Below are 576716 nucleotides of genomic sequence, written 5' to 3'. Positions count from 1 at the left end.
TTTTGATAATGCTAATTGTTTTTTTTTAAAAAAAATTATTTTATTGGTTTATTCAACCTTTAAAAGAAAAATTTAAAAAAACTACAAAACAGTGCACAGATCACTCCCTTATGAATTTCCCTTTCCTCCCTCCCACCCTCCTTATAGGTAGGCTGATTTGGGGTCAAGACAGACCAATACAGTCTTCCTTTCATCTCATACAGTACTAGCCTGTGAGTCTTCTTCCAGCCGAGTTTTTAGGAATTGTAAGAAATGTATTAGAACAAACAATGCTGCTCTATTGAATCCTTCAAAGAGAACTTGCCACCACTCTTCAGTGCTCCTTGTACGGTATGTGTTGATCACGGGGGCAAAGCAACGGCCCCTTTGTTGCTCCAGAGACCGGCAAGACATGGTCAGATATTTCAAGGTTTCTTTGGCCTCATTGCATGCTGGTTCGGAAGGCACATTAGGTAGTTAGCACGTTGGTCAAATGCTTTAACCTCACCTGGTACTTCGAACATTGATGAAGAGCCTGCTCTTCGGTCACAAGTTTGTATCCAGTCCAATTTCCAAAGCTTCTTCTTAGCAGCCTCCGGATTGTCCAATAACAGAGAGAGGGTGATGTCGTATTCTTCGAGTAGAGCTTGAGACAGGCGATTCCAGTTCGCAAGAATGGTATTTGCGTTTTCCAAATCAGGCATGTGTAAAATGCCGAATTGGGGTACCGGGTCCATCAACATTGTTTTACGATATAAACTTAGCAGATTCCAAGCGACTCTAGCGTGCATCGAAATCAACCCTAATTCATAACGTATACAGGTAGTTGATGTACCCTTTGGTAATTTCAGCACTTGTGACCAGAAGATGTTTTCTAGTGTATTCCAAAGCTCGTCCGAGGCTCCAAATGCATTTTCACCTCCATATATCAGAATGGGAACCACTTTCTGTTGATAAAACCTAATGATTGGTTTTAGAGAGAATTTCCCATATCTGTTATTGATCAAAGAAGCTTGGGATGCTAACTGATGACACTTGTTTTTGGCTGCTTCAACCCAAGGACCGTTGTTTCGGCTCGCACTAATTCTCATGCCCAAATATGTTGAATGTTTTGCGAGCTGAATTTTGTCCTTGGCAATGTACCAGGAATGTTTCTTGCCCTTGCTACAAGAACCTTGAAGTTTTTCTAAGATCAGAATTTCGCATTTTTGGTTGTTAATAGACAGTCCATTAGCTGTTATGTATGCGTCTATTAAAGTCATTTTGCGTTGAAGCCCTATTGGGTTCTGATCTATCAATACAAGGTCGTCGGCATATACCAAGTAATCAATGGGTGTACCGTGTATTTTTGGGGGAAACGTGCTTGCACTAGAGAAGACGTCTTGTATATCTGATATGGACAGGTTAAAAATTGTTGCAGCCAAAGGGCACCCCTGTTTTACACCTTTGTGTGTTTTTATTTTGGCAGACAGTGTGCCTGTCATATCAAGGCGAATCTTAATGGAGGTTTCCATGTGCAGTTCACGAATTGCATTCACTAGGCTCGTAGGGCAATCCCACTTGATTAATTTCTTCCACAGCAACTCTCTATTGATACTGTCAAATGCCTGTGAAAGATCTATCATTGCCAGGTACAGCTTGGTGTTTAGTCTGATTGTTTCCATCTTTAATATGTTCAGTATAAGTAGATTAAGGCCACATCCAACCCCCTTTACAAAGCCTGCTTGTCTGGGGTCAATGTGATTGGAGTCTTTGACCCACTTCAGGAGTTTCCATTGGAGCAGTGTTGCATATATTTTCCCCAAGACGTCAAGAAGCGCTATGGGTCTGTAATTTTTCGGGTTTGAACGATCCCCCTTCTTGAATATTGGCACCACAACGGCACTTTTTCAGGAACTCGGGGTTGCTTGATTCAAGACAATCCGCTTGAATAAAGTGACACAAAAATCTGCCCATGAGTCCGGGTTATGCTTAATAGTGTGATTTGTTAAGCCGTCCGGACCCGGGGCTCTAGATTCTCGCGCACTTTTAATTACAAGCAGGATATCTGTTCTCCCAAACTCCAGGTCCCATTCTGTTGTGGTCGGGGGTCACAAGTTGTCAGTGGAACTCCTTTACTAAATAGGGCTGAGTAGTACTCTACCCATGCTTCTTCGGTCACTGTGATGGACTGGAGGGCATGTTGGGGTGCTAAATTGCTGTTTATCAGTTTCCAAAATTGAGCTGATTTCTTTCCCTCCATTTTGCATAGCATGTTCTCAGCGTCATTTTGCAACATGAATGCTGCATGGGACTTGAGCCAGTTCTTGTAGTTTTGTTTAAGTATTCTTATCCTCTGTTTTGTTTTTTCATTCACGGGCCCCTTAATCTTCCTTATTTCTTGCCTCATAAGTCTTTTCCGCTGCAGAACGCACACATCGAATTTATGTTTTGGTCTTAATTCGCCTTGATTTAGATTGTGTTTACGTTCTGCAAAATTCGACAACAGATATTGGTATTCAAGGCCTTCTGTGTTTCTCGTGAAATTAGCTGTTATCTCCTCTACCTCAGTATTGAGGAGGTTTAGTCGGATCCTACTAGAACCAGTACTAACAGCGTATGGCCAGCAAGCACCTGTGTGTTTGTTCTGTTTTTCAAGGGTGAGTTGCACCATTTCATGGTCGCTCTGGGTCATTTCGAGTACGTCTAGGTGCAGCACTCTCTTGTGGATATTTTCAGTAACAAATATGTAGTCTAACACTGAGTTTTGGTTCAACCTTCTCCAAGTGGGCTTAGCTGGCATATCACCCACAGTGTTCCCATTCAGCATATGCATTCCGCGGGATTCCATTTCTGTGCATCATTGAGACGCTCTAGGCACAAGGTGTTTTTTCTCATTTGAGCATATGATGTTTAGGTCTCCACATAAGATCAGATCCAGCGGCTGTGTCTTTTCAAGTAACTCATCAATCACTGTTGTCACTAGGTCTGCGAACCCTTTTGCTTCAACTGCTTGATTGTTCCTCAATGTCTATTGTTACAATAGACATTGATGATACGTAGCTGCTCGCTCTTACGATTCACAGACTGTGAAACACTTAATGTAGTTAACTGGATGTAAGGCGACACATTGAGTGATTCAATTATCCTGAACCCCGAGGCCTTTCTGACTGCCGTCAGTAAACCAGCCATTGATCTTCCCTTAGACTGACGTATCGCAGGGTTTTGAAATCCTTCAAGTAACGGACATTCACTTAGCCATGTCTCTTGTAGGCAAATAAGGTGCAGATTTTTTTCCCATGGGGTATTGAACAGATGGCTAAAGCCTCTGGTGTTCCACGAGGCCAATGTGCAGATACTTCTGGGCTCCACTTCCTGGCGTTTGACAACTTATTTAGATTAGCCGAAAGCCAAGACCAGTCGGACACACTGTGTGAAGAGTTGGATGCTGGCGAGCCGATGGCCGTTGACATTGGTAGATGCTGGGCTCCCTTGATTGTGATCCTTATCGGTTCGTCCTTGTGTGGCAACGCCGCACAATCCACAGACAACGGAATCACCGTTGTTGGAGCCTTAGTCGTTGCAACAGTAGATCTTGATTCATGCTCTTGAGAGCAGTCGCAATTGCTCTCAGGCTTTATTATAGAGTTGTTATCTCTTTTCGTTGTAGGTAGCCACGTACTTTGATGGTATTACCCAAATTGTTTGTTTACAATTGTTCAAATGAACAATTGACCGAATTTAAAGGGTCACAATTGACCTTTTCACAATTGACCGAATATATATATATATCGGTTTGATAATATATATATATATATATATATATATGGGTTTTGGGGGGTTTGGCGTTGGGTGGGGGGTTATGGAGGGTTTCCCCCCTCATATATGGTACAATTGACCTTCACAATTCAGTCAATTGTGAAAAGGTCAATTGTCATTCGAACAGTTGTAAAACGAACAATTCGTATACAACCACTTTGATCCACTCTTATTATGTCAAACCCTAATGACATCAGCACAGGACCGGCATCAAGTAGGGTGTCAGCAATCAGTTTCGACTGCAGATGTAAAATTACAGCATCATTTTTCTTTTCATTGAAAAATTCTACAATTGTAAGGTCCTCGGAGGCAATTGCTCTTAGGCTTGGAATCAAGTGGCAGAGCCAAATTACATTGTGGCGGTTTAGAATAAGGTCATCCGAGGATACAATAGTAGAAGGCGATGTAAACCATGCTGGAATTTGCTCCGTGAAAGTTTCTTCCTTTGTCTCGCCCATGCGCTGGCTACTTTTAGCATGTTTTTGTCTGTTCTGGTGCTCTTTGTGGTGCAAAGTAGATCCAGCCTGGTTGCTGTCCAAATTGTTGTCCCAAAATGGGCCCGATAGACCAGGCAGTACAGGCTCATTAATCCCAGCCAGCCGGTTCTTGCCGTTCAGTTTGAGATCGGGATTGATGGATCCTTGTGCTGCACATAGGTTGTTAAACTTTGCTTCCACCAGTTTACGTTTGTCAGCCAAGGTTAAAAAATGTGAGCACTGGTCCACCTTCCCAGAGGAACAAACACGCAGAGGATCAATCAGTTGACAAACTCTCGTCGGATTTCTTTCGTCGTCGACTTGCTTCAGCCCTGCAGATGTAAGACACACTGCAGGAATAATTGGCTTCATGGTAATATCAGGAACGAAAGTGTTTGCCAGTTGGTGATCACACTGAGGCATGCACGGTAGAGAGCCTTGTATCAACCTTGCCTCTGAGTCTGTGCCAGACATAGCTACTGACAGAACTTTAGGCAAGGGCGTCTGGCCAGAGACAACCTTCTTAGCTATACCAGGCTCAAAGGGGTTCACAGAGTGAATCTCAGTATCAGGTAGAACTGATGCCGGCAGAAAAGGCACTTGCGAGGTGGTTGCATTAGTGGCATTGCTACGCAGTTCTTCATCATCATAGGTCGATATGTTCATCAGCGAGTCAGAGACATCACTAATGCACGTATGCGAGGCTTCCAGGACTGTTGACGACTCCTTGGACACTTTCACCGTCTGCTTGCTTTCCAAAGGTTTACTTTTTGGTAGCAGACCATTGACTGTGACATTCACGGTTTTTATATTGCGTAAGAATTTTCGTGAATTGGTGGCTCTTCTGTTCACTTTCCGTGCTAGTAAGTTTTTGGTTTTCTTAGCGGGACCACTTAAGGCATGTTTGTGACTTTTATTTGTTTTGTGGGTATCAGTTGGGATCTTGAAGATGTCATATATGACGGCCGACTGCTCAGCAGAGTCCACCGTCGCTCTAGGTGGTTCCTTGGACACCGTCTCCTGGTGTAAACTGCTAGCAGATGTCGACGGTATTTGAGCGTTTAGTAAAGCTAAGTTAGCCACGTCGTGGGCCTCTTTTATAGCTTTCTCAAACCTGCTTGCTACGGTGGAACAGGGATCCCTATACGGGATAGAAGCAAGCGGACTATGTTCAGCACTGCTGGTTCGGTCCACCGGCCTTACACTGCCAGTCAGGTCAACCGACCGTACCTGTTCCAAAGGAACTGCTGGTGGGACCAGGATGCCAATTGTGCTTTCCGTAAGTTCCAAATTTTTCTTAGGCAATGCTGCTGCGCATGCCGGGTTGGTGAATAGATTACTGTGTTCTAATCTGGGACAAGAGCGAGAAGTGTCTAGAAAAGTGGCCGGAATACACCTCTGACACTTAGCGACGGTTGATGATCCATTCAGTGTTGTGTCTTTTTGAAATATATTCAAAGCTTCTTTTGCAACCTCAGCCAGCAGTATTTGTCGATGTTGGCTGCAAAAGTTGCATCTGTCTTCTTGTTCGTCTCTTGCAGTATCGCCTTGCAATCAAAAGACTCCTGTTCAATTTTACACACGTTGGTTGTCAACGTGTGGACTGCAGAAGCCAAGTCTTTCATGTTGTCATTGAGTTGCTCGTACATTTTGAGGAACAGTGCAATGGACATACACATAGATGACATTATCAGAGCCTGCAGATCTTGCGAGTTTTGTGTGTTACCTAGTGCCACCTGCTCAAACTTGCCACGGCGCGCACTTCTTTTTTTGCGAGTGACACGGCATCTGATCTTTGGGAATGGTCGTTCCATAAGAGAGGAGTCAGGGGACACCTGCTCTGAGTCGTCCTCACTTGCTGGTACAGGTATTGCACTCCCACTTTGATCTATTTGCGACTCTTCCAGTGAATTAGCTGCATTCAGTCATTCGTTATGTTGAGAACTTTTTGCCTTTTTGTTTTGAGAGCATCTAAGACTGGGTGAGATATGCTTTCATCCCTTCTTCGGCATTTGACAAGGCAGCAAACTCGATGCGATTTCAATTGTACAGAGTTGGACGAAGACACCTTTTCAACATGGGGCAGCCTAGTCAACGGATCCGTGATTAATAGGCTGTCTGACGTTGTTCCTGTATCGCCTTTCGGCGTTCTTTGTTTATTAATGCGAGTAAGGTCAGCCAGCAGTTTATTCACAACCTCAAGTGAATTGCTGCAGTCCATTCCGACTACACTAGCGTTGATCAAGGCAAGATCGGACTCCCTTGATGTTGCTGTGCAAAGAGCGTCTGCTGGATTGTGTTGCTGTTTTACCACAAAATCATCTGATTAAAAACCACGTCGTCATTTTCACAGTTCGAACCGCAATCAGAGGCACAGTGGAACTCTGTAAGTGTGGCTTTACCTAATGATCCTATTGTAGACACTGCACTAAAAAAGCATCCGTGAGGTAACTCTCCACTGTAGGTGAATCTAGGTTTAAGACTTTTTGATGGACAGTTGATACCATGGCAACTCTTCACACAATGAGCCAGGCACGCATTTCCAGACGCGATGATCATTTGGCTCCTGACACTCGCTGTCGCGGGAGAGTTGTCAGCATCGGGTGCGTTGCTATCCGTCAAACTTTGACATAGATCTGCCATTGCCGTTACATTGCTGTTACTGGAGTCAGCCACAACGTCACCCAGAGTACTTCCACTCACCCCTGTGAGGTGCAAACCAGCCGGTACTCCACCCGTGGACACATCGTTTTTTACAACCAGAGGGAGCATGGGGGGAAGGTCCCGTGCGTGTTTGTGTCATTTTCAGCATCGTTATTACCAACTGTACCTCCTGGACAAACATTCGTACAACTGGCACTAACTCCTGACATGAGCTCACATACTTTCGTGGCACTTACTTGAGGCTCATTTAGGAGTTCTGTGATGGCCAAAGAAGGTACCGGCTCATTTGTAGGGACACAATCCGTGCCAATAGAAGTGTCGCAGATTGCAAGGGTTGCGGTCACTGGAGTTGCGAGTTTGACTGGCAGCGCCGCTTCCAGACGCCGTTGAGCACGTGTTTTAGAGGGAAGAGCAGCTTTCATTGCCGCACAGAACCGTACAGCCTCCTCGAGCTCCCTTGAACTTCCTTGGACACACTGACTCCGCGCCCGCTCAGCGGGGGAATCGACTCTTCGTAGGCACGCAGGCAAGCCCACAATTCAAGGGACAGTGTAGACAGACTGCATGGTAACAGGTCTCTGCGCCAGTAACTCCTTCGACTCTGCACCGACTATCGTGAATAGTTAGTGTTTTGTTGCAAGGCGGGACAGCGGCACAGCAAACAGCCAAACAGTGCCAGCCCTTTTCGCATCCAGGGCTTATTGCCGCAAGGGCCGTGTGGTGACACCTTTGTAGAAGCACGCAATGTACATGTGCAGTCAGCTGTTCAGGGCTTTCCCATACGAGTTAAAGGAGCCGCTCCTCCACGCTCCTCTCGCAGCTTCAATGCAGGGAAAGTTCAAATTGAAAATAAAGCACATGAGTCCAAGGCAGCACAAGGAGTGTGCAGCCAAACAGTGCCAGCCCTTTTCGCATCCAGGGCTAATTGGTTTTATAATAGTTTTTGTTTTAGGCTTCTGGTATCTAGAAGAAGTACATCCACTTGAAAATGTGTTACCGACTGAAAATGTACCTACTGCTTCTACTCCTTTCGTGCATCTGCACACTCTATCTCCTAGGGACTCTCAGCATAGACATAGATACCATAACAATACGCTATTACTCATCATGAATGCTACACATGCCATCTTTAATAAGTCCAACTGTTGGGTTTGCTCGCATTTACCGCAACACGGGGATAAGGGACTAGGTTGGTATAGTCATCCTCTACCTTTGACAACTGCATGTTATGCTTCTCTTAGAGCACTATTCTTTGGTCGCTGGAACGATAGCATCTCAGGGAACTTTGATGGGACTAATTTGAACCAGTTTGAAAAACGTGTTCTTACTCCCTTGGGATTCTCGCTCTTCGTAAATAGGAGTAAGCCTAACGTTGGTTCTATTAGGCCTTCTGATAGACTGTCTCATCCATTTCAATCCTTGATCTCTTTCAAAATGGCTCCTATAGGCAATAAGGATGCCACGCCTCCTTCCTACACTGTTAAACATAGCCCCGATTCAGTTTCTTTCTGCATACAGAGGAATGGTACTCAGTCAATGGGTGATTTTAAAGGTTGCGCCAACGTTGCGAATTTGACTGGGGAAGACAGACCTTTGTATGTAGGCAAACCTGTCTACTTTGTTTGCGGTAATGTAGCATTTCCATGGTTACCCAGGGATTTGCAGGGAACTTGTTATTTAGGGATCCTGTTACCCGGGTTATTTATAGCCAGTACTGTAGAGGTTTCAAAGGCTCGTCCATGGCGGGACGAGGATGGTGACACTTCAGCACAAATTCTGGGAGATGTAGGTAAGTCCTTTATGCCATTTTGGGGGCAAATAATGAATTCTGAGGATATCAGGAGACTAGCGAGAGTACTGGAGAGAACCATCAACCGGACCACTGACATACTCTATAATATGACTCTAGAACAAAAAGCAATAAGGTTAGTAGCACTTCAGAACCGGATAGCATTAGATGTCATTCTGGCTGAACGTGGAGGGATATGTAAATTAGTGGGGCCCGCTTGCTGTGTTTTTGTGCCAGATTCCTCCCCAACTATATTCAAGGGAATACAGAATCTGCATGTCCTAAGTTCAGAAGTGCATGTTCGCGAGGGAAACTGGGATCTTAGCACTTGGTTCTGGGACTTCTTGCATTCTTGGGGTTGGAAGGTACTCTCGGTCTTGCTGATCATTTTGGGAATTCTGTTGTTCCTTTGTTGCTGTAGACAGTGTCTACCTGGTATATGTTCAATGCTAGGGGGATGTTGCGCACAGTTGATGGGTACATTAGGACACAAGGTATATGCCCCAGACATAAACTCCAATGAATATGTTCTGAACGAAATTCTGGTAACTGATCTAATGGCGATTGATATCTCCGATGGTGATTCAGGGTGTGTGGACATTGAGACGTGGAAATATTCATAAAGTGATTACAAGAAATGTAACGCTTGGCATAGGCCAAAAGGAGGGATTGTCGAACGGGAAAACGTATTATACCCTCTAGATCATGTGTATATGTATTGTCCTAGGCCAAGTCACTCTGCGAGGAAATCGGCATTGCAAGGTCCTGGTCTTAAATCTTTGCTAGCTGCCATTTTAGGTTCATCCGCCATTTTAGATTCTCTCTCTAAAGTCACCCTGTGTCCTAAAATGGTGGACAGTGTCATTCCGAATGTAACATGGTCGTCTTGACCACTGTGTACAAGCTAATATGTAACCTACCTGCAGGCCAAATGTTAGGGTCATGAACTGAGACCTTGTCCTTCGTTGACCTGTGTATAGAGGATTACCTGAGCCAACGAAGCTAATCCACGAGCATATGTTAAACATAATGTAGTCAAATACTAAAATGTGAACACTTGTTTAAACTACATTGTATAAAGATATATGCGAAGGATCAGGGGGCGTGGCTAGGTGGCCATGCGGTGAGACGCACAACAGGGAAGCTCCCGTAAGATCCTGTAAATAATCAGATCAAAACTGACTTAACGGACTCCAAACTTGACAGGCAAGCGTCGGAAGGTCCATCAACCACTCGTTCCGAATCCGGCGCAGAATCGGACCGGGGAACGTTGGAAAAAGTGCAGCAAACTCACAGCGAGCCGGAGGCAAGATGGCGGCCCGCTGAGGACAGCCCAGCAGAGCGGCGACCCAAGACGGGAGACAGCGAGAAGCCGCTAGACGGAGCCGCGGGCCCGCAGAGGGGAAGAGAGTATCGGCGGTAGGCGTACGCAGGAAGAGGAGTGGCCGTGACACGGAAAGTGGAGCGGCTGGGGAGGAGTGGCGCGGAGGGAGCCAAATAAGCCCCGTAAGCCAGCGAGGACCCAGCGCGCGAGCTCCAGGGTTCCAAGGAGCATCAGCAGCAGGTGTACGGAGAAGGGAGAGTGGCCGCGAAAGCGGAGCGGCTGCGGAGGAGGCAGCGCGGAGGAAGCTGAATAAGCCCCGAACGCCAGCGAGGATCCGGCACTCAAGGAGTGGGCGCCAGGGCTCCGTGTGGAGGACCGCACCCTCTCACGGACGGGGGCTAGCACACACCGAGGACTCACAAAAGAGTAGGGGGGCACGGAGAAGGAGACACAGCGGGTGGCCGCTACCCCGGGATCGCTTCAAGGACATAACACGGCCCAGCAGTAAGAAGGAGAGGAGAGAGCTGGGAGGCCCACGGGATACCCTGAGGGCGCGCATGAACACCTGAGAACAAAGGGAAATCCCCAAGAGAGCACAACAGACCGACGGAGGGGATAGCCAGGATTGTTTAAAACATAGGCCCCCCGGAGAGGTTAATAACCATAATCCACTGGTAAAGGAGGTGAGGAGGAGCTGGGGGGAGCCCATTCCATCCAGAGACATACAGACACATTTAAGTACCGAAACAACCCCAAGAGAGTGCTGAGGATCGGAGGAGCAGACATAAAAGCAAGATGGCGGCCCGCTAACACACAGCCAACGGCCTAGAGACCCAGAGCGGGAGACTGCGAGAGGCGGCCGGTCGGCACTGCGAACCCGGGAAGGAAGGAAGAGGGCTGCTGAGGAGAGAGGGGTAAGCCCCCAGGCAGAGGGTGCCGGGGCTCCGTGGACCGGCAACAGCGAGCGCCTGGACGCGGTTGCAAGAAGGCGGCACTGAGGGAGCGTGATAAGCTCCGCAGGCTCCGCAAGCAGAGGAGGACCCGTGCCGAGGACGGCGTCGCCCCCGGCCCCCGCCGGCCTCACTAACAAGGGTGCTGGGGACCCAGGAGAGAGCAGAGGGGCGAGACGCCGCTGGACCACCCCGGGGCACCGGAGAAACCCAACGGCTAGCAGGTGAGAGCACCAGTAGGTCTGCAAGGCACCCGACAACACAGGGAACCCCAGGCAGGGGTACAAAGGGGGCATATAGACCACCCTAGCACAACGGGCAGAACCCATATCCCTCCAGGAAAGTGACAACGACCCCGGGGGAAGTGGGGCAGGCGGAGAACAGCATATCGGGCAGCCCCCACCCAACCAGAACCGGACCCCACGCGGACCCGGCGCACAGGCCACAGATAACAGACAAGAAGCAGTGCAGTACCCAAGGCCCGCACGGCGAGTATGCCCAATAAGAAGGTGGAGGGGAAAACAAAACAAGTTAGCATGGATAACTTTGCCAAAGCACCAGACAATAGGCAGCCGAATTCGTCAGAGGCAGCACTGACTGGGGCCAACACCCCACACCCACCAGACAGAGGCAAAGATGGGCAAATCCTAGAGGCAATCGCCACTCTACAGGCGACGCTTGAGAAGAAAATGGACACGGCCATAGGGGCCCTGAAGGCATCCCTGGAACAAAAATTGGACACAGTGATGGTGGACGTGGGCCTCCTTCGCCAGGACGCGAGAAACCTGGCGGACAGAGTGACAACAGTGGAGCAGCAGGTACAGCAGAACACAGCGGACTCCGCCACCACAGGGTCCCAATTGACGGAGGTGCTCCAGAGGGTCAAGATCCTGGAAAGGAGAGCAGAAGACGCAGAAGGGAGGGCGAGGAGAAATAACATCCGCATAATCGGGGTTCCGGAAGAGGAGGAAGGGAACGACCCCACGGAATATATTGAGAACATGCTCCTACAGGAGGTTGGAGCTGGAACCCTGTCCCAAGGCTTTGTGGTGGAACGGGCACATAGAGCATTGATGCGAAGACCCCAGCCGGATGCCCCCCCCAGAGCCATGATTGCTAAAATCATGAATTTTAAGGACAGAGAAAAGATACTGGCGTTCTCGAGGGGGGGAGGGGAGATTATCAGAAATTCATCCAAGATTACCATGTACCCGGACTACACAATTACAGTCCAAAAACAAAGGGCGCAGTTTGGCCCCACAAAGGAACGCCTCAGAAAAGCAGAGATACGATATATGCTTCTGTTTCCGGCTAAAATGAAGGTGATATATAAAGGGAAGACACACTTCTTCGAGTCCACGGAAGAGGCAAACACGTGGATGGACGCCCAAGGAATCCCCCAACTGGAGCAGCGGAACGTTAACAGAGGCAGAGCCCAGCCCGGGCGAGAGATCCGCAGATAGTCAGAATCAAGGAAGCCAAGTATCAAACAAACGAGAAGTCAGTAACAGGAGAAGAAATAAGAAGGGAGCAACCAACCCGAACAAACCGCACCAGCCTAGTAGGACGCACCCCCAAGAAGTGCGAATGAGAGTTCAGATGCCAGTTCAAAGGCATCACGCTGCAGCAAGCCGGCCTCATCCCGAGGAGCAAGGCAAGAGAAGCGGCGAAGCCCGAGCAGGGGGAGGGTGGCTGGGCGTTTGTTTTTTAGTTACAGTTCAGGTTATTGATAGACAAGAAGAATTGGAAAATGGCATTGGCGTTGGAGGAATGGTTAAAGACTATGATGGGGAAATATCAGCACTCAGTGACCGGAGCGAACCACAGCAAGGATCCAGGAGACAGGGCCTACAAGAGGAGAAGAGAGCGAGCCCCACGCGGGTGACCTCGGTCACCAGCAATGGACACGGATGCGGGGAAATGGGCAAACGAACAGGGCCATGGGAAGACGAGGCCTGGACTGCAAACACCCATGAGTCGGGATGAGCTAACAATAGCAACATGGAACGTGAGAGGCCTTAACGCGTACGTCAAAAGACTGCGAGTATACGCGTGGCTGAACAAAATGAAGGTCAAGATAGCAATGCTCCAAGAAACGCACCTGACAAGAGAGAAGCAGTCCAAGGTCGATCAGAAATGGGGAGGGCAAATGTATAGTGCCACATATTCCAACTATGCAAGAGGGGCGCTGATTTGGATCGCCCCGGGAGTCCCATTCCAACTCATAAAAAAGGAGATTGACCAAGAAGGAAGAACGGTGATAGTGCATGGAATGCTGGAGAACAGGGAAGTGTGCCTAGTTAACACCTATGCTCCAAATCACGACACGAGAGAGTACTTCAGAAAACTGACACCTAAACTAGCCCAGTACAGAGACACAATGTTCATCTGGGCCGGGGACTTCAATTGCACCCTGAACCCGCTTCTGGATCGATCGGACGACAAACTTAAGAGGCCAGCACCACCTGCCAAGGAACTACAGAGGGCACTAGACCACTTGAAGCTGGCGGACGTCTGGAGACAGGTACACGGGGCGAGAAGAGGGTACACACACTACAGCGCACCCCATGGAACATTTACACGGATAGATTACATAATCACAGGCACGGAATCATTACACGAATTCACAGGAATTAGCATTAAAGCCCGAACGCTTTCAGACCACGCGCCAATACTGACATCATGGGCATACACACAGGGGAGAGCTCCAATACCAACGTGGCGGCTCCGGGCAGAAGCTCTGGACGAGGGAGAATTCCAAGAACACTTACAGGGGGCAATAGATGATTACTTTGAACACAACACAGGGAGTGTGGAGAGCAATGCCACGCTCTGGGATGCGTTCAAGGTGGTATTAAGGGGGGCAGCGATCGGCAAAATGGGCGGCTTAAAGGGAGCGGCCATAGCAGAACTTAACGATCTAGAAAAGCAGATAGAAATAGAAGAACAGAGGGCGCAGGCAGCGGGGGAGGAGCCACAGAAACTGATGGAGCTGAGAACAGGGTGCATAGAACTCTGGGAGAAGTTGGGACGGTTGAATTACGGGAGGTATTTACAAAGGCTACACGCGGAAGGGGACAAACCCAGTAGGCTCCTGGCCTGGCTCACTAGGCAAGAAAAAAAGAGGGAACCCATTACAGTGTTAGAAGATGGAACAGGGGAGGAGGTTAGGGGCCAAGAGCACATTAATCATCTATTTGCGGAGTTCTACGAGGAACTATACGCCCCCAACCCGGAGGTAGACTCTGAGGACATAACTGACGCATTAGCAGAAATAAGTTTGCCAAAGTTAACGGAGGAGCAGGCCCAAATGCTTGATGCCCCACTCACAGAGGTAGAGATAGCGGATATAATAGCAGAGCTCCCTACAGGCAAGTCCCCGGGCCCGGACGGACTCCCAGGAGAGTTCTACAAAAAGTTCAAAGACACTATCACCCCAAGGTTATTGGAGACATATCAAGATGCATATGAAAGTGCACGATTACCGGCTAGCATGTCGGAGTCCATCATCGTCCCGATCCTTAAGCCAGGAAAACGGCCCACAAGTTGCACGGCATACAGGCCTATTTCCCTTATAAACCAGGACGCTAAGATACTAACGGCGGCTTTAGCTAACCGTCTGAAGCAAGTGATCCCCACATTGATTCATCCTGATCAAACAGGTTACGTTCCTGGGCGAAACACATCAGGAACCTCCGTAGACTACACCACGTGATTGACAGAACTAACCGGGGACGGGGAGAATGTGCGATAGTGTCTCTTGACGCTGTCAAAGCATTCGATTCAGTGAATTGGGGGTGGATGGTGAGGGTTCTCGCCCACTTCGGCATTGGCGAGGGGTTCCTCAGGTGGATCAGGCTACTGTATGGTGAGCCCAGAGCCAGGGTTAAGACAGGGAGATATATCTCAAAGGAATGGAAGATTTATAGAGGAACGAAACAAGGGTGCCCACTATCACCAATGCTATATATCCTGGCCCTGGAGCCACTGGCGGCCTTCCTTAGAGCAGAGTACAGAGACACAGGGATTGAAGTGGACGGGGTGCTCCATCAAATTTCGCTGTATGCGGACGATATGTTATTGTTCGTAGAAAACCCCCGCATTAACCTGCCCTGTCTCTTAGAAGCAATAGGAGCATATACCAGACTCTCAGGCATAGCAATAAACAAAGAGAAGTCCCTGATCTTCCCCCTGGCGAATCTGAGACGGGCCCCCCCAGAGGGACTCCCAGACGTGGGCCTAGCGTGGGCGCCACAATCCTTCAAATATCTTGGGATAGAGGTCCACCATGACATTACAGACACTCACCGACATAATACGCAAGCAGCCCTGGACACAACACGAAAATGTATGGCCTTCTGGAGAACACTCCCATTGGGGATGATAGGCAGGGCCGCTCTCCTGAAAATGGTAGTACTTCCACGCCTGTTATACTTTTTCACCAACATCCCATACAGCATCCCTAGGACATTCTTCACGAACCTAAACACAATAGCAAGAAACTACCTATGGGCAGGGGGGAGAAACAGGGTTGCAATGAGGACCCTACAGAGAGACTATGAGGGAGGAGGCATCAGACTTCCGGACTTTGAAAGATATTATCTAGCAGGGCAGTTACAATTTGTGGTCAAATGGCTAGGGGAGGATGAAACAATGGACAAAACTAACTTCCAGCCCGCACTGAAAGCACACTACCTGAGGGAATTACCGTGGCTGGACAAACCCCTGCTCAGGACTCTACCGTACATACTCAATCTCGCAGTGAGACTGTGGTGGAGAGCATGGAAACTGCAGGGGACGAAGGACCCCTACTCAGCGCAAATACCCCTGGCGGGCCTGGTGGGCACGGACACGAATTTGCTGGCAGTGTTCCGTGCACAGTGGGAGGCCAAAGGGGTAGCGCAAATCGGAGATATGAGAAGAGAGGGGAGATGGGCAGACTTCCAAGAAATGATGGAAGAATACGATATACACGAGGGCCAATTCATCCTGTACAACAGACTAATCCTCAGAATTAAAGATAGGTGGCCAGAATGGGAAGACCAAGAAGAACCAGCAGGTGCATTGGATATGTGGTACGACATTTCAGAGGGGACACACACGACCTCCAGACTATATGAGCAAATGCTGAGACCCCACACAGAACAAGAGCTGCACATAAAACAAAGCTGGGAAGAAGAACTCCACAGACCACTCAGTGATCATGAATGGAACAGGGTGCTGAGATACCCCAAAAAAGTGTCCAGGAACGCAAGGTTCAAACAGGCCCAGTTGTACGTGACGCACAGGGCGTATCTCACACCTAAGAGGATGAAACTGATACGCGGGGGCGACCCCGGCGGGTGCCCACGGTGCTCGACCGAAGAGGCAGACATGGTGCACATGTTTTGGACATGTCCGGTGATACAGATGTTTTGGGAAGGCATCAGGACTAAAATAGCGAACAACGGCCTTCAGATACAGACGGAGCACCCTGAATGGTACCTGCTGGGCCTCTTCCCACGAGGAGGTAGGGACAGAGTGCACCTAGCAAAAATGGAAGATTTGATATGCATTTTAGCCAAAAGAAGGATAGCCATGTCCTGGAAATCTAGAGAAGGCCCGACCATAGAAGCATGGTGGGCGGACCTCCGAAAGTGGACACTAGCAGAAACAGCGGTATGGATCAGAGCAGTGCAGAGAGGGGAGGGGGAAACAGGGGGGAAAATAGCTGCATGGAACTCCCTAGTGCAGAACCTATTTGAACGAGAGGAAGAGGAAACTGACGAGGAGGACCAGGAGGATGCTGGGGGATACCAGAGCGCCCAGGACAGGGACACAAGGGACAGAAGTATAGACAACATGGTATGGACATCGAGGCAACCAGTGGAAGCAGCCACAGGCAGGGAAAACAAGCTGTTGGACACTTCAGGATGATGACCCCATGGCAGAATCCGCCGGAAAGCCAAAATGCCAGCCGAATGTTTGAATGTTCGTATGTTGTATGTATATGTTGTTATTTGGAAAATAAAAGAAATTTAAGAAAAATATATGCGAAGGATCAATGTGAAATCCGAAGACATATTGCTGCTATTGTAACTTGTTAGGAAAGTATTAGGAATAATCCATGAACATATAGATGCATGAATTAAGGCATGAAATCGGCACGAACCCAAGATCTGTGATGTATTAACTTGCAGGTGGGCTGGCTGGACATCATGTTTTGGACTTTATAAAAGGTGTGACTATTCTAATGTACACCCCCACTCACTAAGCACACCGAGCAGGGCTGGAGTTTGCTGTGTTGTACTGGGGCCTGATAGCTATCTGTTGCTTTGTCCTTTGAAACTGTTAGGTATAGAATAAAGATCTCTGTATATTTCTTTGTAACCCACGTTTGGTGTATTTTCTTTTGGGGTACTCAGCCTCGATATCTTCTTCTTGCTTTCACAGAGGGAAGAGGGGTCAATCCCTAGCATTTCAATCACGAAGTGAAGAAGAAATTCTGTTCAGTCATGAATCTAGACCAAGGTGAAGGGGGTGATAGTCATACTAGTTGGGGACAAGACATGTCAGACGAGGAAAGGGAGTCCATATTTGAGATATGAGTGGGAGTGTGTGTGCCCCTGAAGGAAACCTGCAGTTATACAAAGAAGATGGTTGGACCTGGTACAACCTAAGGACATGACACCAGATCCCATACCATATCCAGAGCATCCCCGTGGACGATCATATAGTACGAAGAGAAAATCGCTGCCATATTTGAGCAGGTTAAGATTGTTACCAGCAAGAAGATGGACACGGACGATGGTCCCTGCCATGGATAGGCTGACGATCGGAACCGACTGTGGGTTGGGATTTACACAGTTTCCTTTATTGGAAAAAGGGGGAGCAAGACCACAGTATATCCCATGGCTGCATATGGATAAGGATAATTTTAGGTGCAAGCTCCCGAGTTTGACCTTGGGTGCCGGGAAATGTATATATGAATTAGAAAAAATAACAGCAGGAAACACACTGGCCATAGGGGACATTAAGGGTCTCCTGGTAGCTATGCTTGGAGAGAGGGCTGATGATATGGAGGACAGCAGGGTATTCAAGTGTGACAGCACAAAACGCAGCACATGATGGAGAACCATTTAATAATTGCAGAGCAGATGTGTGGAGGGTTCTCAGGATACAGTATCCCAATGCTTCAGATATGGGTGCAATCGAAGACCCTATTGCTTATATTCAGGACATTCAGGAGAAATGGCAGCTTAAAACCTGCAAACCTTGGGAAAAAACGCTGCTATTAAATTACCACATTTTATGTCAGGGGTTACCTCAGCCAGTGCAGTGGCAGATGTAGAAACAAGTGGGAATGGAAGCAAAACCATGGGCTGAGATACATCTGACAATATTGCATCACTGTCAGCTATTGCAAGAGTAAAATAAAAAGAAATAAGATACTAGGAATCAAGTGAGTTCAGAAATAATTGTCGAATTCTGCCATGGAAGGGGAGATTTTGACGAGCGGAGAAGTATTGGAAGTGCAGGAAGCAATGGGCACATTGCAGGCAAATAATAAGCACCCGATGGACCTAGGTAGACATGGGCTCGTGCCATGAGGCAGAGGTATGGGCTACAGAGGAAGAAGGGGATTCCAAAATAATCAAAATGGGTTTCAAAATACACAGAATGAGAATCAGAGCACACAGGGAGGGGATAACCAAGGGGGACTTTTCAGACGAGCACCCCCATTATATTGGACTTATGGTATGACAGGGCACATTGCGCGTGTATGTGGAAGCCAAGGAAATGTACAGAATGGTCAAATCTCAAGAGGGGGGACAGCTTATCCTCCACCATATAGCACACAAACTAGGGAAGGGTATGCCCAAGATCAGACATTGTATCAGACACAAGCACCGCAAGTGCAGCAGGGACAGAAACCAGAGCGAGTGCAAATGAATCCACCACAAGGGCATTCACAACAAGCCCACATGCAGACACAGCAGTATGCAAACACAGGACATGTGCTGACACCCAGAATAGGAGGTGTCACTGTGGTAGGAGGATATCCTTTTACAGGGACAGGGACGAGCCTGTACCTACAATATGACAGTTTACAGGGTGACTTGATGTGTTCAGTACTATCTGTGACACTAGACCCCAAGAGGAACCAAGGGTCAATGTGACGATAGGAGGCAAAACTTTTTCTTTTCTAGTAGACACTGGGACTACTCATTCATGTATACGAGAGGGAAAATATCCAATGACGGGAATTGCCATGAATGCTCAAGGGTTCTCTGGAGTTACAAGTTGAATTCCTTTTACTGATGAATTACTAGTCTCTATAGGAGAAGGTGACAGGTCTGGCCCTTTGTTTTATTCACGACAGACACCGGTTAACGTTTTGGGAAGAGATTTGTTAACAAAACTTAACATGACGATTTCATTTACTTATCACGGGATAGTGTGTTCCACACCAGGAATACACTATTTAAACGTGGGCGAATTGATACTGGCGTTCACAAGGCAAGTGGCTCTGTGAGGCGTCCCAGTAGATCCAGAGGTTTTCCTATATGGGGTGAGCATTCCTTTGACATTGTTACCCGGCTTAGTGGGAAAATTGTAAGGATACCTGACAAGTTTTTGTTTACACCAGAAATACCTATGAATGAAGAGGGCAGACAGACTATCCCTATAGAATTAGAAGCAGCTATATAACACGCAGGGAAATGCAATGCTTGAAAGGAATGAGGGTAGGCCATGGAGGACAGTGATAGCTCTCGAGGAAGAGTACAGATTGACTGACAAGTCTGATGATGACATGTTTAGGGAAGACCGAACAGACGATGTAGTAGTGTTCTTTAGGAGCATCACATACTGTATAAGAATAGAGAAAAGGGAAGTCCCACAGCAAATGGCAATAATGCGGCAGCGTCCAGCATATTTTCAGGCAGACTTGGAGGAGGTGCCAAGCGTCCTTTGGACCACAGACCCTTATGACATAGGTTTACTAAAGGGAATAAGGGAAGTGAAAATAAAGCTGAAGCCAGGAGTGATTTTACTTCGAGCAGGACAGTACCCTATGTCTCAAGAGGCTGATGAAGGTAAATTTCAGATTATCTCTGCACTGATGAAACAAGGAATTCTGGTGACATCGGAATCATCATGCAACACCGTGGTGTATCTGATCAAAAGATCTATATGAGGGTTGTGGAGATTTATACAAGAAATGAGACTGATTAACCACATTGTAGATACAGAGTTTCCTCTAGTTGCTAATCCAGCAATGATACTATGTAGTATCCCAGTGGAAGCTCGATATTTCACAGTGATCGATTTGAAAAATGCATTTTTTCGATCCCATTGCACAGGGACTCAAAATCGACTGAAACATACTCATTTGACCCAGGGGTACTGTGAGTCTCAATCAATCTTTAACAGCGACCTACAGATGGATCTAGGCAATATTGATCTTAAGAGTGTAGTGATACTATACATAGATGGCATTTTAATATGTAGCACCACAGAAGATGATTCTACTCAATTTATGACTATTCTAGCAGACAAGAGATACAAAGTAGACAAAGAGAAGTTACAATACTGTCAAGAAGAGGTGTTATACATAGGAGAGTTGATCTCACATGAGGGAAACAAGATGACACCTGAAAGAGCAGATGCGATTATGAAAACCGCAAAGCCAAATACAGTGAAACAGATGCAGCCGAGTGTTTGACTACAGTTCATACACAAGACACCTTTTGCAAGCTTTAAAGAAAGCACAAGTGGATAAAGTAAAAATAGAATGTACTGAGGAAATGGAGGAAATTGAGGAAGGGTTTGAGGAGCTGAAAAAAGCAATTTGTATGGCCCCTGTTTGTTTTTCCCAATTATGCTGAAGAATTTTATTTATTTTCACACACAAATGGGACAGTTATGACAGCAGTGTTTACACAGAGAACCACACTGGGGTATAAACCTATAAACCTTTAGCATACTACAGTAGGATTTTAGACCCAGTCATGAGAGAGCACTTTCCTTGCGAACAGTCATTGGCAGCTGCCAAGTTTGCAATAGAGAAGTCTACAAGTATTGTTATGGGCTGCTCTATGACTCTCTTCCTGGAGCATGCTCTGTTTGCCATTTTAGAGAAACCCAAAGGTACATTGACATCTCAAAGCGCTTCAGTTTATTAGGTAATGATTTTGAAATCAATGATTAAAATTGTAAGATGTAAAATAGTAAATCCTGTCACGTTTATAGCTGAGCCAATAGCAGACAGCGATCATGTGCAAATTACGTTGAATTTTATGATATACCATGTATGACAGAAAATGCTCAATCAGGAGGGTAAATTCTCTTTATTGATGGTTCTTCGAAAATTGATCAGACTAGTGGGGCATGACATTCTGGCGCAGTGGTAGTGAGACAAAAATTAAATGTTGAATTTGAAGTTGTAGCAAGTGCAAGGCTGCCATCTCACTTTTCAGTGCAAGCAGCAGAATTGGTAGCGCTTATTGTCTCACTTGAGAAAATGAAGGACAGGAAGTGATGGTGTACAGTGACTCTGCCTATGTGATGTCAACCGTACCTACAGGGCTAGCATGTTGGAAAAGGAGGGGCTATCTCCGTGCATACAGCACTCCAGTGCAACAAGCATCCTTATTGGACAGGCTTATTAAGGCACTACAACTCCCCATGGCCATAGCGTTCGTTAAGTGTGTAGCTCACACTAAGCGAACAAACTTAATCTCTTGCGGAAATGAAGCCGCAGACAAAGAAGCCAAAATGTTTGCATTTACTCCAGATATCTCGGGTGTTGATACTCCAAATATTAAAGAGAAAGTAGTCTCAGCCATGTTGATACAAGAAAAGTTTAATAAATTATCGATAACCCAATTAGTGGAGATTTAAGGAAGTGTGTTATGATGTGCCTGTCTGAGCCTGCTGAAGCTGGTCATGTGCTCAGTGATGTCATGCCAGTGTCAAGTGGAATGTTGATGTGTGAGTGTGAGAATGCTGTGTGTTGAGTGTTCTGTAACAGTATCAGTTGGTCCCTCCCTCCCTGGGTGATGGGTGCCGGTGTCTTTATTGCTTATATCTTGTACCTGATGTCTCAGTGTCATGTAACTGTAACTAAGAATCTGAAGTAAACTTATTGAGAATCATCATAAACCTGTCTGGACCTTGCTTCTTAACATTGGCGACGAGGACCTGGAACTCAGAGCCCTGCTGCAGAGGAAGACGAAAAAGAGAAGATAAGGAAGAGGATTGCTGCGGGGGGTGCAGTAAATATCAGGACCAGGAGAGAAGAAAAGACAACACCGCCCCCAAGTAAGCAAACCCATCACCCAGGGCGGATGAGGGAGGATGTTATATGGACCATAACAGAGTGAATCAGCAGCCCATAGTTCTTGGCAGTGCTGTGTCGTGGAAATGAGAAACTGAAGTGGTCCATGTGAGAAGGGTGCCCAGGGATCATTTGGTGGGAGACTTGATGGTTGGTGTGCTTTATTGCATACGAGGAGCATTTTACATAAGCGGCTGAAGAAAGCATGGATAAATGCGCAAGAAGAGTATTTAATTAGTGGCTGAAGTGACCGTTGTATGGTGTGTTTTAATGCGTAAGAGGGGCAATATTACAGTTGCTGTTGGAGTAGGCATTTTGACATTGTCCAAATGCGGCACTGGTCTAGCGACCGTTATTTCATGAGACAGTGCAAAGATACCTTCATCATCTGTGCCACATTCAATTGTGATGACGTAAGCTTCCAAATGGGGGCATCAGCGAAGGTTCAGAACGCTAATTATTCAGTGTTCGGCAGAGGCCGTTTCGATGATACGCCATGACTCTGTGTAATGGATCGAGTAAAGGACCCTAGTTATGACGTGCAACGTCAAATTGACAATGTGGAAGTACTGTGTAGTGACGTTTAACGGCAAGTCGGGCTGAAAGAGGTGCAAGCGGACCATTGCAGCGCTGAAAAATAAGGTTTTGGAAGTCTGTTGTGCTTCTTGCTGGCCTGGATTCAGACAAAGCCGTTCCGCTTATCGAGGCGCGTGGTAACGGCCAACGGGATGGAGACATAAAGAGGTCAGCATGAATGATCTTGCATAGAGACGTATGCTTGCGGCCAACAGTGGACAAGTTCAAAAGGTTTTTGCTCCGTTGGGATTTCATATCGATGATCGGGCATATCAAGAATTTATTCAATGCATGTTTCTGTGTGAAAATCCATGGGGGTGTGTTTATTTAACAAGTTGTTGTTGGATACGTATTGTAGACTAACTCTCACTAACTTAGTTCTTTAAGCTGGTGTTATCTCAAGAGTTTGGATGCATTACGGTAATATGAGGTATAGTGGAGAAATTCACCTGTCAAATAGCTTGAGGATATATACCGTGTTTTGGCAAGAGGGTAAAATGTCAGGTGGATGGTGCTCTGTGTGAACGCTAGAGAGAGTGAATGCTTTTATATTTGCATATGAAACGGTTGATGCTGTAAGTCAATGGTATATATACATATTTGCAATGTGTTAGGGAATTAACATATTCCAAGCATTTTCAGGTAGATAGATTTAGCTTCTAGTGTGCATTATGAAGTGCAAAATGCGGGTGCAATGTGGAGCCTATTTAAGGGTAATTGAGCTATTTTAACAATTTGAGGATTTTTAGGTATTCGGCTTTTATCGTAACAACAACTTGGACTTGAAAATGCTAGCGCAAGAGTGTAGGTACACAGGCAAGAGTATAGGTGTAAAGCATACATACCTGAGTACATTAGCATAACCTTTTGAGGATTTTTAGGAGTAAGTTGTTACACAACAACTTGGACTTTTAGGCATATGTAATCATCATAATGAGATGTGAAGTAATACTGCACATGCTAGGTATAAGATATTAGAGTTTAAAAAGAAAATGTTAAATGAACATGTAGGAAAGTCATGTATATCCATGTACTTAAGAAGTATGGAAGTGAAGGCATGTCACTAGTATATTATCTAGTTAATAGGTATGGATGTATAAAAGAATGAGTGGGTGCAACATTCGTTTTCATTTAAGTATAAGTTTTAGATATTAGGGAGGTAGCGCCTCAGTTGGTAGTAAAAGTAGGTAGTTCCACTGTTTTGACGAGTATTGTCAGGTGGTAGCGCCATTTAGTAGTGCACTATGTTAGTGATTTCAGTAGCACTGTTTGGGTCATGGAGATTGCGTTTTGCGATCCTACTAGGATGAGGTAGCGCCTTTGTAGGTTTTATGTGTGAGTAAGGTTAATGCTGAAGGTAGCGCCTTGTCAGGAATTCTAATGAGTGGTTAGTGAGAGTTGCACTTATGTGAATGTAAGTGGGAAGTTTAGTGTTTTGTATGGCGGTAGTGCACTCTTTGCAGAACCTGATTCTTATCCTAAGGGACAGCTAGTAGAACTTAGATGAAGCGTGTTGCTGGTAGGGGACGCCCTCTAGTTATTACCATGTTAAAGTTGAAGATGCTGTTCAAGGTGAAGAGTTGCATGGTAATTTGTTTATCTTTATGTGTTTTGTATTAATCCTGACTATTGTTATCTGGTCAGGGTTTGTTTATGGGACTTGTTAGTGCTGCCATTGAGATTAGCAGTTAGTTCACCCTCATGTTTTATTGGTAGTTTTGGAGATGGATGGCCAGCATCTTCAAGTTTGTTGCAGGATCTGTATACCTTGGTGTGGTTGGGTGGGCTCTGTTGGCATAGTCCATATATGTATCTGTTTGTATGTTTGTGATGCAGGCATAGTTGGCGATATCTGGTAGCAGTGTTTTTAGCGGTTTATGGAGTCTCTTAACAGGTATGGCGATTCTGTTGTCATCCTGGATGACTAGTATTGCGTCAGGATGGCAAGTTGTGCTTCAGGGTGGCAGCCTGAAGGCTCGCCTGTGGCGGGGGAGGGTGGAAGGATATATGTAATTGTAGTCGTGGTTTGGTTTGTAGGGTAGTCTTAGCCCTGTGTATGGGCTGGTATGTGTCTAGAGTGTGAGTCTAGAGTCTGTTCGTGGCAGGGACAGGCAGAAGGTGATTTGTGTTATTGTTGAGGGTGACCTGGTTTTGTAGGTGAAGTTTGTAATTGCATAGCTGTGAGAGTATCTTGTGAAGTTTGATGGTGGATGGTAATGTGACTTGCCTGAATGTAAAGTGCTTGTTGTTTGTGTTGGTGTTTCGGTATGGAGGGAGATGTGTTATGATGTGCCTGTCTGAGTCTGCTGAAGCTGGTCATGTGCTCAGTGATGTCATGCCAGTGTCAAGTGGAATGTTGATGTGTGAGTGTGAGAATACTGTGTGTTGAGTGTTCTGTAACAGTATCAGTTGGTTCCTCCCTCCCTGGGTGATAGGTGCCGGTGTCTTTATTGCTTATGTCTTATACCTGATGTCTCATTGTAAACTTATTGAGAAGCAACATAAACCTGTCTGGACCTTGCTTCTTAACAAGGACACCGCAGGATGAGCAGGAAGCGACCGGGGTGTTCTTTATACCCACTGAAGCATTATAGTGATAAGATAGCACTGGAAATCTGGTGAGGCCAGTAGCATTATTAAAAGTCACACTTGAACAGCTGCATTACCCTGTGCATGTAACTAAGGAGAGTCTTGCTGCAACAATTGTGGAAGATTGGTTTGTTCTGAATTTGTTAGAACACTTTGCATTCTTTATGGTGAATTGCACCATTTGTCAAAAGTTTACTGGTGGGCATACACTGAGAACAATTAGAGCGGTAATACCTCGACCGAATGGTCCATTTCAGCATTTACATATTGACTATGTCGATATGCTGCAGGTGTGTAATGGATATAGGTATCTATTTGTGGTGGCATGTTCCTTCTCTAAGTGGTGCGAGGCAGGTCCATGCACACACCTTGATGCCACTTGCTACATATTGTGAATGAAGTATTTGAACAGATAGGGCTCTATTGAATGTAAAACACAACCTTTCTTCTGTTTATCACCCACAAGTGAACGGGACATGTGAGAGACTCAACTGCCTCCTTAAAGAAAGGATTGCCAAGATTAAATTGACATTGAACACGGGATGGCTATATTGCCTCCCCTTGGCTTTATATGCCCTATATCACACCATCACTGCACCCCTCACCAACTAGTGACCGGACGGCGAATGAGAACGCATCTTACACCTCTGTCTAGGAGTAGATGTGATGCCAAGAGTGTAGCAAAATTGTTAGGTGATGAATTAAATGACTTTTTGACATTTATGACCTCTAGCATCTCTCTAATTTCAGATCAACTCAAGCATTAGGGGGGGTCGGTCGACGAACACATTTGAAGACAATTCAACAGCCAGCACAAATTAACTTTTATCGGCACCCAAGCTATAAGTTGGTGATTTCATTTTGATAAGGAACTTCACCCGGAAGTCACACGAGTCACGTTTTCATGGCCCTTTTGCGTTGAAAATATAACCCTGTCAACTGTAAAAGTACAAGGAAAGCGAGCTTAGCTTGACTTGGGCGATGTGAAAGCCTATAAAGGTGAGAGCCGCCCTCCCACCATTACCGATCCAGACGTAAAACAAGAAGAGGAATTTCATTGTGTGCAGACTAGATCAATGACAAAGAAGAATGATGATAAGACGATCGATTTATAATGCAGATTTTGCATTTGGACTGAGATTCAAACAAACACTCCTTATAGATATTTTAGTAGGAGTGAAACACTTTGTTGGGAATCTCAGGAATTTTGGGAAATGAACTTTTTTTTTAGCTGATTTCTCTCAACTTTACAATTTTTTGTTATACATTAAAACATAGTTAACAAACCTTGAAACGTTCAATAGCATCAAGGTTTACATTAATTCATATAATTCTTACAGATTCTCAATAAGCTAAGCAGGTGGGTCTAATACAGCATACTTGTTCATAGAGTTACTACTTAATAAGATCAAAAGTAAAACAACTGTGTAATGATGGTGTACAACACTGTTAATAACAGACAGCTAAGCCCAGGGCACAAGTGAACATATCAGTGAAACAAATGCATAAAATATTAGCTGGGATTACCATATGATTTAAAGAGAAAACGTGTACAAGCTTTTCAGGGTCAAGTCACTCTGGATTCGACAATTGTAATGCATGCAGAAAGTGCATTGTTGTTATCCTTATGGCAATTTTGTTAGTGCAGAAAATTGTTTTCCAGAGTGTTTCAGCGTTGAAAAATTGAAGGACCCCAAAGTGTCTTTTGAAGTGAAGTTGTCGTTGACTGATCAAATTAGGACACTCAGAAATAAGGTGCTTCAAAGTTTCCGGTTGTGTAGCCTGTTGACAAAATCGACATACATTTTGTGCTTTATGATAATTTTTCGATGAGCCAAAACCTTGTACGTGTGCCACAGGTTTAATCTTAATCGCATCCATGCATTTCCCAACATAGGAGAAGGACATCTAGCCAAATAGCCTTCTACCATGTGAAAAGCTTTAATAGAAAAAGGGTTTTGTTGAAAGCCTTTTTAAGTCATGCGCAATGAACTTTAGAATCGCATTGACGTATAAAAGTTATGCATAAATGTCAGTTCTAGATTGGAAATCGGAAATGAGCTCAGTATCCAGATTCATTTCATGGTTCATACGTGTTCAAAGTAGATAACCCCTATGGTTCCCACTGACAGTGATGTGCATATGCTTGTGTTTGCCGTTTTTGTTTTTATAGCTTATCCTGCTCTTGTCAGAAGAGACGTTGATATTCACACTTTTTTACAGGATCCTAAAAAAGGCCCTCTGATTAGAAGGCTGCTAATTGCAATCATTGAACAGATATTGCAACTACAAGAGTAAAATAATTCGACAAATTGTATTAAAGATGAGAAATGTGGAAGCTGGTTCGGTTCTAGAGAGTGAACAAGTACCAGAATGTCACAAAAGGTAGTTGCCTATGTTTTGGTGTATAACGTATATGCCTTCATGATTACACTTTTTGTCTTTCTATTTCTCCTCTTTCACAGTCTTTATCCTACTAGTCCTCCCCCTGACACATAGGCTCTTATAGTTCTCCCTACTGCTGCAACTGCTTTTGATTTGTTCACTCCCACTGACAGAGAAGCCCCTAAGGTTCCCCCCCACTATGAGAACTGCTTTTAATTTGCTTCATTAGTATTACACAACTTTTACATATGGGAGACATAAGAGAAATGTAGATGAGGATAATGAGTGGATACATACCTTTCTAGACAATACAGCACATGTGGTATCAGCACATGAAAAAAGTGGGAGAGAGAAAATCTAAGGGGAGTTCTTATGTCCGTGCTCCCATACCCTATGCCATGAATGCAGTGTGAACTTTCATCTTCAGAGAAGTTCCAGAACATGATTCCAGGTGCCTCGTTCATCTCGCAGCATGTGGACCAGAGGACAATTTCAAGGAAGTTGGGCGACTTTACGATGGAGATAGAAATGGTTGTTTCTGGTCCAGGATGATTATATCAATACTTCACAGATGGAAAAACAACCTGGATTGGAGAGTAAGATGCTTGTGTATTCTGCAGATGGCCAGGAAGAAGTGATCATGAAAGACATTGAAGAGAATGGAATGCCCTGATATAACAGAGATAGCTTGATCGCCTGGATGTTGGGAACACACTCAAGTCTTAGTCTATGGACAAGTAAAGTCCAAGAAGGGATGGGAAGCAGGACTGATGTCCTGTGCAGCTCACCTATTGACGCCAGAATATGTGCAAGAAGTACAGAGAGATGGGTGTTTGAAGTCATGGGCTAAGCATGCCAAACTGCTGACTTGTGAAGAAAATGAATGAGGTCCAATGTTTGTGATTCCATTGGCGAATGCGATATTGTGCTTCCGAAGAGAAACAAAGACGCATGTAGGAGATAACATAGGCTGCAAAACTACAGTTGACGTTCCCAGAATGGGAGAAGGGCCATCCAAAATGGATGGATATTGGGCTTGTGGGCCTAGAGCCTACATGAAGGTGCCCAAGGATTGGGTAGGAACGTGTTCCTTGGTACTCATCCATGCTCCATCATTAGTGGTTCCTCAAAGTAACCGGAATATTGGAGAATTTCCAAAAGTAGATGCCCATTTCAGAAAGAGAAGAGCACGTGAATTTCTTGATCGAACCAGAAGAGAGAATTACTTCTCAGGCAAGTCAATAGAAGCCTTTGAGTCCATTCTGTATGAACACAGGTTGTTCAGCAAGACTGCTTCAATATTCACGACTATCTTCATGCCTTGGATCCAGACAATGGCCGATGGCAAATGGTTACAAATTATCATATGGGAGCTCCTGCAGACAATCAATATCACCATAAAGGGATTCAATGCTATAATGGAAGAATTAAGGGCCCTACGACTGATGACCCTATAGAACAGATATGTCCTTGACATGATCACAGCGATGGAAGGAGGTGTTTTTGCCAAAATATGGCCATCATGTTACACATTCATACCTTCTAATGATGGCGAGAATGGGACCTTGACAGAGGCATAACGTTGCCGATGAACCTGCATAATCAGATGGAAGATGAGACAGAGGACATTATAGATGATAGTTGGTTCGCGTCCATTTCTCAATGATTCTGCAGTGGATGGAAAACAGGTTTCTTGGAGCACTATTGCTCATGGTGATGTTTGGATTCTGTATAATCAAGATAATAATTGCCCAGTGTAAGAAGACAGACAATAATGGAGTAGGGATGAAGAGCATGATCAATGTCGAATCAGGATTTGGACCCAAATAATTGACAGATGAAGATGTCAGAAAATATATAGAGGCCAGCATTGTAGCACCTGAGGGAACAAATTCCTGTATCCAAAGAATTGCAAGAAGCGTGTGGGACATTGGGTCTATTGCAATCCAAATGGACAGTGCAGCTACATGACTTGGAGTGTGGATGAACATGTTAAATCGGCCAGCACCCTGAATGGGGTGATGAAGATCTGGAATCCAAAGAAGCACTTCTTCAAAAGAAAATATCAGGATATGGAGACCGGTGAAGAGGTAGTCAATGGATCAACCAGAGGGGGGAGGGTAGAGGAGCAGCTGAATGTCTCTGCAGGAAGTCCCTCCCCCATACCTCCTATATGTTGGAAGTCTGAGACTGTGCCATGCTTGACACCAGCAGTTGTCACCATACCCCAGAGAATATTCAAAAGAAGGTACCCTCTGGGTATCCTCAGGGAAAACCCTACCAGATGTATTCCCAAAGAGACCATAATCTGAGGGAGGAACTGTCTGAAGAAATATGAGAAAAGCAAACGAAGAGCTGGTGACATCACAAGAGACGAATGTGACACCCTGAGAAGACTGGCTGAAGAGAATGCATGGACCATTTAGAAACTTATGACGAAGTAAAGAATTGAGTAAACTTTCATATGTGAAGAAGGAGATTGCATTTGTGTGACACACTGCAGAAAATGCAAGCCGTTCAATAACTGTACAGATGCAGCCGCGCAAGTAGACAAAATGATCATAGAAGCTGGCTTTACGTAGTAAATTGACTGTAGGCAGAGCCACCATTGTATAGAACCTGGACATCAGTTTCATGAATGGACTCATGCAGAAGAAGGACCGAAAACAGCATTGCAAAAAAGAATTAGCTGAGATCGCGGACATGAAAGGTGAAGATGTTTGGCCTGGTATCAAAGTTGAAGCAAGCCAGGGCCAGATATATATTCATAAAGCAATGACTGAAGAAGCTGAATCATCCCTTGATAAGGTGCAGAAAAAGTACACCAAGCACGCCAAGTTTTATTCAATAAAGACATTTAAATTTGGCAAAATAGTCGAAATCGTGGTCTCCTGTCACGTGAGCCAAGGATGGAAATAGAGTTGGCCTTGAAGTTCTAGAACAAGCAATAGTGCGTGCCCACACTCCCTTATATCGTGCCCACACTCCCTTATATTTTCACAGAGAAGAATACATTGCAAGGCCAAATTCAAAGACAATCTCCATTGCAGAAGGCATGGGTGATGAGACATGATGGGCTAATTGGGTGGGGAGATAAAGTCATGTCCACCTCCTGGCACCTGGGTATAAGCTTACATGCTGCTAAGTGAACCGACTGTTCCAGACATAGTATGAGCATGCCAACCAATTGTAGAGGGCCATATAACAAAGGGCCTCAATGTTTGAGAGCCAATGTAATACCCTGTACTTACTAGTGTTGGAGATGACGTGCACTAGAGGTGGGCACAAGTTGTCCACCTGACAGTAGAGACCCAATCACAACCCAACCCCTTATCAAACGTATACGTAGATGGTCCCCTTGATCCTATCACACCTCCTGGTAGGTTTTTTTTATGTGCCACATATTATGACTTCACGTATGATGAATTTTCACAATATAACTGATTTTTTATAAAGTGTGCCGAGAGTTCGAGCTAACATCCGTTGATGTCTGTTGTAACTCCCTGTTTTATACAATTGATAATGAAACAGAAAACATTGCCATCTTCCTGAAGTTGGTTTCGATTACTTGGTGTTGGAGTTATTCTGCATCCCATCAATTGCATGCGTCGTATCCAAAGGGCTCTAAGCTCAGAGACATGCCAAATGAAAAAACTGTGCAAAAGGAATGAGAGAGAGCAGGAAGCGTTCAAAGAGAAGAAACAAAGCAAATAAAAAGAGAATGCATGTAATGCAAAAGAAGACATGCAAAAGGAGACAACTGTGAAAAGGGAAAGAGAGAGAGCATGCAAGGGGAGCAGGGAGCAATCATAGAAGAAAGAAAGCAAATCAATAAATGCCTGTAAGGCTGAAGAAGACTTTCAGAAGAAGACACACCTGTGTGAAAGAAAGCAGGAAGCATGGAAGTGGAGCAGCAAACATACAAAGACAGAAGAAAGCAAAGCAAATCAAGAGAATGCATATTATGTAGAAGAAAACATTCAATAGAAGGCGAAACTTTATGAAAGGAAGGAGAGGGCATGGCAGGTGAGACAGGAAGCAAAAAGAGAGTGAAGAAAAAATGCAAATAAAAAAGAGAATGCATACAAGGCAGAAGACGGCATGCAAAAAGAGACAATACTACGTGAAAGGAAAGAGCAGAGAGCAAACAAAGAGTGAAGAAAGAAAATCAAATGCAAAGAGAATGCATATAAGCAGAAGGAGGCACAGCTGTGTGAAAGGAAGGAGAGGGCATGAAGGGGAGAAGAGAGCAAACAAAGAGAAGAAAGAAAGCAAATAAAAAAGAAGAATGCATGTAAGGCAGAAGAAGACATGCAAAATGAGACAACTGTGCGAAAGGAACGCGAGAGAGCATGGGAGGGGACCAAAAAGCAAACACAGAGAAGAAAGAAAGCAAATAAAAAGAGAATGCATATAAAGCAGAATAGCTTTTTCTGTCCCCAAGATTGATTCCTCTTTCCACATAACTCAGGGCCTTGCATTGTCTTTCTTTTTTCCTTCTCCTCAGTCTCTGGAGAAACATGATCGCCATTCCTTGGATCTAGTTTTGCCCTGCAGATTTACGTAGACTGGACAGTGTCCTTTTAATGCACTGACTCCCGTTTCATCGCCTTTGTGAGAGGTTGCAGTGGCAAGAATCGTGCGCCCTCGTCACAGTGCAGATGGTGCAGTAGGCCATGCATCTAGATATTCTCACACGCAGGTCCCTCTTCGAGTTCTCCCAGACGGCTGAGGCACAGGGTGTCTCTCTATGGGATATCTGCAGCACAGCCACATGCCCATCTCCTCTTACCTTCACCAAGCTCTGCCGCCTGATGAAGGATGGCAGTTATCAAGGTACTTTGTCACCAAGCTTCTTCAGCTTTCTCTTGCTTGAAGTCTCTGTTTTGTGCAAATAGACCTTCTTTATGCATTACTGGAATGTCTCTGAATTGTTTGATTCCTATGGCGTCAGCTGAGGGTACGAGTGTACTGCTTCCTACATCCTAATAATGTAAGGACCATGGAAGGGGGAACGGAAGTTAATGCCTGGATTGGGTATGTTAATCTTCATCACTCCTATCCTCGCGGCACGTCACAGTCCTTGGACCCCTTCCACCTCCTTCCGTTCCCACAGGGATGCCCTTTCAGAGGTCAAACGCAAGAGGATTTTGGGGAGGGAAGGACTGTCACAAGTCAGGAGGACAGTAGTCCTGAAGTTTACCATTCGAAATCCGGCCATTACTGCTCCCCGTTGTGTCCGCACATGGTCAGGAATAGCTCTGGCCAGGTGTTAAAAAAAAATAGGGACCACAGAACTGCCAAAAAATGAGTGCACAATGACCTTTCTATTGCTGATCCAAGTACTTGTTCCGGTTTGCTCTACTTAACACATCCTGGTTTCCTTAAACCAGCTTCAACTGAACCCCCACATACTACTGTTCTACATACAGCACTACCAGCCCCGTTAAGGGCTGTGCTGCTCTTTGGGGAACGGTCAACAATGCCTAAAATCCACCAAGAATGTAAATGGACGGGAATGGATCGTAACGATCACCCCATATATTCACTGAATGTGTGTGGTGAAAGGCACAGAAAGCCGGATGGATCACGGGTTCCCATGCCTCTGGGTTCACATGCCTTTGCCACAAGCATGAAGTGGATCCCTTATCTGTTTCTGCCTTGTTAGGAGAATCGCCAGAATTAGAGAAAAAGGGCATGACTGCCTGGGCACTCTATTGGCTGGGCTCCTCCCAATAAAATGTGCACAGGATCATCAGAATGAGGCTGAGCGAGTGACACGGAAGCCAACTATCCCTTTCAGGGATAGACTGCGCAGAAACCCCCAGACTCACCATAAGTGGAAAAGGTCACTTTAATGTGACAGACACAACTTACAAACATTGCTAATCTGGCTTTTCAGCCTTACAGACTAACCAAACCGCTAACACATCTAGGCAAACACCCTTCCTCCCATTCAAATAATCCTTCACCCTTCAACTCCCTACCATCTTTCCCAACTTTATCCATGTCCTCTCCCTGAGCCAACGCTCATACGTCTTCCCTACCTAAGGATGTTGTGCTATGGGAGAAGGTGGGCATGAAACTCTCAAAGGTCAAGTCATCTATCTAGAAATGGATTGTGTCCAATAGAAGAGCGACTGTTTTCGGGGTGCATTCAGATGATTTTGTAGGAGTCCATTTTCTGACCAGAAAGCATCCAAAGTTAGATACAATACTGAGTTTACCTTAATCAAGCAATATTGTAAGATGATGTGCTGTATAATCATGTAACTGGTTGCTGAGTGATTAGAACTCTTATTTGTTCTATACAAAGTTTAAAGGTCACTGCAGAGAGAATGGGCCACTTGGAGATGTCACAGGTTCCTTCTGTTCCATCAGCATAAATTGTTATCTGTTTGGCAGAAATAGGAAAGCCATTGCAAATACTCTTGTTTAATAGTTTATCAATATGGGGGTCTCAGAAACGTCTCACCTTAATCTGTAAATGCATTTACACAAGAGTTCAGTTAATCGCTTGCATTTCACATTCCTGATTAGGAGGATACTTCTCAGACTCTATTCACTCCTCCCTCTCAGTCGGCTTCCTGGCTATCTAATCTTGGATGTCCTCTCACTATTTACACCTTAATACATCAAAAACAGAGAAGTTGTTTTCTTTCCTTCTTCCACCATTGCCCTCTTAGCCTCCATCTTCTATCTCTTTTCCTCCTTTTCTATGCCCTATCTCTGCCTCAGCTCGTAACCTTGGAGTCATTTTGTATTCCTTTCTTTCATTCTCATCTCACATTTCTTCTATCTCCCACTCACACCGATTTCAAGTTTTCAATATTCATAAAGTCATCTGGTTCTTAACTTTCCATGTTTTCTCCTGTTTATTCTATTGTTCTACTACTTGGTCTTCATGTCTTTTCTCTTGCCCCACTCTGCTCTATGTATCACTCTTCCATCCACGTTCTCTGCACTCTTTCTCCTTAAAATTGTATTTCTTCTGCTTTGTATTATCTTCGATGGCTGACTTTTGAAGCAAGTCTGCCAGTTTCAATCCTCTGCTTAGTATTGAGATGTCTCTACAATCTCGCTGGCCTCTATCTTCTGTCTCCTTTTGCTCTCCTTCTCATTAATTACACATACAATGCTAGTGATAATGATAATCTAAATGGCTCGTTATAGGCACCTTGTTCACTCATAGCATACATGAAGGAAAGCAAAACACATAGTCAGTTATACATAAACATAGAAAAGGAGCATCACCGTTAGGATAGTTGCAGAAGACACCTTCATCTCGGACACCACAACACTGCTTAGTTCCACAGCCAGTAGGCAAAGAGATCACTCGTACTAACGGGGTCTGGAGCGGAGTGTCCTCCCTCTCAGTGAAACTGCATCACCCGGGGTCCAAGTTCTAGATAGCTTCCCAAGAGGAATACCTCTTTCCTTTATGGGGCTAATCCCCACCCCTGATAGGTTACCATACTGCCCTCAGCCGAAGAGCAGACAATAAGCATAAGGACCAAAGATTGGAAAATTCCAGCTAGAAGTGGAAACAACCAGCTTCTTCGTTCCCAGTAACCCTTATCATTGCACCTTCAGAATGTTCCGACTCCCTTTCTGGCTTGTCCTTCGGCGGACAATACAACACCTATTCTCCACAGTTCGTTCATCTGACATCAATATGTCACCTTATCTCTGCTGCAGAAATACATGTTTACGTGCTGAGCCCACGAAAATGTAACTTGCTGAGCCCATGAAAACGTATACTTTCATTGCTCTTTCATTGCTGTAATGGAAGTGAATGTCCAAGATGGCTGTGCGTCAGCGTCCTTTTTTTTTTGCTCATTTTCGCACACGCACTACATTGTCCCTCACCCTCGCTGTGCCTCATCACGTTTTCGCTCTTTCTCCCTTCTTGCACCTTAGCACTGGAATGCCCTCCCTCTTTCTATTCGATCTCTGACTTCATTCTCTCTTTTCAAAACCCGATTAGAAGAGCACCTGCTTGCTAACTAACTTATTGTCCTTTATTCCTACTGTTGTACTGTTTTGATGTTTGTGAGGTACTTAGGTGTTAAGTACTGGGTCAAGTGGTGGTGCTGCTCTCTAAAAGAGGAAGGATGGCGAAAGATGACTGGAGTGCTGTCCTCGGGTGTTATGAGGAAGATATGGCAGGCATTTGGGGCGGCTAAAGGAAGTCTGGGTGAAAAAGTCATCAACCCTGTGAGCGAAGCTCAATGGATTGACCATGTTGAGATAACTCCACTGGAACAGATCCATGCCGAGATAGGGAATTGGCAAAAGGGTCACTTTAGGATTCACCAGGAAACCATCTACAACAAAATTAAGAAGCTTAAATCATCTAAAGCTCCGGGCCTGATGGGTTTGCTGCAGTGGTTTTAAAATACACTCCCGCACATTGTACGACAATGCTGGAAACTCTATTTGGGAAGGTGATGTGGGAAGACAGGATCCCTGCCTCATGGCTGTTGGTAATATTAATCCCACTATATAAGAATGGTGACCGGATGCTCCCAGGCAATGATCGTCTTCTGGCCATGCTAGACCTTCTTGGAAAGTTGTTTGCCTCGTTCATATTGGACCGCCTACAGGCATGGTCGAATTCCAAATAAGATCTTGTATCGCTTGCAGACAGGTTTTGCACAGGTCCTCCCCTAGAGTCAGTCCTGCAATCCTTCATCTCTTCATTACCGGAGCGCAGCAACACATTTGGCGATGGTACAAGAATATGGCATGAACTCACTGAAATCTGACCAAAGGAAAATGGAGTTATCTCCAGGCATCCTTGTGTACTTCCTCTCCACACTCTGAAGTTCAAGAGCCAGCCTAGGATGCAATTTGGGTGGCTTTGGAACGGTCGCACACTCAGGGTTTTAAACCTTCCAAAGATGACATTTTCATCAGTGCCATTCAGTATTCATCCAATCTGTTGACAGTCCTGATATTGTGCAATCTCTTTACTCTCCTTCGAGTGTCTTTGGCCTTTCCTCCCAGTGTTATGAATAGTGTGGGGTAATCATGTTTAATTCACGATTCACCATATATAGCTATGTTTTGGCACGTGGCTCAGAGTGCTTACCACATCAGAGACTTCTGTAGGTATTTCTTGATGTTGGCCTACTGTATCCCCACCAGGTTCCCCGTGACTAGTTAAATCATGTGACCTCTGCTGTCCAATCTCTTAGCATACTGCTCATGAGGTCCACACTTCCTTCAATCCGACCTCTTTCTTTGCTGTTCGTTTAACATGATAGGCGGAGCTCTTTTTACCTACTCCATGCTTATGGACTTGAAGTAATTACATTTTGAACAATTCATGCATGCCACACGATTAGGGAGCTTCCGAGACTGATCCAGTATTTTGGAACAATGCAAATAAGAGGTGTTTAACTTCCATTGACTAGAGTTTGGTTGTTTCTATTGCTTGTGCCGAGTATTGCGCCCACTATTGCTTTATGCGCATGTCCGGGCATGAACGGATGATAAAGGAACTGGTGTATGCCTGGGTAGATGCTACTAAATCAATAGAAAGGCCTCTCATTGCCCGAGAGTGTGAGTTGCCGTGCACTGCTTCCAAGGAATGGTTACTAAGCGAGAAGTGGGCGTGGAATAAGGAGTGTGTTTTTGGCAAGGTCGCATGTTTTGTCTGGGAATGGACTTAACACTCCCTAGAGGGATTCTTTTATCCTAGGGTGACCAGACGTTCCGGTTTTCCCAGGACAGTCTGGGGAAATCACCCTCCGTCCTGGGGTCCAGGGAGTTTGTTTCATTTTAGAAACCATGTCCGAGGTTACCAGGGTTGGGTGGCTATGGTCATTACATTTCAAATTTTTTTTCACAACACTTTCGGAATTTTGAAGTTGGAGGATTGGCTCCAACCCCCAAACATTCAGATACAAGTCACAACACTTACTGACTGTGCTACAGAGACTGGCTTGGAAATGAGGGTACAGCAAGTCATGTTATATCAATTAGAGCAAACGCTTGTTTTGAATTAACATGCCAAGATTCACAGACAAAACTGCACAAATGAGATCATATACAGTTTATAGAAAGGAGACGTGCTGGAAATATGATTGGGTGGTTGTTGTGGGGGCATGTTGGGGGAGGGGTGGTAATTGGTGGGCTGCGATGGGGTAGTCCCTCTTTTATGTTGTTGGTCGTCCCGGTTTTTCGTTTTGGAAATCTGGTCACCCTATTTGATCCTGAAGTACTGCTCACGCATTTGCGTTAAGTTCTGCGCCAAATCACTGTTGTCACAGCTAGAGCACCATGGATTAGCAGTTTTTATCATCTGCAACATGCATTTTTGGCAGGAAGGAAAAACTAGACATTAGAGCCCAGGGAGGCTCAATATTTGTTACAAGAGCCTTTGCCATTGTGTCGCACCCTTGTAATTTGGACTTAGGTAGGCTCTAAAGAAGAATTAGGCAGCCCTGAAGGACCCAACTTTCATGCAGGGCCTAACCTGCAGGTAACAGAATTGATCCGATTCCTCCAAATAAAATTCCTCCTCACAACATTCAAACGATTTGATATGCCCTTCCCATAAGAGGACCCAATTCTGCGCACTTGCTTTCTTGGCCCATCCTTCAAACCCTAGTTGGGCGGCCAATACTGCAAGCATATCTGCCTGCCTGCAACTGACGGACCCAAAAGCAGCCCTTTTATCAAATCTGGCTTGCACCCAGTCCGAAATCACTATATTGCAATATAATAAAAGAGTTTGAGGAATGCTTGCCCTCCCTTTTTCTTACTGCCAAACGACGTATTGTTATTAACCCTTGACGTTCCTCCCACCAAGACAAAATCCAGTAACATGTTTCCCTGCTTGATCTTTTGTTTAACATGAGGGAAAGGGACGGATTTGAAACGGTACAACAATATATGACGGATATTCAACTTTATAATGGAAATCCTACACAATTATAGGCGGTAGAGTTTGCTCCAGTGGCAAAGATTGCTTACAATGCCTGATACACGTGTTAGATCAGGGGTCTCCATTTTGGCTCTCCAGATGTTTGGATTACACATCCCATGATCCATCACCACTGGCTAGAACTGGTGGGAGTTGTAATCCACAACATCTGGAGAGCCAAAGGTTTTAGACCTCAGTGCTAGATAGTAGGCATCAGACAACCTGTCCAGGTTGGATGTCACATTTATTCCCAGTTAGTGAACTATCCCCCAATCAGAGTTATAAGGGAATTTGGAGTCAATTAATTTTTCTTTTTTGCATTCCTCTTTACCTTACTCAACGTAAAAAGTAAAAAACAAAAAAAACAAAATCTGGTTCCTATCCTTTTATCTGTGGGTATCAAGCAATGGGGTTTGGCTTTATGGTACCTTCTCAATGTTTGTAACAAAGATACTTCATGGTCCCTTATGCACTGGGATAGCGATTCTTAAGAGAACAAAAAGTCTCAGGTAACTCTTCTTATGATTTGAATCTCTTTCATTATTATTATTATATTTATTGAGCGCAGACATAGCGTTGAGAAGGGACAGAGCGCTACACAGAGGTATACAAAAATACAGATGCATAATGAAGCGCTTTACAGAGGTAACAGAACGACTATACAGTGGGGGTAGGATACAGAGGAGGGGTATAGCTGTAGAGGGTGACCGGGAGGCGAGGGGCTGACGGCGTCTAGCAAGTCAAATGGCATGGGTGGCAACGTGATGGCCTAGGTGTTGAGGAGTAGAGGTTGGTCTTCAGTTCTTTTCTGAATTGTAGGAGCATGGGGGTGAATCTGATGTTGATAGGGAGGAGGTTCGATAGCCATGGGACGTAGGCAGAGAACTCATATTTTCTGGTCCTTTCCTTTTTGCAGTGGCAGATTTCAAGTCTGCACATGTCCTGGCTTCTGGTGGGGCTCTGTCAGCCGAAGATGCGGAGTTTCTCTGCAAGGTAGCTAGGTGACTGGAGGGTGACTGCCTTATAGATGATGCAGCAAGACTTGAAGGTGATTTTTATGTGCAGTGGGAGCCAGTGAAGGTCAATGAGGGCTGGGGTGATATGGTTGTAGCTGCATAGACCCTTGAGTAGGCGTGCAGCCAAGAGTAGCACACTTCTCAGAGGCACAATGGCAGACGGCGGAAGGCCTTCGAGGAGGGCATTTCGCCCCTCCAGGTGGGATAGGACCAGTGCTTGAATGGTGGATCTAAAGATGTCCAGACGGATGAAGGGCCTGACTTTCTACAGGAAGGAGAGCTGATACCAAGCTGTCTGAGTTGTGTGTCTTGAAGGAGAGGTGTTTGTTAAGGTGAAACCCAAGGGACTTGGCACAGGAGGTGAGCTTGGGTGTGAAGCCCTCAGGGTTCATGTTTGATAATCATGTCTGAATGTTTGGGTGTTCAATGTTGTTGATGAGGAGTAAGAATTCGGTCTTGTAGGGGTTGAGCTTCAAGTATGCACTGGACATCCAAGACTCATCAGCAAGAGGCATGTTTTGAGCCTGTGGATGTCTTTGATGGAATCAATCTTGAGGTATAGCCGTGTGCCGTTGGCCTATTGGTGGATGTTAATCTGTGTGGCTAGGAGGGCTCCCAGCAGCTCCATGTATAGATTGACGATCACTGGGGAGAGGATGGAACCATGCGGGACTCCACAGGTGACGGGTAGCATTGGTGATCTAGAAGAGTCCATCTTAACAAACTATTGGCAGTTGGCGAAGTAGACTTGAATCACCGTAGGACAAGGTTGCTGATCGCAATGTGCCGATGTAGGGTGTCTGTAAACGCCCGATGGTCTATTGTGTCAAAAGCGGATGTGAGCTCATGTAGAACCAGGAGACAGGGGTGGCTATTGTTAAGGATGTTTAGGGTGTCGTCAACGACCTGTATAGTTGTTGTCTCCATGCTGCATCTGAGTCTGAACCCAGATAGGTAGGATTGGAGGAGATTGTTGGTGTCGATATTTTGCTGCAGTTGCACGGCTACCGCTTTCTCAATTTAATTTAATTGATTTATTTTTGCATTTATTTCATCACACCAAATCCAGAGGTTTCAGGGCGCTAGTTACAAAAAGTGCATAGAGCAATTCTTGAAGTGCAAGAAGGCGTATAGGATACAGCATAATCATGGTTAGTACAAGCAGGCTTAGTCAGGCCTCGCCACATGGTATGAGTGTTACTACAACCATGCAAACCAGCTTAAGAGACACAATAGATGAGAGCACACAAACTGGCAAAGCCTCACCTCAGTACAGTGGCTACTTTAGGTTTGAACAAATATATGAGACAAAATAGGTATGTGTACAGGGTATAGGTAACAGAACAGCAGAGGGCTGCCAGGTCAAATAGGTAAGTTGCAGACAAGATAGATTACATAAACAGTGCAGGGCTGCCAGGTCAAATGGGTATGTTGCAGACAATATAGGTTACATAGACAGCACAGGGCTGCCAGGTCAAATAGGTAAGTTGAAGACAAGAAAGGATACATAAACATGGCTGTAAGGTCATAGGCAAGATAGGTTACATAAACAGAGCGGGCTTCCTGGTCAAAGGCAATTTATGTTACATAAACCGCACAGGCTGCCATGTGAAATCGATGATCTTACCTAGGAAGGGAAGATGGGTGATGAGGCAATAGTTAACTGGGTAGTTGTGATCCAGAGTCGATTTCTTTAGTAGAGAGGGGATTTGTCCTTTCTTTACGGTTGATGGGAATGTGCCTTGAGTTAGGGAGCTGTTGATCTCCAAGTACAGAAGGAGAGCTTCTGCAAGGAGGGTCTTGAGGATGGATGCAGGGAGGATGTCGGTACATAATGTGGCATTTAGGACGTCTATGATTTCTACCAGGTACTCTGTAAAGAGAGGGCCTCATTACGACCCAGGTGCTAAGTGGTTAATGGCGCCACAAAAGGCTGCGGCGCCGTTAACCACTTAGCGCCTTACTATGAGTTCCCGTTGCGGGACCCAACCTGAACGGCAGGTCTGGACCAGCCGTTAAGGTAGGGACCCGCAAAGGGACCTCGCAGGCAATTACGGTACCGCAATTTGCGGTACCGTAATTGCCGTCTTCCCCATTCCCATTGAGCCCTATGGGGCAAAAATGGGAATGGGGAAGGGCCATGGTGAAATGGGGAAATACCGCCCCACCAACCTTGGAATGGGGCAGTATTTCTCCATTTCACCATGGCGGACTCGTTACAACACCGGCACCAATCATGGTGCTAATAGCGCCATGGTTTAGCGCCGGTGTTGTAATGAGGGCCAGTGTCTTGAATGTTGCCCAGGTTGTGGAGATTTCACAAGGAGGGATGTGAGGTGGCTCTATGGATGCAGAGCTGGTGTCTATGCGCTGTCCAATCTTGCTGGTTTTGTCGATGAAGAAGGTGTTGATGGCAGTGGATTTGTTGATGGAATGTGGTATGGCAGTGTCGGTGGGGGGTTTGACGCAGTGCTTGACCGATGTGAAGAGGGCTCTTCTTTTGTTGACAGCATCTGCTATGGTGTTCTGATAGTAGGAGGCCTTGACTGTTGATTAGTTGTTGGCGAGTTGCTCGGAGTTCCTTAAGGAGCACCAAGTCGAGTGCGGGTCTGGAGCGGTGCCAGGTTTTCTCTTGTTTCCTGATGACTCTTTTGCTCAGGTTCAGTTCTTGCGTGTACAGGGCACTGACAGTTTTGGTTTGCAGTTGCATTGTTTCAGAGTTGTGTGTCGGTTGATGTATGCTGAGAGGGTGGCGTTTAGTGCTTACAGTAGATAGTCATAGTTTGGTTAGGGTTGTTCGGTCCATGTGAGGTGGAGGTTGGCAAGGTCTTCCATGAGGGCTTCCACCGGGACATTCTTAAAGGACCTGAAGTTTTATCTGATGGGTTTCTCCTCAGAGTGCTTGACTGGGGTGGTGTGCAGGATGTTGAAAGGCACGGCCAGGTGGTCAGACCAGTCAAGCGGGAGAGGAACCTGCTTGAGTTCCATTAACTCAAAATTTAAAATCTTATCCTTTATTTTATCTTATACTATTACAATTTATATCGTTGTGCAGTTTTAGTTCTCATTGTGCTGTTATTATTTTTTATAAATATGTATATTCGGGTTTGTACTTCTACTTTTATGGTGAAACAGCTGAAATGAAGCATTTGTGAATGACTGAATTGGGATTGATATGTCGCTTATCCTCCATACCCACTAAATATTTGATCATTCTGATTTAGCGCAATGGCGTCTGAATCCCAAGCGTGCTACAATCACCTTAGCCCCTCCTCAATCTCCATGAGGGAGGTTCTAGCTTGTGTGACAGTGATATTAACATTACTACCAAATAGATTGACCTTATGCTTCATGTTGCCCACCTTTATTCACTGAATGTTCAGGTTAACTCTTAGCCTGGCCACACACAGTTCCATAGTAAAAGCAAAAAGAGTGCGTGACTAAGAGCAACCATGTCGGGTGCCTCTAAGAAGATTAAAATGCAACCATTCATCCCAATTTTGGCTGAGGGGGACAGAAGTTGTAGCTTCCGTAAATCATCAAATGTGCCACATTCGAGCACAAAGCCAGACTGGTCTGGATTTATGAACAATGGGTTTACTTCTTCTATGTAACTGGTAAGGGTCCAAGTAAATATTTTATCGGCCATTTTGAGAAGTGTAATAGGCCTATATGGTGAACCTTCGCTGGTTTAGGAATGAACGCAATGTGGGCTTCCCACATTGACTCATGAAGGCTCCCCCTCTCTCATACCTAGTTAAATAGTTGCCTCAGAGGACACGCAAGACTATTGGTTAGTGTTTTATAGGAGGAAGCAGTGAGGCCATCGACCCACGTGCTTTGTCAGTCTTCAGTCAACTTCTCTGTGTTCCATCAGCGTATCTATGAAGGCCTTCCGCTCCTCGGAGCGCGTGGGATAACGAATACCTGCAAACAAGACAACTGAGCATTCCTGACTATGTTATCTGCTTCGTATAAGCTCTTATAAAGTGTCATAAATGCCTATATTGTATGTTCTTTTCTCTCCACGCCCTTGATTTTAACATGCTGGCCAGCATCTTCTCTGACCTGTTGCAGTGCTCATAAAACCGTCACATGGATCGCAGAACCAACCGCTCAACAGCATCAACCCCCAATGTATTTACCTGTCCCCAGCCCAAGACCATTTGGCTGTACGTAGCTCTGTAAGGGTGCAATTTATGACTGTCACATTTCTGTTTCAGATCTGCAAAGAGATCCTCCTCCGTGAGTCTCTGAATCCGTGTTAAGGATTAGGACAGTGAAACCAAGCACCGCCTCGCCACTCCCTTTAGCATGTCCCAGTGGGTGCCTGGTTCAGTATCTATGATACCACGGAGCACAATGTACACATGTGGTCACGTAGGGGGCGGAGTCCATCCTTCATGTTCCCTTCGACTTTCCTGTCCCTAGGGCTAGAGGTGAGGTGCGCACCGTATTATGGTCCAAGATGGCAGTTTGCACAATTTTGTCTTTGTATAACGACCCCACAGTCTCATAGGTAGCAATATATAATCTATGTCTTGTCGCCATGCACCCGGTCACCCTCTGTCCTTCAGGCCCCGGTACCTGCTTACCCTGCCTCACTCCTGCACTGCCTCTGGGCCATCCTCGGCACTGAGATCTGTATTCTGTTCCAATACAGCCCCTCCCCCACTATTCTTCTGCACTTATCAGATATATGATATACTCTATCTGACTCATCATGCACTTGCCACTTGTCTGGCTGCACTACCTTTTCACTGCATTTATTTATTTATTCATTTATTCCACTTATTATTTATTCTGTTCCCTCCTCTGTTCCGCACTTTCAACACCCCTCTTCACGCACTTTCCCCCTTTCTCCCTTTTCGATGCACTTGCGTGTTCTTAATGTCACTGTGTCTAGTAAGATTGTATTTTTGTTCTCCCCTCTTCCCCTCCCTATGCTTGGTCGCGCTCTGAAACACCTGTGTATGAGCGCGATATAAATAAAATATCATATCATTATCATATCTATTCTAGAGCTTTCCTTCTCATGCTCTCCGCTCATCCACCTCCAACTCTCTGAGGGTCAGAAACTTCTCCAAGCAGAGAGTTGGGGACAGATCTATCTCCTTGGCTGGGGCCCCCGTCTAGAACAGCCTCCCTGCCTCTCTCAAACTTGAGCAGAACCACCTCCGGTTCCGGAAGCAACTCAAGACCTTCCTTTTCGCTTCCGCTTTTACTCTTACTCTCCCCTGCTGATGCACCTGACCGCTCAGCGCACTAGTAACCGGGTCAACCTCTGAACTCGTGTCCAGGCTCCAGCATGTCCAGTTGTCCTCGCACTGCCTCCGGGCTCCACAGCACTTAAGTGTCTGTATCTAAAACCCTACAGTCTTTCCTCTCTGCACCTATGAGCCACCCGCTGCTGCACTTGTGAGTTAACTGCACTTCCCCCTGCCCCCTGGTACTTCTCTTCACTCATCCACACACTTACGCTATCTGAATGACACAAGGCCTGGTAAGATCGTTATTTTGTCCTCCCTTTGTTTCCCGCTCCTTGTCTTGTCGCGCCTAGAAACACTTGTGTACAGGCGTGTTATAAATGCCATATCATATCATATGACACATGAATATAGGAGCAAAATTAGTAATCTTTAGTTTGTGAGTTCAAGAAAAGTCACGAGTCAAGTTAAGGTCTATTAGTGCCCTTTTTGCCTTGTGGGAGATCACTCCCGACCCATGAAGTTTGAATTGTGTGGACCAACCAAGTCATTAACACCAAATTCATATCCCCCAAAACTATCATTTCCCCTTCTGCTAAATTCTGCAGTGCTGTAAGGAAGTGCAGTAAAACATCCTGGTCAGAGTCGGGAGCATAAAATGAAGCAATAGTTTATGGTTTCCCTCTTAGCAAGCACATCACCATAAGACATCCTCCTTCACTGTCTCTTTTGGAATAAGCTACAGTCCAACTACAATTCCCTTGTAATAGCAGAGACACCCTTGCCTTTTTGTCCCGGTGTGAAAAGTAAAACTGCTGAGTGAAGTCCTGTGTTTCAGCCTTTTCTAATCCGTCTCCCTGAGCGGGGTCTCCTGAAGAGCAACTACTGTTAAGGGAAGCCGCTTCAATTCTCTAAATAGCTGAGCTCTCTTATTTGGGGTGTTACCCCTCACATTAAGTGTGCCATAGGCGTCAGCCATATAATTGTCTAGGAATGCTTTTCCTGCAACCCTGCCTGCCCCCTAGATGAACGAGATATCAACGCTGTCAGCACCCCCCTCATTGACACACTCAAGATCCTGCCACCATGTGTTTAAGCAATCAATGAACATGTAAACCTGAGCTAAGTGAAGTTCTATCAACCCACACCACCCTCAAAGTCATCCAATTGCAAAATGTATGGATGTTTAATACCTCCCCAATCCCACCTCCGCTCTCCAGTGGCCATCAAAATGACCCTTCTACCTTGAACTTTGATGTATGTCTTGAACCCCACACATATATAAGTGCCCAAGTCTCAGGCAGGTTTAACCCGCCGCCATATCTGCTTCAATGAGCCATCCAACCCCGCAGCAAACACTCCTTCGCCATGTGCCTCCTTCAGGCCTTCAGGGCGACACCCACCGCCAGTCCCTTAAGACGTCGCCTGGCTCTGCTAATTTTTCATGACTGATCCTGACGTATTGCGTCTCTCCAGCTTGGGCGTGGGTATATCCACAGTAAGTGGCAGAGGAATGCCAACATATTGGCTCCCTCTACTGGCGTAATCACAGCGTAAACTTTTCCTTCAGTCATAGAATGCAAGCCCAAGGGGTAGGTCCACTTATACATGGCTTGTTGTCCCAGCAGGACTACAGTCAATGGTTTCATATGGCAATGACTGCCAAGAGTGGCCTGTGACGGGTCTAGAACGATTTGGACAGTACCTGCGAAATAGTCTCGGCGCCCAACAGTCCAGCTTCCTCAAAAATAGCTTATTTCATTTTACAAATCATGTAGCTTGAGCACTATATCCATGGTAAGCCGATCTCCACTCTGCCTCCGGCCACTACCCTCTGGACCCTGTTATTCTTAACCAGTGCTGGGGGTGTTCTTCAGCACACTTTGGAAGAGGGCAAGCAGACATTAGTACATATTGTCCATTTCAGACCCCTCCATTAAGAAGCAAATGTGTATATTCTCCCATGGCGACATATTTTCCAGGTCCTCGCATTTTAAGTTCAAGGCCTCAGTCCTTTTCTTCAATGCCTACAGCGCCTCCATCGCTGTGAGGAGTTTGCTCTCAATCATTGAAATGGCAGTCTCCCCCTGGTCTGTGCGTTCCCCCACGTTTGCAGTTTCGCCTCTTGTTGTCTTCTAGTGTTGCCGTAATGAAATAGGAAATATTTAGATCTTCCTTGAGGCTCTCCAAAGGGGCAAACCTTCCTCGGCACTTGCAACAGTGATTCTCATTTCCGCCATGTCTTGAGAAGGGCATTTGGCTGGACAGTTCTGTGCTTTAGACATGCAATTAAACGTTTCTAAGCAGGGATCCTTCACCATCTTGTTGGCTTTGGACATCTTCCAAAATTTTACAAATTCGGCAGGACGCATGGCATATGCTATTAGCTCCTAGAAGCCAAAGTGCATAAGTACTATAGCTATCGGTATCCAGGACACCCTCTCACTCTTTGGCAAGGTCTTCATCGCCCTGTCCTTGGGGTGCTTACTACCACTTTTCCTGGACTCTGGGGGCACTTGTATAGTAACACAGGGCTCAGAACAGATCTGGCTGGTCTCCGGGGAGCAATCCTCTTTCAAGTTACTCCATGTTGGGAACACATCGGCTCCTTACATCAGCCGCGCAGGCCACACTCTTAGGCCTAGCAGGTGCGTCCAGTTATTCTTCATGTCCACACCCCACAAGACATCCAGCACCAGAGTCAATTCCCAAGCCTCCGCCTGCAGCCAGCTCCTCTCGAGCTCAAATGGAAGCTGTCAAGGGTTCTGCAACTCCCTGCCCCAACTTCCTGTGGGCGCCAACGCCATGCAATGCCAGGTCCGACTGTGGGTCAGGGTTGTCAAAGCTCTCACCTGTCACGTGGCGAGGCACAACTTGCAGGCAGGCAGACCTGCACCAGTTAAATAGAGCAGTAGAGGCCTCCAGTGATCTTGGGCTCCTCCTCCACAAGGCATTCAACTCTCCTCAATCAACAGTCACCTGCGCCATTGCCGAAATAGTCTGTGGCCCAGTTGTCGGAAAGGATGCTGCCAGCTAGGCTGCCATACTGGTTGCCATGCATCCATGCATTTCAGGGATTGGCTTCAACCACCACCAAGGTCATCAGCGCTGCAGCCTCCACCAACTGGTTTCTTGGGCACCTCCTCTGGAGCTCAAATGGAAGCTGTCAGGGGTTCTGCAAGTCCCTGCCCCAGCTTCCTGTGGGCACCAACGCCATGCAATGCCAGGTCCGACTGCGGGTCAGGGTTGTCAAAGCTCTCACCTGTCAGGTGGCGAGGCACAACTTGCAGGCAGGCAGACCTGCACCAGTTAAATAGAGCAGTAGAGGCCTCCAGTGATCTTGGGCTCCTCCTCCATGAGGCATTCAACTCTCCTCAATCAACAGTCACCTGCGCCATTGCCGAAATAGTCTGTGGCCCAGTTGTCGGAAAGGATGCTGCCAGCTAGGCTGCCATACTGGTTGCCATGCATCCATGCATTTCAGGGATTGGCTTCAACCACCACCAAGGTCATCAGCGCTGCAGCCTCCACCAACTGGTTTCTTGGGCACCACATCATGTGTCTAGTTAGCCCATCAAGAGCTAAAGCTTGAATGGTAGGTACCGGGGAGCAGGAGTGGAAGGGAGATCCGTCCACTCCCTTCCATCTTTTCTGTTGTTTTGTGACTATAGACTGTTTATGCACATTTTGTGGGTCTGAACTCCTTGTGGATGTCACACTGCCATATCACCCAACGTGACATCGTGCTCTCCAGGATACATCCCGAGAGGTTTTTCAGAAACATTGTTGTTAGGTGAAAGGAGAACATGTGTCCAGTCAGAAATCTGAGGGTCCATTTGCTGCCAGTTTAAGATAAAAGGCGCACACCAACTCATTGATGTGCCCCTCAAGTTCAATGTATTGACTTAAAGACAAATCATGGACCCTACCGATGACCTCTACAGGTCACATAGGAAGGCTCGGCATGGGAGTTTGGAAGCTTTCCCTTCAGACTCTCATCCATGCCCTTAAGCTTTACCTAGTTAATGGGAAACCCTATTAATAGCCTTGAAGCCCAAGTGAATGCCTCGAGTACAGAGTGGACGCATGGCCTTTGAGAGGCTGGTCCAGTCTGCAGGTGTGGAATAAGAACATTCAAAAATGTAACATGAGGTCGAACTCTGACAGTGGAGCATTCAGAGTGGAAATGGAGTAAGAGAAAAAAAAACAGGAGGGAGACTAAGAAGGCCATCAAGGAAACTGAAACAGGAGCTTTGAGTTCCAATGGTGCTGTGTGGTGTGGTGAGTGGTGGAGCTAATGGCCAGAGAGGTGCAGGTGCAAGGAGGAAGCAGGCTGCCAAGAGTGTCACAGCAGGCCAGGTAAGGAGGTGGTGGTCAGAATGGGCAGGGACGTCTAACTAGACAGAAGGCACAGCATATAAGCCCAAACCAGCAGTTAATGCCCACATTCCAAGCCCTCTCATTGGCTAATACAGGCCTACGGGATGGTAATATTTGCACTTTCTGCTATTTATGGTGGACACAGTGACCACTTGACTGAATTCACTATGGTGGAAAGTTCTTGCAATCGAGAAGAAAAGGTTGAAGAACACCCATGCATCGCTCAAAGAGATGGGAAGAGTGAAAGTTCTCGCTGCCTCAATGCAAGTCATGCTTTCAGGTCCACTGCACTAACCAGCATTGAAGTGCTTGAAGATATAGCACTGGTGCCAAGGTCTAGCATACACTCAGCGTGTCACCCTTTTTAATGAAGCCAGTACAGAACTCAGTTAGTGGTCAGAATACATGAAAGGCTGGTATGGGCAGGCAATCTTCCGGTTAGCCCTGAACGTGTTTCTAGAGTGAGACACCAGTAGGACAGGCTGTGGTACCAAATGCAGAGAAGTATTCACTGAGGTTCCATGAGCTCTGGAGGAACTGAAGTTGCCGAATAACTGCTGAGGGCTGCTGGGGGGGCGGAATCCCTTTTCTATTAAGTCTCTAGCCCGACGCAAAGCGGGTCGCTCTATTTTGCAAAGGATGGACTGTGACAGAGTTGGGAGGGCCCCAGAAACAGTCCCTTCTACCCGTGCTTGGATGGAGTTCCACTTCTTGCCCCAAGCCTGTGCTGCAGTCTGTTACTTTCTTGTCCTGTTGGACTATGATCCAGTATACATAGTGATGGAAGAATGAGCAAGAAGCATGCCTGGGATAGAGACAGTGGAGAGCCACTGGCCCCCGTGCTATCCACACTGCATACTCGCTGCTGGCCCACGGAATGCAGTGAATCCGTTTTGTGCAGAGCAATCTCCTCATTCTAAGGGCGATCGCAGCATGCAGAGTCACAACCACAAAGACAATATTCTAACTTGTGCCGGGGCCAGAGAGCGGTGGCCCGGCCAAACCACCATCTCTCACTAGCCAGAAACCCTCACATGAACTGGAACATTGAAATTGGCAGTGCGCAGCGGGCCACCACTGACTAATACCAGCGGACATACATATAGAAAAGGGGTTGGGCTTATGACCCCCATTTGTGTTTTTGATTATTTGTAACCCCTTCATTGGGGGAAGGAAAGTCAGCATTTGGCCCTGGCAACCAGTTGAGCGAGAGGGGACGGGGATGATAAAAGTGGGCACAGGATGCAGAAAGGTATCAGTTGTTCAGGTGATGTCAAGGGAGAAGGAGGACCAAAAGGGCATACGGAGGAAGGATGATGAAGAAGAGCGCAAAGGACAATTGCTCGAGGAGTCTATAAAATGAGGTATTAGTTGGTGAGAGAAAGTGGTACTGTAGTTTGAATGTGCATGCCAGGTGTGTGAGCCGAAGTAATAGAGACATAGTAGGGGATAACTGGGGAAGTGAAAGTAAAGTGAATTCGAGGGAAGGTGTGGGCGGAGAGTAGTAGTGAGGAGAGGGTATAGTAGTAGTACACTGCAGATGGGCGTGTAGTAGAGAGGGGAGAGAGTAGTGGAGAGTGAAGTTAAGAAATTAGAGAAAGGAACATCCTGTCAAACCGGATATTAAATTATGCCACTTATTACAAACGATTTGTATGTACATTGGCCTACGCCAAGTTGCTTGAAAATTGTACGCGAATAACTCTCTGCGGCAAGGTCTTGACCTTAGAAATTGATGTAAGCCGCCATCTAGAATCAAGCCTCCATTTTAGGTTAGAAACAGCCATTTTGAGGTTTTATACAAAGTCACCCTGTAATCTAAAATCGCCGTCTCGTGTGTCCTTGTTCTTGCCTTAACCTCTCCAACCTCTGTAGGGAAGTTAATGTCCAACCTGCCTTCAGGCTACATGTTAGGGTCATGTAGACCTTGTCCTTTGTTGACCTCGGAGCAGGGGATTACTTGAAATGCCAATGTTAAACTACAAGTATACAAGAACAGTAATGCTATCCGAATATAATATGCGAAACATTGTTTGGTCTGTATTACAGCAATATATAAAGAGTGTAAATGTTAAATTTAAGAATAATGGAGTGTGTTAGTAAATGTATCAAAAAGTAAACCGCATGCATGAGATATGTAAATTAGGAAAGTGAACCTGGTGCGACCCTAACCTAAAGCATGATTAACCTGTAAGAGGGCTGGACATCATTTTACAAATTGTATAAAAGCACTGATTTCCAGCTAGGAAATTCCCTCACTGCTCATATTGGACCTGCTGGTGGTCTCTGTGATGTATTGACGGCCAAATAGCTATGTGTGTACTTTCTTGAATACTGTTCAGTTTTCTAATAAAGATTCTGGGAATCTTTATAAGCCCGTGTCGGTGTATTTTCCTTTGCTCGGTGTAACAGCCGTAATATTGTATTTTTCTGATTCCACAGATGGCGCCCGAATAGGGACCCTCAAAATTGACTTTGTCTCGTTGAAGGTTGGCTCGGCTATCGGACCGGGATCGGACGGTGTCAACAGAACTGGCCACTCTAAAATGAGAAATGAATTCCTCGACGAAACTGCACGATCCGATCCCTGGACGGTGAGCTATAGCCCGAGACGATGTCTTGACGAGGATCCATATATTTGAGGTGGGTAAATTTGACGAAAATCACCAAACACGTGGGTCCTTTGCATTGTCCTTAGTAACCCGATCGGGCCTCCCAGTCCTTTGGTCAGGTGAATCGTGTCCCGATTCTTAATTTAACCCTGACAAATTTGAATTTGGAGCATTGTACTCGCAAGCCACAATTATTTAACCAGGTAACACCAGAACTTTGATATGCCTGGGAAATTGTCTGCCTGCTTTAGGGCATTTTTCCACAGTGACAGACAATCTTTGGAATATAGCCGTCCCGCACCACAGGAGGGGTCGCCGGCATGTACTATGTACTGTAAGAAAGGCTTTGGTAGTATAGCATTTAATGACATTTGGCACAGACAAACCAGACATAATTCTAATCTTCGGTGGCCAACCAATGGTAGTTTTGAAATCCCTCATATAGAATATTTAGAGTCTGTATTAGTAAAAAAGAAGGCTAGGCCTGCAGCATTTGACGCGTTGCATAGTTGGAAAATAGAAGCTTTGCAGCAACAAAAGAGTCGAGACAAACATATGCGTCGACATATGACGAGTGTCGAAAAGGCACGGTTATATGATCAAAATAAGCAATAGGAGTCAGTTAGGAACATGGACAGGGCATTTCAATTAGGCATTCAGAAAATCTACCCTTCAAAAGATTTTCATACGTCAGACGAATTGATTAATAAACTTTTGCATGAACGAAGGCCTGATGCCTCAGCGCCACCTCCATATGTCCCTCTTGCTGGTGCTTTGCCCCTTCCTGTTGTAGTTGCCCCTCCCATAGTTCCTCCAGTCCTCCCTTTTGTTCTTCCTGTTGTTCTTCCAGCCATCGCCCCTTTGCCTGCCTCCTTGCCTTCACCTGTTGCTATTCAGAATGTGCCTACTCTTCCTCTTCCAAGTGATCCTGCATCGCTTGTAGTAGAACAGGGAGCAAGACCCAGGGTTGTGACTCGTAATACTGTGTCGCCAGACAAGAGGAATGAATTGACTGCTTGGGCTAAACATTGTATGGAGAAGGGTGAACAAGCTGATGTTTTTTCCACACTCGAAAATTTAAAAGCTATTCCTGAGAAAAATGTTTTTATCCAAGGATTAGGGACTCATTTAAGTATAATGTGGAATAGACTAGATGATGTAGATTTCCCACAAGGGTTACGGGATTTGAACGCCTTAGCATTGTCCAGAGATACTGCGGAGAAGGTATATGAGCATGTTGAGGGGATTTTTGAGTATAGGAAGGAGTTGGAAGAGTTACAGAATGAGGAAGTAGATGGTGATAGTTTAGGTATTATGTACTTACAGAAACGGTTTTCTCCTCACCGAGAATTAAAAGGTGAAGAAGCACGAATTTGTACAAAGGATGCGATAAGATGGATTTCGGATATGTCGATAACTCCAGAAGAAGTATATGACACATACAGTCAATATACATTAGAAATGCAAAAGAAAGTGATACAGGTGATGGTAGAGCAACTGCAGAATGAGTGTGTAAGAAGAAAGATTTGTTGTCCCGCAGAATTGTTGAGTGTTTATTAGAGAGCTTTTCCGATTGATACTTCTTCGACTGCCTTAGCGCTTGACTTGGCTCTGTTGCTTAGTAGGCGTTCGGAGCTGCCTACTTCTCAGTTGCCTATGAGAGAGGTCCCTCCGACATTTGTCCCAAAAGTTGAGATTGCGGCTGATTCTGCATGAGGTATATTAGCCGGAGAAATTCCTGCACATTACGTTTCACAGTTTGTTCACGTCCCGTTTTCAAGACAGGAAGTGAACACCATAAAGCAATCTATTCCTGATATACGAAAAAATCCGACCGGATTCTATAAAGAAATAGAGTCGGTCTTACAGTCGTCGGTATTCACTTTAAGTGATATTGACCTATTATTTCCCGTACTCCTGCCAGTCGATTTGTGGAAGCAGATTAGGACTATAGATGACATACCTGGGTTGGGAGATACATGGGATAACATGACTAGGCTGGACAGAGAAAGACCAGCTGGCGAACGGCCACCTCAAGTGATATTAACCTTGCCTGATAGAATTATTGTAAAATTGAAAACTATGGTTCCAGAAAAAAGAATTATATGGGACAAGCTTACGGCCTGTGTCCAAGGAAAGTCTGAGGGTGCTACCGATTTTTTCAATCGGTTCGAGCAGGTATTCTCGGATTTCAGTGGACAAGATTTGGGCACAGAGTCAGGGAAAAGGTTGTTTGTCGACAAATTTGTACGTGGTTTGCTGCCTGACATCCAGTTACAGATTATGTCCTCTGAAAGCGCTTGGCAGGCGAAGTCCCAATCAGAAGTATTGCATATGGCTCAGTATTATGAAAATCGTGTAAACACTGAAAAAGAGAAGCTTGAGAAAAAAAAGGGTGACTTGAAAACTAAAGTTTTATTGCAGCAGATCGTTAGAAACCCTAGAGGGGGTAATCAATTTAGGGGTCAGTACATTCCACAGGGAAGTGCGCCCTTGGCTCCGGTAACCATTAACCAGTGTGCCTACTGCCGGCAGGAAGGCCACTGGCGCACACAATGCCCGACCTTACAGCAAAGGTCATTTGGGAACATGGGTAGACGATCCAGAGGTCGCCCAGGTGCAGGGGGACCTGGCAGAGGTCAGTTTGCACCAGAATCACAGCAATCTCCTTCACAAGATAAGCAAGTTTCGAATGTGGATAATAGAAACATTTTTGATCACCCTTCTGCCGCGTACCTCTCTGAAGAACCTCCTTTTGATTATATTTTGTTCCGCTAGGATTGCCCGAAGTAGGATTTGGAACCTACACCTATTCCCGTTCATCAGAAAGGCCCCTACGTTGAGATGGTGGGAAATAGGAAGCATCTATTTTTAGTAGATACGGGAGCACAGAAATGTTCCATTGACCATTCACGGGTTCCCAATATTCCCCTGTCAGGGCAATCCAACGTTTCCATAGGGTTTTCAGGCACACCTGTAGTTTGTCCGGTCTCTTTGCCGGTACCGATAACACTGAGTCCCTTCACGGAACAGTGTCCATTTTTACTTACCACAAACTGTGGGGAGAACTTGCTGGGGCTAAATTTGTTGAAAGCATTACACGCAGTAATTCATTGTTCTCCGGATGGGATTCGGCTAACAATTTCACCCCAGCAATCACTCGGCTCTCAGTTTTTGACTCGACCTTTACCGCCAGAATTTAGTAATGTTCCAGAATGCTTATGGGCATTGTCCAAATTGAACCTGTTAAAATTATTTTGAAACATGGAGTAAAATTGCCTCGCATCCCGCAATATAAGATCTCAGTTGAAGGCGAACAGGCTTTGAAATGTTTAGTTTCTGATTTTGTACATCGTGGAGTAATTGAGAAGATTACGGGTAGCATATGTAACAGCCCCATTTTGCCAGTATACAAAAAAGGGGATAATGCGATTCCCTTTTGTTTTATAATTGATTTACGCGCTATTAACAAAATTGTGGCTCCTCAATTTCCTATTGTACCTGATGTTACAACGATATTAACCATGATTCCGGCTTCTGCCACTCACTTTAGCGTTGTTGATCTTAAAAACGCGTTTTTCAGTATTCCTATACACAAGGATAGTAGGTATTTGTTTGTGTTTACCCTAGGTGGACGCTCATTTACATTGACTCGTGCACCACAATGGTACACTGAGAGTCCAAGTATTTATAGTAGGGCATTGAAAGAGCAGCTTGATACCCTCGAGTTGCCTACTACTTGCACGTTACTACAGTATGTAGATGACCTCCTCTTGGCCGCTGATTCTGAGAGTGCCTGTAAAGTGTACTGCTGCTTTGTCATCTAGCAAAACATAGCCACAAAGTTTCACTTAAGAAATTCCAATATTGTTGCCAGGAGGTTGCCTATTTAGGCTATCTCCTGTCAAAGGAGGGAAGACGGTTGACACCTGAACGAATAAAGACCATTTCTGGTATGTCTGTCCCAAATACGCAAAAGGAAGTTAGAGCCTTCATAGGTATGGCTTCTTATTGTAGATTGTGGATCCCGAATTTTTCGTTAACGATTAAACCAATGTTGGCTTTGACAAAGAAGGGCATTTCTTTGCCATTGCCATGGACCTTGGAACACCAGACAGCATTCGATTTGCTCAAATCCGCGCTGTGTTCGGCGCCGGTTTTAGGAACTCCGAATTATGATAAGGCCTTTGTATTGTATTGTTTATGCATGAACGTGATGGATGTGCTTTGGCTGTGTTAACGCAGGAACATGGAGGGAAGAATAGGCCGTGCGGCTACTATTCCTCCCCCCTTGATCCTGTAGCATGCGCTTTGCCAAGATGTTTGCGCGCTGTTTCTGCTGCTGCTGTGTCTGTAAAACAGAGTGAGGGAATGGTCCTGGGTCATGCGTTAACCCTAATGGTACCTCACTCTGTAGAAATTCTATTGAATAGAACTCAAACGCAACACCTCACCTCTGCACGATTGACAAGATATGAACTGATCTTGTTTGCTCCCCACATTCAAATTCAGAGGTGTTCCGTATTAAATCCGGCTGAACTTTTACCTGTCTCACAAAATATTGTTGATGATGATGATACGTCACACGATTGCCTTTATATGACAGAACAAGAGACTAAAGGCAGAATCGATTTGAAAGACGCGCCTTTGAATAGCCCTCAAGGAGAGCTATTTTGTGATGGCTCTTGTTTTAAACTTCCAGACGGTACATCCACGGCTGCTTATGTTGTCACTACTTTAAGCACGGTTGTGGAAACCAAAAGAATTATGCATAACTCTGCGCAGGCCGCAGAAATTATAGCGTTAACTCGGGCTTGTGAGCTTTCTGAAGGGTGTACAGTGAATATCTTTCCTGACAGTCAGTATGCCTTTGGGGTGGCCCACAATTTCGGTAGACTTTGGAAAGAACGAGGTTTCTTGACCTCGCACGGAACGAGAATCCAGCACGGCACTTTAATAGTGCGATTGCTTTCAGCACTTGCACTCCCTGTTCAGTTAGCTATCATAAAATGTTCAGCACATCAAAAAGGTATGGATGATGTAGGAAAAGGGAATGCCTTCGCCGATCAGATAGCTAAACAGACTGCCACTGATTTCAGTTCAGAAATGTACGCTGTAAAAGAAGTTGTAAATGTTTGCACTTTGGGAGAAAGTATTGATGTGGTAAAAGATATTCAAGCATATGCTACTATAGAGGAAACTAAGAGATGGATCGAGGATGTAGGAAGATTGGATGATGATGAGTGTTGAGTAGACAATGTTGAAGGGAAATGGTTACTCCCTGACGCCTACATTACAATGATGGTTATTATGGCTCATGGTCTGACACATGTGTGTGCGAGGAAACTAACGAAAATGCTACACAGTGTATGGGCCAATGATAAGATTTTCAAAATTGCGGAGCGTTTTGTTCAGAACTGCATGGTTTGCTTGCAGCATAATGTAGGGAAAGGTACCTCGACTCCTAGAGGAAGTTTCACTCCACCTTCTGTCCCGTTTGAGGTTATTCACTTTGATTTTGTATTTGTATTTATTTATTTATAAAGCGCAGCCTGGCCCGGGGGCATAAGGGCGCATAAGGTAAAGCTGGTTACAAAGCTGGTTACAAGTGAGCGGTTAAGCAAAGTTACGTTGCAGTTACAGAGGTGTGCAGTCAAGACAATACAGTCGGCCAAGTTCCAAAATGGTTACAGGTAGGAACTGGCATAATAAGCAAGTGCATGCGCGGAGATAATAATTCCAGGAGAGTGGCTCAAGATCAAGAGGCTAAGTTAGGCTGTCAGAGGTCCGTGTTATGGAGCCAACACTTCGTGCTCTGTTTGAACCGGTTATTGAAATGGAACGGTGTAACAATCTTAAATATGTATTGGTTGTTATTTGCGTATTTAGTAAGTGGGTTGAAGCCTACCCGGTTAAAGATGCAACGGCCATAACCATGGCAAAAACTCTGTTGAAAGAGTTTTTTCCTAGGTTCGGGCTGCCGAGAGTCATCTGGTCTGATAATGGGCCACACTTTATCCCCACTGTAGTCCTGCAAATTTGCAAAGGACTACAGATTGACAAACGGTTCCATTCAGCTAGAAATGCCCAGAGTGCCGGATTAGTGGAAAGGCACAATGGCATTATAAAGAACAAACTCGCTAAGACGTGTGCTGACACCAAGCTAAAATGGCCAGACGCCTTACCGATCGTGTTACTGTCGATGAGAACGACCCCTCAAACTAGGACTGGGCTCTCTCCCTTTGAGGTGTAATGGGGAGACCTGCTAATATTTGGGGTATGCCAAGAAGTCGCTCATTACGGGATATAGAAAATGTGCTTCTTTCAGACTACTGTAACCAGTTGACTAAATATCTGTTTTCAATTTATCACCAGGTGCGAGAGGCATTACCTGTACACTACGAGGGCCCTGGTCACAGTCTACGACCGGGGGACTGGATCCTCACGAAGGTTTTTGAGAGGTCATCTTGCCTTGCACCTCGCTGGAGGGGTCCCTACCAAGTCCTGCTAGTCACCCAGACTGCCGTGCGGGTAGCGGGTCGAAAACACTGGATCCATGCGATGCACACCAAACGGATCCCACAGCCCATGCCATACGATACAGAAGACACAGAATCTCTTCCCACTGCTGTAACTCGCGTGCCTGAAACAGCAACAACCAACAAGGGAGAATCGGAGACCACTTCAGAATCCGCAGGGCCGGACAAGACGGCCATCTTGTCTCCGCACTCCCCAACAGTGGAACTTCAGGATCAATCCTTTCTTGATCCCACTTCCATCCGTTCACCACTTCCAGGAGGAAGTGACGACACTTTGTTCTCACCAGAAACGGCAAAATATCATTTGCGCCAAAGAAAATAAATGTACAGCATGGTCTGACTGTGCGACTGGAAAAGATCATTCGAGGGCTTGTCTTTTTGGCCCGAGTGTATGGAAAGGTTCTGTTGGCTAAGGGTTGTGGGAAAGACATTAAGAAGACGCGCGACTGGAGTCGCCAGCAAACGAACAATTGGTGTTTTTTTGATTGAAGACTACGATGCCTGCACCCGCTACCGCTCGTACTGAACTTTTAGATAAAAATATGACTAGCAGGGACAATGATCAAGTATGTAAGGGGATCCCCAAAGTGTATTGTTGCCTTCTCGTACTAATTACTGGATTTGTAATGACTTTTGGGTTTGGGTTATGGTATCTGGAAGAAGCATATCCGTTAGAGGACTTTTTACCTATTGAGAATGTATCTGTGATTCCCACTCCTTCTGTGCAATTACATACTTTGTCGCCTAGAGATTCTTTGCATAGACGGAATTATCAGAAAAATACCTTTTTATTAATCATGAATGTCACTCATGCAATTTTTAATAAGACCAATTGCTGGATCTGTACACATTTACCACAACATGGGGATAAAGGGCTTGGTTGGTATATTTACCCTTTGCCTCTGACAACTGCCTGTTATGCTTCTCTTAGAGCACTATTTTTTGGTCGATGGAATGACAGCATTTCAGGGAACTTTGATGGTACAAATTTAAATAGTTTTGAAAAGAATGTTTTGATGCCCCTGGGATGCTCGCTTTTTGCAAATAGAAGCAAGCCAAACGTTGCTTCTGTTAGGCCCTCTGATAGATTGTCCCATCCTTTTCAGTCTTTAATCTCTTTCAAAATGGCTCCTATAGGCAATAAGGATGCCACGCCTCCATCTTATTCTGTTAATCACAGCCCCGATTCAGTATCCTTCTGCATACAGAGGAATGGAACACGGTCAATGGGTAATTTTAGAAAGTGCGCCAACGTTGCAAATTTGACTAGTGAAAAAAGAACTCTGTACGTAGGCGAACCTGTCTATTTTGTTTGCGGTAATGTGGCATTTCCATGGTTGCCCAGGGATTGGCAAGGAACCTGTTATTTAGGGATTCTATTACCTGGGGTATTTATTGCCAGTACTACAGAAATTTCAAAGACTCGTCCCCGACGAGGTGTAAAAGGGGATGCTCCGGCGCAAACTTTAGGAGATATTATGAAATCTTTTGTACCATTTTTTGGGCAAATTACGAATTCAGAAGATATTAGGGGACTAGCGAGAGTATTGGAGAGAACCATCAATCGGACCACTAACATACTCTATAAGATGACGCTAGAGCAGAGAGCGATAAGATTAGTGGCTCTTCAGAACCGGATGGCATTAGATGTCATCCTGCAGAGCGAGGAGGAGTATGTAAATTAGTGGGGTCCGCTTGCTGCGTTTACGTTCCAGACTCCTCTGCAACGATCTTTAGGGCGATCCAAAATCTACATGTCCTTAGTTCAGAAGTACATGTTCCTGAGGGAAATTGGGAACTTGGTACATGGTTTTGGGACCTCCTACGGTCATGGGGATGGAAGTTGTTCTCGGCCCTACTGATTATCTTGGGAGGTTTTCTGTTTCTTTGTTGTTGTATACAGAGTCTCCCTGGTATATGCTCAGTATTAGGGGGATGTTGCGTGCAAGCAACAAGCGTATTAGGGAATAAAATATACGCCCCAAAGAAGCTCTCCAAAGAGTATGTGTTGAAGGAAACTCTGGTATCAGACCTAATGGCAATAGATATGTCCGACAATGATTCGGGGTGTCTGGACGATGACGCATGGAGTTACTTGCAATCAAATCAGAAATAGTATTAGCACTTGGCATAGGCCAAAAGGAGGGTTTGTCAAACCGGATATTAAATTATGCCTCTTATTACAAACAATTTGTATGTACATTGGCCTACGCCAAGTTGCTTGAAAATTGTACGCGAATAACTCTCTGCGGCAAGGTCTTGACCTTAGAAATTGATGTAAGCCGCCATCTAGAATCAAGCCTCCATTTTAGGTTAGAAACCGCCATTTTGTGGTTTTATACAAAGTCACCCTGTAATCTAAAATGGCCGTCTCGTGTGTCCTTGTTCTTGCCTTAACCTCTCCAACCTCTGTAGGGAAGTTAATGTCCAACCTGCCTTCAGGCTACATGTTCTGGTCATGTAGACCTTGTCCTTTGTTGACCTCGGAGCAGGGGATTACTTGAAATGCCAATGTTAAACTACAAGTATACAAGAACAGTAATGCTATCCGAATATAATATGTTAAACATTGTTTGGTCTGTATTAAAGCAATATATAAAGAGTGTAAATGTTAAATTTAAGAATAATGGAGTGGTTTAGTAAATGTATCGAAAAGTAAACCGCATGCACGAGATATGTAAATTAGAAAAGTGAACCTGGCGCGACCCTAGCCGAGTGCATGATTAACCTGTAAGGGGGCTGGACATCATTTTACAAATTGTATAAAAGCACCGATGTCCAGCTAGGAAATTCCCTCACTGCTCATATTGGACCTGCTGGTGGTCTCTTTGATGTATTGACAGCCAAATAGCTATTTGTGTACTTTGTTGAATACTGTTCAGTTTTGTAATAAAGATTCTGGGAATCTTCATAAGCCTGTGTCAGTGTATTTTCCTTTGCTCGGTGTAACAGCCGTAATATTGTATTTTTCTGATTCCACAATCCGAGGGAAATAATAGGATGTGAGTGGGAGAGAGGGAAGACGTGGGTGGAGTAGTTTTGAGGCAAGGGAGAGAAAGAAAGACATATTGAAAGGAGTACGAGGATGTGGAAGGATGAGGTCAAGTGGAGCCTGTCAGGAAGACACCCATCCTTACATTATACTACCATTGGGGACTTCAGATCAGGGACCATCCAGATGTTCTCAGAGGTGGTTAGAGAGCGATGGTGGTTTTCTTTAGGCTATCACACTCAGTCAGACTTTTTTTAGATAGTAGGGGTTACTGATCTCTAGGTTCAAGCCTGGGGTTAAGGAACACCTGAGCTAGGGAGGGAATGGTCAGCACTAGACAAGAGTGAGAGATGTCCCTCAGTGAGCCCTTTACTTTTCTTTATAAAAATGCTTGAACTATTTTTGAGAGTTGCTGTGTTCTTCAAGGCCATTTTTGACAGGATATATTCCACAGTACGGTAAATTGACCATTTAGGGGGTCCTTGGTTTATACTATGGACAAAGCTGGTTAAATACCTATTCCGCCCTGTCTGGCAGGAAGTTTGCAGTTATGTCAGAATGGTTGGGGGTCATATTTCTGCAAGTGCTAGACTGTGTACACACCTCTGGCTCCCACCCACTACCATCTCTTTCTGACTCACTCGGCAGCTCGGTCCATCGCCTGCTCATCAGCCACCCTTTCCTGGAACTCCCTTACTCCAACCTTTTCAGTGATTGACATCCTCCTTGCCACTTCTCGACTCCCCATTGTTCACCTACAACACTCTGCCCCTGATGCAGCATTGTCTCCCTTTCTGCCTTCAGAGTAGGCTGTCTCTCACAGGCCACTCCTGTGACCTTCATTGTTGTTTCTTTTGGTACACAGGGGACACATCTGTTGGGAAAAACTCCAAGGTATGCCAGAGCAATGCTGGAAGTCCACGGACTTGTAGGGCCCAACTCCCTCCATCAGGATACACGGAGGAATCAGTCAACGGCAAGTTCAAACTGCGGTCTATTGCCACAAAAACTAACAGGGATATATATATTTTTTTTATGGGAACTTAATAAAGCGCACGTACACCCAAAGGCATCTTGGCGCTGATGAATGGTAGCAACAAGCAACATAACTGCATCAGAGAATGTAGAGGAGGTCCGAAATAAAACCTGCACTCCCAACGCCAATTTTGAAGTACCAGGAACGTTCACACCAAAATATGTGACGTATGATGAGCAAATAAACCAGCAGAGAGCTGCAGTAGGGCTCTTCCCAGTGCCTATCAGGAAGACAACACCTGTTCAAATACCGATACCTAGAAAACCATGGATAGTAAGGTATCCATTGATAAAACCCTACCAGCAAATAAGACGAAATGAAGACAGCCTAAGTACCGTCCCGGAAGAAACCAAAAAGGCCTTGATGGAAGACGAATGGTGACGTCACGAAGGCCCAGACGAACCCGCAAGTAGGAGATATGACGAACCAAGAATGAAACAAAGAAACGAAATGCCATGAACAAAGGTATTGTGAACCTCAAAATGATAGGAAGCTATCAAAACGAAAGAGAGTTAAGCTGTAAGCATGATGAAGATATTCAACCAGTTAACACCTGTACATATTCTTGAAACGGCAAGAAAGCTAAGAAAACGGTGCGGCTTGCTGTGCTAAGTAGGAGAATAGAGCAGCATGCATCATTATACATGATCTACCTCAAAACGAAGCACAGTTATATAAGTGCGAGTCTACTTTACACAAAAAGCAGAATCACTGGTTACTAGAGGCCAAACAGGACAATATTCGTATTCCATCTAAAACGAGAAGAGACAGCTGAATCGAAACTCAGCAGAGGCAACGTGGACCAGGAAAGAGCCAAGGTCAGACCAATAGAAGGAACAAACAGTAGCCACGCAGAATTGAAACTTAAGAACAGAAGATCCTATCTGTGGAAGGTCGAGATAAGGAGGCGTAGGCAGGTGGCAAGCCGAATAAGAACTAAATGCACAAATTGAGGGAAACTGTGCAGATTCACGGTGTGAGCAGCACGTGACCATCTGAGCAAGAAGAAGCACAGGTTCACACCTACGCTTGGCAGCCGCCCAGACAGAGATATCATAACTTTTCCTGACAAGAAGACACAGTTTTGAGGCCGACCACAGCCAACTAATTGACACATAGCCACTAAAGTAATGATTGATTGAGGGAAGGCCGGGTGAATCGTGGGGCACCCTACACCTGGCTGATCATTCTGTGTGCTGCTAAGTAAAGTGGAAATGTATGCATGGGGTTGATTCCAACCCAATCACAATGGACCAAATAATCTAGGGTCCTATAGATAGTAGAACCAATAGGACATTGTACTTTTAGTGACGTTCACAGTAGTCATTTTGAAGGAAGGGCTTAGACGCCCACCTGACAGTGTTTTACACAATCCCCTCACTCCGTTACCATATACAGATATACTACCTATAGTAAAGGTACCTTTTCCAACCAATAGAATAGCATGTTAACTTTTGAGTGTTACATGTCAATTATGATGGGTTTTGTGTATAAATGTCACTGTTTGAATGTAGTTCGAGGAGATGAAGCGAGACAGGCTATCGCGTCACTGTTGATCTCCATATCTCCTCGTTTTTTGTACTTGTCATTAAACGGACTCCCTTTGCCAAACCATTGAGTTGTCTTTATTGATTGGAGTTGGAGTAGAAAAACTGCACCCCCATCCATCTGAAAGGTGCAGCTATCTTGTCTTAAAGTACTCTGGAGCAAACCCAGACTCTATGGGCCGGCCGGGGGTCTCCCCAGTACACTTGGTAGCAGAGATTTGATGGTTATCGACTATTGATGACTGATTAAAGTAAGACACCTATTGACCATCAACATAAAGTAACTCTAGGTCTTCGGCAATATCGCAAGTACTTTGCCATTCAGGCGAGTAGACCGTGAAGCTCCGCTTAGACAATGGTAGCTTAAGCAAAAATCTGCAGAAAGGGCCTGAAGGGACACGTTTTCCCCACACATTGTTAGGGAGAAACCTGTGCAGTTCCCTTAGGGAACACTGCAAAAGATTTAGGACTACAGGTGTTAGCAGTAAACCCACTTGGTAGCACTCTGTACCACCCAGATTTACCTGGTAGCTGTGGCTGAGCAGTCAGACTTCTCTCAAGAAGAGTTAGGCAGTATGCAAAGTATACACAATAGGCACTCAGACACACCAATACAAGCAAACACTGACCATAGCTTTGGTATCAAAGTATATAATTATTTATTTAAAAACACACTGTTTGAAACACTCCAGCATTGTTATTGTAAAATACTCTAAACACAGTTACTATTTTAATATATACACCCCTTTTTCCTTATCAGATAAGTCACAGTAAAACACCACTTATTTTCATACAGAGGTGAGCGCTTAACTAGATGGAACTCCAATAAGTTTGTGAGAAAGGGAGGGAAAAAGACAGAATATGGAAAAGGTACACCACTCTAAGGTTCAGGAACACTGTTAGCAAGGCGTAAGAGCAAAAGTCACTGGTGAGCCAAAGTCCAAAGGCTGGGCCCACTCTTAGAGAGAGCAGAGCACACATGCGCCCAAGATCACACAGTTACACTAGGCTTAGAAAGACTTGCAGAGGGTTCAAAAAGAGTTTAGAGAGGCTTTAGGAAAGTTTAGCTAGGGTGTCCCAGGCTAACCCAGGTTCGAAAGCCGGGGGCTAAATCTACCCCGTACAGTCGGTAGCAAGGGAAGCCAGGTGGGACACAGTACCTTAAGTGGGAAGGATCCTCCAGCGGTGGCAGTTGTTCCTGGCAGTGGGTGCAAGTCACGTCGTCGTCCAGGGGAAGAGAAGATCTCGACTTGAAGAAAAGATGAAGGTCGTTGCACTACCAGGGAAGAAACCAGCCGCAGAGTTTTCCGGTTAAAGGTGGTACCTTTGTTCGCGGTCGTGGTAAAACGTGGTATCCCGGTTTCCGGGGTGCTTGGCACAGGCAAGGCGGCCACGAGGTACGTCGGAAAGGCGAAAAGACGGTGAAACTGGTTATCCCCACCAGTCAAAGGAAGAAGACTCTCCGGCGGGAGATCTCCTCTGTCGTTGGAAAAAGTGGTGAGACGGTCCAGCAGGGCTCCACCGGTGGTGGTGTCGTGGCAGGTCGGCTCAGCTTCTCCCTCGTCGGATTCCTAGGTTCTGTGGCGACTTCTGAAGTTCCAGTCCCCAAAGCCCTGCTTTTATGCAGAAAAGCCCCATTCACTCAGCCTAGCTGCCACTCAAACAGGCTCACTACTTGGGCCAATCAGGACGGAGTGCAACTTGAGTTGCCTAGGCAACTCAGTCCAGGGTGCCTAAATCCCCCTCCACCCCTCCTAATTTCCCCAGACAGAGTGGCACCACTTTGGAGGGCTTCTGTGGAGAAGCCCGCCAAAAAGTGGAACAAAGGGCTCGACTTGGGTTGGAGTCACAGAAGAGAACACAAACGCCATATTTGAATCAAGTTTTGGCAAAAATTACCAACCGGAGAATTAATATTAATTAAATAACAGGCGGTATGTTCGAGGCTACCGTAAATAATTAAATAAAGATAGTAGCCTAAAACAATGGGAAATCCCATAGGAAAATATTTGCGGTTGAATATAAAAAGTAGTATCCACTGCCACCAGCCAAAACTCGATCAGGGGGGACGGAGACGTGCCCCCTCGACTAACAGACCCCAGGGCAATTGAATAACCCCAGCCAGTACGTCCACAATATGATGGTTTGTACTGGTTCTGTTCAGAATTTAAGGCTAGTAAAGTCAATGGTGACTTTACATGCCCTGGGAGACAGTAGTCAGTCCCAGGGTATGGAGTCTATACTGGGGGGTCACTATGACACCCCTGTGTTACTGCACTGAGGGTGCTGTGTAACACACATCACAAAAACACATGAAGCCCTATGGGGTAAAAGACCCCATAGCCCATTAAACACATCTAGATTCAAAGAAACACACTCAAATCATACCCAAGAGTGAGGATGAAAGAGTCTCACCCTTGGCAGGAGAAAAAATAAACCCCAAAAACCCAGCAAAGCTGCTGGGGGACTCACTAGGTTAGGAAATTCAGCCTAAACAGAGAATTCTCCCTAACACACATCCCTTCCCATTCCGACGTGCAGCTGAGCGAGCGAAAAGCTTAAGGAGGCGGTAACAAAGGCGGTGATCCCGTAGGGTCCAGAGACGAACCATGCGAACAGTGAGTGAAGCAAAAAATGGAATGCTTTGGCAAATAGTGCATGCCTTAAAACAAATAAAGGAGAAAGGTAACGGAGGGAAGAGGGAAAACTAAATATAGTGAGAAGTAGAAAAGACTGTATACCCGAGAAGTGAGAGGATTTGACTTATTCGTATGCTTTAATATAGTGGATAGGAGAAATGTGTACCCAGAATCCCACATAATGGGGAACGACTAGGCTACCATAATGTTTAAAGACGTCGTGAAAGGGGGACGTTTACACTCCATGAAGAGGTAATGATTAGAGGCAGAGATATTTGTGTCCAGCTGGTGTCCGTCTAATCTGTTAAGCGTCTGTCTTACATGTTTTTCTGTTGTGATGTCATATGTATTGAATCAGGAAACTGATTTAAATTTGTCCGATTTGATAGCTGAGACAAAATCGCACATGAATTGATGTTTTTGAGTGAATCAAAAAGTATAAAATTTTCGTGGAAAATTTGGATTGGAGCTTGCGATATTTGGTGCTCGCTCATATTTTTAGCAGCTGTTTAAGTCGCACAAAAGCATTGACGAGTGTTATATAAGAGGAAAGGGAACAGATTTAAGCATGGAAGACATAACTCCATTGGCACACTTATGCAAGCAATTGCCGAAACACGCACTCAAGCTAAAGAAATATAGTACCGAGTGGGTTAAAGGTACCGCCCACAAGATGTTTATGCCATGGCAACAAAATGGGTCTTTATCTAAAGCCGTTTTACAACATATGAGACATATTTGCATGCCACATATACAGGCAAGAAGTTAGAAAAACGCCTTGCTGTTCTCGAGTTATGGAAAATGTACGAACAGGTAAAGGAGGAAGAGCCGCCAACAGATTGGATACTTAATGTATGCACAGAGGGGGATGAGAGGCCTACCACGCCACCTGCCGCACGCGGAGCGAAAGTCAAAGAAAGTAAGGACAAGGGATTATACCCATTGAGGGAACTTAAAGCAGCCACGGGGTACAGCAACCCCGTATATGTGTCGGCCACACATAATAGTGACGAAAATCGAGGGAAGGATAAGGACAAGAATATTACCTCCACAGTCCCAAGGGAAAAGGGGAGACGCAATGACGAAAAAAGAGATCAGGCACAGACAAGTGCATCTCTCGACAAAGGGAGAGAAGGGAAGAAATGGGAAGGAAGCGAAGACAGAATTGATCAGATAGCATTTGCAAAAGACGAATAGATGGGAGGACAAATTTCACTAAAACTCGATGGGAAAGGCACTGATGCCGCAGAACAAAAGGAGAGGTTAGATGAGACACAGAGGAATGGGAAAGAAAGGGAGTGAAGAGACAAAAGGATAAGGAGGAAAGACAGACAAAGGCGAGAACAGCTATATCGCAAAGAGCAAGAAAGACAGCTCGATCGCAACCCAAGAGCAGACTATGATCAAGACAGACAGACACAGCAAAGGTTAGAAGAAGAGCAAAGGATACGTGAAAAGAGGATAAGGAGACGAAGAGATGAGGAAATTCAAAAGGCAGATGAACGTAGAAAGGAAAAGAGAAAGGAAGAAGATAGGGTCAGAGAAGAGGCAAGGAAACGCACAGAATTTGATGATGATATAGAACGTAAGCAAAGACAAAGAGCATGCAATCTTGAGTATCTGGGGAGAGAGATTAAAAAACCTGCTCCAGTTGTAGATTGGGAAGATATAGAAGAATTCTTTCCTGCGTACGATTCAGTACGAGGCACATCAAGGGCAAATATTGATGATGACTTCAAAACCAGAAGCATCGGAGAGATGATCGATAGAATATATGATGAAATGGGGCTAGAACAAATACCCCAAGGGGAGGGGGAAGACGAGTGCCTAGAGAGCACTCAGCTCTATGACACTGAGGATGTCACTTGAAGCAGTGGGAATAGGGAACTATCACTGGATAGATTAGAATTCAGTAGAAACAATGAAGATGCAAGAAGTTGCGTGAATTGGGGACAGACAATGTCCGACTCTGGAAGGGAAGAGCGCGAAGAAAACGAAGAAGGGAGGCGAGGCGAAAGACAACTCCCAAGGGAAAAGGAAATAAGATGGTCAGACACTAGTGAGTCTGCACCAAGAGCATCAGAATTAGCCACACAGTCAGACCGGCGTGGAGAAGTATCCCGCGGTCAAAAGGGGGTGTCTTCACCACCCTATGTGGACAGATTAAGGGCATTGCCAGGTAGACGGCGATGCAGGAATATTACCCCTGCCTTAGATAGGAGAACCATGAGGGAAGAAAGAGAGGGCTACTGTTATGCTCACCTGGTTCCCCCAGGGGCGTCGATCGGACCCGGACAGCTGCGGTCTCCACCAACGTGATGCGTAGTGAAGAGATGACAGTCTGGACTGGCCCGCCTAATCTTGTCTGCTGGACTCGTAGAAGTATTCTCCTGCAAGTGGAGAAAGGGATTTAGCCACCCATGGACTTTAGTGATGGCCCCCCAACAGTTCTCGTTCTCCCCACTAATCACCTCCGATATTCCCTTTTGGTAACATCACCTTATGTTTTTAAATGATGAGCTCTCCATCCTGCATGGCATGCAGGGGCGCGTAGATACCAGTTACTTCACTGGGTTGAAGGTACTGGAGGAGTTCCGGAGGAATATTGACTCCAGTGTCTATAAAGTTCAAAGAGTTCAATATGTCCGATGTTCACTCTTGTTCCATTCCCTCGTTAGATTGCAGCTGGGTCCAAAAGAATATTGTCTGGAGGCAGCTGATGGCGTTCAGGTAAGAGTCTGTATTACCAAACACTGTCCGGTAAAAGTTGCATGAGTTTAACTTGCTGTTTTCTCTCCCTTTATAGGTGCGGCATAGGAAGATGCGGCGAATTAAAGAATAATACCTCAGGTGGTAAAGCAGGTGAGCCTATGGTGGCAAAGAGATTATCCTTGTTGGTTTTCTCGGCTCACCTTGTTATTCCTTTTGTTTTCCCCCCAGGTGCTGGGTTTCGACGAAGAAACTGAGGGAGGCAGTGCCGAGTCGAAAGATGCGGTGGACTGGTGAGTATAACGGGGCGCTGCTGCTGGCGAAGTGACGCCTGCTGAAATAATGTCCTTTCCAGGCTCGGAGATGTGCTGGGTCCGGAATCAGGTAAGGAATCAAATAAAGTCTGTGATCTAACCTCTTCTCCTTTCTTTGCCTTTTGTCTAGGAGCTCCGGATTCGAGGCAGGCGTGGCAGAAGACAGGATGCTGACTTGCAGGCACGGTGAGTGTCACGCTGCTGGATGCAGAATAACGCAAAGCATGGGCTGCTGTCTGGGCGTGGTTTAAATAGCCTGCAAAGGAGTCCCAGGTAAGAAGTTCCCCAGAACCACACCATGGACTCGATCCGGATGCCTGGGGGTAGGCATCATGACAGCTACACATTCCAATTTCTGTTGCTCGAGAAAGGGGGAATAAGACTGCAATATATTCCATGGCCACACATGGATACAGAAAATCTGAAAAGTAAGATTCCAATGCCGACAACGGGAGCAGGAAAATGGATACATGAGTTGGAGAAAATGACAGGAGGAAACACGCTGGCTATAGGGGACATTAAAGGTCTCCTAATTGCCATACGTGGTGAGAGAGCAGACGATGTGTGGGCACAAGCAGGCTACCCTGGTGTAACCACAATTAATACCTCGCATGACGGAGCTCCATTTAACAATTGTAGAGCTGCATTATGGAAAGCGCTGCAAGAACTATACCCAGATACTTCTGATATGGGAGCTATAATGACGTGAAAGATGAAGGAGTCGGAAGATCCGTTGATTTATATACAGAATTTCCAAGACGCGTGGGTGCTCGAAACGTATGAATCTTGGATGAAATCTATACCTTTGTTTTACCATATACTGTGGCAAGTGCTGCCAGAGCCAGTGCAAAAACAAGAAATTGGTAGGAATCGAAGCCAAACCTTGGGCTGAAATACAGTAGACTATCGCACATTATTCTAGACTATTGCAAGAAAAGAATCGCAAAAAAAGAAGCGACTCGTAAGGGTGAGGAAGCGAAACTGGTGCAAAAGAAATTGTCAAAGTATGCTCTTGAGGGAGCCATGATAACGAGCACAGCTGCACCAAACATGCAGCAGGTGGCTAGTCCACAGCAAATTAATCAGGGTAATATAGGATTTTATCCAAGGGGAAGAGGATTAAGGGGAAGAGGCTGGCAAGTAATCAGGGAGGTTTCCAAAACATCGAGGAGGTTTTCAAAATATGCAAAATGGTAACCAAGACATGTTAAATGGACAAATCGATCTGACCACCGCCGGTTTGCTGGCTGTGTGGATTGATAGTGCATTTGGAGCGCACATGCAGAAATCAAGGCATGATGCGCAACGGCCAAGGAACAGGAGCAGGCATGACAAATCTACCGGCAGTTTTACAGCAGGGTGGTGCACAGAATCACACGGTGCAACAACAAGCGCAAGGAGCACAACAAGGGGTGCAACCGCAAAGCATGGGGAATTTTCCACAAGGACAATCCCAACAGGCACCACTACATTTTTCACTGACCAGGAACCTGGATTGGGAAGTAATAATGGGAATGGGGGAAATCCACCAGCTCACAGTGGGCCAAATTTATATATAAGCTAGGACAGCTCACTGGGAACCCTGATGTGTTCTATCCTATCAGTGACACCAGACCCTCACAGGGAACCCGGGGTGGATGTTGTTATAAGAGATAAAGAATATTCCTTCCTAGTTGACATGGGTGCGACACACTCGTGCATACGTGAAGGCACATTTTCCTTGTCCGGCGAGGCCATAGATACTCAGAGTTTTACATGAGCGACCAGTCGAGTTCCTTTTACAAATGCACTACCAGTCAGGTGAGTGTGAAATGAATGTATCTTTACTATATTGGAGGCTAGTACAAGACCTAAGGCCAATAAACAATATTGTTGAGGCTGAGTTCCTTCTAGTCCCTAACTCATCTACAATCCTATGTAATATACCCGTTGAGGCAAAATATTTCTCAGTGATTGACTTGAAAAATGCATTTTTCTCAATCCTGCTGCACCGTGACTCACAAGATCTGACATCATTCACATTCAAATGCTTCTGAAAAGCACAAGGCTGCAACAGGGGTACTGTGAGTCTCCTTCTATTTTTAACAGAGTCCTGCAGATGGACTAAAGCAATATTGCATTAAAAAGTGTTGTCCTGCAGTATGTGGATGACATCTTAATCTGCAGTATAACAGAAGAGCAATGCAGGCACGATTCTGTTCAGCTAGTGACTATACTGGCTGAGAAAGTTACAATATTGTCAACAGGAACTGCTGTACATAGGCCAGCTGATCTCACATGAAGGAAAAAAAGTGACCGCAGAAAGGGCTGATGCCATAGTGAACATGGCCAAGCCGCACACGATAAAGCAGATGCAGAGCTTTTTAGACCTATGCAACTATGTCAGGACATGGGTCTTCGACTACAGCTCTTACATTAAGCCTTTACTTCAGGCTCTAAAGAAGGAACAAGTGACGAAAGAAAAGATCAAATGGTCTGAGGTCATGGAGAAAGGGTTTGCCGAGCTCAAAAGAGCTATTTGCACAGCTCCAGTTCTAGGGATCCCCAATTATGCAGAGGAATTGTACTTGTTTTCACACACGAATGCCAGCGTCATGACGGCAGTGCTCAATCAAAGAACCTCATTGGGTACAAGCCCCTGGCTTATTACAGTGGAAATCTGGACCCAGTAATGAGAGGCCACTTCCCATGCAAACAAAATGCAGCGTTCACCATAGAGAAGGTGACAACCATTGTAATGTAATGCTCAATGACATTGTACGTCGAGCACTCATTATTTGCTATTCTAGAAAAACCGAAAGGCACATTAACATCTCAGAGAGCTTCTGCTTATGAAGTGATCATATCGAATCCGTCAATAAAAATAGTCTGATGTAAAATAGTAAACCCAGCTACGTTTATAGCAGAGCCATTCACTGAAGGAGAGCCGATACATAACTGTGCAAATTACGAAGAATTCTATGATGAAATCCCCAGGGTAAAAGAAAATGCCTTGGCAGGAGGAGAGATCGTCTTTATTGACGGGTCTTCAAGGATCGATCAAAATGACGGACAAAGATATACAGGCGTCGCTGTGATGAGATACATAGCAAATGGAGAATTTCGAGTACTTGTCAGTGCACAAATACCATCCCATTACTCAGCACAGGCTGCAGAATTATTGGAATTGATACTCACCATAATCACACAGACCAGGAAGCAACAGTGTTCAGTGACTCCACCTATGCGATGTCAACAGTGCACGCAAGACTAGCGCGCTGGAAAAGGAGGGGCTACCTCCGAGCAGACGGCACACCGGTGCAGCACCCAGCCCTAGTGGACAGGCTGATTAAAGCACTACAGCTCCGAGTGGGCATAGCAGTCGTGAAATGCGCTGCCCACACGAAATGGACAGATTTTATCTCACACGGAAATCAAGCAGCAGACATGGAAGCCAAGCGTATGGCATATAAAAGTGAGACGATTATGGAAGTGGAAATCACCTGTACCAATGAAAGAATGATGGTTGCACGAAAAACACCTGAAGCCTACAATAGCCTTGGGCAAACACAGCTAATGGAACTGCAAGGGGAGGCACCACAGGAAGAGAAAAACCTGTGGAAACGTCGAGAGTGTTCTTTAAACCCCTCTGACAGCTTGTGGCGACAAGACAGCACTGGTAAAGCAGTATTGCCTGTAGCCCTATTAAAAATAGCGCTGGAGTAATTACATTAGCCGGCGCATATGACAAAGGAGAATCTAGCAGCAACGCTCGCTGAAGACTGGTTCATACCGAATTTAACTAAGCATGTTGCATTCTTTATAGTGAACTGTATAATCTGCCAGCAATTCACCGCTGGGCACACACTAAAAGTAATGAGAGGAGTCATCCCCAGGCCAAATGGGTCTTTTCAGCACTTGCATGTCGATTACTTCGACATGATTCAAGTATGTAACGGTACAGATACTTAATTGTTGTGGTGTGTCCATTCTCTAGATGGATAGAAGCATGTCCATGTACACACCCAAACTCTACCTGTGCGGCCACATTTTTTGCGAGGGAAGTGTTCCCAAGGTGGGGGGTATGCGAAGTCATGAGATCAGATAATGGCCCTCACTTTGTTAATTCAGTATTTGAGGAGATTAGCTTGCTTCTTGGTATAAAGCACAAGTTCTCATCGGCTTATCATCCGCAAGGTAATGGAATCTGTGAGAAGCTCAACGGCTTGTTAAAAGAAAGGATAGCCAAGTTGAAGCTTACTCTAAGGAAGGGGATAGTTGCACTGCCTTCCACTGGCACTGTATGCATTTCGGAACCAACCAGGCTCCGACCATCATTTTACGCCACACGAGATAGCCACAGGAAGAAGAATGAGGACTCCCCTGACACCCTGAGATAGATTCAACAGGAGAGGTTTTAGGGTCTGAAATGCAACACTATCTGAACTGCATGACATCTTGCCTTACTGTAATTTCAGACCAGCTGCAGCAACGACGAAAAGGGTGCATCGCAGCACAGAACACAGAAGGAGACACTGCAACAGACCCAGTTCAAGGTCTACGTGTTCCACTCGTCTTCCATGGAGACACCGTCCTGGTGAGAAACCACACGAGGAAAAGGTGGGACGAGCCAAGATTCAACAGTCCTTTTATCGTAGAGGACTGGACTCCGTCCGCGGTGAAACTACAAGGCAGGAGAGTGTGAATTTTTCTCAGTGATATCAAACCCTACATCGGAGAAGGACCCCCTGCCTGCACCCCAATGAGAGGAATCGACGAGCGACAGGGAAGAACCACGGCACGTGCAGACAAGATCCATGACGAGGAAGAAGGATGCATAACCAGCAAAGTAAAGACAAATAACTTTTTGAAAGTCGTGGCTTAAATTGGACACTTCCTCTAAGCAAACAGTGGAAAAGGACATAAAAAGGACATTCTTTGCATCCTAGTTGCAGGGTAAAGAAGAAAAATTGCACACATTAGCCACAATATAATCTGTTGATTTTAAACTTTGGACTGAGGCACACTTAAGCCTTGATGAGAAAAGTATATGCTAAATTTTGATCGAGGACACTTACTTTGGAAACAAATACAGTATCCCGACTCATTCAGCACCGAGACCCTATTCGGAATCACTTGTGCTGTCCCACAATAGAGATATCACAAAGGACCTAGTCACCTACTTTGATCTTGTGTTCAGATCATACCGTCATTGGTAGGGAGGCTCACCAGTGTCACAGACTTTTTACAAGATCCTGAAAATGAAAAGACAATAAGACAACTCCTCACTGTCATCGCCGAACAACTTATCCTACTCCCTGAGAACAGTAGACAGAATCAAATGCTCCCAACACAGGCGGAAATAAATGAGCTTATCAACTTACTGTTCTTTTGCATAATCGAAGACTGTCCAACTCTTATTGGAAGAACGAAAGACACACTCACATTTCTTCGAGATCCAGCAAACACTGAACATTTAAGCCATCTTTTAAATAAGATCGTCATTCTAGTCGCACTCCACGCGACTGGGCAGTGCAGACATTGTTTATATCAAGGGAAAAGCATATAATCCTGAACCCAGTAAGACAGGACAGATGTCTCTGTCACTAGAAGACAGCCGATTAGCACAGAATGTCTTTTTTCACCTAGTCACTGACTTTCCAGAAATAGTGGGGAGACCGATCGATGTTGACATCCTCACCTTCATCAGAGATCCAGCTAATGTCAAACAGATGGGAATGCTCCTTTATGGAATCATACTCCAAGTGGAACTTTCCAACCATCAGAGAGACTATCTGAGGAGGTTCTAAAAAAAAGCCTTCTGCTGAGGGACAGATCGAGGGAGCAGAGTCAAGAACTTCACTTGTTATATTTGTTGTTATTCTTTCCGATTTTCTCACATTTGAACAGCATACAATATGTCCTCAGGACTGAAGCAGGTTCGAGGAGTGGACTGGGAGTTTACGTACTTTGAACACGCACAGTAGAAGTGACTCACTGAAGTATTAGTTAAATTGATTTTCTTTCACCATAGTCTAGCAAAGGAACTGCAGCCTGAACTAAAAGACAATTGTCACTCACAAGAGGGGGGACACTTGTGAAGCACCTGACACTCAGAACGACAAAATCTGAAAGATGATAGTGGGTGAGGGAATAATAACATTGACATTTGGCAAATGATTGAGATGGGGGTCCAGAGCATTCACCTGGTCCTCCCACAAGCAGAGAGGCACCCCTCCGTCTCTTGAAGAAAATGCTGTTGACTGACCTATAAGGACATAATGTACCTATGCATTATATTCATCATTATTTTATTGTCATTAACGATCATAACTGCATTCTTTATTGGTGCACGAAGTGTTCCAATTTCAGTGCACCCACCTGATGTTGTACATATGAAACACACGAAAGTACCCAGACATTATATAATATTCCAGTCCCTAGAAAATCTGATGGTAGAGTAAATGAACTTGAAATTAATGTGATTAGTAAGGATATACACATACTTATGGTAATGAATGAGCAGGAAAGCCAGAGACAGGGTCGACATGAAGTGAAGGAAGAAAAAACGCTGACAACTGCACGCACACACACACTGAATGCACACAAAACAGGCCTAGTGTCAATGACTGTAGAACCACAAACGAAGGCAGCAGAGAAGAAGAAACTGCCTGGCATAAGAAACTCCACAGAAGATGTTGTGAGAAAACGAGAAGAACTAAGAGAGAGACCAACAGAAGCAGTCATATCAGAAACTCTTAAGAAAACACGAGTCGCCTCAGAGAAACTCTCTGCACAGACACAACTGATAGTAGACTCATTATTCCCATACATAGCCAGAGTGAAGAAACTACAAGAGGAACTGAAGAACAAAACCACAGAGACTTTATTACCAAGCATGCATGTTCCGATGCAAGGGACAAGTACTAGTTCTGAGATGCAACCAGACACTGGACCAGCGCCAGGCTGGTGGTTGGTATGGGCACTTATAACCAGCGGGAAAAGAATGCAAGAAGAGAACGAGAGAATTGCAAAACTTCCACCTACCCCATTGGTACAGATGAAGAGACCTGCACCATGGACCGGGATACCTGAAAATCCTCCAGCAAGAAAAAGCCATACCGATGCATTCAGGGATGTCGTCATAGCCAACTACAAGAACACATTGAGAATCAAAAGAAGTATGCATGGAGATGACAATGAACTAAACGACTGTAGAGGAGGTCCCAGACATGGCCTGCACCCCTTCCCCCCCATTTCGAGGTACCAGGAATGTACTCGCCAAGGTATGTGACAAATGAGGAGCAGATGAACCAACAGAGAGCTGCACTTGGACTCTGCCCAGTGCACATTAGAAGAGCAATACCTGTTGAAGCACCCATAACCAGACAACCATGGGCTGCACGGTACCCGCTTAGACAACCGTACAAGCAGCTGACACGAACTGAAGAGTACCTACAGACTGTCCACGAAGAGACCCAAAGAGCCCTAATGGATGGCAAGTGGTAATGACACACGGGCCCGGACAGACTCACGGATGAACGAAAATGACAACCAAAGATAACACGCCAGTGCGAGTAGCTATGAAAACAGATGTAATGGACGCAGAAGAGGAGACAATGTTGAAACGTAAAGAAACATCGCTGTAAAACGAGATGGAAGTATCCAACCAGCTAACACGTGTAAATAGGCTTGGAACGCAAGAAGCTAAGAAAACGTACTGCTTGCAATACTTAGTAGAAGAATAGAGCGGCAAGCGACAACCATATATCTACCTCAATAAAGCACACTATACAAGTGCAACTCCATTTTGTAAGCCGCAAAGCATATATATTGAGGAGGAACTTCCTGTGCCTCATCTTTCTTTGCAGGTAATGCTGCTGCTTTTAGGGGTAAAAGTAAAACCATTTCACTTTGCTTGCTTATCCGCCGTACTCGGCTTTTCAGTTTCACTTTCCTACCATTGTCCATCACGGCAGTGTTAGTGGCTTATTCTGCTCCTAATTTGTTAAACTGACTGTGCATTTTTTATTTCCTTGCACACGTGTGTTTGGGGGCTTATCTGTGTGTTATTGATTGTGTGGCTGAGAGAAAAGCACTCTTGTGTATGCGTGTTGTGTTGTATTGCGTGTAGTACTTTGAAACTACATTTCCGAAGACTCCTTGGGTATTTTTTCATCGTCCAGGTGCTTCAGCGCCGGCACTTCTGGGTCACGCCGGTCTTCACCGGTCATTGCCGCAGCTCGCCGGCTCAGTGGCTTTTGCTCCTGCTAGGCCATACTTTGATTTTTTTTTTTCTCACAAGTACGTTTTATACACACTTTCTTCCGGCCACCATTATGTGCCTGGACTAAACGACGCGCTACAACAACATGAAAGGTTATCCCTCTCGTTACTCAATACATGATCGTTACACAAACATGGTGTTGAAATCAATGACTTTGTCAATGACCACAAACCAGATTTCCTTGGAATAACCGAAACCTGGCTTAATCCAAACCTGGCCACCCAAGCTACACTCTCCACGCCTGACGATTATACACTCTTCAGAGCTGATCGCTTACTAGGCAAAGGTGGTGGAGTTGCACTGATGTGCAAGTCCAGTCTCGAATGCCACAAAATCCCTCATAGTTCCCCAGATGGATGTGAATCAATATGGGTGAAAATAAAAACTTCCCCACACACAACTCTCAACACACTCACGAATTATCGACTGCCTAGAGAAATGCCTCTCTTAGAAGAGCAGCTCGGCGATCTGCTAGCTCAAATCTGCGCCACCAAGTGCCCTGTCATTATTATGGGCGACTTCAATCACTGGGCTAATGACCAACGTGACAAAGTATGTACTAGCCTCATGGACACTATTACCTCTTTTGGTCTCACTCAATGGATTAACTCTGCCATGCAAAAAAAGTGGGCACACCCTCGACTGGCTCCTATCACAAAATACAAACATCTCTGACATCCTGGTCACTCCATGCATATGGTCAGACCACTTTCTCATTCAGGCAAAAATTACATTGCCTTCCAGTCCCCAAAACTTAACACATGCCAGCGTATACAAAAGATGACCCACAATCTAAAAAACCTCACAGCCTCTAAATTAACCACACAGCTGTCATCCAAGCTTCAACCCATATCTAGCTTTGATGACCCATCTGAATTAGTCAACCACTTGTTACTTAATATAAAAGAAGTAGTCAACAACCTTGTCCCTATGAAAATGAAGATCATTAAGACTGAACCATAAAGAACAACTGGTTCTCTGACGACATTATCAACGCCAGACAAACAAAAGGAGCTCTCAAAAGAGCCTGGAGGAAGGATCCAAACGACAACACCTTAGCTGACTACAAATAATCCATAGCAATCTATAAAAAACTTATTATTGAGGCAAAAGTCACACATTACAACAATAGGATTGTGAACACACAATCCAATGTTGGCAAGCTATTTAAAATCCTAGCAGAGTTTCAAGACCAGCCTCCAACAGCTAATAACATCATCAAAGATGATAAGTGGTGTCAGAACATCCATGACACATTCCTAGCCAAAATCGACTTACATAAGGAGAAAATCAAGAAAGCCCTCGGCAAGGTAGTGCTGATGCCAACTCCTTCTGGAATAATCTCCCCTAATAAAGTGGAAAGCACAATTCCTCTATTTTCCTTCACTCACTACACTGAAAAAGAGGTTTCTAAAGTCATACAAGATCTCAAGGCCACCTCTTGTCCTGATGATGACTGTCCGACAAGTATCTTTAAGGAGTCCACTGACATTTTGGTTCCATGGATTACCAAACTGATAAATCTATCCTTTGATCAAGGCCGAGTGCCAGGCCTGCTAAAATCTGCATGGATAACACCATTATTAAAAAAAGAAAACCTGGATCCCACTAATAATGACAACTATAGGCCCATAACAAACGTGCCTTTTATTCTCAAGATATTAGACAAACTTGCATATCTGCAATTACAGGCTCACTTCGAAGAACATAAAATCCTGGCAGTCGGCTTATAGAGCTCGTCATGGAACCGAGATGGCCATGCTCGACCTTAAATCTACCGTGGCTGGTATAGCAGACAAAAACCAAGCCGCTCTGCTCATGCTACTTGACCTCTCCTCAGCCTTTGACCTGGTTGATCACAGCTTACTTGTGTCTATGCTCTGAGCGGTCGCCAACTGTTTCACAACAGCATCCAGATGGATAGCCTCCTTTTTAGCCCCCAGAATGGTTAGGGTATGTGTAGGTAATAATCAATCCTCCCCCATTTCTCAGACTTGTGGAGTTTCACAGGGCTCCTGTTTGTTGCCTCTACTTTTTAACCTATATATCCACCCCCTTCTCGATCTTTTGAGTAAACTGGGAGTTCAATATACGAATTACGCTGACGACATGCAGATTGTGATACAACTGAGTGGATCATATAGCAAAGACACTGAAACCATTAATAACATATATAAAGCTATACAGGACTGGATGGCCTGCAACTCATTGGCTTTAAATGATAAAAAGACCGAGCTCCTGATAGTGTCTTCCAAAAGCACTCGGACTAAACTTGACTCTAACTACGCTAGCTTTCCTATTGCGGATAACATCATCATTGTCCAAAAGAAAGTGAAGACCCTAGGAGTTGTTATGGATGAAGAGCTGTCCATGAAAACTCATGTCTCTAGCATAAGGTCCAGCTGCGGACTACTTAACAAACGAATAGGATATATCCGCCCATTTATCACTGAAAAGAACTGTGCTCTTCTATCTTCAGCACTGATAAATTCTCGATTAGACTATTGCAATAGTCTTCTATCTGGTACCACAGCTATGAACGTCCAATCCTTACAGTTGGCCCAGAACAATGCTGTGCGCACTATATTCAACCAATCTAGCCGCACCCTCATTACCACCTTCAGGAAGAAACTTCACTGGCTCCCATTAAAACATCTTATCACACACAAGGTGTTGACCACAACACACCAATGCCTGAGCCTTAGCAACCCCATATATTTGTCTGATCGCATTAGCATTAAGTCTAATGAGAGGAACCTTCGCTCATCCACAGCTGTCGTTCTCAAACACCCCAGATTTAGGGCAGCTAAGTTTGGGTGTACCACCCTTGATGTAGAGGGACCCCTTCTCTGGAATGCACTACCAGCTCGGATACGGCAGATCCAAGCTATACTGTGTTCAAACAGGCCATAAAAACTCACTTTTTTAACCTGGAATAATTTGCTCCTGGTCCCACGTTTCTTTCTGCCCTGTCCATTTGTTAGTCTTTTGTTCTTTGTGTGCGCCCTGAGGCCCACGGGCATGTGGCGCATTACAAAAATAAAAATAAATAAAAAATAAAAATAAGCACAAGGTGTCATATTCCTGCTAAAGCCAGAAGGAAGAGAGGAATCGAAACTCAGCAAAGAAGCAGCTCACGCCTGGGAATTCGAGGTCAACCTAAGGAAGGGAGGAGAGCCGCAACTATGAAGAATCGAAACTTCAGAGCATACCCGCTTGCCCCGTGAAGGTCAAGATAAGGGGGGCCCAGGCAGGTGGCGAGACCGAAGGAGAATCAAATACTCGAAAAGAAGGGAACTGAAGCAGATTCACAGTGAACAGACATGTGACTAGCCAAGCGTGAAGAGTTACCAGCGTCTGATGTCACCCAGAACCAAGGATGTCATAACTTCTCCAGATAAGAGGCTACAGTTTCGAGGCCATACCCAGCCAACTAATTGACACATAGCCCTAAAGCACTGATTGATGGAAAGGAGGCAGGGTGAATCTTGGGGCAGTAGGCACCTGGGTGTCCATTCTGCATGATGCTAATTAAAGTGGAGATTTATGTCTAGGGGTGTAACCTACCCAATCACAATGGACCAAGTAATCTAGAGTCCTATAGATAGTAGAACCAATAAGACGTCGTACTTGTAGTGACGTCTATCACGTGTGATGTAGAGGGATGGGCATAGACGCCCACCAGATAAGAGTTATCCAATCCGCATGCTCTGTTACCATATACAGATATAGCACCTATACTTAAGTTACCTTTTCCAACCAATAATATTGAATGACGAACGTGTAGAATTAGACATCAATGATGACGAGTTTTGAGTATAAATGTTACAGTTTGTATGAAGTTCGTGGAAGTTGAAGCGAGACAGGCGATCGCATCACTGCTGATTCCCATTTGTTTCCCTGTTTTTTGTACTTGTCATTAAACAGACTTCCCTTTTCCAAACTATTGAGTTGCCCTTATTGAATTGTGTTGGAGTAAGTGAATCCTGCACCCCCATTCCTCACTTGGTGCAGCTGTCTTGTCTTACAGGTATTAGAGGGTGAGCTCTGACCTATGGGCCCGTCAGAGGATGCTCCGCCTCTCTTGTACACTTGGTAGCGTGAGGATGGTTTCGACCATCAACTATTGAGGAAATAATACTAAGAGACCCATAGAGCGACGGCACAAAGTAACTCTAGGCCTTCGGCAATATCACAAGTCCTTTCGCCATTCAGCTGAGTAGACTGAGAAGCTTCCCGCGGACAATGATAGAATAACTCAAAAATCTGCAGTGGGCCTGAAGGAACCTGCCTTACAGAGCATAACCCTAATCATTCCACGGGCAGCCAATCGGACGAAAAGACCGCAAGAGGCTGGAATGGAGGGGCAGTGATCCCGAGGTTCCAGAGAGGAAAAGATGCAAGCTGTGAGTGAAACACTAAACTCATTACTTTGGCAAATGTCTTGTAGGCATTAGAACAAGTAAGGGAAAGGTAACGGAGAGTGGCGGAGAAAAATAAAATAGTCAGAAGTAGAGAAGACTGTATATATGTAAGGGGTTAATGACTCGAGTATAACAGAGAAAAAAAGTGGTTACCGGGAGGGCACCCTAGAGAAAAATAGAGGTTACCAGGAGGGAACCCGAGAGAAAAACAATTGGTTACCGGGGGGGACACCCGAGAGAAAACGAAGGATACCAGGAAGGACACCTGAGATAAAAAAAGTAAGAGGATTCGCCTTGTTCCTGTGCTTTAATATAGCGGTCAGAAGAAACGTGAACCCAGAGCCCACATAATGGGGGACAATTAGACTACGGTGACGATTAAAGACGGCACTAAGGGGGTTTGTTTAAACTCCATGTTGGGGTATTGATTAGAAGGCAGGTATATGTGTGTCCAGCTGGTATCCGTCTAGTCTGTCAAATGTCTGTCATGCGTGTCCTGTTATATGTCAAATGTAAAGAACTGTACCACTGATTGTTTGAAATGAAGTTTGGGTTTTACGCGATTCTGTAACTAAGAGGGAATCGCCAATGGATTGTTGTTCTTAAGTAAATTGATGATATAGAATTTTGGCGGAAAGGATTGGAGCTTGCGTATTTGGTGCTCACTCATACTGGTGGACGTGTCGAAACTGCGTAAAATATTTTTGGTAACGAAATTTAAGAATGGAGGAGATTACCCCACTTGCCCATTTATGCAAGCAGTTGCCCAAACATGCACCCAAGCTTAAAAAGTACAGCACTGAGTGGGTTAAGGGTACCGCCCACAAGATATTTATGCTGTGGCCACAGAATGGGTCCCTATCCAAAGCCGTTTTACAACACATGACGACTTACCTGCATGCTACATACACAGGTAAAAAATTTGAGAAACGCCTCGCTGTTCTAGAACTGTGGAAGATGTTCGAACAGACGAAGGAGGAAGAACCACCTACAGAATGGATATTAAATGCATGCATGGAGGGGAGTGAGACGCTTACCGCGCCACCAGCCCCGCCTGAGCCAGAGATCGAGGGAAGTAAGTCAGAGGGACTCTACCCGCTAAGAGAACTCAAGGCAGCCATGGGGTATAGCAACCCCGCATACGAATCACCCACGTACAGTAGTGACGAAATCAAGGGGAAGGATCAGGAAATGAATCTTAACTCTGCGGTCCTGAGGGACAAGGAGAAACGTGATGATGAAAGGAAGGACCAGGCACAGAGTTGTGCACCTCTCACTAAGGAGAGAGAGGGAATGAAATGGAAAGGAAGTGGAGACAGAACTGATGAGATAGCATTCGCAAAAGATGAATGGATGGGAGGACATATATTGTTGAAACTCGATGGAAAAGGAAGTGATGATGTGAAACCGAGAGAGAAGTCTGATGAGACACGAAGAAAGGAAAAAGAGAAGGATAAGGAAATAAGGGACGAGAGAACAAAAAGAAAGGATAGGCTGAGGCAAGAACATCTTTATCGCGAAGAGCAAGGAATACAGCTCAGTCGCACACAATACGCAGCCTATGAACAGTGCAGGCAGAACATGCAAAGGTTGGAAGAATAGCAAAGAGTACATGAAAGGAGAGTAAAGAGATGGGAAGATGAGGAAGTTAGAAGGGCAAAGGTATGTAGAAATGAAAGGAGAAGGGAAGAAGATAAGACTAGAGAAGAAGCAAGGAAGGGCAAGGAAGTCGATGAATATATAGAACACAAACGTAGACAGAGGGCACGGATCTTGAATATTTGGAGCGGGAAGTAAAAAAACCCAATCCTGTTGTAGAATGGAAAGACTTCAAAGAATTCTTTCCTGCATACGACTCAGTACCAGGCACGAGTGGGGCAAATATTGAAGATGACTTCGACACCAGAAGCATCGGGGAAACGATCGATAAAATATACAATGAAATGGGGCTGGAACAAATTTCCCAAGGGGGAAGGGAAGAAGAGCGCTTGGAAAGCACCCAGTTGTACGACACTGAGGATGTCACCCGAAGTAATGGGAGCAGGGGACTGTCCCTAGATAGGCTGGAGATTGGTAAGAACGAAGAAGATGCAAGGAGTTGCATAAACTGGGAACAGTCAGAGTCCGACTCCGGTGGGGAGACAGAGGACGAGGCATACGAAGAAGGGAGACGGCGCGAAAAGCGGCTCCCAAGGGACCAAGGGGTACGATGGTGAGATGCTAGCGAGTCCGCACCTAGGGCATCGAAGTCCACCACGCAGCCTGGCCAACTTGAGGGAACTCCCCACGGTCAGAGGGGGGTGCCAGCACCTACCTATGTAAACAGACTGAGGACACAGCCAGGTAGTCGGCAATGCAGGAATGCTACCCCAGCGATAGACAGGAGAGCTATGGGGAAAGAGAAGGAAGACTGCGCATACCAATTCCCACTGCTAGAAAAAGGGGGGGCAAGACCACAATACATTCCATGGCCACACATGGATCGAGTGAACCTGAAAAACAAGCTCCCAATGCTGACTCCGGGAGCTGGGAAGTGGATACATGAGTTAGAAAAAATGACAGGGGGTGTCACCTTAGCTATAGGGGACATTAAGGGCCTCCTGATTACCATACTTGGTGAAAGGGTAGACGATGTAGGTAAACGAGCTGGGTACCCTAGGGTAACCATGAGTAACACTACCCATGATGGAGCGTCATTTAATAATTGTAGAGCAGCAGTGTGGAAAGCGCTACGAGTGCTGTACCCTGACACTTCCGATATGGGAGCTATAATGACTCGAAAAAATGAAAGAGTCAGAGGATTCATTGATTTATAGCCAGAATGTTCAAGACGCATGGGTGCTCGAAACGCATGAATCTTGGATGAAATCTATCCCTGTATTCTACCATATATTGTGTCAAGGGTTGCCTGAACCGGTGCAAAAACAGCTCAATAAATTGGTAGGTGTAGACGCTAAACCATGGGCCGAAATACAGTTGACAATTGCACACTACTATAGATTGTTGCAAGAAAAGAATTGAAAAAAGGATGCAACTCGTAAGGGTGAGGAAGCGAAGCTGGTGCAAAAGAAACTCTCAAAATATGCTCTTGAAGGAGCTATGTTGACGAGCCCAGCTGAACCAAGTGCACAACAAGCGACTAACCCATCGCAGAATAACCAGGGTAGCGTGTGATTTTACCCGAGGGGAATGGGATTTAGAGGAAGAGGATGGCAGAGTAATCAGGGAGGGTTTCAAAGTAATCAGGGAGGTTTCCAGAATAATCAAGGTGGCTTTCAGAACGCGCAGATGGGCATTCCAGATACGCCAAATGGACAGATGGCCCGACCACCGCCAGTGTGTTGGCTGTGTGGAATGACAGGCCACGTGGCGCGCACATGCAGAAGCCAAGGCATGTGGCAAAATGGCCAAGGAATGGGAACAGGCATGGTGAATCAGCCTGCTGTCCCACAACAAGGCGGTGCACAGAATCACACAGTGCAGCAGCAAGGTATGCCACAAGGGGTCCTACCCCCAAACCTGGGGAACACGCCACAAGGGCAAATCCAACAGGCACCTCTGCAAGTGCCTCAGGGAACTAACTCCGGAGGGGGAGTCAACCCTGGAAATTGAGGAAATCCACAAGTGTACAGTGGACCGAACTTATATATACAATAGGACAGCTCACGGGGAACTCTGATGTGCTCTATCCTATCAGTGACACCAGATCTTAACAGGGAACCAAGGGTAAATGTCATCAAAGGGGGGAAAGAATATTCCTTCTTAGCTGACACGGGTGCAACGTGCTCATGCATACGAGAAGGCAAGTTTTCCTTGTCCGGCCAGGCCATAGATACTCAGAGTTTCACAAGAGCTCACAGTAGAGTTCCCTTTACAGACAATCTCCCAGTCTCTGTAGGGGTTTGTGAGATGAATGTACCCTTATTATATTCACGCCAGACCCCAGTAAACATTTTGGGTTGGGACTTAGTGACAAAGTTGAATATGACAATTTCGTTTACGGAGGATGGCATAGTATGATCCACTCCAGGAATGCATTATTCAAATGTTTGAGAAGTAATCAGAGCATATTCCGGGTGCATAGCCATGAGCGCGATACCATTAGAGCCAGAAGTCTTCGCATATGGTGTGCGTGTGTTCATGGCAGGATTGCCAGGCCTCGCAGATAAAACTATGAGAACCCCTGATGAGTTCCTATTCCGACCAAGAATACCTATGCATGAAGAAGAGGGACAAGTATTTCCCTTAATGATACATACTGCCGCAGTGCGAGGGAAAGTAGCACTGGTCGAAGGGTATGATGACGAAGGCAGGCAATGGTGCACGATTATCGCCATTGAAGAAGGGTATCGAGTGACTGACGTCACTGATGATGAACTGTTCGAAGAACACACTGACCTAGAAGAGACTAAGGTGGAAGTGAGTCTCATATTTTGGGTCAAAATGATCAAACGAGAGGTGCCACAGAGAATGATGTTGGCACTGATGCGTCCAGAATACTTTGATGATGACATGGCCAAAGTGCCTGTCACAGTATGGGCAACAGGGCCCTATGACGTAGGCCTCCTAAAGGGGGCAGGAGACGTGAAAATTAAACTGAAACCAGGAGCAATTTTAACAAGAGCGCGACAATATCCCATGTCCAGAGAAGCGGATGAAGGGATCGCAAAGACAATTTCCGCCATGATGAAGCAGGGCATCCCAGTGACATCAGAATCACCCTGTAATACAGTGATTTATCCCGTCAAGAAATCAAAAGGAGGATCTTGGCGTTTAATCCAAGATTTAAGAGCATTAAACAATATTGTTGAAGCCGAGTTCACTCTAGTCCCTAATCCATCTACAATCCTATGCAACATACCCACTGAGGAAAAATATTTCACGGTGATTGACTTGAAAAATGCTTTTTTCTCAATTCCATTGCACCGTGACTCGCAAGATCTGATGTAGTTTACTTTCAGACAAATGCGTTTGAAGAGGACGAGATTGCCAAAGGGGTATTGTGAGTCTCTGTCCATTTTCAATAGAGTCCTGCAAATGGACCTAAGCAATATTGCAGTAGACAGTGTTGTTTTGCAGTATGTGGATGACATTCTGATCTGCAGCACCACTGAAGAGCAATGCAGGCGCGATTCTGTCCAGCTACTGACTATATTGGCTGAGAAAGGATATAAAATTGACAAGGAAAAGTTACAATACTGTCAACAAGAGGTGCTGTACATAGGCCAGCTAATTTCACACGAGGGAAAAAGGTAACCCCAGAAAGGGCTGAAGCTATCATGAACACGGGCTAAACCGCTCACGATAAAACAAATGCAGAGCTTCCTAGGCCTGTGCAATTATGTCATGGGTCTTCGATTACAGCTCTTATACCAAGCCCTTGCTTCAGGCCCTAAATAAGGCCCAGGCGACAAAGGAAAACAATGAATGGACTGAGGCAATGGAGAAGGGGTTTGCAGAACTCAAGGGGGTGATTTGTAAGGCCCCAGTTCTTGGGATTCCTAATTATGCAGAGGAATTCTACCTGTTTTCACATACAGATGGCAATGTTATGACGGCAGTACTCGCTCAGCGAACCTCGCTGGGGTATAAGCCCTTAGCGTATTACAGTGGGAGTCTGGACCCGGTTATGAGAGGCCACTTCCCATGCGAACAAAATTTAGCTGCCGCCGCGTTCGCCATAGAGAAGGCATCATCCATTTTAATGGGATGCTCCATGACATTATACGTCGAGCACTCATTATTCACCATTCTAGAGAAACCAAAGGGCACACTAACATCTCAGAGAGCATCTGCCTATGAAGTGATTATCTCTACCCCATTGATCAAAGTAGTTCGATGTAAAACAGTAAACCCTGCTACGTTCATAGCTGAGCCAGTCACAGAGGGAGAACCCGTACATGACTGCGCAAATTATGAGGAATTCTATGATGAAATCCCCGGGCTAAAGGAAAATGCTGGCAGGTGGTGAGATTGTGTTCATTGACGGTTCATCAAGAATCAACCAAGAGGATGGACAAAGATACACATGCGTGGCCATGGTGAAACACATAGTGAATGGAGAGTTTCAAGTACTCGTCAGTGCACAAATAACATCTCACTATTCAGCACAAGCTGCAGAACTATTGGCGCTGATACTCTCCATTGAGAATCATGCAGACCAGGAAGTAACGGTGTACCGTGACTCCGCCTATGTGACGTCAGCCTTGCATGCAGGCTTAGCACGCTGGAAAAGGAGGGGCTACCTCCGAGCAGATAGCACGCCAGTGCAACCTGCAGCCTTGTTGGACAGGCTGATAAAGGCACTACAGCTCCCAGTGGGCATAGGGGTCGTGAAATGCGCCACCCACACCAAAGGGACGGATTCCGTGTCTCGAGGAAACCATGAAGTGGACACGAAAGCCAAGCGTATGGCATCAAAGAGTGAAACAATCATAGACGTGGAGGTGGCACGCACCCATTAGCGTATGATGGTAGCACGAGCCACACCAGAGGCCTATAGCAATATGGGGCATACTCAACTAATTGAGCTCCAAGGGGAGGCACCTCAGGAAGAGAAGAATATATGGAAGCGTCGAGGGTGTTCTTTAAACCCCTCTGATGGGTTGTGGAGGCAAGACAGCACTTGTAAACCAGTAATGTCTGTCGCCCTACTAAAGATAGCATTGGAGCAGTTACATTACTAGTTTCATATGTCAAAAGAAAATCTCTCTGCAACGCTCGCAGAAGACTGGTTTACACCGAATTTAGCAGAGCATGTTGCATTCTTTATGGTGAACTGCATAATCTGCCAGCAATTCACCGCTGGGCACACATTAAAAGTAGTGAGAGGAATCATCCCCCGGCCAAATGGGCCTTTTCAGCACTTACATATCGACTATGTTGACATGATTCAAGTGTGCAACAGGTACAGATACTTAATTGTAGTGGTGTGTCCATTCTCTAGATGGATAGAAGCAGGTCCCTGTACACAACCAGACTCAACCTGTGCTGCTAAATTCCTGTTAAGGGAAGTGTTCCCTAGATGGGGGGTGTGCGAGGTAATGAGGTCAGATAACAGGGCTCACTTTGTCAATGCAATATTTAAGCAGATCAGCTTGTTGCTTGGTATAAAGCACAAGTTCTCGTCGGCGTATCATCCTGAGAGTAATGTTATATGTGAGAGGCTCAACAGCTTGTTAAAGGAGAGGATAGCCAAGTTGAAACTCACTCTAAAAAAGGGATGGCTGCACTGTCTACCACTGGCATTGTATGCACTTCGGAACCAGCCAGGCTCTGACCATCATTTTATGCTGCACGAGATAGTCACAGGCAGGAGAATGAGGACCTCCCTTACCCCCTGAGATAGAGCTAGATGTGATGCCCAGCCAACTAGAGAGGTCTTGGGACCGAAATGCATGAGTATTTGAACTGCATGACATCGAGCCTATCTGTCATTTCAGGCCAACTGCAGCGACGGCGGAAAGGGTGCAGCACAGCACAAAACACAACAGGAGGTGCTGAAACAGACACAGTTAAAGGTCTATGTGCACCCCTCTTCTTCCCTGGTGATGCAGTATTGATAAAGAACCATACGAGGAAAAGGTAGGACGAGCCAAGATTCAATGGCCCTTTCATCGTGGAAGACTGCACTCCTTCAGCCGTCAAGGTGCAGGACAGGAGGGCATGGCTCTTCCTAAATGACATTAAACCATACATCGAGGAGAGCCCTCCAGTTGCACCTCACCGCGAAGAAACCATAGACAACGGGGAGAAACCTCAGCACGAGCGGACAAGACCCATGACGAGAAAGAAGGACACATGAGCAGCAAAGCCAAGACAAAAGAAATCGGTTTTTAAAATTGTGGCTTTTTAACAGGACATTTCTTCTAAGCAAAAAAGAAAGGTAATAAAGTACAATAATATGGACACTCTGTGCATCACAGTTGCAGGGCGAAGAAGAGAACTTCCGAATCAAGCAACATTTAGGCAGTGTTGAAAAACCAAGACTCTGATAGACTACAGACAAGACTTTTTCTCTGAAAGCTTAACACAGTATCCTGAAGCAGCCAATACCAAGACTTTGTTTTGCAGATCTCATGGTATCTCCCAGCAGAAATCTCACATGGGATGTACTCACTTACTTCCAGTTAGTGGTAATATCATATCCGTCACTTTTAGGGAGAGTAACCAGTGTCGCAGACTTTGTACAAGATCCTGCTAACAAGAAAGTAATCTGGCAACTGCTGACTGTCATCGCGGAAGCCTTCGCCGAGTTGCCTGAAAATAGTGAAAAGGACATAAATGCTTCAACCACAAGTGATCATCGATGAACTCACGTACACGCTTTTCTTTCTCATCATAGAGGAATGCCCAGGACTTGTCGGGAGAACAACGGATACCCTCACGTACATCAGAGATCCAAAAAACACCAAACACTTGAACCAACTGTGGATCAAGCTAAACTATGTGGTCACAATCCACGTGGCAAGAAAGTGCAGAGACTGTTCACGTCAAAAGAAAGGCCTGTGATCCAGGACCCAGCAAAGCAGGACAAATGTCCCTGTCACCCGAGGACAGCCAGCTGGCATACAATGTCCTGTTCTGGCTAGTCACAGACTATCCAGAAATGGTGGGAAGGCCTGCAGATGTTGACATCATCCCCTTCATCAGAGTTCCAGCCAATGTCACACATATTGGCACACTACTCCACAGAATCATGCTCCAGGTGGAGCTATCCAACTTCCAGCGAGAGTACCTGAGGAGATTCCAGTGAAACTTTCCGCCTTGGGACAAATCCAGGAGACAGAGACACAGTTCTTCCTCTTTCCACCGTGGGACAAATCCAGGAGACAGAGACACAGTTCTTCATCTTACCGCCGTGGGACAGATCGAGGAGACAGACACAGTTCTTCATCTTTCCGCCGTGGGACAGATCGAGAAGAGCAGAAATGAGAACTTCACCATTTTGTGTTTTTAATTTTAAATTTTTTATTGTTCACGTTATTTTTATCTTTATTTCTCCTTATTTTTGTCTTTAATGTTTGGGTTTGATTTCCGATTGGTACCAAGTTTTCCCTTTCACATTCAACAGATACCAGCATATCATCAGGACAGAACCAGGTTCGCGAGGTGAACTGGGAATTTACCTATTTTTGACATACATAATGAATGTGATTTACCAAAGATGTTAGCCTAACCTTTTTTCCATAGTCTAGCAAGGGAACTGTATCCCATATCCAGAGACTACCATTGTCACCCGCAAGAGGGGGGACACTTGAGAAGCACTCGACACTTTATGTTACAAACTTTTGAGAAACAAGCTCGGAGTAAGTGAAAAGAAATAAACACTAACAATAGACTCATGTTCGAAATGGGGGCCCAGAACAGTAACTTGGTCCTACCGCCAACAGAGGGGTGCCCCCGCTTCCCTGGAAGAAAATGTTGCCAGCTTTCATATAGATTGATAATGTGTATATGCATAGTAATTATCATTGTCTTTCTGTCATTGACTATCAGAAATGCATTCTTCAATGGTGCACGAAGTGTCCCTATTTCAGTGCGCCCACCCGATAACGTACAAATAAGTCCCACGAAAGCACCCAGACCCTATATAGTTATTCAAGTTCCAAGAAAATATGAGTGTCAAGTAGACAAACTAAAATTGAATGTAATTGGCAGTGATTCCGATACATATGAGGTAACAAATGTAGAGTAAAGCTGGAGAGAGGGTCAGCACGGAATGAATGAATGTAAACGTAGCACTGACCGCTACACATACCCACACACTGAATGCACACATACCAGGGCAAGTGTCAATGGCTACAGAACCTCGAACAAAGGCAACAGAGGGTGCAAGACTGCTTACCGAACAACCAGTCCCAGAAAACAGTGGAAGTGACCAAGAGGAGGCAAGCGAAAGACCAACTAAAGAAGATATAACCAAGGCACTCAAAAGGACTGAAGCAGCCGCAATAGAATTCACAGGAAAGACACAAATGCTGAAGAAACTACACGAGGAGCTGAAAAATAAAACCACAGAGACTGTAATAACAAGCACACCAGTTCCAACGCAAGGAACAAGCACCAGGCACACGACACAGCCACACGTTGGGCAGATGGTAAACCAATGGTGGTTAAAGGAGATCCACGAAAGAATACAAAGAGAGAGGAAAAGAAATGCAAGACCTTCTCCTACCACAGCAATACAAATAACGAAACCTGCTCCACCGAAAAGCATGCCAGAGAAACCCCCAGAGTGGAAAACAGCACAGACACATTTAAAGATATAGTTATATTGAACTACAGAAGAACACTGAGAATCAAGAGAAGCCCACATGAAGACGACAATGAACTAAACGATTACCTGGACAGCACAGCACATCTCGGAAACAATATTTGGTACCAGCACATTAAGGAAGTGGGAAGAAGGCAATCAGAAGGAGAATGCTTCGTCTGTGCACTTCTACCGTACAGCATGGGAAAATCCAAGATCTTTGTGGCTGTAGAAATTGATGTCCCTACAGCACACTGTATGTTACACGTAGCAATGTGCAACAGCAGAGGGCAATTTATGGGGAGAGACACCTCATTGATATGGGCCACTGAAAGGTATTACCCAGATGAAGACGGCTACGTCCAGGACATTAAAACAAGAAACAGGGCGCATACCAGGAATCACATGATCAGGTACTAGAAGCCAGAAACCAAAGGATCAGGAACGAGATGGGAAATAAACCTGAGACTGAATGTCCAAGGAAAGACTGCAGAAGAGGCTCTAATATGGAAGAACAGAGGCCAAATGCAGATTTGGGGAACAGTGGTTTCCCCAAATGGATGGGAAGAAGGAGTAGTGATCTGCCGAGCTTGGATGGTCCTTGGAGCCTGCCAAGAAGCAATAGAGAATTCACAGAGGTTATGCAAACCTCTATGGCCAAAGCTGGTAAAACTGCTGATATGGGTCGAAGACAGAGGAGGACCCTTGCAAATAGTACCACTAGAAAATCCGAAACTGTGCTTCAGAAACAATGGCACAAGGAAAATGGGAGAGAATCAAAACTGCGGACAAATCTTTGAAGCCCCAGGAAGGACACAAGGGACCACAGTTATAATGGACCATTACTGGCCGTGTGGATCCAAGGCATATATAAGACTACCGAAAAACTGGGGAGGCATATGCACACTAGTGAACGTCCATGTTCCCGCACTAGTGATCTCAAAAAGTGACTTGAGTATTGACAGTTTCCCGAAAGCAGTTGCTCATCTAAGGAAGAAGAGATCTGTGGAACTGGTATCCCGGATGAAGAGAGAGAATTACTTTTCTGCCAAATCAGAAGAAGCGTTCCATGCAATCCCATACGAACACAGGCTGTTTAGCCTCACCTCAACAGTATTCACAACACTACTCTTGCCACACATCCAAATCGGAGTGAATGCTAAATGGTTGCAGATAACCAGATGGGGGTTATTGCAGACCATCAAAACCACCATAAAAGGATTTAACGCGATCAAAGAAGAACTGAGAGCAATCAGACTAATTACTCTCCAGAACAGATATGTACTTGACATGATCACAGCAATGGATGGAGGTGTTTGTGCAAAAATCGGAGAATCATGTTGCACATTTATACCTTCGCATGATGAAGAAAATGGAACGTTAACAGAAGCTATAGGTATGCTGACAAACAAAAAACTAGATGATTGACGAAACCGACGAAGTGGATGATGACAGCTGGTTTGGAGCACTGTTCTCATGGGTCCTGCAATGGATGGCAGATATATTCAAGTTTCTGGGAGCCCTGCTAGTCATGATTCTACTTGGATCTGTGTTATCAAGATAATCATCACACAGTGCCAGAAAACTGCGAAGAAAGCCATTGGGATGAAAATCATGCTCGATTTCGAACCAGGATGGAAGCCCAGAGACCTGACTGATGAAGAAATAAGAGACTTTGTGAAGGCCAGCAAATTTGGACCACAAGGAACAAAGTTTACGTATCCCAGGAAATGAAGAAAGTATGAAGGAAAATGGATCTATTGCAGCCCAAATGGACAATGCCAGATAATGACCTGGAACAAAGACGAACATGTAAAAACAGCAGGAAGTTTGAAAGGTGTGATAAAGATATGGACTCCAAAGATATGCACATTCACACCATCTTGTACGAACCCTGAAGACGACGAACAAGATACAGAAGAACCAAGGAAAATGAATCCAAAGGAGGAAGCAGAAGTGGTTGATGAACCGACCAGAGGGGGGAGTGTAGAGGAGGTCCCAGACATGGCCTGCACCCCACCCCCCATTTCGAGGTACCAGAAACGTACTCGGCAAGGTATGTGACATATGAGGAGCAGATGACCCAACAGAGAGATGCACTTGGACTCTGCCTAGTGCACATTAGAAGAGCAATACCTGTTGAAGCACCCATAACCAGACAACCATGGGCTGCATGGTACCCGCTTAGACAACCGTACCAGCAGCTGGCACGAACTGAAGAGTACCTACAGACTGTCGAAGAAGAGACCCAAAGAGCCCTAATGGATGGCAAGTGGTAATGACACACGTGCCCGGACAGACTCACGGATAAACGAAAACGACAACCAAAGATAACACACCAGTGCAAGTAGCTATGAAAACAGATGTAATGGACGCAGAAGAGGAGATGATGTTGAAACGTAAGGAAACATCACTGTAAAACAAGATGGAAGTATCCAACCAGCTAACATGTGTAAATAGGCTTGGAACGCAAGAAGCTAAGAAAACGGTACTGCTTGCAATGCTTAGTAGAAGAATAGAGCGGCAAGCGCCAACCATGTATCTACCTCAATAATGCACACTATACAAGTGCGACTCCATTTTGTAAGCAGAAGTATGCCCAGGCGGCCAGAGGCCTACCAGGCCAGGTTTCATATTCCTGCTAAAGCCAGAAGGAAGAGCGGAACTCAGCAAAGAAGCAGCTCACGACTGGGAATTCAAGGTCAACCTAAGGAAGGGAGGAGAGCGGCAACTCTGAAGAATCAAAACTTCAGAGCATACCAGCCTTCCCCGTGAAGGTCAAGATGAGGGGGCCCAGGCAGGTGGCGAGACTGAAGGAGAATCAAATACTCAAAAAGAAGGGAATTGAAGCAGATTCACGGTGAACAGACACGTGACTAGCCAAGCGCGAAGAGTTACCAGCGTCTGATGTCACCCAGAACCAAGGATGCCATAACTTCTCCAGATAAGAGGCTACAGTTTTGAGGCCATACCCAGCCAACTAATTGACACATAGCCCTAAAGCACTGATTGATGTAAAGGAGGCAGGGTGAATCTTGGGGCACTAGGCACCTTGGTGTCCATTCTGCATGCTGCAAATTAAAGTGGAGATTTTTATCTAGGGGTGTAACCTACCCAATCACAATGGACCAAGTAATCTAGGGTCATATAGATAGTAGAACCAATAGGACGTCATACTTGTAGTGACGTCTATCACGTGTGATGTAGAGGGATGGGCGCAGACGCCCACCCGATAAGACTTATCCAATCCGCATGCTCTGTTACCATATACAGATATAGCACCTATACTTAAATTACCTTTTCCAACCAATAATATTGCATAACGAACGTGTAGAATTAGACGTCAATGATGACGAGTTTGGAGTATAAATTTTACAGTTTGTAGGAAGTTCGTGGAAGTTGAAGCGAGACAAGCGATCGCATCACTGCTGATTCCCATTTGTTTTCCTGTTTTTTGTACTTGTCATTAAACAGACTTCCCTTTTCCAAACTATTGAGTTGTCCTTATTGAATTGTGTTGGAGTAAGTGAATCCTGCACACGCATTCCTCACTTGGTGCAGCTATCTTGTCTTACAGGTACTAGAGGGTGAGCTCTGAACTATGGGCCCGTCAGAGGACGCTCCTCCTCTCTTGTACACGACTACCAGGACAGCACAGCACATTTGGGAAACAACATTTGGTACCAGCACATGAAGGAGGTTGGGAGACGAAATTCGGAAGGAGAATGCCTTGTTTGTGCACTCCTACCGTACAGCATGGGGAAGTCCAAGATCTTCATAGCTGTAGAAATTGATGTCCCAACCGCACACTGTCTCTCACACATAGCAATGTGTAAACCCAGAGGCCAGTTCATGGGAAGTGATGCCTCATTGATATGGCAACTGAAACAACTCATCCCGATGAAGATGATTATGTCCAGGACTTTAAGACAAGAAACAGAGCTCATACTAGGAATCATTTGATCAAGTATGAGAAGCCTGGAGTTAAAGGAGCAAGAATCAGATGGGAAGTGAACCCGAGACTGAATGTCCAAGGAAAAACTCCAGCAGAAGCTCAAATTTGGAAAAGCAGAGGCCAAATGCAGATTTGGGGAACAGTGCTTTCACCAAATTGATAGGAAGAAGGAGTCGTGATCTGCCGAGCATGGCTGGTCCTCGGAGCCTGCAAAGTAGCAATTGAAAACTCACAAAGACTGTTTAAGCCATTATCGGCAAAACTTGCAAGGCTGCTGACGTGGGTCGAAGACAGAGGAGGACCCTTGCAGATAGTGCCACTAGAAAGCCCAGGATTGTGCTTCAGGAACAATGGCAGACGGAAAATGGGTGAAAATCAGAACTGTGGATGAATTTGTGATGCTCCAGGAATGGATCACGGAACCGCAATAATTATGGATCATTATTGGGCATGCAGATCCAAAGCATACATCATACTGCCGAAAAACTGGGGAGGCATATGCACAATAGTCAATATCCAGGTTCCAGCATTAATAATCCCAAAAAGCGACTTGAACATTGACAGTTTCCTGAAAGCAGATGCGCACCTGAGGAAGAAGAGATCTGTGGACCTGATAACTCGAATGAAGAGAGAAGACTACTTCTCTGCTAAATCAGAAGCGGCTTTTCATGCAATCCCATATGAACATAGACTGTTCAGCCTCACCTCATCAGTGTTCACAACGATCTTCGTGCCAAGAATCCAAGTTGGAGTGAATACTAAATGGTTGCAGATAACCAGATGGGAGTTGCTACAGACTATCAACACGACCATAAAAGGATTCAATGCGATTAAGGAAGAGTTAAGAGCAATCCGACTGATGACTTTCCAGAACAGGTATGTCCTTGACATGATTACAGCAATGGATGGAGGAGTTTGTGCAAAAATTGGAGAATCATGTTGCACATTTATACCTTCTCGCGACGAAGAAAATTGATTTAACAGAAGCTATAGTAATGCTGACGAAGTTACAGAACCAGATGATCAATGAAACCGACGAAGTTGACGATGACAGCTTGTTTGGATCACTTTTCTTGTGGGTTCCACAATGGATGGCAGACATATTCAAGTACCTAGGAGCCCTGCTAGTAATGATATTACTAGGATTTTGTGTCATCAAGATAATAATCTAGCAATGCCAGAAAACTGCAAAGAATGGAGGCCTAGAGATCTAACTGATGATGCAATAAAGGACTTTGTGAAGGCCAGCGAGCATGCGCCAGAAGGTACAAAGTTTCTTTATCCCAGGAAACAAAGAAATTATGAGGGAAAATGGATTTACTGCAGCCCAAATAGACAATGTTAACTGATGACATGGACTGAAGACGAACATGTAAGAACAGCAGGAAACCTGAAAGGAGTAATACAAACATGGACTCCAAAGAGACACTTATTCAAGCCATCATGTACAAACCCAGAAGATGAAGAAGGAATGAACCCAGAAGATGAAGTGAAGATGAATACAGAGGAACCAAGTAAGATGCATCCAGAGGAGGAAGTAGAAGTGGTCGATGAATCGCCCAGAGGGGGGAGTGTAGAGGAGGTCCCAAATAAAGCCTGCACTCTCAACGCCCATTTTGAAGTACCAGGAACATTCACACCAAAATATGTGACGTATGATGAGCAAATAAACCAGCAGAGAGCCGCAGTAGGGCTCTGCCCAGTGCCTATCAGGAGGACAACACTTATTGAAATACCGATACCTAGAAAACCATGGTCAGTAAGGTATCCATTGAGAAAACCCTACCAGCAAATAAGACGAAATGAAGACAGCCTAAGTACCGTCCCGGGAAAAACCGAAATGGCCATGATGGAAGACTAATGGTGACGTCACGAAGGCACAGACAAACTCGCAAGTAGGAGATATGACGACCCAAGAATGAAACAAAGAAACGAAATGCCATGAACAAAGATATTGTGAAACTCCAAATGATAGGAAGCTATCAAAACGAAAGAGAGTTAAGCTGTAAGCATGATGAAGATATTCAACCAGGTAATGCCTGTACATATGCTTGAAACGGCAAGAAAGCTAAGAAAACGGTGCGGCTTGCTGTGCTAAGTAGAAGAATAGAGCGGCATGCACCATTATACATGATCTACCTCAAAACGAAGCACAGTTATATAAGTGCAAGTCCACTTTACACAAAAAGCAGAATCAACTCCGGTTACTAGCCAAACAGGACAAGATTCGTATTCCAGCTAAAACTAGAAGAGATGGCTGAATCGAAACTCAGCAGAGGCAACGTGGACCAGGAAAGAGCCAAGGTCAGACCAATAGATGGAACAAACAGTAGCCTTGCAGAATTGAAACTGAAGAACAGAAGATCCTATCTTTGGAAGGTCGAGATAAGGAGGCATAGGCAGGTGGCAAGCCGAATAAGAACTAAATAGACAAATTGAGGGAAACTAGGCAGATTCACGGTGTAAGTAGCAGCACGTGACCATCCGAGCAAGAAGCAGCACGGGTTCACACCTACGCTTGGCAGTCGCCAGACAGAGATATCATAACTTTTCCTGACAAGAAGACACAGTTTCGAGGTGGACCACAGCCAATTCATTGACACATAGCCACTAAAGTAATGATTGATTGAGGGAAGGCCGGGTGAATCGTGGGTCACCCTGCACCTGGCTGACCATTCTACGTGCTGCTAAGTAAAGTGGAAATGTATGCATGGGGTTGATGCCAACCCAATCACAATGGACCAAATAATCTAGGGTCTTATAGATAGTAGACCCAATAGGACGTTGTACTTTTAGTGACATTCGCAGTAGTAATGTTGAAGGAAGGGCTTAGACGCCCACCTGACAGTGTTTTACCCAATACCCTCACTCTGTTACCATATACAGATATAGTACCTATAGTAAAGTTACCTTTTCCAACCAATAGAATTGCATGTTAACTTTTGAGTGTTCGACGTCAATTATGGTGAGTTTTGTGTATAAATGTCACTGTTTGAATGTAGTTTCCCCGTTTTTTGTACTTGTCATTAAACGGACTCCCTTTGCCAAACCATTGAGTTGTCTTTATTGATTGGTGTTGGAGTAGAAAACCTGCACCCCCATCCATCTCAAAGGTGCAGCTATCTTGTCTTAAAGTACTCCGGAGCAAATCCCGACTCTATGGGCCGGCCGGGGGTCTCCCCAGTACAAACCCATACTGAAAGAGAATAGTTTTCAGAAGTCTGTAGAAGGTGAGGTGATCCGCAGTAGCACGAAGAGCAAAAGGAAGATCATTCCAAGATCCTGCAGCCACTACGGAAAAGACTTGACCTCCCTTATGATACAGACAGTAGGGATTGATACAAGAACACTGGTAGATTCCAGTACTTCTCACCGTCTCCTGGCTCGCAGATCAGTTTTGCTGCTAAATTACGTCAATACTCTGTCATCATTTAGGCCCTTCTCCAAAAACCTATCAGTGTGAGGGATTGGCTATCGGGAGTATAATAACCTATATGGTCACCTATACATGTTATTTTACTGGCTCTTACATGTCAGGTGGCTAGCCTGTCCCATCCCCAATCCACTATCTATTACATTGTTGCAGAGTAGTGGGCTTACCATTGCTTCTTGTACATTGCCATGTACCCCTGGAATACTAAACTGTGATTGGTTAGAGCTGACACCCCCCAACTCCCCCAGGCCTGGGACTCAAACGAGTTCTCAGCTCACTGTGTACCCTTTTAAGGTGTTGTGAACGATTATGTGTCTGTATTCTAACTTTTGTACACCACCTTGCCTTATGAGAATATTCTCCTGATGTTAGCAACACTTGTTGCAATCTTCATCTGGTTGCTGGGAATGGCTCCTCTTTCCCATCATGGGAGGCCGTCCATTGTCTTGCTTGGATGCATCACTTGTTTAGAGACCACGATTTCGAGCTCTGCAGTGCCGAATTATAAATATTGATTCCGTTTCTCAGAAGCTGGTCCCTTTGTCATCTGGGGATTGGATAGTGTCCTCATATCTCTGACCTTGGCTGTCGGCCCTGTCTCACACGTCTTGCTCTCTGTCCAGCCTTATTCAGCTCTGTTCCTCTCCTGCTCAGTGATTTCAGGCATGCTGTAATTTTCCTAAGCCTTATAATGTGGTTTCTACTTTGTCCATAGTATGCTACATTATCCATAGGCTAGTCACACTTGGTTCTGCCAGGTTCCATGTATATCCTGCAGATCCATAGGGTTATTTGCAATAAGCATCTGCAAGCTTGCCCAGGATCTCTTGTGGCTCGCGGTTCTGCGTTGCTGTATTTGGCTAATGACAAAATAACAAAAGCAATGACAGTATATATATGTTTGTTTGTTTATTTATTTGTCGCGCGCGCCAGACCCGGAGGTAACCGGGCGAGTGTCCAAGAATATTTTAAGCTTACAGGTTACAGTTACAGGTTCCAAGTAATTACATGGTGCATTGACAGCAAAAGGATGACGATATACAAGGTTATATGCACAGGTATTTGTACACAGAGGTGTATACACAGTATACATTGAGAGTTAAAGGAGCATGTCGGTGTACGTTCAGTTGCAGTTTGACAGGTGGGTCAGGCGTGAGTAGTCCTAGTGTCGGTCAGTTATAGGTCATTTTCTTTGAGCCATTTAATACAGGTGAGTCTGAAGTGTGGATAGGATTGGTCAGACCTTAAGGAAGATGGGAGGGAGTTCCACAGCTAGGCCGCTTTGACAGGGAAGCTGTTGCCTCCGGCTGTGCTCAATTTAAATGGGGGTACAACTAGCTGGTTGGTATATGCTTCTCGGGTGGGTCTGATAGAGGTTCGTCTTTTGAATCTTTCTGTTAGGTATTTGGGGGCTAGGTCATTGATACTTTTGAATGTTAGTAATACTGTTTTAAGTTTAATTTTGTCCGCTGTAGAGAGCCAGTTAGATTGTCTTCTGATGTCTGATATATGCTCTCTTCTTGGGATTCCTAGTGCGGCTCTAAGGGCGTTGTTCTGCAAGGTTTGGATTTTTTGCAGTGTGTGTTTATTGGACCCTATGTATAGTGTGTTGCAATAGTCCAATTTGGATAATACCAGAGCTCTTGATAGGGTGAGGCAGCTGGTAGTGGCCAAGTATGGTTTAGCTGCTCTGATCAACTTACAGGTGTATGCAGTGCTAGAGGCCATCACACTCACCTGCTTTGTTAGGGAGAGGCAAGAGTCGAGGTAAAAACCTATTGTTTTTACCTCTTTTGCTACTTTGATGGTGTTGCCATCTATAACAAATGATGAATAGTCATTGTTCAGTCTTTTGATATTTTGTGCGTTCCTCAGTATGATGAGTTCCGTTTTGTCATCATTCAGGCATAGTCCATGACGGGCCATCCATGCCTGGATGATGAGGTATATCTTGTTCATCAAGGCAAAATCCTGTCCGTAATGCCCTGAAAGTGGGATGATAATCTGAGTGTCATCTGCATAGTTTGTGTAGGTGACACCCAGAAGGTCCAGATCATCAAACAGGGGCTTCGTGAAGATGTTATAGATGGTCGGAGAGACACAGGATCCCTGGGGAACGCCGAATGTGATGGGTACTGATTCAGATGCTGCAGAGGTAGAGAAAACCCTCATGGTTCTGCCACTTAAGAACGACTTGATCCAAGCAATGGCATGTGTGGAGAAGTGGGCCGCATATTCCAGGTGGGAGCAGAGCACATCAATAGGAGGTGTAGGGCAGTTTTTCCACAATCTCTCAGCTCATCGACTTGGGTTTTGAGATGAAGTGCAGTTTCGGTACCATGTTGAGTCCTGAAGCCTGATTGTCTGGTACCTAATAGTTGATGCAGCTCTAGGTATTTTTGGATCTGTAGATAAGCCACTCTGTCTAATATTTTTAGCAGGAATGGTACCATAGTGATTGGTCTGCAGTTGGTCAGGATGGAGGGGTCCAGGGTTTGCTTTTTAAGAAGGGGGAGGACCCATGATTGTTTAAGGTTGTCTGGTATTGTGCCTGATGTAAAAGAGGCATTGATAAGTTTGGAAATAAATGGGGATAGGTCTCTGGCCGCGTCTTTTATCAGTTGTGCTGGGCATACGTCATCTCGACAGTTGGTTGGTTTGAGCGAAAGTATTATTTTTTCAATCTCTGAAATTGTTACTTTATTGAAGCTGAATTCATGTTCTGGTTTGGTAGAGGTAGGTGGTTTACCATTTTGATAGATTGAAGGAGGAATATTTTGTTTCTTATTCTCAATTTTGGTTTGGAGTGTGGTGATTTTGACGTTTAGAGCTTTTTGGATGTTAGAGCACCACGTTTTATTTTTGTCGCAGTTGTCAGGAATAGGGATGGGGTTTTCCAGTTCCTTTAGTATAATGAATAGCTCTTTGGTTCCGGATTTAGCCTGTAGTATTCTGTTGTTAAAATTCTCTTTTTTTGCTCTCCTTATTTCATTTCATCAAATCTTGGAGGAATTGATAAGAGCTGCTTTATTTGTCTCAGATGGAGTTAGTCGCCAGGCGGATTCGCATTTGGTTTTTCAATCCTTAGGGATTTGAGAAGAGGGGTGAACCAGGTGTTTAGGTGTGCTCTGGGCTTACTTTTTCTCATTTTCAAAGGGGCGATGGTGTCCAGGGCTTTGGCCATGGTTGAGTTGAATTTGTTTACTAGAGCTGATGGATTTAGCGAATCAGGTAAGTAATTTAGAGTTGGGAGGATAAGTGGTAGCAGTTTTTCCGTAGTTATGTTTTTTTATTTCTGGTTGGTAAAGGGGGGGGGGCAATCTAGTTTTTCGTTTATGAGGAAGGTTATTAGCGCACGATCTGTCCAGATTTGTGGGCAGACATCAGTAATTGTTACATTACAGTTGTGGTTGTCTACCCAGTCGAGTGTTCGAGCTTTTTTGTGGGTAGGTTGTGATATTCTTTGGATAAACCCAAGTTCTGTAATGACATTGGCGATATTGATCGCTTGCAAGTCTTTGTGGTCATTGAAGCCTAAATTCATGTCTCCCAGAAGTATGGCTTGCGATGAGTTTTTCAGATTTGAGAGGATCATAGAGATGTCCTCCTCAAAGGTTCCAATGGGGCCAGGTGGCCTGTAGATGAGGTGTATGTTGATAGACTGAGAGGATGATGTTAAGAGTTTAGCGGTTAAGGATTCGCAGGATTTAGTATTTGAAGGCGTTTCTATTTTTATGGTGAGACTATTTTTAGCGATGATGGCTAAGCCACCTCCTCGAGAGTTGCTTCTATCTTCTCTGAGAATGTTGTAGTTAGGGTGCAGGGCAAGCATTAGAGCGGGTCCTGCTGCTTGGTGCATCCAGGTTTCTGTTATGGCTAGGAGGTCATAATCACCTATTTGGATGAGATTGGCGATTTCGGTGGCATATGCTATTAATGACCTGGCATTAATAAGGGCACCCTTCAGGGGTTTGTTTGGTTTAGGTGTTGCGGGAGTGACGCAACTTTTCTTTTTGGTAGGTTTATTGCTTGACGTCCGGTGATTGTTGATGGGTTTGTTAATGTGGGAGTCTCTTTTGGTGGGGGAGGTGTTTAATTTGGGGGCATTATGTTGGATGTCTCTTCTATTACTAGGTTTGGTGACTAGTCTGGCTAGAGGTTCATAGATTTTAGGTAATCTTGACCGCAACTTTGCATTTCTGCTTAAGGTGTTGCACAGGATATTTGTTAGAGGGTGGTGGAGGATAGGTGACTTTATAGACTGGGGGTTAGGGTCTGGGGTGATGGAGGGTCGGTGCTCATCAGAATTCAGTGTCACAGTAGGCATAGATTGCAGTGGGTGGTTTCCTGTTGGCATTGTGGACCAGAGAGTGGACAGGAAGATGAGGGTGGAGATCATTCTATCCTAGGGATAGTTGTCTATATCTGGTGGGCGGGGCGCAGTAACATCTAGGAAAGACACTAGTAGGTTGTTGAATTCGTGATTTCTAATATTGTAGTAGCATCATATTGATTAGCAGCAGCAGTGGGCTAAGATATAGGCAACACAGGGCTGGGTATAGTCAGCACAATGGCTAAGTATGGGCAACACAAGGCAGAGTATAGGCAGCACAAGGCTAAGTATAGGCAACACAATGGCTAAATATGGGCAACGCAGGCTAAGTGTGGGCAGTTAGCGCTATTTTGCAAGATAGCATCCGCAATATTCAGGACGCTTACCATTGGTAGGCTAGATGCAACATATACATACTAGGCTGAAATAGGCTAGATTCAACACAGGCCCAGCGGGCTGAGATGGGCTAGAGACAGCATAGGTACAGTGCAATGAACTGAGTACAGGATGGGCACAATCAGCATTACAAATATGGCAATTGATTTTACTTATTGCACTAGGTCAGGACAGGGTAAGCGCATGGGTACGCAGAGGCCTGGCATAATAGAGGTGAGCAGTGGGCCAGTTCAACTTTGACTAAGTGGGCATAGGGCTCAGTATGCACAGTACACAGAATGTTCTAGGACAAATCAGAGTAGGCAGGTTTAACAGTTCTACAGTACCTGGGTGCAGATTAGCATTTTCTACAGTGCCTAGATACGAATTTCAGCGCTAGGGCTTGGAATGCTAGGTAGTCTCAAAGGTGCAGGTTTAACAGATTAGCATTTTCTACAGTGCCTATATACAACTGTACAATACCTAAGTCCAAAAACAGTATGTGGAGGTAGCATGCTAGTGGTGGTAACACACAGGTACATTTGAGCTAGGTACAGGTTTAAGAGTATAGGCCAGAAGAGTTCACGAGGATGGGAGCTGAAGCTGAGGGTGGCGAGCCTCTCGAGTGATTGCGCAATCTCGAGCTGCTAGATTAGATGTATGGCAGTGGGAGTCTAGTGCAGCGCGTGTTTGTGAGGCAAATTGCTGCACGCAGAACATTAGAACATCACTGATGTATAGCAGTGGGAATGATAAGCGGTCTAAGTCAAGTAGCAAGTATTCTATTTCAGCTAGATGCCGTGCATCGGTATGTAGAGCACTTTTTCGTTTGCCTGTGTGCTATAGTGCTGGAGGTAGTAGCGCACGGTCTATGACTTAATGTGCAATGGGATGGATTAGGTGACCATCCGTGACACGGCTACTGGTGGGCGCTCAGACGAGGGGTGCAGGATGACCACAAGCGCGAGATTGTGGGGTGTGTAGGCACAATGAGGCAGCGTGTCATCGCCTTGTGCCGGTTGTGCACGGTCAGCACCGTCAGCTGTGCCTTAATTCGTGCCTTGGCTTGGGCCGGCACTCGCCTGCCGACGAGGAGTGATTGGCCTGAAGAAAGACGTATCAGCCAATCGGGTTGCAGCAAAAACAGCTGATCAGAGGTGGAGTGTGGGGGATGTCGCATGGGGCATGGCGGCCATCTTTGGAGGGTGTGCTTCACGTTCAGGACAATGGCGAAGTTCCGTGCAGATCCAGGAAGGCTCTTATTCTTAGTGTAAGAATGTAGAAAACACCAAGGCAGCTTCTTTCTGAGTGGACGCTCGTAGATAATGAATATTAGGAAGGGGTCTGCAGCGCTTCAGGTCAGGGGCTTCAAGGCTGCAGGTAACAGGCCAGGAGCTTACCTTTGCATTCGAGTGTGTTGATGGGAGTGAGGATGCTCCTGCAGCATGAGGAGCGGCGCGTGAGCTCCTGCTCCGCTTAGGGCTGGATACAGAGTGTAGGCACCGTGAGCTGTGCCTTAATTCGTGCCTTGGCTCGGGCCGGCGCTCGCCTGCCGGCGAGGAGTGATTGGCCTGAAGAAAGACGTAACAGCCAATCGGGTTGCAGCAAAAACAGCTGATCAGAGGTGTAGTGTGGGTTTTACATCTGTCCTCTAGCTATAGAACTGTGTGCTCATGTTCTTCATGTATTCAAGTGTGTGCTTGTGTGGTGCAGTGCAGACTGCACTTGTACTTCATGTTTAATGCTGCTTTGTCGTGGTGTCACTAATGACATCAGAATCATGGCTTCTTGGTGTTCAGTCCAGGTTGTCCATATAGGTGTCTCTGTTCATGTTCATGGGCTCTTCCCCTGGCTGAGTGGGTACCTCTTGGTGTACCTGTCAACTCATTGATGCATTTGGGATTCGTCTGAAATAAGCTGAGTGGCTGTGAGCATTCCTGGCCTTTCGTCTCGCCATGAACTTAGTGGTGTGGAGGGATGGTCTCAGGACCAGGAATCCCTCTTCAGTCCCCCGTCTGGTCGACCTGTCGACCACATCCTTATCTGTTAAGCCTAGAGCTGTTGGCTGCCATATGTTCGTAATTCCTCCGAGGTGTCTGTAATAATTCACATGATCATCGAAAGTCCATTCCATATAACTCACACTCCTTCCAGGTTGCACCACACGCACTTCCCTTCATAGTACTTTGAATCGAATGGTTTATCCAACTTCATCCCCCCCAGGTTGGAACAACTCGCAGGTGGCTATTCTCTCTCTCAGCTTGTCTCTTTATGCCACTATTTGGTCTCTTGTTCCTCCGATGTTCACGTCCATCCAGACCTTCATCACAATTGTTTCTTCAGAGGTCTGCTTGCACTTAGTGAGGCAAATCTTTAGCCCACACAATGACACTCCTGCCAGTACCCGTGCTCCCATTATCACCTTTAGTCCATCTGACATCCATGACGGCATCCATGACCATATGTACACTATCCAGTGTCCCGTTATCTTCGTCATTGTCAGGTAGGAATGTGCAACAGGAACTCCCAATTTTTGCACAAACTCCTCCTTTCATTGCTGTGAGCAGGTCCAGAAAATACCTATTCTGAAGTGCCACCAAACGTACTGCTCCAAGCTCTTCTTTTTTTGCATTGAACCCATTCTCTGTGGAGTTGATAGTCACCATCAGCTCCCAATGGTTTATCTGCAGCCCCTTCACATTCGTGTATGTCTGTACTGATGGTATTACTGATGCAAAGAACATTTGTGTCCTGCTGAATAGTCTGTGTTCTTCTGGCACTTCATCTAGTGCTGTTTCTGATGCTTCTAAGAAGTAATGTCCACCTCTCTTTGCTCTACTCAAATCAGCATGCTTCTTTCTTGCTTATCTGTTCCTCTTCCACAGATCTCTTCTTCATTTTGTTGGTTTCAATCTTCAGGAACTCATTGAGTTTCACATATTTCTGTGGCATGACCAAGGACGGCATGTTGATGTGTACCAACAAGAAAACTCCCCAGGTGGGTGACAGCTTCTCGTATGCATTTGATCTGCATGCCCAGTAGTGTTCCATCAATACTGCTGTGCCTGTCTTCATGGCTGAATGCTTCTCAATGCTCCTGAATCCTACGTTTTGTCCACTTTCACATTGCCGTGATTCTGGTAACAGAGTGCTGGCACCTTCAAGGGTATTCTAGGCATTGGTCCAGCTTCGTTCCCCACCCATGTGATAAATTTCACACTCATGTCCCATTCCATCAAGAACTTGTCATTTTCTTCCTGTACCTTGTTCACCAGTGCTTGTGCTAAGGTGAGCGTCTTGCTCCACACCCCACCATCCTTCCTTCATGTAAACCTGACCATACACCAGTACCTATGGTTGTTTCCAGCACCCAGGTTCACTCCCTATCTCCTTCACTCTTGTCCATGGGCATGGTTGTTCCTTCAAAGCTACAGTTTTTGTTTTTCCCCTCTCGGGCCCATCAGTTATGCATCTAACTGCCACTAACTGTTCATCATGTCCAATGTCTTTATGTAATTATCTTCAAACAGGAACATTGCTCGGGACATCCATCTCAATGTTGCAATCTTGACTTGAAATCTCCTTCGAGTTAGTACCATCGTCAGGTACATCAGGCATTGAGCTCTGCCTGCTAGTATTTCAGTTGCTATGAATGTTCTGGAGGCACTCATGGCATAGGGGATTAATGAGCGGGCATAACAGCTCTCCCAGTGGTTTCCTTACCTACTTTTGTCATGTGTTTGTACCACATGTTGTTAGACACTCGAGCAGTGTCGAAGATATAAGTTTACCCTTTTTATGTCTGTGTCAACACTTTGCTTATCTCTCCTTACCATGCCTGCAGTACTCTCCTGTCCGCCTAACATTGTCGTTCCACCTGCTGAGGTCAGGGGAATGTTAGGAAAGGATACAGCGGCAGCACTAGCAACAAACGAAATCCACCATAATATAAATGCAATAAATCCACTTGGAATAAGGAGACACAACAGGATAATCACATTCTTTATTATTTCACTCATCTTTACCTGTGCTGCTGGTCCTTGTGCAGTCTGAAGATATATTTGCCCACCTGAAATGCGCAAAGAAATGCATTATTGTATTTGTATTTTAAGTATTTCCTGAAGCTCTGTATACTAAGTAGTCACTGATTGTGAAGATGAACACTTATTCCCACACTGCCCTTACTGCTGGGTCTCTCAGTGTGATAAGAATAGGAACATCGCCATGTTCGAGTTGTGTATACGTTTGGGCCAGATATTTTACAAATAAAAGTTATTATGCTCTGGGAGATCGTGATTGGAACCTACTGGGTCTTCTCACAGTGTGGACAAAATGGTTTGAAAAAAAGTGTCAGGGTGGTAGGAAGTGGGCAACATGAACAATCATCAATTATTACATGGGCTTTCTTGTTGAAAGTGTGTAGAGAATAAAATAAACAGTGTATCCTCACTCCAAGTCTATTAGGAGTCCAATCCTAACTCTGCTTCCCATGAGCGAGTAACCATTGGGTGTCCGCCACTCTGCAGTGTAAATTCAGAATCGTTTGTTTGCTCTTGTTGTTGGTGATCGTTGGCCCTGCTGAACTTGTTGACATGTAAGGCTGCTGCTTTGTAGGTCTTTATGTAAGACAGGTAGTTGCAGACCATTTTACCTGCCAGTCTTACTGCACGGTCTGCCACCTTCTCCACAATGTGAGAACCAGTAAACCTTGGTGCGTTCCACCTGCAGATGAAATTCTAAAGTAACAATAGGTCCCCCACATTTACTCGTTGCATAATGTCTAATTCTTTAGGTATGTCGTCGCAGTTGCTCTCTCCACTGCATTCCGGGCCTCCCTGGTGTCGTATCTGGCACGATATAAAAGAGACACTAGCAATCAAGGAAGTAATCTATTCATACATCTCTTGTCCTAACACATCTGTACTACTCTTACAGTCCTTCAGTTCTCTAGTTGGAGGAGCCAGGGGGAGTTGCATGCACCATCCAGGCACCACCTCATGAGGTGTTAAATGGTGGCTGGACCCAGGCTTATAGTGTAATGCAAACACCACAAGAGGTAAGCAGTGCAAACAACTTTTCTTTGTGCTCTGCTGCGCTTTGGCTATGGCCTCCCTCAGGAGACCGTTCAGGTGTTTTCAAGCCCCATTTGCTTGCGGGTGGCATGCACAGGAGAACTTATGTTGAATGCCCAGCAATGTTGTGATATATTTGAACATCTTGTAGAGGAGGTGTTAAAGCCCCCTCCCCACAAACTGAATGCAGATAACTTTTCAGGCTGATCAATAGTTCCAGTATTGCAAAAATTAGAATTGTAGCACTTTAAAAGCAAAAAAAGCACATTTTAGGGTGACTTATTTTTAGGGTCAGAATGCCTTTTGCAGCAGAGGGTATCTCAAGTAGCCACATATCATAGATATAAAAAAAATCTAGGCTGAAAACTGAACAGGAAATTAGTTCTTCTTAAAAGTAGAAGTGGTAAGTCATTTTGATTGAGACATGGTCAGGCAGATTTTAAAATGGTTGCTGGAAATACAAAATGGTTGAATTTCACAAAGTCATGATGAAATAATTAAATAATTCTCTCATAGCAGTTCATTAAATGTTCACTGATCTATGCCAGCCAAGGGAGACATGCCCAGGAATGTTTTGTAGACCTGACGAGTGGCAGTTAAGCGAGCAAACCACAGGCACATGAGGGCTTGTCCTTAATTGTCAGGCCCAATCAAAATGTATTGCATCAGAAAATGAGATGTGTCAACTGCAAAACTTATAAAAGGCAGTGAATTTGAGAACTCAGTGTTGGTATTTCTGATTTCTGAATAAAAATAATGTTTGGAAATCAGTCCACGTTCATGTCTTCCTCTCTGCCTCTTGTGTCCAGACTCTGCATGCCTGATCCACAGATGCCATCAAGGAGAGTGTTGGGCCCTCATCTTCACTTGGCGACTGCAAAAAGGGACCCTGAAGATTGTCCTTCCAGGGTCAAGAATTCTCCAGATAGAGGCACATGCTCACAGAACTGGCAAGGATGGCAGGGTAAGTAAATGAATCTGCGGTATGCCCCCATCCTTGCGGGGGGATCTCCTGTGGCTGTTGGCGTGTGATAATAGCATGGCACTGTTGCCCCTGTGGATTTTGGTATCTATATGGGGGACTGAAAGGTAAAAAGGGAGAGAATAAAAACATGTCTTTTAAGGGTCTATAATGGGGGTTGTCTTAATGTCTAATTAATGATGTAAGGACGAAGAGCATCATAGTTTAAGTTGTGAGATGAGGAACGTCACAGATAAGCCCATAAACATTTGTCAAGAGACATTTAAGAAGAAGTTGTTTTAAAGTCCAAGGGGACATAAATAGGCTACAAGCAAACTAAGAGTCGCTAAAGAGAACAATTTAAACTCCCCATCAGAAGTCATTTGGGAGCTGAGAGCCACGAGGAGCATTGGCAGAGAGAGATTTACGTTGGGGCCGGCGTGTGTGTGTGTGTGTGTGTGTGTGTGTGTGTGTGTGTGAAAAATAATTGGCAACGATCCAAACAATAAGTGAAAAAAAGATAGGTAAGTGTAAGCTATTGATGAGAGTACACTTATGTGCATGTTTAAAATGAGATGAGATAGCCCTGACAAAATGACGAAACATTAGCCAGAAAATGCAGAAAATGCAACTAGTTGAACCCTTGCAGCAGCCAGGCCATGGTACATACAGGGTTACATTTTATATTCCTGCATAGTACACATTCTTGGCTAGCCAGAGAGCTTTGGATGATATAAATGTGTGCTTCATTTCACACAAACGAACCAGAAATAAACGTATGACAGAAATGAAAAATGTTAATGTGGCTTTAAAGCAAGCCAACTACGCAGTTACAGAGAAAACAATGTAACGATGTTTAAATCAAAGTGAAGCAAAATCCGACATCACATGCTAGTCTCCCAGGTCACAATGAACAAAATGTGACAATATTATATTTCACCACAGTTTATGGCAGAGACTATTTAAAGTTGGTACAGTGACGCTTTAGAAGCAAGGGGGAGACAAAGGCAAGGTCATGAGAAAGGATACAGTGACTACTGCAAATTTTTGCAGGCTGTTGCAAGCGGAGAAAAATAAGAAAAGCTTGAGGAAGCCAAGACAGTTCAAAGGGAGAATGTGTTATGCTCAACTGGTCTCTGCGAAGGCGTTGGGGCAAGGTTGCAGCCCTCCAAGGGGTGAGGTCGCTTGAGTCTGAATTTGCCCTCTGCACTTATGTGGTGACTGGTGGTAATAGGTGAATCTGCTCGGGACCGTGGAGAATAGGGGGCGTGAGTATGCCAGCCTGTGCACCTGATCCCCTTCCACACCCCTTTTCCCAAACCGTGGTACCCGTGGGATGCGCTGTCCCTGGAAAGCTCACATGTTGATTAGTTTTGGCGAGCACTCTGTCCTGCTGCTTCTGGCAGGGATGATTGTATGATCTGGACAGAGTTCCTTCACTGGTCCCTTGCACGTGGTAGTCCAGTCCTGCTGCAACTAAGCCACCATTCTTCAGGTAAGTGTTCCTGTTTGCCTTTGTCTTTCCTCATCTGTTTTTGTTGTATTGTAAAGTTTGTTGTGCTGTATTGCTGTCCGTTCTACGTTTGATGTTTGCTCTTTTGCTTTCTACCCTTGCAGGTGATGTTGCCGGCCCGGAGCTCGAGGCGGCAACCGGAGGGAATGAGGAATGAAGCTGCAGCTGTACAGTAGCTGGTAAGATGTTAACTAGGGGGGGCGTTGGGTTCATTTAATTGATCAAGGGACAGTGTGTTCCACTTCTGGGATGCACCATTTAAATGCAAGTGAATTCATATTGGTGTGCACAGGGTAAGTGTCGCTCTGCGAGGACTGTGATAAATCCAGAGGTATTTCTTATTGCAAGATGAGCGTTTGGTTAAACATGGCTATTTGGCCTAGTGGAGAAAATGGTGAGAACATGTTATGAATTTTTTTTTAAGCGGTGGATATCTAGGGACAAAGAGGGGGGTCATATCATCCCTCTAAAAGTAGAGGCAGCCATGAGTGCAAAAGAAAGAGGCTATGTTCAAGGGAATGGACAATAAGAGCGGACCGTGGAGGACAGTGATGGTTCTCAAGAAAGGTTCTAGGGTGATTGACGTCACTGATGATGACAAAGGTAGACAAGACTCAACGGTTGATGAAGTGGTGTTCCTTTAGGAGCATCACACACTGAAAAAAGGGGGGAAAGGGAAAATCGTGTAGCATGTGGCAATAATATAGCCATATGAAGAATAATTTCAGGAAGGCTATGGAGAGAGTGCCAAGTGCCCTATGGACTACGGGCCCTCAATGCATGGGTCCAGTATAATGAAAAAGGGGAAGATGAAAATAAATGATTGACCTTAAACAGCACAGGAGTAAGAAACTCGAAAACTAGGAGGTTTGATGACAAACATTTTGGGAGCCCATTAAAAATGAAAATAAATTTAAAAAAATGAATGAAAAAATGAATGAAGGAATTAATGATTGGATGAATTAATTATGGGATATTAAAGCAGCAAGAAGCATAAATAAAGAAAAAATTAGGATTTTAAAAAAAATAAAGCACACCATCGAGGTTACTGGCCATAAATGAAAAATGTAGTGTATTTTAGTAAAACAGATAATCTGATTAATAAAGGACCAATTGAGTATGATGGGCCAAGATCATTCTTATTATTTAAGAGAATTTTCTATAGGACTGACTCAAAGAACATAAGAGTAAGTAATACAAATATATTTTAATGTATATAATGGTATTGATCTATATTTTATAGATGAAGATTATTGACCTTTCTTGAACATGAGAGGAATGTCTGCATTGCCTTAATAGGGGAAGAGACATTAAGATACAATAAAGGTAAAGTATTAGTGAACAGGGATAGAAGAAAGAGGTGAGTATTTGTTCACATCGCAGTGTGTAGTTACACTGCTGATATTTATTATGAGTAAGAAGACCCAGGTGAGTACAGAAAAAGGCAGTAAGGGATGCAGTCTTTTTGAAAATATAGCATTTTCCCAAGATAGGTGTGAGTATAGGGTAGCATAGATATGCAAGTATGGCCATCTCTAACAACAAAGGATGCAGAAAACATCAGGTAAAAGGTGGAGTAAAATCTTTTGAAATTTTGACAACTGGTGAGATGCCAATTGGGTAGATTTGGCAGAATTGAAGGCAATGTTTAAGAATAGGCAAACAATGTATGTCACTTTAGGCACTTAGTAGGAACAGTGCTGGATTCTAAAATCACTGGGGTAGGCTAGATTGGTGTAGGGCAAGCAGGAGCAGCAGGCAATAAAACAGCATGCGACGCACAGCGAAATAGGTTTATTATGTCTTAATAGGATCAAGGCACAGAGAAAGGAGATCACTGCGGTCCTATGCGACTAGAAGGAAGACGAAAAAAAAACAAAGAATAACGTTCAGCTAAGCAGGAAGTAGCCGAGTACAGGCCTGAGTGTGACGCAGATTTATTAAATATTTTTATGTGCACCAACAATTCATAAAAAGAAAGACCATAGTTAAATGGGCTGGAAGTAGTACGAGATGATCTTAATAAACCTCTTTTTGTAGACAGAAGGGAGCAAGGGTGTATGTTAGGGAGAAACCCGACCCCCTTGCCAGTCCCCAAATGACTTTACCTTTATTTTGTTTTATGCAGAAAGCAAGATCCTGCACCAGCGTGGTCTTCTCCAGCTATGGATGCACCAAGAAGACAGAAGGAGAGCAACACAAGAAGAAGACATCCCTTTTCTAAATGTTGTTTATTTGTTCTGTTTGTTTGTCGTTTATTGCCCATAGAAAAGAAGGGCAAATACCAAACATAGGTGAATGTATTTATTGTATAAATCCAGATCACAAGCCAGGTCCCGACATCAGCCAGCATGCATTTTAAAGATGAGCGAAGAAAAGATAGGAATAGTAATTTTTGGTATATTAAAAATGAAGAAAAATTGATGTAGATTATTTAGGAGGCAGGAATGTTTAAAGGAAACACACAAGTAGGTTTTTAAGGGTTAGGGTTTGAGGAGGAAGTGTTGACGATAAAAACATACAGTTCAAAGGAAACTCATACAGTTTTATATTACAGGTGGACGGAAGAGATGTATACATCAGGAGATTGGTTGCATCCGAACCTATGAGCAGAGAGAAATGATCGAGGAACCAAACCATATGCCCGTACACAGACATTTCTGCTGCGTAATTGTAAAAGCAAAAATGTTTCTGGCAAAGACCCCCCATCCTTGTGTCCTCCAGAAGAAGTAACTGAACACCCCTGTGCTTAAATTGTTCTTTGTGAAAGTACAAGTGCTCCATGATGAAAGAGACACTAACATGCAAAAGGACTGGCCTTCGAATTAAAGGTCCCAGGAACTTGCTGCAAGACAGGCCAAAAAAGGACAAATTCAACCGGACAAAGACAGTCCATGGATATCGCACCAAGATGATTTGGGTGGAAGATGTAACGATAAAAGATGGATGAAGAAGAAAAGAAAATGAAAATTGAAAAATGCACATGGGTAAGACAATGGGGAACCATGAAATGTGGAATGGGAGTAAGGAAAAGGTGTGCAGTAAAATCACACATGAACAATTTGCAAAGATGGGCTGGTGGGTTTCCTCAAATAATGATTTTCTCTTGATTCTCATAGTTGCTGCAAAAATTACCTGATGTATATACTTAGTTAAAAGTAACTGGGTAACCGAGGTGGGATTTAGATGAAAGCAAACACAAGTATTATTTAGAGATACATGCATGTTCAGACTAGGAGAATACAATACGTTATTACTGACTCTGTAGGAATGTTTTATGATACCATATTGAAACATATCACCGCACTGAGGGTGATTGATTGGGACAAATATGTAGGTACACTGAATATGGGAGAGGGTGGACATTGGGTGTAGTGGCTCTGTATTAAATAGTTATTTAAATACAATATCAAATACAAGCCAGAGGGGGGACTGTAGAGGAGGTGTTAAAGGCCCCTCCCCTCATACTGAATGCAGATAACTTGTCAGGCTGATCAATAGTTCCAGTATTGCGAAGATCTGAATTGTAGCGCTTCAAAAGCAAAAAAGCACATTTTAGGGTGACATATTTTTAGGGTCATGCCTTACGCGGCAGAGGGTATCTCAAGTAGCACACACATATAATAGATATCAATATTCTTGGCTGAAAACAGGAAATTAGTTCTTCTTAACGTAGAAGTGGTGAGGCATTTTGATTGAGACAAGGTCAGGTAGATTTTAAAATGGTTTCTGGAAATACAAAATGGTTGAATTTCACAAAGTCATGCTGAAATAATTAGATCATTCTCTCATAGCAGTTCATTGAAAGTTCACTGATCTATGCCAGCCGCGGGAGACATGCCCCAACATGTTTTGTAGACCTGATGAGTGGCAGTTAAGCCAGCAAATCACAGGCAAGTGAGGGATTGTCAAATTGTCAGGCCCAATCAAAATGCATTGCATCATGAAATGAGATGTGCCAACTGCAAAACGTATAAAAGGCAGTGAATTTGGGAACTCAGTGCTGTTATTTCTGTTGTCTGAATAAAAAGGATGTTTGAAAATCAGTCCAGGTTCCTTTCTTCCTCTCTGTCTCTTGTGTCCAGACTCTGCATGCTGATCCACAGATGCCATCAAAGAGGGTGTTTGGCTCTCGTCTTCAATCTCATTGGCGAAGTGAGGGCCATTGTCAGACTGCAGGACTTCACACACGCCTGATCCTGGGAATACCTCTCTGACCAAAAATGTAGCTGCTCTGAGAGCATCAGGATGTGAACAGGGCTCCTCCTCAATCCACCTGGAGATTGGGCACACAGCCACTATCATGTAGCGGTATCCTTAGCACACTTTGATCATGTCAACATAGTCAACATTTAAATGCTGGAATGGGCCTACTGGCCGAGGTATGGCTCCTCTCACTACTCTCAAAGTATGTCCTGCTGTAAATTGCTTAGATGTCAAGCACTTACTTACAAATTCAGTCATGTGTTCTGGCAAATTAGGATAGAACCATGTTTCTCCAATGCAGGCAGCAGTTACCTCCTTTCCCATGTGTGTTTCATAGCGCAAATGTGTCAATGCAGTGTTCATTAATGCCGGTGGCATTACCACCTTCCCTGAGTTATTCTGCACCATAAGGCATCTGTTGGAGATACTGTATATCCCCTTTTAGTCCACAAGTCCTCCTCTTCTCTGGTTGCAGCTCCCTGCAATTCCAGAATCTGTGTTTTGGGCAAAGCATTCTACCCTTCCTTCAGTACCATGTTTCTGGCATAATCTCGACCATATGTGCTGTCTCCATTTCCAATAACTTCCCAAAGTATGCTGTGCACTTTGCTTCTGAGTCTGCTGCTTCATTTGCCCTCTAGATGGGGTCCTCCACTTGCGTGTGTGCCTGACACCTTCACTATTGCTAGCTATATAGGGTACTGAATAACGTAAATCCTTCTGCCCAATAGTAGTGTGTGCTGTGCTGGTGTCCCATATGCCCTCCTGTACCCTCTCCTCACCCATCTTGCTAGCCATGAGTGTACTATTGATGTCACATAGGCGGAGTCAGAATACACTGTCAGTTTCTTTCCTTTGCTGTGCTCCAATGCTAATATTAGGGCCACTAACTCTGCTGCTTGTGCTGAATAATGAGATGGCACTGGCCACTACTTCACTCGTTCCATCTTCTCTCAGCCTCACCACTGCAGTTCGTGTATGCCTGACCCCATCTGTCAGGTCAATTGTTGACGACCCGTCAATGTACAGCACGTCACCCCCCTCAAGTGCATCCTCACATGCCTTGCGAGTGTCACTGAATGCCTGTATGTTTTCTGTGCAGTCGTGGGCATAGTCTCCTTGTAGAACGTCTGCTAGAAAAATTGCTGGGTAGACCAATCAGCACCTTACTATCTTCAGAGATGCGTTTGATAGTATGACTTCTTACCCTGATGCTCTTTGTGTCGTCAATGTGATCTTTGGCTTCTGTAGTATTGCAAAAAGGGCGTGCTCCACGTAAATCGTGGTAGTGCACCCCAAGGTAATTGCTGCTGATTTCTCCACTGCCAATGCGGGAGCAGCTAACGCTTGTTTGCACTGATAATGTCCTCTAATTACTGGGTCAAGCTTTCCACTGTAGTAAGCTATGGGTTTGTGCCCCAAGATTGGCTTCTGTGTCAGTACTGCTTTCATCGCTACGCCATCAGTGTCTGACAACAGGGAAAATTCCTTTTTGTAGTCTGGTATCCCTAATACTGGGGCTGTGCATATTTCCTCCTTCAGCATGTCAAATGCATCAATCATTTCTGTAGTCCAGGTCAATATCTTGTGTCCCTTCTGTGCTTTCTTCAGAACGCCCAGCAGAGGCCTTGTGTATGTACTGTAGTCAACCCTAAGAACTGCTGCATTTCTCTCACTGTCGTGGACTCAGCTGTCTTGTGTATTGTCTCTGCCCTTTCTAGTGTGATCTGTCAGCCATTTTGGGAGATTGTCTGCCCAATGTATAGCACTTCCTTCCAGGGGAGTTGCTAGGTCTGGAAATGACCCGGGGCTAAGCTGATGTCGAAACTGTTGGGACTGGGGGCTAGCTAGTCTTTTGGCTGTAGCTCCTGAGATTCTATCCGGGGCTACAACCAAAAGATCAGGGGCTATAGCCCCCTTTGCCCCCCCCTAGCAACGCCCCTGCTTCCTTCTGACAACTGTAGCTTGTCTTTGTCCACCTTGTATCCTTTGTCAGCTAGCACTGTCAACATGTGTACCGAGTCCTTTCTACACTGCTCTGTCTTGCTGCAAATCAAAATGTCATCTAAGTACTGTGGGACTGTATTCTCCATCTCTAATAAACAATACCATATCATACCAAGTTCTTCTGAATCACTCTGTTAAATATGGAGGCTGACTTGCAGCACCCTTGAGGAAGTCTTGTATGTTTCTACTTCCAGTTTCGGTACATAAAGGAAGTCAAGTCTTGTGAGTCTGGGTGTAATGGTACTGAGAAGAATGCATTATTCAAGTCTATTACTGTGAACCAAGCAGCTTCCACCGGAATGCTGTATAGAATTGTCGCTGGATTTACAACCAAAAGGAGACTCTGCTTCTACAATTTGGTTGAGAGGACTTAAGTCCTGGATAAAATCCCATGACCCCCCTTTCACTTTTTTCACTGGGTACACCACTGTGTTGCATGGGGACTCTGATGGCACAAAAATGCCTTTCTCTATCAGTGCTGCTATTGTCTCATGAATGCCCTCATCGGCTTCTTTCGTGAGTGGATATTGTTTTACTCTTGGTACAATTGCTCCTGGTTTCAGTTTTATCTTTACTCCCCCTATGCTTTTTAAAAGCCCAAAATCATAGGGGCATGTCGTCCATAGTGTGCTGGGCACCTATGCCAGATCCTCCTCACAGAATGGTGGTGGCGCTTCCAGTGCCATTGCCATTCTCTGTGGTACCTCTCTGTAGTATATCCTCAACCAGTAAGTCACACTCATCTTGAAAACCATCTCTGTCTCTGATCTCTCGTCCCTGAATAGCTCTTCGTCCGTCACTGTGGTCAGCCTGCACCCTTCTACCACTGCAATCACTGCTCACCCTGTGTCGTTCATCCCATGCACTGCTACCCAATCGTCTCTTGCAATCACTGCCTTAAATTCTATTGGCCCTATTGTTCCCTCTTCCTCATCCAATGGTATCTCAGGTCTGAATAGATACTCGTTTGATACACGCCACATTTTCCCTGCAATCCCTGGAAGCCATAAAATGGCAATGTCAGTCCCATACTGGAACATTTCCTCGTCCACTGGCAGCCTCCTCTGTACCCTCCATCCATAATAGTCTTGAATGATCTCTCTTACATTAAGCATGTGTATTCCTGGTTTGGAATACACAATTCCCTTGTCCGTGAATGAAATGGTCATGTTTAGTCTGCTCATAATGTCTCATCCCAGTATGTTTACAGGTGTCTGTCGAGTGTACAGTAAAGGCAGAGATAAGTCATATTCCCCTATATAAAAAGAGAAATGTCGTCTGTCAAAGGAACCACTTACCGAGCCCCGAGTATTCATGGCATCGCCTGACAATTTAAATGCTCCTTCTCGAATGCAGGACCTAGTTGCCCCTGTATCTACAGGAAAGAAGAAAATCTTGTCACCTATCGCCATCCCTATGCAAGGTTCCTCCGCAGGGTTGGTTGTGATCGACGGGATGGAACACATCAAGTCTATCTATGGGCTATCCTATTGAAGGTATAGGTACATCTCATTTCCTGTAAAGGGGTTGTTCCCTACCATGGTGACTCCTCCCAGCTATCTGATGGGAGCCGTTGCCATGGAGTTCACATGTGCCACTGCATCATTGTTTTGTATCTGTGTCGATTACTGTGTGTTCCCGCGAACCTGTGGTGCTTGCAAATACTGCAGTACTGGGGCTTGCATCTGTAGTATCTGTGGTTGCATGTGCTATGTCTGTGGCACCTGTTGGTGTGTGTTCTGTATCTGTCCTTGCGGTTGTTGGTCAGGTGTGTAGTAGTCATCCTGATCCCATTGATATGGCTGCTGGCCCTGTGAGCCCCAATTCTGCGGCATCCCTCTTCTCCTGCACACCCTCAAAATGTGTCCTATACTGCCCACATGTCATGCATTGTGTTGGATCCCTCCCTTGCCCTAAAAATGCCCCTGTAAAATCCCCCAGGCCCTTATGCCCATATCCCCGAAAGCCTCCTGGAAAGCCTCCTTGTTGTGATGTATCTGTGGTCCGAACCCGCATCCTCTCGGTAGCCCCCCTCTTCCTCAAAATCCTTGCTGTGTGCTCCCCCACCCCATAAACCCTCCCCCCATGGGTGGTGTGACCTGCTGCAGCTGCTGCGTCCCCGGTGCGCTTGGGCTAGTTGTCACCGCCCCTTACATTGGGTATTTTGATCATTTTTCTGTACTGGTTTCATTTTGTCTATCTTCCTGTCCTCAGCCTTTTTCTTGAGCTTCTCCTGCCATAGCCTACAACGGTGAACGATCGCGAGTGGTATTTCTGACCAACCTTTTGCTTCCATGCCTACCTACTTAAGTGTTTCTGAACAGGCACTGGCAGTTACTGGTATAGTATGTGGTAGAATATTGCTATTGTTTTATCCCACAGTTCTCAAGTTTCAAGGCACCAAAGACCTTGAATCTCCCGAATATATTGTAAGGGGTCTTCATCTTCAATCATTTTTCGGGACATATTCGCCCCAATGTCTGATGTGTCTGGGTATTGTGTCCTTTGTGCGCGCCATACTGCTGCTATGTAGTTTGCAAATGGTGAGCCATTGTGCATGTGTTTTGGGTTGTCACTCAAGGGAACTCTGCCCTCTTCCATACATCATCAGCAGCATCCCCGAGGATTGACACTAGTAGCCCCTTTACGCCTCCCACTCCTAGCCTCTGTCCCACTGTCATTCTCTCCATTTCATAAATACATTTCCCATCATCTGCACTTAACAATGGCAGCCTGCACCTCACATTCTCCTTGTCACCACGTTTCCATGGTATATACTGAGGTTGCACCCCTCCCCTTTGCAGTAAGGACATTTGTGTAAACCCTCCCTCTCCATGGGCGCTTCTCATCAGCCTAACCTGCCTGTTCTCGCTTTCAATACCTGCGTACAAGTCTATTGGTTCTGTTATGGGTATTCAGACACTTTCGTCATGTACCCCTGTTAACTTTCCTTTTGAGCACACTATAGCTTTCTCTGCCTTTCTTTGTCTTGGGAGCTCTCTAAGCCTGTCTAGGTATGTAGTTATGCCATTGAGGGTGCACAAGTCATTTGCCAGCTGTGTAGGCTCATCCATGTTGCCTCCTCCTGCTCCCTCTGTATGTGTCCCCTGTTCCCATGTCTCCCTCTTATCTGTCCCTGCCCCTGAGGACTGGAGTCTTTGGAGCTCCCCCTTCTCATCCCCACTGTTTCATCCCTCGTTGTTGGAGCCTGAGACCATGTTACTGCAAATGTTGTCCACGAAACTCAGCCTTCACGTTGTGTCTGTGTTGGGCTTCATGTCACTGTCAATATTCAGCAGGTCATATCTGCTGCCCCCACCCCAGGCTCCTCGGCCTTGTCTGTTTCCTCCTGTGGTACACTTGTCTCGTAAGGTTGTGCTATCTGGCTCTGCTCGTCTACCCTTCTTGAGTCTGTCATATTCCTGATCCGCTGTCCATGGAGTACTCACAGTCCTTACTGCGTGCTTGTCCACCTCCTTGCGCACACTTTCCCTTGCCAATCTGTCTACCTGCAACTTCCTCTGTTCCCTCTCAACCAACTTGTGTTTTTCCTGCTCTGCTGCTTCCCTCCGGCTCTCAATCTCTTCCACTTCCCTTAGTCTTCTGTCCCGTTGCTCCCATTCCTCTCTGCACCTGCTCCTTCTCCTCCTCTTTCCTTCTTTCCCTGTCTTCTCTCTCTAATCTCTCTTCTCCTCCCCCTGTCCTCTCTCTCTAGTGCCTCTTCTCTTTCCTTCTCCCTTTTGTCCACTTCCTCCATTATCTATGCCCAGTCTGATGCTTCACTGCTCCCTTTCAGACCTTCCATTACCTTAGCCGCCCCCAATGTCTCCCCATCTGTCTTCCCTTCTAGCTTTAGGAGTATCTGTCCTCCTATCCACTCTTTCGTGGCTATGTTCCAGAGCCCCTCCTTTGCGTCCTTCTGCACCTCACAGTTCATTCCCTTCTCAGCGATCAGCTGTCCTGTGCCTCTCTGCCCCTCCTCCCTAGTATATAGTTGAGTCTTATATGTTGGATTTGAATACCCCTCTGCTGCGCTTAATTCCCATAGTGCCCTTACTTCTTGTAATGATACATCCCTTGCCCATTATCTGTGTCATCAGATACTACACTCAGAAGGGCGCGTGGGGAAGCGCAAGGCGGGGTCATAGACCCTGGTACCACCTGTTGATTCAGCATCCACTGACGACTGGCTGCTATCCCCCTCACCATCCTGAAACATGTGCCAGAATTCAAATATGGCCATGCGGCTTACCAACTGCTTCCCCTTATAGGCACCCTGTATGTGTGTCAGTAGTGATTGCCGCACGTCTTTGGAGAAACTTCTGCAAGGTGGCCATAACTTTCCCTCAGTGCTTTTAGACCATTCTATGCTGTATTTACAAATCTTCTCTCTGTAGGGTGGGAGTGTCTTTACACAGGTGCTGTAAAGGCATGTCACCCCGCACTTCCCCTGATACATTGCGAGTGGATTTTGTGTTTTACCTTAGCTCAAATCAAGGGTTTCGACAATCTGCTGTTTAGGGAAAAAGGTATAATTTATTAACACTACTTTTGAATTTACTATAAGCCTCTCTGGCTCCACAACTTATCAGGCATGCTACGTGCACCACCTCTTTACAAATTTGCCACCTCTGCTTCATGACAAACGCTGCTATGTCGTGTCGGGGGGAAATTCTGCCGGGGTCGGCCGGGCCGTCCGCAGACCTCCGGGCAGGGAGGCCCCAACTCCTCCCGTATATCCCAAAAGAGATAGAGTATGAGACACACGCAAGAAGCAAGGTGACTCTGCTGTTTATTAGACAAAAACGGCAGGGATGGGTCAAGGAACGTACGCGTCCGTCCTGACACACACACAATCGTAGGGCTCGCAGGCCCTTTTTACCTTAGTATGACGCACTACTTGCGTCACCTTGGAAAGTTAGCAAAAAACCTATCGCCACTCATAATTGGTTGCTCGAGTGGTAGGGTTAGTATAGCACACGTATAGAGAACAATATTAGTGGACAAGGGTTAGTCAGGTGATATATCTGGGTTGTCCCTACAATTAGATACATGAGAATTGTTACATGAAGACCCCTGATGATTGGTTAATGTTAATGGCGTCAGTGATAGGAGCCCCATGTTCTGATTGGTGCGCCCGCGAGCTTCCCAGCCTGGGACCATCGCTGTTCCCAGCTCTCGGTGTACCTGTCATTTGCAGCAATGTTTCACTATGGGTACGTGCAGACAATGTGAGGACTTATTCATAGCTGGAAGACCGACTACTCCCACTGTCGCAGATGTCCATTGAGCCTTTTTAATTGTATCTGCCTATGTCTTGTAACGAGGGATCCAGACGCCTTCTTCCTCCTGGGCTTGGCATCCTGTCAGGTTCGGCTTGGTCACGTGAGGTGGGACCGTGTTTGAGGCAGAATTCTGCACAATTAATATTGTTTTTCCACTGTGTGCCTGGTTTAATTTGCAGGTGTGACTTTAACGTTGGTGTGCGGCGTGCGAGGTTGCAACATCGTGGCCTTGATGGTTTGCTCTCGGAATGTGGGTTTGCAACATTGCGACCTTGGCTGTTTGCTTCGCCGGGCTCATTCTGCAGGATCAGCAACCTGACTCTTGTTCTTTTAATGTCCATGGAAGCTCTTGCTTGCGGCCTACTTAGGCCTGGTGTATAAGTGGAACCGTTTGGTGCACAGGCGCTTTAGGTTACAGTACCATATTGTCTTATGACCAGTATCGTGTCTTCATTATATTTCTCATTGTGGCACCTGGTTTTAGGAGAAGCGTAAGCAAGCTCTTTTAGATGAGTTCATGATGTGTCTTGCGTTTCTGCATTTTAAAAGCCTATGTGGAAAATAATAAAGATGCACGTCCGTGAGTATGTCTGTCGCCTACGTCATAGCACTGGGTATATTCTTCGTGTGGATTGGTGCGGGAGTGTCCAGTGTGTATATTTGTACAGGTGTGCTGACCGTTGGCTAGGTCGTCATGGCATCTCTAACGACGTGTAGGTTTTAGTCTAGTTGATCCGCGCCGCAGGTGTCGGCATGGCCAGGGCGGGCTGCTGGGCAGGCAGATGGACACATCCGTATGTTCCTGTACCAGGGTATTTGGTCGTCTGGTAGATGGGCAAACTCTTCTCGTGGCGGGTGTCTGGGTCGTGACCCTTTAGGCCAAGCGCGAGAGGTGAAGGACGGGAGCCTGGTCTTCCATTCTCCCACTTCAGTCCCCCCTCTGGTCGACTTGTCGACCACAAACATATCCTTTTCATTATCTCCTCTTACTCTCCATATCTTAGTTATTCCTCCTAAATGTCCATAGTGGTTCACATGATCTTCAAATGACCAATACATATATTCACAGGTTCCTCCAGGAGTACAGTATACCCATTTCCCTATGTAGCTCCTGGGGTTTCTTGGGTTCTCGATCTTCACCGATGGTGGGTCCAGATGGTTGGTGATGATCTGGTTGCGCAACTTCTCTCTCTCTTGTATTATTATGCCTGTGTGTTGGCCGTCATCTGCTGGCATCAATGGGTGCATACCGACCATTTCAAGCAACTCGTCAGTGGTGCGTGCCTTCCGGGCCTTCCAAAATCTTATTATGATCAGTGTAGCTCCAGCCAAAATAGTACAACCAACTATAATTTTCAGTCCATCTGACAGCCAAGATGGCATCCATGACCATAATAGTGAAAACCAGCTCTCATCCTTGTTTACACCGTTACTTTCATCCATCATTTTGGAGTGCATCTGAGCCAATTGTGAAACTGCTTCTGTCAGTGTACCATTGTCAGCATCGTTGGCAGGAATGAACGTGCAGCATGATTGTCCTATCTTTGCGCAAACTCCTCCTTCCATGGCTGTGAGGAGGTCCAATACATATCTGTTCTGGAGTGCTACCATCCTTAGAGCTCGCAGCTCTTCTTTTATTGCGTTAAATCCATTTACTGTAGAATTGATGGTCATCATTAGTTCCCATCTAGTTATCTGGAGCCATTTTGCGTTTGCGTAGGCCTGCAGTCCCGGATGGATTATTGAGGAGAAGAACATTGCTGCTCTGCTGAATAGTCTGTGTTCTGGCGGGATTGAAGTGAATGCCGTTTCCGACCTTCCCCACAGGTAATTTCCTGTCAGAGGTTCTCCTTGTCTTTTCCTTCTGTTTAGGACTGTATCATTGCTGTTGGTCCTGTTCCCTTGCTCCTCCTGAGGTGGTGCAGATCTCGTCCTTTTTTTGTCCCCTTCATCCATTTTGGGAAGGTTCGCCACATTCACATGCTTCTGGGGTACCACTAGTGATGGTACATTGACGTGCACCATTGTGCACACACCATTCCACAGGGGAGGCAGTGTATGGTATGCCTTTTCTCCACAGGCCCAATAATGGTCCATTATTACTGCTGTTCCTGCTCCCCCCTCAGGTAACTTCATCACGCTTGCACAGTTGGTGTTATATCCTACGTCCACCTCTCCTTTATGTTGGTAGCATACCTTAGGCGCAGTCAGCGGCAGTATTGTTATTGGGTCTTCATCCGTCTCCACCCACGTGAGCATGGGTACGTACTTGATCCACGTCGTCCAACATCTGTGGTTGTGTGCCTCGATAGTTGAGATAGTTTCTTTTGTTACCATGTTGCTGCCAATCACTCCTATCTCCCAATTGTTGTCCAGGTACACCTTCCCTGTTATCGTCACCAGTGGCCTCTCCCAACATCCTGGTTTACCAGGAACTTCAGTGGCGTACCAATCACATGGTAGATACTGCAGTGTTACTTTCTTTGTTTCCCCTTTTGCAGGACCACTTGTTATGTATTTGAATGCTTCAGCATGTAGACTGCTCTTGTGGTAACTCAAATAAGTCTTGAGGAAGTTGTTTTCATATGGGTATGAGTCTCGTGTTTTCCACACCATATGCACCACTGTCCCTTGGAATCTTCCCTTCGTTTGGAACAGTGCCAAGTATATTATGCATCGTGCTGTCTTTTCATCTATTTCTGTGGCAACAAATGTTCGAGAAGCGCTCATGGCGTATGGTATTAATGAGCAAACGTAGCAGCTGTCCTCTGCTGTCTGCTTACCAATGCGGGTCATGTGTTGGTACCATATGATGTTTGAGACGTGTGCTGAATCTTGTATATAATTATCAATACCTTTATTATCTGAGTATGTGCTGCGTTTAACTCTATTTTGCTTGTGTGCAATTTTACTAGTATCACCTGACGTAACACCTGTTGCAGCTGGGGATGGGGGTGTATTAGGTTTGGGTGCAGCGTTAAAATGAATAGCATAGCTGTACTGCCATACAGAGGCAGCCAAGAACCCGGTGATCATCAAAATCCCTATTAGTTTTATTACATATGCTAATTTCACCGGCATTTTGCTCTTACCTTGCTGCAGTCCTGGCAGCGTATTCTTGCGACGTTAAAGTTGCCCGCCTGAAAATTCTCAAAATGCTGGTTATTAAATGTTAGTTGTTGTTTTTTCTTTAAGCTCTCCCTATCAAATAGTCATTCAGTGCCCAGGCGAAGAGCTGTTCCCACGCTACTCTAAGCGATCTATCTCTTAGGACAGGCAAGTATGGATGGAGGTGGGGCATTGAATATTCTATGGCCAAAAGGAATGCTGTGTAGTAGACTCGTACCCTTCTCCTTTTCAGGTACGTTGGCCTTTTTATTTCATATACAAATTGGTGTGACAATTCTTCCGGGTAGTTATCGTCTGGGGGTACCATCTACTCCTGGGCAGTGAATTTGTTAGTTATCTATTTTCTTAGCAATAAAATAATACGCAGTTCCTGCAAGTGCGAGAGAAGGGAAAAGAGAGCATTCACGTGTTTACATGTGTACGTGTGCAAGGCAATGTCCTTCAGTTCGGTTATTACTGTATTGGGGGTAGGGGTCAATGGGCAGGGGGTTTGGGCTCAGCTGGCGGAAGTATTTTTACTCTTTGAGCGTGTGACCATAGGGTGGGCAGTATGGGGATCACCCCTTTCTTCTTCAGTTATTGTCTCCGGGGAATCTGGGGAGTGACAGGGTATGGGAACAATTGGGTCGTTGGCTGTGGTAGAACTCTCTTCCTCCGTTGGTGATGTTGTTGCTGTTCTCCCAATGGACCTGTCGGTGGCGCTGGGGCGGGTCTGCAGTTTGTAGATCTTTACATCGTGTAGGTGGTTCCAGGCACGCTTGTCCTGTAGCTTTACTGCTCTTGTTGATACTTCCTCTACCAGATGGGGGCCAGTAAATCGCGGACTATTCCATTTCCTGTTGAAATTGCGAAGTAGCACGTGGTCACCTTTAGCAATTTCACACAGTTTTTCCTTTTCCAATTCTTTATCCGTGTCTTCTTGTTGATTGCTGTTAGACCCGCCCCGTGTGCGCTCGAGCTGTTGAGACACAAACACTACACTAGTAATCAAAGAAGACACATATTGGTACATTTCATCACCAAGAACACTCGCTGTGCTTTTGTGGTCGGTAAATGCTCTTGATGTTGGCGTTAGGGGAAGGCGCATTTGACGTCCGGTAACCACCTCGTGTGGGGTGAGGTGGTGGTCGGACCCTGGTCTATTCCTTAGCTCAAATAGGGCTAATGGAAGGCAATATAACCAACTTTTCTTTGTTGTTTGCTGTATCTTTGCAATTGCCTCCTTTAATAGGCCATTCAGGCGTTCACATACACCGTTGGCCTGTGGGTGGTATGCACATGCAAATTTATGCTTTATGTTCAGCAAGGATGTGATATGCTGGAACATTTCGTTTGCGAAATGTGGGCCATTGTCTGACCTTAACACCTTGCACACTCCCCACCTGGGGAAGACCTCCCTCACTAGGAATTTAGCTGCTCTAAATGCATCTGGGTGTGAACAGGGCCCTGCTTCAATCCACCTAGAGAATGGGCATACTACTACAATCATATACCTATTACCTTGACATATGTTGATCATATCAACATAGTCAATATGGAGATGCCGAAAAGGTCCCTCTGGCCGGGGTATAGTACCTCTTATTACTTTTAGGGTATGGCCGGCAGTAAACTGTTGACATGTGAGACAATTGCTGATAAAATTTGACACATGAGAATTTAACTCGGGGCAGAACCAATCTTCTCTAATTCGTGCTGCAATTACTTCCTTGCCTGTGTGGGCTGGATGATGTAGTTGGCTCAGGGCGGTGTTCAAAAGTGCCAATGGTATTACAACCTTTCCAGTGCCATCCTGGCGCCATAGTGCGTCGGTTGGTGACATTGTGCATCCTCTTTTTACCCATATTTCTTTTTCGGCCATTGGTGCAGCCGCTTGTAGCTCCATAATCTGCGTGGCTGGGAGATGGGTGTACCCTTCTCTTATCAACATCTCCTTAGCCATTCCCCTCCCTCTCCCTCTCTGTGACTCTGGGGGGTTCCATATCTCACCAAAGTATGCAGCATACTTCGCATGTGCGTCTGCTGCTGCATTCCCCTTTGAGACGTGGTCTTCACCATTGGTGTGTGCGGTGCATTTTACTAGGGCTAATTCTTGGGGGTCATTTATTACTTCAATTAGTTCAGCCCATAAGAGGGCATGTTGCACTGGAGTGCCATCAGCTCTCCTAAACCCTCTTCTTCTCCATTTCGACAGCCCTGAGTGGACAGTGGATGTAACATATGCACTGTCGGAGTATATGGTTACTCGTTTGTCAAAGCTTTCCTTCAACGCCAAGATCAGTGCAACCAATTCCGCTGCTTGAGCGGAGTAATGCTGTGGTAATTGTACACATTTCATAGCCACACACACCGGTACCTCCATCATTTTTACCACTGCTGCCCCAGTTCTCCTTATCCCATCCCTTTGATCGATAGTTGATGACCCATCAATAAACAAAAGCTCACCTCCCTCTAGTGCATTTTCTTCAACCTTTCTAGTACATGAATACATTTCAGTTATTTGCGTACAGTCATGGGCATAATCTCCCTCCTCAATTACTTCTGCTAGGAATCTTGCAGGGTTAACCGTGCTACATCTAACAATTGATAGTTCAGCTCTAGATAGAATGATCTCATAACCTGATGCCCTCTGCGTGGTTAGGGTGGACTTAGGTTTATTCAATATTGCAAATAGTGCATGTTCCACAAACAGTGTAGTTGGGCACCCCATGGTGATTGCTGATGCTTTTTCCACTGCAAAAGCAGCTGCAGCGAGACCTTGTTCGCAAGGGAAGTGACCTAACATCACAGGATCTAAGTGACCGCTGTAAAATGCTACTGGTTTGTAGCCCATGCTTGTTTTTTGAGACAACACTGCTTTCATTACTGCTGAGTCGCAATGTGAAAATATAAAAAATTGTCGCTCATAGTCTGGGGATGCCAGTACTGGAGCAGTTGATATCGCATCTTTCAATTCATCAAAAGCCTCTTTCATTTCCATCGTCCACCCCAGCTTTTTCTCCCCTTTATTAGCTTCCCTTAAAGCCTCAAGCAGGGGTCCTATGTACGAGCTGTAATCAAATACCCATGCTCTACAGTAGTTGCACAGCCCCAGGATTTGCAGCAGTTTCCTCACAGTTTGTGGTATTGGAGTGCTTGAAATGGCCTGCGCTGTTTGTGGTGCAATCTTTCTTCCATGTTGGGATATAAGTTGACCAATGTAAAGTACCTGTTCTTGACAGTACTGTATCTTTTCCATGTCTACCTTGTAACCTTTTTCAGCCAATATTGCCAACATCTTTAAGGAGTCCTCTCTGCATTTACTTTCGTTTGTACTGCAAATTATTATGTCATCCACATACTGCAACACTGTGCTTTCCACTTCAATGTTACCCAAATCCATCTGTATTACTCTATTGAAAATTGAGGGTGATTCGCAATACCCTTGTGGCAATCTGGTATGCTTCCACTTTGTGTTTCGGTAAGTGAAGCTCGTCAGATCTTGTGAGCCTGGGTGCAATGGTATTGAGAAAAAAGCATTTTTAAGGTCGATCACTGTTAATCGTGATGCTTCTGCTGGAATGCCACACAATATTGTGGTCGGGTTTGCTGCTACGGGATATTCTGCTTCTACTATGTTGTTCAAGGGCCTGAGATCCTGTATGAAGCGCCAAGACCCCCCTTTAGCCTTGGGCACTGGGTACACAGCCGTGTTGCATGGTGATTCTGAGGGGACCAATATACCATTGTTTATAAGGGCCGTTATGGTTTCATATATGCCCTCATCTGCCTCTTTTGGCAGTGGGTACTGTTTCACTCTGGGGAGTATTGCACCTTTTTTCAATTTTATCCGTACTCCCCCTATGCTTTTTATGCACCCCACGTCATAAGGGCTAGTAGTCCACAATGATTTGGGTACCTTTGACATATCCTCCTTAAAGAAGGGGACTGGGGTGCATGCGGGTGCCTCAAGTGCCATTGCAATTTTCTGTGCTACTTGTTTGTAAACCACTCTTAGCCATATTTCTACACTCATCATGAACACCATTTCACCTTCCTCCTTTCCTTCTGAGAACAGCTCCTCATCTGACACCTGGGTTAGCCTACATCCTTCTGCTAGTGCTATCACTGCCCTCCATGCTCTTCCTTCTTTGTCTTGGGCATGCACAGCAATGTAATCGGCTGTTACAATAATGCTCTCAATGTCCATTAGAACCACCTTTCCTTCTGGTTCATTAACAGGTGTTTCTGGTCTGAACAGATAGGCTGCTGGCCTCCTCCATATTTTCCCTTCTATCCCTGGCATCCATGCAAATGCCATATCTGTTCCATACTGGAATAGTTCGCCATCTACTGGCTCCGCCCTAATCACTGTCTGTCCGCCGTATGCTTGCATAATCTGTCGTGCTGTGAGCATGTTAATCCCTGGAGTAGAGCAAATTATGCCGTCCTCTGTAAAGGAGATCATCATATTCAACCTGTTCATTATGTCTCTCCCCAGTATATTTACTGGTGAGGCACTATAATATAAAAGTGGAACTGACAGATCATAATCTCCAATAGATAAGGGAATGTTATCAGTAAAGGGAACCAACCCTCTAGCCCCAGAGAATCCTTGGGTGTTCATGGCTTCGCCTGACATCTTAAATTTACCTTCCCTTATGCAAGACCGGGTCGCCCCGGTGTCAACAAGGAATGATAATTTTTTGTCACCTATCGTTACCTCTATGCGTGGCTCCTCCGCACTATTAGGTGTTACTGACAGGATGGGACACACCAAGGCCGTCTGTGGGCTGTCCTATTGAGGGTACAATGATTGGCCATTTCCTGTGTAAGGGTTGTGTCCCAAGACCGTCACCCTACCCAGTTGTGTTTGTTGTGCTTGGGGTTGTTGTGTTATCGCTACCTGTTGTTGTGGCAGTGAATATGTCTGTGGCTGTTGTTGTGTTATTTGTTGTTGTTGTTCATTTCCCTGTTGCAACGTCTGTTGTTGCTGTAGGCCCTGCTGTTCTTGTGAGGGCCTTGGTTGTCCCTGTTCACTCCATGATGGTGTTCCTGGTCTAACTCTACACGTGCGTGACATGTGTCCTAATAGTCCACAACTCCAACACACCGGTGGTTCCCTACTCTGCCATGGAAAACTCCCTGTGTTGTCCTGGTATACTGGTTGCCCTGTGGGGTAGGAATTTCTAAGTCCTCCCACCTGTTGTTGGGTGTTATATCCGTATCCTCTCCCTCTCATAAATCCTCCTCTCCCCCTGTTATAATTATAATACCCAGCTCCTTGCATTGGGTATCCTCCTCCCATGTTGGTTGTGTATGGTTGCAGTGGCGGCACCTGTTGTGTTACAGTCTGTGAAGGTGGTATTTGGGCGGAATCTTGTGCAGCCACTACTTGTGTGGGGCTTTGGGCCATTGTTGTGGGCGTAGTTATTAGTGCCCCTTCCATTGTGTATTTAGTAAGTTTTTTCTGTACTAGTTTAGCCTCTTCCGTTTTCCTGTCCTCTTCCTTTTGTTTCATTTTTCCTTGCCATGTCCTGCAGTGATGCACTATAGTCAGTTGTATTTCTGGCCATGGTTTTGCTTCCATTCCCACTACTTTCTTTAGTTGTTTCTGAACTCCTTCTGGGAGCCCTTGTACTAGTATATGATAGAATATTGCTGGTGTTTTATCCCATTGCTCTCTAGTTTCCATGCGCCACTTCTCTTGGATCTCCTGGATATAATCAACAGGATCTTCATTCTCACGCATCTTACGGGAGGTGATTGCTCCTATGTCTGATGTGTCTGGGTACTGTACCCTCAGTGCCTGCCATAGTGCATGTCTGCAGTTTGCGAATGGTGCCCCATCATGCGATGTGTTTGTTATTGTTACCCCATGGAATCCCGCTCTCTTCCAAATGTCATCCGCTCTATCCCCTAATATTGATATTAAAAGGCCCTTTACATCTCCTACTGCCAGTTTCTGTCTTGCGGTGTGTTTTTCCATTTCATATATCCACTTACCCGCACCTCCACTTAATGATGGGAGCCTGCATTTTATATTTTCTTTATCTGTATGCTTCCAAGGGACATATTGTGGTCTAACCCCTCCTCTCTCCAAAAGTGGCATTAAGTTGTGTCTCCTTTCACCCTTTATGTTCCATAATATCGAGTCCTCACACCCTTCCTCCTCTTCCCTTTCTTCTACATCTTCAATTTCGTCCTTATTACCCCTGCTCGTAACTCTTTCTTCTCCATCTTTTCCCTTTCTTCCATCATTTCCTGTATTTAATGTGGGCATGTGTATTCGTCTGTCCTGCCTGCGACTAGGGAGGTCTCTAAGCCGACATGCATAGGGTGTCAGTTCGTCTGTGAAGGGCGCGAGTTTTATTTTGCGTAACGAGCGTGAGGTGGTTGAGCATGTAGGGTGCGATGGGGGAGGGCGTGATGGGGATGGGGATGGTGTGGCCTCATGTGTCTGCATTTCCGCTAGTCCTTGCTCTCCCTCCTCACTTCTCTCCAGCTCATCCTTTCTCCTACTGATCCATGGTGAGTCTATGTTGGTTCGGGTGAGGTATAGTTTATCTAAGCTTTCCCTTTCACTTTTTCTTCCTTCCCTCTCCACTCCTTCTTCTTCCTCACTACAAAAGTCAGTCATAAACGGCACCCCCCACTCGGTCTTTTTCCCTTTTATTGTTACTGTTTGTAAGTCTATTAGGTCCAGTTCTCCTTTTTCTCCTTTACCAACCGCTCCCCCTTATGCTGATGTTGTCGCTACTTCTGTGTTTCTATATACATCCCCCCATCTTTCACTCTCCCTACTCCTATCTTCTCTTTCTCCTTCATTTCTCTCCTCCATCTCCCTACTATTTTCCTCCCTTTTCCTTTTTAATTCCTCCATCACTTCACTGCTCATCTGTTCCAATATTCTTTCATCCTCTTTCTTCCTTTCCCATTTCACCCTTTCTCTTTCTACTATACTCTCTATTACCCTCCCTTCTTCATATTTCTTAGTTGTTTCTGATAGTAACCTCCTCTTCCACATTGCCATTTCTTTTTCTTTTTCTTCTTCTTCCCTTTTCTTCTCTCGCAGCACTACTCTTGATACCCTTTCTGCTGCTGCTTTTACCCTTTCAGCTTCTCTCCTTTGCTCCTCATTCCGTTCCCTTATTTTTTCCAATTCGTTCTTACCTTCTTTCCTTTTCCTCGCTCTCTCTCTCTCCTCCCTCTCGAGCTGTTTGATCAATTCATTCTGCTCATCCCTTAGCTTTGCTAGTCGTTCCTCCAAAATCTCTTCCTTTTGTCGTAATAGCTCTTCCCCCCTCAATTCACTCTCCCTGGCATTATCCTCGTCTGTTTTCTTTACTACCTCCTTCTCTTCTCCAGTTAACGAACCTCGTAATTTTAATAATATCTGTGCAGCTACCCACTCATCATTTCCTATTTCCACAGTCTGCTCTTCTCCAGTCCTCCCCTCCCCCGCTGGCATCTTCCTATGAGCCACATATGGTGGAGGGCTGTATGCCGGGTTCGAGTAACCCTCAGCCGCCCTTAACTGTCCTCTTTCTATTTCTCCTAATTCTCTTAAAGGGTACAACCCCCCTCCCTCTGTTTTCACTCCCCTTGCTATGGGTAACTCGTTGCTCGGTTCCTTTTTTATGTCATCTGATGTATTATTCTTTTCTCCTCCCTCTCGTCCGTTCCCCGTGTTCTTTGGGTCCTCACTCCCCTTTTTCCCATCCTCTCCTTCCTCCTTAATCTCTTTCTCTTCCGGTATTTCCCCCATAGTGAACATTCCATTTGGTCCTGGTCGGGACCCTTGGAACATCCTCCATAAGTTAAACACCTCCACATGGTTTGCCAACTTCTTCCCCTTGTATGTATTGTGCAGATGGTTTAGCAGTGAATGTTGGGCATATGGATCGAAGCTGCCATTAGGCGGCCACGGTGTTAGCATTTTGTTATCCGTCCCCTGGGTCCATTCTATGCTATACTTAATCAGTTTCTCCCTATGGGGTGGCAGTGTTGTGCATATGTGTTGTAGTGGGGTAGTGAGGGTGTTCCCCCACCCTCCCGATCCTGTCCCGTATGACATAGTAGCGCTCCACTTGTTACCCTTCCCCTATCTGGTAGCAGTTTACCTCACTGGCAGTTTACAATGTACAACCTTATATCGTTTACCTGGCCCCGTAAGTCTGGGGACTTACGATAGTCCGCTAAGGAAAATTTTAAAAAATAGGGTATTTTACATTTGTATATTTTCTTCAGTCTTCCTTTCTTTATACAACACCTTTACGGCCCCCTGCGGCCGAGGCGCACGTAGCCCCCTGCGGCTGCGTACCCCTTATGACGCTCTTATACAGTCGTCCTATTTTCACGTGCTCCTCCCCCTTCTACACTTGCCGTGGCCGGCGTTCTCCGTGCGCAGCCACGCCCCCCTTTCTCCTTTCCCCGATCAACTCATTTACCGTTTATTTCCGTTTCCACTCCCTTACCACAGTGCTCTTCCCCACCACTCTCAAAACGAAGATGCCTTGTGCTCGCGATATCCTATGAAAGCCCTACTGGTGATGTCACCGATCTATTCGAGCTACTGGTAAGTTCTTCATATATTCTTTAAGTTCAAAATACACTTGCAATCTACCCCCGTTAACCCTACAGCTGTCTTCCTGTCACTCCTGGAACAAGGTAATCAAATCAATAATATAATCGAACTGCGCACGCTGCGTCGCCTCGCGTGTGATACGCCCCTCAACAGGAGGGCTTAACCAGCCAATTATCTTCCGTATTGGGCAACTAACTAGCTTCCGCCTACAGGGAAACGTCATCTACCTATCGAGTTTCTTGCTCGAACAATAGGGATCCTCATCTACTCATTGATCAATAAATGCCAAATCGTAGGAAACCACACACACCCACCCTTACACGTAATCGCGACCTAGGCCAATCAGTGTCTACGAGCGGCCGCACGTGATGTTTTCGTGCTCCGCCCCCCTCTCTCGCGTGACGTAGCCGACTGCTCTCGCACTCGTTCCACTACCATTCATTCCATTGCCAACACTAGATTGTCAAACCTTCGCCGCGCACCTGTGCAACACCTCCCTCCTCCCTTATTTAATTCCTCCCACCTCCCTCACAATTTCGCATTGCTTGTTGTGCGTGTCATGCTCACCAAGTTCTCTTGATGCGGGGCCACTCGACTGCGTGCACCCCTCCAAACGGCTCGTCACCACCCCTCGTCTGGACCACGTCTGGACACTCGCCAACCGCGGGCGGGATACTTCTCAACCGGCTCCCGAGGGCCAATATCCGGATTGCGCTGTCCGGTCTTCTCGCAGCTCCGCGATGGTCCTGTAGTCCTCAGAAGGGGGCAACGGCAGAGGGGGCCGCGCCGCCGGGCCTCCTCGCAGCGGGAGTGCCTGGAAAAAGTAAAAATGAAAAGGCGGATCTTAAACAGATCTCAGCAGTGCCTCCAACTTGTCGGGGGGGAAATTCTGCCGGGGTCGGCCGGGCCGTCCGCAGACCTCCGGGCAGGGAGGCCCCAACTCCTCCCGTATATCCCAAAAGAGATAGAGTATGAGACACACGCAAGAAGCAAGGTGACTCTGCTGTTTATTAGACAAAAACGGCAGGGATGGGTCAAGGAACGTACGCGTCCGTCCTGACACACACACAATCGTAGGGCTCGCAGGCCCTTTTTACCTTAGTATGACGCGCTACTTGCGTCACCTTGGAAAGTTAGCAAAAAACCTATCGCCACTCTTAATTGGTTGCTCGAGTGGTAGGGTTAGTATAGCACACGTATAGAGAACAATATTAGTGGACAAGGGTTAGTCAGGTGATATATCTGGGTTGTCCCTACAATTAGATACATGAGAATTGTTACATGAAGACCCCTGATGATTGGTTAATGTTAATGGCGTCAGTGATAGGAGCCCCATGTTCTGATTGGTGCGCCCGCGAGCTTCCCAGCCTGGGACCATCGCTGTTCCCAGCTCTCGGTGTACCTGGCATTTGCAACAATGTTTCACTATGGGTATGTGCAGACAATGTGAGGACTTATTCATAGCTGGAAGACCGACTACTCCCACTGTCGCAGATGTCCATTGAGCCTTTTTAATTGTATCTGCCTATGTCTTGTAACAAGGGATCCAGACGCCTTCTTCCTCCTGGGCTTGGCATCCTGTCAGGTTCGGCTTGGTCACGTGAGGTGGGACCGTGTTTGAGGCAGAATTCTGCACAATTAATATTGTTTTTCCACTGTGTGCCTGGTTTAATTTGCAGGTGTGACTTTAACGTTGGTGTGCGGCGTGCGAGGTTGCAACATCGTGCCCTTGATGGTTTGCTCTCGGAATGTGGGTTTGCAACATTGCGACCTTGGCTGTTTGCTTCGCCGGGCTCATTCTGCAGGATCAGCAACCTGACTCTTGTTCTTTTAACGGCCATGGAAGCTCTTGCTTGCGGCCTACTTAGGCCTGGTGTATAAGTGGAACCGTTTGGTGCACAGGCGCTTTAGGTTACAGTACCATATTGTCTTATGACCAGTATCGTGTCTTCATTATATTTCTCATTGTGGCACCTGGTTTTAGGAGAAGCGTAAGCAAGCTCTTTTAGATGAGTTCATGATGCGTCTTGCGTTTCTGCATTTTAAAAGCCTATGTGGAAAATAATAAAGATGCACGTCCGTGAGTATGTCTGTCGCCTACGTCATAGCACTGGGTATATTCTTCGTGTGGATTGGTGCGGGAGTGTCCAGTGTGTATATTTGTACAGGTGTGCTGACCGTTGGCTAGGTCGTCATGGCATCTCTAACGACGTGTAGGTTTTAGTCTAGTTGATCCGCGCCGCAGGTGTCGGCATGGCCAGGGCGGGCTGCTGGGCAGGCAGATGGACACATCCGTATGTTCCTGTACCAGGGTATTTGGTCGTCTGGTAGATGGGTAAACTCTTCTCGTGGCGGGTGTCTGGGTCGTGACCCTTTAGGCCAAGCGCGAGAGGTGAAGGACGGGAGCCTGGTCTTCCATTCTCCCACTTCAGTCGTGTTGTCACTAGTGATGCCAAAATCATGGTTTCTTGGTGTTCACTCCAGGCTGCCCATATAGGTGGCTCTGTTCATGTTCATGGGCTCTTCTCCCACACTTGGAAAGATTTGCATTGTATTTGGTCTGTATGGCTGACTGAGCGGATACCTCTCGCTGTACTTGTCACTCACTGGTGCATTTGGGATTCGTCCGAAATATGCTGAGTGGCTGCGAGCATTTGTGGCCTTTGATCTCGTCATGAACTTGGTGGGGTGGTCTCAGGACCCCGACTCCCTCTTCACATCTGTGATGAAAGTTTTTGGAGTGGCCGATGCCCATTCCTTCTGCTCTTTGCACCTGCCCAGCCAGCACACCCAAAGAACGCCATTAGGCTGCAAAAGGAATGATGTCTGCAGAAAGATGACTCTCTTCGTTCAGAATACCTCCAGGTTGGTGCAATATAGTTGTGGACTCCAACTTGAAATATCTGCAAGCCTGCAGCAATTAACAGTTGGATATTGGGGGATTCAACAGACTATTCATGATATGGGGGGCCTGTAGTACAGACCTCTGTGCCTCTCAGCTAATCATTCAACTTGTCAAGTTTTGTAGCTGAAAAACCAGATCCATACAGCACAGACTGGCACCTTGCTGAAACCCAGGTGCCTGGGCACACACACAATATGCATTTCTTTCACTTGTCAGGATATGGAAGTCATGAGGTCTAGCTCGGAATGAGAGGGCAAACCTAGTTCTGGTAACCCCTCTGGCCCTGCCCCAGGATGTCACTTTCATGGTATCTGGCTGGTGTGTTGATTACTATGAATTGCCTCATTTCTTTTTTCTGAATTCAGAGTCTACTGAGATGTGTCAGGGACAACCCACCCTCTACCTTCATGACGATGATGCCCTAGAGGTTTTTGAACCAGCTTACAAGTGATTGGCCTTTTAGTAGCTGGTGAAGGCCTCATGTGTTACTTCTTGGACACATCAAAATCAATCAGCAATAGTGGGCACGAAATGGGCGGTTAATCCCGATTCAAAGGCGTTCTTAATATTCTATCATTCAAAGCATGAAGGGAAGTGTTTTCGGATGATCAGAGTGCAATGACCAGCTTCCTGCTCCCACCTGCAAGGCAAAAAACCTCGGGGTCATCTTCGACTCCACACTCTCCTTCTCTCCTCACATCTCTGATGTCTCTAAGAAGTCACAATACCAGCTGCACCTCCTCAGAGGTATTCTTCCTTTGCTCTCCTTCCCCCAGAAGCTCACTGTCTCCAGAGCCCTGGTTCTCTCTTAGCTGGACTACTGTAACAGCCTCTATCTACAACTGCCTGCCTCTACTCTCCGTCCTCTGCAATTTATCCAAAACAGTACCGTGAGACTTGTCCTTGGCCTCAAGCCCAGGGATCGTATCTCTCCAGGACTGAAATCTCTGCACTGGCTCCCAGTGGCTGCAAGGATCAAGTTCAAAACCCTCTGCATTGTCCACAAGGCCTTCTGGGGCCTGGGGCCGAAATATCTTCAACTCTGTCTTCCTAAATATCTTCCTTCTCGAGCTCTTCGCTCATCCGCCTCCAACTCCCTCAGGGTCAGTCGCTTCTCCAAGCAACGAGTTGGCGGTAGATCTCTGTCGTCGGCAGAGGCCTCCCTCTGGAACAGCCTTCCCGCCTCCCTTAAACTTGAGAAGGACCATCTCCGGTTCCGGAAGCACCTCAAAACCTTCCTCTTTGCTTCTGCTTTCTCTCCCCCTCTCCCCTACTGAATTCCTGGCTGATACTGCACTGGTTACTTCGCCACCCTTCTGTTCTCAGGCCCAGGTCCAGCCAGCTGCACACCTGCACTGCCTCCCCGGCAACCCTTGTACCTGGGGACTGTTTTCTGTAGCCCTACAGTCCCCTACCAGCACTTATCTGCACTTACCCTGCACTTGGTGCCTTCTGGCCGCTACTATCTTGTTATTCTACTATCCTATGTACTGCACTTCCCCTCCCCCTTGCACTTTTCCCTTTCCCCCCTCCCATGTACTTGCATGATCTGAATGACACTTGGCCTAGTAAGATCGCTGTCTGTCTTCCCCTGTTCCGCCTCCCTTGCCTCGTCGCGCCTTGAAACACTTGTGTATAGGCGCGTTATAAATGCCATATCATATCATATGTCGAGGGATAGTTGCTGCGCAGTCTTTCGGCACTCTTCTGTGCAGGTTAAAAGGAGTGTGTGCGTTTTGCCCACCAGTGCTTTCTTACAGATCTATGTGAGACAATAATTTGAAGTTTTGTTTAATTGGACAATAGCCAGGGGATGAGGAGCGCATCCTCTTGTAAGAGGGTGTCACGTGGGTGACGTGGGCCTCTGGAGACAGGTTTTATCCTGGAAGGAGTAACACTTCTTATCAACAGAAATACCAAGGCAGGGTGAATTCAGCATCATGTCTGGTGCTTCCATCCCACCCTAGTTTGCACTGTGCACTGCTTCACAGGTCACACGTGTTTTACTGTACTGTGGGATATTTCAACCCATTCCAATGTGCCACACTACACCCCTTTGCCAATGGGGGAAAGAAACTGCCAAAAATGGATCCACTAACCCCTGTGTGTGCCAAATTTGCAAAACTGTGCATGGTTCATAAATCACAAAAGGCGCATATCCTGCCACACACAGGCAAAGTTGATGTCAAAACAGAACTCCATGCAGGAGAACGCCAGGGGGTTCTGTTACCAGTCACATGAAGCTGCCCACAAAAGTGGGCTAAAATCCGAAAATGCCTTTAAATACAGCTTCCCAATCAATGGCAACCTTCAAAGTGCTGTTTTGGCGCTAAATTCAGTCATTTTACCAGTGAATTATTGAAAGGAAAAGTGTGCTGAAATCATAGATTCTCCAGTGCAGTCAGAGGAATCCAGGCCTCGCTGACTGACAACTGCATAAGAAAATTAGCTGTCAAACCCAGTTTAACCGTGTTTCTTTTTCCTGAAGAAATTGCAAAATGTGCCTATTTAAAGCATGTTTGTGGAAGGCTTAATTCTTTTAAATGTCCAAATCCCTTATAAACCGTGCTTATTTTTATATGTGTTAAAGAAAAGACTCTATTGTGAATTTTAAAAGCAACCCAGTATTGGAGTTAAGTAGCTGCTTAATTCTGATTGGGCAGTGACCAGGGAAAGTTTGACATCTCAGTTCGACACTCCCTTGATACAGGAAGCCTTAATAGTTCCCGCATATTGAAAACAAGCAGCACAATGAGACCTCATTAGACATTCGTCTTTTGGCTGAGCCAAGAACAAAGGACAGGCTGAGCATTGACCTCTGCTGGGGATGGGCAGGATTCTTCCCTCTACACCCCACCCTGATCAAAGGAATCTGACCGCTGTTTGTTGAAAGGAGAGAAAAAAAAACTGCTGGAACTTTTTGATGTTTAAACCTTTATTTGTGATTAAATGTGAAACTCTTTAACTGTGCAACCGGAAGAAGGATAAGTCTGAAAATTGGTAGATGTTATCCTAATTCTAAGCTTTTGCTTTGAAGACATTGATGAAACCTGTATCACTTAAGGAACCAAAGCTATGAAAAAAAACTCTCATTGTAGCAGAACTATTAACATTGCAAGCCTAAGATTGTATGTACATGATCCACTGATAACCGCCCAGAGATGTACCGAATTAGAAATTATTAATCCAAACTGTTATGATTAAAATTGATAAAATTCCATAGAATGAGAAAGCCAGCTCGCACAGAGATGGGGATTGAAGGTGAATATAGCCCATCAAATATGAAATGTATATGTCCAATTTTATCAGCGAACATAATTTTCAAAATGTACATTTGTGTAAAAGTTAGGTTTTGGTCAAAATCAATGTGGGAGTTCCTAAATCTCATCGTAAAGATGACAGCTCTGTTCTGACTGCCAACCAAAACAGGGCAAGTGCCTGTGGCCACTCACAGCCGTGGGGGTGTGTGATGGTTGAGCTAAAACATGGCGCTGGTGCGCAGTGCATTCTGGGGGAACTCAGAGCCATGATGGATATTTATCTGAGCTAAAACATGGCGCTGGTGCGCAGTGCATTCTGGGGGAACTCAGAGCCATGATGGATATTTATCCATGCCTCAGTGGAAAGCTACACTTGCTTTGCGAAACAACATGTTTTCAACGTTATTGCTGATGGGCTTGGAATGCAGGCATTCCCAGCCAAGGACACGGCGCTGGGAAAGCTAAGATCCGCAGGTGCCGGCTGGTACCTGATAGCGAAGTTTGTTTTGGGTTTGCTCGGCCTGTGCCAAGGTTTTGAGATGAGTTATGGAATTGTTTCCCGGGGCGTTTAGGAGAGAGAAGTGCTTTGCTCCTTGAGGTTACTGTCGGTTGATTCAGCTGGCAACCAACGGTCACCCATCAATGCGCAAGCGCACTGCCAGAAGGTTCGAGAAGTTGCCACCCCTTGTTGAGGAGGGCATATATGCGGAAGCCCTTAGCGGTCAGACGGGATTAAGCACAAAGACTTCAGTCGGAGGGGGGACGCTTCGGTCCGACACTCCTGTGGGTTGTTGTGCTCTTGGCCTGGCTGTTATCGGGGTCTTTCAGCCGCTTCTGGCGAGATGAAGTTCCATTAAACTACGCCCACGGTGATGTATTTCTTTCTTTGACTTCTTTATGTTTTCTGTGATCTATGCCCATGTGAGTTGTACGAGTTATTTCTATGTACCTGTAAGCTTTGAATAAATAGCCGTAAAGAGCTGATTATCTTCTAAAGTGTGCGTGGCTGTGAATTATTGTGTCTGTTTTTGGGTTGAAGTATTTGCTCTATAATTGCACTGGTGATTTATGGTAGTTCCGTGCACTTTTTAGAGGAGAGCAATACATTTTTGGCGACGAGAGGATGGGATATTTGTGATGAATTGCTCCAAATATTAAAGAATCCGTCTGTATGCAGCAGAGATATTTGTGATGAACTGTTCCAAATAATCTGTTTGAAGCTGAGTTATTTGTGATGAGGTGTTCCAAATAATCTGTTTGAACGAGCGAAAGGTTGTTTTAATTGGGCAGTGAGTGTTGAACTGTGTTAAGCTGTTTTGTTTTCTTCCTTTTCCCTTGCTGTGAAATGACGATTGTGTGAGAGAGTGCAGAGCAGGCTGTCGCCTTTCCTTGGTCGTCTCACTGCAGCTCTGAGACAGCCAATAGACAGTACCTTTTGTGTTGGCCTGCCGCGGCCGATAGCATGTGTGTTTGAGATCTTTCCCCTTCAGTAAAGCAGTCGTGGCTGACTTACTGCTGGGAAATGAAAACAAGGAGCCGAAACGCAGTGAGCAAAGCGGAAACATGTCTATGTTCACGGTGCTCCGATGAATGATGAATTAAAGATTTATGTTCAATTAGGAAAGAATTTTTTCATGCGGTTTCCCTTGACAAAGTTGCAAAGTGAAAGTTTGCTCTATTTTGGCATGAGAGAAGAGAAAGAAAAAATTGCAAGTATTTGACAGTCAAATTGTGACTAAGTGTTTAAACCTTGGGATTCAGCCCCAGTGTGCTAGCGAGTGGGGGGCTGTAATATAAGGAGGCAAGGGCGCCTTTCTTATAATGTATGCTTTTGAAGCGTTCACATTCCTGAAGATAACGTGGGAATGAGCTGTGTTTAGGAGAAAGAGTAACATCCTTGTTGAAAGCTTAAAGGGATTGTTTTTGGCAACTATAAATTCCATGTGCTGGCGGTGCATTATGTTTAAGGAACACACTAAAATTGCCTGCTGTGCCATGTTTGCAATGGGTGAGAGGCTCACTTGAAAAAAAAAATGAGTGAATGGCATTTGAATTTTCGATTTTTGTGTATTGATTTGAAATTGCAGAACTAGTTTGCAGTGGTTTGGGGGGAAAAGACCATTCATATTTTCTAAATTGCCCCTAGAGTATTTTGACTGTTCGCACGCTATACCATGGAATTGCTGCTAAAAGCAAAAGTACTGTTGTTATTAAGGGATGTATGTTTGATACGAGACAAGGACAAGTTGATTGTGATATATAGTGATAATGTTGTTGACAAATTAACGGCCCACAAGCAATATAGAGTGTGGGTTGCTTTTGCAGACAACGTGCAGGGAGCTGCACTACACATGACATGTTTTAAATGCACTGACATAAGTGTTTATATTCTGGCAATGGTACAACAGAATGGAAAATCTGTGTGTGATAAGACAGCACAAAGATTTAGTGGGTTGAAAGATCGCACAGTGCATTGGACTGAGTTTGTGAAGCCAAACTACAAGGTTATGAGGAAAAAGAAAAAAATGTATGCCTTTAAATGGGACATCGGTTTAAACAGGCTAAAAAGACATTTTGCAAAATTACATGAAGTTGAATCTGATGACAAGAAAATGTGCCTCTTTTGAACATGGGAGTCTTGCTGTGCGGAGCTTGTGGCTTGGAGATAACTTGCACTGTCTTGGGCGAGGTGCGCGAAAGAAAAAAAAACTGTTGAAGGAAGGCAGAAAAAGAAAAATGCTGCACTCCTGTTCGGTGAAATGGTGTTTACAGAAGCTGGCAGATCTAAGTTGCTGGAACAGTGCAGGAAAGAGTTAATCTGAGTGAACTGTCTGAAACGAGTGCCTTCCATTAAAGCCGCCACAGTTTAAGAGTTATAGAGCAAAGAGATAAGCTTGCTGCGCGAAAGATAAACAATGACATTCCTGCATTCCATCCCCTGTGAGAGACACTGTCAAAAACTGAGGAGGGGGGGTGCAATTACAGAATGCTGAAACTGAACTGAAGGATGATGTATGCAAGTAAAGAATTTGCCCAGTATCAAATGGCAGACTGGGCGCATCGCGCATATGAACATTTGGGGAAAACTGTGCATTTGTGAATGGGCTAAGAAAAGACACAGCTGCCCATTTCAAGAGACATTGCCATGCAAGCTGCATTCCAGTGCCCCATGTGATGTGAACTGAAGTAAAGTGCTGTGCACTGGAGAAGAAACCTCTAGGCGCTTTGTGAGTGAAAATACACAGCTGTCACACAGCCGGCAAAATGCAAGTTACATTGCCAGGGCTGGAGTAACTGACAAAGACATTATGGTGTTCCAGATGGAAGCAAACTGACAAAGATAGCCGTTTTGCAAGAGACAACATGCAGAGCGAGGCTTTGGAGTATAACATGAACACTGCACATTAGCCATGATCCATAAGCCTCACGGCTTAGTGCAAGAATGAATGATTTGTTGAAGCAAATAAAGGAACTGACTCAAACTATCGCTCTCAAAAGGGTGGCCCACAAACACCCTTTGGGAAAATAACAAGTGGAAAACCAGAGGCTTGAAAGACACTGCCTATATGGAGAGAAAATAAACAAGGCTGCTTGTGCAACTGTAGGCAGTATTGGACTGAAAGACTTTACCTTTGAAAAATGGAATGATGCCAGCAGGGCAAACTAAATCAAGATCATGAAATACTGGAAGCAAGTTGGTGCCTGGCATTCGTGATTGCTTTGGTGAAAAAGACCATTGAGAAGTGCGACCTGGGTACTTATTATATGGCTATTGTAAAATCACAGATCAGTCTGAGGTACCATTGACCAACTATGATCGCATTGCACAAATGAGTTTGTGAGTAGGCGGTTACACCCCGTATGATTGAGTGCAAATAAGCCCCCAGTGACATGCAGAAGGGTGGTGTTAAGTAAAGGGGTGGACAACGTTGATATTGAAGTCTTGATGACATCCTAATGTGGATAACACTGATAGTGTACCTTTTGATGAAATCTTAACCTTTCTGTTTGTATTTTGCCTAGGCAAATAACCAAGAAAGTAGATTAAGGGCTAGACGTGTGCAATTGCCGGGTAACACTGATCAGTCAAGCAGACGCATTCTCAGAGAAAGCGAGCCACTGCGACATGCTATTTCAACTTTGAACCTGTCCTGCACCGCACTCAAGGCTGCTAACGTGCGTGAAAAGTGAAAACATTCGTTCGGCAACCTGTGAGAAGTGTCCAACAAAGTAATAACTTTTGCTGAACTGTCACGGTGCGGACTTGGCATATTGTCAAACATTTGATGCTGCATATTCGAATGATTCAGTCGACGGTTGTAATGACCTTATTGATATGTTTTACCTTTTTTGTCTAACAGACTGTGGACAATGAGTTGTGGACTGTGACATTATGCACCACAAACAGCTGTGTGAAACAGCACTTGAATGCCAACATGTTGAAACCTGATTCTTAAATGCATTTTGAGATTAATATGTGAAAAGAGAAATGAAATGTTTTGCCCTTCCAAATGAATTGCTTTAACCAAAGATGTTGATGTTTTGTCTTTTCCAAAATTACTACATTGCATGTAGCCAGACAAATGGTTCATGAATTGTTTGGGCAGCAGGGTTGGGCGAGCAGGAGCATTATATATTTTCAGACAAAAGGAATGCGCACACCAGAGTTAGCTGTGCGTAGATTAAGGCCGTTGATTTGTAGTAATGCTGCCAAGTGTGTGAGCTCTAATTAGAGATGGTTGACTTTGAAACAGGATGGCTCTTTCCATGTGGTAACATGTGCTTGACTTGATTAGAACTAATGATGTTTCCTTTACACTCAGTGATAACTCGAGGTAAAAGGTCAACTTTTGAATGTATGGGATTATTTGCTGACTGTGATTAACATGTACATTTGCTATCAGAAGCTGAGGTTTAGCATTAACCCTTTCATTAGTAGGTGTTTGGGGTTTAGCTGCTGTGGGGTTACAAATCTTTGATGAAATTAGCATGTTTAGTAGTAAAAGGACTCAATCATACTTCTCAAGCTTTAGAAGAGTTACTCCTTGATAGTGAAGTTATTAGAAGAGTTACTTTGCAAAACAGAGCTGCTGTTGATTATCTATTGCTGAAACATAATTTAGGTTGGAACGCAGTTGAAGGGATGTGTTGTTTAAGGTACACTGCGTTATGCTTTTGCTTGCATTTGTATTATATTAGCTATCACAATAGCTTGTTGTATTAACATTTCGTCGGTTTTAAAGACCGCCTCTTTTGCCACTGGGTTATGGAAAGTAAATATCCAAGGGTGGATTGTGATGGTTGAGCTAAAACATGGCGCTGGTGCGCAGTGCATTCTGGGGGAACTCAGAGCCATGATGGATATTTATCTGAGCTAAAACATGGCGCTGGTGCGCAGTGCATTCTGGGGGAACTCAGAGCCATGATGGATATTTATCCATGCCTCAGTGGAAAGCTACACTTGCTTTGCGAAACAACATGTTTTCAACGTTATTGCTGATGGGCTTGGAATGCAGGCATTCCCAGCCAAGGACACGGCGCTGGGAAAGCTAAGATCTGCAGGTGCCGGCTGGTACCTGATAGCGAAGTTTGTTTTGGGTTTGCTCGGCCTGTGCCAAGGTTTTGAGATGAGTTATGGAATTGTTTCCCGGGGCGTTTAGGAGAGAGAAGTGCTTTGCTCCTTGAGGTTACTGTCGGTTGATTCAGCTGGCAACCAACGGTCACCCATCAATGCGCAAGCGCACTGCCAGAAGGTTCGAGAAGTTGCCACCCCTTGTTGAGGAGGGCATATATGCGGAAGCCCTTAGCGGTCAGACGGGATTAAGCACAAAGACTTCAGTCGGAGGGGGGACGCTTCGGTCCGACACTCCTGTGGGTTGTTGTGCTCTTGGCCTGGCTGTTATCGGGGTCTTTCAGCCACTTCTGGCGAGATGAAGTTCCATTAAACTACGCCCACGGTGATGTATTTCTTTCTTTGACTTCTTTATGTTTTCTGTGATCTATGCCCATGTGAGTTGTACGAGTTATTTCTATGTACCTGTAAGCTTTGAATAAATAGCCGTAAAGAGCTGATTATCTTCTAAAGTGTGCGTGGCTGTGAATTATTGTGTCTGTTTTTGGGTTGAAGTATTTGCTCTATAATTGCACTGGTGATTTATGGTAGTTCCGTGCACTTTTTAGAGGAGAGCAATACAGGGTGTGTTTTTAAATTCTGCCCACACCATAAACTTGGTGATGTCTTTTGATAGTATAAATATAGGAACTTCACTCCACATAGTACACACTGCTTCCAGAACATATCCAGATTTCCGCGCAGCGTCTTGTTCCTGACTTCTCCATCCTATCCAGAACTCTTCACCTTGCAGCTGATTCCAGATTTCTTTGCAGAATCCAGACTTTAGCATTGCTGAACTCTTTCTAACTAGACCCAATTTCAAACATCCCAAACCTGAAGGGTTTTAATACTGATCCAGTTTGGCTTGCTACCATAAAGGCTTGCCTGCTGAAACTCGCATCCTGCTATCTACTGTGTCCAATGATCAGAAGGGCCCATCCAAATCCAGTCTGAGGTGCAGTTCAAATTTGACCAGAAAAGCCTTGCTGATCCAATCCCGCCAGAAGTGCCCTGCTGCCAGTAGACTTGACACGATCCATGACCAGAACTTTGACGGTATAATTTTAAACACAAGGGACTGTAAGTATTAATAGGAAGAACAGTGACCCATAGTATATTTGCATTGTCTTATCCCAAGCTCAACCCATCTCATCTTTAACTTCAGAACCCTAGTATTGTCAAAACCATTCTTGCACTGATTTTTCTCATTTGTTTTCCAAAACCATAAGTCATTAGTGATTTTGAGTAACTAAAGTAGATCCCAGAGAGGAATTGAGTATTCACCATGTGAAGGGTTATGCTGGCACGTAACTGTGAAGATTCCTGGGTGGCATCCTCTTTTTCATAGTCATTAATATAGTGTAATAAACCAATCTGTCATTTTTAAAACCGAATTTCTGTTTTCATTTTCGCACCTATTTTGCAAAAACGCCTCTCACTAAAGCCTCTATAACCTCTTCAATTTTAAGGATAGAAACGAAATTTCAACTCTCACTGATACCTAAGACCCTTAGCTACATCCACAACCAACAGTGTATTTGACCCGTTTTTTTTCAATATCGCATAGTGCAAGTTTTGCCGCGAATTTGCAGTTTTCCAAAGTTTACATGTGTCTTTTTCCCATTCAAAGTGTTTCTCAAATCCCATCCTGATCTAAAGTGTGTACTGTTGTTTATATTGTCTTAGTGTTGTTTTCCTAAGTATTTTAATCCATGTAAGCATTTTTGATTATTTTGCACTGTTACACAAAGCCATTTTCACCTGTCATTTTAAAGGTGTCTATTTCCAAAAATTGTTTTATCTCTTGTTTGGGGAGGGAAGATTGTGTTTGAACTCTAGACATTAGATTTCATTCCTGAATTCCTGCCAATTACTGACATCTGTGTAGGATTTCTCATTTCTACCTTCAGTACTTTGCAGGGGGAAATATGAACCTAAACGGTATCTGTTCACCAACCAAAACTGTCTTTTTCCTGTGTTTTACATTCTGCATTATTATAAGTGAAATCAATTGCTTTACTTATTTGTATTGTATTGTCACCCTTGGTGATTGCTGTCCCATATTATATATATATATATATATATATATATATATATATATATATATATATATATATATATATATATATATATATATATATATATGGGATACATTACTCACCGTAATCGTATTTCTGATGCTTGTATCTGCTTAGATTCACATGCTGTGCATAGGCCGACATCTAGTGGAAGCTGCGGAGTATTACAGTTTGTTTTTCGAAAGTCGAAAATGGGCGTCGACACAGGCGTGCCAGTAATACTATCCCTAGTGTGACGTCCACTGTACCCAAGATCCCTCACGCGTGTAGGATCCTCAGATTGTATTTTTTCTGACATGAGGAAGCATGAGGAGTAGCGTGAGTACAGATAATCCAAGCAGATAAACAGAAAGGTAAGACTACAAGCAATCATGCGCCTTCTCTCGGAGGGGAGGAAGGGTGGGTCGCATGTGAATCTAAGCAGATACAAGCATCAGAAATACGATTACGGTGAGTAATGTATCCCTTCTGAGGCTTGTGGAATCTGCTTAGATCACATGCTGTGCATAGATTAGCGAGCAGTACCAGAAGAAGGAGGTGGGATGTGAGAAGGGTCATGAGCAAACAGGTGTCTTAGAACCGCTTGTCCCACTTGTGTATCTGTCTTGGAATGAGTGTCAATGCAGTAATGCTGAGTAAAAGTGTGAATAGAGCTCCAAGTAGCCGCTTTGCAAATGGTGTCGAGGGGAACATTTGCAATGAAAGCCAGAGTGGCACCAATGCCTCTAGTAGAGTGGGCCCTTGGCGTAAAAGGCAGAGTCTTTTCAGAAAGAGAGTAACACAGCTGTATACAGTTGATAATCCACTTCGAGATAGCGCCTTTAGAGACGCGATCCCCCTCTCTGCCTGTAGCTACGGAGACAAACAGTTGATCTGTTTTCCTTAGCGGTCTGGTCTTATTTACATAGTATAGGACCGCCCTACGCACATCTAGGGTGTGTAGTTTTACCTCAGCCGAGCTTTGTGGGTTTTTGAAGAAAGCCGGAAGCTCGATGGACTGGTTTACATGGAACTTGGATATGAATTTAGGTGAGAACCTAGGGTGTGTGCGTAAAACCAGTTTGTCCTTGTGGATAGTAAAGAAAGGATCTTGCACTGACAGAGCCTGAATCTCACTGACCCTTCTTATGGAGGTAATGGCTACTAAGAAGGCCGTTTTATAAGTCAGGTGTTTGAGACTACTTTTATGCATGGGTTCGAATGGGGGTCCCATGAGCTTAGCTAGCACCACGTTGAGGTCCCATCCTGGCGGTGGGTTCGAAATAGGAGGGTGAAGTCTCTTTACTCCTTCCATGAAGGCTTTAACCACTGGCACTTTCCACCACGAGACCTTGTTATGGGATGTGGTGTAAGCCGAGAGGGCTGCCAGGTGTACTTTCAGTGAGTTAAAAACCAACCCTGCATCCAGCAGGTGGAGCATGTATGTCACAACGTTGGAAGGAGTGCAATCAACCGGGTTGATTTGTTTATTCTGGCACCAGATAACGAATCTTTTCCACTTATCAAAGTAACAGTGCCTTGTATTTGGTTTCCTGGACTCCTTTAGAATGTCCATACACCTCTGTGGTAATTTGAGATGTCCAAACTCTATGACTTCAGGAGCCATGCTGCTAGGTTCATAGAGTTGGGTTCCTGATGCACTGTTTGACCCTGTTGCTGGGACAGTAGGTTGTACCAAGCTGGGAGTCTGATGGGTTCGCACACCGCCATCCTGCGTAGGTGTGGAAACCATGGTTGTCTCGCCCACATGGGAGCAACTAGGATGAGCGTCATCGATTCCTTGTTCATCTTGTACACCACCTTCCTGATGAGAGGAGTTGGTGGAAAAGCGTACGCAAACATCCCTGACCAGTTCATCCACAGGGCATTCCCTTGGGAGTCCGGTTGGGGGAACCTGGATGCAAATCCTGGGCATTGTTTGTTTTCGCTTGTGGCGAATAGGTCTATAGTGGGGAAACCCCACTGAGAGAAGAGATCTTCTACCACGTCTCTGTGAAGGACCCATTCGTGTTCTTCTGGGAGGGAGTCTCTGCTTAGAGCATCCGCTAGGGAATTGAGCTCCCCTGGAACATGTTGCGATGACAGGAAGATGTTCCGTCTGAGTGCCCATATCCAGATTTTCTGGGCAAGCTTGGACAGATTTGGTGAACGAGTCCCCCCTTGCTTGTTCAGATAGAACATGGCTGTCGTGCTGTCCGTCCTGATCTGCACCGACAAGTTCAGTAGATGGGGCTCGAACGCCTTTAGCGCTCGGAATACTGCCAGAAGCTCTAGCAGATTGATGTGGTTCTTGGCTACTGAGTGAGACCAGAGACCCTGAGCTGTGTGGTGGAGATGGTGAGCTCCCCACCCAGTCAGGCATGCATCTGTAGTTACCACGGCTTGTACTTCGGGATTGTAAAAGGGTTTCCCCTTTGCGAGATTCTCTCTTGTCCACCAGTGTAGGCTCTGTACGAGTGTTGGCGAAACGACCACTAGATCGTCCCAATGACCACTTGCCTGAGACCACTGTTTCGCCAACCATTCCTGCATGGGACGCATGCGCAGACGCGCGTGGGGGACCAGGTAAATGCATGACGCCATCATGCCCAGTAACCGCATAGCTTTGCGTACTGTTATCTGTTGACCTGACTGATAATGCGGAATTTGCAGAAGTATATTCCGAATTCTCTCTTCCGAAGGGAAGGTCAATCCTTTCTGAGTATCTAGGATAGCTCCTAGAAATTGTTTTGAGGTGCTTGGCACCAGACTTGACTTTTTCTCGTTGATAGAGAAGCCTAATACGTGGAGGAGGTCGATAGTCCTCTGAATGTTTGACCTGCAAATTCCTGGGGTCTCCCCCGTTATGAGCCAGTCGTCCAGATAAGGGTACACCGGGATTGCTTCCCTGCGTAGGTGTGCAGCCGCCACCGCCAGTACCTTGGTGAATACCCTTGGTGCAGAAGCTATCCCGAAGGGCAGTACCTTGAATTGGTAGTGGCGACTGTCTACCTTGAAGCGTAAGTACTTTCTGTGCGCTGGGAGCATGGAAATATGAAAATAAGCATCTTTCATATCCAAGGTTGCCATGTAATCCCCCTTTTTTAGGAGGGGGATTACCTCTTGTAGCGTGGTCATACGGAATTTTTGGGGCTTGACATACTTGTTGGCAGGCCGCAAGTCTAATACTGGGCGCATTGTCAAATCTTTCTTTGGCACAAGGAAGTAAGTTGAATAGATACCCTTGTTTACCTGGTGTCCTGGGACGAGTTCTATCGCGTCCTTTTCTAGCAGAATGGCGATCTCCTCGAGAAGGATCCTTTGATGCTCTAGGGAGTGCACTCTTTGTCGTGGAGGATGGTTCCGGGGACGCTGCAGTAGTTCTATACAATATCCTGCGGATACTGTTGACAGCACCCATCTGTCTGAGGTGATCCCTTCCCAAGCCTGGGTGAAGGTGGAAATGCGTCCCCCTACTGGGGTTGCGTGGCAAGGGACCCTGAACTGAGCGTCACTGTTTTGGTGGAGGCGTGCCACCTCCCTTGTTGGGGCTGCCTCTGCCTCTTCCACGACCTCTCTTGTTACCCCTGCCGTAACTCTGGGTAGACTGCTGGTTGTTATTCCATTGTGTACCCTGTCCCTGGGCATAGTTGCCTCTTTGTGAATTTTGTCCGCGTGGGCGACGAAAATTACTGTTCCCCCTCTGGTTAGGGGGTTTGTTGGTAAGCTGGCCAAGGGATTTGAGAGTCTCATATTCATCTTTGGCATTTTTAAGTGCGTCTTCGACCGCTTTCCCAAACAATAGGTCGGGTTCCACTGGCTTGTCTATTAAAGAAGCCTGGGTTTCTGTCTTGAATCCCGACTGCCGTAACCACGCATGTCTTTTGATAACAGTACCTTCTGCTATCAATCTCCCTGCGTTGTCAGCGGCGTCGAAAGTTGCTTTTAAAATGCAACCAGACACGGCTCTCCCTTCTGCCGAGATCCGAGCCAGCTGGCCCTTTAATGGTTCTGGAGCAGAGGCAATGAGCGCCGCGACCTCTTCCCATTGATGGCAATTGTAACTAGCCAACAGGGTGGTGGAATTCGCAATCCTTGCTTGGTAGGCGGACGTTGAGGCTACCTTCCTGCCAAACCCGTAAAGTTTTTTGCTCTCCTTGTCGGGAGGAGCTTCTGATGAAGATAAGGGCGTGCCAGCCCTTTTTCTAGTGTTGGTAACCACTAGGGAATCTGGTTTAAGATGTCCCCTTATATACAGAGGGTCAGACTGGGCTGGCCGGAAAATCTTTTCAATTCTGGGGTTGACAGCTCTGGTGAGGTTCGGATTCACCAGGGAAGGATCTATTCTTCGTTGGATGGATTTGAGGATAGGGATGGTCTGAGCGACTGGTCTTCTCTCTCCTACAAACTCCTCCGCGAAGTCCCTTTCCTCCTGTACACCGTGGGTGTCGATGTGGAAGTGTTCCGCTGCTCGGGCGAGAACCTCGTTAAGGAGGGGCTGGTTATCAACTGGAGAGTCAGTAACTGGGGCTTCGCTTTGTACTGGGGAATCTACTCTGTAAATTTCCTGCTCATCTTCTCCCTCCTCCAAGTCCTCATCCTCCGCATAGTAATCTGTCCCGGTTTGTTCTTCCATCATGTCCAACTCCTGGTCCTCTCTAGGGAAAGCTTGTCCCTGGTAACTGGGGAGTGGAGTAGAATATGAAGTGGAGTAAGGCTGAACCTCGAAGGGTTCAGGTCTTTCGACCCGGGGCTTTTTACTTAGCGGGATGGGATCGGAGGAGCCTGAGGGTGTGGCCCCTTGAGGGTTATATGAAAGAAAGTGTTCTGGGTTCTTATCATAAAAATCAGCTAAGGAAGACATCCTAGACATAACCCTGTCTATGTCTTCACTGGACCATTCCCTGGAACAGGGTATTACTTTAGCAGGTGATTTATTTTCAAGGGTAGACTTGTGTTTGCTTGTCTGCTTAGGCTTTACAGGGGTGGAAGGCTGTGCTTTCCGCTGTTTCCCCCCTTCTCCGTGCGTGGAAAAATGTTTTCCCTGTCCCTTGGGGGCCCCAGAGACTTTCGACGCCTGGCGTCGAGGGTCTGGAAAGGTATCTGTGTGCTTCGGGCGTGGGGCCTCACTGGTGTTAACCGCGGTCTCGGTATCTTGGAGCGCGGCCTGGGGGTGGAAGTCGTCTTCGTCTCCCGACGATCGAACTTCCGTTAGTGTGTGTAGCGAGGCACTCTTGGCAAGAGTGGATGATTGCCTTGCGTCGTGAGGCGATCTCGATCGAGAGCGCCCAGAGGACACCGAGTCGGACCGTTCTTTTTGTGCCTCTTTCCGGGAAGTCGACGTCGTCGAGGTCCGGTTGGTCTTAGTGTGTTTAGTGTGTGTTAGGTGTGTAGCGCTTGCGTCGCCGGGGGTCTTCCCCATAGCCGCCTTGCCGGACGACCTTCCGAGGTCGGGGACCTGCGCTCGTCGGCTGTCTTTCGACGCCGTAATGCCCTCGCCGTCCGAAAGTACGGCGTCGCTGCCATCGCTGAAGGCGCCCTCCGCTGCCATGGCCTCCTGCCTGGCGTGGTGGGCCCAACGCTTTGTCGAACGGTCCTTAAGTGTCTTAGGTTTAAACCTACTACACGCTCTGCAGTTCGCTTCGGGGTGATCCCTCGGCAAGCAGAGATTGCACGTGGCGTGCCTGTCGACCCAAGGGTATTTGCGATTGCACTTGGGGCAGAATTGAAAAGGGGTACCCTCCATACGCACCTTAAGGCAGCGGGCTGCTAAGTGTAGGAATATATATAAATGTAACTATATATCAAGAGTGAAGAGTATGTACCACCCCCCACTCTCCCTACTTGTAAGGGCCGAGGCCAGCGGCCTACTAGGCCCGGGCCGAGGCCAGCGGCCTACCGAGGCCCAGATCCGTCGTGCAGCAGTCGACGGTCGATGACTTCTCCAGCCGTCGTCGAGGTTGAGGGTCGACGTTGGGGTGGGGAAGGGAATGAATAAGAATTAAAATTATAATAACAGCAAAAGTATGGCTAAGGCCAGGGAACTCCGCAAGATGCTTCCGACCAGTATGGCGGAAAAAAACAATCTGAGGATCCTACACGCGTGAGGGATCTTGGGTACAGTGGACGTCACACTAGGGATAGTATTACTGGCACGCCTGTGTCGACGCCCATTTTCGACTTTCGAAAAACAAACTGTAATACTCCGCAGCTTCCACTAGATGTCGGCCTATGCACAGCATGTGATCTAAGCAGATTCCACAAGCCTCAGAAATATATATATATATATATATAAAATTGTATGTGTGATTTGAATATTAAATTAATAAATATTTACCTTTACAAACTAGCCTGATTCCTGATCCAGTGTGACCTGGGGGGTATTATTTTGAGAAGGGTGTGATATGAGTGGTATATCATTCAGAATATTGAACTTATAGACACAAATAAAATAAGTATTTCATTGCGCACTACATGCTAGGCGAAACCTGGGTGTGTGCCTGATTGAAATCCTTAACAGTACACAGGATAATGGGCCTGCTATGGTGACACCGTTGCTCATTTTAATCTGTAGCCCGCACAAACTAGCATCCCCTTCCACTCTTAACACGATGGGCCAGTTAGGACATGGGCCAGGCAGGACCGGATGGCTCCTATAGTTAAGCCCATTCTGCAAGTAGAGTGATGCTAAGGCCTTCATGGTGGGAGCCAGGTTGGAGGATATTCTGAAAGCAGCGGGTTGGTCAGATGGCTAATATGAAGGTGTTGTTTTGAAACATATTGATCAGGTGACTAGAATACGGACTGCCTGATTCTGCCCGAAAATCCACATATTTCAAACAGGGATTTTCGGGCAGAAAGGCGCGCAAATCTGCGATTTTCACGCAAATAATTCCATGAATCAGGCTGTTAGTCTGTGTTCTTGATTAGTACAGAGAAGTCATGATTCTATTGAAGGCATGTAGGCGAGTGCTATCCCGCCCATTGGTCATACATGTGGGAATCGTTATTAATAGCACCAGTGGTCGAAGTGCAAAAAAGAAGTCGAACGGTGGTCTTTGTTGTGAAAAGGTGCAACCGAAGGTGTGGCTAGGTGAGATATACATGTCTTTCTGGAATTTTAATTTGGCCTTTCACTTGGGAACAACTACTAGACTTCCAGTCCATAACCTATGGAAGTACAGAGCAATAGATGTATCGAAGTGACATGCCAGAACGCTGTCCACAGTGTGAGTTGGACATGTGCTGCCTTTTAAATCTCACGCTATAGCCGCTGAACAATATATAAATGTGAACATGTGTGTTTCAACGTGTTGTAGTCGAGCTGTTATAGTCTCGTAGGTGCCCAAGTATACCCAGCACACTGAGGCGTGGAATAATGGAGCTTAGCCAAGATCATGCTGCGAGTCAAGTGCCGAAGCTGGGATTTCGACTGACCACTGAAGAGGCATTCTCAACCCTAACTAGTTGGACAGACCAGCTACACAAGCTGAATTCATCACCAGAACAGGAAGTGGCAAAGAAACACTGTGTATTAGACTGCAGTGTGTTACCCTCGACCTGATTTGATGTGACAGACATTCAACGCCCGAGGCTCTGCTATTTTCTTCCAAAACAATGAGTCTGAACGGACAGTCAAGAGATAAGTCATTTCATGTGGCACAGCAGGATACGCACCACAAGTCTAAGCCGCTCCCTGTTATGCGAGGGGTGCAAGACTAAATGGCGAGTGCCTTAGCACTCATGGCACCCTTTAGCCCCAACGGCGCACAACCACATCGATTGTTTCCCGTGCATCAGAATAGCAACCAAAGATGTTTTTCATGTGCTTCCTTGTGACCTGGCGAGGATCATTCTGCTGTGGAACATGGGTGATGACATGCGAGCAATGGACATTCGTGGAGGTCGTTCAACATGCTAAGGAGACAGATCTTGAAGGACATAGGCATCCCTCACTTGGACATCAGCCATCTTGCACATGGCCAGTGCACACAAGCTGACCGATGCCCAGGTTGCAAAAATAAAATAAAGCTCCATTGGAGAATACGAAGCTAGAAGGGGTGCCCTGTGCCAGAAGGAAGAAAGCCCTCGCAAGGCAGCTGTGAAGGCCTCATATTGGGACTGGGCGAGTAGCTGAATGAAAGGCATGAGTGTGGCTACTGTGGAGGGTTCTCTCACTCAAAGGCCTACAGCCTTGATAGCAGCACAGGAAATGGGTCGGAACAAGACGGAGCGGTGCTCTGGCAAAACTTGTCTTGCTGGAGCGCTGCCCTGTCTCCAGACACAGGGACTTGACCACGACACTCATGGATCTGCTCTTAAGCCAAGTTATCGAATGGACGTACCACCAGGGCTTCAACAAGCAGGTGGGTTCCAGAAGACTAGGTCTGTTTGTTGAAGTGCAGTGTGAGTACTCAGTTTTAGAACAGGTGACAATCTGTCCTGAAGCCGAGTTATCACATGCACGAGCAACCGACGTTTCAACAAGCAGAAACTTTCAGTAGACTCAGCACGAGAAATTGAATACAGAAACAGCTAAAGCCTCACATACTTGTTGCAGCTGTCCAAACTGGTATACATGTGTCTGCAATGTACATACATTTTTTTCTCAACCAAACCCAAATCAAGAACAACGGGAAAGGAGCATACAAGTGATCTAATGCAGGTGGTCTTGTACAGAGCCCATTGAAGTATCGCTGCTAGTAATAACTCACAAGGTTCATATTCGTGCCATTCAGGGGTCGAAGTGAGTGGCACAGGATGGCGGTGGCACCTCCACTCATGCTGAACTTGTATGTTAAATCTAAATCTTTCCAGATTTGTTTTTTTTTAATAAAAGGGTAGGAAGCAGGAGCTTCCTCCGGTAGTGTCTGCATGTGTGTATCTTCACAGTGCGTAGTGGCACCCCGGGGAGCATGCTCAGGACTGGAGGCACGAGCTAGACACAGACACCAGCCTACTTCAAACAGGGCATTAGCCAGAAATCAAGGTACAGGTATTATTATAAATGATAACCTTTGTGGAGAGGCTGTGTGTTCATCGCTGCGTGTCATGCCAATGAACTATGTTCACCGCACATTCCAATCACAGAACCGCATAAACACAAACGCCCTCATTTCAAATGGGGCGGAGTGGGGCATGGAGACATAATTGCAAGGCGTAATGCGTTCACGCCTCCATTTCCGGCTCAGCTGCATTTTTATGCTGCCACGAGTTGGTGGCGGGGCGCAGAGCGGACGTAGGATGTCTCCATTCCGACTTTCCAAAGGATCCCTGCTCGGTTTTGTAGCTAGTCAAAACCAGGTGGATTCCATAGGAATCTATGGGTGAACACTACCTGCAGCCGGTGTTTACGTGTTTAGGAGACGTGAGGGCGGGCGATGAAACGTAAAAGCAAGTTTTCCTCTCAATTTACATTTAGTACTAAATGAACCAGTAAAGTGGTCATTTTATTATAAATGTAATTGTTTTCAGGGGCCACCACCATGTTCCCATTCCTAAGCCAGAGGGCAAAGGGGAAGAGTAAAGCGAGGCAAACGTACTGGCTCTTAGACGGAGTTTCCACTAGAGATTACGCTTAGCAGCCTCTGGCCCATTTATGAACCGAACCCATGAGACAGGCCTGTCCTTAAGCACCTGCATGAAAATAGAACAACACGCACCAAGGAGACGGAGGCGGTTGCCACGGCAGAGATCTCGTCTCCGCTCTCTTCACCCTCGCCTTACTAGTGCTGGAAAATGGCTCTGGGGGGTGTACATCAAAGCGTAAATGCCAGGCATTTTAGCCCCGATTTACCTCTTCGCCTCATTTAAAATGAGAGTGAACGTGTGGCACTTTGCTGGTTGCTGCTCTGAAAAAGAGCAGGCCCTCTAACGTGTGTAATAATGATGTGAGTTCATGACATCTTTATTCTTTTGTTATTGCAATATAAAATGCTTACAAATTAAGTATCACGCAGCCAAAGACATTTTAGCACAAGCATGACACATGTCTTCCCATTTTCTGGAAATAAAAATGAAATTCAAAGGATGTAGGACTTAACATATTCACATAGAGTAAAGTAAAAAACTTCCTTTAAGATAATATTTTAACGGAGTGCCACTCTAGATTAATTAAAAATCGACTATTTCAGCGACACGGTCTTTCTAAAAATCCAAAATATGTGGCTATTGGCTTCAAAAGAAACCGATCTGTGAACAGAAAATGTATAAGCAGTGAAGACAGACCTGCACATAGCAGGTCCAAGCTGATGGCGGCGCTGGTTACCATCGCGCTGCCCCGTGCTGATGCCCTGCTTTCAATGGACCTGAGATGGCAGCACGGCGTTAACCATCTCGCTGCAGCACAGCACATCGTCCTCTCCAAGACTCAGTACTCACAAGCCAGGCCGCTGCATGTCTTGCAGGCAGCAGCCGCATAAGTAAGACAACTCTTGTTTCCTTAGGAGGCAGAAGCCGAAAGATGGACTGGCAAAGAGAGGCTGGAATTTGCCTCGGAACAATACCATGAACATTGATTCTAGTAAATCCGTCCGAGTCATTTGCAAACTACCTCTAACTGTCAAGCTGAAGAAAATATAACCAAAATTCCATTCAGAGTCTATATCCGATGTAGTAGCTTCTTCCGCTTTAGACTCTTGTAATCTACAAATTCTAACAGAATGGCCAATCTTTGTACTATTAAGCAGTGCTGGAAATGGAAAGAAGTTACTGGGGGAGCCCTCTAATCCTTTGAGGGGAGGGGCCATAGGGAGGAGGGGCCGGTCAAGGGGCGTGGTCCAAGGCTAGGATGCAGTATCTCTTCATAGAACCCAACCCTGGTGATTTGCATAAAAGCAAAGAGCATTATAGTAGCACAAGAATGTCCAGAATTGAAAATGTGTAACATGTCGTAGAGATGCAATAAAAAACACCTTTGAGCGAATAATGGAAGTTGGGCTCTGCAGTTTTGATTGGTCATACTACTCACCCTGAGAAAACATGTATGTAGAGAGATTCGCTTATTTAACGTCTAATAAGATGTTTGAGGATCACAGGGTCTTTCTAAGATAAAGGAGGTTTTACGCCAGCTGAGATGGGGGGCTGGAGAGTTCAATCACTGAGTGGACATGGAGGCCCCATTTCACTTTCCTTCACATGAAAGAAAGCATGCTACCTTGAACTGCTCTTCTATGTGATGGAAAGGAGCCGTCACATGCTCAAATGACCAAACAACACTCTTTTTTCAGAGGAAAATAAAGTTAGCTTAGATTGAAAATGTAAAACCTTTGCTGCGTTTTATAGTAAATGAAGTGAAGCGTAATACCCGCCTCCGTATCTTTAATAGAACCATCTGGAGTCGATCTGCTTGGCAGGATATGATATGATAGGTTATTTATAATGAACTTAATACCCAGAGGTTTCGAAGCGAGAAGCGAACCTGTGTTGCTCCGTGTCGTTTTTCTTCCAAGGTGAGCACGTTGCCGCTGAGCTATCCTCCCAAGGAGACGCAGAGATGCTGGTATGCATAATGCTTTAATTTACAGGGAGTTCTGTGTTGCACATTTTGTCCACTTCATTAGTTGTCACATCAGACCCAGATCCTCCCTCACCCTCACAGCACCCTCAAAGAGGGTCTTCAGAATGTTCGCACACAAACATCGACACAGCCACCATATTCCCTTGGCGCGGCCAACTTAATTGCAAGAAAACTCAGAAAGGTCGGACAAAGCCGTTTTCTGCTGTAAATTGATTTCAGAAGTCTAAATGGATTTTTCCACAAACTAAGCAAAATAAAAGAGGTGATGTCTGAAAGGTTTATAATGAATCTTAACCTCTGGCATTGCTCTGGCCAACCCTCCAGACCATCGTTTTTCACCTGCCAAGCCATTACAAAAGGGGAAAGACCATATGCAAATCAGGCTTGGTCCCACCCCAAAAGGGGCAGTCCAACCCAAACAGCTTGGTCACAAATCCTTTCTACACGAGACCACAAGCATCCCCAGAAATATTTCGGCCTTTTTGGACCTCATCAGTGAGGAGTAGTTTGGGTCTTTAAGCTCAGCAGGCACGGGACCCACGTCTGGGCATAAGCGTCCCACTCGGGGTGACAAAGCAAAATAAAAGAGGTGATGGCTGGAAGGTTTAGAATTAATCTTAACCTCTGGCATTGTTCTGGCCAACCCTCCAGACCATCGTTTTTCACCTGCCAAGCCATTACAAAAGGGGAAAGACCATATGCAAATCAGGTTTGGTCCCACTGGTTAGGAAAGATTTCCACTTATGGGCAACTTTCCCGCCAGTTGTGGACCCCCCAGCATTTTGCTGTTGTCTGACCATCCTAGCCTGACTTTGTCCACTGGAGCCCAGCCTTCTGCTGTATTCCACTGGGCTTTTGCTCATTTTGTTAAGGGGAAACTGACATGTCCTTAAGACTGTTAGTACTGGGAGACTTTGTTTCCCTTAGACTTTCACTTTGTTGCTATTCTTTAGTAACATTTTATCAGTGCACAATGTACCTTTCAGTACAGTGCGCTGGGGTCTATTTCATTTTTAAGGCCCAAGACACCCTCAAAGGATTTTTGGTGAATGTACAAATGTGCCCTGGACAGAACTGGTGGCAGCAGTTACTTTTTATGTGTTTTCCACTTTTTTCAATGGTCCATACCGTGTTTGGCCCAGGACAGTGGGCAGTGCCTAAAATGTCCATGCCACGAGGTCCTTTGTTCTGTCCTTTGGCCATCTTGTCCCTTTTCCTTCCCAAGGTTGAGCACAGCCTGGAAATCCCTTATTTGGTCCTGCAGACCCCCGGCACAAACCAAATCTTTCACAGGCCTCTGCATGCCTTGTGTGTGCCTCCAGGATGTGGGCTGGAGTGGTCTAGTTCCAATACACATCCTGGATGCAGGATGTCTGGTGTGCTGGGATAACTGGATCACTGTAGTCCATGAATGGTCTACGTCTGGGATGGTTATATGTGAGCAGATCATTCATTGGTTTCTCTTTGTTTTGGCGCGAAGGAGATTTTGGACAAGAGAAGGCCTCTTACACCCATTCCAGGTTGATCTTCTTAAGTGCACACCGAACTTCGTAAAGGAGCCAAGTATCCTGAACCAAAGAAGCAGATCTGTGGAACTGCTGATGACCCCCTGGAAGGTTTGGCAACCTGAGCCTGTTGTTGTTCCATTGGACCCCCTGTTTCTGATCAAACCTAGAAGCCATGCAGGGCGCTTAGACCCATTGGAATAGTGGGACCAACTATTCTCAGCACCTCCTGCTTAACCTGTAAGCGAGCCTTTTCGGAAGTGTTCCTGGACAGCCCGGTGTGAACTGACTAGCTCGTACGGGACCTTTGCCCTGGAACCGCTGCTGTCGTGAGTTTTGACTTCAGCCTTTGGAGACTGTAAGCTCTGGATAAAAGGCATTCGCCCGACGAGTTTCGTATATCTAGTATTCCAAGGTCTGGAATTAGGAGAGTACACCTGAACCCGAGCATACGCTGTCACTGTGTTGCCCAGCTGTGGTGATGAACTTTGTGAGTGCTCTGCTGCTGTGCCTCACTATGCCCTCAGACATGCTTCAGTGGAACTGGCCTGATCCATTCACCAGGAGCGGAGAAATTGCCACTGTCCTGCCACGGAATCATTCCAGGAACGCAGCCCCTAAAAGCTGCAGAGCCACGCAACTGCAGGATTTGAACCTTTGACCAAAGTGTACTCGACTGCCGAAGTTTGGTCCGGAGTGCGCCAAGGGTCTGTAAGTACTTGCAACCCTTACCAGTGGCCCCTGGCGCATCCATAGTCTCTTACATCTTTCTCAAGGTAGCCTGTGCTACCAAGATATTGCCAATTATTGGATCCTTTCTACCCTCTTGGGGAGACCCTCCTTGAATAGTGGGAACTTATTCTTCACTGCCTCACCCACCTTCCTGAGTCGCTAAGGCCCCCGAAGAGACCCCATTTTGAAATTAACCACACAATCGCGTGCACCAGCACCAAATGTACTTTTGAGCTCAAGGCTCCATTCATCTTAGGGACTGGAGTGCCTCTTAGCTAGGGTTTGAATTGTGAAGGACTGCCTAATTGATATTCACACTGCGTGACCCCTTTCTTTGCAGGTTGTGGATCTTTACTGTGTAATATTCCTTTAGGCAATTTGTGACTGTATATATGTTTCATAGTTAGTTTTGTGTTGGTTTAGTTAATACTGCTGAGATTTGCTTTGTGTTCGATTTAAAAGGCCTTTAATAAATGTATACGTATGTTTGATATATACAGCGACAGAGTAATTTGTGTTGTTGTCTGCTGTGTGTGTTCACTGTGGGCCTTCAATCACCCTCACCCCTCCTGAGACGTAGTCTTGACCGCTGCCAATTGTGGGATATTTTGACCCACTCAGATGTGCTATGTAACACCACTTGGCTGCTTTGATGCCAAAAACAGCAGATAATGGATGCGCTGACTCCTGCGTGCGCCAAGATCCCTAAACTGTGCTTTGCAATAACTGGAAAATGTCTGCACCGCCCCGCCAACACACATTTCAGGTGGGGTGGAACAGAGTACTCACTGCAGGAAGTTGCCAGTGTGCTCTGCAACATTTTACATGGTGCAAAGTGAATGTAGTAGCATCATTGTGCTGAAAAACCCCAAAATGCCTCCTTTAAAATGACACTTTCCCAACCGTACAAAGTGCTGCTTGGCGCCAAATCCATTCATTTCTCATAAACCACTATTATCAAAAAGGCCCTGAAATGCTCAGGCTCATCAATTGTGGCTCAGAGGAACCGGGCCTCATTTGAATGATAGCTACTGGCAACAGTATCTTTGGCACAGCAAACCAGGGACTGTGTTTTCATTTTTCCACGGGAAACAGCTATTTCTTTGCAACAAGTATCAAGAATCAGCTGTGCAGAGAAAGACTATAAACCAATGTCTGATACATGTTTCCATACTGCAAACAACTACAGCACTCAAGGAAAGGACTAGAGCTGACTAAAGGGTGTATTTGCTGCAGAGGAAAACCGAAATTAAAAGAAATAAGTTAAATGTGCTTTTTCCTGAATCAAGGGGAAAATCTCAAAAGTATATTATTGCGTAAAGGCTTGATTATTTAAAAATGTAAAAGGATTTGCCAGTGATAGAAATACACATATAATCTGTTTTGATTCCTAGGTTTCAGGCAAGATTTGAAATGAGAAAATAAAAGCTCAACCCAGGATAAGTTGGTAAACTTTATATAAGAAAAAAAACCTTCTCTGCAAATTGCTAACCCTGGGAAAGGGTGACACCTCAACTGCTGGAACAGCAATGGCTAACTGCTGGCTTGGAGACCTTTGAATCCCCAGGACAGTGGGGCTTTTCAAGTCACATTAGACATTTGTCTTTGCCTCAGGCCAAGACAGTAGCAGGCTAAGACACTCACCCTTCCCGTGGGAGGGGCAGGAAGCTTCAAAAAATGTGAAAAGTGCAGAATTCTAAATCTAATTTTATGCTGTTTCTTTGAAGACGTGATTGAACCCAGTACTACATAATGAACAGAAGGGTAAAGAATAACCAAGTGTGGGGAAAATATTGAGCGTGTGCACTTGACCTTTTGTACACATATTCCAGGGGTAAATGCACATCTGTGTACAAAGTTGGGAAATTTTAGGCCAAATCTTTCATGGTTAAAATGCCAAAATATCGGAGAAAGCCTAAACCAGGTCCCACAGATTTGGGATTTGGATTGAATTATAACCCAAAAAATATGTAACCTGTGTATCTGATCATAATTAAATACATATGTATTTGTGGGAAAGTTAGATTTTCGTCCCAATAGCTATGGGAGGTTTCCAGACATTGTAAAAGTAACATCATAAAACATGACATCCTTTTCTGTCATCCAATCAGCGAAAAGCAAGGTGGAAACTGTGCTTTTGCCCAATCCTAGCAGTAGGGGTGAGGACAGTCAGACTGCACCTGCCATATAATTTAGAGATGTCATTTGGCATGATAAATAAGGAACCTCACAGCACACATGGACACCGATTCATCCAGATTTTCTGCGTGGCGCCCTGTTCCCAAATTCTCCTTCCTTGTTCCCGATTCCTGATTTTCCTTACAAAGCGAAGGCCTCAGCATTGCTGAACTCCTTTTTCAGCTGGGCCTCAAATTCTGAAACAAATCCCAAAACCCGAGGGAAGTATCTGATACAGCTGGCCTGCTACTACTAAATGCATGCCTGCTGCAAACTCGCAATCCAATCCAGTCCAGCAAACCGAGGTGACCAGAACCACCCACCTGATCCTATCCCGCCAGATGTGCCCTGCTGTCCTAGGTTAGACCTGATCCGTGTGATGACCAGAACCCTTGGCGGTCCAAAATCCTAAATTAAAGTGGACTGTAAGTATTAATAGGAAGCATAGAAAATCATAACATACCTTGCCTTGTTTTGTTTCATCCCAATCTCTAAACCATCCTATCCTTAACTTGTAATATTGTCACAACCATTCTTGAAACCTTGCCTTTGATTCCTGCGCTAGTGCTAACTTCTTTAAAGTATTTTCTCTTGTGTAAATCCTAAAACCCTTAATTCTCCTTTGGGTAATCGAACTGGGTCAGCCAGTGCGGGCACGGAGGTGCGGTGTTGGTTCCACGGATCAACTCTAGAGCTTACTGTGTTTCAATCTGATAACCTAGCCTGAATGCCCCAGTGTAGAATAAAACTATCCTTGTAAAAATAGATTTCAGTTTTCTTTTTCCGCGCCTTTATTTTCCAAAAATGCCTCTCATTCAACCTTGCATAACTCACTCAATTTAATAGCTAGAGACTTCATTTCAACTCTGGAATATACCCAAGACCTGTAGCTATATCCCAACATAAAAACCGCACTCAAAAGCATTTCACCCGTTTTTCTTAAAAACCGTTTGGTTAAATTTAGGCGGGAATTCGCATTTCTGCAAAGTTTTACACGTGTGATTTCTGTTTTAAATTATTTTTAAGTGTTTAATTTGGCTCAAACTTTAACTTATGATTGTTAGCATCTTTTCAATGTTGCTCCCATAGAAATGTATACTGACGTAAGGATTTTTACACAGTTTTCATTGTTTTGCTAAGCCATTTTCGAAAATCATTTTAAAAAGTGTAAGATTGCAAACCCGTTTTTCTCTCTAGTTTGGGGAGGGAAGGTGGTATTTAAATTCTGTTTACTGTTCTTTATTCATGAGTACCTGCTGCTTACTCACATCTGTTTAGAATTGCTTATTTGTGGGTTGAGGAATAATGCAGGGGGAAATCCTAACTCAAGTGCTATCTTTTCAAAAGTGTTATTTTCTATGAGGTTTTATATTCTGTGTTGTTAAACGTCAATTTAACTGCCTTACATACTTTCTTCTCTGTTATTGTCACCACATTGGTGATTGCTGCTCCCTATTACAAAGTATATGTGTGATTTGAATTTTAAATAAATAAATAAACATTACCTTTACCAACCAGCCTGATTCTTGGTCCATTGTGACCTGGGGTATTTTGAGAAGGGGTGTGATATGAGTGGTATATCACTCAAAATATTGAACCTATAGACATAATAAAATAAGTATTTCATTTGTGCGCTGCGTACTAGGCTGAGACCATGATGTATCGCCTGATTGAAATCCTAAAAACAATGCTACCTTGATTGGTCTGGCTTGTCCAGAAGGTTACCCTGCACAAAGAAACTAGGCTGGCCTTCTGAACTTCTGCCCACCAGGTCAGAGTTCAGAAATCCATCTTAATACCACCCCAAAGGGGGCAGTACAACATAAACTGCTTGTGGTCACATCACTTCTGCATGAGACCACAAGCATCAACAGACATTTTTCGGCATTGTTGGGCCTCATCAGTGAGGAGTAGCTTGGGTCTCTAAGCCCAGCAGGTATGAGACCCACGTCTGGGCATAACCGTCCCACTCGCAGTGACTAAGCAGACAAGATAGGTGATGGCTGGAAGGAATTCATCTTAACCTCTGGCATTGCTCTGGGAAACCCTCTAGACCATTGTTTTTCACCTGTCAAGCCATTGCAAAAGGGGAAGACCATATGCTGCCATTGATGGTAGTACCTGACTGATTTCATATAGGTGGACCCCTTTGCAATGGTGCAGACGGGCTAAAAAACGATGGTGTGGAAGATTGCCCAGAGCCGTGCCAATGGTTTAGATGTATTGAAAACCTTCCACCGATCACTTTTCTGGTTACAATTTATCTCCTTATTTGAGAGAGGGAATCAGACGTTGGTCTCTTGATCGGTGCACCATAAGAAACCAAGCTGCACCTCACGAGGAGGCCCAGCCAGGCTGAAACATGTCTGGGCTTGCTTGTGTTTCCGTGCAGAGGGGACCTGGCCTAGCAGTTCGGACTGGGCTGCTACCATTGGTGGCAGTACCTTGCATAGGGCTGGACCACTTTTGCAATGGTGCAGACGGGCTACAAAATGGTGGTGTGGAAGATTTCCTAGAGCAGTGGTTCAGATTTATTCAAAGCCTGCCCCCTCTACCCCCATCACCGTTTTGGTTAAACCTTTTAAACAATCTGCTGCATATCGTTTGGCATTTTGGGGATATGAAATAAGGACCTGGATTAGAACATGAAAACATGTAGGTTATCTCGGTTCTAGAGTACAACATACGTCTGAGCAGAGTTGGTCGAGGCGCATCCTAAACATCCAAGGGTGCCACTCTGCCACCATTACAGGCAGGTTACCAAAAGGTATTGTGGTGGATTTCCAAGCACATGCCTTCCATTGCACAGTGCACCAGACTTACCTTCCACACCCCACACAGTACCTCATAAAAAGGTCCAGTGAGGGCTCTCCCCCTTGCTCCTTATAGACTCCTCCACCGGTGCTGCGTGGCTTCCGAGGCGAAATCCCTGCACGTCCATGTCCAGTTGGGCACTGGCTTCACCTCTTTAAGCAACAACTAGAAACCCTCCTACAATTAAGAGAAGCATTCACAATGACAGGAGGCTCAACACACGTTTCAGACAAACAAGGACAAACACAAATTTCAGATTTAAAAAAAAACTATAATGCCAGAAACATTTCAGGAAGATGCCTTGACTATCCTCCAATCCCCACAATGACACATACAGTACGTGAATGCCTTATACAATATACTAAATAACAATCTAAGCACTATGCAACATAGAAATGTGCCCCTCTAGCTTGTGACATAAATAATTTATAAGTAGACAATATGCTTTCTGTGTATAAACATTATCCCTTCAGCTAGAGCCGCATAAAGCAGCCCTCTATGTGAAGCTTCTGGAAGAGAAGAAGGGCCTGCGTGCCACTAGTGAATTACTCAAAGGGAATGAAGACAATGTAAAGCGAGGACACCTTTGATGCTCATTGACGCGGACCGATCGAGGCCTATGGAAGATCACAGTAAACAGCCTTCTGGGGGTCACTGAGCTGTGGGCTCAATTTTCACTCTGAAAAATGGCCTTGGATTTAGCTCTAGGGGTTACTTGCTTTTCAGGAATAAGGACAGAATATCCCCTTAGATTCCTTAGGGTAAGACTCGAGCTGCATATACATTCTATCGGGGCAGATGGAGTTTACAACATGGGGGATTGAATCGCCTTAAACAATGTCTGTGTTACTTGTCTGTGGCACATGCAAATCCCATCAGCCCAACAGGAGAATCCGGAATCCGGAACTGGAATAATGAACGGCCTGCAAATCCATAAACATAATGCATGTCCAGAATCATCGAAACATGGGCTGAAGCATCTGAAACGCATACAGAAGGGGGAGCACTACCCAATTAACCCTGGTTTCTAAATGACGGAACAGATGGCGATCAGCAAAGCTGGAGAGTGATGGATGGAAGGATTTGAATCAATCATAACCACCGGCATTGCTCCGGGCAACACTGCAATCCATTGGTTTCAGCCTGCTGTGCCATTACATAAGTGTTTTCCACCTTCGATAATGTAATGTATTTGTATTTATTGAGTACTTAACAACAGGTTTTAAGCAATGGTACTAATAGAATGGTCATGACGGCTGCATATGTGGACCGATAACAGAACTATTGAGTTGGAGAGAGAAGAAAGGAGGTGTTTTTTTTTTTAAGCAAGTACGAAAAACATGAAGAGAGAAAGAGGAACGGATGTCCAAAGGCAGAGAGTCCATGTATTGGAGCCAGCAAGAAGAAGGAATGAAAGTAACAGGCAGGGTACGGGGACTTGTGTACTGAGGGGAGAAGAGTGATGGGAGGGGGCATAGAAAGTGAACAAGGAAGAAAGATCGATTGGTCCAAGACCATGAAAACCTTTGAAAACGATGCAGAGTAAGTGAAAAAGAAAACAGGAATCAAAAGGTGGTAACGGAGCCGAAAGAAGGGAAGAGGTGATAGACGAGAGTGAAGGGAGACGAAAGCGAAGACAAACAGTGGAATTATAGACCGAGCGAAGTAGAGTAACATGAGAAAAAGGAAGATCAAGAAAGAGAGCAATGCAATAATTTAGGAGAGAAAAAGGGGGCGAACACAGCGACGATGGAAGCAACGGGTGCGGGCATTAGAAGCGATATAAGAGAAGGAAAAGAGAAGAATCGAAGATGATGCCCAGATTGCAAGCAGAGGAAGAAAAAGGGAGGGCAGCAGGGAGGAAGAAATTACTGGTTGGAGAGGTTGGATGAAGGGCAAAGAAGGCGTGGAAAGGTTAAGTTGGAGAAAGCGAGAGGGTATCCATGACTGGATAGCCCTGAGACGGGAGGAAATAGAAGAATGGAGTGGATCAAAGCGAGAAGAAAAGGAAAGGAAAATGTGTGTGTCATATGCATAGAAATGACAGGAGAGATTGAATGAATATTTCAGTGTAGAGAGGGGAATAGTGTAGACAGAAAAGAGAAAAGGCCCAATGATAGAGCCATGGGGAAGGCCACAGAGTATTAGGCAAGGAGAAGGTAGACGACCCATCTACGAAACAGAATAGGAACGGTGACAAAGATATGACTCGAACCAGTGTAGAACACAGTCAGAGAGACTGCGTGAAGACAGAGAGGAGGGGGAAGATCGGCAGTATCAAAAGCAGCTTATTGGTTGAGAAGGATAAGTGTAGAGGACGGCTTATTATGGTAGGGCAGAGATAAGAGTCAGAGATATGAAAGAGCTGTCTCATGTGGTGTGAAGGTCGGACTCAGCGGAGGTTGAGAAAGGAGGATATCCGAGTGTACACAATCCTTTCAAGACATTTAGATAGGAATGGATGTAAGGAAATGGGACATAAATTAGAGTTGAGAGATGAGTCAAGGGTAGGGGTTTTTAAGATGGAAATAATAATAGCATGGTTTAAGGAGGAGGGAAAGGAGATATAGGAAAGAGGTTGAGATAGTGGCAAAGTCGAGGGCAGACAGAGGGCATTGGGGAGGAGGGGATAGGGTCACGAGATGAGGCACTTGGATTGCCCATTCTCAAGGTCTGCGAGAAGGGGAGACTTAAAGAAGGAATGTGGGGTGCAGGGGGGGGGGGAAGTTCATGGATGAGAGGGTAGGGAGAAGGATAATCGCAGAGTGGCCACACTATTAGTAAAGTAATGAGAACAGTCAAAGGAGAAGAAGATAGGGAAGGGTCAGGTGGGCGGGGGTGGAGAGAAGGTTGTACCTGCACGGCAAGCTGAAACATAGTGGTTTCATTCATCGATCATGCTTCAGTTTTGCCATGGAGGAAGATGTGTGAAATGCTCTGTAAACCTCAAAGAATGGAGATACAAGCCTAGGATGACCATGTGGATTAGATTGCCGAGACTGTGCCTAGCAACTAGCAACTCTCGAGCAGAGACTTCAGTTGTGTTACCACAGGTTCGGCCTCCTCTCTTCAGTGGATGGCTGCCCTTCCCTGGAATAGAGAGACAGGAAACTCATCCTGAGGAATCCTGTATCAGGCCCCATGTGGCTGGGGATTCCTTCCTCATCCAGTGAAGTCAATAACAGCTGGTGGTAAAAAAAATTTGTGACACAAAGCAAGTCTAGTGTTACACCTTTCCATAAGGGAGATGAGAGGAAGATTTGGAAGATCAAGTCAGCTGGCCACGTGCCATCCTGAAGGCTTCCCTTTCTCTAGTCGTAGAGCCCTTATAGGAGAGAGCTGCCATGAATACAGTGGTTTAGAAAGTTAGGGGGCCACATTTCATTGGGCCACATATGAATCATTGAAGCTGCTGGATGGCCGTCTTCTCCTTCCTGGCAGCTGCTAAGACTGCTTTCGACTGACCTACATCAGAGGAAGGACACAGAGCACAGCAGCGGAAGGCTTCTGTAAGACACACCATGTCATTAAAGTAGTCAATACTTTAGAACAACGTTGATGCTTTTTCTCCAGTCCACAGAGCATTGATGGTCACAGAACATGGCAGACATTCCGTTAACCAATGTGCAACCTTGAGTGCCAGCTGCAGCACTGTCCACAGTGTCCTCTTCTCCGGGCAGTCTGCCTTCTTTTAATTATAGACGGACAGCAGCATGTTGGTAATGGGGACCACAGGAACATCTAAATGAAGGCAGACGTTAAGAATTGGCATTGCTCGCGAGGGGTTGTCTCCAAAATCTATGGAACACCTCACTGTGCACCTATACACACATTTATGGGCCACAACCCCCCCTCTTTGCAGCTCCCACCAAGCTGAACCTTCATGGCTATTCATTTGCTATGTACATGCCGATCAATTATGTTATCAGATGGATCCTTTAAATTACACATTCCCACTGAACAACTACCAGAATTTGATATCTTGGGGGGTTTAACCACTCATTCAGGAATCTGGAGGGGTGTCATAGATCAGTTTGTGGACAGGCTAGAGAGAGGGGGTACCCCTTGTACATGGCATTGAAGGTCTAGTTAGTGGACTCAGGCTGTCAGAGTTGGAACAGTGCTCCAACTGCAAGAGGTGGCAGGTGGAAAGGTCGGCTGCTACTGTAGACATTACTTCAGAAGATCTTGTGCAGTCTCGTGTAATTCGTGATGTGATCTTGGCAGTCGTCGTGTGGCTGTGTGCGAGGCTGGATCTTTCTGAACCGATTGTTACTTTTTGCCTTTGTCACAGAAGAAGTTCCTCTTCGCTTTTCTTCTCCTTTGACCAGGCAGGGGAACATGGAGATACCCATATACACCAGACCCAAAAATGTGCTCCTCTGAGACGTTGGCTCAGGATCTCTTTGCGGGAACAGTCCTTACATGTGTATGAAGTTCCAAGCTCCTGTCCCAGGAGGTCCTCTGGGTTCCATGCCTTGGTGTGTACACACAGACTACAATGGGCATTTGAAGAGCCTGCAGCCATTAGCGGACATCAACAGCACAGAATACCCAGTGTTGTAGCTTCTGGCAACTCGGGTGCTTGGAAGCAACTGCTAGCTGAAAATGAAAGAAATGTAGGAATATATATCAGTCAAATGAAACAGAACTGAGCCCACCAACAAAAACCAGCAAGCGGGACTGTAATAATGTACATGGGTGCAGATCTCGATTAAGGACATTTAGTAACGTGCCTTTTTGAATTGCAGTTACCTCCATAGCACCCACTGCATCATTTTGCCAAAATCCTGTGGGTTGCATCTTATCCACAACTTTGCATCCAACCCTCACCCAACCCCAATGAAATACATTTGTCAAGGACTGCACATGAAACGATACAATGGGTAGCTAGAGAGGCTACTCTGCTCTCAGACTACAGTGAGTCGCACATGTTGTTGGATAAGAACCAGTCTGGTTTGAGACCTCAGGAGAAGTGCAGAAATCACACTCGTATTAAAGAGAGAATACATACCAAGAGCCCGCAACAAGCGATTCTTTGTGCAGAATCTCTTTACGCGTCGGCAGCCTAGGATTCTGTGGACTACTTTATCTGTGTGAACAGGCTGCAAACTAATATGGATAGTGTAGGCACCACCCTGTCTTGGGTAGACTCCCACTTGAGTGATCATTCTCCCTCAATCAAGTTGCTGACTTCACATTCCACAAGAATGAACCCTATTCCCCATGAATTATTTAAGAGCCACTTAAATATGATTGAAATGCACTAATCATGGTCAAGAAACAAGGTTCTTTGTTTTTATTTGGCCATTCCATTTCTTCAAATGGACAGTTATTAATCATGATTTGAGATTTCCAAATTCAACATGGTTTCAAAATGGATTTACTGATTGATAAGGATGTTTTTCGTAAACATTCCCTTCAAGAACACCACTTGTATAACGCCTAAACATGCCCTGTTAAGGATACAGACATAGAAATAATCACCCAATGATTTGAACAGGTAGCACAAAACTGTGAATCAATACACGTCTTGTTTGAACTGAACGTAATCAAAAGGTCCAGTAGCACGATCAGCGATTACCAATGCTCTCGCATTTTCACACAGTGGTTCTCCGTGCAACACAACAAGCATACAATGCTGCACCATGTTTATCAGCATTTACAACAGGGCTTGCAAGGAATTCTTTCTGGAATCGATATCGCATAGTGAGTAATGTACAGGCTGTTAGGTTAGCCATCTAGAAATGTCAAAACTGCTTTAGATACAGGGAAATAAGTACAAGCTATGGTGTTACGAGACCTTGTGAGAGACAAAATGCCCCATCATACAAACAAAAGACCATACATTTGGCAATATTATTTCAGAATATCAAACACTATTATACTTTGTGTGACTGGATGTGATGTTACATAAGTAAACTTCATCCGACAACAATTCTGCAATGTGTGCAGTATGAAAAGGCCATTGAAAGACAGAGGGCCTCATTACGACCCTGGCGGAGAGGGTATTACGCCAGCGTAATGCATGGCGTACCTCTCCGCCAGATTACGAGATTCCTTACCGCCATGGAGATTTTTCCGCCTGCTTTTTGCAGGCGGAAAAATCCATGGCGGTAAGGGACCTTGTCGTTAATTACGCCACCGTATTCTACGGTGGCGTAATTAACTCCTTCCCCACTCCCATTATACCCTATGGGGCAAGAATGGGAATGGGGAAGGGCAGAATGGGGATTGGGGATTTACCGCTCCGCCAAGGTCGGAATGGGGCGGTAAATCCGCCAACCCCCATGGCGCTATCGACGGCTTTCCGCCGTGCTTCGCGGTGCATTTAGCACCGCGAAATCCGCCTGGGTCGTAATGAGGCCCAGAGTCTTAGAACATTTGAAGTCCATGCACCCCGTGGACTCCAGATCTCCTTTTGTGGCCCACTGGAGAGAGGCACATGAACAATGTCAACTCGCGCCATTCGGATTTTGGGGAAGTTCCACCATACAATTGCCAGATAGAGGTGGGAAAGGAAGTGTTCATGAGGAAGAAAGACGCAAGAGTCATTTACTTCTTACAAGCAGCTAATTGACATATCTGCTGGACAGATAATTTTAAAAACAGAATTATGATCGAACAAACATTTAGCATCAATTGTTCTGAATCCCTGTGTATACAAACATTGAGAACCTCATTGTAGTTTGTGGGTAAACAAGACAGTTTCGTTCAGCCGAATCGGTCCATATTAAAGATAGTTGCAATGTGGGTAAAGCAATGGTTTCAGTGCAGTCAAACTAAAGGCACATGACGGAAATTGTTGTCAAGCAAAATTTACCTTCCTGAACTCAGATCCGGTTCACGACGTTAGAGTACAGTAGTTTTTGATATTCTGATGTTGATATATACCAAACCATGATATTTTATAAGTGATGAGGCATCGTTATATATGGGAATGCCTAATGTACACACAAATATGCACTTGTTGCTATAGAACTAAAGAGTTTTTGAAATTTCAAGATGGCCGATCAACTTACACATGTCACTTGCGGAAATGCCTTGCAATTAGTGCAATCACTACCGTATATGCTGATAAACATGGCAATGGTGCTTTATGTTTGTTATATTGCACAGAGAACTAATTTTGTGGCCACAAAATGATAATAGCAGTAACTTGCTCATTTGTAATCAAGCTACCGAACCTTTGTATAAACTTAAGTGTAAATCAGACTTTTATCGAATTCAGTGCTGTTCGTTTTGTGGTACCACATTTTGGGATGTTCTCAGTTTCAGAATTTTAATTACCTTAACAAAGCACACTGTTTTAAGCACGAAAGAACACTTTGTTCTTGGTGGAAGGTTTTACAAAACAGGCTTATCAATGAGAAAATCAATTCGATGTCAAGACCGGAGGCTCGGATTATGCTTTTCTGTCCTCTTTACTGCTGGAGCAGCAATTGAACAATATTATGACTGAAGCGCAAAACAGATAAAACTACAAGATCCATGATCAAAAGTCTATTCCGTAGTTTTCAACTTGAAGTTTGAACACGTGACCCTCATTCTACCAGTTTTGTTCCAGTCTGTTCCTTAAGCTCTCCTGACCAACTCCACTCCTCTTCCTCTTGCTTTCCTGCTCGAGCAGCAGATGAATACATTTGATTGTTCTATGCGCTTGCCAGAAACGTCTGATAGTGGCAGTTCCTCAGTCAGTCAGAGGAAATTGACATAAAGTGTCTTCATTTTGATTTTCCCCTTGTTACTGGTACGTAATTAGCCGAGCAGGGCTTGAGGCCACAGTTATCCGAGCAGCAGAACCGTGCCTCCCGGCAGCTCCACAGCTGTGTCGCGAAGTGGCTGTAAGGAGTCAAACGCAACAGGACTCTTCGGGTTACGGTGCAGCTTGTTCACTTCCCTTGCGCATGCTAAACACTGGCTAATAACAGTATGAATTCTCCATCTGCTGCATTCCTCTGTGTAATCCGAACTCCAGCCTCAGCGGCCGCTACACTCTAGGCGCAGACCCAAGACAACCTAGCACACTGAGCAAGAAGCTTGCTGCCTCAGTTCCTCATGATCACGGCAATCTGCACCAATAACAAGCCGCATGCAGAATAGCAGTACACTGTTACCTAAGGCCCAATTCAACTCCCAAGAAGCCATGAGCAGAAAAGAGCTGGGAGCTCTGTCCACCGAGGACTGACAGATTACAAGGGGCACACGCAGACTAGACCCAGTAATGGGACAGATGCTGCAGAATGCAGAATTGGCAGGCCTTGTACCGCTCAGTAAGAAGCGGAGCGTCGTGAGGTCTGGATTGTCATCTTGCAAGGAATAAGGGCTCACAGACCCAAGTTCCTTTGAGAACTAGAGACCACCAGTCCCAGCGGAATAGGGGGAAGAAAGAGAGCCCGCAGGGCCAGAAGTGCCCATACCTCCCAGGCTCGACGCACAGAGCCTGCATGGGTGGGAGAAGGACACAAATCACTGGATCGCTTTGAACAGGCACTGTCTGTTGACAATAAATGCGGCCTGTACTCGTCTTGAAGATCGGATGAAAAATATCATGGGGGCACTCAGCCTCCTCGAAGGGCAAGGGAGCTACAAGTTCAGGCTCACCCGAGCGAGTGACAAAGAAAAAAGCGGGGAGGAGGATGAGGAGGAGGCGGAGGACAAATTGTATCCAGAAGCCCTTATCCACTGGCGGCCAAAGTGGTGGACTATTTCAGTAAGTGCCTCAGACAAAGAAGCAAAGAGCAAGCCGAGAGCAGAATGCACCAGAACCCTCCTGCAGGGAAAAGTGACGGACACTCGAGAGATTGCCGTCCCCATGTTATACTTTCATAGGAAGCTAAAACAGACAAAGAAGGGCATCGATCTCATGCTAGGAAAAGGTCCTAGATGTTGTCGGATCACTGGCCAAGATCTACCAGATGGCAGAAGATGTCAAGGAAAAGAACACTATTGTATATCTGAATATATTGGCCAATTGGGCAGAACAAGTCATATGCATGCTAGGCAACTCCAATTGTGCCATATTTACAGAATACAGGAGATCGATCCTTGTAAATATTGACCCTAAACTCAAAGAATTGGCCACATTGGAAGCGGCAGCAGCAGTGAAAGGATTGCTATTCGGTGAAACCTTTATCAAGGACATGGCCAAATTATCCAATACTTATGCAGCGCTGGGCAAACTGCAAGAATCATTCAAAAAGGTCTTTGAGTCCAAGGTTTTTGGGCCTGCTGGCAGAAGCGAGGGCCGATCGGCCAGCCTGACATTCTCCTAAATGTATGCCTTCAATAGAGCTTCCTGAAGGGATCAAGAAGTCTGGAAGCCCAACCCCTTCGTCCCATGAGATGGATAGGCAAGGGCAGGGTTGGAGAAGCAGAAACAGAAAGCAGAATAACACCTCATGTGAGAGCGACATCAACGCTATACTGCACGTCAGATCACGCAGCGGTTTTCTGTAGTAGGGGGAAGGCTAGCGATGCACGTGCAGAGATGAGGAAAACATCCAAGGGATGTCTCGATCTTGCCGACAGCCCAAGGGTTTCAGCTAGAGTTCTATCAGAACCTGGTCTAAGCGCATCCTTTGTGCCCCATCGCGCTCTCACAGGAAGACTATTGTTCATTAGGAGAAGTGATCGCTGGCTGCACCATAAGCATGCAACCACGCCATCCGAAGAGGATGCTTACGGCTTCATATTCAACATGTTTCTGGTAAAGAGAAGGCTCCAAGGTGAGACGAGTCATCCACCTTTGAGAGCTCAATGCATCCCTGGTCTACTGGCCTTTCAAAATGGAAGGGATCCAGGATGCTGCAAATTTAGCGGGAGAGTTTTTGCATTTCTGCCTTCAGAGGAACATCGGCTTGACAGCAGAATTCCTCCTGGTACTAGCTAATCAGGTATCAGATTGGAATTCCAGGTACCTCGAAGACCCCAGGGACCAGCAGCTGGACGAGGCAGTGTGTCGCAAGCTCATGCGATGCAGAGGTCATTGCCAGACATATCGAGGCTAAACAGACAGCTCACATGCTTTAAAGCTGGAGGTCCGACACAGAAGCAGATACTTTCCTGCAGATCTGGTGGCCACGTGTAGAAAATGCATTTCCACTGTAAGTAATGATCACGAGAATGATGACGAAAGCGAGAAAACTTTGAGCAGGTTTTGTCCTAGTCACACCAGCCTTGCGAGGTTAGGCCTGGGTTCGGAATCTTCTGGAGATGTCTTACAGATGTCTCATCCTACTTCCCCAAGACCAGAGTATTCTCTGAGGTCTGTTGGGTGCCCCATATCCCTTAGTCCTGGAAGGGACCCCGATTCTCATAACATGGTCGATTTCAGGGGTGCCTGGAGTAAGCCAAGGATTTTGGGAGAAGATGAACGATTCATTGAAGAATCCTGGGCACCCGGAACTGCAAAATCTTACTGAGCAACTTGGGCCAAATGGGGTGGCAGGTGCATGGCAAGGGACTTGCATCCGGCTGGAACAGATGTGATCCACATTGTCAACTCCTTGGCCGCCCAAGGCAAAGTGTATAAGATGAGTATGATTTTCAGGTCATTGATTTCGCCAGGGCAAAATCATATCCAGGGACCATGCACCAGGGAACACCCCTTTCTATGCAGGCTACTGAAAGGGGTTAAATTATTTAATACTCCTACGCCAGAAATACACACATGTGGGACGTCAACAAGGTCCTGAAACTCTTTGAAGGATTCCCGATATTGCTGATCTGTCTGGGAAGGCCCTTTTGGACAAGTTGATATCTCTTTTACGCTTGCTGTCATGTAAGAGTATCTGATGTCAGGGCCCCAGAAGTTAGCAGGAGATCCTACTCTGTGCAAGGAGTTACATTCTATGTGAAGACCAGAGGGAAGCATTATATGCTTAAACTCCTTTAATGCTACCATCCAGCAGCCTTCAAATCTCAGAAAATAATGTTATCTACAACTTTCCAAACATTTTCTCCAAACATTTCTAACCATTGGAAATCCACAGCAAAGTATCTGGGGAAGAACACTGTCTCCCATGAGTCCTTTCGAATCTAAGTAGTTTCCACTTCAAAATCCAACCAATGAGGACCCTCCAGCTTCCCTATGTCACTTCCTGCCTGGGTCCCTTCCTCTTCTTTTTGCTGATTTCCAGCAGATTAAGTGCTACTTTGATACATGTTCAGTGTTTTATATGTGAATGTATGCCAGTATAGGTATTAACAATGTGTTTATGCTGAGTGCAGCAGCGTCAATAGTTTGCTGCGTTATTGCAGTTTATCAGCATCAGCCAGACGAGTTACATCGACGCTCTCTTTCTTTCATCATGTGGTGGATCGCCACGTTTGCTTACATAGCAGCAGGTTACTGCTGCGCTAGGCACGATAGTAAGAGGGCGTTCAGGCATCGGAGATGCAAACCGGGTCTGCAAGCAATTTCACTTGTGCTTAGATGCCGGCTCACATCTCCTTGAGTAAGATTGCCCAGACCAGCAGAGTTGCCAGAGGAGACACACTTGCATGCCCGAGTCTCCTTAACGACACAGCTCAGCATGCCGGCTTGCATATCAGGTTGTGAACCAGCCTAATATCAACAGACTTTCAGAGGAAATATTTTGAAAAAATAAAATAAAATCAATGAAAAATAACATTTAATAATAAGAAAAGTGATCCACATACTTTCTTGCATACTCTGAAAAGACCCCCGTGCATGAGCTGGGACTGAAGGCAGAACATTCTGCATACTAGTGTCATCAATTATGTGGAGACACAGGGCAGGGCTGGAGCATGGCTGAATCATGGAGTGAAGATAGCCAGGAGAAGGAAAGCCAAATGGACTGTGGAATGGCCTATGAAGCACCTGAGGAAGGCCAGGATTTCCTCAAGGAGGAAGAGGATTCAGATCTGACCCTCAATTTTAAATGGGTCTTGGGAGACTCTCTGGTACAGGCAGTCTCACAACAGGTTTAGCCCCTGCAAGATAGACTAGAGGTGCTAGAATCTCTTATCAGTAAGAAGGGCCAGTCCAGGCACGAAGGGCCAGTCCAGGTGATAAAGAGGACGATAGTCTGAGGGAAAGTCCATCCCATATGCACCCTCAAGACAGGGTGGAAAATCAAGTGAGTCAAGTGACCCGGAAGGGAAAAAGCTCTTGTACTTCCCTGGGCCAAGACAAGGGGAGCATAAAGCAGCCCGAGGAGGCAGCCAACATGTTACAGAAGCTGAAAGAGGCTTTTCTGCTAAAGTACAGAGGAGGAGCCTGAAGGCCTTACAGGAAGGCAAGCAGGGCCAGGCCAGCCAAGAGGCCTAGAATGCAGGAAGAACCAGAGGAGGAAGCATGCGATATATTCGACCTGGAGGCCATTAGACATCCTAGATCCTCTGAGTGGCCACCATCCCCCAAGGAGACAACCTATATGGGCCAGCGCCTGCGGAAGCACCTGGAAAAAGAAGCTTAATACCACATGAAAGTCAAGTGCCCCAGACCTGAGCTAACGGGTAAGGTTGCAGACACACCAGAGTTGGACCCCAGAATGCTCAGCTTTGTCACTAACGCAACCAAGGATGCCCGCAAAGGCATGGACAGAACGTGGAAGAGGAAAAGCTCTTTGGAGGTTGCGGTCCCCTAGCAAAGATTATGGAACTCGCAGAGAGATAGGTAAAGACATAGGGGGGCCTATGATGCTCGTACACTCACAAGCTGGTGTAGAGGGCAATCTGCATGTTGGGTAACCCAAACTGCACACTCATCAGAAAGGAGAAGGAGCATGCTGCTCAAGATCGACAATAAGCTGGGTGACTTAGTAACGTACGAGGTGGGGGAGACTGGCCAGTGTCTCTTATTCTGAGAGACATTTGCGAAGGAGATGAATACGTTTGTGGGAACTTTTACTGCGCTAGAAAAGCCCCAGTCATCCATTAGGATAGCTTTTATGTGACGTGTTTTTGCCAGGACCGGTCGCTACAGGGGTCGAGTGGCCGGTCAGTTTCAGGTGCAGAAACAACCTCAGGGACCCAGAGCCCAATACTGGGAGAGCCGACAGCACAACACCTTCTTCCCGTCTCGAGGGAGAGGGCCCAGAGGTCATACAGGTAGAGGATTCTACCGACACCAAGGCGCATGTACAGGTGAGAGCAATACTGCAGTGGGTGGGAGGACAAGTCAGTATATAGACAACTGATGCAAGCTATCAGGAGATGTATGGGTGGTACAGACAGTAGCGGGTTTCAGACTAGAATTTGTGGGTTTTCTGTGGCAAACTCAGCCCGCACAGCTGATGCAAACGTACCAGATACATGCACAATTATTGGAAGCGCAGCAGGAGCAGCTCAAGCTAAAAGGGGCTATAGAGATGGTTTGCCACCAGAGGGAGGAGTACTTCAGCAATATGTTCTTAGTTCAAAAGAAGGGAAAGGCGAGACCTGTGATAAATCTGAAGGGATTCGCTGGCTACTATACCAGCATTTCAAGGTGGAAGGGATACACCTCCTCCGCGACATCCAAAGAAAGGGAGACTGGCTGACAGTGCGGCCCATATGTTGCCTTTTATAACATATATTGTGTGCTCATTTTGAACCCATGCCTCTGCCCAGTGTGGCCCTTGTGTTGCCCTTTACAATATATACTGTGCGCATATGCTGACTGCATAAATTGCCCCGGCCTTCATCCACACTCCCAGTGCTGACTCTATGATTGCATACATCACCACTGGACCAATGATGCTCCAAGGTTGATCCTATGAATGCTTGCACTGCACCGCCTAAATTCGTGCTTGCTACTTAGGCCACGCTCAGGTTGTCTGCACCATTAGTGACCAGATAGGCACTCCACACCCACTACACACACATGCTCTGGCACCCTATATCAGAAGGATCACATCCACTTATAACCTACTTAGTGATCCCTTGTAAACCTCCAACGCGCAATAGCCTTGCCGCCACATTCTGCCACTACCACCTAGAGCCTCCCATAATGGCCACCTTAAGAGGCGCCACATTGACTATGGCAACGTTCCTCCCCTTACTCCACAATATCTCTCCTCAGAACGCTACCAACATGACCACTCCACTTTACCCAGAACCACTATCCCCAGTGGATTGGATAAACAAATTTGCCTGCCCACCTACACCCCTCAGACCATGCCCTACACTTCTCAGAAACATACGACTAGGCTCTCGCCTCTTTTTACCTATTATCACTACACTGAATGAGCCCCTCTACTCAAACTCAGGAATGCTAGACTCAGCCACCACACCTGCGCTAGCCACAAACCCGTTAGAACAATCACCAACCAAACCAAGAACCATATGCAGCAGGTTACGCATATCGATTCCACAGCTAACCAAATCCTCACAACACCCCACACACCGCCACCCACAAAAGTCAACCCTACCTCCATTCCCATCAAGGGCGCTCTCATCAATGCCCGCTCCCTGGTAGCCCACGCTACTGATGTTGCAGACATTATCTCAGATAACCACCTTGATTTCATCGCTATCACTGAGACGTGGCTCCACTTAGCAGCTGGTCCTACTTTAGCCTTAGCCATCCCGGATAACTACATCATCCGTGCCGACAGAAAAAATGCAATAGTAGGAGGGGTAGCAATTATTGCTAAGTCCATCCTAAACATCAGAGAAGTAACTAACACAACCTTACCCTCAGCCGAACTCCTATCCATCAAACTTCCATTATCAGACACCCAAACTATCCCCCTACACATTATATACAGACCTCCAGGTCCACTATCCACTTTTGAAGAAGACATCTTTCTCCTACTCACCACTAACACTAAACCCAAATCACAAATCATCATTATGGGTGATTTTAACCTGGGACTCAATTACCCTAATGACAATCACGCCACCTCTCTCAATGATACCATCATCCACCTAGGCCTCACTCAACACATCAACAAACCAACACATACAAAAGGAAGATCCCTAGACTGGTTGGCAGATGCCACTGTAACCTCTCACTGACAGACATCATACCTTGTGCTTGGACCGACCATCACCTTATCACCTTCTCTCTACCCAGAACTGCACCCAAAACGACACCACCTTCCAGGGCACCACAAATAATCTCCAGAAACAATCGCAACATTATTATTGAAAGCCTCAGACCACTTCCCATGCCCATTACTCAAGCCAACCTTCCCTCTGAGAACGACAACCCGTCCACCTTGGTAGATCTTTATAACAACACATTGGAACTAGCCCTCAACCAGATAGCGCCACTCAAACAATGAAACGCCAAACCCATTGCCCACACCAACAAATGGTTCTCAGCAGAGCTAAAGGCTCTCTGCAACATCAAAAGAGCTGCGGAAACCAGTTGGAGAAAAGCCCCATCGCTCTCCAGAAAAGACAAATTCGCTACAGCTGCCTTCACCTACAAATCTGCTATCTTAAACACCAAAAAAGAGATTTATAACTTGAGAATACACAACGCCAAATCTGGTACGAAAGAGTTATTCTCTATACTAAGAGAACTTGAATCACCATTGCCACCTACTGTGACTGCACTAAAGACAAGGCCTGGTGTAATAATATCCAACTTGCCCTATCCAACAAAATTGCCCTTTTTCAGGCTAAGATAGAAGCTAAAAAAGCCAACCTTACCGCAAAAGAGAACCCCAATAGCAAAATAAAACCCACCTCTCCCAATTTCCCCCTCTTTCACTTCACCCCAGTCACTGAGGAGGAAGTAGTTAAGATAATCGCTAGTCTTAAACCATCCAACTGCAAAGGTGACCTATTCCCCGCTTCTGTCATCAAAGACGGAGCCAAAGATCTAGCTCCTCTCATCACCGCACTGATCAACTCCTCTTTCAAGAATTCAGTGGTCCCTAACAACCTCATAGAAGCGTGGGTCCTCCCCCTTCTACAAAAACCCAACCGAGACCCCAACACAGAATTCAGGGCTCTGACCCAATGCTCCATCACCACAGTCCCTTTTCTACTCAAAATATTAGATAGAGTAGCCTACCTCCAAATACAACAACATTTGAAGACAATAACCTATTAGGCTTGCGACAATCCTGCTTTAGACCCAGGCATGGGACCGAAACCGCCCTCATGGATCTAAAAATCCAAATGGATGAAGCCAAAGACAAGGGCAACCTGGCCATCTTGCTCCTGTTGGATCTCTCCGCTGCCTTCGATCTGGTTGACCACCAGATCCTCACACAACACCTCGCGTCGGCTGCCGCATTCTCTCAGATTGCCACCAATTGGATTCAGTCATTTCTGTCTGACAGGTCGACTAGGGTCTTCGCCCCCTCAGTGGCTGCTGATCCCAACCCAACCCAATGCGGAGTTCCCCAAGGGTCCTGCATCTCCCCCACTCTTTACAACATCTTCACTAAGCTTCTCTTTGACCGTCTTGACAAACTGGGTGTCAGCTACACTAACTATGCAGACGCCACCCAGGTCCTCATCACACTCACTGGTTGCTATGAAGAAGATGTTGCAAAGCTTAACGAAATCTATCTAGAAATTCAAGCCTGGATGGCCACACACAGTCTCTGCCTCAATGACGATAAGACAGAACTGCTTATCGTAGGCTCCCATGCCTGCCTCAACAAATTGGTCTCTAGGTACCAATCTTTCACCATTGATGGCAACATCATAAAAGTCTCAAAAGAGGTCAAAACACTAGGTGTGTACCTAGATTCTAACCTTTCACTAAAAAAACAAATAAATGCCACCATCTCATCCACCACCTATACCAACAAACTAATCAACGCCTGCAGACCTTTTCTTTCCTCCTCCAGCTGCCTCACCTTATCTAGAGCGCTGATATTGTCCAAATTTAGATACCTGTATCACACTTTTTCTGGGTACCACCACTAAAATTCTGAACAGACTACAGATTCTTCAAAACAATGCCTTAAAATGCGCTCTTAACCTCCCGCGTAAGGCTCACATCTCCACGGCCAGCAAAGAAGTCCACTGGCTCCCAATTCGAGACAGAATCAAGTTAAGAACCGTGGTCATCACTCACAAGTGTGTCACTGTCTGCCGCACGCTACCTATCTGACAAATTCTCTAGACACAGCACCACTAGAACTCCTTACCTGCACCAACTAAAGGTTCCCAAATTCAATCTAAAAACAGCAGGAGGCTCCAGCTTCCTAGTTATTGCAGCTCAATGTTAGAATACACTCCCTCTTGCAATCAGAGCGGAAGCTTCCTTCTGGCCATTCAGAGCCATGGTGAAATCCTGGCTATCTGCCTAATCATTCTGCTACTCGTCTACACACCTTCTACTCACTCCACCAATTTCTACCATAAGCCTTAACTATTTCTTGTAACGGACCACCATGTAACCTGGTCCCTCACTATCTATGATATTTATCTCATGCCATTTACTGTATATTTTGATTGAATGTATGCACCTTTGTGCTTCGCGTAACGATAGTAACCATGTTGTCCACATGATTATGCACCCAGCTACCTGAGGGTTCGGACGCGCTCTATAAATAAACAAACTAAACTAAACTAATGAGGCTGGATCTCAAAGACTCATATCTCACTGTACCGTAACGGACAAGCATAGTCCCTTCTTATGTTTTCTGTGGAAGGGGCAGGTCTGACAGTTCAAGTGTCTGCCTTTTGTGTTAAATTCGGCTCCCTGGATGTTCACCAAGCTCATGAGGCCAGTCGCCATTGCGATTCGTGAAAGAGGCATAAGGATGATAGCGTACCTAGACGACATCCTATTTCAGGGTCAAGAAAAGTACCTGATGCTCAAGCAAGTGCAATGGGAAACTTTTCTCCTATCATCGCTAGGGTTCCTAATAAACTGGGAGAAGTCAGACCTAATCCCCAGCAGAAGAATGGAGTTTCTGGGTTTCACTGTAGATACCACCAAGGCGAAGCTGGATCTTCAAAAGGAGCTGAGAGGGGCTCTCCGGAAGCAGGTTATATCGCCTCGGAATCTGGCCAGAGTAGTGGGTCTGCTAGCATCCTCAATACAAGCGATCTTTCCAGTCCCTCTGCACTACAGGGCTCTTCAGAGGCTGAAGATCAGACACCTGCAGAAAGGGCTGCGATACCACCAGCTCATCCCCTTATATGGCGAAGCACTAGCAGAACTGGTGTGCTGGATCCACAACATGGATGCTGGAATGGGTGTGCCATTTTCAGAGACGCCTTGGACCTGGCATGATACAGAAGCACGGCCGGATTGGTGGTAACAGTGGATCCTCGAATGGACACAATGTGTGGTTTGCCGGCGTTGGGAGTTATTTTCGTGACATTCGTGTGGATTGGTTTTGTTGAACGTTCCAGTTATCTAAGGATCAGTTATCAAAAAGAAGAGGAAGTGACGCAGGCAGGACATGACATAGGGATCCTGGAAGGTCCTCATTGGCTGGACTTTGAAGCAAAAACTACTTAGATTTGAAAGGACTCATGGGAGAGAGATTTCTTTCCCAGACAGTTTCCTGTGAATTTGCAATGGATAAAACATTTTTAGAAAAGGTTTGTAAAGCATAATGCTCATCTCTGTTTCTTTAATAGAATCAAGACTCCCTGCGCTATATGCCTGGGTAATCTTCATTCTATGTCACCTAGGGTTCAAGTCGAGGGTTAGCGCGGGTGGAAGTCATCCCCCAACTTTTGTCAGAGGGTGGATGCCGTTACCCAGGGTATTTTAGAAGCGATGTGTAAAAGACACTTTGACAATTATTTTTGAAATGTTGTTTTTAAGCGTGACCTCGAACCGTAGTCGCCAGTTTGACAGGTCGGGTACTTCAGCACTACACCATATAACCTGGTGCAAAAACAACTAAAGATGAAATGTTAATTTTCAGGGCTGTACTCTTCACTGAAAACATTGACATTGATACTTGGGGTTTAAAAAATGCACACTTTTTAAAATTTTCCAACCCTATTAGAAGAAAATATCCTATCTTGGTGTTTTGTTTATGTTGATTTTAGGAAAGGCAAATTCCTATTGTCCTGTGCAATTTCTATGGCAAAGCCAATTGAATGAAATTTGCATATCTCACAATTATATACTAATTTATCGTGATGTCACATCCCATTGTGTATGTTAATGAGGCCTCCATTTTTTTTGTTAGGACTTGACCCCTGATATCAGAAGGAGGACCAAGACAGCCATAAGATTGGTAACTTCACCATCCTTCCCAGAGAAGGCCAAGCTCTGTCCGGTGAGGTGACTCATGCCTTACAAGACCTTGACGGAGTATCCTCGGCCGCAAGGGGCAATAGAGTCGAGATGCGATTGCCCACCCGGAAGCAGTACACATCTTTGATTGAGGTCTCCTCTGAGGGCACAAAGTCTAAGCCACCTGGTGCATGAGGAGTCAGTCCACACAGCGAACGAAGTTTAGCATTTACTGGTGAGGCGCAAAGTAAAATTGTAGAAGCAGAGCAGCAAAAGAAAGAGGAATGGAGTTGGGCGTGAGCCCTTGAGGAGCAGACTGGAATGAGATTGAGAGTCACGTGTTCAGTGACGTCCAAACTTCAAGTTGAAACTACGAAATAGACTTTTGATCATGGATCTTGTCGTTTTATCTGTGTGTTGCACTTCAGTCATATTGTTGTTCAATTGCTGCTCAAGCAGTAAAGAGGCGAGAAAAGCATAATCCAAGCGTCCGGTCTTGACATAGAATTTTCTCATTGATAAGCCTGTTTTTTTGTAAAACCTTCCTAAGGAACAAAACCTTCTGCAACTGAAAGGTATCAGGTAATAAAATAGCGGCAAAAATGTCGCTGGTAAAAATAATTGCGGCAAAAATGCCGTGGTTTGATCCGCTAAAGGTGTACCCCATTATACCATTGGGGAGTGCGGTTGTGGGTGTGTACCCCGCTCTCCTTAATTGGTATAATGGGTTTAAGGGTTGCGGAGGTGTCCCCCCGCATCCTTTACATGATTGTGGCGGCAAAACCACAGCATTTTTGCCGCAAAATTTAGAATTCACAGCCATTTTTGCCACGATTTTAAGACATGGAACCAACTGAAACAGTCACAAAATGCTTTAAACCATTAAAGAAGCAGGTTGCCTGATTCGGAGGCGTGGTAGCCTGCTTACTGTTTACCTTTTTTGATTTTGTGTCCAAACAATGGGCCTCAGCACGAGTCCGGCGGTAGCCATGCAGGTAAACCGGCAGGCTGCCACTGGACTCATGATTTTTTCCGGTGCCTGGCTTCCCAGAATAACTGGGGGATTACGACCCCAGCGTTCCGGGAAATCAGGCGCCGGAAAAATGTAAATCCCCATTGGGGATGACGGAAGCACTTGTGACCGTTAATAACGGAGCAGTGCTTCCGTGGAAGTCTGCGAGCGGGTGCCGTCCCGCCCGCCAGGTTAGGCCTGGCACGCAACAGAGCAGCTGCTCGCAGCCTCTTAATGTGCCGGTCCGGTAAGAACGGTGCTGGTAGGCTTAACAGCACTGTTGTTACCAGATTGGCACACTTGTAATGAGGCCCAATGTGTTCACTGTGCACTGTGCAATACAACGCTTTGCCATGTTTATCAGCATATATGGTGTGATTGCACTCGTTGCAAGTCATTTCCAGAAATGACATGTCAGTTGTTTAGCCATCTTAAAATGTAAAAACAACGTTTTATTTATATAGAAACTAATACAAACTATTGTGTAGATAAGCATTCCCAGATAAAGCAGTGCTCCATCATTAAAAAAATATCATGGGTTTGGATATATCAGAATATCAAAAACTACTGTACTCTAACGCTGTGGACCGGATCTGTGGTCAGAAAGGTAAACTTGGCTTGACAACAATTCCGTCATGTGCCTTTGGTTTGACTGCACTAAAACCATTGCTTTACCCAGATTACTACGGTCTTTAATATGGACCGATTTGTGTGACTGAAACTGTCTTGTTTACCCAAAAATTCAATGAGGTTCTCAAAATGTGTGTACACAGAGTGATTCCGAACAAGTGATGCTAAATATGTGTTCACTCATGATACTGATTTTAAAATGATCTGTCTGTGAGATGATATGCCAATTAATATAGCTGCTCATGAGAATTGAATCAATCCACTCTTGAGTCTTTCTTGCTCATTAACGCTTCCTTTCCCACCTCTATCTGGCAATTGTATGGTGGAATTTCCCCAAAAATCCGAATTGAGCGAGTTGACATTGTTCATGTGCTTCTCTCCAGTGGGCCACAAAAGGAGATCTGGAGTCCACGGGGTGCATGGACTTCAAATGTTTTAAGATTCTGTCTTTCAATGGTCTTTTCGTACTGCACACATTGCAGAATGGTTTTCAGATCAAGATTACTTATGTTATATTGCATTCAGTTTCCACAATGCTAAAGTACAATAGTGTCTGATATTTCAATATGATAATATTGCCAAACGTATGGTCGTGCTTGTAGGGCCTTGTTTTGTCTCGCAGTGTCTTGTAACCCCATAGCTTGAATTTATTTCCCTGGATCTAAAGCAGTTTTGGCATTTCAAGATGGCTATTCCAACAGCCTGTAGATTACTCACTATGCAATATCACTTCCAGAAATGCTGTGCAAGCCCTGTTGTAAATGCTGATAAACATGGTGCAGCATGGTATGCTAGTTGTGTTGCACGGAGAACCACTGTGTGAATATGGGAGAGCATTGGTAATCAGTGATCATGCTACTGGACCGTTGATTAAGTGAAGTTCAAACCAAACTTTCATTAAGTCACATTAGTTCTGTGCAACCTGTTCAAGTAATTGGGTGATTATTTCTATGTCTGTATTCTTAACAGACATGTTTTTAGGCGTTAAGCAAGTGGTGGTCTTGAAGGAAATGTTTACAAAAAACATCCATATCAATCAGTAAATCCATTTAGAATCCACGTTGAATTTTGAAATCCAACATCATGATTACAAATTGTTGATTTGCATAAATAGAATGGCGAAATAAACATGGAGAACCTCGTTTCTTGATGAATTATCAGCATGTTGCAATTATATTTGAGTGGCTCATTCATGGGGAATAGGTTTCATCCTTGTGGGATGTGAAATCAACTACTTGATTGAGGGAGAACGATCACTCAAGTAGGAGTCTACCAAAAGACAGGGTGGTGCTTACAGTGTCCATATTAGTTTGCAGCCCGTTCAACAGATAAAGTAGGCCACAGCTACTTGGCTGTTGACATGTAAAGAGAATCAGTACGGAGAATTGATTATTGTTGCGTGTTCTTGGTATGTATTCTCACTATAAAACGAGTGTGATTTCTCCACTTGTCTGAGGTCTGAAATCAGACTGTTTCTTATCCAAAACCATGTGTGACTAGTCTGAGAGTTGGGTAGTGATCAATGTTTCCGGTATTTTAAACATCTAATGAATAGTCGACATTGGGCGATAATTGTCAAGGTTTATCAGGTCTGCAGATGTTTTTGTTTTGAGAACAGCGTAGCTGACTCGTGTTTCACCACTTGTGGGATTAAACATCGATATAGTGGAGCCAATGAAGAATCCCACCAAAGGGGAGCGCAGTGTGCCATCATGAATTTTTGCCCTTTGAGGCTTGACGCTGTTCAGCATGGGCTCATAACGCTTTCATAGATTTGGTCAGAAAAATTGTTTGAAGAACTTCCGCGAGATTGAGGTCGAGGAATTATGGTCCCCGTCAGCGAGTAAGCTGGTCTATACCCCTGATACTTGTATAACTTAGTTTGTCTATTTTATTACTATTTACATTTTCAAAATTATGTCTGTAAAGGCATTAGAAAACCTATCTACCGTCCTTTGTGATGGTGGTATGGCATTGAAGGTTGAGGGAGAGTGCACAGTTTCCTAAATATTTATAAGGACTTTGGAGGCCAGGGTTTAGAAAAAGGATTTATTTTCCCTTTCCATTAGGGCACAGCAGTTCATAACCTGGATTTATAATCAGAAGCTGGTCTTCATCTGGAAGAGTTCTTCTCATTTTTGTGTCTTTTCCTTGTTTGTACATTTACATCTTCCCCAAACCAGCCATGACATATTTTAATACTTAGGTTATGCATAATATGAGGTCCTATAGAGCTGTACCCCGACAGTAGTGTTGGATGTTCCAATATTATGATATCCAAATAAATGGTATTTTCTAATTTATGGGACATCGTTATATCTGAAAATGCCTCATATAAACAATAGTTGGTACTAGTTTCCACATAACTAAAGCTTTTTTGACATTTCAAGATGGTAGAAAAACTTACACAAATGCCTTGCAATTAGTGCAATCCCCACCGCATATGCTGATGAACATGGCAATGCCGCTTTATGTCTGTTACATTTCACAGAGAACCCATTGTGTGGGCACAAAATGAAAATAAGGGAAATTTGGTAAATCGGTAAGCAAGCTACCAAGCCTTTGATGACTTATCAGATACAGTTCTTTTAATTTTGTGCTACCCGCTTCTTTAATGGTTTAATGCATTGTGGGACTGTTTCAGTTGCAGAATATAAATTAATTTAACAAAGCACTTTGTTTTTTTAAGTGCAAAAGAAGTGTTGTTCTGGAGGAAGGTTTTATAAAGAATCAGGATTGATTGGTTGCTCCATTGCAGAGGGTTTCACCACTAATCTGTGTGCATGATCTTTTCAAAACAGTACAATAATCTTTTTTATACAAGTCTGATGGCTCCCTGTTCTGCACATTTTGAATAATGTTTCACATGAACCCTGTCCCCATGGATTTTACGTTTTGGAAATGAGGAGGATAAAACGCCGGAAGAACAACCTTCTGGCCTAAGTGAAATTCCGACACCACCTTCGAAAGAAAGAAAGGACGAACTCTAAGGACAACCCTGTCCTTATAAAACACAGTGAAGGGTGGCTTAACTGAAAGTGCCTGTAACTCACTCACTCTGCGAGCAGAAGTGACCGCAACCTAAAAGACAGTTTTAGGAGTTAACAGTCTCAAAGGGCATGAATGCAAAGGCTCAAACAGAGCACCCATCTGAAACTTGAGAACAAGGTTCAAATCCCAACCGGGCACCTGGAAAGGTGACGGAGGGAACACATTAGTGAGCCCTTTCAGAAACTGATAAATTAAAGGAATTTCAAAATAGGAACACTCTTCAGACGAGTGCTCAAATATGGACAGCGCTGCCAGGTAACCTTTAACGGTACCCACTTGCAAGCCCCTGTGGGCCAAAGAAAGCAAAAAAGACAGAACCATGGGAATGTCACATGCAAAAGGATCCACATTCTTAACCCTGCACCAGTCGCAGAATTTACGCCAATGGCAATGGTACAGGGACTTTGTTGTGGGCCGTCTGGCCGAGAGCAACACCTCCATCATGTCTTCAGGGAGGTCTGAATCCTTATGCCTCAACCTTTCAGATACCAATCGTGAAGGTTGAGGGATCCGACCTCTGGATGGAGAACCTGACCCCCCTCCCGTGAGAGCAGATTGTCTCGGTAGGGAAGACGACGTGGAGGGCAGATGGAGAACCGGGTACCACATCCTCCGGGCCCACACCGGAGCAATGAGGATCATCCGGGAACTGAACCTCCGTAACCGCTGCAGTACTTTCGGGATGACGGGGACTGGAGGAAACGCGTACAGCTGTGGGAATGACCACTCCACCATGAATGCGTCTCCTAATGCTCCTTTTGGAGGAAATTCCCACGAGCAGAACCTCTCGCACTTCCGGTTGACACTGGAGGTGAAGAGAACCACTTGAGGGGTCCCCCAAAGGGCGAAGATCTCCAGGAGAATCTCCTGAGCCAACTCCCACTCGTGAGAGATCGCGCTCTGTCTGCTCAGAGCGTCCGCCATCTCGTTTTTGTCTCCGGCTAGATGAACTGCCGAGATCGAAACTTCCTGCTGGATTGTCCAGAACCAGAGCTGCATCGCCGCCCTGCACAGAGGAAGTGACCCTGCCCCCCCTTTTTGTTGAGGTAGTGCATGGCCCCCGTGATGTCCGTCAGGATCAGGACAGTCTTCCCTCGCACAGTTGGCAAAAAAGCCTTCAAGGCTAGCCTGACGGCCCTCAGCTCCAACAGATTGATATGGAGTCTGGACTCCGACGGAGACCAACGACCGCTGACTGTCAACTCGTTGGCATGAGCTCCCCATCCCGTAAGGGATGCGTCCGTCACAATCGTCACCTCCGGCGAGGGTAGCCAAAATGGAGCCCCCTTCATCAGATTGTCTTCGACGGCCCACCACAGAAGGTCCTGGGTGACCGAGGATGGCACCTGAACAGGTTCCGACAACCTGCTGGAGGACTGAGACCACTGGAGCTTGAGTGCCCATTTCAAAGGTCTCATCCGCAACCTGGCCTCTGGCACCAGAAGAATGCAGGATGCCATGAGGCCGAGCAATCTCAAGAACTCGAACGCTGGGAGACTCTGGGCAAGCTGAAACTTGTGCACCATCTGCTGAATGTGATGAGCCCTCACCTGGGGAGGAAAACAGTGCCCCAGTGACGTGTCGAGCACAGCTCTGATGTACTGGATCCTCTGAGTTGGTGTCAAATGGGTCTTCTTTAAGTTGAGGTAGAAGCCCAGCTTGTGGTGGGAGTAGCAGGAGACTGACAGATGATCCAGGACTTGCTTGGGAGAGCGCGCCCTGATCAACCAATCGTCCAGGTAGGGGTAGACGTGAATGATATATGATATGATATGATTGTTTATTCATATAGCGCCTATACACAATGTGTTTCAAAGAGCTTCAAGGCAAGGGAGGGAACAAGGGAAAATACAACCACATTCTTACAAGCCATGAACAGTAAGGATGTGAAATTAACTATCGTACTCGGCCTGACGACATTTCAGATAGTGCAAGAGCTAAGACATAGATAAGGAAGGGAGGGGGAGAGTGGGAAGGAAATGGAAACAGACAGGCAACTACCGTACTAGGCCTGATGACATTTCTGGTAGAGCCGGAGAAAAAAAAAGGTGAGGGAGAGGGGTGCAGAAAGGGAGGGGAGGAACAAAACAAGCGACTATCATACTAGGCCTGACGACATTTCAGATAGTGCTGGAGGGGTAATGGGGAGGAAAAAAACAGTAATGGGAGGGTGGAGGAAACAGACGAGGTTGCTATCATATTAGGTCCAGGGACAATTTTGATAGATTGAGTGCATAGAAGAAAGTAAGGGGAGGAGATAGGAAAAGGGAGAAGGGAAAGGAGGAGAGAAAAGAGAGTAAGCATTCAAAAAGAGTGGAAAAGCAAGAGTGGAGAGCGAATACAATTGCAGAAGTCAGTAGTAACACATAATGTTGCAAGACAGGATACAAGATGAAGATGGGAACAGCATGATTCAGGGCCACAAAGAGTACAAGATGCAAAGGAAGTCCAGCATGGGAGTTGAGAAAGAGTGACGCACCGTGAATGAATGAAGTCCATAAAAGTCAAATCCAGCATTGGACACAAGACGGTGATGGTGAACGAAGGCACCAGGTGGCAGTTGCTTGCTAAGTGGTGAAAAAGAGCAGCAGGCAGGAAGGCACCAGGTGTGCGGGGCTTAGGCCAGGCGACCTAGATCCACTTGCACCTGCTCCCCATCTGAAAAGGAAAAGAATCTGGAGGGCTCCTTAAGTAGAGAAACAGAGCAGCAAGCAGGAAGGCACCAGGTGTGCGTGGCTTGCTAAGTGCTAAGTGGAGAAAAAGTGCGGCAAGCAGGAAGGCACCAGGTGGGCGGGGCTTGCTAAGTGGTGAAAAAGAGCGGCAAGCAGGAAGGCACCAGGTGGGCAGGGCTTGCTAAGTGGTGAAAAAGAGCGGCAGGCAGGAAGGCACCAGGTGGGCAGGGCTTAGGCCAGTGACCTAGATCCACTTGCACCTGCTCCCCATCTGCAAAGGAAAAGAAGCTGGAGGGCTCCTTAAGTAGGGAAAAAGAGCGGCAAGCAGGAAGGCACCAGGTTGGGGACGTGGCTTGCTAAGTGGTGAAAAAGAGCGGCATGCAGGAAGGCACCAGGTGGGCGGGGCTTGCTAAGTGGTGAAAAAGAGCGGCAGGCAGGAAGGCACCAGGTGGGTGTAGCTTAGGCCAGGTGACCTAGATCCACTTGCACCTGCTCCCCATCTGCCCCAATCCCCCCTTTCCTGAGGTGCGCTGCCACAACTACCATGAGCTTGGTGAAGACCCTCGGGGAGGAGGTCAATCCGTACGGCAGGACACGAAACTGAAAGTGCGAGTCGCCAACCGCGAACCTCAGGTACTTCTTGTGCTTTGGATGTATCGGCACATGAAAATAAGCGTACTTGAGGTCGAGAGACACCAACCAGTCCTGAAGTTGAAGGGCCTGGAGGACTTGACAGAGAGTAACCATCTTGAACTTGTCCTTCCTGAGGAGTTTGTTCAAACCGCGCAAGTCCATGATGGGTCTCAAACCCCCGTCTTTCTTGGAAATAAAAAAATAAGGGGAATACCATCCCTTGTTCCTCTCCGCTACAGGCACCAGTTCTATGGCGCCTTTCTCCAGCAGGGATTGAAATTCCTCCGCAAAGTGGCGGATCCGGACTCTTCAAAGAGAGATTCCCCGGTGGATTGTCTTGAGGCCTCTGCCAGAAAGGAATACAGTAGCCATGGGTTATGATCTCCAGAACCCACACATCTGAAGTTATGGCGCTCCACTCTGCAAGATGCTGCGCCAGCCTTCCCCCAACCGGCGAACCATGGGAGATGGCCTCATGACTGAGCTGAAGCGGCTGCGCCGTTGCCTGAGTGCAAAGAGGCAACAACCCAAGTGGCCTTGGCACCTCGAGTACCTTGTTTTCCACCTCTGGCACTCCTACGGTGGCCCCTTTGACTGGCAGCTCCTCTCGCTTTACCAAAGAATGAGTAATAACGAAAGGAACCTCCCCTCGATTGCTGTCCCCTAGGACGAAAAGGCGAGGTTGGCGAACTGCAGCGCCCAATGACTTCGCTGCAGCTTTGGAGGTCTGCAACCTCTCAAGGCTCTCGTCAGCCTTGCTGCCAAAAAATGTTCCCCGTCAAAGGGCATGTTGAGGAGCTGGGCCTGCACATCAGGAGCAAACCCCGACTTCCGCAACCACGCAAACCTGCGTATCATGGTGCTTGCCAACATGGACCAGCTGACACAATCTGCCATGTCTAAACCTGACTGAACGGCCTCACACATGGCATCCTTGCCATCCTGAACCATGGCAAGGAAACCATCCCGTTTGTCCCCTTCGGGAATATGTTCAGCCGCTAAGGAAACACAGTTCCACAGAGTGTGCGTGAAACGTGACACTCACAGAGTTGGCCGCCTGAAGCGCCATACCCCCTGAAGAAAACACTTCCTTCGCCCAGCCTTCAAAACGATTGTCGTCCCTATCAGGAGGGATGGTAGGATACAACGCCTGCTTTGCCGGGGCCACAGCCGCCTGCACCACCAAACTCTCCGGAGTGGGGTGCTTGGTCAAGTAGCAGGGGTCGCTACTGGCTGGGAGGTATTTTCGCAGCAAAGACTTGCCCACTGCCGGGAGACTCTCCGCAGCAGTCCAAGCCGCCGCCACCCTCCTCTGTAGAGCCATATGGAACGGCAGTACCAGGTCAGTTGGTTGATCTTGTTTGAGGATATCCGTAAGGACATCCTGAAGAAAATCCCCTGGGGAAGCAGACCATCCCAAGTACTCAGTGACCCTAGACGTAAGGCGCTGTTACGAGGAGTCGGCATGAGTGCCAGGCTCAGGCCTACAAAACTCCACCTCCGGAGAGGTGTCCAGACCACTGGCATCGTGCAGGGACTGCCGCAGGTCCTCTATCTGGCTATGGGTCGAGAGAATCTCATCTGGCACCGTATCAGGAACCATGCCATCATCAGAGCCCTCATCCACCTCTGAAATAAACTCAAGATGGCGGTAAGAAGGCACAGAATGTGGAACAAAGCCATGCTTGACCTTGGCCAGAGCTAAGGGGTTCCACTGAGCCCCGGGGTTCTCCCGTCGAAACAGCCTCGAAAGGCGTCGAGGGTGTCGAGTGAATCGGCATCGAAGCCGAATGTGGCGCTGACCCAGGCCTTGAGGCCTCTCCCTATTTTCTGTAATCTTCACTCCTGTGGGAATACTGTGTGTATTCTCTCTTTATGAACTTATGAATTGCTTGATATTTTGCGCTATATACGATAATACAAGAATTATCTTGCCTTTAAGGATCTTGCTAATCTTTAAATTGAATGGCCATGGTGCGTAGCGCCGGCGTGTGGAGTACGGCAGAGAAAGTTCAGTCAGCTTTTCTGCTGAAGCAATCAGACATGTGCAGCGAATCTCCAACCTCAATGCTTAAACATTGTGTGCGACTGTGCCTTTAAGGATCTTTAAATTGACTGGCCAGGGTTTGTAGCGCCGGCATGTGGAGTACGGCCCAGAGAGTTCAGTCAGCTTCAGTCAGGCTGAAGACAGACTGAAGGTGCCTGCTATAAACACTCTTGAGCTGTGTTCCACCGTGCCTGCGAACTCCGACTGTGCATCCTGTCCAGTGATAGTGGAAGCAGGAGGACCACGCACCCATCATTAACTTAAGTTGATGGAAACCCCTGAAACTCCAGAGAGAATGCTGGCGACAGATCAAAACCAAGAGGCGAACACAAATATACACTGTTTGGTCAAATCTGGTATTTCTCGCTCATTGGCTGTGAGTTGTCCCAAAGACCGGAGACTACGAGTCCTCAGCGTATCAGATGAGCTCACAGATGTGGAGATTCTGGATGCCCGATATTGGAGGCTTCCCTTCAGTTGGCGGCGGCTGGTTAACCGGTTGGTGACGGGATTACTACAGACTTGTTCATCTCCACCTCTGGTCCTTGTTATGTTGCCCCTGTTCATTCATTGAATTATGTCAATTGTGACGCTTCAGCAGGGGAGGCGGACGTTTTGATGGATGTTCATTTGAGAGTATTTTCATGGGGGCGCGGTCTCCACCTAATGATATGGTGGCAACCAACAAGATGATAATTGAGTCTAAGACATTGAACACTCCCACTGCTACACCCATTCTAGTGGAGGAACCAACCTCAGGCCTGGCTGCTCGTCTATCGAGAGACATTGCAGCCATTAAAATGTCTATCAAGCAGCAGGGGGGGATTTGATTATCAGAAGTGCTATGGCCACGGGGGCGAGTGTAACCTGAGCCCTATGCAAAGTGAGTTATCGTTGGATCAAGCCCTTTAACCTCGTTAATTAATGAGAATGAAAAGGCCAAAGAAAGGCACTGAAAGCTGCAAAGTGGCCCTTAGCTACTATACAACAGACACAGTTGGATTTGGGGTAGAAGGCCGTGGACAACTTTCCAAATAACTCCTTCTCGTCTACCCCGTACGCATCAACTAAGTCATCCTATTCACTGCAATCACGAGTTGCGGACTTTAGATTTTATTAGCTAATTTATTATTGTTATTGCCCGGTTGTATGGTATACTCCATTTAAGTTTCACCGTTGGGTATTTGACTGGTCATTGTGCCATCTTATCTGTTTATGTTGCAAAATAAAAATGTTGAACCAAAAAAAAAAAAGAAAAAGAAAATTGCAGACCAACATCTTTCTTCCAGTTACAAACCAACCTAATGTCTGCTGTATCAATTGCCTTGATGCTATTGTGAAGTTATATGAATCCCTGAATGAATCTTTATAAAGATCAGGCAACTCTTGCCAATTTTCCATTCCAAGTTGATCTTTTTAGAATCATTTTCAACGCATGTCCAGGCAAGACTAGACAGGGAAGCACTTCAATGGCAAGGTGGCCTATGTGATCTTGCGAGTGGTGACACAGCGAATACAAATATCTTGATGCCGGGGGTTCCGGAATCTTTGAACATGTAAAGTGAACAGTTTGGGAGCGACTATGAATACTCTTCCCAGTGAGGGACTAGGCAGTAATGCTGCCCTTAACCCTGGGTTGATCGCAGACAAATCTGTTAGTCCCTCACTGCAGCCATCGAATGAAGTAGGGCAGATTACTGAGAGCGAGGGGGATTTACCTGAGCGCGCAGGCTATGTTAGTACAAAAGGTTTGAATTCACCAGTGATTGAAGTAATTCAGGAACTGCTGTTCAAGATCAAGTCGAAGATCCCGTCAATCTGACAAAGACATATTTCCCAATCTTTGTTAAAAAGGTGCCGGTTAAGGCGCTCCAACAAACAAATCTAAAAATAGCCATCTTGTGAAAAAAATAGAGTCAAATTATTCTAAGAAATGTTATCGTAACCTAAGTACTCCCCCTCTGCATTCTCATATCCCGGCAAATTTAGAACCCATGCGAGATGAGGCTAATATAACTGCAGCCGGCCTGCATTGAATTAATTAACAGGGAGCCTGACATCCAAGCCTATAGTCCTGGAATGCGACAGAGGTCTCGGCAAAGAACGGGTACTTAATATTCTTGATTTATTCTTGCGAGACTTGTGATTCAATTAACGAGTCACCGGCACCAGAAGAGACCAAAGAGACGCAAGTCGCAGAATTCAGGACTCGGACCCAATGCTCCATCATTAACAATGAGGTTAAGGTTGCTAGGGTTACAGTCGCTTTACGCTACAGTCCTGTGGAAGTTGCTGTCCTTGTGGCGGAAATCCATTTTGACAAATTCAGTAAAGTCCCTAGATATTCTAAGTATTGGAACAAATGGTGAAGTAGATTGGCCTCTCAATGCCTGGAGTGACAAACGTAACAGGTGCCTGTCCTCCCTGGACACCTCAATCGAAGTACTGTTGTCCAAACCCACGTTGGCTAAAAAGACGCTGCAATGGTTGGATTGTATAGACACGCAGGATAGAATGAGAAAGTGTAAATTGTCGAGCAACGTTGGTAATTAATGCATATCGATGAACTCTATATAGGAATATTTGAAGACATTTCCCTGCCCTTTTTATCGTTCACAATTTATGAAGGTTAGATTCAATTTGTACACAACCAGGGAGATAATGATGATCTACAAGAATTTGGCTAGTTATGGAGCTGCGTGTAGATTTAGTGAGGAAGCACATGTAATTCAATCATTGAAATATCTAATTACAGCATGCGTGGGTCTACCAGAGGTAAGAACTAGGTTCTTGCACCCCAGCGTGGAGGACGTTAGCTCGCTCTCAGTGGACGAATGGTGGCATATGGACCTTCTAGGGGAAATACCATCCATGATCTTTGCAGTGGTTACATTTTTAGAGGTGTTGTTTATTTGATTATGTTTGTGAAGTTAATTTCATTGGTTCCCAGGCTATATGGATCTGGCTGAGGCGGTGTTTTTGTTTTTATTGTACTTTAATGTTTTGATGATGATTGGCTTTTTAAATGTTTGTAATAAACCTAATTAAAATATATATAATATGTATATATATATATATTCCAAATTAGGACCAACCATTACTAGTGAATGAAAATGTGACAGAAAATGCATTTAAGTAAATCAAGCGCATGACTCAATCACTTACAGCTCTGTGTCTCCCATCACGTCCGGCTTTTCCAGTCTCTGTTTCCGCCTTTTGATGCCATCTAGAATCTTCTTCCGTGGCCCCAAGGGGATGTTGATACCCTTAAGGTCATTGTCTGAGCACAGCATTAGCGCTGCCAAGTCAATCTTCTCTTTCTTTAGCACCGAGATGAACTCAAACATGTGCAGAGAGGCGAGGAAGGCCTCGAGAGGGCTCGTGTCCGGCTCATCATCATCAAGGCCCAGTTCCACGTCATCCCAGGGAAGGTCCTCCATATTCCTCTCCTGCAGACTATTGGCACTACCAATGCTGTCGTTCAGACTTGGCGAACGCTGCAGGCGACTCCTTAGTTTGACACCAACTCCCTCCATCTCACTCTCAGCCATCATACTAGCATCATCCCGACCAATCCCAAAAAGTCCGCTGCTGACATAGTTTCGCCGAAACACCATTGTACCCAAACCTGGGCGATTAAACAGAGAATCATGCCCAGAATCTGTGCTAACCTCAGAATGGGCGGAGTCCATGTGAAGCCCAGGGTCACTTATGGCACGTGAGATGGTGTCTTCTTCATTTATAAACATTTCCCTGATGTTCCGCCTAGTCCGTTCTTTTGGGCTGGCATAGGTGCCCTGCTTTACGAACATGACGTCATTTCCCAGTTGAAGACCGGACAAGGAGCGCACACTCTTTCTTCCATCCTCATAGATCTTGAATGTTCCATCCACCTGCTTCTTCTTCTCCAGCTTCTTCTGGATTTTGGTCTTACCTTTGGCTGTGCCGTGGATGGTGGCTTGGGAATATGGCATGGATGTGGCTAACGACATGTGGTGGAGCTTCCGGCTGATGGTGCTGCTTGAGTAGCTGGAGAAGCTCATGGTGTCCGAGTGGTCGGCCATCTCTCTTTTGTACCTACGCTCCATTCGCTCATGGTGTTTCTTCTGCATCTTAACACAGTCCTTTATTCTTCTTTCAGCATCCCGAAAGGCCTTGTCCTTCAGTTTGCTAACGAGTTTGGGATTGAGACCACTCTGCTTGGCAGCAATGGAGTCCAAGTAACGCACACACTCCATATGTCCTTTCATGGCGGCCATGTCCAGCGGTGTGTGGTAGTCATTATCCAGACACCAGATGTTGGCTCCAAATGACACCAAGAAGGAGAGGCAATTGAGATGACCATTGGCCGCTGCAAGGTGAAGGGGCGTGTTTCCCCATATATCGCATTTGTCAGGATCCCCCCTGAAATAACAAAATATAATTAGCATTTATAACATTGAATAATCACACTAATGTAGTTCATACATATCAAGGTACTTTTTCACGTTCTGCAGACCATTTTCCAAAATGTTCTAAGACCATGTGATACATTAGGAGACCATTGCAATAGCATTGCATTCCTTCCATCTCCCAAAGGAAAAACGTCGTCCTGAAGTTTGGAATGACTACCTGCTGTCACTATCAGCTGCATTAGCTCATTAAGCAAATTCAGGGCAGTTTGATAGTGTGTCTTGGTTTAGTGAACAACAAATTTAAGAATGAAGGTCAGCGTCACCACACATTTCCATTTTCCTTGTTACCCCCACCTAGTATGCCCATTTGCATCACACACATCTGTGAAACATGGCTACACTCTAAAATGGTAGGGTATATCAATCACCCTCACAGTAGGCAGGCCCCAGCACAGCAAGGGCACAGGATCATTCCTGGCCCTGGTACAACCTCCCCACCCCCAACATGGGGGTGATGGCTTTCACACTGCGGGGCTCCGTCCAGGGTACAATTAGTTAGTTATGTTTTTATTGAGATGGACTCTGTAGGTTTTCATTAAGCCCAAGATCTTGTAATTGTTTTTATTTTTTAAAGATAGCCGCTCCCATAACAACTAAAAAAGGTAGTCCCATTTCTATGGCAGCCAAACAGGAAGTCACGGAGGAGCCAAGAGGCCCAACAGATAAGTGTGGTGAGCAGGTGGTTGGGGGTTATGTGGCAGTGGGGGTGCCTGGGCTTTAGATGATGACGTGGGGGCGATGGGTGGTGAGGGGGGCTTGCAAAGAGGCTAGATACTGATGCAAAATTACAAAGACTGGGGGTCGTGTTTTAGACCGTGCGCTTGTTGATACCACAGATATAAGAGAGTGACATTGGTCTGCAGCAATGAAACACTTCCACTGGCGTCCCCTAGTACACACCAGTACAGGTAAATATGGAGGTGGTAATGGAAGTGTAAGTTCAGTGCGCAGATCCTTAAAAAAGTCTTATTGCAAGTCCATAAAACAAATGTATTTGGCTTCAGATCCAAGTTTATTGGTTACTAAACAGCCGACACGTGTTTCGACCTTTCAGGTCGTTTCCAAGGCTGTGCATTAAACAAACCATAAAGTAATCCAGTATTAAAATATGACATGATCAGAATTGATGTAACATCCCAATCAAAGTTGAGAACAAAGAGAAATAGAAAAAATGAAGAAAATAACATACCAATGTTCAGTACAAGGTTGGAGCCAATATTGAGAAAAAAAGGAAAAACAACAATAAACAGAACATAAAAATAAGGATTTTCTACATTAGGTTTGAGCTGCTTAGACATCATTAATTAACCAATGCTGTAAATAATGAGCTGTGGGAAGTTGCTACGTACCGTGATTCCATGTAAGTATTGTACAGATTAAGAAAGGATGTTTTCCTGAAATCATAATGGAATAGTCCTTACTAGTGTCAATAATAGTAATAGAATAGAATAACTGGTAAGATTATTTGGAGAAAAGTACATGCTAATAGTGTAAAGGATTTTAGTAAGATGTGTCCACAATGGCAATGTATAGAATATATTCAAATTGACTTACCCTCCAATGGGTGTAAGACTTTAGGATACAGTTAGCGGTCTAGAGAGTAGAATAATTCATGTCACAAATTAAATACTGCTCCATAGCAGTATTTCAAGAAGCATAATATTCAAAACTTATGCAAAAGAACTGTACCTGTAGCTAGATAGCTTGTGCAAATTCAGGGGTCAAATCCCCTTGCATCATTCAACAGCAAACAAATTAACACTGGCGCCGTGATGCACACAGTGTGTATAACGCGGGAAAGAGCGTAATGCGCCTGCGCGTGTGACGTCACGTGCACGTTTTGCGGGTGACGTCATGCGCACGCGGGACGTAAGTGATGTCAGTGTGCGTCATCAATTACGGCCCATTGTTGTGTGAAAAAAAGTAATTTGTAACAATTGTGTTGAAGAAGACAGTGATGTCCTCTCAAAATCGCTGCAGACGTAGCCCTAAGGTTAAATATGGCGTGCTCTCATAAAAGAAATGTTCCATATCACGTAGGTATTACTCTAATGATAAAACGGTGTATGAAGGATATGTTGCAGATGTGCCAATGAGCACTTAAGTAAGCTAATTTACTATGACAATATAGATTGCATGTGCAGATTCCCACAGCACATTAAGGTTTAACGTGATGATTCTCTAGACCCTAAATGTTAGTCAAACATAATGTAGTAAATCAAACAGAGGCTGTTGGGGCATGTCTTTAACATCAGTAAGAAACACCATAGTCCTTGTGTTCTAATATCAAGCAATATCATGGTATACATATAGTTCAGAGACATAGCTAAGGTTAACAACTGGCAAGGCAAAACAAATGATGAGCAGTATCATCTAATACTTCATCATAGAAAGACATGCATTTCATGGTCTGAATTCAATCCAACTGTAGTACATCTAAAATGGCAAATAAGCTTACATTCCAATCTCCTGAGTTTCATACATAGATTGCCCCCACGTTTGTTGGTTGATACCCTGGCCAATCCCAAAAACCGTATGTCTGATTTGTTGGCTAATTGGTGTTCTGATTGCCAGTGTAAGGCTAATGGTAAATTGACACTGATTTTATTGAGACTAGACAAGTGTTCCCTTATACGAATCCTCAACTGTCTGATCGTACTTCCTATATATAGTTTCTTACAAACACATATGATTGCGTAGACCACAAATTTTGTTTTGAAATTGATAAGATCTCTAATCACAGTTTGTATCCCATTCTGATCAACATAGGTCTGACAGTTGGGATGAGCATATTGGCACTGGTTACAATTACCACATTTGAAAAAACCTTTCGTATTTGTCAAAAATGTTGCTTGTCTTTCTGTGTAGGGAAGATCAAGAAAAGAGGGACTGAGTCTATTACAAAGAATGTTAGCCTTAGTAAAGATAAAGTTGGGTCTGTCAGAAACATATGGTGCAAGGTCTGAATCCAACTTTAACAAATGCCAATGTTTAGAAGCTAGTTTGTACAAAGTTGAAGAATCACAGGTGTACTGCGTAATTAGAGAGAAAGGTCTCTGTTTGATATTCATTCTAGACTTAGTACCCGGCAAATCCACCTGTTTGGTATGTTGATATTTGTGAGATGCCTTATGCAATGTGGAAGAAGGATAACCTTGTTGCTTAGAACGGGTAGTAAGCTGTGCACATTCTGTATGAAAATCTGTATCTTTTGAACAGTTTCTCCTGGCTCTATAGAACTCACCACAAGGAAAATGTAAGTATAGTGGCTCTTTGATGACAACTTTTTGCGTGTAAGATGGAATTAACAGCTGTACGTTTGCAAAAAGTTCTAGTGTGTAGAGTATCGTCCTCAATGAAGATATCTAAATCTAGAAAAGCAATCATGGTTGGGTTTCAGTGACCAGACAGGGTAATTCCAAAGTTGTTAGAATTAATGTGTTTAACAAAATCTTCAAATGTGCTGTTAGTGCCTTGCCAGATAATTAGAACATTGTCTATGCATCTTTTCCAACATGCCAGCTTGTTGCTAAATTCCAGTTTGCCAAAAACATGGGTTTCCTCAAAGTGAGACATAAACAAATTTGCCAAGGACGGTGCAAATTTAGCACCCATTGCAACACATTTTGACTGCAAATAATACACATTATTGAAAAGACAGACATTGTTTGAAAGTGCGAATTTGAGAAAGGATTTGACCATTTGTATATGACAATGATAAGATGCTCATGTGTTACGGAAAACATAGTCAATTGCCTGAATGGCTAAATCATGATTAATGTAAGAATGTAGAGCTGCAACATCAAGGGTGGCCAGACGAAAGGAGGGTTGCCATGCAACAGTTTGTAAGTATTGTAATACTTGTGTACTGTCCCTAATGTAGGTACTCATTTCCGTGATGAAGGGCTGAAAAATCTCATCAAGGTACTGAGAGATAGCCTCTGTGACCCATCCGATGCCGCTCATGATTGGCCTCACTTCCGGTAGATTGGTAAAGTGCTTATGTATTTTTGGCAAAAAATATAGGGTAGGCATCGTAGGGTCAGTAATGGTAAGGATTTTTTTCTCGTCATCTGTTAAGAATCCAGATGTATATCATTGGTCAGTCAGAGATTGTAGGTCAAGTACAATTTGTTTGGTGGGATTCTTACTGAGTTTAGTATAACAGCCTGGTGTCTGTATGTGCTTCAATCCCATCTGAATATAATCCTCTGTGTTTAATAACACAATGTTACCGCCTTTGTCGACTTCCTTGATGGTAATGGTGGAGTCTTCCTCTAATTGTTTCAAAGCTAATATTTCTTGTGTGTCTAAATTGCAATGCCATGTTTTATTTGATGGTTTATCCAAAAGGGTATGCAAATCTTTAATCATAGCCTTATGGAAAGTGTCAATAATGTTGTCACTCCCAAAGATCAGTGTAAATTTAGATGTTGGTTTGAGCTCCCTAATATCTAAATGTCTTGTTTGGACATGAAGGTCCGACATAATTTGTTCTCTGATTGGGGGTGTATCTGTGGTAAGAGATACCAATGTCTCAATATGGTCAATGTCCATCATGGTATGTTGGCTAAGCAGTGATACTTGTGGTTTGGGTACAAATGTTTTAACCTGCGTAAAACTTTTTTAATTTCAATTTTCTGGTGAACTTAAAAAGATCAATTTGGAATTGTACATAATCAGTGCGCTTAGAAGGAACAAATGAAAGTCCCTTATTAAGAACCCTTATTTGATCATCTGTCAGATTGTGCTTGGACAGGTTAACAACTAGATTGGCCTGAGTCACTTGCTCTGTTGTTTCTTGGCATTTGCTCTTGTTAGAATTCCGGCTCGTCTGGATTCTAGGTTTGCATTTGCCTCCCCTACTGCCCCTGGTATGGAGATAGGTGTTTGCATATTTTGCACTGGGGGATTTCGAAATCTTACTTGTTTGGTATAACTGGTAGGCTGGCTGCCCTTTTTGTAGCATCAGATTTGCTCAAAAAGACCTTTACCACTGGTAGTAACAATATCTGATGTGGGAGTTTCAGAAGTAGTTGGTGAGATGTCAGTATCTGAGTCTGGATCTGAACTGGTGGGACTGGTATTGGCTGTGCTACCTCGTGATCTGGATGGAACAGTATCATATTTGGTTTCAAAAGTGTACACTCAATCTTGTCTATAGTCTTGGTCATCTCTAAAGTTTTTTCGAAATTTCCTAAGTGTAATCTCGTCCTGATACTCCCTGAGAATTTCATTCATTGTATCAAAGTTTTTTGTTTTTGTAGTTTCAGGGTTCGGCATGGCTTTAATCTCTTCTTTGAGCGAATCAATTGCTGATAGAACTCTGATGTGCTCCCTTTGTGCATGCATTATGAGTAATTCTATCATAGTTTGAGAACTTTGGGTGAGATTGGCTTCCCATTTATTAGCTAGGTCAGCATCTTCTTCATTAGTGAAATTTGGAAATATAAGAATACCTAAGCCTCTTGGTGTTTTATCATTTTCCAAATAGTTGGTTAGGGAGGCTTGCTCCCAATATTTATTAATTTCTTTTTTTGAGAGACGTTCCAGCTTAATACATTTTTGCCTTAATGTTTCTATTGAACTCAGATTACTCCTGAATGCATTTGCTGTGCTACCTCTAGGTGCAAAAAGAGCGGCCCGATCCTGTTCTCTATTAAGTAAATAATCAGCCCTTTTTCAAATTGAAAATAGGGTGGTTGTCAGCAGCACTGACATAAGACGAATATTAACAAAATTACAAAGACTGGAGGTCGTGTTTTAGACTGTGCGCTTGTTGGTACCACAGATATAAGAGAGTGAGATTGGTCTGCAGCAATGAAACACTTCCACTGGTGTCCCCTAGTACACACCAGTACAGGTAAATAAGGAAGTGGTAATGGAAGTGTAAGTTCAGTGCGCAGATCCTTAAAAAATTCTTATTGCAAGTCCATAAAACAAATGTATTTGGCTTCAGATCCAATTTTATTGGTTACTAAACAGCCGACACGTGTTTTGACCTTTCAGGTCGCTTTCAAGGCTGTGCATTAAACAAACCATAAAGTAATCCAGTATTAAAATATGACATCATGATCAGAATTGATGTAACATCCCAATCAAAGTTGAGAACAAAGAGAAATAGAAAAAATGAAGAAAATAACATACCAATGTTCAGTACAAGGTTGGAGCCAATATTGAGAAAAAAGGAAAAACAACAATAAACAGAACATAAAAATAAGGATTTTCTACATTAGGTTTGAGCTGCTTAGACATCATTAATTAACCAATGCTGTAAATAATGAGCTGTGGGAAGTTGCTACGTACCGTGATTCCATGTAAGTATTGTACAGATTAAGAAAGGATGTTTTCCTGAAATCATAATGGAATAGTCCTTACTAGTGTGAATAATAGTAATAGAATAGAATAACTGGTAAGATTATTTGGAGAAAAGTACATGCTAATAGTGTAAAGGAATTTAGTAAGATGTGTCCACAATGGCAATGTATAGAATATATTCAAATTGACTTACCCTCCAATGGGTGTAAGACTTTAGGATACAGTTAGCGGTCTAGAGAGTAGAATAATTCATGTCACAAATTAAATACTGCTCCATAGCAGTATTTCAAGAAGCATAATATTCAAAATTTATGCAAAAGAACTGTACCTGTAGCTAGATAGCTTGTGCAAATTCAGGGGTCAAATCCCCTTGCATCATTCAACAGCAAACAAATTAACACTGGCGCTGTGATGCATACAGTGTGTATAACACAGGAAAGAGCGTAATGCGCCTGCGCGTGTGACATCACGCGCACGTTTTGCGGGTGACGTCATGCGCGTGCGGGACGTAAGTGATGTCAGTGTGCGTCATCAATTACGGCCCATTGTTGTCTGAAAAAAAGTAATTCGTAGGTCTCTGTTTGATATTCATTCTAGACTTAGTACCCAGCAAATCCACCTGTTTGGTATGTTGATATAGCCTACAGCTGTTAATTCCATCTTACACGCGAAAAGTTGTCATCAAAGAGCCACTATACTTAATATTCCTTGTGGTGCGTTCTATAGAGCCAGGAGAAACTGTTCAAAAGATACGGATTTTCATACAGAATGTGCACAGCTTACTACCCGTTTTAAGCAATGAGGTTATCCTTCTTCCACATTGCATAAGGCATCTCACAAATATCAACATACCAAACAGGTGGATTTGCTGGGTACTAAGTCTAGAATGAATATCAAACAGAGACCTGTCTCTCTAATTACGCAGTACACCTGTGATTCTTCAACTTTGTACAAACTAGTTTCTAAACATTGGCATTTGTTAAAGTTGGATTCAGACCTTGCACCATATGTTTCTGACAGACCCAACTTTATCTTTACTAAGGCTAACACTCTTCGTAATAGACTCAGTCCCTCTTTTCTTGATCTTCCTGACACAGAAAGACAAGCAACATGGTTGACAAATATGAAAGGTTTTTTCAAATGTGGTAATTGTAACCAGTGCCAATATGTTCATCCCAACTGTCAGACCTATGTTGATGAGAATGGGATACAAACTGTGATTAGAGATCTTATCAATTGCAAAACAAAATGTGTGGTCTACGCAATCATATGTGTTTGTAAGAAACTATATATAGGAAGTACGATCAGACAGTTGAGGATTCGTATAAGGGAACACTTGTCTAGTCTCAATAAAACCGGTGTCAATTTACCATTAGCCTTACACTGGCAATCAGAACACCAATTAGCCAACAAATCAGACATACGGTTTTTGGGATTGGCCAGGGTATCAACCAACAAACGTCGAGGCAATCTATGTATGAAACTCAGGAGATTGGAATGTAAGCTTATTTGCCATTTTAGATGTACTACAGTTGGATTGAATTCGGACCATGAAATGCATGTCTTTCCATGATGAAGTATTAGATGATACTGCTCATCATTTGTTTTGCCTTGCCAGTTGTTAACCTTAGCTTTGTCTCTGAACTATATGTATACCATGATATTGCTTGATATTAGAACACAAGGACTATGGTGTTTCTTACTGATGTTAAAGACATGCCCCAACAGCCTCTGTTTGATTTACTACATTATGTTTCACTAACATTTAGGGTCTGGAGAATCATCACGTTAAACCTTAATGTGCTGTGGGAATCTGCACATGCAATCTATATTGTCATAGTAAATTAGTGCTCATTGGCACACCTGCAGCATATCCTTTATATACCGTTTTATCATTAGGGTAATACCTACGTGATATGGAACATGCCTTCTATCAGAGCACGCTATATTTAACCTTAGGGCTACGTGTGCAGTGAATGTCACAGTAAATTAGCTTACTTAATAAGTGCTCATTGGCACACCTGCAGCATATCCTTCATACACCATTTTATCATTAGGGTAACACCTACGTGATATGGAACATGTCTTCTATCAGAGCACGCCATATTTAACCTTAGGGCTACGTCTGCAGCGATTTTGAGAGGGCATCACTGTCTTCTTCAACACAATTGTTACGAATTACTTTTTTTCACACAACAATTGGCCGTAATTGATGACGCACACTGACATCACTTACGTCCCGCGCGCATATGACGTCACCCGCAAAACGTGCGCGTGACGTCACACGCGCAGGCGCATTACGCTCTTTCCCGCGTTATACACACTGTGTGCATCACGGCGCCAGTGTTAATTTGTTTTCTGTTGAATAATGCATGGGGATTTGACCCTGAATTTGCACAAGCTATCTAGCTACAGGTACAGTTCTTTTGCATAAGTTTTGAATATTATGCTTCTTGAAATACCGCTATGGAGCAGTATTTAATTTGTGATATGAATTATTCTACTTTCTAGACAGCTAATTTTAACCTAAAGTCTTATACCCATTGGAGGGTAAGTCAATTTGAATATATTCTATATATTGCCATTGTGGACACATTTACTAAATTCCTTTACACTATTAGCATGTACTTTTCTCCAAATAATCTTACCAGTTATTCTATTCTATTGCTATTATTCACACTAGTAAGGGCTATTCATTATGATTTCAGGAAAACATCCTTTCTTAATCTGTACAATACTTACCTGGAATCACGGTACGTAACAACTTCCCACAGCTCATTATTTACAGCATTGGTTAACTAATGATGTCTAAGCAGCTCAAACCTAATGTAGAAAATCCTTATTTTTATGTTCTGTTTATTGCTGTTTTTCCTTTTTTCTCAATATTGGCTCCAACCTTGTACTGAACATTGGTACGTTATTTTCTTCATTTTTTGTATTTCTCTTTGTTCTCAACTTTGATTGGGATGTTACATCAATTCTGATCTTGATGTCGTATTTTAAAACTGGATTACTTTATGGTTTGTTTAATGCACAGCCTTGAAAATGACCTGAAAGGTCAAAACACGTGTCGGCTGTTTAGTAACCAATAAACTTGTATCTGAAGCCAAATACATTTGTTTTATGGACTTGCAATAAGAATTTTTTAAGGATCTGCGCACTGAACTTACACTTCCATTAGCACTTCCATAGATACTGATGCACTTCACAGAAAATGCTGGAAATCGGGGAAGGGGTTGGGTGGCTTGTGGAACTTGGGCAGGACACTGGTGGTTCTCGCGTGCACTTGCAGCCAACCGATAGGCTGAGCACACTTCCCTGTGTGTGAATAGTGGGTGCTCCATATTCCTTAAGGGCATCATGATAATGTGTGTTTATAGAGCACATGCTCAGCCAAGCCGTGTTGCTGATAACAGATGTTTTTTGTAACCTTACTCAATGGAACTCATTTTATTGACCTTGGAAGGATGAAAGGATGCATTAGTCTACTGAGCCACCTTACCCCAGACACCCATTAATGGCATCCATGCAACATGGGGGCTTTTACCTTGGCTTCCCGAAATCTATTCTGTTTGCAGATGATGTCATTTAACCCAAACTTTTGAGACACCTTTCTCATGAAGAGGTTCTGCCTTTCTGTTCGCTTGTTAACCTCTCACTTATCAAAGTTATATTACCTTCCTGATTTAAGACTGGTCTGATTATGTTGCATTTGAAAAAAACCTTGCAGGACCATGAGCAATAACTGATCACTTACTGACCATTCGTACCAGAGGAAGGGCACTCAGCCAATCAGGTGGCTGGAACAGCGGTCAAGAACACATTGTGTACCACACTCTGTTTCCAGCCACCCGAGGTCCATCCCCAGGGCGTCCGCCCTCTTGATTGTGGGAAGGCAACAGGGAGCCTCTTTGTGTTGCCTCCCCAGGTGCCCACCGCCCAATCAAAAATAATACCCTTTTCCACAACCCCTCATTCTCCCTCCCCACTTACCCTCTGGACCAGAGCTATGTGCTCTGGTCACAACACTCCTCCCACTCATTGCCACCATAGAAATGGAAAAGTGACCAAGTAACTTTTCATATGTCAGCGGCCATCTTATTTTTTGGGGGACAGAAGATGTGGCTCACGCAGTATGTGCGCAGCCCAACTTCTGTCAAAAAATAAATACAAATTAAACCATTTTCACCCTGGAGGAACCCCAGGGTGTGAATGGCTATTACCACCTCGATGGTAGAGGATATGGCCATTAATAGCCCACAGCCTTTGCTCGGGCCCGCTCGTTACTGGCCATGTCCACCCCAAGAAGAAAGATTGACATATTGTGTGTCAAGAGCTTAGAAAATGTTGATTTTAATCAATTTGGCCATGTAGATCGGTTCCAACGGTTCTCCACACTTCAGTCGAGGTTCTGTATGATGCACAACCTAGTCTGCTGGATATATCATCAGCATTTGATAGGATCATTCACACGTGTTTCCACTCCATTCTAAACACCTCCATTGGATGGGCATTGGGGGTCGGTTTCTGAATTGATTCACTCTTTCATAAGAGAGATCTGAGGCCATGTAGGTGAACTCAGACCACTCTGACTTGCCCACTTTATGTCGTGTTCCATGGGGCATGCCTAAAGAGAACATGGAAAGCAGTTCCCCTCATTCTCAAAAAACACTTCTTTTCATTTAGTGCACAAACTAAGACTTAACCTATTCAACTGAGAGATATCAGAAGAAGACTAGTCATTAAGAATTACACAATACCAGGTCGAATGGCATGTAAATAATACAAATTCTATTCCAAAATTATTACAAAAAACAGTTCTAAAAAACATCATGGAATTACTAAATTTCAGATGCAGTATAATTAAAAAATATCCGGTTCCATACAAGGCTCCATGCATTCACATTTTTGTTTAATCTGTAGGTTTATCCCTTGGGGTAACTCTAAAAACACGGGATTGAAAGTCAGCCAAATGCGACAGTGCCAGCCATCTTGTAGATATTGCTGGTGAGGACATCAAAAGATCGTTCTCATGCTTATCAGAAATTGAGGCATGGATGATGACAGCCCACTAATATTTAACTCTACCAATACCAAGAGTATTTTGTTTGCCCCTAATAGCAAGGAAGAGTTGGTCTCACCTTGGATTTCTTTGTTGATTAAAAATAGTGTTTTACCAACCGTTGCTCCATCTACGAAATTCCTGGGCTTCTGGCGGAACAAGGCGCTCCCAATAAAGAAAGACATGGCTAACAGAGGATGCAGTACTACTGTATGAACAGTTGGAGGCGGCATAAGGGCATTGAAAGCAAAGGATGAGGGGGGCGCCATGTTGTCAGGTTTTCCTTTCGGTGTGTTGAAGATCTACATGTGGGTTCTAGGAGATGCTGCAGGTGTGCCTCAGAGGGTATCCCACGAAGCACTTGTGCCCAGTTAAGATCCGAAAACATCCAATGCTCTTCTATTTATTTACTTTTTTCTTTGGTTATTTATAAGGCGCTTATATAACAAGAAAGTGTTCTGATGTGTCCTATGCCTTCTATGAGAGAAGGTCGTCTGTTCAGAGTGGGGGATGCGGAGAAGGGACAGCTAGTCTTCTTAGAGGGGCGATTAGTCCAGTCTTTGCAAAGTCATTTCCTGGTGTCACTCACAGCAATTCCTTGATGGCTAAATCCCCAAGGCTGTCTCTACAAACCCACTCCTCCCTCAGGATTTAGACGCTGGCTATACTTTTTCCAGATTAGTTTAGCCCCCAACGCTCTACTAGACCACTAGCCCTGGAAAATGAATCTGTTTAAGCGAATTTTCTTTTCCACTTTCCTAAGGTGGGGATAATTACCCAAAGCATATACTTTTTCAGCAGTAACGCGTTCTTCAGATGTCCAGCCTGAATAGAGCACCAAGTACGTCGGTATGTATACATATACAGTGCGTGCATTTACTAAAGCAAATAGCAATGCTTGCTTGACTTGCAGTACCAATAAAGTAACCTATAAGGTGATACATGCTGGACGGCTAAACTGGAGATTTTCAGCATCCCATTTACCCTGATTTGTAAAGCACCGAAATTGCCCTCTTTTGATGCAGTATTTAAAAGGAGATGGAGATAGCTCAGTGAGTTAAGTGCTTACTGCTTGTATTTGCATTCATGCTGAAGTCTGTTACGGGTCTGAATCCAAGCACAGTTGACCCAGCTTTTCATCCTTACGATTTTTATCAACTGAGTACCATTATTTGGATAACTTTAACATGTCTTTAGTTCAATGCTATAAATGGACAGATTATGTTACCATGTCTTGAATAGGAAATGAGAAAAAACCATGCTTGTATTATCCAAAACCGTTCGATAAAGATATTATTCCATATTTCACAGTTATTTAGAAGGTATTTTGGTACTTAACACATCCACTCAAATGCAAAACAATGCAGACATCTTAGTATTTTTCTACAAAACTAAGAGAAATGGAAGGAAATGTGGTTTACTTGGTCAATTAGAGCTTGTGAAACAAATACTTGGTCGCAAATCCTGGCTTCTTGACGGAAGTGATGTCACAAACACGATAAATAAAACAGGATGAAAAAAGGCCCATAATGGAATCTCCCAGAGGCTGAGAAGAGGGACTGTGCTACTATCAGCATTCTCTTCGCATGCTTCCTGCATTGTGGCTATCTCTCGCAGAAAGAAATTATTAATGTGGACACATTTCACCGTAGAGTAGTCGGGCTGAGTGTCAGAATAGGATTAAGACGATATTTGACAGCATTAGCCTTTTGGATTGGTTGCACGCCATAGAGATTCTCTGAGGATATAAGGTCAATTTTTGATACAGCTCGAGTTCTTTTCAATAAGAATGGGTGACGAGGAGATTTAGTAGATCTCTTTCTGATCTAGGTAAGATGGCTCAGCAGGTTAAACACGTGTTGCTGTGATCTGAGTTTAATCTGCAGGTCGCAGGCTCAAATCCCAGCAAAGCCAACTCAGCCTTTCAAGGATCCAATCAACCTATTGCAAGAACTAGTGAATTGAACTAAGGACTCTCCAACCGACAAGGACTGACTTTACCTTATGAAACTTAGTGAATTAAACTAAGGACTTTAAACAAATAAGGATTTAATTTGCCAATCTTCTGTTAATTTGCGATTAAAACTAATTATACTTTGAAATCTATCAGTTGTGTAATTATTTCAATTTTGAGAAGCACAACAGGAGGGCTTATTTTCTTCAAGTCTGTTCAAGCCCAGGTCAGCCTCTGTGGCATCCCTCAACTGCAGCATCTCTACTACCATCATCCCATACCTTCTAAACATTTTCCATTTAGAGCGCCTACACTGTTTCTAAGGCTGATTTTCCCCTTTTCTTCACCAACCCGATAGTATGCAGAGCAGCTTGCAGTCCCTCCCATCAGAATGTAGAACACAAAACTGCTAATGATGTGCCATTAGTCACTGAATTGTTTTGCACCTGCATTCTGATGGGAGGGGAGGTGCAGTGGGGTGTGGGTAGTTGGTGTGCACAAAAGCCTCTCTGCAGAAGTGCTTGTGACGTCACATATTACCTTTAATAGGCGGCCCCCCACTTTTGTCTGTGGCCCCCACTACTTTTGCCATTGGCCCCCTCTGTGCCCTTCCTAAATTTGATTCCTGACGATGCCACTGGAAAGGAGTGCTGAGGTTTTAACCCTTTGAACAAAACCTACATTTATTGTAAACGTGCCAGAAACCAGAGAGGAAAGGTGCTGTAAAGATATTTTTTCCTAAGTTATTGTTGATTACTGGTGAAAGTGGGACTTTCTCAGAAAAGAACACTTGCTAAAAATAAACCCTACTAGTCAAATGTCTTTCTTTATAATGCATGAATAGATAGCAATTTGATTGTGAGTGGGGAAATGAGAAAGCAAGTTGCTCCATGTGCACCAGTGAAGTATTACATCAGTGCAATGCGCCTGGGATTATTAGGGGCTGTTTGCATCTCTGCAGTGTTCCTGAGGCACATGGGAACCAGAAAGACATTTCAGTCTGTGCAATATACTGGACATGTGCACATCAAACAAAAACACATGCCCTCTGGCACCCTTTACAGTTTTCATGGGCACAAGCACTTTGCAAAGATACCATTGCCCAACAGTACCCACTGCACTCTGCTAGACAAGGTGAACGTGACACTTCTGATGCAACGTTGCACCTCCAACAATGGATCTTCCATTTTTTTTAAATTTGGTAAAGCTTCTGTGCAGAGTGTACACCCCAGTGTCACCTAGGCTGGACTGCATTCCTTGCATCTCTCCACCCAATGTCAGCTGGTAAACATAGGGGGACGGGGGGGGGGGGGACACCAGAACAGCATGGTTCCATTTCACAGCTCCTGGTTCAGTCAAATAGCTCCTGGTTAGAAGATAATCCCAGATCACCAGGAGCTACTTTCATCTCCTGGTACACACATCTCTATCTTCAACCGCTACAAAATTCTTGAAATTCAATGAAAAAAACAATAGTTAATGATCAGTTAAAGTAAAAACGTATTGCAAAAATTTCCCTGAAATTCAATGCACTGGGGAACTCAGTGCATTCTGTTGCAAAGCCCAACAGGACATATTTGTATAAAGTAATTCACAATGCCATTGAAATATATATTAGGCAACTTTGTACATCATATTAATATGATTAATATGTTGATCTCTATGGCACCACGTAGAGGTATGCCTATCACCACAGTTCATCCATTCCTCCACACCAATATATATATATATATATATATATATATATATATATATATATATATATATATATATATATATATATATATATATATATATATATATACATATATATATCTTACTTCAGCTGCTTACCGCAGATGGTGGAGGAGCACTCCTTGGTCCCAGATGGACTTACAAAATCAGGAAGCCAAAATGCAAAATTGTTTCACTTTATTTAAATATCAAAAGGAAAAATCCATAAAATCATTGCACATCCTCATGGCAAGCAAAAAGTTCTCACAAGCCACTCACATTGTGGCCCTCCCAAGGTAGCTGGCGCATAGTAGATGGAGTCTACGCGTTTCACGGTCCACTAACCGCTTGTTCACAACTAGTGACCCAAACATTGTAGAGGGTTAAAATACCCCATGTGACATGTGGACAGACATAGAGAGAGGACTACCCAATCTATCTGTCGAATAACCATGTCGGCCATATTGGAACGGATCTGTTTTATCATTGGGTTTGCCAAACCCAGGCTGCTATGCATCTTGGCCCTCCTTTTAAGTAACATGTCTTGAAACTTGGTGAAGCTACCAGTTATTAACATAAGGTTTGTGTGTCCCAGCTTAGTGCTTGTCGTTGCCTCTTCATTGTGTGATGGAGATCAAATGACCTGCTGCATACCCTGTATAGATGATACTCTTTGGTAATTCTAAAGGTGATAAAAATACAATACTATTATGAATAATGAAATACATATAATATTAATTTAATATTATTCGCAGCATAGCTAGAAAATGCATAATGCTATTAGCGTAGCCATGAAGTGCATAGTGCACATATTGCTTAATCTAAAAAAGTATTGCAAATTGCTCGCAGCATAGCTGTAAAGTGCATAATATCAGCAACGAAGCCATAAAGTGAATAGTGCCCCTATTTGTTAGGTCCAAATAGTCCTTCAAGACGCCTGCCATATCTGATATTGAAGGTTGGCGGGTATTTCACTAAAACCGTCACCGGCTGGCCCTCGGTTTATATAAACATATGGTACTCGTACCTTGGTTCAAAGTGCAATGTGCTAGCAGCAATTTTGAAAACAGTGCTATTCGTCTCTCCCTCCAGAAAGTGCAAGTGCCTGTAATTCTGCCAAGGACAGGTACCATTCTTTATATACAGATTAAAATCATAGAAAGGTTTAAAATCGCAGTATAAACGGCCACATGTCAAATCTAATCAAAACCCTACAAATATCATTGTGAGTTGGATCACCCAAACCCATTTAATCCCAGAGGTGAATTAAAATTACACAGTCTCTACTGTTAACCCGATATTGGAAAAGAGAGAACGTAGGGAAGCAAAAGACCAACACAACAGACAAAATCTCCAAACTGACAAAAGGACTTATTATACCACAGGAAATCCTTTCTTCTCATACTGGGTATAATCTACTCGGGAGAGCAAGTTCGCTTGCATATCATGGTCCACATCAGTACTCCCATCAAAATTCATCAGTCTCATTGCATCATAACAGTTCAAATGTTAGCACAGGAACGTGTAGAGTTCTTCATCTGTATTGTGCCCACTGGGAGTTTTGCTTTCAAAATCTAAGATGCAACAAGTTTCTTTTTGTCGAAGTTTCTTCTCTCTGTTACCTCCTCGCCAGTACATAAACTACAAAATCTGTTTCGCATGTGATCTTCTCCTGAATGGTCATTACCTAACACCGGATGTTCATAGAACATACAGTTTTTTGCATATTTGCAAATGTTGCATCTTGTGCACTTTTGGAAACCAGGCTTCTGTGTTTTTAGCCATGTTTCTTTTGTGGATAGACCATCCATGAAACTTTGTACCAAACTGTCTTTCAAGGATCGATTCCGTCTGTAACTTATATATATATGTTTTCAAAAGAACTGGCTGAACATCAGTTATGCGAGGAGCACTCTCCTTCATACCATGCTTCAATAATCAGTCCGTAAACAGCAAATCCGTGATGGCTTCTTTATTAGTTAAAATACAGCATTCTAGCTTCCCAGAAAAGTTGACGCATTTCACGGCGTTACTTGCCACTTGCTCACAACGTTATATATATATATATATAAATATAATGGGTAAATGGGGTGGTGGTCGCAGCCCTATAGATAAGGTAAAATGGAGTTACATACGAAATGTAATAATTGCTAAAAACCTTTGACTCATGTGACTAATTTGGCTGAAATTCTGCAAAAACAAAGTTTGCCTCGGTTAGCCGAAAATGAAAAAGCAGGAAAATGCCATTTTCCAGGTGAAAAAAATCAATCATGGAAATGCCTTTAGGGTAGAGGTAGTGGGGAGATAATAGGAGATCAAGTTACATTTGGGAGTTGGAGGTGTAGGGAGTTTTTAACGCAAAGCATTTCTGTAACCTCAGCTAAGAATAGCCACAAATAGCAGACATTTCAAAGAAAACTGCGTCACAGAAACATAAGTGCTGGGGGAGGATAGGTGAGGGCAGGGGAGGCGAGGAGGCTACCATGGGAGTGGGGGGATCAAGGGCACACGAGGGGAGCACTTGGTGAGAGATGGGGTAAGACAGTGGAGCATTATTGGGTTTCAGCATTTTTCCTGGTAACTGCGGGTATAAGGGCTACAAAATACCAGAGGGTATTTGTAGTTCATTGCGTGGTTATTGAAAAAATTGAAAGCTACATATACATATATATATATATATATATCTTGTTCTTTTTTTACGGCTACAGTGACGACTGGGGTAAAAAAATATAATAAAATAAATAAGAAAATCACTGGTCATGGCCTGGGATAATAGGAATCTGGGACTCCCATCCATGCACTAACCGGCACCAACCCACATTAGATTCAAAGTGAGGAAGGGGCCTGCCCTCTCAGGCCAAGTTGCCTAATAAATTAACACAACTACTTAGACTAGAGCAACATGGCATGAGAGGGTGGCCTCTTCCTTGCTTTGAAGCCAAGCAGGTTCAGCCCCGGTTACTGCACGGATGGGAGACTGTCCACAGTCCCAGAAATAACATTTTATTCAAAATTAAGACAGGCATTCTGAATTTAAAATTTTAAACATGGATTTACAGAAGATCTTAATCCAGGAGTTAACGCCCCACACGTAAACAACAAAGTAAACAGTTTTCTGGTTGGTACCATCTTTGAATGGATACATTCCCATAGACACCTAGTAAACTAAAACCACACAAACACCAAAATAGTTACCCAGTGGTGTTACAGTCAGCTTCCCTTATCCTAGTATGCTAATCTGCAAATAAGTGTTAAATCAGGCTAAAAAAGGCAAATGCCAGATCGATTAATCACAACAATATCAATCATATGGAGCGCCTGGAGACTGCCCTTGGTAGCAGTGCGTGCTATAAATCAACATACCATCCAGTGGCTCGTTCTTGGACTTAATGGAAACCAAAGAGAGTGATTGCAGCTCACTGCTACCATCTACTGGGGAACAATTAAATCCGCATTAACATTTCGCTCCAGTGAGCTAATGTGCCAGTGCACTGCATCCAATACATTTTCGGTTTTCAATGACATTGTTATGTTTGCCAAAATAGAGTAATCAACACATCAGCAAATACATTTTTCTGCACAAACACAGAAAAACTATAATATCGCAAGTTTCAGGAAAGGCTTCCCTCACCTCTCTGCTTAACAAAAAGTAAGTGAGCACATCAGATCCCTCCAGGGGTGCACCTAGGATTATATTTTGGAGGGGTAAACCCTTCAAATGTTGGGAGAGGCACTAACTTCAGAGATTGTGGTGGAGAGGCAAACTTACACGTGCTGAGGCATATACTTTTTAACGTATTCTAATGAGACTAGCATAGTGAAGAATCAGTGTTACTTGCAGTTAACTCTCTCCGTAACATCTGAAACCACACACTTAAGGACTGCTCTAAAATGAGCTTCCTCCTGCCCTCCCAACCCCCAATTCCAATCATTCAACCTGGCATGAAAGTACTAATCCCACAGAACGATTTCAATTGCCTAAAAATGTATGCATATGAATGCAGGTGCTAACAATGGAATGCTTTAATTGCAGGGCCTCTGTTAATAGTGAAGCGCAGGCACCGTTTAACCTCTGCCTCGTGGTCTGTCCAACCACATCTCTGTAGCTTAGCCAAGTCGAGTCAACATAGCCCAAAATTTCAGGGGCGGGTGTGGGTGGGGCTAGAACCCTGTTGGCTCAATGGTGTTGTGCCACCGTTATGACCTTTTGTACAATGGGTACACTATTTGCCCATTGAAAATAAGAATAATTCAGCATTATAGAGGCATTAAAAATAATGACGAGTAACCCTTTAGTGGTTCAATTTCAAGAAAAACATGCAAGTAACCCCGGATTGCTGACATTTCTGGCATTAGCTCATGTTCTGTAACATGGAAGGAAAGGCAATAGAGAAAGAAAATTAAGACAGTTGGAATCCAAGCTAATATAATTTTGAACCTTGAAACCTATGGGACATAACTCGGATGAAGATTTGGCAGTTCACTTTAACAGCAGTTAATACTTTGAATGATTACCAACTCTTAATGTATGCCACAGATTATTTCCTCGTTTAGTCAGTTATGATTTTTGTTATATGTGGAGTGTGCACCATAAACACTTGTTAGAAGAAGGTGTTTTCAGGGTGTTTAAAGCTAATTGTTATCCATGTGAGAAATGTATTGTCATTTGCAGTGGGGTCTGGATTCCTTGTCTCTCTTAAACTTAATATAGTAACATTTTTAAGCAGAGTGAAGTGGGTGACGTGACTTAGCAACATATATTGATGCCACTTGTGGTACTAACTGAAACTGTACTTGTAGCGCTATTTAGATTTATTATCCCACTATGTTACGTTATGTTATTTGGCATGTATATAGTGCTCTATGCATCATTGGTATGACCTCAAAGCGCTGGTAGGTTGAATTCCCTCAGGGACCGCAGTCCAGGCCAGTCAAGAGAGTAAGGTGTCATAGGGTGCTTGGGTGCACCTATTATGTGCAAAGTCGATGCGATTGCTTGATGGTAGCTGAATCCTAGCAATAGGTGTGGTGGTATTTGATATCAGTTGGATGTGTGCAGTCTGGAGGATGGGCACCAAGTCTGGGCTCTGGCTGTGTTAGGCCTCTGTAGTATGCTTATGTGTGCAGCTAGGCAGATTTTCAAGGGGTGTAGCTGTGTTTTATCAGAATGTTGAGGTGTTCATGAAGTATTGTTCCTATGTGAGCAGCTCGGCCGAATTGATCGAGGGGTGTAGCAGCGCTCTGTGTGTTGATGTAGAGTAGAGAGTGAGCATAGTGATAGGAGAGGTCAGCGTCTGAGTGGAGGTTTTGATTAATGGAGCTAGCTATTCTGGATTCCAAGTGGGTGTCTGCATTCAGAGTAAACTTATATCTGACTAAATAGGCGGATTCAGTATCGTCATTGCTAGGGGTCGCTTTGAACATTTGTCATATGGTTGCAGGGTCTCATCAGCCTTAGATCATCTTAGCATTATGGAAAGAGACAGGTTTTTAGAACCTTGCGGAAGGCCATGTAGTCTTGGGTGTGTCGGATATATGGGGGGAGTGAGTTCCACAGAGTTGGTGCCAAGGTTGAGAAGGCAGATCCTCCTTACCGACGAACACAACGCGACACCGAATTGGGCTGCATTCCATCTGAAGACCCGCCAGTTTACGGGCCGTGTTTAAAACGACTTCATAACGATAGACTGGACTGGGAGGGGCAACATGGAAAAATCCTCTCCCCCTCCTTTTCCCTACGCGCAGTAATACATTTGAGGTATGCACGACGCTTTTAACTTAAGTTTATCAGATACCGTTTAGTGCCATCACAGTGGATTTTGCGCAGTAAGCAGATAGCGGACACGGGATATTATCCAGACATCCATTGTATACCGTCCTGTGTCTAAGTATTGAGCAAGCCACTGTAAGGTATCACGTGTCCGTTCTCTCGCTGGTGAGCAGCTGGAATTTATTCTAACTTCAAGAAATCAACCGCTGCCGCATCAGAGACGTCAATAGTTCATCTCTGAATTAATTGCTAAGTGTATGGGCCCAGGTGCCCGTATTGAAGCCAGTACCTGTTTATTTATTTTTCAATGCGAGAGCATGCTAAATAGGTGTGGATTATTAAAAAATTCTACTTAAACATCTAGGCTGTGAGGCGGGAACTGTGGCCCGGCCGAGAAAAACGACAAATAGAGACACATCGTGTTTTTTAGTATATACCCCTGATGAATTTCCCTTGACTGTGTGTGTATGATAAGAGTGAGGAATGAAACATGTTGGGTTGAATGGGAGTGAAGTAGTGTGGAAGTTATTAGTTTTTTTAGTTGTATTAATGTTTTCTTTAACCCCACGTTAGTGGTTAAGTTCATTAGTAATTAATTGTTTCACTATTCTTGTGTTGATTGTAATCCCCAATTTTGTGGTTGTTTAGGTTATATTCGCACTTCTGTCTCCCGGTATACATATATTGCCACTGGTGTGTTTTTGTTGTTTTTCTGTTTACCCATTTCTTCTTATTTTCTTGTTTTTATGTATAACAAAACATTTTTTTATGGATCATGCCAGCTCTTTATTAAATATTGTATTATGCTATGTTGGCATTCTTAAGCTTTATATCTGCCTTTGATGGTTTAATAAAATTAACATTGTATAATTGGTTCTATCTGCTGTGTGAAGTTTAGCATGTATGCTTAGATATATGCCCAATCGGGCAGTTCTTTTCTTGCCCTCCTGATGGTGAGGCTGGACACGTGATGCCGTGAGACTATACTGAGGACCAATTTTTCTGTTTTGTTTCTTTAGGTGTTCCTAAAATTAGGGGGTGCTTTGGTCCTCAGTTTAATCCCCCTACCTCCCCTGTGTATTTTGGCAGATCCTCTGACCCTGACCGAATTAGAGGTTGGAATCATTAGGAAGATGGCAGAGCTTGATCTTAGGGTGTGAGAAGGGAGGTCGGGTATTATCTTCTATTGTAGCTACCTTGGGCTGATCTTGTGCACTGCTCAGTGGGTAATGCATATGGCCTTGAAGGTGGCCCTTCATCTGACTGGGAGCCAGTGGAGGGTTTGGAGAGCGGGTGAAATGTGGTCTCTATCTCAGGGCGAGGAGGAGTTTGGCGCCAGCATTTTGGACTCTTTGGAGTTTGTTGAGTTGGTATGCAGGTGCTCCCAGGTATAAGGAGTTGGCGTAGTCCAGCCTCAACATAAAAATAGACATAACAGCAGTGAGTATGTTGGGGTAAGAAAGGTAGGGAAAATGCATCTAAGAAGTTTGGGGTGGTAGTGACAGCATTTTGAAACATTATTGATCTGACAGGAGAGGTTAGGTCTGAGTCCATAGTGTAGCCTAGGTTTTTGACTATGTTGGAGGAGGGGGCAGAGGGAAGGGGGCCATGGGAGTGGTTGTGGGAGAAGGGCAGTATTGCTGCACAACATGATTTCTGGTTTCTCAGGATTCAAAAGGAGGTGGTTACTTGCCATACATCGGTCAATATCATGGAGACAAGCCTCAAAGTCGGGACGTGGGTCAGTCCTTGTCTTGGGGATTGTTAGGATAATTTGGGTATCATCTACCTAGCTGTAACAAGAGTTGCATGTGGATGATTCCTGGTAGAGTGGACAGATAGAGGTTGAAAAGGAGAGCAGAGAGGCATGCACCTTGGGGTACTCCAGTGTTCACAGGGCAAGCAGTTGAGACAAAAGAGGAGAAAAAGGCAATTGGTTCCTGCTGCTGAGGAAAGAGGCAATCCATGTGTGTGCCAAGCCACAGATTCCTAGGGAGTGGCGACGGTCAAGGAGGATGGAATGGTTAACGGTGTCAAAGGCTGCAGGGAGATCGAGGAGAATCAACTCTGCGCAACCCTCTGAATCTGCTGTGACCTTGAGATCATCCCAGATCGAGATCAGAGTGGTCCCTGTTCCATGTCGAGGTCTGAAGCCTGATTGAGCGAAGTCAAGGAGTTTGTTGGATTCTACAAAGCAGTTCAGCTGGGAGTATGCAGTCCGGAGTTTCGTGAGAAATCTGGTGTTAGAGATTGGCCTGTAATTCTTGTGTCCAAGGGGGTCGAGGGAGGCCTTTTTTAGGAGTGGTTAGACATGTGTTATTTTAAAGGCTTCAGGGAAGATGCCAGAGGTAAGGGAGTCGTTTAGTATGGTTCTTGCATGTTCTCCTGCACAGGTAGAGGAGAATATTTCTTTCAGAACAGAGGCGGGGCAGGGATTGAGAGGTGACCCGGAGGGTCTGCTGGCTGATAGAAGGTCAAGGAACATGTCTCTGGAGATGGGTTTGAAAGAGTCGAAGGTTGATAAAGTGGGTGTCAGGGCAATAGGACCAGGAGGGCTCATGACGGGAGGGGGGTGATCGAGGACAATTTGGTGCTAAGTGTTGCCATCCTGTCAAGTGCAGTGTTGTAAAAATGTAGCGAGAGGGAGTCGCGGAGTGGTTGTGTGGGAGTGGATTGGGCAGAGGTCCAAATAGGTTTCACGAATTCGGAGATGATCTTGTGGAGTTCTTTACTGCTGCTGCCACAGTTCAGAATGTGTTTATTGTAATAGGCTTTTTTGACCTTTCAGATCTCGAATGTGTAATTACGGTGGTGGAGGGCAAACATAGATCTCCTGAGATTGGTTTTAGATGCTCGCCATTTGCATTCAAGAGAGTTATGTTGTTACGGGGCACGAGGGGGTGAGAAGAATTAGGGATTCTTTAAGCCAAGAGTCGAAGGATTCGATGGTTTAGGGCCTGCCACAGGACAGTGTTGAAGGGGGATGGAGAAGCAGGGCTTCAGCTAGGTCAGAAAGTATCTTGACTTAGTTCCAGCATTTGTGATCAAAGGTGGGGGCAGGGGGAGATGTAAGAGATGGGGCTAGTGTGTGGATAGAGAAAGGGATGGCAAAGTGGTCTGTCCACTAGGGCTGTATTTCTATACAATGAATGTTGTGAAGTGAATATATATCTGATAGTATGGTCTATATATATATATATATATATATAGTAGTGGTAGTGGCCATGTAGTTATGGTGAAGTTGCTGTTTCCGTAGGAAGAACACTTTTTGGGCGGCTTATAACTCGGCTCCCCCTGGACGAATCCTTACCAAAGTTTGCAAAAGAAGTATATGGACCACTCTGAATTTTTTTCCAAAGTTTGGTAAGGATTCGTCCAGGGGGGGCAAAGTTATAGGGGGGGTCCCAACACATCTTTTTTTCCCATAGACTGAATGGGGCAAAAACTTTGCGCACGGCTGCAGGCCAAACCAGTGGACGGATTGTCATCAATTTTGCGGCAGGGACAGGGGCTTGTTCCCCAAAGCGTGCTTTTGTAAATTTTGTGACAAATCGTACTGTAGTTTCCTTTAAAACGATAAAAAAGTAGCACTCTAAGAATTAGTGATATCTAGGTCTGCTCCACGGTCCCATTTCCCTGTTCACTCAGTGGAGAATATTTCTATTGGCTAATCTATGGCATGATGTACGTCAAGATGTTGCACTTTCACCGATTGGTTCTGCCGCAGCGTCAAGTGCGTAGCATTCTTTTGATACGGCCGCCATGGTCATTTAGTTTTTGTGTTGTACGCCGAAATCCCTGCAAATAAACCCTTATGGAACACTGTGTCGAAAGGTAAGCATTACTTATTTGTGGCAGTAGAAAGAGAAACAGTGCTTTATTCTTGTTACCCCTATCGTACCGTGCAGTGAAACTTGGTAGGCAATGTACGACAAGTCCGTACTGCGTCTATGTAAGAAGCCACCACCAAAAGTACAGCGGGTAGACTGGCGTCCTATATTTTAGAATCTGAGGCAGCCACATGCACGGTTTCGTAAACACAGCGCATCTGCATGTGGTCGGGAGTAACGGTTCTCATGATTGACTGCTGATATGTTGTTGCAAAATTAGAAGGTATATGCGTTCGGAGTGAGGGTCAGTTAATTTCTTTTAATTTTTTCATTAGGCGCTCAGTATGTTCGCACATGTACCAAACCTCATAAGGATCAATTGTTTTTCGACCTTGACGTACAGGGAACAGAGGCAGAAAGAATGTAGGGAGTCTCAGTTTGTGAAACATTCCGTTTGATAAGTTATGCTTCAAAAAGTTTTCTGAAGCACAGGAAATATCAGTTCCTGAGGACGTCTACTTGCAAACAACTACTGTGTGACTGCAGAGGCCGAAATGAAGGCGGTGCATATCATGTAAGCTTATTTTTCAGGTCTGTACACCAAACTGCCATTATTTACTTAGTCTGAAAAAAAAAAATATTGCTAGTAATGCATTTGGAAGTTTGTGTGCCATTGAAATTTCAGATTGCACATTACTGCCGTCTGTACGATGTCACTTGAATTTCCACTATTACCTACGAAATTTATGTGGCATTGATATTTTTTTACCTATTATGCAGATTGTACATTGTCGCTGTTTGTAGGGAGTCAGTACATTTCCCCATATAACATTAATTGTTTATAGAAATGTTATGTTACACCTTACATTTCCGCAAAGGCTTCGTATTGATAGATCTTTTTTGTCATTTTCCCCTCAGCTACTTCCTTCCGTATTGCGAATGTCATGGCTTGCAGTGTCCGGATGACGGTTTCTTTAATCGTCATGTGCAGTTTTTCGTCACCGGTTGTATGTGCGTCATCATTGAATGGGATGACCGCATCGGACTTCTATGTCCGTACGCAGTTGTAGCAGTAAGAAGCAACATACCATCATAGTCATAGTTCGCAGCCATTCACGTCGCCTTGCACATCACTGACAGGAATACGCCTACTGTGTCAACAATGCATAATTTTAGTGTGGTTAAACAACGTCACCATTGCCACTAACATTATAAGTAACATACCATACTTTCTGATGGACTACATCACAGCGATTGACGCCGTCTTGGCGATGAATGTGAGAGGAAATCGACTACTGTGTCGCCACTGCATACTGTGTGTGATAAAAACTGTGGCGCCAACGCATGGTGACTGTGTGGAAAACATCAACGTGCCCGTCAAAATTAACATTTTCATTGTGCAGCAGAGATGCCAACTTCAAATTTCTTTGCAACTGAGAAAAGGGTGATGCTTTAGTGCTGTTCATTGTGAAATAAAAGTACATTACTACTTTTTACATGTTAGTGTGCTTTTTACCCATTTCATGTTCCCCTTCACAATCTGCCATGCTATGTTGCAGGTTTTAGTATGTTCTTTAATAGGTGCCGTATTACGGTAGTTAAGTCTTTATGGAATCATTTGTTTACGCTGCCAAGGTACGTTATCCAGCACGCTATTGCACACCATTTGCTTTGGCAATATAAGGCTCAGGGCCATCTATTATGCTTTCATCCCGTAGGGTACTTACTGTTACCCTGATGCCCCAATTACCAAGATCAGTTCTGCATGAAGACGCTATGTTGTCAGATTTGGTATCTGTCTAAAAGTGGAAAAATGAAATAAGGTGCAGTGAAAGTGTTTGCTGTACAGAAACGTTTCAAAAGCAATGCTTCCTTATACCTTCTCACTACACATTTCTTCACCCATTTCTCCTTGTGGCACTTACATAAAAATGTGTGCGCAGGTCAGTGGTAATGGTGTTGCTTGCAATATTTCTGCCATTAGTGCACTTCACTTCACAGGGTTTGTTGTGATTTTCTCCACACATTAGAAGACTACTTCTTTGCCTTCTGTAGGCACATTTTTGCCACACATATTCCCTGTATTTTCCACACATTTATGTAAAGGTCATTGTGCACGAACAAAGAACTTTGTGTTTTACATGTGGTAGTGTTTTCATACTTCACAAGTGTCGTCATGTACATAAGACATCAACGGTGCGCCTTTCGTCTCTGAAAGTACGCTGTAGGTATGCTTACTGACCACAATGTCGGGGAGGTAAATACTGCCATTTACTGGTTGGGTCAAAACATTGCATTGCATTCGCCATGTCCACCAGGCACTGGCTTTCTGTTCAGGGTGTTGCTGATAACCACACATTTTAAAACAAATACAAATCTTCTTCGCCCACTACGGTCACACGTTTTCCTTTTTTACTTTCTGGCAGCTGTAATGGAAAGTGGAAAAAGACTTTCTATGCAACGGCCGCCTTCCCTTTCCATGGTGGCCATCTTGGAAAAGGATTTGTTTTCTTCAAACGGGAACGCCAGAGGCGTTCCGGTTAAAGAAAAAAATATTTTTTTTTGGTGCAATGGGTTAGTGCAATAAAATCTGTATTGGTAATGGCATTCAGCACCCATTTTTTTAGGGTGCAATGGGGTATACTGATTCAAAGACCTCGGTATGCACTCTGGCTTCTATTATGGTGCAAACTTGCCCTGTTGAGTTGTGAACGGGAAGTGTTGCAGTTACAAGTTCGTACAACAATATACAATGTCCTTCCGTACTATCGACGACTCACCCATATTATTGTGAAGTGTGTATGAGTTCTGCACCATGTGGCCATACTGTGCAACAGCATATGTTACTGTGCAATTCGTAGAAAGTTGGGCAGTGAAGTCAAATGTTGCTTTACAGTATGCTTATTTGTTGCTATTGGAATCCTTCTAAATGCTCAATAAAAATTTTGGTCAATTTATGTTAACAATCACTTACAGTACTGCCAACCTATGCAAATCATTAAAAAAAAAATTCTCAAAGGGACATTATGGTTACGTTGCCCTACTAAAAACAGCCAAAATTGACTACAAACATTTTTATGTTAAAGGAACGTTATGGTTAAGTTGCCCTATTAGTCTTAGCAGTGCACGGTGGTGGCACGAGTTATGGTTGCTTAGCTGACATAAAAGAAAGGGGCTAAAGATGTGATGCGTCAGTGATGGCATCAATGACATGTTTGGTGGCATCTTTTATGTTCGGGGTGGTAGTGGTAGCAGTGGAAGAGTTGATGGGAAAAATGGGTGATTAGCCTACCATAACTCCCGAATTTCAGGGGTTTTTAGATTTTACTTGTAATCATAACGTGCTTTTTACAAAGTTTATGTACAGAATGGCATAGGTTTTTAATAGGGCAACTCAACCATAACGTCTATTTAACAAAGTTCTTTTTTGTATATATATATATATATATATATATATATATATATATATATATATATATATATATATATATATATATTTATATATATATGGGATACATTACTCACCGTAATCGTATTTCTGATGCTTGTATCTGCTTAGATTCACATGCTGTGCATAGGCCGACATCTAGTGGAAGCTGCGGAGTATTACAGTTTGTTTTTCGAAACTCGAAAATGGGCGTCGACACAGGCGTGCCAGTAATACTATCCCTAGTGTGACGTCCACTGTACCCAAGATCCCTCACGCGTCTAGGATCCTCAGATTGTATTTTTTCTGACATGAGGAAGCATGAGGAGTAGCGTGAGTACAGATAATCCAAGCAGATAGACAGAAAGGTAAGACTACCAGCAATCATGCGCCTTCTCTCGGAGGGGAGGAAGGGTGGGTCGCATGTGAATCTAAGCAGATACAAGCATCAGAAATACGATTACGGTGAGTAATGTATCCCTTCTGAGGCTTGTGGAATCTGCTTAGATCACATGCTGTGCATAGATTAGCGAGCAGTACCAGAAGAAGGAGGTGGGATGTGAGAAGAGTCATGAGCAAACAGGTGTCTCAGAACCGCTTGTCCCACTTGTGTATCTGTCTTGGAATGAGTGTCAATGCAGTAATGCTGAGTAAAAGTGTGAATAGAGCTCCAAGTAGCTGCTTTGCAAATGGTGTCGAGGGGAACATTTGCAATGAAAGCCAGAGTGGCCCCAATGCCTCTAGTAGAGTGGGCTCTTGGCGTAATAGGCAGAGTTTTTTCAGAAAGAGAGTAACACAGCTGTATACAGTTGATAATCCACTTCGAGATAGCGCCTTTAGAGACGCGATCTCCCTCTCTGCCTGTAGCTACGGAGACAAACAGTTGATCTGTTTTCCTTAGCGGTCTGGTTTTGTTTACGTAGTAGAGGACCGCCCTACGCACATCTAGGGTGTGTAGTTTCACCTCAGCCGAGCTTTGCGGGTTCTGGAAGAAAGCCGGAAGCTCGATGGACTGGTTTACATGGAATTTAGATATAAATTTAGGTGAGAACCTAGGGTGTGTGCGTAAAACCAGTTTGTCTTTGTGGATAGTAAAGAAAGGATCCTGCACTGACAGAGCCTGAATTTCACTGACCCTGCTTATAGAGGTAATGGCTACTAAGAAGGCAGTTTTATAAGTCAGGTGTTTGAGACTACTTTTATGCATGGGTTCGAAAGGGGGGCCCATGAGCTTAGCTAGCACCACATTAAGGTCCCATCCTGGCGGTGGGTTAGAAATAGGAGGGTGAAGTCTCTTTACTCCTTCCATGAAGGCTTTAACTACTGGTACTTTCCACCACGACACCTTGTTATGGGATGTGGTGTAAGCCGAGAGGGCAGCCAGGTGTACTTTCAGAGAGTTAAAAACCAATCCTGCATCCAGCAGGTGGAGCATGTATGTCACAATGTTGGAAGGAGTGCAATCAACCGGGTTGATTTGTTTATTCTGGCACCAAATAACAAATCTCTTCCACTTGTCAAAGTAACAGTGCCTTGTGTTTGGTTTCCTGGATTCTTTTAGGATGTCCATACACCTCTGTGGTAAATTGAGATGTCCAAACTCTATGACCTCAGGAGCCATGCTGCCAGGTTCATTGAATTGGGTTGCTGGTGCACTGATTGACCTTGTTGCTGGGACAGTAGGTTGTACCAGGCTGGGAGTTTGATGGGCTCGCACACCGCCATCCTGCGTAGGTGTGGAAACCATGGTTGTCTCGCCCACATGGGAGCAACTAGGATGAGCGTCATCGATTCCTTGTTCATCTTGTACACTACCTTCCTGATGAGAGGAGTAGGTGGAAAAGCGTACGCAAACATCCCTGACCAGTTCATCCACAGGGCGTTCCCTTGGGAGTCTGGCTGGGGGAACCTGGATGCAAATCCTGGGCATTGTTTGTTTTCGCTTGTGGCGAATAAGTCTATAGTGGGGAAACCCCACTGAGAGAAGAGATCTTCTACGATCTCTCTGTGAAGGACCCATTCGTGTTCTTCTGGGAGGGAGTCTCTGCTTAGAGCATCCGCTAGGGAATTGAGCTCCCCTGGAACATGTTGCGATGACAGGAAGATGTTCCGTCTGAGTGCCCATATCCAGATTTTCTGGGCAAGCTTGGACAGATTTGGCGAACGAGTCCCTCCTTGCTTGTTCAGATAGAACATGGCTGTCGTGCTGTCCGTCCGGATCTGCACCGACAAGTTTATTAGATGAGGCTCGAACGCCTGAAGCGCTCTGAATACTGCCAGAAGCTCTAGCAGGTTGATGTGGTTCTTGGCTACTGAGTGAGACCAGAGACCCTGAGCTGTGTGGTGGAGATGGTGAGCTCCCCACCCAGTCAGGCATGCATCTGTAGTCACCACTGCCTGCACTTCGGGATCGTAAAAGGGTTTTCCCCTTGCGAGATTCTCTCTTGTCCACCAGTGTAGGCTCTGTACAAGTGTTGGCGAAACGACCACTAGATCGTCCCACTGACCACTTGCCTGAGACCACTGTTTCGCCAACCATTCCTGCATAGGACGCATGCGCAGTCGCGCGTGGGGGACCAGGTAAATGCATGACGCCATCATGCCCAGTAACCGCATTGCTTTGCGTACCGTTATTTGTTGACCGGACTGATAATGTGGAATTTGCAGTAGTATATTCCGAATTCTCTCTTCCGAAGGGAAGGTCAACCCTTTCTGAGTATCTAGGATTGCTCCCAGGAACTGTTTTGAGGTGCTTGGCACTAGGCTTGACTTCTTCTCGTTGATTGAGAAGCCTAATTCGTGGAGGAGGTCGATAGTCCTTTGAATGTTTGTCCTGCAAATTCCTGGGGTTTCCCCCGTTATGAGCCAGTCGTCCAGATAAGGGTACACTGGGATTGCCTCCCTGCGTAGGTGTGCAGTTGCCACCGCCAGTACCTTGGTGAATACCCTGGGTGCTGAAGCTATCCCGAAGGGCAGTGCCTTGAATTGGTAGTGGCGACTGTCCACCTTGAAGCGCAAGTACTTTCTGTGCGCCGGGAGCATGGAAATATGAAAATAAGCATCTTTCATATCCAAGGTTGCCATGTAATCCCCCTTTTTTAGGAGGGGGATTACCTCTTGTAGCGTGGTCATACGGAATTTTTGGGGCTTGACATACTTGTTGGCAGGCCGTAAATCCAGTACTGGGCGCATTGTCAAATCTTTCTTTGGCACAAGGAAGTAAGTTGAATAGATACCCTTGTTTACCTGGTGTCCTGGGACGAGTTCTATCGCGTATTTTTCGAGCAGAATGGCAATCTCCTCGAGAAGGATCTTCTGATGTTCTAAGGAGTGTACTCTTTGTCGTGGAGGATGGTTCCGGGGACGCTGCAGTAATTCTATACAATATCCTGTGGACACTGTTGACAGCACCCATCTGTCTGAGGTGATCCCTTCCCAAGCCTGGGTGAAGTTGGAAATGCGTCCCCCTACTGGGGTTGCGTGAGAAGGGACCCTGAACTGAGCGTCACTGCTTTGGTGGGGGCGTGCCACCTCCCTTGTTGGGGCTGCCTCTGCCTCTTCCACGCCCTCTCTTGTTACCCCTGCCGTAACTTTGGGTAGACTGCTGGCTGTTGTTCCACTGTGTACCCTGTACCTGGGCATAGTTGCCTCTTTGTGAATTTTGGCCGCGTGGGCGACGAAAATTACTATTCCCCCTCTGGTTAGGGGGTTTGTTGGTTAGTTGGCCAAGGGATTTCAGTGTCTCGTATTCGTCCTTGGCGTTTTTAAGTGCGTCTTCGACCGCTTTCCCAAACAATAGATCGGGTTCCACCGGCTTGTCTATTAATGAAGCCTGAGTTTCTGTTTTGAACCCCGACTGCCGTAACCACGCATGTCTTTTGATAACAGTACCTTCTGCTATCAATCTTCCTGCGTTGTCCGCGGCGTAGAAAGTTGCTTTTAATATGCAACCAGACACGGCTCTCCCTTCTGCCGAGATCCGAGCCAATTGGCCCTTTAACGGTTCAGGAGCAGAGGCTATGAGCGCCGCGACCTCTTCCCATTGATGGCAGTTGTAGCTGGCCAACATGGTGGTGGAGTTAGCAATCCTTGCTTGGTAGGCGGACGTTGAGGCTACCTTCCTGCCAAACCCGTAAAGTTTCTTGCTCTCCTTGTCGGGAGGAGCTTCTGATGAAGATAAGGGTGTTCCAGCCCTCTTCCGAGTGTTGGTAACAACTAGGGAGTCTGGTTTAAGATGTCCTCTTATATAGAGAGGGTCAGACTGGGCTGCCCGGAAAAGCTTTTTGACCCTGGGGTTGACTGCTCTGGTGAGGTTTGGGTTCACCAGGGACGGATCTATTCTCCGTTGGATGGATTTAAGGATAGGGATGGTCTGAGCGACCGGCCTCCTCTCTCCCACCAACTCTTCTGCGAAGTCCCTTTCCTCCTGTACACCGTGGGTGTCGATGTGAAAATGTTCTGCCGCGCGAGCGAGAACCTCATTAAGGAGGGGCTGGTTATCGACTGGCGAGTCGGTAACTGGGGCTTCGTTCTCTACCGGGGAATCTACTCTGTAAATTTCCTGCTCATCTTCTCCCTCCTCCTGATCCTCATCATCCGCATAGTATTCCGTCCCGGCTTGTTCCTCCATAATTTCAAACTCCTGGTCCCCCTCAGGGAATGGAGTAGAGTAAGGCTGCACATCGAAGGGTTCAGGTCTTTCGAACCGGGCCTTCTTACTTAGGGGGATAGGATCAGTGGAACCTGAGGGTGTGGCCCCGTGGGGGTCATACGAGAGGAAATGCTCTGGATTCTTGTCGTAGAAATCAGCCAAGGAAGACATCCTTGACATGACCCTGTCTATGTCTTCACTGGACCATTCTTTGGAACAGGGTATGACTTTAGTAGGCAATTTAGGGGACTTATCAAGGGTACCCTTGCTGGATGTTGATCTCTCAGTAGACTTGTATTTATCTGTTTGCTTAGGGGGGAAGGATGGTCGTACAGGAGTGGAAGAATGTGCTTTCCGCTGTTTCCCCCCCTCCCCGTGCTTGGAAAAATGTTTTCCCTGTCCCTTGGAGGCCCCAGAGACTTTCGACGCCTGGCGTCGAGGATCGGGAGAGGTATCTGTGTTTTTCGAGCGTGGGGCCTCGCTGGTGTTAACTACGGGCTCCGTCTCTTGGAGCGCGGCCTGGGGGTGGAAGTCGTCTTCGTCCTCCGACGATCGAACTTCCGTTAGTCTAGGGAGCGAGGCACTCTTGGCAAGAGTGGATGATTGCCTTGCGTCATGAGGCGATCTTGATCGAGAGCGCCCAGAGGACACCGAGTCGGACCGTTCTATCTATGCCTCTTTCCGAGAAGTCGACGTCGTCGAGGTTCGGTTGGACTTAGTGTGCTTAGTGTGTGTAGGGTGTGTAGCGCTTGCGTCGCCGGGGGTCTTCCCCATAGCCGCCCTGCCGGACGACCTTCCGAGGTCGGGGACCTGCGCTCGGCTGTCTTTCGACGCCGTAATGCCCTCGCCGTCCGAAAGTACGGCGTCGCTGCCATCGCTAAAGGCGCCCTCCGCTGCCATGGCCGCCTGCCTGGCGTGGTGGGCCCAACGCTTAGTCGAACGGTCCTTAAGTGTCTTAGGTTTAAACCTACTACACGCTCTGCAGTTCGCTTCGGGGTGGTCCCTCGGCAAGCAGAGATTGCACGTGGCGTGCCTGTCGACCCAAGGGTATTTGCGGTTGCACTTGGGGCAGAATTGGAAAGGGGTACCCTCCATACGCACCTAAAGGCAGCGGGCTGGTAAGTGTATGAAATATATAAGATAAGGTGTACTTATATACCAAGAGTGAAGAGTATGTACCACCCCCCACTCTCCCTACTTGCAGGGCCGAGGCCAGCGGCCTACCAGGCCCGGGCCGAGGCCAGCGGCCTTCCGAGGCCCAGATCCGTCGTGCGGCAGCCGACGGTCGATGTCTTCTCCAGCCGTCGTCGAGTGTCGAGGGTCGACGTTGGGGTGGGGAAGGATGTCAATAAAGAATTATAATTTTCAATTATTAGCAAAAGTATGGCTAAGGCCAGGGGACTCCGCAAGATGCTTCCGACCAGTATGGCGGAAAAAAACAATCTGAGGATCCTAGACGCGTGAGGGATCTTGGGTACAGTGGACGTCACACTAGGGATAGTATTACTGGCACGCCTGTGTCGACGCCCATTTTCGAGTTTCGAAAAACAAACTGTAATACTCCGCAGCTTCCACTAGATGTCGGCCTATGCACAGCATGTGATCTAAGCAGATTCCACAAGCCTCAGAAATATATATATATATATATATATATATATATATATATATATATATATATATATATATATATATATATATATATATTTATATATATATATTTGGGAAAGTGTGTTTGTATGTTTGGGGTCCAGCCCAATAACAGTGGGTGGGCTGAAATGTTTGCCCAAGGTTGGCATACCAGTCTGGGGTGTACTGGCGATAGTGACATTTTACCAACCAAACCCATTTGCCATGCATAAGGATGGATTGGGGTCATACAGAAGAGATATCCTTTGACCTCATCAAAGCCCCTCAGAACAAAATCATTCTGGGTCACCCCTGACTTCAGCATCACAATCCTGTCATCGACTGGGCCTTGCACTTGATTCAGTTCCCTTCAACAATGTGTAACAGCCAATGCCTGTTCTCTCATGTAATTTCCGCTGAGACGCCTTGTCAGGCCCATGTAGCCACCTCTTCCTTCATCGGGACTATTTCTGCCATTTCAGGCATCGATGTTCCCCCAGAGTATTCTGACTTCCGGGATGTCTTTGACAAGGGAATGGCGAAGACAATTCCCACACATCGGGTCTATGATTGCCCGATAGATCTGGTGCCAGGCGCTAAGATACCAGCAGGATGGGTGTATTGCCTTACACTCCAGGAAGACAAGATATTCAAAGAGTATATAGACAAGGCGCTGGGATTCATCCGTCAACTGCAGCCTCTCCACTTTTTTTTTAACTGAAAAAGGAGGGCGACCAATAGCCTTGCATAGACTACAGGGCCTTAAACGCAGTGACTGTAAAGAACCAATACCTGCTTCCCCTCATTTCGGTGCTTCTCGACCAGTTAGGTTCATCTCAGATCATTACCAAATTGGATCTGCGGGGCGTGTACGATGTTGTGCGAATGAAGGAAGGTGATGAATGGAAAACGGCCTTCTAACCCTGATGTGGTCTGTACGAGTATTTAGTCATGCCCTTTGCGCTCTGTAATGCCCCTGTGACTTTCCATGCATTTATGAATGATATATTTCATGACATTTTGGATCAATACATTGTGGTCTACCTGGACGTCATCTTAACCTACTCTCCCTCGGTAGCAGGCCATGTTCAACATGTGCAATCCATTTTACAGAGCCTCTGTGAAAACCAGCTGTACGCAAAGGTGGAAAAATGTGTTTTTCATGTAACTGAGGTAGAGTTCCTAGGCTACCACTTGACTAACCATGGTATCCATATGAATCTGTCCAAGGTAAAGGCTGTCCTGGACTGGCCTGTGCCCAAATCAGTGAAAACACTGCAGTCATTCCTCGGATTCGCCAGTTTTTACAGGCATCTTTAATGTCATGGGTGTTAGTCTTGGCAGAGCACAGTAGTGGCATGAGTTATGGTTGCTTACCACAACTGGCGATTTTCTGGGGGTTTTAGGTTTTACGTGTTCCCATAATAGGGATAGGTTGTTGTTACTGCAAAGTAAGTATAACGGTCCTTTACCAAAGTTTTTGCACGGAATGTGCTAGGTTTCTCTTAGGGCAACTGAACCAGAACGTGCCTTTAACAACATTTTTTCACTAAATTTCATAGGTTTGTAGTAGCCCAACTTAACCATAACGTCGCTTTAACAATGTTTTTGTTCATTGAATTGCATAGGTTTTTACCAGGATACCCTTAGTTTGTATAGATGTACCATACAGTATACCAAATGGATGTCTGCATGCCGATGGGCACAGTAACCACGGACTGTGCGTCTGTTCACGGATAGCGGATAGCTTTCAAACTGCTGAAAAAGGTAGGAGTTCTCTTACATAGTGGTACCATTCAGCAAAGAGAAGGAACATGTACAAAGAGCACCATGTAAGTGCATTGCAAGGAAAAAAGGGAAGGAAAAAACTCTGTTATCTATGAAAAAAACAGAGCAAAGGCATAGAGTATACACGATAATGGAATGCACCAATAGGCAAAGTAACATCTGCGTCCAACAATATTACTGCACTGCTGCTTTACATGGAAACGAAGAAGGAAATGGCAGAGTAAGAACTGTAAAGTATTCAGAGCAGAACGTCACTACAATGCGATAAGTACACTAAAGTTTCTCCTATAATTGCACAGCTTCTGCAGTGTACAACAGTGAAAAAGCATGATAGTTTTTTTGTTATACGCAGCAATGCGACGCACCCTAGAATGGCTGGAAGAGAATTTCCCTTTTAACGAAATGAGTAACGATAGTAGATCCATTGGTACGCAGCACAGTGTGAAAACGGAGACAGTTAATATGTATTGGTTCATATAGACCTAACAGATATTGTTATCTTTAACAGGACATACTGCAAATGAAAGGAATGCATCAGAAGCAGCACCTCTTCCACAACAGCATATGGCCACAGTAAATGAAGGAAACACTGTAAAAAGCATCCTAGACAGCCTGAACGTCAAAATGGAACAATTGCTACACAATTTAGCCTCCTTAAAAGATAGTGTACAAGGACATATTATTGGAAACATAAAATAACTACTGGCCCACCTTCACGTGTACCCCTTCCCCATTTCCCTCATTGGGTACGGTTAAATAGTCACACACGCATCCACCAATCACATCCAAGACCTCTGCATGTAACACTAGCAGTTCTGTACAACACTCCATATGTACAGATAAACATTCAGAGTGCAAGTCTCGTGTCATCCAAGTAGAAAGTTCTGTGAAACTATCCAATATTTCTGCATCCATATTCATCTACATCAGCAACCATCACCACAAAGTACAGGTATAAATATTGTTTCTACGGTATTTTTACAACTCTGTTATAAGTGCCTCTGAACAGGTTATCTGCCACTGAACCTCCATAACGTTCGCAAAAAGCATACTGTTGTAGAGGAGGTCCCGAATAAAGCCTGCACTCCCATCGCCCATTTTGAAGTACCAGGAACATTCACGCCAAAATATGTGACGTATGATAAGCAAATATACCAGCAGGGAGCCGCAGTAGGGCTCTGCCCAGTGCCTATCAGAAGAACAACACCTGTTGAAATACCGATACCCAGAAAACCATGGATAGTAAGGTATCCAATGAGACAACCCTACCAGCAAATGAAACAAAATGAAGATTACCTAAGGACCGTCACGAGGGCCCAGACGGACTTGCAGATAGAAGATATGACGACCCAAGGACGAAACAAAGAGATGAAAAGCCATGAATAAAGATATCGTGAACATAAAAATAATAATAGGAAGGTATCAAAATGAAAGAGAGTTAAGCTGTAAGCATGATGAAGATATTCAACCAGTTAACGCCTGAAAATATGCTTGAAACCACAAGAAAGCTAAGAAAATACTATGGCTTGCTATGCTAAGTAGAAGAATAGAGCGGCATGCGCCATTATACATAATCTACCTCAAATCGAAGCACAGCATTGTAAGCGTGATTTCCACTTTGCACTAAAGCAGAATCGACTCAGGTTACTAGAGGCCAAACCAGACAAGATTCATATTCCAGCTAAACGAGAAGAGAAGGCTGAATCGAAACTCAGCAAGAGCAACTCGTACCGGAGGAGCCAAGGTCGTACCAATAGAAGAAGCGAACAGTAGCTAAACATAATTGAAACTTAAGGACATAGCATCTTGTCCTAGGAAGGTTGAGATAAGGAGGAGGAGGAGGCAGGTGGCAAGCCGAATAAGAATTAAATGCACAAATTGAGAGAAACTAGGCAAGTTTTAAGTGAGTAGCACGTGATCATCCGAGCAAGAAGGAGCACATGTTCACACCTACGCTTGGCATCCTCCCAGACAGAGATACCATAACTTTTCCAGGCAAGAAGATACAGTTTCGGGGCCAACCACAGTGAACTAATTGACAAATAGCCACTAAAGTAATGATTGATTGAAGGAAGGCCGGGTGAATCTAGGGGCACCCTGCACCTGGCTTACCATTCTACGTGCTGCTAAGCAAAGTGGAAATTATAGATGGGGTTGGTGCCAACCCAATCACAATGGACCAAATAATCTAGGGTCCTATAGTTAGTAGAACCAATAGGACGTCGTACTTTTAGTGACATTCGTAGTAGTCATTTTTGAAGGAAGGGCTTAGACGCCCACCTTGTCATGTACAGGCGTGCAAGCAGTGCTAAGAAACGACTGCATAGCCCTTTAAGGACGCTGCAACCAGGTGCCTGGAAGTTGGCATGGCAACGCTGGCGTCCTCTCAGCGTTTCCTACAGCCGACGCCGGAAGCCACGAACGCGGTCATATGACCTTTCCTTTTTAGGCACCGCCTTCACTTCGTATCGGTGCTTCTGATTGAGAATTGGTGGTGCTTCGTACCTTGTGCATTGTATCCTGTTCCCTTGAACCCCTGTTGCAGTACCCTTCCTCCTCCCCTTTCCCTCCTGTGTTCCTGATTGCCTCATTTCCTCGACCCGGACCGTTACCTGGCTTTGATTCTGGACTGCCTTGTTCTTGTATGCTGCTTGTATCGTGCTTCGACCTCGGACTGCTCACGGACATCTTTGCCTTCGCCCATTTGTTTTGGTTACTCTTCGTTTGTCTTCTGGATCCTCACTCACCTGGATTGCGTCTGGGTAATTTTTGGGATTGTTGAACTTTGGAACTTTTGGATTGTTCAAACTTGAAACTTGGATTTACTTCCTACGTACACTAACTCAAAACTGCCAAGTGTGTTTTAGGCGTCCTTGTGCCGGCGGGATAGGTGGTTGGGCTTTTCTTGGATTCTGGATTGTGGTCTTCGGATTTGGATTTGCTTCCCTGCCTTTTTCCACCTGACTCTCCCCGGCGTGGATCAGGACAGAAACACCGTAAGCCATAGTCTCGCATGGGAAGGGGGTTGTTATTGGAATTTGACCAACACGTATTGCATTCTTAATCTGTTGTGTTCGGGCCTGGTCAGAAGGGCGGTTGGTTATACATTCTGTGTTGTGTTAACCCCTCACTTACAGATCCAACGCCTGTCCTCAGCCACTCGTACCACCCTGGCTTCACCAATAACAACTCCTGCGGCACATGTCTTCATCTGGGTCATCTGGGTCTCATCTGGCATCCTTTCTTTCCTCTGATTGATCGCTCTGGCTGTCTATTCCTGGAGCCAGAGGGTTCCCTCAGGAGGAAGAACTCATCGGCTACACGACGTGGGCAACTTGCATCTGACACACCTGACAGGGTTTACCCAATCCTCTCACTCCGTTACCATATACAGATATAGTACCTAGAGTAAAGTTACTTTTCCAACCAATAGAATGCATGTTAACTTTTTAGTGTTGCACGTCAATTATGACGAGTTTTGAGTATAAATTTCATTGTTTGTATGAAATTCGTTGGATTTGAAACGAGATGGACTATCGCATCACTGCTAATTTCCATGACTCCCCGTTTTTTGTACTCGTCATTAAACAGACTTCCTTTGCCAAACCACTGAGTTGTCATTATTGAATGGTTTTGGAGTAATGAATCTGCACCCCTATCCATCTCAAGGTGCAGCTATCTCGTCTTAAAGTACTGCGGAGCAAACCTCGGCTCTATGGGCCGGCTAGGGGTCTCTCCAGTACACTTGGTAGCAGAGATTTGATGGTTATCGACTATTGATTATTGACTAAAGTAAGACACCTATTGACCGTCGACATAAGGTAACTCTAGGGCTTCGGCAATATCACGAGTCCTTTGCCATTCGGCTGAGTAGACTGTGAAGCTCCCCGTAGACAATGGTACCTTTAGAACAATCTACAGAAAGGGCCTGAAGGGACCCGTTCTCCACACACATCCCTTCCCATTCCTACGGGCAGCTGAGCAGGCGAAAAGCTGAAGGAGGTGATAACAAAGGCGTTGATCCCGAGGGTCCAGAGAGGAACTATGCGAACGTTGAGTGAAACAAAAATTGAATGTTTTGGCAAATAGTGCATGCCATAGAACAAGTAAACGGAAAAGGTAACGGAGGGAAAACAAAATATAGTTCGAAGTAGAGAAGAATATATATATATATATATATATATATATATATATATATATATATAATATGACTTGAGAGCAATAAAAGTAGATAAGAGGTTACCGGCGCAGACACCCGAGAAGTGAGAGGATTCGCCTTATTCCTACACTTTAATATAGTGGCTAGAAGAAACGTGTACCCAGAGTCCCACATAATGGGGAATAATTAGGTTACCACAACGTTTAAATACGTTGTGAAAGGGGTACGTTTACACTCCATGAAGGGGTAATTATTAGAGGCAGAGATATTTGTGTCCAGCTGGTGTCCGTCTAGTCCATTAAGCGTCTGTCTTACATGTTTTTCTGTTGTGACTTCATGTGTATTGAAATTTTTTTGAGAAAACTGATTTCAAATTTCATGCGATTTGATAGCTGAGACAAAATCACAAATGAATTGATGTTTTTTGAGTAAATCAGAAAGTAGAACATTTTTTGGAAAATTTGGATTGGAGCTTGCGATATTTGATGCTCGCTCATATTGTTGGAAGTGTTTAAGTCACACAAAAGCATTGACAAGTGTTATATAAGATGAAAGGGAACAGATTTAAGCATGGAAGACGTAAGGCACACTTATGCAAGCAATTGTCAAAAAACGCACCCAAGCTAAAAAAATATAGTACCGAGTGGGTTAATGGCACTGCCCACAAGATGTTTATGCCATGGCCACACAATGGGTCTTTATCTAAAGCCGTATATGACGACATATTTGCATGCCACATATACAGGCAAGAAGTTAGAAAAACACCTTGCTGTTCTCGAGTTATGGAAAATGTATGAACAGGTAAAGGAGGAAGAGCCGCCAACAGATTGGATACTTAATGGATGCACAGAGGGGGGGTGAGATGCCTACCGCGCCACCTGCCCCACCCGAAACGAAAGTTGAAGAAAGTAAGGACGAGGGATTATAAACGTTAAGGGAACTTAAAGCATCCACGGGTTACAGCAACCACACATATGAGTCACCTACACATAGTAGTGACGAGAATCAAGGGAAAGATAAGGACAAGAATATTACCTCCGCAGTCCCAAGGGACAAACGGAGACGCGATGATGAAAGAAGAGATCAGGCACAGACAAGTGCATCTCTCGACAAGGAGAGAGAAGGGAAGAGATGGAAGGGAGGGAAGCGAAGACAGAACTGATGAGATGTCACTCGCAAAGGACGAATGGATGGGAGGACACATTTTTTATTGAAATTCAATGGCAAAGGCATTGATGACACAAGATAAAAGGAGAGGTCTGATAAGACACAGAGGAAGGAGAGAGAGATGAAGTTAAGAGACGAGAGGATAAGGAAGAAAGATAGACAAAGGCGAGAGCAACTATATCGCGAGAAGCAAGAAAAACAGCTTGATCGCAAGACAGACAGATACAGCACAGGTTAGAAGAAGAGCAAAGGATATGTGAAAAAAGGATAAGGAGACGAAGAGATGAGGAAATTCGAAGTGCAGATGAACATAGAAATGAAAAGAGAAAGGAAGAAGATAGGGTCAGAGAAGAGGCGAGGAAATGCAATGAATTTGATGACGATATAGAACATAAGCAAAGACAAAGAGCACGCAATGTGGAATATCTGGGAAGACATTGAATAATTCTTTCCTGCGTACAATTCAGTACTAGGCATATCTAGGGCAAATATTGATGATGACTTCGACACCAGAAACATCAGACAAACAATCGATAGAATATATGATCAAATGGGGCTAGAACAAATACACCAAGTGGAGAGGGAAGACGAGAGCCTAGAGAGCACTCAGCTCTACGATACTGAGGATGTCACCCGAAGTAGTGGGAATAGGGAACTATCCCTGGATAGATTAGATATCAGTAGAAACAATGAAAATGCAAGAAGTTTCGTGAATTGGGGACAAACAATGTCCGACTGCGAAAGGGAAGAACACGAAGAAAAGGAAGAAGGAAGCCAAGTGAAGGGCAACTCCCAAGGGAAAAGGAAATAAGATGGTCAGACGCTAGTGAGTCTGCACCAAGAGCATCAAAATTAGCCACACAGTCAGACCGGCATGGAGAAGTATCTCGCGGTCAAAGGGGGGTGTCATCCCCGCCCTATGTGAACAGACTAAGGGCATTGCCAGGTAGACTGCGATGCAGGAATATTACCACTGCCTTAGATAGGAGAACCATGAGGGAAGAAAGAGGGCTACACATTCCAATTTGCTCGAGAAAGGGGGAATAAAACTGCAATATCTCCCATGGCCACACATGGATCGAGAAAACCTGAAAAATAAGCTTCCAGTGCTGACATCAGGAGCCGGGAAGTGGATATATGAGTTAGAAAAAATAACAGAAGGAAACATGCTAGCTATAGGGGAAATCAAAGGTCTCCCGATCGCCATATTTGGTGAGAGAACAGATGATGTGTGGGCATGAGCAGGCTACCCTGGTGTAACCACAATTAATACCTCACATGACGGAGCTCCATTTAACAATTGTAGAGCCGCAGTATGGAAAGCGCTATGATTAGTATACCCAGATACTTCTCATATGGGAGCTATAATGACGCGAAAGATGAAGGAGTCGGAAGATCTGTTAATCTATATACAGAATTTCCAAGACGCATGGGTGCTCGAGATGCATGAATTTTGGACGAAATCTATACCTTTGTTTTACCATATACTGTGCCAAGGCTGCCAGAGCCGGTGCAAAAATAACTCAAGAAATTGGTGGGAATCGAAGCCAAACCTTGGCCCAAACCTTGGGCTGAAATACAGTTGACCATCGCACATTATTGCAGACTGCTGCAAGAAAAGAATTGCAAAAAGGAAGCAACTCTTAAGGGTGAGAAAGCGAAATTGGTGCAAATGAAATTGTCAAAATATGCTCTTGAGGGAGCCATGATAACTAGCACAGCTAAACCATGCAACCAGCAGGTGGCTAGTCCACAGCAAATTAGGGCAATACAGGATTTTATCCCCGGGGAAGAGGATTTAGGGGAAGAGGATGGCAGAGCAATCAGGGAGGTTTCCAAAATAACCAAGGAGGTTTTCAAAATATGCAAAATGGTAACCAAGATATGTTAAATGGGCAAATGGTACGACCACCGTCAGTTTATTGGCTGTGTGGAATGACAGGGCATTTGGCGCGCACATGCAGAAACCAAGGCATGATGCAGAACGGCCAAGGAACAGGAGCAGGCATGACAAATCCACCTGCAGAATCACCCGGTGCAACCACAAGCAAAAGGAGCGCAGCAAGGAGTGAAACCGCAAAGCATGGGGAATTTTCCACAAGGACAATCCCAACAGGCACAGTTGCAACTATCACAGACCATACCCTGGAATGGGAAGTAACAATGGGAATGGGGGGAATACACCAGCACACAGTGGGCCAAATTTGTATATAAACTAGGAGTGCTCACTGGGAACCCTGATGTGTTCTATCCTATCGGCGACACCAGGCCCTCACAGGGAACCCAGGGTGGATGTCGTTATAGGGGATAAAGAATATTCCTTCCTACTTGACACGGGTGCAACACGCTTGTGCATACGTGAAGGCAAGTTTTGCTTGTCTGGCAAGGCGATAGATACTCAGAGTTTTACAGTAGCTACCAGTCGTGCTCCCTTTACAAATGCACTACCAGTCACCATAGGTGAGTGGAAATGAATCTACCTACCTTTATTATATTCGACAGACCCCAGTAAATATTTTGGGTTGAGATTTAATGACAAAATTGAACATGACAATCTTGTTCACGGAGGAGGGAATAGTATGTTCCACTCCAGGAATGCACTACTCAAATGTATACAAAATGATTAGAGCATACTCGGGGCACATAGCCATGAGGGCCAGATCATTAGAGCCGGAAATGTTTGCATATGGTATGAGTGTGCTTATGGCAGGATTGCCAGGCCTTGCAGACAGAATCATGAGAACCCCTGATGAGTTTTCATTTAGACCAAGAATACCGATGCACGAGGAGGAGGAACAAGTATTTCCCTTGATGATACACACAGCAGCACTACGAGGGAAAGTGGTCTTTGTTGACGGTTACAATGACAAGTGCAGACAATGGTGCGCGATAATTGCCATTGAAGAGGGATATAGAGTGACTGACATCACCGATGATGATCTGTTTGAAGAGCAAGCAGAGATGGGAGAGACAATGGTGGAAGTAAGTCTCACCTTTTGGATAAAAATTATTAAAAGAGAAGTACCTCAGAGAATGATGTTGGCACTAAATCTTCCTGAATATTTTGATAACATCATAGCCAAGGTGCCTGTCTCAGTGTGGACTACAGGACCCTATGACGTAGGCCTCTTGAAGGGGGTTGGAGAAGTGAAGATTAAACTCAAACCAGGAGCAATTCTACCGAGAGACAGACAATATCCCTGTCCAGAGAGGCAGATGAAGGGATTTTTAAGACAATTTCTGCCATGATGGACCAGGGCATCTTAGTTACGTCAGAGTCACCATCTAATACGTCAGTGTACCCTGTGAAAAAAGTAAAGGAGGGTCTTGGAGGCTAGTGCAAGACCTAAGGCCAATAAACGATATTGTTGAGGCCGAGTTCCTAACCCATCTACAATCCTTTGTAATATACCCATTGAGACAAAATATTTCACAGTGATTGACTTGAAAAATGAATTTTTCTCAATCCCGTTGCACCGTGACTCACAAGATCTGACATCATTCACATTCAGACAAATGCGTCTGAAAAGCACGAGGCTGCAACAGGGGTTCTGTGAGTCTCCTTCTATTTTCAACAGAGTCCTGCAGTTGGACCTGACCAATATTGCATTAAAAAGTTTTGTCCTGCAGTACGTGGATGACATCTAAATCTGCAGCACAGCATAAGAGCAATGCAGGCACGATTCTGTTCAGCTATTGACTATACTGGCTGAGAAAGGATATAAGGTTGACAAGGAAAAGTTACTATATTGTCAACGGGAAGTGCTGTACATAGGCCAGCTGATCTCACATGAAGGAAAAAAAGTGACCCCAGAAAGGGTCGAAGCCATACTGAACATGGCTAAGCCTCACATGATAAAGCAGATGCAGAGCTTTCTAGGCTTATGCAATTATGTCAGGGCATGGGTCTTCGACTACAGCTCCTATACTAAGCCTTTACTTCAGGCCCTAAAGAAGGCCCAAGTAACGAAAGAAAAGATCGAATGGACTGAGACCATGGAAGAAGGGTTTGCTGAACTGAAAAGAGCTATTTGCACAGCACGAGTTCTCGGGATTCCCAATTATGCAGAGGAATTTTACTTGTTTTTACACACGAATTGCAGCGTTATGACAACAGTACTCACACAGAGAACCACATTGGGGTACAAGCCCCTGGCATACTACAGTGGGAATTTGGAACCAGTAATGAGAGGTCATTTTCCTTGCAAACAAAGTTTGGCTGCCGCAGCGTTAGCCATACAAAAGGCTACTACCATTGTGATGGGATGCTCGTTGTACATAGAGCACTCACACTTTGCCATTCTAGAGAAACCAAAGGGCACATTGACATCTCAGAGAGCTTCTGCTTATGAAGTGATCATATCAAACCCATCGATTAAAATAGTCCCATGTAAGATAGTAAACCCGGCTGCGTTTATAGCAGAGCCAGTCATTGAAGGAGAGCCGAGACATGACTGTGCAAATTATGAAGAATTCTGTGATGACATCCCCAGGGTGAAAGAAAATGTCTTGGCAGGAGTAGAGATTGTCTTTATTGACGGGTCATCAGGGAATCGATCAAAGCGACGGACAAAGATATATAGGCGTTGCAGTAATAAAACACACAGCAAATGGAGAATTTCAAGTGCTTCTTAGTGCACAAATACCATCTCATTATTCAGCACAGGGGCAGAATTATTGCTGTTGATACTTGCCATTGAGAATCACGCAGACCAGTAAATAACGGTGTACAGTGACTACGCCTATGTGATGTCAACAGTGCATGCAGGCCTAGCGTGCTGGAAAAGGAGGGGCTACCTGTGAGCGGATGGCACGCCAGTGCAGCACGCAGCCTTATTGGACAGACTGATCAAGGCACTACAGCTCCCAGTGGGCATAGCAGTCGTGAAATGCGCTGCCCACACGAGAGGGTCAGATTTTATCTCACGTGGGAATCAAGCAGCAGACACGGAGGCCAAGCAAAGGGCATCCAAAGGTGAAACAATCATGGCAGTGGAAGTAACCCACGCCCACGAAAGAATGATGGTTACACGAACAGCACCAGAGAGTTATAGTAATTTGGGACAAACACAGCTAATGAAACTCCAAGGGGATTAACCACAGGAAAAGAGGAACCTGTGGAAATGTCAAGGGTGTTCTTTAAAACCCTCTGACAGCTTGTGGCGACAAGACAGCACTGGTAAACCAGTAATGCCTGTAACCCTATTAAAAATAGCGCTGGAGCAACTACATTACCCAGCCCATGATGACAAAAGAGAATCTAGCGGCAGCGCTCGTGGAAGACTGGTTCATACCGAATTTAGCAGAGCATGTTGCATTCTTTATGGTGAACTGTATAATTTGCAAGCAATTCATGGCAGGACACACATTAAAAGTAATGAGGATTCATCCCAAGGCCAAATGGGCCTTTTCAGAACTTGCATGTCGACTACGTCGACATGATTCAAGTATGTAACAGGTACAGATATTTAATTGTTGTGGTGTGTCCATTCTCTAGATGGATAGAGGCAGGTCCATGTACACACCCAGACTCTACCTGTGCAGCCACATTTTTTGTGAGGGAAGTATTCCCAAGGTGGGGGCTATGCGAAGTAATGAGATCAGATAATGGCCCTCACTTTGTTAATTTAATATTTGAGCAGATTAGCTTGCTGCTTGGTTTAAAGCACACATTCACGTTGGCTTATTATCCGCAGGGTAATGGAATCTGTGAGAAGCTCAATGGCTTATTCAAGGAAAGGATAGCCAAGTTGAAGCTTACTCTAAGGAAGGGATGGTTGCACTTCATTCCACTGGCACTGTATGCACTTCGGAACTAAACCAGGCTCCGACCTTCATTTTACGCCACACGAGATAGCCACAGGAAGAAGACTGAGGACTCCCCTGACACCCCGAGATAGAGCTAGATGTGATGCCTAGTGAACAGGAGAGGTTTTAGGGTCTGAAATGCAAAACTATCTGAACTGCATGACATCTTGCCTTACTGTAATTTCAGACCAGCTGCAGCGACGATGAAAAGGGTGCAAAGCAGCAAAGAACACAGAAGGAGACACTACAACGGACCAACTTCAGGGTCTACGTGTTCCACCCGTCTTCCCTGGAGACACCATCCTGGTGAAGAACCATACAAGGAAAAAGTGGGACGAGCCAAGATTCAACGGTCCTTTCATAGTGGAGGACTGCACTCCCTCCGCAATGAAACTACAAGGCAAGAGAGCGTGGATTTTTCTCGGCGATATCAAAACTTACATCGGAGAAGGCCCCCTACCTGCACCCCAGCGAGTGGAATTGATGAGCAACGGGGAAGAACCACAGCACGTGCAGACGAGATCCATGACGAGGAAGAAGGAAGCATGACCAGCAAAGTAAACACAAAGAACTTTTTGCAAGTTGTGGCTTAAATTGGACACTTCCTCTATGCAAATAGGGGATAAGGACATAAAAAGGACACTCTGTGCATCCTAGTTGCAGGGTGAAGAAGAAAATTGCACGCATAAGCCACAATATAATCTGTTGATTTTGAACTTTGGACTGAGGCACACTTAAGCCTTGATGAGAAAAGGATATGCCAAATTTTGACCGAGGATACTTACATTGGAAGCAAATACAGTATCCTGACTCGTTCCACACCGAGACTTTATTCGGAATCACTTATGGTGTCCCGCACTAGCGACATCACTAAGGATGTGGTCACCTATTTCGATTTAGTACTGAGGTCATACCAGTCATTGGTAGGGAGGCTCACCAGTGTCACAGACTTTTTACAAGATCCTGAAAATTAAAAAGACAATAAGACAACTCCTCACTGTCATTGCCGAACAATTTATCCTTCTCCCTGAGTACATTGAGAAAGAATCAAATGTTCCCAACACAGGCAGAAATAAATATGCTCATCAACATACTGTTCTTTCGTATAATCGAAGACTGTCCAACTCTTGTAGGGAGAACAACAGATACACTCACGTTTCTTTGAGACCCAGCAAACACTGCTGAACATTTAAGCCATCTTTTAAATAAGATTGTCATTCTAGACGCACTCCACACGACGGACAGTGCAGAAATTGTTTACATCAAGGAAAAAGCACATAATCTTGAACCCAGCAAGACAGGACAGATGGCCCTGTCACCAGAAGACAGCCGATTGGCACACAAAGTCCTTTTTCACCTAGTCACAGACTTTCCAGAACTAGTGGGGAGACTGATCGATGTTGATGTACTCACATTCATCAGAGATCCAGCTAAAGTCACACAGATGGGAATTCTCCTGCATGGAATAATGCTTCAAGTGGAACTTTTTAACCACCAGAGGAGCTATCTGAATAGATTTTAAAAGCTTTCCGCCGAGGGACAGATCGAGGAGGCAGAGTCAAGAACTTCACTTGTTATATTTGTTGTTATTTTACCCTATTTCTTCATATTTAAACAGCATACAATATGTCCTCAGGACTGAAGCAAATCCGAGGAGTGGATTGGGAGCTTATGTACTTTGAACACGCACATTAAAGGTGACTCACTGAAGTATTATTTTAATTGATTTTTCCCATAGTGTAGCAAAGGAACTGTATCCTGAAATAAATTACAATTGTCACTCACAAGAGGGGGGACACTTGTGGAGTACCTGACACTCCTAAACACAGAACTCAAAAGACGATATTGGGTGAGGGAATAATACCATTGACATTTGGCAAATGATCGAAATGGGGGTCCAGAGCAGCAACCTGGTCCTCCCACAAGCAGAGAGGCACCCCTGCTTCTCTGGAAGAAAATGCTGTCGCCTGACCTCTAAGGGCATAATGTACCTATGCATTATATTCATCATTATTTTATTGTCATTAACGGTCAGAACTGCATTCTTTATTGGTGCACAAAGCATTCCAATTTCAGTGCACCCACCTGATGATGTACGCATGAAACCCACGCAAGCACCCAGACCTTATATAATCATTCCAGTCCCTAGAAAATCTGATGGTGGAGTAAATTAACTTGAAATGGATGTGATTAGCAATGATACACACACACACTTATGGTAACGAATGAAAAGAAAAGCCGGAGACAGGTTCGGCATGAAATGAATGAAGTAAAAACACTGACAACTTTACACACACAAACACTGAATGCACATGAAACAGGCCTAGTGTCAATGACCGCAGAACCACAAACGAAAGCAGCAGAGAAGAAAAAACTCCCTGCCATAAGAAACTCCACAGAAGATGTTGTGAGAAAGCAAGAAGAGATAAGAGAAAAACCAACAGAAGCAGTCATATCAGAAACGCTTAAGAAAACAAGAGCAGCCTCAGAGAAACTCTCTGCACGGACTCAACTGATAGTATACTCATTATTCCCATACGTAGCCAGTGCGAGGAAACTACAAGAGGAACTGAAGAACAAAACCACAGAGACTGTATTAACAAACACACATGTTCCGACACAAGGGACAAGCGCTAGTTTTACGATGCAACCAGACACTGGACCAGCGTCAGGCTGGTGGTTAGTATGGGCCTTTATAACCAGCAGGAAAAAGATGCAAGAACAGAAGGAGAGAATTGCAAAACGTCCACCTACCTGTAATGCTCACCTGGTATCCACGGGGACGTCACTCAGCCTGTTCTGACCTCTTACGACCTTGAACCCTTCCCTGGAGGCTATTCGACTGGAGACTGGGCCTGAAACACAGGATTGGTAGAGTTTAACTCCCTATTGTCTCTGTGTGCTTGAACCCCTTCTTACTCGGGGTCCTACCCTTCCCTTTGATCCACAGCTCACCTTGTTTTCTTGGATAGTGTGCTCTCCATCCTGCTCTCAACACAGGGGCGCGTTGATTGATGAGGGCTCGTTGCTGCCTAGTTACTTCACTGGCAAGAGTCTGACAGGTAAGTATAATGAGTCTTTTGAACAGTTCTCTAACTTCGTTCCTTTCCTTCCTTAAATGACGACCGGCGTCCAGGGATGGCGGTGTGCTGCTGAGATGAGTAGCGCTGAAGGCAGGGGAGTTGCTAGGTCTGGAAAAGACCCTGGGCTACGCTGATGTCGGAACTGTTGGGACTGGGGGCTAGCTAGTCTTTTGGCTGTAGCTCCTTAGATTCTATCCAGGGCTACAACCAAAAGATCAGGGGCTACAGCCCCCTTAGCCCGCCCCTAGCAACGCCCCTGGCTGAAGGTAAGTGAGAGCGCGATGCGCGATGCACCCCTTTTGTATTTGCATTGAACTGAGTTCTTTTTCTGTGTCTTTTAGGTGCTGAGACGTTTTCAGCATGCATGCCGGTTATGAAGAACAAATGCGGTGGGTAAGCACGGTATGCAGCGCCTCTAGATGTTTCCACGCTAACCTGGAGTGTCTTTTCCCTCTTGCAGATGGATGAGAAGTTCCGGAGACAGAGTTCCCCCAGAGCGGCTGGGATTCAGGTAAGCGTTTGAAGCTCGTACAGTATTTAAAAATAATCAAAGATTTGCAGAATGCTTACTAATGCCTTTTTTCTGTTCTTTTCCCTAGGAAGCGGCGTGCCGGGATGGGAATGACACCGCCGAAGATGCCCGCAGAACAGAAGGAGCGATGAATGATGGGCAGAAGCACCGCAAGGTAAGGCTGTTCATAATGGTGTTCTTCTTCTTGCGGGAGCTGAGTGCAGAAGGAAGATGCAGACCTACTGGAGACTGATCCGAACACGATGAGTGTCATGCTGCAGGTGCAGAAAATGCAAAGCATGTTTCTCAGCCTGGGTGTGGCTTAAATAGTCTCTGGGTATCCCAGGTGTCTCTGGGCTGAACCACACCCAAAAGCCTAGACCGCACATGCAGTTCTGGGAACCGAAATATGTGGGGGCATCCATCTTGTCCCCCATCAATACACTACAAGTCCAATCCCCAATGTTTTCCTATGGGAGTGAGTGAGTCTGGTGCCACAAGCGCCAAGTCTGACTCCAAGTGGGTCTTTGGAGGGATGGAGAGGCCCTTGAGGGCCATGTAGGTGATTGTGGCCTGGCTCCAGCCTGACATCTTGGAGGGCTGGGGACATGAGGGGCATAAGGGGCAGGAATCATGACACTACCCCATTGGTACAGATGAAGAACCTGCCCCATGGACCGGGATACCTGAAAATCCTCCAGTAAATAAATCCATACCGATGCATTCAGGGATGTCGTCATAGCCAAATACAAGAAAACATTGAGAATCAAAAGAAGCATGCATGGAGGTGACAACAAACTAAACGACTACCTGGACAGCACAGCACATCTGGGAAACAACATTTGGAAGGAGGTTGGGAGACGTAATTCTGAAGGAGAATGCTTTGTCTGTGCACTCCTACTGTACAGCATGGGGAAGTCCAAGATCTTCATAGCTGTGGAAATTGATGTCCCGACAGCACACTGTCTCTCACACATAGCAATGTGTAAAACCAGAGGCCAGTTCATGGGAAGTGATGCCTCATTGATATGGGCAACTGAAACAACTTATCCCGATGAAGATGATTATATCCAGGACATTAAGACAAGAAACAGCGCTCATACTAGGAATCATGTGATCAGGTACGAGAAGCCTGGAGTTACAGGAGCAGGAATAAGATAGGAAGTGAACCCAAGACTAAATGTCCAAGGAAAAACTCCAGAGGAGGCTCAAATTTGGAAAAACAGAGGCCAAATGCAGATTTGAGGAACAGTGCTTTCACCAGACAGATGGGAGAAAGGAGTAGCGATCTGCCAAGCATGGATGGTCCTCGGAGCCTGCAAGGAAGCAATTGAAAACTCACAAAGACTGTGCAAGCCATTATGGCGAGAACTTGCAAAGGTGCTGACATGGGTTGAAGACAGAGGAGGACCCTTGCAGATAGTGCCACTAGAAAGCCCAGGATTGTGCTTCAGGAACAATGGCACAAGGAAGATGGGAGAGAATCAGAACTGTGGATGAACTTTTGATGCTCCAGGAATGGATCACGGAACCGCAGTAATTATGTATCATTATTGGGCATGCAGATCCAAAGCAGACATTAGACTTCCAAAGAACTGGGGAGGCATATGCACCATAGTGAACGTCCACGTTCCAGCATTAGTCATTCTGAAAACTGACCTGAATATTGCCAGCTTCACAAAAGCAGATGCTCACTTGAGGAAGAAGACATCTTTGGAACTGATAACTCGAATGAAGAGAGAAAACTACTTCTCTGCTAAATCAGAAGAAGCATTTCATGCAATCCCATATGAACACAGGCTGTTCAGCCTCACCTCATCAGTGTTCACAACGATATTTGTGCCAAGAATCCAAGTTGGAGTGAATACTAAATGGTTGCAGGTAACCAGATGTGAGTTTCTGCAGACCATCAACATGACCATAAAAGGATTTAATGCGATTAAGGAAGAGTTAAGAGCAATCCTACTGATGACTCTCCAGAACAGATATGCCCTTGACATGATCACAGCTATGGATGGAGGAGTTTGTGCAAAGATTGGAGAATCATGTTGTACATTTATACCTTCTCACGACAAAGAAAATGGAACTTTAACAGAAGCCATGGGTATGCTGACAAAGCTACAGAACCATATAATCGACAAAACTGATGAAGTTGATGATGACAGCTGGTTTGGATCACTGTTTTCATGGGTTACACAATGGATGGCAGACATATTCAAGTTCCTAGGAGCCCTGCTAGTGATGATATTGCTAGGATTTTGTGTTATTAAGATATTAATCTCACAATGCTAGAAAACTGTGAAAAAAGCCATTCGGATGAAGATCATGATTGATGTCGAGCCAGGATGGCAGCCCAAAGACCAGACTGATGAAGAAATAAGAGACTTTGTGAAGGCCAGCAGGTATGCACCGGAGGGTACAAAGTTTCTTTATCCGAGGAAACGTAGAAATTATGTGTGAAGATGGATTTACTGTAGCCCAAATGGACAATGTCAACTGATGACGTGGAATAAAGACGAACATGTAAGAACAGTAGGAAGCCTGAAAGGAGTAATAAAAATATGGACTCCAAAGACACTTCTTCAAACCATCATGTACAGACCCAGAAGATGGAGAAGGAATGAACCCAGATGATGAAGTAAGAACGAATACAGAGGAACTAAGTGAGATGAATCCAAAGGAGGAAGTGGAAGTGGTCGATGAATCGACCAGAGGGGAGAGTGTAGAGGAAGTCCCGAATAAAGCCTGCACTCCCATCGCCCATTTTGAAGTACCAGGAACGTTCAAGCCAAAATATGTGACGTATGATGAGCAAATAAACCAGCAGAGAGCCGCAGTAGGGCTCTGCCAGGGCCTGTCAGAAGAACAACACTTGTTGAAATACAGATACCCAGAAAACCATGGACTGTAAGGTATCCATTGAGACAACCCTACCAGCAAATGAAACTAAATGAAGATTACCCAAGTACCGTCCCGGAAGAAACCTAAAACGTCTCAATGGAAGACGAATGGTGACGTCACGAGGGCCCAGATGGACTCGCAGTTAGAAGATATGATGACCCAAGGATGAAACAAAGAGACAAAATGCCATGAATAAATATATCGTGAACCTAATAATGATAGGTAGCTATCAAAATGAAAGAGAGTTAGGCTGTAAACATGATGAAGATATTCAACCAGTTAACGCCTGTACATATGCTTGAAACCGCAAGAAAGCTAAGAAAACAGTACGGCTTGCTATGCTAAGTAGAAGAATAGTGCGGCAGGCACGATTATACATAATCTACCTCAAAACGAAGCACAGCATTATAAGCGTGATTTCCACTTTGCACTAAAGCAGATTCAACTCAGGTTACTAGAGGCCAAACCAGACAAGATTCATATTCCAGCTAAACGAGAAGAGAAGGCTGAATCGAAACTCAGCAAGAGCAACTCGTGCCAGAGGAGCCAAGGTCGTACCAATAGAAGCAGCGAACAGTAGCTACACATAATTGAAATTTAAGGACAGAGCATCCTGTCCTAGGAAGGTCGAGATGTGGAGGAGGAGGCAGGTGGCAAACCGAATAAGAATTAAATGCACAAATTGAGAGAAACTAGGCAAGTTTTAAGTGAGTAGCACGTGACCATCCAAGCAAGAAGGAGCACAGGTTCACACCTACACTTGGCATCCTCCCAGACAGAGATTTCATAACTTTTCCAGACAGGAAGATACAGTTTCGAAGCAAACCACAGTGAACTAGTTGACACATAGCCACTAAAGTAATGATTGATTGAAGGAAGGCCGGGTGAATCTAGGGGCACCATGCACCTGGCTTACCATTCTGCGTGCTGCTAAGCAAAGTGGAAATTTATGGATGGGGTTGGTGCCAAACCAATCACAATGGACCAAATAATCTAGGGTCCTATAGTTAGTAGAACCAATAGGACGGTGTATTTTTAGTGACGCTCACAGTAGTCATTTTTGAAGGAAGGGCTTAGACGCCCACCTGACAGTGTTTACCCAATCCCCTCACTCCGTTACCATATACAGATATAGTACCTATAGTAAACTTACCTTTTTCAACCAATAGAATGCATGTTAACTTTTGAGTGTTACACGCCAATTATGATGAGTTTTGAGTATAAATGTCATTGTTTGTATGAAGTTCGTTGGAGTTGAAGCGAGACGGACTATCGCATCACTGCTGATTTCCATGACTCCCCTTTTTTGGTAATTGTCATTAAACAGACTCCCTTTGCCAAACCATTGAGTTGTCCTTATTGAATGGTGTTGGAGTAATGAATCTGCACCCCCATCCATCTCAAGGTGCAGCTATCTCGTCTTAAAGTACTGTGGAGCAAACATCGGCTCAATGGGCCGGCTGGGGGACTCCCCAGTACACTGTCATTTCGTCCATCAACTACCATCAAGTGCCACTTCATTGGTATGTGCTTTGAAAGTTTTCATTTACTCATATCAGCTATTGCAATATCCAAACAGGAACTCTTATTTCCTTCCGACAATGGTACAAATTCTTTTCTGCACCAATTCATCTCCTACACATGAACACATTGTCCTTTCCAAGCTGTACACCTTTCCCAACCTATTTCTCACCCTACCACAACTAGGACTAATCCATTTGCAAAGTAAATAGTCCTACTCCAACGCACACACTTGTTAAATGGCACGTCATACAGTACACTTACAAATCAACCACGTACCCCCTTACCAACAATGCTGCTGCTCCCAAAGCCTCAATCATACACAAAGACATATAATTAAAGTCACACACTAAGTGTTCCTGCCAACACATAGCCCTACCCTTTCATGTAATGCATTCTCCAAATTCAGTCAATATGCCATTAACAAACAAATTGTCTTACAGTCTGCTTTAACAGTTGCAGTATCCACCTCTGTCATAGAAGCCAGTGGCGTGTCAATTTCAAAATGCAACCCTGAGGAAGCCTACTGTCGACAACAAAGCAAGTGCAATGGTATCGTGGAGGTGCACCTCTTACTAACACAGTGCAGTGTTCTTGTATATTAAAAGGTACACAATAGCATCAACCAACAAGTATCTGCTTCATGCTTACTAAGAGCACCTCAGCAGTTGCTCACTTTGTGGTATCATGTCACCGACATTATAGTAACCCCCAAATAGGAAGATAATGTTCCCACCATACACTAACACAACATTACACAATCACACACCTCTATCCGTATTCCTACCCTCATTCATCCATTCATGCACAGATCCACACATATACAACACAAAATGTGCAGACCTACAGGTTTCTTTTTTCTCCCGAAGCTGCTACAGAATGCCTAGCAAAAAGAGATCTCACTAGAAAACAACGCAAAAATAGCCCAGCTGTACCTAAAAGCATAGAAAGTAGCCATGCACCCCTACCAGATTTGTACATAAAGTTTAAAGAGAACAGCTAATACAGGCACAAAGGAAAATGAAAGCACCCACCAATAAGGAGAATGTAATGCCTTTATCAAAATGTAGAAATAAAATAAAGGTACTGAAAGGTACTGAAACGACTGCAAATGTCACTACTGGTAATGCAGTATGTTCAAATGCTAATGACACCACAAGGAAGCATTCCAAAAAAGTATTTTTACAAACTATGTTCCACCACAGAGTCCTTCAGACCCTTAGAATTTAAGAGAAGAAATCATACTCCACCCTTAAACCTTACCGCACAAAGGTAATCATGGAAACTGTTGTAGACAGTGCAATGCACTTAAAACGAAAAATCCTTCAATTAAATTTAATGAGAATTAATGCACTAACAAAATTACTCTGTAAACTACCACCACTAGTTAGAAGCAAATGCAATTTCAGCATAGATACCTTCACAACATCAATACAGGTCAGTGGAGGCACACCACCAACACAGAGGCATACTTCAATGAGAAAGTATACAAACAAGAACAAAGAAAGGAAATTGCCATACATAGCACTGTACCAGGGTAGGAAAAAGGTACACAATAGCACAATGGAAGAAGAAACACTGCTTTCAGAAATATCCCCAGCAAAGTTAGATGCCACTGTCTATGGTACCAAACCAACGTGGTGCAGCTTCAAATCGCCTTGCACATACATTTTTAACAGTCGCCCCAACTCTATAAATTCCTTGCAGCAGTTCCTCAAGTACCATGTAAAAGTTAGCAACAACGGAAAAACTAAAATACTACAAACTGTGAACTCCTATCCAGTGGGCAAATACACAGGAGAATAAGGACATTTGTTAGCCTCCATTTCTGGACCTACTTGCAAAAGCACCTTCCACCATGTCCAAATGTTAGCAACACACCTTTGTACTGTAAGAAATCTCGTTTACAAAGTGTAGTAAGCAAATAGTACTCAGACACAAAACTGCCTGGTCCATTCAAATTTTCCTACACAAGTGGTGTAAATTAGTATGCAAATATAGCAAGCAATGGTGTATTGCAAATGGAACTAATTGTTTAAAACATTTATTAAAACAGCTCACACCAGTTGTGTTTACAAATAATAGGGCTGCACAGAAATGCTGCACACAATCCTGGAAACAGTTACAGGACTCAGAAACAAGACAGGAATTGGACTATTGTGCTTGAGGGGAAAATGCACGTTAAATAGGCAAGTAAATCCACAGGAAGTGGTAATGTACATACTGCAGGTATTGGAAATCAAAATCTTACCCAGAAATGAAATCTTTCCAATTTCCTAAATGTCAAAACATACATGCACTCTCTGCAATCATGTGATTCAGGAAGTAGTCCCTAACAAACGTCTTCTCTCTGTATGTATACCTAACCAATTCCATTTCAACAGGTGTTACATAATTCAAACCATAGCATATTGTGTAGGCCTTCCAATTCCAATAATTGTTCGACCTCACATACACAATTGCATAGGCAATACTTAATATTAATGCTTTCAACGTTCAATGAAGATGGGAGAAAAAAAGTAACTGCAACCTTACTACCTTCCCACACAGACAGGTGTCATTTGGCAACATAAAGTTCACACCAATAGCCGTAATGTACCACACAGGCGGCACAACCAGGGCAGGTCATTATGCTTCATACATTATTTATTTGCATTTATTAAGTGCTCAGACAGCCCGGGGGCCTCGAGGCGCTGTTACAGGAATATGTCTCTTAGTTGCGTATTTATAACATGCTTAAAACCCAGAGGTTTCTAAGCGCGGACCGGGGGATCAAACCTGTGTTGCTTTGTGTTGTCTTGTTTCCAAGGCAAGCACGTTGCCACTGAGCTATCCTCCCGGGACAACAGGGAAAGAGCTCATTGTAAAATAGGCTTCAGTGGAATGCATGGATTACATTAGAAAGCATGTACAATCTTTGAAGAAGTTGTAAAGGAATGTGCTTCCTTTCATGAAGTAGAGGCCCAAAGATGTACTTCCCCAAAGGCACTAAAGTGCATAAGATGGCCCCGACACCCACGTATGCGCAGCCATTGCACACAGAGTCTGCCAACATACACTGTTGATTCGTAACTCACTGCACATATAAATAGTAGATAGGGGCCGTAAATGTACAAGTATATGTTGTGTCAGCTGTTCATTTATTGCACCATGTATAAGATACCAACATGTCTCCATGTACGTAAAAGGAAGTTTAACGTAACTGGAGTACTTACCATTGGAAATGCACAATGAAATGGTAACACGTTGCCGCAAGATTTTGTTTTTGTAGCCGCATGGTGGCTGGAAATGGAAAACTGTCATACCTCTCTATCAACAGGGGAAAAGCTCATTGTAAAATAGGCTTCAGTGGTACGCATGAATTGCGCCAAATGTATCTGTTCTATACAATTGAAAAACAAAATCCATATACCAGTATCACAGTGTTGGCATGCATGGCTGCATAACGTTGAGGTGGGTGTGGCCAAGGCCTACCGTCTTCGGTGCATGGGCTACAGCCTACGCCTTTGGCCATGCACCCAAGAGACTAGGCCTTGACCACACCCACTGCAACTTTATGCAGCCATGCATGCAAACATGTGGCCAGGTACCAGTACCCACAAATGTAATACAGCCACCGGCACTCCTACCCAACCCCTGCACCATAATACAGCCATGCATTCAAACATGTAGGTGGTTAGGAAAATACTCTGGCACCTCTACCCACTTCCACACAGTATTTTTGTACTGCCAACCAAACCACAACATCTTCAGAACATTGCCCCTGCTCACAGCAGTCTATGAAGTACACAGACCCAATACATCATAGTACAGTGCAGTACTCTGTAATCTGCGCAATGTCCACAACCCAACCACCTAAAACATGCATTGGAACCCTATGCACTTCTAAACACACAGTATTCCAAACATCACCCAGTGGACACACTGCAGAACTGGTGACTCCATCATGTCCAGCCATGGACCCAAAACTGTAGGATGGAACAACAATCACCACACCCATTCAACCAACAATATGTACAATGCTGACACACCACACATACAAGACAACAATGTGAAACCTACTTGCAACTAGTGGACAAGGCAGTTGTACATAACTGGAGTACTTCGCATCGGAAATGCACAATGACAAGGTAACACGTTGCCGCCTGATTTTGTTTTTATAGCCGCATGGTGACAGGAAATGGATACCTGCCATACCTCTCTATCAACAGGGGGAAGAGCTCATTGTAAAATAGGCTTCAGTGGAACGCATTAATTATGGCAAGTGCAGAGCTTCTATGCAATTGAAAAAGAAAATCCATATAGCAGTATCAGAGTGTTGGCATGCATGGCTACATAATGTTGCGTTGGGTGTGGACAAGGCCTAGGCTCTTGGGTGCATGGCCAAATCCTTTTCCAAGATGGGCACCATGGAAAGGGAAGGCGGAGCGCCACACAGAGCCCCTCTACCCTTTCCATGGTAGCCTGCAGAAGGCGAAAAGAGAAACCTATGACCATATTATCAGAAGTACATATTTTTTCTCCCTTTCAAACCTATCCCACTTTCGAATAACTTTACCACAGTCAGTCCCAGGTGGACATGGCCACTTTAACCCCATTTGTCGTCCCTCATGGTCATGGCCAGTAGCCAGATTGTCCCGGTCGTTATCTTATGCCATGACCCAGACAATCTGGCCACTGCCCATGGCCACAGGCTATAACTCAGTCACCAAAGGTATATCACTATTTTTTGTACCTACATTATGACACTTGTCAAAAAAATAATACATGGGCACATTTGCAAAACCTTGCTTTCAGGTCCTTTCCAATGCTCCTTACACAGGTTTGCTTGAAATCCACCCATTTTTTATTGTTAGAAAAGTGTCACAATGTATGTACATACAATAGTCATAACTTAGCCCCCACTAGGCGAAATCCATTCATTCTTTACACAAACATTGAGGGTTGGGTCTATAATCTTTCAGAAAACCTTTGTCCACATTTGTCTCTAATTTGGCCCCCTCAAGAATATTCCACCAAACTTTACAAAAACATTTATATCTAGATTTAAAATAGTTTTGCAAATTTTTGTGTAGATTTGTCAAATAGCAACACATCTATAAACCTTTAAAATATGTTGGATCCCCTCTCTAAATGTGTTCCCTCTTGACAAAACAGCTCCACTCTTTCAGAAACCATTCAGAATCAAGTCTAGAATACAATTCCAAAATGTCATGCAGTTTCATTGAGTGGCACCAAAGTTATAAGTCATCCAAGAACTGCTTTTCACCAACCCAGTAATACAGAAATAAGCATAGATGCCCCCAAACATCTGACATCTTCGCGAACATCACAGGACTGTCCACGAACATCTTGACTGTTTGCAGACTTTGGCGGTGAAGAACACCCATTGTTTGGCTTCTTACGGCCATATCCCATCCCATCATCACCCCTCACCTCCCCAGAGTTTGTTTGATAAGTTTAACAAGTGCAATGTTGTGTTTTTTTATGTTTGAACCGCAGTGTCCGCGAACACTGGCGGATTCCGCGAATCCAACACAGCGGGCATTTCCAAAAATCTGACGCACTTAATGCTTTTCACCATCCAATTAGTGGGCACGTCCATTGTCCGAACAGGAAAATGGGTCTGCGGATCAAACGCAGATATCACTAATTTTTTTGGACCTACATTTTGGTCATTTAAAAAAAAAATACTGATTTACACCAAATTTACAAAGGCACGCTTTCGGGACCAAGCCTCCACTCCTGGTGCTCATTTGGTGAAAATCCGTCCTGCGATTTGGGCTGTAAGCATGAGCAAAATCTTTTCCCAATAGGTCTATGGACAAAAAAAAAGTTTGGTTCCCCCCCTATAACTTTGCCCCCCCTTGACGAAACCTCACCTAACTTGCCAAAACAATTCAGACTGGGCCATATACATTTTCTGCAAAGTTTTGTACAGATTTGTCCAGGGGGAGCAAAGTTATAAACTGCCCAAAAAGTGCTCTTCCTATGAGTTGAGCAACTTAACATTAACTACACGGCCACTACCGCAGGCCATGTAATGCCCCGAAAAGATCTTCTGTGTTGCCAGTGCTTGCTGAGAGCTCTGAGAGACTATTTGTTTGCCTTTTGCTGAATTGCATTCTTGTATTTGTAGTCTCCCAGTCAAGATGCGGGAAATATTGACACAATTTTATACTTTTGGCCTAACAGTTTTATAAGGATTTTGTAGATGTTAATGACACTATGGTATGTGTACTTTTCAAGTTATCTTTTTAAAGCAGATTACTGTTGAAAGGCAGACATGGGGGTGAGGAGGGGAAGTAAGAGGGCAAGTAAGTCATGAATATTTGCCAGGAGGTGGCAAGAGAGGTTGCAATCCTGGACACTGGTGTAGTTATTTTCCCCTACTGTGGCTGCTTTCAGGGCACAAGTAAAGAACACATGTGGGTGGACAGCATACATTTCTTTCAGAGGGTCGGATGCAACCCTTTGTTCTTTTTGAGGTTGGTAAACTTGCTCAAATATTTGGCTCCCAGGATTTTACTCTGGTTGTCATGTTCCCAGATCAGGCGCTTACCCACAAGACCACAAACACTTCTTTCGTATTGGGATTTTGTTTTCCAGGGAATAGTGGTGAGCACCTTTTAAACTTTGGCAGCATATTTATTGGAACATTTCCTCTCTCAGGTTATTTTTTGGTCTTCATTACTTTTTTTTAAAGTCCAATGCTATTTTGTCTTGCACACTTTCTTCTAAGGGGAAGGCCAATTGAAATACATTTGTATATTTCACTTTAAGATCACTTACTTAGCGTATATTTATGGGTGCCAGCTTTTTATTTTCGCTATAGGAGCAAAAACCCTGGACATATCTTATTCTTGCAGCCAGTAATTTTTTCCCTTTTCCCGTGCTGCTTAAAATGCAGTTAGCAACAGCAGGACTAGAAATAATTTCCTTGATCCATCTAGACTTCAGTTTCAAAGTTTCACAGGTAGATAAGTGTGTTTCTTGTATACATGCAATGGAGGGGTTGAGTTTGTTAAGATGAGATATGACCTTACACCTTTTGATGGGATTTTTGCAACCTTTGATGTTCCAGGTGACACATTTAAAAATCATAGTAACAGTTCAAATATTGTTATAGCATAGTTATAGCATAAAACCTTGTACATGCCAATATTAGGAGCCGAGGAACAGTAACTTAAGTAGTTTTTGATGGGAGTAGGACACATAAGGAGGACACATGAGGTAGTGGGGAGAGGGTTGGGGAGTCTAATCATAGACATTCTGCAAAGATTTGAGACGTGAAAATTATAATATAGATTAGACAGGAAGCGGGAAGAGGAGAGTGAAATTGAAGAGGAGGAGGGTGACATCCGCTGAGTCGTCTGCAAGAAAAGAACAACTCAGGATGGAAGATAGACGCAGCGAGGCTACCCATCCCACATTTTATACATAGGGTATATTCGAGGCATTATATATTGAGATAGTGAGGAGAGCAGGAAGATAATACTTTCAAGTTATAAAGGAAGTGGAGGTACTTGCAGGAGAGGAAGTGTCCATGCCATCAGATTTAATAGACCGTATAAAAGCTCTTAGGTCAGTTGGTTCTTCAAACATTATTGTACGACCTTCATGTGTTATTTTAAAAGAACATGGGTGGTATAGACCATAGCGTATGTTTAACTGTTTCAAGGCTGGGCGGAAGGATAAAAATACTTTCCTGCGCTGAGCCGTATTTTTGGCAACATCTTGCGAGATGTAGATTTTATTGCCATTCCATGTAAGAGATTTACGTTCTTTTGCAGCAGATATGATGAGCTGAAGTTGAGAATATTCCAGAAGATAGAAAATCAGGGTTCTGGTCGTTGGTCGAGGAGTGATGGAGGAGGACGTTTGGCCAATTCTATGAGCTCGTTGTATGTTAAGTATTAAATCTGAAGGTAGGTGGAGCAGAGCTGATAGAAATTTTTGCAAGAAGGCGATGGTGTCCGTTCCTTCAGAGCCCTCTGGTAGGCCTGAAATTCGGAGGTTGTTACGTCTACTGCGATTTTCTAAATCTTCGTTGTGTTTTTGAAGATCTTTTATTGATTTTTCAAGTTGTGTTACCTTAGGAGTAGTATCTTCTATTAGCGCAACTCTTTTCTCAACCTCTTCCATTCTGTTTTCAAAACCTTTCCATCTGTCATCCAACTGTTGTAGTTTTAGGTTAGTAGTCTCTATGGAGCCACCCCTGCTTCGTATGAGCATATGTTCTTCATGTGTCCATATACCCACAGATTTTGGCAACAAGTGTGGAAGTACCTTAACTCTATTTTTTTAACTAATGTCCCTCTGTCATTCATGAACATTGTCTTAGGAAGCCTGGCTATTACCACCTACTTGCCATCTGGTGCATCTAAACTCTATGATCTCTTCATTTGTTTGGCCATGAAGAATATAACTGCCAATTGGAAAGACTCCCGCTCCTTGTGCATAAGAAGCTGGTGGAATAACATCTGTCTCACGCAAAAGATGGAAATGTGTATGGCAAACAATCTTAATTCTATACCTAAGTTCAATGCTAAATGGTCATTTTTCATTCGTTATCTGGATCATTTTAATGTAACCACACATGGAATGTGACTTTTGTTAATATATAACACTCCTTTGATGCTCGTAAGATTTTTATGTATGAATCTTAACCCTAACACTGTATTGAATATTTATTTTACCATATACTAAAGAGCCACACCTCTACACCTACCCCCCTACCTCTCCCATCCCCTCATTTTTCGTGTTTGTCAAATGTTAGTCTTGTGTTCGTCCTCCCCCTACTTAAAACATCATAATGCAGAAATCGTTCAACACTAAATCGTGCGCAACACTGTGTCACAATGGTTTCGTTTATGTTTCAATTATTATTGTAAGTTGTTCATCAAATGCTTAACCTCATAAAGTATGTAGTGCACCCTATTAATAGATCCTCTGGATCACTACTATTTTACCATAGATTATTCTTAAGTACATGTAATGGTTAACTGCATTATGTTTTGGATATTATGACGTTACAAATGTATTCTACATACCTTAATAAAAATTATTAAAATGGTAAAATGCAGTTAGTTGGGGTTGTGTGATGTAACACAAGAGTCACCAAGAGACCAGCCATGAAACATGGTGCTTGTAGCACGCTGCTTAGCCAAAGTGTGTAATCCCTGGCAAATAAATTAATCTTGCTGGGCATTGTCCAAAAAATATGAGCCCTCAAAACCTGCCATCTTTTATACATAACAATGCCACTGTCAAAACAGGTCAAAATCAGTCTGTGATTGATTAATGTGTTTGAGCGATGGGTTGCAGTAGAACACTTCTTTCTACTGCTCTTGATACCCTATATCCTAGCTCTAAATTCCTTCTCTATCGTAAACTCTCCAAGCCTTGGCTTGTTCAAAGGGCACTCCATCGCTTGGAGCGTCTCTGGCATAAATCACGGTCTATGTTCGATGGTGTGTCATTCTCATATTTTATATGATAATGCACTTATTTCTTCTAAACGTCTCTACTACTCCGATCTCTTGCCCTCTCAATCATCACGCCCCAGGTGCCTCTTCCAATCCATCTCTCGTCTACTGACTCCCTGTTCAAGGGATTTTTTTTATTTTTTCGACACTTACTGCATTTGACTTTGTTAACTTCTTCACTTCCAAAGTGGATTCTCTTCTTTCTACCAGTTCTCTTACCTATCCACCTTCTTCTCACTCTGCTTCCCTTCCTTCCTCCACTATAGGTCTTTCTTACTTTCACCCATCTCTAATTCGGATACCTCATTCCTTATCTCCCAGGCTCATCCTACTTCTCCCAAAGATCCTGCCCCCTCTACTCTTATTCCTAAAATCTATCCCTCTCCTAATTCTTATCTTACCATGCCATTATTCTCCCTATTTTGAAAAACCTTCTTTGGACCCAGCTACTTTTTCTAATTTTTGTCCCATCTCTCTCCGTCCTTACCTTTCCTTTCCAAATTGTTGGAATCTCTTGTTTACGCCCAGGTTTCTTCCTTCTTCACCTGTAATTCTAGCTTACCTCTTTTCAATCTGGTTTTCAACCTTTTCACTCCACTGAAACTGCTCTTCTTTCTGTCTGCAACTCTCTTCTCTCTGCCTCCTATGCTAAACACTCTTCTATTCTTATACTCTTGGATCGATCTGCTGCCTTCGACAAAGTGGATCACTTACTACTTCTCCAATCCCCTTCCTCCTTTGGGTTTTCTGGTTCTCTACTTGCATGGTTTGAAGCCTACCTATCTAACTGCACCTACCTCAGAAGGATAGCTCAGGGGCAATGCACTCGCCTTGGAAGTAAGACAACACAGAGCCCCACAGGTTCGGTCCGTGCTTAGAAACCTCTGGGTATTAAGCGAGTTATAAATAACCTATCATATCATATCATATCATATTCAAGTATCTTGGGCCAGTGCTTGTTCTGATCCACATCCTCTTTCGCACAGCGTTCCACAAGGATCTGTTCTTGGTCCATTTCTCTTCTTTCTTTATTACTTCTCCACTGGCTAACATTATCTCTTCATTTGGGTTTTCTTATTTTTATTCTGACACCCAACTATTATTTTCTTTTCTTTGTTTACATGTATTATACACAAACATCTCTCATTCGGTCTCTTTGCTATCAAAACCTGGATGTTTACCACTGCATTGTGCTCAATCCCTCTAAAACTGAATTTCTTCCCCACCCCCGCCAGCTGATACGAACCCTATGCCTGCTCCTCCTCCCTTTGTCTTATTTTCTCCTTCCCATCTGCCTATTTCTCTTACTGCCCGCAATATCGGCCTCCATCTTGACACCAATCTCACTTTCGATCATCACATTTCTATCACATCCCGCTCCAGTCATTTCCATCTTTTCAACATTCAGGAAGTTAGACCTCTTCTAACTTTCAGTGCCACTAAGCTTCTAACCTCCTCCATTTTTTTCACAACTATTCTACTGCTCTGTACTTCTCTTTGGTCTCCCTGCCTCTCACGTAGCTCCTCTAAAGTCGTTTTTTTTAATTCAGACATACGTCTCTTGTATTCTTTATCTCTTCATGACTCCATTTCTACCTTTCTGGCCTCTCTTCGATGGCTACCTTTTCACTATCAACTGAAATTCAACTTTCTCTGTATAGTATTCAAGTCCCTCTATGGAACATGCTCCCATTTATCTTACATCTCTTGTTTCCTTTTATGTTCCCTCTCATGCTCTTCGCTCTCAGTCCCACTTTCTTCTAACTGTACCCCGTCTTCCATGTGTTTCTTCACTGATCCGCTCTATTTCTTTGCTGGCTCCTCTCTATTGGAATGCTCTTCCACCCTCTTTGTGGTCTATTCACTCTTATCCTACTTTCTGTGCTGCCCTGAAAAAGGTCTTACTTCAAACTTAACTGTATTTTTCTTTATTGTACTACTTTCTTGATTTATTTGTACTGTAAAATTGTTTTCTACAGCACCTTGACGTAAGGCGATACATAAATGACAAATATGAAATATGGAAAAAAAGCCCACTGGCCATGGCCAAATGCTGTGCCCACTGGTCATTGCCAAGGGGCATGGATAGTGAACTGGTAGTGTTCTAAAATATACAGTGGGCATGGTCGAAGGCTGTGTCCACTGGCCATGTCTGAAGGTCATGGTTATTGGTCTAGTAGTGTTTTAAAATGGCCAGTGAGTACTGCCCATGGCTAGTGGTCTGCTATTGTTCTACAATAGGCCAGTGGTGCGGAACAAATCTATGGAATAACAAAACCATTGAAATTCAAGGAAAGGGCCTTTGTTGCAAGGACGTTAAGGTGAGAACTTAACGCAGAAAAAACCCTGAAATTCAACTACAGCCACCTCAACTTTGCGCCGCCTGTTGTCTATGACTACAATGATGACATAACAAACAACATCCCTGATGATATCACTAATTGCATAATTTATTACATCACTGATGGAATCACTGGTGACATCACTGGTGACATGATAAATAACACTACTGATTACATCTGTGATGGCATCAAACATACTATCATTTATTTTATTAACTAAATAACAATGTAGGGCGTGGCCTTTGCCATGGCCAAGGCTGTAGCCACTGGCCATGGCCGTATCCACTGGCCATGGCCGAAGGCATAGATAGTGGCCCCTTAATGTGTTACAATATACAGTGGGCACGGTTGAAGGCTGGGTCCACTGCCTTTGTCCAAAGGCTAGGGCTAGTGGCCGATGAGTGTTGTAAAATATACACTGGCCATTGGTCCGTTAGTGTTTGAAAATATACAGTGTGCAAGCTGAAGGCCGTTGACACTAGCCATGGCTGAAGGACATGGATATTGCCCCCATGGCCACAGGGCATGGATGAAGGCCATGGCTAGAGGCCCCTTAATGTGGTAAAAGTATACAGTGGGCATGGCCGAAGGCCATGGCTACTGTCTGGTTACTGTTGTAAAATATACAATGGGCACAGCCAAAAGCTATTGCCACTAGCCATAGCCAAAGGCCATGGCTAGTGACCCCTTAACATGTACAATGGGCACAGCTGAAGGCCATGGCCACTGACCATGGTGAAGAAAATGCCTAGCGGCCCCTTAATGTGTTAAACTATAAACTATACAGTGGGCATGGCCAAAGGCACTGGTCATAGCCGGTAAGTGTTGTAATGATATGATAGTTTATTTATATAGCGCCTATACACATTTCAAAGCGCTTCAAGGCAAGGGAGGGAACAAGGGAAAATAAAATGACATTCTTACAGGCCATGAACAGTAAGGATGTGAAATTAACTATCGTACTCGGCCTGACGACATTTCAGATAGTGCAAGAGCTAAGACATAGATAAGGAAGGGAGTGGGAGAGTGGGAAGGAAATGGAAACAGACAGGCGACTTCCGTACTAGGCCTGACGACATTTCTGGTAGAGCCGTAGAAAAACAAAAGGTGAGGGAGAGGGGTGCAGAAAGGGATGGGGGGAACAAAACAAGCGACTATCATACTATGCCTCACGACATTTCAGATAGTGCTGGGGGGGGGGACTATGGGGAGGGTGGAGGAGACAGATGAGGTTGCTATCATACTAGATCCAGGGACAAGTCTGATAGAGTAAGTGCATAGAAGAATGTAAGAGGAGGAGGGGAGGAGATAGGAAATTGAGAAAGGGAGAAGAGGAGAGAACAGAGAGTAAGCAGTCAAAAAGTGTGGAGAAGGAAGAGGGGAGAGCGAATACAATTGCAGAAGTCAGTAGTAACACAATGTTGAAAGCCAGGATACAAGATGAAGATGGGAACAGCATGATTCAGGGCCACCACGAGTACAGGTTGCAAAGGAAGTCAAGGAGGAGAGTTGAGAAAGGGTGACGCACCGTGAATCTATGAAGTCCATAAAGGTCAAATCCAGCATTTGCCACAAGACAGTGATGGTGAAACCAGAATGTTATCAGGACAGACTCTGGAAGAAGTAGGCTGAAGGGGGGAAGAGGGGAGAGAGCAGGCTAGGAGAATCAAGCAAAACAGGCAACACCTGTGTGCGAGAAGGAAGGGGGCACAAAGGAACATCACAGGGGGACCAGAGGGGTTTGGGATGGCCTGTGGGGATAGAGGGAGTAAACACATGTTGGCGCATGCTTACCTGCCGCCTGTGCAGGGGGTCGGGCCCTGGGTCCTCCTGGTCTGAAGAGGATCAAACAGGAATTGCCCTTTTCTTCATCAGCCCTTCGCTACGGACGCACGGGTGGGAGACATTCTTGATCTAAGAGTTAAGAGTAGGAAGGAAGATGCAGAGCTAAGAAGCTGGGCGGAGCTTAGGCCAGGTGACCTACATCGACTTGCACCTGCTCCCCATCTGCCCCAATCTAATCATAGATTCTATCAGTGATGTCATAGATGTTGTAATTAGTGATGCCATCCGGAATGCCATCTGTGAGGTCATCATTGTGTTCATGGGCTGCACAACAGGACACGAAGTTAAGGAATTTCAGGGATTCTGTTGTGTTACGTTCTCACCTTAACGTCCCTTCAACTAAAGTTTTTTCCCTGACAAAAAAGATCTATATATATGAGTTTGCTATGCCGATTGAATGTTTTTGTACGATGTTACATTTTTAATTTAAACTGTTAAATTGAAAATCAAAGCTAAGATGGCAGAAGGCTGCGTCACTGCTAAAATCCACGATTGGGTGATGATACGCCACAGGGTGTCAATGTGTCAACTAAGCTTTCACACTTGAACTCTTCAATACATTTTCAGAACACTATACTGGAGTGCCCCAGAAATGAAAGAATTGTCTGCTTCCTTTCGACATAGGACACGTCCTAATCACCTTCAAATCGGACTATCCCTCTCCCCAATCCCTAGGCTCTTCCTTTCATTACTGCCCTCGAAGCGTCATGCAATATGCAATCAATGCATCAGGAAACTGCGACTAATGGCTCTCCAGATGTTTTGCACTACAACCCTGTACTCTGAGACCCCCGGCCGGCCCATAGAGCTGAGGTTTGCTCAGAAGTACTTTAAGACGAGATAGCTGCTCCCTTGAGATGGATGGAGGGGCGCATGTATTACTCCAACACCAATCAGTAAGGACAACTCAATGGTTTGGCAAAGGGAGTCAGTTTAATAACAAGTACATAAAATGCGGAGTTATGGATATCAGCAGTGATGCGATCATCCTTCTTGCTTCAACTCCAACGCACTTCATACACGTTGTAACATTTATACTCAAAAATCGTCATCATTGACGTGTAACACTCAAATGTTAACATGCAATTCTATTGGTTAGGAAAAGGTAACTTTACTATAGATACTATATCTGTATATGGTAACGGAGTGAGGGGATTGGGTAAACACTGTCAGGTGGGCATCTAAGCCCTTCCTTCAAAATGACTACTGTAGATGTCACTAAAAGTATGATGTCTGATTGGTTCTACTAACTATAGGACCGTAGATTATTTGGTCCATTGTGATTGGGTTGGCACCAACCCCATCCATAAATTTCCACTTTGCTTAGCAGCACGCAGAATGGTCGGCCAGGTGCGGGTTGCCCCTTAGTTACCCGGCCTTCTTCCGATTATGGTTACAATCAATCATCACTTTAGTATCAATGTGTCAATTACTTCACTGTGGTTGGACTCGAGACTGCATCTTCTGAAATGTTCTGATATCTCTGCCTGGTCAGGTGCCAAGCGTAGGTGTGAGCCCTCGCTTCTTCTTGCTCGGCTAGTCACGTGATTCCTACACTGTGAATTTGTCTCTTTTCTCTCAATTTGTGTATTTGATTCTTATTTATCCCACCACCTGCCTACGTCTCCTTATCTCGACCTTTAAGAGGCAGGATATTCTGTTCTTAGTTTCAATTAGATGTAGCTACTGTTCGCCACTTCTATTGGTATGACCTTGGCTTTCCTGGCACGAGTTGCCTCTGCTGAGTATCGTTTCAGCTGTCTCTTCTCGTTTTGCTAAATATGAATCTTTTCTCGTTTGGCCTTTAGTAACCTGGGTTGATTCTACTTCTTGTGCAAAATAGAAATATACGTATAATACTGTGCTTCGTTTGAGGTAGATTATTTATAATGGCGCTTGCCGCACTATTCTTCTACTAAGCATAGCAAGCTGCACTGTTTTCTTAGCTGTCTTGCGGTTCCGAGCATATTTACAGGTGTAAACTGGTCGACTATCTTCACTGTCTTACATTTTGGCATCGTTCTTTTACTTTAAGTTCACGATATCCTTTCTCATGGCGTTTCGTTTCTGTGCGTCATTCTCGGGTCGTCATTTCTTCTATCTGTGAGTCTGTCTGGGTCCTTGTCACATCACCATTCGCCTTCCATTAAGACATTTTGGCTCCTTCCGGGACTGTACCTAGGCAATCTTCATTTCGTTTCATTTGTTGATAGGGTGTTCTTAATGGATACCTTACTCTCCATGGTTTTCTTGGTATTGGTACTTCAATAGGTGCTGTTCTTCTGATAGGTACTGGGCAGAGCCCTACTGCGTCTCTCTACTGGTTTATTTGCTCATCACATGTCACATATCTCGATGTGAACGTTCCTGGTACTTCAGAATTGGCGACTGGAGTGCAGGTTTTATTTGAGACCTCCTCTACAACCCCATCAGCCTGAGCCAGGAGAAGAGGGGCGAGCATGGGAGTCATATCCCAGAGGGGGAGCATGGGAGTAATATCCCAAATGTTCTGGAGAGCTCTACAGATGTTTTGGATTACGACTCATCCACCCTAGCCAGCAAGGGTTCATTACTCAAATTTCTGCTCTGCAATCTTGTTCACTAAAGTGCATGGGTCAATGAGTGCTGCCACCACATCCTGTGGATCAGTCTTCTGCATCTAAGGGATGCGTTTCTGGGTTTGTTGAAGTCCTCTTTGATAGTACCGAGGCAGAGCACCTCTTTACGGGAAGATTTTTAGAGGCAGAGGATGTTTAACACCTTATTTCCTTCCTTGAACCCTCTGTACGTCTCATCATGGGCACCCCTGATCCGGTCTCTGGAACTGCAGACTTTGAAAAAGTGAAGGGGTGTTTCAGTTTGCGCTGGTGTTATCTCCGACAGGTCGCTCTTTCTAGTGTTCATTCAATAGTAGGCACTTGGACGTTGTCAGCTCTTGACTAAGTGCCAGCTCTTATTTTTAGGAAACCTATTCTGGGCACTCATAAGGTGAGTCCATCCACACTCTGGCATGACTTGCACCCCAAATTCGCCTTCTGTTTTAGTCTGCTCACAGGCACGTCTGGGGCGATGGAGCGTTGTATGGAAGCTGCCCTTGTATTCACATGGTTCCTACTTGGCTTGGATCTTTCAAAGATCGGTTTCACTGTGTGGGAAGTGCTGTGATGTGGTCATCCTCATTTGTGATCTTCATTGTGGGGCGGGGTGGGCAGCTTGTGGCACATGAGGTGGAGGAGCGGTGGCGAAAATACTCAAATAAGTATTTAGACGTCACAACTAAACTGCCGGTTCTTCTCACACAACACTTACCTTATATGGATGCCAATCCCACAGAACTTTATCGACTTAAAAACTCGTTGTCTTACCAGACTGTACCTTCTGAAGGGCCACCAGACATTTGTGACATGGCTAATATCGCGACTAGCAGAGTTGCCTGGAATGTTTGAGGATAAAATATGGAATGCTCCCATGAAAATGTGCATACGTTCTGATGACTTGTTTGCTGGATGAAATTCGGGTTAATCTGAGGAAATGCACAGTGGCCATATGTTTCACACGTGTTTTATTTGCCATGACAATGAGGCAGTCAGGATTTAATCAATCGTCGCAAATTCATAAACGAGCTAAACACTCTACGTTTTAAGCAACGCTCCTGCCCAACCCTTTAAACTTTCATACATGCATGACTGTGCGGAGCGGCATGAGGCACTAGTGCACGTGACTCGCTTACGCGCCCCCGCAGCCGTGCAGGACAGCGCCGCTTCTGGTCTGCGAAGCTGCACTGCCTTCCGAGGAAGACGAGCCTGTGTCAGCAATCCCCGCCCCTCCCGTTTCACAGGAAGTCAGGGTTCAGTTTCTTCTCTTCTAGGAAGCAAGACAAGTCGGTAAGGTGATCAGTGGCGCCTGCCTGTGCCATCGCTACATTCTACGACAGCCTTTGAAAGGAGAAGGGTTTCGGATGGTTATCACTCGGACTCGTCAGCTCTTTGGTTCGGGAAGCTGTGCCAGGCCGCTAACCCTGCAGAAATGCTCTGATTACTTCCCAGTAATCTTCATTACACTTTGCATAGTCACAGTTCTCATTCAAACACATGGGCTGACCCCCTCCAGACAGGCCTCTTAGCCTCCCACAACACTTTAGTATGGCCGACCCCCAGAGGGAAGACATACCATAAGAGGCCCACTTCCCAGCTCCTATGGCATGAGTAACAAGCAGTACACAGATGTCCACACACACAGGGATTGGTGGGGTGAAACCTAGGACTGAGATGAGGAAGAGTAGGACTGTGTGCAATGAAGATTACATTACAGTAACAGAGCATTGCCACTCGATCCCTCTTCCTGAACCCTGTCCTCATGCACAAGGATAGATGAAGCACAGAAGGTGACATAACTGTGGTGGCCTGCTCACGGTCCACTGAAGCGGGTCCCACTAGACACCGGGGTCACCCGTGTACCGTTACAGCTGCGGGCATGCAGCACAACAGTGGCAGAGAGCAAGCACCCTGCAAGGTCTGTATCATCGGACAGGAATACAGCTGCTGGGGACACTCCACCCGTAGCCGCCTTGTAGCTGGGGACACCCAGTGGAGGCAGAGACCCAATGCCGTGATCACATGGCGAACAGTTGCACAAATCACACACAGACACAAGTTGCGGTTCCTGGGGCTCTGGTGCACTGCCCCTCACGTGCCAGCAGAGCCCCTTTTATTTGAGGAACAGCCATGACGCTTATTCTTAAAGGGGCAACAGGCCCAAACTTAAATGGGCCACACACCACATCCCTCCTTTATTATTATAACAAAAAAAACACAGCACACATAAAACAACGACCCTCTCCAGGGCCTACTACTGTGGTGTAATCCAGTCCACCCACCACCCTTGAACTACCAAATCACTGCAAACAGTGGTGCATTCCAGTCTGCACACCACTCTGATGAACTGTTCAATCACTGCAAAGTATGGCGCGCTCCAGTCCACGCACCCACGAGGTCCCAGGTGGCCGGCGTTGGGGGGGTGGAAATCAGAAAATGCCTGGATCAAACTAGCCGCTTGCACTGCTGCAGGACAGGAAGAACACATTCTCCTCATCTTCTTCCTAGGCACATTCGTGCAAAATGATACACTTTTCCACACCGCCCACATGTGTGTCCTTTAGCCGGGCACTCCTGCGCGTGCGAGAGGTCCCATCCACACTGATGGCATATTGTGGCACCTGGCTCTCTCTGTGGCCAATCCCCTCTTCTCGTTGGCCTACCTACTTGCCATTTGCTGGCGGCCGACACCTCCTCCAAATGTACCCATTGCATGGGGGCTTCCAGCCTGAGCTGTTGCCTGGAGAGGTCCATAGCCGAGACACGCAACTCCGCCAACTCCTGTTCTAGGATTCGGTCAAGGCCCAGCCCTGGCTCCCTGATGACTTTTTTTCTCAACTTCACTGAGCTACAGCCATAGATTATCTGAGCCCTGATCTCATCATCCTCGAAGTTGCCCAGGGCGCAGGACAGCGCGATTCCACGAAGCTTGCCATGACATGCACCGAGGCTCTCCCCTTCTTCTTGCCTCACGCATCTCATCCTGAACTGTTCATAATGCAGGTTGACCATGGGCATGAAGTACTCGTTCAGGGCTGCAATGGCTGCGCCATATGACTGATTCATGGGCAGGGTCTTAAACAGCCTCTGGACAGCTGAGTACAGAAGTGTTTGGCGCTTAACTCTGTCCTTGATCTCCACCGCCTCAAAATACAGTTCTAGGTTTTCCACTCACACCATCCACCGGGGTCCTAGACTGGCTGCAGCCCCCACCACAAACGGATACAACGGCGCAAGTTGCACATTCTGGCGGTATGCCCCTTCATTGTTGTCATCCCCCATGCTGGTTATTGGGCGTGTCGCAGCTTGCGCTCACTGGTGCTGGGCCCTGCGTTTAACTGACCAATCTGGAACTCACAGAGGGTGCACGAGCACTCCTTATGGAGTCTCTAACCGTCCGGAGACAGCTGGATACCAATCGGGAAGTCACTGAGGGTGCACAAGCACTCCTTATGGAGCTGCTACCCATCTGGGGACAGCTGCATGACCCTGGTGCTAACGAGGACACGCTGTGAAGGAGTATACTGATAGGCCCTTTTGTGTGTTGCTGGTCACTTCTCCTGATCACTGACCCTTCTGGCAGATGGGAGCAGCCAGGTTATGGGCAGGGCTGCCAGTTCTGCACCACTGTCTGCTTCACAGAGGTTGATATGCTCCACCGCTCTTTTATCCAGAGCCAGTCTCCTCCTTACATTCACCCGGCCGGCCCGGGTCTTTGCTGTGCCATGCCCCTTCTTTTCGGGGCACCACCGGCCGTAGTGTCCCTTCTGGTCTTCAAAACAAATGTTCTTGTTTTTTTTTTTTTCTCTGGGAAGGCCCAGTGTTCGTGGGCCACGCCCAACTTTCTTTGCTGGGCTGAAATTATTTTATTCACTGTCGCGGCCCGGGTAAACGCAGGGAGTCGCCAGCTGATCTCAGCGCTCCCTCATCCAGCCTTTGTTCTCTTTTTCTAAAGCAGTGCGCAAGGACCCGCTGCTCCTCCCAGCCTGCTCGCCAGGAGGCCCCAGCAGTCCTCTGCGCTCCGCACCTTCACCGCTGCGGCCCAGGGATCACCAGGCTCCACCCCTTTCCTTTGTGCGGCGGATGCCACTACCTGCACAAACACGGCCGATGCCACCTTGAACTCACCCGCAGGCACCAGGAGGCCCGTGCAAGCACACAGCACGGGCCCTGGGCCACCCGCAGCGGCCGACGCCTCTGCTTCTTTCTTTGGGCCTCCAACGCCACCAGCCACGTGGCTCCTTTGTCTCGCAGCCTCCTCCTCCTCCTCCTTCCACACGGACACCGCTGCACCACCAAGGTGGCTTCTGGCGGCCCGTACAAGGATGTGCACGGTGCCCAGACCACCTTCATCGCCTTAGTGGTGGCCCCCTCCTGGTCCACCGGAGCGGGTCCGCTAGTCACCCTGTGTACCATTACGGCTGCGGACACGCAGCACAACAGTGGCAGGGAGTACCTTGCAAGATCTGGATCACCGGACAGGAATACAGCTGCTGGGGACACCCAGCCTGTAGCCACCTCGTCGCTGGGGGCACGCAGCGGAGGCGGAGACCCAAGGCTGTAATCACACAGCGAACAGTTGCACATATCAAACTCGGACACGCGTTGCCACTTCCTGGGGCTCTGCTGCACTGCCCCCTCACGTGCCAGCAGAGCCCCTTTTATTTGAGGAGTGTCATGATGCATATTCTTAAAGGGGCAACAGGCCCACACTTAAATGGGCCACCCACTACAATAGACACAGAAGAACCTTGCTGATTAACTGCTGTGAAGAAATTGGGAAGCGTTCCGTTCACCATACATCTTACAAAGGTACAGAACCAAATACACCTGTATCAAGGGACACACCAGTGCCCCAACCTATCGCAGGAAATTGTGTCCTTGGGTGCCATAAGTGGCCCTACTAGATCTACCCTGGATGAGAGGGGGGGAATGGCTATCTGGGTAGACTCATCAGCCATCAAGATTGCCACCCTGATCCAGTGACCGAGGATGGCAGTGTCAGCCTTCCTAACCTGTGCCAAAGGGTCAAAAGAAACAAAAAGAGGACTATACAATTGATGCAGCACCAGCTCCAGGAGTGTGGTCACCCTCTTGCCCAAGTGCCTCCTCCAGGCAACACTAGACACATCTCGAGATGCAGAAGGGAAAGTCTTGTTGGCTAAAGTTAGCATATATGGGTCAGAATATTTGCTGAGCAGGATATATGCACCGAAATTGTGAGGACTCACAGATTATTAATACTGGATAGCATGTTTCAGAGGCCGTTCAGTGTTCAAATGTGCTACTGGCAGGAATGTGCATATGTGTGTATCGATCCCAGAATTAAAAGGTGTGTAACGGGGAAGGACCAAGATGATGGCTAACTTTGGAATTGTGGATGTCTGGAGAAGAGTGAACCCAAAGGAAAACGATGAATCCTTTCTTATTTGGCAGCCCAAAAGTATTTGAATGTTAGGCTGTGTCCTACTCACAGAACATGGCAGACTCAGTTGGGACCTCCAACGCATTTGCCATGCAATAGTAGGGGAGAGATGAGCACAGGTGAAGCATAAATAGTTCTCTGCTTGAAAATGCGAAATTATATCTGATTCTCTGGACCAATTTATGGTAAATTACGCAGGTATTGTGAGGAATATGGGTTTGTTTTGGGCAGTGACAGCGGGCGAAATGTTCAAGTGGTAAGGCACTAAGCATGTAATGTGTAAACTCATGCGAGTGTAGCGAGCTAAACCCACATTAGTGCGGTTAGGGGGGTTCTCCCCCAATAATTCTTTTTAAAAAATAGTACCGTTTTCAAACAAACAATATGCTTTTATTTCAGAAGCTACAGATGAAGATTATTTTGGCTGTCAAAAGAAATAGACTCCAAGGAAGTTCCAAGAATGTCATATAAGGACAGGGACTGGCCCAAGTAGTCTGGGCGCGTTGCATCCACTGCAGGATTGCCTTATAGTGTAATACAGCAAGCCTGCTTACCTGGGAGATCTCGAGGCAGGAAAGTAAGAATTGTTCAAGTTTTCAAATGTGTTAACAATGTTCAAGTCCAACAAAAGAAGGCAGGGGAATGGAGGAGCTCAATATTATATGCATAGGCGCCGAGTATGTGGAGGCAGAGGGCAAATGCTGATCACCTCGCAATTGGAAAGGAGCCTCATCACTGTACCACCTAGTCTTTCATTGGAGGGCGTGGGCAGGCCAAATTTGCTTTGGGGGTGCAAAAGTAGCAGGGCACCCTATAGCGGAATGCTGCAAAGACAACTCAGCAGGCGGTATGGTCGTTGAGATGTTATATGCTTAGACCTTCCTTCCTATAAATTATTTGGCTTTTCGTTTTTTATTCCTGCTACAAAATGTGTGGTTTCATTTTAACCTGGGGATGGGTACAGCTCCCTCACTTCACTCAGTGTGGTAATCTCTGCCCCATAGCAAAAATCAAAAGCTGTCACCCATTAATATACACACAGTAAGTGAGCATATCTTAAAGTGAAATATACAAATTTAGTTCAATTGACCTTTCCCTTTAGAAGAAAGTCCACAAGACAAGTGTTTGCCTTTAAAAAAAAAGTAACCAATACTGGGAAAATATTGAACCCGAGAGAGTAGAATTTCCAATACTTTTTCTGGCAAATTATAAATGGTGCACACCTTTTAAACCGAACAATTTATGTTGAAATATTCCAAAGAAAATAAAATCCAAATAGTAAATGTGTGCTTTGATGACAATTATGTGTTATCAAGTGTAGATGCTTAACTGCAAGTTGCGGGTAAGCATATGCACTGGAAACATGATAACCTGAGGTGAAATACTAGTAACTGAACACTTGAGCTATCAAACTTTTTTTAATGCTACCCTCAAAAACACCTACAAGAGTTGAGTACACCCCCTAAAAAAAGTGTCTGGATGCTTTCCACCCACGTGTATCCTCGACTTGTGCCCTGAAAACCAGCACAGATCCAGAACCAGAGAAAATAACCCCTGCAATCGCCAAGACTGAAACCTCTGTTGCCACATCCTGGGTAAATAGTCGCACTTGCCCTCTCATCCTTACACTTGGCACACCCCGCATCTGGCTTTCAACAATACTATTTAAAACCAAGCCAAACATGGGGGTGAGAAGGGTAAGGGTGAGCTGGCAAGTGAAATACTCTAAAATGTGCACAAACCATGATATAAATATATATATATATATATATATATACACATATACATCCTTAGAGAAATATGCTAGGTAAAAAGTTTACAATTGTGACATTTTTCACCCCACAATGAAGTTGAATGGAAGATTACAAATACCAGAATGCAATTCTGCAGAAAGCAAAACAAATGGCGTGTGGATTTTCAAGACAAACACTCATAACAAAAGGTAATGTGGGAAAAGGTTACTTCTTTGAATGTTTGACAAAGGCATGACTCTTCCTAAATCCTAAATAATGTGAGGAATATATTGTACTCTACCTAAAAAGAAACGTTTGGGGTGTGGTAAATATGAACATGTGAAAATAAGGCAGATAGTTTAAAACAGTTGTGTGTGATCATATGTTTAAATTGTCCTCGCAGAAAGAACAGATTTTAGGCAGCCAACTGGTGCTTTCAGAATAAAAATTCCCTTTGTAGTTCTTAACAAGGGAATGTTAAGAACGTGATATTGAAACTCTGGAGTGAGGCGTGGTGCTCTCCCAGAACAAGCTGGTGTTGCTAGTCCACGGCCTCACAAGCTGAGAGAGACATTTATGGCGCTGCGGGATAATAAAGAAACATTGAGTCGGCTCGGCAAAGGACGTGAGGGGTGTCAATAGCACCCATCAGTTAGACGGCCCGAACATCAGAACGATGAGGAGTGTTAGGTGGGACCCTCCTGTGTGCGTTGCCCCTTTAAGGGGATGTGTTTTCTTGATGTGTATGGCCCCTTTAAGATGGGCCATGACTGCGTCATGGCCCAAGCTAATAAAAGGAGCCCCTGCAGGCACGTGAGATAGAGCGGCTGCAGACTCCCAAAGAGGAACGACTGAGTCCGTGTCTCATTATCCATGTAGGCCCCAGGCCTACACGTGGAGGCACAGGCCTGCACGCCCAGACACTGAGGGACCCGTCTGCCAGGATGGCAGCCGAGGTCCACTCAGTCCGAGGCCTGGCAGGCTGTGACCCCACGCCAGGGTGCCGAGGACCATGGCACCCGGGGCCATGCCGGATGTCCACGGCAGGCCCCCACCCCCACACCTAGTGGGACTGCACGGCGCTAGCAGAGATAGCGCCCAGGGGCGCCCGCCGGATGACCATGGCCGGCGACCCCCAACAATGGCGACGAGGATGGGATCGAGGCATGGTGGCACCCTGACTCCTGCGACGTTTCATTTTGTGCAGGGGGAGGGGACGAACACCACCCGGTGCGGTGGGACATGTTGCGAATTATTCCCCGGCATCCTGCCATACGGAGGATGAAGGGGTGTGCCCCCGGAATTGCAATGAGCGGTGTACGCCGCAAAAGGAGGAGCTAATGGCAGACCCCGGCGGCATCCGCTGTGCGGAGCCGTCGTGTCGTGCCTGTGGCCCTGGTGCGCCTGCCGGTGCAGAGGCCCAGTGGTCATCCCGCCCCAGAGACTGCGGATGCTGCTCCAGTCCGGAGCAAGCAAGAAGAGGTACGGTCGCGGCGGCAGTGGTGCGCCCCCCATGGGAGTCGGACTGTCTTCCCCAGCCGCGAGAAGGTGGAGGACGCGCTGGCCCGCCCCGCGAAGAGGAGAAGGAGCGGCGTCTGCCGCGAAGCGAGAGGCCGTGCTGGCCCGCCCCTGTACGGTGGGTCCTCCCCAGCCGCGTCCCTCTGCGTGGAGGGTGCTCATGCGGCCGGGGGAGAATCCAGTCTGCTGCTCCCTGCGGCGTTCGCTGTGCTGTGGGGGTGAGGTGGGGATGCCAGCCTGAATTAAAAAAAAATAAATAAATTAAAAAAAAGACGAAAAAAAAAAAGAAAAAAAAAGGACGCTGACGCGTGTGTGTGCTGTTCCGGCACCCCTCCTCGGGGTGCGGGGATGCCAGGCAGCGGAGAATGTCGCGCTCCAGTCTAGCACGGACAACGGGAGGTGGATTTCCCCTGCAGGTGGCAGTGCTGACTGGTGTTGTGCTACCGCCAGAGTCCCCACAGTGATCACAGGCCCGGCAGAGCTGTCGGATGCTCCAGTCGGGAGCAGGTGGATAAGAAAATACCCGTGGAAGATCCCGGGCCACTGCGGGTGAATGCTACTGTGCTCCAGCGGGAGCAGAATGGAAATAAAATACACATACATGCTCCCTGCTGGAGCGTATTCAAGTACAGCTGATGGCCCTCTGACAAGCATGGGCCCGGTGGGGAAATAGAAGAAGAGCTCCAGTGGGAGCGGACGCCTGGAGGTGGGTTTCCCATGCAGCAACAGCATGGTTATGCGCGTTGCAGTGCTGTTGGAGCCCAATGATGATTCTGGGCTGACAGGCGGTGTGAAGTTGGGTGCAGAGTCCAAGTCCCTGCAGAAGACCATAACTCCCATATGACGGGAAACAGCAACACCACAGCCTATCAGTCAAGAAAGATAGCTGTTCTCCCCTAAGAACTGTTCAGATATCCATACAATCTGGAGAGGACAAGAAAGGCTAACCTCAGGCATACCAAAGGGGAAGGGCAGGACGGCAAGATCTGAATTTGAGGCTATCCTTCCTCGGGTGCTGGTGCAGTCATCCTTTCCTAATACGGGGTAGGTCGGGGAGGTCGTCGGGAATTAGATGAGCAGCAGCCCCCACAGCGATACAACCCACACCCAGGCCTGAGTGAGGTGGGCAAATATGGACCACCAAATGCTTTTGGGGATTGGCTGCCTGGAGCTGTGTCCTGTTGTCAGCTCGAGGAGAGCACAACAAAGAACGCGGCCACAACAAGCGGGGGAAAACACCCCATGTCGACTGAGGCAGAAATTTGGCCCCGAACATTGGAGCAATAATGTAAGACCCCGAGGCCCAATGGCAGCAATATGTCACTAAAGCGGAGCATCTCCAGCAGCGCCAGGATGGTTCTGCCACCCTCCGGCTCATCAGAATTCCACACATCGGCAGTGGGATCTCCACCCTCAGGCTCATCGAGGCTCTCAAGCCAGGACGTTGGAACTATCTGTACACTGGTCACCGCCCTAGCAGCGCCATCAATGAGGCGCTGCATGGGGTATGAAACATGCTGTGCTGCCGGACACTCAGAGAAAATCAGGCGTCATTGCGCGACTGCGGTGCCGGTGCTGTCCATCAAGAGATGTTGTGCTCACGGGGCAGGAGGAGGAAAAGGCCCTCCAGCACCGGGGAAGTGGCGCAAGGTGCTATCAGGTGGCTTGAGAGGGTGGCTCCCACCACAAACCTGTGACGCCAATCCAGCCCAGCGGTGGCAGCCGGGTAAGACCTGGCACACCGTTACAGTAGTCTGAGGGGAAGGCCAACCAGCGCAGGGGTTATCGTCTCCCGGAACAGCACCATCAAGCATAAACCACCCTGCCCACCATATTGGTGGCCCTGACTGCCCGCCACCGAAGACACCCTGGCGGCCTGTTGCTGATGACACCTTGCGCGCGATGCCGTCGAAGGGACAAGCTCAACGGGGTTTGGGGAAGATGCCTGCTGGAACCCCTGAGTTCAATCGACAACTTGTGTCTGACCAATTAACCAGGCAGCTGTGGGCCCTAAAACCAAGAATCAGTGCATCAGTCGAGAAATGGGTTGCAGCTCATCATGAGTGCTTGGGCGCCCTTCTGTGCCCCTGGAGGAAAGAGAAGTGCCAGAGCGGGGGAGCATCGCCAACAAAAAGGGGTGAGTGATGCCATATCACCCCGTACTTGATCAACAGCACATGGAGCAGCCTGGACGCCCCGCAACCGGCGTCTCGCTGCTCTGCTCGGAACATCAAGGGACTAGGCCGATGTGGCCCCTGGTGCCCGCCAGGTGCGGCTTTGCCGGCCGTGAACTATACCATCCATGGACCGGAACTCGGGAAGTGACTCCTGAATGGATGCGGATGGGAGATGGACTGGTCTAATGCTGCCCTGCGATTGTTTAAAGAGGGCTCAGTAGTATTGTGCTTTGATGCTGTGAACCTGCATAGTAGCTAGATGTTTTAAGTAGTTTCAGCAAAGAATAATAGGGTGAGGCTGTGATCCCGCAGTGGCGTGTGTGCATGTAACACCAGCCGCCAACCATGGCATCTGTTTGTGTATTTCCCGTTCCGAGCCCCAGGTTAATAAAGGGTTTTTGCGAACTGTGGTGGGACTGCCCCCCATTCATCTGGCAGCTCACTTGCCACGACTGTCACCTGTTTCAGTGTGTTAGAAATGTGTTAATATATGTTAGGGTTGTAGATAGTATGTGTTAGGTCTTTAATGGTTTGAGCAGGCTGAGTATGTGGCGGTGGCCTGTCTCGTTATTTGCCTGCCCCACAAGTTTTAGACCAAAAGGTACGTCATTGTTTTTATCAGGTGGAATGCCTGTGTGTTTCAGCACTGTCTTGTTTGTTCATTATGAAAAAGGAGGAGTGTTAGGTGGGACCCTCCTGTGTGCGTTGCCCCTTTAAGGGGATGTGTTTTCTTGATGTGTATGGCCCCTTTAAGATGGGCCATGACTGCGTCATGGCCCAAGCTAATAAAAGGAGCCCCTGCAGGCACGTGAGATAGAGCAGCTGCAGACTCCCAAAGAGGAACGACTGAGTCCGTGTCTCATTATCCATGTAGGCCCCAGGCCTACACGTGGAGGCACAGGCCTGCACGCCCAGACACTGAGGGACCCGTCTGCCAGGATGGCAGCCGAGGTCCACTCAGTCCGAGGCCTGGCAGGCTGTGACCCCACGCCAGGGTGCCGAGGACCATGGCACCCGGGGCCATGCCGGATGTCCACGGCAGGCCCCCACCCCCACACCTAGTGGGACTGCACGGCGCTAGCAGAGATAGCGCCCAGGGGCGCCCGCCGGATGACCATGGCCGGCGACCCCCAACAAGGACCACCATGTTGAGAGTCTTTATAATATCTCAAACGTGTGCTTTAATCAGTTGTGGAAATGGCAAAAATGTGGTGGGGGATCCCACAACACAAGGGGGGGGGCTGGGGGAGTTTGAGGGAGGGCGGTGCACGAGGGCCATGGTCTAGGAGGGGCGGGGCTCGTAGTGGACATCCAGCAATGCTGGAATACTTTTAAAAAAGAAACGCCCGCGACGGCAGCATTGCCTTTTACCACGGCTTTGGCACTGGTGTGTAATGCACAATGCTCGCTATGCATGCATTACACACCAGTGCCAAAGCCGCGGTAAAAGGCAATGCTGCCGTCGCGGGCGTTTAAAAAAAAAAATTATTTGTTTAAGTGTTCCAGCGCGGTTCATGGGCTTGGACGGCTGACTCTGTCCGGATCCCGAGATCCGGCTGCATATCTGGTGCCGGATCTCGGATCCGCCGAGAGCCGGCCCAATGACCAGCACTGGCTTTAATGTAAGGTTAGGCGAATGTGGAGGACGGACAGGCAGTATGGACTAATGTGATGCCAGCCTGATGTTGAAGCACATTGAAATGAGAGCACAGTTCCGGAACTGCAAAGAAGACCTCCGCCTTGTGAACTCTCATACCACAACATCCACACATGTCCAATGCGTGCACTAAACATTTCCAGGCGTACCGTGATGATCCAGTTTGCAGCGTGCGCTACACTACAACACATACCGACAGTAGCAGCAAAAGGCGCACATGTCAAAATAAGTGCATTATGGACATGTATGACCTTCCTTTTTGGCTGTTTATGTGTCGTTTTAAAAACGGCCAATTCACACTACTTTGTTTTGCTAAATCCGGCTCCAAACATGTTTTCTAATGCACCGTACAAAAGGTGTAAATGCTTATTTAAAAATCTACTCCATTTTTTTTCTGGGCACATAAGTAGGGTTCATACCAAAACCTGTAGATTTGTAAGCATTTGTGGAGTTTGCATATCGTGATGTGAGCAACTGATTTTTGCATTTTCTTCGGCCACATAACATTTGTGGCGTCTCTCTTTTGGCATTCTGTATTGTGCCGCGCTTGAGCTCGTGCACGTGTACAGCAGGGCCTTCTCTGATCGTTCCGGAACGGAGATGTGGTGTCTATGGGCTCTAGTAGTGTACAGTACTCCCACTAACCATTTGCTCTGTCTGAGGCCGATTCTGATGTGATATAATGGCGAAAGTGGCCGATGTATAGCAGGGAAGCCGGGATTTGTAGGCCCAGCTTTATCGCTTAACCTTGTGTCATCCTGCGCATATCACCGTATCTGTCTGGGAAATATGCCTTAAAATAAAAAGTCGGGAGCATTTGGAAGCAGGCAAAACACTGGTATAATCACCCAATAGCTCAGCGGCAACTTGCTTGCCTTGGAAGCAAGACGACACTGAGCAACACAGGTTCGATCCCCGGGCCTCTGGGGTTTTAAGTGCGTTATAAATAACCTACCATATCAATTATAACTGAGTTATGCTTAATTATCAAGATCGGAGGGAGCAGTTAAAAAACACCGTGGAACACGGCCGCGTCCCGCACCCTCCTAGCACAAAGGAGTTGAGATGCCTGCACTGACAAGGGATGGAAAGTAGTGGCAGAAGAGCGGACGAGCCCCCAAACAAAGCAAAGAAGTGGAGCAGAGATTCACTAATCGCCTCGGCCAGACAGTGGAAGAGGCGGTGTCTTGCTGCAACTTCGGGGCTCAGTGGCGTAGGCCCAGGAAGAAGTTGGGGTACCTACAGGGAGGGTGTTGAGCGCCCCCGGAAACCCACACCAACCTGAGGAACAGGAGAACCCGTGGTGATGTTTGGCAGCAAGAACGCTGCGTTGCGGAGTGCAGCTGGGCACACCGTGAAGCGCAGGAAGGCCGGGCTGGATACCACAGCACAGGACGGTGAGATTGCAATGGGGGAAGAGTGGCCCACAGCAGGAGACAGGGACAACATGGCAGGGACAGTCCGATGGGCACTTTGGGTGCCAGAACTAGCCCCCCACCACAGAAAGGAGGTTGAAGGAGTGAATGGGGCCCGTGGGGGAGCCAAACTATCTGGGGAGACCAGAAGGCTGTCCCGCTTACAAATAAAGAGCTCTTCTTTATCCTACCCCTGGTGCGGCCCTCACACCGTGCACTGCCTTGTTAGTATCCGTGCCACCGATCAGAACAGCATGGTGCACATCAGACTGCGGAGACAGAGGTTTGTGAGTGCCGAAAACTTGGGAATTGCCGTTGTGACATCCAGGGGTTGGCTCCAGAGGCTCTTTGGGGGGAAAGGATTGACTGGGACCTGAGATGGACCTCTGCCCCCCCCCCTCCACCTCCTGCGCCCTCTCGACGACCCACTCCCCTAAAGGAGCAAGTGGCGTTGTGAAGCAGAATGTGCGGCAGAACGCGTCGCCAGGATTGGGATACCAGGAGCTGGCCTCCCTGAGCCTCGCTCTTACACTATGTACCCTACTAACTGCCTGCTTGGGAACCTGCAACTGGGGAAGTCTCTGACAGGGCCATTCCTGCCCCAGCCCCACCCTGCCCTGTGTAATAGTCACCAGCCCACACGCGGACTATACCCAGTCACCATATCCGTGCTACAGGAGAGAGCTCTGCTGCTGTTCTACTGAAAGAAAGTGGAGGCGGCATGACTAAAGGGCAATTGCACGCCCTGCTGATGGGAAGTGTAGGGGGCGAGGTGCCCAAAGGCGCATATACGTAGCAGCAAGGAAGACAAGTGATAGGACATACACCCCACTTTGTCCCTGCTACTGATGCCGGACACACTGATACCCCACCGACACCGGAGGAGAAGAGCAGAGAACGTGCACATGAGTGCCACAATGGCAGAGAGTCCAGGAATTGGGAAATAAAGGTGACAAGGGGGTAGCTTTAAGACCGGACAACAGAAGGTGACAAGCAGAAGATGAAATCTGCTGTGGAGTCAGAGGGCGGAGGCAATAGGGGGAAGCGAGGAAAGGAGTGAAAAAGAAAGGAATACAAAAAAAAAAGAATAATAAAAAAGGAGGAGCCAACTGAAACAGGGGATGGACCCATTGGCGATGCAATCGGGAAAACAGGGAGGGGCATCAAGGAATACACCAGAGGGGAAAGTTGATAACAGAGGGGGACATGTCCCTTTTTCCACGAAGGAGGACTCGGTGCACATCCTAGCGGAAATCAAGGCCGTCAGGGGGGACCTACAGGCCTCACTGGTGGACCTAACGAGGAGAGTGGGTACCGGCGAAAGGAAGTTGGAGGGCCTGGTAAATAACCAACTCGACACACACTTAATGGAGATGTGGCCGGACACAAGGATGTCTAGAGCTAAGGGAACACGAGGTGATGCTTAAGATGGACAATTTAGAAAATAGAGCGAGGAGAAACAATGTCAGAATACTGGGTCTCAGAGAAATGGTGGGAGAGACTCTGAGGCAAGTGGAGGAGAAGGTGCAGGCCGTTGTCCACCATCTTTTTGAAGCTGAAGGAGGCAAAGTGGTGCAACAAGAGCGCGCACAGAGGTGGAAGACTCTATGGAAACGGTCCCCGCTCTATAGTAGCCACATTTCTGAGGTACTAGGATAAGACGGAGGTGCTGACCAGGGCAAAGCAGCGTAAAGAAGTGGACTTTGAGGTATCAAAGGTGACAATATACCAGGACTTGTCTAATCTCACACTCTCCAGGTGAAGGGACTTCAGACCCCTCTCGAAATGGTTACAAGAGAAAGGAATCAGATACAGATGGGGGGGGTACGCGTTCTCACTACAGTTCGTAGTGGAAAAAGTGGATTAAAGCATAACCTCAGCAGATAAGGCGTAACAGGCCCTGTGCCACCTCACCTCAGACATGGAAGTTGAACTAACGGACCCTGATGGACCAGCCATGAATAGGGAAAGACAACTACCGAACCCGGGCCCACAGAGAAGGAAGAGAGGTCAGACGTGGAGAAAATATATACACCTGAATGGCCCGTCACCGCACAGGACCCCCATGGCCCTGAAGCACTCGCAGGATGGCAGAGCCTTCGAAAGAACCGGCTAATGGCCAAGTGGACTAAGGTATGCCCAGGTGGGCTGGAAAGGTACTAAGAAAAAGTTCTGGAGGGAGGGATTCCTTCACTCCAAGGTGGCCCTCTGCGGAAAAGAGTGCATCTCAGCAACTTTTTCAGCACTTTCCTGGTTATCGTTACAATTTGTTGTAATGTTCATTGGGGTGTTTACAGGGGGGGTGATCCTCAGGGTAGCATGTGTCCGTCAATACAATAGTAGACTCTCTAATAGACTGGTTAGGAGAAGGTGAGAGTCAGTGGAGGATGGAGGAGTGGAAGGGTGAGTAGCTGGGATGAAGGAAAAGGCGTACTAATAAAGGGGGCAGGAGTCTGGTTGTGGGTGCCTTAAATGTAAAAGGACTAAACTCACCCACAAAGAGAACCCTAGTGGCAAGGGAAGTCCGTAATGCCTCAGTGAACGTAGTATTCTTGCAAGAAAGGCGTTAGGTGATGGGCACAGAGCGAAGTTTGAGAGGGGCGGCATTGGACAGGTCCACTGGGCCAGTGGGCCGGTAAAACAGGGTGGGGTGGGGATGATCCTACATAAGCAATGCCGAATGCAAGGGTGTGTAGGGACAACATTTATGGAAAAACGGCTGCTTGTGGTACAGGTCAACCTGGAGGGGATGCAGGTTGTGCTTAGCAGAGGTTATGCCCCTAACCAGGGGCAGGAAGGATACAGAAAGCACTAGACACCATACAAGCACTGGCAGCAGAGTTGTATATTGTTGGGGGGACTTCAACTCCTGGGAGAATGAAGTATTGGACAGGAAAGCAGCGGGAGAGAATAGAACCCAAGGAAAGGTAGAAAGAATAGGGTATCTGGGGTGGGCAATAGAGATGCGTGGCCTATTGGATGTGTGGAGGTTAAAGCACCAGAGAGAGGGGTTACACCTTCTTCTCTGCACCGCATACAACATACACCAGGATAGACTACCTGATAATGAACAGAGACTAGGGGGTAAGAGAAATTGGCTGCGACAATAGACCAGTGGGTTGGACTGATCATGGTATGTTCCGGATGTCATTAGACGTAGATGGGATTCACAGGCCGGATAGCAGCTGGCGATGCAATGAGCTTCTCTGGAAAGATCCAATATTTGCGGTCCAGCTTACCAAAGAAATAGCTGAGTACTTCGAGATAAACACTGTGGAGGTGGCCATGAACATGGTATGGGACGCTGGGAAAGCCCCCTGGAGAGGGTACTTGATCAGGGAAGGTGCGCAAGAGAAACGGGAGAGGCAGCTTCAAGAGGAAATCATTCGAAAGGAAATAATAGGAGGGAGAGGAATGGATGCATGCCAAGGGGAAGACATGGAAGAGATGTGGGTGGCACTGTAGGTAAAGAGGGATGAACTGGGGGGTAAAGCGGACACACTCTTAGCAGCAGGAGTGTTGCTAGTTCTGGAAAAGATCAGGGGCTAAGCTAAAGTCGGGACTGGCTGGATTTGGGGCTAACTATAGCCTTTTGGTTGTAGTCCCTGAGCTTCTATCTGGTGCTACAACCAAAAGACCTGGGGCTATAGCCCTCTGAACACCACCCTAGCAATGCCTCTGCTTGGCAGCAAGGCTTCGGGCACAGAAGGCGGAAAGATGGTTGACTACCCTGGCTGATCCAAGAGGAAGCCCCAGAAACACGCTGGTAGAAATAGCAGAAGGCTTTGCACAGTATTATGAGGTACTCTACGAGTCAGAATGCCCTAAAGCGATAGCAGAAGAGTACCTAAGGGGAGTTAAATATGACCCGGCTCACGGAACTGGAGATAGAACATCTAGAGGACCCAATAACCACAGAAGAAATGCAACATGCAATTACCCGCCTCCTGAATGGGAAAGGCCCAGGGGAAGACTGCTATACCATAGGATTTTACCAGAGATTTGAAGGGGTACTCCTGAGTAATATGGTAAAGCTCTATAACAACATACTAGAGACAGGGGCAGCCCTGGCAACCTTTAACAGGGCATTGATAATGGGGATACCTAAGGAAGCGAGAGATCCAGCCCACTGCCCCTCCTACCGGCCCATTTCACTGTTAAATGTGGATGAGAAGATCTTCACATGCATACTGACAACCCAATGCGAAGAGAAAAGGTTGCGTGTAATTCACCCAGACCAAATGGGATTCATAGCAGGTAGGCAGGGCCCAGACGTGATACAGAAGACCCTGGATCTCATGGAGCACGTCAGCGGGGACCCGGGTGACACACTGCTGAGCTTAGACTCTGAAAAGGCCTTCTATTGGGTTGAGTGGGCTTTTTTTATTTGCAGTGTTGCGGAAGGTAGGCTTGGGGACAGAATGCGACTGGCCATTGGAGCTTTCTGCACTGAGCTCACAGCACGGATAGTGGTGAATGGGAATATGTCCAGGGCAATGAGGCAGAGGCACTAGACAGGGATGTCCACTTTCACCCCTGCTTTTTGCGTTGACAATGGTATCCCTAGGTATGAAGGTGAGGGTATAAGCAGTATCAGGGTGGGGGGACAAGAGTTATAAAATAAGCATGTATGCCAATGATGTTTTACTATACATCTCAGATGTAGCTGCATCAGTGTGCAGTGCCCTCCGGATACTGTAGGACTATGGGTGGGTATTCTGATTCTGAGTCAACGTGAACAAGTCGGTTCTCCTCCCCCTGAGAGGGGAAGCAGTTGAGAAAAGTGGGGAATGGAGCAACCTGGGTATTCCAGTAGAAGATGAATGTATAAAGCAATTGGGGGTGAGGATACCCAATGACCTGGACAAATTATACAAACTCCATTTCCCCCCATTGCTGCACATGCTCTTTGGGCACCTAGAAACATGGTTGAGACTCACAATCTCTTGGTTGGGCAGACTGAACGCCGTTAAGATGACGCTGCTCCCCCAGGTTATGTATCTGTACCAGGCATTGCCAATTGAGATGCCTGACCTCCAAATCTGCAAATTTATATGGCAAGGGAAGAAACTGAGGGTCTCGTATAGAGTTCTAGTGCAATCGAAGGGGAGGGGCAGAATACGGCTCCCAGATATGCACACTTATTACAGAACAGCCCAATTTAGACCCCTGATTGCCTATTTTAGGCTGGATCAGCAGAAACAGTGGGTAAGCATCGAAAACTACCAATGGAGGCCCCCACGATACGTGATCAGATCCCAAATCATGCCAGGTTTCAGAATTGGTTTGAGGTAGGATTGGAAAAGGTGGGACAAGTGGTCAAGAAAAACAAGTTACTCTCTTACCTGGTAATGTTCTTTCGATCGGATGGTCCGGTGACGTATTCCATATCTATGAAAGATAATCACCACAGCTGTGCTGCTTTGGAAAATTTCCGGTGTCTGCATCCTGCGTCGATGATGGCGATACACTGTCCTCTAGGGCCACCGTCGAGCCGATGTCACCGGATGTTATAAGTAGGACGCACGACGCCCGTAGCCTCAGTTGTAGTTTTTTCCCAGAACGTGTGGCACCAATCTTCTGCCAGTATGACCACAGAAAGCCTTGCCGAATAATAAGCTGCAATCGCATAAGAAATTCTGTAGCGGGGCAGGTAGGGAGGGAGCGATATGGAATATGTTGTCGGACCATCAAATCGAAAGAACATTACCAGGTAAGAGAGTAACTTGTTCTTCGAGGGGATTGGGTCCTCTGATGTATTCCATATCTATGACAGACTCCCAAAGCAGTACCAACGTATGGAGGAAGGAAAAAGAATTTAGAAATTTAAGAATGTCCAATCAAATTGCAGAGTAAAGGACTGCTTTGCCAAAGGCCAGATCCTGCCCATGGATAGAATCTAGGGAGTAGTGTCTTACAAAAGTATGGACCGAAGCCCAAGTGGCTGCTTCACAGATGTTACGAATAGGAACACCCCTCTGCAGGGCAATAGAGACAGCCATACCCCTAGTAGAATGGGCCCATAAGCCTACCAGAGGGTCCGTACCCGCCAAGCGGTAACATTCAGAAATTGCCAAGATAATCCATCTAGACAAAGTCTGCTTAGTAACAGCTTGTCCCAAATGCCTTCCAGCGTAACCAATAAAGAGCTGATGGTCCACTCTGACCCGGGACATGCGTGAAATGTAGAAACTTAAAGCTCTCCTACGATCCAACCTATGGAGCCTCTCCTCGTCCTTACCAGGATGCAGAGGAGGATAGAATGCCGGAAGATTGACCTTCTGGCTTAAATGAAATTCCGATACAACTTTTGGAAGAAACGAAGGATGGACTCTAAGGACAACCCTGTCCTTATAAAACACCGTGAAGGGTGGCTTAACAGAAATTGCCTGGAACTCACTCACTCTGGGAGCGGAAGTAACTGCAGCTAAAAATACAGTTTTAAGGGTTAACAGTCTCAAAGGACAGGAATGTAAAGGCTCAAATGGAGCACCCATTAGGAATTTTAGAACAAGGTTCAAATCCCAACCAGGCACCTGGAAAGGTGATGGTGGAAACACATTAGTGAGCCCTTTCAGAAACTGAGAAATTAAAGGAATTTTGAAATAAGAACACTCATCAGATGAACGCTTAAATATGGACAGCGCCGCCAGGTAACCTTTAATGGTACCCACTTGCAGGCCCTTGTGGGCTAAAGAAAGCAAAAAAGACAGAACAACAGGAATTTCACATGAAAAAGGATCCACATTCTTAACACTGCACCAGTCGCAGAATGTTCTCTAACGGCAACGGTACAGGGACTTTGTTGCAGGCCGTCTGGCCGAAAGCAACACCTCCATCACGTCTTCAGTGAGGTCCCAATCCTTATACCTCAACCTTTCAGAGGCCAAGCATGAAGGTTGAGGGTTCTGACCTCTGGATGGAGAACCTGACCCCCCTCCCGTGAGAGCAGATCATCTCGGTAGGGAAGACGACGTGGAGGGCAGATGGACAATTCAAGAAGGTCCGGGTACCACGTTCTCTGGGCTCATGCCGGAGCAACGAGGATCATCCGGGAACTGAACCTCCTCAGCACTTGCGGTTTGATGGGGACTGGAGGAAACGCATACAGCAGTGGGAAGGACGCGTCCCCTAAGGCGTCCCCTAAGGCTCCTCTTGGAGGAAATTCCCGTGAGCAGAACCTTTTGCACTTCCGGTTGACACTGGAGGTGAAGAGATCCACTTGTGGCGTCCCCCAAAGTGCGAAGATCTCCAGGAGAATCTCCTGAGCCAGCTCCTGCTCGTGAGAGATCGCTCTCTGCCTGCTCAGATCATCCACCGTCTCGTTTTCGTCTCCGGCCAGATGAACTGCCGAGATCGAAATTTCCTGCTGAATGGCCCAGAACCAGAGCTGCATCGCCTCCCTGCACAGAGGAAGTGACCCTGTCCCCCCTTTTTGTTGAGGTAGTGCATGGCCACTGTGTTGTCCATCAGAATCAGGACATTCTTCCCTCGCACAGTCGGCAGAAAAGCCTTCAGGGCAAGCCCAACGACCCTCAGCTCCAACAGATTGATATGGAGTCTGGACTCCGACGGAGACCCCACGACCGCTGACTGTCAACTCGTTGGCATGAGCTCCCCATCCCGTGAGGGATGCGTCCGTCATGATCGTCACCTCCGGCCAGGGTAGCCAAAACGGAGCCCCCTTCATCAGATTGCCTTTGACGGCCCACCACAGAAGTTCCTGGGCGACCGAGGGTGGCACCTGAACGGGGTCCGACATCCTGCTGCAGGACTGTGACCACTGCATCTTGACAGCCCATTGCAGAGATCTCATCCGCAACCTGGCCTCTGGCACCAGAAGAATGCAGGATGCCATGAGGCCGAGCAACCTCAAGAACTCGAACGCTGGGAGACTGGGCATGTTGAAACTTGTGCACCATCTGCTGAATGTGATGAGCCCTCACTTGGGGAGGGAAACACTGCCCCAGGGATGTGTTGAGCACTGATCCGATGTACTGGAGCCGCTGGGTTGGTGTCAAGTGGGACTTTAAGTTGAGGGAGAAGCCCAGCTTGTGAAGGGAGTGGCAGGTGACTGACAGATGATCCAGGACTTGCTCGGGAGAGCGCACTCTGATCAACCAATCGTCCAGGTAGGGGTAGACATGAATCCCCCCTTTTCTGAGATATGCTGCCACCACCACCATGAGCTTGGTGAAAACCCTCAGGACGGAGGTCAATCTGAACAGCAGGACCCGAAACTGAAAGTGCGAGTCGCCAACCGCGAACCTCAGGTACTTCTTGTGCTTGGGATGGATCGGCACATGAAATTAAGCCTCCTTGAGGTCGAGAGACACCAACCAGTCCTGAAGTTGAAGAGCCTGTAGGACTTGAGAGAGAGTAACCATCTTGAACATGTCCTTCCTGAGGAGCCTTTTTCAAGCCACGCATGTCCGTGATGGGTCTCGATCACCCGTCTTTCTTCGAAATCAGAAAATAAGGGGAATACCATCCCTTGTTCCTCTCCGCTACAGGCACCAGTTCTAGAACGCCTTTCTCCAGCAGGGCTTTGATGTCCTGCTCAAGGAGTGGATCCGTACTCTTCAAAGAGAGATCCCCTGTTGTATTGACATGAGGCCTCTGCCGGAAAGGAAGACAGTAGCCGTGGGCTACAATCTCCAGAACCCACAAATCTGAAGTAATGGCACGCCACTCTACAAGATGCTGCGCCAGCCTTCCCCCAACCGGCGAACCATGGGACATGGCCTCATGACTGAGCTGAAGCGGCTGCGGCATTGCCTGGGGGTAAAGAGGCAACTGCCCGAGTGGCCTTGGCACCTCGAGTACCTTGCTTTCCACCTCTGGTACTTGTAAGAGGATTCAATTCAACACTACAGCTAAGTCAATGCCTAGTCTGGGATACTGAATGGAAACCCTTATTGATATATCGTTATGTCCAGTTCATGAGTTCTGGATGACTACCCCTATTTAACACCCCTCTCTTAGAATCCCCCTGACCCCACTGAGCCAAGAAGTAGTTCTGTTTTGCAAGTTTAATGCAAGTTTAAAAGGTTTATTTGAGAATTTAAACAATATATATATATATCACACTTTATAATAAATTAATATCTGATAGTACACTTAGACATATGACGTTGATCAACAATGGGTAATCTGGCACTAGCACACTTCTTTACAATCAATGAGGAGTTAGCATAGGATGGATAAAGTAGAAAAACTACTTTTATGATTTCAAGGGAAAAGCAATGAGGAATAAAATGCAGTACAGAAATACGTGATATGATTTTAGCAAAAGATAAACTAATCACTTTTTCTCTGGCAATTCACCCCCCTCCCCTATGCAATGTAAGAAATGGAAGGAGATGGAAAGAGGAGCACACAGTTCTCAGGAATGCAATCAGATACAATACGAAATTCAGTTCCCCCCCAGCAAGCTTAGAGAAAACCGGTATGAGTTTTAAAACACAGGCCCAAGTGCTTTGAATGTGGTGGCAATGAAGTGAGAAATATGCTGAAAATTCTTTTAATTCCCTTTAGGAGGTTCAGGGTGAGTGAGAGATACTTGGGATGAGTGCAGGCTCACTTTAGCAATGATTCAGAGATGGTGATTAAGAGGCAAACGAATTTTTAGCAAGGAAAGAAATGACTGCTGATGGTTACACTGGCTGGATTTCTAACCAAATCGCAAATCGCGGTAAAATTCGCGAGTGCGTGAATCGTGATTACGGCAAAAGTATAAGGAGTAGCAAGTCGTTTCTAGGCTTGTTGAAAAGCTGCGATTCTAAGCTTTCAGAGGAAAGTTAAACCAAGTTCGTAGCCCAAACGGTTCCAGAGATATGAACGAATTTGTAAAGGTCGTTTTTAGGATTTAAAGTAAACTCAAAATGACAGGTGACAGCTTTGCAGCTGCAGAATTGACAAGTGACAGTGGTGCAGCTTTACAAAATGACAAGTGACAGTTAGGAGGCAGTTCTACTTAGGTTAAATAGATTGAATTATATTACTTTAAACTAAGAGATTTGGTTTTGCCCCTTCCTAGCTGTACTCACAATATATTTGGAAGGTCTGGGTCGCGCCACGGATCTGTCAGGTTTTGGACTTCGGTTCCGGTCTCGCCACAGACGGTCTCTGCGCACAGCGTCTGGTCTCTGCTCTGCTGGTCTGGCACTGGTCTGGTCTGTCCGGATACAGCGGTCTCTGCACGGCTCCTGGATCTCTGCACTGGTCCTGGCAAAAGTTCTGGGCAAGGGATTCAAACAGCTCGCCCGGCTGTGAGTAGCTTGCAATGATTTGAGGCCTGCTGCAGAGAACTCAGCTTGTGGTTTTAGACCTCTGATTTAGGTTCTAGAGTATAAGTTCTAGGTTCTGGAGTATGTAGCTGGAGTCAGTCTGGAACTGGTATCTTCTGGATGATGTGTGGTCCGGCAAAACGCTCCGCAGCAACTGGATTTGAATGTCTCTACCTGTCCCAGCAGTCTCTTTTTATGTGTTTTGAAAATGGGTGTGTGCCTGCGCCTAGCTAAGCCTGCCCCTCTCTACTTGTCATTGGCCCAATTCTCCCCTCTCCCATGATTGGGGGAAGGAAATGTGAGTCAGAGTGATGCTGTAGGTTTTATGGGTCAGAGGATCCTCCCCTGGTCAGTTTCCACACAAATCTATATTTGACCCAAATACATATTGCACAGATACGCAGTTGTTTAAAATTACATGCACCCATCACATATCACATGAGGTATACTCTGTTCAAACTCTGCTCTTCCTGGGGGCTTGCATTCAGAAATGGCAACATTTTGTGATTTTTAACTGGTTTTGCAATATTGGTTTTTCATTAAAATTTATACAAATGTACACCCTCCTACTACACATATCTCAGTAACTTTCCATTTGTCTAGCTTAAATACAGTGTCTGTGGTGTCAATAAATAGCAGGGTTTTGCCCCAGAACATCACACAAATTGGAGTTTGGGCTTGAATTGTAGGCAAAGTTTCCATTTTAAGGTTCCCCACATTTCACATTTCTGTCATCCGGTTACCAAGAGTTATCAGTGTTTCTGTAAAATATATATTTTGCTTTCAATTCAGTTCAGTCCGCCTCCAAGACTTGGGTGGGTCAGTGATCACATGTTTCTTCTTCTGGGAGCTCTTTGTGTACAGTCAACAGTCAACATCAGCATATTCTATTCAAGTGCAAGAGCCTATTGTGTGGTCTCTGGAATGGTGAGGTCAGCAGACCAGGGAGCCACTTTGCATTTGGTTAGTATGACCATGTGATTTCCTGGGCTTCCTGAGGTGAGAAGGGTTCCCAGCCTTTTGGCCTGTTAATTAAATCAGATTGTCTTCTGGGAACAGCATGTGGTTAAGATTTTAATTAACTCCCAGCCTTTGATGTAAAGGCCTCTCCTGCAACTGCTGACATGCAGTTTCCCTGTCAGAGTTCAGACCGCTAGCGCCGCCTTGAGGTATTTATCGGTACTGCGTCCATTTTTTGGATCAGTATTGAATGAATGCATTCCAAACAAGAGATTTTACATGGAAGTATATTATCCAGGTTCAGCACATGGCACTGGTGTGGTTCTGCAGTAAAATAATTTTGTGCCCGTTGAAGGAATAAATTCCCAATAGTTGTGGGTTGCTTTTGGCAATCAGCATTTCCCCTTTTTCAATGGGTTCAGGCTACTGTGTGTAGCCCAATGGTGGTTTTAGGCAGTGCCCTTCTGTGCCCATAACATCAGCAAAAATGGATGGCAGCCTATTCTTCATGCATTTCCCTGTGCATTTTCTGGGAAGCTCTGGCCATCATGATGTTTTCAATGCCAGTAATGCACAGTTTTTTGGTAGGGCTCGGATGCATGGGTAAAAACATCCCACATACTCCTACGGTGGCCCCTTTGACTTGCAGCTCCTCTTGATCTACCAACGGATGAATAATATCAAAAGGAACCTCCCCTCCATTGCTGTCCCCTCGGACGAAAAGGTGGAGGTTGGCGAACTGCAGCGCTCAACGATTTCGCTGCAGCTTTGGAGTTCTGCAACCTCAAGGCTCTCGTCAGCCTTGCTGCCAAAAAATATGTTCACCATCAAAAGGGCATGTTGAGAAGCCGGGCTTGCACATCAAGAGCAAACCCCGACTTCTGCAACCACGCAAATCTGCGCATTACGGTGCTCGCCGCCATGGACCGGCTGACGCAATCTGCCATGTTCAGACCCGACCGAACGGATTCACACATGACATCCTTGCCATCCTGAACAAGAGCAAGAAAGCCATTCCGTTCATCCCCTTCGGGAATATGTTCAGCCGCCAATGAGACACAATTCCACAGAGCATGAGTGAAACGTGCTAAGGCACACACAGAGTTGGCTGCCTGTAAAGCCATACCCCCTGAAGAAAACACTTTCTTCGCCCAGCCATCAAAATGTTAGTCGTCCCTATCAGGAGGGATGGTAGGGTACGATGCCTGTTTTTCTGGAGCCGTAGCTGCCTGCACCACCAAACTCTCCGGAGTGGGGTGCATAGTCAAGTAGCTGGGGTCACTACTGGCTGGACGATATTTCTTCGGTAAAGACTTGCTCACTGCTGGGAGACTCTCCGGAGCAGTCCAAGCCGCTGCCACCCTTCTTTGCAATTATATATGGAATGGCAGTACCGGGTCAGTTGGTGGACCTTGGTCAAGGATATCCGGTCATCCTGCAGAAAATCCACTGGTGGCACAGACCACTCCAAGTATTCTGTTACCCGCGACATAAGGCACCGGTACGAGGACTCAGCGTGCGTGCCAGGCTCAGGCCTACCGGACTCCACCTCCGGAGAGGTGTCCAGACCATTGGCGTCGTGCAGCGACTGACGCAGGTCTTCAATCTGGTTATGACCAGACAAAATCTCGTCAGGTACCTCATCAGGAACCAAACCTTCTTCCTCAGACGCTTCTTCCGCCTCAGAAATATAATCCAAAGGCTGGAATGGGGGCACAGAAAAAGGGACAAATAAATTTTTCGACTTGGCCAGAGCCTTTCTAGGGGGTCCCACCATGCCACGGGGTGCCTCCGAAAATCAGCCTCAAAAGGCGTTGATGGAATCGGCGTCGATGTCGAGCGTGGCGTTGATGGCTTCGACACAGTCCTTGTGGGCGGAGCCCCGAGTGTGTCCTTCGACAGCCTGGGTGCCGATGGTGTCGATGGCTTCCTCAGAGGCGGAGCCTCGAGAGAGTCCCTCGACGACCTTGGTGCCGAAGGCATCGATGTCTTCTTTGAAGACCTCACAGGCTCCGATGGTCTCGAGGGCGTTGAGGACCGGGATCTGGAGTGGGCATGTCTAGAGCGATCCACCTTGTCCGATCGAGACCTCGAAGGTGCTCGATGATTGCGCCGACCACCCGAGCCCGAAGGCGTGCAAGTGGTAGCTCTAGCACGGTCACAGCCGGTGTCTTTCGACGGCACGGATGGAATGGAGCCCTGCGACAGAAAAATCGCCATCATCTCCTGCCGAAATGAATCCCATTCCGCAGGAGTGGAATGCTTGTTGGGACAAGCAACCCGCCGATGGGCGGAGTCCTCGGACGAGGACGGGGAAGGCGACCGGTGATGGCGCTTCCGTGAGTGCTTCGAGGAGGCAGAGGAATGGCGGGACCCACTCCGGGACCGAGACTCCCCGGACTTACGCTGACGATGTGGAGAGTCGCCCCTCGAATCGTCAGTCGAAAGCCCAGTGGATTTCGACTTCCGGGGCTTGGCCACCTTACCGACAGAAAGCTTCTTCTTACGCTCCTGCAACGCCTTCAAAGTTAACGACTGGCAATCATCACAATCGTCCTTGGTGTGATCCTCACTGAGGCACCAGAGGCAGGCGTCGTGCGGGTCCGTCAGTGACATCTTGGAACCGCAGTCCCGACACTTCTTGAAACCCGGCCGCGGGGTAGAAAAAGGCAAAGACATCATGGAAATCTTCACAAACAAACAGGTTCTAAGAACCAAAAGAATAGAACTCAGAAGAACCGAGGCGCACCGAGATCTACGAAGCGAACACGTTTGTGGAAAACACAGAACTAAGGCTACGGGCGTCGTGCGTCCTACTTATAACATCCAGAGGCCCTCGAGGACAGTGTCTCGACATCGACGCAGGATGCAGACGCCGAAAGTTTCCAAAGCAGCACAGCTGTGGTGATTATCTGTCATAGATATGGAATACGTCGGAGGACCCAATCCCCTCGAAAGGGGAATTTATAGATGTGGTGGAACTAGAGGAGAGTAAAGGCATAGGTAAAATCTCAGTGTTAAAATACTTGCAACTTAAGGGTGTATTAATGTCCGGCATATGGAAAGAGTAGCTGCAGAGGGAATTGAAAAAAATGGAAACGGTATTGAGTGCAGCGAGGGGAACAAAGGGACTAATATCAAAATGGTATCAGACCCTATTAACTGCACAGGGAGGGTAGATAGAAGTACATAAAACGAGGTGGGATAAGGATATGGGAGTAGAGCTGGATACAGGCCAGTGGAGAATGTTATGTGAAAACGTGCACCGAACATCGATTGCCTGTCAGTACAAGCTACACGGCATGAAGCTACTGTACAGATGACAGTGGGACCCAGTAAGGTTATCTAAGATGTTCCCAGGGGTAGGGCCCTGCTGCTGGAGAAAATGCAGCCAAAAGGCGGACTACTGGCATATGTGGTGGGCATGTGGGGAAGTACAAAGGTTCTGGAAAGAGGTCCTCGGATGGAAAAAAGACCTGGATAGAGTGGAGAGAATTCTAGAACCCCTGTTGGTGTTGTTTGGGATGGAAGTGGTAGAGAGGGAATGGACGAAATTGCCCTATATGCCCCACTACCTGCTGCTCGCGGCAAGGGCAGGTTTGGCAGGGGAATGGAAGAGGGAGAAACTCCCCGGTGAGCAACAATGGGCCCTGAAGGCCAGGAATGTGCACACAATGGAGCACCTAACCGGGCAATTACACGGCCTGGCCCCCTCGAGGGAAAATGGAATGGTCTGCCTTCCTTAAATAGCATGGCCCGGAGAAGACACAGTTAGGTGCAGGCAATGTATAAACAGAGAATGTAGAATGATCCAGAGGCTAAGGATAAGACACAACAGACATTGAAGATGGCAAAAGTAAAGTAAGGATCAAACCATATGAGGTACAGGAGAATGTGAAAGGTGATATAGAACCCCAGACCAGACCCTGGCTCTCACCGCAAGGTGGAAAAAAAATGGAATGGCAGAGCTCGAAACGTGGACTTTAAGGGACACAAAGTATGGCTATCCAAAGGTGAAGTGGGGCGAGGGGGTGTGTTGCGGATGCGGGAAAAAATGTCAAAAGAGCAGACGAACACGATGTATGGAATAAGAAATGGTTGTGTTTGATTTTATTGTGTTAAATCTGCTAATAAAACAAATAAAATTGCCATGGTGTGCAAGGCTGCTTGACCTTTGCCTGCCTGGCTGATCGACAGACTTGGCACCCTTTACACTTCATTGTCCACCATGATTAAAACCAAAAGAGACTCCCTTTTGGGTTTAAATCACGGTGGACCGTGAAGTGTAAATTCACTTTCGATGACCGTCCATCGCCGTCCCCAGTCCACAGGATACACTCGGCCTGCACACAGGCCCCAGTCACTGCAGCAGCAGAGTGCAGAGTTGCAGACTGCACTCTGCTCCTGCTGCAGCCTGTCCTGCGTGGAACACTGAACGTGCGTGAGTCTCAGGAGGAACACAGCGGCCACTAGCCCTTGCCTTCAGCACCAACCTGAGTTGCAGCAGGTGCAGTGCAGGGAACTTTCAATTTGGAGGAAAAAGAAAAACATAAAGACTATGTTTTTATTTTTCCACCAAATCATGTATAATTACAGGTTGCCATGTACCCACCTGGTCGAGTTGTGCAAATGGACCACGCTGGTGGTCCTGTCCCTTGCAAATATTCAGAGCAGCAACCAGAAAGTCAAGCTGAGGCCTGTGCTGCAGGTGGTGGTGATTACGTTTTACGTCAGTCACGGCCAGGCAGTGATTGACAGTCAGTGTCCAGCCCATGGCCAATGCGTTTCACAGCCTGAGGTGGGGCCAGTAGCAGCCCAGATGCCACCCCAGCCTAAGAAAGTCATATCAGTGGGCGGGGTCAAGTCGTCCATAGGCGCATTAAGCAATAGTCCTGATTGCAGGCAAAGAGGGAGTGGCTTAGACTCAGATTAGGGAGGGCTGTGCGCCCCCCACTCTAATGGACGAGCCGCTCTTGGTTGGGGGACTCTATGAAGGTCTCCTTGGTGTGAAAAATAATAGCGTTTGCATCGAGCTACAAGAAGTGGTAGGAGAGCGAGATCCTAGAAAATGAGTACTTAAAAAAGATGGGAGAATATCAACACTTCCCTGCCAAGTCCCACTTAGAGCTGCAGCAACTTAAATACAAGGGGAATGAAGAGCATGCAAAAAAGGCCGAGTATGCCGGATTTCATTTCAAGCAGTACTTCTGGGAATCGGGGGTGAAGATACGTAGGCGGCAGACATACTGACAAACAGAACACAGATGGTGGAGGCTGTCTGGTGACCAATGCTAGTCTGTATGCTGGTTCCATGTCATTTTGACACCAGTCATTACTTTGAAGTAATTAACTTGGAAGCGATCACTTCGAAATTGTACTATGTTTTTTTTCTTTTAACTGGGGGTCCCCCGTGCCCTCCCAGTCCCCTACACTACTACCCCTATCCCGAGCCCCGGCCCCTTTTTTTTACCCCTTTTTCCACAACCCCTCATATCGTTTTGAAGTATTTTCAAAGTAATTACATCAAAGTAAATTACTTTGAAGTTATTACTGGCGTTGTAACTACGAGATATCCTGTAAGCCAATTGGTAGGCGATTGGCCAACCAGAACATGCAATCTATGGTAGTGGATATTAGAGACTGTGGAGACCGTCTGGTGATGAATGCCAAATGCATGGTGGGAGAATTTAGGTGGTTTTATGAAGGCTTATACTGTGGAACTGCAAATGAGGAACAGGAGAGGTGAGGAGATTTAGAAGGCCTCAGATTCCAAAAAGGGCTAGTGACGGACTACTTGAGGAGAAACGAAGACTTTGCCATGGAGTTTACTTCCTGTGGATTATACATGTGGGATCGGAACTTCCAAAACTCAACCCAAACACAAAGACCAGTGGATTGGGGACAAAGTGAATCCCAAGCCAAGAACTGTGAAAGGAACATTGTTTTGCTCGTCATTGGATTTTGGTGAGTTCCCTTCTGTATTGTTTCTGTAAATAAACTTTTTTTTCTTTCTTTAGAAAAGCACCCTTGTGTTGGCCTCTTTGATTTTTCCAAGTGCGTCCCGTGACAAGCTACACTATACTCCTGTGGAAATGTGTAAGAGGATCACGGAAGAGTGATGCTTGCTGGAATTTGTGCACAGTTAGGGATCAATGTCCCATATGTTCTAAAAATCCCCCAATGCCCATAGCAGCATTTTTTTTTAAAGTAGCTTTTAAGACAAGGAGTGGGTTATGCAGAGTCAAAGTGGGCAGGAGCGGTGCTCCTATACTTTTTATGTTTAAGTTTTACTGTTCCTATACTTTTATTTTGAAAATAAACCGTTCTGGAATGGGTTTGTTTTCAAATAAAAGTGTAGGAAGAAGTTGAAGTTTGCACTTCAGTGCACTACACGGAACAATCCGTTAAATAGCAAGTGTGTTTGTTTGGGGGTTTGGATTGTGTGTGGGAGGGGATGCAGCGAAGGGGTGTCTGGAGAGCGGGGGCAGGGCAGCAGGGAACATCGTTCCACTACTTCTTTTCATACACTTTGACCACTTACCATGAGGTATGGGGTCATTTAGTAGAAAGGTACGCATACACTTGGCTTCCTTTGCTTATGCACTTTCCTCCCCCCTTTCCCACAGTATAAATTAGTGTTAATGACGCCAATCAAGCATTCCCACTAAGTCAGTGCCTTGTCTGGGATTGCTCAAGGGAAGCCCTTATTTGTATGTTTTTATGACAAGTTATAATCTGGATGATGAACCCTTGTATAACACCCCTCTCTTTGAATCCCACTGACCTCACTGAGCCAAGAAGTAGGTTTGTTTTGCAATTTAAAAGATTTATTGGAAAAATTAAACTATATATATATATATATATATATATTACACTTTTATAATAAATTAATATTTGATATCACACTTAAGAATATGACAGTGATCAACACTGGGTGATGTTACACTAGCACACTGATTTAATTACTTAAGAGTTAGTATAGGGAGGAAAAGGTAACTGAGAATGCTTTTATGGTTTCAAGGAAAAACAATGATGGAAAGAATGCAGTCCAGAAATAACTGGTAGGGTTTCACAAGAGATAATATGTTCACTTTTCCCCTGGTGGCAATTCATTCCCCCCCCCTATGCAATAGAAGATGGAAGAGAGAGCACACAGTTCTCAGGAATACAATCAAATGTAGTTCAGTTCCCCCCTAGCAAGCTTAGATCACAGGGATGATTTTAAAACACAGACAAAATCCTTTTAAATGTGGTGGCAATGAAGTAAAATATGCTAAAAATGGTTTTTAATTCCCTATAAGAGATTCAGGGTGGGTGATAGCTACTTTAAATTAGTTCAGGATCACTTTAGCAATGCTCTATGAATAATTGTCAGGTTGCAAACGAACTTCAGCAAAGGAAAGCAAGAAGCTGCTATTTTGACAAGTGAAGAAATTTGAGCCAAATCGCAAATCGCGGCACTTTTTCCGAGTGCGTCGAGCACGATTACGGAAAAAGTATAATGAATAGAAAGTCGGTTCTGGGTTCATTGGAAAGCCTGGGATCTTAGCTTTAAAATGAAAGTTAAATCTCGCTTCTAGCACAAAGAGATACGGACGATTTAATGAAGGTGGTTTTTCAGAAATGAAATAATGATTCAAAATGGCAAAATGACACTTTACAGGTTTAAATCGGAGAGGGAACACACGATTCCTATGATGCAGTTCTGGACAGGTTCAAATGTTTTGAATCAGATTGTTTTAAGCTAAGAGATTGGTTTTGCACAGTTCTGGCCGTCAGGGTCTGGTCAGCAGGTTGGACTGGACTCCGGGCGCGTGGTTCTGAAGTCACAGCTCTCTGGTTCAGCTCTGCTCTGCACTTCACTGCGGTCTGGTCTGTGGTTCTCTGGTTCTGGTCTCTCTGGTTCTGATCTGGTCTGTGGTTCTGCTGTCGGCACTTCTTTCTGGGTCTGCTACCAGTTCTGGCAAAAGTTCTTGGCAAAGAATCCAACAGCTCGCCCAGCTGTAGAATAGTTTGGTTGGATTGCTGGATTCTGAAGGCCTGCTGAAAAAGGATTTAGCTGGTGGTCCAGGCCTCTCTGCTTTAAGTTCTGGAGTTAAGTTCCGGATCTCTGGAGTTCTGGATTCTGGAGTTCTCCATCAGCGTGCTGCGCAGGAATTCAGTTGAAGGTTGGAAAATGAATCTCCCTGTCTGGCTTCCAGTGGCTCTTTTTATGTCTTTTGAAAATGGGTGTGGATGCTACCTTTCTGTGCCCACCCCACTCATGATTTGATAGGTCAAGGATTTCTCTTTGACCTGATTTGAGAAGGGAGCAGTGAGTCATCAAATATCATCTTTATGGCATACAGAAAGAACACTTCCCTTTGCTTTTACCTTAGAAAATCATTTTCATGACTAAACACATTTCCCAGATACACAAGTGGTTGACATTACATATACACATCACATATCACATAAGGTAGTTTCTGTTCCAACTCTGATGTTTCTAAGAGCTTGGATTAAGAAATGACAACATTTTTGGTTGGTTTACCAATATTGGATTTTTACCAAAAATGACACAGATGTACACCGCCTTTCTACACATATTCCAGTAAATTTTCATTTTTCTAGCGTGAACCCCGTGTCTGCAATCTCCATGATTCATGAGGTTTTGCCTCAGAACATGGTACAGAGTTCTAACACCTCTTAAAATGTGCAGAGAAAAATCACAAGAATAATCATATTAATTATATAATTTTGACAAGTCCGTACTATGAATTATCCATCTTTTTAAAATTATGCTCTGGCCCAGAGGGGTGTGGTTTCCCAAAGCACATGGTGAAATTTCTGGTTTGTCCACTTCCTCCAACTCAAGTTGCTCACAGAGGCACTGCCCCTCCCCGTTTCTCTCAAGAGGAAGCCATTTACGACTCCCCCTAATTTAACATTTGCCTGAGCCAAGGAAGGCTCATTGTTCAGTTTCCTGCAGTCCCCAGCTGCTCCTCCCCTAATCCAATCAGGGAGGTGTCATCTCCTTTTGGTGGGGGCAGCAGAATGCGGCCAGGCCTGGGAAGAGTGGCTGAGCAAGTTTCAACTCCTGTCGGGGGTAGTTGCCAGGCAGAATTCAATCTCTTTAAGACAGGCTTCAGCTAAATGTCACTTTTGTTCCCAGTTTTTCTTCATCCAAATCAAACTTACAATTTTTACACATGCAGCTAGAATGCTGATTCTAAGTTCAAAACGATGACATTTAACAGTTGCAAACTATGCGACACTCAACAGTAGGTCACTCATTTATTTTAAACATTTCGATTTTAGTGGCTTTAAGTCCAATTTCACTTCAGCTGCTGACATCCACAGCTCAGCCAGTTCCATTATGAACATTATTTTGGGCTCTTTCTCTTTCCAGATTTTGTATGCACACAAGTCTACCTTCTGCCAAATGTCTGCTGTTGTTCATTGAGATTTTTGAATATCTTGAAATGTTTAAAATAGGCATTTTTAGCTTGCATTTCAGAGAAACAAAGGTGATTTCAAAGTGCTTTTTGAGCCAACAGGCCTGCTGTTTTTCCTTGGGCACCACCTTTTACCCATGATGCTTCCGGTCCATCACGCTCGCACTGGTGGGTGGCAGGTTAGGCGACCATTTTGGTCTGCACAAAACTGCGCGGTTCTCCTGGATTCTGGTGCAACGTGGGCTTTTCGGCCATCTTGGATTTTTTAAGCCCACAGCACCAACTGTTGCAGCTTAATGACTTAAACGTGGGTCACTACCCCTGACATTAGGTAATGTCAGAAATTAGATAACACTTTTAGTGAGTAGACAGCCATAATCAGAACAAAAAACCAAACAGTAGGTAAAGTGGATGATATACCATTCCATTACTTAAGGTTCATAGAATACACAGCAGCTTGCAATATCCATATAAAAGCGTGGAACTAATGTTCTTATTGCAGGCTATTTGTGACATCACAACTGACCAGTAATAAGAAAATGACATCACAACCCCTCCGTAATTTGTTATTACGCTTCAGTTGTGATGTCACAATGCCTGCTACTTGAGCCAGCAAGGGTCAGAATTACAGCTGTCACTGCAGATTTTAATTAAAGCCGTGACATGCTTGTTATGATGTAGAAGGTCCCAACCACCTGGGGACTCCCTATTTATAAATAAATCTTCAACTAAATATAAACCTAACAAATGTGGCAAGCAATTTATGTATAACAATGCTTTTCAAATTCCTTGCTTGTTAAATAGTTTTATGCAACACTTTACCATTTAGAGTTCCTTGGCAACTAAGCACTGTAGGCTGTTTAATGTGCACTGCTGAAATGTACAACATGTAAGTAAGAAGCTGCCTCTCATTACTCATCTTTGTTTTCAATGCATTCTATTAGAAGACAGCTCAGCATGTGCTGACAGAGTGCAGGGTATATGGATCTATATACATAAAGATGCTGGGCACATGTGTAGCCGACCTCGATAGTGTTAAGAGCGAGACCTTTTGGCGGTACTGCTTGAACTCCGGACAGAAATCAGAACATGTTGCTCTGTTTAATGGCTGGAGCCTAACCCTGAAGCTTTGGAAAGTGGGAAAAACACCCTAGCTTCTATATCTGACATTGACGGCCGACCTTTGCTTAGGAACATGCTATATGCCAAAAGTAAACCAAAAACCTTCTGAAAGAACTGTGCTTATATATGGTGTATATATATATTTATACATATATATATACACATATATATATATATTTATACATATAATACTAGCACAAATTAATTTTGACCTTTAACTGTTATGATGAATTTTCTGTTCAGCACTTGCCTATGCGTTGTGAGTATCAAGACAAGAGCCCATATTAGATGGGCAATTCTGTGTCCTGACTGGTTCCCAGTCTGATTTTGGAACTATATCACACTTTCAATCAATTATGTAAACTACGATGAACTGAATATGAATTGTAATGAGTGTATATGTATGTATCTGCCATTTATTTGTATTTGTGTATAATCTAATATGTGTATTTATGTATAACATTTGTTTCTTTATGTATGTTATGATAAAGCTCATGTTGAGCTATAAACATAATAAACAATTAAAATGTTTAAACTATTTTTCTGCAACACATTCAAAGCTGCATATTAACCTTTTTAAATCCAAACCGATTCTACATTGATTATATGGATCAGCAAAGTGAAGATCTCTTTACATTATACTAAGCAAGAGGCCAGGTATTAAAGGGGATGACAGTTTGTGGCCATGTATTATATGTAATAAAATAACCCATACCGTATGTAAAAAAGATAGTGTTCCTTGTTCCTTCGGCTTCGTTCCTCTATTTAGTCATAGAACTCCTTGGGGACTTGCAATATCTTGTATATATTGTTCTGCTTTCCATGGTGGGCGTATGCTAACTAAACTGTTCTTTTTCTCTGGCAATAAAAATCATTAATAATAATAAAAACAAGGAGCCTGTTAGACAGAAAAAGGAAACCCGCTTAAGGAAGATTCTGAGAGCCCGTTCTACATCAACTGACAAAAGGGTAGATGACGAGTCACGATGGAGGCTGAAGTAGGGGAGTACAAGGTCCCGATTAAGATGGAAATCTCACTGGACTTCAGGCTGGAAGAAGAGAGAGAAGGGAGAAGAACACACCAGGAAGGAATCTCAGGGAAGGGATGCTGCACAGGAAAGCATCCAGATTCCCCAACCTTGAGGCCAAAAAGGGAGATCGGACCCTAGCTCTCAACAGTTCAAAACATCTGAGCAACCTAGCCGTGCAGACCTCTGTGGAGGGACCGTTAGCATGGTGTTCTCTAAAAACCTGATGGACTCTTAGTAGAGTTCGAAGGGAAGCAACACAAAATATCCAAATAAACTCGCCTTGGTAGGATGTCCAGCACCCCGAGGGGATCACAGGAAAAGAGAACCAAATTCTTTCTAAATCAGCATCCCTAAAAGGGTGCAGATTGGCCTTAATGTGGCGGGTCACCTAAAGTTCTAGAGTGACACAACTACCTTCCCAGAGATGCTCCTCACCTGAAGACTGGACCGTTCAGATTATGGACAGTCAGCTAGCTAACAAGAGGCTGGCCACTGTAGCAAAGGGGCAAGGGCCTTCTCCGGTGTACAAGCGAGGCAGAGAAGTAGCATCTTTATCACAAGGGTGCCAGCTGTACACAAATGGGCCTAGTTGCTGTATTTACTATGTGTGTGTATGCAAGTCACTTTGTTTTATTATTAAGCATTATTTTAGTTAACATTTAAACTTTTTATGCTTTACATGTTATAGGAAAAAAAGAAAAAAGAGAAAGAAACAGAAGAAAAAAAATAATAAAAGACAAAAAAAAGATATAAATAGAAAGTCATACTTTAATCATACTAAAACGACTTTGCTGCTGCAGAGTGCATAAAGCTGAGTAAATTCAAAACTGATCTGGATGAACGGCCCCCCAATGAATGAGTAGCAAAGCAGTGATGGATGAAAGTAGAATGGTTTTTGGATAATTTTCCAGAAAGGCCCACTCTACACAACCCCATTTATCCTTATGCTGCTGACGATGAAGCCCTGCTCTCTACCCCAATCTGATATTCCAAACCTGCCAGGAGATTCAGGCCCCACCTCCAACGTGCATCATGATGCGACTGCACGATGAATCAGGATAAGAACCGTTTTGTAAAGAATACATCTGTGAAAGGCTACCAAGTGGCACCATGTTCTGTTACAGGCATTTGTGTAGCAGACACATGCAATTGGTATGGATCTGTAGCGTGCGTGTAAAAACAGGTCTGTGAAGGGCAACGTATGTACAGAGGAGTTTTAGAAAGCCTGCAACTTGCAAAGACACCTCTCTGAATGTCCACGTGTGTAAATACAACCTTTGAAAACCAGCATCTATGAACAATCATTTCCAAAGGGCCAAGTGTGAGAATGCAAGTAAGTGAAAGGCTGTGTGAGTAAACAGTTTATGACCTGTAAAACATAACCTATGAAAAGCCCCACATGTAAAGACTAGTCTGGGAAAGGGTGGTGTAGGGAAGGCATAGTATCACAAGTATGACACTTACAATTTGTAAAACCTTTATTGAAAATGTTGGGGTCAGAGAAACTCCTATTTTGCCCAATAACTAAGATGGGAGTAGCCTCGACCATCAAACGATAAACAAAACAGTCCAAGTGGAGGCTGTCAATTCAAAATGGCCTGAGGTAACAAAAACCTAATGCCTGCCCTATCTCTTGTACAAAAAGTGTAAAAAGGAGAAATGTATGCAAAGGAAAAATCAGTGTTCAAAAGAATAAAGGTAGTTGAACCAGTTCTCCTCACGTTAAACCTCGCGGAGTAAGGCTGTCCTTGTAGGCAGGATGACCCACTCTGGCTCGGTTTCTAACACTCTAAGCAGTTACAAACCGTGGATTGAGGCCTGCCTGGCCTTCCATATTAAAGTCTTTTTCTTGACTTTCAAAATTGTATTCCAACGTAAAGTTCACAAAGGTCCCACTCTGCCAGGCTCAGACCTTATAGCACACAGTTAACGTAGGTACGCCTCTGTTGGGCCAAACCTCTCATGTTACAGTTCAACACAAACTTCCCCGGGGGGTCAGGGAGGTCCCTTCCTCAAGCTTATTGTACTTTGGGTCTCCCTCAATCGGGCTCAGACCCCTATCGGATGTCGAAGACTTGCAAATGTGCGTGGCTCTCTTTACAGACCACCGCAGGACCACTTTGACTCAAAGTTCATGTTTACTCTTGCGTAATTCACTTTTGCGGTTTGTTCGCTTTAAAGCTCCGAACAATGTACCTTTCACAGACACTTTCGAATGGGCTACTTCCTTTCGCCAGACAGCTCAGTTACTTAGTATCGCTGATCTCATAGCTGCCTTTTACTTCAAAGTTCATTCACAGGTCTGCCTTTCTTTGCATCTCATCCACATGCGTACAGCCTTCACTTGTGATTTACAGTTGCTACTTCATTCGCTTTAAAACACACCAGTCTCTTGGGTCGCTTTTCAACTCACCGGCTGAGTGCGCTTCTTTCTTGTTTTGCTATTTCCAATTCATGAGTCAATGTTAGTTGCCCAGGCTTGGCCTCGCCTCCCCAACTCTGCGTTCACTATGGGAGGGTCACTGGCGTCCTTGAAATACAATGCAGTCTTCACTTGTGGGATCTGGCCTTCTCAACGTGTCTTTAGCGGTCTATCAGAGGCAACAGCCTCCAGTAGGGAGCCCTTGGAGTTTTCAGCCTGCTGCCCTTGTCCCTTGGTCTTCTGCTCAGCTCCAGTAGGTGTGCATTCGTCCTGGAATTTCTGCTCGTTCTCGTGGTCCACCTAGCTTAGAGTGTGTCTTTAAATGTTGCATTGTATTTGTGTGAGGAGAGCTCACTGTTATCAGGTGAATGCACTTTGTGTAAAGTCTGACCCGATTAACGGTACATGTCCAGTACGATGTGAGCAAGTTAGTCTGGTTACTCTCAGTCACCCTCTTCCTCTTTCCAGTGTTTGTGTTAAATGGGGGCTGGGAGGTGGGGACTTCAGAAAATCCTACAAAATAGGATGGGATAGATGAACAAAAAAGGGGGGAATACCGCGTCTCACCATCAACTGTCTCACACCACTGCCCGAAGACCCCTCACCCAGGTGATCCTCTCACACTGGTCCACCCCAGGAACTGGATCCAAAAGTGATAGCAGTGTCCTGGCCACCTGAATGACAGGTCGAAAAGAATTAGCGGGTGAGACACCCTTTGGTTTCTCATAGTGGGATGCAACAGCCTGTGTCAGTTTAAAGAGCTGTATTTCAGCCATTACATGAGGGAGAAAAACAGGTTACCTACCTGCTGGTTCTCCAGCATTGGAGACTTTCAAAAACGTACATGCCTATCACCTCATTATGGCAATTTGGTCCTAACCCTTCCTGGGCCAATGAGGCGACAGCCTGCGGTTCCAGCCTTGAGCAGCATGTTGATATTATTTAATCTGTATAGCAAAAACATGAGCAAGTATTTGAATCTGGTAGCTCTAAGGGAAGGTGGTTCAGGGATGTCATTTACCAAAATGCCAGTGGTAGCGGAAGTGGCATCACATGACCCTTGACACCTGATGACATCACTGAAAAGGTAATTTGACCCCGCCCCCAAATGACATCACTTGAAATTATGGCAAATGATCTTTCAACCCTTGACAAAACATGAAGGGTCATCACACAGCATTGTTCCTCAGTACAGCAAGAATAATATGGTTACGATATCACTCTAATAGGATATATATTTCATACAATAATGGATCACCATATGTAGCATTAATATCAGTGTGTATAGGCCCATATTACCAAATTACTGTGAATGAAAGCAGACGTCCAAGACAAAAACCAGGACTATTGTACATCACTCGGCCTAAACTGTCAACAGACAGAGCATCAGGAAGAGGTCTAAACCACAAAGCGCAAACATCCAGTGCCTGCCTGGTGTCTGACCACAGCCGGGAAACAGCAACTGACCAACACAAGTCCAACCAGAAACACAATGGTCTGGAGAGTTGCCCAGAGCTGTGCCAGTGGTTATGAATGATTTGAAACCTTCCAGGCATCACTTTTCTGTTTTGCTTATTTGGCAAGTTACCCACATTTGTTATTAGATGAGAGATGGAGGAGAAGGATGTGTTGCAAGTCATAGTAATTGCAGAGTTTTTTATTTTAAAATGGAAATGGCAGCAGCAGCTCAATGACATCACCCCTAGGAATGGCCCATTTTATTATTTTCCTTGGTCCTTTATATCTTGCTTAATACCAGCCTCCTCCAGCTTCGAAGCACTGGAACATGAACTGAACCCATGTTGCACTGCATCTTCTTGTTCCCTGCCCCCGAGTTATCCTTTCAAATATATATTTATTTAGCTTGAGGAAGCAACAGCATGGGTAATATAGCTCTGTGGCAACACGCTCGTCTTGGAAACAGGATGACACAGTGCAACACAGATCTGAATCCCAGGCCTGCGCTTAGAAACCTCTTCGGTACTAAGCGCATTATAAATAACCAATTGTACATTATAAATTATACAGATGGTTTATTTCAAAGGCGGAGTGCAACTTCACGTAAATTAACAATCTCACCTTGTGTCTGTCTACAGTGTGCCTGTGATGCTGGTCTGGCAGATATGGGTCAGGTCACACAGTGTCCAAGCAGGATTGGTGGCAGAAGCCACTGGGGCACAACATTCATCACAGGCCCAGTGGCTCACTGGATGTGCAAAGAAGACAGCGAGAAACACTGATGAGATTTGCGTTCATGCTATGCTGTCACTGAGTACTGCAGACTGCTGTTACCCATTCTCAGCTAGCTAGACTTAGACCCCATACCCTTCCTGCTGTTACAGTACTGGGTATGAGCTGCACAGACATCCCTGCCTTTGAACCCAACTATTCAGGCATACTTCATTAATGGACTGCCAACCTGTTCGTAATGGCGGCCTCATGGTTTTTCCTGCATCCCTGTTATTTCTCCAGCTAATGAGATCGAGATTCCAGGTGAACAAACGTGTGGCACATTTAGCTGCATTTACAACCGCCTTAAGGTGCAACGCAGATATCTGTTCTTGGCACTGCCTCTTTGTCCAGTGGCCCAGGGGTAGCAAGGACAGGTCTAGTGGTAGCAGAAGGGGAGCCATGGGTAGCAGTTGCTACCCCTGGCGACCCCCAAAGGACATCCCTGGGTGGGTGGATCCAAAGTGAATTTAGAAAGGTTTCAATGTTAGGGAAACACTGTTACAGGCAAGTAACTTGATGTAGCTTCATGATTGGAACTTTCTTAGATTCACATGCTGACAATAGGCTAACACTCAATCCCCTATCAGAAAGGGTGGGGGTGGTCGAACAAGAAAGAACACGAAGAGCAAAATGTAAGAGAAGAACCAATAGTGTACCACCACATTTAAAGAGGTGTTGTTGTACGGCATGACTCACATCCGTCTTGGCCCAGGCAGTAGTGTATGGAGAATGCATGAAATTACTTTCAGCTGGCCGCCCTACAGATGTATGGAAACAGTACACCATCAGGGAAAGTGGCCGTGACTTCTCTGCCTCTGGATGAAGAGGCCATGGTTTTCCATCTGTAGTATGGAGGAAAAGGATGCAGGACGTTATGCTTCATGAGAGGCCATGTTTTGAAAGGTCCTAACCCTTGGATGGTGGTCCGAAGGCTACAAAGAGTTGATCAGTCTACCTACAACTGGCTGTTTAATCAATGTAGCATTGAAATGCTCTCCTGAGGTCACACAAGCAGAGTGATCCCTCTACAGATGAGGTATGGGCCTTGTAGGAGGTTAGAAGCATGATGGACCAGTTCACATGAAAGCATGTAACCCTTGGGACAGTAGGAGGCACATCAGACTTCCTTGAAGTTTTGGAAGGTAGTGTTTGGTGCCACAGAGAAGAAGGCTTAAATGTCACTGACCCTTCTCCCTGAGGTTATAGCTACTTGGAAAATATGTTTTCGGGAAGAGAAACGTCAAATACACCCTATGCAAGAGCCTGAATGGTTGTTTCATCAGTATGGTCAAGACCATATTAATTTCCAAACATGGGAGTCTTGGCAGACCTTTGACAAATTGCCTATTCAAAGGCATGGATATCAGTGTTGGCACTATGTCTTTTTTTAATAATAGGAGTTTGCAGACAGATGCTCCCTAAGGGGGCATTGGCCTAGGCCAAATTCTACAATAAACAATATGTAAGGAAGAATCTAATGAGGACTTGTACCCAAGCGTGATGCAATAACGCTCGGCCCACCCACATAGTACAGACCACCTCCACTTTGGGAGCTGTCCATTACACTTAATGGTAACAAAACTGCAAACTCTGTGCTCACATGGTTAGCATTCCGGTACTCGGGCAGCAAAAGTCACCTTAATGATCTAATCCTGCGTACAGAAGCATGAGTACACGCAGCTTTGATGGTGTTCATTCTGCGCCACCTTCCCTCGCCAGTGGGTATTTAGGCTTTCTGCTGCCCTGGGCCCAAATAAGTGCATGCCCCTGCCCACTCTTCACCAGATTCCGCCCCTTCAACAAACTCTGTCCGCTCTGTCCAAACCATGCTCCCTTCACACCAGTTTTGGCTCCATAACATTATAAGGACTTTAAGGTTGCTGGGATTAGAACGTTATTGCTTCCTCTCTATCAATTCAAGCCTGTTATTGTCTATTTTATATTAGTTGAAAGAGGGTTTACAGCTCTCTGCTGCCAAAATTTCGAGAAGGCACTGCTTGCTGTCACTCTATGAGAAGCACCTAGAGTGGTCTATAATATTAATGCAACAGAACTACATTTATACATCCGTTCTTGTCAATTGGTAAAGTTTACATATGAAATATATGCAAGTGGTACAGGCACATCTTATAGAAATGTTGAATACAATTAACTCAACCCCCTTCTTATGGTTACAGCTCTGGTGTTATCAGGGGGTAAAATGGAAATAAGGCAAGTTACCTTCTGCAGCGGATTCACTTCCAATTCTTTGGGCTGGAAAGCCATTTAAATATGGCAAAATCATAAGTGAAGTTTGTAAACTCTGCCTGGGCATAAACACGTCAGCAGAGTAAAGGCAGATGGAGAAGGTTCTTGGAATCTTTGGCTGTGCTTTCTCACGGTGGAGTAATGGATAAGGGTGACCCTGCACATTCATGTGTGGGAAGCAGCAGCATTCCTTGTAGCTGCACAATGGAGGCACCTTCTATAACAAATGAAGTGGTGCATTCTGTTTAAATCATTGTTGGCGGTGTAATTGTTCAAAATACCCAATACTCCAAGAGTAAAACTGAGCAATGGATCGAGCGTACCAGCACAGTATTACCTTTGTGGGTGTGATTTAGGCTATGGGTCTTGCCAGCTTGCATTTAAGGTAATTGAAAATGTTTGTTAACTCTGTAGAGTTGGTTGGACTGTACAATACATAGGAACATTTTGAGATTTGTGGGTATAGATATAGATTTCCTGCTGTCGTTTGAAGTACTGTTTCACAGTAAAAGTCCTACCTTGTATTTAATATATAATGAATGCAAAGATTACTCATAAACATCACAGTTATGCATTGTGTGACTTACTTTGCAGTTGGTTCTCCTGGTAGTACTGAGCGTGCAACAGAATGTCAAAGACATTGATAATCCCAGCAGGGATGCCGCTTACCTGCTTAGCACTGAGTAGCTTCTGTAAGGATTGGCAGAATGGATAGCTTTACAAGACACCTTTACAGCTGTGAAACAGTGTATACCGTTGGCACGCAGTTTGTGTTCTCACCCCACTATGGCTTTGGGTATCCTTTCCCAGCTTTCTTGATGGACTTGCGCATTCAGATTTTAACTTCTCTATGATCTATTTCATGCATGCACCTTTTGGGTGGCTACAGACCTCTGAAATGTGGGCCCGGGGAGGGAAATTAGTGCTTGCTACTGAACAACATTTTACTGCCACCTGTGGGAACTATGTGTTTGAATTAAGCATAGGCATGCGTTTAATATTGTAAAATGATGCATCATTTTTAACCTTTACTTTTCTGAAGGGAAAACCCTAATTTTTGCAACAGTTTAAAAAATGCATGCTGTGTTTTTTTAACATAAAAGTGATTGCTTAATACGTGTATTGATTAGACATAACTCCAAAGATAATGAGAAGTGGCACCAATAAACCCAATGAGGTTTTGGCTGTTTTGTGTATTAAAGAGCATTTTGGGAATATGAGAATGGCCAAAGAGCTTTATATCGGTCATATATGTCTTTGAGAGTTCTATCACTAAATATGTAAAGCATGCTGGGTTTGGTACAAGTTTGCTTTTTTTTATATAAACCAAAGTCACCCTAACAATGAAGCTTTTGTAAATATTAAGCATATATACAAGTTTGCCCATTAAGGATTTTAGCTGTCAGAATGGAATGACTGCTAACAGCTCACATTTACTCGCAGTGTTGTAGATCAGCCAGACTCTGAGAAATAAAATTGGCTTTAAGAAATTACGTAGTTTAAAAAAATATATAATGTGTTTACTAGTTCAAAGAATTATTCCACATATCACATAAAGACATAAAACAAAAAAAGTATATGTATACTGTTATTCTTAATAAGCATAGAAATTGACATGAAATGACAACCATTAAACTGAAAATAAACTGCAATAAAATGCTGCTCCTCTGCCAACCTATGCCTGGGCCTAGTCGGCCTTGTCGTAACTATGCCCTCACATGGCTCTGGTTCCCACATCATTTCCAGAAGGAATGCTGCTGTTCCGCACCATTCAAAGCTCATGTACGTCCTGAGCTCTAAAATAAAATGTCACCAGCGTCCATAGTTGTCTAAACAGGATGACTGGTCCTCCTGGTTCCAGTTACTGATCACAAGGCATGTGACAGAGAACAGAGTAACTGAATGGGTCAGCATCACTGTAGGTTTCAAAGGAATATCCACTCTCTAGAGCAGGGGTCTGCAACCTTTGGCTCGGTAGATGTTTGGGGGAGCAACTCCAACGTTCCCACACTATTTTCTATGTTGGTTTGGGCTGTAGTCAAGAAAGTCAGCAGAGCCAGAGGTTGCAGACCTCTTGCTATCGAGCAATATGTTGATGAACCACCATTGGCTTGTATTGATGAAGTATGTTTCATTAGAGACTGAGCTGGAAGTTTATAGAAGGCTGTTATAATTGCTGTTTCACTTCCCACACTATTTAAGGAAGGCACATTGCCACATGTGGTTTCTTCAGGGGGTCAGCTTCAGAGTTCGATGCAGAGATGCTGTGGATACCTGGCTCTAGGTGGGCCCAACATCACAGCAAATATGCAGGAATGCCGTGATGTCTGGATCCTGCCTTCTTGAGGCACAGAGGGCACTGATGGGCATACAGACAAAAACAAAAAGTAAGATAGCTGTACATTATTTCAAACTTCTTTGTGACTGGAGTATGGAGAGAGGGTTGTCTGCCCTCTAGACAACAGCTAACTGGGCAATTAATCAGGGTTCAGGCACCCACTTCATGTCCCTCTAGTCGGCAGGTGTCCTGTCTCCCAATCAGGGTGGCCCTGGAAAGGTTTTCAAGTTGGCCCCATTTTAACAAATACTGGAAGCTTTGTAACAAATTCTTCACTTCTTCCCACTCAGGAGGCCCATGGTACAGAGGCCCACAGGGAAATCTCTGTAGGCTAGTTTAGCACTGCCTACATGTATTGACAACACATGGTCAGCTTTGCAACTCTTATTGAACCACACTGAAAGAGATTGTTCCCTTGGAAGCACTGAGCATTGATCCCCTGGAAATTAATGAGTTTAGGGTCCTTTAGAAACGTGCATATGTAATGGATGGGATCACACGGAATAACTCAAAATCCAAATAACCGAACCAACTCAGGAAGATGGCATAGTACTGTTTTATTAACAATTATCTAAAACAGGGAGTTTACAAGAACATCGACGGACGTACGCTCAGGTTCTCTCAGTGATCTTCACACAAATCATAGCTTTTATATAACAGAATACATCAGAGGTGATGTCATACTGTGTGCCAATAATGAAATACCTACCAAGGGTTGGGATTGCCTTAATGGGAACATCCAAGTACACTTTCTAAAGGAACGAGGATTGTGATTGGTTGCCCACTGTCAGGTGGACAACATATGCCTACCTCTAAAACATGTAATCTTCAGAAACAGACACACGGTATATCATTGGTTTTCACACTATAAGGTACTTCCTTATATGGACCACTACAATTGGTTGGCACGCTTGTGCCAAGTCTGGAACATTCAGTTCACTTAGCAGCACATATGCCCCATCTCCTCTGGAGAATGAACTCTATTTTCATCCTTGACTCACCTGACAGAAGACCACGATGGGGTTTATGTTGTAGGTTTTAAATGCTCTATAAGAATTAAACTTGGCACTCTTAGTGTTCTTTCTTTGCACCTTAACAAGGGATGATTCATTCTTCGCATCATCTCCTTTCCAGAATAGATATCCAACCTTGGCTGCTTCAGTCTTGACTCCAGTCCACACAGCCTCATCTTGCAGCTCCACTATTCTGCTTTTTCTTGCTGCAACCCAGTTTTCCCTTCCCTCTTCGTGGGTCCTGGCATACTAAATTCATGATACAGATGTCCAGCTTCTAGATAATGGCGGCTTCGCCTGCATTCTATTCACTATGTATAGCCAGCTTCTACGATGACTCAGTCTACTTGCATTTCAGCATCTGTACAATTATTGACAAGTTGATTTTCTGCAGATCTTTGTGCACATGTAATCTCCCTTTTCACATTTAAAAGTTCACTTGATTCTTTACTTCGTCATCAATCTCTTCAGCCAGTATCTTGGGACGTTGTGCATACTCTTGCGATGTCACTGGCTTATTTTCTCTGCTCCTTCTCATACTCCTTCAGGAAGTTCCTCCCTCAAGTTGTCATCCCTTCGGAGATACATTCGGAAGGGTGTCTCAATGGGTATCTTCTCTCAAACATACACTGTGGTATTGGCACAACTGCTGATGTCAAACAGGGCACAATCTCCAACGTATGGGAGGTAGGGGCAGGGTTTCCTGCAGAGGCATGCAGATGCTCCTCTACATTCCCCCCTTTTGATCGAGTCCTCGACCAACTCCTCAATTGTTTCCACACCATGGTATTTTCTCTTAAAAAAGTGTTTCTCTGGTGTCCAGATCTTCATCACCCCCCTCAAGGTGCCTGATGATTTGACATGTTCATCTACACTCCAGGTCATGTAGTTACATTGTCCATTCGGGGTATAATAGACCCATCATCCCACATTCTTCTTATGATTCTTTGGGTACAGAAACTTGGTTCCTTTAGGTGCTACGATTCTAGACCTCTATGTATTTTCTAACAGTGTCATTAGTCAACTCCCTGGCATTCAGTCCAGGTTTCACATTGATTATGATCTTCATCCCCATCACCTTCTTTGCCATGTTCTTGTATTGGGCAATCACCATCCTGACCATACAGAATCCAAACATTACTAAGACCAGTATTACCCCAAGAACCTTGAATATATTTGACAACCACTGTGGAATTCATGAAAACAAAGAGGCAAACCAGCTGTCATCTTCAATGTCATGTCTCGTTTTACATCTTGGCATGCAGGTCTGTCAATAACGTTATGGCCTCAAGGTTTCATTCTGGTCATCGTGAGAATGTATAATTGTGCAACATGATGGCCCGACTTTAGCACAAACTCCTCCTATTGCTGTGATCATATCAAGGACATATATGTTCTAGAGGGTCAGCAGTCGTATGGCCCTCAGCTCTTCTATAAAGGTGTTGAATACCTTTATTGTAGCATTGATTGTCTGCAAAAGCTCCCATCTGTTAATTTGAAACCATTTGGCATTCGCCACTGTTTGGATCCCAGACATGAACATAGCTGTCATTATCATGCAATCTTGCTGAACAACTTGTGCACCTCAGGAATGGCATCATATGCTGTTATCAACTTGGCAGAGAAATAAGTTTCTCTTTTTGTCCATCAGAGAAGTGGAAGTGATCTTTTTCTCTAATGGTCATCCACCTTTGGAAATTCACCAATGTTTAGATCATTCTGAGGAATCACTAATGCTGGAAAATGGATGAGCACCAAGGAAAAAACATCATCCCAATCCGTCAACTTCATATAGGCTCTAGATCCACAAGCCCAATATTGATCCATAAGGATGGCTGTTCCCACTCTCAACCCAGGAACGCCAATTGTGACTTTGCATTCTTTGTTATATCTCACATGGTGCTTCCCATGATTTTTGAAACATAGTGTTGCATTAACCAATGGGACAACTACTGGGCCTGATTCATCTTCTGCCCATGTCAACAATTTAGAGTGCTTGGCCCATGACTTTAAGCATCCATCATTCACTTTCTGCACTTCTTGTATGTAGTCCGTCCTCAGTAGACACAATTCCTTCTTCCCATCCTTACTTGGTATGCACTCGTCCATAATCAACATTGGAGTTCTTTCCCAAAATCCAGGTGATCCTGCTATTTCCGTCACATCAGGTACAATTTTCTCTTCTTCATTTCTTCAATGATCACCTCACCCTGTCCTACAGCAGGATATACAAGCATTTTGCTTTCCCATCCAGGCTCCTTTTCCATTTGTGTAGTTTTGATATAGTCATCCTAGTATGGAAACAACCATTTTGATCTCCATCTCAAGGTCGCCCAACTTCCTTGAAACTGTCCTCGAGTTGTACATTCTGCAAGATGGCTGAGGCATTTCGCATTGTGTGCTTAGACCTCCTTTGAAATGAAAGTCCTTGTTGTATTCATGGCATAGGGGATAAGAGAGCAGACATAGCAACTCTCATCAGATGCTCTTACCCTCACCTTTTTCATGTGTTGATACCACATGTTATTTATCTCTTCATTATCTTCCTCTGCGTCTCTTTTAGGTCTCCGAATATACATAGGGATCAAGGAACCTGTCATTAGTTTTCATAGTTGGGAGAATCATAGCAGCTTTCTTCAGTAGAAACATTAAGATGATAGAGACTGTGAACGATGAGGAACAAAAAGTCAGCAAGAACAATCATGCAAATATAAATTATTCCTAGAAATCTGAGCAGACATTTTTTCATACCATCCTACTGCTTGCTGAACGTGTTCACCTTCTATGATCATGCCATCTTCTGATCACTAGACCATTTTTAGGATCCTGTAAAAAGGTGTGAATATTAACGTCTCTTCTAACAAGAGCAGCATAAGATTGAAGTATAAACAAAAAGACAGCAACCACATGACAATGAACATCACTGTCGGCAGGTATCCAGTGTTCAAATATTCTCCACAAAATGAATCTGGATATTGATCTCTTTTCCAATTTGTGATCAACAACTGATGTTTAGGCATAACTCTGGTGCATTATTTACTGCTTCAATATTTATTATCAAACTCTGGAATTCCTTGCAAGTCCTTGCACTCTGTGCTAAAATATATATAAAGGAGTGTCTATTAAATTCCAGTCCAAATAAAGTATATGTTAATCACTTGTTGCTTTATCGTCCTTCTTAGTCATCGATCGGGCCTTGGCTTTCTCCTGAATCGGCAATGGTCGGAGGGAGGGACTCGCCTTTATAAACCTTCATATCGTTCAAATGCAACCAAGCTCTTCTTCCCTGAACCTTGAAGGGGACACTTCAACACAGAATGGGCAATTAAACTGAGGCTAACGCCACTTCCTGATGAAGTTCTTGATTAGAACTAGGTCCCCAACATAAAACTTAGGTGGGTGGTAAAAGTTACCAAAGTATGTTCTTCTGTGTTGACTTGATCTGAAATGAAAAATACTGGTAGTAATACATGTCAAATAATAATGCATTTCATCACCTAAAGCTTTTGCTACACTTTGGGCATCACTCTTAATCCTAGATGGAGGTGTAAGCAGCATTCTCCTTTCACATGCCGGGTGAGGTGGTGGTCCGACCCTGGCTGATTCCGAAAGGCATATAAGACCAGGGCTAGGCAATACAGCATCCCTTTTCAAAGTCAATTTAATCTTGGCAATCCTCTCTTTGAGGAGGCCATTGAGTCCCTCGCATATTCTGTTCACTTGTGGGTGATACACAGAAGAGAACTTGTGCTTTTTACTTAAAGGCAAAGTTGGCTGAAAAATGTTATTGTTCCAATTGTTCAGGCATGTATTTTTAAGCATACTGTAATCTATCTTAAAAATTCCTATGCATCTTACCTTTGTTTTCCTCACTTTTGCACATGTGAAAACAATGGGTTGGGTGCAGCCATCCTGTGCTAATCTTATCCATTGATGCACCGCCCTAAGTTCAAGTGTGCTCGCAGCAGGAATACAGATCACCCACCTCTGACAACACTAGATCCGTATGGCCCTTTTCACTATGCCAATGCATGTCATGTGTCAATGTTCTATTGACAGGTTTCCATGGAAATGCCAGAGTGCCGCTTTTCTCAACAGGTATAAACAGACCCTTTCTCATTAGATAACATTGGAGTGGCTTTGTCAAGCATTTCACTGTATTTAGTTTAGATCGCCCAAGATCGTTTCTCCTCTGTTCAGCTATCTTCCTAGTATGAAGTCCCTGCAAACAGGTACTTACACTAGCAGAACTAATTTCACTCATTACTTGAGTTTTATTTAAATATTTGTTGTATAATGGCAACAATACAGCCCTACCAGTACGAGCCTGAGTGTTCCGAGGAGGAACTAATGGAAAGAGAAAGATGCAGAAACAATGGGGAATCGGACGATAGTTGGGAAGATGAATCGGCGGAGCCTAGTGACACGGAAGACGTTTCAACCTGATGTACCTGCAATCACTGCAAGGTCATGCCAACCGAGGTGGAGAAATACTGCCGCCAAGAAAACTCTGGATGCTTGGCCAACATAGACAAAGAAGACACCCCCACTATGCGCTACCGAGCTGTATGACTTCAGGGCAGCCTGCCTCACAAGGTCTGTGTTGAAGGTTATGATGGTGCTTATGCACAAACTTTATGAAAACGGTTTGCCCTTGCAATTCAAGTAACAAGCAAGTATACTCTAGACGTAAGTCATTTTGACCACTGAGACAACTACCATTTCATGTTTTTCTCCTACATTGTTGTTACTTTTATTGATCACTAACAAGTTAATTTAGTCTGTAAAGTGAATACATGTCTCTTGTTTTTTGGAGTGTTCATCGCTTACGTGTCCCACTTTCAACTAAAAAACAATATTTCTCTATGGCCCAATCTGTTCAAGCTTGAATGGGTGTTCACTTTTGTAATGTGTCGAGACTTCAAAGCCCAAGTTCATTTTTCCAGAAACGTACTTTTCTAACGGCAAATATGCCATAGAATTTAGGTTGCATTTTCAAGCAATGTGGTACACTTATCAGGTTCATTCAATTAAAATATGTATGTTTCTATTTAACAGGTGGTACAGGCTGGTGGTCTATAGTTAGTTTGCCTGGTGGCTTTATGGAAGGCTTGGATACCGCGCTCGAGGAGTAATACCCGCCTGTGTTGTTCAAGTAATTCACGCCAAATTCCCCAGTACAGTGGACAGTACAGGGGATTGTCACACACTGTGCTGCAACCTCAAGTATGCAATTTGTAGTTTGTTTGTGCCATCACACTCAATCGTCTGAGGGTCATGAAAGAATGGTTGGTGCCCTTTTGCGCTCACCTGGTCTGCATCCATCTGACCTCCAGCATCCCCCACTCCGGTACTGAGTGGGTCGGAACGGCCAAGGTGCCAAACACCATGTACAATGCAAATGGATCCTCCCGATTCCCCTTGCCAAGACCACACCCCAGCAATCAACATATGGTTGTGTACCTTGCGCGGTGTTCGTGGCCTTTTGTGCTCGCCTCATGCCCATCCATCCCCCCTCCAGTATCAATGGCAGTTCACACCTATGGCTGTGTGCTCCCAAGGCGTCTGGGTGGGTGGGAACACTAAACATCATGTGCACCTCAAAGGGTTATTTCGCTCAAGGGACCATTGTTCACATGGCCTGCCCAGCCCAAGTGTCTCCTGGCTCCCCTGTTCAAGTCCATCCATGCCCTCCCTGCCTCCCCAGTATCAATGGCAGTTCACATCCAAGACCCTGCACTCAAAAGGCAGCTGTGTGGGTGTGGATGCACAAGGTGCCACAATCTATTGAATAACTTGCCTCTGTGTAGCATTGAAAATATACATTACGCATCATACAAAATTATGCAGACTTTGTTTTTGTATTGGCAATAACATTCTGTGGCTTTTAATATACATAATAAACCAAACAAGATTACTGTGTTTGCAACAAATCGACAGGTGTGCAGTGTTATCATAGTTCTGTAATTTGTGGGCTCTTGTACTGTGAAACAGGAACTGTCCCTCCTTAGCTCACTGACTGCCCCCATTGTGGGGCTCTCAGGTCTGTGTGTTTGGGACCTACATCTTTTCTGGTGAGCTTGCTGGCAGCTTCCTTCCAGGCCCATGATAGCTGTTGTCCACATGTCCATCCATCCTCCTCTCTAGTATAAATGGCAGTTGAAACCTATGAACATGGGCGTACTGGGTCATAAGATTGTCTCGGGCACCAATGAAAATGTGGCACATAGTTCGGAGTTGCTACTCATTCCTTTTTGGGGCACTGTTTGAATATTACCCAAAGGTGAGTGCTTTGATGAAAATGTGATGCAAATTGTGTATATATTCAGCAACAGTGTTCACTGCTACTAGCTGCATATTGAAGTAACTAAAACTGGCACACATGGCCCAAAAAAGTATGCAATTTTCAAAAATAAAATAAAAAAGACCCGCACAAGCATTTTGTGTTTGTGTTTCAACCCTGGCCATATTGTCCTATAGGCTGTATGAGCAGACCAATGACTGTGCACTCACAAGGGGGCCGGGTGGGTGGATTTAGCAGATGTGAAACATTGGCATCAAGGCTGAGTGGTTGTCAATGAACACATCACACATTCACACTTTGACATTTACTGGGAGAACATGTCTGAGATCTACAAGGTATATCGTCATCCAGCTACCTGTTCCCCGGATACCTGTTCCACAGCTACTTGTTCCCCTGCTTGCTGAATAGGCTCATTTGTTTTTCCAAGTAATGGTAGGTCACCTATTTACTTCTCTATGTTCATCGATCGCTGCTCTGAAAGTTTCTATCAATTTCGACCTAATGTACCCAGTATTGCAATATTCATTTATCTCAAAGAATTCACCATTGTAGAGGAGGAGCCAAGTACCCGCACCCCAACCATCTCGCCCACATTACCTATATGTTGGGAGCCAGAGTGTGAGACACGAGCAGTACCAGTGAGAATACCAATACCGAGGAGAATCTTGGAAGCAAGGTTCCCATTGAGGAAGATATACCTACATACAAGACAGTATGATGGCCATTTGAACAAAATCCCAGAAGAAGCAGGACCAATGAATGAAAGAATAGATCAGTGACGTCACACACAAAGCTGAACTGACATACATGGAAGAGATGCAGAGGCAAGAGAATACAAACATGTTATAAGGCATTGAGAAAGTTTTCAAAATAAGTGATATCTTGGCCTCAAGGTGAAGAAACCTATGCTACAGAAATGATGAAGATATCAAGTCATTTCACACGTGTACATATGCAATGAAACGCAAGCAGGCAAAGTATTCTTGAAGCTAGCTTTGTAGTGAATAGATTGCGGAAAGTGCCAACTTATACATATAGGAATAAACAAAGAATGGATGTTTTCCACAACGTGTTATAGCAGAGCTAGAACAAAAAAAGGAAGGCCTCTTTTCCAGTGTGTCGCAGTTGAAAAAGCAATTCAATTACATAAGCAGATCTCAGAAAGGTGAGGTTGGATGGATACCAAGAAGCAGAGGTCTCTTCAGACTTGGATGAGCAGAAAGTGGTTACCAATTGTATGAACGAACAAAACTCCTGTTCAGAAGGCATGGACAAAAGAAGAAAGACGTGGTATTTTAAATGCACCAGAGCTTGAACTTGTGGTCTTCGGTCACATGGAAGGATAAATTTGGACAAACGTAACGGACCACACCTACGCATGAAAGCAGAGCGTGCCTTCACTCCCCTGAATTCTCCAGAGCAAAGAACATTTCCAAGGACAAGGACAAAGCCTCTATTGACAACAGACCACTGAGGTGATGATATGCTAATTGGCGAGAAGCTATGGTTATGACCAGCTCACCAGCACCTGGAAGTCTAGCCTGTGTGCTGCTAATGTAGGTGTAAATGTACTGACGAATGCAAGGAGTGCCAACCAATTGTAGGGGGCTGCATGATTAAGAGCCCTATAGTTTGTATAACCAATGGGACGTTGTGTAGTTAGTGATGTTCATAGTGACTTGCTTGAGGGTAGGGCTTAGTTGCCCCACCTGATGTTAAGAAGCCTATCATTTTCATATACTAGTATGAAACGTATACCTAGATGTTCCCCTTAAGCCAATCACATTTGCCACTAGGTTTTAGTAGTTTGCCATGTAGGATGATGTTAGTAAATATGCAGGTTCACGTCATCCATGAGGAGGTTTTGCTATATAATGCTTGTTTTTTTTAAACAAATTCAGAGACCATGCTATGAGATGTCCGTTGATGTCTGTTGTACTCCCTGTTTTAGATAATTGATATTAAAAACAGTTAAAAACAACTACCAGAGTCATTTAGATTATTGATGTTTGAAGTAACTTCTGCATCCCCATTCATCTCACTGTATTGCTACCTTGTCTTAAAAAGGCACTAAAGTGGCTTCTCCAGTTCACCAATATCTAATGTTTGTTGTATTTTTATCTCGGTAAATAGCATATTGCATCACTGTGCATTGTAATAGAATGTTTCGTGGTCCATGTTTGCAAGCATATTTTCTGTTGGTTCTTGAAAGTTCATTCAATGGACGAATAACACAGTGGGCCTCATTACGACCCAGGCGGTAAGGGGTTTACGGCAGCGTAAACAGCGCCGACCCTTACCGCCTGAGTATGAGGTCCCTTAGCGCCATGGAGGTTTTAACACCTGCGTTAAAATCCATGGCGCTAAGGGACCATGGAGTTAATTACGCCACCGTAATTTACGGTGGCGTAATTAACGCCTTCCCCACTCCCATTATGCCCTATGGGGCAAAAATGGGAATGGGGAAGGGTAAATGGGGATTGGGGACTTACCGCCCCGCCGACCTCGGAATGGGGCGGTAAGTCCGCCTACCACCATGGCGTAAACGTAGTTTACGCCATGGTGGTAAAGTCACGGCCCAGGCGGTAACTTACCGCCTGGGTCGTAATGAGGCCCAGTATGATTTGCAGTATATCAATCAATTCTGTAAGAAAGTTATCGCCGAGGTTACATAGGTTTTCTTTCTCTCTTCAAAACAAACTTTTCAGTCAAAGCTGTGTTATAATTCTTTTATTCACATTCATACGGTATTATTTGTTATAATTAATTATATTGTTTTATACAGATCTTCCGGACTTTTCAAGAATACCTTCATGAATCATTATTGGTTGTCCTTCTGCGAGCCATGCCAAAACTCAGGGTACAGTCCTGCATACATTCCTGAAGGATTCTGATTTAATAAGAAGATGGCTTACAAATTGTGTTTTTTTCCAGTGGATGTGATTGACAGTAGAGCACATGCTGTCTTGGACAACGTGAGGGCCAATCATTTTGCCTCTGCAGCCTGCACTTTACCAACGATATGTACGAACAATCAAGGTACACAAAAAAAGGGTGAACCCAGAATTCTTTGTAAATTGCTTTGAAATGCAATTCCAACTCAATTTCAGCACATGCTGGCTCAGGTGAGTAGTGGACGATGAATTTGTTATGTTTGTTGTTATGTGGGACGATGGTCTGAATAATTAACTATTCTCTATGATCTCTCCATTTATTTAAAGTAGTGTATTGAAAAGTTAACTTCATTAATGGTTTTGAGCTTTTAGTGTTTGTTTACATCAAAATTGTATTGCTCAAATTTCCATAGCTACCAGATTCAACAGAATGTTCAAATGTTTCACCTTAGTCTACTTCATCTAAAACTGTTTTCAGGAGCCTCTAATAAATCAGTGAAATGTAACTCTTAGTAAAAACTTCCATAGTGCTGTTTAAATGTTATATAATGTTTTCAAAATGTGTTGATTGACATATCCTTCAATACGTAGAGCACACTGATGAAAGCACAGACCCTCACAAGTGACGAAACACTGACATGTCTAGTATCCCAATGGTGAGCCCTACCGTCTTTCACAAAATTATATTTTAGACCGTTGATATGGCCACATTTCTAATACTAATTTACCTTTTCCATTGTACTATTTTCTGAAAATGAAGGAGCAAGATTCTGCAGAAATTACTTTTCTGGAGTCAACATCAACCTCACTCGCCTATCAAGTAATTATATTGTATTAGTCTTTTATAGGCAATTGAACTATATGCATGTGTTGTGCTTATAATTTCAACATATTGAAAATGATTATGTACAATTTTGGTTATTTACATACAGTGGCATGTATGGGTGTCTCTCTGTATGTATGATCGTCTGCATCTCATTTTTTCAGTTTCATTTAGCTTTTTCATCAAGTACTGTGTTATAAGGAGCTGCTGGAACTTAGACTACAATCACTTCCTCCTTTGCAACAGGTCCAGAGTATGAGATATGCATACTTAAAGTTCCCTTGCAAGAATTAAAGTAAATCCTACAAAGGATATACTTTGAGACTGAAATACATGTAACCTTGCATGGTTTCAAACTTTTCGGATTTTGGTTCTAATATTACACTTCCTCCCAAATGGAAAATAGATTACAAAGGAAACGTTACAAAGCAAACTACATTTGAAGGCGACATTATAATCACTATGTTTTTCAGGGTGATCTCAGATCAAGTCCATGAGTTATCTCAGAGGGTTATCCGGTGAAATCTGAAATATATAATATGACCAAATCACATACACTGTTTGAGGGCATGTTCATAAAAATGTTCCATTTCTGTTGCAACAACAAACCTTATAGTATATGGTTCATAATCACTTTAAAATACTTTGTCTGGAAGTGCTCTGTGTGATGAATGATTTGAATTTTCAGTAGGATATTTATTTTAATGATTATTCTATTCAAGGAATGTACTCAAGATGGGGAATTAGAAGAGGTATACATAACCTAATATGAAATACAATTGGGCATCACATTGCATTAGGAATACAATTTTATAATGTTGTATTGTTTTCAAGTCAGTCAAGTTGGTTCTGTTTGTAGATATGTACATTTGTTTGTTTGCATGGAAATGAAATCTGCCTGATTCAAACCATATGAAAACTCACTTTTTTCAGCTTGATGTTACGGTCGGCAAAGAGAAGGCCACAGTTTCAAACAAATTAAGAAGGGTAAAGAAAGTACCAGTTTGTTTTGGAGACATTTCTAAGCAGATATTTTAGTCATATTATGTTTTTAGTTGGAAAATCGTATCTTCTGTATGTGTGCTATACATTGAGCACGTTTTTCTATAAATGAGTTAGCGGCCCAGAAGGAAGTAGTATAAAGACTCAAATAACAACTGAAAACAAATATGACTCTCAGTAAGATTTCCAGTTTCTGTCAAATTGTGGGACTTAAGTTCCTTGCTAAACCCCAGTACTACAAATATGAAAGGGAATTCCTATTCCCCGCTATGAGTCATGCCGGAAAGTGCAACAGGTGTCAATCAGTACATTATCTGGCAAACATTTAATGCTAGCTGGCGATGGACAGTGTGACAGTCCAGGGTTTTCCATGAAGTACTGAACATACCACTTTCAAGACATGGAAAGTAAAGAAATTGTGAGTTCACTGATTGTGCAGGTGTCTGAATGTATATCGTCTGTGGCCAAGGAGAAACATGGTTTCATTAAATCCATCGAACATCTGGATCCAGGGGAATGCAAATATACCTGATAGCCACTTACAGGCACGTTTCAATAGCCATACGAGAGCAGTTTCCACACATTTGGAATCAATTTGATTTATGGCACGCTGCCAAATCAACAAATCAATCAATAAAACAATTACAGCTGCTGGTAAAAAAAAAAAAATGGTTAGGAAAATATTTTAACAAGGTGTCTATATATCAGCAGCCATCTTTGGTGGAGCTCCAAAACTTGTGATGGACCTTTGGAAATTCTAGTTGAAAAATGGCATTCATTGATGCACCATTGTTCCAACGTTTCCACGAATGTGCACATGGACCTTTATCAAAAGAGCAGGAATGCAAGAAGAAGTGGTTGCTGCCATGTTTCCCCGCCACACAAAGCACTTGAGAAGATCGTGTACAATAAAAAAGCTTTAAAGAGACCTGAAGGGACTCAAAGAATTCTGTCATACCGGAGATTTGGAGGTGTTCCATAATGTGTACCTAAAGTACAGGCCCAAAAGGTTGCATTTCAGCATAGATGGTATGGAGGCCAGAACAAGACTAGCAGTGCTTGCACACAACAAGAAAATCGGAAGGGAACAAGGGAAAACTGCAGGAACATTCGGGATGCTTCGTTGCCTCATGGCCTTTACAAAACGAGGCAAACAATGGGCGGACAAGCCAAGAAACCAGGAAAAGGATTTTGAATTTGTGAAAGATCTGACATTGACTGTTTGCCACGCATACTCATAGAATCGATCCCGATTTTGTTTGCAGAATATATACAGTGCCACAAAATGTTGCAAACAAGCATTGTCCTCCAAAATCGGACCTTGATGAAAGGTTGACTTCCAGATTTAAATGATTTGAAGAGGTCTTCGAAAGCTGCTCCCCATAACATTTGAACTGAAAAGAAATTAAGTGAATATTACACCCCAAGGTCAAACTCCCCTATAATAACTGTTAGCCTGAATCCGAGTTATTGGTTCATACTGTGCCTAGTATCTGAGTTTCACTAGTTCCAAGAAGTATATTATCCATATGTTTAAAGTATGTGATTTCTTGCTGAGCGGCATGGTATAACTGATAGGGTTTACTACCCTGGTATTACTGAAATTAATGTAAATGTAACTATTGGTTTTGACTTCCCAAGAACTCCTGTTAGGTGTTCCAAATAAGGCCATATGCTTTGGTATGTGTACCTTCAAACATAGTGTTGTATTCTTATTAATGCGGTGATATATAATCTGATAGTACTTATTTCCCCCAAAGATTTATCTAGGCCTACTTGTATTTAAGTAAACCATTTAATTTTTTCAATACATAGTGTTTCAGTGTTTCTTTGGACCGTTTGTATTACAATTTCACTTGTACTAATTCTACAGCCCCCTCTCCCTCCTAAGACCAGCCTGGCTGTCTGTCTACGCTACACTGACCTCAGGTGGTTCAGCATTATACTAAGATTGGAGTAGTGGACTGCCTCAGTTGAATGCTTTTACTAAGCCCTTATTTGGACTTTAGAAAAACTGTCCTAACAGCTTCCCTGTTGCAGATGCAATAAGTCATTACAATAAGGTATATGTTTTATATATGTACAGAGTGGAGGTGTGTCCCGTCGACAATAATTTTGATGAAAGGGTAATGGAAAGGGGTAAAAAGGATATCATTGCAGACATAAAATCTATGCCATGGCTCCAGTTGGCTACATGGATCAAGCCCTTGCATCACATGACAGCGTCCGACCGGCACAACTGATACCTTTTATGCACAAATAGCCCACAAAGGTATTCAATGTTGGCTGGGTTAGCCTGCGCTCCCCAGCTATTCTCACCTTTTGAAAACAGGTCTGACGCCAAGGGCACATCCTACTCCAATAGTAGAAACCAATTCTTCATTGCCTCAGGCCCCTTCCTGACCTACTACAAGCTTCCCAAGAAGAACCACTTTTGCTTCACCTGCGCGATAGTGCGCTTTCACACATTCTGCAATGTTGAGCACAAGGTTACCCACTTCTCAGGGCTGGACTCGAACGTTAGGGAACGACTCCGAAATATTGGCTAATGCTCCTGGCATGTTAACCAACCCTTCACTTTACAGGTTGTGGCTGTGTTCTCCTCATTTGTCGCATTATGAAATGTATTGTATACATGTTGTTTAGTAGGGTATTGTGTGTGGTAACTGTATTTGCATAACTAAAGTTTACTTGTATCCATTGGTCCGGTCGACAATCAATGAATAGATATCTTTCATATACACTCGTCTTAATTTGTGGTTCATTGCTGTATTTTCATTGGCACATGCCTAGTCGGAGCATGAATGCAACTTTTTTAGTATAGGCACACAATGTCACCTGTCTCGCATGAAGGTTGAGAGGGCAGCCTCAGGTGCGCAAGGGAGTATGAACGGACATGCATGAATGCACAGATTTACTTGAAGGCTGTCCCTGGTTACGCTTACAGCAGAATGAATATAACCCTCTAGGGAAAGAAGCCAAGAGATAGATTGCAAGGATAACAAGGTTTAAATATCAGCAAAGGTCTCTACTGCTCGAGCATGTTCGGACTCCAAAATGAATGTTGGTGCCTTTTTAGAGGCCACAGCATCAGTAATGACATCAAATATAGGGTCTGAACCTACACTGTTGATTGGTAAGACAGTATACATGATCTTGCTCCACAGGGAATGCCAGGCTACATTTGGTTTGTTTCCCCGCTGTCTGTAGATTCCCACGTGGGTCAGCTGGGCTCATCTCTCCATGGAGTGAAGGTCAGGTCTCTCATAAGTTACATTGTGAAAAGTATGATAATATGCTAAGCCTACTTCTACATAAGTACGGAATGTACCAGGAAAGCTTGCAGGCTGGTGCCAGGGTGAAGGGAGGAAGAAATGCAGTCACACTGACCAACACATTCTGCGCTTTGTGCCATGAATCAGTGCTGGATGAGGGAGAGGTGAGGTTTCTATTGAATTTTCTTCCAGAGATGATATATCCATGGAGGCAGCAGCAACACATACCTTTCTGGATTGGTCCTACATTCCAGTCGTGAACCAAATTTTACATAGCGGTTTGTAACTGTGCTTGGTTTTCTGAACCACTTGCACGTAGCAGCGTCTTGTCCATTTTTTTTGTGGCATTCTTTCACAAAATCAAAACCTACCTGTCTCTGGCTTCAACCACTGACAATAGGCTGCTATTGTTATTTGTCCTTGAACGAAAGTCAGCAACTGTTCAAAGGACACAAGGTGTTGAATACCCCCAGAAAAGATACCATTTACTATATTGAAAGTGGACATTCAATTTCTGCAATCTATTGTTCAGAGCGGTTACTCAGCTGGACAACGAGACAATGGAATATCCCGAAATTATGTAAATTCAACTTTACATAATATTTTTGCGATTAAAAACGGCATGTGTGCTTTATGCATAATAACTAATTCAGCAACATGCAAACGTGCGATTTGACAAAAATAATGGACACAGTACGTTATGTTGATTTACATTAATACCGTGCACTATAAAAACAATGAGTGCGTAACTCGCGGTTTATCTTTCTAGTAATGATTGTAATTTTTGTACAGTTTAAAGAGGGGTGAATAGAGATTTTATTATTTTGGCAGTATTGCTTACTGCCCTGGTTATGGGTTGTTAGCTGGAGCATATTGTGATGATTATTCACAGACGACCCGCAACCACAACCTGTACGCAGACTAGTGATATCTAAACCACTTTGTCCCGTGGAATATCCCACTGTGCTGTCTCTGTTGCATCCTTATGCACCATAAAGTAGGGATTTGGGAAGAGGGGCGGGGGGGCTGAACATTTCCATGGGCACTTGGTTCACTTTTAGATCACAATCTTACCAGTTCCATTATATTGCCATCTGTCTGTGGTTGAACATCAAAAATTACTATCTTTGTCCTTATTTTCTGCATCTGGTTCTCCATCCCATTGGGAGCTATACTTACTTCACAGCGCTAACCTTTCATGCACGTCGTGGTCTCAAATACTACCCCATGTTGTCATGGGTGTGTTCATTATGTGTGCTTTATGTTTATGATTAGGTTTCATCCGGTTTTGAATTATACAGTAACTCGTATGTCCGATTACAGAACGGCTACTAAAATATATTTTTATTCTATTTTCTGCACAGATATATTGTACCGTTCTGTGTAGGCCATAGTTTCCAGCTACTGTCGGATGGATTCTTCAATCAACATTGGTGGATAACCATAAATGGGGCTTATTGTATAACCGTTATGTGGGACAACCAACAGGGACCAATCTGCCCTTTGGCGGTACCAGCAATAAGGAGCAACCTTTCAGCGTTCACGATGCAACAATGCACTGAAGCGAAAGCGGTGCGTTTGAAAGTGCAAAGAATCCATATCTTCTCCCGAAAGGAACACTATGTGTGTCATTCGAAAGTTTTGCTGGTGTAACAAATGGACACACAAGAATTGGTGTACTGGAATTAATTGATCATTGATCCCAATCAGTGTATCATGAGGAAGTTCTAAACAACATTCAAAGCATGCGATGTTCGCTAGCTATAACTTGTATGGCAAAAAAATATTGTTCACTTCGTGGACTTGATATTCTCTTGTGAGGATAAATAAACTTGTTACATTGCAGACTATTAATGTTTTCTTTAAAAATTATGTTATCCGATCCTATTTGTGACAAGAAAGAAAAGTTATACGCTGTGAGAGGATGTGTGTGTTTATCTTCCTGGTTGTGCGTTAAGTAACGTTATGGCGTGATTGATGACGGGACATGTTTGGCTACAAAAGTCATGAAAACAGGTGAAGCACATAATTTGTACTAGTGATGTCAGATTTGTGGGATATATTGACCCACTCAACGGCATTGCCCCACATCACTAAGCTGCATTTGCGTAGAAACAACCACAAAAGGGTTGAGTTGGCTCCTGTGAGCGCCATGGCTCAAAACTGCATTTTGCAACAACCACAAAAGTGGCTGCACCATCCTGCCAAGCACACATCAAGCAGGATGTAACCAGGGGGCACATTAAAAGGAGATTGCTAGTGGGGTCCCACATAAACAAAAGGAAGAAAGTGGAAAAAGCACCCTTTTCACCTTTTAAAAAAATGCTGCTGTGACGCTGATTCCCTCTGTTCCTTAAAGCCACTGTGGTTAATAAACCCTAGCAAGCCCTGTGCGTTTCACTATGCCTCAGTAAAACCAGGCATGATTCTGAATTGACAAGCCCAGTCAAACCAACTCTAAAAACATCAACCAGGGACCTTACTTTTACTCACATGGGAAACAGTCATTTTCTTTGCAAAAGTATCCAAAACTCAGCTGTTCAGAGAGACTAACTAGCTGAGCTATGCCTGCTTCAATGTATCTGTGCTTCAGACCAACTCCAGCATTTCAAGAGAATAACTATAGCGACAGACATTGTGTGAATCTGCTGGAGATGAAAAGATGAATTTAAAAAGGAAGGCCAGCTGCACCACATGGAAAATAAATGGGCTTTTGAAAATTAAAGGGAAGAAAATGCCTCTGCTTTGGAACAGTACACTGCTGAATGAAAGCCTGCCAGTCTTTAGCAATCTGAAGGGGTTTGTTGCTGGTGGATAAAACAATGGTGGTTGGAGTTGCAAGTTGAAAAACAGGTTTTCTGCTTGGAAGGGTGGGACCAAAAGGAGGGCTCTCTCAGCAGATACTGACAACCACCTGATAATTACGGGGTTGAACAAACTTGTCTCTGCTGGACCCTGACAATGAAGTTCCCAGGAAAGGAAGTGTGAAGGGGCAATATAACTTCAATCAAGGGAGAAACCCCCACCGTGCCCTGAAACCCCCAGTTGGCAGCAGTTGTGCTTTCTTTTGAGACATGATAGAACTCACTCACTACTTAGGAACAGAAAGGGCAAAGTATTGAGGAGAGAAAAGTGTCAATATTGAAAACATACATTTTTGTATCAATCCTATTTCGAGAGATCGGGCTGGTTCTGCCGTGGTGGGCGCTGGGGAGAGGGGGTTGAACTTGTGAATCAACCCTGGATCTTACTGTGTCCCTCTTTGCCGGCCTTCTAGATCTTGCATAACTCACTAATTTTACCAGCTAGAGACTTAAAATTTCACTTCCATTCTGTACCTGTGATATACATCTATCCCCCGCACTTCATCAGTGTATTTCACCCATTTTTATTAAAAACCGTTTGGGTAATTTTAAGCGGGAATTGCAAAAAGTGTACATTTTTAACGTGTTCTTTGACTGCAATCGGTTTCAAACTTTCCACTCATTTCTGAACTGTACGCTTTTGGCAATCCATTCTTTGTGATTGTTGGTATCTCTGCATTGTTGCTTCAGTAAGGAATCGTAATTGCTTCAAGGTTTTTAACACACATTCATTGAGTCCTCCATTTGTAAATGCCATTTCACCACATTTGCAAGTGGTTTAAAACCTGTTTTATCTCTTATTTGGGGAGGGAAGGTCAGATTTAGATTGTTAGTTTCTTATTCCCGAGTACCTGCTGCTTCTTTGTTTTTTTTTAAATTATTTATTTATATTATATACAATATATACAACATATCAGCAACAGCAATATTAACAAAAACCAAAAACAGGAAGTACACAAAAAGAATTAATAAAAAAATATAAACAATCAAGAAATAACCTAAAAGAAATCATTAAACACATTCCAGATCTTCTCATATGTAGAACATTTACATTTCAAATTGTAAATCAATTTCTCCGTCCTTGACAGGTTATGCATTTCCTGTATCCACTCCTCATAGGAAGGTGAGACCCGCCCTTTCCACCCACGGAGAATCAGCCTCTTAGCCACAATGAATGCACAAAAAATCCACTTCTTGTGAGCTGACATCACCCAACCCGTAAACATCACCTAGGATTACCGTCCTAAAATCAAGGACCAGCCCACCTCCTGCAATCCTGTCACACACATTACAAACTTCACTCCAAAAATCTCTGACTCTCACACAATCCCACCACATGTGTTCCAATGACTCGACTGCCTGGACGCACCCCCAACAGTTAGAATTGTCAGACATGCCTCTTTTATGCAATTTTTCAGGGCACCAATATACCCGGTTCAGGATCTTGATCTGTTGAGACCGTTCACCTAGATTATCTTTCTAGTAATGATTGTAATTTTTGTACAGTTTAAAGAGGGGTGAATAGAGATTTTATTATTTTGGCAGTATTGCTTACTGCCCTGGTTATGGGTTGTTAGCTGGAGCATATTGTGATGATTATTCATAGACGACCCGCAACCACAACCTGTACGCAGACTAGTGATATCTAAACCACTTTGTCCCGTGGAATATCCCACTGTGCTGTCTCTGTTGCATCCTTATGCACCATAAAGTAGGGATTTGGGAAGAGGGGCGGGGGGGCTGAACATTTCCATGGGCACTTGGTTCACTTTTAGATCACAATCTTACCAGTTCCATTATATTGCCATCTGTCTGTGGTTGAACATCAAAAATTACTATCTTTGTCCTTATTTTCTGCATCTGGTTCTCCATCCCATTGGGAGCTATACCTACTTCACAGCGCTAACCTTTCATGCACGTCGTGGTCTCAAATACTACCCCATGTTGTCATGGGTGTGTTCATTATGTGTGCTTTGTGTTTATGATTAGGTTTCATCCGGTTTTGAATTATACAGTAACTCGTATGTCCGATTACAGAACGGCTACTAAAATATATTTTTATTCTATTTTCTGCACAGATATATTGTACCGTTCTGTGTAGGCCATAGTTTCCAGCTACTGTCGGATGGATTCTTCAATCAACATTGGTGGATAACCATAAATGGGGCTTATTGTATAACCGTTATGTGGGACAACCAACAGGGACCAATCTGCCCTTTGGCGGTACCAGCAATAAGGAGCAACCTTTCAGCGTTCACGATGCAACAATGCACTGAAGCGAAAGCGGTGCGTTTGAAAGTGCAAAGAATCCATATCTTCTCCCGAAAGGAACACTATGTGTGTCATTCGAAAGTTTTGCTGGTGTAACATATGGACACACAAGAATTGGTGTACTGGAATTAATTGATCATTGATCCCAATCAGTGTATCATGAGGAAGTTCTAAACAACATTCAAAGCATGCGATGTTCGCTAGCTATAACTTGTATGGCAAAAAAATATTGTTCACTTCGTGGACTTGATATTCTCTTGTGAGGATAAATAAACTTGTTACATTGCAGACTATTAATGTTTTCTTTAAAAATTATGTTATCCGATCCTATTTGTGACAAGAAAGAAAAGTTATACGCTGTGAGAGGATGTGTGTGTTTATCTTCCTGGTTGTGCGTTAAGTAACGTTATGGCGTGATTGATGACGGGACACGTTTGGCTACAAAAGTCATGAAAACAGGTGAAGCACATAATTTGTACTAGTGATGTCAGATTTGTGGGATATATTGACCCACTCAACGGCATTGCCCCACATCACTAAGCTGCATTTGCGTAGAAACAACCACAAAAGGGTTGAGTTGGCTCCTGTGAGCGCCATGGCTCAAAACTGCATTTTGCAACAACCACAAAAGTGGCTGCACCATCCTGCCAAGCACACATCAAGCAGGATGTAACCAGGGGGCACATTAAAAGGAGATTGCTAGTGGGGTCCCACATAAACAAAAGGAAGAAAGTGGAAAAAGCACCCTTTTTCACCTTTTAAAAAAATGCTGCTGTGACGCTGATTCCCTCTGTTCCTTAAAGCCACTGTGGTTAATACACCCTAGCAAGCCCTGTGCGTTTCACTATGCCTCAGTAAAACCAGGCATGATTCTGAATTGACAAGCCCAGTCAAACCAACTCTAAAAACATCAACCAGGGACCTTACTTTTACTCACATGGGAAACAGTCATTTTCTTTGCAAAAGTATCCAAAACTCAGCTGTTCAGAGAGACTAACTAGCTGAGCTATGCCTGCTTCAATGTATCCGTGCTTCAGACCAACTCCAGCATTTCAAGAGAATAACTATAGCGACAGACATTGTGTGAATCTGCTGGAGATGAAAAGATGAATTTAAAAAGGAAGGCCAGCTGCACCACATGGAAAATAAATGGGCTTTTGAAAATTAAAGGGAAGAAAATGCCTCTGCTTTGGAACAGTACACTGCTGAATGAAAGCCTGCCAGTCTTTAGCAATCTGAAGGGGTTTGTTGCTGGTGGATAAAACAATGGTGGTTGGAGTTGCAAGTTGAAAAACAGGTTTTCTGCTTGGAAGGGTGGGACCAAAAGGAGGGCTCTCTCAGCAGATACTGACAACCCCCTGATAATTACGGGGTTGAACAAACTTGTCTCTGCTGGACCCTGACAATGAAGTTCCCAGGAAAGGAAGTGTGAAGGGGCAATATAACTTCAATCAAGGGAGAAACCCCCACCGTGCCCTGAAACCCCCAGTTGGCAGCAGTTGTGCTTTCTTTTGAGACATGATAGAACTCACTCACTACTTGGGGACAGAAAGGGAAAAGTATTGAGGAGAGAAAAGTGTCAATATTGAAAACATACATTTTTGTATCAATCCTATTTCGAGAGATCGGACTGGTTCTGCCGTGGTGGGCGCTGGGGAGAGGGGGTTGAACTTGTGAATCAACCCTGGATCTTACTGTGTCCCTCTTTGCCGGCCTTCTAGATCTTGCATAACTCACTAATTTTACCAGCTAGAGACTTAAAATTTCACTTCCATTCTGTACCTGTGATATACATCTATCCCCCGCACTTCATCAGTGTATTTCACCCATTTGTATTAAAAACCGTTTGGGTAATTTTAAGCGGGAATTGCAAAAAGTGTACATTTTTAACGTGTTCTTTGACTGCAATCGGTTTCAAACTTTCCACTCATTTCTGAACTGTACGCTTTTGGCAATCCATGCTTTGTGATTGTTGGTATCTCTGCATTGTTGCTTCAGTAAGGAATCGTAATTGCTTCAAGGTTTTTAACACACATTCATTGAGTCCTCCATTTGTAAATGCCATTTCACCACATTTGCAAGTGGTTTAAAACCTGTTTTATCTCTTATTTGGGGAGGGAAGGTCAGATTTAGATTGTTAGTTTCTTATTCCCGAGTACCTGCTGCTTCTTTGTTTTTTTTTTTAAATTATTTATTTATATTATATACAATATATACAACATATCAGCAACAGCAATATTAACAAAAACCAAAAACAGGAAGTACACAAAAAGAATTAATAAAAAAAATAAACAATCAAGAAATAACCTAAAAGAAATCATTAAACACATTCCAGATCTTCTCATATGTAGAACATTTACATTTCAAATTGTAAATCAATTTCTCCGTCCGTGACAGGTTATGCATTTCCTGTATCCACTCCTCATAGGAAGGTGAGACCCGCCCTTTCCACCCACGGAGAATCAGCCTCTTAGCCACAATGAATGCACAAAAAATCCACTTCTTGTGAGCTGAGCTGACATCACCCAACCCGTAAACATCACCTAGGATTACCGTCCTAAAATCAAGGACCAGCCACCTCCTGCAATCCTGTCACACACATTACAAACTTCACTCCAAAAATCTCTGACTCTCACACAATCCCACCACATGTGTTCCAATGACCCGACTGCCTGGACGCACCCCCAACAGTTAGAATTGTCAGACATGCCTCTTTTATGCAATTTTTCAGGGCACCAATATACCCGGTTCAGGATCTTGATCTGTTGTGACCGTTCACCTAGATTATCTTTCTAGTAATGATTGTAATTTTTGTACAGTTTAAAGAGGGGTGAATAGAGATTTTATTATTTTGGCAGTATTGCTTACTGCCCTGGTTATGGGTTGTTAGCTGGAGCATATTGTGATGATTATTCATAGACGACCCGCAACCACAACCTGTACGCAGACTAGTGATATCTAAACCACTTTGTCCCATGGAATATCCCACTGTGCTGTCTCTGTTGCATCCTTATGCACCATAAAGTAGGGATTTGGGAAGAGGGGCGGGGGGGCTGAACATTTCCATGGGCACTTGGTTCACTTTTAGATCACAATCTTACCAGTTCCATTATATTGCCATCTGTCTGTGGTTGAACATCAAAAATTACTATCTTTGTCCTTATTTTCTGCATCTGGTTCTCCATCCCATTGGGAGCTATACCTACTTCACAGCGCTAACCTTTCATGCACGTCGTGGTCTCAAATACTACCCCATGTTGTCATGGGTGTGTTCATTATGTGTGCTTTGTGTTTATGATTAGGTTTCATCCGGTTTTGAAATATACAGTAACTCGTATGTCCGATTACAGAACGGCTACTAAAATATATTTTTATTCTATTTTCTGCACAGATATATTGTACCGTTCTGTGTAGGCCATAGTTTCCAGCTACTGTCGGATGGATTCTTCAATCAACATTGGTGGATAACCATAAATGGGGCTTATTGTATAACCGTTATGTGGGACAACCAACAGGGACCAATCTGCCCTTTGGCGGTACCAGCAATAAGGAGCAACCTTTCAGCGTTCACGATGCAACAATGCACTGAAGCGAAAGCGGTGCGTTTGAAAGTGCAAAGAATCCATATCTTCTCCCGAAAGGAACACTATGTGTGTCATTCGAAAGTTTTGCTGGTGTAACATATGGACACACAAGAATTGGTGTACTGGAATTAATTGATCATTGATCCCAATCAGTGTATCATGAGGAAGTTCTAAACAACATTCAAAGCATGCGATGTTCGCTAGCTATAACTTGTATGGCAAAAAAATATTGTTCACTTCGTGGACTTGATATTCTCTTGTGAGGATAAATAAACTTGTTACATTGCAGACTATTAATGTTTTCTTTAAAAATTATGTTATCCGATCCTATTTGTGACAAGAAAGAAAAGTTATACGCTGTGAGAGGATGTGTGTGTTTATCTTCTTGGTTGTGAGTTAAGTAACGTTATGGCGTGATTGATGACGGGACACGTTTGGCTACAAAAGTCATGAAAACAGGTGAAGCACATAATTTGTACTAGTGATGTCAGATTTGTGGGATATATTGACCCACTCAACGGCATTGCCCCACATCACTAAGCTGCATTTCCGTAGAAACAACCACAAAAGGGTTGAGTTGGCTCCTGTGAGCGCCATGGCTCAAAACTGCATTTTGCAACAACCACAAAAGTGGCTGCACCATCCTGCCAAGCACACATCAAGCAGGATGTAACCAGGGGGCACATTAAAAGGAGATTGCTAGTGGGGTCCCACATAAACAAAAGGAAGAAAGTGGAAAAAGCACCCTTTTTCACCTTTTAAAAAAATGCTGCTGTGACGCTGATTCCCTCTGTTCCTTAAAGCCACTGTGGTTAATAAACCCTAGCAAGCCCTGTGCGTTTCACTATGCCTCAGTAAAACCAGGCATGATTCTGAATTGACAAGCCCAGTCAAACCAACTCTAAAAACATCAACCAGGGACCTTACTTTTACTCACATGGGAAACAGTCATTTTCTTTGCAAAAGTATCCAAAACTCAGCTGTTCAGAGAGACTAACTAGCTGAGCTATGCCTGCTTCAATGTATCCGTGCTTCAGACCAACTCCAGCATTTCAAGAGAATAACTATAGCGACAGACATTGTGTGAATCTGCTGGAGATGAAAAGATGAATTTAAAAAGGAAGGCCAGCTGCACCACATGGAAAATAAATGGGCTTTTGAAAATTAAAGGGAAGAAAATGCCTCTGCTTTGGAACAGTACACTGCTGAATGAAAGCCTGCCAGTCTTTAGCAATCTGAAGGGGTTTGTTGCTGGTGGATAAAACAATGGTGGTTGGAGTTGCAAGTTGAAAAACAGGTTTTCTGCTTGGAAGGGTGGGACCAAAAGGAGGGCTCTCTCAGCAGATACTGACAACCCCCTGATAATTACGGGGTTGAACAAACTTGTCTCTGCTGGACCCTGACAATGAAGTTCCCAGGAAAGGAAGTGTGAAGGGGCAATATAACTTCAATCAAGGGAGAAACCCCCACCGTGCCCTGAAACCCCCAGTTGGCAGCAGTTGTGCTTTCTTTTGAGACATGATAGAACTCACTCACTACTTGGGGACAGAAAGGGCAAAGTATTGAGGAGAGAAAAGTGTCAATATTGAAAACATACATTTTTGTATCAATCCTATTTCGAGAGATCGGACTGGTTCTGCCGTGGTGGGCGCTGGGGAGAGGGGGTTGAACTTGTGAATCAACCCTGGATCTTACTGTGTCCCTCTTTGCCGGCCTTCTAGATCTTGCATAACTCACTAATTTTACCAGCTAGAGACTTAAAATTTCACTTCCATTCTGTACCTGTGATATACATCTATCCCCCGCACTTCATCAGTGTATTTCACCCATTTTTATTAAAAACCGTTTGGGTAATTTTAAGCGGGAATTGCAAAAAGTGTACATTTTTAACGTGTTCTTTGACTGCAATCGGTTTCAAACTTTCCACTCATTTCTGAACTGTACGCTTTTGGCAATCCATGCTTTGTGATTGTTGGTATCTCTGCATTGTTGCTTCAGTGAGGAATCGTAATTGCTTCAAGGTTTTTAACACACATTCATTGAGTCCTCCATTTGTAAATGCCATTTCACCACATTTGCAAGTGGTTTAAAACCTGTTTTATCTCTTATTTGGGAAGGGAAGGTCAGATTTAGATTGTTAGTTTCTTATTCCCGAGTACCTGCTGCTTCTTTGTTTTTTTTTAAATTATTTATTTATATTATATACAATATATACAACCTATCAGCAACAGCAATATTAACAAAAACCAAAAACAGGAAGTACACAAAAAGAATTAATAAAAAAAATAAACAATCAAGAAATAACCTAAAAGAAATCATTAAACACATTCCAGATCTTCTCATATGTAGAACATTTACATTTCAAATTGTAAATCAATTTCTCCGTCCGTGACAGGTTATGCATTTCCTGTATCCACTCCTCATAGGAAGGTGAGACCCGCCCTTTCCACCCACGGAGAATCAGCCTCTTAGCCACAATGAATGCACAAAAAATCCACTTCTTGTGAGCTGAGCTGACATCACCCAACCCGTAAACATCACCTAGGATTACCGTCCTAAAATCAAGGACCAGCCCACCTCCTGCAATCCTGTCACACACATTACAAACTTCACTCCAAAAATCTCTGACTCTCACACAATCCCACCACATGTGTTCCAATGACCCGACTGCCTGGACGCACCCCCAACAGTTAGAATTGTCAGACATGCCTCTTTTATGCAATTTTTCAGGGCACCAATATACCCGGTCCAGGATCTTGATCTGTTGAGACCGTTCACCTAGATTCAGAGAGCACAAAGATACATTACTACACATATTCTGCCAATCATCCAAATCAATCTCTGATCCTATTTTCTCACTCCATACTCTCCGCAAATTGTCATTACTCCGAAAATTTGACACCATTAGCTTGTAAAGCCGACTGGCCAGACCGCCACACTTCCCACTAGAATCTGTCAGCAAAGCGCACACATCCAAAGAGTCGGACCAGTCGACCTCACCAACCGCCCTCTTAAGCCGTCTATATGCAGAGTCCGATAAACCCTCAAAGTTCCATCTCTATCTCAGCTCTGCTGCAGTCAACCATCGATCATCATTCCCCAAATCAGAAACCTGTTTAATATCCATCAAAAACCATTCAGGCCAAAAAACTGTCCTCAAATTGTCCCTAATCTTAGGATTCAACCAAATAGAGGCACTCTTACACTTGAATGCATCCCGACCAAGCCATGATAAAACTGCAATCCAAGACTTGCTCAAAAATGACGTTGCCAACAAATCACCACCCTGAATCTTGGTATTTGTGGTCAACAAGGCTGTCGGTCCCAGCGGCCCATAGGCACTTGATTCTGCCACCGCCCAGTTGTCTAATTCACTAGTTAAAAATGGAACAAAAGAATGAGCAGAAAAGGCCAAATGGTAGGCCCGAATATTCGGTACCCCCAGTCCACCTAAATGAACTGGAAGCTGCAACTTCCATAGACTAAGTCTTGGTGGCTTTTTGTCCCACAAAAATTCCTGAACTAGACGGTCCAAATCATTCCAGTAACTGCTCTTAATTTTCAGAGGAAGCATACTAGATATAAAGTTGATCTTAGGAGTTGTATTCATATTCAGGGCATTAACTTTACCCCACAAAGAAAGATTAAGCAAAGACCACCTTTCTAATTCCGATTTACATTCTCGAATAACCACACTCATATTCTCATCTACCATCTTGGAAAGAGGATACGTCAGCCATACCCCCAAATAACGCAAGCGAGCCTCACACCACGTAAACCCCTGCCCGTAACCAGGGTCTTATCACATCTGCTCGTCAGAGGCAACACTTCAGATTTCAAGCGGTTAATTTTATAGCCTGAACAATCATGAAATTCAGACAAAAGCCTCATCAAACTGAGTATGGACACTTGCAAATTCTCCAGTACCAATAAAAGGTCGTCCGCATAAAGCCAAAACTTTTGAGTCACACCTCAACAACTCACTCCGCGAAAATCTGGGTCATGTTTGATGCTAACAGCAAGAGGCTCAATTGCCAGAATGAACAACAGAGGCGAGAAAGGACAACCTTGACGCGTGCCGCGCTCCAAACTGAAAGGTTCTGAAATGACTCCATTAGTCCTAACGGCAGCAGTCGGCCTGGAATATAGAAGAGCAACCCAAGAGATGAACTCCTCACCCAAATTCATCCTCTTCAGTACAGAATATAAATAATCCCAACTCACTCTGTCGAACGCTTTTTCTGCATCAAGCGACAGGACAGCGGCATCACAGTTCGTCCTATCCGCCATTTCCATAGTAAGCAATAACCTCCTGATGTTACTAGATGTACGCCTATTTTTCATGAAACCTGATTGTTCCTCTCCAATCAAAGTAGGCAATAATTGCACCAGGCGCATAGCTAGGACCTTAGCAAGAATCTTATTATCTGTATTGATTAGGCTAATCGGACGGTAACTGGCCGGGAGATTACAATCTCTACCTTTTTTCAAAAATACCGAAATAGACGCATGATTAGTACTTTTAGGCAGCGTCCCAGTCTGTTTGCTAGAAACAAACACATCTCTCAAGAGCTCCAAGGCTGAGTTCGAAAGAATCCTATAAAACTCACAAGGGAGGCCATCAGGACCCGGGGATTTGCCTGTATTCAGCGCAGAAATCGCCCCTTTGATCTCATCCACCGTAATCTCAACACCAAGTAGATCACGATTGTTATCTAAAACCTTTGGCATCGGCAAATTACCAAAGAAGTTCTCACCCTCATCGGTAATACCCGCCTCATTGCTATACAGATTCTCATAGAAGTCACGAAATGTCAAGTTAATTTTATTTGGATCAAATGTAATTCTACCATCCTTGTCAATAATAGACGTAATTGCAGACTCCGAAATCCTTTTCTTCAACCTGTATGCCAACCATCTGTCACAACGCTCCCCCTTCTCAAAATATGTACATTTAGAATAGAACAAGCCTCGTTCAGCCCTCATCGCCAAAAAGTCCTCCATTTCTTTTTTAAGTTTCTTCAAAGTTGCCAAAGAAACAGAATTAGTCGGATCGAGCATCAGATCCCTCGAGATCCCACTAATACGTAGATCTAGATCACGCCTCTTACACTCCTCCTTTTTCCGTTTACCACGCGACAGCCCTAAACAGACACCACGCATACAGCATTTAAAGGCTTCCCACGTGTTCTCAACACTGATCTGCTCCGCGGGATTCTCCATAACAAAGTAATTCGCCTCTGAAACAATCTGTTCTAAAATGTCATCATCTAACAGGATAGACGTGTTCATCTTCCAAGAGAAACTTCTTTTACACTGAAACTTATGTCTCAACTTCATCTCAACAGGGGCATGATCACTCAATAAAATATTACCAATACCATCTAACAGGGTCTGTGCCACCATTCTAAAGAAGGAGCCATCGTCCACTGTGGGAGCATACACATTGCAGAGGGTCAACAACTCCCCTTGAATCTCAACCAGCAATGCAATCATCCTGCCATCCTTATCCGCACATTCCTTCAAAACTTTAACAGGCAGTTTCTTATGCAACAAAATGGCCACTCCCCTCGACCTTGACGAGAAGGAGGATCCATAAACTGATCCCACCCACTCCTTTTCCAACTTAGAAATCTCATCCTCCAAAATATGAGTCTCCTGTAAAAAACATATGTCAGCATGCATGTCTTGTAACATTTGAAAAACCTTCTTCTTCTTTAACATATTATTGACCCCATTCACATTCCAAGAGACAACACACAGGTCATTTGAGGTCCCACCTGTGCAAGAAGTAATTATAACCTGAAAGTCAGGAACATCCAGAGCAAAAAGAAAGTAAAAAGAAAATGAAAAGAAACCAGAAAAAGAATACAAACATGAAAATGTGCTAAAAACACAAAATAACAAACCAAAAGAACAGATAAGACTGTGAAGTCTGTTCAGCTCAAAAAACAAATGAATCCACATTCGGAACCAATCCCAGGACCCCTCCCAATATCCAATAAAACCTTCTTAAATATTAAAAATAAGTCAACTAACAATAATAAAACTTCAAAGCAACATTACCCTACTTATAAAAATTAAACAGTGCATACGTGAAATCCAGAAAACTAACATTAATGCACCCCCAACCCCCGCCACCAATGACAAAACACAAATGTGTTAAGAGAATTATAGCACCAGACAAAAACCAGAAGCCATAATCAAACAACCCACCCCCCAGCAACCACCATAATGTCACCTTCAAAAACAGAACTCAGAACTGCGAAATGAGTAAATAAAGGCCAAGGTGTATGGTGTCATGTCTGGGAACTAATCAACCACATAACCAGAGTGAACAAGAAGACCAGCATGAAATGACCTGTCATGAAGAAAACGTTTACGCCTGCATGCATTCATAACAGAATACACTCATATATATGCGTTGTAACTACATTTCAACCATGCGTAGAACCATATCAAAAGAGGCCAAAACTGTGTGCTAAATGGCCAAGGTAACAAGTCTTTCTGCATTAAAAAATTATTAAAACATGTAATGTCATATTTTGCACACAAATAATAATAACGGTTTGTTCCAATGTGCAGAGGAAGCAGATCTTGCAGGTCAGCGATTACACACAATCTAACTTAATAGTTTGGATGAGACAACAAAATGGTTTATATGAGCCATGATGTATGTACACTCATAAGTTTCATGCGGAAACACGTAGTATGAACCTTTCAATAGTCCTGGCGTGAGGGTAGAAACAAGCACATAGCCAAATGTCTTAATACGATCCGTAGATGGATAACCAATGTATCTGCATTTAGGTGGTAAAGTACTGAAGGAACCACAGATGCAACCAAGATCGAGTATGGGCATGTGCAACACTCTGCTGCTTCTTTGTATCCACTCAGATTTAATCTTTGGAGGGTTGAGGGAACTTTGCAGGAGGAAATTCTAACTTGGGTGCTATCTGTCCTAATCAAAAAGTGTTCCTATTCTGCTGTGCTGTGTATGTACTCCACTAAAAAGTCAAACCCAGTGCATTGCTCACTTTCTCATTGTTACGATCACCCCATTGCTGCCCCATATTAAAAAGTGTGTGATTTCTTTTGAATTTTATATAAATGAATATTATATTTATAAATATTATATTTTACCAACCAGCCTGGTTCATGGTCCATTGTGACCCGGGGTACTCACTTGATATCACTGATGACATCACATGGCTGGCTCTCCCTTTTTTTCCTTTACTGACATATCTAAGCCACATAGTTTTCTTCAGTAACAGTCAGGAAGTAAAAATTGAAAAGGTATTATATTTGTAGACTTAGGGTCAAGTCAAATCATATGAAACATATACATAGCGGAAGACACAGGCTTGAAATAGAGCAATCCTTTCTGTGCATGAAGATAATCATTAGGGTTATCAGCACTTTCTCATAGTTTTATTTTTATTACTCTACCTTCCCTGTATATGCTCATATTTGTATACATTATACTCACTCTCCTTTCCTTTGGGTGCAGTCACATCATGTGATACACATACATATGGTAAGTAGCAGCTTTGAAACAGAGCAATAGTTTCTCTGCATAAAGACAATCAGTTAGGTTATGAACTCTTTCTGCTACTACTTCTGCTTTTTTGTTTACTTCATTGTCCCTGTATATACTCATATTTGTATGTGTTGTTGTCTCTGTGTTTTGTCTGTAATAATTATGAAAAGTAAATGCACATGTGATGTCATCAGTGATGTCATCAATGACATTTGTGATGTCATCTTTGATGTCCTGGGTGTTAGTGTTAGCAGTGCACGGTGGCGCAAGTTATGGTTGCTTATCTTACCATAACTGCCGAATTTCAGGGGTTTTTCAGTTTTACTTTGAACCATAACGTCCCTTTAACAAAGTTTTTTCACTGAATTTCATAGGTTTTTAGTAGCGCAACTTAACCATATCGTCCCTTTAACAAAGTTTTTTTACTGAATTTCGTAGGTTTTTAGTAGCGCAACTTATCCATAACGTCCCTTTAACAAAGTTTTTTTTTACTGAATTTCATAGGTTTTTATTAGTGCAACATAACCATAACGTCCTTTTCAATGGAGGAAGACCACTAGCATCCGAGGTTCTCAGAGTGGGAACCCGGGGTGGTAAAAAAAAGATTTTTCTTCCCAAACCGGGACGCCACAGGCAGGTGTCCCGGTGTAGGAAGGAAAATCTTTTACCAAGATGGACACCAGGGAAAGGGAAGGCAGGGTGTACAAAGAGAACACAACAGGCTATCAGCAGGGGGTCGGGAAGACCAGGAGAGAGACACGGGGCATGAGCAGGGGGTGGAAAGAAGGGAGACACGGGGCATGAGTGGGAAAGAAGGGAGACACGGGGCATGGGGCATGAGCGGGGGGTGGGGGAGGAAGAAGGGAGACACGGGGCATGAGCGGGGGGTGGGGGTGAACAGGGGAGACACGGGCAATGAGCGGGGGGAAAAGGAGGGAGACAGACACGGAGCATGAGCGGAGGTGGTCGGGGTGAACAGGAGAGACACGGGGGTAGGGCAAGGTGGGGCCCCCACTCCCGCTCATTCCCCGTGTCTGCCCTGTTCCAATAGTGCAGACACGGCGCATGAGCGGGGGGTGGGGGGGAAGAAGGGAGACACGGGGCATGAGCGGGGAGGGGAAAGGAAGACACGGGGCATGAGCGGGGGGTGGAGGGAACAAGAGATCAACAAGGGGCATCATAGGAGGGGGGACAAGAGGAAGACACAGGGCGTGAGCGGTGGTGGGGGAAACAGGAGAGAGACACGGGGCATGAGTGGGGGGTGGAGGGTACAGGAGACAGACACTGGGCATGAGCAGGGGGTGGGGGCAACAGGAGAGAGACACGGGGCATGAGCAGGGGGTTGGGGGGCAACAGGAGAGAGACACGGGGCATGCGCAGGGGGTGGGGAGAACAGGAGACACAGACACGGGGCATGAGCAGGGTGGTGGGGAGAACAGGAGACAGACACGGGGCATAAGCGGGGGGTGGGGGGGAACAGGAGACATACAGGGCATGAGCGGGGGGTGGGGAGAACAGGAGACAGACACGGGCATGAGCGGGGGGTGGGGGGTACAGGAGACAGACACGGGGCAGGGGGTGGGGGGCAACAGGAGAGAGACACAGGGCATGAGTGGGGGCTGGGGGGGGTACAGGAGACAGACACAGGGCATGAGCAGGGGGTGGGGGCAACAGGAGAGAGACATGGGGCATGAGCGGGTGGGGGAACAGGAGACAGACACGGTGCATGAGCCGGGGGGCAACGGGAGAGAGACACGGGGCATGAGCGGGTGGGGGGAACAGGAGACAGACACGGGGCATGAGCGGGGGGTGGGGGGTACAGGAGACAGACACGGGGCATGAGCGGGGGTGGGGGACAACAGGAGAGAGACGCGGTGGGTGGGGGCAACAGGAGACAGACACAGGGTATGAGCGGGGGGTGGGAGGAACAGGAGACAGACACAGGGCATGAGTGGGGGGTGGGGAGAACAGGAGACAGACATGGGGCATGAGCGGGGGTGGGGGCAACAAGAGAGAGACACGGGGCAGGAGCGGGTTGGGGGGAACAGGAGACAGACATGGGGCATGAGCGGGTGGGAGGAACAGGAGACAGACACGGGGCATGAGCGGGGGTGGGGGTGAACAGGGGAGACACGGGCCATGAGCGGGGGGAAAAGGAGGGAGACAGACACGGAGCATGAGCGGGGGTGAACAGGAGAGACATGGGCATGAGCGGGGGTAGGGCAAGGTGGGGTCCCACCCCCGCTCATGCCCCGTGTCTGCCCTGTTCCAACAGTGCAGACACAGGGAATGAGCGGGGGGTGGGGGGGAAAGAAGGGAGACACAGGGCACGAGCAGGGAGTGTGGGGGGAGGAAGACATGGGGCATGAATGGGGGGTGGGGGGGAGGAACGGAGACACGGGGCATGAGCGGGGGGTGGGTGGAACAAGAGGTCAACAAGGGGCATCATAGGAGGGGGGGGAAAGAGGAAGACACGGGGCATGAGCAGGGGGTGGGAGGGAACAGGAGGAAGACACAGGGCATCAGCGAGGAGTGGGGGGACGGGAGGAAGACACGGGGCATGAGCGGGGGGTGGGGGGTAGAGGAGACAGACACGGGGGGTGGGGGGCAACAGGAGAGAGACACGGGGCATGAGTGGGGGGTGGGGGGCAACAGGAGACAGACACGGGGCATGAGCGGGGGGGTGGGGGCAACAGGAGAGAGACACGGGCATGAGCGGGGCGTGAGGGGGTACAGGAGACAGACACAGGGCATGGGTGGGGGGAAACAGCAGACAGACACGGGGCATGAGCGGGTGGGGGGAACAGGAGACATACACGGGGCATGAGCGGGGGGGCAACAGGAGAGAGACACAGGGCATGAGCGGGTGGGGGGTACAGGAGACAGACACGGGGCATGAGCGGGGGGTGGGGGTACAGGAGAGACACGGGGCATGAGTGGGGGGTGAGGGGGTACAGGAGACAGACACGGGGCATGAGCAGGGGGTGGGGGGCAACAGGAGAGAGACACGGTGCATGAGCGGGGGGTTAGGGGGAATAGGCGACAGACACGGGGCATGAGCGGGGGGTGAGGGGCAACAGGAGAGAGACACGGGCATGAGCAGGGGGTGGGGGGGTACAGGAGACAGACACGGGGCATGAGCAGGGGGTGGGGGGCAACAGGAGAGAGACACGGGGCATGAGTGGGTGGGGGGAACAGGAGACAGACACGGGGCATGAGCGGGGGGCAACAGGAGAGAGACACGGGGCATGAGCGGGTGGGGGGTACAGGAGACAGACACGGGGCATGAGCGGGGGGTGGGGGTACAGGAGAGACATGGGGCATGAGCAGGGGGTGAGGGGGTACAGGAGAGAGACACGGGGCATGAGCAGGGGGTGGGGGGCAACAGGAGAGAGACACGGGGCATGAGCGGGTGGGGGAACAGGAGACAAACACGGGGCATGAGCGGGGGTGGGTGGCAACAGGAGACAGACATGGGGCATGAGCGGGTGGGGGGGAACAGGAGACAGACACGGGGCATGAGCGGGGGTGGGGGACAACAGGAGACAGACACGTGGCATGAGCGGGGGTGGGGGGCAACAGGAGACAAACACGGGTCATGAGCGGGGTTGGGGGAACAGGAGACAGACACGGGGCATGAGCGGGTGGGGGAACAGGAGACAGACACGGGGCATGAGCGGGGGGCAACAGGAGAGACACAGGGCATGAGCGGGTGGGGGAACAGGAGACAAACACGGGGCATGAGCGGGGGGTGGGGGTACAGGAGACAGACACGGGGCATGAGCGGGGGGTGGGGGGCAACAGGAGAGAGATGCAGGGGGTGGGGGCAACAGAAGCGAGACATGGGGCATGCACGGGTGGGGGAAACAGGAGACAGACACGGGGCATGAGTGCGGGATGGGGGGTACAGGAGAGAGACACGGGGCATGAGCGGGGTTTGGGGGGAAGAAGGGAGACACGGGGCACGAGCAGGGAGTGGGGGGAAGGAAGACACGGGGCATGAGCGGGGGATGGGGGCAACAGGAGTGAGACACGGGGCATGCATGGGTTGGGGGAACAGGAGACAGACACGGGGCATGAGCGCGGGGTGGGGGGTACAGGAGAGAGACAAGGGGCATGAGCGGGGGTGGGGGGGAAAGAAGGGAGACACGGTTCACGAGCCAGGGAGTGGGGGGAAGGAAGACACGGGGCATGAGCGGGGGGTGGGGGCCAAGAGGAAGACACAGGGCATGAGCGGGGGGTGGGTGGAACAAGAGGTCAACAAGGGGCATCATAGGATGGGGGACAAGAGGAAGACACAGGGCATGAGCGGTGGTGGGGGGCAACAGGAGAGAGACACGGGGCATGAGCGGGGGGTGAGGGGTACAGGAGACAGACATGGGGCATGAGCAGGGGGCAACAGGAGAGAGACACGGGGCATGAGCGGGGGGTGGGGGGCAACAGTAGACAGACACAGGCATGAGCGGGGGGTGGGGAGAACAGGAGACAGACACAGGGCATGAGCGGGGGGTGGGGGGAACAGGAGACAGATACGGGTATGAGCGGGGGGTGGGGAGAACAGGAGACAGACACAGGGCATGAGCGGGTGGGGAGAACAGGAGACAGACACGGGGCATGAGCGGGGGTGGGGGGTGGGGGAACAGGAAACAGATATGGGGCATGAGTGGGTGGGGGGAACAGGAGACAGACACGGGGCATGAGCGGGGGGGCAACAGGAGAGAGACACGAGGCATGAGCGGGTGGGGGGTACAGGAGACAGACACGGGGCATGAGCGGGGGTTGGGGGTATAGGAGAGACACGGGGCATGAATGGGGGGTGAGGGGTACAGGAGACAGACACGGGGCATGAGCAGGGGGTGGTGGGCAACAGGAGAGAGACACGGGCATGAGCGGGGGGTTAGGGGGAATAGGAGAAAGACACGGGGCATGAGCGGGAGGTTAGGGGGAATAGGAGACAGACACGGGGCATGAGCGGGGGTTGAGGGGTAACAGGAGAGAGACACGGGCATGAGCAGGGGGTGGGGGGGTACAGGAGACAGACACGGGGCATGAGCAGGGGGTGGGGGGCAACAGGAGAGAGACACGGGGCATGAGTGGGTGGGGGAACAGGAGACAGACACGGGGCATGAGCGGGGGGCAACAGGAGAGAGACACGGGGCAGGAGCGGGTGGGGGGTACAGGAGACAGACACGGGGCATGAGCGGGGGGTGGGGGTACAGGAGAGACATGGGGCATGAGCAGGGGGTGAGGGGGTACAGGAGAGAGACACGGGGCATGAGCAGGGGGTGGGGGGCAACAGGAGAGAGACACGGGGCATGAGCGGGTGGGGGAACAGGAGACAAACACGGGGCATGAGCGGGGGTGGGGGGCAACAGGAGAGAGACACGGGGCATGAGCGGGTGGGGGGGAACAGGAGACAGACACGGGGCATGAGCGGGGGTGGGGGACAACAGGAGACAGACACGGGGCATGAGCTGGGGTGGGGGGCAACAGGAGACAAACACGGGTCATGAGCGGGGGTTGGGGGAACAGGAGACAGACACGGGGCATGAGCGGGTGGGGGGAACAGGAGAAAGACACGGGGCATGAGCGGGGGGCAACAGGAGAGACACAGGGCATGAGCGGGTGGGGGAACAGGAGACAAACACGGGGCATGAGCGGGGGTGGGGGTACAGGAGACAGACACGGGGCATGAGCGGGGGGTGGGGGGGAACAGGAGAGAGATGCAGGGGGTGGGGGCAACAGAAGCGAGACATGGGGCATGCACGGGTGGGGGAAACAGGAGACAGACACGGGGCATGAGTGCGGGGTGGGGGGTACAGGAGAGAGACACGGGGCATGAGCGGGGGTGGGGGGAAGAAGGGAGACACGGGGCACGAGCAGGGAGTGGGGGGAAGGAAGACACGGGGCATGAGCGGGGGATGGGGGAACAGGAGACAGACACGGGGCATGAGCGGGTGGGGGGAACAGGAGACAGACACGGGGCATGAGCGGGGGGGCAACAGGAGAGACACAGGGCATGAGCGGGTGGGGGAACAGGAGACAAACACGGGGCATGAGCGGGGGTGGGGGTACAGGAGACAGACACGGGGCATGAGCGGGGGGTGGGGGGGAACAGGAGAGAGATGCAGGGGGTGGGGGCAACAGAAGCGAGACATGGGGCAAGCACGGGTGGGGGAAACAGGAGACAGACACGGGGCATGAGTGCGGGGTGGGGGGTACAGGAGAGAGACACAGGGCATGAGCGGGGGTGGGGGGGAAGAAGGGAGACACGGGGCACGAGCAGGGAGTGGGGGGAAGGAAGACACGGGGCATGAGCGGGGGATGGGGGCAACAGGAGTGAGACACGGGGCATGCACGGGTTGGGGGAACAGGAGACAGACACGGGGCATGAGCGCTGGGTGGGGGGTACAGGAGAGAGACAAGGGGCATGAGCTGGGTGGGGGGGAAAGATGGGAGACACGGTTCACGAGCCAGGGAGTGGGGGGAAGGAAGACACGAGGCATGAGCGGAGGGTGGGGGACAAGAGGAAGACACAGGGCATGAGCGGGGGGTGGGTGGAACAAGAGGTCAACAAGGGGCATCATAGGAGGGGGGACAAGAGGAAGACACAGGGCATGAGCGGTGGTGGGGGGCAACAGGAGAGAGACACGGGGCATGAGCGGGGGGTGGGGGGTACAGGAGACAGACATGGGGCATGAGCAGGGGGCAACAGGAGGGAGACACGGGGCATGAGCGGGGGGTGGGGGGCAACAGTAGACAGACACAGGCATGAGCGGGGGGTGGGGAGAACAGGAGACAGACACAGGGCATGAGCGGGGGGTGGGGGGAACAGGAGACAGATACGGGTATGAGCGGGGGGTGGGGAGAACAGGAGACAGACATGGGGCATGAGCGGGTGGGGGGAACAGGAGACAGACACGGGGCATGAGCGGGGGTGGGGGGTGGGGGAACAGGAAACAGATATGGGGCATGAGTGGGTGGGGGGAACAGGAGACAGACACGGGGCATGAGCGGGGGGGCAACAGGAGAGAGACACGGGGCATGAGCGGGTGGGGGGTACAGGAGACAGACACGGGGCATGAGCGGGGGGTGGGGGTACAGGAGAGACACGGGGCATGAGTGGGGGGTGAGGGGGTACAGGAGACAGACACGGGGCATGAGCAGAGGGTGGGGGGCAACAGGAGAGAGACACGGGGCATGAGCGGGGGGTTAGGGGGAATAGGAGAAAGACACGGGGCATGAGCGGGGGGTGGAGGGCAACAGGAGAGAGACACGGGCATGAGCAGGGGGTGGGGGGGTACAGGAGACAGACACGGGGCATGAGCAGGGGGTGGGGGGCAACAGGAGAGTGACACGGGGCATGAGTGGGTGGGGGGAACAGGAGACAGACACGGGGCATGAGCGGGGGGCAACAGGAGAGAGACACGGGGCATGAGCGGGTGGGGGGTACAGGAGACAGACACGGGGCATGAGCGGGTGGGGGGTACAGGAGACAGACACGGGGCATGAGCGGGTGGGGGGTACAGGAGACAGACACGGGGCATGAGCGGGGGGTGGGGGTACAGGAGAGACATGGGGCATGAGCAGGGGGTGAGGCGGTACAGGAGAGAGACACGGGGCATGAGCAGGGGGTGGGGGGCAACAGGAGAGAGACACGGGGCATGAGCGGGAGGGGGAACAGGAGACAAACATGGGGCATGAGCGGGGGTGGGGGGCAACAGGAGACAGACACGGGGCATGAGCGGGTGAGGGGAACAGGAGACAGACACGGGGCATGAGCGGGGGTGGGGGGCAACAGGAGACAGACACGGGGCATGAGCGGGGGTGGGGGGCAACAGGAGACAAACACGGGTCATGAGCGGGGGTGGGGGGAACAGCAGACAGACACGGGGCATGAGCGGGTGGGGGAACAGGAGACAGACACGGGGCGTGAGCGGGGGGGCAACAGGAGAGACACAGGGCATGAGCGGGTGGGGGAACAGGAGACAAACACGGGGCATGAGCGGAGGGTGGGGGTACAGGAGACAGACACGGGGCATGAGCGGGGGGTGGGGGGCAACAGGAGAGAGTTGCAGGGGGTGGGGGCAACAGGAGCGAGACATGGGGCATGCACTGGTGGGGGAAACAGGAGACAGACACGGGGCATAAGTGCGGGGTGGAGGGGTACAGGAGAGAGACACGGGGCATGAGCGGGGGTGGGGGGAAGAAGGGAGACACGGGGCACGAGCAGGGAGTGGGGGGAAGGAAGACACGGGGCATGAGCGGGGGATGGGGGCAACAGGAGCAAGACACGGGGCATGCACGGGTGGGGGGTACAGGAGAGAGACACGGGGCATGAGCAGGGGTGGGGGGGAAGAAGGGAGACACGGTTCACGAGCCGGGAGTGGGGGGAAGGAAGACACGGGGCATGAGCGGGGGGTGGGGGATAAGAGGAAGACACAGGGCATGAGCGGGTGGTGGGTGGAACAAAAGGTCAACAAGGGGCATCATAGGAGGGGGGACAAGAGGAAGACACAGGGCATGAGCGGTGGTGGCGGGCAACAGGAGAGAGACACGGCACATGAGCGGGGCGTGGGGGGTACAGGAGACAGACATGGGGCATGAGCGGGGGGCAACAGGAGAGAGACACAGGGCATGAGCGGGGGTGGGGGGCAACAGTAGACAGACACAGGCATGAGCGGGGGGTGGGGAGAACAGGAGACAGACACAGGGCATGAGCGGGGGTGGGGGAAACAGGAGACAGATACGGGTATGAGCGGGGGGTGGGGAGAACAGGAGACAGACACGGGGCATGAGCGGGTGGGGGGAACAGGAGACAGACATGGGGCATGAGCGGGGGGGCAACAGGAGAGAGACACAGGGCATGAGCGGGGCTGGGGGGTACAGGAGACAGACACAGGGCATGAGCAGGGGGTGGGGGGCAACAGGAGAGAGACGCGGGGGGTGGGGGGATACAGGAGACAGACACGGGTCATGAGCGGGGGTGGGGGGAACAACAGAGACAGACACGTGGCATGAGCAGGGGTGGGTGGCAACAGGAGACAGACACGGGGCATGAGCGGGGGGTGGGAGGAACAGGAGAAAGACACGGGGCATGAGCGGTGGTGGGGAGGCGGGGGAGAGACACACGGGGCATGAGCAGGGGGTGGGCGGGCGGTTGAGAGACACACGGGGCATGAGCGGGGGTGGGCGGGAGGGGGAGAGACACACGGGGCATGAGCAGGGGTGGGGGGGTAGGAGACACGGGGCATGAGCAGGGGTGGGTGGGTGATAGAGACATGGGGCATGAGCAGGGGTGGGTGGGAGGGAGGGGCATGAGCAGGGGTGGGTGGGAGGGGGGACACAGTGCACGAGCGAGGGTGGGGGGAGGGAGAGACACACGGGGCATGAGCGGGGGATGGGGCAACAGGAGACAGACACGTGGCATGAGCGGGGGTAGGCAGGAGGGGGAAAGAGACACGGGGCAAGAGCGGGGGTGGGCAGGAGGGGGAAAGAGACACGGGGCAAGAGCGGGGGTAGGCAGGAGGGGGAAAGAGACATGGGGCAAGAGCGGGGGTGGGCGGGAGGGGGAAAGAGACACAGGGAAAGAGCGGGGGTGGGCGGGAGGGGGAAAGATACACGGGGCAAGAGTGGGGGTGGGCGGGAGGGGAAAAGAAACACGGGGCAAGAGCAGGGGTGGGCGGGGGGGAAAGAGACACGGGGCAAGAGCGGGGGTGGGCGGGAGGGGGAAAGACACACGGGGCAAGAGCGGGGGTGGGCAGGAGGGGGAGAGACACACGGGGCATGAGCGGGGGGTGGGTGGGAGGGGGAGAGACACACAGGGCATGAGTGGGGGATGGGCAGGAGGGGGAGAGACACACGGGGCATGAGCCGGGGTGGGGGGGAGGGAGAGAGACACATGGGGCATGAGCGGGGGGTGGGCGGGAGGGGCAGAGACACACGGGGCATGAGCGGGGGGTGGGCGGGAGGGGGAGAGACACACGGGGAATAAGTGAGGGTGGAGGGGAGGGAGAGAGACACACGGGGCATTCGTGGGGGGTGGGCGGGAGGGGGAGAGACACACAGGGCATGAGCGGGGGGTGGCAGGAGGGGGAGGGACACACGGGGCATGAGCGGGGGGTGGGGGGAGGGAGAGAGACACACGGGGCATGAGCGGGGGGTGGGGGGAAGGGGGGAGAGACACACGGGGCATGAGCGGGGGGTGAGGGCGAGAGGGGGAGAGACACACGTGGCATGAGCGGGGTGGGCGGTGGGTGGGGAGAGACACACGGACATGAGTGGGGTCGGCAGCGGGTGGGGAGAGACACACGGGACATGAGCGGGGGGTGGGGAGAGACACACGGACATGAGCGGGGGGTGGGCGGCGGGTGGGGAGAGACACACGGACATGAGCGGGGGGTGGGCGGCGGGTGGGGAGAGACACACGGACATGAGCGGGGGGTGGGAGAGACACGGGGCATGAACGGGGGGTGGGCGGGTGGTTGAGACGAGCGGGGCATGAGCGGGGGTGGGCGGGAGGGAGAAAGACACACGGACATGAGCGGGGGGTGGGCGAAAGACACACGGACATGACCGGGGGGTGGGAGGAACAGGAGACAGACACGGGCATGAGCGGGGGTGGGGGACTTACTGTGCAGGTGGGATACAAAGCCTCTCATGCGAGGAACAAAGATGGCAGGCGTCTCTGAAGCCAGACACACTGCACGCTTTCACGCATCCAATGAGAGAGCACGTCAGATGTCCACGGACATCACGCAAGCTGCTTGCCCAATCACCGTCCTGTCCGCGAAGCGAACACAGATATCACTAATTTTTTTCACTTACATTTTTGTCATTTTTTTTAAAACTACCGGACGGATTTACACCAAATAAAGCAAAGCACGCTTTCGAGACCAAGCCGCCGCTCCTGCCGCAAATTTACTGTAAATCCGTCCAGCGCTTTGGGCTGTAGGTGTGAGCAAAGTTTTTTCACATTATGTCTATATGAAAAAAATCCTCACCAAACTTTGCAAAAAGAATTCAGAGTGACCGAAATACTTTTTTTGCTAAGTTTGGTGGAGGGAGAGTGAAGTTATAAGCTGCCCAAAAAGTGCTCTTCCTATGGAAAAACAGCAACTTAACCATAACTACATGACCACTACTGTGGCCATGTAATATATATATATATCTATATATATATATATAGATATATATATATTACATGGCCACGGTCTCCCTTCTTTCCCCGTGCCCAGTGTCTCCCTTCTTTCCACCCCCTGCTCATGCCCCGTGTCTCTCTCCTGGTCTTCCCGACCCCCCACCGATGGCCTGTTGTGTTCTCTTTATACACCCTGCCTTCCCTTTCCCTGGTGTCCATCTTGGTAAAAGATTTTCCTTCCTACACCAGGACGCCTGCATGCGGCGTCCCGGTTTGGGTAGAAAAATCTTTTTTTCACCCCCCCGGGGTTCCCACTTTGAGAACCTAGGATGCCAGTGGTCTTCCTCCATTGAAAAGGACGTTATGGTTACCTTGTACTAATAAAAAACTATGAAATTCAGTAAAAATAAAAGTGACTTTATGGTTAAGTTTCGTTACTACAAACCTATGAAATTCAGTAAAAAAACGTTGTTAAAAGGGACGTCATGGTTAAGTTGCGCTACTAAAAACCTATGAAATTCAGTGAAAAAACTTTGTTAAAGGGACGTTATGGTTCAAAGTAAAACCGAAAAACCCCTGAAACGCGGCAGTTATGGTAAGATAAGCAACCATAACTCGCGCCACCGTGCACTGCTAACACTAACACCCAGGACATCAAAGATGACATCACAAATGTCATTGATGACATCACTGATGACATCACATGTTCATTTACTTTTCATAAAAACTCTGTACAAGGGATTCTTATAATGCTGACCAAAAACTGTCAAGGATCATTGGGATAAATATCATGAGCTAATTAGTGCATTAAGCAATGCATTGATATAAATAGCATTCTATTATGAAGTTCTATCCAGTATACTAAGCTACTCATGCAGAAACATAGGCAGTGTGTGCAGCATACATGATGAAGGTGCCATATTCATAATCTTGCCATGTTGAATAGTGAAATGATAACTGCTTTCTTATTAGAGTTTTGCGTACTGTGGAACATGTAATAAGTAGATAATAAAACCCACTTAATACATAATTATTACAGACAAAACACAGAGACAACAACACATACAAATATAAGTATATACAGGGACAGTGAAGTAAACAAAAAAGCAGAAGTAGTAGCAGAAAGAGTTCATAACCTAACTGATTGTCTTTATGCAGAGAAACTATTGCTCTGTTTCAAAGCTGCTACTTACCATATGTATGTGTATCACATGATGTGACTGCACCCAAAGGAAAGGAGAGTGAGTATAATGTATACAAATATGAGCATATACAGGGAAGGTAGTGTAATAAAAATAAAACTATGAGAAAGTGCTGATAACCCTAATGATTATCTTCATGCACAGAAAGGATTGCTCTCTTTCAAGCCTGTGTCTTCCGCTATGTATAAGTTTCATATGATTTGACTTGACCCTAAGTCTACAAATATAGTACCTTTTCAATTTTTACTTCCTGACTGTTACTGAAGAAAACTATGTGGCTTAGATATGTCAGTAAAGGAAAAAAGGGAGAGCCAGCCATGTGATGTATTCAGTGATGTCATCAATGTGATGCCATCTTTGATGTTCTGGGTGTTAGTGTTAGCAGTGCACGGTGGCTCGAGTTATGGTTGCTTATCTTACCATAACTGCCGAATTTCAGGGGGTTTTCGGTTTTACTTTGAACCATAACGTCCCTTTAACAAAGTTTTTTCACTGAATATATATATATATGAGTGGGGTGGGAATGGGAATAGTAGTTTTGGGGGTGGCGGGGAGAGGAGGTTTTTGGTGGGGGGGGCGGGGTCCCAAACACGAAAATTGTTATTTTTTTTAAAGATTATATCGTTTGTTAAAAATGAAGTTGTTGTTTTGTCATTCGTTTAAATCACATGTAACACGTTTTATGATCTAAATGTTTGTCCTTTGTGCTGCAAGGCTCTTTGATGTGTGGCCTTTCTCCTCATAAGCCAAGAGGATTAACCATTCTTAGACCCTTTTTTTTAGAATACTTTCACATGGTTGTAGCCAACCTCAGACTCTCTTCTGCTGATGGTCAGGTACTTTCTTCTGAGACGTTGGGGGTTTTGGGGAGTGATGTGTGTATGTATGCATCGGGTTATATGCAGTGTCAACCTGGCTGGGAAGTAACGGAGCATATACAGTAATAGGACACATTACTAAGGATGCAGTGAGAGGGATATAATGGCTGGGATCCAAAGGTTAACTGGCTACAGATGAGGGAGGCCAAGGAGGACCCAGTCTGGGCTATGGACACAGCATAGCTGGGCTCCTGTTGAAGCTAGACCAATATGACCTTCCTTACTGCACTGCTAAGGCCCCCCGGGTCTAGGTCTGTGCCTTACTGCACTGCTAAGGCCCCGAGTCTAGGTCTGCGCCTTACTGCACTGCTAAGGCCCTGAGTCTAGGTCTGCACCTTACTGCACTGCTAAGGCCCCGAGTCTAGGTCTGCACCGCACTGCTAAGGCCCCGAGCCTAGGTCTGTGCCTTACTGCACTGCTAAGGGCCCGATTCAAGGTCTGCGCTTCACTGCACTATTAAGGCCCGAGTCTAGGTCTGCGCCTTACTGCACTGCTAAGGCCCTGCATCTAGGTCTGCGCCTTACTGCACTGGTAAGGCCCCTGAGTCTAGGTATGAGCCTTACTGCACTGGTAAGGCCCCCGAGCCTAGGTCTGTGCCTTACTGCACTGCTAAGGGCCCGATTCAAGGTCTGCGCTTCACTGCACTATTAAGGCCCCGAGTCTAGGTCTGCGCCTTACTGCACTGCTAAGGCCCTGCATCTAGGTCTGCACCTTACTGCACTGGTAAGGCCCCTGAGTCTAGGTCTGAGCCTTACTGCACTGGTAAGGCCCCCGAGTCTAGGCCTGCGCCTCACTGCACTAAGGCCCTGAGTCTAGATCTGCACCTCACTGCACTACTAAGGCCCCGAGTCTAGGTCTGCACCTTACTGCACTGCTAAGGCCCTGAGTCTAGGTCTGCGCCTCACAGCACTGCTAAGGCCCCGAGTCTAGGTCTGCACCTTACTGCACTGCTAAGGCCCCGAGTCTAGGTCTGCGCGTTACTGCACTGCTAAGGCCCCCCGAGTCTAGGTCTGCGCCTTACTTCACTGCTAAGGCCCCGAGTCTAGGTCTGTGCCTCACAGCACTGCTAAGGCCCTGAGTCTAGGTCTGTGCCTCACAGCACTGCTAAGGCCCCGAGTCTAGGTCTGCACCGCACTGCACTGCTAAGGGCCCGATTCAAGGTCTGCGCTTCACTGCACTATTAAGGCCCTGAGTCTAGGTCTGCGCCTTACTGCACTGCTAAGACCCTGCATCTACTTCTGCACATTACTAAACTGGTAAGGCCCCCGAGTCTAGGTCTGAGCCTTACAGCACTGCTAAGGCCCCCCGAGTCTAGGCCTGCGCCTCACAGCACTGCTAAGGCCCTAAGTCTAGGTCTGCGCCTCACTGCACTGCTAAGGCCCCGAGTCTAGGTCTGCGCCTCACTGCACTGCTAAGGGCCCGAGTCAAGGTCTGCGCCTCACAGCACTGCTAATGCCCCGAGTCTAGGTCTGCGCCTCACAGCACTGCTAAGGCCCCGAGTCTAGGTCTGTGCCTCATGGCACTGCTAAGGCCCTGAGTCTAGGTCTGTGCCTCACAGCACTGCTAAGGCCCTGAGTCTAGGTCTTTGCCTCACAGCACTGCTAAGGCCCCGAGTCTAGGTCTGCGCCTCACTGCACTGCTAAGGCCCCGAGTCTAGGTCTGCACCTCACAGCACTGCTAAGGCCACGAGTCTAGGTCTTAACCTCACAGCACTGCTAAGGCCCCGCGTCTAGGTCTGCGCCTCACAGCACTGCTAAGGCCCCGAGTCTAGGTCTGTGCCTCACGGCACTGCTAAGGCCCTGAGTCTAGGTCTGTACCTCACGGCACTGCTAAGGCCCTGAGTCTAGGTCTGCGCCTTACTTCACTGCTAAGGCCCCGAGTCTAGGTCTTCGCCTCACATCACTGCTAAGGCCCCGAGTCTAGGTCTGCGCCTCACTGCACTGCTAAGGCCCCGAGTCTAGGTCTGCGCCTCACAGCACTGCTAAGGCCCGAGTCTAGGTCTTCGCCTCACAGCACTGCTAAGGCCCCGAGTCTAGGTCTTCGCCTCACAGCACTGCTAAGGCCCCGAGTCTAGGTCTTTGCCTCACAGCACTGCTAAGGCCCCGAGTCTAGGTCTGTGCCTCACTGGACTGCTAAGGCGCCATAGTCTAGGTCTGCGCCTCACTGCACTGCTAAGGCCCCGAGTCTAGGTCTGCACCTCACTGCACTGCTAAGGCCCCAGAGTCTAGGTCTGCGGTTTCCTGCCATACCTTCTTGTATGTGGGGGGGAAGCCAAGTGTGTTCTCTTTGTATCCACTGAAGACCCCAAAATTGCCATCATTAAGCAGCCTCCCCCCCATATTTTTTTTGCCAGACTATGCAAATGTTGACTATACAACAGTCATTTTTGTACTCTCTCTCCCGGATATTCACTTCAGCTTTCTATAAATGTATGTTGGATATGTGTATTTATTTTGGGTGAGGATAGCGCTTCTAACAGAAATACCGTAGAACAGGTCACCCCCACTGGTAGCAGGTGGTTGCCATTTCAGGGTGCCTCACAAAGGGGGGACGGTGGTATAGCACAGCTTGAGCCGGTTAGTGAAGGAGGAAGTGAAGCACATGAAAAGGGGACAGTGCAGACAGACAACAGTAATGCACTGCTCTGCTTGCATGTACAGGGTTTGCAGGTTAGGACACTTTGGGCATCAGAGGTCAGGAAGATAATGTCATTAACGGACTGGAATATTAAAGAATGACACCACTCAAATCTATGCCTTCTGTCCTGGGGTAGCAGCCCCGACCCCCAAGACAGCACCCAGACACGTGACAAAGCATCTGGGCCATTTTGGCTCCATCCAGAGGCAGCAGCAGCGGAGGTCGCGTGCACCCAGTAGCTCATAGAGCTCGATCCCGAGACACCACAGGGGGTCTCTTCAAACTCCCTGAAACCACAGTGCTACATGGAGATAACCCACTGTAAGGCATCCATGCGCTATCAAGAGACCGCGCACAGCGACCCTTAAAGCTCTGCCTTTAGATTGCACAGATGAGTCTTTCTAGCTGTGCCAAGAGACCACACTCTGATCCTACCGGCTGTACTCGAAACGGCTCCCAAGAACCCTGCATGCTTTGTACAAGGCCAGCAGCCAGAAGCCTAGCTCTGTGAAGAATGCACCCAGTGGACTTGATGGTCTGGCACATAGAAAGTACCCAGGTGTTTCTTCAGGTGCCTATTTCTGGTTACCAGATGACGCCATGTTATCAGCCTTGGCCTTTCTCTTCTCCGTCTATTGCCTTCTGGGTTTTGTAGTTCGGTCCATTCAGTCGAATAAAATGAACCAAAGTCAGAACCAGTTCTAGGATTAGGCTAGGCTGTCCGTCACCTGGTAACCTCACACCTAGAGGCCTTTCCAGTTTAAGACCAGGAAACATTAGCTATCTCAGAGGTAGCACCCAGGGGCCCCTCCAGCTGCACTCAGACTTCACTAATGAGCCAGTACAGCTCCACCCAGAGAAGGCCTCCTGGGGCCCGCCCAGCTGGCATTGTGGTCTTCACCCAAAGGCAGCCCCTGTTGCCCCTGCCTGCTTGGCATGCGGGCTTTACACATAGGCGCAGGGGGCTCCAGTAACCCACCTCTTTGAAAGGCTGGCATTCCATGGGTGGGTAAGAGGCATTCATGTTTAATGAATCGCACGAGAGGTGTAAATTATTCATGGAGTTTGATTAAAGTGGCAGTGAAACTGTAACTGCCGGAGACGCGGTCAGCTCAAGGTGTGGGAACCTGTTTGTTTATGATGGCTCCCAGCGACCAAGGTCAGTGGGGTATACCTCCACTGCTCCCCCGCTGCCATGCATAGCTGTCATGCGCAGTAGAAGGACCTTATGAAGTAATAGCCGAGAAACGTACACGCACTCCTGGCAAAGGCAACCTCACAGAATTATTAACTTCTGGGAAATGTTCAAAGCCACAGAGGCCGAGACCGAGCGCCATTTAGACAGGCCGAGTGTAGGACGGAGGCCCATAACCAGCAATGCATTTTTTTTGTTACACGACCAGACCCTTGGGTATCATGGCGAGGTTCCAGACAGCTTTGGTAATAGTCCTACAAGGATCCAGTACACCTAAATTATTAATAACAGCGTAATTTACATTATACATCATTTTCATAGATTATATGCAGGTTTCGCTAGGGGGCTAGATCTGGCAGGTAAAACATTGGCTTGAAATATTAGTATTGGTTGAAAAGCCAGGTTTTAAGTTGTTTTTTTAAGCCAGGGAGAGAGGAATCATTTTTGATATAGAGGGCGAGGGAGTTCCAGTGTTTAGGCGCTAGAACAGGGAAACTGCTGCCTTCGGCTCTTGTGGATTTGAATCGAGGGGGTACAAGTGAGAGATTGTCATTGGATCTGAGTAACCTCGTGGATTTCTTTATAAGTAAGGTGTTATTGAGGTAGGTTGGAGCTTTGTTAGTGAGACATTTATGGGCGATGGAGTGTGTTTGAAAAATTATTCTGGCTTTGATAAGTAGCCAGTGGGCATCCTTCCTGATCTTAGAGATTTGGTCAGACTTTTTTTTATCCCTAGCGCTGTCGTAAGGACTTTATTTTGCAGGAGTTGCATCCTGGAGATGTTGGAATTGGACGTGCCTAGTAGTAGTACATTACAGTAGTCCAACTTGGACAATACCAGGGCTCTGGCCAGGGTCAGGCAATTGGTGGGGCTTAGGAATTGTTGGTTTAGGGCGATTAACTTAAATGTGTATTGATGTGTTTGGTCATCGTAAGGTTGGCGTTGAGGTGAACACCTAGTGTCTTCACTTGTTTTAGTACTGGAATAGGCGTCCCATCAATATTGATGGTCGAGTAGTTTGAGAGTTGGATGGCTATTTTGGGTGGGGAACCCACGATGCGGATTTCAGTCTTCTCATCATTGAGACATAGACTGTTTAGGGCCATCTAGTTTTGGATGATGGCGTATATTTTGTTAATGGTCACCGTGTCCTGGTCGTAGTCACCTGAGATGGGTATGGGTATGAGGATGTGGGTGTCATCTGCAAACTTAGTTTAGATGACACCCATTTCGTCTAATGCTGAGAAAAGGAGTTTTGTGTAGGCATTATATAGAGTAGGAGAGAGGCAGGATCCTTGGGGTACTCCAATAGGTACTGGGATGGGATTGGCGGCTTCTTTGCCTATGGAAACTCTGGATGTGCGTTCGGCTAAGAAAGATTTCACCCACAGGGTGGCATCATTAGAGAAATTGAAATCCTTGGCCAGTGATGTGCACAGTTTGTCGTGGTCTACGAGGTCAAATGCTGCAGAGAGGTCTAACAATAAGAGTAAGCAGAGTTTCCCTGAATCTCTGATGGTATCCATCTGTATTGTGAAATCTAAGAGGGCTGTTTCTGTACTGTGGTTGGGCCTAAAACCTGATTGTCTGGTTCCAAGAAGCTGGTGCTGTTCTAAGTGTCCTTGGATTTGGTTATATGCTATTTTGTCAATGAGTTTAAGTAGGAAAGGGACTGTGGTTATGGGCGGTAGTTAGTTGGAATTGTGGGGTCCCAGTTAGTTTTTCTTTTTTTTTTTCGGAGCGGGCTAACCCATGCTTCTTTAATGCTAGCTGGGACTGTGTTCGAGTTAAAGGAAGAGTTGACTAAATTGGTGGGGGTGGGGGTGAGAGCGGTCGTACGTGCTTTGACTAGTTTAGCTGGGGCACTATCTCCTTTGAAATTGGAGGCTTTTAATTTAGTAATTGTGTCAAGCACTAGTTCTTGTGTGACAGGAGAGAAGTGGAATAGTGGTTTGGTGATGTCACTGGGCGGAGTAAGGGGATTGGGGGTTGAGGATTTTTTTCTGGTTAGTAGGAGTCTTTTGGTTGTTATTTTTTTTTGTAGTAGGGTGATTTTGGAAGAGCAAGAGCATCTTTGTATAGTGGTACACCATTCTTTACTGGAGTTGACAGGGGGCGCAGGTGGTATATGATTTTTTAATTCTCTGATGATAGAGAAGAGCTCTTTGGAGTCTGATGCTGCGTTACAGATGCGCGTATTGTACGAGTTTGTTTTGTGGGATATGATGGCTGTTTTGTAAATTTTATTGGCGTCCTTGAAGGCTTTGGCAAAGTCAGGGGTGGGATGTTTGTTGTGGGTGGGTTTAACACACATTTAGTTCTTCTTAGGGTGGCAAGTTCTTCATCAAACCAGGAGTGGGTCTTTTTATTAGTATGAAGCGTTTTGGTTGTGATAGGAGCAACTTCATCAATGGTACAAGAGAGGCAATTATGGTAGTATTCCGCAATGGCACTGGGGTAGTTGCTATCAATAGAGTTTGTTGCTAATACTTTGTTGAGATTAGGGGTGAAGTTCTCAGCAGTGAGCTTCCAGGGGTTTCTACCTACAATGGTGACTGATTCTATGGCTATGGGAGGACGGGGTTCATCGCTCACAATAGTGAATTCTATACAGAAATGATCTGTCCAGCTAAGTAGGGTAATGGCGTCAATGGTAAGTTTGGTGTTAAGTGAGAGGACCCAGTCAAGGGTTCTGCCCTTTATGTGTGTGGGGGCGTTGATCAGCTGGTTGAAGTTCATATCTTTCAGTGCTGAGTGTAGGGCTGTAGCTTTGAGGTCTTGGTCGTCAAAGCCTAAATTCAGGTCTCTGAGGACAATACATTTTGTATTCGGTTGTATGATCGGTGCAAGTAGTAGTGGGATGTCGGATTCTGGGTGACTAATGGAACTAGGAGTTCTGTAGATCACCAACATAGTGATTGTGGTATTGTTGTTCAAGGCGAGTTTGGCTGACAGTAGTTCATACCCAGCAATGTTTTTGGTGGAACTTGATCTGATTTGTAAATTGTTCTTGGCTATGATTGCTACTCCACCTCCAGAGGACTTGGTTCTGTCGGCTCTAAGAATAGAGTAGTCGGGGGGTATACCCAGGGCTAGCAGTGGTCCTGAAGCTTGGTGAAGCCAGGATTCTGTGATTGCGAGTAAATCCAATTTATGTTCCATGATAATGTCACAGATCTCAATTGTGTGAGTTCCCAGGGATCGGGCATTGATTAGGGTGCTTTTGATGCTGATGGGTCGTTTCGGATCCATTACAGATGTGGGCTTGGTTGTCTGGGGATAGGAGGCAATGGGGTTTTGATAGGTGTTTGAAATAGGAGTTGGAGCAAGCTTGTTGTTTTGCCAGAGGTCATTGGACCTGGGTAACTTAGATGTTATTATTGAGGGCGTGCCACCACAGCTCCTGGATAAACAGGAAAAACACTGGTCACTGGTGGCATGGGCTGAAGTTGGAAGGAGGGTGGGGATTTTCCCTAAAAACGTTTTGAAAAAGGTTTCTTTGTGTTAAGCTTGAAAAAATAAACACAAACTGCATTTATGAAGAATTTTGGTTCTTTGTGTTATTTTTCCCTTGAGAATGCTTTTGACATGGGCAGATGGTTATTTTAAAGCAGTTTCGGCCAGTTCCATGGATGTAGACATGATAGGATTGTTGAGGGGGGGGGGGGTTCTCAACCCAAGCAGATGCCGTAAAACTAGAGGTAAATTGTAACATTTAGTGTACACTAGGATCAGTCTATATATCAAAAAATGTAATGGAATGTAAACACAACCTTGCAAGGGCATAGATGTTTTGGTTAATTTAATAATAGGATGTACCTTTGAAAGCACATACTATCAGCAACATTGATCATAACTTCATACAATGTAAGTAAATATTGAGACCTGGGGGTTCAATCTGTAACGGTTTATTGAGAAGCCACCCTCAACACAGAGTTCCTTCCCTACCCACTCAAGGTGTGATGCAACAAACTGTGTGATGCAACAAACTAACAGATTCTTTTATTCAGCCCAATCTCAGACTCATATCATGGCCCTTGGACCCCCACCCACTGACCTAACAATGAGCTAAGAACCAGGCCTGTGTATAGGAAATATATGTGTATTTATTTAAAATAAAAGGAATAGAAAAGTGCATGAAAATGTCAAACACCACTTTATTCTTGACACAACACAATCAACTTCTCTCAGCATAAATAAATCACAAAAGAACACAATCACTATTCTTCACTTTATAAACTGATCAATAACCAAAATAATTATAAATGTAGTGTCGTATGATCTTGATATTCCTGCGAGTTTAAAAGGATAGCAGTAGGATTTCAAGATTCGTAGGAATGCATATGGCAATTAGGATTTCTCCCACACTTTTGGTTTTGGTTGTGATTTAGCAGTTTGTTTTTCAGACCCCTCCCTATTTTGGTCTGTGTTGGGGAAGGCGGATAAAAAGGTTGGACTGATTTAAGAACAAACACACCCCTCTTCCTTAAAGAAGTCGGGGTCAGCAAGACAAAAAGGATTACCCAAATAAATTAAAGGCTATCATTTACAGCGCACACTAACAACATTCACCCCGTAGTGTTCTGCCAAATGGGGAATTCATTAAATTCATATTTTTAGTTAAATAGGCTAAGGATGTACACAGTTTTGCCCCCCCACCCACTATAAAGCGAAAGGATTGAAGGCAAGCAGACTCTCTCACCTTATGGTTTCTCAGGGCTCTCTTCTACTTACATAGAAAGCCTCTGTTTAAAGTTCAGGAAAGCCAGCTGCATCTCAGTACAATCTGGAAAGATAGGGCAGGAGTCTGGTTACTCCAGTCTCAAAGATGGCCTCCCACTCTCCACCATAGGACCAAGTCAGCTTTGCGGCCTTCCTAGAAATAGACAGCTCCCCCCAGATGCACTCTCATCTGGTGTTTCCGTACAACTGGCAGATGGTAAGTTTCAGAAGCCCTCCTGATGCTACATTCTCCTGCTCTCTTTTTTCCTCCTCGTGCAGTCCCCTTTATATAGCAACGATGACACCAACAATTTTACAAGCTTGGGTAAGAACCCTGCCAGAGTTCTCGCAACTAGAATTGGACAGTTACCCTTCTCTCTCCTACCAAACCCAGCCTCCTAGTCAGGATTGGTCTGGAGCAACATATGGCAATTGCCATTTGTAATTGCCATTTGTTCTCCTTTCACACTTTTTGCAAAAACTAGTTATGTATCAAAATGTTTGTGATTTATTAGTAACTGACATAATAAATATATTTTCATTTTCAGCTAACCATGGGTCATTTAATCAAACTGCTGGGTCTGCACAATGTTGCATGACTGGCGATTTCCTGCCATTTTCACAAAAAGCATAATAGTTATGAATATGTCATTTTTTACCCATGTTCCTAAATTTTCCCCTCCACCCATTCACCAACTCTCATATTTGGAACATTTTCAGATCAGCCAGAAACACATCTTAGATGGCCATCACAGTTCCCAGAGTCACAGGTGGATGAATTTTATTTCTTCACAATCACCTAGAAATTACATAACGAAATAACACATACATGTAATCAGTCCAACTTATGGTTGCTGAGAAGGAGGCCTAAATGATAATAGTCCTTTTAAATTAATTGTGAATCTTCATGTGGAACAACTGGCCATTCTCCTGCCTTCGGGCCATATGGTCTCACTGGGTCAGCCTGTAACCAGAGTTTGCATTATTCTCTTTGTGTTTGCAGCTTGCTCTTTGAAGTTGGTTGCCTCCAAGTTCACACCTTTTGGTCATGCTCCAGCCAAGGGGACGTTGCCCTGCAGTAACTGCTTTCAGATCCAACCTGGGTGAACACTGGTTTTCCACACCGTTAGCAGGACATGTTATTGCTGTTGGTAATTAGGTGCAAGATGTAACATCCAGACTGGCAGTGGGGGATTTCCTTGTGAGGCTTTCCCACAGCTAGCAAAAAGGGTTGCCTTGGGCACACATTTTTCTATGAAGACAAAGTGACTTTTCAAATGTCACTGGTATTTTGAATGTGAAACATAATATACATTACTTTTTGTCAACACACACCATGTCTTATAACCTGACATTTTTCCTGTTAGCAGTGGTATATTTTCACATTTAAACTGCAGATACACATTTCAAGCCATGTTGGGGGTCAGTGTTGAAAAATCTTTTCATGTGAAAGGGACATTGTTTTGGGCCTTTAAATGCACCCCACATGCCCCCCTGTTCTTCCATGACTCTTTGTTGGAGAAGAGCAGGGCCAAGTGGGGTATCGTTTGGCGCAATTTACTTCATTGGGGAGTGGGCACTCAAGTCTCCCCTTCCATCTCTGGGTTGGGGGGTATGGCATCACACCCCCTTTTATCCATCATTCGGGAGTGGGCATGACACCCCCATTCCCTCCTTTCTGGGGCCCCTGGGGTTCTCACTGGACTCTCACGTCCAGGCTGGAATTTAAGGAGGTTACTTCTCCAATAAAAGAAGTAAAAACAGTTTCAGTACTTTTTACACACATAATTGTATCTTGTAAATTCTGTGCAAATGTTCCAGGGAATGTCAACAAGACATTTTCACCATTTCACAAAACAGATTTTATTTATTTTCTTCATTTGTACAATAACACCAAGTAAATTACCCTATATATATTAGTCTTAGTTTCCATCTGATTTTTCATCCTGCCTTTTCATTCTTCAGATGGTTCCTCTGCTCGACTTTCATTTGTCCCATCAATCAGTCGCAACGCATGTCTGGTTTGACAGCTTTTCAACTGATTGATGTGGACCAATTTTTCTTCTGTCTGTTCTCCTATTGGGATACAGATCTTGTAAGCAACAGGTGATATTTTATGTACAATTTCAAAGGCACCACGCCAAGATCCTTGCCTGATTCTATGTCCCAACTGGGTCCAGAGTCTGCCACAAACTTCTTTGAGATACTCAAAATTGTTTTGTTTTACCTCTCTACCCACCTGGAGGGCAGGCTGTAGGCAATGTGGAGTTTTCTTATTACCCCTAAAATCTTCCACATCTTAGCCATCACCTCACTGATAAAATGGCTTCCTCGATCTGACTCGATCCTTCTCGGGAGGCCAAAACACGAGAATATGTGGTTGATCATTAGTGCAGCAGCTGTCTTCGCATTACAATTCGGGGTTGGAAGACATTTTACCCACTTTGTGAACAAGCATGTCAAATTCAAGACGAACTGGATTCTTCAAGAGGAGGGAATCACTGGGCCGAGGAAATAGACTTGCAAATCTGACAAAGGCACTGTCATTCCCCTTCTTTGTAGAGGAGCTGGGTTGAAATTGAGCACACACAAGACACCCCTTTAGGTAAATGTCAAGGTCCTGGCGCATGTGGGGCCAATAGGCAACCTCGCGCAAGATTTCCAATGTCGAATGAACCCCTCCCCCATGACCGGCAGTGGCCACGTCATGGGCGTGTTTGGACATCAGGTTTCGGAATGAGGTATCACCCACTCGTCACAGCCAGATAGGGCTCTCTTTACCAAAAAAACGGTCTTGCATCCGGAACATATTGGAAAAATTCTAGAGGAAATCTTACGGGGTCTTCAATGTATCTATAACATTTCCCAATGATTGGGTCCTCTTTCTGTGCCGTGATCAAATCTGCATCTGGGTATCTTTACTCCAATGGGCTGTTGAGAGTTTGCTGTTAGCCCGAGTTTGTGACCTGGTGACAGCGGCAACTTGGATTTCACCCAGAAGGGATTCTGTTTCTATGAAATCCCCCTGCAGAGCTTGGTTTTAGCCAGCTGGTCAGCCAGGTCATCCCCAGTCTTATCTGGCCCCTCCATTTTGGAATGACCCCTTATTTCCTTCCAATACATGGTCATCTCATTGGAGGTCACCAGATCGTCGATTGACTGGATCAGTTTGGTATGCTTAGGGGTTTGTTGTTGGCACAAAGAATGCCTTGATACCTCGTTATTCAGGTGCTCATCAAACACATTCCTGACAAAATCAGAGTCAGTGATTTTGACCAGTTGATTGAGTGGTGGTGCACTGCAGTGAGGATGGCTTGATAAACCACCATCAACTTTGCAACCAGACTACTTTGGGGTCCTATTTTATAACCAGCAGAGGTTTCCAGAGTATCATTCACCCAGACATTCCCAATGCCAGCCACCAGTTATTTTTCCCAGTTGCCATCAACATGGTAGGAGCACTCATCCACAAAATGTGGGTATCCTCTGACAAGGTGTATGAAGTAGCAAAACAGAAAGGTGATGGCTGGAAGGTTTTGAATTAATCATAACCACGGGCAAAGCTCTGGGCAACCATCCAGACCATCGTTTTTCAGCCTGCCAAGCCATTACAGAAGGGGAAAAACCATATGCAAATCAGGCTTGGTCCTACCCCAAAAGGGGCAGTCCAGCCCGAACTGCTAGGTCACATCCCTTCTGCACGAGACCACAAGCATCCCCAGACATGTTTCAGCCTTGTTGGGCGTCATCAGTGAGGAGTAGCTTGGGTCTCTAGGCCCGGCAGACTCGGGACCCACGTCTGGGCATACCCGTCCCACTCGGGGTGACTTTAGCAAAACAGAAAGGTGATGGCTGGAAGGTTTTGAATTAATCATAACCACGGGCAAAGCTATGGGCAACCATCCAGACCATCGTTTTTCAGCCTGCCAAGCCATTACAGAAGGGGAAAAACCATATGCAAATCAGGCTTGGTCCTACCCCAAAAGGGGCAGTCCAGCCCGAACTGCTAGGTCACATCCCTTCTGCACGAGACCACAAGCATCCCCAGACATGTTTCAGCCTTGTTGGGCATCATCAGTGAGGAGTAGCTTGGGTCTCTAGGCCCGGCAGACTCGGGACCCACGTCTGGGCATACCCGTCCCACTCGGGGTGACTTTAGCAAAACAGAAAGGTGATGGCTGGAAGGTTTTGAATTAATCATAACCACGGGCAAAGCTCTGGGCAACCATCCAGACCATCGTTTTTCAGCCTGCCAAGCCATTACAGAAGGGGAAAAACCATATGCAAATCAGGCTTGGTCCTACCCCAAAAGGGGCAGTCCAGCCCGAACTGCTAGGTCACATCCCTTCTGCACGAGACCACAAGCATCCCCAGACATGTTTCAGCCTTGCAGGCTGAAAAACGATGGTCTGGAGGGTTGCCCAGAGCTGTGCCCGAGGTTATGATTAATTCAAAACCTTCTAGCCATCACCTTTCTGTTTTGCTAAAGTCACCCCGAGTGGGACGGGTATGCCCAGACGTGGGTCCCGAGTCTGCCGTGCCTAGAGACCCAAGCTACTCCTCACTGATGACGCCCAACAAGGCTGAAACATGTCTGGGGATGCTTGTGGTCTCGTGCAGAAGGGACGTGACCAAGCAGTTCGGGCTGGACTGCCCCTTTTGGGGTAGGACCAAGCCTGATTTGCATATGGTTTTTCCCCTTCTGTAATGGCTTGGCAGGCTGAAAAACGATGGTCTGGAGGGTTGCCCAGAGCTGTGCCCGAGGTTATGATTAATTCAAAACCTTCTAGCCATCACCTTTCTGTTTCGCTAAAGTCACCCCGAGTGGGACGGGTATGCCCAGACGTGGGTCCCGAGTCTGCCGTGCCTAGAGACCCAAGCTACTCCTCACTGATGACGCCCAACAAGGCTGAAACATGTCTGGGGATGCTTGTGGTCTCGTGCAGAAGGGACGTGACCAAGCAGTTCGGGCTGGACTGCCCCTTTTGGGGTAGGACCAAGCCTGATTTGCATATGGTTTTTCCCCTTCTGTAATGGCTTGGCAGGCTGAAAAACGATGGTCTGGAGGGTTGCCCAGAGCTGTGCCCGAGGTTATGATTAATTCAAAACCTTCTAGCCATCACCTTTCTGTTTTGCTAAAGTCACCCCGAGTGGGACGGGTATGCCCAGACGTGGGTCCCGAGTCTGCCGTGCCTAGAGACCCAAGCTACTCCTCACTGATGACGCCCAACAAGGCTGAAACATGTCTGGGGATGCTTGTGGTCTCGTGCAGAAGGGACGTGACCAAGCAGTTCGGGCTGGACTGCCCCTTTTGTGGTAGGACCAAGCCTGATTTGCATATGGTTTTTCCCCTTCTGTAATGGCTTGGCAGGCTGAAAAACGATGGTCTGGAGGGTTGCCCAGAGCTGTGCCCGAGGTTATGATTAATTCAAAACCTTCTAGCCATCACCTTTCTGTTTTGCTAAGGTGTATGAAGTAAACACATGTGGGGAAGTTAAGTATGCCTCCATGTTGTTGGTCATTAAACTTTCGTCCTAGTGACAGTTTTCTTGAGCACAATCATGCAAGTCCGCCAACACTTGCTCTAGGGGGCGCTCCTTGTTTTGGCCATTTCTCACCTCCACAAGAAAGCCTTGCATGGACAAAAGCCAGAAGTAATTCTGGAATTACTAACGTTCCCTGCCCGGATTCTGTCCCTTTGTAGATATTACAAGGGCTGGTGAGGAGTCTCGACAATGATATGCTCCCCCTGTATGAATGGGCAGTAATTCTTCAGCACCCACAGTCATTGAATTTTTCCTCCACATAGAACAAAGTCTTGCTCATGTATGAGATGACTGTGGACCTTGTCATGCTTTTGGTCCAATCCTGCTGTTTTGGAAGTATCTGAGAACCCCATCTCCAAGAAAAACTCCTTGCTCTTCATGGGGTACGCCAAATTAGGAGCTTTCCAGCCATTTTAAGAACTGAAAAGGCTTCTTTTCATTGCCTCAGATTGTTCCAGACCACACTCCGACTTGACTCTGGCCTTTAATAAATGGGTCGCGTGACATCCATGTAGTCTTCAACGAACCACCAACTTCATTAGTAAGTCCAAGAAGGCTGCTTAATTCTCGCAGAGTGGTATGGTCTTTTATTCCTCCTTCTTCGTCTGCGGATTAAGACTCTCATGGGTGATCTCGTGCTCTAAAAAATTTACTCTGGTCTTGCACAACTGTGCCTTCTGAAAGGACAATGTTGCTCCAGCCATCTGCAACTGTGTTAGAACATAGCGGATTTCTGCTATATGTTCCTCCACACTTGAGCTCTTTATCAAAACATCATCACATAGGTCAGGTTTCCCCTTTCGCCCAAATCTGGCATAGCCTTATGTAGGAAGATGTTGAACTCATTGCCAAACTTTATATATCCATAGGGGGTTCAGGTCCACATGTACTGCTACCCCCCGGAGGTAAAGGCAAGCTTGCACTGGTCTTCCTACTCACGGGTACTGTCCAGTAACTGTTGTCAGGTCAATGGCCTTGTACATCTTTGACCCTTGGATCTGGACCAGTCCCTGATCTATGAAAGGAAGGGTCCATCTTGACATGTTGACCAGTTTGTTGAACTCCCTCAAGTCTGCACATAGTCTCCATTGGGTGTTTGTTTTGAGTATCCCCAGTACCGGGCTGTTGAAGGTGCTGTGGATCACACAAATTATCCCACAGGATTCTAAATTCTTAATAATCTTTGTGACTCGATGGACGCAAGAGGTAACCAGTATTGTTTCACAAATACTGGAGCCATCTCGGTGTCAGTGGGAATGGTGGCTGAATGATTGGTTTTGCATCCACAGTCGTACAAGTCCACTGAAAAGATATCTTGGAATTTCAGGAAGACCTGTTTTAGCTTTTGTTCTTGCTGCTCAGTCTCACAGGCATTAGCACAATTGATCATTCCCCAACCATCGGCTTGAAACCTGGGAAGACCTTGGGCAAGGCAATATTAGCGGTATCCCCCAGTTGGGTGGAGAGATCTATTTTGATGGTGTTGACCTGGACAGGGGATTCGGGGTAGTGGTCCTTAACTCAGAGCACTACCTCCTCCCTCCTAATGTCACAAGTCACCACTTCCAAACCGTAGGAGCAGGAAGAGTACACCAGGAGTTTCCCCCCATGCCTAGTAAAAAAATATTTCTGAAGGAATACTGTTGCTGAGGTCGAAACAGTTGTTTGGGATTGGTCCCATGATTTCATTACTTACATCAATAGAATAATGTTGGGCATCAACCACCGTGCCAGTAAAGGTGTCTGCGCCCAAAGTGATACTTCGAGGGTCACTGTTATCCATCAATATTCAAATGATGTCGTGTTCCAGGTCTACTAGGGGTGTCGGATTTAAATCCAAACCTTGTTGTTGGAGATGGGAATTTAGATTTAAATAGGCATCCTGATGTTTGAGGTTCTGTCCTCGCTTAATTTTGAGGGGAAGAGTACATTGTTGTACCTGTCCTGGGTTGGTAACCACTTCTCGCACTTGAACTTCAATTGAGCTGACCACAATGCTTTTTCAATGTTGTCAAAGCCCATAGGGTTACCCCCCAGTCGGGACCAGGCTTTATGGTTAATCAAGTCCAAATTGATTGCGAATTAGTTGAGAAGGTCACTTCCCAGATAAAACGGCAGATGGGAAACCTCTCACAACCCAACTATTATGTTCTATGCTTTTGTTGCCAAATCGACTTTTTACCATACACCTGCTAGGCAGGAGATGTTTGGAATTTCGGGTTTCCAGACCTACTTCCCATTTGTCAATCAATTTAAAGGTGGGAATGGTCTGAACTTTTGGTAATTTCCTGAATAATTATTCATTGATTAAGGTCCTTCCATTATTCAGGTATGCTCTGGCAAGCACCGGCTCCTCCCCTTCATTTAACTGAAGGGGAAAAACAACTTATCACCCTGTTTCTGAATGTCTATCAGACTTTGAGCAGATTCTTCCTTGTTTGTTTTCACGGGACTCAAGGTTTCTTCCGATTTTGGACTAGTGTAAATCTTTAGGGTGTTCCCTTCCAGTGTGGATTGTCACTTAAAACTGGGAGGAAGTTTGATTGTCAAGAATGGAGAAGGGTTCCCATCACCAGTGTGTTATCTTTCAGAGATGACAGTGATGTATGGGACTTGGTTATTCTTCAAATGGAACTACATTCTCAGAGCTTTGATCAATTACGTGACAGGTACCATTCAGGCTTACATAATTCGTACTCTTTTATTCCATGGGGTGGTTAGTCTGAGTCCAGAGGACTGTGTTTACACAGTCAATAAGAGATGATAACCTTCTCAGGAGATCGTTCCCCAGTAAACAAGGTGTGCCATCTAGAGTCACAACTATTACTGGATGTTTGTTTCTTTATATGTCCAGATCTGCAGACCCCTCGACGGGAAATATCATTCCAGTCCAAATTTTGGAGTGGTCCTGGAAGTGGTGTGAGTGGAATTTGGTGGCCCTCCCCCCTCCTGAGTTTAGTTGGTCAAATGCCCTTTTTGACAGGAAGGTGACTTTTGATCCAGTATCCACCAGAGCTGATAATTCGGTTGTATACGAATTGTTCATATTACAACTGTTCGAATGACAATTGACCTTTTCACAATTGACCGAATTGTGAAGGTCAATTGTAACATATATGTGAGGGTAATCCCCCTCAACCCCCCACCTAAAATATATATATATATATATATATATATATATATATATATATATATATATATATATATGATACATTACTCACCGTAATCGTATTTCTGATGCTTGTATCTGCTTAGATTCACATGCTGTGCATAGGCCGACATCTAGTGGAAGCTGCAGAGTATTACAGTTTGTTTTTCGAAACTCGAAAATGGGCGTCGACACAGGCGTGCCAGTAATACTATCCTTAGTGTGACGTCCACTGTACCCAAGATCCCTCACGCGTCTAGGATCCTCAGATTGTATTTTTTCTGACATGAGGAAGCATGAGGAGTAGCGTGAGTACAGATAATCCAAGCAGATAGACAGAAAGGTAAGACTACCAGCAATCATGCGCCTTCTCTCGGAGGGGAGGAAGGGTGGGTCGCATGTGAATCTAAGCAGATACAAGCATCAGAAATACGATTACGGTGAGTAATGTATCCCTGCTGAGGCTTGTGGAATCTGCTTAGATCACATGCTGTGCATAGATTAGCGAGCAGTACCAGAAGAAGGAGGTGGGATGTGAGAAGAGTCATGAGCAAACAGGTGTCTCAGAACCGCTTGTCCCACTTGTGTATCTGTCTTGGAATGAGTGTCAATGCAGTAATGCTGAGTAAAAGTGTGAATAGAGCTCCAAGTAGCTGCTTTGCAAATGGTGTCGAGGGGAACATTTGCAATGAAAGCCAGAGTGGCCCCAATGCCTCTAGTAGAGTGGGCTCTTGGCGTAAAAGGCAGAGCTTTTTCAGAAAGAGAGTAACACAGCTGTATACAGTTGATAATCCACTTCGAGATAGCGCCTTTAGAGACGCGATCTCCCTCTCTGCCTGTAGCTACGGAGACAAACAGTTGATCTGTTTTCCTTAGCGGTCTGGTTTTGTTTACATAGTAGGGGACCGCCCTACGCACATCTAGGGTGTGTAGTTTCACCTCAGCCGAGCTTTGCGGGTTCTGGAAGAAAGCCGGAAGCTCGATGGACTGGTTTACATGGAATTAGATATAAATTTAGGTGAGAACCTAGGGTGTGTGTGTAAAACCAGTTTGTCCTTGTGGATAGTAAAGAAAGGATCCTGCACTGACAGAGCCTGAATTTCACTGACCCTTCTTATAGAGGTAATGGCTACTAAGAAGGCAGTTTTATAAGTCAGGTGTTTGAGACTACTTTTATGCATGGGTTCGAAAGGGGGGCCCATGAGCTTAGCTAGCACCACATTAAGGTCCCATCCTGGCGGTGGGTTAGAAATAGGAGGGTGAAGTCTCTTTACTCCTTCCATGAAGGCTTTAACTACTGGTACTTTCCACCACGACACCTTGTTATGGGATGTGGTGTAAGCCGAGAGGGCAGCCAGGTGTACTTTCAGAGAGTTAAAAACCAATCCTGCATCCAGCAGGTGGAGCATGTATGTTACAATGTTGGAAGGAGTGCAATCAACCGGGTTGATTTGTTTATTCTGCCACCAAATAACAAATCTCTTCCACTTGTCAAAGTAACAGTGCCTTGTGTTTGGTTTCCTGGATTCTTTTAGGATGTCCATACACCTCTGAGGTAAATTGAGATGTCCAAACTCTATGACCTCAGGAGCCATGCTGCCAGGTTCATTGAATTGGGTTGCTGGTGCACTGTTTGACCTTGTTGCTTGGACAGTAGGTTGTTCCAGGCTGGGAGTTTGATGGGCTCGCACACCGCCATCCTGCGTAGGTGTGGAAACCATGGTTGTCTCGCCCACATGGGAGCAACTAGGATGAGCGTCATGGATTCCTTGTTCATCTTGTACACTGCCTTCCTGATGAGAGGAGTTGGTGGAAAATCGTACGCAAACATCCCTGACCAGTTCATCCACAGGGCGTTCCCTTGGGAGTCTGGCTGGGGGAACCTGGATGCAAATCCTGGGCATTGTTTGTTTTCGCTTGTGGCGAATAAGTCTATAGTGGGGAAACCCCACTGAGAGAAGAGATCTTCTACGATCTCTCTGTGAAGGACCCATTCGTGTTCTTCTGGGAGGGAGTCTCTGCTTAGAGCATCCACTAGGGAATTGAGCTCCCCTGGAACATGTTGCGATGACAGGAAGATGTTCCGTCTATCCAGATTTTCTGGGCAAGCTTGGACAGATTTGGCGAACGAGTCCCTCCTTGCTTGTTCAGATAGAACATGGCTGTCGTGCTGTCCGTCCGGATCTGCACCGACAAGTTTATTAGATGGGGCTCGAACGCCCGAAGCGCTCTGAATACTGCCAGAAGCTCTAGCAGGTTGATGTGGTTCTTGGCTACTGATTGAGACCAGAGACCCTGAGCTGTGTGGTGGAGATGGTGAGCTCCCCACCCAGTCAGGCATGCATCTGTAGTCACCACTGCCTGTACTTCGGGATCGTAAAAGGGTTTTCCCCTTGCGAGATTCTCTCTTGTCCACCAGTGTAGGCTCTGTACAAGTGTTGGCGAAACAACCACTAGATCGTCCCACTGACCACTTGCCTGAGACCACTGTTTCGCCAACCATTCCTGCATAGGACGCATGCGCAGTCGCGCGTGGGGGACCAGGTAAATGCATGACGCCATCATGCCCAGTAACCGCATTGCTTTGCGTACCGTTATTTGTTGACCGGACTGATAATGTGGAATTTGCAGTAGTATATTCCGAATTCTCTCTTCCGAAGGGAAGGTCAACCCTTTCTGAGTATCTAGGATTGCTCCCAGGAACTGTTTTGAGGTGCTTGGCACTAGGCTTGACTTCTTTACGTTGATTGAGAAGCCTAATTCGTGGAGGAGGTCGATAGTCCTTTGAATGTTTGTCCTGCAAATTCCTGGGGTTTCCCCCGTTATGAGCCAGTCGTCCAGATAAGGGTACACTGGGATTGCCTCCCTGCGTAGGTGTGCAGCTGCCACCGCCAGTACCTTGGTGAATACCCTGGGTGCTGAAGTTATCCCGAAGGGCAGTACCTTGAATTGGTAGTGGCGACTGTCTACCTTGAAGCGCAAGTACTTTCTGTGCGCCGGGAGCATGGAAATATGAAAATAAGCATCTTTCATATCCAAGGTTGCCATGTAATCCCCCTTTTTTAGGAGGGGGATTACCTCTTGTAGCGTGGTCATACGGAATTTTTGGGGCTTGACATACTTGTTGGCAGGCCGTAAGTCCAGTACTGGGCGCATTGTCAAATCTTTCTTTGGCACAAGGAAGTAAGTTGAATAGATACCCTTGTTTACCTGGTGTCCTGGGACGAGTTCTATTGCGTCCTTTTCTAGCAGAATGGCAATCTCCTCGAGAAGGATCTTCTGATGTTCTAAGGAGTGTACTCTTTGTCGTGGAGGATGGTTCCGGGGACGCTGCAGTAATTCTATACAATATCCTGTGGACACTGTTGACAGCACCCATCTGTCTGAGGTGATCCCTTCCCAAGCCTGGGTGAATTTGGAAATGCGTCCCCCTACTGGGGTTGCGTGAGAAGGGACCCTGAACTGAGCGTCACTGCTTTGGTGGGGGCGTGCCACCTCCCTTGTTGGGGCTGCCTCTACCTCTTCCACGCCCTCTCTTGTTACCCCTGCCGTAACTTTGGGTAGACTGCTGGCTGTTGTTCCACTGTGTACCCTGTACCTGAGCATAGTTGCCTCTTTGTGAATTTTGGCCGCGTGGGCGACGAAAATTACTATTCCCCCTCTGGTTAGGGGGTTTGTTGGTTAGTTGGCCAAGGGATTTCAGTGTCTCGTATTCGTCCTTGGCGTTTTTAAGTGCGTCTTCGACCGCTTTCCCAAACAATAGATCGGGTTCCACCGGCTTGTCTATTAATGAAGCCTGAGTTTCTGTTTTGAACCCCGACTGCCGTAACCACGCATGTCTTTTGATAACAGTACCTTCTGCTATCAGTCTTCCTGCGTTGTCCGCGGCGTCGAAAGTTGCTTTTAATATGCAACCAGACACGGCTCTCCCTTCTGCCGAGATCCGAGCCAATTGGCCCTTTAACGGTTCAGGAGCAGAGGTTATGAGCGCTGCGACCTCTTCCCATTGATGGCAGTTGTAGCTGGCCAACAGGGTGGTGGAGTTAGCAATCCTTGCTTGGTAGGCGGACGTTGAGGCTACCTTCCTGCCAAACCCGTAAAGTTTCTTGCTCTCCTTGTCTGGAGGAGCTTCTGATGAAGATAAGGGTGTTCCAGCCCTCTTCCGAGTGTTGGTAACAACTAGGGAGTCTGGTTTAAGATGTCCTCTTATATAGAGAGGGTCAGACTGGGCTGCCCGGAAAAGCTTTTCGACCCTGGGGTTGACTGCTCTGGTGAGGTTTGGGTTCACCAGGGACGGATCTATTCTTCGTTGGATGGATTTAAGGACAGGGATGGTCTGAGCGACCGGCCTCCTCTCTCCCACCAACTCTTCTGCGAAGTCCCTCTCCTCCTGTACACCGTGGGTGTCGATGTGAAAATGTTCTGCCGCGCGAGCGAGAACCTCATTAAGGAGGGGCTGGTTATCGACTGGCGAGTCGGTAACTGGGGCTTCGTTCTCTACCGGGGAATCTACTCTGTAAATTTCCTGCTCATCTTCTCCCTCCTCCTTATCCTCATCATCCGCATAGTATTCCGTCCCGGCTTGTTCCTCCATAATTTCAAACTCCTGGTCCCCCTCAGGGAATGGAGTAGAGTAAGGCTGCACCTTGAAGGGTTCAGGTCTTTCGAACCGGGGCTTTTTACTTAGGGGGATAGGATCAGTGGAACCTGAGGGTGTGGCCCCGTGAGGGTCATACGAGAGGAAATGCTCTGGATTCTTGTCGTAGAAATCAGCCAAGGAAGACATCCTTGACATGACCCTGTCTATGTCTTCACTGGACCATTCTTTGGAACAGGGTATGACTTTAGTAGGCAATTTAGGGGACTTATCAAGGGTACCCTTGCTGGAAGTTGATCCCTCAGTAGACTTGTATTTATCTGTTTGCTTAGGGGGGAAGGATGGTCGTACAGGAGTGGAAGAATGTGCTTTCCGCTGTTTCCCCCCCTCCCCGTGCGTGGAAAAATGTTTTCCCTGTCCCTTGGAGGAGACTTTCGACGCCTGGCGTCGAGGATCGGGAGAGGTATCTGTGTTTTTCGAGCGTGGGGCCTCGCTGGTGTTAACTACGGGCTCCGTCTCTTGGAGCGCGGCCTGGGGGTGGAAGTCGTCTTCGTCCTCCGACGATCGAACTTCCGTTAGTTTAGGGAGCGAGGCACTCTTGGCAAGAGTGGATGATTGCCTTGCGTCATGAGGCGATCTCGATCGAGAGCGCCCAGAGGACACCGAGTCGGACCATTCTATCTGTGCCTCTTTCCGTGAAGCCGACGTCGTCGAGGTTCGGTTGGCCTTAGTGTGCTTAGTGTGTGTAGGGTGTGTAGCGCTTGCGTCGCCGGGGGTCTACCCCATAGCCGCCCTGCCGGACGACCTTCCAAGGTCGGGGACCTGCGCTCGGCTGTCTTTCGACGCCGTAATGCCCTCGCCGTCCGAAAGCACGGCGTCGCTGCCATCGCTGAAGGCGCCCTCCGCTGCCATGGCCGCCTGCCTGGCGTGGTGGGCCCAACGCTTAGTCGAACGGTCCTTAAGTGTCTTAGGTTTAAACCTACTACACGCTCTGCAGTTCGCTTCGGGGTGGTCCCTCTGCAAGCAGAGATTGCACGTGGCGTGCCTGTCGACCCAAGGGTATTTGCGGTTGCACTTGGGGCAGAATTGGAAAGGAGTACCCTCCATACGCACCTAAAGGCAGCGGGCTGGTAAGTGTATGAAATATATAAGATAAGGTGTACTTATATATCAAGAGTGAAGAGTATGTACCACCCCCCACTCACCCTACTTGCAGGGCCGAGGCCAGCGGCCTACCAGGCCCGGGCCGAGGTCAGCGGCCTTCCGAGGCCCAGATCCGTCGTGCGGCAGCCGACGGTCGATGTCTTCTCCAGCCGTCGTCGAGTGTCGAGGGTCGACGTTGGGGTGGGGAAGGATGTCAATAAGAATTATAATTTTCAATTATTAGCAAAAGTATGGCTAAGGCCAGGGGACTCCGCAAGATGCTTCCGACCAGTATGGCGGAAAAAAACAATCTGAGGATCCTAGACGCGTGAGGGATCTTGGGTACAGTGGACGTCACACTAGGGATAGTATTACTGGCACGCCTGTGTCGACGCCCATTTTCGAGTTTCGAAAAACAAACTGTAATACTCTGCAGCTTCCACTAGATGTCGGCCTATGCACAGCATGTGATCTAAGCAGATTCCACAAGCCTCAGAAATATATATATATATATATATATATATATATATATATATATATATATATACGGTCAATTGTGAAAAGGTCAATTGTGACCCTTTAAATTCGGTCAATTGTTCATTTGAACAATTGTAAATGAACAATTTGGGTAATACCGATAATTCACTCTGACCCTTCACCTTGACTGGTGCATACAAATCTGCCTTTTTTCTCCTCAAAAGGTGCAAAGAAAGTGTGATTTATTTGACAGCCCGGTGGTCATTTTCTTAATGTTAAACTCTGTCACTGTGTGATCTTGCCCAGTTTTCTGTGTCAGAGTACGTGAATCTGTAAATAAAAAATAAAAAACTTTGCAACTCGCAATCAGAGTTGTTGTGGAATCCCCTTTTTCCTGGCTCCTTGGCTGTCCCTGGTTACCTGGCAACACTTCTCAGAACCCGTTTGTAGAAAGAACACCCCCTCCATTTCACTTTGATCTGGCTCACATGTTTGGGGTTGAATAGTTTCTGGTTCTGATTCGGTCCCCATACTTACCCTGTCCCACACTCAGGGACTTTGTGATGCATTAATCTTTGGGTGGGATCCCCCATTTTTGAAAGAGTAAATCGGCTTACCCGAATCCTCCAGGGATTCTTCTCTTTCAAAGGGTATAATCCAGAGTTGCTCCACAAAGTGGGTTCTTCTTTGGCCTCTCCTACTTACCCTTTGCTCTTTGGGTTATAACATTTTGCAGGTAGAAGAGACTCTTTCAGGCTGAGAGGTGTTTAGGGGTTCTTTTTGGGCAGGAAAGGATGCTTCCACTAGGCCTTGGCATCTCCCCTCCACCTGGGCACCCTCCACAGGAACATGTGGTTTGTTGGAGGTTTCCTCCTGTAATTTCCCCCTGGGGCTAAAGACCTGGGTGTTGAAGAATTCTGGGAAACAGGGATAGATTGAGAGTTGAACAGAGCCCTCAGCATGCGCCCCAGATCATTGGTTCTTTTCTGGACCCATCACTCCAGTTGTAGGCCTTTTCAGGGTTGTAGGGAGGTCTCAAGTCATATCTCTGCTGTTCCCGAAAAGGATAAATGTCCCTGTTCCCGGAGTAGCACAGGTAATGGAAATTTCCCCCATAATTCTCCACCCTGAATCTCCCTTCTCCCGAGTTCAGGGATCTATTGGCCTGGAACTGAGGAGAGAGAAGAGGATTGTTTTGGAAGTTCTGGTTTGTGGGATATCTGAGGAAAAAGTTCAGATTGGGAGGTGGAGTGACACTTCTCTCCTGAGGGAAGTCTCCCGGGGCAGTACTTACCGGTTAGTCTTCCCCCACCCTTGGGCCGGGGGAGTGCATACATACCCCAGGATTGGTTTAGTTTCCTTGTACCTAGGACTTCTATAGGTGGCAGGGTCAGAGGGGTCATTGTTCTGCATGCCTGCCCGACTACCATTCGATTGAGCCAGGTTGGGGCTTCCCTTCTACTTTCCATTTTGCTTGTTGGCAGGAGGGTTACTTGTAGCCCCCAACCCCATCTCCAGATCTAAATGGAGGGGTATTTTTTACCTCTGCCACCTTTGTTGCAGCAACGGGTGTTAGATGGTGTGGGCGTTTTGGCCGTATGTTTACACTCAGCAGGTTTTTGGACCTCATAAATCCTGGTGGCCTGTTCAATCACCCAATCCAGGGTCCTATGCTCATGAAAGGCATGCACCAACTGAGCCATTATGCATCTGGGGAGTGCATGGAAATATGTAGTTATGAACTCCCTCCTATTGGTGTTCACCCACCGGGAAGTCTGTGCAGGAGTTAAAGTGGGCATTTGCTCAAACTCCCTAGGCACCTGATCTCCCCCCACACTGCAATTTATATGCAGCCTTATGGGCCTCTTGTGGGTTCCAATGGGTGGAAATTTATTTCAATATGGCCACCTTACAGGTGTACCATTTATGATGATCCTGTTCCTCCAATCCTGCAAATACCCTGGCTTATTCAGGTGAGAAAGTCCATTTAGCAAATGCTATACAATTCACCTCATTACTGATCTAGAATGATGCCATCATCTGCTCATAAAGTTCCAGGGGCTCCCATGTGGAATACTTGGCATTCTTGTGGTATGGGGGTCAGGAAGCTCTTTATGACCTTGATTTGTCTTATTTGGTCTTTCACAAAACACTTGCGCTGTTTCGCTCTCTTTCTTCCTCTGCACCCGAGTCCATTCACCTTCTGTCTCAGAGCTGCTACTGGCACTCCCTTTCTTGTCTTCTAGGCGCATTCTTATCTCAATGAGACTGTGAATATCTCCCAGAACCAATATGGTCTGTACTCCTCTCACCTGCACCAAAGTGAACCCTCAGAGTCACTCTTCCTGGATTTCTTTTCCAGCCCATGATAGAACCCAGTTTCATAGTCCCTCCTACCAGGACGTCTGGGGAATTCCCTCCCTTCCCCTGAATATATGGAGGTTTTTAGAATGCACTACCTAGGCTGAGGGGCTACCTTTTCTCCTTCAGCGAAAGCGGGCAAGGTGGTCTCTTTGTAATCGCATCTCCAGCCAATCCAACTCCCTGCTTTCTCATCATAAGAGTTTTCATGGTCTGAAGTACTTATCGTATTATTCCATACTTCCCAGGACACACTGGTCCGGCAACTTTCCCCTGTGTGGTAGAGATGATTACTCACCAATATCAGACAGGGTCCGGCCTTCATGACCAGTTGGGCTGGGCAGGTACAACTGCCTCACGTCACCCTGTTCTTGATAGGTGCCATTCATGAGGGTGGTTCCATTTGTGCATGAGAGGTTGTAAATGACCGTCATGAGGCTCCTGTTGGGAAGGAAGCCTCATAATGATCAGTGGGCCTTGTCCCATACCCCAATTAGTCAGGGTGCCTCAGGGCATGTAAATAATTTTGAATTTCTTTGGTGAGGCTCTCACACCTGTGTCTCCCTTCATTTATTTGCTGTTGGTCGTCAGAGAGCTGGCTTTTTAATTCTGACACTAAGGACTGTTTAGTGTCAAGCAAACGCTCTGAGCTGCCAACTGATCCTTTGTTTGCTGCACCTCGTGCTGAAGTGATTCATTTTCCCTCTGTGAGCCTTGTATGCTGTGTGCATATTCAAGGCGTGTTTCCTTCAGGAGAATAATCGCTTTCTCTTGTTCATCCCTATATTCTGCTGCCTCTAATAGCTGAGCTTCCATTTGCCTCACTCGGTCTACAAGCTCATTCCTTTCTTTCGCAATTCTGGAAAGTTCCTGAGAACCTGACTGTCCCTTTTCCACCTCCTGTTATCCTGATTCAAGGCGTCTTTTTCCTGAATCAGCTGTGTCCTCTTTATCTACCTGCTGATGTATTCGATCAAAGTCATTTTAAGAAACAACCCTTTGATAATGTATTGACTATTTTCAGTTTTTAATTGTTTTATTTCTGATTAGAATGCAATGATGTCCTCCAAAATGACTACTATGAGCAGCCTGGTCATTTAGCTTGCGTTTTCTACACACTCATTATGTTCATTTTTCAGTGCACAAAACTGTTCTACGCTCTGCACTCTCTTGCTGCAGTGTTCTCAGCTAATCTTTGAGTTGTTGAATGTTTTCCTGGTCCTGTGCCAGGTCTCCAGCCCAATTCATCCTACTAGCCTCACTATTTTGCCAACGCTCTTCTACTAACCGCAAATGGAAATATAACTGAGCAGTTAGCGGAGCCATTTGTATCTGTTCATTACAAGCAATTGTGGTCATAAAATGCCTCAAGCGCCTGGTGTAACAGTCCACCTTTAAGCCAAATATCATTGCTTACTGAGGTAACCTCCCACACAATTCTGGTGTGCCCGTTTCCAGCATCGTCCTCAACCCATTCTCCTTTAAGAAATAATTTAGCTAGGAGATGCTACCTGGCTTCTCCAATTTGTGCAGTAGTCATTTTCACAATGGCTTTTGCACCTTAGTAAAACTTTCTTATGCAGGGGCAAAATCACCCTGCTACTGCTGGATATCCTCACACAAATACATTCTTACACAACCTTAATTTTTCACCTATACACCTCCCGTAACTCAGGGGTCAAGTCCTTGCAGCACATTACAAAAAACAAAGATGTCTTTCCCTCCACCTTAATGCAATTGCATCAAAATGAATAGTCTGTCACAATGTACTTGTAATGGGTCATGAGAAACAATGGGAGCAAACCCTATTTTTTGTGAGGGGGCCTGACTCTAGAGGTTTACACGGATGTAGCAAAATGAGAGGGTTAGAGTCAAAGGCTACCCTAGTCATGGGCGTTATGGGGAGGTCACCCCACTACTTGCCGTGGATCTAGTTGTTAACTAGCTCGGAGCAATGGTAAAAAAGGTCACCAATCGTTAAAAAGAAGGCTGATTCAACATAACATGAAAAGCATAAATTCGTAAATAGGCAAGTGCCTTCAGGTAGCACGTTTCGGATGCATATAGAAATACATTGTGGTATGCATGAGGGTGAGTTAGTAACATAGGTCACAATTATTTCTTGTATTGCTGTATTGACAATGTTAGCGTATTGCTACACGATTGGTGTCCAGCAATACAAGAAATAATTGTCACCTATGTTACTAACTCACCCTCAGGCATACCACAATGTATTTCTATATGCATACGAAACGTGCTACCTGAAGGCACTTGCCTATTTACGAATTTATGCTTTTCATGTTATGTTGAATTAAAACCCTATTTGTGTTGATAAATTGTATCAGCCTTCTTTTTAACGATTGGTGACCTTTTTTACCATTGCTCCGAGCTAGTTAACATCTAGCTTCACGGCAAGTAGTGGGGTGACCTCCCCATAATGCCCAGGACTAGGGTAGCCTTTGACTCTAACCCTCTCTTTTTGCTACGTCCTTGTAATGGGTCAGAAATAGGCGACTAAATCCTGGCCACGAGCCCCCAATTTGTAACGGTTTATCGAGAAGCCACCTTCAACACAGGGAGTTCCTTCCCTCTGCACTCAAGGTCTGATGCAACAAACTGTTTAACAGATTATTTTATTCAGCCCTATCTCAGACTCATATCATGCCCTTTGGGTCCTTCCCCCCCAGACCCCCTCCTCAGCTAGCAATGAGCTAAGAACCAGCAGGTGTACAGGAAATATATTTGTATTTATTTTAATTACAAGGAATAGAAATTTGCACGAAAATGTCAAACACCACTTTATCTGTGACAAAACAACCAACTTCTCTCAGCATAAATAAATCACAAAAGTGAATTGAAAAGAACACAATCACAATTCTTCATTTTCTACAAATTTCACTTCATGAAATAATGAAAATTATCAATTATAAAAGTAGTGTTTTGCGATATTAATTTTCCTGCAGGCTTAAAATGCTAGCAGTAAGATTTCAAGATTGGTACGAATACATATGTCTATTATTTCACCCACACTTTTGGTTGTGTGTTAGCTGTTTGTTTTTCAGACCCCCCCCACTCTGCTCTGTGTTGGGATGGGAAGCCGGACAGAAAAATTTGAATGATTTGGGGAATTCTGGATTTCAGACCCCTCTCAACTGAAAGGCCTGTGTTGGGGAAGCTGGATAAAAAGGTTGGACTGATTTAAGAACAAAGACATCGGGGTCAGCAGGACAAAAAAGATTACCCAATTAAATTATAGGCAATAGTTTTCAGCGCACACTGGGAAGTGAGTTTGTTCATTTCAAATTTTAACAAAATTAACCCTGCCAAATGGGGATTTAAATGAATATGTTTAGTTAAATATGTTTAGTTTAATAGGCTAAGGATCTACACAGTTTTGACCCCTCCCCTTGCCCATTATAAAGGGAAATGATTCAAGGCAAGTAGCCTCCCCCACATTTTTAGGGTTTCCGAGGGCTCAGTTCTACTTACATAGGAAGCCTCTGTTTAAAGTTCGGAAAAGCCAGCTGCATCTCAGCATACTATGGAAAGATAGTGCAGGGTTCTCGTCTCTCCACTCGCAAATATGGCCCTCCCGCTCTCCAACATAGGACCCAGTCATCTTTGAGGCCTTCCCAGAAATAGACTGCTCCACCCAGATGCACTCTCAGCAATCTCCTTTGGGGTTTCCTTACAGCTGTCAGATGGTAAATTTCAGCAGCCCTCCTGATGGTAAATTTCACCAGCTCTGTCTTCCTCCTAGTGCAGTGCCCCTTATATAGCAGCGATGACACTAATAATTTTACAATCTTGGGGGAAGAACCCTACCATAGTTCTCACAAGTAGGATTGGACAGTTACCTTTCTCTCTCGTCCTAAACTCAGCCACCCAGTCAGGATTGGTTTAGGGTTCGGGAGCAACATATGGTAATTGTCAATTGCAATTGCCATTTGTTCTCCTTTCACATTTTTGGCAAAAACTAGTTATGTATCAAAAACCTTGTGATTTACTAGTAACTGCCATAATATATAAATGTTCCTTTTCAACTAATCGGGGGGCATTTAATCAAACAGCCGGGGTATGTACCATGTTGCACGTCTGTCTGGCAATTTCCTGTCATTTTCACAAAAAGCATAACAGTTAAAACATGTAATTTATAACCCATTTTCCTCATTTTTCCCTCCACCCGTTCACCAACTCTCATATTTAGGACCTTTTCAGATCAGCCAGAAACATCTTAGATGGCCATTAGTTCCGATGGCCATTACAGTTCCCAGAGTCGCAGGTGGATGAATTTTATATCTCCACAATCGCCTGGATAAAAAAATAACACATACATGTAATCAGTCCAACTTATGGTTGCTGATGAAAAATGCCTAAATGATAATCATGCTTTTAAATTAATTATGAATCTTCATGTGGAACAACTGGCCATTCTCCTGCCTTGAGGCCATATGGTCTCACTGGCTCAGCCTGTAATCAGAGTTGTTATTATTCTCTCTGTGTTTGCAGCTTGCTTTTTGAAGTTGGTTGCATCCATGTTCACACCTTTCGGTCATGCTCCAGTCAAGGGAAACATGTCCTTCAGTAACTGCTTCAGAGCCAGCCAGTCTGAGGGAACACTGGTTTTCCACATTAGCAGGACACTTTATTGCAGTAGGTATTAGATGGGAGATGTCACATCCAGACTGGCAGTCAGGGATTTCCTTGTGAGGTTTGCCCACTACCAGCAAAAAAATTGCCTTGACCTGACATTTTTCTATGAAAATAAAGTGGCTTTGCAAATGTCTGTGAAACAATATACATTACTTTTTGTCAACATGCACCATGTCTTTTTCCCCCGACATTTTTCCTGTTAGCAGTGGTATATTTTCACATTTAAACTGCAGATGTACATTTCAAGTCGTCTTTGGGGTCAGTGTTTAAAAATCCTGCTTTTAAGGTGAAAGGGGCCTTCAGTTTCCACTTGCATCCACAAGCAAAGCGGTTTTTGTGTCTGTGGATGAAGAATCCTGCTTTTCATGAGAAATGGACAACTGTTTGGGTCCTTTGAATGCACCCCACAAATCCAAGCAATGTATAGGACAAATACTGGTGAATGGGAGAATTTAGAGTACATTGCATAAGTCACACAGGTGAAAATTAAATTGTCTGCATAACTTTGTAAGAGGGCTTCAGGGGTCCTCCTCCAAGCAACATCCAGGCAATCAGAAACCACAAGTTACTTTCACAGTACATTGGGCAGTAATATTAGTCAGGATTCAATTGCATTCAACTTAACGGCACATTTGCAGGACTTTTGGCGTTAACACCAATGTTTTTGGAGATAATGGTGCTGCTTAAATCACCTTGTGCCACTTATTTAGTTAATGCATCACCTAGAACTTCTACATATATTTATAGTATGTGGAGAGCTTTAGCCAAAGGAATTGGTGGGGAAATTAGTGCTAAATGTCACATTCTAAAGCACACTTGGACAGCAGTAGAAGTAAACATTCGATATATTCAAAGCCAGACAAACCACCCGCTGTCAGACCTGGAAGACATGGGATTATAGTCTTCACCTTTTAAAAGACCAGTTTCCAGATACAACTATAGCCAGAGGTAGGTTTTTAAGGGCATAGGCCTATTTGTGCAGTTTATTACACCAATGTTTTTATTTTTTAACCACTTTTGTGTTCCTTGTCTTAGGGAAATGGTCTATCCAACTGGACCCAGTTCACATATGGCACGCTGGGATGCCGACACCTCCTCAGCCATGCCCCTCGGCTTTATCCTTGACCCCCTCATAGTTACATTTTACTTCTTCATTCTGCAAACTCATCTCCTCCTTTGGCTACCAATATCTTTTTGCTGACGATTTTCAAATATTCCACCTCTTCCTCTCCATCACCAGTTGCCTATCTTTAATTCATCAATGAATGGTGTTTTGCTTCCCGAGGATTAACACTACAAAAACCTCCCTCCACTCGCCCAATGCCAAACCATAATTCCTTAATCCTCTGACCCCCAATCCCTCATTACTTGTAGCCTAGGGGTAATTTTTGACAGCGATCTTGAACTCCATCAATTCCGTATCTCTAGTACAAGAGCTGCCAGGCTCATCCTTATTAGGGAAGAAGACCCTCCCTTACACACGTGCCACTCTACACAAACTCTTCAATCTAATCCTGTGCAAGTTGGACTCGATTTCCAGACTCCTCCGAGGGCTCTCACTGCATTACTTTGCCCCTCTCCACACAATTCTCAACTTTGCCGCCAACACCATTCTTGTTAAAGCTCATTCCTCGCCACCTCTTACCGAATTCATGCTGGTTGGTGCGCAATGCTCTCCTTTTTAAATTAGTTCTTTTTTCCAATACACCACAGAAGCACCAAAAAAACCCCAGACACTCTTGCCCTCCCGTCAGCATCTTGCTCCACTCACTGTCAGCAAAGTCCAACACCCCCTTGTTGGATAAACACCTCCCAATTGCCCTCAGCATGAACCACCTAGAACCTTATAAGCACACGGAAAATGGGTCACCCGGATTGGCCCTCAACATCCACACCTTGCCGCCCCTTCTCATCCCACCATCCTTTGCCTCTCTCCACCTACCCTTTTGTTCTAGAACCATGTACCAATATGCTGCCAAAATGTCAGAAGCAACACGCTGTATATGACCGCTTTACATCACATTTATAAAAGGCCACCACACTTAAACGTGTGCATGAGCCTGCATCTCCCTTTGCTATCTGACAGCAGTATCTCCTCAAGCCACCCCGTCCCGCCTGCTCAGATCTCATGTTTTGCTGGAACCAACATCTCCAGCACACTCTATCTTAACTTCCGTTTCCCCTCCTTCTGCCCTGACCAATGGAACTCCCCACACGGAGATGAACACCATTCCCACAATGACAAGCTTCATAATCAACCTCAAGCAACTTCGAATCAGGCCTGCATTGGCATCACCCCTCCCTAATGATTGTCTACCCCCAACTACCACCAGGCGTAATAATATACTACATTGGTTATATTTTAAGTCTCACAGAATATTTATTAAAGAACAAGTTTGGGCTATCCCCTCTAAAGGTGTATTTATTTATTTATTTGAATTTTTGTTTAGCTCCTGCCCTACCCACAGGGTCTTGGAGTGCCTTATATGGTTCAAATATTGAAAAGGGCGAGTTGTACAGTAACTGGGCTTGATTGACCCCCCCCACCCCCATTGATGTGAGCTTCAGGCAGGTGCTATGCCAACGGGCAAAGTACAGTGACAGACCTTGCCCTGATGAGACTGGAGACCCTAGTCCTGCCCCCTATATTTTAGGAACAACATCAATACAGAGGTCGAAGTGGGCCGGAACTAAAAGTTAGGACGTTCCCTTAATTTACGGGGCAATCATTCCCTTACCTTATGCAACCAAGCATACCGTTCCAGGACAGCAACTTAAAAAAAATATACTTTTTATTTTAAACTTTACCCCTGCAGGGGCTTCAAACCAGGGCGCTGTGGATATGAAGCCAGTGTAACATTGAGCTATCTCACAGGTGCTGGATTTAATTCAATAGACTGCTTGGGATATAAAACCCATTCCCATGCATCCATAAAGCACTGCTGTCTGTAGGCTAAATCGGGGTGGGGGGTTGGGGGAAGGTGGGAGGGGGGGTGTTGGGGGTGTTGGGGGTGTGTGTGTGTGTGTGTGTGTGTGTGTGTGTGTGTGTGTGTGTGTGTGTGTGTGTGGTCGGGGTGGGGGGGTGGGGGAATATCATTCCACTATTTTTCTTTTATACTTCGACCACTGCATACAGACAGTTTGAACCATTTCCTCTTCCCTTTTACTTTAACTTGAAAGTACAGGGGTTGGCCGATTCTCCAGCCTATATTTCGAGGTCTTTAAATCTTGTTCCTAAAGAAAATTGCGCTTGATCGTTTCTAAAACCCCAGCGCCGCTGGTGAAGTTAAGCTTCCAAGATCAGCCTAAGGTTTTATAATGCAAATCAAGAAGAAGTGGTTCAAGGGAAACAAAACGTGATTTTTGTCGGTCATTACTCGATGGGGTGGTCATTGAGTGGAGATGAATGCTGTTATGTCTCTAGCCTCTCTCCTCTTCCACTCTGCCAAACAAGTTTCTTACATCTTACAAGCGGAAGAGCCAGGGATGGCAAGGTGGACAACTGTCCACCTAATGTCCCCTGCACCCACAATAACTGCTTACCCCAGTGTGTGTTGGCAAGGTGCTAATGCATTGCACACCTTAATCTTGTAATGACGACTGGAGGAGGTAGGTGATGCGAGCGTGAGTGGTGTCACACAGGCAGCAGGTTCCTGCCGCTCCAGCTCATAGATAGTTTTTCAACAATCCCCTGGGCCCGGGCACCACATGTCTTCCTTGCATTTCTGAAGTCCCTGGATGATTGGAGAGGAGACTGAAACAAGAAGGTTACCGATAGTAGCTGAAAAGGATACGTTTCTAAATAGACTGACAGGGCCTCATTACGAGTTTGGAGGCAGCCATGGCGCTATTAGCGCCATGGCTGCCGCCAAAACCCTTCCGACTCCGGCCTGGTGAATGGAGTAATTACCAGTCCATTCCGAGGTCGGAGGGACCGGTAATTACCCATTCAAAAGGGCCATTCCCCATTCCCATTTGAGCCCCCATAGGGCTCAATGGGAAGGGGCAGGCGGCAATAACGGTACCGCAGATTGCGGTACCTTTATTGAGCCTGGTGTCCCTTTGCGGGTCCCGTCCTTAACGCCTGCAAAAACCAGGCGTTAAGGAAGGACCCGCAAAGCGAACTCGTAGTAGGGAGGTAAGGGATTACCACACCGGTGCCCTTACTGGTGCCGGTAATCCCTTACCTCCCACCTCGTAATGAGGCCCACAGTCTTTCAGCATTATCATTATTATATTATTGTAGTTATTGAGCATGGACCCAGCTCCGGAAAACAATCAAGTGCTTTACAATCATATGGGGAAGAACACAATGAGGAAAGCAGAGAAAAAGGGAGTGGGGAGCTAACAGGAGAGGATGGGAAATTGGCAGATCTACAAGCAACCAGGAAAGGAAACAAAGCAGAGCAAATCACCAACTCTAGGTAGGGTAGGGAGTGAAGGGTGTGTGAACCTAGGTATTAGGGAAGAAGGTCTTCAACTTTTTCCTGAACTGTAAAAGCGATGGAGAGGAGGTTCAAGAGTCTTGGGGTGTAGACAGAGATGGCCCTTCTTCTGGTTCTTTCCTTCCTGCACCAGCAGAGTTCAGGTCTACACATGTCCTTACTCCTCAAGGATCGCAGGCCTCAGGAGATGCCGAGTTTCTCAGTGAGGTTGCTTAGGGACTTCAGGGTGACAGTCTCATAGATGATGCAACAGGATTTGAAGAGGATACAGGCTTGCCAGAGGAGCCAGTGCAGATCGATGAGGTTCGCAGTGATATGGTGGAATATGAAGAATCCTTTGGGGAGTCGTGATGATGCATGCAAGACATCTCATGGGTGCCAGGGTTGTCACCCATGAGAAAAGGTTATATAGACAATCACAATAGCATACTTTGTACTCTGGCAATGCTATAATGGCAAATATCTACAGGTCTACGTGGTACCACTACTATTGATTCCTTTGAAATACATCAACAGCTAACAGTTCCTATGGCATACGAGATTATAAAATGAACCAACGATAGACACAGAAGAAAGCAAGTTAAATCAAGCAAGGGCAGAACAGTCCCCAGTCTACCAAGAGACAGTTCTGTGCAAGGATTCCTCCCCCCCCCACCAGGGAAACCTGTAAATAAAGCTTATTGCCAAGTCCAGTCCAATTATGCTTAATATAGTCTTGGTTCCTCCTAAAGGCTCTATGACCCCAAAGTACCTGATTTCGTAGAGTTCTTTGGTTAGTCATTGATGGGCCCTTCTTGAGTGCACTCCCTTTAAAAGGCAGGAGCCACGGGTCGTCGAGAGTCGGTGAAGAAAAAGGGGTGATCACTGTTGTAGCGGCAGCAGCTTCAGTGCTTGTGGTGCTCATTGACGATTGGTTGAAAATATCCTGCAAGCTGAGGCGTGCGGTGCACCTCGATGACGAGCGTTCGTTGCCGCAGAGAGTTAATGAAGAACTTTGGCCCAGCAAGGGCGTCAAGTCGTCAGCGTCTGTGGTCTTCGGGTGGCGGGAAACCCACTGGTGGATTCTCGTCAGTCATTGGTGGCCTTGACTTTCTCCGGCAGGACGAAAGCGGTCGACGGTGATGATGAAGGGAGTCCTTGGATCAAATGTCTGAGGCAAAGGAGCACTGCGGCTCCGGTCGTCGGCGGTCGTCGATGGTGACAGACTTCAATGTTCAGGCACTTCGCTTTGCGATTCTGCGGCAGTCCCCATCTCCGGTTGGCAGCCTTCCGAGGGTCTGACGTCCAGGGAGCTTTGGCAAAGATCAGCTGGTGCATGGGAAGAGGTCTCCTAGCCAGGTCCCCTCTTGGATCAGTTCCCCGACAATCCCATAGTTTTCAGATTAGCAAAGGACAGCAGCAGCAATCCTTCCAGTGGGCTTATAGGTTAAGCATCAAGTGTGAACTTCAGCTTCTGGACGATTTCAATCATCGAGAGGACCCCAGATATACAGTTGATCCCCCCATTCACTCTGCTGGGTCACACTCGGACAACCAATCATTCAGAAGGGCGTTCAGACAGTCAGGCAGCTAATCAGGCACACAGTGCATTCAGGCCATTCTTCTCCATCCAGACACTCACAACACGGAATGTGGATTCAGACAAGCACCCAGCAATTCAGCACTCCACAATGCATTCATTCCAGTTTCGGGCAGGACTGTCTCAGTCTTTGTGTCACATACCAGAAACCAGACACCCATAACAAGAAGTGCATATTGGTCACACACTCCATTCACCCAGATCCCACCCCAAAGGTGTACCCACGACATATAGTCACTGGGAAGGCTCCAGCCAGTCTGGCCTGGACTTCCCCCACAATACCATATGTGGAACTTCCACCCAATAGCCAGTCAGGGTGAAGGGACAGAGTCCGGGCTTCCCAGGACTTTGGGAAAACAAGGTAAGAGGCAATAGAAAGCAAGAGGCCACATGGGCCATCTTGTCTATCATCAGGAATCAACTGATTCCAATGACAGGGCCTGGGTATCCCAAAATGGAGGATATTCAGAGCACCTGTCAAATTCAGCATGGAGCTGCCACCAGCCCATACCCTGCTCTGTGGGCCACACACAGGTGCCCAAAAACATACACTAGTGGTACAGGGTTGTAATCCCTCCCCACCCATGGGTGTCATAAGGTTATCCCTAGGGTCTGTACACCAAACCAAAAAGAGGAAGAGCCGCACCACCAGGAGGCCCACATGAACTCCTGCACTTAAAACAAGACAAAACATACATTATAAAGGCATAGAGGACAAGGATACGGAGGCCCTGTCCCTCCGATGCATTTCCAGCAGCACAGTTAAGCCCTCAAGGGTCATAGCAGAGAGCCAGATCTGGATGTCAGGGTGTTCAGTGTTGTTGGTCAGAAGTAGGAATTCTTGGAGGGGTTGATCTTCAGGTAAGCATTGGACATTGTAATGATTGCATGGTATCACAAATAGACGGACACAAGTGATCACAGTTCAAGGGTGTTTATTAAACTCTATAGGTAGGGTGGAAAATGCCTAATCTAAGCCTAAATGTAAGATGGGAGCAAGCTACAACCATCAAATCAAAATAAGGCAGTCCTAGTGGCGTCTTGTCAAATAAAAAGGCTTATACTAAGAAAAACCTATTGCCAATCCTTATGCTAAATACAAAAGAGCGTGGGATAGGGCTCATAAGAAATGAAGAAGTGTTCACAAATAACATGTCAGGATGCAGTAGTCATGGTCTCCCTTCCCCACATTTTGAGCATGGGACAAGGCGGGACTCTGGAGCACAGCACATGCTCGAGCCTTCCCAGACGAGACGACAGTTACGTTCTCAGCTATCAGGACCGTCGATTGCCAAGTCTCTTGTCCTGAAAAAAGTCTCTTACCTTCGAGGGCCGAATGTATTCAAAATAACAACAAATGTTCCACTCAATATGTACGTTGGTGATGACTTTTCACCCTGGTATTCCCCCTCTTCCGGGCTCAGATCCCAAACAGTTCTTAACAATATCTTGACCTTCAGAGGTTAGCTTTCCTGCTTCTGATGGCTTGATAGTTTCAAAATCAACAAACAAAAAGTTCCTTTTGTGTTTCACTTGAAGTGTTGATTCTTCACCCTCTGGGTCCCCTCTTCCGGGCCTCAGACCACTCTCTAATATCCACCTCCCTCCGTCAGGTTCACTTTGGCTTGTATTCAAACAAGATTCATTGGTTTTATTCATGTGTTGTTGGGGTGTGAGGTTCTCACCCCTCAAACCCCCTCTTACTGTCGGAGATCCTGGTTTGCCCCCCTCAGTTGGGTTCACTATGGCTTTCAACACAATCTCCTCTGCTTATATTCTCAAATCTTAATGTCTTTTCAAACAGTTCAATGTGGAACACCCTCTGCCCAGTTCACTCTTGCAAATCTCGCAATTCCTTTTACTTTCTTACAATGTGGGATTCACTTCCCTTATTCACGATCATCTGCCGGTCAAAGACTTTGACTGAACAGAGGATTTTACTAGACCCCCCCATGACCACTTTGTTAAAACTATGGGGAAAAGCGAGAAGAGGGTCAATCAGGTAATCACCCAGAGTTTCTCAAGTGAGCACACACGTGGTGCCTGCGTCATCTGCAGCTGGCTTTCGCCTTTTACAGCAACAGTTAGTTGTACATTCTGCAATCAGCCATTTGCTACTTTTGTTCAACACAGTTCAGTTTCTTTATCGGTCCTCCCTCGACTCACCGGCAGTGATGAACCTCTTCACTTTCTACGTATCGGGAGTCAAGGCCAGTACCACAGTAGCAGGCATCTCCCTCTGTCATGCTCCATAGTACACACTGTGTACCGTTGACATCTGCTGCAACACACTTCGGCTATTGTTCGTGGTCTTACAATTGCTTCCGGGGAGGTCTCACGTGCATTGGTCGGAAAGGGCAAGGTCGCTTCTCTCCTTGTTACTCTCTCGGTTCGCTCCATTTTCTCCTCTTGAACTACCATGCCTGGATAGCTGTCTCTCATTGTGTGGTCTGCATTGCTCACATGGTGCTCTCATGCTACACCTTTTATCCCTGTGGGGGAGGAAATGGGGCGTCAGATGTTTGTGATTCTTGTCAATTGCCTAACTTTGCCTGACCCTTGCATTGGGACATTGGTTTGTCTGTCGTCTTTCATGATGTGCAAAAGTGTTAGAGTTGGAAAAGGGGTTGGGGGGCAGAGTGTTTGAATATCCTACGGGGTAGGATGGGGAAACTGTATTATAAGAAGGGGGATATCGCTTCTCACCCGTCGTGTCCCACTTCCACTCCCCGAGGACACCCATCCAGGTGAACCTCCCTCACTGGTCCACCCCAGGAAATGAATAGCGATGGCTGTGTCCTGGCCACCTGCATGACAGATCCCTGGGGATTTGTATGTGAGACACTTTCAGGTTTATCACAACTGGATCAATGGGAGGCATGTCTTGAGCCTGTGGGCGTCTTTGATGAAGGATACCTTGATGTAGAGATGTGCTGCATATTGGTAGATGTGGATCAAAGAGGGTTGAGTGGCTCCATGTAAAGATTAAAGATCACAAGGGATCGGATGGATCCATGTGGGAATCAACAGGCGATTGGTAGAGTCGATTATCTTGAGGAATTCATTTGTATGAACTGTTGCTTTTAGCAAGATAGGATTTTAACCAGCTGAGGAGGATCTCACTGATCCCCAAGCGACGATGTCGATTGTCGGTGAGTGTCTGGTGGCTTACTGTATCAAATGCTGCTGGGAGGTCAAGGGAACCACAACACAACACGTGAGGCATCACTAAACCATTGAAATCTCCCTTACTAAGAACTCAACTGAACCTACCTCTCCGTGGCTCTCTTGAGGTTTTGCTGATGTGCTGCCTATCTAAAGGGGGGGGGGGGGCAGGAAAGAAGAAAACATTCCCTCACTGTAACTAGAACAGTACTTAAAAAAATTCCCCATCACCCGTATTCCTTCTTACAGAACTACCCAGAGGGGAATTTAAAAATAAAACACACAAGTAGATACAAAGCCAATATGTCTCTTGTGTATGCAAACAGCAAACCATCCGCCAGTATCTCCCTTGGTGTAGAGATTACAGGTCCAGTTTCAGCAGTATATATTTTATTTCACAGCCTTCTTCACGACCAGAACAGCTTTTAGCCGGGCATTCTATTCATCTTAAGGCTATCCCAGACTAATCCGGTAGCCTTTATTCAATGCACTTTTTTCCTACGCACTCATTAGTGATAAAAGTGTTGCATATCAGCTTCTTGTGCTACATCTGCTTTGTTTTGCTGTTTTCCAATTCCAAAATGTTGTTTTATGTATTTCTCACAGACTGTTGCATGGAGCTACCTGTAGGAATTGCAGTATTTGCCCATCTACAGGGGTCAAGGAGAACCAGGAAGCAATTGAGAATTTTAAGGGCACGGTCGATCAACTTAACAGTAGCTGTTTCTGTTTTGCATCTGGGTATGAAGCAAGATTGGGAGGACTGAAGGAGGTTATTGGCTTTCATGTGTTGGAGGAGGTGCATGGCTACTGCTTTCTCAAGGATCTTACCTAGGAAGGGAAGATGAGTGATAGGGTGGTAGTTGCTGCGGTCGTCAGAGTCCAGTGTTTGAGAAGGATTTATCTGGTCTTAAGGGTCGAGGGAAAGGTGCCATAAGTGGCAGTATATTCCATTCAAGAGACACGTCCAGTTTGGGTTTTAACTTTGTAATCTGCGACATTTTAGCCATGGGTTTATAATGAGAAAATACAGAACGTCCAGTCCTATAATGCAAAATTAAAACCAGGACTGGACTTGTATCACCCAAATGGAACAATGTCAGTAGGTATGGTATGGAAATCCTGTCAAATGATTTCCAATTTATTTTGACAGCTTGGTATAGCTCCTGGAGATCGGACCTCGGATTGCTGTGCAGGGTAAACTCTGGCCTTTCATTCCTGCTGTTTCACAGACTTGGGTGCAATATGAAAAATGTAAGAAAAGCAAATTACGAGTCCTTGCATAAGGTTCAGTACTGTTTACAAGCATATGAATCCCTTAGATTTCATAGGTGCAGCAACAACAGCCTGATAGTTAATCAATGTGCTTTTAAGGTCGAAAAACGTGATTCTCAAAAACATTTTCAAGATATCTTTTACTGTAGTGCACTGGGACTTTCATAATACTGGAGTGTCACAGGGAATTAAAAGATGAACAAGTATCAAAAATACTGCAGCAGAGAATCATTTCATAGAGCATACTGACAACACCTCACCTCTTCATACGTGTGCTGCAATTTTTCAACTTAATTCTGTGTGTACCTAGAGTATTGTGCTAAGCCGTTTTCCCAGACCCTTCTCCTGGAATTCTGCCCGAGTATTATGATAAACCTTTTCCTTTAGAGCTGAATGCTTGCATAGTTCTTAGTACCACCGTGTAATAGGTCAGACATGTGTGGAGGAGGGTTGCTCTCATCAGTTCTTGTTCTCACCCCCTCAGCAGTTACAAGTCCAGCCCCTCTTTTTTAGCCTGATGTGTAACCTGTACCTCTTAAATATGGCATGTTTGTTGATACGCGGGTTGGGGGTGTTGATGTCTAACTCTCCCTCTTTCTGATCAGCATTTTGTCTCATCCACTGCCAATGACTACTCATGCACCCTTATTTCCACAATCACGTACCCTCTTGTGAGGACTATGAGCATCCACGCTGTGGGTGTGTGCTTGCTTGGGCTTTTTCGAAATTTTAAATGAAATTAAATGATGGTAGATCAACCTCCAGAAAATGTGTGGGGCTAATCCGCACACATTTTCCTATGCTCACAGTACAACATACGGATAGAACTTTGCACTCTGAGGAAACAGCCTACAGGTGCAGTCCCCAGTGTCATATTTAGTTGGGATCTGACAGATGCAGTAGACAATGCATCTCCAGAAAGGGGAGGGCCAAACCTTCCCCCTGTCATGGCCAGCCTGATTAAGTAACAAAGGCTCCATGGATCATTCTTTTGTCGAGCCCTTTAGCTGGTGGCAGCATTCACATACTAATCAGAGTTTCATTTAAACAGGCCCATGTAGGGCCTGCCTGCAGAGGCTAACAAAGGAGACAGGAAACCCGAACACCCTTTCATATGTACTGTGTCAACCTGATGCCAGCTCCCGCCTTCAGTATCAACCAACAGTGAAATGTCAAGTAGGGACTGCGTGTTTACAGTAGTCATCCCCGCAGGGAGACCCCATTCAGACGGTATGGGTAATTGATTTGACAGAGCCAGAAAGTCTGGTCTTGCTGCAGCTTCAAGGGAGACCTGCTGCTGTAACCAGGAACCACAGAGCTCCATTAACCAGGGGGACCCTTGGATCCATAACAGACAGGAAGATGGGTGGGACGTAGTATTACATGTTTTCACCCTTTTACCTTTTCTGTTGCAAAGCACTCTGGTTATGACCTCATGCATACTGGAGATTTTTGGTGGGAACCCAGGATTGGTTCATTAAGGTAGGTTTAGCCTGCACCATTTCCCTGTGGTACATATGGCTTTAAAAGAGGGCTGAGCCTCTCTTTTGACAGATCTGAAGGCTTCACCAGAAGCAGAAGGAAGAACTCATATTTGGACCCTGGCTGTATGTACAGTCTGCCTTACATCACATCTTCCGGCAGTGAAGGGAGGCCAGGACCTCCAAGAGGGAAGGAAGATCCCTCCCCTAAACATCGGCCAGGACACAGCGGGAAATACCAAATCCAGAGGACCCTCCAGAAGCTCCAGAACTGGTACCCAGCCAGCACAAAGCATGCCCTGTTAGAATCTGCAGCAAGATTCCTAGGTGGGACGTGCTAGAGAGTCTCTGAACCAAACCAAGGAGAAAGCAGCTACATGCAACACTCTCCTCAGATTTGGGCCATCCGCCTTAAAGGAAAACACAAGCCCAGTGAAGAAGCACAGAGGAGTGTATCAAGAAGTATCTATCGACGTCTGCCTTAAAAGGAAGTTTTTGAGCCAATCGAGCCTCTCGAGCTGCAACCGACTGTTATGACGCAGTTACTAAAGCGGTCCGAGACACCTTGACCAGTACTTCAGTACCGCTGAACAGCACCGAGACAATGGTTCATTTTGTCACCGGGAGGATAGCACAGGGACAATGCGCTCGCCTTGGAAGGAAGACGCTGTGGAGCAACACAGGTTCAATCCCCGTGTCCATGCTTAGAAACCTCTGGGTATTAAGCATGTTATAAATAACCAATTATATATAATTATATTCATGACCCCAAGTCGATGTGTAGGCAAGCCTGCAGCCGTCCATCCACCTTTGCTCTCCAAACTGCTGCCACCTAATACCCGCATCAGTTTCCTGTCTTGAACTCTGTTGCAGAAGCTGCAAAGCGCCTTAAAACCAAAACCCTGTTGAGCACCAAGTACTCCTACACCACAAGGTACATTGTGTTTCTGTCCCCCTGGTCCTTCTCCAAAGGCCCCTACTGACAATTTACAAGCCATTGCTCCCTTTGTGTTGGAACCAAGTATCCTTGAACTATTGTGATTAATTACTATACCGACAACCCTCCTGTCAGTATTCACAGTGCATCCCTTTTCCTTCTTTGAAACGGACCTCTGCATTCCTTTACATGGAGGGTTGAATTTCATAGTATTGCTAGAACTGTCTGTTGTGCTATAAATAAAAGTAGATTTTTGATACAACCTTGATTGTGCAGTCCCTTTTAACATTGGGTAATAATTGTATTTTCGCTGTGTTGCAACTAACCAACGATCCATGACCTTTCAGATATGAGCCTGCCGTTTCGTCCACGTTGCCAAAATTGGACAAGGGTTTTTTTTGCTTGCTTTTTCATTCTGTTCAGATCCCATATGGTGCTTTAGAGGTGTTGGGCTTATTGACGATTTAGAAACCGATACTCATCCATGGGCCACTGGTGCCCCGGAAGTTGATTTGTCACACCTCTCCATCACCCCATTTGTATCTTTTCAATAGTGTATTCGTTTTTCTACCCTTAATCCTGAGTTTTCTCCCTCTCATATTTCCCCCTTTTCCTTTTCACCCCGCACAGCATTGGGCTTTGTGCAGAGGCGTTTCTAGCGGGGGTTTGAGGGGGTTATAGCCCCGGGTCTTTTGGTTGTAGCCCCGGATAGAAGCTCTGTAGCTACAAGAAAAAGACTAGCTAGCCTCGAGTCTCGACAGTCACGACATGAGTGTAGCCCCGGATCCCTTCCAGACCTAGCAACACCCCTGGCTTTGTGATTTATTTCACTGGCACTCCCGAGCGCCGCAGTGCTCCCTCAGCCTCTGCTCCCCCTCCAATTGGTGGTCCAGGTCAATAGACCTGGAACACTATACTTGAGCCTTCCGCCCGGGACAGCCTTGCCGGGCAGCTGACTAAGCGCTCAGGCAAAGGGTACCTCTGAGCCACCTCCATCACGGTTTGCCTTTTCGTCCTGGGCACCCCAGCCCTGCAAGGTACAGCTATTGCTGTCTGCAGAGACACAAAGGTAGAAGACTTCATCATGGTTGTCGTGTTGCATTTTCAATCTTGCTGGTAGTATGCGCCACCACTTTGCAGTTTGCTTCCACAGCACCACCTGATGACCGGCACGGTTTTCCACTCCATTGCATTTTTCTCCCACTGTGTTCCCAGGGCTGAGCCTGCTCACATTTTGAACTTTGATAGTATCATGTTTCTCTATTTGCTGCCGACTGGGCCACATTGCGTTTTACATCACTGCCTCGCCTTGCTTTCGATTTGGGCTACATTGCTTTTATTCTTCACTGCCCCAGGATTGGGTACGCATTTGAATCTTGCTGATGCGGTTACATCTTCCTCCTGCAGGGCTTCAGTGGTAGGTCTAGCACTCCATCACAAACCAACATAGCTCAGCACAGCCACCCACTCGCATGCATCTAAAACAATCACTACTCGACTTCACAACACACCTCACCACATCCAATAGAATGCAGCTGAGTCCCACGAAAGAAATCTGGTCCAGCTGTGCACATAATCAGTCTCCTCGACTCTCCTACTCCCCTGATAGTCTAACACAGCAGCGACCCACTCACCCACCACTCCATGGCCTGCTATCAGGTGCCTAGCCACTCTCTGCCTACCTGTGTGCTGGTTAAAACACACACACTTAGAATCCTCCTTCACACCTCACTTCTCAGTCCTCCAAAGGGCGTTCATCCCACAGCGCTTTGAGGCCATACCAATGGCAGCAGTTGCACAGATTAATATTTTTGCTACATATTCGCCATAGTCTATTTTACCTTTGGCTAAAACGTGCAAACCTCCACTCGATTTACCAATAGGTTATTGGTGGTGATGCATGGACACCATTTAGTGGTCTTGTTATGTGCAACTGAAGAGTAGGTTTGAGGTACATCCTTAGTACTGGAAATAGGGTTTATGACTCCAGCTTGCCAATCAATGCATCAACATACAGCGACTAGAAACACGTGTCCCATTAGGATGTCCCTAGCATACCCGGAGATCTACCATTATCTTGCATTTATTGTGTGCGGTCTAAATTATGCACTAAAGCAGATGTCTAGGCACGTATGTGCCTGCTGGTTTTTGCTAGCCTTCTCCTCAACCCTGGAGAAGGTGCTACTGTTTTATTTGGACCAAGAATATTAAAAGTAGGCAGCATATGTATTATCTGCCAAAAACGTGTAGATTCTCGCACCTATCACAGACACCTCGATCTACATGTACATTATAGTAGAGTTTAAGGGTGCAAATCAGAAATACTTAGCAAAACCAAGGCAAACGCTAACCTCCGAAACCAGATTTCAAGGGCAGGAAGACACTGTATGTGGTAGTGAGCTAAGTCTTCAGCGGCAATGTATGCCACACGCATAGCATTTATTTTGCAATGTTAGCACAAAAATAGGTTTGGGCCAGGCCTGCATACATTTTAAGAGTAAGAACCCAGAGATTTAAGTCACCGGAAGCCACACCCACATCTGTGCAAGACTCCGCCCGCATGTTGAAAAAAGCTAAACACTATGCGCTGTGTGGCGACATGGGTGCCATACAGTGTCTCCGCCCGCACCTATGTGATTGGCCATTAATGGTCTTTTTGCAGCCAATCGCATGGAGGTGGAACAGATGGAAAATCCCACTGACTCCACACTCTTCTCTAGACACCATGAGAAGAGTGTCAACACCCAGAGTCTCTGGGTTAAACCAGGAGACTAGGCAGGTCTGGTTGGGGCCCCGGTGCTGCACTTAAAGTGGGCACCTTTTCAGAATACGCTTTATTGCAAAAGCAGGCAGTTACACGGTTCACGCCATTGTAAAGTTACCAGGGTAAGAAATGGGCCCGAACAAGACAGAGCGACTCCAAAGTTTGCCTTGACCGAGTGCTGCCGTGCTATATCCCAAGGGCCACAGGCTAGCCCAGAAGCCTCCTAGACTGGCTCCCAAGCAGAGCTCTCGCGCAGGAGCAGCCCACGCATGGGCATGCAGGAACAGCCATCCTGATCAGAAGCTGTCCACATTGGAATATAGGTCTTGCAATGTACAGACATTTTTTTGTTAGGGCGATTGGTACTAATGAAACGAGCAGAGTCCAACTTCCATTGCCCGCTCAAAAGGCTTTCTTGCTGAATTATCACAGACATGTTTCAAATTGAAAATTGTGGGCATTACTATGGTCCCAAAATGCCCTTTGCTATTATACAAATCGAAAAGCTTAGGTTCTATGAAGAGATGCTGTGTTGCTTGACCTGGCCTGGGGCCACACCCCTCACATCCCATTCGCCCCTGTCCCCACTCCCCCAAGCGGGAGAGGGTTGCCAGAGTAACCGTTTCCAGCACTGAACGTTATACATCCTGGTCACTATTTTCCTTTTTGAGGATGTTGCTAGAAAGTAACGCCGGGCCAGCAAAGCATACTAAACGTGTTCTCACTTGCCTTCTCTTGATATCGGATGGATATCCTCGGGTTGAGGAAACAGAGAGGTACGCAGAGGAGGGGGTTTCCTCCTGGAAAGATGGCTAGCCAAGTAACTGTCCATGCCTGAAAGGGCTAATAATATGCCTAATGAACAATAATTCAGGTATTGTAAAGGTTCATTCCAACCTTTCTTTAGATCAGCCCCTTCCCAGCCAGCTTAACACCACCTCCCTACTGCCTTTAGTGACCAAAATAATTGAATACATACATGAAAAAGCGCTACTTGTCAATTAGTGCAAACAGTAAAGCAATGTATGCAGCACTATTCTTGCCGTTTGCTCGGTTTCCCCAATTGCAAATGTTATTGGGCATTTGTATAGCGCCTTTTACCATTGGTATGATTCCAAAGTGCTGTGGGTTGCACGCCTTTGTGGACTGTAGTACAGGTCAGTGGAGAGAGTAGTGTAGTAAATAGTGCTTGGGTGCACGCTGTATGTGTGCAGCCGGGGCGGATTAAGTGGTGTAACTGCATTCTAGTGCTAGGTGTACAGGGTCGGACTAGGACAAGAAATAGGCCCGGACACCCAAAGAAAAGTGGCTGCCCCTCGCCTCACGACCCTTGACCCCCTGATGACATCACAGGAAGTAATGTCATTTGACCCCACCCCAAAGTGACATCCCGGGAAGTGATGAAACATGACCTTTCACCCCTTGACAAAACAGGAAGTGGCATCAAATAGCATTGTTCCTTAGTACAATATGAAACATGTGGTTATGATTTCACTAATGTGATATACATTTCATACAAGAATGGATCACCATATGTATCATTAATATCTGTGTGTATAGATCCATATTGTCAAATTATTGTGAATGCAAGCAGACGTCCAGGGCCAAATGATACTGTTATTGTATAGCACTTACGCTTAAGCTCTTTTTAATAGAACAAATATGCATACAATATCACCCAGCCTGTGTTGGTACTCATTTATAGACCTAAGAAGCATGAAAGGCTGAGATGGCTTTGCTGGGATTTGAACCTGCAGATCACACACACATCGCAGCAGTGAGCACTCAACCCACTGAGCTATCATATCGGCTATAGTAAAATGAGCAATTATTCTGTAGTGGATACCATTAAACAGGTAACTTAGATTTAACAGCAGACCAGTTATGTTCATCTGCAGGTCTGGTGCAAAGTTGGCTACATGTCAAGCCTGCATGCATCTACATTCAGGCTTCAGAGGTTGGCAAAATAGGGAAAGCAGCGCACTCACAGGAGATCCCATACTCGGAGCACTTGTTACCTCATACATGCAAACAAACTTCCCGAACAGCATGCCAGGGATATGGGAAAGATTGACACATTGGGCCTCACTACAAGTTCGGCGGTAGCCTTGCCGGTAAATCCGGCAGGCTGCCGCCGAACTCTTCATTTTTCCGGCACCCGGGAATGGGCAATTACCAGGATATTACAACCCCGGCGGATTCGGTAATTGCCCATTCCCAGGCACCAGGAAATATTCTTCCTCATTCCCATTTCAGCCCTACAGGGCTCAATGGGAATGGGGAGGTCAGATGTACCGGCACCATTCGTGAATGGTGCCGGTGCATCCGACATGCTCTGCTCGCGGGTGCCGGTCCGGCCGCCAGGTCAGACCTGGTGGGCAAAAAGGCACCTGCGAGCAGAAATCGTAGTTTGCCGGTACGGTAACAACAGTACCGGCAAGCTTACTGGTACCGTTGTTACTGTACCGGCAAACTTGTAATGAGGCCCATTACAACAAAGCATTCATTGTGGCACAGTGAAGTCAATGGCCCTTGATGTGCTATGGTCAAATATTTCTACAATGTACAGAAGCTTTTAGGCACAAGGATTTTGTCAAGTGACCGAGTACACCGAGATGGAATGTCTTGCGATGAACATAACAGAGAACGGCAAAAAAACAAAACAAAAAAATGCTATTACTGCAAAAGGCAAAATACATAGTCCGAAATGGATGCAAATTATACTCTAAAATTGGTAGTTTATCACTAATACATATTTATCACTAATACGACAGCACAGCAACCCGCCAGCAGCCCCAGCCCCTCAACTTTGCATGCTGCAGCAGCATGTGAATGATGCATGCATCATAATTTTTTGATGCACACATCAGGGATGCAAATAAATCCTCAAAGCAAGGTAACGTGTTACCTTGCTCTGATGAATTATGCTGTTGCAGGTGTTATTTTATTTTCAAATGTCATTCACACTTTTTTTTTCCAATGAGTTTTTTTTTTTTTTTTTTAAATGGGCCCAGGCGTGGGCAGAAACCGGCCCCCACTTCCCAGGGACGATTTCGGCCCAGCCACGGGCGGAAAGGCAGAGGGTCCAATCCGACTCTGTAGGTGTATAAAAAAATGTGACGCCTTTTTCACAAAAAACAGAACACATCTACCAAAGTTGACAGCCCTGAGTAACATTTGCCAGCAGATAGAACTCTGGATGGCGTCCAATTGGATTTGTCAAAATGGCAATTAAACAGATTCTCATTTTTGGCTCCAGATGCCCGTCCTCGACTTTCACAATTGGTGATAACATCATACCAGTTCAAACCAAGGTAAACGCTCTGGGGGTCCAGGTGGAAGCCATGCCTGAACTCCTAGGCACATGTTAACCTGTTGAGTCAAAGCTGTAATTACCATCTCCTGAGAAATATTCACCCCTACATTTCTTAAGAGAACAGTGCTACGATAGCTTAAGCTACTATTATCTCCAGGCTAGACTATTGTAATGCCCTGTTGATTGGAGATTCAATCGATACCATAAAAAAGTCAGGTTCTACAAAACGATGCAGTACGCATCATTAAAAAAGTCTCCAAGCGCTCACACATCTCAAAGCATCGTCAAAGGTTTTGTTGACTCCCTATCAAGAAAAGGATCTTGTTCAAATTGGGAACCTTGGTACACAAGTTTATCTTTGGACAAGCACCTACCTACTTAAAAGTCTATTCCACAGTACTGCCTGACTATAACCCTTTGTTCCTCTAATAAAAAGCAGATTATCGGCCCTGAGTATAAGCGCACCAATGGATGGGGAAGATCCTTCCCTCTACACTGAGATCTGAGGCAGCGTTGACAGTTTTCAGAAAAACCCTAAAAAAAAACACCTCCGAGTGACTTCTGCCCACTTTTCCTGCCACCCCATTGTCCTGTCTTTGATGGTTTTGTGTGAATGTCACGACACCCCAATGCCTGCAGGCTTTCAGCACATTAGAAACAATATTAATACAGTCAAAGCATATGGCCAACATGTTCAAAAGGGGGAAAAGCATCCAGGCAATTAAAGCAGTGATGGTTTCATGGCCTTTCAATTATTTCAGTTGAAATGGGCTCCGGGGCTCTAAGGGGCCCCAAGCAGCTGCACCATGCTGGCAGTCACAAACAAACAAAGCAACATATTGCAACCTAGCAGACAGTACAACTGGACAAATTAGCAATACATGCAATAATGATTGAACCACATCAATATTCTGGCAGAATCTACAGTAGCCATTCGTGCCACCCAATAGGTTCCTACTGATTAATAGTTCTTTTGTTCTTAATACATTGAAGCTGAAACTCATTACATTGTTTCTCACCCTCGATTAGGATACTTCTTCAGATAATGTTCCATGTCGGGGAGCTATTTATGTAGAGAAACTACCTAAGAGTATAATTTAAACCCAGAGGCTTCATTTTTGTTTATATACCAATCATTACCCATGGTTAGGTTTTTATATCTTCCTGGGGTCATCTATAAGTTTTCAATGATGATCCAAGTTATACAGAATTAGTGCACCTTCTAAACGGAGGTCTTTGACAAAACCTTTCGTAGCATCTTCCCCCAGAACACTGTACAAACTCCCCTTAGGGGATATTTCGCATTTTCTTAATAATGACAGTCTTTTCCATTGCATTATACTAGCCATGGACTTCATACATATTTCATACATTAATTAGATAGGAACACACTTGGGTAAATGAAAAAGGACCGCTCTTCAAAGAAGACCCTCCACTCAATTCAGGAAGAATCCATAATGGAAAGATTTTAGGCCATAACAGTCTTGGCAGACTTTCGTTCTATAGAATTCCCTACAGGGGGGCATAGAAAATGTGCCAAATTTCTGAACAATCAACCGCATCTGTCCGGCCATAGCCACTGCTTTTATTTTCAGACAATTTGACAATTTGCGGTAGAAGATCTTTGAGTGGGTTGCAAAGTTGGGATAGCCCGAGAATTGCATTTTCCTTTTGATCACTAGGACCCTATTCTCACATTTCCAACAGAACTTCCTAGCAGACCTGAAACCCTTGCCAAATTGCATATAGGTTTTGGAGGGATTGGTTTTAAGCTCTAGCCTGGCCATGTATTGTCCAAACCCATCAATCTCTGCAGCCCTTCCGGTGTGCAGTCCACCAACACAAAATCGTCGGTATATGCAGCCCACTGGACTCAGAGGGTCCCAATTTTGGGTGATATTAATCCACTGTGATCCAAGGCCCTTCCTGCATCGGCCTCATACAAATTGAATAATGTGGGCGCCAGTTTACAGCCTTGATGGAGCCCATTGGCCCATTGTGCGTGGATAGACTAAAAGACATCCTTCCTTCTGAATTTAGTCGGACCTTCATCCATGGGTTCTTATGTAAATGAATAAGGATACTAAGCAGTCCCCTTGGGAATACCAAAATTCAGCAGTTTGTCATACCCTCCTCTAAAGGCAAGTGAGCAGAAGCCCCCCCACAGTCTGTATCCATATTTCTTCGAAAGTCCATTTGCCTATAATGCAAAATCTTGTTAGAGTCATACCAGACCTCTATGTGCTCCAATAATATTGAGGCAAAGATTTTAGATTCTACATCCACTAAGGTGATGGGTCTATAATTAGAGGGACACAGCCTACAACCTTTTTTTAAAAATGGTGAGGACATACAATACTTGCCAGGATACGGGGGGCACTCTTCTGTAGCACTATGTCCCAATAGTGAATATGAAGGGGTTTAGCCCACAAGTCCATATTTTGCTCTAGTATCACATAAGTCAAATTATTGGGTCCTGCTGCTCGGGAAGATTTAGATTTAACAATAACCCTAGCAATGTTTTTCAATGGAAACATCCACTTCCGGCATTTCTGCCACAAACACAGGGGCCTTATGATTGGTCTCAAAATGTTTTACCATTCTTTCTCTGTAAAGGGATTGATGATTAACGGCACTTGTTTCTCCTCTGATTGATTTACTAATTCCCAGAAGTTATGGGTATTGTTATCCTTAAGGGATGTCATCATCAGTTCCCCAACCCTTTGGTAAAGAACAGCCCAATTGAGTTTGAGCCAGTTCTTATGGCCTGGTCTGAGCTTCTTAACCTGGCCTTTACAATCTACACCTTCAAACCCTCTTTTTTATATATCTTTCCAACTTCTTTATGAAGGGCGGCTTTGCGTTCTTTCACTGCTGCCTTGTTGACTTGGTAAATTGATATAATGCAGACATATGTTTTTCTAAATAAACAGAGAGTTATGAAAGTGAATAATTCACTACTTTGACTTCCAGAGTTGTGGAGTTAAAATCATGTAGCATAATGAAAGTTTCTGAATCCTATCCAAGGACCACTTTAGTCTGTTAATCTCTGACATTAACTTCTATATTATACCAGACCGGGGCAGAGTGTAAATCCTTTGAAATCCATCTCAAATGCAGACATAACTTTGCATGGTCACTGTACTGTGTGTGACGTATCCTAAAGCGCAGTTTCCTGGATAAGAATACATAATCAATGATAGTGCTAAAACCCCTCACGTGCCAGGTCGGAGTATCATACTCAACCAATTCCAGCCCCCACCCCTCAGCAAAATTGAGCCACTGACCTACCTGGATATTTTTCCTTATACGGGTTGACTTTAATGTTGTATTAAATAATAAAAGCTCCTGCAAATTATTGTACGCCTCCTTACAATTAGCATTCAGATCACCTGCCAACATAAGGACACCCCCTGGGACATGGGAGAACACTCATCTACCAAAACATTCAAAGACTCTAGGCCAATATCCAGTTTGGTTTCTTGTTTGTCCTTTGGATTCCAATATACATTTATTCGAAGTCACTAATCTCTGAGACATAGGATATGTAAATGGGGATAAGCATCAAGAATCCTCCATTTGCCCGCTTTGGTTATGTTTGAGACCCTGTTTAAAAGCAATAGCCAGACCACCTTTCGGTCTGCCCCTCATCCGCTGCCTTGCATACACGCAGGTAACCTCAACCCCATCCCAAATGAGATTACCCATCGCCATGTCTCTTGTAAAAATATCACATCCTAAGACCTCAGCTCCTTGATCAGGATGTGGAACCCTTATAGTCCTTTTAATTGAGGCAACACATCGTATGATGGAGGGGATGCATAATAACTCTTACACCAAATAACAAGACTGACTCAGGAAGTTGGCAAAATGCCTATCTCAACTATTTTATTTTTAATTGTCTAAAACAGGGAGTTACAAAGGACATCAACAGACGTTGCACAGCATGATCTCAATGCATTTCATAACTACTATGTGGCAAACTAAGAAAAACCTACATGGGATTGTGGTTGGCTCAAGGGGAACATCTAGATATACTTTCTATAAGGAATTGGATTGTGATTTGGTCTCTACAGTCAGATGGACAACGTATGCCCACCCCTAGTGCAAGACATCAGTTACGAGATACACGGTACACCATTGGCTCTCAAACTATAAGCCTCTTTGTTATATGGCCGTCTACAATTGGTCGGCACACTTGTGCCCTTCAGGGACATTCAGCTCACTAGCAGCACGTAAGCTGGTACCCCAGGTGCTGGTGGGTGGACTTGACCACATCTCCCCACCGAATTAGCACACCATCTCTCATGCCGTCTTACATTCAGATGGTCTTTGAACTTGCCGTTGCAAAGTATCATTGCTCCTGAAAATAAAAGGGAGTATAGGCACATCCTCATCGTAGTTCAGGTCTGCACATTCACTCCCATTTTCATTCTCAGCTCATGTGACTGGAGACTCCATTTTGGCCTGTTTTGTAGCATTTAATTCTCTTGAATTAATAAACATGGCACTCATGGTGTTCTTTCCTTGCACCTAAACAACGGCTTATTTAGCTTCTCACGTCCACTGTTCTTCAAGAATAGATAACCGGTTCTTGGCTGCTCCATCCTTGACACCAGGCCTGACCACTATTTCAGGCCTTTCTTCGATCTTCAGATGTTTTCTTGCTGGGACACAGCCATCCAATCATTCTTTCTCTGTGGGTGTGAGCTTACTAAATGTGACACAGATGTCCAGAATTCTATTTATTGGTGGCATCACCTGCAGTCTATTAACTACGTATATCCAGCCTTATGATTAGTCTACTTGCGTTGCTGCTTCTGTACAGTTATAAAACCACTTGCATTTTCTGCAGTGCTTCTTCACACGTGCAATCTTCAGTCTGCATATGAAAGTCTTCTCGATTCTTTACTTCGTCATCAGATCGCATGAAGTCTATACATCCTTTCCTGCAGCCACTCTTCTCAGTGAGTCACGCTCATTTCTTGTGACACCAGCCTCTCTTTCACTTGCCTTCCTATTCCTCCAAGAGACCGTCATATCTACGGGGATAAATCATTTAGGGTCTTCTCAAGGGATACCTTGTCTCAAAGGTTCTGTGGAATAGGCACCGTTGCCAACGCTGTGCATGTTGCAATTTCCGGTTTCCAGAATATAGGCAAAATGGGAGCAGGACTTCCTGCAGAGACATTCAACTGAACCTCTACAAGGTCATCAGAAACTAAATGGGAATGCCCTCTGGAATTTCCTGATACAAAACTGACACACCCGGAATGACTAAAGAGGCTGACTCATGGTTTTTAATTGCGCAATAGAATCAATCAAGGTGCGTGCCAGCCAATGCCAATTTGGGCCCTCTGCAGTTGAGCATTCTTGTCCCACAAATGATATCATAAACATACTTTTGGAGACTCCCTGTCTCGTTGAGTAATGTGGATCGAACAAACGGGGCGGAGATGAAAAGTCTAACAATCATATCTCTTCGGGTGGATGAAATCTACTCGTTTGAAGTCAGCCTAAACTCGGGAATATCCTGAAAGAGGGCAAATATACAGGATCTATGAAGGGATTGCGCCCCTCCATCAAATAAGTAGAACAAGATCAAACTGGGCTCATCCGGATAGGCGAGATCACGTAACCTGGGGTACCGAAACCCTTCACTTGTCCCTCAGCTGACACCTTCAAGGGTCTCAGGGAACTTCTCCTGTAAACCACAGAGATCCTTCTCAAATATAGGTTCTAGATTACTGTTTCGGCCTATTAACACACCTGAGATGTCCCCCTTCCCAGTTAGAACCCTGACCGGGTGGACCAGGGAGGCGATCGTCCTTTTGTGAGTCAAGATATTATTCACCAAGAGTCTCACCTCTGCTTCTGTCATCACTTTGGACATATCCCATTTGACTGGTTCTACATCGCCCCCCCCCCCATCTTGAAGATAAGTTGTGAACCCTAGACCTAGGCAAAGTATGAAAGTCCCTGCTTCCAGCCATATCCAAGGTATCAAGAGTACCCTCATCTACCCCTTGATCCAGACACCCTAATCCTTGTTGACCCATCTTGCTTCCCATCACATCATTGACATGCATCTTTGAATGACACAATCTTTCATCATCAGTATTGGAGGAATGAATGGGGTCATGGGGGGATGTTTAAAGATTTGATAGGTTTGTTTTGCACCCTCCTTATCTCTAGGGGGTTGAATGGAAACTCTACCTATATCCAGGTTCTGTTTCAGAGTGTCCGACAGTCTGTTGGTGCCCACTTCATACTCGGGCACCGCTCCTGAGGTCAATTGACTTCAGCCCCATTGGACACTGAACATCCTCTTCCCTCCCCTGCACCTCCTTTGAGTCAGAGACCAAAGTAACCCCTCCCTTCTTCCTATCCCCCATTTTCAGTTCCAAGTTATCATCATCAGTTACGAAATGCTCCTGTAGGTCTAGAAAGGCCACCCACTGCAAAAACCTACGGGACGAGGCCTTAGAAGCCCTGAAATCCTCAGCCAACTTCCTTTTTTTTCTTCTCTTTTCTTGGATTTCTTCATTCCCACATTCAAGAATGGGCCTTGCGCTGCCTCCATCTCTACATTAATCTCTACCCTATTGCAGGAGTCGTCAAGAGCTCTTCCTCATTGGGAGGCAACACACTCACCATCTCGCCCCCCTTCCAGGGGATGCCAGCTAAACCTGCACTCAAATGGATAGCCCTAATTACACTGTCCACAATCTCCTTCATTGTCTTTGACACATCACTCAAAAGGGATGTGTGTAGGTTGATTTCGGTCATTAGCTCATCCTTTCAATCTAATTTTTTTAAGCCAAAAGGTGCAACATCATTGGATTTGGTCATTTTATGAAGGTCAGGACATATTTTAATCGCTACTTTCATCGCGCCCCCCACCCCACCTCTTCCAGATTTGTAGAAAATCCAAATAGAGTAATTTCCCCTGACAAAAAAATAGACTGAGTACCCAAGAAAGAGCGTTACAACACAGCCCCCTTAATATTGTTAGCGATAATAGGAGGACTCCTAGCTTCATTAGTATTTCTCAGAGTCCAAATCAATATCCTACACATATAAGGATTGGGAGCGATCCTGATTTTCCAGATTCGGGATGGTTGCAACAGACATTTCTTGGCTAGTGGCAAGCCCACACCTCATCTCCCCATGCTCTTTTTGAGGAGATGGAGGCAGGGGCAATGCCATTGCCCTTGCTAGACTATCTCTTCTGTAAGTTAAGATCCGAGGAGCTGATAATATGTCTTTTCTCAAAGACATGATTTTTTTCTTCATTGCCAAAAAGAAGAGCAGTTATATACGGAAACTAAAAGTCACAGCACACGGCCTCCTCACTAAACTCCTTTGATCGAAGAACATTAATACGGGCGTGGCACCTAGACCATCAAAAGACACTCAGTCCCTTTCTCCACCCTTCAACAAAGGCTGCTATATTTCAGCAAATCAACAATGCACAACAAAACTGCGTAATGTTAGCAAGGAAGCACTGAAGCTTTCCGCTGAAAAAATTGAGCGTTATGATGTACAGCCTAATGCAGCTTGTTTACTTCATAATTTCAATACGCTCAATTGAAAAGCAAGTGATCCCCTTCTAACAGGCACCCCAATGCCTGTAAGCCTTAAGAAAAAGAATAGATTGTATTAATTTATTTTTTTTAACACAAGAATGACAAGCTTAGCGAGCGTTCCGTGTACAACGCCCCTCGCCTCCTCTCCCAGCGAACCGCAAACAGCAGTCGACCGATGCACTCTGCTCAATGCGCATGTGCAGATGTGCTTGGTGTGGCGCTGCCCCGTGATGGGACGCGCACGCGGTGGCGTGACGTTGCACGCCGCCGCGTGCTGTATAAATAAACGGGGTGTTCCCGGCCGCGGCAGAGCGACCGGGAAGCCCGAACTGTAAGGACGTGTGTCGAGTGTGGACCTTACAGGGTGGAGGATTATGGGACCGCATGGGGGCCAGGACAAACCCCCCCAACAGTGGCGAAGGGTGGATGCGGATGCCCGGGCCCGGCGGTGACGGAATTCCATAATTTTTCTTCCCTGAAACGGAACGAACAGACATTTCGTTTCATGCCGTGGCTGCGGATCGCACACGCGGCTGGCGGCCATTTTGTCAGCAAGGCCGTGGAACTTCACCAAACTCCGATTTGGATGGTGAAGGTGATCCAGGTCTAATTTTTGGACATACTGCTTGCAGGAAGTCAAACCTGCATGCCCATGCCCATGCCTGATTTTTGGATTTTCCTCCAGATTTGGGCCTCCTACGTCGAGTGAAAGCAAGGAGAAGGGCTAAAATGGCTGGGCCTGCCTAGCCCAGTTCTTTTTTCTTTGCTTAATTTTTGGAACTCCTACACCCCTGGGTGTTGCTGCAGCGAGGGGGCACAGTGCTTCTTCATCCCCTTCATCATCAGGCTGCTGTGGCCTCTTCTTCGCCCTCTTCATCATCAGTGTGGATTACTGCAGTTGTGGATCCTCAAGTTGGCGGGTTTTTTCTTCTGTTTCTTCAGTTCTGGTGGCAGTCTTAGGAGAGCTGAGGACAAGTTTCCACCATCCCCTCCCCAGGTTGGACTGTTACTTTGCCTGAGTGGGGTGTCCAGACTGTGAGGTGGTGGTGGGTGATTGAGTTGCGGCCCCCAGGTTCCAAAGTGGGGGTGCCTGCGCGCTCAAGCCCATGAGTGACTCTGACGATCAAGGCGGTGGGCTCCCTGCAGCCGCACAGCTTCCCCAGGACGGTGGTCAGGCGGCAGCTCAACAGCAGGTCTTTCAGGCTCCGGTGCTTCCAGTGCAACACCCAGTGGCGGCTCCACAGCTACCCCCTCAAGTCCAAGTAGGTGGTCAAACTCCTGTGCCTTAGGGGCCACCGGTGGTACAGCCAGTTGCTCAGCAAGGACTTCCTATCATGGCCCAAGCACGTGCCCATGTAGCCCTGCAGCCCATCCCCGAATTTGATGCATCGGGCCCACCATCCAGCATGGGGCCCAGGTGGAGGAGGTGGGTTAGGCGCCTCGATATGTACTTCAGGGCCGCCCAGGTGACGGATGATGACAGCAGGGTGGCAACTATGCTGTACTCCGCGGGGACTTCGGTCCAGGAGATTTTTGAGTCGCTTCCTGCTGGGGATGGCTCTTACGACGCGGCCAAGGCGGCACTCCTGGCCCATTTTCTGCCCCTTGCCAACGTGGACTATGAAAGATTTGTCATGCTGTCGGCCATGCAAAAGGAGGATTAAACACTGGACACCTTCTATGGTCGCCTACGTCGCCTCTCCCTGGGCTGTGCGTGGGGAGTCGCGGAGGACATGATGCGCACGATGCTAATTCATGCGTGCTCCTTGGGCAAACTCAGGAAGCAGGTCCTGAGAGAGCCGGGTATCACTCTACCCCGCATCCTGGAACTAGGCCGGTGGCGGAGGCTCAGGCAACCAAGATGGAGGCGGAGTCCCGCTCAATAAAGTCGGAGGAGGTGTGTGCCATGTGGCGTGGTGGCAGAGGAGTGAGAAGGCCTGGTGTGGGACCCCGTGACAGAGCAGGGAGAGCGGGGGAATTGTGCCAGAAGTGCGGGTACGACCTCCCCCACCTGACGGAGTGTCCGGCGGCTGGAAGGACATGTGGTAGGTGCGGCCTGCCTGACCATTTTTCGAGGGTGTGTAAGGCAGCCCTGCCTGTGATGGTGCCAAGAGGCCCGGCTCGGACGTGGGTCCCGCGCCAAAACCGCCCACCAAATGTGGCCCAGGTGGACCAGGGCAGGGAGGATGCCCAGGTGGATGAGGCCGAGGAGGAAGAGGAAGAAAACATTTTCTTGGTTTCCAGTGTGGGGATCCTGAAGGGGAAGAACAGGAGGCAACCGAGGTGTGTGGTGGAGGTCAATCACTCGACGGTCCCGGTGCTGGTGGACACAGGAGCCTCGGTCAATGTGATGGCCCGGGGCACTATGATGCCCTCGACTCGCCCCCAAAGCTACTCACGCCAAGAGCCTGCATATTTGCGTTTGGAGGACTGGAACCAATACCGCTGGACGTTGCCTTCGTGGCAAAGGTGGAGCATGAGGGCACACAGATCAAAGCCGGTTCTATGTGACGCCCATAAGCAACAACACTCTGCTGAGCTGTGCCGCGGCCGAAGCTCTTGGAATTGTCAGTTTCGCATACTCAGTATACCTCGAGGACATCAATGATCTGCTCGACAAGTATGCCGCCCTCTTCAATGGCATTGGAAGGATGACCGGTGACCCGGTAAGGTTGCACATCGATGACTCTGTGCAGCCCATCGCCCTGAAACACCGCAGGGTACCGTTTCATCTGAGGGAGCAGGTTGATAAGGAGCTGGACAACCTGGTGAATCTCGACATCAGCGAGAAGGTGGAGGGCCCGACCCCCTGCGTGTCCCTGATTGTTGTGGCTAGGAAGCCCAAACAACCCGACTGTCCGGATCTGTGTAGATATGAGACTGCCCAAGAAGGCCATTAAGAGGAAGCAGCATCTCACCCCCACTATGGATCTCATTATTGCGTAAGTACAAGGGGCTCGGTTCTTTTCCAAACTAGACCTCCGAGCGGGCTATCATCAGGTCGTCCTCCATCCTGAGTCCAGGTATATCACCACATTCACCACTCACCGAGGACTATACCGGTATAAGAGACTGAGCTTCGGGGTGTCATCGGCTGCAGAGGTCTTTCAGAATATTATTTGGGGCACCCTCGCAGATCTGGAGGGTGTCCTAAACATCAGCGATGACATTTTGGTGTTCGCAAAGACCGAGGTGGACCATCTGAGAAAGCTGGGGGAGACCGTTGAGAGTCTGCAATCGCTAGGCCTCACCCTTCATAGGGACAAATGTGAGTTCCTGCGCCCTTCCATCGAATTCTTCGTATTTGTCTTCAAGGAGGTGGGGGTGTCGCCGGACCCGAGGAAAGTCCAAGATATTAAGAAGGCACAGCCCCCTGAGTCGGTGTCTGACGTGAGGAGCTTCCTCGGCATGGTAACCTATTGTGGGCGTTTCATCCAAAATCTCGCCTCTAGGTCTGAACCACTCAGGGCTCTGATGAAGAAGGGGTCAGCCTGGCACTGGGGCCCGCTCGAGCAAGCGGCCTTTGAGGACATTAAGAGCGCCCTGACAGCTGAGGACACCATGGCGTTCTTCGACCCGGCGCTGACGTCAGAGATCATTGTGGACACCAGTCCGTTTGGCCTGGGTGCCATGCTGAGCCGGTGGACCGGGACAGGAGTATCCGGCCAGTGCCCTACGCCAGCAAACCGCTCTCAGAAACTGAACAAAGATACTCACAGATCGAGCGTGAGGCGCTGGCAGTCCTCTGGGGCTGCAGACATTTTCGGCTCTATGTCTTGGGCCGTCCAGTGACGGTGGTGACAGACCACAAGCCCCTGCTTCCCATTCTGGCAGGGACATCCTCGAAACCACCGGCCAGAATCGAGAGGTGGATGCACGCTCTTTTCGAGTACGGAGTCACCCTGGTGTATCGGCCGGGGCCAACAATGCGGCGGACTATCTCTCCAGACATCCGGGAGTGTGTGGGGGAGATGAGTATGACACCTGTGCGGAGGAGGCCGATGATCACGTCCGAATGGTGGTGGAGGCGGCTATGCCGAACGCAATGCCCCTGTCAGAACTGGAGGCGGCAGCTGCCGAGGACGAGTGCTTCCAGATCCTAAAGCACTCCATGCAGCAGGGCTCCTGGAAGTCTGTCCTGGAAGCTTTGGCAGGGCGGACCCAGGAGGCCAAGACAGGACTTGAGCAACTATGGAAGGTCAAGGAGGAATTGTCCTTCTCAGCGTCGGGCCTGCTGCTCCGAGGTGACCGGATAGTGGTCCCCCAGTCCAAAGTAAAGGATGTGATCACCTTGGCCCACCATGCACACCAGGGCGCCGCAAAGACCAAGGCCAGGCTGGGCTGAAAGTCTGGTTCCCCGAGCTTGAGCGGAGAGTCGATGACTTTGTGGCGGCCTGTGTATGGTGCCAGGTGGCATGTCCTCTGCAGTGAGAACCGGCCATCGAAGCAATGTCCCGAGGCACACGACCCTGGGAGGTCGTCCATGCAGACTTTGGGTCAACGTCCATAGGCACCTATTTCCTTGTAATCGTTGACGAATATTCACTATATCTGGAGGTGGAGTTTGTCGAGTCGGTGGCCTTCGAGCACGTGGTCGTGGCCGTGGAGAAAGTGTTTGCGGCCCATGGGTTCCCACACACCTTGTGCTCGGACAACGGGTCGCCGTTCCAGAGTGAGCGGTTCTCTGAACTCATGGAGAGCTGCGGGGTCCAGCATAGGAAGGTGTCCCCGTTGTGGCCCAGGGCAAATGGAGATGCTTAGAGACTGATGCGGACGCTCAATAAGACATTCAGGCTCGCCCAGGGACAAGGACAGCCACTCCAACGAGCCCTATACCAGTTCCTGCGGGTGTACCGCACCACCCCACATGCATCCACGGGGGTGGCTCCGGCTGAGGCCCTGTTCAAGCGCTGCCCCAGGGGTCTACTACCCGAGGTCGGGGAGAAGGCGCCCGGGGTAATTGACAATCAACAGGTCGAGGTAGACTGGCGGGTGAGGATTGAGCAGGAGAACCTGCAAAGGGGTCTCTGCCCCCAGCGGCTTGAGCCGGGGGACGAAGTCCTCATCCGTAATCGACACCCCCATGGAAAGCTCTCGCTCCCCTATGAGCCGGAGCCATTGGATGTTGTGGCTGTAAAGGGGTCCATGGTGACGGCCTCCGACGGAAGATCTGCCGTCACCCGGAATGTCAGCTTCTTTAAGAAACTGGGTGATCCAAGAACTGAACCGCCGCTGGAGCTGGACGGTACCGGAAGACGGAGGAGTTTCCTCCAGCACACCTAAGTCCCCTGTCCGGGGGACATCTGCAGAAGGACTTCCGGTGCCGGAGGTAAGCGGGAGGTACCCCCAGAGGGCTGGGCGAGGGAAACTCGCTTACCTCAGTGAATACGTGCTCGGACAGTTGGTTGGTCAACCTGAGTGAGGGGATCCGGGTGGCTGACATTAAAGGGGTTTTGGGCAAGTGTGGCGTGAAATGTAATAGTTAATTGTTTTATTGGTTTGCAGTGTATATTAAAAGCATTTGTGTGTCCTCCCGAAAAAGGAGGAGTGTGGCGCTGCCCCGTGACGGGACGCGCTCGCGGCGGCGTGACGTTGCACGCCGCTGCGTGCTGTATGAATAAACAGGGCGTTCCCGGCCGCGGCAGAGCTTCCGGGAAGCCCGAACTGTAAGGACGTGTGTCGAGTGTGGTCCTTACAGGGTGGGGGCTTACGGGACCGCATGGGGGCCAGGACAAACCCCCAACACTTGGCAGATGTTTACATGCTGTTTCCGTAGGGGCTTTGCGGTGTCACTATAATTAACAAGGAACACGTTTTAGACCGTATACTAAGTAAAGATAGACGTCACTATGATGATATAAACACTCCTCTGCAAGTACAGAGTGTTCACCATTTCCAAGTCCAGAATCAGAAAATCCACGGGAAAGCAGGAACACATCTCCTTCAGCAAACAGCACGCGAACGACACAGTCTGCTCAAAGTGCGCGTGCAGATGTGCGTGGCAACTGTCTATATGCTATTTCCGGGTTGGAGTGGCTTCGCAGCATCACTAGCAGATTTAAATGAACAGAGTCCAAGTCCAGAATCAGAAAATCCATGGGCAATCAGGAACAAAGCTCTTGCAGCTCCTGCAGAAAACAGCACGCGAATGGCGCATGTGGGATATTAAATGTGCGTAGCATTCAGGTTACAGCCTGCCTTTGCTAGTGCGCTCAGGTGGTCACCTCCCTCTTGCAGTCTTCAGCAACATTCTTAGCACCTCGTGCCTTTTTATTCAGGTTTCTCAGACATTATCACCTTGCTGTCAAAAAAGAGATAAATAGCTTTCCAGCTGACATTTAGTTTGTGATAATCTACAGCTATTCATGACCTGACTGCATTCTTTTTCCTGGATTATAATTTTAAATCCCCAAGGACGCTTCTGACTGTTTCTTCCAGCTGTGAGGCAAGAGGGAGGGCCCAACCCAACCCGTTGAAATGGGCCCCAATCAACACGGACATGTCTTCAGCTGGCCGTGAATCAGAGACGTTTTTATGGGAGGGTAAAAGGGGCATTTGCCCAGGGCCCCCACCTTGGAGGGGGCCCCACAGGGCTGCCTGATCTGAAGAAGTAAGTTTCCATTGTTCACCAGTGTTAAATAGCACACGTCAGGATAGTGTATGGGGTGCTGCTGAGGCTCTACATTCTGCCTTGATAAATTCATCATGTATTGCTTTCTGTGTTCACTGTGGTATACATGTTTGTGTGTTCCTTACGGCACAACCCTGTAGCATTCTTTCCTTCCTGTGGGAATTATGCTGATCATGTGCAATAGGCAACAGTGACATACAGATTGATAAATTGAGTGCCACAATGGTTCAGCTCAGTGTTTGAAGCACCCATTGCAGAGATATGTGTTCATATGAAAAATTAGAATATCACATCCCAGCAAGGCTGGCTGAGCCTTTCCCATGTCTGAAGTTTATAAACCTGCCTGCATATGTACTTGGTTTTGCAGAACAACATCTGCTGTTATCAGCAATGTACCTGCACCAGATAGGGGTTGCTATAATAAAAACTATGGTGAAGGTCTCGAAATTGGTTTGTTCAGATGGGTTGTTGTAAAATCTAGGCAATCACCTCCAACGGTGGCATAAACCGTTAGTCCAAGAGGTGAATAAGTATCCAAATTCAAGACTATGGAACAAAAGCGTTCATGCATGTATCCTGGATTTGCCAGCAGACGATACAGTGATCCTGGTCAAATCATCAAATATCTCTTACATTACTGTGCTGTCTTCATTGAGGTTTGCCTTCCTGCATGCTGCTGGTATCGTTTAGCCCATTACTTGATACTTCTTCTTATGGAGGCCATTTGAGTGGAAGGGCTGGTAGACAGAAGAGAGCGGACCAGATGTTGTAGGCCTAAGGCAAGCATATTCTAAGGTCTGCTTGTTTGACACAAGAAACGGTTTGATTTTTGTTAACAGTCCAAGGTTTTCATGCAGGTTTATAAATGAAAATGTCACAAGCCATTGTTTTGGAAGTATTTAAAGTTTTAAAATACAAAAGACAAACCCAGATTAAATTTGTTAAATTACATAGATTGGTATGCTGATACTTATATACTTCCCTTGATGATGGAGAGAATAAAACTAGAATCATTCCCATTTATTGTTTAAAAATTGTCATGTTTGGTAATGTGTTGGCCTTCTAATGCTACTTATTTATAATTCTGATTAGAACAAGAATGAAGAGGTAAGTGGATTTAAGGGAGTAAACGTGCTTATTATGCTGAGCGACAGCATATCAACCTATAGTTTGTGAACGCGACGGGTGGGCGAAGGCGGTCACAACCAGTATTCTTGATCCCTTAATTCCTTTGGTTTGGTGGAGGGGGGCCCCAAAGATGTCCGTGCCCAGGGCCCCAAAAGTGCTTAAGATGGCCCTTCCGTGAATGAAAGAAGGAAATCAGAATGCTGGCACTAATAAATCCTGCTCTGTATACCATGCAATACTAGGTTTAACTAGGATGTAAACACTGTGTGGAGTGTAAAGCTCCTGTGCATGAGGCACAACCACACATCTACAAGGAGACAATGACCTGCTCCCAAGAAATGTTCAATGGTTAATGGTAGACCTACCTCAGGAAAATGTGAGAGGCTATTCTACGTGCATTTTACTATGCTCACAACAAACGCTTAGACCTGTGCACTCTGGCATGGACACAGTCTACAGGCACAGTCCATTTAGTTGGAATGTGACAGCAGAGGAGGTCACGATATAATCCCAAGTAGGGTGAGGACAAGCTGGGCCCTGCCATGGTCAGCCTGATTAACTGAAAAATGCTCTATGGAACCAGCTGCTCTTTTGTTAGGCCCTGCAGCTGGTGGCAGCGATTAACATACCAACAGAGGGTACTTCAGATAGGCCCACTTGAGGCCTGGCTGCAGGGGGTAACAAAGGAGGCAGGAAACCCAACAACCTTTCATGTGTAGCTGTGTCAACCTGAATCCAGCTCCCGCCTCTCAGGATTAATAACAGTGAACTGAAATGTCTGGGCCAATAGTTGCAGTAGGCCAGCCCGCTAGGGGGACCCCTTCCATAAGGTATGAGAATGGGCTCCCTCGGCATCTTCAAGGGAGACCTGCTGCCTTACAGGAACCACATTGGGATGACCATTAACCAGAGAGACTTGTTGATCACAACAGACACAATGGCTGGAATTTAGTAGTACAAGGGAGTGAGCCCAGAGCTCTTTCTGTTGAGAGAAGGGTTCCGACATATTGGTTCTGGGACACTCCTTGTTCCTGTTTCACCCCTTTACCTTTTCCTGTTGGCAAGCACTCTGGTTATGACCTCACGCATACACAAAATTGTTGGTAGGGACCCCAGGATTGGTTCAATAAAGTAGTTATCAGCCTACACCAATGATTGTGGCCCACTTGACTTTAAAAGAGGGATGGAGCCCCTCAGGAGGCAGATCATCTGAAGACTTCACAAGAATTAGCAAGAAGAACTCAGCCTTGGACCATGGGTGAAGGTGCAGTCTGCCTTGCAGCTTCCGTCAGTGAAGGAAGGTCAGGATTATCCAAAGAGGGAAGCAAGATCCCTCCCTTGACCTTTTCCAGGAAATAGAGGGAGAAAAGAACTTGGAAGACCCTCCAGGTGCTTCGGAATCGGTAGCCAGCCAGCACACAGCGTGCCCTACTAGGCTCTGCAGCAAGCTCCCTGGAAAGGGAGTGCCAGAATGTCTCTGAATCCGAAACCAAGGATATGGCAGCTTCCGGCAACACACTCCAGCTTTGGGCCGTCCGCCTTAACAGACAATGCAAGCCCATTGAAGAAACAGGGAGAAGTGCAACGACAAAACATACTGTTGTCCGCCTTAAAGGACATTCTCGAGCCAGTCTAGTGCCTTGATCCACTACTGAGCAATGCTGACCGCTGTGACACCGCATTCACTGAAAGAAACCGAGGCATCGCAACCAGTGCTTCAGAACCACCGATCAGCACAGAGATGATTCCTGACCCAGAGTCGCAGGAAAGGCCAGCTTGCAGCAGTTTGTCAAGCTTCACTCACCAAACTGTATTGCCACCCGTTACCCGCCACTGACTCCCGTCTCAAACTGTTACAGAAGCCTGCAAAGAGCCCTGAAAGTCTGACGAGCACCAATAACACCTACAGTAAAAAGATATATTGTGGTTCTCTCCCCCTGGTCCTTCCTCAAAGTCCCCTAGAGACATTTTAAGACCCTTTTATGCCTTTATGCTGAAGTCAAGAAATCTTAAACGCTGTGCTCATTAGCCACACCGATTACCCTCCGGTCAGTATCCAGAGTGCATCCCTCCTTCGAAACTGTCCGCTGCACTGTTGTGATAAGAAGAAGGTAGATATTTTTAGACAACCTTGACTGGACACTCCCTTTATCACTGGGTAATAATTCGCAGTGTTGCAAACCACCAATGACCCATGACCTTTAAAGGAGAGAAGGCTGCTATTTCGTTCACGTTTCCAAAATTGGACAAAGAGGTATGCTTGTTTAATCCAATCTGTTTGGATCCATTCTGGTGTGTTAAAAGTGTGGGGCTGATTGTTGGTTTAGAAACCGATATTCACCCCTGGACCACTGGTACGGCGCAAGTTGATTTGTACACAGCAAATGGCTAAAAACCAAAGAATTGTCACCACTTGTCAGAGGCCTTCATGTCCCGGACTACTTGCTTTGTATGCGGTTTATAGAGCAGAGATATACTCCCTCACGCCATGTCAGATGTCACTACTTCATCCAGACATGCACTTAAGGTATCAGAATTCCAAGGATTTTTTTTTAGATATGGACAGAAACTGCCCACAAGGGACATCAGAGATGTCTATTCTCCTGTAGGTGGATTGCCCCCCCCCATTCATACAGTTTCCAATCACGGGGAGCCGGGAGGCGAAGACGGCTCCCGACTAAGGCTCACACAAAGGCCTCAGTCTTTGTCTGGCCTGTCAGACTGTCGCCGGTGGGTCAGCCACAGCCCTTCCACCCAGATAACCTCCACCTGATGCTGTGTCCCCCCTCTGCTGTGCCTGCTGGAGGGTCTTGATCAGGCTAGGATGCATCTTTGTGCCTGCATCTTGCCCATGCTTTTCTTTTATTGTCCTCTCACCTCCCCCTGGGATGTGCCTGCCACCCTTTGAGGTTCCGCTGTTGGCGGCAGCTGAGCGCAGTGTTTTGGTGCCCTTCCCTGCATGGAGTCTTTCCCTTCTGCACACCTCCCGACGCCCACCTCATGCTTCAGTCCCCACTACGGTAACTGGAGCTGCACTTTCTTCCGTGTCCGGCCAGCTGCTTTGATGCTCGTTCACCCTGGCAGCGCACTACTCTTCCTGACTCAAACTACCTTGGCATCTCATGACCTCTACTTTACTTGTGCTCCTTCCTTTGGACTGTACTCCCCGTTGAGATGGATTTCTGAACGCTGACCTGGTTGGCAGAGGTTCAGAAGGCCAGCCTAGTGTCTTGGAACAGGGTAACCGTCTGGACAAGCCAGACCAATGAAGGTAGCATTGGTGTAGGTCACAACTAGGTATCAGGAGGGTTGTGGGTGATCGAAAGCCCACAACGAGCATACACTGTAAACAATACCACAAATTACTCTCAGTCAGGTATATATATATCAAAGATACATATACATTTATTAAAAGGCCTTTTAAGTCAAACAAGATGAAACCACAGCAATATTAACAATTCTAACACAACCTTATACTAGGGAACATATATACATTAACTATTGGCCTAGAGCAATATTAAACAAGTAAGGTTCCACAACCTGAGAGTCAGACAGTGCAAATATACTTTAGGCAATTTTTCAGGACAAAACGGGTATTTTCAAGGGGCTGTAGTGTCGTAGGAAGGGGGTAAGGCGATGAAGAATTGAGTTCTACCATTCGAGGAGGGTCTCCACAACGGCAAAGAGCTATTTTCAGGAATCGGGAATAGGAAAGTAGTTCAGACTATCCTAACAAACATGAGTGGCCCTTGGGGGACAATCGTGCGGAAAGGTTTATGGATGCGCCAGGGGACACTGGTAAGTGTTGCAAGTAGTCAACGACCCTCGACGCAGTCCAGACCAAACTTTTCGAGTCTAGTCCAGTTTACTCCCAGGTTCAAGTCCAGTAGTTGCACGTCTCCCTGGGTTTCAGGGGCTGCATTCCAGGACCTCAGTCCGTGGTGGGACAGTGGCCTTTTCTCAGCTTCTGGGGGACGGATCGGGCCAGTTCCACTGCAGGTCGTTTTAGGGCACAGTAGGGCAAGGCACCCAAGAAGCTAGTCACCACAGTGGGGTGACACGGGTATCGCATAGGCTCAGGTTCAGGCAGACTCTCCTAATTCCAGACAAGGGAATGCTAGGTGTATGAAACTCAGCAGGAGAGTGCCTTCTACCAAGAGCTTACGGTTCCCCAAAGTCTCAAGTCAAAACTCAAGACGGTGGCAATTCAAGAGCAAAGTTCCCATATGAGCTGGTCAGTTCACTGGGCGGGTCAGGAACACTTCCAAAGGGGCTCATTTGCAGGTTAAGCAGCAGGTGCCGAGTGTAATTAGTCCCACTACTCCACGGGTCGAAGCGCCCTTGCAGGCCTTCTGTGATTAATGAGAAACAGGGGCAGCGATGGGACAACAGCAAGGTCATGGTGCAAAACCTTCAAGAGGGTCACCAGCGGTTCCAATGATCTGTTTCTTCAGTTCAGGATACTTGGCTCCTTTACTAAGTTTGGTGAGAACTCAGAAGATCGACCTGGAATAGGTCTAGAAAGCCTTCTCTTAAACAAAGTCTCCTTTGTGCCAAAACAAAGAGAAACCAATAGGAGATCTACTCACATTCAACCATTCTAGACGTGGACCAACCATGGACCACAGTGGTCCCAGTCATCCCAGCATGCCAGATATCCTGGCACCCAGGATGTGTATTGGAACACACACACACACACACTTTGGTTTTTGTACGGGGATATGCATGATCAAATAGGGAAAGGCAAAGGGATAAAATGGCCAAAGGACAGAACAAAGGACTTCGTGGCATTACCATTTTAAGTACTAGCCACAGTCCGGGGCCAAACACAGTAAAGATGGTTTGGACCATTGTAAAGTGAAAGCCTAAGGGAAACAAAGTCTCCTAGTACTGACAGTCTGAAGGGAATGTCAGTTTCACCTTAACAAGATGAGCAAAAGCCCAGCAGAGTACAGCAGAAGGCTGGGCTTCAATGGTAAAAGTCAAGCTAGGATGGTCAGACAAAAGCGAAGGGGGCAAGGGGGCATACCTGGAGGGAAAATTACACATGAAGGAAATCTCTCCTAACACTCGCCGACCAAGGATAAGGGGGGAACTAATCCACTACTGGATGAGCTTCTTGTTCAGGTCAATTAAACATTCTGGATAACCCATCAGCATTGCTATGTTGGACACCTGGCCTATGTTCAATGGTGAAGTCAAACCCTTGCAGGCTTATGCACCACCTGCGCACCTATGGATTCTCTCCCTTCATGTTCATGAGCCACTTTATGGGCTTATGGACAGTTTGCACAATGAAGTGCGTCTCAGAGGTAGGACCTCATCTTCCTTAGGGCCCACACAACAGAGAAACTTTCTTTATCTACTGTGGATCATCTGAGCTCTCTTTCTTTATGCAGTGACTGATGAATCCAACAGGGTGTTCCTTGCCTTTCTCATCTATCGCTGATAGTACAGAACCCATCCTATTGTCGGAGGCATCTGTCTGCACAATAAAAGGTATTTTGTAGTCAGGGGCCCTGAGGACAGGGGCCAGACCCAGGCATCTTGCGCCATTGGAGGCCTTCCCACAATTCTCAGATCAAGTGACCTTCTTGGGTTTCTTTGGGGTTGTGAGAGCAGTCCGAGGGCAGCTATGGTGCCATAAAGTTTCTGTAATACCCAGTGAGACCTAAAAAGGCTCTTGTTTGAGTAGTGGGGGTAGGCCAGTCTTGTCCTTTACTGGGTAGAGGCTGAATCCTCCCTCCACCTACTTCATGCCCAGGGTAGACCACTGATCCTTGACCTATCTGGCATGTGCTGGCCTGTATGGTCAAGTGGGCCTTCTGAGGAGCCTGCAACACAATTCGGAGGTGCTTCACATGATCCTCCCAGGTGTCACTGAAAACTGCTAGTTCATCCAGATAAGCAAGGCATAATTCATCCAACCCATTAAGGACATAATTCACAAGCCTCTGAATAGTGGCAAGTGCATTCTTCAATCCAAATGGCATTACCCAGAACTGGTAAAGGCTTTCTGGAGTTGAGAATGCCATCTTCTCCTTGGCATGTTCTGCTAGGGTGATTTGCCAATACCCTGCAGTAAAGTAAAATGTGCTGAGGTACTTTGAGGCACCCAAGGTATCCACCAGCTCATCAGTTCTAGGCAAGGGGTGTGCATCCATCTTGGTGACAGCATTCAGAGCCCTGTAGTCCACATGGAACCTGTGATCAGAGGTACCTGCCTTTGGTACCAGAACCACAGGACTGGACCAAGGACTAATGGAGAGCTCAATTACCACATGATCCAACATCTTCTTGACCTCTGTCTTGATGTAGGATCTCACCTTATCAGACATTCTGTACCCCCATCAATGTGATAAGTACACTTCAGTCTATTCACATGGAACACTTTCGGAGCCTGGCCAACCCTTCCAAGGTCCAGTAAATAGTTTACCTCACCCAGTGGCTCCACTATTGAGTAAGGGCCTGACCATTTAGCCTGTAAAGCTCTAGGCCTTTATAGGGTTCATAAGTAGTTTTTGGCCTGGGGTTGATAAGGGAAGCCTTCTGGGCATACCAATATTCACCAGAGCTTGCCCAGCCTTAAACTTATCACTGGCCTGAGCCATCAGGAGGACCATTCGATTCCTTATACCCAGCAAATAGTCCACTACATTGGTAGGGATAGGGGGACTGGGCATCTCCCACCCCTCCTTGACAATAGCCAAGGGTCCCCTAACAGGGTAGCCAAAAAGAAGCTCAAAGGGGCTGAAGCCAACCCCTTCATGAGGTACCTCTCTTTAGGAAAAAAGTAAGCATGGCAGAAGGAGATCCCATTTACTCCTTGCTGTCGAGGGTTTTATTGATTCTCTCAACTAAGTCATTGGTTTGTAGCTGGTAGGCTGAGGAAAACCTAAGTGAACCCATACTCCTTCCACATGGCTTGCATGTACTTGGACATAAAGTTGCTGCTCCTATCAGACATATCTTCTTTAGGGTAGCCAACCCTAGTGAATATGCCAAGCAAAAGGTTATAATGATACTAAGGATACCCACTCTACTGCCATTGCTATGACTCTGCAAGAGCTTGGCTTTTCCCAGAAAGTCAACTCACCTACGCACAACAAAGGTCAAATCCTCGACTGGATTGCAGAATATAATTGTGAGGTAAATATCATGGCTATCGTTCCGCAGATCTGGACAGACCACCATCTCCTAGTATTCACACTAGCCACTAACCTAGCCACGTCCCAGCCCTCTATTACCCCTCCCTTACTTACGAGGAATAAAAAACTCTTGACAGCTGAAAATCTACTGCTCCATGTTATACCTCAACTCAATTCTATACCGGATAATATGGACCTTAAAGCACTAGTCGAACGTTACAACGAAGTCATGAATTCAGCCCTTGATAATATTGCACCGCTGAAACTAAGGAATAGTAAACCTAAAAAACACCTTAACTCTTGGTTTAACCCACATTTAAAAAACCTGAGACTACTCAAACGAAAGTTGGAAACGGCTTGGAGACTATCCCCATCAGCGGCATTGAAGATCAATAGAAGTGAGCATATCTCTTCTAGTAGAAGAGAATACAAATGGTTATCTACCTCCGATAAAATCAAACTCAAGACTGCCTCCCTTACCCACAAGTGCCTCAACAATAATGCACCACCCTACCTTACAGACAGAATCTGCAAAAAAACATCCTCCAGACCAACAAGAATAGCTAACACTAACTGCCTCCAAGTTCCACGATTTAGACTATCCACTATTGGGGGACATAGCTTCCCAGTCAAGGCCGCGCAACTATGGAACTCCCTACCTCCAATTATTAGAGCCCCCCCCCCAAGCCCTATGCCAAATTCAGACAGATTTTGACTAACTGGCTAAAAGAAAATCACAAATAAACTCAGACCAACACCCTCTCGACTTTCTGACCCCTATCCTCTGTCCATAGATTCACCTACTCTGCACCAGTCCACTTGAACAACTCTCCTAATGTACTGCATCTACCTTATTCTATGCCACCTAAACCATGTAACCTACATTGTATATATTGATATGCCACTGTCTTTCATGTCCTGTATCTCATGTACACATGTAAATTCAGTGCATTATCTTGTGATTTGTAATTTACTTTGTATATACTGATGTGTGTTATTATATATGTCGGCCTGTTGGCCATGTAACCAAGTTGAACATATCCTTTCTGCTGCGCCCTGATGCTCCTGGGTCTGGTGTGCATTATAAATAAAAAAACGAAACTAAAGCTTTAGCAACTGACAGCTGGCAGTTACTGTCTTTAATGGGATGGCCCCAGGATATCTGGTGACATGGGCAATCAGCAGCAATAGAAACCTATTGCCTGAGGATGTCTGAGGGTCAAGGGGAGCAGCAATGTCAATCCCCACCCTCTAAAATGGTACCCCCCACAACTGGGAGTGGTACCAATGGAGCCTGGATAGGTGGGACACTCTTTTCCTAGATAACTGGCATGTGGCACAACCCCTGCAGTGGCCTTCCACCTGGACCCCCATCCTGGGCCAGTAGAAGTGCATGGCTAACCTTTGCTTGGTTCTCTTGATTTCAAGGTGACCAGCAAGGGGATCTTAAGACCTAGTAAGAGCATTTTGTTTGCACCTTCTCCCTTCCTCCCCGTCCTGCAATTCCCCCCCCGCTCTCATACTATAGCACCTGCATGTTTCCAATGTTTCAAAACCTTTTAAGAAAGTTTGTTTTATACCTTCTTCATCTCTCCCCCCTTGTCTTGATGTACCTTAAAACACAATGTTGCTCTGTAGTGTGCATTATAAATAAAAATCAATACATTAAATAAAGAGAACTTAATTTGCTGTGATATTTCCACATAATGCTGCAGAGCACACTTAAAATAATGGTGAGTAGTGCAGTATGATAAATCAAGATATCCAACTGTGCCCTCTGTCAGGTGCCAGTGATGCCCCTTTTACTGTTGGTTTCTCTTCGTTCTGGTACATGTAGTTTTGCTTGTCCTTTATGAATGCAGGGCTGCAAGTGACAGAATGCAAAACGAGTATTGACAAAGCCAACAGTTTGATTTTCCTAAACGGACAGACTGCCTCCCATGTCCCAGGAAGGAAAATGCAGCATACATGTTTGAAGAAGCACTACCAGTAGTGAGAAGTGAAGCATCACTGTTTTCTAGTTTAGAAGCCACTACCACCTCCCATGTTCTTTCCAGGGTGCACCAGATCTGTGCCACATCCCATACATCTACACAATATCTTTAGTCCCCTCAGGGGCTAAAGTACCATGCAGGAGACTAATCTAATGGTATTGCTAAAGCACCTCCTACATACCAAACCTATGTGGATTGTATGTATTATTGTACGTTTTTTTTTATTAATTAGTCCAAACATTGGTGTGAAGGAATCAGGGGTTCTAAGCAAGATACATAATATGTACACAATTAAAAACATAGAAGATTAAGGGTACATGTGGAAGTATATGGAGAAGGGATATAGAGGGTAACAGACTATGGCGAGAAAGGCAGCTGAACTCCATTTACAGCTATATTCTTGCTAGCTTCAAAAGACCCACCCTTCCCAAATGTACTGTGGAGTTCAGGGGTCTGCATCATCAATTCCGTCCACTGACTTCTTCACCTACATGACTGCAAGCAAATAATCTTCCCTTCCAATCCCACAAAAGTCATTAAGCAATTCCTTCCACATTTTGTATGCCTTTTCACATGCCCATTTATCAACCGAAACGAATTGTGCTGCTAAAGCGCCATCTATGAGCCAAAACGAATTGTGCTTCTAAAGGGCCAACTATGAGTCAGAAGCAAATGGTGCTGCTGAAGCATCATCTATAAAACGAATATCGAAGCTAAAGCACCATCCGTGAGGCAAATCTGATTGTTGCACTAATTCAACACATATGAGCCTAAACTAATGGTAGTGCTGGAGCACCATCTGTGAACCAAAACTACTTTTGGTGCTAAAGAGCCATTATAAAACCAAAATGCCATAAAAGCCAAAATGTACTCTAGCGTTTAAATGGAACCTACAAAGCCAATGTTAGCTCTAGTTGACGGCATTCTTCCTAGATTGCAAAATCGACATTGCACGTCTGAAATGTCAATTTCACAATCCAGGAAGTGAAAGGCGGTAGATGACGAGGAGTGGTAAGTGAAGAATGGGGAGGTGTTGGGGAGAGGGAGAATAGAAAGGGGAGTGTGGGGAACATTTAAAGGCCCCAAACAGAAGTCCCTTTGACGTGAATAGCAAGATTGTAAACACAAACAAAAACGGCCTGGCGTTTGTTTTTGTTTTGCAAGTAAAATTAAAAAGCCATGTGGAAAGGCGCCTACCTGTCATAAGATAAGCAGCATTTTAATTTACAAAATAAGGAGGAATCAAAGATCCCCATCACATGGAAAACAGGATTTTGAAACATTGAAAACAAAAAACTGCCTGCATGTGTGTTTGCGCAAATACAAACTGGTCTAAAAAGTCAAAGTGAAAAAAATATCACTGCTCACAGAAAAATGGCAGGAAAACAAAACATGATGTGTGGGTTCACCAAAAGCAATGCATATTATGTTTCACCTACCAAAACTCCAATGACATTTGAAGAGCCACTTTGGGCCTCATTAGGACCCAGGCGGTAAGGGGTTTACGGCGGCGTAAACAGCGCCGACCCTTACCGCCTGATTCCGAGGTCCCTTAGCGCCATGGAGTTTTTAACACCTGCTTTTAGCAGGTGTTAAAATCCATGGCGCTAAGGGACCTTGTTGTTAATTACGCCACCGTAATTTACGGTGGCGTAATTAACGCCTTCCCCACTCCCATTATGCCCTATGGGGCAAAAATGGGAATGGGGAATGGGGAAGGGTAAATGGGTTAATGGGGACTTACCGCCCCACTCACCTCGGAATGGGGCGGTAAGTCCGCCAACCACCATGGCGTAAACATAGTTTACGCCATGGTGGTAAAGGTACGACCCAGGCGGTAACTTACCGCCTGGGTCGTAATGAGGCCCTTTGTCTTCATGGAAAATGTCAGCCCAAGGCAGACTCTTTTGCTGGCTTTGGGCACTCCCACTATCAGCCTGGATGTAACACCTCCCATCTAATGACCAACCGCAATAACATTTCCTGCTAAAGGCGTCAAGATTCAGTGTTCTCCAGACCTGCTAGCTCTGAAAGCATGGACTTCAAGAATAGTCACCGTTTGCTGGAGCACGCCTAAATGTGTGAACATGGGGGCACCCACTTCAAAGAGAAAGCTTCCACCAAAAAGGAGACCGATAAAGATTCAGGCTGACCCAGTGAAAACAAATGGCCGGAAGCAGGAGCAGGACCATTTGTCCCACATGAAGATTCACAATTTATTTAATAGGATGATTATCGTTTAGGCCTTTTTCTCAGCCATCATAAGGCAGATGGATTTCATCTATGTACCATTTTTTAAGTAATATCCAGGCGGTTTTGGGGATATAAAATTCATCTTCCTGTGACTCTGGGAACTGTAAGGGCCAGTTAATACAGGTTTCTGTCTGATCTGAACATGTTCCAAATGGGAGAGTTGGTGAGCGGGTGGAAATTAAAATTTGGGATATGCTTAATAACTTACATATTCATAACTGTTGTGCAACAGTTTTTATTTAACCGGCAGAAAGGTGCCAAATGGCCTTGCTACATAATATAGATTTGGTGGTCAGCTTATCTAATTCCCATGATTAGCGGAAACACAAAATAGGTCTTGTCTGGCAGTTGCTAGTAAAATTATGAAGTTGTGATACATAAGTAGTTTTGTCCAAAAAGCTGAAAGTAGAACAAAGGATGACGACGAATGGGAATTGCCATATGTTGCTCCAGACCCCTAAACCAATCCCGACTACAAGGCTTAGTTTGGGAGGAGAGAGAAGGGTAACTTTCCCATCCTAGTTGCAGGGGATTATTGCAGGGTACATCCCCAAGATTGTAAAATTGGTGGTGTCATCGCTGTTATATAATGAGGACTGCACTAGGACAGGGGACGCAAAGAAAAAGGAGAAAGACAGGAAAAGACAGACAAGAGACAGACCACCAGGAAGGCTTCTGAAACTTACCATCTGACAGCTGTAAGGAGGCACCAAAGGAGTTTGCTGAGAGTGCATCTGGGTGGAGCTGTCTATTTCTAGGAAGGCATCAAGGCTGACTGGGTCCTATGGTGGAGCGCGGGAGGCCATCTTTAAGAGTGGAGAAACCGGACCCCCTATCTTTCCAGAGTGTCCTGAGATGCAGCTGGCTTTCCTGAACCTTAATCAGAGGCTTGCTATGTAAGTAGAACTAAGCCCTGGGAAACCAAAAGGTGGGGGTGTCTGCTTGCCTTGAATCCTTTCCCTTCATAGTGAGCGCAGGGTGGGGGGGGTCAAAACTGTGTAGATCCTTAGCCTTTGTAACCAAAATATTAATGTAATTAATTCCCCATTTGGCAGAACACTACGGGTGAATTGTGTTAAAATTCAAAATGAACAATCCTCACATCCCAGCGTACGCTGATAACTATAGCCTATAATTTAATTGGGTAATCCTGGTTGTCCAGCTGACCCCAACTTCTTTAAGGAAGAGGGGTGTCTTTGTTCTTAAATTAGTCCAATTTTTTTATCGAGTTTTCCCAACACAGGTCTTTCAGTAAGGGATCTGGTATCCAAAATTCAAATTTTTCTGCATGACTTCCCAACATAGACCAAAGCAAGGGGGGCTCTGAAAAACAAAGCGATAAATCACCCTGTGTTTATTTTAAACCAAAAAAGTGTGGGAGAAGTTATAATTGCCATATGTATTTTCTTTACCAATCTTGAAATCCTACTGGTACCCTTTTAAGCCTGGAGGAAAATAAAAATCGCACAACATTACATAAGAGCCTTAATTATTTTGTAAAGTATTAATTGTAGAAAGATAAGAATTGGGAATGTGTTATTTTTAACTCACTTTTGTGATTTATTTATGCTGAGAGAAGTGGATTGTATTATTTCAGGGATAAAGTGGTTTTGATATTTTCGTGCTGATTTTCTATTACTTTTAATTTAAATAAATTAAATATCCCATACACCGGCCTGGTTCTTGGCTCATTGATAGCTCAGGGGAGAGGGGTCCATGAGGCATGATACGTGTTTTAGATAGGGCTAAAAAAAGAAAGCATCCGTTAATAGTTTGTTGCGTCACCGCTTGAGTGGGGAGGCAAAGAACTCCCCTTGTTGAGGGTGGCTTCTCAAACTGTTAAAAATTGAGGGCCGGGCTTTCGTTTCCTATTCCTAACCGATGACAAGTACATTGCGACAGTCTATTCATTTTGATGCAATTGCATTAAGGTGGCTGGAAAGTCATCTTTGTTTTGTTAAAGTGCCACTAGGACTTGACTCCAGAGTTCCCGGGAGGTGTATAGGTAAACAAATAAGAGTGTGTAAGAATTTGAGAGGGGAAATCAAGCAGGAACAGGGTGATTTTGCCCATTAATAAAGAAAGTTTTTTTTAAGCGCAAAAGCGAATTGTGAAAATAACTACTGTACAAATTGGGGGAGCCAGTGAGCATCTCCAAGCTAAAATATTTCTCAAAAGGAGAATGGGTTGAGGACTACGCAGGGAACTAGCAAACCAGAATTGTGCAGGAGGTTGCCTCAGTAAGCAATGATATTTGTCTTGAAGCCGGGATTTTGCAAAAAGCACTTGGAGCATTTTATATGACCACAACTGCTAATGATGAACAGATACAAATGGCTCAGCTAACTGCTCAGTTACTTTTCCATTTGCTGTTAGTAGAAGAGTGCTGGCAAAATAGTGAGGCTAGTAGGATGAATCAGGCTGGAGACCCGTCACAGGCAAAGGATCTTGTTCAAGAACTCAAAGCTGAATTAAAAACACTGCAACAAGAGAAAGCAGTGTGAACCCCAGATGATTTTTGCACTGACAAATTCACAAAAAGTGTGTGTAGACAATCTGAGCACAATACAACACAAGCTAAATGACCAGTCAATAGAGTCTTTTTGGAGGACATTATTGCATTCAAATCAGAAATAACACAATTGAAAACTGGAAATAGTAAATTATCAAAGTGGCCGATTCCCAAAATGACTTTGATCAGAGACATCAGCAGGTAAGCTCTCTGAAACAGAGGACGCAGCTGGCTCAAGAAAAAAAAAAGACGATAAATCAGTTGGAAATGGAGGTAGAAAAGAAACAGTCGGGTTCTCAGGAACTGACCAGAATTAGAGAAGAAAGGAATGAATGTGTAGAGCGAGTGAGGCAAATAGAAGCTGAACTATTAGAGGCAGCAGAATGTAGTGATGAACAAGAGAAAGAGATTAGTCTCCTGAAGGAAAAGCATCTTGAATATGCACGCAGCATACAAGGCTCACAGAGGGAACATGAATCACTCAGCAGGAGTTTTTGTTTAAATGCTTCAACCTTTGTTGGTTTATAGTCCTTTCAAGGGCGATTCTGCTGTGCCAGTATTGTGTTTTGTGCACGGATCTGCACTCCAAGTGACTCTATTGTGACTGAAACAATAATGTCTGAATATTTTTCCTCATGCGTTGTCACTTATAATTTGTGCGACTCCTGCACCAGATGTAATGCGATAGACATCATTTTTTAGTTAATAAGTGGTTTTATTCTTCATGTATTAATTTCATACATTCCAATCCTCAATCTGTAGCAATTATTCATTCCTTTTTACATGTATTGACTTCATATGTATTGACTTCATACATTTCTACATGTTATTGAATTTTCATGAAAACACATAATCTCCCAACACGTGTTTCACCACAGCAATTAGCCGTGGTTCTTCAGGAGAGATTCTGCACAAGAATAACAGTAATTTAGAATTTTCTTAAAGAAATATTGAAAATCAAGCTTAACCCAACACTGGTTTGTAATATATTCACCATTTATACATTATTATATATTCTTATGAGCCTTGTGTGTCATCTCTATGTGGGAATAACTGAAGAGGAACTCTGTTGTATTAAATTAAAAATGTAGGTTAACTCAACCTTTTGTGATGTTCATTTTTTGAAAAAAAAATGTAGTTTTTAATTTTAAAATTCGAGAGTGGGTTTCTTTTCGCCAAAAGTAATGAATCTGAAAAGAATTTCATAAGGACCGGTTATTTCTCTAGTGTCGTAACGCATTGTTTGTTCGATTACTATTTCTTTGCTGTTTTCTAAGTAAAAAGTATTATTAAGTACTATAATTTTTTTCCCTTTATTTTTCCTCCTTTCTACAATGTGGCTGAGTTATAGTATCCTAATTTTTGTAAAAATTGAAATAAAGACAAGAAAAGTGAAGCTTTACCTTAATCTTCTTTGCAATTGCCAGATCCGATTGCCTAAAACATACTCGCCAGGATCGCTGGTTGTTTTTAAGCTTTCTTGGTTCCGCTTTTATAGTTGAAATTGGCACGTGATGAAGTCATCGCGTGCACGTGCCGCGATGACGTCAAGACGTTCCAAAAACGTGCCGCGGCCATCTTAGTAGGCATTTTGTTTACCGCGACACTAACTTTACTGGTACTTTCATTCTATTGAGTCTATTTTATAGCGCTATAGTACCCATTGCGAAGGTGTAAGATTTTGACTTTAAAGCTGGCATTGTTATTATTTACTTTAGGAAATTTAGTTCTTCAATAATAATGATACTCGGTTTACTTTGCTGAAGTAGTCCTGGTCCAGATAATATATAAACGAAAGAGGATACATGGATACAATCAGATGATATAAAACAATAATACGATGGGGTTCAATTCAAAATGTGCACAAACCATACAAAATTATGAACAATTTAGAAATAATATGATGAAATAAAAATGAATGAGAATGAATAAGTTGGAAGTGGATTATCAATAAACACATTTTAGGATACAAGAGCATCTTATGACATATGTGTTATTATTCTATAAATTCTTTTGTGTGTCCATTTTCATTGTCTCTGTGCTTTGAAGGGGTCTTCTTCTTACAGCCAATAGACCATCTCATGTTCTGTGTTCAAACCTGTGGAACATGTGTCCAAAATACAAATCCATTTCGATTCTCTTCTACGTAGTAGAAGTTCTCTGTCGCCACCTCTTTCTGGTAGTGCAATTTTTTCCAAGCCCAAATTTTTTTATGTCCTTGATGTTTTCTAGATTATGCTCTTTTGAGAAATGAATAGCCATGGGGTATCTTGTATCTCGATTTTTGATTGCTCTTAGATGTTCCATAATACGAATTCTCATCTCTCTTATTGTACTGCCCACATCTTTCTTTACGCAAACACATACTATTGTATAAATGACAAATTTGCTTCGGCAATTGATAAATTGTCTGATTTCTTGTGTCTTTCCAGTTGATAGGTTGACTTGTTTAGTGCCATGTAGCATGTGAACGCAAATTGCGCAATTTCCACATTTATGTGATCCTGTTGGTGCTGGCAGTTTAACAAATTCACTTAGATTGCTTGTGTTTAGATTTTTGAGGTGGCTAGGACTTAACCTCTGTTTTAAAGTGGGAGCTTTTCTGTATACCATTGTTGGTTTTTCTTCTAGGTATCCTTGTAAGGTTGCATCCGTTAGCAAAATGTTCCAATGTTTAGTTAATATTTTTTTCACTATATGTGCTTCGCTACTATATGTAAATATAAAGTGTGTTTTTGCACATTTGTTGGTAATTTTCTGTTTGTTTGTCAGTAGATTTGATCTTGGAATTTTTTCTGCTTTCTTTATGGCTTGATTCAAAGTCTCCCCTCTGTATCCTCTTTGGATACATTTCTCTTTTAAATCCATTAGGTGTGCTTTATACCTCTTTTCCTCACTGCAATTTCGTTTGACTCTTAGTATTTCCCCATATGGGATGTTTTTGATAATATGTTTCACATGGTTGCTTTGTGCATGTAATTTATTGTTTACTGCTGTGGGTTTGATGTAAAGATCTGTTAATATTTTTTCTCCATCTGTGTATAGTTGTAGGTCCAAATATTTGATTGTTGTTGCGTTGACTTTCTCTGTGAATTTAAAATTGTAATTGTTGTCATTGAGATACATGATGTATTTGTCTAGTTCAGTTTTGTTTCCATTCCATATCATAACTACATCATCGATGTACCGCCCCCAATATACCACATTGTTTTCACTGAATGCTTTGTGTTGCCATGCATGATTTAGCTCGAAATGCCCCATGAATAGATTGGCATATGCGGGTGCAAATTTGGCGCCCATGGTCATGCCTTGCTCCCGTTTGTATATTGACTTATTGAACATAAAGATGTTATTATTTAAGACAAAGTTGAGCATCTCCAAAATCATATTATTTTGTTGTAGGAATGAAATAGACCTTGTTTTCAAAAAGAATTCTGCTGTTTCCAGTCATTTGATGTGTTGTATACTAGTGTATAACGACACTACATCAAGGGTCACAAATAAGAAGTTGGGTTCCCACGGGATCAGTTCCATCTGTTGGATGAGATGTTTTGTATCTCTCAAAAATGAGGCAAGTCCTGTTGTAAGAGGCTGAAGGTGTAAATCGATGTATTGTGATATCCTCTCTATGAGAGATCCAATGCCATTTATTATTGGCCTGCATGGTGGAAAGGTTTAATAATTCTTATGTATTTTAGGCAGGAAGTAAATAATAGACATTACTGGTTTGGCTATGTCCATGTAGCCTGATTCTTCTTCTGTTAATAGACCCATTCCCTCCCAGTTTTTAACCATGTGGTGCTATTCTGCTTGTAAATCCTTGATTGGAGTGGTTTTGAGTGTGATATAACATTTCAAATCACTTAGTTGTTTAGTGCCTTCCGCCAAATAGTCTGTTCTTTGCATAAGTACTATGTTCCCTCCTTTGTCCGCTGAATTTATTACTACTTGTTGATTCTTGGATAGTTGATCTAAGGCATCTCGTTCTGCCTTAGTAAGATATCTAACGTAGTTCATGACTGGCTGCTTTGTGAAAAATGTCTATGGTGTTGTTTTCATTCAAAGTTGGAATGAATTTAGATTTGGGTTTCAGGTAAGTTTCTTCTGTCTGAAAGGAATCTATGTTTTGTTCTTCCATTAGGTTTTCTAAAGAAAAGCTTGCTTTGGTCAGATTCATCATATTCACTGTTCCTTCTGCTAATTCCACAGTGAGGGGTGAAATATCTTTGATGTGTGTTTTTGGTTTCATTGGTGTTTCAGCTAAATATTTTCTCAACTTAAGCTTCCTGCAAAGTTTAAACAGATCTACTTCCGTATGGAAGTAGTCTGTTTTGTTGGTTGGGCTATAACTTAGCCCTCTATTGAGTGCTGTTTGTAGTGTTTTAGCCACATGTTGTCCTGATAGGTTAAGGACCAAATTCACTGGTTCATTCTGTTTTCCTTGTTTTGCGATCTTGTTTGTATGCCTCTTTGTCCTAAACCTTGATTTATTTGCGCCTCCTCTCTTCCCCCTCTTATGTTTGTGAAATTGGTTGAAATATTTCCGCCGGGATTGGAGCAAAAGGGTGAGTTAACCTACATTTTTTATTTAATACAACAGAGTTCCTCTTCTTCAGTCATTCCCACATAGAGATGACACACAAGGCTCACGAGGACATATAATAATGTATAAATGGTGAATTTATCACAAACCAGTGTTGGGTTAAGCTTGATTTTCAATATTTCTTTAAGAAAATTCTAAATTACTGTTATTCTTGTGCAGAATCTCTCCTGAAGAACCACGGCTAAATGCTGTGGTGAAACACGTGTTGGGAGATTATAAGTGTTTTCATGAAAATTCAACAACATGTACAAATGTATGAAGTCAATACATATGAAGTCAATACATGTAAAAAGGAATGAATAATTGCTACAGATTGAGGATTGGAATGTATAAAATTAATACATGAAGAATAAAACCACTTATTAACTAAAAAATCAAGAGTCTATCGCATTACATCTGGTGCAGGAGTTGCACAAATTATAAGTGACAATGCATGAGGAAAAACACTCAGCAGGAGGTGCAGCAAACAAAGGATTGGTTGGTAGCTCTGAGAAAATTATATTAATCAGGCATTAGTGTCAGAATTAAAAAGCCAGCTATCTGACTACCAACAGCAAATAAAGAGAGACACAGGTGCAAGAGCCTCACTAAGGAAATTGGTCAGGGTGCCTCAGGTTCTGTTTATAATTTCCAATCAGGATATAGGCCAAGGCACACCGATCAAGGTTGATGCGCCCTTCCCAACAGGGGCCACATGCCAGTCATTTACAACCTCTCGTGCACAAATGGGAACCAACCTCATGCATGCTTGTATCAAGAGCAGAGTGACATGAGACAGTTAGACTTACCAAGGCCTAGCTCAGCTGATCAAGAAAAGTCCCTGACTGATATTGGTGAGTATTCATCTCTACCACACAGAAGGGAAAGTGGCCGGACCAGTGTGTCCTGGGAAGTAAGGAATAATATGGTAAGTACTTCAGATGATGAACTCTTATGAGGAGAATCGGGGAGTTAGATTGGTTGAAGATGCAACTACAAAGAGACCACCATGCCCGTTTTGCTCGAGGAGAAAAGCCAGACCTTCAGCCTAAGAAGGGCATTCTAAAAACCTCTGTATATTCAGGGGAAAGGGGGGGTATTCCCCAGACTCCCTGGTAGGAGGGAAGAGGCAACTGGGTTCTAGCCTGGACCTGAAAGGAACTGCAGGGAGAGTGACCCTGAGAGTTCACTTTGGTTCAGGCGAGAGGAGTCCAGACCCAATGGTTTTGGATGATATTCTTAGTCTCACAGAGAGTGCCTAGAAGACAGGGAAGGGAGTACCGGAAGCAGTTCTGAGTCAGAAGGTGAATGGACTCGGGTGCATAGGAAGAAAAAGACAGCGAAGCAGACCAAAGGTTAAATCAAGGCCATAAAGAGCTTCCTGGCTGCATACCACAAGAATGCCAAGTATTCGGTATGAAATCACCTGGGACTTTATGAGCAGATGATGGCATCATTCCAGATCAGGAATGATGTGAATTGTATAGCATTTGCTAAATGGACGTTACCAAGTACTCCAGTTTCTTTGCAGTACTGGAGGACCAGATCATCATAAATGGTCCACTTTAAGGCAGCCAGATTGAAACATTTTTCCACCGATAGGAACCCACGAAAGGCCCGTAAGGCTGCATATTACTTGCAGTGTGAGGAAGATGAGGCGCCGCAGGAGTTTGTGCAGGACCTAAAGCACGCATTTGCTCAGAGAACACCAATAGCAAGGAGTTCCTAACTAAATGTTTCCATGCTCTCCCCAAATACATAATGACTCAGTTGATGCACGACTTTCACAAGATAGGACCCTGGATTGGGCGATTGAACAGGACACCCGGGATTTATGAGGTCCGTAAGCCCGTTGAATGTAAAAATGCTGTCAAAACCCCCCAAACCATCTATTTATTTATTGGATTTGTTATACGCCCAAACCCATAGGTATCACAGCGTAGTTTACAGACAGCTTCATTTCTCTGGTTACAGTGGGTGAAGGATACTAAAACATAAAAACATAAGCATTGAGCAAAACATCTATCCATCATGTATGATTGACATTAAATCGTTAACAGTACAGATGGGCGATGAAGAACTTGTGATCTGGGACGCTGAAATTCAGGTAGAACTGGGGCAATACTTGGCAAATAATGTAAGTATTTGTTGAATAGCCAGGTGTTTAGGGATTTTTTGAACTTGGGATGAGAGGGTTCATTTCTCAATGTGACTGGGATGGAATTCCAGGATTTTGGAGCAAGAACCAAAAAGCTGCCACCTCCCGCCCTCATGTATTTAAAACGTGGGACAGATTATTCGATCCAGGGGCTCTTGATGAGGAATTGGGTATTACTGTATTGTTGAGGTACACAGGGGCCTTCTTAGCTAGGCATTTGTGTGTAATACAGAGAGTTTTAAATAGTATTCTTGCTTTGATGGGCAGAAAGTGCATGTCTCTTCTTATGTTGGAAATATGGTCTGATTTTGTTGATGGCAAGTGCTGCTCTTAGTGCTTTATTTTGTAAGAGTTGGAGTTTTGCTAAATTGGACTGTGAGGAACCTAGTAGTAGTACATTGCAGTAATCTAATTTAGACTTTATTAGTGCACGAGAGTAATGCAGTTATGTGGTGTCAGAAATGTGCGACTAAGTTCTATGAGTTTGGCTGTGTAGGCAATGGAAGGAGAAGGTATTGACATGCTTCGTCATGGTGAGATTCGAGTCCAAGTAAACACCCAATGTTTTAACTTGGTTAAGAATCGGGATAGACATGCCATCAATGGTGAGGGAGGTGTAGTCTGGATGGAGGGATTTGATTTTGGACGGTGTGCCTACGATGAGGATCTCCGTCTTTTTATCAAGGAGGCAAAGACTGTTGGTTGCCATCCAATTTTGTATGATGGCATAGATTTAATTTATTAGGATTGGGTCTTGCTCGTAGTTACCTAAAATGGGGGGTCAGGATCTGGGTGTCATCTGCAAATTTGGTGTAGATGACACCCATGGCATCCAGAGCAGCAAAGAGAAGTTTTGTATAAGCGTTGTAGAATGTAGGCGAGAAGCAAGAGCCTTGTGGAACGCCTTAGGGAACAGGGACGGGATTCGCGGCTTCCTTTCCTATGGTCACTCTAGAGGTTTGATCGGCTAAGAAGTATTTGTCCTAGGTAGTGGCTTCACGTGAGAAGAGGAAGTTGCTGTAACGCTCACCTGATATCCACGGGGATGCCACTCAGCCGGTCTGGACTTCCGACCACTTCGAACCCTTCCCCGGACTTGCTCAACCAAGCACTGGGCCTGAAACACAGTATTATCAGAGGTCATTTCCCTATCGATCATGCTTGTCTGGCCCCCCTTTTCTTCCCTGGGTCCCAACCTTCCCCCGGACCTCTCCTCACCTTGTTTTTTGATGTGGGGCGCTCTCCGTCCTGCCTTCAATGAAGGGGTGCATTGCGTGATGCGGGCTGGAGGGTGCCTAGTTGCTTCACTGGCACGGGCCCGGCAGACATGGCTTGCTGCCGCTTCAGCCTGACTGGTAATTGGAATGAGTCTTACAAAAGTTCTGATGGCTCTAGTCCCTTTAATACTGTGTCTTTCTTTCCTTAGGTGATGATGGTCTTAATGATGATGATGCGCTGCTAAAGTAAGTAGGAATGCGGAGCGTGATGCTTATTAGCTTCCTTAGCACTAACCAATGTTCGTCTTTTCCATGTCCTTTTAGGTGCCGCAGTAACCCATCATGGAAGCGAGCTGAGGAGATGAGCTGCGGTGAGAAAGCGCGATGTGCAGCGCCTCTTAAATGTTTTGCGCTAACCTGATGAGTCTTTTCCCCTTTTTCAGATCGTTGAGATGCTCCAGAGCAGAAGTTGTCCGATCGACGGGGGTTCAGGTAAGGATTAAACTCTATTTGCAAATTCGAGAGAGCTAAGTATTGCAGAATGCTTACTAACGTCTTTTCTTCTATTCTTCTCCCCTTTGGTAGGGCGCGGCGTGCCGAGATGCAGATGACTCTGCCGTAGGAATCTGCAAGACTGGGAAGAGCGGGACAGAAGTTGGATGCTCTTTGAGGTGAGTATTGGCAACAAAGTTATTATTCTTGCAGGTGCGCTGGCGCTGAAGAAAAAAGTGGTCCTCTTCAGGAGATCAGAGCACAGTGAGTGTCACGGTGCAGAGAAACGCAAAGCATGTTTCTCAGGACGGGTGTGGTTTAAATAGTCTGTAGGTATCCCAGGTATCCCTGGGCTGAGCCACACCCGAAAGACTAGACCTCTCATCCAGTTCAAGGAACTGAATTACATGTGGGCATCCATTGCCCCATAATACATTGCAAGTCCAATACTAAGTGGATCTCAGGACTGTGTGTGAGCTTGGTGCCAAAGGCACCAAGTCTGAGTCCACGTAGGTGTCTGGGGAAGATGGAGAGGCCCTTAGGGGCCGACTTGGTGGTCGTGACCTGGCTAAAGCCTGATATGCCAGGGGCTGGGGGCAGGACTCGTGACAGTTGCAGAGTTTGTCATGGTCAACCAAATCAAACGCTGCTGTCCAGTAGCAGTAGGATGCAGAGGTTACCTGAATTTCTGATGCTGTCCATTTGTATTTTTAGGTCTATTAGAGCTGTTTCTGTGCAGTGGCTGGGTTGAAACCCAGATTGTCTTGTTCCTAGTAGTTTTAAGAAGGCTCAACACTACTGGTCTTTGAATACGAGGTATCGGGCATTTGTGACGCTCATTACAGTTGGGGGATTCTACAATTCCTGGTGGACTGGAAGGGGTATTCCCCAGCAGAGCGCTCATGAGAGCTGGCTTCTGCAGTTCCCGCCCCATGTCTTATTCGCAGTTTCTACCACTGCCACCCAGGTAAACTGGGGTTCACCTCCCATGGGAGGGGGAATACTCTTATGAAGGCTCCACACTACTGGTCTTTATGGCGCAGTTGGCGTAATTTATCCTCTGTTCGGATGCCTTCCCCCAAGATGGCGTTCGGTTCTCCTGGTGTCGGTTCAGTGGGACATGGAGGAATGATTGGGACTCCGCCCCTTCCTCCGGGTGCAGTACATCTGATCCCGGAACTGGCACTGCAGTGCATTGCTACTGTTTCATGTGGTCACGCTATGTGAGTAACCGTCTATTTGTTTACTCAACTAATTACTCTACAACATCCTTTCCCTCGCTTTGACTAGTAATTTCCATTCATTTCTACTTTGGCATTCAGGGATCCTTTCTTCATTCGCGGCTCGAAGTCCTGATCCAGCAGCGAACTGCTCTCAGAATTTCCAGCCGCTCGTCCTTACCGCGGTGTAGGTTAACATCTTCCCCTTCAGGAGCTCCGACAGAAATTAACATTCGCCCACGATAATATCGGCAATTCTTTTGCAGAGGGATAGTAGGACAATCGTTCTCGGTACCACAACTCCCAGCAGGCAAGAGGCTACATTGCAGACTCCTCCGCACTTGTTTTGGTCCTTTAAAACTACCTCTTCCGGTAGGTTTAGAGAACACACACACATACACGATCTTTCCTGCTTTTCCTCTCTATTTTCACTAACCTCTTTCCATATTTTGTAACATAAGGGTATCACCCGTTCCTCCCGCTACGAGCTCCAACTCTACTTTCATTACCATCAGATCCTTCCAATTAAGGAACAGGTACGCCCCCATTCAATAGAAAGGAATGCTTATTAGTCTTCCATAAGTTTTAATACTGTCTCTCTATCATTCAGCCATTCCACTCGGATAAAAGAAAACACAGAACTCCATAACCCGTTTCCGGTTGGGATCTTCCACGCTCTAGCTACGCTCCCAATACATTCATACCACCGCTCTCAAGCAGCACAGTCATTTTTCCCGGCAAGGGTTTCCCTGGCGCCGTCTCTTGGTGCCTCTTTACGAAGGCATAGAGAGAGGGCTACAGGTAGATCTCTTATTTCATCCGGCTGATTCGAAGACCAGGTCAGTGACTCATATTTCTTATTACCTACTGGTTGAACGCTGAGGAGGTGCCATTCTATGTTTATTCTACATAACCTAAGGGTTGACAATATTAAGATAACAGATAGCAACGCCCGTAAAAGTTTGACTACCTCCCGGCGGACGGCTTGTCGGTGATAGGGAGTAGAGTCAGTTTAACATGGATCAGCAGTTGGTATCAGCCATGCAGGCATGCAACAACTCAAGCAAGAGAATGTGGCATTATGGCATCAAGTGAGCAATGAGCTTTTAAATAAAAGTCTTCGTTTTCAGGATTGTCGGCGAGATGTCTCCGGGATGCGGATTTAGCAGGTAAGGACTTTTCCTTCTTCTGTTCTCTTTTTCTCTTCCTTTGCAGGTGATCCAGGATGCTGGCAGGCGTGGCAGAAGTCAGGATGCAGGAGCAGACACGGTGAGCGTCCAGCTGCTAGATGCAGAACAAAGCGAAGCACGTGTGGCTGTTCGGGTGGGGTTTAAATAGCCTTGGAAGAAGTTCAAGGTATGTATCCTTCCTCCAATCAGGTATGTATCCTTCCCCGACCATGCCCGGATGGTAAATTAGTCCCACAGGTAAAGTAGTTCCTTTCAGGCCTCAAGGAGGCCGGGATCCTGCAGCATGGTCTGCATCAGGTAAGTGCACCCAAGCACATCCATAATGAGCCTGGCGCCCATGGCGCCAGGACTGATGTCTTTTATGAGCCTGGCGCCATAGGCGCCAGGACACTGTCCAAAGGGCGCCTATATGGGGTTGCTGGGTCCTTCCTTGGGGACTGGATGTCCGCTTTCGGGGATGCAGGGCTTGAACTGGCTCCCCGGGAGCAGGCATCATGACAGCACTCCCCCCCAAGGCCCCTCCCAAGGTTGTTCCCTCCGGGGGTTTTGGTTTGTCTGGGAATGACTAATCGAGGTGCATGCACATGGTCGCTGGGTTCCCACGACCTCTCCTGAGGTCCGTACCCCTTCCAATCAATTAGGTAGAACAGTTTTGACCTAAACATTTTTGAGTCTAAAATGTTCTTCACTTCGAATTCGGGCACCCCATCTATTAGAATAGGTTCTGGAGGTTTGAGTAGTCGGCTGACGGGTACCACTGGTTTCAGAAGTGACACATGAAAAACAGGGTGAATTCGCATACTAGCTGGTAAATCAAGTTTAACAGCCACTGGGTTAATTATTGCCGTAATAGAATAAGGTCCCAGATATTTTGGGTTAAAGGTTCGAGGCCCTTTGAGTGGTAAATGTCTGGTAGCTAACCACACTTGATCCCCAATCTGATACGGAGGTGCTTCACTCCGATGTAGATCAGCATTCTCCTTGTATTTTCTCTTGGCTTGTTGTAAATGCGTAGTTGCCTCTTTGAAGGCTTGGGTAATTGTAGAATGCAGATGTTCTACTGCAGGCATTCCGAGGTTCTGAGGTGAGTCAAGGTTTGAGGTTCGAGGGTGATGCCCAGACTAAGTATAAAAAGGACTGTGGCCAGTTCCAGAGTGTACCGAATTATTATATGCGTATTCGGCTATCCAAAGAATGTCTTTCCAGTTGCTTTCAGATTGCTGTAACATACACCGTAAGTATTGCTCAAGGGTCTGATTTGTCCTCTCGGTCTGACCATCGGTCTGAGGGTGGTGACTGGTCGATAATCTTACGTCGATCTGCGCCATTTGACAACATTTGCGCCAGAAGTGGGAAATGAATTGGCTTCCCCGGTTAGAGATTAGTATAGATGGGAATCCATGTAGCCGAACAATATTTTCGAGGAATTCTTTGGCTAGGACAGAAGCTGAAGGTAAACCTTTCAAAGGAATAAAGTGGGCCATTTTGGAAAACAAATCCACAATTACCAGAATAGTATTGTACCCCGAACAAGGAGGCAGGTCCGTAATAAAATCCATTGATAGGGTGTGCCAGGGTGCTGGCGGTATGTCTAGAGGTTGAAGGAGACCGGCTGGTCTTTTCTTTTGACTTTTATTTTGGGCGCAAACACCACAGGACATCACAAAAGATTTAACATCTTTTCGCCAAGAGGGCCACCAAAATTGTCGTTTCACCTTTTCCTCTGTCTTGGCAATACCGGGGTGTCCCTCTATTAATGCATCATGATAACCGGAAATAACTAGTTCGTGTAATTCCTTATGTGGCAGGAATAAGCGTCCTTGAAAATAAGGTAAACCATTATCTATGGTAAAGTCTGATCCCTTTTGTATCCAATCCTGTAAGGTTGTAGGGTCCAGGAGTTGTTTCACTCTGGCTTGAATGTCTTCAAGTGTCTGTAACAAAGTCATGCCTAGAATTCTCTGTTCGGGAATTATTGGTACTGGTTCTGAGTTTGTATCAGATTCTCCCATTCCAATTCGGGATAAGGCGTCTGCTTTGCCATTCTTGCAGCCAGGTCGATAGGTAATCACGAAATCAAATTCAGCGAAAAACAAAGCCCATCGGAGCTGCCGTGATGACTGAGCCTTGGCGGTTTTCAAATACTGTAAATTCCGGTGATCAGTGATCACTGTGATGGTATGTCGAGCGCCAAGCAGATAATGCCGCCAGGCTTTAAAAGCGGACTTAATGGCTAACAGTTCTTTGTCCGTGATTGCATAATTAACCTCGGGTGCCGAGAATTTTCTGGACCAAAATGCTACAGGATGCAGTTGGTTGGTTTCGGGATCTCTTTGGGACAGGACAGGTCCCATGGCTAGGCTGGATGCGTCAGTCTCGACGACATAAGGGAGATCTGGACGCAGGTGTTTCAATATCGGTGCAGAGGTAAACTTAGCTTTTAAATCCTGAAAGGCCTACTCGGCTTCTTCAGACCATTTAAAACGTTTATTTTTCCTCAAGAGTGCAGTAATGGGTTGTACCACGCGTGAAAATTCCGGGATAAACCTGCGATAGAAATTGGCAAAGCCGAGCATGCTTTGAACCCCTTTTACAGAGCTAGGTGATGGCCATTTGAGGATGGCATCCACTTTTCTTGAGTCCATTCGGACTCCTTTGGGTGTCAGGATGAAACCTAGAAACTCGACTTCATGTGTTTTTCTCCAATTTAGCAAATAGTTTGTGTTGGCGCAGTTTTTCAAGTACTGCCCTGACGTGTTTTCTGTGATCAGATTCCGAAGAGGAGTACACCAGAATGTCATTGACATATACGACAACACAAACATCGATGAGTTCCCGAAGGACATCATTCATGAAGTATTGGAAGGCAGCCGGCGCATTATACAATCCGAAAGGCATTACCTGGTACTCGAATAATCCGTATTTAGTACGGAAGGCAGTTTTCCATTCGTCGCCTTCTTTAACTCGTACCAGATGATAAGCCCCCCGGAGATCTAACTTGGTGTATATGCAAGCGTCCTTCACCTGGTCAAGGAGTTCAGGGATCAGAGGCAGAGGATAACAGTTTTTTACCATTATCTGGTTCATTGCGCGGTAATCGATACAAGTTCTAAGGTCGCCTTCTTTTTTGGGCACGAAGAACAAAGCCGAGGATGCCGGGGACTTTGACGGGCGAATAAAACCATTAGCTAGGTATTGATCCAAATATTGTCTTAAATGCAGATTCTCAGGTTCGGTAAGGGCATAAATCCTGCTACAAGGGGGTTGTGCACCGGGCACCAGATCGATTTGGCAATCGTACGATCTGTGAGGAGGTAACGTGTTGGCCTGTTCCTTTTGGAAGACGTCCTGAAAGTCTTGGTATTCCGGAGGTAGTTGCATGGAGGCAGAGGTTACAGATGCTAGATTAATCTTCAGGTTTTCTGGGTAGCAGGTTTGTGTACAATCCGGGAAGGTTATTCTCTTAGCTTGCCAATCAATTCGAGGATTATGTGTCTCTAACCAAGGGATTCCAAGATTAACCTGAAACTGTGGAGCCTTGATTACATCAAACACAACACCCTCCCGATGGCCGTCGGGACCAATAAGAGTCACCTCAGTAGTGGAATGTGTTACCGGTCCAGAGGCAATTTCAGTTCCATCGACTGTGGTGATGACATCTTTGCTGGTTTTAGGACGGAGAGGTTAATCCTAGAGACCAATTCACGATCCACATAGTTTCCAATAGCCCCACTATCGATGTATGCCTTTATTGCATGCAACCGCTTAGGCTGTTCTGGATCTACGAGAACCATTGGCACAATGAAATGCGAGGTCTGAGAGTTAGTTTTCAAGCTCGGCAAGCGGACCCCTACACTTGTCGAGCGGAGTCGTTTCCCGAAACAGAGTCTTCATGGTTTTTATCAGTGGCTCCTACCGCCTTTCGGGATGGTTTTGCCGGGCAATCTCGTAGAAAGTGTCCAGAATTCCCACAATAAAGACATAATTTTAACTGCCGCCTCCTTTCACGTTCCTTTTGAGTTAAGGGTCCTTTAACCCCTCCAATTTGCATAGGCTCAGAGACATCAACTCCCTTGGGATTAGCATGGGTCTTGACCAACACCCGGGTCTCAAACCTTGACCGATCTGCTTTTTTGTTTTGAAGTCTGTGATCCAATTGGACCACTAAGTCTATATACTCTGTGCATTCTTGGGGCGGATTTACAACTTGGGCCAAGACATCTTTAAGTTCTCCGCGTAGGCCTCGATAAAACAACGTGACTCTTTTATCCTCTGGCCATCCAGTTTCCACAATTAGTCTATTAAAGGTTGCAATATAGGATAGGAGGTCCTGATTGCCTTGTCGCAGGGATAGAAGTTCGTCATCCAGAGCCTGCCCCTGAGAGTGTCGAGCAAATAACCTTTCCAGGTTGCCAGTCAATTCGTCGAAAAAAATTGGTCGACCAGACAAATGGTCGAATCAAATTGGTCGAAAACCATTTCGTCAAAAAACATTTTTTTCTATCTTAACCCTTTTTTTTTTTTTAGGGGGGTCCCCCCCCCCCCCAACCCCCTTTTTTTCTCTAAAAACCCATTTTTTAACAAAACGAAAACCCAAAAAATAAATATATAAATAAAAAAACATTTTCGACGAAATGGTTTTCGACCAAATTGCGTCGACCAAATTGCAGTCGACCAGTTTTTTTTCGACGAGTTGACTGGACACCACCTTTCCATGCTTGCTTGAAACCTTTGAAAATCACGGAGAATCAGGTCATCTTGAGTAACCAGTGGAACTGACCAATCGGCAGCGCAGCCGCTGAGATATGACAATACAAAGGCTACCTTCGTCTGATCATTAGGGAAGGCCCCAGGTCTGCATAGGAAGTGCAAACGACACTGATTCATGAATACGGCGAATCGTTTGGGGTCCCCAGCAAAGCGTTCGGGTGGGGCCAGTGGCAAGTTTCCAGGTAGATTAATCTGCACAGGGTTACTGGAAACCACAGGAGCCGGGTTCCCTCGGAACCGGGTAGAGGAGTTTGCCCAGCTTGACCTTGCAAAAGCTGTCTGGCCAGGTCATCAGTTATTTCCTTTGATATTATTAATTCCCTCCTGAGGGCATTAGTCTCTTGTCGAGCGGCATGTACTTCGGCCCGTAATTCCCCCAGTAATTGGGCCAACTGATCAGTCTCAGAACTTTCCATAGCGCCTGGATGGGAATTTGTAGGAAGGCTTTGCGTTCTGTAACGCTCACCTGACTCCCACGGAGGCGCTGGCCTGGTTCGCGCTGCTGCTAAGGTGATGCGCAGGGTTCGGAAGACGGACTGGACCGGGCCCCCAAATCTGGCTTGTCTGCCTCGCAGAAGTATCCTTCTGTAGGCGAAAATAGGGGATTAACTGTCTGCGGGGTAATGCAATCAGCCTCCCACTTTTCCCTCTCACCCTCCTCGAAACCCTTCTGTGATTCCTCGTAGCGTCTCACCTTAGGGTCTGGAAGGACGAGCTCTCCATCCTGCTTCTGATGCAGGGGCACGTTGGTATCCAGTTACTTCACTGGATTTTCGGATTGGTGAGAACCAAACTTGCTTGGCTTCCAGGTAAGTTTTTTTTTATAAGAGGTTCCCCTTGTGTCCATGCATTAATGTACTAATGCTAGTGTCTTTTTCCCCATAGGGGCCGGGGTACGGAACACCGGGGAACAGGCACCGACCCGAGATGAGAGGTGAAATCCTTGTAGAAATCAGGTAAGTCTTTAATGAGCGTATTTTGGTAATGTCTTTTCATTCGCTCATTAACGCTGATGTCTCTTTTTCCCCTTAGGGGCCGGGGTCTGGAAATGCCAGGATGCGGCGCGGACCCGAAATGAAGAGGGAATGAATCAACAGGTAAGTCTTAACATGGAGATTTAGCTTTCCTCATTCCCTTCTCTCTCTCACCTTTTGTTCTTGTCTTTTTCTCCCTAGGCGCTGGGGCGTGACTGCGAATCCGGATGATCGCTGCTGAACATGGAGGCGCCCAGTAAAGGTGAGTGGAAAGCGGCGCTGCAGCGATCGACGTGATGAGCTTTTAAATAAAAGTCTTCCTTTTCAGGATTGTTGGCGAGATGTCTCCGGGATGCGGTTTTAGCAGGTAAGGACTTTTCCTTCTTCTGTTCTCTTCTTCTCTTCCTTTGCAGGTGATCCAGGATGCTGGCAGGCGTGGCAGAAGTCAGGATGCAGGAGCAGACACGGTGAGCATCCAGCTGCTAGATGCAGAACAATGCGAAGCACGTGTGGCTGTTCGGGTGGGGTTTAAATAGCCTTGGAAGAAGTTCCAGGTATGTATCCTTCCTCCAATCAGGTATGTATCCTTCCCCGACCACGCCCGGATGGTAAATTAGTCCCACAGGTAATGTAGTTCCTTTCAGGCCTCAAGGAGGCTGGGATCCTGCAGAATGGTCTGCATCAGGTAAGTGCACCCAAGCACATCCATAATGAGCCTGGCGCCTATGGCGCCAGGACTGATGTCTTTTATGAGCCTGGCGCCATAGGCGCCAGGACACTGTCCAAAGGGCCCCTATGTGGGGTTGCTGGGTCCTTCCTTGGGGACTGGATGTCCGCTTTCGGGGACGCAGGGCTTGAACCGGCTCCCCGGGAGCGGGCATCATGACATCAAGTGGGTCGCTCGGCCAGAGCTGAGAGGTTCCACAAGGACCCCTGCCCTGTGGGTGATTTGATGGTAATCCCCATTCACTAAAAGAATTTATGGAGTCGGGCACAGTCCAATTTGCCTTTAAGGCATCCTTTTTCCCTACGGACCATGACAAAGTAGGACACATGATTTCCCAAATGACAGGGGCAGCATTGGCTTGGGCAACCCCATTAGTTACTAGTAACAACCCCATTTTAGACTCCTATGCTGCCTTTTGTAATAGTGTAAAGTCTATGTTCGGAAGACAGGAGGTTACTATTGCATCACAGGAGCGATTGTTAGATTTCAAGCAGGGAAAGCCAGGACATATTGTCCTATATCACCAGGTTCAAACAGATGGCTGCGGACACAGCCTGGTCAGACGACGCCCTCATCACTGTATTTAGACGAGGGCTGTCTGAAGAACTCAAAGACGAGGTGTGCCAGGTTCCTCGTCCTTCGAATATGGCTGAATTTATAGCATTAGTGATGCAATTGGACTACCGTCTTCAAGAAAGGCATCAGGAGAAGAGGAAGGGGCGAACCCCTAGACCACCTCCAGAAGGGGGTTTTCTTCCTAGCAAACCAGTAACCATGGAAGAACCTATGCAATTAGGACACACACACGAGGTCCGTTGTCTTCAGAAGAACGAGCTAGACGGAAATCTCAAGGGTTATGCATGTACTGTGGGGCCAATACTCACACTGTCAAAGAAGGTCCTATTGCCCCTACTAGAAAGGCAGGAAACGCCAGTGCCCGACCGTGAAGGGAACTACGGTTTAGGGCCCACTTTCTATTATAGGTTCCCTCCTAAACACTTCTTCTAGCCTTTCTAGGCCTCATTCTGAGAACACCAGGATAGTACTCAGTGTGTCCTTCTCTTGGAACAACATTCGTCTTGTGAACGTTCCCGCTTTGGTTGAGAGTGGCACAGCAGGCAATTTTATAGATGACACTTTGGCCCAAAACCATAGTATCCCCAGATCGGCCAAGCCCATGGTTATTCCGGTAGAGAGCGTAGATGGTAGTCCACTCACCTCTGGACCTATCAAGGATCACACCTGCTCTTTGGTAATGACCATATCATCGCATCAGGAAGCACTGATTCTGGATATCATTCGGACTGCACATTACCCTGTCATTCTTGGATTGCCTTGGTTAAGGGATCATAATCCTTATATCAACTGGTCCGCAGGAACTCTCTTTTTGGGTTCTGAACATCCATCAATGTTTAGCATCAGGAAAAGCCCAACAGGAACATTCTCTGGAAACCAAAGCCAAGAATTCTACCAGCATGGTTCTCCATCAGATATCTTCTCTTCCCCCAGAATACCGACAATACCAGTCTGTTTTCTCCCAGGCAGAATACTCAGAGCTCCCTCCTCACCGTAGGGACGATTGTGCCATCGACCTGATTCCCGATAGTCCATTACCATTTGGGAAAATGTATATTCTATTGGCTAAAGAAGAAGAAGTCCTGAGGGACTATTTGCACACACATCTACAAAACGGCCTTATAACAGAGTCCACCTCACCAGCAGCTGTATCATTATTTTTCATTCCAAAAAAGAACACCACAGAACTGCAACCTTGTATTGATTTTAGAGGACTTAACAAGACAACTGTCCCGGATAAATATCCCATGCCCCTAATCCCAGACATTTTGGAAGCTGTCTGAGGCGCTAAAATATTTACCAAACTGGATTTAAGGGGTGCTTACCACTTGATTCGCATCAGAGCGGGAGACAAATGGAAGATAGCATTTCGAACACCCTTCGGGCATTGTCAATATCGAGTAATGCCATTCAGTCTAGCTAATGCCCCTGCAGTCTTTGAAAGATTTATGAACCATATTTTTGCATTTCCTTGCACTACGTCATCATCTATTTAGATGACCTCTTGATTTTTTCTTCTACCATAACAGATCATATTTAGCACGTACGTGAGGTCCTGCAACCTTTACAACAAAACCACCTGTTTTGTAAAATAGAAAAATGTGAATTCCATAAGAGTTTGGTGGCTTACTTAGGTTACATTCTTTCTCATCAAGGCATTTCAATGGATTCCATTAAGGTTTCTGCCATTACTGTTTGGCCTTCACCTCGATCGGTAAAAGACATCCAAAAATGTTTGGGTTTCGCTAATTTTTATAGGCGTTTTATACCTCATTTTTTTACTCTTACCTTACCATTAACTCATCTTCTCAAGAAGGGGATTCCTTTCATTTGAACGCACGAGACTCAGAAGTCCTTTGAGACCCTAAAGGAATTGTTCACCAAGGTCCCCCATCCTGGATGTTCCGGACCAACGCCTATGATTCACTGTAGAATCGGACGCATCTCAATATGCTATAGGTGCTGTACTCCAACCAGATGCCAAAATTATAGAGAGGCCAATAGCCTATCTCTCAAAGACTCTGACTCCTGCGGAAATCAATTATACAGTGTTGGAAAAAGAGCTGCTCGCAATCAAATGTGCTTTTGAGGAATGGCGACATCTTCTCTTGGGGGCCCAACACCAGATAGAAGTGAGAACTGATCACCATAACCTTTGTACGCTCCAATATGCACAAACCTGTAACAGCTGCCAAGCATGCTGGGCTCATTTTTGTTTTTCACCCTTCCGCATCATCTTCAAATTGATCCCTGGTAGAACTAATCTGAAGGCTGATGCACTGTCTCGGCGAGATTCTAGGAAAACACCATTGTTTAAGTCAGAACCCCTGTTCCCCAAAGCAATCTTTGTACCTGTAGTTCACAACTTCCTGCAAAAGATAGAAGCCAAAGTAAGAGAGGTTACAATAACATATCCTGATCTAATTTCACGTTACAATCTGATTATGAGCAATGGTCTTCTCTTCAAAGACAACAAACTATTTATCCCGGAAGAAGATCTCCACAAAGAGGTATTACGACTGTGTCACGATTCCCGAGCAGCCGGGCATCGAGGATTCACCAACACTTTAGAGCTAATCCAGGGACACTTCTGGTGGCCTATGGTAAGGAGTGATTTTTGGGAGTATATTGCTTCATGTACAGTATGTCTACAAACTAAGACCTCTCGAAGACCACCTATAGGGGAACTGGTCCAGATGCAAATTCCCACTAGACCATGGCAAATCATATCTACAGATTTCATAGTAGATCTCCCCGCCTCAGAGGGTTGTACCGCTATAACGGTTACAGTGGATTCATTGACCAAGCTGGCACATTTCATTCCATTACCCTCATTGCCCTTGGTGGCTCTCATGTCACACGTTTTTTTGGAAATAATTTTCCCCGAGACGATCATTTCAGATTGTGGCTCTCAATACACATCCAGGTACTGGCGTCATCTATGCAACATGCTGGGCATATCACGCGCCCTAATTTCAGGTTATCATCCACAAATGAATGGACAGACGGAACACCTCAACTAAACCTTAGAAGGCTATCTACGATGTTATGTGTCTGCTGCTCAAGACAATTGGAAGGAATTGTTGCCCATTCGGCCACTCAAGCCAGTCCCTTTTACAGTACTTATGGATGTCATCCCTCAGTGTTCCCTGCAACAGTGCCTCAGAATTCGCCTTTCCCGAGTTTGGAAGAGCTTGTGACTTCCATTCATCAAGGACATCGCACAGCACATGATGCCCTATTTGAAACCCAAACTAAGAGTAAACTTCAAGTGGATAAACATCGTACTCCAACCCCTTCTATTCAAGTGGGAGACCACGTATGGTTGGCAAGCAAAATCCTGCCTAGACGACTTGTCCCTTCTAAACTGTCACCTAAGTGTTATGGTCCTTTTTTGGTGTTGGACAAAAAGGGATCAGCTGCCTTTACATTACAATTACCTCGGTCATGGAAGCGCATTCACCCTACCTTTCATGTGTCCCGGCTAAAGGTGGATATCCGAAATCCCTTTCATCAGCTTTCCACAGGAACACCCCCTCCTATCCAGATGGATACCGATCCTGAATACAAGGTATCGGGCATTTGTGACGCTCATTACAGTTGGGGGATTCTACAATTCCTGGTGGACTGGAAGGGGTATTCCCCAGCAGAGCGCTCATGGGAGCTGGCTTCTGCAGTTCACGCCCCATGTCGTATTCGCAGTTTCTCCCGGTGCCACCCAGGTAAACCGGGGTTCACATCCCATGGGAGGGGGCATACTGTTACGAAGGCTCCACACTACTGGTCTTTATGGTGCCGTTGGCGTCATTTATCCTCCATTCGGATGCCTTCCCCCCCAAGATGGCGTTTGGTTCTCCTGGTGTCAGTTCAGTGGCACATTGAGGAATGATGGGACTCCACCCCTTCCTACGGGTGCAGTACATCTGAACCCGGAACCGGCACTGCAGTGCGTTGCTACTGTTTCATGTGGTCACGCCACGTGAGTAACCGTCTATTTGTTTACTCAACTAATTACTCTCCGACATCCTTTCCCTCACTTTGACTAGTCATTTCCATTCATTTGTACTTTGGCATTCAGGGATCCTTTCTTCATTCGCAGCTGGACGCCCCGATCCAGAAATAAACTGCTCTCAGAATTTCCAGCCGCTTGTCCTTACCGCGGTGTAGGTAACATCTTCCCCTTCATGCGCTCTGACAGAAATTAACACTCGCCCACAATAATATTGGCAATTCTTTTGTAGAGGGATAGTAGGACAATCGTTCTCGGGACCACAACTCCCAGCAGGCAAGTGGCTACATTGCGGACTCCTCCTCACTTGTTTTGGTCCTTTAAGACTACCCCTTCCGGTAGTTTTATAGAACACACACATACATGATCTTTCCTGCTCTTCCCCTCTATTTTCACTGACCTCTTTCCATATTTTGTTACATAAGGAATCATCCATTCCTCGGGCTACGAGCTCCAACTCTCCTTTCATTACCATCAGATCCTTCCAATTAAGGAACAGGTACGCCCCCAGTCAATAGAAAGGAACGCTTATTAGTCTTCCATACAACCTAATACTGTCTCTCTATCATTCAGCCATTCCACTCGGATAAAAGAAAACACAGAACTCTATTAACCCGTTTTCAGTTGGGATCTTCCACGCTCTCTAGCTACGCTCCCAATACATTCATACCTCCGCTCTCAAGCAGCACAGGGTTTTTTCCCGGCAGGGTTTCCCTGGTGCCTTCTCTTGGTGCCTCTTTACAAATGCATAGAGAGAGGGCTACAGGTAGATCTCATATTTCATCCGGCTGATTCGAAGACCAGGTCAGTGACTCGTATTTCTTATTACCTACTGGTTGAACGCTGAGGAGGTTGACGTTCTGTGTTTATTCTACATAACCTAAGGTTTGACAGTATTACGATAACAAGTAGGTTGTTCGATTCCAGATGAAGTTGAATTTGGGAGAAGGCTATTTTTTCTATTATTTCCAGGAGGAAGGGGACAGTGGTGATGGGGTGGTAGTTGGTGGGTATGATTGGGTCAAGAGGTTTATTTTTTTTATTTTTTTAGGAGAGGCATGACCCAGGCTTCTTTAATATTAGTGGGGACTACATTCATTCTGAAGGAGGTGTTGACGAAGTCAGCAACGATGGGAGAGTTGGTGGGGGCACAGTTTGATAAATTGGGCTGGGAAACAATCTCCTCTGCAGTTTGAGGGTTTAAGTCCTGCAATAATCTCTTGGACCTGAGTTTGATTTACCGGAGAGAAGCTAAACTGCTGGCCTGTTATGACCAGGTCTAGGTCTTTTAGGTGTTGGAGGTGGGCATTTGTTAGCCAATAGTTGGTGTTTGATTAGGATTTTGTCTTGGAGCGTTGCAATGTTTGCGACTAGGGCATTCTGGATTGTTGTACACCAATCTTTGCTGGCTATTATTGGACTGATCGTAGGGACCCGGTTTTCCAATTTTCGTAGTATAGTGAACAACTCCTTAATATATGAGGATGCATTGTTGATCCGGGAGTTCAAGGCATTGGCTTTCTGTTCAATGACTGTAGTTTTATATTTGTTAATTGCCTCACTGAGAGATTTGGCAGATTCTGGAGCGGGAGATTTCTTGTGTCTCTGTTCTAAATATCTTTTAATGTGCCCAAGCGGCACAAGTTCTTCATTGAACCAGAAGTTAGAACTTTTGGCTTTGCGTGGGATTTCAGTGATAAGCAGGGGTAGGTTGTCAATGGTGCTTTTAAGACATTCTTGGTATGATTGCAATGCAGTTAGGATCTACGTTCTGATAGAAGGCAGCAGCTTAGCTAGGGCTTCAGCAAGCACTGGGGAGAGGTTATCAAAAGTAAGATTGCATGTATTTCTGGTTTCGATGGGGTTTAGGCATAGATTAGTGGTAGAAAGTTCTCATGGGGTGTTAACGTGAAACTGATAAGGTGATGATCCGACCAGTCGATCTTGGTGATGGACTTGATAGAAAGGCAAACGTTTTGGGTAAGAACCCACCAGTCGATCTTGGTGATGGACTTGATAGAAAGGCAAACGTTTCGGGTAAGAACCCAGTCAAAGATTCTATTCTCCCTTTTTCATGAGTGGGAAGAAGCACGCATTGGTAGAAGTTCATATCATGCAGAGACGTGATGAGGGCACTAGCTTTGTGGTCCTCCGGGTCATTGAATCCTAGATTAATGTCACCTAGGATTATAGATTTTGTGTTAGGCTTAATATAGGGTGTGATGGCTAACGGTAGGTCTACTTCCGGTTGGGAGGATTGGTTTGGTTCTTTATTTATACCGCGCGCAGAACCCGGAGGTAACTGGGCACCGGAGACTTAGAGCCTCATCATGACTTTGGCGGTAACACTTAAATCTGGCGGTAGCGCTATTACCGCCGGATTTAAGGGTCCGCCGAACCAGGGCTTCGGTGGATTTCGCCCCAGCTCTGAGATGGGGGAAATCTGCTGAAAATTCGCGCTATTACCGCCGGCGGGAAATCCACCGGCGGTATTAGCGCGAAGATTCCCCATTGAGCCCAATGGGGAATAGGGCATTCCCGAATGGGCTCAGTGGGGAATGGGGACTTACATTACCGCTGAACTTGTGATCCGGCGCTATCAGCGCCGGGGAGTTCGGCGATAGGGCTAATACCGCCCACGCTAATAGCGTTACCGCCCAAGTCGTGATGAGGCCCATGGAGTTAAAATATGTTATAGATATATAGGCATACATGACGTAGAGCAAGTTACAAAATATTATAGACATACAAAGTAATAAGAATAAGTGCACGTGATCGGGTTACATGGTGGTCAAGGGACGGGCATTGGCGGGAATAGGGTGGTGAGACAAAAGGTTGGTGTGGCAGACAGCAGGGGAGTTCTTGTTTGCAAGCCAGTTAGTTTTTGCCCTGAAGGTACAAAAGGAAGGTTCTGCTCGGAGGTTCACGGGAATAGCGTTCCATTGTTTGGCCACTAGGACCGGGAAGCTGGAACGGCAGGTTTTTATTTTTTGGGAGAATTTAGGGATGTATAGACAATGAGAATATAGTGTTCTAGTTGGTGTGGCTGATATATGTTTGCTGAACTTGTCTGCCAGGTACTTGGGGGCGTCGTTAGAGAGGCATTTGTGGACAATGACTAGTGATCTGAGGGCGATTCTGTCTCGTACCGGGAGCCAGTGGGCATCTTGTCTGAAGCTGGAGATGTGAGAATGCTGCGGGATACTCAGAGCAGCTCTGAGGGCATTATTCTGCAACACTTGCAATTTGTTAAAGTTGCGTTCTGAGGTGCCAAGGAAGAGCATGTTGCAGTAGTCTATTTTGAGAGCACTAGCGCTCTGGTCAGTGTAAAGCAGCTGGAAGGTGAGAGGAAGGCTTTACAGGGGTTGATGAGCTTATTTGTGTAATCAATGGAGGAGACTGTGGAGTTTACTTTTTTTTTTTTAGCAAGAGTGTGGAATCCAAACACACACCTAGGGTTTTTATTTCTTTGGCTACTGTGATTAGGTTACCATCTATGTTGATAGAGGTGTAACGGGGGATCCAGTTTGTTTAGCCGTTGTTGGTAGCCGATGAGAAGGAGCTCAGTTTTCTCGTTGTTGAGGCATAAGCCATGTTGTGCCATCCAGGCTTGGATCTCCAGGTAGAGGTTGTTAATCCGTGTGGAGTCCTCTTCATAGCAACCTGACAGGGTGATGAGAACCTGGATATCTTCAGCATAATTTGTGTATGTGACACCCAGGTAATCTAGGCGGTCGAACAATAGCTTTGTGAAGATATTGTATGAGGTCGGCGAGAAGCACAGCCTTGAGGGACGCCGCAAAAGGATGGGGTGGGCTGAAGCAATCGGTGAAAAGACCTGGGTGGTTCGGTTAGCAAGGAAGGATTGGACCTAGGCAGTCACCAGGCTGGAGAATGCAGCTGAAGCCGTCAGATGTTCCATGAGGATATGGTGGTCAACGAGGTTGAAGGTTGCCGAGAGGTCAAGCAGCAGGAGAATGGCTAGATTGCCCTTGTCCTTCACCTCATCCATCTGGATTTAGGTCCAGTAATGCTGTCTCAGTTCTGTGCCTTGGCCTGAAACCGGATTGTCTGAGGCCAAAAAGGTTGTTCTCTTCCAGGTTCCTCTCTATTTGCAGGTAGGCCACTCTGTCTAGGATCTTTAGGATGTAGGGGACCATGGTGATTGGCCTATAATTAGTAGGGCTGTTGGGGTCTAGGTTTTTTTTTTTTGGAGGGGCATGACCCACGCCGCCTTGAGGCTGCTGGGGACTGAACTCGTTTTGAAAGAAGCGTTGAATATGGCTGTCATGAAGGGGGCCAGATCGTTGGCGCCTTCCTGAATGATGAGGCTGGGCAGGAGTCCCGTTGGCAGCTGGATGGCTTGAGGCCTTTGATGATACTTTACACTTCTTTTGTTGTGACGGGGGCGAAAGAGAAGGTTGGACAGGTTTGTCTTAGGCTCAGTTGCGCGTTTTAGTAGATGCAGTTTGTAACCCTCAATGCATTCAAATGAGCATGTTCTGAAGTCTAAACTGGTTTTAGAGATGATGGCAACGCCTCCTCCCAGGGAGTTGAGGCGGTCAGCTTTATGGATGGTGAACTCAGGGGGGATTGCTAGTGCTAGTAATGGTCCAGAGGCTGGGTGTAACCAGGTCTCTGTGAGGACTAGGAAATAGAGTTGCGGATCAAGGATCAGATCATGCATTTCTATAGCGTGTGCTCCTAGTGAGCGCACATTCAATAGGGCGCCTGCAAGAGTATGTAGCTCTTTGGCTTGGGATGGCAGGAGAATAGGCTGTGGAGAGGTGGGTGATGGGCTGAGTATTGTGGTTGGGGTCTCAGTTGGAGGGTATGCGGTCATTCTGCTACACTGTGAAGTAGAGTCTGGATATGTGGTCTGTCTAAGCTGGCCGTATTTGTTGTTGGATATGGGTGATATTGGAATGCAGTTATGAGGCAAGCCTATGAAGTCTAGCCTGGCCCAGGATAGGGTTTTTAGTAAGTAGAGGCGGTCTTGGTAATCTGGAACTGAGCCTTTCTCTGCGTTGAGCCTCTATGATTGGTGTAGTATTCCCATAATGTGGCCAAGGGGTGGTAGAATGGCTAGGGGCAGCAGGGTTAAAGATGCTTGTGGGAGTAGCAATGTCTGTGTGTTTAGCACCCCTGCTGCTGCAAAGTGGCAGAGGTAAAAACTACTCCTCCATTGGATGTGGAGGCACAGGGGGTGCCTAAAAGTAACCCTACTGCCAACAAGCAAAATGGAAACCAGAAGGGACCGCCCCCACCCGGCCCAATCAAATGGTAGTCAGACGGGAGCCCAAAACAATGATCCCTCTGACCCTGCCACCTATATAAGTCCCAGGTACAAGGGTACTAAACCAATCCTGAGGTATGTTTACACTCCCACGGCCCAAGGGGGGACTAATCAGGTACATACTGCCCCCGGAAACTTCTCTACAAACTTCCCTCAGGAGATAAGTATCACTCCACCTCCCAATCTGAACTTTTTTGCAGATATCACCAAACCAAAACTTCCAAAGCGATCCTCCACTCTCTTCCCCGGTTCAAGGACAATAGATCCCTGAACCCGGGAGAAGGGAGATTCAGGATGGAAAATTATGGTGGGAATTTCCAGTACACGAGAGGTAGCCATGTCATTTTTAGCGGCATGGCTACCCCCAAACTCGGGTCTGAGTCCCGCAAAAGGGGACTTACCGGGCCATTCCGACCTTGGAGGGCCCGGTGATTCCCTTTTGCGGGACCTAGACCCGGTACGTCCCCATTCCCATTTGAGCCCTCATAGGGCTCAATGAGAATGGGGAGGATGCTAACAATGGGCCCGTTGTTAGCATCCTGGACTGCTAGCGGGTCCAACTCTGCACGTCTGATCTGGCCGGGCATCCGGAGCGGGGCCCGCTGCAGACCTCGTAATGTGGCGGCCCGGAATGAATGGTGCCGGTCCCTTACCGGCACCGTTCATTCTGCGGCCGCCAACCTCGTCCAGCAACTGACCAATGATCTGGTTTGCATGCCGAGGGCTCAGTCGAACTCTCAACCTAATCTTGCTCCCCAGAATTCCCCAACTCCCAGGATGCCCCATGGGGGGAAATGATGGGAGGAAACCTCCAACAAACCACAGGTTCCGGAGGAGGGGACCCGGATGGAGTAGAGATGCCTAGCCCTTAAAGAAGCTTCCTTTCTCACCCCAAACTGAACCTCTCAGCCTGAAAAGAGTCTCTTCTACCCCCAACTTGTTAGAACCCAAAGAGCAAAGGGTAAGTTTGGAACTCCCGATTATCCCCTTTGAAAGAGAAGAATCCCTGGAATAATCAGGTAAGCAGACCTTTTTCAAAAACAGGGGGAGACCTCCCAAAGAAAAATGGATCCCAAAAGACCCAGAGTGGGACATGGTAAGTATGGAGAACGTCCTAGAACGGGAAACGATTCAATCCCAAACATGTGAGCCAAACAGAAGTGAAACGGAGGGGGGCTGTGTTTTCTCCAAACAGGTTCTGAGAACTGTTGCCAGGTAACGGTGGGCAGCCAAGGAGCCGGGCAAAAGGAGCATTCCCAATGACTCCCTTTGCGAGTTGCAAAGTTTTTGTTTTCCAGATTCCCGAACTCTGACACAGAAAACTGCCCAAGATCACACAGTGTCGGAGTTCAATATTAAGAAAATGACCACCGGGCTGTCAAATAACTCACACTTTCTTTGCACCTTGGAGAAAAAGGAAGGCCAATTGTATGCACCGGTTAAGGTGCAAGGTCAGTGTGAATTATCGTCTCTGGTGGATAGTGGACCCCAAGCCACCCTCCTGTCAAAAGGGCCTTGGACCAATTAAGCTCAGGACAGGGGGAGGGCCACCAAATTCCACAACTCTAAAATTTTGATGGGAATGATATTTCCATCAAAGGGACTGTGAATCTGGACATAAAATTTGGACTACACGGGTTGAAACATCCTGTGATCGTTGTGACACCAGAGGGCGCAACTTGTTTACTGGGGAACGATCTCCTGAGGAGGTTATCACCTCTGATCGACTGTGTAAACAAGGTCCTCTGGACTCAGACTAACCGCCCTATCAAATTAAAAATGGAGTACAAATTATGTAAGCCTGAATGGTACATGGCACGTAATTGATCAACACTCTCAGAATGTCGAGTTCCATTTAAGAATAGCCAAGTCCCAGACATCAGAGTCATCTCTGTGGGAGAACAAACTGGTGATGGGAACCCTTCTCCATTCTTGAAAATCAACCTTCCTCCCAGCTTTAAGTGGCAATCCACACTGTAAGGGGACACTCTAAAATGTTACACCGGTCCAAAATCAGAAGAAACCTTGGGTCCTGTGAAACCAGACAAGGAAGAGTCAGCTCCAAGTCTGACGGTTATTCAGAAAAAAGCGGAGCAGTTTATTTCCCCATTCAGTTGAATGAGGGGGCGTAACCAGTGCTTGCCAGAGTATGCCTGAATAACAGATGGAGCTTCATTAGTGAAGAATTATTAAGGAAACTCCCAAAAGATCAGTCAATTCTCACATTTAAATTGAAATGGGCAGAAGGTCTGGAAACCCCAAATTCCAAACCTCTCCTGCCTAGCAGGTGTATGCTAAAAATGTCCATTGGCAACAAAAGCATAGACAATAATTGTTGGGTCGTGAGAGATGTCCCTTCCGCCTTTTATCTGGGAAGTGACATTCTCTACCGTTTCTCAATCAATTTGGACCCAATTAATAATAAAGCCTGGCCCCAACTGGGGAGTAACCCCATGGACTTTGACAGAATTTAAATAGCATTCCGGTCCGCTCAATTGCTGCCTCATGCGGTTGAAGTTCAAGTGCAAGAGGAGATTACCATCCCAGGACAGGTGCAACAATTTACTTTTCCCCTCAAAATGTATCAAGGTTGGACAAGAAGTAGAAACGCTAGGCGTTTACCTGGACTCTAACCTCGCTTTCAACAAACAGTTGAACTCCCTAGCCTTTTCCATGGCTTATACGTGTAAATTGATCCGTGCATCCAAACCCTTTCTGTCCGACACTAGCTGCTTGACCCTTGCTAGAGCCCTCATATTATCCCGCCTGGACTATTGCAATGCTCTCTATCTTGGGTCCTCCAAAGTCATCACTAACAAACTACAAACTCTTCAGATCAATGCTCTTATAGCGGCACTGGGCATCTCCAGAAGAGATCATATCACAGCACATAGCCAACAGAATAACTGGCTCTCTATCAAAGACAAAATTCACCTAAAAACGGCGTCACTTACTCACAAGTCACTCAACGCTGCTCCAATCTACTTAATTGATAGATTTCATAGACAGACCTTCTTGAGACCCACAAGAACAGCCTATAAAGACTGCCTTTCCATCCCCAATTTTAAATGTTCCACCATAAGGGGGAATAGCTTCCCAGTGAAAGTGGCTAAATTGTGGAACTCCCTACCTCCTACTCTTAGAATGGATCTACCTTATCAAAACTTCCGAGTAAAGTTTGTTGCATGGCTGTAAACGTAAGCCCTCAAACATTTCTAGTCAGTAAGTCTTTGACATTCCGGCCAACTGTTTATTCTGTACCCACATATGCTTACCTTTATTCTTGTACATAATCTTGTAATTACTATTATTGTGTGTACATACATGTATATTTCACTGTTGTTGTAACTAAGCTTTGCAAACTCATGCTACTGCTGCGCCTTGTTACCTTACAAACAAAACAACAAACAAACAAAATTAAGTGAAGACAGATCCTCAAAAATCAGGACACATGTATAAATCTAAATTACCATCTCAAACAACAAGGTTTATATTTAAATCCAACACCTCTAGTAGACCTAGAACACAACACCATTCAAATATTGGTGGATAACAGCGACACTCAAAGTATCACTTTGGGTGAAGAAACCTTTATTGGAATGGCGGTTGATGCCCAACATTATTCTATTGATTTAGGTAATGAAATCATGGGACCAATCCCAAATGACTCGACATCAGCGACGGTATTCCTCCAGAAAAGATTTTTACTAGGCATGTGGGGGAATTTCCTGGTGTACTCTACCTGCCCCTATGGTGTGGAAGCGGTGACATGTGACATTAGGAGGGAGGAAATAGTGGTCAGTGTCAAGGACCATTACCTCGAATGCCTTGTCCAGGTCATCACCATCAAAAGAGATCTCTCCACCCAACTGGAGGATACCATTGAAATTGCCAATCCCAAGATCTGTTCAGGTTTCAAGCAGATGGTTGAGTAAAGGATCAATCTTGCTGATGCCTGTGAGATCGAGGAGCAAAGACAAAAGCTAAAACAGGTCTTCCTGGAATTCCAAGATATCTTTTCAGTGGACACATATGACTGGATGTACATCCATTCATTCAACCACCATACCCATGGATCCCGAGATGGCTCCCATATTTGCGAAACAATACCGGTTACCTCTGGCATCCATGGAATCACGGAGATTAAGAAACCCATGGGATAATTCATCCGATCCACAGTACCTTCAACAACACAGTACTGAGGATCCTCAAACCAAACGGCCAATGGAGATTATCTGCAGACCTGAAGAAGTTGAACAAGCAGGTCTGCATGTCAAGATGGCCCCTTCCCTATATCGATCAGGGACTGGCCCAGATCCAAGGGTCAATGCTGTATACTGCCATTTACCTGACCAACGGTTACTGGACAATACCTGTGAGTAGGGAAGACCAGTACAAGCTTGTCTTTAGCTTCAGGGGGCAACAGTACATATGGACCCGAACCCGCTTTGGATACATAAACTCTGGCAAGGAGTTCACCATCTTCCTAAAGGCCATGCCCCGTTGGGCGAAAGGGGAAACCTGGCCTATGTGGATGATGTTTTGATCAAGAGCTCAACTGTGGAGGAACATATAGCAGAAAACCCCTATGTTCTTACCCAGTTGCAGAAGGCCAAAGCAAAACTGCCCTTTCAGAAGGCACAGTGTGTAAAACCAGAGTGAACTTCTTAGGGCATGAGATCACACCTCTCAGGGTCTTGATCCCCAGGTGAAGAAGGTGGAAACCTATTCAAATTAAAAGACCCTACAACTCTGCGAGAATTATGAAGCCTTCGACTTACTAATTTAGTCGAAAGTTCATTGAAGAATATTCAGGTCACTCGACCCTTGGTCCATTTATTAAAGGCGGGAGTCAAGAACAATCTGAGGCAGTTAAAACAACTGAAAATAAGCCTTTCCCAGGCTCCTTCTTTGGCTTAACGCATAAAAAACAAGGAGTTCCTTTTTGAGAAGGGGTTCTCAGATACTTGCCCAACAGCGGTATTGTACCAAAAGCATGACAGGGGCAACAAGGTCATCTCATAAGCGAGCAAGACTTCATCCTCTGTGTAGGAAAAATAAATGACTGAGAGAAGGCAATCCTGACAATGGTGTGGGCGCTGAAATATTACCGGCCATTCATACACGTGGAGCATATCATTGCCGAAACTCCTCATCGACGCTTGTAATATCTACAAAGTGCCAGAATACGGATGGGTAATGTTAGTAATTCCAATTACTTCCTGGATTCTGTCTATGCAAGGCTTTCCTGTGGAGGTCAGATATGGACAAAACAAGAAAGAGTCCCCAAGCGCAATGGTTGGCAGACTTGCATGATTGTGCTCAAGAAAACTGTCTTGAGGATGAAAGTCTAATGACCAACAACAACATGGAGGCGTACTTAACTTCCCCACACAAGGTCTATGAAGAAGACATGTGTCAGGGGATACCCACAGTTTATGAGGATGGGTGCTCCTACCATGTTGATAGCAATACGGGAAAAAAGAACTGGTGGCTGACATTGGGAATGCCTGGGTGAACAATACCCTAGGACCCTCTGCTGGTAATAAAATGGGACCCAGAAGTAGTCAGGTTGCAGAGTTGATGGCTGTTTATCAAGCCATCCTCACTGCAGTGCACCACCCAACTCAATGAACTGGTCATAATCACTGACTCTGATATGTCAGGAATGGGTTTGTGGAGCGCCTGATTAATTGGAAGAATCGATGCATGCTTTGTGCCAATAAATCCCTAACGCATGCCAAACTGATCCAGTCAATCAACGACCTGGTGGCCTCCAATGAGATGACCATCTATTGGAAGAAGATAAGAGGTCATTCCAAAATAGAGGGTCCAGATAAGAATGGGAATGACCTGGCTGACCAGCTGGCTAAAACCAGAGCTCTGTAGGGGAATTTCATAGAAATGGAATTCCTTCTGGGTGAAATCCAAATGGCAGCTCTCACCAGATCACAAACCTGGGTTAACCGCAAACTCTCAACAGCCCAGTGGAGTATAAAGATAACCGAGATGCAGATTTGATCACTGCACAGAAAGAGGACCCGATCATAGGGACATTTTATCGACACATTGAAGACCCCAGACCCTTTCCCCCAACAGTCAGATTATGCTGGTAAAGAGGATGTTTGGGTGTTGATGAGGTTTTCCAAGATGTTCCAGATCCAAGATGGTTTGTTGGTAAGGAGAGCCCTATCTGGCTGTGACCAGTGGGTGGTACCTATCTCATTCCGAAGCCTGATGTTGAACCGCGCCCATGATGCGGCTACTGCCAGTCATAGGGGGTTTCATACATTGGAAATCTTGCGTGAGGTTGCCTACTGGCCCCACATGGGCCAGTACTTCAAGACTTGGGTGTGCTCAATTGCTCAATTCCAACCCAGTCCACTCACACACAGAGCTCCCCTACAAAAAGGGGGAATGGGTAGAATGTCTTCCAACCCTGAATTGTAAGGCAGAAACAGCTTTTGCACTAATGATCAACCACAACTTCCATCATTTCCAAAGGATTCATTCGGACTGAGGAAGCCATTTTACCAGCAAGTGGATGGCAAAGATGTGGGAGATTCTAGGGGTAAAAAGAAAACTCCACATTGCCTAGCACCTAGCCTCAAGTGGGGGGTGGGGGTGGAGAGATACAACAAACAATTGTATCTTTAAGAAATTTGTGGCAGACTCTGTACCCAGTTGAGACATCCAATTGCTGCTTGTCCTGATGGCTATTAGGTCTACAGCTTCTTCTGCAACAATGATGTCTCAATTTGAGCTCATGACCAGACGAAAGAATTGTGTTAACACAGAATCTGCTCTATAGGACTCAGGAGTAGACTTTAATAAATGCGTCCACTACTCATGAGTACATTGAATATTTAAGGGCCGTCATGACCACTGTCAGGGGCCACAAGCTGTGCCACAAGCAAGCTCCCACATTTACTCTAAGGGCTTCAAGACTTCTTCCAAAAGGCTCCTGGAGCTAGTCCTGGAACATCTAGCACCAGGCTCATGTACTGTAAGGAGATATTTACCAGGCTTACTTTCAATTGACTACATGGGTCTTTAAATCCAACAGAAGCACCACACAGCCTAGTTCTTAAGAACGAAGCAATGCGGTCTAGTGTTCTGGGTGTGGCAGGATTGGAACTACTTTCCCTGGTACTACTTTACCTGGGCTATATAAACCACACCCTGACTGCAGAACACGCTTCTCGTTATTCTGCAACTAGCAGCGTGACGCTCACAGTGTCCAGCTCCTGGTCTTCAGAATCTTCCTGTAGTCCTGCAAGAACAAGATTATTCTGTCTTACCTGAGAATACACCATCCAGCACTCAGCATCTCAACCGGGCTTCAATCTGTGGAAACCGAGAGAAGAAGAAACTTCACTCACCTGTGGAGTACTAGCTTAAGGACTTCCGGCAAACCGCTACCACAGCTGCTGCTCGAACATCGTGACCTGCAATAACGAGAAAAGCAAAAACCAATATTAGAATGTGCGTGCTTCCAAAAACATCAATATCCATCAGTCTCACCTGAATTCCATCAGCAACATCCTGCAAAGGAAAAGGAGACATATTCAGGTTCGCCTTCAATATTAAACAACCGCACAGCGCTTTAAATTACGGATTACGGGGGCCAGTTTTTTCATTGCACTCTCATCCACTCGCAGCACCACAGCGCCCTGTGAGGAGAAGAAGAAGAAAACACAGGTTAGCTTTAAAAGACAATAACGGTGCAGCGCATCGCGCTTTCTCTTACCTAGAAATGTGCCTCTCCATCCGGCACGCCAGCATCAAGACCTTCACACCTGAAAAGAAGGAGAAGGAGATAAAGACATTAACAAATTCCCACCATAAACAGAACAAAGACTTACAATTAACAAACCTACCCACCTATCAGCAGATGGGGTCACAGCAGGCCTGGGCCCAAGTAAGGCGCACTGCACCAGTGAAGCAACTCGGGCAGCTCGCCAACAAACATCAAAGGCCCCTGCAACAGAGACACAGGACAGATAGCTCACCCTACAAATAACTAAGGTGAGAAAGACCCAGTGGGAAGGGGATCGGTCAGAGGGAGGTGGGAGAGTCACCCATTAGAGACAGTTGTCACAAATCCTCCCTTCTGTAATTGCAGATTCCTTCCAGACGTCCCCGAGGATATCAGGTGAGCGTAACAGGAAGCTCTCCACCATGCTTTTGGTTATGCTCAGCGCAATTTAGGAAAGTCGGAAGGAATGAAGACATACTATGATCTAAAAGAACACCAAGAAAGAGTATGAAATAGGTAACAAGGTTTACCTGTACAATTTTCTAAGGAATCAGGCCAAGGGGCGGAAATTCCTCCCATCTTGGCGGGGTGCTTTTGAAATTGTAGTTAAAATATCACCTGTTGCTTTCAAGATCCGCATCCCAAAAGGAGAACTGACAGAAGAAAAATGGGTCCACATCCACCAGTTGAAAAGCTGTCATCCCAGACACACTTTACGACTGATTTGTGAGCCAAATGAAAGTTTAGCAGAGGAACTATCTGAAGAATGAAAAGGAAGGATGGACATATACATAACATGGAGTAATTTACTTGACGTTACTGTGCAAATGAAGAAAATAAAATGTCTTTTGTGAAAAAGAAATGTCATGTTATAACTTTATGTTAGGTGTTGTAAATTCTATGTAAATCTTCCAGAGAGAAATGTGTGTAAAAAGTACTGAAAGTCTTTCTATCTTTAGAGAACTAATCTACTTAATGTCCAGCAAGGAGGTGAGAATTGAGTCCAGTGAGTACACCAGGGACCTAGAAAGTAAGGAAGAAAGGTGATGCCGTGCTATGCCTTCCAACCGAAAGATGGCAGGGGAGGCTGGAGTGCCCACTGCCTGATGAAGGAAATTACGCCTAATGGAACCCCACTCTGCCCTACTCTTCCCCCATAAGGAGTCATAGAAGAACAATGGGAGGGGAGGGGCATGTGGAGTGCCTTTAAAGGCGTCAATCAGAAGTCCCTTTCACACAAACAAAAACGGCCTGGCATTTGTTTTCAAGTAAAAATTAAAGAGTCATGTGGAAAGGGGCTAACCTGTTATTACCAATGGATAAGAAGCATTTTAATTTACAAAAGAAAGAGTAATCAAAGATCACGGTCATATGGAAAACAGGATTTTTAAACATTGAAGTGTGTGCAAATAAACATGCTTCTAAAAAGTAAAAGTGAAAAAAATTATCACTGCTCACAGGAAAACAAAACATGTTGTGCAGGTTGACCAAAAGCAATGTATATTATGTTTCACCTACCAAAACTCCAGTGACATTTAAAGATCCACTTTGTCTTCTTGGGAAATGTCAGCCCAAGGCAGACCCTTTTACTGGCTATGGGCAAAAATTCACAAGGAAAACTCCCACTCTCAGCCTTGATGTCACACCTCCCACCCAATGACCAACCGCAATAAAATGTCCTGCTAACGGTGTCGAAATTGAGTGTTCTCCAGACCTGCTGGCTCTGAAAGCATGGACTTCAAGAAAAGTCACCCTTGGCTGGAGCACGACTAACAACTAATGTGTGTGAAAATGGGGGCACCCACTTCAAAGAGCAAGCTTCCAACAAAAAGGAAACTGATTTTTTTTTTTTTGTAAAGTATTTTATTGGTTTTTTCAAGAAAGTGAGAAACATTACAAACTTACAAGTGTGGTAATAAAGAAACGATACAACAAAAAAAAGTAACGTGAGAACAACCAAAACAACAGCAGTCTACATGTAGCGTTAATTATGAGATGTTTGGTGGCAAGTAAAAATTATAGTTCCGATGTTACAGGAAGCGAGGGGAACAGATTCGGGTAATTCCATCTCTGTATCAGTATGATAAATCGGGTGTTGTAGGACGCTACAGTCCCTCAGGGAGGCTTATAGTCTGCCTTGAAGCGCATGTCACTCAGGAGGGCATTCCAGGAGTCCAGGGTTCCACTTGTGGCTTCTCCGCTGGTTGTGATCCCGTCTTGCCAGGCCCTGGTTTCAGCAGTCGTCCATCTCGCCAGTTCGCTCAGCCACCGAGCATGGCTGGGGCCCGCTGGAGTCTTCCAGGCCATCGCTATTGTTCTCTTGACCAAAATGCATGAGATGTCCATTAATTTCACCAAATGTTTAAATTTGCCCGGTCTAGGATATATGCCTAGTAGGCACTCTCCGGGCGTCCAGTCGTATCTTACCATGCCAGCTTCTGCGCAGGATTGTTTGGCTTTGAACCAGAGTGATTTCACTTTGATGCAGGACCAGAACATGTGGATCATATCTGCCTTGTCATTTCCGCACCATGGGCACGTCGGGGGTATTTTCGGGTTGAATGAGGCAATCCTGTGGGGAGTCATATATGTCCGGTAAAGGACATTCAGCTGTATTTGTCCGAATCTGGAATTCCGGGACACTTTCTTGGGGTAGATCAGTGCTCTCTCCCATTCCTTGTCAGTAAGTGGTGATTCAAGATCTGCCTCCCATTTCGCCTTCAGTGCCTGACCTTTGGGGTTAGGCTTGTCTATGAGTCTGTTGTAAAGTCTGGAAACTGGTCTCCATCCATCTGAGAGGTCGTGCATTTCCTGTAGCAGTGGGTCTGGGGTGGGCTCTTCCGGCCAGCTGTTCCACTGCTTCTTAGCGATCTGTTTGATCCTGTGGTACCAGAGGAACTGGCCCTTGGATAGTCCTTCAATGTTCTGTAACGACTCGAAGTCCCTGAATTCCCCATCAGTGAACATGTCTCCCCATGTATATATGCCTGCTTCCTCCCATCTCCTGGGAGTGGGAAGTTCCGCCTCCGACTTGCACACATCCACCATTATGGGGTTATCCGGTGAGTACGGATGTTTCACTTGCCTTATGTGACAGGCCCTGGCCCATATCTGCCTGCCCAGCTTGACAATCAGCGGAGTTTCGGGAGGTAGCCGAGGGGGAAACCATAGAGTTTCTTTGGGGATTAAGTTTGTGGAAGATTGCCTGAGTAGTTCCAGTTCGGCCGATGTGTCATCAGACAGCCACTTCGTAATGTGACTGAGCTGGGCCGCCAAGTAGTAGAGGTGAAGGTCTGGGAGTTTTATTCCGCCTTCCTTATGTGGGAGAGACAGCGTGGCCAGTGTGAGCTTGTGTCTGCGCGGATCCCACAAGAAGTCCTTGATGATGGCCTCTAGTGTCTTGAAGAAAGGCGGGCGAACGTAGTGGCAAATATTGGCAAAGAAGTACAGGAATCGAGGAAGGATTATCATTTTGGCAATCGCCGCTCTACCCACCATTGACAGTGGTAGTTTGGACCAAAATTTGATTGAACGCCGAAGGCCGGTGACTGCTGCTATAGTGTTATGTTCGTGTGTGAGTAGCGGGGTGTGACCCACATTGATTCCCAGGTACCGGAACTTGTCAGGTTGCCACTGTATTCCGATAGGCGGGAGGTCGTCTACTGCAATGCCCCTCAGGCTAGCTAGGGGGAATGCAGTTGATTTGTGTCTGCTGAATCGTATCCCTGAGTACTTTGCATAATTGTCGAGAACTTCTAGCGTTGTGGGTGCGTTGAGCTCAGGGTTCCTCAAGTAGAGAAGTACATCATCCGCGTATAATGAAATTATGTTGTAAACGTTGCCCACCTTAATGCCCGCATCAAAAAACTGTTGGCGAAAGTATATGGCTATTGGTTCTAGGCCCAATATATACAGCATGGGTGAGAGTGGGCACCCCTGTCTCGTGCCCCTTTGTATTGCCCAGGATCCCGAGACAATTCTGCCTGTTTTAACCCTTGCCATTGGCGAATTATAAAGTACCTGGATCCATCTGATGAAGCCCGCAGCAAAGCCGAAGCCCCTCAAAACCTCCACAAGCCACTCCCAATAGATAGAGTCGAAGGCCTTGATGGCATCAAGTGACAGTATCGCCAGGTCCTCCTCTCGGTCGTGGGTTTCGGCCATGATGTGTTGTAGTCTCCTGAGGTTGGCCGTGGTGTTGCGTCCTGGGACGAATCCATTTTGATCTTCGTGAATTATGGATCCTACCACTCTGGCGAGTCTGTTGGCTAATATAGAAGTGAGGATCTTGCTGTCGTAATTCAGCATGGCCAAAGGTCGATAAGAATCACAATCGGTGGGTGACTTGTGCGGCTTGAGCATTGGAATAATTATGGTCTCTTTCATGGTGTTGGGCAGGATGCCATTTGTGTAGGCTTCTTGATAAACTTCATGCAGGATGGGGGTGAGAATGGGTTCGTAGGTCTTGTAGAATTCGGGCGGGAGACCATCACTGCCGGGGGCTTTGCCATTAGCGAGCGATCTGATGGCCGCTGTCACATCTTCGGAAGTGATTTCCGAGTCCAGTTCCTCCCTCTGCTCGCTGGAGATTTGAGGGAGGCCTATCTCCTCCAATGTTTCGATTAATTCTGCGGCGGGCACCTGGGACTCGTGGGCATACAATTTGGAGTAGAACTTAGCAAAAGTCTCGTTGATCTCCATCTGCGTCTTGTGTGTTACTCCTTTTTCGTCCTTTATCTCCGTTGGCAGGTGTTAAGGGTGTTCCCGCTTGCAGAGCCAGGCAAGCAATCTGCCGGGTTTGTCAGACTCGCTGTGGGATCTGGCGGTATGTGTTGCGAAGTCAAATTTCTCCAGTTTGACCCATGATTCTTGACATTTTATACGGGCTGTTTTAAGGATCTTCTCGGACTCTGGGGAAATGTCAGGGGCGGACTCTAGTCTTGCGATCTCTAATTCCTGGGCCTCAAGAGAGGACTGTAGTTGTCTGCGGGTTCCGCCCGCTCTTGAAATGATTTCTCCCCTGGTAACCACCTTCATGGCCTCCCACAGTGTGGACCAGGTAGCCACCGATCCCTTATTGATTTCGACATATTCCTCTAGCTTCTCAGCAAGGTCCTCTCTGAACTCTGGATCATCCAACGCTGCTGTAGGCATCCTCCACATGGGAATTGGAGGTTTGGGTCCACGCAGCTGCCAATGCATGGCGAGCGGGGAGTGGTCGGAGATCGATCTCCCCAAATATTCAGTGGATGTGGCCAGTGGAGATTGTTCCTTATCAACAAACAAGTAGTCGATCCTTGTGTGGACGCCATGTGGAGCTGAGTAGTGTGAGTAAATTCTGGCCTCTGGATGTTGCACTCTCCAGATGTCTACCAGGTTGAGCTGGTCGAGTGTTTCCGTCAAGGAGGTGGATGCGGGATTGCTTGGCTGAGGAGGAGGGCGCGATCTGTCCTTGCTTAAGTCCATGACGCAGTTGAAGTCTCCCCCCCACACGAAGGTCCTGCCTCGGTGTTGTGCCAGTCTAGCACTCAACGTGCTTAAGTATGACGGGATTCCATGCTGCGGAAAGTATGTGTTAATGAAGCACACTGGGGTTTGTTCTATGGTGCCCCACATTGATGTATATCTCCCTTCCTTGTCAGAATCCCAGCCTTCTAGCTGGAAAGGCACATTCGGGTTCACCCATATCAGTGCGCCTCTCGCATATTTGGAGTAAGGAGACCCCCTCGTGGTCCCATCCCATCGATCTGTTAACTTAGACACCGAGTCCGCTGTAAGGTGGGTCTCTTGTAATAGCGCAATCGAGACCTTCTTCCTCCCGAGGTAGGACTGTACGCGGTTCCTTCTGAGGTATGAAGCCATTCCCCTCACATTCCATGTCATCACAACAAGTTGCGACGCCATCGGATCGGTGTTCTGAATTCGTCTTGGAGTTCTGGCCCGCTGGCCCGGTGGCACAACGAACCACAGGTGGCGTTCTGCGGGCGGGGGGGCCCTGGTTCATGAAGTCTTGTGTCGTAACTTGCCACCATCTTGTACTTTACCAACATTGATGATTCGTAGACTGCAAAACCAACTAAACTAATAACATAACACAAACTGGTGCGCCCAGCGACTACAACACTGTCGCGGTGCTCAGGCGCTCTCGAGCCGTCTGAACCCATCCGGGAATCGGGCGTGAGCTGGGTCGGGCGGTGAACTGGCCCAATTGGATTTTCTGCTGGGGGTAGGGTTGGTGCGAGGCGGCAGGGCCGTGCGAGGGCCGCTTCCGTAAGTTAAACTGTTGTTTGGATTACCTGCTGGGGTCCGGTTACTGGTGGTGCGAGGAGACTCGGGACTTAATCATCATTCCGAGGAGGATCCTTGCCATCGGCTAGGTTATTATCTTCTAGCCACATATTGGCCGCCTCCGGGTTTTCGAGAAATATCGCTCGCCCATTATAAACAACTCTCAGGCGCGCGGGGTACAGCAGCCTGTATTTAATGTCCAGTTGGCGAAGCTTCGCCTTGATCGGGACGAATGAGTTCCTTTCCCTCTGCACTTTCTGGGTGTAGTCGGAGGTAAATAGTAATTTTTGAGTCCCCCCTTTCAATGGGACCTGCTTCCCTGGAGTGCCGTAGGATGGTTTCTCTATCTTGAAAATTCAATATTTTGGCTATTATTGGCCGTGGATGCGAGCCGGGGGGAGGACGTCTCTGGAGGGATCTATGTGCCCTTTCGACCGCAAAGCCTTGGGTTAGTTTTCCGGCCCCGATCTCTTGTAGCAGAAGGGTTTCGACATAGGATGTGGTGTTTAGGCCCTCTGTTCCCTCCGGGATACCCAGGATCCTGATGTTCCCCCGTCTGGCCCGTCCTTCGGCTTCCTCCGCCCTTTCCTCCAGGAAGGCGACCCTCCTCTTTAGATCGGAGACTTCGGACTTCAGGGTTGTGGTGGCCCCGGACAGCTCCGTCGTGGAATTCTCGACGGTCGTTACCCTCTCCGTCAAGTTGCGGGCATCTTGGCGGATGAGTTGTATGTCTATTTTGAACTCATCAATCTTGGAGTCAATGTGGGTTCTCAGTGAGGCAATGGCATCCAATATCTGAGAGCGATTGTCGTTGACCTCCCCTTCGTTCGGATGAGTGTTTTCGGAGAGGCTAGGTCTGGACTGGGTGGAGGTCTTCACCTTGGTCGAGACAAAGGAGTCCATGGTGGCGGCCCTGCTCTTGTTCTTGGTGGCCATCTTGAAGCCGCTGGACGTAGATCGCCGAGTCGGGCAGCCAAGTGCAGGCGGCCCAAGGGTGCGGTGGTGGTCAGGGGCCCACCAAAGGGTATTATGTAGGCTCACGCACCTTGAGTTTCAGGGCCCCCGAGTGCTTCGGCCGGAATCAGGTCGTTCGGGTGATGGCCGTGGGGCGGGGTGCTGCTTCTCAGAGGTGGCGAGTTTCTCTTTATGTGATGCCATCCACGTGGTTCTAGTTGTAGTCCGCGTTGCATAAATTGGGCCAGCCCAGGGGTAACGGAGTCAGGGGCCTGGGGGCCTGTGTCGATTCCGAACCAGTGTCAGACAGGGGTCGCCCCCCCCGGCCTTGTTGCCGATCCCCAAAGCGCTCCGTCAGGGGACGCTGGTTCAGGGGCTGCGTGAAGCTGTGCCAGGCGCCATCTTGGATCAATGCGCGGCGGAGGGGAGGGTGGGATCCGGAGCCCGCTCTTCCTCACGGGGGCTCCGAAAATTCCAACACTCGAGTAATTCCTAATGGGGAGCACTTCCCCCACCGATGCGTGCTTTTCCGCTGGCTGCAACCACTCTTGTACCGGAGAAAAAGGATCAGGAAGCGGCGTCTCGGCCGGAGCCCGGCAGATCAGCTTCTGCCCTCCATCGGCTCCAAGCCACGCCCAAAAAGGAAACTGATAAGGGTTCAGGCTGGCCCAGTGAAAACAAATGGCCGGAAGCAGGAGCAGGACCATTTGTCCCACACAAAGATTCACAATTTATGATCATTTTGGCATTTTTCTCAGCCAACCCAAGGTGGATGGATTTCATCTATGTACCATTTTCTATGTCATTTGCAGGCAGTTTTGGTGATATAAAATTCATCTTGCTGTGACTCTGGGAACTGTAAGGGCCACTTAAATTAGGTTTCTGGCGGATTTTAACATGTTCCAAATGTGAGAGTAGGTCAGCGGGTGGAAATTAAATTAGAGAGAATGCTTACTAACTTACATATTCCAAACTTGTGCTTTTTATGGAAACGGCAGAAAGTTACCACATGGCCATGCTACATGATACAGATTTGGTGGTCGTCTTATCTAATTCCTCATGACTAGTGGAAACAGAAAATATGTTGGCAGTTGCTAGTAAAATTATGAAGTTGTGGTACATAACCAGTTTTTGCCAAAATGTTGAAAGGAGAACAAAGGATGATGACAAATGGGAATTGCCATATGTTGCTCCAGACTCCTAAACCAATCCTGACTTGGAGGCTGGGTTTGGGAGGAGAGAGAGAAGGGTAACTGTCCAATCCTAGTGGCAGGGATTATTTCAGGGTACATCCCCAAGATTGTAAAATTGTGGTGTCATCGCTGCTATATCAGGGGGATTGCACTAGGACAGGACGCACACAGAAAATGGAGAAAGACAGCGAAAGGCACACAAGAGACAGACCATGAGTGAAACTTACAATATGACAGCTGTAAGGAGACACCAGAGGAGATTGCTGAGAGTGCATCTGGGTGGAGCTGTCTATTTTTAGGAAGGCCTCAAAGCTGAATGGCTGCTAGGGTGGAGCGTGGGAGGCCATCTTTGATAGTGGATGACCAAACCCCTGCCCTATCTTTCCAGAGTGTCCTGAGATGCAGCTGGCTTTCCTGAACCTTAAACATAGGCTTGCTATGTAAGTAGAACTGAGCCCTAGGAAACCAAAACATGGTGATGTCTGCTTGCCTTGAATCCTTTCCCAGTTATAGTGGGCGAGGGGTGAGGCAAAACTGTGTAGATCTTTCCCAACATAGACAAAAGCAGGAGGGGGGGGGCTGAAATACAAAGCGATAAATCACCCTGTGTTTCTTTTAAACCAAAAGTGTGGGTGAAATTATAACATGTATTTTTACCAATCTTGAAATCCTACTGCTACCCTTTTAAGCCTGGAGGAAAATCTAAATCATACAACATTACGTAAGAGCCTTTGTTATTGATCAGTGTAATTATTTCGTGAAGTGAAATTTGCAGAAAGTTAAGAATTGGGATTGTGTTCTTTTTAACTCACTTTTGTGATTTATTTATGCTGCGAGAAGTTGATTGTGTTATTCCACGGATAAAGTGTTTTTTGATATTTTCATGCTAATTTCGATTACTTTTAATTTAAATAAATACCAATATATTTTGCATACTGCGGCCTGGTTCTTGGCTCATTGTTAGCTCAGGAGTCGAAGGGGCATGATATGTGTCTGAGATGGGGCTTAAAATTATTATTTTTTAAAGCAAAGAAGCTTAATTTGTTTATTGATAGGGCTGATTCAACCTTTCAATTTAACTATTACGTGCAAATTAAAATCAATTTTAACAATACCATTAAGATAATTAAGATAGAATAAACATTGAATATTTTGCAACAGGGTGACAGCAATCAGCAGATTATACATGACAGGGGATAAAAAGGATTTTACATAAAATATAAAAATGGCATACAGAATTATTCAATCTTAGTTGTTATAAAAACATTCAAATAAGTAGTGTTCTAACTGCTTTGAAAATCTGCAGTAATATTCAATGTTTCTTGTTAAAACATATCCTCGTGTAAGATTATAGCTGTATCATCATCAAGGAATAAGATAGGTTGAAACAATAATAGCAGAATTTAGCTCTTGCAAGTTTAGTGTGTTATTTGGAGATAGTCACAACTAAATCAGCAACCAGATACGACATTTTCTAGATAAAAGGCTTCTAAAAATGTCACTGTTGCAATTCTGACAAGTTAAATGATTACTACAAAAAATGTGCTGCCAAAGAACAGTTGGATCTAAAACTATAAAAATCATCAAAACAGTGTTTCAGATCAAATTTATGTTTATCAGTAAGCATGGTGGATTCTGTAAGCAGATGTTGTAAGATTTCAGATTGATTTTCAAGTCTGCAGAATCTTCATTTGTTGTCAGCTTTATTGATGCTTCCTCGTCTAGATAATATGTCATTGGATGGCCATAAGTTGAATCTAAATTTTAATTAGGCATTCCTAAATCTAACTGATGGACATTTTACTAGATAGTTGGCTACTTTGGAGCCAAAGGGGTTAGCCTTGAGGTCAACATACAAGTCACACTTTTGTTGTGTCTTAATCCAATCGTATTGATAAATTTGTTTGGCCCTCGTAGGGTTGTTCAATAAATGATTTAGTGTTAAATTGGCAGTAGTTAGAATATCTAGTGTGGTGAATCGCCATGTGGCTGAAAACTTGTGAGTAGAGTTGAGAGCGTAAGTTGCTAAGAAGCCAAGTAACGTGTTTGCTTTTGGGGCTAGAACACATTTTCTTAAGGGGGTACACAATTTCCAGCCATAACCTGTGTTGAGTGATATTAGACCCAGCTCGAATCGGATAATGGCCACAGGCAAACAATTTGGAAAATGTAAAACCTATCACCAAAAGCGACCTTCAAGTTTGTCCCAGAACACTTGCTGAAAGAGGATGTTTGTCTCGGTATCATATAGTAGGACAGGAACAGCCTTCTGATTGTTATAAGGGAGTGCAGGCAGGCACGGAAATGTCCCATATTTAGATAGTATGTTTTTAGCTTGTGATATGGCTGTTACAAGCTTTGAATCAATATCGGCGAGGTACAAATCATCATTGGGCCAGTCATTTATATTGATACCAAGCTAAGGGTAGTGATGTACCACTTGAAGATGAATGTAAGGTCCACATTGGAGTTTTGAATGCAGATCGCATTTTGCCACAGTGCAGAACTTGTTTTACTCAAGTTAATATGAAGCTGGTTCTTATCGGCATAGGAGCCCAGTTCATTGAGTAAACTTTGAAGGCCTCTAGGGGTTTTAGATATTAACACTAGGTAATCTGCATATAGCAGCCTTGCAATTGTTTGGGTTCCTAGTTTGGGAGCGTCTGTAATAATGTTGTCAAACTTCTCCTTGATATCAAGAATGAAGAAAAAAACAAAAGAGCTTAGGCCAAAATGCAGCTCTGCTTTAGGCCTATAAAGGTGGGGATATGAGCAGAGAGAAGGCCATCTAGCGTGAGTCGTATCTGAACTGATGTTGAGTGCAAGAAATTAACTAAGGTAATGATAGTTGTTGGGCAATTAGCATGAATCAGTTTGTCTAGTAGTAATTGTCTCGATATAGAATCGAACGCGGAACAAAAATCTACAAAGGCTAAGTATAGTGATTGTTTTGTATTAATACAGTGGGATTTTATAGCCATTATAGTCATGAGGTTTATGCTGGTTCCCAACCCAGCAATTAACCCTGTCTGGAAGGGATCCCACTGTTGTGCATTAAAGGCCCACTCATTAAAATCTCTTAGAATGAAACTAGCGACAATCTTGCCAGGGGCATCAAGTAGGGCTATCGGCCTATATATCAACGGAGATTGCTGATCGCTTTTCTTAAAAATGGCAATTACTATTGAGTCTTGCCACGAAGAGGGTAAGAGCTCTGTTTGGATAATATGTTTAAAGATGTTGAAGAGAATCTCTGCCCAAGCTTGGGGATGGTCTTTAAACATTGCATTAGACAATCCATCCGGCCCAGGGGCTCTTGATAACTGGATTGCCAGACAAGTATAGAATATAATCTTTAGAGATTTGAAGGTGAAATTCTCTAGTTGGTACTAGAGTGTTGCTTTGTTGTATTGGGAGGGCATGCATATAGGTCTGCCAAGTGAGCTATCCACGGAGTCTCAGACACCCCATTGATCTGAACTGAAGACTGGGATATGAAATTAGCCTGATTGAGAAGAGACCACGTCTGAGCAGAGTTTTTATGGGCAATTGCCTTCAGCATGATCGCTCCGTCATTCTGAAGTAAAGAATCTGTTAAAACAGTTTGTCGTGTCACCACTTGAGTGGGGAGGGAAGGAACTCCCCATGTTGAGGGTGGCTTCTCAATAAACCGTGACAGAGTAGTGGGCACTTGGGATATGGTCACACAACTGTTGAGGGAGGGGGAAGAAGAGGTTGGTGTGCTGGAGGTTCGAGGGGTGACGGTGACCACTCCCCCTCCAATAATGACAGAGGGGAGGTGAATGGGGAGGTGTTTGTGGGGATAAGGGGCAGCAAAGGAGATACCAGGATTTCCTACAGAGAGCAAGGAAGGGGGAATGGGGGGGGGGACAGGGAGTGAGAGATGGTTTGGGCCTATGCACAATGGGAGTTTGAAGGAATTACTACAAAATATCGCAGACCATCACTGTGAAGCTGAAAATACCGATTTTGAACAGACCCATGTCACTGCATATATATGTGGGGGGATGAGTTAAGTTCATAAATGTGGGGAGAATTGGGGGGAACGGGGAGAGGTTGCAGTGCGGGGGGTCTCCTACTGCATATATATGAAGAGAAATGGGGTAAAAGCGAAAAGTAAAAAAAATAATAAGAAGAATTATCACCATTTTCGGCTTCGCAATAGTCGATATTGTCACAGATCAATTTGATTGTATGGGATCATTGCAAAATCGAAGTGCAATTTACCCACTACTTCTTGTCTTGTTAAAGCTCATCTTACAAAGCAAATGTCTCTTACTGCCATCTAGAAGCCAAAACGGATTGTGGCACTGAAGCGTAACCTATGAAGTCAAACTGAGTTGAAATTAGTTCAGGAGCTAAAGCGCAATCTAGGAGTCTAAACTTAAAATGCCATGTATAAGCCCAAAATAATTGCGTCACCAAAGTACCGCCTATGAGCAGAACCAATTGTGTTAGAACAATACCACCTTCGGGCTCAGGCTAAGCGTGGCAGCAAATGCCATCTATGAATCTAAAGTAATTACAAAGCCAAAGCACTACACGAGACAAACATATTTGTGGCACTAAAGCACAGCTTATTCTTCGAAACTAAGGACACCCAAGATCTTTTTGCTGCCTTGACTTTGTCATTACTCTTTCAAAACAGTGTATACTCATATTTGTGTCACATTGGACAGTGCTGTCAGCCCACCCGCATCGTTGTGTTGGGGCCGGCCGCCATTGCGGCCGTAACGTAGTGACGTCCAGGACGTGACGTCAGGGGAAGGGGAGGGACGGGAAGGGAGTTCGGCAGTTGCCACCATAGTAGAATAAAGGAAGGTTATGTGCATACCTGGCTCCCGCGTGTTATTGCAGCGAGGCCTGCGCGCGCGGCGTACTCCTCGGGCTGTGGCTCGACAATGGCGACGAGGAAGTACGGCCCACTAGTGCCGTGTTGAGGTCCGCAATCGTGCGGTTCAGCGCGTCGGCGCACCTCCACAACGCTCGACAGCTGGGAGCCACCGGCGTCCGACTGCAGCGGGGAGAGAAGCGCTCCGGACCACGTCGTGAGCCCCCCCGGACTGCTGGTCAGCACACGCATCACGGCGCAGCCCACAAGCCGCCGGACTACAAAGGAAGGGAGGGGCGCGGGACACGAGCGCCCGCTCCTCTACATACCTCCCGGCGTGACACCTGAACAGTACAAGCGCCCGCCCCCAGAAAGGAACAGGCCTCAAGGCGACATTGGGAGGGGCACACCACACGGGCAGGTACAGCCCCAATGCAGGAGCACGGGGACAAGCTCACCGTCAGAGGCACGTCGGTCAGCGAAAAGCTGTTCAAGATGTTGGACACTGCAAGCACGCCCGCTTCATCCACGGGAGGGGCAAGCACCGCAGCAGCCTCGCCAGGAGGTGGAGATGGAAATCAAGGAAACAATCTGCCCACTCACACGGAAGGAGGAGCAGCACAGGTGATGCACATGCCAAACCTCTTCGAAATTAGAGACACTTCAAATCTGGGACCCCGATGGACCATATGGCTCAGAGACTTCAAATTCTACACGGGAGCGATAGGGCTAACTGATGACGCAAGGTTGAAGAACACGCTGTTCATGGCAGTTGGGCCAGCTGTGAGGGACATAGCCGGAGAGATACTCAACGTCGACACAGTCACATACGGCGAACTCCATGCCAAATTATCTGAATACTTCGCCCCACACACGAACGTTGATTATGAACGTCACGTATTCCACACGACCAGGCAAGAAAAGGGCGAATCCATAGACAATTTTGTTACGCGCCTGCGCATAAAACTAAAGCATTGTCAATTCCACAAATATTCAAACGAAGAAGCCCTCAGATCGCAAGTGATCGCGGGATGCCTCTCGCAACCTTTTCGCAAACAACTCCTTCAGAAACAAAGGTCACTTGAAGAAATCCTAGCACTGGCTCGCATGGAGGCCGCCGTAGATTCGCAACTGGACAATCTGGGGAAAGTCTCCATACAACAGCCAGGAGAACACACGGAATCTGTCAACAAACTCCACACAAACCCCAGCCAGGGAGGGAGGCGCACAGAGGCCACCTGCTACAAGTGCGGATACGAATATCCGCACGCCGGGGAGTGCCCAGCCCTGGGATAACAATGCGCGGCATGCGGCGGCATGGACCACTTCAGGGCCACGTGCAAGAATGCCCCAGTGCACGCACAGGGCAGACCCCGAACACAAGAGAGGCGCCGACACAGTCGGCAGAGCCTGCCCAGATCCAGAGGAGAGAGTGACCGGAAGCCGACGAAAAGAGAAGAGAGCAGCAGATCCAGCCACTATTCCCGGGATGACAGACGCTCGTCGGAGGACACGCGGCGCTCCCACAGAAGACGTTACGTCCCATACATAGAGACGCGATCCCCCACCAGCAGCGACACCCCGTCCTCAGGGGATGACCAGAGGAAAAATGGCTACGTGTGGGCCGTCAAGACCAACACGGCAGCCACACAGCACAGCCCTATACTCACGTTAAACGTAAACAACACGCCGGTGAAGTTTCTCATAGACACCGGGGCCACGGTGAATATCATTAACAAACAAACCTATGAAGCACTGACTCCACCTCCCAAAATCAAGAAGGCCGAGATAGACATTTACCCGTACGGATCCACGACTCCCCTACCGTGCAAAGGCACAATAACAGCGTGGTGCACCCACAAAGACCACTCCGCGAGAATCCCGCTACATATCCTCAAAACGGAAACCGATAGCGGCTGCATCCTAAGCTTCAGGACAGCCGTGGAAATGGTCCTGGTACACATTCTCTATCAGCTGATGGCCCACAAGTACTTCGCCAAACCGGAGATTATTGAACAGACCTTCCCCAAACTATTCCACGGCCTAGGAAAACTAAAACACCGGAAACTACACCTGCATACAGACCCACTCATCAAACCAGTAGCCCAGCACTACCGCAGGATTCCATTTAACATTCAAAGACAAGTGGAAGAAGAACTTGATAAACTGATCACGATGGACGTTATTGAACCAGTATCGGGGCCCACCCCCTGGGTCTCACCCATCGTCCCTGTCCCCAAGAAGACACCGGACGGGTCCATCCGTCTGTGCGTTGACATGCGCAGAGCAAACACCGCCATCGAGAGAGAGAGAGACACCAGGCACCCAGGATCACAGACATGATCCATCTCCTACACGGATCAAGGGTTTTCTCAAAACTGGACCTGACGAAAGGGTATCACCAGATCGAAATCGCAGCCGAATCCAGATATATCACCACGTTCGTTACCCACCTTGGGTTATTTCAATACAAAAGACTCCGTTTTGGCATCTCTTCAGTGGCTGAAATCTTCCAAGAAGAGATTCACAAAGTAATTCGGCACATCCCAAACTGTCTGAATTATTCAGATGACGTCCTGGTATATGGCAAAACGCAGGAAGAACACGACAGGGCGCTCCACAAAGTGTGTCAGGCGATGGAAGAGGCCGGCCTCACACTAAACAAGGCGAAGTGTGAATTCTCCAAGGGATCCCTGAGATTCTTCGGTCACATATTCTCAGGGAAGGGCATGAGGCCGGACCCAGAAAAAGTAGAAGCTCTGAACTCTGCCACCCCCCCCCCGTGAACACAACGGATCTGCGCTCATTCCTGGGCCTAGCTAGCTATTGCTCCAGATACCTAAAGGACTATGCCACAGTCAGCAACCCCCTTTGACTGCTCACGCGCACGGACACACCGTTCGTATGGTCGAAGGAGTGTCAAGAGGCGTTCAAAGCCATCAGGAGCGCCATTTCACAGGCAGAGGACATGGCGTACTTTGATGCCCGACGAGACACCGAGGTGATTGTAGACGCCAGTCCGGTAGGCCTTGGTGCCATCCTGACACAAAAAGATCCGGAAGAACCACAAAATGTCCACATAGTCGCATACGCCAGCAGGAGTCTAACAACCACAGAACAGGCATACTCCCAGGCGGAAAAGGAGAGCTTGGCTGTAGTATGGGCCTGTGAGTACTTTCACCTGTTCCTCTTCGGCAAGAGATTCACAATAGTCACGGATCACCAGGCTCTCCTGACCATCTACGGAAACCCTAAAGCCATTATGCCACCAAGGATAGCCAGATGGGGCCTGAGGCTACAAGACTACCAATTCACGGTAAAACATCAGCCCGGTACGGAGGACAATCCGGCCGACTATCTTTCCCGTCACCCCGCGACATCCACGGTGTCTCAACCCTCCATTGCGGACACGTACATTAACTACGTCATTCACCACCTACAACCGCTGCTCATAGGATGGGCAGAAATAGCAGCTCAGTCGGAATCGGATCCTGCACTACGCATCGTTAGACACTGCCTACTAACAGACAAAAGGGCCCTCATGAGGCAGCAAGCGAAGGCGGAAGCGGACGAAGTCAAGGAAGAGGTTAAAGGGCTACATCTAGTCCGTGACGAATTGACAGTGGTGGAGGACATGATATTACTAAAAGGGTGCAAAGTCGTCATTCCAAGGACACTCCGGGAGAGGACGATACACCTGGCCCATGAAGGACATCGCAGGGTAGTGGCCACGAAACGACTTCTCCGGCAGAAGGTGTGGTTCCCACAGCTCGACAGCCTAGTAGAAACCATTGTAGGGGGATGCCACATCTGCGCACAGGTAGCTCCGCCGCCACACCCGAATCCGTTACAAATGTCACTGCTTCCCACTAAAGTATGGGAGGAGCTAGCAGTGGACCTGTTCGGACCATTGAATGATGGCACGCATGTCGTGGTACTCATGGATGAACATTCGAGATACCCTGACGCCCAGATCGTGGAAAGCAGTGCAATATCGAGCATTATTCCCGCCCTCGACCGGATGCTGTCAGCGTACGGGATCCCCAAAATAATAAAGTCAGACAACGGTCCCACCTTCATAAGTCACGAGTTTCAAAAGTTTGCACGATACATGGGATTCCAACACCAAAGGATAACACCCCGATGGCCGCAGGCCAATGGCATGGTCGAAAGATTCATGACCAACGTCAAGAGAACACTACAGATCGCCCACATCCAAAACAAACCCTTCGAGCAGGCCCTCAATCAACTGCTCAGGGAGTACCGTCACACGCCACACAGCACCACAGGCATATGCCCGGCGGACCTGCTATTCCGGAGGCCGATCACCACAAGGCTACCCGAGGACCCAAGACCCGAGGGCGCGACAAGCCTTGAACGAGAAGCAAGAGTCAATGACGAAAGGAACAAAGCGCAAATGAAGGAAGCAACGGACAGAAAGAGAAGGGCGCGAGAAAACTTCATGCAGCCAGATGACGAAGTATGGGTCAGACAACCCAAACACAGAAAAGAAGAAGCAACCTTCGCACCCACCCCTCTCATCGTCACTAATAAGAAAGGAACGATGGTCACAGCACAAAGAAGTGACTGCACGTCCATAACCCGAAATAGCTCACAGTTTAAGCTGGTAAGGCCCCACCATGGAGGGTGGTGGGAATGGGACAAAGACAGTAACGAGGGTGGTCCATCAGAGGAACCCTACCAAGGAGACGCCGAGGAATCGGAGACAGAAAGGGACAGCGCAACCCGTCAGAGACTGTGCGACACCGTGCAGGGCGAGACGTCCTCAGAGGAGCCTCATCAAGCCGCTCTGCCTTATAGAAGAAATGGTGTAAGGAGACAGGAGCATCTTGCATGTTAAAAAGGGGGGAGATGTCAGCCCACCCGCATCGTTGTGTTGGGGCCGGCCGCCGTTGCGGTCGTACCGTAGTGACGTCCAGGACGTGACGTCATGGGAAGGGGAGGGACGGGAAGGGAGTTCGGCAGTTGCCGCCATAGTAGAATAAAGGAAGGTTATGTGCATACCTGGCTCCCGCGTGTTATTGCAGTGAGGCCTGCGCCTGCGGCGTACTCCTCGGGCTGCGGCTCGACAAGTGCAAAAGCACAATCTATGAGCCAAAGATAAAATGAGGTGCGACTGTATTGCCATTCACACTAACATGGGACAGTGAAATGGCAATATACTCGCCTGCTAAATGTATTATTAAGCAAGTGTCCCCGGAGGATTTATTTCACTGTTTGGAATGGGCATGCAGCTTGTTGTACATTAGATTAGTTTTTTGTATTTTGTTTATTGAGCTTATGTAGCGCTTTCAAAGCACTGGACAATATACATCAGTACAGAATAAGTAAAATTGTGTTTACAATGATCCAAATGTATAAAGAGGGAGAGCAAGAAAGGGTACTCTTTTAGTTGCGAGTGAAAGATGCAGAGCGAGGACAGATTGTTATATCTGAAACCTCCCAAGGCTCGTGCAGTGATACGGGACATAATCTGTGTAATAAAACGGCCGCACAGGTTCACGTGTGGCAGTTACTTAACTAACTACAGAGCTCCTGTGTCTGTGCCCAGCATGTATGCAGGAGGGGGACCAGACTTATCTGGAGCCCCATAACAATGGCGACGAGGACTGTAAGTAACCCGTGTGCAGACCGGCCTGGCTGGTGCATGCCCCTATGAGTGCCAGATGTAAGGTGCTCATCTCTTTAGTCGTGCCTTCCCCGATGACCGCCGGCCTCCCTGACGAGGTCCCGTGTTGTGCTGGGGCATGCCCCAGAGTCCCCGAAGCAGGTTTGGTGGGTTTGCGTTATTGGTGTCTGGTCAGCCCCGACGACCGTCGGCATCCCCAACGAGGTCCTGCGGTGCACGGTCGCCTGTCGCTGGAGTCCCCAGTGCAGTCTTGTTCGAACCATCCAATGCATGTCAAGTGCAGATTTGAAGAAGGAAGAGCAGCGATGCCCTCCGGGGAGAGAATAGAACGGTTTCCATTGCCGCCACCCCAGAAGCAGCAGTAACGGAAGGTAAAATGGAGCAGCATACACCACTGCTGTCACCATGTCTTCTACAGTTGCTGCACTATGAGAACGGCACCAGCCGCAGTGAATGGATGAGTCTCCCACCTGAGAGTTCAGGGCAGGTGCGGCGCCTACCGCCACTGCCGCACTGACACGAGGGAAAGACCTCCTGCTGGGAGGGTTGAGGGGGGGGAGGGAGGGAGCAGTGTGGTTAGCTGCCACTTGGACACATCTACGCTGCCCGCCCACCGCCTCTGTCAGGCACATGATGTGGTGTGCTGCTGCATCGAATATAACTCTGGGGAGAATGCTAGCAAGAACCCTGCAGAGAGTTGCCAGAATGTTTAGCCGGTGCGCCAACCCACGCCGGGGGCGCTAGAGGTGCAGCTCACATAGCAGGCCGCCACTCTGGCCATCCCCTGCGTGGACTCGCCTCCTCTGAGGCAGACGCAGTCAGGGTGCCCGCGGGTGGGGGGGGCCGGCTGGAAATGGCTGGCACCTCAGGGGGCTTAAATAGCCAGGGCAGAGAGAGCAAGACCTCTCATCCAGCCCTGGCAGCAGTAACAAGGAGGTTCGCGAAGAGCAGCAACGAACGAACGTTGGGAGCGGGAGACCTGTGGCATTGACTCACCGGAGTAAGCGCAGGAACAGGATTTCCTAAGGTATGGTGTGGCCGATGGGTAGCGCAGTGGTGGTCACCCTTGCCGCGAGCCAGGAGACCGCGAGCATTTCCTCCATTGGTTTCAGGGGAGGCACAAAGGACCCTGGTCGGCGGGATCGGACCGTGACGGGGTACTGTGGCAGGGGGCTGTGGACAGAGGAGCGGCCAGGTCTCCCAAGGGATCGAGAGTGGATGGGCGGCGCGGGCGCCAAGCCTTACCACGAATACATGGCCGCGAGGCAGGGTTTTTTGCAGCATCTAAAATGGCGGCAAGTGGGGGCGATGTATATTTCGAAATGTCGAGTCTTTTCACAAGGCTATTACAACATGTATAGGAAGGGTGTGTGTTGAGGGTACGGAGGGCGGGCGCATTCGAAGAGCATTAAGAATTGTACATCAACTGTATTTCTGTATGTTTTCGAAGGAGGGTATATTGCAAGCGGGGGGCAATGTATATGGTGGGGCAACGGGAAATGCCTAGTTTCTTACGGGCTGCTACAACATGCTAAAGGAAGGGTTTGGCGAAAGGACAAGGGCGCCGGGCGCACCCGAAGTATTTAGCGTGTACATAGCCTGTATTTCGGTATGTTTATTTTGGAAGCGGGTATATTTGGCGCAAGCTACCAGGCATCCCTGCGCCACGCGAATACCGTGTGCTAGCACCAGTATGTCAGCTTGGGATAGGCGAACACTGAACGACAAGTTCCACGTTGGTAGAAAGATAATCAAAATGATTTGCAGTCTTTTACTGGGAGCATGTTAAATATAATTTTGTTGCTGAGAGATCGCCTGCGTGCAATGGTAAGGAATGAGGCTATTTAAAAAGGAAATTCGAAACAGGCACGCACGCAACGTCGATGAGTCGGGCTTGACATGCTCTGGGCTCGTGGCCAGGGGAACGTGAGCATTTTCCTTTGTCAGTGTGGGATGCGCGTGCTGCAAGCGGCTACCGGGCCATTGCGGAGGACATGAAGGAACGCAGAATTGCTGACTCATGTGTTTGTTTGGTTCCATTTGTGGCGTGCTACTGTGAGTGTGTGGCCCTGGATGGCAGCTGGGGTCATTCCGCATTCGGCCGAACTGAGTTTACAAGAAGTATGATGTTAGGTTTGAAACACGCAAGGCCATATTGGGGGATGTTTTCCGAGGTAGCAGCATTGGGACTGCATCAAAGAATGCTTGACGGTCACCGCAAGGGCGCGGGGCACTGTTTGTTTCCCTGGATGTTTTCGATAAATCCGATGAACGCATTTATAACACACATATATACAGGTGTTTACCGATTTCTGAAGCTATGAGGGTCATCGCGAGGGCTAGGGGCATTATTTGTTTTTCCTGAAGTTTGTCGGTGAATCCAATGAAAGAATTTATAACGGGCATATACAAGTGTTTGCTGATTTGTGCAGACGTAAGGGGGTAACGCGGATGTTGCAGGGAGGAGGTGATTTAGACACATCTACAAAACGTTAGCAGCTGAACATTATAATGCTAGCAAGTAATAGGGCGGATTGAGTACGGGCTAAGCCAGTGGCCTAGTCTGAAGGACAATTTTAACGATGTATGTGTGCATTTACAGATCACAGCTGAATCTTCTCGAGGTACGGTCGACAGAGGTGGTTTGTTACAAACAAGGAGGAGAAAGATCTGTGGTAAGGCAAGGGGCCTACTCGGGGGATGGAGGTGACCAACAAAGGAAGAGGGTCAGCCAATTGACTGCCACATGTCAATAAGTCGGGAGCACAAGGCACAACCAACATAAGATAGGGGCCGCGACACTGGCATTAGGTGGGGGTAGCAGTCATCCGGGGACGCTCTGAGGATTACCTCAGGAAGGTTTGAAATAAGCAGAACTGAGCGTGATGGTATATTAATCAACAACCTCTTGTTGCACAATTTTGTTTTGCTTTCTTGCAGCAGTGGTAACATGTCCAGCCAGGGATCACCAAGCTTATTCGACAACGGGGAGGGCACTACCAGACAGGTGGTGATACCCACTCCGACTAAGAGAAAGCATGCACCCAGAAAGCAAAAGGGTAAGGAGCCTAACACTGAAGTGAATGTGTCACCCGATGTCTATTCCTTTGTCCCCAACAGGAAATTTCCCCAACTGCAGGGACTGGGCTGCCGGGTGGGGCAATCCAGGGGATACAGCCAGTAGCCTGTGACAATTCAGGTCCGGTGGTGGTTGTAGCAAACACTATGCCCCCAAATGTGTCACAGCCCGGGGTAAGCAGGACAACCATGGAGTGGTCAAAATTGCAGATGACTAGATTTATGGATCAGATGATGCTGAGGTTGGGTCAGGTACCCGGGGCACCACAATAGGGTAACGTGGTGGGCCCACTCCATCTGGGGTCAGCCAGCAGGGCCGGTTGCAGTCACAGGGGCGCAGATAAGACCTCCAGGGCAGGTCAGTGGGATAGGGGTACCAGCCAATGGGGTAGCTCAAACAGCGGTGGGGATACCACCAGAGGGGATGCCTGTGGGTTCCTAGGGGGGCAATAGGGTGGTGCTGCCCGAAGGATTGCCGGTGGGATCCTTGGGTGCTGTAACACCAGCAGTAAGCGGGGGGACTCCACTGATGACAATAGCCCCAGTACTTACAGAAGTAAGTTATCTTGGTACATTCATAAACAGGTAAAAGAACGGATATGGGCAAAGGATTACTTCAACATATCAATGCTGACATCAGAAAATGAGGGCCCAGATGTTAATATATCAAAGGAGGAAAAGAAAAAGAGGAAGGCCAGAGGAAACCATAGACAACTGGTCAAAGGCCTTCTCTCTGTATGCAACAGTAATGATGGAGAGGTTCCCGGAGCAAGGGACTGGTCTGCGGAATTACAGGGATACCATAGTGGTAGAGCATAAGACATATGGGACTTCTGGTTGGATTGATTATGATAGGGGTTTCAGGCATAAAATGGAAGATATGCCCTCAATGTCTTGGGCCCAGAAGGACACGGAGGGTTGGTTTGCATTCATGGGTGGCCAGGAAAGGTCCAGCGTGCCAATCAAAGAGGCGGCTAAGTCTGGTCAGGGTAATTACAACGAGAACAAGAGGGAAGCTTGCCAGATGGTGGGAACAGACACAGGGCACGGGGGAGTGGCAGGGGCACCTCTGGGGGTGACAAAGCCAGGGGCACGTGCAAGGGTTTTAATGCACGGTACTGCCGCTTCGGGCAGGAATGTATATTTGCACATGCCTGTGAAAAATGTAAAGGGTCCCATCCAGCCTCTACGTGCTATCAATGGTCCAGGGGACCGCGGGGCAGGGGCCGCAGCAAGACCACCCAATTGGGGGAGCTGGGGGAAGGCACCTTCACCCATATTCATGACAACATTGCAAGATTGGCTAACGGATTACTCAAAAATTGGTGAGGAAAAGTTGATCTCCCAGGGTTTCAGGGAGGGGTTTAAGATTCCTTATGAGGGACCACTAACTTCACGAGGGTCAAGGAATCTCCTTTCAGTGGACAAGCTACCAGGGATTGTGAGTGAAAAACTGCCCAAAGAGAAAGCATTGGGGAGAATAGCATGTCCATTTAGGCAGGCTCCCCTTCCGAACTTCATTGTGTCCCCATTGGGGGTTGTCCCTAAGAAAGAGGAAGGGAAGTACAGGCCAATTCACCACCTGTCTTACCCAGAGGGGGATTCTGTTAATGATTGGCTGGATCCTGAATATTGCTCTGTTACATATGCTTCTTCTGACAAAGCATTGGAGCTAGCGGGTCAGATGGGAAGAAGGGCACTGTTGGCAAAGGTCGACATTGAATCTGCTTTCAGGCTCCTGCCGGTTCATCCAGATAGCTTTCATTTGTTGGGATTCAAGTGGGAGGGTCCATTTTTCTTTGACAGATGCATGCCATTGGGGTGTGCTGTTTCATGTGCCTTCTTTGAACAGTTTTTTTTTAGATGACATTTTTAGAACGGGCAGCAAAAACTAAGGAGCCACAGGGGGCGATCATGCACTACCTGGATGATTTTCTGTTCATTGGCAGGGAGGGTACTGAGGACTGTTCAGCTGCATTATCAACCTTCCAGGTTCTAATGACAGAATTGGGCATACCACTAGCCAAAGAGAACACAAACCCCAATCCATATCCTGACATTTCTAGTCATCGAAATTGATACTTGTAAAGGCACATGGAGGTTGCCAGAAGAGAAGGTAGAGGGGCTAGTGGAACTGATTGCCAGCATCCTAGCAAAAGAAAAAGACAACTCTGGATCAGGTGCAACAGCTGCTAGGGAAACAACTTTGCAGCCAGGGCTGTACCAGCAGGAAGGGCGTTTTCCAGGAGGTTATCAAGAGCCACAGCAGGGGTGACTAACAAACACCACCACATCAGGATAAGCGCGCAGTCAAAGAACACCAGTCATGTGGCCGAAGTTTCTGCAGGGGTACAACGGGGTCAGCCTATGGCAGGACGCATGGGTTACCAGCAGCAAGTTACAAATGTACTCTGACGCCTCTGGAAAGGACAGGTTTGGAGTGATCCTGGGCACACAGTGGTGTGCTCAGAGGTGGCCAACACAATGGAGGAAGAAGGGGTGGCTGGGGAACATTATGGCGCTGGAGCTGTTCCCGGTCGTGATCGCCCTCCTGCTGTGGCCAGGTGAGTTGTGCAACAGGAAGGTCAGTTTTTGGTCAGATAACGCGGTGGTCCAGTCCATCAACTTACAGTCCGCTTCAGGTCTGGTGGTTCTGGGTCTGCTAAGAAAACTTGTAGAAGTGTGCTTGTACCAGAATATTGGGTTTAGGGCTAGACATGTACCAGGCATTGTTAATGTGGCTGCTGACGCTCTTTCTTGTTTTCAGTAGGAGAGATTCCTGAAGGCCCACCCAAGGGCACAGCAGAAGGGTGCAGAGTTTGTGCAGGAGTGGTGGCACCTGATGTTGTGGACCTGACGCTCTGGGATCTTGGGGAGCAGTCGCTCTCACCAGGAGTGCGGTCCAGGTATCAGAAGGGCTACAGTAGGTTTGTGAGGGTGATGCACAATGAAGGGCACACAAACTTGGATCTAACATCCCAGGTCGAGTGGTTTGTAGTGTGGGCGCACAACCAGGGGCAGAGCAGGAGCTGGGTCACAAGCCATTTAGCTGCTGCAGCATTCCATTTCAAACTGAAAGGAGAGGGTGACCCAACTAAGTATTTTTCAGTAAGTGCGGCAATCAAAGGGTGGAGAAGCTGGAAGGGCGCAGGAAATATGTCCGTGAACCCATTGACTTTGAAGTTCTGGGGAAGTTACTTGTGGAACTGGAAGGGGTGTGCACAGACGGTTTTAAGCTCGGGCTCTTCAGGGCGGCATTTGCTTTGGCATTCTTAGGGGCTCTCCGGGTTAGTGAATTGTTGGCAACAGGGAAGGGCGATGGCTGCAGGGGATGTCACAATCACTGAGGGTGGCCTTGTGGTAAAGGTCAGGAGATCAAAGACTGATTACCTCAATCAACTTACGAAGGGCAGCGGAACAGTCCAGCTGCCCCACTTGGCTACTGTTCAATTACATGGCAATGCAGCCAGCCGGTGGCAGGTACCTCTTAATACACAAGGACGGGTCTCCACTGACAATGTTACAATTCCGGAGGGTACTAGCCATGGCTTTAAGGAAAGCAGGGTGTCATGGGGATGGATGGTCCACACATGGTTTCCGGATAGGGGCAGCAACAACAGCATTTCAGGCTGTGATGCACGGCCCGGCGATCCAGAGGTTGGGAAGATGGCAATCTGATAAGTATAAACTTTACATCCGCCCAGGGGAGCAGGACAACCCAACCCCTCCAACGAAATAGGTCAGGTCTCCGGGGGGACAACATAAGGGAGGGGGCTGGGAGGGCAGGAAGGGTAAACGGTTTTTAACAACTATGCATTTTTGATTTATTGCAGCTGGCCGTACGGTCTGGATAATTGACCACTCGTTTATCAGCAGAGCGGAGAAATGGTCCAGCACAAAAGCGGGTCGGGCGCCAATTTGGGTTTTCAGGATACCGAGCTGGTGTGGTTAGACACCCCAGGCATGCGTTGGCACTCACTACTCCCTGCACTGCACAGACAGATCACCAGGAGGGCCCCCCCCGAGGTTGTTGGTAGTACACCTTGGGGGGGGATTGACTTGGCTGAATTAGGGATGGGGCGATTGATAAGAGTAATGCAGGAAGGCATTAGAGTCTTGGCACAAATGCTGCCTGCAATGGAAATAGCCTGGTCAGAGCTGATCCCGAGGAAGGTATGGCGGGGAGCAGCGTCCAACGCTGCGATGGAAAGGTCCAGGAGGAGGGTTAACAGGAGCATGAAGCGCTTCATGAAACAGGAAGGGCTGGTTTTTGTCAGACACCTGGAGTTATGTGAAAGGAACCCAAAAGATTTTGCAGCAGATGGGAGTGCATCTATCAGAGCACGGGATGGGCCATTTCAACTAAGGGAACTGATGGCGAGAACCGGATGTAAATAGTGGTTGGTGAGTACCATCATGAGGAGGAATTTGGTGTGGGGGCATTTGGGGGCGTGGTAGGGGCCACCCCAAAGCGTGGCAGAGTTACGAGGCCAGTCCCGGAGAAGGAGGCACGCTGCGGCTGGGACGTGAGCTACAACCACTGGCTGCTTCAGGCAGGATGGGGTGACACAGGCACTGATTCCACTAGGGACGGTTGGGACTCCTCAACAACCGATGCAGTGGCCTTATTCCCATTATGCCCCCAGTGGCCTCCTGGTGATCTGCCTGTGCAGCGCAGGGAGTAGTGAGTGCCAACGCATGCCTGGGGTGTCTAACCACACCAGCTCAGTATCGCTCCATACTCTCTGGAGGAATGGATGAACTGGCAGTGGAATCCAGGGCGGGCCGTTCTCGCAAGAATGGAATGGTGTGAGATGGCTCACAGGCTTTTGGACATGGGACTTTGTAAGGCGGGATTGGCTGGGCCTCCCGGCTAAGGACTATGGCTGGTGCCAGGCAGTCATAAGACCTGAGCAGGGGCTGGGGGGCCGCCCTCATAAAATGACTCCAAATTATGCGACCATATGTTTTTCCAATAAAATGTTATTTATGTTTCTAACTTTCAGAAAGTCTGTCTCCATCATTGGGGTAAGTGGGGTAGGAAATGTTATACATGTTACTGGTATGATGTAAGGGGTCAAGGAGTAGGGGTCAGTCCCGCTAAGCAGGTGCGCCAGCCCACGCAGGGTGCGCTAGAGGCGAGGCACACATAGCGAGACGCCCCTCTGGCCGTCCCCTGGGTGGCCTCGCCTCCTCTGGGGCGGACGCAGTCAGGGGGAACTGGGGGGGGGGGCGTCCGGCCGGAAAGAACCTTGCAGAGAGTTGCCAGAATGTTTAGTGCAGAGACCCTATACCACCTCCTGACAGTCATTGCCTGCCTGCCCCACCATCAGGGCGCTGGAACTGCTGCAAAGTCTTCACTGCACATGAACAGAAAGAAGCCCATTCCCAGGCCTTTAACAAGTGAAAGAACTATCGCTCAAGTGTAGGTAGTCCAGGGACATTTGAGATACTTTTGAAGTTGTGCTCTTGTCTAGGGGTGGCACACTTTAAGTGGACACAGTGAAGTGTCGACTTGAAACTGTGATCCTGTGAACTGCCTATAGGCTTAATTTGGGCTCATTAAAAAGGACATCAGTGGTACACCAGTTTCCTGGACTAATAAAGTGTTTTGTATGTATATAGCGCCCAGTGCCCACTGGCTGGGTCTTAATCTAGGTTTTCGTTTTATTGCCCATTCCTAAATGGGATCAAAGAATGAATATCCAATGTTAAGTGTTTACACTGCTATATCCAATTTTTCACCATGTGATTTTGTTTAATATATACTTGGCATGGGTTGTTCTATTTGAAACCTCCCAAGGCTCGTGCAGTGCCACGTGGGCAGTGACATGTGAATCTGTGTGATAAATGCCTCACTGGTTCACGTGCGGCAGTTACCAACCGTACTGCAGAGCTCCTGTGTCTGTGTCCAGCAGAAAATAAATAAATGGACACAAAAAAAAAAAGCTTAGGGACTGAAAGAGGAAACTATGTTTTGGGCCTGAGGGAACAAGCAGGAGCATAACAAAAATAAAAAATGGGAAGCCAGACCATCTATGCCCTTAAAGAGGATGCACAGAAAGGGGAATAGTCCCCGGAAGTCAAAGGTAAGCCAGGATAGAATCTCGAGATGTGGAAAAATAGGGCAGAGGAATTCGAGATGGAATGAGAGGCGGCAGAGAGTGGGCAGGAGTGCACAACAGTACTCTAAATGGGAAAAGATGAATGAATAAACAAAATCGTGTATCTTGTATATTTAAGTAGATGAAATTGACGGGAATGCTCAGTATTAAAAATGTGTGCTGGAAAAAAAAAATAGAAAATAGCTCCAAGATTGTGAGAAGTAAGTCCAGCCGAGATGGAAGGAGCAGGAAAGGTTACAGAGAATTAGATGAGGAGATAGAAGAGGGAGAATTTTTGATTTGGATGGATTCAGATTGAGTGAGTGGTTATCCACAACTCAATGGCCAGAAGACAAGCTGAGCGAGAAGAAAGAAGAGAATCAGAAAAAGAGGAGAATGAGAGCTAAAGTTAAGAATCATCAGTATAAAAAGTGAAAGGACAGATGAAAAATAATTTCAGAGAGAGGAATTGTATTCAGGGAATGCAGGCCAGAGCCGTGACAAACTACCATAGTGGAAGCACTGAGGAGTGTTGGCTAGACTAGGAGACAGTCTAGGTCCGGCTAGAGAGATTAGAATAAAACCACTGAAAACGAGAACCTGCAAATCCCAAGGAAGAAAGTGTTGGTGGAATACAGTGATCCGTGTCAACGAGGAAAGATGAATGTTTAGAATGGCAAACAGGGGAGCCAATGAGTGACCAGGTACAGCTCTTTCAGTAGAGTGGAAAGGGCAAGTCCAGATAGGTACAGAGGCATGACAGATGGTCAAGATAGTAAGACACGTGGGTGTAGATGATACGAACTTTAGAAAGAAAAGGAAGAAGAATAGCTTGAAAATTACATGAATTCAAGATCAATAAAAGGCTTCTTAAGAATAGGAATAATAATAGTTTGATTAAACTCCTGTTCATACAAAGAAGAGTCAAGGAAGAGCACAGAGAAGGTTAGAATCAAGGGAATAAGAGAAGAAAGGGGGTCAGATGGCGAGGCAGTGGTATGGACATTCACTAAGAAACTAGTGGCATCTGAATCAGAGAGAGAGGAAACAGTAGACAAGGAAACAGACGGAGAAGAGTACAAATGAACATAGAAGACAGAGCAGAAGACAAAAGGGAGGAGTAGTGAAGGGAACACAGTAGTAAAGGTAGAGGCAACGTCACTAGTAGAAACAGATGAGCGATAAAGGTCATGAGATGAAGGGGACAGAATTCAACTAAGAAGGTGGAACAGGCGTAGAGAATGAAGGGAGAGAGTAAGAATAGGATTGGCATAGGACCGTTTCTTAGCCAGAAATAAAGAAGTGTCAGAAGAAGCATGGAGTGAAGACAGAGGGCGGAGATCGGCCAAACATTTGGACTTCTTCCAGCACCACTCGGCACGTGAAGAGAAGAACAGAGAGAGCAAAGTGCAGGAGTAAGCAAAGGTTGAGACATTTTACAGGAAGGAGAGAAAGAGTTTTCACGGATGAAGAATGTCTAGAGCAGGACAAAGAATGGAAGTAAAAATAAAAAATAGAGACAGCAGAACCTACTGAGAGACTGGCGACATCAGAGGGAGAGGGAGTGACGTACAAAGGGTAGACAGGAAAGTACTGGCATCAAAAGAATGAAGATCACGGCAATGGAAGGTGGAAAACGCAGAAGGACAAGAGGGGAAAGAAGGAAAGGGAGACGAATACATAGCCAGAAGAAAGGACAGGAAGAGCCAGAAGTGTAAAATAAGGAGGGAGGGAAGAGAAGGTAACGTCAGGAGAGAATGCAGAAACATGGGAAGGAGGAGTTAGGATGTAATAAAAGTAATACTAACCTCCCTCCTGGACAACCCCCTAAATGACCCCCCAATGTTTTGATTTCCTCTCTTGAGGTTAGGTTTTGGACTTGATCATTTGTTTCGCACTGCATTATGACTGTAATAATGTACACAGCTCTGTATGTGCATAGAATCTCAATAAAAAGTCTTGTTGAAAAAAAAAAGTAATACAAATCGAAGCACCAAAAGAAATGAAAAAGGAGCTTGCGTGGTGGGAAGATGGAGATTGAATGCCCTGAAAACTGGAGTAGGAGAAGAAAGGAAAGTCACAAAATTAAGCCAGAGGTCTTGGCGGGTGATCGTGTTAGAAACACCTGCGAGAAAAGCTTAGAGAAGATTATATAAAAGAAATAAGTGGTAGTCCAAGGACAAGAACAAACGTGAATAAAACATGCAGGTTTTGAAACAAGTATTTTTGCTAGTCAAACAAGCAGTATCCTTTGAATATTTTCTTTGAAGTATTTAGTGTACATTTTCTTCACAATTGAGCCAACCCAGAATTTCATGTAGATTTGGAGTTCTTTCAATAAAAACAGAAAGGGTTATATTGGATTTCCAATATTGGTTGCCTTTTTTCAACTGACAATGGGGCTATAAAATACATGACAGAATGAACTTTAATTGAGAGAAAAGCAGGAAACATTGATGAACCCCAAGCATGGCAGATCTGGTGCCAAAGCACACCTTCAAACACACCAGACGACTGGGTATACATGGGGGTGTGGAACACCACAACCTGCCCCCGAAGCTACAACATTGCATTAATTGCCGGAACTGTGCACATACTGCTGTGTACAGACTGATCGCAACATTCTTTGGTGGAACTTGCACCACCAGAGAGAAAGAATATTGTTGTATGTTGACCCACACAGATTCACAGATGTACACGGTGCTTTGAATGAAACGAACACGAATTGTCAAAGCCAGTAGTTTTGACTTTTACAGTTGTTGATTGCAATTATGGGCACACATTTTGTAAGTCCCAGCAATAATGGGCCCATTTCCAAGAACATGCAAGCTCAGGTGCCGGCCTTCATGTGACTTTTCATAAAGAGTGTGGCAAGTCTGACATTTTAATAAGCAGCAGAGGCAGGAAGCCTGCTGCTGATGAAGCCCATAGAATGTTTGCAATCTCTGTACCTTTCATTATGGTATCCTCAATGTTATACCACACCATTAGCTCTAGCTACCTGGATGAACACACTATACAATAGAATGGTTTAACCCCCATCAATCCATTTACCACAGGGCCAAAATGTAGGACTGTACCGCTCAGAAATAGAATATAGACATACATGATACTAGAGAGACCCTGTGTAGGAAGGCACATACTGCTTGAAATCTATTGCTTGCAGCAAGAGGAGACACATAACCAGTTTTTACCAGTCATGCCCAGGCAAAGAGGGCATAAACATTTATAGGAACATGCTAGTTAAATATGATGCAAAAAAGATCCGATATTTTTTTTTCTCTATTGTGTTATAGTTCACAGGGAACTTTTCACATAAAATCTGACATGGAAATAAAATGTACAGGTACAATTAAACAAACTTAAGGCTTTACCAATTAAACAGAATCACATATAAGTCCTTGGTACAAAAAAGGATCAAACAAACAGAAAGGTAAAACAGATTACGGCATCTAACTGGTGCCCATCAAGGACACTTTGTGAAATCTTCCAATTTAACTTCTCCATACAGGCCCAATAGTAAACCTGCATATGTTAACTTATGTTACTTTGCATTTATATAGCGAATATATAATGGATCATTTATTATTTAATAAAAAGACTTACGCTACAAAATGCTAAAAGACTTCTCCTAAACTGACGATTTTACACATCTAAGGCCGGACTCTCCACATGATATTCTTATTCAAAGACTAAAACCTCTCATAAAACGTATGGCGAACAAAGACCATTTAAAAGACTTGTCTGTTAAGATACGTTGCCAGACCCAGCCCGGGTCAACTACCTTATAATCCTTTAAAAGGTGCAGAAAAAACGTCTGACAGGACCGGGACAATTTACAGCAATTTAAGAGGAGGTGCTGAAGGATTTCTGTGGAATTCTCCAGATTCTGCAGCTCCTTAAATTACATGCAATTCCCACTCACGTGCCCAGAATGTCGTTAGTAGGGAGCAAATTTAAGCAAAGGCGTAAGCACCGACTACGCCAGTAATGGCACGGGCATTTCTTCAAGTAGTAAGGCAGGGAATTATAAGGCCTTTCATCTAAAAGTAGGCCCTTAAATAAGTGGTACTTCCTGATGCGGTCTATTGTGTCAATCCAGTCGTCCTCCCATAAAGTCTTCTTTATGGGTGCATTAGAAGGTAATCCACTGTGGAGACAACATCGGTTAATATTTCATGACACTGGAGAGACCATTCTATGAGACCCACAATTTAGCAACCCCCAGGTCGATCCTTCTTTCGGCAGGTGAATCTTTCGAAGGAAGTTAATGTTTCCATTTAACCAGTGCTTCCAAAGACACTAGGCCTAGTTTGTACCTTAAAACAGGAGCAGGGACACTAAGTGGCAACCCCAACAATTTCCTCCAGAAATCTTCCTCAAGCTTGCACCATTGCCCTTTAAGTGCAACGAAGAACGTCTCGGCCCTATAGGTTATTACCAGCACCGCCTTTTTACAATAAAACTCTTGTGCTGGTGTGATCGAGAAGTGTCCAAGTTTCTTGTTTAGGGTACTTCTGTGGGCGGCCAAGGCCTTTAACTTCAGTTTCTTACTCGCCAGCCGCTGGACTCTAGTTCCCTTGGGGAAAATGACAAAACCCAAATACACAAAGTAATCAACTTTCTCGATGGCTGACCCTCCGATTGACCATTTAAAAATGTTCTCCTGCTTTTCTGGGACCTTTATGCAGGGTTAAAATATTCGATTTAGGGACACTTAACACTTTCAAGCGTGACCTACTGCACTTATCTTCTTTAGCAGGCGCTTCAAGGGCTTTCCATAGCTCTCTTTTTAAGTAGGATCACACTAACAAATGTAAGTTTATGCACCACTTTGCCCAGATTCCTTTCAGCAACCGTTTATAGATCTGTTCCCAGACAGAACACACGCCTTTCCCTCCAAACCGCTCCTCAAAGAAACAATCGAATTCCCCAGTAGCCAGGATTCTATTGAAGGCTGTCATTCTAAAGTCATTCCATCTTATTTTATTTCCCCCCACATTCACCTCTAAATCAAAGGTATAACTTCTGTGATTCTGTTCCAATGCGGGGTCTAAACATTCAATACTAAGTGGCATGTGGTCGCTTGCCAAAGTTTCCACCATAATTAGTGATTTGAACTCTAGATAGATATCATCTTCTGATACATAGACAGTCTAAAATATTACCTTGGAAACCCCTCTTCCATGTGTCATGTGGAGTTTCATCGCCCTTTATGTTCCCATTAATGATCGTTAACCCCCATTCCTCCATAAGGTCACCCCATGCCCTGGCTGCACTAGTCCTATCGGGGCCGGACAGCATTTTTTCCACTGGCCAGTCCACACATCTGCAGTTCATGTCACCACAGATTATAGTAACATTTGAGCATCTGCCAACCTGGCTAAACATGATCTCTTTGACTGCCTGCAACATCTCCTGCGACACATTTTTTGATTGTTCCAGTATATGTTTATCAACAGGGTATATGTTCATCCCAGGTACATATCCTTGTTCCAGGTAAGATTAGTTCCCTAATGTAAGGGTTAGGGCTGGCCAGAGTCTCAATCTCCACCCAAACCTTCTTAGAGGCAGCTGTCAAATGCCCTGCTGCAGGGCACCCCATTTGCCTCTAATGGCTGGGGTTAGGAGAACAGAGTCCCCATCAATGACGGGTGCTTCTAACAACCAACACTCTTGTAGAGCAAACTCGCCATAATTTAACAATTCCACATTGCATGGCCGGTGCAGATGTGTAAATCCTCTGCAGTTCCAGGATAACAAGTCAAGCTGTAAACACCCATTATGCTTGTGGCCCCCTCTATACTGAACCACCTGGTCTCACATTCAAGGATGCTGCCGCCGAAGGCCAATCTTCTTCCCTTACTGGTGAGTTGACCCATCTGTCCGCACTGAAAATTCCCATGTTAGCTCCTGTCCCTGATGCTTTTATTATTAAATTTATGTTTTCCCCAGTGGGGGAGGGGGGTGGAAGCGGGAGGGCATGTTTGTATGTCCAACACTGTGTACTCTGGGTGCCATCAAAGGGTGCCCAACCTTAATTGTTAGTTTATTAAGGTTGTAGCCCCAGGCTCTTATGGCATCCACTTCCACCAGCACCTGGTTGAGCACCATGCTGGAAGTGAAATGAAGAATCGCCTTGTCCATGTTGAAACGATTCCAGAATTCCACCCGGGTAATATCACTGGAAGATAAGTCTGCCAAATGTTGAGATTTCCATAATATTGCTAGCACCTTGGATCAGTTTAAGACAAACCTGCTCCTGGTCTAGCAGTAATTTATGGAGGACTAATTTGTTTGGGTACTCCACCCTAGACAGTTCCCCTGGGTTCTCGAGGTCCCCCCTTACCACTAGTCATTGTTTCAGATCGCAATGGTGGTCTACTTCAGATAACAGGCCAGGATGCCAGATGGCAGCATGGCCTTGTGACATCACAGGGCCGTGCTAGCTCATCATCTGCCTTAGGGGATCTCAGTGTTACCAAGGCCTCCCAAGTATTTACGACTGGCAGCCTACCAACTTCAAACAAAAGAATGGCAAATGGCCAGAGAAGAAAGGAGAGAACATTTACATAATATGAAGATTTCCCTATGGACTATCACAATTGATGCATTTTCTTAGCAACCACAAGTCACACTGCATACATGAATGTTTCATTTTTTTTTTAGATAATTTTAAGGTGATTTGTTGAAATGAAGTGTGTCCAGCTGCGACTTAGGTAAATGTAATGGCAAGCTAAAATGTGTTTCTGGCTGCTCTGAAATTGTCCAGAATTTGAGACTTGGCGTGCTGGTGGAGGGTAAAATTAGGTACTTGGAGAGTTGTGTGTGCATAACTATTATGCTTTGCAACATGGTGCAGATCCGGCTGTCATTTCATTCCATTCCATTCCCCATGATTAGCTTAATCAGAATATATATATATACACATTACGGCAGTTACTAGTAAATCACAAAGTTTTGCCATATAGATGCTTTTTGTCTAAAGTTGACATAAGAGAAAAATAATGGAATTTCAAAGGGGAATTGCAACATTTATTTTCTAGACTCCTGAACCAGGGGATGGCCTGGGAGTTGGAGAGGGATGTGGAGAACCAATCAACGGTGCTGGAATGCTTGCAGGGCACTGCCCAACATTGAAATCTTGATGGTGTCATGACTGGTATATAAAGTGGTTGCACTATGAGGGAATGGGAGCTAAATTGCACAGCATTACATATGTAAATGGATATTGTCCATTGACCCGTGTTGATTATTTTTTTAAGTGAAATCAGTAGACAGTAATGTATTGTGATGTGTTTTTCACAACCAGCTTGTGTGATTTATGTAACCAGAGGTTTAAATGAGAGCCACAAAGAAGGTGGCCTGTGTAGTTTAGTGCAATCTCCATTACCCATCATCCAAATAAAAGCAAATCTATTTAATGTACACTGGCCTGGTTCTTGGCTCATTGGTAGCTCAGCTGAAGGAATACAAGGTGTATGAGATTAATCAGAAATAGGGCTGAACAAAGAATGTACAACAAACAGTTTGTGTGACACCTTGATTTGGGAGGGAAGGAACACCCCATGTTGAGGGTGGCTTCTCAAACCGTTACACCTTACCGTTTTCCTCAGAGTCAACTAAAGCAGCTGCTCTACTCAGTCCGTGTCTGCATTTTTCACATTTGAAAACAGGGCTTACGTTACACGCAAACCTCAAACCCCACCAGCCAAGTGTAACAACCTACCTCATCGAGGGCCTCCCGAGGCATCACAAATTCTGATGTAAAAGCCCATCCTCATGAATTTCCATCAGCTTAATTGGAGAATGTCCCTCACAGGGTGTTAGGGGCTGGGACAAGATAGGACAGGATTCCTTGTGACCAGTTTGGAGTGCCTATGGCAGCCCCCAAAGCATGCAGTTCACTCCTCATAAGACAATAAAGGGGCCTTGTATACCCATGCTGCTGCAATACTCCCCCTCCCAGTCCCTGTGACCAAACTGTACCTGTGTTTCGAGAATAGTCTACAGTACTCTGGAGACTCACCGTCCCCACACCAACAGGGGATCTCCCCCGAATCCTCATGCGAATGTCCATCCCTGGATTTCTTCAATTCAGTGGAAATTAAGCTACTCCATTTACAGGGTCTTGATAATCTGAATACTGCTCTCCTTGAACTGCATAGGCTTAATACGAGTTCACTGCCAAAGTTCTCTCCCAGACACCAAATCAATCCACTTGCAATGAGACTGTGGTTTTCTTTTAGCTTTTCAAACCAGCGTCCTCATTTCCTGTTGCTTATTCAGGTATTGCCTGGTGAAATCTGAAGTCACGGGTGGCAGGAAGTGGTGAAGAACCCTGCACAATGCAAGGTAAGTAGTATGCATCTTACTCCAGTCTGTTCTCTCCTTTTCTTTTCTAGGTGGAAATGAATATCTGGGTGTGGGTGTAGATGGGACCGTCCAGTGTCATTCAGATTATGCAAGTGCATGGAAGTGGAAGAGGAGAAGTGCCAAGGGCAACTGGTCATGCAGGAGCCTGGGCCAGAGTTCAGAGGGTAAAAAAGTGACCAGTGCGTGGAGCAGTCGGGACATCAGCAGGGGAGAGGAAGAGAGAAAGAGGAAGCGAAAAGGAGGGTCTTCAGTTACTTCCGGTACCAGAGGTGGTTCTGCTCAAGCTTGAGAGAGGCAGTGAGGCTGTTCCAGAGGGCGGCCCGAGGAAAAGCAAGATCTGCCCCCAACTCTCTGCTTGGAAAAGCGTCTGACCCCCCCCACAGAGAGTTCGAAGTGAATGTGCGGAGAGCTCCAGAAAAGAGCTGTTTAGGAAGAGAGAGTTGGAGGTAGTGTGGTTCCAGGCCCAATAAAGCCTTGTGGATGATGCAAGGGGTCTTGAACTTGATCCTTGCAGCCACATGGAGCGAGTAAAGAGATTCATAGCTTCAAAGATACGATCCCTGGGCTTGAGGCCAAGGGCATGTTTTGCAGTCCTGTTCTGGATAAGTTATAGAGGTCGGAGCTCTGGAGACAGTGATCTTCTGGGGGAAAGTGAGGAAAGGAAGAATACCTTTGAGGAGGTGCAGCTGACAGTTTGACTTCTTAGAGACGTCAGGATAGAAGGAGAGGGTGGAGTCAAAGATGACACCAAGGTTCTCAGCCTCACAGGTAGGAGCAGGAAGAGGGCCCGGGAGCGAGAGAAAGAGAGAGAAAGAGAGAAACACCCTAATTGGACCAGAGAGGGTCATCAGTGAGAAAGGAGGTCGTCCAGGGCCTGATTAGTGACACTCAGGTTTTCACGGAAGCGATTGAGCAGGATGGCATAGTTGACTATATCAAAAGCGTAAGAAAGATAGGAGCACGAGGACAGAAGGAATGTTAGAGAGCACATCTTCACGTGTGTTCAGGAGAGCAGTTTCCATGCTTCTGGCAGCTCTGAAGCCAGACTTGTGGTCATGGGGACAACCAACAGATTCAGTGTGCAGATTAAGCTGGGAGATGGCCAGCTTTTCCAGGTGTTTGCCCAGGAAAGGACTGAGGGAGATCGGGTGATGGTTGGCCAGAGGGGAGGGATTGGCAGAGGGCTTCTTTAGAAGGGGGTGCACAAGAGAATGCTGAACGGGGAAAGTTCCAGTGGCAAAGGCGTGATATTGGCCAAGGCTGGAGCAAGGGTGTCAATGTGGTCCTTGATGGATCTGGGTGAGCAGGGGAGCACCTGATTTGATGGGGCTTTCATAGATCGGACTGTTCTAGAAACATAGTCTGGGGTAAATAGGGGAAAAGTTGGAGAAAGGAGGAGAGACAGTCGCAGGCAGGCCAGGTATGGGGGAGGAGACGGTGGTAGAGAAAGAGGGTGGACAGGAAGTCCAGAGTTTTAGTGAGGAAATGAGAAGCCAAAGCCATGCAGAGGGCCTGGGAGGGAACAGGAGAGGTAGAGACTGCAGCAGGTTTGGCCAGCTCCTTGCAGATTTCGAAGAATTCGACAGAGATGTTGGATGCCGCAGAGAAGCGGCCTGAGATGTGGGCTCTCTTCTTAGCGTGGACAGAGAGTCTGTATTGCTTTTGGAGCAGGCGGCATGCCAGTTTGTCAGGGGGTGCACCTGATGCCCTCCACTTCCTCTCAGCCACCCTACACTTGCTCGGAATCATACCAAGAGTTACACTTAGATTTGGGTTTCAAACGCATCCTCAGGACAGGGGCAGTGTTAGAGATAGAGAGATAGAGAGATGAAGTTTAGACGGGGCGGAGTCATGGTGTAAGTCAGCCAAAGGTACAGAAGACAGAGCGAAAGTAGCGGTGAAAGCCTCAACTGATACACGCTTCATTGGCCGGATGACCAAGAAGGTACGTGGCAGTGCTGGAGTCGGCTGGGCCTGAAGGGTAGTGAGAGGTGGGAGGAAAGGATAAACTGATCACTCCAGGAGAGAGGAGTGGTGAGAGGGTTAGAGAAGGGGAGGTCGGAGGAGATCAGAGCATCCAGGGTGTGCCCTGCAGAGTGAGTCGGGCCAGAGGGAAGAATAGAGAGAGGGAGAGAGTCGCAGAGGTTGCAAAAGATTCCCAAAGAAGGGCAAGTAGTATCCAGGTGGATGTTCAGGTCTCTGAAAAGGAGAAGTTGAGTGGCAGAGGGGAGGAGGAGAGGTCAGTGCACTCGGAGGAAGAGGGTGCCTGGCCAGGAGAGAGAGAATCTGCAGGTCAGGTATTCAAAGGAGTAGTCGTCCTGCATAGGAATGCTAGAAGCAGGGATTCACTCCTGGAAGATCAAGGAAACGTCCCCACCTGGACGGCTGGTTTTGGGTTCGGAGAGGATCTTGTAGCCATCAAGGAGGGCCAGGTTTTTTTTTTTTTTACAGGGTGAACTTTCTTTCGTAGCCTTCTCTTGCACCATTTCCATCTTGGCCAGGTTTCACTCTCCAGTGAGATGAAAGGAACGTAAGTAAGAGGTTCAGATCTGAAAGTGGCTTTATACCCAGTGAATAGGGAGACACTGCACAGAGAAGGCCGGAGGAAGAAGCGTGTGGAGATAGTCACAGTGCTTCCCGATGGCGACGTGGCCAGTGTCAGATACTGCCTGCACAGTGAACTAATGGGGAAGTGTGCAGGAACCTAGGTGAGTGCTAAATACCAATCCATTTAGCCTGTTCCAGAATGATTTAGAGGAGTTTGTTGTTCCGGCAACTGGATGTGCCCAAAGAGGGAAGGCAGGAGGTTACGCTCCTGCCATTTGTTGACAATACAATGCTACTCACTTGCACAGAATTAGAAAGGCATGCAGTTCTGGATTACTGCATTTATAGAAGCTGGGCATTAATAAGAGCAGAACATTGGCAATGGTGATGCCCCCAGCTGCGTGCCCATGGAGGCGTGTGTTTGATTTTGGATATTTCTTATGCGCACCAGGCAAACTTAACTGCATTCGGGTGCAAGTGGTAACTATACATCAGAATTAGAGTGCTTGCTACAAATGACCAGTAACTCATTAGTTCATTTAAATAGGAAGGTTTTTAACACCTTTCTGCAAACCTCCAGAGACTGGCATGCCTGGATTTCGACTAGTAACTGGTTCCAGAGTTTGGGGCCGAACACGGAAAACCTCCTCTCACCCTTGAAGACCCGTTTTGCCCAGGGGACGTACAAAAACAATTTATCTCCAGAGCGGAGAGCTCTTGTAGAGTGGTAACGACGTACCCTGGCACTCGGGTATTTTGGTCCAAGATCATAAAAGCATCTGTACATCAAACAGGCCACCTTAAATTTGACTCGATCTTCCACCATGAGTCAGTGTAAAGATCTACGAAGGATCGAGACATGGTCCCTAATCCCGAGGTGGACAATCAGCCTAATTGCTGCGTTCTGGGCCCTCTGGTGTCTACCCATCTGATTTGCTGGGATCCTTGCCATTAGACCATTACAGTAGTCAATGTGTGAATTGGTCAGCACTCCTATCACTGCATGTTCTTCTATTGCAACAAAAGGGAGCACATTCCTGAGCATGCACAGCAAGTAATACACTGCCTTTACTTTGGCACCTACCTGGGCTTCAATGCCCAGGTTTTCCTGCCAAATGCACCCAAGATTTTTAACTATCTCGAGAACTGGAGTTCCTCCCCCAGTAATAGGGGGGTGAACGTTGCCTTTCGCCCATCATTTTGCCCTCTGTATCAACTCATTTTTCGCTGCATTTAGCTGTAACTGATTACATGCCATCCATCTTTTAATCTCTCCCATACATTGGTTGATCTTCTCAAATGCATCAGCAACATTCTCTGTCTCTATATAAATCCAAGTATCGTTGACATAGGAGTGGAATCTTAACCCATGCCTCCCCCATGTTAAGTAATGGACAAATGTATAAATTGAAGATCAATGGCGAATTGCCAAGCCCTGTGGGACTCAGCACCTTAGCCATAGTATCTCTGAAGGGAAACCTCCCAATGTCACCCGTTTGGTCCCTACTTCAGGAAGGAACAAAACCAGTCCACCACTACTTTTGAGGCCATCCCAATTTTTTTCGATCTGTTGGAGCATGATCTTATGATCCGCCGTATCGAAAGCTACGGATAGGACCAATATCAACAATACTGTGGATCCCCCCCCCCTCTATCTGCAGCCTCCAGCAGATTATCCTGGGTTGCCAGCAGCGCAGTCTCTTTCCAATGCTTGGGCCGGAACCCTGACTGGCATTCATCAAACAGCCCCTTACTATCCACAAACCGTTGGAATTGGACGCATACCACTTTTTCCAGGATTCTAGTTGGCTAGCACAAGTTAGTCAGTGGGTGATAATTTTTAAGACTGATGGATCTAAATTGGGTTTCTTTAGCAGGGTTTTACCTGAGCCCCCTTCTGGGTGCTTGGAACATGGCCTTCCATTAGCGATTTATTTATAAAAGCTGTTAGAAATGGAGTAAGGTTCGCTGGCAGAAGTTTGGCTGTATATGCTGGCATGGGAAATGCCAAATCCTTTGTTGGTTTAAGTTGGAGTATTGAGGAAAGGATGCTTCCTCCTCGATATTTTGATGCTCTTCTGTCTCAATTTCTTCTGGGAGCTCCTCACATTTTTCGGACGCCCTCACTTCCATAATACTTTTTTTGAATGTCAACAATTTTTTCTTCAAAAAAGTTATTAAACATATTGGCTTGCGCCTGGGTGGGGTCAATAGACAATGCCATACATGATGGTATGAGATGATATGGCATTTATAACGTGCCTGTACATAAGTGTTTCACGATGGCGTCCTAAACCTAGACACTACGTCAAATAGCGCCCTAGCTTGGTTCCCTGCCTGTTTAATTTCTCTTTGGAGGAACTCTTTTTGACATGAACAAGGCTAATGTATACGCTTTTAGCAATCCTTTCACCTTCCCTGCATCCTTTTCCATCTTGGAGGCCCTCCGCAGTTTATTAACCTGTCGCACCTGTTTGCGCGTTAGGGCCAACATCGGTCCAAACCAGGATTTGGATTTTTTAGTGATCTTCAATTTTAAGGGTGCATTTTTGTCACAAAACTCTGCGGATGGTACATATCTGTCTCATATATATATATATATATGCTATGTATCTGTATCCCCATATTTATCTGTATCACATGTTTACCCTATCTATCCTGTCGCTTTATATACGTATGCTGCTATGTACGCCTTCATTGTCCTGCTCATGTGCCTGGTCTCAGGCGCTTTACTGATAACCACCATATAACACTACTACGCTTACTCTTTCCTATACACCATCATTCAACTAGAACACAGCTATATCATGAAATTCGGCCTAGCTGTTCACATACGAACATGACCCCACGAGCACCTCATCACCCTAATAAAACATGGCTAGCTGAGCACATTCCGGCTAGCTTAGGCATCTCCTCAGGCCTAACGCAGCCAGAACTCAGTCTGGGTGTCCACCCTCCAGACCGAACACATCCAACTGATTTCCTCAGCACCACACCTACCGCTAAGAAGCGGTTATCATGCAACAACCACACCAGCTGCACACATATCCGGTGCGCCCACGCACCATACGACACTCTCTCGCTCTACGAAGTTGAACTGCGGTTCCCGAGGGCGTTCAACCTACCAGCGCTTTGAGGTCATACCAATGATATATAAGGCGCTATATAAATGCAAAGTAACATACCATAATAGAATATCCGATCCCATGCTGAAGAATTCTTCACGCGGGAGCCGAGTATCTAGGTCTGCTAATCTTCTCTCGACTTTGGTCTCCTGGTATTTTGGAGTGTGTGTAAATGGTACATATTTGGCGGTGAAGTCTCACTTTGGCACTTTGGCTACCTGGGCGTTCGATATCATAATAGAACAGGGCGATTGCTACGGTTGAAAAGGGGGTGGGGGAATTGGCCCCAACTGCTGACAGGTTTCTGAGGTCCAGTTGAATGTGTGGTCGGTGGGGGGGGGGAATGCCGCTGCAACGCCCTTGATCTGTCCAGGGGGGCAATATATGGTGCTTAGGTCTGGGGTTGCGCATCATGTGCCATGGACACTGTAGCTGAAAAGCCCTTTCTTTTCTATTGTGGAAGGGACCTCTGACCGCAGAGGCCGAGTAGCGCCCCATGGCTGCTCGTAAACCTCGAGGTCAGAGCATATCAGCAACACCGAGAGATACATCATGCGTGCACTCCCGTATGACGGGGTCATGCATGACCTGGGTGAAAAAAAATCATGTGTGCACTGGGCTTTGGACATATCCAACTAACATTACCAGCGATCTCCTTAGTGGGGCGAGGATGAGATTGTGGGATGTGAGAAAGAGGCCGGGTGGGGTTTCTTGTGTAACCGAGACAAATGCCCCATGCTGACCTGGTATGTCAAACATAATGTATATGGGGGGGGGGTGGACGTCTAAGTGGCCTAAGCATGCAAAGGAGAGGCCAGGAATGTATGCAGCATAGATTGAGATGCCTGTTTTTCATACTTTAAAAGATCTTATCACGTTATAATGGCAGTTATTACTGTACTGTAATCGCGGAGTGGCGTTTTTACGGCATTTGAGGATGCGCTTGGAAATAAAAGGCAAAGCACTATTGGCTTTGCCACTGAATGTTTCAGATGCCTTCACCAATCACACGCCCTCTTCATGGTATATAGGACTGCATACCCGGCTGGGCACCACTGGCAAGCGCGTGCCAAGAATCATTGTTCATCCTGCGGAGCTTCGATGTGGGGTAAGAGGGGGGGGGGATTTGCATCGCCCATATACACGTTAATTGGGGATTGTTATGGCCTGGCGAACGGCGACCGGGGCGGCTTCAGAAATTAATGGCCTGAAACAGAGTGACCTTATGCAACCTCCCGCCCACCCCCTCCTCTGTAGGAGTTACTGCACTCGAGGGAGCAGTGTGCCTGGGTATCCGACACGCAGGCATACACGCTCATTGTCACCGCTGGGCGTGGGCATGGGCGAAGTGGCGGAAACCAGTGATTGCGCACTCCACACGTGAAATGGCAGCAGTAGCGTTGCCAACTTTGTGCAAGCGTGAGGGGCGCCGTGAAGAGCTACAGCAGACGTGACAGGGGAGGCGGCCCATTCATCAAACACAGGGAATTAATTCCCGTCCGCATGAAGGAGGGCAGCGATGGACGAGAGCGTGACCTTTCATCCGGTGCTGTCACGTGCAATGCGTCATGTGCGGCCGGAACAACGCTCCAGTGAGAGATGGGGGATGTGCGCAACAATCATTCAGCATGAGAAGATTCCTACCAAGAGCCCCTCACAAGCACTGGCAATGCCAACAGTTTGAGCTTTTGTATGAACAGGGGAAAAGACACTTGCCAGGCACTGCCAAAGGGTTATTAACTGGCCATTGATGGTAGCAGGTGTAAACTGGTGCGAGTACCTCGGAATCTAATAGCAGTGCCTGGAAAACGCTGAATATTTAAACACACGCCAAAACGGCTGGCTTTGACAATGCTCGTTTTTAAGATGACTTCATGGAAGGACACTCAGAGTGCTTATAAATGGAGTGGCTGAAGGCAGACCTGGTTAAGACATCTTTTATTTTACCAGAAGTGAGTTTGCAGATACAATAAAGTCATTAACTCTCAGACGAGCGGTTTGAAAAAATACTGGCAGGCCCTTAGTGCAAAGTTTGATTTTAAAGGCTTCATTAAAGCGAGCTCAACGAGTTCCCATGAGCAGTTTTTTTTTGGGCTGGGAGGTGCAGGAATTGGGTAGGAATCGTTTTAGGGATTAGCATGGTCATGGGCTGTCAATAGCCAAACATCACATGCAAGCTATGCATCCCGCATATGCCATTTGGCCCGATAATTGTAACATAATGCAACCGTTTCTCTGTGGCACGGGCATATTAACCAGAACATGAGCTCCCCCCTCCCCCCAATCCCCGTCCCGTGTACAGGCTCCTATGGCAGACGCTACCAGGAAGACGCGGCTGGCACCCTGGGGTGTTCCCTTATTGACGGATTGTCATTCCAGCAGGAACCTCATACTTCGCGTTCACGCGTTTCACCGATTGTGGTGGTTTCATACCTTCACAGAGTGGCGCTGTACCTGTGTTACACCGAAATGCTACTACCTGATCAAGGGTCCCACATACATTTCTAATGACACCCTCATAACGTGGCCTGCGGGTGCTTAGCAGGACCTCCAACACATTCCAAAATATCACATTTTGTCTTCACAGATTAATCACCAGTCTCCACAACATGTCCACCAGAGTCGGATACCTAAATTGCAGGGGTGGACTGGTAACCAAAAGAAGCCCTGGAAATGTCTTTCAAAGTGGCACCATATTACACGTTTTGAGCACGCCCACCCCTTTGCTGGTGAGAAAATTTGGAAATAAAATAGACAACCACACCAAATGGGCCCAGGGTACAGAGGCCTACCGGAAAATCTCCAGAGTTCCGTGTAGGTCAGTCCAGTCCTGCTAAATTGCACAGCGTCCTGCCACCACACCCTCAAAAAGTGTCCGTCTGCCACCTGGCCAGACACACATCGGCAACCAAACTCAGCATACCCCTCAGAAACTCGTACTGTGAGCCCAGGACCTTCACAGTGTGCCCTCAGAACCTTCACTAAGTACTAACCTACTCCCTCACACAGTTGTCAGCAAGTGCATCAACAATGCGCCTACGTGTGCCAGCCACAAGGGCCCACAAATGCCATCCCAAAATGTACCCCTAACATTACAGGTTCCCATTTGCGTCGTTACCAAATTCCCTTTTGTACCTTCACAATGTGCCAACAAGAGGCATTACAAGGAGCCCATATGCACCCACACATTGCGCCAACCACTACCGCCATTAAGGACCCACAACAGTATGGTAGAGTGGCATCCACTGCCCTGAGAAACGGCCAATGCAAAAGGAGGGCCCAACAGATTCACAACCTGGGCAGCACCAGGGGCGGCTTTAGGCATGATAGACCCGGGAATTCACCCAGGGCGCCACATTATCCCCCCTGCGATGCCAACTCGGGGGGAGTCTTTCATGGTGAAGGTGCCCTATTAAAATTAAATGCACCCCACTCTCGTGCTGGCAGCTGCAGCACGGGAGCGGGGTGCTTTTCATTTCAATAGGGCGCTGATGCCTTACCGGCATGGGGTAGCCTTATTTGGCAGCGGGGCTCTAATATTTAGCCAAGCCACCCCAAATTCGGAACCCACCTTCACCAGCTTGCCGGGGGGCGTGGGGGAGGGGGTAGGTTCAGATGGTGGGGTTGCAGGGGTGGCAAATTGTTTTTTCAACCGCAGTGGTGCCAGAGCTAAGGTTAGACCTTCACTGGCATCACAATGCCACCAAAGCCCTTACAAAGTGTTAACTGCTGGGCAATACGAAGTGACATTGCTGCAGCTGGCTCCTTACATCACTAATAAATATTAAATAAGCTGTGGCCTGACCAGAAAGTAGTACTTAACGAGCAGTCACTAGAAAGCTTGCGATTTCCTCGATTCCAATGTAGAATTAGAGTGCAGCCCACTCACTAACAACTCACAGTAACTGCTGGGCAATACGAAGTGACATTGCTGCAGCTGGCTCCTTACATCACTAATAAATATTAAATAAGCTGTGGCCTGACCAGAAAGTAGTACTTAACGAGCAGTCACTAGAAAGCTTGCGATTTCCTCGCTTCCAATGTAGAATTAGAGTGCAGCCCACTCACTAACAACTCACAGTAACTGCTGGGCAATACGAAGTGACATTGCTGCAGCTGGCTCCTTACATCACTAATAAATATTAAATAAGCTGTGGCCTGACCAGAAAGTAGTACTTAACGACCAGTCACTAGAAAGCTTGCGATTTCCTCGATTCCAATGTAGAATTAGAGTGCAGTCCACTCACTAACAACTCACAGTAACTGCTGGGCAATACGAAGTGACATTGCTGCAGCTGGCTCCTTACATCACTAATAAATATTAAATAAGCTGTGGCCTGACCAGAAAGTAGTACTTAACGAGCAGTCACTAGAAAGCTTGCGATTTCCTCGCTTCCAATGTAGAATTAGAGTGCAGCCCACTCACTAACAACTCACAGTAACTGCTGGGCAATACGAAGTGACATTGCTGCAGCTGGCTCCTTACATCACTAATAAATATTAAATAAGCTGTGGCCTGACCAGAAAGTAGTACTTAACGACCAGTCACTAGAAAGCTTGCGATTTCCTCGATTCCAATGTAGAATTAGAGTGCAGTCCACTCACTAACAACTCACAGTAACTGCTGGGCAATACGAAGTGACATTGCTGCAGCTGGCTCCTTACATCACTAATAAATATTAAATAAGCTGTGGCCTGACCAGAAAGTAGTACTTAACGAGCAGTCACTAGAAAGCTTGCGATTTCCTCGCTTCCAATGTAGAATTAGAGTGCAGTCCACTCACTAACAACTCACAGTAACTGCTGGGCAATACGAAGTGACATTGCTGCAGCTGGCTCCTTACATCACTAATAAATATTAAATAAGCTGTGGCCTGACCAGAAAGTAGTACTTAACGACCAGTCACTAGAAAGCTTGCGATTTCCTCGATTCCAATGTAGAATTAGAGTGCAGTCCACTCACTAACAACTCACAGTAACTGCTGGGCAATACGAAGTGACATTGCTGCAGCTGGCTCCTTACATCACTAATAAATATTAAATAAGCTGTGGCCTGACCAGAAAGTAGTACTTAACGAGCAGTCACTAGAAAGCTTGCGATTTCCTCGCTTCCAATGTAGAATTAGAGTGCAGCCCACTCACTAACAACTCACAGTAACTGCTGGGCAATACGAAGTGACATTGCTGCAGCTGGCTCCTTACATCACTAATAAATATTAAATAAGCTGTGGCCTGACCAGAAAGTAGTACTTAACGACCAGTCACTAGAAAGCTTGCGATTTCCTCGATTCCAATGTAGAATTAGAGTGCAGTCCACTCACTAACAACTCACAGTAACTGCTGGGCAATACGAAGTGACATTGCTGCAGCTGGCTCCTTACATCACTAATAAATATTAAATAAGCTGTGGCCTGACCAGAAAGTAGTACTTAACGAGCAGTCACTAGAAAGCTTGCGATTTCCTCGCTTCCAATGTAGAATTAGAGTGCAGTCCACTCACTAACAACTCACAGTAACTGCTGGGCAATACGAAGTGACATTGCTGCAGCTGGCTCCTTACATCACTAATAAATATTAAATAAGCTGTGGCCTGACCAGAAAGTAGTACTTAACGACCAGTCACTAGAAAGCTTGCGATTTCCTCGATTCCAATGTAGAATTAGAGTGCAGTCCACTCACTAACAACTCACAGTAACTGCTGGGCAATACGAAGTGACATTGCTGCAGCTGGCTCCTTACATCACTAATAAATATTAAATAAGCTGTGGCCTGACCAGAAAGTAGTACTTAACGAGCAGTCACTAGAAAGCTTGCGATTTCCTCGCTTCCAATGTAGAATTAGAGTGCAGTCCACTCACTAACAACTCACAGTAACTGCTGGGCAATACGAAGTGACATTGCTGCAGCTGGCTCCTTACATCACTAATAAATATTAAATAAGCTGTGGCCTGACCAGAAAGTAGTACTTAACGAGCAGTCACTAGAAAGCTTGCGATTTCCTCGCTTCCAATGTAGAATTAGAGTGCAGTCCACTCACTAACAACTCACAGTAGTATTATTGCAGCACAATACTCCATGGAAATACACCTCATTGCTCCAGAAAAATGGAGCACCAGCCCGCTGCATCACCAGGTTCTTGCCACCCTTTCCTGCGACTGCTCTGCTCGTTAGCAGAGGCGTAGCCAGGATTGTCTAGCAAATGGGGCCTGATGCTAATGTAGTTGGGCCCTCTGCACTGACTGACAAAAATATCTGTAAATGCCCACACAGCGCTGCTGAGTGGGCATTTACAGATTGTGGGTGAGCCTTGCCCTTCAGGCCCTACCCTGCCTACGCCTCTGCTCGTTAGCCCTTACTCTATTTACCTCTGTCTCAGGAAAGGGGGAGGTACTCTATGGGCCTTATTAGGAGTTTGCCGGTCCACAAATAAGGTGCTGGAAAATGTGTACTGGCACCTTTCCCGGACCTCAAACCCCAAGCCTGCCGGTAGGAAGAAAAGGACAATCCTACTAGGCCTTGTGAGCATTCAGAGCATGTACGTGCAAGAGAGGAGAGGGGAAGAGGAAGAGGGGGCAAGTGCTGGAGTGCCCGTGCGTGAGCAGCAGGTGTGAGTGCCAAGTGTAGAAGTGCTAGGGAACTGTAGAGGAGGAGACAAATGCCTCTACCGGAAGTCCCGCCCCCATTCTTCCCATATGTTGGAAGCCAGAATTTGCGACATGCACAATGCCAGTATTGGTATCTACCCCACAAAAGATCCTCGAAACAAAGTATTAATTAAGAGGGCCCTACATACCATACCCACGAAGAAACAGCCTCTTAAAGGAGGTTCTTGAAGAAGTGTAAAGTGACAAAGGCAAGAGACTGGTGATGTCACATGAAGCAGAGATGACGCACCAAGAAGAAAGTATATAGACCTTGTAGATTCTTATGAAAAGTAAAGAGTTGAGTAAACATTTCATGTGCGGGAATGAAGATTGTAAGTCCAAGAATACGGAAGAAAATGCAAATCGCTTTCTAACTGTACAGATGTTGTAACGCAAGTAGAATAAGTAATCATAAGTCTGGCTATGCGTAGTGAATAGACTGCAGGTGGTGCTGCCAATAAATATATAAGATCTGGATGCTCCATGTCATGTTTAAGTATAGTAGGACCCCATGAGCGAAAGGGCTGAAAGTGTGGTGCAGTAGAAGAAAACAGCTGACAATGAAGGAAGATTCGAGAAGGATTGTTTGGCCCAGTATCAAGGGTTGAGGCAGCCAATAAATGGTTATCTATTTGAGAATATACTATGAACATGAGAAGTGTGGCGAGCTCCTGCTTGAGGTGCAATGGAAAAACACTATGAGTGCCGGGTTTTATTAATTTAATAGTATTAAATAGGAAAGAAGGAGCTCAAACACGTTCTCCTGTCACATGGTCCAGATGAAAATAGATTTTGGGCAAGCCACATCGAGACTGAAAATTCAGGCTATGCTCACACTCCCTTTTATTCTCAGGCGCAGTTATACAGGCAAGGCCGAGTTCAAAGACAATTCAAATGGCAGATAGTAGGAGTTATGATGGTTGATGGGCTAATTAGTTGGGAAGGCATGGTTAAGTCCACCCACAAGCACCTGTGATACCGGCTTGCTGCTGCTGGTGAGTGGAATATTCCAGAAGAGTACAAGCATGCCAACCAATTATAGAGGGCCACTTAGCAAAGAGCCCTATAGTTTGAAAGCCAATGAAACCTGTATTCGATGACAGCGAAGCTGACTTGCACTAGGGGTGGGCATAAATTGTCCACCTGACTTTAGAGACCCAATCATAATCCTATCCCCCATAGAAAGTATACTTAGATGTTCCCTTTAAGCCTATCACAACCCAAAGTAGGTTTTCTTATTTTGTCACATATTAGGATGTCAAGGATAAGGAATTTTTGCTATACAAGTGTGATTTTTTATGAAATGCTTTGAGAGAACTCTTGAGAGAGATTTGAGCGTGAACGTCCATTGATGTTTATTCTACTCCCCATTTTAGATAATTGCAAATAAAACAGTTATGTTTTGCCAACTTCCTGAGTCGGTCTTATTTTTGGTGTCAGAGAAAATTCTGCATCCCCATCCATCTAATAAATCGTTACCTTGCTTAAAGGGCCTACAGGTTCAGAACTTTCAGCTGCAATAAGTAAATGGGTAAGTGAGGCCTACAGTGGCAAAGGCCAGTAAGTTCCAGGGCAAGTGCTGTGCGTGGGCAGAGGCTGAAAGCAATTGGGTGTGGGAGGCCAGGGCCCCAATGGGCAAACAAGGGCCCTGGTCACCAATCACAGCAACTGAGATTAGCAGAGGAGGTGGAGAAAAGGAAAGTCTTGAGGAGCTTCCAGCATTTGAGGAGATCTGGCTCAAGATGAAGAGGAAGGCGGAGGCTGTTTCAAAAGAGGGAGCCAGCTGAACATGGGACTCCATGGGAGCAATGGCAACATTAAAGGAATGGTTCGCCCAAAAATGTTTATTGCCCAAAAAGATGGGCAATAATAAAACAAATATACTCGCACTTTTTTTTTTAAGTTCCTATGTAACATTTTGAGCAATTGAAGCTCAAAATGTACAAAAGCAAGCACATGGGGGCATCCATTTTGTGAAATCGAAGCCCGCCTATGCTTGCTTTTGCGGCACTAATGAAGGAAAAGCCAGCCAGCTGTAGTAAACAAAAGCTACCACTGGGTGGCTTTTCCTTCATTGGTTTTTCTTTCTAAGTTTCTCAGGCTCCTCTGAGAAACTTAGAAAGAAAAACTGCAGTGTTTTCGAAACACGGCCGTGTTGTGTTTCTGCTTACAGCTGCTTTCCCATTTGGGGCTCTCGGCTCCCCACGGGGTGGGATCAATTTCTGGACACTCGGTGCAGGTTAGGAAAAACGTCCTAGAAATCTTCTCATGAGTAAGGGGTGTATCAACCCCAGTAATATGTGATGTTCAATGCAGGCAGCACTCCCACCTGAGAATGTTGAGGTCTTTAAACGATGTCATGCTGGCCTACAGAAAGAAATCCATGCTTTAATAGTTACTGACACAGAGGAATACCATGCAGGGAGACCATCTAAGCATATTGTTGCGGTGGCGGATGAAGAGCTGAATCCCCTCTATTCTGAGTCAGGGACTGGTTTTAGTGGTAGAGGCACTGCCCAGAGCTGAAGCCCCAGGCAGTGGTGGCCAGATCTGGGAATTTTAAGGAGACTTGGGCTGTTACTTGATCCTCATCTGTTGAAAGTTTGTGAGGACGCAATGGGGCTGGGTGCGCGTCCCTGTGCGCTGCTTGAAGCTATTATAGTGTAGTCTTTGTCAACTGAGTGTCTAGAACTCTGTGGGACATATAGGCCACTTTCTCTCTGAAAGCCTGATACAAAAATAGATCCCGAGGTTCTTGCTGATCACCTACTTCTGTATGCTCCAGTGCTAATGCCTCGAGACCAATCCGGATTAATTCCTGGAAAGTGCATGACCCCAATAAGCTTATTTGGTGTTCTCTCACATATTAATCTAGAAATGCAAGCACCAAAGTGCTGGATTCCATCTCCTGGAAGTTTTTGTTTGTGACACTGAGTGTTGGAAGGATGAAGGGAGATTATCTCCTTATATGGAGTAGACATTTTAATTGTCATTAGAAACCCTACTACATACCTACCTCAGACCAATGGTACAGTCCGACCCTGAGGCATTGCAAAATGAAAACGGGCAGGGGATACAATCGTATATTTAGGAATTAAGGTCAGCAGAGATCTCTCCAAGTTACTGAAAGATAATCACTTGGCCTACCTGAATGAGTTGGCGCACAAAGCTGAGAGATTAATAACCCTCCATTTATTAGTGTACGTCAGTGTTTCACTTGCCAAAATGTGATAGTCCCCTAAGCTTCTTCACTTCTTTCTGAGTGTTCCCATATGTCCCGGTCGAAGTTTCTTTACATATCTTCCTTCCCTTCTTGCCTGGTACTCAAAAGACACCTAGAGGTTTAGTCAAGCCATTTGCACAGGGCGAAGAGAGATGCTTCAGACATGAAGCTATATTTGGGGCTGTGACATTCCAGCTAACTGTGACAGGGAGGTCTGCACCTGTAGGCTGTGTCCCCCCAGAGTACCATGTGTTTGTTGTGCAGTGAGCAGAGGAAAATGTGTGCGGATTAGCCCAGCACATTTTCTGAGGTTGATCTCCCATCATTCATTTTCATTACAAAACTTCAAAAAAGCCCAGGCGATCACACACTCCCCGTGCGGATGGTCAAAATTCCTCACAGCCCTGCCCCTGGAAACACTATAATTCCAGCAACCGCACGCCTGGGATGCAGATGCATTGTTCGAGTGCCATTCCAGGTGCTGTCATGCAGGGCGCAGTGGAGCTACAATAAGCGTTTGTTGAATCATTTGCTATTTTTCTTGATTATTAATATTAAAAGTGTGGTTTATTCAAGACCAGGTGGGCCAGCGCTCTAAGAAGGAGTGCTACTGCTTCCAGGAGGAGTTAAAATGTCGCCAAAAAACAAAACAAGATCATATAACCTTTGAAAAGGCAATTGTACAAACATGAATAAGATGCATCTAATTTGAAGGGGGAGCACATTCCAATAAGTCCCAAACGGTTGCACAGACTAAAGGGGAAAACAACATCATTCTTCCATACTGTGTATCCTTTCCACTTACTGTGGGTAGTAGTACTGTGGATCCCATTGTTACAATTTCTAACGCAAGCTCACCTCAGAATAACAGTATGGAATTGGAGAACTCTAATCTGAATGACATTGATAATTAATAATTAACTTTTGGAACTCTTATTCTTTTCAAGGGAGCATTGCGGCAGCAGAATTAAAACTACCTCAATGATCAGTAGAGATTATTGTGGCAACAGAAATTAATCAGGAATGCTACAGTGGTCTGGAGGGGTGCTCAGAGCAATGACAAAGGTTAAGATTCAGTCTAAACCTTCCAGCCATCACCTCTGTTTTTACTTGGTCACCCGGAGTGGGACAGGTATGCCCATACATGGGTCCCGTGCCTTCTGGGCCTAGCCAAGCTACTCCTCACTGATGAGGCCCAACAAGGCCGAAACATGTGTGGGGATACTTGTGGTCTCGTGCACAAGAGATGTGACCAAGCCGTTCAGGCTGGACTGCCCCTTTTGGGGTTGGACCAAGCCTGATTTGCATATGGTCTTTCCCCTTCTGTAATGGCTTGGCAGGCGAAGAACGGTGGTCTGAATGGTTGCCCAGGACAATACCAGAGGTTAAGATACAGTCTAAACCTTCAAGCCATCACCTCTTTGTTTTTGCCATTAGAGACCCCTGGAGGCTGTCCGACTCTCCTCATCTCTTCCACAGCTGGATTCAGTTTCATCTCATAATGAGCGTCCAGCTCTTACTGACCCTTATGCGGAAATAGTAGTTTATGGTAACAATACCATTTGCAATGAAGATCCGGCTGAAGTTCTGTGGTATAATTCATGATAATGTGCATATGGATACCATACATAAACCAACCTCTAATTCATTTACACCACAAGTGCAAGTAAATATCTGTGGATGTTGCTCTTATTACAACTAAAGGGCATTTGTTACGTACGGAGTGTGTTGCCCGTGAGTCGGAGGAAATTGTGGTTGAAAAAGAAGGGGTAACTGACCTTTCAGATACATCTGAAATGTATCTATCACGTAAACAGAGGCAATTAGCACTTCATACGCGTGTTATTAAAATTGTCCCCAGTGAATTCTACCACACATAATTTGCTGGTTAATACAGAGATGAACTCCAAAAAGTTTTTAAAGAAACTTGCTCATAGGAAAAGAGACATTAACAAAGAAAATCAGGAGCCCTCAATAGCTGACTTCTGAACAGCGATTAACGGATAGCCAGCATTAACTCTGATGTGGAGTTGGTGGCCACGGTGGAAGTTTTAGAAAAGACAGACACTATCAGAGGGGATGTAATGGTTTATAGGTCTGCCACTGAACACCACCCTACTACCCATAAATCTGCAAAGCAGGCAATATAGTACCTGCTGACGGTAATTTGTGGGGGACTGGTTCAAAAAAGGGGGCAACAACTAGAACTTAAACAACTCCACCTAAAAGCATAGGAATAGGTGGAAAAATAAATCAATGTTTTTTCACATTTTTAATCAGAACCCGCCCCTGCATATATTGGTTTCTGATGATTTTGTTGAGCCACCTAAATCTACAAATCCAAATGTAATCAGCATTCATTGTAAATCTAGTGGCACTGTGGCTATGATCCGCATCTATAAAAAAACAGCCAGGTAATCTGGTCTGGAACTTGATCTAGCTCCGGATAAAGCTAACCTCAATCTACTGACACTTGTTATGCCAGTTGGGTTTAATGTGATTAATAAGGTTTTAATGTGATATCTATTGTGGTTTTTATTATGAAATGTATAACTTTTTAACTGAACACATTAACTAATAAATAAGTAAAAGTAAAGTAGAGGATGTAGCTCCAGTATACACCTGGAGGTAAATCCTGGATTACACTTCCAAAAATTGGCAGCTTCACTTTGGTGGAATTACTACTCACAGTGAATCCACCAAAATCCCCATGGAGTCCTATGGGCTCCAAGAAATGGGGGACTAACATTGCATTACCACCACTCGTAATCCCACAGTAAATATGCAGGCGCGAATGCCAGTAACAGTAGAGAAGTCACCAGACTTATAATGAGACCCCATATCTATTTATTAAATTATCTTTTCAGTATTTATGCCAACCATCATCATAATGCGGGGACCGAGTGCCCTAGGCTCCTGTTTTAGCCGCAGCGCGCCACGCCCCACACACCCCCCGCCCCCACTGTACAACTAATTAGACTCTTCCCCGTTCTCATGCAGGGAAGAATTGAGGTGGAAAAGCATGAGCCTTCTATGTACACTCATCCGGGCAGGTCTGGTGGCCAGCATTGATCGAGTTAGGACCACATATCAGACGGCGAGTTAGTGGTTCCCCGACAGTGACCTCGATCTGCTACCACCGCTGAAGGCATATATGAGTGCCAGAGGAGTGCTTCTGGGGCACGCGATACTGGTTGCCCTGGAATCGGACTGATGCTGGAAACTGTTCGCCTACCGAAGCTTCACACAATCAGAGTGGTGAGCTACAGTTACTGCAAAAGGCCATGCTGCCGCGCTTAACCCAGTCTCGCTATTACCTGGCCTCCAGGCAGACACACAGGAACCAACCCATTGGTAGTAAGGCAGCAGATAACTACTAGAAAAGGGGGGCCCCGGGGGGAACGCGAAGCGTTTCCCCCCGGGGAGTTTTTGGCGCTGCACACGGCCAGCGAGTGGCCGTGGGGGCAGAGCGCCTCCCGGGGGGTATTTAAGGGCTCAGAGAAGGTTTGGGAGGCAGGCGACGGTTAGGACTTGATGAGTGTCTCAGTCCTGTCGCCTGCTCCCGAGCCTTCCCTGAAGTAGCTGGGCAGTCGGTGCTGCAGGGTAGAGTAGGTGAGAGGGATAGTTTGTAGTATTGGGGAGGTTAAGTATAGTTAGCAGGCACATTGTTATAAAATATATATTTCTTGTTATAGCCGGGGGTACCGTAGATAAGGTACCCCCACTTACTGTACTTGGCTCTGGTCCCAGCGTTGTCTGTGGTCCAGGCTGGGTTTTCTTGCACGGCATTTTGTCCCAGCGTATTTCCCATTTTGCTGTAGGGTGTGGGGTTTTATTAAAAAAAAAATAAAATAAACGTGCTGTTGAACGCAGGTCCGGGAGGGGGAGCGGGGAGGATATTGGCCATCTAGTGTGGTGCCTCTTTCCATTGGAGTTGTAGGGGGTATTTTAATTAGGGAGCGCCGGGTCCCGTGTTATTTGCAGCTGTGAGGGGAAAGATACGTGCAGTAGCCGTCGCGTGTCAGAGGGGGCAGTGTGCTCACCTTAAAGGGACAGTGCTGTTATTATTTGGTGCGGTGGTGCTTACACTCAGCCAGGGGGCAGAGTGACACGGGCACATCTCGGCCCCATTTATAGTTGGGCTGCTGGTTTCTTCGGGTTTTCCTTTTCCCGTGGCACGTTATTGCCTGGGCAGGGGGTTTCAGGGGCTAGGGCAGTATTCTAGGGGGTAACTACAGGTAGATAAATAAAAAAAAAATAAAAAAATAAAAATAATTTTGTTGTTAAATTGATTAATAATTTTGTAATTTACATTGGGGATTTGATATTAAAGGTTGGGTTTCGCTAGTTGCTTTTTTAACTCGTTTCTGAGTTAGTAGTTGGTCAGTTAGGGTTTAGGTCCACGGGTAGTTTTGCTCGGGGGCTTAGGTTCGCTAGATTAATTTTCAAGGGGCATATATAGTGTAGTGCACTCAGATTAGTAGTGCACAATGGTGGGCCAGGGAGCCAGCAAGAAGGGACTGGTTGATGCTAAGGGTCTGAGGGAGGCCTTAGAAATAATTAGTAGGGCATCCAAGGCCCAGTTGGAGGGGGCAGTGGGGGAGGTCACTGGTGGAGAGGTCACGGATGAGTGGGAGATAAGTGGGGGTAGGCCGCAGCGTAGAGCAGCGGCAGATGGGGCTCTCGCGGCAGTGATGGCTTGCACCCCTGCGGCGGGAAAAGGGGAGGTGTGGGAATCCAGGGGTAGGAAGTTGAGGAGGGAGATAGACAGGAGGGTGTCCGGGGGAGAAATGAGTTTGGGTGGTCAGCCATTGAGGGAGGGAGTGAGTAATAGCCCTAGGGAAGATAGGAGTGCTCAGATGGAGGTGGCTCAAGGGAACAAGAGTGGGGCCAGTGAGGGGGTGCAGAGGGGGGTGTCAGGGCAGAGGGGAAGAGGGGGTGAATACCTGCAGAAGAGTGCAGGTGGGAGAAGGAGGGAGAGGTCCCCATCAATTGAGGAGGTTAGAGTGGGGCACGGAACGGCCCCCCCGGGTAGGAGGGGTGAGGGCGGAGGGCGCTGCGCAGCCCCCGCTGGTCAGGTGGAGGTAGAGGGTTTTAGTACGGCCCCTCCTCGGTCAGCGCAAGGAGAGCCTAGAGGGTGCAGCACGGCCCCTAGCAACGAGGATTCCAGGGTGGAGGTCGGAACGCCTCGCCCGAGAGAAGAGGACCAGGCAGGGGTTTCCGCGACCCCGCCGAGAAGACGTCAAAAGAGTGGCGGGGCGGACGCCCTGGGCTCGCAAGAAGATCATCTACTCAACTCGGGCATGAGCTCGCATCCGCAATGGTATTTAAGGGGTGATGAAGTTGGATTGGAGGAATATGTGGGGCAATGGGAAGTAGAAGGTTATAGGGCGGCAAGGGAAAGGGGGGAGGAGAGAAGAAGTTTGAGGTGGGATCTGGAAAGGCAGGTGCAAGATGGTCGGGGGTAAGGGGTCAGGGGAACTATTGGCTGGGTGAGTCTGCTGACATGTTTTGTCCCCGCATTAGGAGCCCTCTAAGAAAGGAGATGAGGAGTATCGGTGTGGACGCCAGACCACAGACGGCAGGCGTTGAAAGAGGTGAGCGGGAAAGGGAATGGTCATCTGCATGGCAGAGAGGGGTCACGAGAAGGGTGACGGGAAATGATGGGGCGGGATTGCAAGGGGTAAGAAAAGAAGTTGGTTTGCAGGCCATTGGAGCCGCGGGGGTTGAAAAGAGCACTTGCTCAGTAGAGGTGCAAACGGACAAGGTGGTGGAGCCATTGGTGCTCGAGGTGCAAGCTGAAAAAGAAAAAGAGGTTGAAGTGAAAGGCAAGGAGAAAAAATTGCCATACATGGGGATAACAAAACCATTGGGGGCGCACTTGATGGCAGCAACCAGGGAGAAGATTCAGGCGGGGGAATTTGTGGATGTCTTTAAATTGCTCCATAGGGAAGTGAGAGCAAAGGAGGGGTCTAAGGAGGAAGAGAGGGAACTGGCTTCACGCCCAAGGGTCCCGGTGACTATTGAGAATTGGACGTCGGCGTTTATCATTTATGCCAGTGTGTACTGTGAAAAATTCCCGGAGCGTTACGTGGCCCTGCTTAAATATATGGACGTAATTAGGAAGGCTTTCACGAGTTTTGGGGGTTTTGCCTGGGTACGCTATGATGAGGAATTCAGAGCGAGAATGGCGGAGGACAGTCAGGCGGTCTGGGGGGAGATAGACATGGATCTTTGGCTGCAATGGATGGCTCCAACGAGGCCTGCCCCGACATTGCACACAGCAAGTGAGCTGCCTGTGCCTTACCGGCCCTTTCTTGGTCGCCCCGCCCATGAGGGGGCGGGGGGAGGAGGCGGAGGACAGCCCTCGACAGCATGTTGGGCGTTCAATAAAGAAGGCTGCACGAGGTGGATGTGTAAATTTAAACACGAGTGCAGCAGGTGTGCGGGTCGGCATCCGGTTACAGATTGTTTTCAGGCAGGGGACAGTGGGTCAGGGCAAGGAGCGGGGCAAGGAGGTGGGGGGGAAGGACCGCATGCCAGGTAAATTGGGGTGTGCTGGTAGGTCGGGCTCAGTTTAACGTAAAAGGAGGGGGGGCACAAGGTTTGATGAAAGGTTTTTGGGGGCGACTTAAAGGGGGTAGGAGAAGGGTGAGGAGGAAGAAGCGTAGGTAGGGGAGGGCCGCAGGGGGGATGTAACTGTGGAAATTGTTAAGGGGTGGTGGCCGTCGTTTGGAGGGCATGGACGACGGTGGCGAAGCCCTCACTCTTGCCGCACGACAAGGTGAGTAAGCTTCAGGCTGCATGGACGGAGGTGCGGGAGCGCCTCTGGTGCAGCAAGGGGAAGTGATGAGCTGGGTCTGCATGGACGGGGGTGCACTAGGGCCCATGGTGCAGCTGGGGGAAAGAAGTGGAGCAACGAAGCAAGGTGCTGGAAGAGGAATTTATGTGGAATGGACTGCATGGACGGGGGCACAGGTTTGGCCCCTGGTGCAGCGGTGGAGAGGAGTAAGGCAGAAAAGGGGCCTGCATGGACGGGGGTGCACTAGGGCCCCTGGTGCAGGTGGGAAACAGGTGGTAATGGACGCAAGGATCTTGAAAATTAGTTATAAGGAAGGGACTGCATGGACGGGGGTGCAGGTTTGGCCCCTGGTGCAGTGGCGAGAGGAGCAATAAAGTAAAGGGCCTGCATGGACGGGGGTGCACGTGGGCCCCCGGTGCAGGGGGGGGGCAACGCAGGGCAATATTAATAAGGTGATGGAAGGTGGGGGGGCAAGGGCGAGCAGGGGGTAATAGTTTAGAGGAAAAAGGGGGTCTAAGTGGGTTTAGGTGTATTGTTTAAAGGTTAGGTGAAAGGGGCGAAATATAGGGGGACGATAGGAGAAGACCTGAGGTGTTTCCGGAGAGGGTTAAGGAGATGGCCAGAAAGGATAGGGTACTGAGGAGGTGTTACTAGTGGTGTGGGAAAGGTTAGGAGGTTGGAACTCATTCATTTAGGAGGGGTGCAGCATCTGAAAGTAGCAGGCTGGGCTATTAAGATGAGTAGGTGAAAAGGTTGGGACGCTGGGAGTAAGGGAGATACAAAGGGTATGTCAGGGACCGGGGCAAACGGAATGTCTTTATAGAATTTTTTCAGTAGGTAGCAGGAGTGTTGCATTTATTAGGATGTTGTTGATTTGTAAGTGATTTTGTAATTTCTTTTTCAGATGCTGCTAGGAGGTCCGGTCAGATGTCAAAAATCTGGTTTTTGGGACATTCTAGGGTTAAGTGGGCGGGGAAAGAAGCTGAGAAAAGGATTGTTGGCAGGCAACTGGGGTGCAACTATAAAGATGTTGTGGTAAGATGTCCGGGTTTGGGGGGCTGGGCTGGGATTAGTTGCTTCCTATGTTGGCTGGGGTGAGGGAAAGCTATGGGCCTCCAGATGGGGGGGATTAGTCTTGCTGGGGAAAATGATCTGGTAAGGGATACGGGTTTGGCTCTTCTTAGGTTCTGGGCTGGGAGACTGGGTAAAATGTTTGAGGTAGAAAAGTTTGGGGGGGTGGGGCAGAAAGAACTCCTCGGGGGAGGGTTTTTCTGGTGCTGGGGGCATGGCCCCTTTTGATGTGGGGGGAGGGAAGCACAATGGGGGAATGACACGGAAAAGGATGGGGTGGCGCTGTTTGCAAACGCAGGTCACCCCGGGGGAACAGGTATTGAGCCTGGAGGGGCATGGCCCCTGGGAGAAAGCGGGACGCCTGGAAAAGGGGCAAAGAGACGGTAGGATCCAAGGGATCATTAGGGAGGAATTGGGTTATTTAATTATTTAATTGTTGGGGGAAAATGAAAATGAAAATGTTTAATTTATTTAATTGGTTGTTAAAATATTTCTTTAGTTTGTTAGGCCATGGAGCCAGTTAAGCGTTTGATTGTAAGCTTTGGCCTGTCACATTAAAGCAACCTTTTCCACTTTTAAATGAGTCTGGGTTTTTGTGCAGTAAGCCAAAAGGTGTGCTGTTGCTAAAAGCTGAGGTGGAGAACTCCCTGCAGATGGGCCGACCTCTATTTTGACTGTGGCCACTTGTAAGTTAATCCCCTTTATTGCTACAGGAAATTTTACTCCTGTTCAAAATGGAGTACTTGACCGTACCCCAAGGCCCGCGGAGATTCAACACTAAATACTGTTGAAGTATCCTGGGTCCACGAGTCCAAGCTTCCTCCATTGCAACCCAACCAGGTGGCAAAAGCCCCATCACTCTCCTGGTTTGACAGCATTACGGCCTTTCAACCTTTTCAGGTGAAAGGGGCATCGAGCCTCAGGGGGGCATCGAGCCTCAGGGGTGCCCCCAGCAATTGCCCCCATGTTGCCAGTCATTAGTCTGATAACACTGCAATAGATGTATTTATATATTATCCTTCTAGGGCTTTAAGTGTGCGCTTAGCACGCTCGCATTACAAGTTGCATTTGCTGGAGCCCTTCAGGCCATCACTAGAAAGTGATGGCTTGAAGGGCTCCAGCAAATGAAGCAAGCTTGCAAGGGGAGCGCTGCAGAGCACACATTTAAAACAAAGGGATACACCCATGTATGTATGCACTCCAAGGTGCCTCAGACTGTTTTCTGCTCCAAGCAAGGCGGACCCCCAACCAACATGTTCAAATGGGTCCCCACACATCTTCACCCGGGCCTGGCTAAAATTAAAATTGCATGCCTCAGCGGCCAATGGTGGACAACCTACAAGTTACCTACAAAGCATGTACATGGTTATACGGTGAGTTCTTCCTTATTTGGGTGCACTGTGGGATGGCACTAGTGGGATACTGTATGCATAAACTGGGAGCCCAGTTGCAAGGGGTGGCATAAGGGGCTGCTATCAAAGAGGGTGAACAAGGTCTGCGGGTACTGTCACCACGGGTATGGTTTCCAACTGCCCTTAAGTCTTATGTTGCGGGAGAGGTGCATCCAATTGGGCATTCCAGATGTATACAATATGCATGAGATAGATTTGCATACAGTGTAAATGAACTGACGTTATTTGCCTCCCCATGAGTTCGAAACGTCTTGCTTGGTGTTGTGCTCTTTCGAGCATTCATAAATCGACAGCTAAGTGCAATTGAGAAGGCAAGAATGGAAACACTACACAGCCCAAGAACTACACATTAAGAGTTTGGGGACAGAAACCCAGTTTAAATAGATTATCATGATTCGAAATTTCCAGGAGCTTTTTAGCTCCTGCTTCTAGCCTAGGAGAGCCTGGTTAGCTTGACACCAACAGCTACACGGAGAGCTTGGTTAGCTCGACACCAACAGCTACGCTTCCAGCCTAGGAGAGCCTGGTTAGCTCGACACCAACAGCTACGCTTCCAGCCTAGGGGAGCCTGGTTAGCTCGACACCAACAGCTACGCTTCCAGCCTAGGAGAACCTGGTTAGCTCGACACCAACAGCTACGCTTCCAGCCTAGGAGAGCCTGGTTAGCTCGACACCAACAGCTACGCTTCCAGCCTAGGGGAGCCTGGTTAGCTTGACACCAACAGCTACGCGGAGAGCTTGGTTAGCTTGACACCAACAGCTACGCTTCCAGCCTAGGAGAACCTGGTTAGCTCGACACCAACAGCTACGCTTCCAGCCTAGGAGAGCCTGGTTAGCGCGACACCAACAGCTACGCTTCCAGCCTAGGGGAGCCTGGTTAGCTTGACACCACCAGCTACGCGGAGAGCTTGGTTAGCTTGACACCAACAGCTACGCTTCCAGCCTAGGAGAACCTGGTTAGCTCGACACCAACAGCTACGCTTCCAGCCTAGGAGAGCCTGGTTAGCTCGACACCAACAGCTACGCTTCCAGCCTAGGGGAGCCTGGTTAGCTTGACACCACCAGCTACGCTTGGCCCCCGAGGCCATCTGGTACCATACAAACACTCCCATGTGACATTACCTTTCTGGATTTGGAAATGTCTGTAAAGAAGCATTTGAGACATCTAATATACATTTAAAGCATCAATGATTGCATATAATGGATACAAAGTTCAAATGTACATCTCACTTAGCGTTAGCTTTATGGCACACTATGTACTAGCTCCAGGCTCTCTGGGGGTAGCTTCCACTTACCATGTGATGCTCAATACCCAGGAGCTGCTGGCAGCTCCAGACATCTTAATTTAAACTCTGTATTATTCCCTTCTTTTAAAAAAATAAATAAATAAAAACATACTGCACCAGCTCACCATCCTAGTAATCTCAAAGTGCGTAAACCATGTACAAGAAGGTGCATTAGGACCCACCTAGGCACAGCAGGACCTTACTCTGCTTAGGATGCATTGACCGAAAATGGTGCAATGTCAGAAGAGTGATGGTGTGAATTTTGAAGATAAAAGGGTCGGTGTGGAAGTAATATGGAATGCTAAGAATGTCACGCGGGTGAGGATGTGTACACCACGACATCTATACCTCTAGTAACTTAACCCCTAGGGACTCTATTTGCACCACAGACAGAAAATACCCCAGCACTCCCTGCAGGCACTGGCCCCTGCTTCCACTGCTCACCGCAAGCTCCAGCCTTGCTGGGCCTGACAGTGACACATTACCAGGCCCGACTAGCAGCTTCCCCTGTCCCAACCCCCCTGGCCTTTCGTGGGCAGTAGCCGAATGTGCCTACCAATGCTGTCCCGATTGACTCTTCTTATCCTGCGAACCGAGCCTTTATGCATTTCGCTACCCCCTCACCGCACTGACATCCTCTTCACACCAACAACACTCACCCCCGGCTCACAATGAGCCGCAGCGCCTCCAGGTTGCCGTGGTAGGCGGCCCATAGGGTGGGCGTCATGCCGTCCTCGTCGGGGCTGTTGAGGTCCTTGCGGGTGGCCTCCTTGAGCAGGTCCAAGTACCCGTCCCGGGCCGCCCGGTGGTACTGGTCGTTCATGGTGGGGTCTCTGCGGGGCCGCTAGGCTCATGGGGAGTTGCAAGTGCCCAGCAGGGTGGGTCAGGTAGTGGTGGGGAAGTGACCGGCAGGTGGTCAGCCGTGGGCAAAGGAGCCTGCCTCAGCCCGCAGCCATCTCCCTGAGCCCGCAGGAGGCTGACACCGGGAGAGTGGGCTGGCAGCGTCCTCAGGAAACCTGAGCCCCCTGTCGGGGGAGGGGAGGCGCGTGGCTACTCGGGTCCTAGCACCGCCCGCTCCAGGACACTTCTGTGCAGTCCGGGAACACCGTGGGAACAAGTCCACACCCACCCTCTCCCCACCGCTAGTGTCCTAATTGCAGTGAATATATAGGTGATGTAGCCAGTGGCGCGATTTAGGCGATGCACCGTAGCCGGGTCAGTGAGTTTGCGCGCACCTGTGCGTGCAGCAGGTGATATATAACCTAGCCGCGGACACGGGGGCCTATGCACGCGGGCACTCCACCACCAAGCACTCCGCAAGAACCGACAAGCACTGAAAACAAACCCCCTGCTGACGACTTTTGCAAAACGCCCGATCAGAACCGTACACAACCAGTGAAGCGCGAGGGAGAAAGATGCACGCGCGCAGGGCGTATATTCGGGAGTATATTACCACAAGGGAAGCGCGAGGGAGAAAGATACACGCGCGCAGGGTGTATATTCGGGAGTATATTACCACAACAAGGGAAGCGCGAGGGAGAAAGATGCACGCGCGCAGGGCGTATATTCGGGAGTATATTACCACAAGGGAAGCGCGAGGGAGAAAGATGCACACGCGCAGGGTGTATATTCGGGAGTATATTACCACAAGGGAAGCGCGAGGGAGAAAGATGCACACGCGCAGGGTGTATATTCGGGAGTATATTACCACAAGGGAAGCGCGAGGGAGAAAGATGCACGCGCGCAGGGTGTATATTCGGGAGTATATTACCACCACCAGTGAAGCGCGAGGGAGAAAGATGCACACGCGCCGGGCGTATATTCGGGAGTATATTACCACAAGGGAAGCGCGAGGGAGAAAGATGCACACGCGCAGGGTGTATATTCGGGAGTATATTACCACAACAAGGGAAGCGCAGGGAGAAAGATACACGCGCGCAGGGCGTATATTCGGGAGTATAATACCACAACCAGTGAAAATGAGGGAGAAAGATGCACGAGCGTATATTCGGGAGTATATTACCACAACAAGGGAAGCGCGAGGGAGAAAGATGCACGCGCGCAGGGCGTAAATTCGGGAGTATATTACCACAACCAGTGAAGCGCGAGGGAGAAAGATGCACGCGCGCAGGGTGTATCTTCGGGAGTATATTACCAACACCAGTGAAGCGCGAGGGAGAAAGATGCACGCGCGCAGGGTCTATATTCGGGAGTATATTACCACAACAAGGGAAGCGCGAGGGAGAAAGATGCACGCGCGCAGGGTGTATATTCGGGAGTATATTGTGCTTTAAGTGGGCCGGGGCCTGCCGGGGCCGGGCCCCGGCAGTCTCCAGAAAGTGGGGCTGAGCCGGGGCCCAGCCGGGGCCCAGCCGGGGCCCCCGTCCCACACAACATTGGCGGGATGCATTATCCCGCCGCGGCCGCAGCCGCGACGGGAGATGCGCCCGTCATTATGTCGGCCAAGCTGACAGAAGTGCCAGCCAGCCAGAGCGAAGCTGAGGCTGGCGGCACTTCTGTCAGTTAGTGTAACTCCCTCTGATGACCCCTCATCAGGGTCATCAGAGGAAGTTACTGTCCCTTTGTTTTCCCTCCCCAGGTCACTGACCCCCGCGGGCTCCGTGATCTAATATGCAGATTAAATCACGGAGCCCGAGGGTTCGCAGAGGGTGAAAGACGCCTCGGGCTCAGTGATCTATGTGCTCTGAGCAGATAGATCACAGAGCCCGAGGTGCTTTCTCCGTCGGCAAAGCTTTATAAAAGATGCCTTGAACTGTGTAAGTTTCAAGCCATCTTTTATAAAGGTAGAGATATTTCTATGTTTATAAAAGATGGCTTGAAACGTGCACAATTCAAGGCATCTTTTATAAAGCTTTGTCGACGGACAAAGCCACCTTGCGGTTTGTTTTATCCGTCATCAACGCTTCATAAAAGATGCCTTGAATTGTTTACGTGTCAAGCCATCTTTTAGAAACATAGAAACATGTTACAAATATCTATGTTTATAAAAGGGGGCTTGAAAAGTACACAAACCATAGTAAGGTCAGCACACAAGTGTGCGTAACTTACTATGGTTTATGCACTTTTCAAGCCACCTTTTATAAACATAGAAATATGTAACATTGCTATGTTTATAAAATATGGCTTGAAAAGTACACACACTATAGTAGTACGCATACAAACATATAAATGCTCACATACATTTATATATTTGTTTGCACACCTTACTATGATTTGTGCACTTTTAGGCCACGCCCACAATGAAAGCCACGCCCCCAAACGAGGGCCCCCCCTCAATTTCTTACCCCACTTAAAGCACTGCCACCACCAGTGAAGCGCGAGGGAGAAAGATGCACACGCGCAGGGCGTATATTCGGGAGTATATTACCACAACAAGGGAAGCGCGAGGGAGAAAGATGCACGCGCGCAGGGCGTAAATTCGGGAGTATATTACCACAACCAGTGAAGCGCGAGGTAGAAAGATGCACGAGCGTATATTCGGGAGTATATTACCACAACAAGGGAAGCGCGAGGGAGAAAGATGCACGCGCGCAGGACGTATATTCGGGAGTATATCACCACAACCAGTGAAGCGCGAGGGAGAAAGATGCACGCGCACAGGGCGTATATTCGGGGGTATATTACACGCGCACAGGGCGTATATTCGGGAGTATATTACCGAAATGAGGGAAAATGCTCCGTCGTTAACCGGCTCCCGCCCAGACACCCTCCCGTCAACATAGAATCAGAAAAAACGTGAAAGTTTCCCGGAAAAGTAAGCATTTACTTCCAGCTGAGGCGGGTCATCTCCAGAAGAAGATTGTTTAACACAGAAGACTCGGAAAGTAAGATGACGCCATCAACACTTTCCCGCCCAAGCCCCATTCTACGCAGATCAATCGACGAATTCAAATCCAACCGAGGAAGATACAGTGTATAGTATCTAGACTACACTCCGAAGCAGGGGTGTTGCTAGGTCTGGAAAAGACCCGGGCTACGCTGATGTCAGAGCTGTCAGGACTGGGGGCTAGCTAGCTTTTTGGCTGTGGCTCCTGAGATTCTATCCGGGGCTACAACCAAAAGATCAGGGGCTATAGCCTCATTAGCACCCCCCCCCCCCACCCCCCTAGCAATGCCACTGCGTCCGAAGACTGTTTTGCATGAGAATGAAATGAAAATAAACGGGAGAACTAAATAACAACAGGAAAAAGGGTGCTGGCAACAGCTTCGAATGGCTTAGTACCATTTTAGTATCCGAATACCGATGAGATAAGTGCATACCATTAAGAATACTTCGGGATGTAAAATTGTGAGATTTCAATGCTCTCATTTAACCCATTCCTGCCCGGAATCCATTCCAAGCAGCAACAAGACACCCTAAAGTGGCGGTGCAGCTTTAATTGAAGTCTTCCAATGTGAGCCGGTTGTGGAGCTATACTAACGGAAAACATTTCAGAATATAATAATAAAATAGTGTCCCCCATTCTCAATTAAAAACGTTGCCGCTGGAGCTATGGGGTGATGTAATTGCATGCATCAGAATCTATATGGCATGAGCATCCAGTCCTTGGAAGAATATGTTTGCATAGGAACGTCGTGGATGGGGTGCTCTCATTAACCTTTGCTGCCTAGAATAGACCCCATTGTGAAGAGCAAAATGTTGGAAGAACACCAAATAGTAACTGAAATCTAAGCACTGAAAAATAGTCAAGGTCGTTATATATCCGGCCTTCCACCCCGCCAGGAAGGCCTTGCCAACATCCTGTCTCTCACTTGGCCCATACCCTCAAGCATGGGACATGGCACACATGGCAAGCAGGGCACTGGGTGCACCAGGTAAGCAGCCACTGCTCTGACATGGCACAGTAGGTCAGCGAGCTCACTAGTGCGTCCCAGGGCTCCTGAAGGAAAAGGATGAAGGTCAGAGCATGTTCATGTCACCCCACCCCTCCCCCGGCACCCACCTGCTGCTGTCCTAGTAGGGCTAGCTCGGGGACGGGAGACTCTTTGTCATATTCTCCTTCTGTGCCCCCCACCTTAGCTCTGACTTCTGTCATTGGGCATATCCATATCACTAGTGCTCTCCCTGCAAGCGGCTTCAATGTGAATATCTGAGTGTAAGCCCCCACAACTCATTCCTGCGTCTATCCCAAGGCTCTCCCACACCCATGCCTCGATTTCGACTACCACAGCACATTTCACTACTAACCAACAACATTCAGTGACTTGTCCAGGGAGGCTATTTCTCGATCATTTCATGATCATTTCTGGTCTAAACATGCAATACATACATCCAAGCACTCTCTTCCGTTCACTCTTATATTCTCTCTTCCTTTTGATGTTATTTACGGACGAATGAATTTCTACCTCTTTGCCCCGCGCCCCGTAACTTTTCCTCATTTCCTCGCATCCAGTGGCGTTGCCAGGAAACAAATTTAGGAGGGGCACGGAGGGGGCCAAAGACAAAAGTAAAGGGCGGGGGCACAGACAAAAGTGGTGGGGCCGCCTATAAAAGGTGATGTGTGACATCACAAGCGCTCCTGTAGAGAGGCATTTGCGGACACCAACTACCCACACCCCCCTGCTCCTCCCCTCCCATCAGAATGCAGGTGCAAAACCATTCAGTGACTAATGGCCCATCATTAGCAGTTTTGTGCTCTACATTTTGATGGGAGGGGCTGCAAGCTGCTCTGCTCACCGTGGAGGTCACTCTGCAGGAGCCTCTGAGAAGTGGTTTATGCTCATGTTCATACTGATGCAGGAATGCATACCAAGATCACTGCTAGCTTTGAGACAAAAGGAGAGTATTTGCTGTGTGATCTGCAGACATTTGCCTTAGTGTCACAAATTACACCGCAAACAGAGAACACAGTTACTGCTCGCCTTATGTGGGGGGGAACAACGGGAGGGGCAGGATTACAGAGGGGGCGATGCTGGTCCCCCCAGGCCAAACTAGTGACGCCACTGTTCTGATCCCAGCTAGAACGACTAGATCCATGCACCGGGTGGGGTCACAGTTCACCCAACATAGACAAGGTTTTAGTACGTGAATTTCACTAGCGTCGTGGTGTGCACAGTATACAAGCCCAAACAGATAATAACACAGCAGGAGAAAGACAGTTACATAAAATGCCACCCAGTTTGTCAGCCTTTAAAAAAAAAAAATCTTTCCCCCAAGTTATGCCAAGAGGACCTATCTCAGATGGCACATCAACTGCCTATCAGTACTGGATAAGCATTTATGATTAATGAGGAATCCCACTGGACAAAATTCAACTGTATCCATCACCAAGTTGTTAAACGGGAAATCATATTGTGCCTCCTTCTGATTTATATTGGCCTAAGCCTAGTTGCTCTGCGAAGAAAACCGCGTTGAAAAGTTCCGATTTTGGATCGACTTTTCCACTATTTTAGAATCGTCCGCCATTTGATTTCTGTTCGTATGTGAATTCTCTGTTCTAAAATGGTGGACTGTGTTTAAACTTGCAAACGAGCCTTCCCAACCTTTGAGCCTTTGTTAATGGTTAGACTGTCTGAGGGCCGACTGTTTAGGCTAGGTAATGCGACCTTGCACCAAGTTTCACTTGTTGTCCTAGGATCGTCTGTATTAACAAACCTAATCCACAAATACACATCGAGGACAATACTATGTAAATGTCGAGCATGGACACTGGCAGAACTACATTGTGAAGGGATATGTACTAAGACTCACTGCTAAATCCAAGAATACACTTCGCCATTGTAACTTGTTGGAAACACAAACCTATGTAATCCATGTGCATATTATTGTATGAGCTATATGTGAACTCGGCACAAACTCTAGACCGCAGATTATTAACCTGTAGAGGGGCTGGACAAATTTGTAGGAAATGTATAAAAATGTAAATGTTTAGATGTCCAGCACTCTCCCGCCTCACTCTGACGGGTTGGTACTCATTGCGGGGTGTCGAGAGCCAGATAGCTATCTGTATCAGATCTGTGTTTCTTTGTAACTGCTCAGAATTAAAGATCTGTGAATCTTTATAGCCAGTGTTTGGTGTATTTCCTTTTGTGGTACTCGGCCTCGATATTTCCTTGTTTTTACAGATGGCACCCGAATAGGGACCCTCAAGATTGATGCCATCTCATTGAAGTGTTGACGCGGCTATCGGACCGGGATCGGACGGTGAGAAAGGGGGTCTTGGTAGAAGTCAGTTTTCTCAGAATTCACAGCCTTGTTCACAAGACAATCATTCACCAAGTGTGGATAATAGAAATATTTTTGACCATCCTTCTACTGTATATCTCTCTGAAGACCTTCCCTTTGACGATATATTGTTTCGCTAGGATTTCCCAAAGCAGGGTTTGGAACCAACGCCTATTCCCGTTATTCAGAAAGGTCCCTACGTTGAAATGATAGTGGGAAATAGGAAACATCTATTCTTAATAGACACAGGAGTGCAGAAGTGTTCCATTGACCATTCACGGGTTCCAAACATTCCAGTGTCAGGGCAAACCAATGTTTCTGTAGGGTTTTCTGGTACACCAGTGCTTAGTCCGGTTTCTTCGCCGGTACTGATTACACTGGGTCCATTCACGGATCACTGTCCGGTTCTTTTGACAACGAACTGTGGAGAGAATTTGTTGGGGTTGAATCTGTTGAAGGAATTAAATCCAGCAATTCATTGTTCTTCGGATGGAGTGCGTTTGACGATTCCACCACAGCAACTTTCTGCCTCACAGTTCCTGACTAGACCTTTTCCGCTGGAATTTAGTGATGTTCCAGAGTGTTCATGGGTGATTGATGACAATGATGTCGGTGTTTTACAGATTGAGCCTGTTCGAATCATTTTGAAACCTGGAGTAAAGTTGCCACGTATTCCTCAGTATAAGATCTCGGTTGATGGTGAGCAAGCTTTGAAGTGTATAGTTTCTGATTTTGTACACCGTGGGGTAATTGAAGAAATTGCAGGTAGTTTGTGCAATAGTCCGATTTTGCCTGTGTATTAGAAAGGAGATACTGCAATTCCTTTTTGTTTTATCATTGATCTACGCGCTATCAATAAGATTGTTGCTCCACAATATACTGTTATGCCTGATGTAACAACGACATTAACTATGATCCCAGCTTCTGCTAGTCATTTTAGTGTCGTAGATCTTAAGAATGTTTTCTTTAGTATTCCTATACACAAGGATAGCAGACACCTGTTCACGTTCACCTTAGGGGGACGCTCGTTTACATTCACCCGTGCGCCACAAGGATACACGGAAAGTCCGAGCATTTATAGTAGGGCTTTGACAGAGCAGCTTGACACACTCGAGTTGCCTACCACTTGTACATTGCTTCAATACGTAGCTGAGCTTCTTTAGCTGCTGATTCAGAAAGTGCCTGTAAGGAGGGCACTGTGTTGTTGCTTATTCACCTAGCAAAGCATGGACATAAAGCTTCACTGAAAAAGTTTCAATATTGTCGACAGAAGGTTGCCTATTTAGGCTATCTCCTGTCAAAGGAGGGAAGAAGGTTGACGCCTGAACGGATTAAAATCATTTCTAGCATGTCTGTCCCAAATACACAGAAGGAAGTCAGAACCTTGTTATGAATGGCTTCTTACTGTAGGCAGTGGATCCCAAACTGCTCACTAGTGTTTAAACCAATGTTGGCTTTGACAAAGAAGGGCATTTCTTTGCCATTGCTGTGGAACTTGGAACACCAGAAAGCGTTTGATCTGCTCAAGACTGCACTGTGTTCAGCACCAGTTTTGGGCACCACCAAATTATGAAAAGGCCATCGAGTTGTATGTGCATGAACGTGATGGATGTGCTTTGGCTGTATTAACGCAGGAACATGGAGGGAAGAATAGGCTGTGCAGTTACTTTTATTCCGCCCTTGATCCTGTCACATGCGCTTTGCCAAGATGTTTGAGAGCTGTCACTGCTGCTGCTGCATCTGTAAAACAGAGCGAGGGTATGGTCCTAGGCCATGCTTTAACCTTGTTGGTACCTCACTCTGTAGATGTTCTATTAAATAGAACACAAACACAACACCTCACCTCCGCACGATTAACGAGATATGAATTGCCCGCATATAAAAATAAAGAGGTGTTGTATTGAATCCGGCTGAACTATTACCTTTACCGCAAGGTACTGCTTGCAGTGACGAAATGTTGAATGTCTGCTTTTACACCACAGAACAAGAGACTAAAGGCAGGATTGATCTGAAAGATACACCTTTGAACGACCCAAAAGGGGAGCTGTTTTGCGATGGCTCTTGCTTCAAACTTCTGGATGGTACATCCACGGCTGCTTATGCCATCACCACACTAAGCACGATTGTGGAAACCAAAATAATTTTGCATAACTCTGGGCAGGCCACAGAGATTATTGCATTAACTCGAGCTTGTGAACTTTCCGAAGGGCTTAGAGTAAACATAAATACTGATAGTCAGTATGCTTTTGGGGTAGTTCACAACTTCGGCAGACTTTGGGCAGAACGAGGTTTCTTGATCTCACATGAAACGAAGATTCAGTATGGCTCCTTGATAGTGAGGTTATTTTCAGCACTTGCACCTCTCACTCAGTTAGCAATCATGAAATGTGCAGCGCATCAGAAAATCATAAATGATGTAGGAAAAGGGAAAGCTTTTGCTGACCAGATAGCCAAACAAACTGGTAGTGATCACTATACAGATATGTACACTACAAGGGAAGCCACAAATGTTTGTACCATAGATGAAGGTATTGAATCTGTAAAGAATATCCAAGCAGATGCCACTTTAGAAGAAACTAAGCAATGGACTGAGGGCTTGGCGAGGTTGGATGATGATGGGTATGGGTGGATAAGTTAGAGGGGAAATGGATGCTTCCAGATGCGTACATTACTATGATAAATTGAAGATTGAGCTTCGGGGGAGTGTCTTGCGCTCAAAGTCAGTCTTATCAATGCAGAATGATATTTTAGATAGATGTTGCAGTCCAAATCTTGTGAAATGTAGTATTTATTATCCAATAAGAGAAACAGCCGACACGTGTTTCGACCCCTGGTCATTGTCAAGGCTGTAGATATCATAATCGATACATAACATCATTGATAATGATATAAATGACATGCAAAATATTGGCATTGAAACATAAAGATATGAGCACAACAAAATAAAATAAAATGGATAAGTCATACCATATTACATCATGCGCCATGTCAAGGTTGGAGGGTTGGAGTCAGTGCAGGATGAGAATTCAATAACAAAAAATATAAAGAAAGATAGAATTGCATTAAGCAATTTTAACATTTTTTGTGACTTTCCATAATATTAAATGACACCATTGCATGACCTTAAGAATATATCCATTGATATTCAAACAACCAGTTTTTGAGGTATTTGTGAGATATTCAAAAAACAGTGCCCGATATAGACAATATAACTAATCTATAAAATCAGTTTATGTATGCCATGTATGTACTAGATTAATACAGGATCCTACTCACCCTAAATTTGATCTGCAACCAGTTATGATTTAAATTTGTGGAGTTCTCATAGGCCTGCTTTAGCATCAAAAATGCTTCCAAAAAAGTGAATTATTAATGCATCTGTAATGGAGAAAAGTGTATATAAAGATCTCTAACGGTCTATTGTTGGTAAAAATGAGAGTTACTCCTAAAAAGGGATCTCTTACCTTAGGGTGATCTAGTAGATTGAAAGAATCTGCATTTCATGGGACCATTTCTGGTATATGTGTTGTTAAATTGTCATGATCTCTGCTTCCAAAAGATCAGGACTTGCCCGACTCCCGTGAAGCAGACCCATAACCCCGGTTCCGAGTGCCAGCCAGTCCCAATTGGGACCTTTTGGACCCTGTCCTGGCGCCAGTGGCACCAGGCTCATAAAGATGCCCAGTCCCAGCGCTGGAAGCGCCGGGCTCATAATGCTTGGGTGGACTTACCTGCAGCAGACCATGCTGCTTACTTACCTGCCAGTTGAACCCCTGATCCTCTTCTGTTTGGGACTACTTTTCCTGTTGGGTGGGCCAGGAGCCACTCCCTAGGATCAGACACTGGAACTCTTCTGGAAAGCAGGAACTCTTTTCTTACCTAGGCGTGGCTGTGGAAGGAGACACCTAAGCACTACAGGAGGCTATTTAAACCACACCCGATGGATGAATCTTGCTTTGCGTTATTCTGAATTCTCTGCAGCAGAACGCTCATCGTGTCTTCTGCTTCTGATCCTGGGCCTAAGGGAACAAAGGCTTACCATCCTGGAATCCAGTCTTCAGCAGCACCTGTAAAGACAGTCTTCAGCAGCACCTGTAAAGACAAAGAAAGAATAGGTTAGCACTACGGTCTTCAGTGGCAGCGCATCTCTTACCTGGTCCATCGGCTGTCACCAACGCCTCGCGCTGCATTCCGGCATCTGAAAGACAAAGGCTTACCTACTCTTCGCATGCTCCGGAGGTCTTCGCACTGCATTCCGGCATCTGAAAGACAAAAGCTTACCAGCTCTTCGCACGCTCCGGAGGCCTTCGGCGCTGCATCCCGCATCTGAAAGACAAAAGAAGGTGCGTTTAAAGACATTCGGCAACTTTATTACTCACGTGCCATTACTCCTTCCCACGCCGAAACCAGTGGGTATTCCAGCACCCTTCAGCTTCTCTAAAGCTCCGAACTTGTACCTGCAAGATAAAAGGGACAGTTAGTGCGCATCGTGAAGCAGGGTCCAAGCACTTACTTACGTGCTTCCAGGTGCTTCTATTCCTCACGCGGGTTCGATCCTCAACTCTCATCAGCTCGCCATCCGCCATCGCCGGAACCCTGCAAAACAAGAGATATCATTACAAAAGACTTTTAAGACATTTGAAGTGCCCAGAACTTACCGTTCGTGCAGTTAACGACGGACAGCAGTCCTCTGAGGTCAAGAGGCCTGCACCCTTATCCAGTGAAGAAACTGGTTACGGCACCCCGCCCCGAGGCAGATGGAGAGCTCGGCGTTCACTTACCTAAGGTGAGGGTGTTAACCTTTGGGGTTCTACAGGAGAAGAGAAAGGGAAGAGGAGAGAGGCACCCAATAACCCCAGTTCATTAATCCCATATTTTCTTTCTGCAGACATCTTACTCTTCGAGTCAGACATACAGTGCACAGAGGTCCAGCCCAAAGAGCCAACCGTGTGTTACACATCACCTTTGAAGATATGGCATTCACCCCACCCAGTCAAGACCGGCGCCTCTGCGGGAATCAGGTGAGCGTTACAGAACGCAAAGACTATCGCAAAACTCCCACCCAGGCGCTATGGAAACCTCGGATACCGACCAGCTAGCCCAGTTACTTGGGGAACTAAGAGCAGAAGTGCATGCAGCCCGTCAGGAAACGAATGCTCTAAGAAGGGAACTGATTATTTCCAAGGAGCGAACAGACGATCTCGCTAGACAATTGCTACAGTCACAAGCCGGACAAACTCCGTAACCCGCATCAGGGGCAAATCTTCCTTCAACATCCTCTACGAACCCAGTGCAGATCAACCTACCTGGGAATGTACCTCTGGCTCTGCCCGAACGATTTTCTGGTGACCCAAAGAGGTTTGCAGTATTTATTAATCAGTGCCGGTTGCACTTCTTATGCCGGCCAGCAGCCTTTCCAACTGATCAAGCTAAGGTAGCTTTTGTGCTTTCGTACCTTAGTGGCAATGCGGCAGACTGGTCGATCCCTCTAGTTAATCAAGATGATCCGGTTCTCCATGATTTTCAAGCTTTTCAGCTCAGTATGGAAAAACTGTTTGCAAGACATTCACAGGGGCAGGCCTTGGACAATGAGCTCCTTTCATTGCGACAGGGTAATCAAGACCTTTTGGCTTATATTGCGTCTTTCAACAGACTGATAGTGGAAACTCGATGGCCTGAGGACAAAAGGATTACGCTGTTTTATAGAGGTCTACGTGGAGAGCTCAAAGATGTGTTAGCCCAAGTAGTGAATCCCCCGCAAGACTGTTCGGACTATATTGACTTAGTCGTTCAAATTGACCACAGACTGCAGAACAGGAAGGCCGATCGTTCCAAGTTTGATGCTCGAGTATTTTCCAAACCACCAACTCCTACCAAAGGAGTAGACTCCGGGGAACCCATGCAAATAGGGGGCCTGAAAGGACCACTAACACAGAAGGAGCGGGAAAGGAGAAAACAGCTGCAATTATGCCTCTATTGCGGAAACTCGGGGCACTTTCTTCGAGACTGTCCGGTGAAACCAGCCAAGAAGGCAGTAGGAGCTGCAGTTACCAGGGTCACAAACTCTGAGCAGGGAAACAACCTCGCCCGACAAGAATAGAGGTCCTCTTGCCGAGCGTTAAAACCAGTTCCGTGACCTCGCATTTCGTGATACCTATGGTCCTCATTAGCCCTGAACATCCGGATCGATTACATGCGATTGAAGCTTACGTCGACAGCGGTGCCATCGGCAATTATGTGGATCATGAAATGGTTTTGAGGATGAATCTGACTCTTTGTCCAAAGGCTATAAAGGACGTCATTACTACGGTGGATGGTACGGAGATAGCCTCCGGACCAGTAACGCATACCACCCAAGAAGTGACGCTAGTAAGTCAAGATGGACACCATGAGAAGATCGTGTTCGATGTGATCAAGGCCCCTCAGTTCCAGATTATTCTAGGAATTCCTTGGTTAGAGAAGCACAATCCTCAGATCGATTGGCGAGCAAGAACGGTTCAGTTTCCAGAATGTGTCTCTACTTGTCACCCTCGACCTGGTGTTGCACTGGCAGCAATTTCCTCGGAGGCTCCCCAGTTACCTCCTGAATACCTAGAATTCCAAGATGTTTTCCGGAAGGATCAGGCTAACTCTCTACCTCCTCATAGGTCTTATGACTGCCAGATAGACCTGATACCTGGATCTACTCCTCCTTGTAGTAGAATTTATGCCCTCACCGAGCCTGAGAATCTACACCTCCGACAATACCTGGATCAATACCTAGCGAATGGGTTTATTCGTCCTTCCAAGTCCCCTGCTTCCTCAGCTTTGTTCTTCGTTCCAAAAAAAGAAGGGGACCTTAGAACTTGTATAGATTATCGCGCCCTGAACCAGATCACCGTTAAGAATAGATATCCGTTACCTTTGATCCCTGAACTCCTGGACCAAGTCAGAAAAGCATGCATATATACAAAGCTGGATCTTAGAGGAGCCTACCACTTGGTACGAGTAAAAGAGGGCGATGAATGGAAGACGGCCTTCCGCACCAAGTATGGGCTATTTGAATATCAGGTCATGCCCTTCGGACTTTGCAATGCCCCGGCCGCCTTTCAATATTTTATGAACGATGTCCTCAGAGAGCTCATAGATGTGTGTGTTGTTGTTTACATTGACGACATCCTCGTTTATTCTTCATCGGAAACTGAACATCGGAAACACGTGAAAATGGTCCTCGAGAGATTGCGTCAACACAAACTTTTCGCTAAGTTGGAAAAATGTGTTTTCAACGTGACTGAAGTTGAATTCTTGTGATTCATATTATCACCTAGCGGAGTGCGTATGGATTCAAAGAAGGTCGATGCAATTCTCAAATGGCCATCGCCATCCTCCGTAAAAGGTGTTCAAAGCATGTTAGGCTTCGCTAACTTTTACCGCAGGTTTATCCCCGAATTCTCTCGAATAGTCCAGCCCATCACCGCCTTGTTAAAGAAAAACAAACGTTTTGAATGGTCTACCGAGGCGGAACAAGCTTTCCAGAATTTGAAGACTAGATTTATCTCTGCACCGATCTTAAAACATCCTCACCCAGAACTCCCCTACATCGTTGAAAATGATGCTTCGAGCCTTGCCATGGGGGGGGTTCTATCACAAAAGGATCCAGTAACCAATCAGTTGCATCCCGTGGCATTTTGGTCCCGCAAATTCTCGCCTCCTGAAATCAATTACACTATTACTGATAAGGAACTTCTAGCTATCAAGTCCGCCTTTAAGGCTTGGCGGCATTATCTTCTGGGGGCCTGACACACCGTTACTGTGATTACAGATCACCGAAACCTGCAATATTTGAAAACCGCAAAAGCTCAATCCTCTAGGCAACTCCGTTGGGCACTATTCTTTGCCGAGTTTGACTTCATAATTACCTATCGACCTGGTACAAAAAACGGTAAAGCTGATGCCCTTTCTCGGATGGGAGTGGAAGAACATTTGATCAATCCTAAACCTGTACCTATCATTCCCGAACAAAGAATTCTAGGTGTAATCGCCACACAATCCATAGAGGAAGTTAAGGATAAAGCCAGGCTACTGGTAACTCCAGCAGACATACAGAATTGGCATCTGCAGGGAAAGGACTTAACGGTGAAGGACAACCTATTATATTTCCAAGAACGGTTATACCTGCCCAGCACAGATTTACAGAAAAAGGTAATCTCTTGTTATCACGATTCTTTAATGGAAGGACATCCCGGTATGACCAAGACCTCGGAAAAAATCAAGCGCTACTTCTGGTGGCCATCTTGGAAAAAAGATATCAGAGACTTTATAATGTCCTGTGGAGTATGCGCCCAAAACAAGAGTCAAAAGGAAAAACCAGCCGGCCTCTTACGCCCTATTGACATCCCGCCTCGCCCTTGGCATACGCTTTCTATGGACTTCATCACCGATCTACCTCCATGCTCCGGATACAATACGATCCTAGTAATCGTGGACCTATTCTCCAAGATGGCGCATTTCATTCCACTCAAAGGCTTACCAACAGCAGCAACTCTGGCCCGAGAATTTCTCGAAAACATCGTCCGACTGCACGTTTTTCCTTCAGTTCTAATTTCGGATCGAGGTAGTCAATTTATTTCTCATTTTTGGCGAAGTTGCTGTCGGTCGGCTCAAATTGATGTGAGACTTTCGACCAGCCACCACCCTCAAACCGACGGACAAACCGAGAGGACCAATCAAACTCTGGAACAGTATTTGCGCTGCATGCTACAACACACTGAAAAAACTTGGAAAGATATCCTTTGGATAGCCGAATATGCCTACAATAACTCTGTCCACTCGGGAACTGGGAAGACCCCGTTTTTTCTTTTATACGGTAGTCACCCTCGAACCTCGGAGTTGGATCCACTCCAAGATCCTGGAACACCAGCAGTAGACCACCTGCATTCTACAATCACCCAAGCCTTTAAGGAAGCCGTTTCTCACCTTCAAAGGGCTAAAGAACAATACAATAAAGGAGCAGACCAACATCGGAAGGAAGCCCCCCAATATCAAGTAGGAGATCAAGTCTGGTTATCCACCAAATATCTACCTCTAAAAGGACCACGCACATTCAACCCAAGATACCTTGGTCCCTATTCCATCACTACCATAGTAAATCCAGTAGCGGTCAAGTTGGTCAAGCCCCCTCACATGAAGATACATCCGGTCTTCCACGTCTCTCTATTAAAACCCGTGCAACCTCAAACCCGACTAACTACATCTCCAAAACCTATTCTAGTTGATGGAGAACTCGAGTTTGAAGTCAAAAGCATCCTGGATTCCAAGATCTCCAAATCTAAACTATTTTACCTGATTGACTGGAAAGGCTACGGTCCCCAAGAAAGATCCTGGGAACCTGCAGAATATGTCCACGCGCCTCGTCTAATCAAAAGATTTCATCGAACATTTCCTAACAAGCCCAAACCCCCGGAGAAGCTTGGTTTGGGAGGGGCCTTGAGGGGGGTGCTGTCATGATCTCTGCTTCCAAAAGATCAGGACTTGCCCGACTCCCGTGGAAGCAGACCCATAACCCCGGTTCCGAGTGCCAGCCAGTCCCAATTGGGACCTTTTGGACCCTGTCCTGGCGCCAGTAGCACCAGGCTCATAAAGATGCCCAGTCCCAGCGCTGGAAGCGCCGGGCTCATAATGCTTGGGTGGACTTACCTGCAGCAGACCATGCTGCTTACTTACCTGCCAGTTGAACCCCTGATCCTCTTCTGTTTGGGACTACTTTTCCTGTTGGGTGGGCCAGGAGCCACTCCCTAGGTTCAGACACTGGAACTCTTCTGGAAAGCAGGAACTCTTTTCTTACCTAGGCGTGGCTGTGGAAGGAGACACCTAAGCACTACAGGAGGCTATTTAAACCACACCCGATGGATGAATCTTGCTTTGCGTTATTCTGCATTCTCTGCAGCAGAACGCTCATCGTGTCTTCTGCTTCTGATCCTGGGCCTAAGGGAACAAAGGCTTACCATCCTGGAATCCAGTCTTCAGCAGCACCTGTAAAGACAGTCTTCAGCAGCACCTGTAAAGACAAAGAAAGAACAGGTTAGCACTACGGTCTTCAGTGGCAGCGCATCTCTTACCTGGTCCATCGGCTGTCACCAACGCCTCGCGCTGCATTCCGGCATCTGAAAGACAAAGGCTTACCTACTCTTCGCATGCTCCGGAGGTCTTCGCACTGCATTCCGGCATCTGAAAGACAAAAGCTTACCAGCTCTTCGCACGCTCCGGAGGCCTTCGGCGCAGCATCCCGCATCTGAAAGACAAAAGAAGGTGCGTTTAAAGACATTGGGCAACTTTATTACTCATGTGCCATTACTCCTTCCCACGCCGAATCCAGTGGGTATTCCAGCACCCTTCAGCTTCTCTAAAGCTCCGAACTTGTACCTGCAAGATAAAAGGGACAGTTAGTGCGCATCGTGAAGCAGGCTACAAGCGCTTACTTACGTGCTTCCAGGCGCTTCTATTCCTCACGCGGGTTCGATCCTCAACTCTCATCAGCCCGCCATCCGCCATCGCCGGAACCCTGCAAAACAAGAGATATCATTACAAAAGACTTTTAAGACATTTGAAGTGCCCAGAACTTACCGTTCGTGCAGTTAACGACGGACAGCAGTCCTCTGAGGTCAAGAGGCCTGCACCCTTATCCAGTGAAGAAACTGGTTACGGCACCCCGCCCCGAGGCAGATGGAGAGCTCGGCATTCACTTACCTAAGGTGAGGGTGTTACCCTTTGGGGTTCTACAGGAGTAGAGAAAGGGAAGAGGAGAGAGGCACCCAATAACCCCAGTTCATTAATCCCATATTTTCTATCTGCAGACATCTTACTCTTCGAGTCAGACATACAGTGCACAGAGGTCCAGCCCAAAGAGCCAACCGTGTGTTACACATCACCTTTGAAGATACGGCATTCACCCAGTCAAGACCGGCGCCTCTGCGGGAATCAGGTGAGCGTTACATAAATGGCCTGTGGGAAATATATATAATTCCAAATAAGCAAATTATGTGATAGTTGGGGTAATACCCATATCAGTAGTAATTATGGATTATGGTGAATTCTATACAATGTCCCTAAATTAATTGCTTCTTAAATTAAACCCATTCAATGAAAAAAGTATTTGTTGCAAATTCGAATAATGCCTAATTGGCAAGGTTAAGATATAAAAGTATGGATTTAGCAATTAAACCCAACTTAAAAATGGTGATCCCCTGGTGCATCAAGTGATTTGAGGATCAAAGAATAGCACTATATAGCCCCAATCACACACATGTGCTTGTGCTCCTTTAATCAATGTGTTAGTACCATATGACCCTAAAACAAACATATATCTTGTGTGTAAAGTATAAGCATAGCAACAGTGTTTACCTTCATTGAAATGGAAAATTCCTTGCACAAATCTTGTGAGTCTGTGGAATAGCCTTTCGGCTCCTTCAATTGTGTTCTTCCCGCGATCGCGGCAAATCCACCATTCAAAATGGTGCCCGCAAACTTGATGATGTCACGCGTATGCGTAACGCATGATGTCATCAATGTAAATATATGACGCGCATATCAGCGCAATGCTGCGATAAAAAAAAATACTTACTCTTATTGGATAATAAATACTACATTTCACAAGATTTGGACTGCGACGTCTATCTAAAATATCATTCCGAATTGATAGGACTCACTTTGAGCGCAAGACACTCCCCCGAAGCTCAATCTTCAATTTATCTTTCTATTACAAACTTTGTGGGAAGTTTGAGGGGGTTGGTTCCATCTTGCTGCCTGAGTCCTTAGACTAATATATAGGTAGGGTTTTGGAATTAATCCAGAGTGCTCACTAGCGCACCAAGAGAGACTGATCCCACGAAATTGATTACATTACTATGATGGTCGCAATGGCTCATGGGCCCACCCACAACTGTGCCAGGAAGGTTTGCAACATGTTAGAACATTTTTGGGTGAAAGATAACATCTCAAAGACAGCTGAGCGTTTTGTCAAAAGTTGCATGATCGGTCTGCAGCACAATATGGCGAAGGGCACATCGACACCAAGGGGTAGTTTTGGTCCACCTTCTATCCCCTTTGAAGTGATCCACTTTGACTTTTTTGAAATGGAGCTTTGTAATAATTTCAAATTTGTTTTGTTTGTTATTTGCGCCTTTAGTAAATGGGTTGAAGCCTTTCCTGTGAAAGATGCCACAGCAATGACAACGGCGAAAACCATGCTTAAGGAATATTTTCCTAGGTTTGGTTTGCCAAGGGTCATCTGGTCGGACAATGGTCCACATTTTATTGCTGCTGTAATTCTGCAGATATGCACAGGATTACAGATCGATAAACGGTTCCATTCGGCTAGACATGCTCAGAGTGCTGGATTGGTAGAGAGACACAATGGAATTTTGAAGAACAAACTCGCTAAGACGTGTGCCGGCACCAAATTGAAATGGCCGGACGCCTTACTGATAGTGTTACTGTCAATGCGCACAACCCCAAAGACTAAGACTGGGCTCTCCCCATATGAAGTGGTCATGGGTAGGCCAGCTAACATTTGGAACCTCCCAAAACCCCGGGCCCGGAGGGACATTGAGCATGTACTTCTTTCTGATTACTGTGACCGGTTAACTAAAAATCTGTATTTGATTTATCAACAGGTGCAAGAAGCCCTTTCAGCAAAGTACGAGGGGCCAGGTCATAGTATCCGACCTGGGGAGTGGGTGCTCGTCAAAACATTTGAATGAGCATCCTGTCTCGTACCACGGTGGAGAGGGCCGCACCAGGTTCTCCAGGCCACACAGACAGTGATTCGGGTGGAGGGCAAGAGGCACTGGATACATGCGTCACATGTCAAGAGGATACCCTTCCCTTTGCCACATGATATAGAAGATACGGAGAAACCTACCTGCTTTGCTCCCAACAATCATTCGGCATTGAGCAGTACTGAGAGTGCTTCAGAGACACTCCCTGAGCCCACAGGGCCTGGGGAAACAGCTGCTTTAGCTCCACACTCGCCCACAGATCCTTCTGCATCTCCATCTGCTTTTGCTGCAAATTCATCACTTCCATCAGGAAGCAACGACACGTTGTTCGCAGATCACACTGTACCAGGAGTCACAAGGTACAATCTGCGTCCATGGAGCTAGACTTACTGCATGGTTCGGCTGTGCCAACAGGAACATCATCATAGGGCTTGTCCTTTTCCCTATCCTTTGCATACAAAGGAACATTTTTGGCTGGGGATAGGGAAAGACTAAGAAAACGCGTGATCTGGAGATCACCAGCAAATGAACTACAGTGCTTTTCGTTTCAAAGGAACAATGCCTGCTATCGCCTCTACTCGTATGGAACAAATAAGTGACTCTGTGGCCAGTAAAGACAATGGACAATTGAATACATGGTCTTTTAAAATGTATTGCTTTCTTGCAATCATGTTAACCGGTTTCACAATAGTAATTGCTTTAGGATTTTGGTACATGGAAGAAATACGTCCGCTGGAAACACTTTTGCCTACTGAAAATGTACCTACTGTATCTACAACTTTCGTGCGTCTGCACACTCTATCTCCTAGAGACTCTCAACACAGACAGAGTTACCACAATAACACATTACTGCTTATAATGAATGCAACACATGCATTTTGAACAGATCTAATTGTTGGGTTTGCTCTCATTTACCGCAACATAGAGACAAAGGGTTGGGCTGGCATATTCATCCTTTGCCTCTAACTACTGCATGTTATGCTTCTCTAAGGGCACTATTCTTTGGCCGATGGAATGATAGCATCTCAGGGAACTTTGATGGAACGAATTTGAACGAGTTTGAAAGACGAGTTCTAACGCCCCTGGGATACGCACTTTTCGCAAATAGAAGCAAGCTTAATGTTGCTTCCATTAGGCCTTCTGATAGACTGTCTCGACCTTTCCAATCTTTGATCTCCTTCAAGATGGCTCCTATAAGCAATAGAGATGCCACGCCACCTTCCTATACTGTTAATCATAGCCCCGACTCAGTTTCTTTCTGCATACAGAGGAATGGTACTCAGTCAATGGGTGATTTCAAGGGTTGCACCAATGTTGCAAACTTGACCAGTGAGGACAGACCTTTGTATGTAGGCGAACCTGTCTATTTCATTTGCGGTAATGAAGCTTTCCCATGGCTACCTAGGGATTTGCAGGGAACCTGTTATTTAGGGATCCTGTTACCAGGGGTATTTATAGCTAGTACCACAGAAATCTCTAGGGCTCGCCCAAGGCGGGACGAGAATGGCGATACTTCATCACAGGTTTTGGGTGACGTCGCAAAATCCTTTGTACCCTTTTGGGGGCAAATATTAAACTCTGAGGATATTAGGAGGCTAGCGAAAGTACTGGAGAGAACCATCAACCGGACCACTGACATACTCTATAACATGAGTCTAGAACAGAAAGCAATAAGGTTAGTGGCACTACAGAATCGGATGGCGTTAGACGTCATCCTGGCAGAGCGTGGTGGAGTATGCAAATTAGTGGGGTCCGCTTGTTGCGTTTTCGTACCGGATTCCTCCCCAACCATCTTTGAGGCTATACAACATATGCACGTCCTTACTTCAGAAGTGCACGTTCCTAAGGGAAATTGCTATTTTAGCGCTTGGTTCTGGGACTTCTTATGATCTTGGGGATGGAAGCAACTTTCAGTCTTACTAATTATTCTGGGTATACTGTTGTTTTGCTGTTGCTGTATACAATGTCTTCCTGCCATATGTTCAATGTTAGGGGGGATGTTGTGCACAGACTATGGGAACATTAGGACAAACGGTACGTGCACCGGAAAGAATGACCAATGAATTTGTGTTGAAAGAAATTTCTGTTACAGACCTTATGGCGATTGATATCCCTGATGATTGTGATTCAGGTTGTATGGACACTGAGACGTGGAGTTACTCGTAAAGTGACTAGTTGTAGTTTAGCGCTTGGCTTACGCCAAAAGGAGGGTTTGTTAAACGGGAAATCATATCGTGCCTCCTTCTGATTTATATTGGCCTAAGCCTAGTCGCTCTGCGAAGAAAACCACGTTGAAAAGTTCCGATTTTGGATCGACTTCGTCGCTATTTTAGAATTGTCCGTCATTTTGATTTCTCTTCATATGTGAATTCTCTGTTCTAAAATGATGGACTGTGTTTAAATTTGCAACCGAGCCTTCCCGACCTTTGAGTCTTTCTTAATGGTTAGACTGTCCGAGGGCCGACTGTTTAGGCTAGGTAATGCGACCTTGCACCAAGTTTTACCTTTTGTCCTGGGATCGTCTGTATTAACAAACCTAATCCACAAATACACATCGATGACAATGCTTTGTAAATATCGAGCGCGGATACTGACAGAACTACATTGTGAAGGGATATGTACTAAGGCTCACTTCTAAATCCAGGAATATACTTCGCCTTTGTAACTTGTTGGAAACACAAACCTATGTAATCCATGTGCATATTATTGTATGAGCTATATGTGAACTCGGCACAAACTCTAGACCGCAGATTATTAACCTATAGAGGGGCTGAACAATATTGTAGGAAATGTATAAAAATGTAAATGTTTAGATGTCCAGCACTCTCCCTCCTCACTCTGACGGGTTGGTACTCATTGTGGGTTGTCGAGAGCCAGATAGCTATCTGTATTAGATCTGTGTTTCTTTGTAACTGCACAGAATTAAAGATCTGTGAATCTTTATAGCCCATGTTTGGTGTATTTCCTTTTGTGGTACTCAGCCTTGATATTTCCTTGTCTTTACAAAGTGTTGCTTCTTTTGCTCAATCCATGCATTGTCTACCGGTTTCAGCTGTAATGGTTAGTTTTGGCTTTCTTCAAGGCAATTATTAATTTTCTACACTTTACAGGAGAATTATCTCTGAAAGTGTCTTTTGTGTTCACGCTGAGTGACAACAGCATATTGCACCATACTGAAAACAGAAAAATGCCACATGTTATTCTTGCTGCCATTTATATAATGAGTATGAAAGGGTATATCACCATAAGTGCAGAAGGAACTATTACATGTAAGGCCAGGGTAGCACATCAATCTATCCATGTAGTTCCTGTAGAAGTACTGGCTCCTTTGTGTGTTACTATTTGGTTACATTTATTGTAATATACATACAAATCACAGTTTCTTTGTATAGTGTGTGAAAAAAATGCCTACTGCTCGGCACGAGTGCAGGGATGAATACTGGCTAAACCACTTACTCAGCCCCACACTACTACTTAACCAGCAGCCAAAACTGTATACCTCCTTCATTCACCTTGCGTGGCAGCGCAAGCCAAGGGCTGACTATATTTTCAGACGTTGTGTGAGCTGATAGCAATAGGCACCCAAACACATTTAGTACAATGGTCCAAAATAAAAGAATTCCTAATCAAGTTTCTATAAAAATATAGACTTTTATTCAAAAAATAAAACATAAATAATAAAATACCAGAAAAACATACCCCTTTAACTGAAACACAGAAAATACAGTCTTTTGAGAATGGGAACTCAGGGTAGATGAGTAGGTGTGTTCAGGCAACAGACTAGTGACAGTGTCACTATAAAAGGACATGTCTTTGAAAAACTAGGTAGAGAAGGTAGGATGGTACCAAACATCGAGGTTGAAGGGCCTAAAGACTTGTCTTGGTTGCTCACCAGCGTTGAGCCAGGCTTTTGTCGCTTTGAGATGGCGTCTGAGCATGTTTTGCCTCGGCCTGGTTGAAGCTGTGGAGCAGCGGTGACAGGACCCAACAATGCAGAGCTGTTCGGCAGTGGCGTAGACTTGGGGATCAAAGACATTGGGAATGGCAGGGGGTGTCAGCAGTGCTGGAAAACTCAGAGACCGAGTGGCAGAGACTTGCCTTCTACAGCAAGCTGGCTCGGCTGGTTCAACATGGCATCAGAGCAATCAGGCAGTGTACGATGGAAGCTCGAGGGAGCTAGTCACCAGGCAGCTGTGTCAAGTTGGGGATCCTAGAAGAGTTCAGAGCTTTGGCAATGGTATCAAGCAAACTTGAAAATGCAGGGGGAGTTGAGTGTCGAGGTCAAGGATGACTCTGTTGGTTCCCTTGCAGATGGTTGGACAGTGGATAAGTTGCTTAGACTGGCATCAAGGGGATTGGAGATGTAGAGAGAGCTAGGGATTCCCTCCTTGGTTCTGTGGTTGCTGGGAGACCCATTCCAAGGTTTCCACGGTCAAGTTGAGTCCTTCTGTTCTCCACTCCAACTTCAGGAAGCTTGGCTGTCATCTACAGGGGACCCTTCACCTTCCGTAAACAGGGACCTGGTTGCAGCATAGCCAGATGGGAGGCCTTGGTTGAGCAGCAGTTCACTTCCACTGTTCGCTAAGAATGGTTAGGGGACAGAGAATTCCTCTGCCTTGGCTGTCTTCTGTCTTCACATGACTGACAGAGGACTTTAGATAGAATGAGTTCCCAAAAGTGGTCCAGTGAATTGAAGAGAAGGTCCCGGAAATGGCCCGCATATCCCCTATTCGACTGCCAACCCGCAGGATGAAGAATGAAAGGTGCAACTCATTGTTTGGCCAGTCACCAAATGCACCAATATATCAAAAAAATGACAAAAGATATTCTCTCAGAAAGCCATTTAAACCGTATCCAGTTGGTGGTTTCAGGGGACAGAAGCCTCATCAATGGACCAGGTCGACTGATGAAAAAACCAAGCAGTGATGATGTCATTAGGGACACCACGAGATAGCAGCGTTTGTCAGCAATACTCATGAAGCAAATCATGAAGCCCTTATTTATATATTTTTATGACAAGTTAGAATGAAGTTACACAGACATGCACTAGTAAGCATGAAAAACATGCTTCTAACCCCTCTAGGTAGATGACAGACACATTTACATAATGCTCAGAACTTTATCTTCTTTCGTCAAACCTTAAGTCGCAGAATATATACGTGGACCAAGCTTGCATATGCTTTATTGCAACTAACCCTAAGAAGCCATGAAAACACATAGGGAACATATAGAGTGACTGAAGTGAATCAGGTAGGAAATGCCAGGCTTAAAGTACATGGAAGGGGAGAGATGATCCCTGCAGCACGAGTCACAGAGATGGTGTTCACAGCCAAGGACAAAGGTGGGTGGAAAATTCCTAGTTCTAGAGGCAGCAAGCCACCTGAAAGAATTACGAATAAAATCCTCATAATTGCAGAAAGAAGGGCTGCGTTTTGCGGTCCCTCCCCACGTGACCCAGTAGAGCAAGACAATGCCCATTTACTCGTGGTGTGGAGAGAAGCTGCTCCCAGCGAGTCAGAGTGAAATGATACAAGAGTTACCCACCAAACTGTGACCTGAAGGCACTTTCTCAAGCCAGGTCATCAGACCAATAGCAACAATATGGAACACACAGCACTCCATAGCCATTCCCATTATCTTGAAAAGGTACACATAGCTCTGTGACTGGAAAGGGTCCCAGGCATGGGAGGACTCGCTCTAGCCAATCCAGAAGCTTCATTTGTGAGGTGGTATCAAATGCTGGACAGGCCAACGGTCTTCACCGTCAAAACATCTGCCATCTGCCTATAGAACGGCTGCAAGGCCATTCTTCACTCATTGGAGGCTTCCGGGGAGGTTGCTATGGCGATGTGGTGGGTCTCTGGGATGCCGCGTAGTATCCATGAGCTCCACGGCGCTTCAATTTCACGTGGCATGGAGTGCTGCATCTCGCTTCAGAGCCGCGTCCTAATAGACGCTATTTAAAGTGTTTGCGTGTGGCTATCAGGTGCTTCTGATTGTGTTTCCATCCTGAAGCTCTACCCGTGAATTCCCACGCCAACCGGCTGTTCGTTGTGTTCTTCTGCTGATGATTTTGGATTGCATTACGGACGCCCTTTGTCTCCGTCCACAGTCTTTTAATTGCTGCTCCCCTACGACTCCCGCTTGCATTACGGACTGCTTAGCTCTTAACGGATTTGTCACGTCTTTTGCCTGCACCTTGCTGATTGGTTTTCCTCACAGATTCCTGGACTCGCTTCCCGTACCAGGGCTTCCTTGAGCATTCTATTTGCGCGGACCTCTTCCGCTCCATTCTGCCGTTCTGTTCTGTCTTCTACCCCTCAGCACTGGAGGCACCCAGAGTCTTCACTCCCAGCTATTCCCTTCATCCACCTCGAGCATCCACTTCCAAATAACACTCCTCCTTCCCTCCATTCATTACCATCATACCCAAATTACCTTGTAAAGGTGCACAGGTCCTATGGACGCTCTACTGCATATTTCAACACGTGCACCTACCTGACACTAGTGTGTCCCTCGTGCCACCTGGTTTTAGTTGCTCACTAACCTTCCCTTCCTCGTTTTCCTACACTTGCTACCATCCTCTGGACAAGTAATCTGGACCACCATCGAGTCTCCCTTACGGTAAGAGAATTCAGCTGAGGGGTATTACCCAAGGGCTACAGGAAGGGGTGAGGGCGTTAGACTGACGGTTCCCTATATTCATTCCTGCTTAACTTGCCTTCCTAGGAGGAGTCAAGAAGGAGGGACACCGCCACCCAGGCAGGTCTGGATCCCTTACACTCAGGTTAGTTCAGCATATCCCAGGGTCTGCTTAAATCTCTTTGAGTATAATACACTGAATTGTGGCTCTTTAATTCCAGCCTGGTGTGTTCCTGTTCTGGTGGATTCCTCACCCTGCCAAATGATTAACTCCTCTGGCTTTTCTTATTGCTAATAGCTAGTGAGGTGCATCATTGGGAAGGTCTTTTCTTGATTACAAAGGTTCCTGACTCTAGACCTATCTCTTCAGGTTCAGGGAGGTTCCAGTTGCTGGCAGAAGTTCTCGTTCTTATCCCTGGTGAGTTATTCCTTATTCCTTGCGTTGGGGTTTGTGACTAACTGTGACAGTGACACCGGTTTGGAAGCTGAGATTGCTGGAGAATTGTCTTTTCTTGTATGATCCCTGTTTTATGGAAAGATAAAGGCAGTAAACCTTGCCCCATGCCAGAGTCTTCCATTTTTGTATTCAGGCATTTTTGATGGTCCTAAAATACTCTGCTAATTCAGGACATTGTTATCGCAAATCCCCAATTCCTCTGGTGTACCTCAGCCGGTAGCAGAGGTTGGTCGCTACGTTCGATCGGCAGGGCTGTCTCGTCCCACAACGTGCCTGGAGGGCTGTGAGCTGACCCACAGAAAAGAGCCACACGCAGGGTGCACACCATGAAAAATTCCTCAGGAACTGCCTTGCAGAAATTCCTGCCCGCTTTCCATGTGACATCCAGCAGACTGGAAAGGCAGAGTGGCAGGTTGGGGGAGAGTCAGTGTCTGAACGACAGCAGCGGACCACAGAGTGGAAGTATAGACTCAGCCATATGGCGGACAGGGGAGCGGGTGGATAGGTGTTGACTGATGTACATGATTGAGTTGTAGGTGCAGTAAGGAGTGTTGTTGGTTTACCTTTGCTTTGGTTGGGGAACATTCAGTCTCGGGGCGATCAGTATGGCAGTGAGCTTGGATTCAATTAAGGGTGCGGATAACAGAGGATATGTACATATCAGATTTCCTGTGAGTTTGGCATTGCAGCTCGGGTCATGGATGAAGGTATCCCTGTGTAATAGAGCTTAGCAGGTGAAGCTAGCTTGTATTGCAGATGTTGTTCTCCTGATTAAGTCTCGCAGAGGCATTTTATCTACAAGGCGGCTCTGTAGGTATAGGTAGATCATATGGTTTATTTGTATTCCCTGTTAGGAGAGTGTTAGGGAGAATTCTCAAGAATGGCTAATTTCCCTTACCTACTGAGTCGATCAGCAGCTTTGCTGGATTTCTAGGATTTATTTCTTTCACCTGGTAATAGTGTGAGTCCTTTTTTCCCACTCTTAGTGGCACAGGGTTGTCTTTTAGACTTCCCAACTCAGACTCCATTTTCTGGGACTGACTACTGTCTCACAGAACACATAAAGTTGCCATTAACTTTAATAGCCTCTGTAAAACCACAGACCCAGTACAAACCATCTTACATGGAGTACTGGAAAGGGTTAATACTTATCCCTTTTCGTCTGTTTCTCTTGGAGCGTTGTTTTGATCCCTTTTTTCAGGACTTGGCTGGTGGCAGTGGTAACTACCCTAGTTTTCCTACCGCGGTTATCTTAAATAACCTTGACATTGTTTTAGGATATCTTGGTAGCCTCGAACTTAATCCCGCTAGACCATCTATGTTTTATTACGGTTCCGGCTGGGTTTATTCACCATTTCTTTTTAAAAGTCTTTCTTGTGTTTTACTCTGCGCTCCAAACCAGGTTTGATTCCTTTGTTCGCCGTCTTTTCGTGGGCTTCTGCGCAGAAGCCCTCCTTAGGCACCTGTATGTCTGGGGGAGACAGGATGTGAGGGAGGGGTTTAGGACTCGCTGCAGAGGGTCGCCTTGGAGACCCATGTCACACTCTGAAATGATTGGCTACGTTGACTGTCCCGGCGGGACAGCCACACTGGTGTGTGATTGACAGCCAGGATGTGTGAATGGTGGAAAACTGCATAAAAAGCAGGTCTCTGGGCCTGGAAAGGCAGCGTCGCCACTGGAACGAAAGAACAGATGAGGAGCTGACGGAAGAGGACCCCTACCACGACTGAACCGCCCGGTGAAGCCCTGCTGCAGGTCTGAATCCTCGAACTCCAATGACAGGGAAGATCCTCCCGGAATCTTCTTCCCCAGAGCTAGTGGGACCAACCAGTCTGCCCAAACTGCAATCCAGAACTCCCTCCTCTGGTCGAATTCACTCTACAGAGCTACAGTGGGCCAGATATCCAGGAAGGCCGAACCCTGTTTGATCCTTTTATTCGTTGCTTTGCTCTGCTGCCGGTTTCCTCCCTGGGCAGTGCAGGACCCTCCAGTCTTCCTACTTCATCTCAGTTCAACAGTCGCTTCAGGAACCGTGAGCCTGCAGGAACTACCTGGAACATCCGCCACAGCTACAGCTTCTTCTCTATTTAAAGGTACTGTGCAAATCCGGTTGTTCGTTTCGTCCAGCCACGGTGAAGGCATGTGAAACCTTTCACCAAACTGAGGGCTTGTCCTTCTCTACTCTTTAAACTAAAGTATCTGCTGAACAACTTCGTCCAGAACTCTTGACAAAGACTTTACCACAAACTACCCTGAACTGTGTGATCTTGAGCAAAAGACTTTTGTCCTATTGACTTTGGCCCTAAGCCTATTTGATTTGATTCCATCACTGTAGTTCCTCTTTCTAGATTGCCCTGCTTACTTATCTGTTGGTGCTGCTCAATTTCTGCCTAACTTTGTCTTTCCCTCCATTTTCTATTACTAGAGTGCCATTTTGCTCCCACTTCATTTTGTGAGCTTAACTTGTCTTGACACTATTGGGAGTGGGGTGCTGTATTAGTAAAACATGCTTTCTCAACTGCTTTACTTTTTATTGAAATGTTATACAACTGATGTGTAATTAAATGTATATTCTTTTACTCAGAAACCTTGAGTCAGTGTTTGTTTGAATCATAGTAATTGCTGTCCTTTGTGTAACTATTTGATACTGCTCACTTGCTCTTGAGATAAGTCTGGCTGCTCATCCATCGCTACAACTTTTACTGTGTAGTACAGGCTTGTACCAAAGGTGAATTTGTACTGTCACTTGTAGTCTTAATTGTGTGTGGTGTTCCCAAACGGTACTGCATATAATTCTGCCTAACAGAGGGCTGGAAGACGGCTTTGTATATATGTTATTTATGTTCTGTCAGGTTTGTCATTGAGTCTGAGGAGTGTATAGGTGGACAAATTTAAGGGGCTGGTCTTGGTGATTTCTTTTTCTTCCTTACTGTAGAGGTGACTTCATCAGTCAGGTTGTTCTATAGGACTTAAGGTGCATGAGAGATGCAGAGCGTTTTTGGTGGTCTGTGAACCATAATGGAGCTTTGAAACAGTGTTTGCGCCTTCGGGACGGAATGTGGAAAGCGCATGAGCAGAGTTGTCATTTGAGCCTTTGGGACAGAGAGCTGCAGAATGACGGTGCACAGAGCACACCTGTGGTGTTGGTCAAGAGTCGGAGAGGCTGAGGCTTCAGTGGGGATTTTACGGTCATAAGAGATATATGTTAACCGCATATTTGAACTGTGGATGTGTTGAAATCCTGATTTGGGGTCAAGTAAGTATTGACATATAAAGTATTGAGGTAAACACATGAGGGACATTGTTAAGATGGATGTCTGAACTGTGACCTGGTGGGCAGAGGTTCAGAAGGCCAGCCTAGTTTCTTGGAACAGGCTTACCTTCTGGACAAGCCAGACCAATCAAGGTAGCATTGGCGGCGGTCAAGACTAGGTCTCAGGAGGGGTGAGTGTGATCAAAACCCCACAATGAGCACACACAGTAAACAACACCACAAATTACTCTGTCAGATGTATATTTAAAAAATACATGTACATTTATTAAAGGCCGTATTACTCAAACACAAAGTAAATCTCAGCAATATTAATAAACTAACACTGCACTAACTAGGAAACATATATACAGTAACTAGTGGCCTAACGGAATATTACACAAGTAGAGATCCACAGCCTGCAAAGAAAGGGGCACACGGTGCAAAAGTACTTTAGGCAGCCCTTTAACAAATTAAAGCCTAACTAATAGGCAGTCCAGTCCTTAAGAAGTGTGGAGCCTTGCGCTCAAAAGTACATTCAGTGCTGGAGCACTCGATTGTGGGACAAATGTAAATGTCTATGGGTATGCCCGGGGCCACCGGTAAGGGATGCAAGTACTTACCGACCCTAGGCACACACTGGTCCAAACTTTGCCAGTCAAGTCCAGTACGTTCACAGGTTCTAATTCCACAGTGGCACGTCTCTGCCGCTTTCAGGGGCTGCATTCCGGGACCTCAATCCGTGGAGTGACAGTGGTGATTTCTCTGCTTCTGGTGAAGTTATCATCGGGCCATTTCCACTGCAGCTCGTTTTAGGGCACAGGGGGGCTTAAGCAGCAAGGCACCCACGGAGAATATCACTACATCGGATTGACACGAGAACCACGTATACTCGGGCTCAGACAGACTCTCCAAATTACAGACCTAGGAATGCTAGGTGTATGAAAGTTTACGGTCCTGAAATGCTCAAGTCGAAACACAAGATGGTGGCGGTTCCAGGGCAAAGGTCCGGTACGAGCTGGTCAGTTCACTGGGCAGTCCAAGAACACTTCCGAAAAAGCTTATTTACATGTTAAGCAGGAGGTGCCGAGATTTGTTAGTGCCACTACAATGGGTCTATGATTGATGAGAAACCGGGGCTTCAACGGGACAACAGCGGGGTCAGGATGCCAAGCCTTCCAGCGGGTACCAGCGGTTCCACAGATCTACTTCTTCGGTTCAGGATACTTGGGGCTCCTTTACTAAGTTCGGTGTGAACTCCGAAAATGAACCTGGAATGGGTTTTTGGGCCCTTTTCTTATCCAAAATCTCCTTTGCGCGAAAACGAAGAGAAACCAATGAGAAATCTGCTCAAATTTAGCCATCCTATACGTGGACCAATCATGATCCACAGTGGTGCCAACCATTCCAGCACACCAGACATCCTGGCCCTCCAGGATTTGTATTGGAACTTTAAGAACATGTATGGGATTTTATTGCCAGTATACAAAATAACAAAATACAGCATTTTTGCCAGCATACAATGTACAGTAGAGAAACACAGCCAGGCCCAGTTTGAAACTGCAGGCATTCATATCACACATACATTTTTAAAAAAAACTTAGTGTGCTGCCAGGTTAAAATAATGAAGTGCACAATTTATATTGGATGCTTCATGTGTGAAGACTACATTAGAATACATAACTGATTAACATTACTAACATTACTAAAGTGCTAATTTCTTACATGATAATGCAGTCTTCTATGCACAATGAGGTACAATCCATGTTTTGGGTGCACTGTTTAAAATTCATTTTTTTCCATGAGGAAATGCACACTAGCGTTTTCTTCAGCTTTTGAAGGACAGAAGTATGTAAGATGCAGGAAGCAAAAGGAAACAGTCACTCTGGACATGAAGTCTTCATTGTATTGAAAAGGAAGGCTGGCACTTGGCACATTCTTTTTACTCTGATTGGTAGAAATCGTAGACAGACAAGCCACGTCAACAGGGGGCTGAATGAGAGTCTTGCTAATGAATGAAAAAGAGGTAGTTGGCAGTTCGTGCTGGGTTCAGGAGACAGACGGACGGTGCTGTTTCAGAAGGTTGAGCGCTGACTTTGAATCTAATCAGTTGGCGCTCCTCACACATGTACGGAGGAGTTTCACACTGAGACTGGGACTGCGGAACACAGTGAGGTCGTGCAGGGACTTCAAAGATTACTTGCCTTGGTAAAATAAGTGCTAAGTGAGGAACAGATAGTATGCCGTACGTGTGTGGCTAGGATTTATTGAAGTACAGGGAGGTTAGGAATATTATATGTTTATTTCTCTCTCTATGTTCAAAGTGTGGGAACATTAATTCATGTTTGCAAAATACCTGCTTGTTCTGTTTTGTTCTTTTATCTTGCAGGTGATGCTGTAAATATCATGTGGTAAGATTTCATGGTCTGTAAATGTCATGTAACACAAAGTACAGATAAAAAAAACCTGAGACTTTGGTGTCATTCATGCATCAGTGCATCATTTATATATGAAACGCAAAAGTGATGTTTATACCAGTGCAGTAGTGTATTTACCAATTTATCATTGTAGCTAAAATAGCAAACAAGAGAAAGTCAGTAATAGATATCTACAAAGTGGAGAGTTGTGTGCAATGTGATGAGTGATTCCTTCCTTGCATGCTGATGGGAAGGGGTGCCTAATCTGGCACATAGGTTACTGGATGTACATAAGCCAGTAATACCAGTCACAAACTATGGGTGGCGCATTGAATAAACTCATTGGGTTCTCTGAAGTGTTCTAAGTCTGGGGCTCTCTACAGGTGACTAGAAGGCATTCTAATAGAAAGGGAAGGTTTGTTTCATAGATGGGGTTATAGTATAAAAAAAACATGCTCACCACTATACCAAAAGAATAAGATAATTCTGAAAATACTGCGAAGTAAGATACCAATAAAATTACTTCCAATACAAGCTCATAAGATATGGTCACTAAAATAGAGTGATACCAAACCCACTCTAAATGTGAGGCTAGTTTACTGCAAAATTACTGCCAAGAAAATACAGCCAAATCCTGAATTTACCCCACTAAGACAACATCTCTTACAAATAATGGTACGTTGGCCGGTAATCGAGACTGTAGAATATCTACTGGGCTTGGTAGGTGTGTCTAACACTACCATACATGCATTAAAGGGAACTCATTTTATGAGAGAAGTGTGACACTGGAAGTGAATCTCAGAATGTCTCAAATGGAGGCTACATTCCCAGAGTTGATGCAATATCTGGAGGCAAAAATATATGCTCATGGAACATGGTCATCAAATAACGCCACAGAGTGGCATGACCGTATCTGTGGGGAAGTTCAGAAAGAGCCATTGGACAACATTTTTGAAGAAGGCAGCATAATTCAGGTCTGTCTTTTGAGATTATTAAATGGTGCTGATAAACATGTAGAGAAAGATTGTCTGATACGGCTATGTGCCAAAACAATGTTCATTTTAAATAGGTCCCTGCAAATGCAAGAAAATGATGCCCAGCTGATTAGCAGAATGAAAAGTTGAATTAGATGGAGCTAGTGAACAGGAGCAAAAGTTAAGAGCAGAACTGGAGGTATGTCAAAAGGACATGCAATCAAAGTGTAAAGAACTCGACACTCAATTGTCCCAAAGGAAGAAACAGTTTGAGGATGGCGAGCAATAATTAAAACACTTGAAAGGATTGGTAGGTCAGATTAGACAAGATAAAGACAAGGTTATTTTGGAAGTGTAAATTTTACAAAAAGAACATTTTGAGAAAGAAGGTGAGCTTCAAAATGCTGAACAAGAGATAGCTAAAATGTTTTAAGAAAGAGACAAACAAGATAAAGAGTTTAATGAATTCCAAATGAAAATGAGCGATATGCAAAATGTGATTAATAAGATGGGTGAGGAAATCAATTACTTGTGTAAGGAAGCAGATCGACTCCTTAAAAAGTGCAAGGATTTGGACCAGCAGATATGCACTTTCAGGTTCCAGGACAAATGGCAGGGCACAACACTCAATGGAATTGAGGTGAATTTCATCTCTATATGGGGAGGTAGTGCCCCAGTGGCTGTGCCGGTGTCTGAGTTTGGTTGGAGCACCTTGGAGGTTTTTCAAACCCATTGGGGGTCGCCACCAATCCCATACACCTGAGACAAGGGTTGAACCACAAAGTAGTGCAATTCCAAACATAGTGCCAAGTAGCCCTATCAAGATAATGAAATCAATCAAGGCCCTAATCAAACCGTTCAAAAAAGGTGGGGAGTGCTGTATAGAGGACCACTTAGAAGCGGTGCACGATATATTTAAGGAACAATATAGACAATACTTTCACTTAACTCTGGACTCTCCCACAGCGAGCATCATCAGAGGATTAAATGAACAGCAGAACAAGACATGGGCAGAATTTGAAAGAGATTAGACATCATTTTTCTCCATTCCAGTCATTACATGAGGCAAAAAAAGTTGCATACACGATTACAGCTGGGCCAAATACGTCCCCTCGCCAATTTTTGCAAGACTTAAAAAGAGCTTTTTCTCGTTTTGATGTATCTTTTCATCCCAATTCCAATGAGTTTAAAACTGCCTATTTCTATGGTTTGCAGAAAGACATTGGGCCTCATTACATGGATGGCGGAGAACCATGGCGCTATTAGCTGGTAAAATACCGGCACCGCCATGGCGGAAAGGGGAATTACCGCCCCATTCCAAGGTTGGCGGGGCGGTAATTCCCCCTTCCACCATTGCCCTTCCCCATTCCCATTTTTGCCCCATAGGGCTCAATGGGAATAGGGAAGGCGCTAATTACGGTACCGCAAATTGCGGTACTCTAATTAGCTCCCTGGGTCCCTTTGCGGGTTGGTTTTTAACGCCGGCAAAAAGCAGGCATTAAATCCCCCAACCCGCAAAGGGACCTCGTAGTAAGGCGGTAAGGATTTACCGGTACCGGTAAATCCTTACCGCCATCCGTGTAATGAGGCCCATTATATCACAGTTAGTTCGCAGATTTGATCGTGAGAAGTCCCTTGAATGGATTGTGCACCAAAGTACAAAACTATATGAAGTACTCTACTGTCAGGGTAGAGAGGGTGATAAAATGAAAGATACCAGATCAAAATCTAAAGAATCCTCGGCAACAGTAATCGAGATCAAGTCAGCTAAAATGTAACTTGAGTCCGCTCAAAGTTCAGGCAAAAATAATGTGACATCCGAAAAGAGGAGTATTCCACAGAGGTTGCCTTCCTCTGCACTGATTTTTCAGTCACATGATCCTAGTAATAGGGAGAGCTACATTAGCCCTAGGTACTTAGGAGACAGGCACCGGGCAGGATACCAGCCTGAAATTTCAGGTATGAACAATAATCCGAGACGAAACCAGGATCAAAGAAGTAATGATCCCTACCAGACATTGGGAACACAGAGCAGATTTGACCCCAACACCATGATATATGGCAACCAGGATAGACCCCGGTATGTGGATCGATTCACTGAAAATGGGAATCAGCATAGGGGACAATACTCACAAAATAAGAGACAGGACATGAGGCAGAATATTAATTATGCTCCACGTCAATACAATCAATCACTGCCACCAGGGGATTACAACCAAAAATAGGTACACCCCGCTCCCCGTCCCATATGAATCCAAAGTTCAGAAACAATTCAAATAGGAATCACTCTCCTGAGAGATACCAGAATAGATTTAACCAGGGGGAAAACAACCAAGATCGGCATAGGCTGCAAAGAGAAGATTCTAGAGAGATGTAAAGATTCCAGTGTCTCGAGGCCCAAGTAAAAATGTTGGCTGAACAAATAGGAAAGCTCTGTACAGCTCAAAAACAGTCCTCAAATGAAGGGACAGAGGCCATAGTAGTGACTGTGTGGCTTCCAATAATAAGTGACTAAATATTCATGACACTTGCAACGATAAAAAGACAGATTTCCCTGATCTGGTTTTGCATAATGACTCTGAGCTGCTTAATGGTTTAAAAATGAAAATACTGGCAAATGAACATGAGGAAGAAATTGCGAATACATCTAAAAAAGAA

At 45.9% G+C, this 576716-nt stretch overlaps 1 protein-coding gene across 2 annotated transcripts; it reads right to left on the bottom strand.

Moving 5' to 3' along the window:
* Positions 1–168390: 168390 nt before the first annotated feature.
* On the bottom strand, positions 168391–541387 carry USH1G (USH1 protein network component sans). Of its 2 annotated transcripts, XM_069654849.1 has the most exons (3): positions 541036–541386; positions 200468–201706; positions 168391–172736 (listed from the first exon to the last, which is right to left on the bottom strand). In XM_069654849.1, the coding sequence occupies exons 1-3, from the start codon at positions 541197–541199 to the stop codon at positions 172733–172735; spliced, it is 1407 nt and encodes a 468-aa protein (XP_069510950.1). In that variant the 5' UTR covers positions 541200–541386; the 3' UTR covers positions 168391–172732. The 2 variants fall into 2 exon arrangements, with proteins under 2 accessions (XP_069510950.1, XP_069510952.1); XM_069654851.1 differs by lacking the exon at positions 168391–172736 and having other exon boundaries at positions 200464–201706; positions 541036–541387.
* Between the last annotated feature and the right edge of the window lie 35329 nt (positions 541388–576716).

The sequence above is a fragment of the Ambystoma mexicanum genome, chromosome 3q (assembly GCF_040938575.1).
Source record: "Ambystoma mexicanum isolate Mex_15411 chromosome 3q, UKY_AmexF1_1, whole genome shotgun sequence".
NCBI lineage: Eukaryota > Metazoa > Chordata > Amphibia > Caudata > Ambystomatidae > Ambystoma > Ambystoma mexicanum.
This window is presented reverse-complemented; position numbering and strand designations above follow the sequence as displayed.

Excerpts from the sequence above, each read along its gene's own strand:
- USH1G (XM_069654851.1), bottom strand. The coding sequence starts at position 541,199 with ATGAACGACCAGTACCACCGGGCGGCCCGGGACGGGTACTTGGACCTG. Across the intron at positions 201,707-541,035 it reads CGGCTCATTGTGAGCCGGGG|GGGGGATCCTGACAAATGCG; the intron begins GTGAGTGTTGTT and ends TTGTTATTTCAG.